We start from the raw sequence: 552,595 nt of genomic DNA, 5'->3' as shown, positions 1-552,595 counted from the left end.
AAAGAAACGGATAGAGCGGCGGAACACGACACGATTTCCAACAAAAACTGCTGGCCAGCAGCGAATATATTTATAAGAATAGGGGGGGGGATATCGGAACTTTTTCGGGCTTTATTATATCAATGACAAATGACTGAACAGCTCGGAGAAGAAGAGAAAAAAGAAAAATGAAAGAGAGACTGCTGGGGCGTAAAGGTCAACTGATGTCCGTGTTTGGTTTGGGTCTCTGCTCAGCTAAATGGGGAAAAAAGTGGAGGAACCATTTGTCAAGATCAGTTTCAGCGGCGGCAGAGCACCTCATCGACCTGTTGGTGCACGTAGGCCTACAAACTTTGGTCCGACTTTTTTGTTTTTTTATCGGAGCCCAGTGGTCGTGTCCGGCAAGAGATGTCAATGTCTGTATAGGCCACACACACAACAATAATAGAAGACGGCCTGCGACCATTGCAGCTTAATTAGAAGAAGTGGAGATTGCATTGAGATGTTGCGTGCAGAAAGGCCGGGGCCAATCTAGTCGGAGCTAAAAAAGAAAGGCAGCAACTTCTTTCTTTCTCTTTCTAGATTACTCCCGGACTGCTGGATATATATACAGTGCAGAGTTATGTCCCTACACTTTATACAATACTATACAGTATAACTATAATAATATAGACGTGCCCAGCACACAACACACGAGAAATATACGTATATATAGATATCTATAGAGGGAGAAGATGGGCGACTATCAAGGGAGATCTACTATTGTTTTCTTCTTCTCTAGACTTTCTCTGTTTTCTGGCTATTTTTTTCTCCCTCTTGTATGAAAGGGAGAAGGGCTTGTTTGCTCTTCCGGTCCTGCTGGGGATCATCGACGACCAAAGCCAAACTGCCTGGACGTCGTTTGACGGTCGAGCTGGGCGGTCGGGGGCCTGGTCCGCCTGGTCAAAACGGGGGCGAACGTGAACGTCTATAAGAGGCTGATGGAAACGACGATTTGTTCCTTTTCTTTTCGTATTAAGACTTTTGGCTGCTGCTGCTGCTGCTGCTGGATCCTGCTATTGCCCATGTCTTTCCCAGGGTGTCTGTCCGCTTCTTTATTTCTCCTTCTCTCTGAGTGGCTGCTCCCCCCTCTTCCCATCTCAGTGGCGGACTTGTCGGTCAGAGAGGCCCCTCGGTTGCCACTGCTCTTCTTTTTCTCCCAGTTGTTTTTGTTATCGGAGCAAAACTCGGACTCGGACCGTGTTGGCCATTAGGCACGTCAGTTGGCCAAAGCTTTCGGGCGGGGGACACTTGGGCCATTCCATTCCACCACCCCGTCTCTTTCTCTCTCTACTATCGCCCTTTTTGCCCCTTCTTATTCCATTCCGCCGCCACCCTCCCATTTTCCCGGTCTGCTCGGGAAAATCTACGACGGTACAAATCGACTTTTGCCCGCGCCGCGTCCGACCATTTTGCCCCCTTTACTTTTTTTTTCTTTCTTTCTTTCCCGAAACGAAGATCATTGCATCAACAGTGACTGTCTCCTCTGGGTACTTTCTTTCAGGCCAGGCTGCTCCTGTTTGTCCCTCACGCTCTTATTTCACCGCCGCCCCTCTTGCGTTCTATTGCCAATCTGTTTTGTTTCCCTAGCTACTGCTGGGTCTTATTTCCTTCTTCTCCCACCCTTTTCATCCGTCCGATCCATTCATGTGCCGCGACACATTCTGATTATTCCGGATCCGTTTCAATCCTTGGCCAATTCTTCTGATGCAATTCGTCGCCGCTTCTTACGAGACTCGACTCTCCCGCCGACAGTTTTCATATTGTTTCTCTCGACAGAGTGTCTATACAGAGTGGCTTCTTGTCCAGGTTTGTCCGGCTCCAGCTCCCACTGTCATTCCGTCTCGTTTGACCGGGGCGCTGTGAGCGTCTAGCGGCGTCGCAGTTTCATTGCCGCTCGCCAGCGCAACGCTTCCAACAGGAAATAAAAGAAAAAAAAACGAGCAAGGGAAACATAAATTGAAATTGAAACAAAAGTCCGATCCAAGGTGGCCGGCCGGCTCCAAAGACGGGCCAGCCAGTCAGCCAGCAGCAGCAGAGTCCATGCTGGTGTGTTAAGGGTAACTGAAATAATATGCGCGCACACCTACAGCTCGACACAACTTGGCGTTTTATATTTAGACTATAATACTTTGCGTTTTTATGTTTCCAGAGCAAATAGCAATGAGCCGTCCCCCAAACGACAAAAGATAAGTGCACCTCGTTCTCTTTCTCTCTCTCTCCCCCCCCCCCTCTGTTCCAGCTGATGGTGATCGCGGTGGGCGTAATTTTTTACGATCTATCACCTTGAATAGCAATTAAACGGCTTGGATTTTTTCTTTTTCTTTTTCCAGGTGAGTGGAGAGCGCGATGGACTAAGTGGATGGATATATTCTTCCATCGCCTGTTTTTGTGTGTGTGTGTCTCTCCTTGTCTTATTATTTGTTGCTTGTTGGGTATGTCTGTGTAGGTGGTGGTGGTGGTGTCCCTTTTGTTTTAAGTTTGCTGGCTGTTGGCTTGTTGATGTTTGGTTGTATTTTTACGACCCGATTCCCCTCCTTCCCTCACGTTGTGTGGAGTACAGCAGGAAGGACAATCCATTTCGTCGCTCATCCACGCCAGAAACGCATTATTAATGCCAATTAACGGGCGTAAAAAGAGGGGGGAAAATCGGCGCCGCAGAAAACAGATAAAACAACAACAAAAAATAACAAGAAGAAGAAAAGGAAAAGAAAAGAATACTTTGTCATCCGCACCACCAGCAACCATCTCTCTCTCTCTCTCTCCACGTAATAGGGTCCCCCCCCCCACCCCACACACCTTGTCTCCGCGCGATCCAAAGTGAATAAAAAGCAAACGGTGGGCTATTAAAAGAACCGAAACAAGGCTGTGTATGTGCTGTGTAGAAAAAGACTACGGTCTGTTATTTTTTGTTGTTTCACCTTCAATGGAATACGTGTGTATGTGTCTGTTGGTTTTACGATGCGGCTCCCGGAATCGGACGGACGGATTTCCTTGAGAAAATGAAACGAAACGCAGCCAGAGACCAGCAAAGTGATTAAGACTCGACGCGAGAACAACCAAATAAAAACGAATCAAAAATGTTTTTTTTTTTGGGGGGGGTTTTGGTTGTTTCGGGGTTCAACCAGAGAGAGAGAAAGAGAGAAAAAAAAAGTAACGATAAAAATCATAAAGGGAAATATATCGACGACGACGGAGGGAAAAAATAATTAGGAAAAAAACAAAGTGGTGTTCCAGCACCGGGAAATGTGTATATCCACACACACACTTATTTTATTTCTATACGTGTGATTTCTTCCCTTTCTGGTTTGTCTCTCAAGCTCTTTTGTCTTTTGTCTTTTCTCTCTTTTCTGTCGTCATAAGTAGCCCACATTCAATAGATCGTAAAAGGCAAAAATAGAATGTCTTGGGCGGCAGTCATAATCATTTTCGACGATATAAACGTAACCATCAGGTAGTACGTAGAAAAATTGGCCAACAAATAACGAGGCTGACTCACTTTGCACAGTTATGGCGCTTCAAAGAGACAGCAGTGTGCTAGAGCTAGGCGATAAAGCGCGGGTCTTTCAAAATGCGTTCGTGTCACACCTGTAAAGGCCAAGAGAAAAATACGAAACGACTCGCGTCCTTGTACGGTCGGCGTTGCGGGGCGACAAGACATTTCCGCACTCTTGGGCTTGAGTGTGGTGGAAGATGGGCACCGTCGTCGTCGTTTAGAGCGCGCGCCCAACAAGGGAAAACGAGGGCCTGTCGGAAAGAGAGCAGCTAGGCAATTCAGCGCAATCAGCAGACAACCGAAAGAAAAAGAAAAGTTGGTTCGTCTTTGACTGTCGAGAGAGCGGGAGGGGGGCATCAGGGGGTTCTTTATGGGCATTTGAATAATCAGATAGAAGACGAGAGAGAGAGAAAGAAGGGCCGGCCGTCATTTGTTGCATCAGACGGCCAATATAATCCCCGCCGACCGCAAACGAGAAATGAGAGAAAACAGTCAGATCCCGAACAAGTCATTCTTGCCTTTCGTCTCCCTCTCCTTAGTTGGACGCAGAAGCAAAATGCCCTTCAGCAGCAGCTGGAGGAACTTTTGCTGCTGCTGCTGCTGCCGCCGTGCATCTTTCCCTTCATTTGCTTGGAATGTCGGCCGCCGCCAACGCAACGACTCTTCTTAGATCTTTTTTCCGTCTTTTTCTTTTTCCCCTGCGCTTTATTTACGATCATCGGTATATTATCCGACAGCAGAAGCAGCAGAACGAAGCGAGAAGAAGCAACGGCCATATCTGACGAGCAACAACTTACGTGTGTGTGTGTGTGTCTCCTCTTCTTCTTCTTCATCATCCTCCTCCTCCTGCTGGGGGTCGTCGCCAAACGGAAGAAGAATAGGCAAAAGAGCAGAGATTTCCCAGCAGCAGCGCAACAAAAACCGCGGTGAATCAAGTCGGAAAAGAAAAAAAAAAAATGTTACACCCAAAAGAAGAAGAAGAAGAAGAAGAAGGTGACGATATAGAGTGGCGGGTCGACCAAGGAGAAAACAAGTCGCCGGAAAAAAAAGAAAAGAATAGAAAAAGGGGAAGCCAAATCAGCGCAACACATAAACTAACACGCCAGAGCAGCAGCAGCCCCCGTTTTTCTGATGGCAACTTTGGAGCAAAAAAAGGGCGAACAGAGCGGCAGCAATTGACGGGCAGGAAAAATAAAAAAAAAAAAAAAAAGGGAAAAGAATGAGAGAGTCAATGGTGGCCATTCTCGGTTAGAGCGCGGCTAAAACCGCTATATATTGATCTAGGTCGGTATAAATCAGTCAATCGATAATGAGAGAGGAGCCAACGAACCCAACGAAAAGCCTTTCAGCATCTCTTTCTTTTCTCTCTCTCTTCTTTTTTGATACTTTTTCGTTATACCGTAGGTTATTTTTCCCCCCTCCATTTTTTGTGTTGTTTGCGGTGTCTCGCCGTGTTAAATCCACAACGCGATTGAACATGGACGTCAGACGTCAGCAGCATGTCCTTTATTTCTTTCTTTCTTCTCAGAATTGTTGCGGTGGTCGTTGCATCCAATCAGGGAAATACCAGCCAAAACTAAGGTTTAAAAAAAACTAACAAAAGAAGAAATACAGTGTGTAACAGAAAAAGAGAATAAAGAACAAAGTTTTGGTGTTATTATTTGCCGGTTCACTGGGAATCATAATGAAGAGAGACGTGCTGGAAACTTGGTTTTTTTTCCTTGGCCGGCCAGGAAAAAATAAACGCAAGTGGGAAGAGGAGGATCGAACTCCCATAGCAATTGCCTCCTCAGATCGTGTAACGCGTTCGGAAAAAAACAACAACAAAAAACGGACGGGACGAAAATTCGTGTTATTAGTCGAAAAGGGCTTTTTGATCACTTTATATGTACACACCTGGACAATGGTGGACAGAGTCCTACTCGACTATGTTCTATTTATATAATACGGGTAATTCCCGATCTCACTCTTTTTTTCTGGTGTGAGGTGCTGGACGAAAACGATCGTCAGACTCGCCATCGGTTGTGTCGTGTCGCAAAAACCCATCAACGGGACCTTCAATGGATGGAATCACACGGGAAGCAAAATCGGTGGGGGGGGGGGACGGGCCAAATGTTTAGGGCTACTATATACACTTCTCTTTCTCCTTTAGCCTTTTGTTTTTGTGTGTGTAGTGTAGCTGTATTGTTGGTCGAGTGATGCTATATTACACTCCAACCATCCATTAGCGGTTGCTGGGCTGACGATGAACTATCCATCGTCTGTTTTTAAAAGAGGAAGGTGCAGGGGGGTTGGGTGGGTGGTAGCATATAAATACAAATACGAATAAAAACGAATAAAAAACCAAAAAAAAGACTCTAAAGGGGAAAAACTGGGAACGGAGTAAACGAAGAAGACGATAGAAAAGTCATAAAAATGTTAGAGGCTACTGGTAATTGGTTACGATGCACCGGACGGAGACGGGCGATGAGGAACGACGAGACTCAAGGTGTACACACAGCACCAAGGGGGGAAAAAAGAAAAAAAAAAAAAGAGGAAAGGATTAAAAAACAACCACCCGTGGATCAAACATTTCGGTCGTCTCGTCTGTTTCAGGGCCTCTATTTTATTATAGCTCTATAATCTTCATCACACCTCACACACGTACACACACACAGCGCCATTATTATGAGCGTCCCCCCACTGGAAAGAAAAGGTAGAGAGAGAGAGAGAGGTGATTGTTTCCAAAAATTAATTTTTCGAAAAGAAAAAGAAAAAAGTCATAAAAAGAAATATTATTAGAAAATGCGCAAAGTAGTAGCGGCCGTGTTTACTCTGGCGTGGGTTATACATTTTACGCGCTTATTCAGAGAGAGAGGGAAACACTCAAGTTTAAAAGAAATAATAATTTTTTCGGAATCATAAATATATCAATTCACGGTGAATGCGGAGGGCGCGGATATAGTCCGCATTTGCCCGCTTGCACGTGAAACCGCAGGAAACGAGAACGACGACAATGACGTCGCCGCGCTCGTTGAGCTTTTGGGACCCGATGGGAAAACGGATTCGAAACAAAAAGAAAAAAAAACACATTCTAATAATACCGTGTACATACACACTTAGTGTGGCGCAAATGAAATCCGGCGCGTGATTTATTCTCTATTTATATATAATTTTGATGCATTGCATCACACGTGTGTTGTTTGTTATTTTCATTCGTCGTCCTTTTTCCCCTCCGAGTTGAAAACAGCAGCGACAAATTGAAAATAAAACTGAACGAATTTCTCTCCCAGAAAAAGAAGAAAAAAAAAACCAAACTGTACCGCAATTATCTGTGCGACGGTCCTGCCCATTATTCGAAAAACACCAACACTTTGTCACATGTTTACGAAAGATAAAGGTGAGATATTAAAACAAAAATAAAACAACAACGGCGATGATTTGCCAAAGGGTTTCCAGAAGACTTTGCTGCTGGTTTATCTTTTTTTTCTTGTTTTTAAACGATCGAAAATATTAAACGACCACTGAGTTCAGTCGAGCTTCAGCAGCATAGGCCCCCTTCTCTTCCTATTTTTCATTTTTACGCCACTGACATGCGAGGGGGTGCCAGGTGCCTCTGTGGCAATAGGTCAAAAAAATCTTCTTGTTGCACTTTGCTTAAAGTGTTTAAACTTAAAATATATTTTTGAATTCGATTGTCTACCCACAGATAAAGTTTGAGCAACAAAACAAGCCTGATTTGCAGTTGTTCTACAAATGATTTTAAAAAAAAAACCTGACTGAGTCAACAAAGTTGGCAAGAGAAAACAATTCTAGTCAACCGCCTAGCTCATGGCGGTCGATGAATCGCACCCCGTACTGTGTCACGACTCATAATCAACGCCAACAGATAGAAAAAAAAAGAAGAATAGAGATCAATTCGTCCTACCTTTAAGCCCGGGAAATACGGCCAGGCCACCAGGTATCCAAAAGTGCTCCATCCGGAAGAATAGTTAAATTTAAACCAGGCGGGATAGGAATAAGAGCCTCAGACTCGTCTCCAATCAAACAGGATGCTGTTTAGCTAAAAAATAAAAATAAAAAATGTTACGAAAAATATTCGACAAACAAATATTACATAAAGAACAACAATTGAAAAGTTGAAAATGAGACAGTGGGTAAACCCTAATTGTCAAGATGCAGAATTTAAGGTTTCCATGTAATTCTTACACTGTCTGTCTCTTTTATTTAGACGACAATAGACGAAACTTTTTAACAAAACAAAGCAGACGACACTGATCTTCTAATTAGTCAATACTCAATAGTCATAATTAAGATATCGATATGTTAAAAATTGACCCCCATCCCCTAAATCCAAACCGATCAAAAACGATTTTCTTACCCGCCACTCGACATCCGCTGGACTGATTGGGATCTTCAAGTCTCATACAAGTTACACTAAGCCCCCTAGCCTTTACCACAGTCAAGAAAAAAGTAAAATCTGAACGAAACCCTCAGATAATTACTTTTAGATTGAAACGGCCGCAGTAAGACCCTCCAGAACCCTATTGGAAGCCAAGATGGAATAAAAGTCCTCCTCCTCACCGCTACCACCTTTACATTTATAAGCATATTGATTTTAATTCTTTTCTATCTTTCTATAAAAGGTATAAAGCAAGGGGAGGTGTCTGTGTGTATGTATACGTGAATTATAATCACAATAATAACACATCCGGTCGTTTACTGAATATATCCGAGAGACGACGTCCAACACAGAAAGAAAATGGAAAAAATAGGAGGCAAAACCACTTAAACGTGATGCCGTTTTTATGATTTCGTGTGTATGTGTCACCTGCGGGACGGACGGGGGTGGTTCCGTCATTTGTTAACTAACGTCAAGAACTCCAGAACAAAAAAGGCAATCATTTTGAACACAAATGATATGGGCTGGTCTGTATAAAAGGAAAAAGGCGAGATGGGCAGCCCATCCATTAAACTTTTTTTCTCACAGCTTAAAAAATGGTTTTGTTCTTTTCGAAACGAAATTCGAATGCGTCGTTTCAATGTCCCGGGCTCTAATATTCTTTTTGAATCATTGCGCAAGAGTTAGTTAATGCATAATAAGCAGACCACCCGATTTGGATTAATTGTTAAGCGCGTCGACATTTCATACGGAAATGTCAAAAAATAGTCGTGAGATAGTATCTAGTGAAGCACGGCTAAAATAACTTACATTTCTTATTTTTGTTGTTTTTCCAAACAACAAATTTTGTTCATCAGTGGAAGAAGGTAACAAAAAAAGAAGAAGAAGTGGAAGGTAAATAATAAGAAGAAGCGAAAAAGGTGGAAGAAGAATTATGTGATTGTGACATGGCAGAACAAAAGCTGTCGCCTAATGAGAAGCCGGAGCCCCTTCGTCTTCTTCTTCTTTTGCGGTCGGTCGGACACCTTCGTGGAGGAGACTCTTCCATTCTTTTCTTTCCAGGTATTTTGTTTTCTTTCTTTTTTGTTTATGAATTATGATAGGATGAAATATTCGACAGGTGCCTTCTCATATCTTCTGCTTTTGCGAGACTAGTAGAGAGGGAAGGACACACCACACACATGGAAAACAAAAGAAATGCGCTATATTTCATCGCAGCGGCCGAGAGGGCGCACATTTTGAAATTCTGTTTTTTGTTTTTTTGTTTTTTCAAAAAAGGAACAGCAAATAAAACAAAAAAGAAAGGCCAAACAACAAGGGCAAAATGAAGCAAGAAAAAAACAATGAAAAATGATTTAGTTGGCAACAAGAAGCGAACCTCAATCAAGGTTATGTATGCTATACAACATGCGGCCACCAATAAGCGGCCGACTAATGGACTGCAATCATGCAGAAAACGATAGCGCCAGTTGGTCTTGATAATAGAAAAAAAAAAATCCTGGACCGTCACGAACGTATTCACGAGGAAAACGAAAACCCATCAAACCCGAAAAACGTAAGAAAATCCAAACGGACGAAACTTTAGTCCAGCAGCGCTCGCCATAATCCCACATGGCCACTGGACCCTATAAGAAGAAGAATCTACCATTAGAGAAAAAAAGGACTAAATTTATTTTACATGTGCCACAGACACATCTTTAAAGCATTTAGAACTGAAAGATGATATGGCGCTCGAGTATTTATCGAATGCGAGGGAAATTTAGTAATTCAATTTTTCTTTTCGGGGTTGGAGTTGGAATCATTTCGAGTTGAAGAAGCTTGAGTGAAATAATAAGGGAGATCGATAACTGCTGGAGTGCTGGCTGCCCATCTCCTCCAGTAGGGCGGGATGAAAAAAAAAGGGGGGAGGTAGGAGGTGGTGGGTTGGTTTTTATATTTTTTTCCTGGTGGCTGCCTCATTTCGAAAGGCACAGGAAACAATAATTCACAAAGTCCTTTTCCAAGATGTAAAAAAGCCGTAAAAAAGCGAAGGGATAACGATTGAAGACCAAGGAATATATTTATACATATAAAAAGAAAGACCAGAAGAATGAAGTATTAAGAAACTCGAAGGTTAGATTATATAAGACGACTCCCGATGTGCTGCAAGGAGCGCCCCCCTGCTTCGTTTCTGTTTTTACCCCTCATCCTCTCTCACGAAATAATTAATTTGTAATGAAGAAGAAGAAGACGACGAAGAAAAACGAGAAAAAAACCCCAGAAAAAAGAACAGAAGGAGAACCAGCAGCAGCAACTGATGGCTGACGATAGTAGGGGGTTTGCTGTGTGGGGGAGTTTTGATAGAACGACGAAGGAATGAAATAACAACATGAGAAAGGGGTTTTCGACCTATCGTTGCTCATCTTTTTTAGCTTTTTTTTTTTCGTCTTCTGCTGGTCTCCTTTAAATATCAATTTGGTGGAGAAGGCGCGCGGAGGGATAATCAAGGTGTAATTGTCGGGTAATTTTCACGTCTCGTTGATCTCCCACCACGTTTAACATGGGGCCCCCTTCTCGGCTTTTTATCGTCACCGTCTCTTATATACATATATAGAACACTCGCAGCTGCCACTTCGGGCTGCTGGATTAGTTGATAGGCTCCTGCCTAGCTATAGTACTAAACTTATTCACTCCGCCGGCCGCGTCTATTTTTTGTTTTGTTTTTTATTATTTTATATGCACGCAGCGTTCGAAAACGCTTCCGCTCTCAGGCGCATCAGAACAGCTCTGGAATCCAGCAGGTTAGACTACATTTATATATATATAAGTGCATCAAAGATTTAATGTTCTTCATCAATAACGACGACACGGCTCTCTCGTTTTTTTCCCGACTTTCTTTTCCCGCGTTTCTCTTCGAACGTGACCCGTCGCCGTTTGCGCAGAAAAAAAAGAAAAAGATCTGCTCTAAAAAAAAAATAAATAAAAAACACATAAAGTTGAACGACAAGCATGTTTGATTGCAAACGATCATGGGTCGTGACCCGAACCGAGCGGCGACCCTTGCTTGTGTCTTTTTTTTCTCTTTTAACGATTATTCTGAATATGTATTAGTCTATATTCCTGTTGTTCTTCTTTTGGCAGTCGGGGGGTGCTCTGATGTGTGTGCGTGTTCCAGCTAATAGATTCTACCCGATCATTATACAGCTAGAGAGAGAGAGAGAGAGATGCGCGGCGATGGTTAAAAAGGAGGAGCCTCTCTACTTTTTGGGGGCTCTTAATGAATGAACCCGCGCGGCCGATTGTCGGCGCAGAGACGAAATCCCCCCAGACTGGAAATGAGAATGAGAAATAATAACACGGAGAGAGAGAGAGAGAGAATAAGTCGGGATTGATTCATTGCCGAGCGAGAAGATGCCGACGCCTGAACTCGGCGCCATCTCGGTGAAATGATGGCGGCCGCGCCATCGTTCACCCACGACCCAACAGAGCAAGAGAGAAAGGGGCGCCCCGGTCTAAATGACGTCAAACTCGATCGACGATTGGCCCTGCAGACCTCCTTGTGGATTTTATCTCTTTTGGTAATAATTTTCACCTGTGCGATCATTAAGTTCTTGTTTTGTTTTATGGGTTTTTCGGTGTATAACGTCGGCCATTTTTTTTTAAGTTTCAGTTCACACCCGGAAGAATATTATTGAAACCTCCCGAATAAAAAATAAAAAAAAAAACTGCGCAAGACACTTTTATACGGCGACGCAGACGTCGACTTTTTTTTTTCTTTTTTAGACGACAGAAAACTTTTTTTGGCGTTTGAAAATGGCAGACGAAAAAAAAAATGTATAAAATAAAATATAAGACAAAACTTGTGCGCCACTTCCTCCACCATAATGCTCGACTTATATTGCCGAATTGGTGCTGAGCTGCGGTCGCCGGCTCTGCTTGCTGGTTGTATGTGTGTGTGTGTGTGCTGTTCTGGCTCTTTGCTCTTTTTCTTTTTCTCTCGATCCTCTTGTCTCGTTTTGTTTCTTTGATCCGTTCAAGTCATTTGATGCATTATTTATCGACCCGGTAATTTTTTCCCCCCTCGGTTTTTACGAGTTTTTACGAGTTTTTACTTGGATAACGAGTGAGAAAATACCGAGCAACATATATGTATCTATAAAATAATGCGATCTGAATCGTAAAAAAACAAAAAAACACAACCAGCAAACACAAGGCAATACGTGTATAACGAACTAGGTATGATGGAACGTCATCACGCCGTGGCGGGAACTCGGTAATAAAAAAAAAAGAAAAAGAAAAAAAAAGAAAAAAACACAGGCCAACTAGTATAGTAGTAGTCGTACACACACAACAATAGCCTCTTGAGTGAATAAATGGCATCTTTTTTATTTCCCCTATTAATCCCAGCACCTCTTCTTCTTCTCGGTCGCCGTCGTGCTGGTGTGTTTTTTTCCCCCCTCCCACCTTTCAAATAGAATTTCATTTCTCTTCTGTCTTTCCTCCTCTTCCCCACCTTCACACCTCCCACTCTTTATGCCACTACCACCCGTCGCATATTACTCTTATAGTCTCTCTCAGCTCGGTAACGACGACTGTGACTTGTACGTATATATACGTATGTACACCTTCTTCTTCCGAGTGTCTGCTGCTGCTGAAGCTGGAGCGCGGATTCTCAGGTGTTGAGCCGGAGAAATGAGCCCAGCAAAGTGAGGCGGTCCTGTCGTCTTTTCTCTTTTTTCAAACAGCCCCAAAGTCTTTCGAGGTTGAAGAAAACCGCACGACAGACTGGAGAGCGCCCAGACTTCCCGCTGTGTGTTCTCTGCACGGTTGGCGAAGACTAATGTTTCTTCTTCTTCTTCTTCTTCTTCTTCGTATGATTTTCCCCTGGCTTCTATATTTTATTATTATTATTGTCCGCCCTGCGCGCATCACATTCCCTCGTTCACTTGTCGACCGACCGACGATGATGATAGTTAAGGTGTTCTGATTCCTCAGCGTCAGAGCGCAGGAGGAGGATTGCGGCGGCCATCTTGACCATTTCTCCCCCTCAAAACGGCCCGAGACAATGACATCTTGATGGCCGTCCTCTGTGGAAAAATGAAGTAGAGAGAAGAGAAGAGAAATGGAGAAAAGAAAAAGTCCCGCGAACCGATCATCCATCACGAGAGTTGGCATCATTATTTATCGATCAGCTGTCGCTTATTTTGGTTTTTCTCTTTCTTTTTTGTTTCCCCTTTGCGCGCCTAGTTGGCTTTTTCACGAGCGACATTCATAATAAATGGCGGCCCATTCAAGGTTCACGGTCGACTTGTCGGGGGAAAAGGTAAATCAATTGAAAATATTGGATGTCTTGTGGGGAAACCAGAGATGAGAGGGGGGTCGTCCATCGCTCTCCTTCTATTCCATTCTATTCTATTCTATTCTATTCTATCCCATTCTTCTTCTTCTTCTCTCTAGGCATTTCGCCTTTTTTCTTGTCTTTCATAATTCTTGTCCTATACACGGGCCCGCCGTGTATAGACGACGGACGCGACTGTCTATCTGAGCCCCAGCGCATTCGGAAAACAAGAAGACAAATTTAGAAATTAGAAAACCATTTTTTGACCGATTGCGCGCCGTGTTGCCCTTCACGGAACAATGCCACTCCGCTTGAGAATCGTGTCCCGGCCGATGACGCGACGCCACCGCCAACGAGAAAACAAAACAAAAAAGAAGAAAAAAAGAATCAAGTCCAGAGAAAAAAGAAATGCAAACAAAGCCAATGGATGAAACACAAGGGGCCAGGGCCAGCAGGCGATCCGGCGAAAGAGCCGTTGGGTGCGCCAACATGACGATTTCACAGGAAAAAAGGCGCAATGTTCACACCCGACAGGCAGCAGCAGCAACAGGTAACGATGATGACGACAGCGCGACCCAAGCAAACGCTATTACGACACACCACACACACCACACACGGATGCTTGGACCGTGTAATCTTTTTCTGATTTCCAAACATTGTCGTGACAAAATAAAAAAAAGAGAAGAAAGGCAGCACCCAATGAAATCCATAAAAATCTTCACAAAATAAAAATGTTACCAAAGAAAAAACACAAAAAAAAAATCTATTCCAACATTTTTTTTTGTTTTTTTGAAACCCTCCACCAAGAAAAAGAAATACATGTCTTGAGCTTAATTACAAATTATGGAGAAAAAAGATACTTTGGGTATAGTATATAGTCGAAGGGGGAAAAGAAACGAGTGGGTGGGAATCGACGGTCATAAAACATCGGCTCATCAAACTCGAATGTTATATCTACCTTGTTCTTTTTCGCCTATATTCTCCCTCCCTCCCCCCGTTTATATCTCTTTTTTTTTAATAGTTAAACAAAAAACAAAAAAAAATGGTCGAGTCGTTAAAATAATTAGCTCCGATTGGAGAGTTACTCTCTCATCGATGCAACGAGTTTTTCTTTTTCTCTCACAACAACATCGAATGCGACTGTCTCTTGAGAAGACAACCCCGCGAGCGCGCGCGCGCAATCTGTTCGAAAAAACAGCAGAACGTTATTAGTTGGCGAGGAAAAGAAAAAAAAAAAGAAAAAAAGTTTGAAAAAATCGTAAAAGGTTGTCGAACCAGAGCGGAAAAGGAGGGCGTGTCAGTTTGGGGAAATAGATATACGGTGATATGTATACACACACACCCCCGTCCTTCGAATTTATTTTATTTTTTTCTTTTTATGTTCTCCCGATTCTCAAATGGTATAGAACGTCGATATAGATTTGGTGTCACACGATTTGCTGCGCGATATATGGCCGTGCGCCGCCGAGTCGCCCAGCTCTGATGATTCAAGACCCCATCGCCGTGTCCGCTCATTCCGGAGGAAAACGGATGAGTTATCTATCATCGCAGTCGCTGGGAAAAACACACTACGGAGCTGCTGCTGCTGTTGCTGTTGCTGCTTCTGCTGGGCTGGCCGGCGTTCAAAAAGGACAAGAAAAGAGATAAAATAGAGAGACAAACAGACTCGACCGAACAAGTTTTTCTCTTTTCATTGGAGAGAAGAAAAAAAAAGAGATTCCGAGCAAACTTCCGATCGCCATCATCATGCCCTTCAGCTTGATTGAGTTCAGATTGAACCCTCGCCTCACTTAGATATAAGAAAAATCTCTGAAAAAGACATTCTCTCTTATTTTTGTTTTTCTCCCTCTTTGCCTATCTTTTTTTCTTTGGGTGGGTTATTTGGTGGGGGGATAGAATAAGAAATTAACGTTAGAGAGAAGGAGAAAATCATGAAAAGAATGAGTGGAGAATGAATGAAAAATAAGAGAGAGAGAGAATAGAGAAAAAGCGAAGGCTTTATGAAGCCGAGCGCGACAGAAATGGATTAATAAATAAAAAAACTCATTACAGCCGTTGGACTCGGTCGGGGCTGTGGGTGAGCAGAAAGAAGCCCCCCCTGACCATATAGGAAAAAGAGAAGAAGCCGGGGGAAGAACTCTATGGTGGTGGTGATGGTAGTTGCTGCTGTCATGATGAGAGAGACGCCAATATATAATCGTTGCCTCTTCAACGCCAGCCGCCCTTCTTCTTCTTAGATTCTCTTTTCTTTTCTTTCTTTTCTTTTCTTTCTCCTCATTCCCGCAAGGTCTCTAGTGACACGTTACGTCACACATATCTCGGCCGTTTTGATTGTCATTGATTTACGAGCCAAAGAGAATCGCGATCGATCCCTTTCTCTTCTCCTATTTATGCTCTTTGTGTCTTGGCTTGGTCGCCGCGGTGCGCGGGTGCGCGTCTTTGGCTCCGTCGAGGATTGTGTCGACGCCGGCAGATTTTCATTTTCTTCCTCTTTTTTTCTTCTTCTTCTTCGTCGTCATCATTATCAACTTCTTTTCTCTTGGTCTTTTTATTTTTGAGATGCCAGCTCCTATTCTCTCTTCTAGAGCTGCCATTTTTCTACAAAGACCATTTTTGGAGATTCTTTTTTATTTTTGCTTGGCGTTTTATTGTCCTTTTTTTTTGTCAGATGGGCGCCGGAAGGGCGTCGCTGACGGATCAATCAAGTCGTATCGATCCGCACGTCGAGCCACAGACGGCCAAAACCCACACACGTTTTGGCTGGCGGTGATATTCTGACGTCGTTCACTTTGGCAGCTGCTCATCTCTTGTCCGTCGTCACCACCACCAGCATCGGACACGACAAAATTCCTGCCCAGATCTCTTGATGCTGGTCCTCCAAAACGCCCAAACGGGCCCATCTTAAAGAAGAAAAAAAAATCCGCTGGATGGAACAAAAGAATGCAGACACATCATCTCCGGGCCTATAAGAGATTTCTTCTCCCCCCTTTTTTTCTACTTTGCCCATCGGTTCCAGTCCCGTGCCGACTTGCAATCTGATGTCTCGAACACGCAAGTTCATCAGAAACAAAATACCAAAAAAAGGGGGCAGGGAAGACACAAAAAAGGGGGGTGAAAAGAGGAGGAACCCCCCTTTTTTCCCCTTTTGTTATTGTTGTTGTTCCACCAGGAGCGCCATCAATACCCGTCAACATCATCGCAAAGAAGAAACAACCGCCAGTCTCAATCCGCTCTCTCTCGATATTCCACACACACACACACATACACACAAGCGGCAATAACACGTGTCGGTTAGACGGCCCCCCTCCCCATCATCCGCCCTTTCCATTTTGTCGGATGGATCTCTTCCCCCCCCCCTTCATTCTTCTTTTTTTTCCCTATCCAGCAATGCAACAGCGGATAGGACGGAACACACCTGTCTCTCTGGCCAGCAGCGTATAGATGTGTAGCTGTAGCTGCGGGTTGATAATCATCGTCATTAGAAAGCTTTCCGTCATTAGGTTGAAAACAACAACAACATCATCATCGACAGACATTGTGGAAATGCCCCCAGTGACGGGCGGAACTGGAAGGGAAAAAAATTTCAGAATTTTTTTTTTTTTTAATAAAAAAAAAACAAAAAAACTAATGATGTCCGCGTCCAAACTGTTTCCGAGATTGACGATGATTCGCAAGGACGCGGAGGATCGGTAAGAGCCGGATTCATCCGACCCGCGCGGTTGAACCGGTCGACCCTGTCCGTGTGGTTCTAGCCTTTAGCCTTACTGGTGTAGGAGCTTTGTGCGGATGCTTTTAGATGACGACGGGCGAGATATACGCTGCACGTTCATAATAATAAGAAGTATCTCCCCCCAGCCAAGTTCTCGAAAGCAAGAAAGGCAGCAGCAGCAGCAGCAGCAGCAAAGGGGCTTCACAACAAAGACCTAATTAGCCATTAAAACTCTTTTGATTTACGACGCCGTACGGGGTGGAGTGGGGAAGAGAGAAGGGAAAAGAAGAAAAACACAAAAAAATTTCCGTTTTCAGGAGAGAAAAAATAATTATCATTTTTTTTTCTCTTTGGAACCCCTTTTCTTTTTATTTTTATTTTCTCTTTTGTTGGTTTGTTATTTCATTCTTGTGAGTGTGTGTCTGTCGCTTTTTGTCTTCGTCAGAGGATGTAGACGATTTGCTTCCTGCTCTGCAGCGCTACTTGGATCCGACTACAGTTGCCCCGTTAGACGTCCTACCTAATAGTGAATATGTAGAATCTATAACTCTGTGTGCGTGTGTGTGCGTTTCCATTATGCCAGCGCTCTCCCACACAGCCAGACCTCCGCTATATAAATATCAAAAGAGAAAAGACACACAGAGAGAAAGAGAGAGAGAGAGAGAGAGACGAGGGAGAGGGGAAATGCAAATATGAAATATGAAAATGAAGATGGGTGTCATAAAGGTGATGTATGATGCCTCGGCGGAGTCGTTGATGATACGGCGCTACCATGCAAAGCACAGCCCAGCACCACCACCACCACTGCCGAGCGTACGGGGACCTTATAGTGGATATAGTATAACCACCACCGCCTGCCTCTTTCTCTCTTATATGACGTGGGGGGGGGGGGGGGGGGGACTTGCTCTGCGGGCGCCCTCACTCTCGTCAAATGTCGTAAATATCGTCTCCACGTCCATCTTTCGCTTTCTGACGGCCTCAATCCTCCATCCCCCCCCTTCCCTTTTCCTTTTCTCCGCTTTTCCATAGACTGTTGTTGTAGTCGCCCTGACGTGTAGTAGCCCCGCCATGCGATATATTTGCTCGACTACTACCACTACTAGTAGTACTATACGATACCATCGTCGTCGTCTAGGTTTCGCCAACTCCCGAGCGACTCCATCCGACTTGATTAAAACCTCCTCAGCAGCGCCCACTAGGTGTCTGTGTATTTTCTGATTAAATTACAATTCAAAAACAAAAACAAAACAAAAACTTATTCTTTTTTTTTGTGGATGGGTGATCCACGGAAGGCGGAAACGCCAAAGAGAAATCAATGACAAAGCGCAACCCATCAGATGCGGCCACCCGCCACCGCCCACACACGACCGTGCGCGGCAGCTGCGAAATATTGACTTTTGTGTTTTTGATCCATCGTGCGAAAACCCCGATTTTTAATCCATATACACGGCGAAATGAATGTCTTGGCTCACTTTAGCCGCATTATCTGCAAACATGCTGCTGGATATGTGCATATATTTGTTTAGTTGATTCGTCAGAGTACACACAGAGCTAGTGGGCGCCGGCTGCCGCCCGTAATGGAGAGCCGACGCCCTTCTTGCAACACGGTCAATCACGACCTCTCACTCACGGCTTCAAATTGATGGATGGCTCGATCGATTGTCGGGGTCGGGATCTATCCTTCCATCTTGATTGAATCATTGAACACGGGCCATATAGGGGAAACGGGACGGAATAGACAGAGCATCTGTTAAGAAATGGTAACCTAATAAAATGGAAAAAAACAAAAAACCCAAACACGATTCGGCCGTTTTTGGATTCGTGGAAGGCCAAGTGTCTTTTTGGATGGATGGATTTGTTTGTTTGTTTTGTGGTCGGATGGCGGGTTGACGGGCAGAGTACAGACGAAAAAGGAGAGAGAGAGAGAGACGGACGTAGGCAACAAGAGTGGACGTGTTGTCCAAAAGAGAAAAAAAAAAGACAAAAGAAAAGTGGGGAGGAATAACACTATATAGAAGAAGAAGAAGAGTAGATATAGACGTCTGGCCAGTCTGCTGCTCCTGATGTGTCTCACTTAATGGACTGACATACACCACAGCGTCGTGACTCGACTTCTTTTTTGTCTTTTCACGAGGGGCTCTAGCTGCTGATATCAGAGAGAAGAAGAAGAGCTGTCCGAGCAATGACAACGACGAAGAAGAAGCCTCGGAGAGACCCAGAGGTGTAACAGAGGGACTCTGCTTTTTCTTTTTTTGTCTTCCCTGGCTCCTTAGGAGCTTCTAACTCAAAAGACGGTACAAGATGTGATATCCATGTCGCTCGGTAAGAAAGAGAAAGGGACTACTAGATGGTCTAGCACAACACACACAGAATCCCCGTGATGGATGTCTGATGTTCCAGTTCTGGAGACACGGGCCGAGAGAAGAAGAAGAAAAAAAAAGGGGCCGTCTGACATCTCTTGGGGGAACCCAACTGGGCGACGGATGCATCATCACAGAGAACAACAAGCGACCACACACAATAAGCTTTTTTTTTTTTTGTTTGGCTGATTTTCTGAGAAAATTCCAAATATTACGTAATAATATTGATAGTTTCCAAATCAAATATTTGATATTGCGTTCGAGTTTCTTTTTTTTTTTTGGAGGGGTTGTCGGTTGGATGGCAAGTCCGTCACACAATCAAAGCTGGGCCAGAAGCCTAGTTATAGAAGCAGGAGCTCCTTGGGTCTCCGTGAAGAATGCTTTATCAGATCAATGGCATCCGCCGAGATATTGCCTATTCGGTTTTGGGATGAGTTAAAGAGGGCATTTCGGTGATGAGGGAGACGACGGCAGCTGCTGCCGCCACAACTGCAAAGGGAAAAAGAAAAGCGAAAAACGACACGGATATATATACACTATATTTACGCCTAGGCTGCTGATGTGTGTGTGTGTGTGTGCACAGGCAAAAGCGATGACGGTGACGCCCATGACGCCGCTCTGCCATTCCATAAACTAGCCGGAGAACCCTCTCTTTTTTCTTTTTTTTTCGTTCTATAGTATGTGTGTGTGTATTATATGTGTCCCAGTGCTTTCTCTCACTTTCATCCCCTAGTCACCCTTCTCCTTTTTCTCGTTTCGTGTCGATCCTTCTATTACGGTGGAGCCCGGGCGTCCGCCATAAGTTATCGACGCGACGACGCTCATATTTCGTCAGTTTGCGCGGCGTCGAGAGGTGCGCTAGCTCCTGCTGCTGCTGATGCCTCTACCGCTGCTGCTGCTGCTCAACTCGGCACTTTAGATGGGGGCCAACCAACACTACTGGACCCCGCCGCCGTATATATATCTATATATTTTTTTCTCTCTCTCCTTTCGGTGTGGTGGCCCTGCTCGAAAATGTCCCTCATTCTCTTCTTTTTTTCTCTCTTTCTTGTTCGTCTTTTCCGTTGTTCTCATTCCGTCTCTTTTCACACGAAAACTATCAAACTCATAAATCCTGATGTAGTCGTCGTCGTCTCCCTTTCAGCCTAAACACCCACCCACCCAACCCCAGCTAACCCTCTTATATTATATGTCCTCATAGAAGTTGCGGCCTGCATATTATTCCTCGCTCTCTTTTTCTTTTCTTTTTCTCCTTCTTTGGCAGGATTAGATATCCGGAGAGAGAGAGAGAGAGAGAGAGAGAGAGAGAGAGAGAGAGAGAGAGAGAGAGAGAGAGAGAGAGAGAGAGAGAGAGAGCAGCCTATATGTTATTAGAACGTTGCAAGCCGCCCGCGTTAGTTTCGGCTCCTCGCCCTGTGTGGTGTACCGGCTGTCTCCGCATCATTTTCTACCAATACGATTTTTTGTCCCCCCCCTTCCATCAGAGCCAGTCTATACATTACGTGAATATTACTCCGCACACACTGCAGCCGCCCAAATATTATACAGCACACACAAACACAAGGCGATTTCTGGCCTATATAAATTGACACGTATAAGAGCCCAATAAAAGAAACGCAAGGTCTAATCTAACGTTTTTCTTCCTGTTTCTTTTTTATTCCATATTGTCTCTCTCTCTCTCTCTCTCTCTCTCCTTGAGTGTCGAATTGTCTAAACTTTTTCCGTTTCGAAATTTTCAAAAGTTTTTCTTTTTTCGGGGGGGGGGGGGGGGGAGCGATAAAAAACGATTCGATGCAATGAAGGAAAACGAGGACAGAGACAGGAAAAGAGTCGTCGCTTTAATTGAATTTGCGGTCTGTTGTGTGTGTGACGGGTGAGGTTGTTCTCATCGGATGATCATATACAAATCCTTTAACGATTATTAGCGATCTGTCGTGTAATGGCCTAATGCGGATGAGTGGAGCCGAAGAACGAAAAATTACAGCCGCAACGTCTATAACAACAACGCAAGAAAGAGCCAAAGAAAAACGGATCCGTTGGTTGCATGTGTTTCTTTTTGTCTGATTCTCTCTCTCTCTCTCTCGCTTCTTTTGGTAATTCCCATGCCTCTTGCCTTATTTTTTCTCTCTTCTTATATCTATTTATTTTTAACGACTAGCGTGTCGTCGTTAGATTGGCACCAAATTAATTAAGCACCATAATGAGCGCGCCCTGCTGTTGGTGCTCCGACAATATAACTTTAATAATGGTAGTGTACCAGGCACACACACACACACACATTATTTTGTGTGTGTGTTCCGGATTACGGCCGGGGGAGCGAAGAAAAGCGTAAAACAAAACCAAACAACCAAAAAAAAAGAACTTTTTTTTTTATTTGGTTTTATTTCTTCCCCCTTTTTATTCTTCATTCGATTCAAGAGTTAAGAGGCCCGATTTATATATTATCCATCATCATATTATTCGATTGAACTTGGGGGGAGATGAATCATGGCCGACGCGCATTTCTCATTTGCAATCAAATCGACAAACAAGAGAGAGAAAATCAAAACAAGAGGAGGAAAGAAGAAAAGAAAAACAATTAAAGAAATTTGGAAAAAGGCAGCCGTAGAAAATGTTGGGAAATAATATTTATTTATGCCTTTGATCCCCATCGATCCGTGTTATTTTTCCTCTGGTGTTGCAGAGAAAAAAAAGAAAAAAAGAAGTTTGGCCTATCCCGCGCCTCGGGGAAAAGACATTAACCCACATAAAAGAAAAGAAAAAGTTGGAAGGAAACAATGTCCACCGCATCGAGTTATTGCCGTGTTATTATTACCATTTTTCTTCGGTAACAATCCAGAACGGTCCATTAGTTGACAAATTGAAAGTTTCAGGTTCTGAATATAAGAGGAGGGCGCCAGAGAATGTAACGAAGGCAGCCGGGAGAAAGAAAAGAAAAAAAAAGAGACTCGAGAAAGAAAAGGAGCGAAAATTACGGTTATGGTTGCGATTTGCTGTTAGTCGTGTACGGCACTAAAAAAAAATAAAAAAAAAAGTGCCAAGTACTTCTAAGGTAGAAAAACGTATGCGTCGTCTGTAGGGCCGCCCTGTCTGTACCACATCCATGGAAAGTGAAAACGACATTTGTTCCGGTCGGTCTATCAAATGTGTAAAAATAACACGACGCCAAGCGCTGACTAAATAAGAAGAAGGAAAACGAAAGAAATATAGACACCCGAACAGCAGAGAGCGCATGGAACAAGCGTGTGAAAGAAACAGACCGACGTCCCCATTGTTTGAGCAGGAGGTGGTGGTGGTGGTGGGGGGTTGTAACGATGCCTGGATTCAATTCGACAAACGCGCCTCTCTATAAAATTTTTTTTTTCTCTTCTCTTCTTCGCTCTTTTTTCTGATGGGTCCGACACGAACTCGGTTGCCTAATACAACTCCATTGTGATATTTCATTCCAAAAAGTTTGTCTTGTTTCCTCGACGAGGAAAAAAAAAAAGAAAATAAAAATAAAAAAATCAACATAAAAGCGGAGAGATTAAAAATGTTTAGATTAGAGAGTAGAAATACCCGAGACCCGACGATCGGCGCTGTGGGTTCTAGAATTGGAAATACGATCGTCGCCGTCGGATAGTTGAAACCCTTCAAGGATGAAGTGCCCCCTTTTGCTTAATACTGGGCGATCGAATGACTCCAGGTACTCTGTCTATTAGAGAATGCGATCTGATCCACAAAGAGCTATTCGGTCGTGATGACGGATGAGATTTTCTTTTCAATCATTTCACCGACCGGTACCACCAGCACTACCACCTTCTCTATTAAATCGACATCTACATTTTTGGTGGGATTTGACAAACAAAACCAGTAGATCGGTATGCAAGAAGCAAACCTTCAAAAAGAAAAGATGAAATCAACTGATTTTTTATTTTTGTATTTTATTATTCATAAAAAAATAATAAATCTTCCCATGGCGACGCGGCAGCCACCCACGACAATCCGCTAGATGGCCCCGCCAGTCCTTTTACTTGGCTATCCAAAAGTTTTGTATCATATCATCAGTTTGGGTCATCAAGGAAAGAGAGAGAGAAAAAAAGGGCTGACACAAAAATTTCAACAACAAATCCATCAAAAGGTTCCAGCAAGGGATGAAAAAAAAAAAAAAGAAAATCAATGTTGTCATGAACCCGAAATCCATTAATAATCTTCCGATATCCTCACGACATCCCGGCGAAGGCAAAAAAGAAAAAAAAACTACTTTCATTGCAGAGAAGTTTCGACATTCCCATTTTCAAAAGATTCCGACAAGTGTGTGAGTGTGTGTGTGTGTGTGTGTGCGTGGTGGGATGATGAAGAGAGAAAGAAAAAGAAAATGTCCGCGCACCGATAATAAACATGATTCAACACGGAGGTCTCAGGTATATTATAAGACCGGGGCCGAGAGAGAGAGAGAGAGAAATGCAGATGACGCACATGACGGAGGGACGAGTGTCGGACGTAATGAGCGGCCCAATAAAAGATAGACTGAAGGCGGAGAGAAGAAATACAAGGCGCTAGACTTGACATATTTATATTCGTAATCGTTATCAGGGACGTTTGATCCGCGACGTGAGTAACAAGGTTGTAAACGCTCATGTTTTTTTTCTTCTTTTCTCCGATTTTTTTCTTTTTCCCCCTTGACGTCCGCGCCCGATGGGTTTCATTTCGAGATAGTCGGCGGTCGCTCGCCGCCGCCGCTTTTTTTTTCTTGTTCGGAGATCTTTGAATGGCCCCTTACAACTTTTATTTTCTTTGTTATCTCTCAACAGTCCGCGGTCGGTCGGGTCCTTTTTTTTTTTATTTTTTTGCCCCCGCGCCGTCGTCCACTCTGCGGTGCGTTGAGTCCCCGAGTGATGGACAACGAGGCCATATAATGTAACGCTCGGCTATCGCTCGACCCGCGCCCCCCTCTTCAACAGAATGCGATCAAACACGCGGACAAACACAAGAGAGTCGAGAGAAAAAATCAGTGAGAGATAGAGAAGCCGGAAAAAATATATAAAACGAGAGAAACTTAACTCCCACGGGGGGGAAAACGAAAGGAGATTAGAAAAGAAGAAGAAAAAAATTCTTCAAGGGGTTGGAATCCATTCGATTTCTTGTTATTGGAGGTGATAATAGTTCTTGATCTCCCAAAACGACTTTTGACGCTTGTCATCCAAGCTTGTTCTCGAAAAAAAAAAACGGGTCAGAAAATAGTCACGAAATGCAATCGCATTTCAAGTGGTTATCAAAGAAAAGGAGAGAGATCAATCGGCCAGAAAAAAGATGCGTCTCTTCTCGTTTCTTCTATAGACGAGTGAAGCAGCAGCAGCAGCCTCAAATCTCGAGTTGATGATCGGGAATGTTTCTACGTCGCAAACAGTTTTTGAGAGATGGGAAGTCGAAAACGTGAAGGCGTTGGCACAAAAGACGGACATCACCACTTTCGGACTGGAAGGGAAGAAATAAATCAAGACCAGAGATTGCACTGAACCAGTTCACGGGTCATGATTGGAGTCATTCATCACCAGTTCATCAGTTGACACGAAATGAGAGGAGACTGGACGATGGCAACAAGAGAGGGAGAGAGAGGGAGACGACTATAAGGAAGAAAAGTCGAGGAAAAGAGAAGAGCCAGAAACTGGATTGATCAGAAAACAAGACGAGTTGGCAGGTGACACGAAACGTTAGTCGCGACAGCCTTGCTCCTGCGTTCTTGTTAATGAGCTGTCAATCAAGTCTTTTGTCCGATGGTCTCCGATAATGAATGATGGGGAGGAAGAAACAAAAACCACAAAAAAAAACAAAAAGGGAAAAGATCCCTCGTCGCCATGACAAACGCAACGACAGATGATGAACTGTAAACGAAAACAAACGTCTAACGAGCAAATAGCCTTCAAGTCATAGACGACTAGAAACAAAAAAAAAGTCCAAAGCTAAATAAATATAGCCTTGGTATATACGACTATATGTATTATATGCCCTGTGTCTATAGAGCTGGCATGGCATTGTCGAAAAGAAAAAAAAACTCTCTCAACTAACTAACTAAGTCGAGTTTATACCCACTGCACTTTTTTTTTTTGAGTGCGTTTCTCGTTAATCTGACAGTCTGGCTTCATCTGGAGCCAAAAAGTTACATGGATGGCCTTCGTTTGTTAATCAAGCTTCAGCTCCGCTTAATTGTTAGATATACGCGCCACGGTCGTATAAAAGCCGAGAGGAGAAGAAGAAGAAGAAGAAGAAAAATGTATAGAAGGTGGAATTTGATGGCTGCCGCTGCTCTCCACATGATTAGCTAAGGCGTCACGTCATTCTCAACTGCCGCCGCCTCAGCAGCAGCAACAGCAGCAGGTATATACCGGTTTAGATATGTTACATGTATATATATTGTGTATATTGTCTGCGTATGTCCATACACATAGGAAAACATTTCTCTCTTTTTTTCTTTTCTTTTTTCTTTCTATTTTTCGGTTTCTCGTTCATTCTCTGGGCGCCCGTTTGGGTCACGCGGTGCAGGTCGTGCCAACCCAACCACCACCACCACCCGATCTCCCCCACTCTCTCTCAATCTCCATAGACTTGCAACAAACGCACTGCAACAAACCGGTCTGTGACGGACTTAATCCGTCGCTCATTTATGTGAGTTGGCTCTAAGTACACGGCGTGTGTGTGTGTGTGTGTGTTCATGTACCTACGAGTCTCTCTTCTGGCAATTGACGCGCATGTAACCTACCTGCTCCAGTCTCGTCTCGGCTAGATAACTGTAAGCCATATCCATTTATACATGCTGCATTAATCTGATGTATTTATGGCTGTCGGTTTGATGGCCCAGATGTATCCGCCATTTTTGTTTTATAATCAAAATGATAGAGGCAGAAAACGCGGAACCCTTTGTTCTTACACACGGCAAAGGAGACGGAGCCGTCCGTTTCGGGATTAAAAAACCCAAGGAAGGAAAAGATCAAGAAGAATTTTCTCCCTCCCCAAAAAAATGAAAGAAAAGAAATGAGAAGCGCATACCACTCGGCGGTTTATTCCAATAATGACGCGGCCACCTTCTCCGGGCTCGTCTCTTTTGCTGACGCGATAAAGTCGCGCTCGCATTTAATTACAACCCAAGGCGAAGGGAAGACGGACGGGACCCGAACTCTCATCATCATAGAAAGGCCGACTTTTATTTCTTTCTTTCTTTCTTTCTCTTTTTCTCTTCTTCCCCTCCCCGACGGTCGATGAGGACGACGCGGACTTTTTGGTGGTTACGTCATTTTATATATACAACTCTCGACAGTGCGCCTCAATGATCCGTCCCCTTCAATTGCCATTCCGACGATCCGGGACCCCCATTGTATAGATACGCATATTATAAAAATAAAAAAGTCACCGGAGCCCAACCTTCCCATATAGCTCCGACTCTTTTCTCCGTGCGAGCACGACTGGACGACGCGCGGCTGTGAATGACGTGATTTATGGGCCAGTCGTGGTGCCTGTGTGATATCGTTTGCTGGGCCGCGCCGAATCGAATGAGATCACCCAGCGGCTCCCCTGTGTACATCAGGGAGTTTGGAAAAGAGAAAAAAGAAAAAGGCGAAACATTTTTCAGCCCCCCCCCCCCCCAACAAATGATGGTTGCACATTGCTTGAAGTGTTCAAAGTTAAAATATTTTTCAATTTGATTGTTTACCCACAAAGAAAGTTGTGAGGTTTAAAATAAAACAAGCCTGATTTGCAGTCGTTCTACAAATGAGTTATTTTAAAAAAACCTTGACTGAGTCAACAAAAACGGCAATCGAGAACAGAGTTCCAGTCAACCGCCTAGCTAAGGAATAATCGTACTCGTAACGATTCATTCATTCATAGTCAATGCCAGCAAGTAGTCAAATAGGAAGACTAGAGATATATTGGTCCTACCTTTATGCCTGGGAACTACAGCCAGGCATCCACAAGTGCTCCATCCGGAAGAATGAAGAAGAAGTACACCAGTCTGGATAGGAAAAAGGACGTCCTCGTGAATACACCCACACTCACATGGGTGTACACGAGGACACAGAGGATTTAAAGGAAGGGGAAGAAGAGATCCTTAACTCCACCGGCATCGGTAGTTTCTCCAATGAAACAGAATGCTGTTTATCTAAATATTAAATGAAAAATGGGTTACGAAACATATTGACAGAAACAACTTAAGTAAGGAAAAGTTAAAAATGAGACAGTGGGTAAACCAAACCTTAATTGTTAATAAATATTATTATAAATAATAAGGTTTCAATATGCAAGTCATTCATTAAATGATCAAGCAGATCACAGGTTAGCATCAAAAGTAATGAAAATTATTACCCAAGCGATGATGAGACTGAGTTGTTGCTGATGACAGTACAGGTGACCAAGCACAAGGAAAACTTACATATCCTCAGATTATGATGGCTGGCTCAGGCCTCAGATCTGCACAATCGGAAAGGTTGCACAATGCAAACAAACTGCATTGACAGGGGCAGGAGGCGTAGATGATAAAGGCTAGTCAGAAACTAACATTTCACTTATTTGGAACAGGTGTAAGTCTTCTATTTATAAGCTCCCACAATCATTCTATTTGTAGGCCTATTCTTAGTTTTATTTATTTCCCGCCAAACAGCATGGAACGTGCATTAAGCTACTCTATTCAGGGCAGCGACCAGAGTTCACACGACGACCACAATGTCATTTCTTGTGCTTTTTTACGTGCATCCACGTTTCCAAAAAAATATAGTTTGGTTCACCATAGTTATTAGTTATCAATATCATTTTCTAATCACTAATCAGTAATCACTCACTTCACCTCTTTTTCGAAACGTTACAAAATGAGCAGACGACACTAATCTTCTGATTTTGATTATACCCAAACTTTAAGATATCGATAGAAATGATAAAAAATCAATTATTAATCAATTATTATGATTAAAATCAATTAAAAATCAATAAGACCGAAATGGCCACAATAAGACCCTCCAGGATCAGCAAAGAGGGAATTAACGTTATTATTATTTATATAATAAATACCTTGAATGGATGGATGACCGCACTGTCTCGTTTTTGACTTTTTGTACTCCAAAAACGAAAGAGAGAGTGGGTCAACCATCGGATCTAAATGCAGACAATCCTCGTGAATAGAAGACGACGGGAGGAGAAATAAAAAAAAATAAATAAATAATTGAAAATAATTGCCAGCCATGTGGAATTGTCTGTTATCGTGTGACTGCTACGTCGGGACCTGATTTCTCTTTCGTTCATTCTTTTTTAAATATTTGGTGCTGTTTTTATTCAATAGTTTGATCAGAATGTCACGAGATCAGGTTCTAATTTCGTGTGAGTATAATAATTCGACCTGTTAATGTGAAGTCGCCGCTTTTCAAGTTGAGGAGGAAAAATAATTCGCTCATTTTTCTCGTGTTTGGCTGTGTGTGGAATAATAAGGCAACAAGTCGACGAATCATTTCTTTTTTGTTGTTTTTCAGTCATGTGTAATAACAAGATGGCGCGCGCAAAATAAACCGAAAATAAAAGGGAAACACTGAAAAAAAATCCAACATGTCCAATCAAGCAACGAATACTGATCATTTTTTTTTTGTTGAAGAAAGAGAGGAGAGAGATAGACGATAGAATGGGTGAGAAAGAAAGACAACAGATAATTCAGATAATAATAGATCAATAGGAGGATAATCATATGAGGGACGGGGTATAGGGGGTTTCTTATCGATATTAGAGAGAAAATGAGACATAAAAGACATCTTTTTTCACGTATTGATTCAATGTACGGTACGTATTTGATTTGAAAGAGATTGGAATTTTTCACCAGAAGGAGAGAGAGAGAGAGAGAGAGTGACAATTTAACAGAAAATCCAATAAATCAAACAAAAACATTTTTTTAAATCGACAGCAGCGCATGGGGTCGACAAAATAGTCAAAGAAAATCATAATAATAATAATAATAATTAGAAAAAAAAAGAATCATTAGAGACAAGAAACAGAGGAGGGTAAGAGGGTGGGCAGTCCGGTAACACACAAGTAGACACTCACGCATGGATAAATTAAAGAGATAAAATATATATAGGAACCGGGATCATTAATTTCCTTCCTTATTTATTTTTTTTTTGTGTGTGTGTGTGTGTGTGTGGTTGCCAGGTGGGATCACGCACGCACAGGTGAATTACGTCATAGTTCATCATCATCGTTGCGCACACCGAAATAGTTTCAAGAGCGATAGAGAGATAGAGAGAGAATTACAGCAAATCAAAAATCGAAATAGGAGGAAGAATCAATTGGAATAGATTTTTCTTAGCGAGAGAGCAAAAAAAGAAACGAGCGATTCGGGCGACACACACACACAGAGAACGCCCGTTACACAGTTCAGTCGGATGAAAACAGACACAGCGAGATTTGTGTGGGCATGTAATAGGAGCTAGAGAGAGACACACGAATGACAAATGTTTTTTTTTTTCTTTTCCAAACCGATTGATTGTGTGTGTGTTGTCTGCTAGAAATGCGTATGTATATTATATATATATATGTATAAAGTGATTCTCTTCTCTCGGGTCCATTACTCTTGGCCCACGTCTGGCAGACGATAGAGAGGCTGAGAGATGAGTGACATTGTCGATATCGACGAGGGGAGCGCAAACGTAAAAATGACAAATGGAACAATTGGTTTCGTATGTAGGTATGATACAACAAACAGCTTGCAGTCTACGTGTGGGTGTCTCTGTGTGTCGTCGATTACTGTGGAATCATATTTCGACATAACGACAGGGGGTTTTTCCTCCTTTCCAACCAATTCAGTCGGCAGGAGCAAAGAAGTAATAATAATCAGATTCCCGTTTTTGTCAGGAAGCGAAAGAGAGAGAGAGAGAAGAAGAAAAAACCCCGAAAACAAAAAGGAAAAAATGAATTACTGTACGTCGAACGGGCCGTGACTTGGGCATCAAAAAATGAGAAGGAGAAGAAAAAAAAAATGAAAAATTACAAAATACAAAATCCTACCGGCTCAAATCAAGCCAAAGGGGGTATTATGTATATCTTTATGTATATATATATAGTAGTGGTAGTAGTAGTAGTAGTTTGTATATATATATATTTATACGTATGCGCGCTCGGTCGGACGAACGAGCCGGAGCAAACCGAGAAAGAGAGAGAGCTAACCCAGAGAGAGAGAGATGCCCGTCCGGGCGCTTTGATTTGTTGGCGTGGACTTCATGCCGAGGCCCTTTTTTTTTCTTTTCTTTTCTTCTTGAACTTTATTACCTTTCATTTTTTTTTCTTTTTTCATCATCATCATCATCTTGTTCAAGGCAAAAAAAAGAAAAAAAAAAAAAAAAAAAGAGGAACATTTTTTCTTCTTCTTCTCTCTATCCCCCCCTTCTTTTTTTTTCCTTATTTATTTGCCTCGGAAAATTTATGATTAATTTCACCTTCCCCCCGTACTCCTCCTCGTGCTTCTCCTCCCTTTCGGTGCGGGATATAGAAGAAAAAAAAGGGATGGATAGAATGAGGCAGAGCGAGTAAGTAGAAAGAAAAGAAGCGCATATATAAGAAGAAGAAGAAGAAGAAAAAAGATGGAAGGAGAACGGCCGAGAGAGAGAGAGCTAGAGAGAGAGAATGTTGCTGGCCCTTTTGAAGATTGAAGGATGCCTGTAAGGACGGACGACGAAGAAGAGTACCTCGCGGCGGCATTCATAACTTGTCGGACGGATTTATAGTGACGCTCCGGCGTGTAAATCACCCGGCCGACAGCATGCGATTAGACCCTGCGCGCCAGTCCTCCCTCCTCCTCTCTCATATTTCTCTTCATATGGACGCCAACCCTTTTGTTACGTTCCTCCTCTTCTTCTTCTTCTTCTCCTTCTCCTTCTTCTTCTTCTTCTTCTTTTTATGATGGATGAAATAGGCAAAAAGGAAAAGAAGAAGAAGAAGAAGCAAAAGAGAGAGCAATACTACTCTGGTATAAATACACCGGGTGACGTGATCTTTCCCTCCCAACAAGTCAACCGACAGCTCCGGTCAATCCGTGAGCGTGATCGAAGCTCTTTTTTCTTCTTTTGTGTAAAAATGTTATACTCCCCTTTATTTGTTTTCGAAAGACAAAAACAAAAATCTTCCGAGTTGAAAATGGATGAGGTGGAAAAAGAGAGGCACGTGATGAGACGTGAGTCGGGGGAGCGCCAAATGGGTCACACACACAACATGTACACAAGATGCAAACGCGCGTAATGATGAAGGATAGACAGAGAGAGAATGGAGGGAGATCTAAGCTATGACAAGATGCTCTATACGTTTTTGCTTGATTTGTTTTTGTGTTTTTTGCGTTTTTACGTCATTATGTTTTGTTTGTCGAAAGAAAATAAAGAAAAAAGAACTTTCTCTTTGTTTTTTTCCGCGTATGTTTGGTTGTTTTTTTTCTTCTTCTTTTCAACCAGCCCCGTCATCTGCAACGCAAACGGTCACGGTGCGTCGCCCAATTTGTCCGTCTTCTTTTTTCCCCTATTTTGTTGTTGTTGTTGTTGTTGTGTGTGTAATCATCAGGTGGTGTATAGCGACAAAAATGTTTGTGTTTTACGGTGTAGCGGGCGGAGAAGGAGGGAGCCATCAAACGTATTTGCTAGAGAGCTGCTTGGCCAGCTCGGTGTACTTGAGGAATTTGGAATGAGGGCTCTCGTTCTCGAAGCTATTGGCTCCTGCAGGCGGTTGGGGACTGGCGGCGGCCGAGGCGGCGTTGGCGCCACTGGCCGACCCGGAGCTTTTAGCACTGGCCGAGTTGGCTGCCGAAGAAGAACCGCCCGACGAGGCGCCCTTGAGGGCTGGAGCGGAGACACTCCCACCGGCGGCGTCCTTGACAAAGTGCATCTTGGACAGGTGGTGTCGGTAGGCGCCCTTGGAAATGAACTGGGTATCACAGAAGGCACACTTCATGATCGAATCCGTCATGACGGCGTCGTTACAGGCCCAACTGAAAGCCAAAATCGCACCGGGATTGGTGCCCGCAGAGCTGCCGGCCGAGCTCCCCGATCCGCCGCCTCCGCCGCCGCTTCCTCCGCCGCTGCCGCTCGAACCACCGGCGCTGCTTCCCGCCCCGCCAAGCGAATTGGGACGGCCGCTGGACGAGGGACTGTGAGTTTCCGTCTTGTCGCACAATTTCTGCAGGGCCGCCAGCGGATTGAATCCACCGCCGCCGCCGCCGGAAGAGGTTCCAGCTCCTGAGGAAGGTGCCGCCGCAGCCGAAGAGAGACCCTCGAACATGGATGAAAGAGCGTTCAAACTGGAACGGGCCGGATGGACGTCGGTGGGCGTCTGGCTCTGACTGCGCCGCCCGGCCACGTCGGGCGAACTCAGTTGCGTCGCCGGAGTGGTCGAGCGCAGCGAGCGTTCACTGACTACCGAACTGGCAGCCGGACTGGGTGGGTTGACGTCTCCGTCCAAGCCGGGAGAGGCGGGCGAGGGTGAGGGATCCTTCCGCCGGCGACGGTTGGCGACGCCGCTGGGACTCTGGCTGGGACTGCGGCTGCGGAGGGGTGAGCCGCCGTTGGCCGAGCGAGGCGTTGACTTGCCGGAATCTCTCTGATGCGTCGGCTGCTGCGACGAGTGGTCGCCGTTGCTGGCCACGGCCGAGGCGTTGCTGCTGCTGGCCTCGCTGGTCGTCCGCTCCCGTTGCTGACTGCTGGCCATCTGGCCGTAGCCGTAAAGGCGCAGCATGTTGACAGTCATCAGAGGATCCATCAGCGGTTTGGAGTAGTCGAGACTCTCGTCGATGCCCAGCCGGCGCAAGATGTTGGAGCCGGTCGGATTGTTGGCGGCCGCCTTGGCTTTGCCTCCGCTCGCTCCTTGGCCGGCGTCGAAGCTCTTTTCAATCAGTTTCTCGATAGCGTTGAGAACGGACGGCGATCCGTCGGCTTTGGTCGGGGTCGAAGAGGCCGCCGGCGCCGGGGTGGAGGCGGCCGGCGCGTCGCTCCCGTTAGCCGATCCGACGCTCATGGGACTGGCCCTCGGCGACGGATTGGTTTGATGCCGGTTGGACTTTGGGGTCTTGCGACCGGATCCGTTAATAGCCTCCGATTTAGGAACGGCGACGGAAGGTGACGGGGTGCTGCTTTTGCTTCCGGCTCGCATCGACTGCCCACTTCCGCCGACACACTGCCGGATGTGGTCGACGAACCCGCTCGTTTCGATCTTGTCGCCGCACTTCTCGCAGCTGATCCGTCCCGTGCTGGACCCTTTCTGCTGATGCTCGTGATGCTGATGCTGGGCCGGAATCAATTGCTGCTGCTGCAGTTGCGTCAGCGATCGGGCCTCCTGCTGGGCTCGCTCCAGTTCCAGCAACTTGCGAACGGGCAGGGCCTTCTTGCGCTTATCCCTGGCCTGTCTCCGACGGCCGCCGCTCTCGCTGATGGATCGCATAATGTGCTCCTTGTAGTGCGAGTTCTTCACCATGTGCGAGCTCAGCTCCTTCAAACTGGCAAAGGCCTGGTCGCACACTTTGCACGTCAGCACGGCGTTCACGTGAGACTGTTGTTGCGTTGGCTGTTGTTGCTGCTGTTGCTGTGGTTGTTGTTGTTGCTGCTGCTGCTGCTGGCCGTGGTGCTGCTGGCCGTGGTGATGCGGCTGAGCAGGGCCGTGGTTGGCGCCGGATCCGCTCGATCCTTTGCCTCCGCTTCCGGTGGCTCCGCCTTCGCCGTCGGCCGCCTTCCAGGAGATGATCTGCTCCTGGGAGATGATGTTGGTGTAGTGCTGCGTCTGCTGCATGTGAGTCGTCATCTCGGCCAGCGAGCGGAAGCTCTGCCCGCACCACATGCACTTGAGGATCTGACGCGTCTGCTCGGCTCCTTTGCCCAGCCAGACGTCCTGACCGCGGACCAGTTTGCGGGGCAGTTGGACCTGCCCGGACTCTTTGAGCAATAGGTCGTGATTGTTGCTGCTGCTCGAGTGGTGACCTCCTCCTCTGCCGGACGTGGTCGTCGAAGCCGACGACGACGGCGGATGGGAGGCGGCCGGAAGACGCTCGCGCTCCGACTGGTGCGACGACGGCGAAGCTTGCGGCTGGTGGTGGTGCGGCTGCGACGAGGATGAAGGTGATGAAGCCACGGGAGAGGAATTGACCGACCCCGCGGCGCCGGAAGCGCTGGATGCGGACGACATGAGACTGGCGTTGACTCCGCAGTGTTTGGATTCTTTCATGTGGGTTGTCAGGGCGGCCAGGGTTTCGAAACTGAGTTTGCACCAGACGCACTTGAGGACGTCCTTGGCCGTGTCGGCTCCTTTGCTCAGCCAGTGGCTCTGCCAGGCGGACTGGCGGCCACCGCCGGCTCCTCCCGATCGGGACTCGCCGGACAAGCGGCTCAATTCCGTCATCCTTTCCAGGGCTTTGGAGGCGTCGGGCGGACTGGCGAACGAGTTCTTGGCTTCGCTGCTGGACTTGTGGTGGCCGTTCCAGGCATCGGACGTGTGAGAGGCGCCGGCCGGTTTCCATCCAGCCATGGCCGCCGAAATCGAATCAGAGCGACGTTTCTCGGCGGGTCCGACGCTGGCCGTAGAACCACCAGATGAGCGGTCCCGTTTCCGGACACCGGAGGAGCTCAAATCCAGCGGAGTCGACTCACCACCAGCGCGACGTCGAGTCGGCGGAGGCGCTTCGTCGTTCATTTCGGCGTCGGTTCCTTTTTCCAATTTGATTGCGCCGCCAGCGGGACGTTTGCTGCTGAAATCCATGATGCTGGAAACATCGGCATTGCGTCCAGCTCCCGGCGACGGAATGGCGCCAGCCGGTGGAGACATGACGTTGGTCGAATGTTTGGTGGCGGCCGCAGCCGCCGGAAGAGAGCCAAATAAACCTTGCAGACCTTGTAAGCCTTGGAGTCCCTGCAATCCCTGCAGTCCCTGCATGGCCAAAGCCGAGTGTAGGCCACCGGGGAGGCCGGCCAGAAGTCCGGCCGCCGCTCCACCGTGGGATAAAAGTCCTGGGAAAGCTGCGCTTGCGGCCAGGAAGGCTTGCAAGTTCTGCAAGTTGGTGGCGGCCGCTGCGGCCGCTGCAGCAGCTGCCGCCGCCGACGTAGAATCGCCCATGATGGGCGCCGGACTATTCCGACCGGGACTCATGGATCCGCGAGAAAGGGGAGAAGATTTCCGTTTGGGTTTGTCTTCCTTCAGTGCCTCTTCTTCGTCGACATCGTCCCGAGCCGGCGACGAAGAAGATGATTCAGAATCTTGACTTTGATCCGGATCCGGTTCGAATTCGTCGACTGTAATCGTTCAAATTAACAAGAAAAACATAGGATAAGATTAAAAGAGAAATTTATAAATATGCGACACGTTAAAAAAGAAAAATGAAAGGAGACCGCACTTACCGATTTGATTTGGGTCGAGTAATCCGGCCGCAATCGCTGCCTCACGCGCTGCCGCTGCCGCCGCCAATTCTTCCTCCCCTGTAAGAAAAATAGAAAGAAGAGAACATTTAGTAAATGGCATTCATCAATGATTCATCTGTGACGCCCGAGTGAAGAATTGAGAGAAAACAATTGAAATCGGATTGAATGAAAAAGAGCAAATTAAGAGATGAAAAAGGGTACATAATACGGGATTAGGATAAACAGGGAACGGTAGCTCGCTTCTACACGTCAAGTGGGTAGCAAACCCCGTCAATGTCACTCATCAGGTATACACCTCACAGGTCTCTCTCTCCTCCCAAAAACGAAAGGGCATCCGAATAAATAAAAAGGTAGACAGATTAGAAGGGATTACATATCCGAAGAGAATGTGTGTGTGTGATGATAGACTGGTGTCAAGCCACGGCACGAGTCATCAAAAGCGACCAGCAGTTGTTGGTAGCGCTGTGGACCGTTCTCCCTCTCTCACCCACTGAAACGTCAATCAACTGTCGACCCTGAGGGTGGCATTTTGAATGCTTTATCAAAAAAGGAACACACACACACACACACTTGTATGTGTAGACAACAACAACAACAACAGAACGAGAGAGAAAAGAAAAAAGGGACTATATAGGAGGGCTCGCCATACGAGTTTACTCTGTCTGTCTGATCTGTCACAGCAAAAAGGCCGCATTTCGCTCCTCATTTTCTGGGCTCGATCCCGCCTCCTCAATTGAGAGAAAAACAGAATGGAGCGCCCACGGACCGACAGACAACGAAGAAAATAATAAAAAAATAAAAAATAAATAAAAAATAAAACTGGTTGACTGACACTTGCGCACACCTCTCGCCGGTCTACCTTCAATGGATAATCAAGTCATCCGGCTGTCACTCCGCTTGTCGTTTCTCGCTTTTCATATTCCAATGTCCTGTTTGCGTTACGCACATCTCGCATTCATTCCGCTCCTTTTTTTTACTTCTTCTGAGAAAAAAAGGAAACTCTTTGCCAAGTGTGTGCCAAAGTGAATTTCTTCTATCTCCGATTCTGAATTGATTTTCTTTTTTTTTAAGTGAGTTAATAGAAAATAATCAGATGAAATCATTTCTGTTTGCGTTGTTTGATTGTCAAGAGCCGATGGGGCAACCATGTCGTCTCCAAACGAAGCAATTAAGGAGGTCCGTGTTTCTCTATCGGCTGGCCGAATTCGCTGCCCGGGCAAAAAGGATCAAAGTGGGACCTTCTCTTTTTCTTTTGGAAATCGATACACCTCGCGTTGTCTCGGGGCCCACTAAACCAAAGCATCATCGCGCAATGCGTACAAGAAAATGGAACCCAATAAATAAAAAAAAAAAAGAAGAAAGAGAGACACACACACACTGAGAGAGTGAGATGTTGGAAGAAAAGCTGGTTGAGAGAGAGAGGTGAGCCGGACCCCGTTTCTTTCTAATGAAAGCGCCTTTGACGTCGGAATTAGCGCGATGTACTACTACTACTACTGTACGACCCCTACGTAGGAGGCGATAGAGCGGCGGTTGCTGTTGGAGGCGGATGCTTTGGCCGATCGCCTTTCAGTACACCACCGGCCCCGTCTCATTACTTTTAATTAGTGCTAGGGCACATTGCGCCCTTTTAGATAGAGAGACACACAGAGACGGTACAGAGCAGACTCTACGCTAAGAAAAACTGCGAGACTTGATATGCCTTCCAAGTTTCTCTCTTGTCTAACCGTCGATAGGTGTGTAAGTGAGCCATTTCGGTCCAAGTGGGGGTAGGTGGCCTAAAGAATATTAAGGGGGGTACGACGGCCAGCCAAATCCAAAAAAAAAAGATAAAGAAAAAAGTTGGTGGTTCTCGACAAGAGCGACACGGGGATTCAAAGTCCTGATGATGATGATGATGATGATGATGAAGATGAGTAAGACCGAAGACGACGCTATTGGCTTCATTCCGCCCGGGAGTTTTGTCGCGGAGGAGGAAGGCGATGACATGAGTATCATAGCCGATTGCTCGCGGTACTTTGCTATTACACTCGGCCCAAAGGAGAGCAAAGAGATGGGGAGCGATGTGTAATTACTGGGGATTACACCGCCAGACCGCTTGTGTATCTATATATTATACGTAGACTAGATATATATTTATAGACGTGTATCATTGGCAGCAGCCGTGGGTAGTAGGCAGGGAGACACACCCAAAAGAAAAAGAAGAAAAAAAGACGACCGGAAAGCTTTTGCCTCCTATACCAATTTGATCATTGGGATGAGGAGGGAGGGCTGTTGTTGCTCCAATCAAGGTCTTGGCACGGTCGTGTGCGGCTTCGCTTCATGTCGGCGCACTCAAGATCGGTGCTCACGCACGTATCTCTCTCTACACACACAAGTTCTGATTTGATGGCTAGGTATCAGAGAGCTCCCCTTCACGGTCTTTGTCTTTGTCCCGATCGTCTTATATATCAGCGGTCCTCCTATGTGCAGTTACACATAGTAGAACAACAGATCCGCCGTCATCCTTTTTCCTTTGATAGATAAATCTATCTTAGCGGGAGAGAGTAATATCGGAGAGGCCCATAAGACACACACACACACACACGGGTTTTTTGGAACATGAATCAGAAATTATCCGACTGATTACACCCCCCCCTGCGCTGTAACCAACAAGATCAATCCCTCGTTCACAGACTACAATACTCTGGCGATATCTGTAATGCCCGGCTCTCTCTCTCCTCTTTTCTTTTTTAATTGCTTTCATACACTATAAAGATGATAACAAAGTCGAGCTCGGCAAATGGCTGGCAAGAAGAAGAAACAAAGCGGCGGACGGAAAATTGCCACCGATGCACTTCCTTATCCGTTTTTCGTTCGTTCGTTCGTTCGTTCGGGGGGATGCGTTGAGTGCGCTGGCAGATTTCGGTGCGCTCTATACGTACGGGGCAATAAGCAATCGAGATCAAAGCCGATTGATCCAATCATAGCTAACCCATCTCTTACCGGTGTATCAATTATAAATCAAAGAGAGAAGAAGAGACAAGGCACAGAAGGACAAGGAAGAGCGCGGGAGTTCACCGATGGATAGATTCAATCAGAACGCGCGCGACTGAGATGAAGAGAGCGGACGAGTCTCAGACTCGGCGGAATCAAAATAAAAGGGAGGAGCCGCAAACAACAACAACAACAATAAGAGTCTTGAAAACAGCTCGAAAACACTGAAAGCCCAAAAAAAGAAAACAAAAGGAAATGTAGATAGAGAAAAGAAGAAGAAACTCGTCCAATCGTAAAATGTCGGCTGATATGTTGACGGATAGAGAAGGGAAACAACATCACGACCTGTTCCAACGACAACAGCAGCAGGAGCGCGGCAGCCATTTGTTTCGTTTTCTTTTTTTGTTTGTTCGCTTTTTTTATTTTGTTTTCCCTTTTTTTCTTGGATTTGAAAAAATATACATTTCAATTCAGTTGTGGGATGTTTTTTTTCTTTAGGTTTTTGTGTGTCGTCGTCGTCCCTGTTGACTCCGGGAAACAACTCGACCACGCCGAGCGACAAAAGGCAGGAAAGGTAGCCGAAACAATGGGGGCCGCATCGCTGACAACGGGGCGACGGTTTTTCGATCGATGCCGCAACATGATTTATCAACCAACCACCGTGACGCGAGAGGCGCAAGAGGAAGAGAGATAGACAAGACGAGAGAAGAGAATCTAACGAGAGACAAACCGAAACGAAATCGAAAAAAGAAGTAAGAAAACAACAAAACAAAACAAAAAGTCAAAGGAAATAAAATAAAATAAAAAAAGGAGAGCGCTGCATATCTCAATAATTGTGTGCGTCTCTGTCTGTCTCCTATCCACCATTCCAAGGCGATTCCAAAAAAGCCAAAAGGTGCGTTCGGGAAAGAAAAAAAAAGAAAAAGGAATCAGAATATGTGTATCCCAACCAAACAACCAAAAGTGGGGGAGAGAGAGAAACCCACAAAAGAAATAACGCAGACGGTTGCGCGGAGGACAGGGCGGAGCGGGTGGTTTTGGTTGGGTAAAGGTGGGCGATGTTAGTTCTAGCGCGCAGCACACGAAAGGTTTTGACAGCTGACACGCCATGATGGATGTTGCGTTCTTTCGCTTTTCTTTTTGCTAGATGCCCGTGTGTGTGTGTGCCTGTCTGCTTGCGAGACCACCACAAAACAAAAAAAAAGAAGAATGAAGACTTGAAACATGATAAAACGAAGAACAAGAAAAACGCCAGCAAAAGCCAAATGGTCAAGAACCTGAAGAGAGAGAGAGAAAATAAAAGACCTGACGAGAGACCCCTACTTTTGCCCGTGTGATCCTGACCATGTCTGTCAGTTATCAATAACGTTTGCATGACGGGTCATCCATTGCTGGATGGAGCAGCTCTTCTTCTTTTTCTCTCGTCTGTTTCTTTTCATTATTCTTATTCGCTTTATCTTTCGCCAGTTGTGTCTTTCGATCGCTCTGTTTTACTTTCCACTCTCTCTCTCTCTCTGGCGTTCGTCCTTCTTCACTTGACTTTTCGTTCTCCATCACCTTTAGCCTATAGACATTCCTATGGCATTGCCACTCGTCTATTCCAAATCATAATTAGCCAGTACATTTCATCGACAAAGTATTCGATGCTTGTGCCAGGCTCTACTTGAGCGTTGATTGCTCCCACCCTGGATTTCCATCGGGATCGTCTTCTTCTTTTTGTCACAAACGTTCTCTCGATCGTGATCGCGAATCCAATCGAAATCTCTCGAAAGTTAATAATAACCGGAACTCGGCCGTCAAAAAAAAAAAGCGCAAAAGGAATGGTCCCGGAATTCCGCCACCTGGGCCATTCAATTAAACTCTTTTTCCAACGGGAGCAATCCTTTGTGAAGTCAGGAATTGGTAAGATAGTGAGACGCGAACATTTCCCGCACACATACTATTACTACGGGCAAATAAAAAAAATGAGAAGAAGAGAATCAAAAAGGGATAGAAAATAAGAGATGGAACTCGTGAGGTGTCTAGACACCTTGACCCCCAGTTATTTCAAGTCGAGCGATGATGGATGGTTGGAAAAGAGGAGCGAGAGAATAGCGCACCGTAGACATCCAGCACGTCTCTTTTTCCAAAAGAGAGAGAGAGAGAAATGATTGGCAGTCGTTAATAAAGTTGGAGAGTGACTTGGCAAACGCCGAGTCGTACAAAAACCCGCGCAGAGTGAGAGAGGTGATAAGACTTGGGATTCTCCGAGTCTCCCAGAAAAAAAAACAAAAAAGACGATGATGCCACATACTCCATCATTCTGGCGACAGATTTCCTTTCTTTTTTTCTTTTTTAGATTTTTGTTTTATCTCATTTTTATTTCATTTCGTTTCCTCTTCACTTCTCCTTCATTTTCACTTTCTCCTGTTGTTGCTTTTATTTCATCGTATTCTCGCTCGTCAGTTTCTACAGTACATTATCTCTTTATGAAAAACAAAGGAAAAATGGACTGTATAGCCTCAAAAAAACTTTGAAAAAAAAAAAGATTCCGAGAATTTCGTCCGGGTTTTTCTTTCTTTCCGTGTGTGTTTCTCAGTTTAAATAAATACGGGACAGAAGCCATCGATCGATTGGCTCGGCTTGAATCATCATAAATAAGAAGGACGGAAAGACAGGAAAGGTCGGGTCCCGAAATGGGCAACAGCTCAACGGTACAAAAGCACATAGCAATACTATATAGAGAAGGGGGGGGGGGGCTGGGAGAGACCCTGCTGGACAAGTAAGAAAAAAGAAAGAAAAAGACGGACGAGGCGAAAGAAAAGAAGAGACGTCAATCATCGTCAGGGACGAGGACAATGGGCCGTGGGGCGGGTTTAGGTGTCCAACCAGCATGCACCTACAACACAAGACACGCAGCGCGGCAAAAAGGCATCGGCATCGTCAGCGCGACCGGCGGACACGAGAAACGCGCCATTGGAATAGGAGAAGATAAAAAATCGTGCTGGCTCCATTTGCAGGGAGGGTGACGGAACATTAATCACACAGTCGTCCAGGGCCAGCAGCAACCGCGTCCCTATGCAGCTAGGACAGGGGGAATTGCAAGAAAGAGGAGAAGCCCCCCCCCCCTTTCTTCTTCTTCCTCCTTCTCCGTCCGCCCAGGTGCGATGACTGGCAATTCTGTGGCACCGGCGTTCGAGTTCTCTTTTTGTGTGTGTCTGTGATTCCTTTCTTTTCGGCCTCCTATCCAATCAACCCGACACATACAGACACACAAAAGACCAGAGAGAACCTCAGTCATTGGGCTCAAACGCGTTAGGGTTTTTTCTTTTTTCATTGGATTGTGTGTGCTGTGAGCGCATCCTAAACTAGTTGGCATTCCATATGTTCCACCGGGTTGAAAGTCCCGCATCACCCCCCCGCCCGGAACTCGAGAAGATGGTGAACAAGACAAATCAAAAAGAAAGAAATCGGAGCATCCACATTTTTCTTCTTAAAAAGAGCGGTCGACTAAGTGAGCATCAGCTGAGAGAGAGAAACTTGTCGATTTGACAAGGACGCGTTTAGCTGCTCCAAAAGTTTTCAAAACAAAAAGCAAAAGTAATAATACAAGTCCAGGGGGGGAATCAAATGACAGCGATTCGAGTCCAATTAAAACAAAATGGAAAGGAAATTGAAAGGGAAAATGATGAACGTCAATAAAAGAGAGAGAGAAAAAAATAACAAGAATGAATGGAATGCTCTGAAAACTTCCAAGCTTCCAATTCTTCCGAGTGCGGCTAAGAGAGGCCACATTAATTGTACCAGGAGAGCAAAGAAATTGCTCCGTTTGAATTCAAAGAGTATCCGCCGGGCTTGGCCTATTGGCCTCTGGCCGGCGGATGGCAAAAACGTCAATTACGAGTTAAGACGAGACATGGACGCTTGACATGGTTTCATAGACTCGAGCTATGCGGATCTTTCGCTGATATCGTTCGACTCAATCTCGACATATTCCCCGTGTGTTTTTTCCCCAACTCTTTTTTATTATTATCATTATTAGATTATAAATTTTTGTCTGTTTCGTCTCGAGACTCCGGTCGAATGCGCACACGGGGAGACACGCAGATATGCATATAAATCAAATTTGATATGAGTGATGCACAGTGAAGAAGAAAAGAAAAACGATGACGGCCATTTGGTGGAGGTGATGCGTGAAAAATGGCGCACAGCTCGACTCGCCCGTTTTCTTTTGTGTGTGTGTGTCCTGGCATCTCTTTTTTTCCCTTCTTAATTCTTTCTATATCCTCCCCTTCATCTTACGCAGACTTTTTTTTCTTCGATGGAGAGGAGGTTTCTTGTTTCTTTTCTATCGTTCGTCAGAATGCTAGCTGGCGCTGGCTCTCGCCATCCAACGAGTATATACGACACACACTGAGCGGGCACGCAGTTCCGAGCCGGAGATCGGACAGCTCGGAAAAGAGAATGAATGATAAAAGTCTCTAGTCTAGAGTTGAAGTCATCTATCAGTCACAAGGTCCATCATTAAGGGCAGTCAAGCATGAGTCATCAGGAGGTGGTGGTGGTGTTGGCGGAGGAGGAAGAAGACAAAAAAGAACAGAAAAGAAGTTGAATGTATCCGAACGGCGAAATATATACAAGAAGAAGAAGAGAAGCTGGGGCACCCACCCCCCTTCCCATCCACCACTTGTATGTCCACTGTGCGCCCGTCTTTCGCCGAGGTTCCCTGTCACGATGTCAAGACACTGATGGATTGAACCAGACTCTGCGGAAATATTTCTTCGACCCTTCAATTTCTTCTTTTTTTTCCGCTAGGCTCATCCAAAAAAGAAAAAAAAAGGAAAAGAAATAAAAGTCGCCCTTCACTTCTTCATCTTTCTGCCATTGGCTCTTCTTTCTAGTTGAGGCTCGCATATCTTTTCTCCCGGTTTTTCTTTCTTGAAAGGACATTTTATTTTTTACTTTTTTAACGCCTCCGAAAACTCAATCATTAACCATCTCCCTTTTTAACACTCTACAGTCCTTCCTTCCTTCCTTTTCTTCTTTTCCCCTTTTGTAATGGAGGCCAAATGTTCTCTCACTCTCTCTCACTCATGGATCGTGTTAACCATCAGCGGGACTCTGCGAGGATGGAGTTGCGACGTATTAACCAACAGTTCCGTGTCTTAAGTCTATGGAAGGAGAATGAAGTGACATCCGCCGGTTCTTTGTCTTCTTCTTCTTCTTCTTCTCCGGGCTATTTTTATCTTTTCCTTTTTTCTTTTAGTGACGCAATGTGATGGATGGCTCGTCGTATTCATTTTGTTTTGTGTCTTCTCTTCGGCAACCGCATCTGCGGTCGCCATGACTTTGAGATCTTCTCTCTCTCTCTCTGCCTAACTGGACTCGTCTATTCTCTCTATGTTGCCCTTTAGCCAGAAAAAAGATGATGGCACACAACGGCGGTCAAACTAATCAATCAGAGAAAAACAAGCAGAGAAAAGACACTAGGGTCGAGCTGATGGGCTGTATAGAGCAAAGAGAGAGCCGGAGAAACCTCTGTCTGATTTATTCAGACGGAGACGACAGAGAGATCAAGCGTGTCGGGTGGCTTTGATTTGGGCCAGCAACACACCCGTCACCCGCCGCTGCCGAGTGTCGATCCCAGCCAGGATTTAAAACCCAAATCCGAGAAAAATCACAGCTACTATATAGTGTAGTATCTACTTAGAAATAAGACAAGTTCCTAGCTCCCCCCCTGCCAAAGACTGAAAAATGGGCGAGGAATATAACTCCAGCTCATGCTGTTGAGCAGGAGCTGCAATCTTAGCCTCTTAAAAGGGAGGAAAAAGAGTCGCGCTTCTCTTGGCCGGCCAATTGGAAGCGACTGGCCGTCAGGGAACAACAACCAGACGGAGCTGCTAGAAAGGTAGTACGGTACAAAAAAGAGAAAAAAAGGGAGGGCCATGACGTGAGGCCAATTCCTCTTTATTTATTTTTTTCCCTTTTTGTATCTATTCTTTGAATACAGTCGATTCCAGACTTCAAAGTTGCCTTGATGCGCACTGGTGAGTCCACAAGAGCGAAAGAGAAAATCAAAATGATGAAAAAGGCGCAAATCTATGCTGGCTGCTCCATTTTTTTTTCTCTCGTGTTCTCTCGGCTCCTCTTTTGATCACGACAGAAAAAAAAGGGACGAAAAAAGAACGGGAAATCCAATCTATACAAAGAAGAAAAAAATCCGGCATGTGTCGCCTGCTGAAAGCGGCCGCCGAGAGGTGGACGAAAAGAGACTGGACGCAACATATTCGGACATCTTGTTCTCTCTATCTTTAGTTCGCCCCCACAATTCAGTTGACTTGCAAGTCTATTGCAGAGTGAGTAGACTAGTCGACTACCAGTGCCGAGTTTGCTGGATGGATGTAGGCCGATGTGTAGAGAGAGAGAGAGAGTGCTTTTGGCTGGGCCATCAGATCCAATGTCATCATTCAAAGCCCCTCTGTCTTATTTTCTTTTCTTTTTTTATTTCTTCTTCTCTCTTTCTGTTCCAGCTCTTTTCGACTTCTATCGTCGTCGCATTTGGCCTTCGTCTATAGCCCGGGCAAAGGGACAAGAAATAAATCCAGCACGTGTCACTCTTTTGTTTCTTCCTCTCTCTCTCTCACTCGCTGTGTGCAGCTCTTTCCCTCTGGGCGTCGTCCTCTCTCTCTGCGGCTGGATGGCTGGGTGGTTGACTGGACCAGAAAGAGAATCAGACGCGGACGGAGGCAAAAGGTCCAACCCACCCCCCGAAAGAAATGTTGCCTTTTCGGATGTAATTTATTGACTTTAGACTGTCGGAATGACGAACGCCGACTAGCACAGTCCCGACCGACTTCCGGTCATTATAGATCTACCCCTCTCTCTCTCTCTACGCTTGTAGGCGAATAGAACAGCAGCAACTCCCTCCCCTCCCCCTGAAAACGGCGCCCACGGCCCACCAGTTGAAATTTATGACATCGGAGGGCAAAGACACAAATATCAAGGAGATGGGCGGAGAGAGAGAGAGAAAGAAAAGAGAGCACAGCACACACACATAATATATATAGGCTGCCGTCGTTTGTTAGTCAACTGCCGCCAACAGAAAGCATAGGGGTAATTGTCAGTCATTTGTCATCGGCTTCACAAGAGAAAAGTCAGTCGCAGTCGAAGCTTCGGCAGTCGCATAAAAACGACAACTCGCCTTCTAACACACACACACACACACAACAAAAGAGAGAGAGAGAGAGAAGAAACAAGCCTATATCATATCTATAGCGAGTCTCTATATAAATATTACCAATGGCCAGTCGGACAGCTTCTATTTCGACGCTATACAGAGAAGAAATGAGAGCGCACGCAAACCCGGTCAAAAATAAAGAAAAACAAAACAAAAACAAAAAAGAAGAGAAGAGAAAATAACATGAAAGTGAGGGTGAAACAAGCAGGTCGAGCTGCCGTTGGTCGCCGTCGTTGCGAGTAAATAGGTAAAGAGTTCTCATCAGAAAGTGGACACGGGGGCAGCGAAGAGTTTGACAAGTGTCGAGCGCACTGGCCGTGTAACGGAGAGTGACCGGGGAGGGAGGCCAAAAAAGGAAATAAAAATAATCAAATAAAAAAAAAAAGGGATAAAAATAGGAAAAAAGAAAAAGAAAAGAGTATATAGAGAAAAAAGAGTCGTCGTAGTATTGCTGGGCTGAGTTATATAAGGGGTTGAGCGGGAGCGTTGGAATAGAAAGAAATAGAGAGAGAGTAGAGTAGAGTAGAGTCGCGCGGGAGTTGACGAGTGACGTGGAAATGTCGAGCGGAGCAGTGCCCTGCAGCTTGGCTCCCGAAAAGCCCCTCCTGTCACAAGCAGAATCGCTACTGCATTTGACATGGACTCCATCATCTTGTCATCGCCAGTGACAGTAGACAAAAGAGAGCGAGCGAGAGCGCGCCGAGACGGACCGAGTGACGAGACCGAGTGACGACGACGACGACGACGACAAGAAGACACACAAGAGCCAAAGCAAAGGAAAATAAAATAAAAAAAAACTGTAGAAACGCCGACATCATCATCTTCGTAAACGTACGAATTTTCATGCCTCTCCCATCCGGGCAATATCTCGGGCGGCAGAGAGCCGGCCAATAGCGACACATGGCGACCAGTCGTCCCGAACCAACCCAAAAAGAAAACTGCCACACAGAAAATATAAATAGAAGATCAACAAATACATGTATAAGGCCAAAATGGAAATGAGGCAAGTGGTGTATCAAGCGCTGCCGCCGATGGATGAGCAAGAGCCGGAAAAAAAAGAGACTCGAAGAGAAAAGAAACTTGTCAACACTATGGCCCTAATAGAGATATTTTTTTTTCTTCTGCCCCGGCCCGGCCCGGCCCTTTGACAAGTCTGTCGTTGACAACCTTGCGATGTTCCTTTGATCATCTTAGCTCACTGACTGGTGTGTTGTAGCTCTCCTGGTTTTTTTGAAGGGGCGATATCCGCCGTGATTGCGGATGTATTGAACACAAGAGAGGAAAAGAAAAAAAAAACGAAAAAGTCAGAAACTTGTGCGGCCAATCATGAGCTCCACACAAAAGCAACAGACACAAGAGGATTGGAGAGATGAGGAAAGAGAATGATCTGCATCCGACGCAATCTCTGGCGCTCCTGCTGGGATTCAACCTGTCGCTCCTGTATCCTCTTTTTTCTTTCTTTTCTTGTGTCCCTCTTTGACCCACCCACGACCGATCGTGTGTGTGTGCCACGAATAAAGTCTCGGATCCTTGCCACCAGCACCGGATCCGCATCGCCGCCTGTGATCTGTCGCCTTTTCAACTGGGTGTGTGTATGCGTGTGCGGCCACGACGAGGACAGATCAAGTGATCAAAGGCCCCTGTCTGTTTGTGTATGCACATTTGCGATCCCTCTCGGAATGGGGGAGTGCAGCAGCAAAGGAGGATATGTAGAAGAAAGAGAGAAGAGGATCGAATATTAATTGCCAGTGATGTTAGTATTTGAGAGCTAGGGCAGCCTCCTCCTACTATACATGCAAGCAGAAAGGCCCCATCACATTTCCAACCGGAAAATAATAGATGAAAGGTGCTGATGACATGGCGGTTGGTCCGGGTGGTGTACGGCGATGGTGGCGGCGGATCCGGCGATCGGCAGATCCGCCTGTGATCTGTCGCCTTCCTGTTCTTTCTCGTATTTTATTTTTTTTTTTTTTCAAGACGACGATTAAATGTCGTTTTTTATTTCTTTATATTTTGTGAATGTGTTAATGGCCTTTCGTTGCATTGTTCTCTATATCATATTTTAGTGAATCGTTGAAAGGGACTCGGAAATCAATCAATTTTGAATTTTGAATTTTGAAAGAATTGTTTTTTACTGTACTGTTTCAATGGTTTGGTTAATCTTTAGTTTTCAATAAAGGTATTTGCGATTGCAACAGCAGTTGCAACAGCAAATAAGTAAAAGTATCTAAGAATTTGTGTGTAATTATCGCCTTGTCATTTATTAAAGTAAATAAATTTATTAACGGTTGCAACAGCAAATAAACAGAAGTATCCAAGAATTTGTATATATTATCGCCTTGTTATTTACTAGCGATTGCAACAGCAAATAATATAAGCATCCGAGAATTTGTACATTATATATCGCTTTATGTACTATAATATCGCCCCCCCCCCCCCACGCGAATAACAAGGCGATAATAAAATAATAATAGACCGGATCGGTTTGTCAACAAATAACAAGAGCCATATTTAATCTTGGTTTATTGATTTATTCGACATTCTTTCCGAAGAAGAATGGTGGCGGGCCGAGGCCTCTGCGCCCGTATGTGATCCTCTGCACCCAGACATCGCGCTCAGAAAAATAGAGTGCAGACGGGATTGCAAGAAGGAATAACTTGCCTCCCACCGATGTTTTTTGGATTTTGGGTTAGCGCATCACCCAGACCCAATAGAGAACAAACACAAACGACTCATAACAACAGCCAAAAAATAACTTGAGAAAATCGAAAAAAGGAAAAATGTGATAATAGTCAAAAAGCACATAATCATGTACACTACCAACGAGGGCGAGTTGATAAAAGCTTTTTAAAAAAAATTAAGAAAAAAAAGTGGGTTTCTTTTTTCAGAGGGGAATATTGTTGAGTGAAAAAGAAAATCTGATTTGTTCGGTGCGTCGCCGGTTATGTGTATGTATACACTAGCCGTGTGATACCTGATATGATTGAAAAGAGTCGAAGAAGACGAAGAAGACAAGACTGGTCTTGTGGTGGTGTGCGCTTTCGTCTATTAGATTGTCTTTTGGGTTGAAGGGGGTTCATTTTCTTAACTCTTTTTCTGTCCGCCTCTATTACTCATCACATCAGAGGACCCTGAATCTCGTTTTTCTCCTCCCCCCCCCCCCCCCTCTTATTCTTATATAATGCGTGTGTCGTGTGTGTGTGTGTACTCAACTGCCAGCTCGGAATTTCTGGTATTGTCTTTTATTTTATTTTTTCCTCTGCTCTTTTCCGTCCCTCGTTCGATTTCTCCGCCCGCAATTCCAGGAGAAAAATCAAAAGAAAGGGTGGGAGAGAAAAACCGAATTCACGGTTGAGTGGTTCATTCAAACTGCTCAAATAACATGGTCAGATTAAGATTCAAACCCATTTAAGAGACTCGAGGAATGGCGGGCAGGCACGCACCAGAATACCCAAACAAAATAAAAAGAAAAAAGAGAAAAGAGAGAAGGGCATCAAATGATGGCCCCCACCTAAAGTTGCGAAACAAGATGGCTGCCGCTTTTGTCTCGTCTATTGTCATTCACATATTGAACGAGGAAAAGGGAAAACAAGAGGAGATCATCAAGCCGACGTCGTCGTCCGTGATCGATATGTTATATATATTGTTGGGAGGCAATATAATATAATACACACACAAAAGGAAATCGAATCAAAAGATCCCATTCCTTGTGGTATCGAAAAAATAAAAAGGCGCTGGGAGAAGAAGAAAAAGAAGAGGCTCCTGGCAAACGACATGCGACGGGGTCCGGCGAAAAAAAACAAAAAACAGAAACACTTTGACCGACAACAACACAGGGGAAAAGCCGAGAGAGAAAAAGGACAAAGTCAAAATGGATCAAATGTATACGGCGCGCGGTTGGGCACTGCTGTCTCACTTAGAGCCAAGCCTATGGCGCAACGCTCGCAGGTTGCAAGGGGAAAATGGTGGGAAGGCGTGTGGTTTTCGGGTTGGAGAGAAGATGTACGCGGGTCAAGATTCAGGAGAGGCGGCCAAGTCGGACAGCCGTCAGTCCGCATTTGGGTGCGGGCGAAAAAAGCCAACAACGTGACTCGGAGCCGGAGCTGACGGGCCCACAGCTTCTTCTTCTTTCTTTCTTTTTTACTATTTGTCGCCCCGCTGTTGATGCTGTTGTGTGGGTGCGTGTCCATCCGTCCCGTTTTTTTTTTAAATCTTTTGGTGAGGGATTTTTAAGAGTAGACGCCTTCGCTCGCCATCAGCCAGCCGTCACGACGGCGCATCTTCAGCGTCTCTTGACATAGAAGCTTTTGATGTCTCTTTCCTCTCTCAGACGCTGACTAAATGCATTTGAAACGGTAAGTCAGGGACCCCCCGAAAAAAGGGAGAAACTAAAAGCGAAATGCAAAAGGGCGCGTCTGTCGGAAGACGAAGAAAAAGTGGGCCGAGTGTAGAAAAATTGTCGAATCGTAAGAGGCTTGTCGCCCAATCGCTAGGTTCTTCCTTTGATCGGCTTGTGAAACAACAACAACAACAACAACAGCGGAGAAGGAGGAGGAGGAGGCCGGATAGAATGACAGCTTTCTCCCCTTGCTCGCCCCTCTGAGAACCGGCCCTTTTGTTTATCGGAAGAAGAGGGGAAAGAGGATGGACGTATATGTATATATACGCGAACGGGTGGTAATTATGCACCGCAATGCCGCCAAACATGTGCAACCTGAGCGGGGCCGGCACGGTAATCCGCACAAGACATGACAAGTAAGTCGGCATTTCTGATCTGATATTTTTATTTTTGCGTCTCTCTCCTCTTCTCTCTCTGTCGGGGTAGGGAGAAGAATGAGGGTCGCCTTTCGCCAGTTGCCGCACACGACGATGATAGAGCGGATTAAATATTAAAGTCCGCCTCCTCGAATGGGCTTTAGAATAGATTCGACGGCCGAGCACATCATCGGAGATCTTTCTCGGTTTTCTCGCTCATTTTCTTCGTAGAGTGAAACTTGGAATTTCTTTTGAGCTGCTGCTGCTGCTGCTGCTGCATTGAACACGAAACTTTCGAGCTCGTTTGTTTGGAGATGGACGACGTTTGATGACTCTCCAGGATTAGACTCCAGTTTCCCCTGTCTCTGGACGGCCGGAATCGAGTTGGGCAACGCTTTTTTCGACACATTCGACCGCAAAAATAAAAGAGATAGAGAGAGACCAGATGGTCGACGCTGTGCGTGGGTGGCGGTCAGCCATTTGATTCGTTCGAAATGGTGGTGTGCGACGTGCGAGCCTTCGACTAGTATATTCATGGAGCTGCTGTAGCCCCGTCACATTACACTCGATTCTTTCTTCGACTTATTCGGAGAATTCCGCTGGACTCGTGGCTTTTCATCCCTTGTGTTGTTGGTCGTGTCGTGTCTCTTTTCTGGGGGCTTCGCTAAAGAATGAAAAACCCCCCACGGATGTGTGTGTGCATCTCTCCTCTTTATAAACGCGCGTAGTATCTTTCTTTTTTCTTTCTTTTCCTATACAGCAGGCTGCCGGCCGGGTGTGTTTGCGGGGAGCGGGGATGATGGACGTCCGAGTCGTGAGGAGACAGAAAGAAAATCGTCGACGTCAGCGTCTCCTTTTTGTAATTATCATTTACGAAAGAGAGAAAGAGAGAGAGAGAGAGAGAGAGAGAAGACGATATAAATCAGGATGGCGCCCTTCAATGACGGCTATTCATCCTTCTCTCTCTCTCCCGTTGGCCCCACGTCACACGACCGAACCTTCTCAACTCCTTTTTTTTTCTCCGTATTTTCATCTATCTCATTTCTTCTCTTCTTTTTCTTCTTTCTCTCATCTTTTTATTTTGTTTTTTTCTCTCTTCTCCGACAGTCATCGAGTCAACGGCTCTTGTGGGCGACTTCAAACATTTCCCCAATGCACAGCAAAGAGTTCCATCCTGACGGATTTCTCAACCGCCAAGGAATTGACCTCCTGTTGTTGTTGTTGTTTTTTTTGCTTTGGATACGAATCGCAGTTCGTAAAATGAAATAAAAATACATCAAAAACCAAGGAAAAGGAAAAGAAAAAGAAAAAAAGGCTCGGCTATCATCCTGCCATCGACTTGTGTTATGGGACTTGTGCTTCGGTACTACTACTCTTTTGCCTACCGCTAAAAATGTATAGACGTATCAATAAATATACGGTCGCTGGGTTATTATATCTAGACGGTAGTATACACACACAACAATGTCCAAGTCGTAGAGTCGAATCTCTGGCGAGGTCGGAGAGCCACGGCAGCGCCACAGCGACTGAGAAGAAGAAGAAGAAGAAAAAGACCCCCGACCGCCAAGTGGGTCCCAATGACGAATGGACCTCGAGACGGGCCATCATCTATAATCGTCGACCTGTAGATATCTTCTCACATACACACATACACACACACGGAGGGATAGATCTAGCTGGGAAAGGGACGTTGACTGCTGTGGCAGTGTGGCTGCTGCTGCTCTTTTCCATCCATCTTTTTACACACGCCCCGTCCTAGATATTATTTTTGGTGGACGCTATAGTCTCATCACAAGAGGGGCCAAACAACAAAAGAGAATTGACGGCCAGCGAACTTTCTTCTTCTTTTGAAATAATAATAATAAATAATGAAAAAAAAAAAAGAAAAAAAGGAGAAGAAAAGAAGAAATGAAGTTCGTGGCGTGTCAATAATATATTTCCAGCTCTGATCGAAAGAGATCTACAGCGGAAAGCTGACTTGCAAATTTACTTTTTCCTTCCCCAGTTCTCTCTCTGCCGCAATCAAGCTCTTTCTCCTCATTTTTATTTTCTTCTTCTTCTTCTTTTTTGTTACCCTGACGGACCAGAGAAGAGTCACCGCCCGGACGTCAATCTCTGACAAAGACGTAGTCATTTCCCTCCCCCTCTTTCTATCTCATCGGGGCCTTATATACACGAGCAGAGTATAGACAGAGTTATTCGGGTCCCCACACAGACACACCGTGCTGCGTTACGTTGTTATATTAAACATATCTATATATATATACATACACGCTTAGATAGAGCATATCATATATATAAATATAAAATACAAGGGAAAAGAGATAGATGGACGGAGAAAGAAATGAGGGAGAGAGATTTATTATCATTTCGTCTCTCTCTCTCGACTGGCTGTATTACGATGATAAAGGAAACGCTGATCCATTCATCCGATTGTCGAACGCACCGCGATTTCCGAGAAATCGGGTTTCCACAGAAAAGAAAACGCTCCCGACACAAGCCGCGCGTACCATCAGCCTGCCCTCCTCCATCCTCCTCTTCATAGTTTTCATCCCGTGTCTATTTTTCCGGCCGGGCGCCGGCCCTTTTGCTTGTCTCTCTCGCTCATTCTATGGCTGCACTGACTTTGTATATTTGCGCGTCTTTTGAAAAAGAAAAAGGAAAAAAAAAATATTTGGTTTGGACTGGGCCGAGAGAAGAAGTTTCTCATCTCTTGTACGAGAGGCTCCACAAAGTTGTTGCTCGTCCCGAGAAATGGACGACATCTTTTCGTCGAGTTCTTCTTCTTATTCTTCTACCTCGTCTTCAATTCGACAATAATTGGACAGGAGAGAGAGAGGGGGAAGAGTGGGGTTGGGAGGCGGGTGGTCAATGTTATCGCAAACCGAAAGGGAAGCAGCCAGATAGACGGACAGACGGACGGACAGTCAAGTCATGACAGAGCCGCTATGACGCAAAAGAAAAAATATATATATATATTGTAGAATAAGAAGAAGAAGTAGAGAGACGTCGGCTGACAACGAAGGATTGCCAGGAGCACAATAGATGTCAAATAACAATGGCAGAATTTTTGTTACCAGGAAAACGAAGAGGAAGAAAAAAAAATGAAAAGAACTCGGCAAATGGCCGGCAACTTGCCACTTTCCTCTTCAAGTTTGAGACGATGAATTATGTACAAATAGATATCGGTATATAACCTTTTAAACAAAATAAAAGTAGCCACACGAACGAGGTATACGTATATAGCCGGACGAAGTTATAATACGACAGGGCCGATGTAAAAGTTCCCCAATCCAACATCTAAAATTCACAATCTAGTCTCTCTAGGAGTTTTCTTTGCTTTTATTTTTAAAGTTAAAGTTTTTGGTAGGAGATATGATGATGGGAGGGGTTGGGGCAAATGCAATGTCGATTTGATTTCGGGAACCAAGTGGCTCTTTTCGCCAGCGCGATATTAAATGCATGGGGAGAGAAAAATGGTATGGAGAGCGTGATCAGGGACGGGTTCACTAGCTTGCCGGCCGTACGTACACTGTAAATGGCAGCGGGCACAGCGGCGGCCGCGTGGGTCGAGGTTGGACGCAGGGGCCTCTTCAAGTCTTAATTAAGAAGACTTATAGATCGACGTCGCGGCCGACAGCTAGGCTTAGCAGCATCTCCCCCCTCTCTTCTTCTTCTTCTTCTTCTCTTATCTCTCTATCTTTTGGCCCGTCCGCCGTCTACTACGTAGGACTATATGGATGGATGTATAAAGCCCGAATCAGAGCCAACTCATTCCGGCTGCCATTGCTGCTCACTGCTGGGATCTTTTCTTCCGCCTTGGCAGCACAAATGAGCGGCATCGTTACCTCAATCAAACAACAAAAACCTCAAGAACACACACACACACACACAGCGAACAAGACGGACGGATAGACAACCGGCCCTTTCTCATTTCACCCTCCCACTTGAACGCAACCCCACCACCACCACCACCACTGAGAGAAATGGACAACAACAATACCGAGCGACCGGATCGAAAACTACAACAACAGCAAAACGTAGGCGGATGGACCACAAACAGATGAAACAGAGCCCATCAGCCGCAAATAAAACAAAATGCCGGAGTTCCGCAGTCGACAAGTGAAAACACAAAAATAAAAAGCAAAATCCTGACTGGGGAATAAGTAAATATATAGATGGACCAGAGCTCTCAGCTCCAGGGTCTGTAGTAGTACCGTAGACTAAGTATAACGGATCATCGGCAAATCGTAGTAGCAGCGGCTATAAAGACTAGCCCAAGAAAAAAAAGATAAGACGGGCAGAAGAAGAAGAAGAAGCAAGATCTATATATCTTTCACGTCGTCTTCTTCTTCCTCTTCTTCTTCCATCCGTCCCGATTCTTTCCCGCAGTTTTAATTACCAATCCAATCACCTGGTGGCTGTTGGCGATAAATCTCTTCGGCCCGAAAGACTGACAGCTTCCTCCTCCTACGAACCTTCAGCCCCCCCACTGCCACCCACCCGTCTTTTTCCTCCCAGCTATAACAAGGACCTTCATTAGGAGAGAATCCAGAAGAAGAAGAAGAAGAAGAAAAAGAAAGATAGAATCGGAGAGAGAGAAATATACATCAGCCTTAAAGGATGTGATGATCCAGCGCCATCCATCAGCTTTAACTGCCGGCCTGGATCTCTCCCCCCCCCCCCACCCCTTTCTCTGTGTGTGTGTGAGTTAGTCAAAAGAAGTTTGGAATGTATTTCAAAGCTGAGAAGATGAAGCCTTTCTTTTCTCCTTCTATTCGTCTTCACTCAGACTCCTATATACTACCCCCCTTGTCGGCCACCAGCCCCCACAACATATATATTTGGATATGGTGTGTAGCCAGTGTGCATGGTGGCTTGCAGACCATTTGTCAGTCAGTTTACCTCAGCAGAAAAGAAAAAAAAATAAGACATTTTTTTTTCTCTTTTCTTATTTTAACTTTTTTGACTTAACTCGGGGGAGGAGTGCAGGAGGGGATTGAAGAGGTTAGTTATGATGCCGATGATGGTGATGTGCCGGTTTGGTTGGTGTGTGTGTGCTGGTGTGTTCCCGTAAAGCCCCCCCTTCCCTCCTCGGGATATAATAGCCGGGCAAAGTCGAGCCGGGCCAGCATCAGCTTCCTTTCCGAGTCTGGGAGCCAAAGGCTTTCTATGGCTAGTCGAGCCGACCGTAATGGCCTCAAACGACGCTGGGCTGGCTCTTGTGTGTGTGTGTGTGTAGCGCGGGTGACGGCGGAGTAAGGAATCGTCGTGGAAGGCGAGCAAGAAGTGGGGCGGAGGAGAAGGAGGCCGTCAGCCTGGGCCGAAAGGAATAGGTTCCTCCCCGTCTATGATTGGCAATAAATTACCCAACAAAAGACGACGACGGAGAAGAAAAGGAAGGGAGGCCGGAATGGACGGAGGGAGGAGACGTTGGCAGCATCCAGTATGGCGTCACAGCTAGGCTCATGGGCCCATTGTCGTCAAATGACGGACTCGTACATCAGAGCCATATCGACGACGACGGAGACGGCCAAAGAGCGAGACGGACTGGAAAGAGCACACAGCAGAGCTCTTGCAACTTTTCTTTTCCTTTCCTTCTCCTTTTCTTTTTTTATTATTTGCCCGTCGTTATTCTTTTCACTGGTAGGAGCTTCTCCTCTAAATAGATGGAACGTCCAAACACTTTTCCTTCTTCTTCTTCTTCTTTCTCGACACACTTCAAAGACTCGTCTCCAACTTGATGGAGAGGAGGCAGACTGGTTGACAGGCAGGCACGCAAAGAGACGGACTCGTCTTCTCATCTACTGGAATAGCTCCCCCCCCCCCCCCCCCCCCAAATATATATAGACCGGTCTATGGCACTAGTGGCCAGCTCGATTGATACGCGCATTCTATATACGGCATCTCTGGGTATATGCATAAAGTATACTCTTTGAACGCGTCCATGTATAAAAGTTGGACAACAGCTGCGGATGTACTTCTCCGAGCATCGATCTTTCCAGTTCTCAAGTCCCACGCCATCTGCTAATCAATGAGCGACCAGTTTGACCACGGAGCAACGACAACGACGAGCGCGGTTCATGTTGTTGCTGGCCCCACTACTGCCACCATTTATTATTTTGTTTTCCAGCCGAGAGTTTGGCCTTCGAAACCGTCCGTCCGGTATGTGTGGTGTGCCCACTTTTATTCACTGGCCGGCCTGGCTCACACGGACGTTATTCAGAGTGACAGAAAGAATAATTTCGGGGTCCGGGAGACGAAGATTGGGTGCTGGGCGGGCAGCCCGCAGCCGCGCGGGTCAGCTGGGCGCTGCCTCAGCTATTCGGGGACGTAGAAAATCGGAATCAAACTCTCTGGTGTGTTTCGTGACGGAAGAAATCAATCCGCAGACAGTCGACGGCCGACATGATTGACAGCGACAGACTCGTCGCTGATGCAAGTGTGGAGGAGCTGGAGCCAAAAGGCCAAAAGGCATCACTGCGATAGAACGTCGAGATGTCAGAGGAGCCCAAAGTTGCCACTCTCTATCTCTCTCTTTCTCTTTTCCGGGTTTTCTTTTTTATTTCTTTCTTTTCTTTTTCCACCCTTTTTCTTTTCTCCCATTGATTTGGACAATTTCGGTCGGCTACGACTTTATCCACAGAACCGAGAGAGAGAGAGAGTAGCAGAGAGTAGCAGACGAGTAGCAGCGGAGAAAGAGAAAAGATCAATACTAATTACATCAATCCCGCTGAAAAGCCCATTCCGTGACAATGTACTAAATGTAGTGCTCTGTTCGTTGAGCGTACGCCATTCCTCTGTCTCTCTCACTGTAAGATACATCACAACTTCCCTTTTTTTTAGGGGGGGGTTACATGTGTGTAAATATATTTATGCCCGGCATCTTTATTTCCACATCATTTAGACGCTGTAATATTTTCACTGGCTTAAGCCCCGTCCGCCCTATCCAGCCTTGCGACTGGAGCCAATGAAGCGTGTCGACACTGTCAGAGCTTCAAGATGGTCACAATGGATGAAAGAAACGAATCGGAAATGTCGACGGCTTTTTTTTTTATTATTTTCTCCTACGGGAGAAAAGAAAAGATTCAAGTCGCGCGGCGCCCATCGACGGAAAAAATTGGGCCAGCTAGAAAAGTCCGATTGCTGCAGCGGCCAGCGCTCATTAATCAGCTTAGCTTCTTCTTCTCAAAGTTACAGAATGCCTCTTCAAAATATTCATCAAAATGAATCAGAAAGAAAAAATAAAAAAAAAGTCAGAGCGGGAGAGTTGAGGAATTGAGGCCAGGTGGGCGGGCCTGTCGGATCGTGAACGATGACGAAGAACTGATATGCCAATAAGAATTTTGGAAAAAGAAGTAGAGAAATGTCAGGAATAGAGAGAGAGAGAGGAATCAAAAGAAGAATGGACGGACAAAAGAAGAGCGACAGTCATCGTTGGGAACTGGAACTCTTGGAAGTCAATCAAGAGAGGCGAGGGCGGTATCTTAAGGGTCAAATCTTTGTGCGTCCTGAATGGAACGTGTTGCTGCTGCCGTCCCGGACGCATAGATTTTTTTCTTCTTCTTCTTTTTCTTCTTTTGACGCAGCGGGAAAAAAAGAAAAAATTAGAAATCACGAGTTGACTTCTGTGGCCCCACTACGCCCAGCTGGTCGCCTTTTTCACCTGGCCGCCTCGACTGTCACAAGAGCGACAAACAAGCGACAGCAAATTGGAGTGGGCGAAACAAATCACCAAAAAAAGAGGCGAGAGATTTCGAATCTTTGTCTTTTTTTTTTTTTTTATCATCTTCCCCCGACATAGTACAAACAAACAAGAGTCAACTCCTTTGGGCGCTCCTTGGGCTGCCGGCTCCTGCATCGAGCAAATCGATTTGACGTTGCACCAATATATACATGGCAGCATCGAGAATTGACATGGCGAAAGGCTCAGCTCAATCCCGTCTTGCCTTTAAACGCACTCTCGTTCGAGCTCTCGGTCTAGACCTTTTCGGTGGTCGTGTACAGGGGGAAATGCCAGCACACAACAAGCCAGAAAGCTTTGATTTATTGATGATCAATCTGTGAGACTTCTATCACTGTCACGAACAGCAGCAGCAGCAGCAGCAGCCACCATTGAACTACTTTACACAGCAGCAGCCAAGAAAAAAAAAAGGATGAAGAAGAAGAAGAAGAAAAACCGGCTGGGAATTTTTCACAACTTGAGTAATGTTAGTTAAAAAGAGAGAGATGGAAAGATCTAAATTAGGCACAAGTCGGCGACACCTATTGAAAATTTCATGAGGATGTATCTTCTCTTGACTGGCTGGCTGCTTGTCTGGGTGAATTAGAAAAGGAGCAACTTGTCTTTGCAAAGTGAGCCAGTACGAGGGAGAGACGGATGGACGGACGGACGGGAGGGGGGTGCAAAGAGATGAAGAAAAAGCAAGTTGGCGTTCAATGCTGACGACTTTGAATCGGTTGACATATACGCATGAGCTGGCCGCCAACGCACAGCACACACACACACGCTCACGTCAAAACTTGGCTCTTCGACAGACCTCCCTCTCTCTTTTCTCTCTCTCTCGACTCCCGCCCGCGACTTGTGTGTAACTTTACCACGGCGCTGAGCAAACCTACGAAACCCAAGATTATTGACAATCTATCAACGTCCTGCTGGCCGCCGTGCACACAGCAGCTCCGTGTGCCATCCCAAATATATATTATAAGACACATGCACACAGACACACACATCCCCATTCTTTCACCCGACTTCCTTGCTCGGCTTCCTATTCGTTTTGATCCCCTTTTTTGTTTCACTCGAGGACAAACTTGTGCAATGCTACAGACACAGATAGACACAGTGTGTGCGTTCACTATCGGAATCATTCAACAGCATTTCAATCTTTCGCTATCGCGTTCCCTCTCTGTCTCATTCCCTGCGCTATAGTATTGGAGGTACGATCTTTTTTCTTTTTTCTTTTTTCTTTTTTTCATTTTCATTTTCATTTTCTTTTGGCTGGTTCTATACGTGCTGGACGTCTACGTGTCTTCCACGTCAATGACTAGTCTATCTTTCATGGCATTGCAATTTGACAGGAGCAGTTGGAAAGTTGAACGAGCAGCCGAGAGACGGGCGGGCGATCCTCCGTCGAGGGGCTTTTGAGGGTTCACTTAGGAGTGGCCCCAGAGTTGCATGCTCGTGCATCATTGATCTATCGCAGCTCAGTTATCTTCTCTCTCTCTCTCGCACAATGTGATTTCTCTATTTTAGTAGAAAAAGAAAAGAAAAAAAAAGAAAAGTTGTCCTCATCCATGTTGGTTTTTCAACCCTTTTTCACGAGCGAATGAGTGGAATGCCACATCCATCCGTGGCCAGCAGTCGCCCGCGTATTGGCGAGTGAACGGGGGCTCTGCGTGCCAGAGCTCCTTCACCTGTCCGCCATCTATCCATCACCCGGAATGGCACACGGATGGCGGCTGTGTGGGGGTCTAGCCTATACACACAAGACGAGGAGTGTGTGTGCGATGCTGCAGCTGATCCGTAACCATCCATCAAACATGGCTCGCATTTGGCTGGCCATCGAAAGAAAGTAGTTTTGGCCCCGCTCTACACACTTCCAACCCGCCCGGTTTCGTTCCACTTCCACACAGCGTCAGTCTGTTTACACACAACAACAACAACAACAACAACAACTTCTTCTTCCTCTTCCACCTCTTTGGAGAAACAAATTTATAGCAGCTCGTCAAACACGCAGCTCGGCAGCGGGAGCCGTGGGTTATAATACTCGGCTCTATACTACTACAGCTGGCCCCAAACTTCCCCCTTAAAATAACCAATGGAGATGGGGGAACGTGGCGAAACGGCCGTCGAATAGACTCGCCAAGGAAAAAATAAAAATAAAAAAAATAAAATAAAGAAAAAATCTTAAAGAAAAGGGTAATGAAGAAACTCTCATACGCAACACTCACGCACGCACGCAGACACTAAATATATCAAAACGGGGAGAGAGAAAAAAAAAGGGACAAAATTCAAATTGTTGGCGCGCAAAATAGCCAAGGAGGCAAGGAGGTTTTGGAATGGGGAAGTTAGAGGTCGACCTTCATCCGGGCTGTCGATGCACTTTTGAATATTGACAGTTGAAAAGAAGAAGAAGAAGAAGAAAAATAAAAAGAAGACGATGATGATGATGATGAAGAAGAAGAAGAAGGATGAAAAGGTCGTACCTAGACAACAACAACAACAACGAAATATTAAAAAAAAAGAAGAGAGTCGGTTGCCCCGTGCGCGTGAAACGGTCACGGCTATCGCGGCTGGGAATCTAGTCCGTGAGAGGCATACCAAAAAGCCCCCCGTTCGTCCGTTCGTCCAGCATGCGGAGAGTCGACCGGGGGGTTAAATAAAATAATAAAATATGGGATAAAAACAAATTTCTCTGTCGTGTTTCTGTTGCGATAATAAATTTCCCCGGCCGTCAGACTCCGCTTATTGCGGTCGTCTGGCATTCAAATTTCTCCTGACATCCAGTCCCGGCAACATGTACGAAGAAGAAGAATGGCCACGTTGGGCCGCTTCCTATGACGTTTCTTCTTGTACGTATCGTTCCTCACTCATCGCGCTTAAGCCGCCCGGCTACAAAATGAACAACCGGACGGACAGATCAAGCAGCGACGCGGTGATTGTCCGTCTCTATCGACCGTTAGGCGTGGGTTGTTGCTTGCCCTTTTTGCTGGCTGCGTCAAACACACAAAAAAAGAGAAAAAAACTTCAAACGACAAGAGATACGATGACGTTCCAGAATGTGCTGTGTCGTGGTGCGGTTGGGCCGCCGCCGCCACCGCCGCCACTTGCTGGGCCCCGAGAGTTGTTTATAGTTTATATAACAAGGGGTCAGGAGAGAGACGAGAGAGAGGTAAAAAAAAAAGGGCGACAGAGAGAGATGGGTGAAGTATGGCCATCAGATCCGACCTCTTGGCTGTGGCCTGTCAGCTCACAGCAGTCATTCGTCACGAAGGGGCGGCCTAGCCAATTCTTCTTCTTCTTTCATTTTCTGTTTTTACTTCCATCACGTTTTTTCTTTCTTTATTTTTTCTCTCTTAACAATGTTTGCTGTGCCCGCCCTCAGACCGGCCCCTATGTACAGTCTACTGTGCATACATACGAACAGAGTACATACTACACAAATTCGGCACTTGCATGGCCAGGCGCAACCCGTTGAAGGTGTAGTCGTACCTATACGTTTTTTACCCGTTTGTTTTGTTTTTCTTTTTTGGCTTTTATCTGTTGTGCACGGCTATCTTGTTGGGCTCCGAGTAAACGGTAATATCCTGCCACCCGGGGTGGAATTCCCCCTCGCAAATCGTCTTGAATTTTTCTCTTCACACTACTGCCCACCGCAATAAAATAAAAGACAAAAACAAGTAAATAAAACAAAAGGGAAGTAAACACGAGACGAAGTGCATGATCTCCACTCATTTCGTGTAAGGGAGAGAGAGAGAGACCCCCCCTGCGGAGTGTTGGTCCAGCAGCCGGATTCCGATGGATAGAGGAAGAAGATGGAAAGAAAGCAAAAGAAAGAGAGACAGATGCGATGGAGCGACTGCGTCTATTCCCTCTCGTACTAGGATTTTCTCGACTCTCTTACTCCCGTGGCTTATTCTGGCCGAGTCCGTCGTGCCGGGTGATGAATGACCCAACCGATAAAACGTCAAAACAGATGAAATCAGGCTCTCTAGAGTGACTATACTGGCTAAGATGATGAACCTATAGTCAATAATGCAGCCAGAGGAGAAGAAGAAGAAGAGAGGCCTCTTGTTTTTCTCCTTTTTCTTTTTTCTATTCATTTGTTTCTTGTTCATCTTCAATCTTTTCTTTTTTGATTCTTTCCAAAAGAGCCAAGAGAGAGAGAGAGAGAGAGTATAGACGGACAAGCTGGCAAGCTCGGGCCAGCCGAAAAAGGTGAGTAACGACCCGACAGGTGATCATTACCGTTCCCTCCTCGAACCCACCCGAAACGGATCGAGCCCGTCGAAGAAAGAAAAAAGAGAAGAAAGAAAAAAGAGCTGCAGGGCTCTCCGTCCGTTTCCTAAATGAACATCACGGAAACTGGGCAGTGAAAAATGACTGGGCTCAGCGCGCCCCGTCCCGACAGGTCCCAATCATTTCCAATAGCGATTCGTCTCGCCGCCAGTGAGACGGACGGACGGACGGGCCAAATGAAAGAAGAGATTCCAGCCGAGAATTTTTCCATCTCTCTATACTACACACGAAATGCCAATAATGTCCATTACGGCCGATAACTGATAGGGAAAAAATCGAGTGTACGCGTTTGATATCGAAATCTCCGCCCAGTCGTTTTTTTCTCCCGCTCTTGTCTTTCAGTTTTGATTTGTTGATTGAACGTGAAAATGAAGAGAACACGCTCGACCTCTCAAATGTGTCGGCCTTTAAAAAAAGAATTAAAAAACTGGAAGGAATTAAAAGGAGTTGGTAGTTGCTGGATGGAAGAATCAGAAAAAAGAAGAACAAGTCTGGAAAAAACGACGGAAAACAAGCCATTCCGTTAAATATAGAAGGGCGGGACTTTTTGGTATGTGAGTTGTGTGTGTGTGTGTTGCCGTGCCGTGCTGGGCCGCGTGTGTGTGTGAGCGAGCGCAATAATAACAGACGATACGACCATTCGTCTGGTTACTGATGGCTGTCTCGGGTGGCAAGTCATCGTAAATCTCTCGGCCCCGGCCCGACCTTTTTTTTCTTTCCCTCCCACCGAATAGTGTACCCCCCTTCTTCTTCTTCTTCCTTATATATTTTATTTCGCTAGACCCATTGTGTCCGTCTGTTCCTTGTGTGGGTGCTGCTGCTGCCTTCTATACTGCGCACAGACACACAACAGACGCGCCGTCGACCTCGATCCAGCAGCCCAGCCACCGCACAAGAGGAAAGACGGGCCGCCGATGACCGATGACAAAAGACAACGACTTTCGCCTCTTCTCCTTCTCTCCCCCCGTTTTTCTGATGAGAAAATCCAATGACAACAACAAAAGGAGCTGTGGTGGACCCGAGCATTGAGCTTGATCGAATCCAATATCCAACCATCACAGCCGAAAAGATGGCGCAAGGCGTCCGAATAGTTGATTGCTGCTGCTGCTGGCCGCCCTTTTGTTTTCCCGCACACGACAAGAAAGAGAGAGAGAAAATAGATGGGCCAGGGACTTGGCAGTGAAGGGACATGTTTACGAGCTGGACGACTTTTTTCGGGGGCTGAGCTAATCGCTGAATAAACGACACCCGCTTTCTCATATCCCTCCCCAGCTAGCGCGCGCGCTTCAACCCAAAAAGTTCCATTTGCGTTTGAAGCGAGCGGGCGCGCGCGCCGGCCGAGAGAATAGCACACACACACACACAAGAGAGAGAAAGAGAGAGAGAACGGCAAGGTGGCGGCAGCTGTGTTTACCTGTCAAAAAATGAAAAGAGGCCAACACCGAACCACATAAAGACCAGCCGAGAGAGAAAAATGTGCCTATAGCTGCTTCTGCTATTGCTGCTGCTGGGTTCGGCTGCCGAGCGCGGTAGCACACACGTCCCGCGTCTATATACAGTTGCCCGGCTTCCAGCTTTGATGGCTTTTTCTTTGGTTGTTGTTGTGAAAAAGCAAAGCCAAAGTCAGTCACGCAGACAGCCAGTCACACACACACTTGCACTGACTAATTTCACCTTGTTTTCTCCCCCCCCACCATCCCGCCACGTCTGTTCTTTTTTTATTTTTTTCCCGTTCTGACCTCTGACACACCACACACCCACTTGAAGGGGAGATTGAGAGCCGGGCTCCTATACTTAAAGACTGAAGGGAATAAGACTACTCTACTTGTGTGTACTTTGTACACACTGCAAACAGTCGGCTTCGGTGCCGCTGCCAGTTCAAACCGCCCTGAGATTACCGCCATTTCTTCATCATGTCGTGAATATGTACAAGTGGCTACTTGAGAAGGGGCAAAAGGAACAAAACAAAACAAGAAAACGGCCGACCAAAATAGAACCTTGTACGTTGTGTGTGTGTGTGCCTCTCGTAAAGACACAACAGCAGACATGGAAGTATTTACCTTGTAAATATCTTTCACTGCTGTCCTTCGCGGGGGCAACACACTGTTTGCGCCCGTTGGAAGAAAAGGAAAAAATAAAAGAAGATGGCCGGTGGAGGCAACAAAATCAACCGACTCTTATACCAACCAACAGCTTATTTATACCTTTCAGTCAGCACTTTCGCCCGTTTCTCAGTGTCCATGTCGGAGGGGCGAGTGATGCCCGTTCGTTCGTTGCGTAGCTTTACATTATATAAGGTGGAAGGGGGGGGGGTTGGTAGAGTAGAAGAAGAAGTAGAAGGGGGGAGAGACAAGAAAATAGCCGGATGCACGGATGGATGGGCGAAACAGGAAGACACACGTTAACGGACGAGCCATCTAAAGGGATGATCAATAAAGCATCTCGACTTACCTGTAAATAAGACAAATAAATAGAAGAGAAAAAAGAAACAAAAATGATTAAGTTTTTCTCCATGAAATATTCAACACACGGCGCACGTACGTAACAACAAGAGTTATGTATATATGTTATATTAGATATTTATGCAAGCGAAAAAAGAAGAAGAAGAAGAAGAAGAAATACTGGTAGGGAATGGTGGGAGGGGGGTTGGGCTTCACGGCTCTCTCTCTCTACATGTCTGGATGTATTTATCGATCTATGCTAATGAGTGTAGGGACGGACGGAGGTGAGCCGAAAGGAGAGACATTTCGGGAAAAAAAAAGGAAAAGAAAAAAGGACGGGAGCGCGGGGTCCGGTACAAAACAACACGCGTGCAGCACGACTTGGCCATCCCATGATGCCCCCCACCCGCCCATTCTCTGACCGCCACCCTACGCCGCTGAATTTTTTTCTTATTTTACCACCCACTTTTTCTTCTCAACCCGCCGACATTTGCCGAACTAAAAAAAAAAAAAATTCGACATGTTGTAGACTATGCTAGAAATGATGCATGTAGATCATTGGTGTGTTTGTCCGTTTGGAGCAGAGTAGCCGCCAGACGGCCCTGCCCAGCACGGTTGTCCGCGGTAACGATATACATCACCCGAGTTTTTATCTCTACATCTATCTACATGTATGAATCAAAAAGCGATAGATTTCTCTCTCTCCTTTCACGTGTAGCGTATAGGACATTAGCGATGCGGACGCGACCCCCGTCGAAGCCAAGAGCGGGAAACGACGGGACGAAGAAGCGGGACTATAGCCACGCCGGAGTTATACTATACTCCGCTATATAAAGAAAGAGAGGTCTGATTTCACAAAGCGGGCAAAAGATCAAGCCAGAAAACAACAACAACAACCATTGGGCACACGACAAGACAGACAGATAGAACGTGTAATATATGTGAGTCAGAGCCAGCGAACGGCAGGGCCCAGCATATTATATCCATCTGGCCAGACGTTTTTATTTATTATTTGTCTGATTTTTGTGTGAGCTGGAGAATATTCGTCAGAGTATTTTTGTTTTTCTGGGCGAATGTATCGACGTTTCGAGGGCGAGTTTGTGGAAGGAGAAGAAAATGAAATAAAGCAGTCGAACGCAGGCCAAGAGAGCGCAGCGTGATTCCCGTTGTTTTTATTGGAGGTCTATGCTAATTATGACGTGAGCAACGAGCCGGGATATCGAGCGCCCGCGGAAAAAGCCAGCCACAACAACAACAACAGCAACAACCAAACACATATCACCTTATGTTTCATTTCCACATTTGTGAATCGATCAAGGATTCCAGTTGTGTGTGTGTGGTGTTTCGGATATCTCGTCTCACATTATACAAATTTGGGGAGAGAGAAATCTAAAAGAAATATATAGAATGGAAGGAACTCTCTTTCGCCTCTATAGCTCAAAATGCCAACATGAAACTGTCAAGTCAACCTGAGTTACGACGACGGTCGCCAGCAGAGAGAGAGAGAACGCCACACACACAAGAGAGAGAGCGAAAAAGGGCCTCCCCTATATCTACCCCCCATCCACCTCTTTCTTCTTCTTCTTCTTCTTCTTCTTCCTTTTTTTGGAAAAATAAAAAGCTGAGCAGCTGGAACAATACGGGGATATCAGAAAGGGCTAGGCTCCGACTCCGACGACTACTATACACTACAAGCCCCGGCGTGCGCAATGTCTAGCTCGATCGTTGAGGTTCCAAGTCGCCCCGTGTCCGATGATATGCTGCCAGACCGGGACGATTTATGACCGACAACGCGCCCTTTTTTACTCCTCAGCTCCGTTTCCATCCCACCCCATGTCGATGCCAAATCGGCGCCCCCCTCTATTCCTTCTTCTTCTTCTTCATTCCCCCTTTTGAAAATGCGCTTGGAAAGAAGAAGAAGAAGAAGAAAAAAATGATATAAATATATCGAAGGCAACTATAGATCGACGGGCCGAGCGCTTGTACTAACACACACACACGGCGGACACGGTTGCGCACCGAAGGAAAAAGGGGAAAGAAAAAAAATGACGCACGCTTTTCTCTGTGTTTGGCAGTGGAATGCTCGCCGAGAGATATATCATGCGTATCAAAAGATATTGAATCGTAAATTGCCCGTCCGAGAGAAGAACCCTTCTTCTTCTTCTTCTCCTTGATTCTATTCAAAAAATCTCTATCGCATTTCTTTTTCTTTATCTTTTTGGTGAATAAATAAAGAAATATATATAGCGACTGCCACCTTCTATTCCTCACGCGCTGCTAATGGAATCTTTGGCAACAGAGACCCCAGCAAAGAGGAAATGAAGACGATGACGGCCAAAGAAGCTGTTGAAGACTGTGTGTAATGCAATATGGAAATACCTGTCTCAATTCTTCTTCTTCTTCTGCCCGGCGAGAGAGAATGGAGACGCTAAACACGTACACGTATACCTCCTTTTACGATTGATTTTCAAACAATAATGAGAAACAGATGCGCTCGCTGGCATTGTCTTTCTTTACTATTACTAGCTACTGCCTTCACTTTGAAATCTCGAGCTCATTTCTGAAAAATTCAATTCAACTGCTAATAAGACACAGGAAAGAGGAGGCCGTGCAGGGGCGTGACAATTAAAAAAGGACAACTCGTTGGCACATGGAAAATGCACGAAAGAGTAGCAATGGCGAGGGGTGCGGATGGCGACACGGAATCGGAAGCACACGCCTTTTGCCCGTTATTTAGAGAGAGAGAAACGATAAGGTTCAATTTTATTTGTTTCCCGTAAAAGACGACTCGGAGGGAGAGAGAAGGGGGTCGTGTTAATAGTTCAAGGGGCCGCGCTCGCAGCACATAATGAGACTTGAAAGCGCGCAGGAGAACACACAGAGTTCACACGCACTCTCTTTCCTCTCTCCCGTGTGTTGTTGTGCTGTGCTGTGCTCGTTGTCTGTCTGTTTGTAGCTATTCGTCCGACTTGCGAGTCATTAAGAAATGACGAGTCTCATTAGCCCTTCAGTCAACGCGCGCGCGGGACGCTGGACGCGCCCCCGGCAGCCAACAGGTTCGTAAAAACATCTAATTGACTAAATAGGTAAACGGTCTTGAGCGAGACGAAACAAGACTCGCAAGTGAATTCAATGAAATATCGACAAAGTTGCGCACTGGCTCGACGTTGTTGCTGGACTGCCACTTTGTCCCGTACGGCGTCTGTACCTACTACCAGGCGTGAGTGTTGTAGGGAACTAAAAAGAGGAATACAGCATATTCAAAGTCTTTTTTTACTATGCACCCTCCTGTTATCGCTGCATTCAGCAGTCAACACGTCAACTACAAGACCCGACAACGGAGACGGAGCTCACGCCGAAACACGTCAAAAAGTTTCGAGGTTTTTCTTCTTTTATTCAGTTCCGTGCAACTCGAACAACAACATGCAAAGTCATGGAACGCGGGGCAATTTTTGGTGTTTTTGTTTTGTAGCTCGCAGCTCTTTATTATCTTTTTTTACAAGGGGAGAAAAAGAGAATAAGAAAATGGACAGACACATTCCCGAACGTGTTTACAGCGCGGGGAAAAGTGGTGACTCTTGGCCTTTTGTTATAGGTATACAGTCCCGACGCACGCAGTTTACCGGGGATAACAAGCAATAGAAATCAGGGGGGTTGTTTCTCGGGTTCCAGTTTTTCCTTCCATTTCCTATTTGGAATCTGACTAACGACCCATCGAAGCTATGATTGATTCTCCCGTCGTTCTTTTTTTTTCCCAGTTTCTTCTTATGCAACGCTCAGGTGCCGGTAAGAGAAGAAAAAGGAGAAGGGACCGTTTTGTTTTGGGGGTTTTGAAAGAAGAGAAGCTCAAAAAAGCAACCGTTCCATGATGCGGCAAAATAGATGAATCGGGGCGAACGAGAGAGAAGAAAACCACTTGACTTTTTGTGTGTGTCGCCCCCATCAAACAACGAGACGTCCATCTCTGGCTGTTTTCTTCTCCAGCAAAAGTTCAAACGGCAATTGCCTACAACACATAAAGACGAGAGAGAGAGAGCGGAAGGCAACAAAAGACGAACGATGGCCGAGAAAATAAAATAATAACAAAACATTTTCTTAGCTTCTATTATCTAGCCGCTTTTCAACTTTGAATTATTATCGCATTTCTTCTTCTTTTTTTTCAGTTTTATAAATTCTGTTAATAAAGAAAGAAATTTCTTTTTTTCAATCCCCATTTCAGTTTCTTTTTTTCTTTCAGGGAAATTTATATCTTTGCTTCGGCTGAATGATGAAAGTGAGCGGGTTGGATCACGATAGCTCGGATCACCTTGCCCCCCTTCCAATCAGTCGAAAGGATCGAACAAATCGCCCCGTCACTCATATCCCAACGTATACACACACACACGCACATTTCGTGTGGCGTTGTGAAGAAAAGGGGAAGAACCATTTCTCTTCGTCGTTGTCTTTTTTATTTTAAAATTTCATTCCCCTTTTTTCTTTTTTTCCTGTTCCACAGTCGACCGAAAGTTGAACAACGAGCTCATCTCTGGCGAGCTCGAAATTCCTTCACGTTGCCACCATCGTCAAATAGTACTGAGCCAAAAGGAAAGAAAAGAAAAAAACGAACGAGAGAGACTAGAGGCTTTTGTGCGCTGTGTGTGTCGGCGTGAGCGCGCGATAAGATCACGTCAATCATTCGGTCATCAGCACAAGCGCTGAGACGTTACATATATAATATACACGGAGAGAGAAAAGTTGAAATCTAATAATCCCCCGTAGCCTACACACACACAGAGAAAAAGGGGGATAAAAATAAATTCTGTCTATCTCTTTCCGTCTTTTTATTTTCAACGTCGTCCATCATTCCTTTTTTGATAGATTTACGATTGACGGAGCTGGAATTATCGATATCGTTCCCTGAGAACATGATCCCCACCCACCCACCTCCCAAAGAAAGAGGGTGGGGTCGGGAGGAGGCCCCCGCCTTCAATGCTGCGACTAGTGACGCCAAATGTTAACCCCCTTCCGCGAGCGTCCAAAAGAAATAAAAAGCGAGTCGAGTCGAGATCAATCGACCGTTGGGTAACTTATCATTGATATGTACTATAAAAGCGCAAAGCCGGGGGAGTCTAAGGTATATAGACTGCTGTGCTGCGGGAGCCAGCCAACCATGGCCAAAAGTCCGCGCGCACAAATACCAAAAATGAAATAAATGACGATGGTAGAGACGGTACAAAAAAGAAAAAAGAAGAAGAAGGCTGCGTCGGTGACAGGCTCATTTCATCAGAAAAGGGCAATATAGGAAAGCCGCCGCTGCTTTGAATTCGAGGTACGCGCACGAGTGGAGTGAACCGAGAAATCAGTGGGTACAAAATGAATAACGAAAAAAGAAGTAAAGAAAAAAGAAAAAAAAACAGCTGACAATGCTGAATCAGACACGTTAGCTGATGATTGGACGGAACCAAACAGCTTTGTTCTTAGTTTGCTGGCCCCGACAACGAATGAAAAAAATGATGGGCGGGCCAGGATGCGGACATCATGGGTTTTTTTCTACGAAATCCTCGAGCTGACTTGACAAGGAAGAAATATCCAAATGCCGATGATAGAAAGGGGGGAAAACAATGGGGTTTTTATAAACACACAGAAGAGAGACCAGAGAGACTCTTGGCTTTGACCAAATTGGGACCAGACCCGGCGCTATCGGCGCAAATGTCGAAACAGCTCAACCGCCAGCTCTGAACGCGTGTCTTACAAGTTGACGATTGCCGGGGTCGGACGCTATCTCGACACAAACAAACCGCCGCCGCTTTGCTTCTCACCATATGCAGCAAAGGTAAACTCTCGCCTATCTGCGTCTCTCTTTGTCACTGCGCTCACCAAACAAAACAAAACAAAAACTCTGATAAAAATAAAAAGAGAAAACGGATGGTGTCAACGACGCCGTTTGTGACACGCCCATAGGTGCGAAAAACGACAGTTACTTCTTTCGACTTCATTATTTTTCTCTCTCCTTCTCTCTCTCGCTGGTTTGATGCTCACGAAGTGCTGGCCACAATCGTCGGATCGCGTCTTGGAGATCATTGCGACCGCATTCTTGGCTTCTACGACACGAAAAACTATCGCCATTATTAATGAAAGATTGGAGGCGAGTGTGTCCAGAGGCCGGCCATCAATCCAAGGGCAAGAGTGCCATCACAGCAGCAGCAGCTAGCGCTAGCCCAGCACAGACCCCCGGACGCATTCCGCTCTCCTTCGGCCGCCCCTTTCGCTTTCAAGTGGCGGTTTTTTTTTTCTCCTCTTTCCGCGTGTCTGACGCCACTCGTCTCGAGTCCATCAAAATATATCGCTGCCGTCTCTTCTTCTTTTGCCTCTCAACCATTTCGAACCGTTTCAACTATTATTAGCTGAACAGCCATAGAGAAGAAAGCCAGGGAGAGTGAGAGAAAGAGAGCTGTGGCCGGCAGAGTGAGTGAGTGAGTGAGTGAGGTTCTATTTCAAGATGGGCATGTCAGAAAAAACCAAAAAGAAAAGAGAAAAAAAAGAGACAATACACGCCAGAATATAAGAACGAAGCAGACCACCGGGGCAACTTCTTCTTCATCAAAGTGCTGCTGCTGTGCCCCCCTTGTTTTTACGGGATCTGTCCTCTTATGAGCTATACCTTTATATAAATAAATATATTTAGGGAAATGAGGAGGAACCAGCGAAACAAAATCAAACGCATAATGTACAAGGAGGCTCCCCTTTTGCCCGTCAAGTACGGGGCGACTCGTGCTGCTGCTTTAGCTCTTTTTTTTTCCAGCAGTGTCTGACGTCACTTGACAAGATCACAACCTCTTATCTTTCATCTGTAAGAAAAAGAAGAAGGGAAGAAAAAAATCCAATAGAGAGACCTCCTCATACTCTGCCGTTCATCGCGTGGGAGAAATACAAAAGATGGTTAAGAGACCGAATATGTGTGTGTGTGTGTGTGTGTATATAAAGGAGGAGTTATTTAAACGTCAAGCGCGCTCTCTCCGTCTGTCTGTCAAAAGAGGCCGCCGCGTCCGCCGCCGCCGCCTGCGAATAAATGGATAGATGTATAACAGCCGGACGGCACGCAACGCGCCGGACTCGGTTTTAAAAAAGAAGAAGAATTTTCTTCTTTTCTGCCATCGTCTGTTAACATTTTTGAAAAAAGAAATGTGTGTGATGAACAATCGACACATGAGGAATAAAGTTGCTCCGCCCTTGGCATTAAAAAGAGGAGGGTATTCATTAGGCGTCATTCGAAGGGACAGAAACGACGTCGGTGCGGGACCGACGTGGCCTCGTACGAGTGTGACATCATCGGGACACGCATGTGGATGAATAAAGGCCTCACCTCCATCCTCGGCCAAAAAAGAAAAAGATGAGACGCTCCCCCCTTTTTTCTTCGTCTCTTCATTCCAGTCGACACACACAAGTTGAACAAATCGGGGAAAAGAGCTGAAGCAACAACCCAGGCTATATGTATGTAGGAGAAGAATCTAATAAAGCTCGCGGCATGGCTCACCGGTCAGAACCTTTTAACACCGGGCCCTGCGCTGCTGGGCTGGTGAAGATTCCTGGAGCCTCTCTTCATATATATAAGAGTCACAGTGTGTCTGCTGGCTGTCGAAGGGGAGGCAACGAGAAAATAAACGTAACGACAACCGGTCATGCAACTTTAACTCATTTTCTTGTTGTTCTTCTTCTTTTGGGAGGGAATATAATAATGAAAAACTCATTTCCTGCACTGCATTTATTTTTTGGTTTTTCTTGGGGGCCGACCCACCGAATTACCACCAATATCAATCAATGGATTGTTTCTTCTTTTTTCTCAAGCAGACGGAGAGGATCAACGAATGGGTCACACTAATCAACTCAAAACTCGATTGGTTCTCTCCTTTTTTTTCCTTTTTTAAAGACTGTGGCCAAGATTCCGTGTCAGAGGGCCATTGTGTCTGCTAGACGGATGAGAGGGGAGGACTGCCGACAAGCGAAAAATTTCAAAAAAAGCTTTTCCTCTTCTTCGGTCATGTCTCCTTTCTGTGCATAGCCCTATCATTGCGCAACTTATACCTCTATTTGGTGTTTCTCTCTGGCCGATTCATCCTTCTTCGTCTTCACTTGTCCAATCATGACCATGTACAAAACGCCATTTTTGATTTGGAAGTGAAGCCTTGTCATTTCCATCAACAAATCGTGAATTGATCGGATGGGTGCGGCACACCGGCAATGACGAGGACGCTTCGAAAAAAAAAAAAAAAAAAAAATCCGAATTTCTATTCACCAAATTTTTATTTTTTCGAAATTCTTTCCAACCGACACCTTTCACAGCTGACACAAAACAAAAAAATGTAGAGCGTAAGTCGATTTATGTCACCTGACAGGTAAGCGAATTGCCCTTTCTCATTTTGTTAAAAAAAATTTTTACTGTGAGCACGGTAAATAGCCTGAGACTGACTGACTGGATTTGTTATTTTTATTAGATAGATATTTTGTGTGTGTGTGTGTGTGTGAAGGAGGGCCCCCCCCCCTCTTGTTTGACTCATGCGGTGTGTACCTGAGCCTCTCTCTCTCTCTTAAGTGTATAAATATTTTACAAAAAAAGAAAAAGAACTACACATTTTTGGTTGGTGTGTTATATGTGATGGGCTCCTCGGCCGCTCTCAAGCGTGTCCTGTCCCTCTTCTTTTCTCTTTTTAATGAGACAGGCTACATACACCGGGTCGTAACTCTTCTCTCTCTCTCTCTCGGCCGTCCTCAAAAAGAGAAAAGAGTCAAAGAAGAAGAAATACCAAATGATGCATCCGTTTGGGGTCGTGTGCATCATCATCCACCGCACACACACAAGGCGAAAAAAGGAAAAACCTTCACTGTTCACTCTGTTGCGCTGCTGCCATTTCTTCTCCAGGTGCCAAAAAGGGCAGACGGGCCAAGAAAAAGAGACACAAGATTTTCTCCTGAGGCTCGCAAAGGCAATGCAGATATGAAGAGACGGCCATCGAGGGCTATCAATAGACTATCATTTGAACAATTGGTAGACAAAACACCTGGACAGCATTTTTCGATTGGAAATGACTATAAAACCGGTCGAGAGGTGAGAAGGGAACGAACGAACGATCAGGGGAGACAAGTTCACTTCATCAATCTCGATAGTGTTCCAGGACGTGGTCAGCCGTCAGACAATCGACAGACAGTTCTCGATCGGCCATGGCCTGTCCGTCCCAGGATGGCCCGTCTTCCCAATAACACCTATCTGTCTATCGGACAGATGAATAAGAAAGAAAGAACAGGGTCGACGATGGCGACGTGTTGAAAAAAAGCATCGCCTTTCAGTTTGCGTGTTGGGCCAATAGACCCGGCCAAACCGGTTACCGCTGAGACTGTCGACATGAATAAAAGAAATGATCACAAGACAAATAGAAGGAGGAGTCGAGAAAAAACACACAAAAGATGACAATGGCATTTTACGACAAGATAAAAAGAAAAAAGAAACGGAAAAAACGGAAAATTTAAGAAAAACAAAATTGTCTTCCAAAAATTGGCCTGCGGCCGGGCACCTGCCCAGCGACTTATTTTCGACTCGATAATTTAGTGTGTTGTATAGTGATCGGTTTTCTTTTGGCCATCGACTACCGTGAGAGAGAGAAACAAGGCGACAAAGCCGCTAACAGTGTTTACAGATCTGTCGGGACAAACACACTCTCGAGGAAAACGACCATGAGATCTGCCGGCCGGACAGGACTGACGTTGTGGCGTTTCTGTTGCGTGTCTGTCATTGAGCGCACCTGAAAACCAGTAGTTAGTCGAGCGCGGGAAGTGCGTGTTTCCTGTGTGTACTGCAAAGTGTGTGGGTCATCAGGCTCTCCCCGAAACCAAAACAAAATCAAAAGAAGAAGAAGAGTGGGCGACGTAGAGATTTGTTTTTTCAGCTCTTACGTACACGTCTGTTGTGGTGGTGGTGGTACACAGCACAGCTTCCCCCCCCCCCCATTTTAAGAGGGCGAGAAAAACGTCCAAACAGACACACATTTCATCCAGTCGGCAGCCGCGCTCAAATCAGGCAGCAACAACTCATTGATACCAACCAATCACCTGGTATTTATAAAAGCCAAGCGGCTCCCAACGCCCAACGGGACGACGGCGCAACAGCCACCACCAGCCAGGCAATATAGGTTCCCAACCCGCAGCGGTATATATAGAGGCTGGCCACTATACGTGTGTGGAAGAGAGTGAGGCCAAAAAATCTGGACAGATTGATTACACACATACGCAACAGCATACCAGAAGAAAGTTCTAAACACAGATTGCTAGCGCCTCTTTTTCACACACAAGACTCTCCTCTTGCCACTCTCCTTCAGCGGACATACACACACACACAGAAAGAGAAAAACTATGCTCCTGGTTTCTGGCTGTTGGACGTTGTCAGTTAGTAAATCTGTCAGCGTCGACAGCCCCTTCTGGAAAGTTTGTGCGCGTCGATCCGAAAAGAATCCTACCAGCAGCAGCATCAGCAGCAGCAGCAGCAACTCAAAGTGATATGGAAAAAAGAAGGGAAAAACGACCCAGAGAAGTCCAAGAAGTCCAGCAACTCTCTTCTCCAATGTGATGTTTAGTAAGCAGAAGACGTTGACGGACGGGGAGCGGGATCCGGACGGGTCAGACGAGTATAGAGCGGATGCACACGAAGGGACTGTCGTTTTCTTCTGCTTCTATATAATATATATCCTTTTCGAACTGTCTTCTCTCTCTATATATACTACGTGCTATGGATGTCGCTCTCCAACAGCATAGGGCATTCATCAGTCTGATGGCCATGTCATATATATACAGTACACACACGCCGAGTGGAAGATATCGTCAGCCAAAAGGGATACACAGAAAATAGTAAGAAGAAGAAAACAACACAAAAAAAAGGAACAAAGTCTTGATAGATTTATAGCTAATTCAATGGGGGCCGGCTCCAATGAATCGAGCGAGCGAGAGAACCAAGCGCAGCAGAGAGCTGGAAATCATTATTTCCTGAGCGATATATCACACAGTCTCTATCCTTTCTGTCTTTTTTTTCTTCTTCTTCTCTATATATATATTTATATATCCAATAGCCATACGAGATAAATGTCCTTTCTATTGTCAATATGCGGGGTGGGGGATAGCGCTGGGCGGGGGTGGTAAGACGGACCGAACGAATCGAACGGGTATATATATATATACGTAACTGTGTGAGCATTGCATTCCCCCCCACTTTTTTTTGTCTACTCTGAAGGGTGACAGACTATTTATGGATGTAACCCATCGAGCAGGGCGCACGCCGGGGCTGCTGCTGCTGCTGCTGCTCCCAAATGCTTTATGGACTGACGTTGTCAACCGTTTGGAAATGTGCGTCTCTACGTATCAAAGCTGCTGCAGCGAAAGCAGCCAGCGCCAGCCAACCTTTTCAGATAGAGAGAGAGACCAGTTTCCTTACTAGCCCGGCAGTCTAGGAGAGAACGACTGACGGCCGACGAAGATTTACTGTCTCTTTTCACTACTACCATCTGGCCTCCAAGCGCTCCGGGTCTCTTCTGGAAACCCTCCCACCGACTCCAGTAGTATAGTTGCAAGCACTATCCAGGGCCCATATCTTTCGTCTTCTTTTCCTTCTTCTTCCCCTGTGTGTGTGTGTCTCTTCTTCAAACTCTTTTCTATTCGATTTATTTCTTCGCTTTCTTTCGTCCCCCCCACAAGTTCTCTTACTCGACACAGAGAGAGAGAAAAAATAAAAGGAGCCCTTTTTTGCATTGAAAAAGAGAATGAAGGGGGTCTCCTGTCTGTCGTAGGCCCCAACGACGAGACGCTCCCGCTCGACAGATTGATGGCCGTCGCGCAAGACACGGCCCACAAACCACCCCACCAAAACTCCGTACTCTCCATCCGCCTTTTGTGAACCACCAACTACCCACAATCCAGTAAGACTGCTACACCGAGAGAAAAAAAAGAAGAAAAAAGCTCAAATGGCTTTTCCTTTTATTTCAAAACAAGAAAAATGGTGAATGTGTCACTGGCGACGAACAAGAAGAAGAAGAAGAGAAAAAAAAAAGGATTGAAAAAGAAACAAAATAATAGGAGAGAGACAAAAAAATGTGGACAAGAGAAAATAACTCGAACGACCCCCACGAATCTAACAGCTCGACATGATATAGATTAGAGAGCAAATCGTCTCGCTGGCCTCGACATCCATCATCCGGACAAGAAAAGATGTTTCACCTCGGAGTGGGTGAGACCTACATTTTTGTCTATTTAAATACGGCGCCGTAACCAGTTGAGAGAAAAGAAGAAGAATATCGCTTTCGGTTAAAAGGCGAACGCGTTCAGCAACGAGCCGCGCGCGCATAACACACACACACACACACACGTGTAATGGGTCTCAATAGCTCGATAAAAACGTCCACCAAAGAAGGGGGAGAGAAGGAGGGCCATTGTTTGGCTGCAACACCATATCCATATAACACTGTCTGCTCCTGCTACTATACTCTCTCTCTCTCTGCTCTTTTTTAATGTTTGTGTTGTTGTGTTGTTGCCTTCGAGCTATAGAAAGAAGGTCCCCTAGACTGAGCTGTTACGCGCGCGGATCCGGCGTTCATACCCAGATGAGACGCCATTGATTGACGGCCGGTGAATGTAGACGCAGCTGTCGGGACATTAAGCGACCGTCATATGCGATCCGAATTCCAATTGTCCTTCCCTCTCAGACTCTTTTTTGCCCCAACACTCTCGTATCTGCCAGCACACATGAAAAAAAGGCTAATATGGCGACGTTGGAAAAACAAATGAATCACCACCAGCAGCAGCAGCAGGCCGGGAGAATATATATTTATAAACGACGTTGAGAGAGAGAGAAACGAGGACGATTTCACTTGACGTCAGAAAAAAGATAAAACAAAATATGGAAAGAAAAAAAAAAAATGGAAGAAGAAGAAGGGACGGTGTATACATACGGGCAATGTGTGAAACACGTTCACGCCCGTCACCTGTTGGAATAGCCAACGACTTTTAATAGACCGCCGGGCCGGCGCACCTGAGATACATACTATAAGCAGGTAAATATATATCTATAGACGAGCTCACTCGTTCTCATCCATTACGGGTATTACAAATGCATGCACGTTGCGCGGACGAACGCGAGACTGTGTGGCAGCAGCAGCACGACGCGGCGCGCAAATGTACAGAGTGAAATGCGGCAGTATATTAACTGCACGTCGCGGCTCTCGACTAATTTACGACTATTGAATTTGAAAAAATTTCCCGCGCCCAGAGCTATCTATCTCGTGTAACAGACAGGACGCTTTCACACACACGCATAGACACAATAACAAACGACATATCCGGCCCCCTTCTTTTCTTTCTTTCTTTCTTCTTCTTCTTCTTCTTCTACCTGTTGAACTGCTGATGAACGGCTCCCAAAAGAGAAACACAAGGAGAAGAAACCCGTTCACTTTGAAGAGAAATATTTGTCTTGGGAACCGAGCGGCAGATGCTGGTCCAGGTATATGGCCATTATGATGATTATTTCGAATAATTAACCAAAAGAAAAGGAACGACCGCAAGCTCGTCGAGGGAGGTTGAACTGAAACGTCAGTGAAAAAATATACACAGACGAGTCGAAAGAAGAAAAAAAAAAGCGAAAAAGGAGAGCTGCCAGTCTCTTCTTTCTTTTCTGTGTGAGTTGCCAGAACTGTTGAAGCTGCCAGTTACGCGCAATAAATCACCCCGTTCCTCCCTCCTCCTTCTTCTCCCTCGCTCGCAAGGCTAATCAAAGGCATGTTTCAAGCCAGAAGAAAAAAAAATGATGTCTATAGAAATATTGCCCAGAGGCCTGCCCTGAGAAACAAGACGAAAATTTAAAAAAAAAACTAAATAAATAAAATTGGAGAGTTGTAAAGAGACGCGCCAACAATTGAATTTCCACATTTCCTCTCCAGCAACAACAACAACAACAAAATAAAAAGCCATTTTGCTTTGGTATTTCTCTGTTGTAAGCTCTTGTTTGTTCTCATCATCTATTCTTTCTATTAAACACACAGAGGGTTAGGGAAGAAAACCTTGATTGCGTCCGTGTCTAGTCCATAAATAAAGAGTTATTAGATCGTATTGAAAAACAACGAGGAGAGTGGCGGCGGCGGTAGACCTTCCCTGCATCCATCTTTGCCCGTTGCGGTCGTGCGCGAACACACACACGACCGCAAAAGACCCAGAAAACCAAACAAGCATTTCCTTTTTGTCAGACGAAAGCGAGACGAGAGATTTAACATTTTTCACACTGTTTTTTCTTGTTGTTATTGGCCGCTTGAACGCCGTTATTATTGTCTGTGCGTGTAGTTGTAGAACGAAGAAGAAGAAGAAGAGGGAAAGAAAAAACATCCATCAGGGAAATGACATTGCCGTGAATGAGCACCTCAATCAGGCGACGACCGCAGATGGAAGTGGTGGGCGGATGTGAGCTAGTCCATCAAGTAAAATGCTGAGGAGAAATAGAGAAAAGGGTCAAAATCATAGACAAACGATTTGTGCGGTTTTTTTGGTCTTTCGATTTTCCACCGGGTCCGACGACTATAGAAGCAGGAGGAGGAGGAGGATGCATAAATATCTCAGTCAGGAAAATGAGAAAGAACAAAAAAAAAGAAAAATCCGGTAACGCCCCTTTTTGCTCCACAAAACCCCATTGGAACAACAATGAGCTATTCCGTTTCTTCCCACTTTTCTCTAGAAACTCATCAAGTCGATATAACTAAACGATTCTTCCAGCGAACCTTTGATATCGCCGTCGTGCCATTCTCTCTTGAAAAAACAAAAAAATCCTTTTCGATGATGATTTCCAGACACGACCGATCAAATGACGTAAAAAAGAAAAGAAAATTATCAAATTTTCTCCTTCTCTCCCGTGAATATCGGTCACGGGATAAAAGGGAAAAGACCTTTAATGATAACTAATCTGACATCATTGTCGCCTGGTGCCACCGGAGTTCATTCCCGCAGTTCCCTCTCCAACCGGAACCAAGCCCGTAGGAATGTCTATACATGTGTGTGTGTGTGTGGAGGACAAAAAAAGAACGAAAGAATACAACCACCTTACGGATGACGGATGACTCTCGGAGCCCTGCAGTTTGCTGTTCCATTGCTTCCGAGGGTATATATATATATACAACAATATAATACACACACACACACGGTCAGATTTTTTTTTTCCTTGGAAGCAAAAAGGAACGCGGGACCGCGGTGCAGGTGCTCCTTCTCTTTAAAAAAAAATTCTACACGCGGAGACAAACGATCGGTAGTAGCTGGCGAGTGTTGAAATTTCTTTGTTATCCGCGGGTTTTTCGCATAATTCTTTCCGTGTTTGTTTTGTACCAAGATAGATAATAGACGAAAGAAAATATCTATCTAATGTGAAATGGTTTGGCACTGAATCACAACACAACAACCGAACCATCCTCTCTTCATATGGCGGCATCGAGAATTTTTTTTTTTTTTTTTTGTTTTTGTTTTTCGGATGATGACTGTGAAACAGCTTCGGCTTGTTGGAAAAGGTCAACGGCGCGGTATGTGCGTGTGTGAGCTGCGCGCGCGAGAGAGCGCTGAAACATCAAGGGGGCGGTGTGGTCGTAATTCAAACGTCGCGCCACTAAAAAACCAACCACTCAAAAAGGCTGGTTTCGATTCCCATGAGCGTATTTAATGTATATACCCCGGACTCGGTAAAAAAGAAGAAAATACCAACCGGGTCGGAAGGATGAAACGATCTTTCTCTATCTCCCTTTTTTATAGATTGGCTCCTTCCCTCTCTATATACATACATCTAGATACGGAAAAAAATACAAAAGACCTATTCGGCACCAGCCAGTAGTACAAGACCCCCAAAATCTTTTTTTCCTTCAACTCTTTGATTTTTTGGCCTTTTTTTTTTTCTCTGGTTGGTGGGAAGCCTATCAATCAATCGGGTGATATGTTTCCGAAAGGAACCAGAGAGCACGGATATTCGCACACATTTAGACGGGAAATTGAAGGGGGTACATATAGGGCAGCAGCCCCAGCCTATAAGGAATAGTTGTATAGCCACCCATGTGTACATGTCGAGGCGACGACCTCTTGGAGAAAACGTAGCACACACACACAAAAAAAGATGGGTAATTTATGACCCTATATACAGCGCGCGTCGGAGCCCCGTTTTTCCCTGACGATGGATTGATGATGGATGGCCATCGGACCATCACTTACCATCAGCGCAAGAGAGCGAGAGACCAAGTTTAGTACGCCAGTGATCCACACACACAAAAGAAGACAAAGTATATTTTTTCCCTTCATTTTTTGAAAGTCGACATCAATCGCCTAGTGAAAGTCTCTCTCGCCTCTGATCCAATCAAATGGCCGACCTCGATGATGAGGGCTATCTCATTCCTTCTCTATTATTATTATTTTTGGGGATTTTCATGGTTTGGCATGAAAGATATTGGCACGCGGGCGGATAGTATTCGAAAAACGAGACAATGACACACGAATAGAGAAAAAGAAAAAAAAAAAAGGAGCAAGGGGGGAGGAGGATAATGGCGACCAGAGCTAATGCTTCCAGTGACGGATGGTGACCGAGATGGATGATCCGAAGCTAAAGCCACGGCAAGCATCAGCAGAGCCAGCAGAGCCAGCAGGCCAGTCAGTCATTTGGTATAGAAGCAAACGAATGATATAGATAGACAACTCCATCCCGCCCCGCTCAACTGCTGCCACTGCCTAACGGTGCTGGTGGTGTCTATACTTTTGCCGACGAATCAAAGATGAGCGCTTCCGCTTTAAAACAAAAATTACCGGTGGTGGATAAGCGCACGAACTAGATATTCACAGATAGTCTACTACAACACAGGCGATGACTCATTGAGTTCATCAGCTGCGCCGCCATCGAATCGGTCAAAGTGTACACACACGTATATATGTAATATACGGTGGAAAAAAAGGGGAAGAGAATGATGATGAAGAAGAGAATGAAAAATGAAATAAAAAAGAACCGATCGAAAAAGAGTACGAACAGAGAGAGAGAGAGAGAGAGAGAGAAAGAGTAGAGAAAAGAGAGTCCGGAATGTGATGGATTCGATGCTGCTGGACGAGACAGTTTCAGATGGATGGATTGAACCCAGAGCTGGTACAGAGTGAAGGGGTGGTTGAGCGCACAGGCGAACGAACGGGCTGCGCCCGGCCATTGATAAGTGAGTGACAGCCACGCTATGGTCCCGCGTCCCGATTGATGGATGATGCGCCGCACGTCAGGCACACAACAGCAGCCAGAGCTGAACAACACACACAGAGAGAGAGAGAACGGGTCGCCCACCCCACCCGTCCGCTCTTTTGCCCGTCGCTCGACAAAAAGGAAAAACAAAAAAGAAAGAACCGGACTCGATCTCACTAACGACTACAACGATAACAAAGCTGAGCTGAAAAAGAGACAACAGAAAAACAAAAGACACACAAACCACCAAATAGCCAACGAGACAAAGAATAAAAAAGAGTCAGCAGCAATAGAGAGAATAACCTGAACGGGAAAAATATATATATATCTAGATCGGGAACAACACCAAACCAATCAACCGTCATCATCCACACCCGTCTGGGCTGTGTGGACGACCGGGCCACTAGCGTGACACGACATTCGTCATGTCACGTCGCTATGCAACATCGATTCAGTCTAACCTGGAAATCGTCAACTTTTTATTTAGAGGGGAGAATAAAAGAGAATAATAATAATGCTGCTGCTGCTGGGAGGGAAAAGAAAAGACACGATGTCATTTTGGATGGCTTTATCGATTTTCTTCACGTGTTTGGTGTTCCACGCCACCCATCGACAATCTGGTTATAGCACTATTCCAATCTCGACGGAAGATTATGCCATCGGTTCGCTCGACGTAACCCACCGTGCTAGGGTAACCTGTTGCCGTTTATTACGTACAGTGTGTAAGTTCACGCAGTTCTCTCTCGACACATTTTCAAATTTGAACGGCTCGCACACAAAGTTCCCGCTCTTTTTCTCTCCTCTCGGTTGAAAAAAATGAGACAATACGTAATTACCGCAATCAAAACACTAACACAACATCCTGCGTCGGCATCGGCCGATCCATCATCAACCGTGTGCGTTTTTCGAGAGGTGGTGGGGGAGGACGGAGGGGTCAGATGGGAAGAAAAATAAATAAAAAGCGAAAAGAAGTGTAGTGTGTAGGGGACGCGGTAATAAACATTGAAAGCGGAGGACTTACATTTCATGCGCTTCGGACAGTCCTGTTTCTTCCTCGGCATCTTTACTGGGTCACTAAATCACTGATTTTCTTCGCCAAAAATAAAGCGGCAACTTAACGGCCGAACTGTTGGATATCGTTTCTGGCAAACACACCAAAAACAACAGGAAACTTAACTCAACACAGTCGGGATTTTCTGTTTCAATTCAAATTTTTTCTTTTTCTTCGATTTGAATTTTTTTAGAAAAAGCACTAATTCAAACGCATTCCAGAAAAACAAACTTTTGGGTGCGTAACTCCCGGTCAGTTGACACTTGGTGCTGCTGCTGCGTTCACGCCGGCCACGCGGTAACGGATCGACACCATTCCATCACTTGTCACCGGCAAATAACGAACGGAGAAGAATGGACGATATTGGTGACAGTGCACATTAAAAATTGGAAATTATTGTTGTTGTTGTTTCGGTGAGACGAAAAAAGATTATTGGTTCCAATAACACGATAAAATCCGATTCCACAGAGTCTCTCCTTTGTAGATTGGGACACGACACACTGGAATACAAGTAATGTCACTCGGATGAGCCGGATGTAGCCGCAAGTTGGAACAAATCGGGATTGATGGTGTGCGATGGACCGAAATCCGAAAAGAGTAACACAACAGCACACGAATGGTCCGTCAAGTTTGTGAAAAAACCCTTTTCAGTGTTGTGTGTGGTGTTTAGAGGGCCGACTCTGGTCCGTACGTACGAACACTTTGCCGCCACGAGAAGCACTGAATCGGGCGCCTTGGCGCTCGTCGCCCTTGACGGGCAGGTTTTTCCCACACACAGCCGCAGCCCAAAGGAAAGGGGTGGGGCCTATTTTACGATCTCGATGACGACACACAACGCCACACAAATGGACCATGGGTGGTGAGGGGGGTAAGCCCGGGAGGCGGAGCTTAGTTGCTCTACACATTTTCAGTCACAACGAAGGCAGTTCCAGTTATTTTCAAAAAATCACTCAAATACACCAATGCACCGACGTCAAAATCTGGCCGGTATTTTCAAAAAATGTTTTTTTTTTCTTTTTCTAATTTTCACTGCAGTTTCTGTTTTTAGTGTTCAGAGAATATTTTTCAAAAAACTCATCTTCTAGTCGAATTTGTCAATTTTCGTGATTCTCCGCCTTACGAAACACGATATTTTATGATAACAAATAGATTCCATCTAGCGAGCTATCGATAAACTAGAAACTCAAATGTTTCGTCTGCTGTGTTTCGAAATGGAAAAACATTAACACTAAATAATAATTGTGATTCAAGATTCTGTATCTGTCCGACGTGGATTTTTCCGATCTTCTCTCGACCACGCTCGATCACGAACTGCCCTAAGTTTTGCAAAAAGAAAGGGGGGGTTACGTTTTGGAGACAAAAGACAAAGACAAGAGTGCGCCGTGGAGGAGGGGGCGCCGTTGTCAGACAATTATCCATCAGCTGTCAGATTGTTTTGATTCTGTGAAGAGAGGTGTTAAGTTATCTTTCTGCGAAGACATTTGATCGTGTGAAAGGCTGAAAGCGTGTGATTATTATTCTATAATTTTCTTGGAATATCAGAAGAATCTTTTGGCTGCATTCGTGACAACTGAAAGTCCAAGTTCATGTGTATTTTTTTACTAGAAACATGTACATCAGCCAAACATGTTTGTGCTTTGTTTTAATTATATGATTACATTCATTTCATCAATAATTAGAGAAAAATAGAACAGTTGAAGATATTTCACCCACCATGGAGGAAGAAGACACCCATTACTGCCTTCGTTGCAGAGCAACAATCAACGGTTTGGACAACTACATTCATCACCGAAGGCAAAAGTGTCAGTCCAACAATTTCATAACAAAACCTCAAGAACATGTGATTCCCACTCATACCTCTTACCTCAGCATGGCAAGAAACAACAGTTCCTCGGGTCTCAGAAATTACCTTCATGTGCCATCCAAGAGTTCCAACAGGTCAGACCCAATTCTTTCATCATCTTCCAATCATGAGGTTGAAGAACGTTACAAGTCTCGCCATGCCAGTGAAAATCCGTTGGTGACTGACCTATCGGTTGAAAATCCAGCCGACGACTTTATGAGCCATTTGGGACTGTGCATGGTATCATCGACTACATGGGCCAGCGATATTCATTCGGAGGAACCACTGCGGGCAGACGATTTTTTCTCTTTGCTGGAACTCCAGAGCTGCAAAGGAACAGAATCAGGTCGGCGTCCCCGACGATCGACAGAACCTCTTGTCGCTTCCACTGAGCGATTGAAACCCGAAACCGAGACTATGCAAAACACCGACGACCAACAACAACATGACTCGACGTTCCCCCTTGGCGAAACAACTGATCTCAATTCCTCCCATGACTCGGCCGTCGTTGAGATGACGAGCAACGAAGATATGACTGATCACTCTGCTGTATTGGTCACTACTGACGTCACATCGGCTTTCAGCAGTCCAGAAGTGGTCAACAATTCGGAGGTTCCAGCATGTAGCGGAATGGAGGTCAGCGTCAGCCCTTCAAACGAGACAGACATCCCAACAGACACCAGCAGTGATCTCATTACCTCAACTCCGCAATCAACAAAGCTACCTTACCCGTCTCGAGGTAAGTGGATGCCTGGTCTCAAGCCACGTGACATTCACAAGGCCGGCTCTTCGGTAGAGTACGACTGCAAGCCGTGCAATCGTCGTTTGACGGGACGTGTTGTCTTTGAAAAACATCTTCAATCAGAGTTGCATTTCAAACGAACCGCTCAACAGCTGACGACCACTGACGGCCCAAAGTACGGCCTGAGACGGAGTAAACTGAACTCGACATTACCAGTTGAATGGGAAATTGACGTCCTGCAAGATGAAGAAGATGTTGACGATCCTTGGCGGATCAAAAAACAAAAGAATAAAGAAGAAAACAACGCGTGTCGTTGTCCCACCTGCTTGGTGTGGGTGCCTAAACCACTTTTCGGCAAGCATTTGGTATCGCGCTATCACATTTCTCGCTGTCGGAAGCATCCAGAACGGGATCGTTGCATTTTGGATCACATCCACCTGATTGTTCTAGAAGCGCCGTTTCAGTGCCGACTCTGTCGTTTCTTTTGTCACAGTCACGCTGATCTACTGAGTATAATATTGCAGTCCCAAGCCTTTTCACGACTAATGTAATTGTTTTGTTTTTTTCTCTTTTTAGCTCATTGGAAAAGTGCGGAACATTCAGAATGCGATCTACAAGATTCTTCTCGTCGTAGTGGCGGAACTTACTTTTGTAGCTTGTGCCAGGTCGGTCAGCTGGATAACGACGCAATGAAACTCCATCTGGAATCTGAGGGTCACCTCAATTGTGTGGAAATTGTCCACAAGTCGGTGGCGGTTGTAGTGAGCAAGTTGGAACCATTACAGTGTCACCTGTGTAGTCCCCAACGCAATCCAGTCAATTTTCGTTATCGAATTGCTCTCAATCAGCATCTGACGTCAGAGCACGCTGTCCCTGCGAAAATGTTGAACTGCGCACAAAGCTACGCTTGCGACCACTGTGATTTCAAGACTTCGTCCAATTGGTCATTTACTCATCACCGTTTCAACTGTCAAGCGGCTCCCAGCGACGAGACTCGTTACCGATGTTTGATCTGTAGTCTGAGCTTCCCCACGAAAGAGGAAGTGACGGTAAGTCACTTTTTCTCAAGAGACATTTCTTTTTTTCATTTTTTTTTTTTCATTTCTTTTTTTTAAGAGACATAGGTCCACCCAGGAGCACCGAGACATGGCTACCAAAACGCGCGGCTCTTACGGCACCACCGTCCGGCTTCGATCGTGTCCGCATTGCTATACTCAATTCACTGATTTGGCAAGTCTCAAGGAACATTTTCTGTCGGATCATCCCGATCTTCTTCCGCGTTGCATCCGCTGCGGCACCACATTTGCTTTGAAGCAGCAGCTTTCCGCTCACAGGTTGCAATTTCTTTGCTTTTAATTAATTCTGAAATTAATTTTGTGCAATTGTTTATCAGACGGGCAGGTTGCCAGGCGACCGAGTCGTCGGAATCCTTGGCCTTGGCTTGCGATTCTTGTTCCTATCGATGTCGTCTCAAAGTGGAGCTTTTGTACCACCAGGCCGTCGAGCATCCTAAACAATTCGTATCTGGTAAGCTAATATAGAAGGTTACGTGCAGCTTGAGGATGATCACATTACGGATTACGATCATCTCATTAGGAAAACCTTCGTCGGCGATGGCGGAAACGTCGTCTGTTAAGTACCGATGCCCCGAGTGCGAGCAACTCTACAGTTCCACGGCGGCGCTAAAGCTCCATCTTCAGTCACACACTGGAGAGTTAGCCTTTCGATGTCATTTTTGCGGTCGTCATTTTGAGCGGGAAGAAGAACGGCTGGCTCATATCCGACAATTGCACGCGCCGCGTCTGACCATCAAAGGCCAGTCGATGACTGGACCGGAGGGAAGCAAACGACCAAAAGGACGCAAGACCCACTCGACATCGTCACGGGCTGGTGCCCAGCATGTTCATCTCGACGACGCGTGATGAGCACCAATACACGGAATGGAGCGGCGGCGTGGCCTTTTCTCAAATGCCCAGTTGCCTATCTAGAAGACTAGAACAAACTTGGAGGTGGATCGGTCGTCGAGAGTTGTGTGTGGAGATCCGGTCGCATCCATATATATGTCTTACACAGGCCTCTCTCTCTTTCTCTCTTGTGTATAGCTGGACTGCCGGGAATCGATCGATGGATGTCGTATGTCAGTCAAGTTTGGCGACGCCATTCTGTTGGGCCTTATTTCTTCATCTTTTTTTCTTTTATTGGAGGAGGCAAGGGATTTGCTCTGATTTTCCAAAGAGAAAAGGACAACTGGGCAAGGAACTTCAAACGCATAAAAGAGGCGGACGCCGGCCGTGTATTCCCCATGGATTGTCAATAGATTTCATTCCTCTCCATTCTCTTGTGTTGTTTTTCTTCTTCTTCTTTTCCTTCGTCGTCCCCCCTTCTCTTTCGCTATTCGTTTCTTCATTTTCTTTTGGGAGGGATGTTGTACGATGGATATAGAGAGAGGCAAGAGGGTAAAGCGGGTCGGATGGATCAGATGGCCCAGAAGAAATAAGAGGTCAGAAAAGGGCGGAAAGAGTCGCATGAAATCAAAGAACCAAGAGAGAAGGACTTTTCGGGAAGAGTCCTCGTGTTGTACGGCCGTCGTGACGACGACGACGGCCGGAGAGAGTATGTGCGCTGGTGTCGTTGCCGGAGCAGTTGAGTTACGAGGCGGCTTCTCTCTTTCCTGGGATGATGGCGATACGGCCATGCCAGCATTGCGCCCCCGACGACTGATTTAAGATCGGCGACATCGAGCGTGAATTCTCGGCCGAGTCGGTGAAGATGACAGTTTGGCGTTCTCCCTCTCTGCTGCGTCCTTACTGCTTCTTATTCCCCCTTCTCCCGAACGATATACAAGTAGAAGAAGAAGAGGAGAAGGAACGTTTCCATCATTCGACTCGCCTTCTTTCTCCGACCCATTTCGCCCGCTCAAATGGAAGTAGTAGTTGCAGTAGTAGTAGCAGCAGCGTCCTCCTCCCGCGACGCCAACATAAAGATGACGTCGGCTCGTCGTATATTTCGTCTCGTTCTCTCGGTGGAGATCAAAAGTTGTTAGCCCCTTCCAAAGAAGAAGAAGAAGAAGAAAAAAGGCGAATCTTCTTCTATATACTCGACACCGATCTCTTTCTCGTAGAGCAAAAGAAAATTGCGAAGCCGAAAAAAGATTTCGGTGGTTGAATATTCTGAGCTTCTGTCCAGATTTTTGCAATCAGGATCTCTCACTACGTGGGCGATGATTTAATAGTGGTCCCATCTCTTGCACGCGCAAGGATGGCAATAAGACAAGCCCTTGTCAACAACCTACCTCACACACGCGTTCGGATGACAAACCTGCTTTCACATCAGGAGGCCGAAAGAAAAAGGAGAGAACGGTCTGTCTTGTTGCCCAACGTCTTTCCGGGAGATGAAGCGCCGGATAAGCGTCCGTCCGGGAGTTTTTGAGGGGGCCGAGCCAAAAAATGGCGGAGCCCAGACAATTTGGCAAGGGATCCCTCTTTTCATCTCATTGGCACATCCATCTCTCTCCCGCGATTGTGCCGTCTATTGGACTTCCTGAAAAAATCCGTCGCTCCCTCAAGAGTCCGAGTCGAATGTGGAAGAGATGATCGATACTCTCGAACGTCTCTCTCTTACATCATTGTCTCTCGTCATCGTCGACTCAAAATTATGTTGCCAGCGCGCACAAGCCCAGCAGCAGCAGCAGCAGCATCGAAAAAATATAGCAGGGCCTGAAAATAGCATCATGTGTGACGAGCCGTCTCTTCTCGCGCTTCTCTGCCACTTTTATGACGAGCGCGCCGTCGTCATCTTGACGAAAAAACTCTTGCCTTAGTTTCTTGAGTGACTTGACGTGACACGCGGCTGGAAGCAGATAAATTTGAAAAAAGAGAGGGGGAGGGAGGGAGTTCTTTGGGTGGTTAGATCGTGTCTAGTAGAGAGAGTCGGGACGCAGAGCGGATGAAATTGGGCTAGCGGCGGCATCGTTACCATGCACGGCTGAACTTTTGCGTCCCTCACTCTCGCGACTGAAAGCCCGTAAATCAAAGTGATGTCTCGCCAACAGCAGCAGCGCCAACCGAGAAATAAGAAGAAAAAAAAAAGTGGAAAAGAAGACGGGGCTGGGGAAAAAATATTAATATTTCATAGAGAAGAGAAAGAAGTGTAGCTAAGGGACGAGTTATATATCGTTTCGGGCAATCACCAGCAAGTTCGCAACACCAAACAAACCGGTGCCAAACAGCCAACAAAGACGAAGAAGAAATTTCGGTTGTTTGAAGGAACATTTATCTTAGCCTCAATTCTCGACTCGGCTAAATACAAACACGATCGAGATGACGTAGATTAAAAGAGATTTCCAGCGTTTTGTCATCGATTTAGTATCGACAGCGATTTTCTTTTTCCCCCCCCTTTTTTTAAGAGAGAGAGAGTCGACGTGATGTGAAGAACTAAATCGCCATTTCCATTTGTAATGAAGCACTCACACTCGATAGTCATCCGCCGTCACGCACAGATCTTGATGAAGCATCCATCAAGGCTGGCTTTTTTGGGAGGCTGCTCGCAAGACAAAACGACCAACTTCCATCCCGAATGAAAATTTCCTTCAGAAAAGGGAATAGGAGCCATGCAAATGAAGCAGCACGAAGACGGGTCATAAATCGCTCCACATCTAGGTCGTCTCGACATGTTTACCGAATACATGTGCAGAAAATAGTACGGCCGTGAGCGTGTTGTTCCCCCACATCATTCAAACTCGATATCGTTGGCTTTTTTTTTCCTTTTTCTACAGCAGCAACTGACTGGGTTGCGTGCTGATGCGCCAGTCTAGCTTCTTTTTCCTCCCCACCCTTCTTGTTTTATTAGACGACGTAGAGGCCATGTCAAGTGTGCACGCATGTATATTTCGGCCTGCTCCGTCATACAAACGGCCTTATTTCGGGACTAGTACAACTACAACTACCACTACTACTTTCTTTCCCGGTCGTCGTCTTCTCCTCTCGGTTGGCATCTCGCACAATTTATGGATGGCTGTGCAGACGAGAGTAACACGTCCGTTAGAGCGACACAGCAGCAGGTCACATAAATCAGGATGGGGGTAACGCCATAAGAGGACTCAAGACGTTCAGTCGTCTTGAGAGAAACAAAAACTTTTAGCCCCAGAGCATCACACAACTGTCACAAGTTTCCGTTTCCTCGGCGAACGTCAATATCTACAAAGAATATCCTCTTTACTCGGCCGGCCAAACTGCAATGCGTCCATCGTTTCCCTGACAAAGACGTATGTTCCTACGCTTTAGACTTTGAAACACAACCACTCTTCTTGTTTATAAATGGTTCTTTTTTCCTCTCTTCTTCTGCTTTGCACCCCAAAAAAAAGAAAAAGAGAAGAAAGATAGAGAAGAGGGGGGGTCTCGGAGCTCTCAGCATAAAGCCATCATCAGCGTCAACTGTCGCCGGCCAAGTCCAATAAATAAGGCGACACCACTCGATCGCTCGAGGGACTGCTGGAAGGTGGCGAGACTCTCTCTGCTGGAGACAGCACAAAAAGATGGGCATTCATCACTTCTAGAGTCTCTCTCGTCGATCCCTTCATGGATGGCCATTTTTCTTTCCTTTTCTCATCTCGCTCCATTCCGTCAACCCGCTCCTTTCTTACCAACCAGAAAGAGTTATAAGCACCGGCCGACGCAACGACAGGATGGGGAGGAACTGTTTCGTTTACAGCAAACTTTAACCCGTTGCCAGCCATCACTCTACCGGACTCCTCCCCTTCTTTTTCTCCCTTTCTATCAAAGCTATTTGCATACGTTTTACAAGCGTTCTATACTCGGCGCAAAACAGTCGGCATCCCGCACAAGCCTTTTCGCAGCAAGAAGACGGACGGAAGAAGAAGAAAAAAAAAAGAAAAAACCGAAGGAGCAAAGACGGGGTTGAGAGACGAATGGCTCCTTATCAGACGATTTGCGTCATCTGAGATTTACGACCCACGGCTGCCGCATTCAGCCATATTAAAAAGCATAACTGCGACTCTGGTATGCTGTATCCGTCGTCCGACCCGTCTGCTCCATGTCAACACCACCACTACTCTCGCCGCCGCCGTCTCTAAAGCTCCAGTGGCGAAAATAAATTCTACCACCACCCCTGGAATTGAAGTGGGTGTCGGTCAAAGCCATCACACACAAAAACCCAACGAGATATTTGCTGTGTTGAGAGCAGTAGACATAATTAGAAATACACTTTAAACTTTTTTTTAAGAGTTTAATGTCGAAAAAACGGAGAAAAAAACGAACAAATCGAATCAATAATAAGGGAGGCTCAAAGCTGCTCGCTAATGGTGGGAGGACATTCAAAGTATCCATCTAATTTTGGGTTTGAAAAATTGTTGATCGAAACGAGAAATAAAAATTGAGGAAATCTTACGCGCAAAAGGGATTGTCTGCTAAAAATCGCCTAAGTTCTGGAGGATAGGGGAGAGGAAGACGGATTCCTTGTCACATACACACGAAAAGTTACGAGATTGTAGGGTGAAATATGTGGAAGGGAGAAAATGCAAATCGATTATCGAGGAGGAAGAACACCACACGGTAACAGAGCTTGAGGAGAAGTGGGCAGGAGAAGGAATGAGGACAAGTACACATGTTACGTTTTGGAACATGCAGGTTATTCATTGAAAATGGAGCAAGGACGACCTGCGATACTGTCAGTGCAATAAGGGGAGAGAGGAGCATCGTGGTGGATATGCAAGAAGGAGTTTTGTAGTGCTTAAATCTTTCGACTTTTGCTTTGCGTTTGGGTGCAACCACTTTAAAGGTCGGTATCATACCAAGCGGCCTGGGCATCGTGGGGCGGTTGGGGAGGTGTGGCCTGACCCATGTGGTTCAGAGGATCGAAATCCAAATCAGAACCCATGTGATCTACCGGGGCGTAGTTGTTGGATTGAATGGGAAGACCCATTGAATGCCCCATATTCATCCCCATGCCCATGGTCGGAGATGTGGCAGAAGGTGGTGGGCCGCCATGGTGTGAACCGAGCTCCAATCCTTGCATCGATTCTACGGGTAGGGCGTCATATCCTATTTGAAAATAACAAAAAAGAAAAAACCACCACAAAATTACAATATCCGAAGTCGAAGCAAATAAAAATCCTCAACTGACTGTCTTCATCAATCACGGATGTAAATATGTATACAGTAACCACTAAAATTGTACCTTGACGATAAGACCTGCCTCCATCTTGGTTGGAGTGGACACTGGGTGGGCCTTGCCCATAAGGACCTTCATAAGGCTGGTCAGGTGCAAGAATATCCTGCTTGCCGGCCGATCAAGTGAACAAAAAATGTAAATAAAATAAAAACGTTGGATTGGAACAAATAATAAAACAGCGGGTGATAAAAGACTGGCAAATGGAAAAGGCAATAAAAAAGCGTTTGGGGATGCATGCAAGTTTTCATGCAAAACAAAAAGGAAAAAAAAAAAAAGTCATTCCAGGAGGCATGCGAATTAGTGCCTCACCTTGGTTTAGTTGTCGGTTAGTTCGGATTAAACTTTTGGAAGACAGAATGGGTGGGATGATGTAAGTTAAAGATTAGTATAGGGTTATTAGGGGAGAATGCAATCAAACCTGAAGATCGGGAGGCATCAAAGGCAGATCTCCATTCCACAAATGATGGTCTTCGCGGAACAAGGAATTGGTCAGCTCCATAGATAGCCTCTTCTTATAATCTTGGGGCTTGTCTTCAGACATGCGGAAAAGTACGGCAGCCGCATACGTTGCTGTTCAAAGTACACTTTTAGAAAAAAGTCTATATCTCTTTCACTGGCACAATAATAGCTTACCAACACCCTCATTGCGAGAATGAAGTAGTTCTGTCAGAGGAGCAGTTGCACCCTCCTGTTCGATCATGTCGGCTCCTTCCTTATCAGAGGCCAGCTCGCACAGTACGCCGGCAGCAACACGTTGAATATTTTCTATCTCGTTGTACAACAACTACAATGACATTAAAAGTTAATATATATTGATTGCAAGTTTGAAACACGTTTTCTTACCTGGACAAAAATAGGGATAACACTCAAGCCACGAATAACAGCCCGGTTATGGGACTCGCGAGCTAAAATATGGAGGGCGCCTACAGCACCTTCGACAATTTCTTCCATCCTTACTCCGTCGGCGTACGATCCTTGTGGCTGACCGCTGCCTGAGCTGACAACCGACGAGCGCTAAACACAATCATATTATTTAGAAAATTAAAAAATGTGAAACCTAAAACAAACGTACTCGTTGGATGTCTTGGAAAGCACGGATCAACAGCTGCACCAAACGAGTAATGACTCCTTGTTCTCGCAGCGGAGCGTGGTTTGCAGGGCATAGAGCCAGATTACGAACCAACCCGATCAGAGCTAAACAAAAATGGTAATTATGAGACATTTTAAAAGACAAACTTGCTATAATGATACATACCCTTGATGAGTGGCCAACGAGATGGGGGTTGCAATAAACGGACAATGACGGGCAGTCCACCACTAAGACGAACAGCATTTTGAGCCATTTCAGCTTCAGCGTGACGTGATGTCATGTGACGCAGAGCACATATCTGTAATTAATGTATTTTGTAAGAACCAACACGTTTGTCATTTTAAAAAGATGAATATATTACGGCAGGTTCGGTGATTTCTTCACGATCGCCAGCATGAATAATGGTGCGAACCAGCGCTTCGATACCACCGACTTGACACACAACAGTCTTGTTGCGTTGGTTGTTGCAAGTCAAGTTAGAGAGAATTCCGGCAGCGCAAGTGATTACGTTAACATCACTAGAACCTAACAACTGAACAAGTCCTTGAAGCAGGGTTTCTAAACCTTCTTGCTGTAAGAGAAAAATAAAGGTATAAGCATTGTCCTTAAGATAGGAGCAGAACATAAAATAATTTTTTAAAGAAGATAATCACCTGCTTGGTCGCAGCATCGGAAAGATTGCGGCAGGTCCATAAACAGTTCTGAACTAGGCGATGACTTTGGTGGCCCAAGTGCATTGCCAACGCTTGCATACCTCCAGCTTCAACAATAGCTGGTTTGTTGCTAGAACAGACCGACAGCACTGGGAGAAAATTTTTAAAATAAATCACGTACATTAAACATTACGGTTTTTATAAATTACCTTTCAAAACTCGTGAAGTGGTCCACAGCAGCTTTTCGTAAGTATATGACCGAAGAATTCGAACAAGTTCCATCGGCCCCTGTGAAGCTAAAATGATCAACTTGGATTCTTGATTGCCATACGCCAGAATTTGAAGACAATCAGTAACGATTGCCAAGAATTTGACATTGTTGCGCTGAAGGAGAGCAACCATCTTCTGTAAACCACCCGCCAAACGAACGGCCATTTTTGAGCCTTCTTGATGGAGCAGCAAGTTGTGCAGCGTCGTGATAGCATAAAAAAGAACGGATTCCACGGGCGAGCTTTTTGAGAAGACAAAAAATAAAAATAAGTAACGTTTGAAGAAAGCCGTCAGTTTGGACACATGAAGGATGAGACGGGACAATACCTTAACAGCTTCACCAAAGCTGGAATTCCCCCAGATTTAAAAATAGCCAACAATCCTTGGCGGTGATGGGATAGGTTGTGCAGGGTACCAACGGCACCTTTGGTGGTTTCCAGGTCATTGCTATTGGACAGTGCTCGAACGAGAGCCGCAATCATCTACGATCAAACGGATATGCATTATGAACTTGGAAAATAATTTCAAAAGAAGTGTAACACAGAGTAATAATAAAATCATAGAAACTTTGGTTGCCTGTGGGCTATTCATGATAGCATGGCGGGACGCTTCCTTCTTGGACAACTGGTGAACCATCATGGCAGCATGAGATACGACAACTTGATCTTCATCGTTCAACAACTTGATCAGTTCGGGAATAGCTCTTGTAGCTAGATCAGCATCATCCTACCAACCCAAATATTATTACTTTAAGCAGTTCAAAATATTTAATTTCAGCAATAATACCTGATAGTTGATCAAATTAACAACGGCATGTTTCAACATTTGCGACGGTTCGGCTAAACGCTGAACAGCAGTTGGCTGTGTGGTATCAAACTGAGTAGATGGAATTTCCATTCCTTCATCCAGTGTCTCTGGAAACATGGCAGCACGAATACGCTGGGAGCGAGTCTGGTTTAACTGAGCATTCATGTCTGTAACAAAGTATTTGATTAAAACATATACCACAATAAGAATAAAAAATATTTTATTGTTTACCTTCAACTTGGTCTTGAGTATAACCAGCTGAATAGCCACTTGATCCACCCATGTTAAGCATGACTCCTCCTTCAGAAGTATCCATATCATCATCACCACCTCTTCCAGAGAGTGATGGGGCCTAAGAAGTAAACATTTAGTTTGAAAGGTTACCTTCACTCGCACAATTCACTCAATATTTACCTGAGTGGTTGCCCCACTTTGGATTCCTGAATCTCCTACATATCCAGGTTGCCCAACTCCTTGCCACATCAATGTATGTTCCTTAACGCTGGGCATAGGAAGATCAGCAGGGCTATTGCTAACATATTGCCCATGTGACACTATACATACAAAATAAAGAGTTATAACTGATTTAATGAAAAATTGTAATTTTAAAAAGCTCATACTTGGCCTCCCTTGTGCCTGCATCTGATAACTCATGATGCGGCTATGTATCGACGACTTTGCGACGAGATAACCTTAAATAAAGAAACGAGGGTAAGAACCAGGGCTAACAAAGTGTCGCAACTATGATGAAGTAAACTGCGTGTTTGACTGTCACTTGAGATTTCAGACACAGTAAAAAGCCATTCAAAAGTCGAGAAAATTGTTGTTTGCTTTCGAAAAACATTTTAAGTGTAATTTTAAACAATTTAAAGTCACATACCTTTGGAATTTCGATTTGGTGACAAGAGATTAACAGAGCCACACCTGCCACAATCCGAAAACAAGGACCTGCTTCGTTCTGAAGTACTGACGCGTCTAAAAAGCCCCTAAAGATGGCGGCCATCAGCTTGAAACGGAACTATTTTTTTGGCGTTTTCTGTTTTTCTATGGTAAACCAATAAAACCAAAAACATTTAAATATAGCTTGAAATTACGTATTTAATGTGTTTTATTCCAAAACTAAAAAATAATAAAACAAATACTTGTGGAAAAGAAAGTCCAATAGTATTTTAGAATATTTTTTAAAATTTCTAGCGTAGGAATACATAGCTAGTTTCCCCTGCCCGTTTGTCCAGACGGAAGGAGTGGGAGGGGAATAAAAAAAAGTTTAAAGTTCGGAATGACTCACAAATACCATTGAACAAATGATAAAAAAAAGTGCATTGCTTCTCAAGCAGGTTTTTAACCTCTTCCTTTTTTAATTACCTAGATACAGCTATGTAATAAATAGGTTTTCATTTCAGGGGTAGGGAGCCGTGGATTGCTGTCGATTGGCTAAAGAATAAATCGCCGCAATATAAAATTTCGGTTTTTGTACTTTTTTCCCGATATGCAGCAATGAAAAAAACAAAAGTTCGCTTGCTCGCTTATATATTAACTTCTTCACCTTTTCCAAACTTTAAATGAAATTCATGTAATGACTTCAAGTATAATGTCAAGTAAAAGTGCCCCATAAATAACATACAAAGAGTGTGAAAGGAATCAAAAGTCTTTGTTACCATGCACACCTGCTTTTTTTGTGCTAAGAACTACTTCAAACTTTTTTAACCCAAAGAGCTTTGACGGAAACTTAGTCGTTTGGCATTGTCAAAAATATCAACTGGTTTATTGAACAAAAAACGGACATTTAAGGCTGTAAAATTTCTCTGCAGGATGTGCCTTTTTTTTTTTTAATCTATTCTAGATCTACGATCTAGTCCTTCGATACTTTATATTGACTTATTATTGCACCAATGGTACCGATAGTTAATAAATTTCCCGGCGCTTTTGACTGTTAAAAGTCCAAAGTAACTTGTAACTTTACGATACCATGATTCTGCAACAATCGTCTTAAAAGATATTAAAGGTAATTGATAAACACTATTTTCAGTGTATATTTTGAAATCATTTTCTTTACAAGGCTGAATTTATACAGCAACATCTTCAGTTTTGTTTGTGAATGGAAAGATTAGTGCTGCGTCCACTTGATACTTTTCAAATCAATCCCTTCTTGGACCATTTCCCAAAGAGGACTAAAAGGAGAAAAAACATATTTAACATTTTTAGCAGAAATGAAGGAAGTTATTTGTCGGGGAATTCCAAACCCAGGTTACGGTTCGACTTCTTCGAATTCGGTATTTACCTCATTTCCCGAAGTTTGGTGACTTGATGAATACACTTTTGTGCGGTGTAATCAACCTCAGCTTCGGTGGTGAATCGCCCAATTCCAAATCGAATAGAAGAATGCGCCAAATCTTCTTCAGCGCCAATGGCCCGCAAAACATATGAAGGTTCCAGCGATGCTGAGGTGCAAGCACTTCCGCTTGATAGTGCCACGTCTTATGTAATAAAAAAAATAGTTAAAAAGAAAGGTAGTGGAAGTTGCCTTTAAAGTTTACCTTTCAGGGCCATCAAAAGACTTTCTCCCTCGACGTAGGCGAAAGAAAGGTTAACACAACCTGGGTAGGAGTGTTCGGGATCTCCATTTCGTATGACGTGTGTTAAACCATGGCTAATCTGATCGATCAAGCGTTGGGATAGTTTACTGATTCTGGCGTGATCATACTAAGAGACAATTTGGATCAATTTAGTGATACGTAGATACTACTACGCCATGAACTAAAACCTTAAGTTCTTGTTGAGCTATTTCACATGCTGCGCCAATGCCGACTGTCAGCGAAGTAGGAACTGTTCCACTACGTATCCCTCGTTCCTGACCACCTCCGCTTTGCAGAGCTTCAATCCTAACCCGTGGTCGGCGTCTCACGTAAAGAGCACCAACACCTTTTGTTCAAGTAACGAGCGATGGAAAAAAAAGTCAATTACATTGGAATAATAATAATCAAATAAATTGTAATTGATACCTTTAGGACCATAGATCTTATGTCCACTTATGGACATTAAATCAATTGACATTGATTCGACATCAATCGGAATTTTACCTACAGCTTGAGCTGCATCACAGTGGAAAAACACTTTAGCTTTTCGACACATAGCACCTAATGTTCAGAAAAATTTATGAATAGAAAAATAGACTCTACAATGTTTAAACATTTTCAAACCAATTTCTGCTAATGGCTGTTTAACTCCAATTTCATTATTGACACTCATTATTGAAACCAAGACAGTTGTAGGCCTGATTGCATTTTGAAGACTATTTAAGTCAATTAAGCCACTAGGAAGAACAGGAAGATAAGTTACTTCAAACCCTTCCCCCTCGAGAACACGACAGGAATCGAGAACACATTTATGTTCCTGAAAATCATCACAAAACCAAAATTTTTTTACTCAATACCATAAGGAAAAAAATAATGGTTATTTCATGTAATAGATCTTACTGTCTGTGTAGTGATTATATGATTCTTTTTCATTTTGTAAAATCTTGCAACACCTTTAATTGCTATGTTGTTACTCTCTGTAGCACCTGATGTGAAAATAATTTCTTTTGGATCTGCATTTATAAGCTTGGCAACTTGCTGAAATAGTATTTAAACAAACTTTAATTTTATGAGTATTCTTAATTGTAAAACATTTTCTTGTAAATCAACCTCACGAGCTACTTCAACTGCCTTCTCACTTTCCCATCCATACGAGTGAGTTCTTGAATGAGGGTTGCCATAATAATTTGTCATGTAAGGTAGCATTGCATCTAATACCCTTGGATCCTAAAGTCAAATGGAGTAAATACATTTACATTCAAGAATGATACATTTTTGTTCATAGACTATACTTACAACTGGAGTTGTGGCTTGAGCATCCAAATACAGTGGTCTCCCTTCACCTTCAAATTTACTGAAATCTTTGTCTATAATGAAGTTGAGATCACATATTAGCAAATAATTGATCATTAAGTGGAGTTATTATGTCTTACCCTTGATACCTGTCAGTGTACTGTATTTTCTTGATAGGGCAATGCATTTTGAAATAGGGAATTTTAATATATTTCGATGAAATGTCTTCTCTGTTAGCAAACTTTCTGCTTTTAAAGAAAATTGACATACAATCCAACGGTTTGATTTCGAAAAGTTACGAAACATTTTAAAAACTTCAACAAATAAATTTTAGACTCGCAGAAGTGCAGAACCGTACAAGTCAAGTCGTATTTTGGTTATTGGTTGGTTATGAAACACATGGATTGCCTAAGGCTAGTAAAAAGCGGCGTTGGACCTTTGGAAATAATAGAATCAAATATATTGTTTATTCTTTAAAAATTGACATTTTAGCAATTAATTATACTTTAAGTAAATTAAAATTTTTTTTTTGTTTGTTTTTCGTTGTATAATAATATCTGGATTCTGAGTTCTGAGTAGCGAAGCTGACAATGGTGTCAGATGAAACTACACGAGCGAAAGCAGTCGACGCTAAGTAAACAATCGAATCTAGGCTTTCAGTTTTTTAGTGATTTCAAGCCTTATTTTAAAAGTTATTATTACTTAAAACATTTGCAATACCAATTAGAATGCGACTTTCAAGCATTTTATGTGGTTTCAGGAAAAAAATGCCGCCTGGGAATATTTGGGGAGGGTAATAAAATATATAATTACGCCTGACCACAGACATGTTTAAATTGTGTTAATGTCCCTTACCGTTTGCACTCAGAAAATTATATATTTAACTATATTATTTTTATTAGAAAACATCGAATGGTTTATAAACATAATGAAGAAAATGGAGAACGACTAAGAAAAAGATTCGCCATTGAGGAACAAACCATGTTTTTTTTGAGACATTCATTCCTAACTCAGGTAGAAATCTATATATTTGTTTACCAAAAAATGTGTTGATCTAGATAGCTTCATTCTAATTTTTAAAAATTTTCCTTTTAGGAAGAAGAAAGTGGCTTTTCTAAATCTTTGGGAAAACACGAAAAATGGCTGGCTGATAAGATTTACTTAAAACAAAGTAGGCCATACAAACCTCATGTAACCCTTGAAGAACGCCTTGAAGGTCCTTTGATGGCTTCCAATAAGTGGGATTGAATAACAGTTAATGTTCTTTTGTATTTAGTGAATTAAAACAGTAAAAATCAGATTTGTGTTCCTTTGTGTTGGTGAATGAAACAGCAAAAACAAATTAAATTTGTCCATCCAACCAATTTGATTTATAAATCTTGAAGTTTGGTGGTCCAGCCTTTAGGATCTTCAGAAATATCCTGCTTAAGCAGTGTCTTCCCTTCTCTTAACAAAGCAGCAAACTGAATTGCTAGGGGATCATAGTTGAGAGTGACAATAGCAAGAACATTTTCTTGGTCACAGAGGAATGCAACGAATTTAAGGTCCTCTAGATCGCCATGGATTACAACATCATCAAACTGTGGTGCGTAGCCACAGTAACGTACGCTTTTCCCAAACATAGAAGACCAAAAAAATGGAACAGTTGTTTTGTGGATTGGTTCCGATCGTCCCAAAATAGTAAGAGCTGCGGAGAAAATCGTGAGAAACAAACCTTCAATAATAATTTCAATCCGTCATTATTACCTGCAGTACGGCCGTGATGAAGCGCCATTTGCCAGTGCCCGATATTTACAAGTTTTCTGGTTTCATTCTCTTCTTTGACATGCAAAGGAAACGAAGCAATGTCTCCGACAGCGTAAACATCCCTACAGTTGGTTCTCATATGCTAAGACAAATAAATTAAGCTATAACCTACATACTCTAAAACTAGTAGGGAAAATTTACCTCGTCCACTGGTACGAAACCTCTACTATCGAGGACAATTTCAGAGTCTCGCAAGAATTCGGTGCTGGGTAAAACTCCTAGTCCAGCAACTAGAATGTCCGCTTTTAAAGTGCGGCCGCATGTCAAGATCACTTCCGTTAACTTGCCCTCCTCGTCTCCGAGCAGTTCACCCACTTCGGAATCCATAATAAATTTAACGCCCTTCTCCTCATGCAATTGTTGTAGTCTCCTGCCAATTAGAGATCCTATAAAATAACAGAATTATTTCAACGCGCGTTTCTCAAATGCCTTAACGAATTTTTTAAACTTTATTTGAAAAATTGAAAAAACAAATAAAAGCTCTTGCAATGTCTTATCTGTCAATTACCAAAAACGTGGGCAAATGGAGTGGAACTCCGTCCAACTACCGTGACGGAAGCGGCCTTGTCAACTAGATATGCGGCTACCTCCATTCCGATAAAAGAAGTTCCGACAATCACGACGGAAATCTGTTGTTTAATCATTGGTTTAAATTTTGTAGCTTAATTATTTTTGTCTACTCCCAAGTATCCTTTAGATAAAATTTAAAAATTTTCTTCCTGGGTTACCTCTTTATTGTTGGCAATTGTATGTATACGGTTTGCATCGTTGGGTGTCCGAAGTAGAAATACATTCGCTAGATGGGTTCCTGGACAGGGGACTGGTCTTGGCCTGTTGTTTAATATTTAAAATGAAAAGAAATACAAAAATATAAATAAATAAATAAAACGATAAAAGAAAATTATAAAAGTGGATATCTAAAAGCAGTAGGCAAAACAGTAAATAGTAATATACACAATCTGCAATACATTACCTCCCTCCCGTTGCAACTACCAACGAAGAATAATTTAAGATAACACCATTGCTGAGAAGCACAGATTTAGCTTCCACATCAACACCTTCAACGCTGTTCTCGAACATAAATTTGATGTCGCCTTTCTAAAATTGTGAAATTTAAAAAGCTTATTAATTATTAGCTATTAAGCATGCATTCTGATGACTGTAGACTGCAAAAAATATTACCGAATAATACTCATTTGATCTCAAAGACAGAAGTTTTGCTTCTAAATTCATAGCCTTGCTCAATTTTGTGCGGTCGTAAGGGAGATGTTCATCCTTGGTCACGATAATTACTCTTCCTGTGAATCCTTCTTGTCTCAGGGTCTCAGCACAACTATGACCAGCAGCACCTTTTTGTTTCAATTTTCATTCAGATCAGTTGGGCTTGTATAAATTATTAATGGGATGTACACATTTTAAAAATCAAACTTGCTCAGCAATATTAGTACCTGATCCAATAATTACAACAACTTCATTGCTGTCTTTAGAGGTCTTGCAGAGTGGCTTATGAGTTGATTCATTGCTAGTTTTGTTATTGATTTTGACTTTAACTTCATTAGTATTTGGATCAACATTAACAGTGTACACAGGAATAGGATCTAAGGCTGGGAATTCTTCAATGTCACCTAGTTAAACCAGAGCATATGTATAAGAAGAAAAATTCAAATTTTAGATTTTAGATGATGACATATTATTATTATACCTGTTTTAGAATTAAAACAAGCACCATGCCAAGGACAATAAACTTTTCCTTTGCAAAAAATGCCTGTAATTAAAGTTTTTTGTTATTTTCAACATTACAGTATTGCTTAGAATTTCCTAATAAAGTTAATAAATTTTTAAATGCTTCATTTATAACCTGAACTTAATGGGGCACCAAAGTGAGTGCATTTAGCACCCATCGCATACACTTTTCCATTTTCTTTCACAACTAATATTTGCTTTTCTCCAGCTTCAAACACTTTCATTCTAGAATATAAAAGAATTCAATTGAGGAGGATTTAATTCATAACCACTTGCTTTTTTTTACTCATTTTCTTTTAAATCTTCAGTCAAGCATAATTTGAATTCTTCAACTGAAATTTGCTTATCAATTTCTCCATCTGCCAAAGTTGGAATGGAATTATCTTGAGGGGAATCTTTCTTTGTATCTACTTTAATAAAGAATATAAGGCATATATTATTTCGAGAGTTTGCCTGTCAAATAACTAAAGAAAGTATTACCTGACATTTTCTCAGCAACAGATGCCTTTGGAGGCAATGAATCAACTGCAGTTGTCCTACTTTCTACTTGTTGATTTTGCTGCTCCTGTTGAGGTTTTACTTTCGACGCTTTTGTACAGTTTATACCCATTTTTCCTGCTACAAACGGAAACCACCGAAAACACGGAAAGATAAGAGAAGACTGAACTGAACAGTTCACCACTAAGATGGATGCTTCACCTTTTATATGTTCCCCTCACTATCATCGATTCGTCCTTTATCATAGCCGATCCATTTTTTTTTAGTCAGACGTCAAATAAGCTAATCAAGGAGTGAGTTGTTGGTAAATAGAGGGGCTCTGTCTCTACTGAAGCCATGAACAGCTACTATTCAAAATTCGTTGGTGTCACGCGCCTTCATTTTCATAAATAATGTTTGACACAGTGACGAACAATGACTTGCCTTGAAAAAAATGAAAACATTATCAATTCATTAACCCAAAAAAGACGGTCGTCCTCTGCGTGGTATCAGCGCCATCTGGAAGACGTTTCCTTGGTTACAGAGAAAAAGAGATGACTCACTGCCCAGCAGTCAGTAGAGTGTAGACGTTTTTCGTTTAACAGTCGAATTCGGTTGCAGTGCCCCTATTGACGAGCTCCTGAAATCTCATTTTGTGTGGCGGTATGGTTCAAACGTCATGTGCGTAGCTACTCCTGAACACATCCGCGACCGTTTAAACTGAGGTAGCTATTTACTTTTTATTAACTATTTAGTAAATTTCTTTCAAAATGATTTACACCATTAGTTTGAACCCTTTTTTAATCAAATTTTTGCCGCTGTGATGTCGTTTTCTTTAGTTTTATTCCTCAACGCGACTAGGTGGCGTTCGTTGAGGACCACCAATTCGCAAAAAACAATGGCCTTCTTTAATTGCGATAGTTTCACCACGATGGAACGATTAAAGAAAATATATAGCATTAGCTTTAGTAGCATTTTATTTAAAAATAAGGCTCGCAGACAGCTCGAAGTAAGGACTTATGAATAAATTCATAATAGCTTATTTTCTGAATGTAAGATGGATAATGCATTAAGTTCACTTGATTTTTTTTGTGCTGCTTTAATTTTACTGAAATTTCTTTAACCCTATATACCAACATCATACGTACGTAGATTGGGACAGACTTTGAAGCTTAGCACTGTGTATAATGTGTATATATGTGCCCAAGCGTAATAAACTCTGGTGCATCACGGAGGTCTCAATTCTTTGTGAAACCTTCTCATTCACAGCTCGCACGTAGCTATTGACGGATCTCTTAATCCACCAATCTGTCAAATAAATCCAATTATTCGACGACAGCTTTCTTCAGGATGGACAGACATTTCATATATTTTAGCCCAGCGAATTCACTTTGGAATTTTAAAAAATAATTTTAACTCAAAAATATTATGTTTAAGATGCTGATTTATTCGCACACTAATTTGTTTTTTTGCATACAAATGAACCTTGTTATAATCATCTTAGTTGTTATCGAATATTATACCGGTGTAGGACTTATTAACAGCGGCAGCCAAATAAAACTTGAAGTATTATAAGAGACAACAAAGTTGGACAACATTTAATCCGCACGAGTCTGTACAATAACCTAAGCGAAAGGGCGAAAACCTTGAATGCTGTTTCACTTAATCTATCAGGTTGGCAATACGAGACTACGGTGATTGACAATATAAGATTCAGCTGGCAGTCGGCTATTTTATATGAACCTACAGCGACGGCTATTCATTGCTGCTGATGCTGTTGCTCTGTCTGGTGTCTTTTCCATTTTCCATCCCCATGTAAAAAGGAAACCGACGTTGGCATCAAGAAGATTGCGCATCATGGACGGGATTCTCTAAAGAATAGAAAAGAAGAAGAAGAAGAAGAAGAAAAAAAATGTCTTGTCTGAAACTTGATCGGATGAAAAGCAACAAAGAGAAATAAAACTGCAGACTTTAATACTTTTCATTTCTTTTGTCGTCAAGGCAGCCACAACGCCACAACACACAAGGCAATTCAAGAGTAGTTTTGTAAATAGACGTATATACTGTAAAAAAGCTATATACCCGGGACAGTTTGTCACGTATATATGTATCGAAAAAAGAAAAAAAACAAAAAAAGAAATAAGACACACATGACAAGCTTTTGTCCCTCATGTTGAGTATACATCATCATAATTGGTATAGCCGGTCTCTCACTTTCTCTCTATATAGTCTTTCTCTCGCTCTCTCTCTCTCTCTCTTTTCCCTCCCATTTCCCTTTCCAAAACCACCTCCCTTGATCCGCATGTGGGTATAAGGGGGGGAGGAGCAGGAGAAAAATAGAAGACCGGTTGCCACCGTCACTGATTCATTGTAACTGTGACGAGAGTCCGGAGCGGTAGGATATTTAGTCTATCTCTTCCAGCGCAGAACTCGCCAGTGCTCATCATTTGCTCCGAGTTGTACAGCAGCACATATTTCGTTTTGTAGGACTATACAGAAAAGAAGTGTTAACGCAATCATCCGTCTGTGCTCTTCAATTTAATATCGCTCGCTAAAATTCGTTTTTACAGCTGTTGTAATCGCCATTGACACGCGATTTCGACATTTTTTTGTATATGGTGAAATTCCAGTGCCAACCGTTATTTGAGAAATTGTCGCTAAAACCGTCCAGTGTTTTGGAATTACAATTGGCCGTTGGTGTGTGATATGGCTTCCATCGAGACCAGTTTCTTCGTCGCTTGTGCCGTTCTACTATTATTCGGTAACAATGACAATCAATTCTAATCTCATAGTAGATTTTTTTTTCTCCTGTGATATCATGGCAAGAACGACCCCTATATCAGTGTTGGTCAGCAACTGTTCATTACTAATTGATGTAGAGAGCTGTCAAAGTTGCGGTTTGGATTCATTGAAAGGGAACCTCTTTAATTTAAGGCGATTCATCCGTTCGAGAGATTTGGTGATAGAGTTCGAATTGGCCTTCATTTGTTCTTGCCGTCCCTGTCAGCAGCTAAGGCTGCATCCATATTATAGGCACGGTCCGGCAGCAGCAGCCGAGAACTAAGCGGCGCGCGCGGCGCCTTCAATTAAGAGGATCGAGATATATAGAGACTAGTGAGAGAGAGACTGAGCCAGAAGGGTCGTGCATTAGCCCAAGTTGGACGATCTTTCTTAACTCTATTCCCTCTCTTTGGTCTAGAGCGTTTCTCTTGTGTGTTGAATCCAGCAGCATGACCAATTGACAGGTCTTGTTCACAATAGGGAGAATAACAGCGAGCCAGAAAAATAAGCCCACAGAAGCGCATCTGCAGAAAGAAGGGGGTCCCACTCATGAGTCGAGGATGAGGCGCGTTTCCGCTCTTGAAAGCTCCTGCTTAGTATATGTACCATATAGACACCGTAAATGGTACATTATATACTATATCTATTGTAATCTTTGTTTCACTTGTGTTATTGTTATTTTCTTTGGCGCTGAAGTATTTATCGAGTAAACGAATTATAGTGGTCGTTTTCTCGTGTGTCCACTGCGATGTAGAGGTTTGAATCATTGAACCAAAACCGAGTGACAATTTTACACGCATAGATTCTTGATGGGTGGACTTGATTTGTCGCACTTGGGCGAGCAATAGGACCGAAGACTTGAAACTTGACCGAGTGGGAAGTTCAGTGTGAATCGTCGTCACATACTTGATAGATTGCGCGTCGTGCTGTAACCCGCGTAGCATATCACACAAGTCTTTATGAAATTCCCATTGTGTGTGAAAGGTGTGCTATATGAGTCAATCTAGACGATGTAGAGATGCGGTGTGAGATATATAAGCCGAACCGCAGCAATAGCCCATACCTGAAAAGTTGACGACGCCCATCAATGTTGAATAGGTTTTTTTTTTTTTGGGACTGACACAGCTGTTAAAGCTGCTTGCATGCCATATCCGCATGTGTGTGTGTGTGCGGGCGTTTGGAGGATTCAGTCTCCCGCTGACCGTGAAACGCAATTGTACCGACATGAATGATGGCGAATTTCATCCTTTTTAATTGCGTTTTTGTTGATCATTCTATTATGAGATAAAACTAACGACCAATTGTACATATAAATACCAAAACAACAGTTCAGCCACTATTATTCTGGTATAATTTTTTTAACGATTCTTTGAAATTGACAGCGTGTACGGGGCCCGTGTTGGCATCGGAAAACGACGTCGACGACACCAACAGACGAGTAGTCCTAGTGGGAACGAATTTAAAACTGCCGTGTTCTCCGACAGGCGCAGAAGGTCGGTTTCCATTATTTCCTTAAACATCTTTTTTATAATGAAATTTCTCCCTTTCGCCAGATTTGTTTACTAAGATTATTTTTGTTTAATTGCAGATATATTGGAGTATTTCACCTGGAGTAAAAATGGTGTACTGCTGCCTGACCACTCGTCGACCGCCCTTCAGTCTCGTTTTATTATCCAGAGTGATTTTTCTCTCCTGTAAGAATCTATCGCATCTTATACAGTTAAGTGTTTAAACCACATAAATCATTACTTTCAGAATTGTACGAATTTCTGAGGATGACGAAGGAAACTATTCGTGCAGCATTCAGTCGCATCCTCCGCGGACCACCAGTTACAACGTCCAAGTCGAAGGTCTGTTATACAACTTGAACTTATATTGGCTAATGCCAACCATCTTTACGTCAGAATCTGCAGTCTACTACACTTAGATCAGGCTAAACGAGGCCTGGCAAAAATGTCTAGACCAAAAGTATAGTGGTAGCTAATAAATAACATAAGCGACTGTAGAAACGATTGAAATCATGGCGAGCAGGATGGGGCTTTTGGGTATTACTTTTCTTTTTCATTTCGAATTCATTATTTCCCAACGACCCTGAGCGGTTCGGCACCAACAGAAAAAGAAAAGAGGAAGGGCGGGGTCGTGCGCGTCCGTGAGTTTGTGTCGCCAGACTGGCTAATGCTAACGGATATGACGCTCAGTGGAATTATCCTCTACCATTTTTCAAGTTGAATGACCTTTTTTTTTTGTATTATGTATAGACGTATACATAGGCAGCAGCAGCGCACTGCATACTTTACCTTTCCCCCCGCTGATTCTCTCATGGTGTAACCTATAGGTTATGGCCGAGAATGGGTAAACAAAAAAAAAAGCCTACCCCGCCTTCTCGGCGCACCCCGTCATTCGACCTTTATCTCGTTATCTTTAATCCTATACCATTCTGACAACACTGTCTGAAACCTCTTTATTTTCTTTTTTAAAAGAAGAAACGAATACTTTGAAAAATACGATATTGTCATCTCCTATCGCTGCGTTCACAGAGGAAAACTAAAAGAGTCAAACCGTGAATAAAAAATTGTAGATAGATTTTTAAAATAATTTCAGTGCTATGTAATTAAAAATTGTAAATGACCAGGAATTAACAACCAGCATTTTGACTGAATCAAATGTGATGTTTCCTGTTTGGCCCGTTTCGAAATGCAACCTTGTTTTTTTTTCTAACGTCATGTAATAAATAGTATCCGCCCCCAACAACCACTTCGTACACCTGGGATTCGAATCAAAAATACCCATAGACCGTGCGGAGTAGTAGCACTTAGAGACGTCTCGCGTGCCGCTTTTGTGCCACATATAATATGGTTCTATATATACTATCCTACATCACCCATAGGGATTGTAATTATATACCTAGTGATTGTGACTTGTTTGTCTCTTGTTGTTGTTGTTGTTTGGGTGCTGGTGGGGGGGTTTGCTGACCGGGGGCTCGGCGGACCGCAGTTCCTGCCGCCATCGATGAGCTACTCCATCACGGCGCCGACTCGCCTCACCACCAGCTGCGTGAAGGAGGAGATTTGGATCTCGTTTGCATGGCCACTGGTCGTCCCATGCCGACCGTCACATGGAAGTATCAAGTAAAGTCTTTAATTTTTTACACACACCATTCATCGACGTGTATACGATTCTAATTGCTAATTTGAAAACGCAATTTCCCTCGCACTTGTGCAATTTCGCACGAAAAACAGGGAAGAGTACTCAGCGCCGAAGAGTCGATTGTCGATGTTAATCAAAAAGTATCCAGCGTCCATCGGATCGTCGGGGCCCGCAAAGTGGACGCCGGAGCTTACATCTGCGAGGTTATTATATAATTCCAGCTAATAGCTTTTGTATAGTTCACTTTTGATTTATTATGCGAATTTTATTTTGCCATGTGTCAGGCGGATAACGGTGTCGACCTACCGGCGGTGGCTACTTTCGTCGTCGAGATTTCTCGTAACTTTTTTAAAATTTTCATTTGATGAATAATTTTTAAATTGATAAATTATCTATTTTTTTTTTGTTTATTAAAACAAGACGCTCCGGAAATTGTCGTGGAACATAGTTGGGTGCACACCGGATTGGGTTCACTCACCGAACTGGCCTGCACCGTCTACGCGCATCCAGCGGCTCAGGTATAAGCTATTAGATTTGGAAACTTTTCTCATCCAATTACCTGTTATTTAAAAGTTACCCCTCTAACGTTTTCAAGGAGAAGAAAAAACGCCATGCCTATATATACTGGGCAGCTCCTACATTTAAAAATATTTTGTTCCCCGCTTAAAATTTTGTTTTGCTTTTGTAAGGGGGTGTGTCGTATAGAGATAGGATTCATAGCTTAGCAGGATATATAAAACAGTGAGTCCCCCCCCCCCCCCTACATATGCTCGTATACAGGCTAATGGATAATACCATTTAGAATCCCTACGATTCGACAGTCAATGGTTTCGGGTCATATTTTGATGTAGAAAGTTCACACCATATACTGTTGGTTTCCTTCTATACAGCTGGTAGTTAGTCGGCTTCACAGTGGTCTGCCTCCGAAACCAAAGCTATAGCCCATTCTTGACTCGTTCCTCGCGTAATACTAGAGTATAGACTCAAATCTACTATTATTCGCCGTGTTGTAATTTTACTAAAACAAAAACTATACGGTAGTAACTTGTGGCGTAACATTCTGTTATGAACAAGTCATGAAATGGATGGGGCTTCACCGACAGGTCTGCAATAGGATCTGGATTTCATAATCTAACATTATAATCTGTTTTACAAAAAAATAGATGGTACTAAATTTTGGCGTCTTGTTTTTTTATACAGGTAACGTGGTTCCGGTCAGTTGAAAGCGTCGGGAACAATGAAGGTAGTACTGGAAGAAAGCACCTACAAGTCATTCCATCGAACCGGGTTGGCACCTTGGTGATGTCTAACGGCCTGAAGCACGTGCTGCGTTTCAAGAGCGTTCAAGACTCGGATTTGGGCATCTACACCTGCAAGGCGGAGAATCCTCACGGACAAGCGGAAGCCGCCATCGAAATGTCCGGTAATATAAAAACAAAACCAAAATCTTTTCTTGGCTACCTCTTTCGACACACGTAATTATATACTGGCGTATTATTCGAGTTTATTGCGCTAAGCTGATATCTTTTGTACTTGGCATCGTACCCATCATTTGAAAAGGGGAGTAGCTTGTAGCCGTTCATCAAAACTACTCAAAGGAGCTGACAGTGCGCTAGTCACTATATTATTAAGCCCTCGGCGATCGATTCTTTTTTAGACTTATTATTGCGACGCGACATTTAACAACTCGTCTCTATAGTTGCATGGCAACCATAAACACAGTGCGCTTCGTGCAGATGGCAAAGATACGAACGATTTTCTATTAAAAACATTTTTTTTTAGATTCTTAATTAGCATATAAATCATTGGAATCGTAAACCCTATACGGTGGCGAGACATCACGAGACCTTGTCATTCGTCGTTGTGTTTCTTCGACTACCGGGGGCATTTTTGTTTTATATGTACGTCTGGTTATGACTTGTCAACATGCTTCGCATGACTTTATATGAGGCCAATAATAGTTGAAATTCTACTATATTATGCGGGAATAACAAGTCTTGATAAGGTCAAAACTTACGACCGTATATAGTGAGATCGAATGTTTGGAGAAGCGTTTTTATGTGCAAGTTGCGTCGGTCGTATCAGAATCCATCACTACAGTAGTAGTAGTAACCAGTTGATTTGCGCGTGAGTGACTAACAGGATTATGAAGAGGAGTGGCGTTTGTCGTCAATACCTTGTTGGGGTGTAGATTAAGTTTCACGCGTCCCCAACTTATATTCGTATGTACACGCCCCTAAAGTTTTTCAACTATTTTGACCTGCGGAATCTTGCGATGATTGCATTAGTTTCTACATTAGAAATTCTTTGGAGGATAGTGATGAACTGTATACGGCAGAAGCTTATAAACAAGTCCCTACAATCTTTCCATATAATATGAAGAGAATTGTTGGCAAAATGAACTTGACAAATTCCTCGTGAAACGTAGAGACATCAAAGGAAGTAAAGCCATTTTGTAGCTGATATTTAAGTACTACCGGGACATATAGCGTGCGCTATTACGAATGCGACTTTTCCTACCAGCACTTTTTCGGCTGCATGATAGGTATATAGGCCTGGACGTCGAATAAGACGGTTTTCTCTGCTGTGTGTGAAATCATGCGAGTTCTTTTTACGTCGCAGCGCAGAAATGACAAGCAAGGCTCTCTTTGATGAGGTTACTGTTTAGCGACGAGCAGCGAACGGGGTCTAAATTTTGTTATAAGGGATTTCCTTTTTCAAAGCATTCGGAATCAAAACTCTTTTTTAAGAAATGTATCCTTTAGACCTAAAAGGTCTCCCTATAGAGTCCTTGACCAACTTGACGTAACTTGAGGCTTCTTTTCGCTTGTCTCCCAAGAGCTATTTGATATAGAATCGGGTGCCGTGTTGCATTCCAGTTGTTTGTTTGTTTTTTAAAATATATTTTTTTTTTCGTTGCGTTCTATAAGGGAGCGTAAAATGTACGAGAGTTTCTTTCACTGTTTTGTATAAAAGCGGTGTTGATCGTTAGGCTGAGTCGCCAAGTCAACAGCGAGGCCGCCCTATTCAGCGCGCGGGCCCTTTTGAACAAGCGGCTCGGGTCTGTAAGTCTCTCGTGTAACTCATAACCTCTATGCAGATCAGGCCTCCTTTGAAATACAAGCTAGACGATGACATTTTTTAAAAATGAAACTACCCGGTTTTGAATTGTTGTGACACATGACACTCGTGGTTCAAAAAACTACAAAATGCGTAGAATCTCCAAATGGGGTGGATATACATAATCAATCACTCTGAAGTGCTAGAATAGGATAATTGTTCGTGCGTGAATATCGCAGATAACGAATGTATTTTATTTTTTCCCCCGGAATCATGATAATCAGTTTAGACATTTGAGTTTATTCATCCGTCGCATCAGTCGGCTGAACTTCTCGTAGTCCCGCAGGAACCCGGTTTTCGGATTCGTAAGGATAAGCTTTTGGGGTTTCTTGACTTGTTATGAATGGCAGTTCAAGGTGGAAGGGAAATCGTGAAATCAAGCGCATTTATGTAAAAAGGTGATGATGGTTGTTTTCTGGACGGAAAACAAACAAGGAAAACGATCTTAAATCTATATTGGAAAATCTATTCTCGGAAATATAGAAACAGTCTAATATTATGCGTAACATGTATTGTATAATTCTATTTCAAACTTTGAATTTGACCGTGAGAACTTTGATTTAATCTGCCTAGCTTGTCTTCAACTCGATATTTCATGGAGATAGGACCACTTAACACTATTCTCGTAATTTTTACTGTAGGCTGTAAAACCTACATATAGTCCTGTGGAGTAACTAAAAATTGAAGATAGCTGTACTTTTCACAGGCGGTTATCACACCACATTTTCCTACCACCAAAATACCATATGTTTCTGCACTTGTCTGTTCAAGTGGCCGTGTTGTGGATTGTGTTAAGTGCTTTAAAAGGGCTACACATTTTTTAAAAGGGGGAAACTTCAAACTTGAAGGGTGAAAACAATTATTGATAAGGGAATTTTTTTGAAATCTATATCAGCGATGCGATGCAAGAGCTTATAACTTTTTAGACGACGAGAGAAAAAAAAGTTATGTTCCCAAAAAAAGATTTCTGAAAAATTGAACAAAATTCGGATGATAAATATTACCTTTCAGTTTCCATAAGTGCGAACTACGTAGTAACTGAATAATAGAAATGTAAATGGATGGCAAAGCGGTTATATTCTGAACGCGTTTAGTGAGGGGACGTTCAATTTACAAATCGAAAATTGCATTTTCTTCTGCACTCAGCTTTCAAGTTCTTAAACGTACTCTGCAAAAACCGGCAAAAATGTAGCCTTGAACTAGCGCTAAATTGATCTTGTCAAATCCAATTTATTATTTATAGTAATAAAAAAAAACAGCCGCGAATAAGAGGATGTCCTACTAATACGGTTTAAGTGCTCAAACGCACGAAAGCACAAGCCCAGAGCCAAGCCAATAGTGAGTGGGACATTATCGTGCAAATGCTATTTTCTGAATGGCATGCATGAGCTAAGCTTTTCAACAATATCGGATTCCAGATTTCTCTGAATGTGCACGGGGAAAAGACTTTTTGCGCACATCAACTTAGTTCTGCTTTATACCGGAACCTAAACGGACCCGCTGACATATCACGCAAGCGTGCTGAAAATAGAACAGGTGAATGCGGAGGGTCTTATAAACTTAATTCTTGTTAGATGAAACAGGCGCTGTTAATAATAGTTTCACATTTAGACTTCAAACTATTTTCTTGGAAAACTATTTTCCACTTGGAAGACATGACATCTTGTTTTATTTTGAAAGCAATTAGCGACGTAGAAAATGAGTTATTAATAGTGAGATGCCCGCCATGTAAACGCTTAAATCTCTGACCAGAACACGACGTAAAAGAGAATGCGCCTTACACCTTTTAACGACCCAGAAACGATTGCCATTCCAGAGAAAGTGTGAAAAAATTCGGCATTTTAGGATTGGCAACTCTAACCCAACATATATATATATATGTATAGTGTATATGTACGTATATAAATATGCCAGAAGGATTGCACTTTGGCGACAACTTTTGCGGGCGAGATGTACGAGCGTCTGCCGGAACAGTTGCCAGCCACTCTGTCTTTTAACTTTTTATTTGCCAATTATTCTTCAGTTTGCCGTAGTGAATCTCGAAAGACAAAACTGCTGTTAGCATTAATGGCAGGGCTTTCAGTCTCGGCCAGCGGCAATTGATGATTAATAATAGACCCGACGAATACCGCATGACAAAAATGTTTATTTACACTGGCCGGTTGTGGCGAGAGCATCAATTTATTTACCCAACCGCTGTGCTGTGGAACACAGTCTGGAAATAGCCTAACTTCTATATCTGCGCCGCAAACGGAATCGCGGCTAGTTGAGTAACATAATCCCGTTCCGAGTTAAATGCTTCGGCCGTTGTAACTGGGCTGCTATCCCAGAGGTGGCGTTCTAGCCACTCACGAACGAAACTGGCTTGAACGAAGCCAGATGGCGTTTACGTTGGTCAAAAGACGAAACGGGCAGTTTGTTTTATCTTTTACATTTTTTGTGAAATGAATTATTAATTCACGTGTTATTTTTAACCAACAGGTAAAGCAATGGCCGCCGTCCTGTGGATATCGCCTCCTCGCGGAGCAAGTAAATTGATCGACTCTGAACAACAGGAGGACGACGAGATCAAAGCAGGACGTCGCATCGGCTACCGATTGACGTGGGACGCGGTCAGCCTAAGTCCAATCTACGAGTATCGATTGTGGCTAAGACCTCGCGGCCAACCGGAGATTAGCTGGGTCAATCTGATCATTCCGTCCAATTCATCGATCGGCTCCTCTTCTCCCTCGTTACACAGCCACGGTTACGAGCTCTCCGATTTGGCCACCGGAATTGTCTACCAGGTGAGCGTCCAGTCTCGCAACCGCTTCGGCTGGAGCGCCGAGTCCAACACGGTCAACCTCTCCGGCGGAGAAGATCCGGAAGTGACCGACTACGACAATTCGGACATCACGTCGAGCAGTAGCGCCAACATCATTCCAGTTGAGCAATCTAGCGGTACTGCTCCTGAAACTACTTCAACAACTACTACCACGACCACTATAGCCCCTACCACCACCACGACCACTACAACAACAACAACAGCAACAACAACAACAACAACAACTGCTGCTGCTAGCACCACTGTCCCCGTCATCATAACTAGCGATGCGAGTTCGACTTTCGATGAGAATGAATCCACCATTGAGTCTAACGTTGAAGTGACGGAAACGGAAGAAACGACCGAAGATAATCAATCGACTCTGCCCGCCTTAGTCATCGATGCCGTATCGGTCGATCAGCACGGGACTCACGAAGAAGTCGAGACCAGCCCCACCACGGAAATCTCCACTTCGCCCACTCAATTGCCTTCTCAATCACCTACTGACGGTGACTTATGCCCGCCAGGTAACACTACTACTATTACTTGGATTTATACTTTTGATTATGTACGCTGGATTACGCTTCGTTCATTCAATCAATCACGATTTGATATCATTGATAAGGCGATCAAGATTGCGGCGATGATCAGCCGAGCTCCTCCAAGGACCCGGAGAATTTGCCGTCGTCGATTGTGAGTCCGGGAAACAGTGCCAGCAGTTGCTCACGACCGTGGCTAACAACCTCAGCGTCGGTCGTCCTGTGTTGGATGGCTCGCCTCGTCAGTTCTTCATTGGTGGTTTGAAGATATTCCAGAAAATGAACAAGCGCACGATAGATGGCTCTCTCAAGTCTTTCCCCCATTTTCTTTTTTTCTATCATAAGACTTTTCCACCTTCGACTAATCATTTCTCTTTGAAACCTTCTCGATAAACTCTTCTTTTTTTCCTCACTCACACACATTTACGGGGGAGAAAAAAACAAACATTCATTCCGCTCGACGAGAGGTAAGGAAACAATAACCGTCAAGCAGATGCTGTTGTCGACGAGCTCCAGAGCTTAGAGTAGAGAGAGAGAGAGAGAGAAAAAAGACATGAAAAGCCCGCACGTGCCCCTTCTCGCCCCCACTGCCTTTTCGTCCCTTTACCCAGTATACACAAAAACCCCATCACTGGATAACACACTAAAAAATCCACTATTTTTAGACTCTGGATATTTCTTTTTCTTTCTCTTTCTAACAAACAAGAAACGACAGACTCTCCTTCCATATCTCTCCCCCACCAACACCCTAGCTCTCAATCTGCGACGTGTACACACATCACCCGACAACAAACAAAACCGAATGTCCCCCTTTTTTATATTTTTTAACTATCAGAAAATTGTTGTAGCAAAGCGCGCAACCGCGTTGATCGATTCTCTTAGTCTCTCTCTGGAACAAAAACAAAAAAAGGTTAATTGTTTTCTTTTTTTTTTTTTAATTATTATTATTGGATTGGAGGGAAATGATTTGAAATAATCGGCTAAGGAGAAAACCCGAAAGAAAATGAAAGCGTAGCTTTTTTTTTAGAGTGTACAAACGACGCGTGAGCGCGTGAGTTGAACAAACGGGGATAGGTGTTGCTTATTGTATGTGCTGTGGTTTATTTTTTAGAAATTAATAATTTTTTGACAAAATAAGAACCGAATAATAACGTTGAACCAGTCAACCCACGTGTTAGATTCTCTCTCGGCGCGCGCTCGATGTTGTTGGCAAAAGTTGTCAAATTCAACTTCCTTGACACTGGCAAAAATAATTAACAAAATCATTTTCCTTCTTTTCTCTTTTTTTTTTTGAAATGCAGACAAATTTTTTCTCCCCCCTATTTTTTTTTCTTTAAATCCCAAATGAAATTATCTACACAAGATTTTTATGGTTCTTGAAAATACAATGGTTCTATATAATATACGTAACAAAACAAGATGGAAATGTTGGTCGTCGCTTGATTGTTATAGTACTCTAGATGATTAGAAAAGCTCATTTCATCAAACGTCTATTCTTATTACATGTAGGGGTCAAAAATGGAACCGAAGTCGACCGACCGGATGCGTAGGGGGGGACCTCTTGTTCTTTCTTCCGCTTCTTCCTCTTCTGCAGCGCTTCTCCTAGTATAGTTTCCGGAGACGACTAAAAATAAATAACGGACCGGAAGCGCTGTCTATCGGCCCCACACATACGAAATATGTGTCGTATTCTCTACTTGTATTAGATTAGACTAAGAGAAAAAAGAAAAGAAAATGTCCCTTTTGGTTTTAGATGCTTGGATGATGATGCTGTCCGTTGGCTGGAAGGGGCCGAACAGAAAGTAGATGAGGAAACCATATTACAGATATAGCGGCCGTGCCGGAAAAGAAACCGAGAGTGGCCCGCGCTAGGGCTGTACACAGCTCAACCGTGGATCCAGCATGGATTTCACCCTGGTTGTCATAGCAACCGCTCAACCGGCTTCCGAAATAAGCAAAAAGGGACTACCCAAGCTTGAATAATAACAGCCGGGCCATCTGCGTTGTATTTTACCGCGGCCCGTGTGTGTGCTGTGCGCTCCAACAAGCTTTAGTCGTCGTCCAGCATAGTCTATATGGTATACGCTCACATATATATACACACATCCGCCCGTCTATTTCTCTCTCCCCTTTCTTTTCTATCCGACGTGTTGAAGTTTCCTCTCGACAAACCCTGTTTATCTGTTCTACAGACATATAGACCCTTGTAGGCTACACACAAGACAAGTTCTAAGCCTCTCCAATGCGCTCGTAACCGTTTTGAAATGTTCAGATCTTGATCTTGATTCATTCGGCAGTCGTTTCCAAACATATTTCACCAGGCGAGACCAAATAGATTGCCACGATTGCCATTTTCATCCAATGAACTTTGGCAGGATGTTGCCCGACTAGACACACATACACAAAGTTCGACGTGGCTAAATTGGAGGGAACTACAATATAGAGAGGACGCCAACGTTGTCGTGTTGTTGTTGGTCCTGAAATGGACCGACTGTCGAGTCTATTGCGAGTTTCGTATTACGGATGAAAACGGTTATGGACCGGTGCCAAGCCTATAGTTATTTCTCTCTTTTTTCTTATTTTCTCTTTTATTTTTTCTCTTTTTTATTTTCTCTCCCTCACCCAGCGTATGTAGAGTGGGGTAGGACGACGAAGCCCTCCCATTCGCCCGATACTGCGTACTACTACTCCTCCAACGGAGCCTCCCTTTTGGTTTTCTCTCCCGTCCTCGTCGCTCTTTTCTCGGCAGCTACAAACCAGACAGAGGAAAACGGAGCGCCATGCAAACCGACCGAGAGTTCCAGACCCAACATCAGTCGATCCGTTTCTCCCACACGGTGTAGTAGCTGCCTACCAGTCGAATCAGTGAACTTGATTCGATTTTCCGTTTTGGCCTTCTAATAGATACCCAGCAGTGACTTTTGCCTATAGATTTCTCGTTGGCTTCTAATGTCCAACTTATGCAATTCGCTGTTGCGTGAGTGCTGCTGTGCCCTGTGCTGTGCGGAACGCCGACAATAGGCACGCCGATCGGATTTTTTCGCCGACCGCTGATTAGATACACCGGCCCTTCCATTTCCTATACTCGGCGAAACTTAATTAAGGTAAATGGCAGCACTGATTTCGTGATGAAAGAAAGAGATAACGATACAAACTTTGTTTGGTGGGCTGCGTGTGTGTGTGTTTCGGTTCGTTCTGAAAGAGCCTAACGAGTTTTGACACTCTTGCGGCTTAACGACTTCTAAATATATAATGAATATCAGCTGACGAATAGTGAGCTCGTTATTAAACTTATAGTTTCTGCCAGCAGCAATCCTTTTCCAATCATATCGATTATTTTGTTATAGGCTGGCTGATTCTTTTTGGGATGATGATGATGATGGCATACTACTCGACATTATATATTTCTGACTAAAATAACAACTGGTATAATGGCCGCTTCGTATATTATATGCTCCGAGATATGGCTCATAAGAAGCTGCCGAGTGATTTTGGGAGTTTGCCACGAAAACTTGCCCATATACTCGACGTCTGCGCTGGAACAAAAGTATAATAATATCAATCCTCCTACGCACGCCAGCACACACACAGGGTCCAACCGGAATCATCACATTGAAATGATGTGCTATAGTGACGTCCGCCCACCGTGACATTTTCCCAGCCATAGCGGAGCCAATGTTTGAACGGAGACGCGCGTTTCGCGCTCATTTTTCGAAACAAAACAAACTTGGATGGAGATATTCAGATATGTTGTGTGTGTTTTCACTGCTGTGTTATGCAGCGTATCAAATGTTATGTGGCGACCGACAATTCTTTCCTCTATTCATCAGCCGTACAGTCGCCCGTTTCATCTTGAATACATCATCATAAATCAAGTAAAGATGAAACCGCGACCGTGCGCTATAGCGTTCAGAATCTTTTTCCATATAGAAAATGTTTATAATATACATATATGCAGCGTACTAGACGTGAAACTAGCGACGGCGTTTTGAAGGCAGAGAACAAGTGCCGCAGTCGCCCGACGTATGGAGAGGCCGACAACAACAACAGAATCAACCGAAATGCCAAGTGAGATGGCGGTGGTGGCGCGTAGAGACGATTTGTCGATACGGTTCGTATGGAAATTTGATGACGACGACGACCATCGTTTCCTATGCCCCACGTTTTCTCTCTAAAAGGGCAAAGTAAATGGGGCTCTTCTTTTTCTTTTTCCTGAAAAGGTCTTGTAGTTGTTGCTGATGCACATGGAGAGGCCTCGGCTTAAGAGTTGTTGTGCTCTCCTTCCTATTCTTCTTCTTCTTTCTTTGCGTTGTTGGATTCGCTATTTCGTTACCGCCCTTCATTCAGGCGTAAATAAAAGAGAAAAAGAAAAAGAAAGAAAGAAGTCTGTGCATATCATTCGAAACGCGTGAGAAGACGAATGGAAACTTGACTGCTCGAATATTGGACCTGGCCGCCCGATGCCCTTTAATCGTTGATGTATTATTCGGGTTCGTGCTGCTGCAAAATCTCGCCCCGAATAAGTCCTAAGGCGGCCAGGCCAGCGCAGCAGTTCCTGGACGTGTGTGTTGTGTTGTGTAGCCAGCTAGCCTGGGCTGTTGTTGTGATTCAATGGTTCGTCACGCCCTATTTCTTCCCCTCGCTTTCATCACCATCTTTTTACGCCCTTTTATTTACAGCCACAGTCCTCGTTTCGAATAAGAAAAAAAAAAGCTTGTTGCTCTTCGGCGATAGTTCCTATTATGTAGTTATGCGTGGGCTACACTATAAAATTCCCCCTTATTTTTACTGTAGTACCCACTACTGAGAGGGCCATCATCGCCGGGATTGTGGAAATTCAATCCGTCGCTCCGGTTTCAGCCCCTTTATACTACACCGAATGCGCGATCCTCTCTCCAAGGAATATCTAAATTTACTATACTGCACGTATGCGTGTACTCACCGGTGTAAACTTATTTGGCTACGGGGCGGTTGCAACGTGGGTAGTATTCCGTGCGGTGCATGACGAACGGGTCGGCTGGCCTGGTTATGGGCGGAACTCCTGGTGAATCATCGTCCAAGGAAATTGTAATATAAAGGAGAAACGACATGCGAACGGGAGTGGTCCGACTACCTACAGACAGCACGCTTTGTTACTAATGCTATCGTGAATATTCGGCGTTCTCAATTTCACGAACTTGGTAGATTCCAACTGAAATAATACAAATATCAAGATGTAGTATATTTCATTTGAAATGGCCTGTCAAGCGCGCCATTTGATTGCAGGGCCAGACAAAAGTCGGGGAGGGGAAATCGTGCCGTAATCGACACATATAAATTCTCAATCGCGGACGGGCTGAAGGGCATACAGTCTCGCACAGGGCTGGGCATCAGCAGCATTACTGGGTATTTGAATATTGGAAAACGACATTCCGTCACGATGAGTATAGGCTAAAAAAAAAAAAAGAAGGTGTGGTATCTGTGTGGCCAGAGGCCTTTGATAGGAGAGTGGTCGACTCTATATACATGTTTATTATCAGAGTGGTATAATATACAAGTTAATCGGAGAATAAGGCCCTCTAGGTCTTTTAGATATTAGCCTATCAGGATATGAATAGAGCTTAAACATTTGCCTTTTGGTTATGTATAAAATTATCACGACTGATATTTTCCTTTTTTTTTTTCCTTTTTCTCCTTATTTTAACCCACACATTATCAACGGGCTTCCCAATTCTTCACGGTCTTCCGAGTTCCGACTGTTGACCCTAATCGATTGCTGTTGTTGTTTTTTTGTCTTTTTTTTTGTCTTATTCCTTTTTGGTTTGCCTCTTTTCATAATAAACACGAACATCAAAAAAAGAAGAAAAGAGAAAAAGAAGAGAAAAAGAAGGAAATGATGAGGACCCCAACTAAGATTCCGTCATCGCGTCAATATAACACAGCGTGGCTTGAAACCTATCAATTCCCTTCAAATTCCCATCTGTTACCATCAACCAGCGACGACCGGCATATCCGCCGTCCTGCACAGTCTAACCTCGCTGGCATTTAACTAGGTGACGTCATCACGCCGAAATTCTCTTTCAGCACGACCAGGAGGGATCTATATAGCGTGCAGAGCTCAGGGGTCGGCAGCAGCAGTACGTCCTCCAAAATCGCGGGGGCTGTATAGAGTCAGAGTGTGGAAACACGATACCACCCAGCCATATGCCGACCGAAAAGGAGGGAACCTTTCGTCTTGTATTCCAACCTGGGCGCAACTAACAAAGTGAGAGTGCGGGATGAGAGGCCGTCAAGAGAGTCGGGAAGATAGGCGAAGAGTGAAGAACGTCGAGAGCACAGCAGCCTTATCAGTCATGATATAGGCTCTCTCTCGTTCTCTTTTTGCTCCTCTCTTGGATGTGTATGCGGAGAATGTCGACGAGAGTGTTGCATTCATCCAAACTTCACGTGCCGAGTAACCATCGCCACCATTTTGATTTCACGTCGAGGGAAGGGGGGGGGGGGGCGAAGAAGATAAGACAAAATAGAATATACAAATTTCAGTTTGAATTGTTGACTGTTGCCGGGAAACGAAACGAACGAGCGCTGGAAAAAAAAAAAACTTTTATTTAATCTTTATTGAGTCGCGTCGTCACGACGTTCAAATACTCTGCCGGGAAAGTTGCTGTTGAATAAAAAAAAAGGCACAATATGTAATAATAATATAGCGGGAATTTGGTCGAGTTTTCTTTTTTCTTCTTCTCTCTTCTTCTCATTGCGCTGTTGGAAAAAAAAGAACGGGCGAACGAGCGTGGGATTTGAGGATGATCACCGAGAGTTTCTCCCGGCAGCACTTTATTTACTACACAGAACAATCGGATCTCGAGTATGTTACACTCTCTCTCTCTTGCAGGGCACGCACGAAGTTGCGCTAGTTATAATTATAGCTCTCACTAGACTTGTACATGTTACAAGCTGCAACTGTGTGCAGCAGTTATCAGCACATGCGGTATAGCAGCAGACTGCAGACGAGATTTTCTTTTCTTTTGTCGCATTTCATCGCGGGGGCTATACAACATCGTCATCAATCTTAATGCGTTGTGCACACACCATTTCTCATTCGAAATAAATAGATTGACAAAAAACAACCACTCCCCCCCCCTTGGAAGACAACTACGTACTAAAAAAGAAAAAAAGAAAAAAAAAAGGGAAATTCGAACTGGGCAAGATGGAAAAGCCAGTCCATCACATAGACAAAGTGTGAGGAACGCATCCGAGCATGGACTTGTATGGTATTCCCATCATCCTTCAGAAATTCATCATTGATCAAAAACACAGCAGCAGCACCAGCTTTCTATAGAGCTGCTGATGCTGCCGCCATAACTATAAATATAGACTCTGTGTGTGTGTGCATAACGGTGCATATACATATTTTCTGTGTCTGTATAAGGTTATGTGTTGTTTTGTATTTTTTCTTTTCTGGGTTGTTCGTTTGTTGCTGCTTGTTGCTGTCACGATAGGCGTCCACCCAACAACGTCTACGTCAGTCCCGCGTTGAGTGGTTTCTGATGTTGGCGTCTGGCGCTGTTGTTGTTGTTGTGTGTGCTGCCCTCCATCTGTTTTGACTTTCTCATAATTCTTTCATCTTCCCTCCGATTTTTCCGTCCGTTTCTGTTTAGACGATTCGACCGTGACAAGTGCCAAACAAAAATCTGAATGAAATACAAATAAAATGTATACCACACTAGCCCAGTTGGGCGCGTCGATTCGAAAAGAACAAAAACCCATTGAAAATTAAATTTAAAAAATGAAATGAAAATGACGTTTGTTGTGTAAACAATAGGAGGTGCCAGAGACGACAAGATGATGGCTACAGCGGCTGTCAAACGGGCTTGGCTCAATGCGAACCATCACCACCACCAGCAATTGATCAATGTTAGCAGCTTGGATGGAGACTCGAGACCTTACTGGCAGCAGCAGCCACCGCAGCAGTGGACCCCACCGCCAGATCCTCATTATCGGCCCGTCAATGCGGCTTATTCTCGACACCATTCTCCATCGCCCGGCGTCGGGTCTGTCGAGGTCTGCGAACAAGGCCACAACGCCCTAAAAGTCCGGACGGCCGATTGTGGTCCGCATCTCGTCAGTTTAGGCAGCGGTCGGCTCAGCACCAACATCACCCTCATTCACTTGCCAGAAGGTAATTATTAGTTAGAACTAACTATAGTCGTTTTCCTCTATACCGAGTGTGTCGTCGTGTACAGACAGCTTCCAGTATTGCCCATTTTCTCCCAAGGATTTTCGCCAATTGGAAATCAAGTGGAATAAATAGTCAGCCAGACAGGGAGAGAGAGAGAGCGAGAGAAAGGAATAATTGGTGCGCTTAATTTCAATTTTGTGGCTAAAGTTTTTTTTTCCTGTCTCACTTAGAATGTGACGGACATTTCCCTCCGGTCCGACGGATATCCAGTCGTGTTCTTTTTATCAACGATTGCGTATTTTCTTTTCTTTTCTTGATTGTTTTCCCATGATTGGCCGCGGAATCAGCTGACTTTCTAGTGACATTCTCCAAACGCATTTGATACGCGTGCGAGATATTGGATAGACAATGGCGCAGGAGCGGCTGGCCAAAGTGAAACCGAAAGTTGGATGGCCTGTGAATGACCAATGTGTTAAAGTGAAATCGAGATAGAAGTGGATCTCTCCCAAATTAGGCAGCAGCAATGGTATCTATTAACAAAACGACGAGTGGAATGATTCGAATTTCTTTCGCTCGCTTCATCGCGCGGCGAGCTATCAAATTCAAATAAATTTCCCCTCGCATCAACATTGGAGCAATCGTTGGCTTGTAACTTGCAAGGTAGCAATAAAAATAAATACCTGGTTTTTCTTCCTCTTTCTTTCTTAGTCTACAATATCAAAAGCCGCCGCCTATGGCCAGCGGGGAAACTATCGATCGCTCATCCCCTCACATGTACATACATATTCCCTCCACCCATCTGATGACCCGGTCTTTTTGGCTGCTTTAGTCTTTTTTCAAACGGGACTCTTTTGATAGTTTTGATACGGCCGTTTCATGGGAGTCATGATGAGATCCAGCCGGAGAAGGGGGGAGAGAAAAGAGGTTAGAGGAAACAGTTTGAAGAGAATTTGAGAAACTTGGAATATAAGGTATACGGGGAAGAAATCGGATAGGCTCAGCTTTCTTCCCCTTTTCAAATTTTGTTTTTTAAAGGGGAAAACGAATCGTTTTTACCCTTATAAGAGGCGGAGGAGGTTTGATGCTGCGATTTGTTGGTAACTCGTAGGGGGTTTTTCATTCGAGGTCTCCCCGGCTCTTCTGTGAATAGCGTGAGCGTCTTTACATCGGAATTCACGAGACTGATCCATCACCTGACTCATCCTTCCATTCTCTACTTTCCTATCTCGACGCTTTCCAATATGACGGGAGATTCGGGAAAAAAAAAGAAAGAAAGATGGAATATCGTCATATATATAAGAGATATGGGATGCGCCCCACCCTTGACTCATTAGCAAACGCTTTACGCAACGCCCCGATGACTCGCCATAATATTACTCTCTCTCTTTGCTCGGCAACTATAACCCGTTTTTGCCCGGCATTTATTTATATATCCAATTGTTTTCGGATGCTATTTTATATTTCCCAAGGTCGGATTCTGATGGGCTGCGGTGGGAGCTACGTCCAGCGCCAACCGGACGTTCACGTCCAAGGGACTGGCGTCGAACCAATTCACTGCTACATCGAAAACATCAACGGTACCGTCAGTCTCTATCCGCTTGGCGAGATGACTTCTGTGGACGGACTGCCCGTCGCTACGCCTATTCGTCTAACTCAAGGTAAAAAATATTCAGAAAGATTTCGAACCCCACCGTTTGGGAAACATACAATAGCGTGGCGTTCAATCGAACCGGTCGGAAGACTTCATTCTCCCAACCGGCAATGGGTGAGGCCTTTTATATAAGAGACCTGCTTGATAACATCGGCCGTTATTGTATTGACGCCCCGCTACGTCAATATGGAAACAATGTTGTTGTTTTTTAAAGTTCTTTTTGTTTTCGGTTTCTTTTACCTTAAAAAAGAAAAAAAAAAAAGAAAAAAATTAAATTTTGTTGGTTCGAATAACGTGGAAATGGATTTGTTATTTCATTAGAGTGGGAACAATTGCTGGGAACAGTCCAAAACCAACCGCGGCTTGAAATCGAAAGGGCGTTTGATTTAATCAGCGCTTTTTGGGTGTGAAAGCAGAAACAGTACAGACCGAAATATTCTATTGAAAATAAGCAAAAGGGTGTCGATTGAGAGAGAAAAATAAGGAAAAATAGAAAAACAACAGCACCAGCAACAACAAGAAAAACCGAATTCACACTTTTATTTTCATTAGTAAACCAGCAATTGTGTGCGTCGAGTACGTAGAATGTCGTTAATGAAGCGGTACAACGGCAGCGGGTTGGTCGGTGGCAAGACAAAGATAGTCAAACGGGTAGAAAAAAGGGAAACAATCAGCCGATCAGCTCTATTGTTGTTTATTTTCGTTAGGGTCCAACCCAAAAGGAAACGGATAAAGAATGGGATGAAATAGAAGAAGAGAAATCATCAACCACCTGCTGCGTTTTCCAACGCATTTTTTTGTTTGGGTTGTTGTTTTTTGTTTTTTGTTTGAAAAAGTTGAAGGAAAAGGTCGCTAGATGGCGTTGACTTGACACATTTTTTTTGCCCACGCTCGTACACACAAGACAACTGTCAAGAGTTCCTTTTCGTTTCGCGTTGTGTTATAACAGTGAAGCGGCTTGTTGCTTTGTGGCCAGTGTGTTTCACCAGCAGCAAGCGACCATCGTCTCAGCGTGTGTCCATATCTGTGTCTGGGAGAGCTTTTATAAGTCGAATGACATCGTCTGTCTCGTTGTTGCTGGTTCCTTTCTTTCTTGTGTCGCTAATGTGATGTGAATGTGGCTGGACTGCTTTCCGTGCCAGCACCAAACCGTGAAGAACGAGTGAAACTGTTTCAGAGAAAACCTTCTCGTAGAAGGGATAGCATCGCCATGTGTGCGTCCTAGTTTGTGATGGTATGCAATCTACAAGTCACATTCTTTTCACCCGATTTCCCCATTGTCCTAGGTTGACTCCCTTCTTTTTATGGATTTCGGTGTGCTACTTGTTTCCTCCGTTTGCTTGCTGGCTGGCAGATTTTTTTCAGACGCAACATTCCTGCAGGTGGTGTAACTCGTGTGGACATTGACACATGGACCGTTTCTCTCTGACCTTTTGTAGGGGAGATTGAACATGACTTCTTATCCTTTTGTTTATCCAAATCTGGCCTTCACATTCTCCGTCCCTCTGGTAGATAACCATCCCATACTGCTCCCAAATCCATTTTCTCCATGATCTAGACCTGCCTTAGGCCTTTTTGATGTTTATAAATAAAGAAAGGAGTGAGAAACATGTTCCAAAAGCAGCACTTCATCATCAAACAGAAAGCAGTAAAAGAATAGACAGATAAAACAATGGAGGACTTTTGAAAGAATAAGATAGAAAGAGAAAGACAGAAAGAAGAAGAAGAATGAGAGAGAGAGGCGCGCCCGACCGACCGTGAAACACACTCATCAACATCGGATAACGTGATACATCCCCATCTCCATTTAAAGAGAAGCTTCCTGAGCCTCCTCCCAACAATAACAACGGCAGCAGGAGCAGCAAGCCAACAACCCCCCAACCAAATAGAAAATACTTTCATCTTGTTCATTTTCTCTCCACCCATGGCCTCCTTTCTTTCAAAGTTTTTTTTTAACGGTTCGAAAATAAACCGACGCGGTCATTTCGTCCTCAAAAAGAGAAAGAGAGAGAGAGAGCAGCGAGCAATGGGAGAAAAGACATTGACGGGCCACTAGCGGTGGTGGTGTGTGCGTTGTTATTGCCGTGGCCAAGCAGTCGGCATCTTGTGTGACCATAACAAGTCACGCACTACTTTGCATAACTGGTCCCTCTCTCCCTCCCCCATGGTTGGGACCTGAGCACGGATAGATCCAGATAAGGTGGACGGATTGCCTCCTCAGAATGGGGCGAAAGACGGGGGGTCGCCTGACCCTACTCTGAAATTTTGTTTTCTGCCCATCTCCTTACAAGTGGTTGTGTGGCCCGGAAGGGTTTATGGAGTTGGGATTTATGACCGGTTTCAACTGTCTGTTTTCCCCCGATGTGTCAGTCTCTTTCTCAACATTTTCGTTCAACGTTTTCTTCGCATTTCGTTCTGTTTCAGGGTCTATGATTTGTGTCGGGAGATCGAATTATTTTCGCTTCAATCATCCGGAAGAGGCCGAACGGATGAAGACGATCCTGCCGAACGCGCGGATTTCATCCGTGCCCATGAATTTCGCCAATGCTTCGTCAATTTCTGGCATCACTAGTGCGCCATCAGCAGCTTCCCCTGAGCCTCCGGGTATGTTGTTTAGTTCTTGTGAACTTTCTTGCACATGTCGGCAGATATAAATGTTTCTTCGCCGTGTGCTGCCTGCGCTCTTCTCCGCCTTATTTTCTTTTTTCCCGTGAAAAGTGTCGATTCATTTCTCTAATGTTTATTTTTTCCCCTCCGCTTTTGTAACTTACTTAAAATTCTATTCTTCTTCCCCAAAAAAGGCATGGACAACCCGGAGTATTTCCACATGCCTGGCTTGAATGGCCATCACCATCCGCACAGTAATGGCAATAGCGCTTTCCAGCCGGTGCGCAGCAGTAGTCCACAATACATCGGCGAGTACCTGCATCCGCGGATGTTGTCGCATTTCGATCACGACGACGACGACGACTACGAAGTGTCTGTCCCAACCTCGCCGAAGCAGCAGTCCAGGTGGCATTCCGCCTCGCCTAAAGTCTTCCTGCCCAATTCGTCGACCGTCTCATTACCGGCGAGTGCCGTTCTGGGCCTGCGCGGCCGCTCTGCTACACCGACGGCCGTCCCTACGTACAACCCGACATCTGCAGAGGCTCACAGTGCACACAAGAGGTCGCATTCCGTCGGTGCCAGTCACAGTTTAAACTTGCAGCAGCAGCAGCAGCAACAACAACAACAGCCCAAGCCAATTTTGAGGCAAGAACGAAGTCTCGAAGCTCTGGCCGCCTGCGAAGAGCAACTGGAGGAACGTCGCCGCAAGGTTCGTTTTTGAACTCGCTGAAATCATCAACACCGGAATGGAAATGTAAAATATCCAACAAAATTTTGTGTGGGCAATTTCCAGGCTCAAGAAGATCGTGTGAAAGAACAAGAGCAAGAAAGGGAGGAACGCGCTCGGCTTGACGAGATTTTACAAATGTGCGCCGAGTACCAAAGGCAAATCGATGATGAGCAGCGACATTCCCGCGACGCCTTCACCCTTTCCGACACTCGGCCCGACAGTCCCTCCTACAGCAAACAGCTGAGCCATTCGGCAGCGTCCGGAAAACCTCCGCCATCACCTGGTCATAGTCTCCACCCAAACAGGTGAGAAATCCAAAATTTTAATTTTAAAAAAAGGAAAATGGTAAAGGAAAAGAAAAAAAAAGAAAATGGAAAAAGAAATAAAAGGTAAATATGAAATGGGTTGAGCGTGGAACCAATGTTAATGATCAGCTGGGAATTCAACAACGCCCTTCCGCTTCCATTGTGCAGCCATTTGTTTGGTGTCTAGCCCCTAGTGTCAACAGCCTGGACAGAACGATTTCACCCTTAAGGGCTGACGAGCTGAATTCTCCAGTCCACTCCACTTGGGCCATTAGATGAATGGCGTCCTCCCTTACATGGCGATGCCGTGATAGCTTTTAACGCCAAGACATTTTCATGACAGAAAAAAACCGAGTTCGGTTCGGTACCGTAACCGAAAATTCGATAAAGACGGCAAGAGCATTATCAATGCTGTTGAACTATTCAACTCACGTAATATATATCTAATATTTCCCGTCAGTGTTGGTCAGTTATGGTTCGGCGGGCCGTGACGAGGAAATGGTGATTAACAGGTCCGTGCGTATTTGGCAGTTTGTGAGTGTGTCTGTACGCGTTTGTCATTTTTATGAACTTCATTTTTCATTTTTTCTATTGCTTTTTGTTCCTGTTTTTGTTTTTTCCAGGATTAAGACTAACGGTTCACTGCCACGTAATGAAACGAGACGATCGGTTCAGTCGCCCAATGGCACCACCTCAGCCGGACGCAATTTAAACACATCCGAAGACGAATTGAGTGGCATTTTTACTTTTGACCCCACACCGAATTCTGTGCCAGCCAGTCCATCTCTTTCGAACCATCAACAACAGACGGTGGCGGCTGATCTGGCGGTCAGCTGCAAGAGTCCGTACGAAAACGTCTGTATGCCGCAGAGTCCGCGAACGCGCATCCGCACAACAGTTGGCAAGAATAAAGAAGATAGTCCCGAAAGCCTGTCAACCAACCAGCATACTTACCAGCTCATCACCTCCGGTGTTGCGGCCGAGGTATTTCCAGTTGTGTAGCTCACTGCAAATGGAGTGATAAATTGACAAAATGTTTTTTAGGTGGCCAAGAGGGAAGCTGGTCGCTTGGAGAAAGAATGCCAGCAAATCATGTGCATCATTTCGGCTTTGAAAAATCACGTCACGGACGTCGAGCATCAAATTGACGAAGCCATTCGAGAGGTAACAAATACTTCTTTTGTTCGCTTTTTTTCTTATCTTATCTAAAGTGGAGAAATGAAAGCCAGCTCACCTGCGTGCGAAGAGATAAGACTTGTGTACATGTAATTAAAAACAAAAACTTGCCATTTGTTTCTGTGCGGTCCGTGATACAGGCCGAAATGGAGCGCGCCCTGCTGCAAGGAGAGTTGACGGCGCAACTGGAAAAGATTCTACAGGACGAGAAATGGATTGAACAGCTGGAACAGAAGGACCAAAAGTTGGCTGCCGAATTGGATGAGTTCAGATTCGAGGAAGGCGCCAAAATCCAAACTTCCAAATCCAAAATGGAAGCCATTGAGCTAGAATTAAACCAGTAATTTGTGCATTTCCGTTATATTACTCGTTGAGAGGAAACTTATTCTTCACATTTTTATTTGGCAGATTGGAAGAGGAATGTGATGCATTCAGCGGGTCAACGGACGAAGAGACGGCTTTGTTGGAAAAAATAAAATTCCAACACGAGCTACTTGACACGGAGCGGAAGGTTAACATTTAATCCATTTGACTTAATGACTATTACTACAGTGATCAACTGAATAACCCATTTATTTGTTTGTTTTTTAGTCGTTCGAGGATCTAGAATTCCGATTGATGGAAGGCGTGGCTCATCGGGAAGCTGAACGCGAAGAATTGCACAAAGAAATGGCCGGCGTTGAACTGCGTCTGCTTCAACGACGACAGCAGCTAAGGGAAGTGGAGCAGCAGCAACGACAGGCGTCGGACTCGGCCCGGAGCGAAGCACAAGAGTTAGCCAATAAGCGGAAAGAATTGTTTCAACAAATTGAAGAGGTTAAATATTACAGCGAGTTTCTTTTTGCTTATATTTTTACATTGTACTCATGTCCTTTTTGTTTTTATTAATGTAGGAAAAATCAAAATTAGTAGCGTTGCAAAGTAAGCTGGAACAGCTGTTTAGAGCCGGACTGGCCGGTGGGCATTACGACAATGGAGCCGAAGCTTCGTCTGACACTGAAGAGGTGAACTCAATATTTCATTTTCGCTGAGAGAAATGTGGTCAAATTAACTACTGAGCCGGACAGGCCAATCATGCAAAAGAGAAATCTCTAATAATTTTCTGCGGTTAAGTAGCTTGTGGTGTGTGCAACCACACTCGGAATGAATAGGCGGTCCTAGCGGGCAACTTTTAGTGCCATTTTCCTTTCTCGCGCATTGTTGTCCTATTCTTGGAAGTGTGATGAATCGAGCCCACATTGGATATAGTTTTGTTACCGCCACCGGTCGAAATGGATGTTATTTATAGGGTCATGACCTCTAGCCGCACAAAGTAAACTTTTCTTTTCTTTTTTTTTATTGCTTTCGATCGTAGAGTGTGACGGATATCGAGCAAAGGCTACAAGAACTACGGCAAATGGGTCACTCTCAAGAGGATTTGGATCGAATCGAACGAATTGCTAGCCAGAACCGGGCGCTGAACAGCACAGACGATCAGAGCCGCAAGGCAACGGCGACATTGATGGAGATTGAACGTAATCGTCAACTGATCCTTGTCCAGCAAGGCGCCCAAGTGCTGGAATACGAACGAAAGAAAGTAGCCGAGCTTAAACGACGCGTTCAAGACCAGGTGCGAGCCCAGTGGGAAGAAAGGAGATCAATGGAGCAGCAACAGCAGCCGGTCGATCGAGAAGTCAACTGCCACAGTCTGAACAGTGTTGGAAGTAGTGAAGAATCTCGTTCAAGTTTGACGGGAAGCGACGCTCCCACCGAGAGGTTGATTGATGCATATGCACTCCATCAACAGTTTCATCTCTTAACCGTTCCATTCCCATTTTTTTTTCCTCTCCTCCTTTTCCGAATGTAGCGATGACGTTCCAGCTAAACCGGGCGGTCCTGATCGTGGCAGCAACGGCAGCACTGCGTCGGCACCGAGCGCTTCCATCACCAGCATCTTGGAGGTCAAGGTAATTGGTTGAAATAAAATCATTATTTTTTCCGGTAGTTTCCGTCGCCAAGAGCAACCAAGCTTGATGAATGACATGGTTTTAACTGGAACGTTGGGTAACCAACACAAAATAGGGGAAAAAAAAGAGAAGGAAACTGCGAATCTACTCAGGGTGGTCGTTCCTTTCCTTGCCCGTCTATTTATAACGAAGAGTTAAAGTCCCTGCCCGATCCGAGCCCATTTCAGTTTGTTTGCCGGAACCCGCAAGTCGCAATGCGCGCTATCCGGCACCCCAAAACTTGAGACAGTGTTCACTGAGCTGTCCAGTATGATTCCGGCCTTCTCCACTAACTGAGCTAGCGACAAGGACAGGGCGAAAGAAATTTAAAACAAACAAAACAAAAAACGCAGGTTTTCTTTCTGGACAGTCTCTCAAGTGTCGTATGTGGCCTGTCCGCCCACGTTGTTTGTCTGATGACTTTTTAAGTGGTCTGCCAATTTATTGGAATTCACCAAACAGCATTCTCTCATGTCGCTCATGTGGATGAATTACATGCGGATGCGCGTACGAGCTAAACGTAAAACCAGCAATTCTCGTCAGGCAAGTTTCAACCAGGCAAAAGAGGTATATACAACATTCTTGATTTTAATAACAGTCCCCAGTGAACTGACGTCACATCAAATCGAATTTGTGTGGCGGACTCAACCAACTCTAAACAAGTAGAGAGCTCTATTCAGCGATGTTGAGGGATCCCTGATCGATCGAAGTCTTTTTGTTTTATTTGTAACGCTTCTCCGAAACGAAAGACATTGTGCAAAGGCTTGGGGTTCTTCTATTACCAGAAAGCATAGCGTGCACCGACTATGTGGTTTGTCGAGGTTGCTGTTTTCCGTCGTGAGAGTAAAGTCCAATAAGTGGGGCGGAATAATGTATAACTTTGGTGTCGATAGCCTCCAGTTCTGAGTAGAGAGTAATTTGAGGAACAGTGCCGAGCCTTATCATCGCTCGTCAATAGAGAGTGTGACTTTAGTCTGCCGATTGGCGTTCACCAACGCACTGGCCCAGTAAAAAAAAAAAGTATAGACGCCATTTCTGTTTTAGCGATTTCTTCCCCCCAAGGATAAAAATGCTGCCGGCTGATTCACATCACGTCCTGTTCTTAAAATACCAGGTAGTAGCTACCACATCGTAGTTAAGGATTTTCCGGTCCATTTGTTTGGTTTTTTGGAAGGGAGAGGGGGGAAGTCGGGAGGATTCAACACGTCCCGATAATGTTTGCGACTCTGATGTTTGTTTTGGCATGGACCGGATTCTTTTGGCGTCATCGACTGCTGGAATGTCCTGTTTTGTTTCGCTGTTTGTTATTAAGAATGGGCGAAATTTTTGTGATAACAAATACTTTGGATCGCATAGGTACGACAACACGACTTCCATCAGCCATTGGAAGATTGCCGGCCATTGTCAGAAGCATCTTCTTTTGGCGGTGAGGAACTACCCGGCGAAGTCCGTTTGAGGGACAAACAAAGGGTAAGTTAAGTTTATTGCAATATGCTCCTTGACGAAATTTTACGAATCGATTTGTTTGTATGCGTCATCAGGCACAACAAGTCCAACAACAACAACAACAACAGCGGCCACTAACGCGTTATCTGCCGGTCCGCGGGGATGGTTTTGACCTACGCCAGCATGTCGAAACGGCAGGGCACCAGGTGGAACTCTGTCCGCACGTCACTCTTACCTCGACTTCAGCCCGTGGTTACCTGCACAAAATGGGCTCACGTTTCAAGACGTGGAACAAACGCTGGTTTGTCTTCGACCGGACGCAGCGCACTTTTCTCTATTTTACCGACAAGAGCGAGACGCGCAAGCGTAGTGGCGCCTACTTCCAGGTCCGTCACTTGAATTTTCTTTTAAGGCCCGACTCATTTCTCATAATAACCTGTTTTCATTTCTAGGCAATCGAAGAAGTTTACGTCGACCACTTACAATCGGTACGTTCGCCCAATCCCAAATTGACGTTTTGCGTCAAAACGCGCGAAAGGACCTATCATTTAATGGCTCCGAGTGCTGAGGCCATGCGCATCTGGGTTGATGTCATCTTCACCGGAGCTGAAGGCTATCAGCAGTTTCACGTCTGAGGTCGTTTTTCCGATGACAACCATTTTTGTTGGAGCAAAGTAAAACACAAAACAATGGAAACATTGATGATGAAATTACGTCGAAGCCAATAGTTGTATAAAAGTATTCATTTTATGAAGAAGACGAAAATCAACCACACATGTTCCTATTTGACGTTGATTTGAATAAGGGAATTATCTGAAATCCCTTAACTTTTATTTCGCCTTTTTAAAATGCAAAGCCAATCACGTCATTGGAATCTTGTTTTTTTACGAAACAAAGCCAGATAACTTTATTTTGCTGTCTGTGAGGGGAATTGATTGGATTCCTAGTCGATTATGATTTGGGAGTGTTTTAATCTTTCGTGTTTTTTATTTTAATTATGTATCGCTCTATTCCTTTTTTTTTATTTTGCGGTGTGTGTGCGTGTGGCCGTGACGGCTCCCACTTGTGTCAGGTCGTCTACTTGACCGATAGAAGAAACAGCAACAAAACGAATGCCGCTTACAAACGGCACGTCTCGTTCAATACACAGGTTTCTTTTTATTTCGCTTTTCTTTTTTCCATTTCAAAATAGATTTCACGCTGGCTATTTTTACAGTTGTAGCAGTCACGCTCACCGGCTGTTTGTGATGCTACACAAATATGTTAAATTCCGATTGGACCAAAGTAGAAATCGACCAAATTAGAAATTGTTTGAAATTGTGCAGGAGAAATCACCCGCCATATTTTAGCCCACTACAATCTTCGTATTTTTCTAAAAATATTTCCAATAAATATTACATTAAAATATTGAAAAATTTGTATTATAAGATTGTCTTTACGTTTTTACTTCTTCGTTTCTGTTATATTTCGCACTAAAGACTCGTATATGAAGACTCATTTTTCGTTTATACGAATTACGAAGGGTATCTGTACGGTTTATTTTCCGTTTTAGGCCTACACTACTTTTTTTACTATCAAGTATCTATCAAGGTGCATCGGGAAATACTGCTTAGTGTTAAGTCTTTTTTCTCGAAAATAGATGGCGGGATTATATTTGGTTTTCTGTTAGTCGTCTGCTTTTCTTCGTTTGGAGTTTTGGACTTTCGGACATAAAGAGAGAGTGATTATGACATATGTTTCTGTGTCTTTTCTTGCAATCTATTGAATATTTAGTATTGAGATCGTGGTTTTCCATAATATTGAACCAAAATATAACTTTTGTGAAGTGATTTATTCCGTATGTGTACTGGATCATATTTCAAAAAATTTTCCTCAATCTAACCTGTAGGAAGGAACGGGAAAGGAAACAGTAGCATACAAGGAGCCTACCATTCGCCCACAAAACTCGTCGTTCTGCTGAATGCATCATCCAGTTAATACAGGTAAAAACCAATATGGTAATGGCTTAGTCAGAATTTTTTTAAATACCTGTTCCCAGATTTAGTAAATATTTGTCTAATTATTAGCAGTTTCTATTGATCTTGGTAGGTCACTACCCCAGCGTGGACATGTTTGTTTTTCTGAACATTTGTTTCAAAAAATAATGCAGTGATGTACAAGTATTATTCTTCTTTTGGTTTTAGATAGTTATTTGATGTCATAGGGAAAGTTATGAAAAATATCCTATCATCTAGGACAAAGGTAATCTTCAGGTTTGTTGCAGCAGCTTAAGAGAAGAATGTGTTGTATTTTTCTTAATGTTAAACATAAGCAGTAGGTAGCCATTAACTTAAGTTTATTGGATGAATGTTGGAATATTTATTGACATATTTCCTTTAGATTCAACAAGACTAACTGTTTGATGCCTAAGTTAGTTGCCTAGGTGGAGTGGAACTCAACTCACTTGTACGTACTCTTAACACAGATAACTGCTGTTGTGTTTTTTTGTGTTGTTTAACTGCTGATGCTGTTGCCTTACAACAGTTAAAAAGATCATATTCAATTCATTCATTAAAGCTATGATCATCATTAAATTTATTGATGCTACAGTGTAAGATAGCCATAGGCCATCACCATTCAAATAATTTTCAGTGATGTGAAGCTAACTAAAAACTGTGTATATTTGAGTCATAGGGAAAGCTGTTAGAGTAATCTGGTGTTTATGCTCATTTGATTCATTTCGTGCCAGCTAGTGAAAGCCGAAAGGTATGTCCAATTAAAGTTGAGCTACTGCGTGCAGCGTGCTGTCTCGAAGCAAGCAACCAGCCTTTGCGTTCAGTCATTTTGAACAGGAATCTAATGGCTGTCAATAGGTGGCTGAAATTATGTCCACCAGGTAGCGCGAGTGTCTTCAGCAGCGGCGCACATCGGCCATTTTGTTCCAAAACGCAGCAGAGATGGGTTGATGGTCGTGACGTTTCTCATGATGGAAATTAAAAGGCATTTATTGTTAAGTTCTTATTGTCATTGAATTTAAAATTTTGATGTGAAAATTTAAAGGTGATCTAGCATGTAGAAACCACTTTGCCAAACCATTCAACTCAGACTTGGGAAGTGCCTGTACATTGCCGAAATGGCGTGCCTCGTGTGTCTTTTGCCTGTTCTTAGGCGTACGTCTCATCCCATGCAATAGCAAAAAGTAATCATTTTGATCAAATGTCTTTCAAAAGTACTACAGATTTACTTAACATGACTAGAGAGTAGACCAATTTGCTCTGCTACGATAGAAATTTTGAATCACATATCAAAGTTATTCTGTTGGACTGCATAGTTTTCTGTTACTCTTTGTATTCTTCTTTTATAATGAGTGTGTACACAGTTGTGTTTCTCAAAAATAATTTTCTTTTCTTAAATAGGTATAACAAACACTTCTTTAACGCTGTTGGTTACCTTGTTGCAGCCAAATGGTGAAAGGTGTGACGAAGACAGATTGAACCGTTGTATACAGCATGAGGTTGCAGTGTGATACAAAAGTTGGACCTGAAATTGCTGTGCTGTTGTAGCTGAGCTGTTCCATCTGGGTTCCTGACTTGAAAATTTTTGTGTTGTTTGCTTGCCAGTATTTTGTGCTGTGACTTCAAATAGTATGATCTGTCGTCTTTTGAGTTTTCATTCAATCATGCAGTATACGACTGAGGCAACCTGATTAATGTCAGGTTTGACACAGTCGAGAACTGCTAGATAAAACAAGCTTTCTGCGCCAAACAAATAATAATTTGCATATAACTTGCATCATGTTATTATCGCGGTAGAGAAAGCGACAGGCCCCCCCTCCTGGGGGGCCACAGGAAAAATATGAATGTGAATTTTATAAATTTTGTATAAACTTTTGTTGTGAATACAATTTGCGTACAATATTATTTTCGAATGTAATTTTTTCGCGACAATTTTTTCATAAATTCGTGCAAGAAGAATTTTTAAAATTTTTTTCAAAAACAAAAGTCTGGACTTAGTAGAAAATAGGTGGTGGATATTTAAGAAAAAATAACTTTGGACTTTGAATTTTTATGATAGAAAAAAATTAGAATGTAAACTAAGTTTGAATTTTTATTGTTGTAGCAGATCAATTATTTGTAGGTTTACATGGCTCTCAGAAATATTTTCTCACATCACGAAATTATCAGCAGGAGGAAAGGTGTTTTAGGAGAAAATAGAGACATACGTGATTTATCGATCAATCTTGTATTTCAGCAATCTTTCAACGCATACAGTGAAATACTTCACAACTTCGATGTATCGGTCGGAGCAACATAAGTAGTGGTGACATAGTCAGGAGAATTGTTGGTGTAATACATAAGAACTTCAAATGGTAGTAGTTTGGAGCAGGATAATACTTAAATTAGTCGATGTAGTATACCAGGAAGCGTACGTGGTTGTGTAATAGGCGGCTTCTTCGGTGTAGTACTTGGGGACTGCGTTGTTGTAGCTAGGTGTAGCGTAGATCGTGGTGTAGTAGACTGGAGCATCAGTGTAGTGTTTCAGTTCAACGTAGCACGAAAGAGCAGCTTTTATGTGGCAAATCAGGACTGCGTAATACTTGGCCGCCTCAGTTCTGGTTGAGTAGCACGGGGCAGAGTAGAATTTTGCCGCTTCGGTGTAGTATTCGACCGTTTTGGTGGAGTTATCAGTGGGAACCCTCGGTGTAGCAGCTGGGAACAGAGAAGTAGTTAGGAGCGTCGGTGCAGTAAGTAGCTGAGAACAGAGTAATACTTGGGAAACTCGGTGTAGTCGGATGGGGCAGCATACATTGTCACGTAGTACTCCGTCGCCTTGGTGGTGTAGTAAATCGGGCCAGAGTAATACTTCAGGGCTTCAGTGAAGTACCTCGGGGCAGCGTAAGTCGTGGTAGAAAGTTCCGGTGCACTAGTGGTGTAGTACTTGAAGACCTCGGTGCAGGAACTCGTCGTTGCGTAAGTTGTGTAGGAAGGTGGCGGCGTTGCGGTTTGGTTTGCGCCATACCAAGGAGACATCGGTGCACCAGTGGTCGACCCATTAATGATACAACACCCAACAGGAGCACGACGCCATAGTTGACTAAACAGTAAATAAATTTTTAACATTAAATATTAACAGGCATATTAACAAATTAAGAAAATAGAATTGATACAAAACTCATGTACAAATAAGAATATTTACCCATAATTGCGAATCGGTTACAAGATGAGGAATGCAGCTGGTGACAGATAAAACACTGTAGTTCGAGGACTTTTTTATACGACTCCTTTTACGCACAGAAATGCTTCGGGACGTAGGTGTAGTAGCTCGGGGCAGCGTAGGTTGTAGCGTAGTACTTGATCTCTTCGGTGTTGTAGTAAATAAGGGCATGGGTGTAGTAGGCAGGGGCAGCATACAAAGTCGTGTAGTATTCCGGTGCCTTAGTGTAGGCCTAGTACTTGCCTCGGTGTAGTACTCTAGCTCTCAGGTGATGTAGCTCAGGGCATAGTTATACTTCGGAGATTCGGTGTAGCAGCTCAGGGCATCACAAATTGTGATTTAATACTCTGGAACCCTGGTGGTGTAGTAACCGGTTGTTGCGTATGTTGTTGTTGTGTAGTAAGGCGGCGGCGTTGCGGTTTTGAATTCGCCATAACCAGGAGTCTTCGGTACACCAGTGGACGACCCATCAACGATACAACACCCAAAAGGGGAACGACGCCATTGTTGACTAAACAGTAAATACATTTAAACATTATTATTTAATATTAACAGGCACATTACCACATTACAAAAAACAATAAATTGATACAAAACTCCATGTAAAGACAGAATATTTACCCATGGTTGCAAACTAGCAATACGGTGAAGAAGGGAGATTGTGACAGATAGTGCGCTGCAGTTGTTGCCGTGTCGGAGATGCTCACTCGACTGACTTTCCTTCGCCTTTTCTCTTTCCTTTTATACGATGTTTTTTTCTCCCCCTTACCTCTAAAGCCTTGCGGGTGTTGTACCTGTTTGATAATGATGCAAAACGTCCGTCCTCACCCAACCTCTACACTGCTGCATGACACGTTTTTCTCCGTGACCTTCGAGTGTGACTGTCCTTTCCTTCTGCAGGTTGTCGTTGCTGGGGATGGGTCTACAACAACCAAAATCAAAATAAATACTAAGTTAAATGGTAATGGCTTAAAACTATACCAATTGACATTGGAGTCATTTTACTCGTTTCTTCGGTGAATGAATAAATATTCCATTTCGAACCGTTCGAAGGACAGTCGCCTTTTTTCAAAATATTCCTCTGCAATCTTATCCAAGCTATCCAAGTTTCGAACAAATGATCAATCTATATACATTTCATGATGTGCACACAGTTGAGCCTTGTTAGAAACCTCTTTTCTCTGTCAATAAGTTCTCAAAAGTTGCAAAAAGTCACATGAAAACTTACTGAACTATTAACTGATTTAGAAACCGGAAGTAGATATAAACGCAAATTATAAAAAATCTAACAAGTGAGCTTTGTAGCTAGATCACTTACTACGGTCAAATATCACCACAAATAATCTCACAATAACTACAATAAATGACTTTAGAAATAAGAAAAATAAAAGTAAGTAACTAAAGCTGGTGCTTTTGCTGAAAAACAATCGAAGATGGCCTTAGATTGACGCAATCTAGCATCAAAAAGAAGACATCCCCTCTGTTCTAGCTCATCTGCTCATCCACACTGAATTGAATTGAAATAACAACACTAACAACACAAAAAAAGACAAATGAAAAATACTCGATACTCACAACGTATTCTCCTGACTAAAATCGTGATCTCGTCGTCCTCAAGAAACTCCCTGCTGCATTGAGAGCTGGCCTGGGGCTCTCAAGTTTGCTGGTTAGTCAAATGCGGTCAAATGAGCGATGCTGGTTCGGGTAGCTGGAGCAGGCTCAACTCTCCTATGCTTCGTAGCGACGAAAGGACGGCATGCAAGTGAGCAGTATTGCTCACTTGCATTTTCATCAGGTGTTACCAATGGAATGGATTCAGTATCATTGAATAATGGCTCAAGATAAACCTAATATGAGAATGGGTGTTCTTATTTAGATACCAAAAATATCAAAGAAGATTGTAGCGACACCAAGCAATACCTCAAATCAAGAGCGTCCCGCTCTAAGAAAGTCAAAGAGGGAAATTCAAGAAAGCAGCCAACGGATTAACAAACAAAGAACTTAGAGGACACCGAAAATAGCCACAAACTGTTTTCATTTACATGTTAAGGCAAGAACCAAAATAGCACAGCAGCAGTTTTACCTCTGTTTGCTTTTTCTTGGGAATGGAAATGATCTAGCTAGATTATAACACTATCATCAACTGCTTCAGAAGTAGCGATTAATCAGAGTCAAGAGAGAACCTGTAAAACCAAAAATTTATTAAATCACCAAATTTATAATTTATTTTAAACACATGCTTGACATGGTAGCAAAATATGAAAATAACCATGTCTATTATGGTGTTTACCTTTTGCATTATCCACAAATTCGACTGTAAAGCTGATGCTTGTAGCTGTATATTTTGTATACAAGTACAACATCCAGACCACAGTTTCAAAGATCTTAATCTTATTCTTGAAAATTTAATGATATTGTAGTTGTATGCATTGTCAGGTTTTTAATTAACGATGTTACACTGCTGTTCTGTCTTATTTTTATTGCATTTCACATTCTCACAACTTTGGAAGTTTTGACGACCTAGAAATTAATGAGAATGTTTTCGCGCGTCGCCCAATGCACTATCTTAGAGATGTGGCCAAGGTCAGCGTTATGCCGTTATCGGGTTGAAAAACAATAAGTCAATAACTGATCTAATGGTGAAATTGAAAAATATACTCGATGTCTCGAGAACAAGTAAAACGAAACATACAACTCACGATTTCCACTCGACCAGTCTTACCTCGTGACCGTGTTCACTAATTTCACTTCTTAGTCTCTCACCACTCACCAGCAGTCTCATGCGTGACATGACAGATAAAAATAAGACGTTCTGACCTGCGGGTAATCGGGTCAGGAAGAAAAAAACGGAAACCCTACCAGCTCGTTAAAATCTTGTCCGACTCCCACCTTCTTCGGGCCAAATCCACTTGCAGAACCGTAGGGGAGGCGCTAATAAGAGGCACTTTCCTGTAATCTTTAACAACTAACGGATAATGGTGATAAATGATAAGAACCATGAAAATGAGAAAATCAAAAGAAAATAACAGATTATTACGCTTGAAAGCCCTCAAACCAATCTATCACTCGCCGAATTTTATTCGAAATTTCGCAGCATTAAATTGAACAATGACAATAAGTAAGGAATATTAGGAATCAGCAATTAGTTCATCCCAATCAGGTAAACAGACAGTTTTGTATTTGATTGGTCCTAGTGCTCTCATTTTGCCGGTCTTATCTTCTGCATCAAACTCAACGGAAATCAAATCCTATGACAGATACATAAATGTTTATGCAAGTGTCAGACGAAAATTTTTGAAAATCATAGAACTACCTGTAAGTAAGACACTTGGGTAGCGCTATCCAACACAAAAGAATGTTCTCCCATTTGCAAAGTTATCTTCCCTGATTTATGGATGCGTAGAGTTCCTAATCGACCTTCAGGAATATCTTCAAAAACGCTTTCTTTATCAGGTTTTGCTTCAGAAATGGAGTGATCAACGACTTTCTCTTGAATTGCTGTCCCAGGTTCGTTTTTAACTTGAGGACGTTCCTTATCCGATTTCAGGCTTGGCAGCACATCTGGTAACTTCAATCAAAATAGAATTGCACGATTAGACGACCAACTACCAGGCGATAATGTCATATGTCAATGTACCTGAATGAACAGTAATTCACCCTCATTTTCGAAAATGTGTTCTCCTGTGACTTGAGAAGGTTTCAGACGTCGCTGGTAAGAAGATGCTTTAGGAGTCGGAATTGGTTTTTTCTCATCCTTCTCTTGCTTGACTAATGTAAATTTCAATATTATTATTTTTTAGTTTGTGTGTGCAAAAACATTTAAAATTTCTGAAAAAAATACACATACTGGTTACCCCTCCTTCTACTGTGATGGCTGGTTTGCTTTCAGATTTTATACCAATATTTTCACCTTCTTCCTTTACACTTACATCTAGATCATTATAAAAACAAAAGCAACCACATTAAATGTACCATTCCTTTACTGCTACTCAGTTATGCATACCTAAACTTGATTTTGGTAGTTGGATGGGCTGCATTACCATGTTATTGTCAAAACCATCACCCAGTTCAGAATCATCCAAGAAATCATCTCTTAGCAATGCACTCAGAGCAGCATCTTCCTCTTCCTTGTTCACTTTGGAATTCTGTTGATTTCAATTAAATTTACTGGTTATTTTAAATGTCTTTTTTAAAGATTCGAAGAATTGCTATACTACCTGAGTGTTCAGTCGTGGTTTTTCTAACCCACCAGAAGAGCCTCCACCCTCTCTGTCAGCATATGCTGATGATGAACTTTTCATTTTTGAATTCGAATCACATACTCCTTGTCCAAAAAGTGCTCCTTCGCTCTTAAAGAATACAATGTAATAATTGAAGGATATTAGAAATTACATATTATTAGCATAACAATACAAAAAAATTAGTACTTGTTCCCATTTCTTTCCTCTGCCTCTTCCTCTTCCCCGGTTATCATCTCTTCTACCACCTCGCCCTCTGCCATTACTAGAAGATTCTGCAGAGTTGTCAACATTCAATGGTGCCTCCTGAGTTTTTGTGCGCCTAACTGGGATCGTAGGTTTGAATTCCTTCTTTGGTTTAGCAGCACCTTTATCAGCACTTGACACAGAATTTAAATTTGGTCTGGAACTCCCACCTAGGCTAAGATCCCTTTCACCACGCAAAGAAGGTAGTCTAAAAATTTTTGGTATTTTAATAATCAATAATCAAACTTTTTATTGGACAATCGTTTGTTCATTACCTCCCTGATTTACTGGCATTTAAAGGCGATATCGCTGCTTTGAGGGCTAGTTTTTTTACGAGATCTGATGGATTTCCTCCTGAGCCGCCTGAACCGCTCATTTTCAGTTTTCAGTTTTTTACCTTCACGAAATCGTGCTTTGCAATTTCGTCTGCAACAAATCCATGCATGGCCAAACCATGGGCATAGATTGCCAATTCGGCAATTTGGATATTATTTTGAGTTTTTGACCTGGCAGAGAATCAGAGCCTCTGTCTGTCAGTTCAAACTATTTAAATTGTAAGATAAATCAAAATTGAAAGAAAGAATATGAAAGATTTAAAATTAATTTGACGTTTTGTAATCTTATTTTAAGTAGAATTTCTAGAGTTGGCAACTCGGCAACCGGTCTATTCTTCTGTTTATTTTAACGGACCGTTTCCATAATCGTCTGCCTCACAAAAACGAAAAAATAAATAAAAATAAACCCATTCTGATAGTGCTGATAAGTCTCCTGGTAAACGAATTGTTTTCAATTTACTTCCTTACAGATTACTTATCATATACAGCCAAAATGTAATCATTCATAGTATTTTAAATCGTTTTATACCGTTTACGTGTTTTCCAGCTTCACTTAAAATGCCGCCTTCAGTTGGATCGTTTGCTATTTTGATCGGAACTTTAGCCGCCCTGTTCAATTTTTCTTTACACAAAATCGATGAGGGATATGTCGGTGTTTATTACCGGGTTAGACCGTGTTTATTATACTACAATAACATCTAATAATTATGAGTTTTTTTTTGTTTGTTTTTCAGGGAGGTGCATTGTTGAAAGAGACAAGCAATCCTGGATATCATATGATGTTTCCTTTTCTTACTACTCACCGATCAGTTCAGGTTAAATTCGTAAATGCCTTACAGCAAAAACTGTACAGAAACCCCAAACTTATTCCTTGTGTAGGTTACTCTGCAATCAGACGAAGTAAAGAATGTACCGTGTGGAACTGCTGGCGGGGTAAGTCTTTTCAGTCAAACTATTTATATTATACCTTGTAAATCATAGTACAGACAAAATCTTGCTTTTAAACTATTTCTTTTTTAATGTAAACTATATTAGTGTATCCATATTTTTGTTTGTTACAGGTCATGCTTTACTTTGACCGAATTGAAGTGGTCAATATTTTAAGTCCATCCAGTGGTTTGTAGTATACTTAAAAAATATGCACCTAATCCCTTCCCTTAACATTAAGATTTCTTGGTCTTGTTTGCACTTTGCAGTATACGAAATTGTCAAAAACTATACAGCCGACTATGATAGAACGCTAGTATACAACAAGATCCATCACGAACTTAACCAGTTTTGTTCTGTGCATACTCTCCAAGAGGTAAAAAGAATTTCCCAAGTTAGGATCTATGGAAAAGTTTAAGAACCAAATTTCGACGTTAGGTCTACATTGATCTGTTTGATCAGATCGACGAAAATTTAAAGAAGGCCTTGCAAGCAGATTTGAATGATCTTGCACCGGGTTTGCATATTCACGGCGTGCGCGTCACCAAACCCAAAATTCCTGAATCTATTCGAAAGAACTACGAACTTGTGTAACAAAATTAATGTTTTTCCTGGTTTTTTACAAGTGAATCTGAACTCGCATTGATCATTGTGATTCTCTAGGGAGGCGGAGAAAACCAAACTGTTAATTGCACGAGAGTATCAGAAAGTGGTTGAGAAAGATGCCGAAACCGAGCGGAAGAAAGCCGTTATTGAAGCCGAGAAAGAAGCTCAAGTGGCCAAAATTAATTTTGAACAAAAAGTTATGGAGAAAGAATCAGTCAAGACCATGTCCATCATTGAAGGTGCTTTTTATCATTTTTTGTATATATATATTTTTTTAGACTCCTTAATTGCTTAGTGCTTGCTCATCTCATTCTACTGTAGATGAAATCGTTACCAACCGACATAAGAGTCGCGCAGATGCAGATTACTACTCGCTTGAGCGACAAGCTAAGGCCAATGAGTTGCTATTGACGAAAGAATATCTGGAACTCAAGCGCTACGAATCCATCACGGCCAATACGAAGCTATATTTCGGAGCCAACATTCCAACACTTTTCATGGGCGATCAACAGCCTTCTAGTGGTAGTCTACCAGTAGTAACCGAAAAAGCCTCGAATTAATGAAGAGAAGCGGCACGATCCGTTTCCTTTCCTTGGTCTAAATAATAATAAGTCGAGTCAATATTTTTTTGCTACGAATTTTCCATTTCTTCTGTGTACACTTGTGTGGTGACACACTTTCTACTAGATGTCGCGGCGTGCTGTGTACTGAAACGAGCTGAAAAAAAAGAAACAATTTTAATTGAACCGTGCACTTATTTCCCCCAATGTGTCTGATCGTTGAAATTCACCCACTCGCCATACATACACATTTCGGCCCACCTTACACGCTATTCTGGGTTTTTTAGTTGATGTTTTCGTTGCGCTCCGTGGCCCTTCGGCAAGACTTGTTTCCCATTCTTTGCTTTGGGTTGTCCGTTTTGTTAACCAGTATCCACCGGTCTGGCTTTTCCCTCCCTGTGCGCCTCCCAATAGTAGCTCTGATTTCTCCCCGGATCAATCAACAGCAGCAGGCTTTGCTCGACCAGAAGTTTCCACCACCCGCCGAGTCTTAAGTCGACTCCAACAGCGCCACCACTCGACGGACGAAGAGTACCAAGAGTTGTGCCCGTCTCTCTGAACAACGCGCAGCACCCCCGAAAGCAAGCTGTTACTACAACCACCAAACGGGCGAGAGCTCGAGTGTTTCTCCGCGTCGCGGTCGACGTCCGCTGCTGATCAATACGGCCGGGGCCTCACAGTGTTTGAAACAATCAAAAAAAAGGATTGAGCGCATATATCGGCCATTTAGGTAACCAACCCGGAGAGAAAGAAAGAGACGGGGGGTGGAGTGTGGTGGAAAGAGAGAAAAAAAAAATCTTAATGAATCAGTTCCCATCGATCGAAACAAGCGGCGAAGAAGTCGGTGGGGAGTTGGCCAAACGGTTTTTAAAACGTCCATTTTATACTTTTCGGTGAAACTGGTGGCCGCGCTCTTTCGAGTCTTGCGTTAGGTTGATTATCGATAGTTTCGCTGAGGATTAAGAAGCAATAAGGGTGGCTGGCTTTATGATGACGCCAGAACACGCAACTTTGGGATGTCGAGCGACAAAGGGGAAAAAAAAAAAAAAAGAGACGAGATGCGCTTCAGTTGGTGCGCGCTCTAGTTGGTGGATGCCTGGTGGCAGCAGCACATCGGAAGCGACGGGGTCTAGGGTTCCATTTAACAAATGAGCAGGGACCCTCGTTTCTTCTTCTTCTTTTTCCGTCGTGTGCTCATAACTTTGCCTAGCTTCTTCTTCTTTCCTTTGGCTCAATTAGGAGAGAGCGTACGGGTAGACAACAACGTCTCCTCCCACACGCATGATAAGGCCAAAGGAGAAGAAGAAGAAGAAGAAGAAAGAAGGAGGAAAAAAGGAGAGAAACAGACAGGCGAGAAAGGGAGGGCCCTCCCAATCGAGGCCATTCCGTCATATAACAAAACAACAAACTCGGCGCCGGATGGAACGAGAATGGCGCTGTGCGCTTCCATGACGACTCGGGCCTTCTCTCTCTCTGTGTGTTTTTCGTGAAAACCGAGAAGCGCATAGAGTGGGAATAAAAAATAAGAGAGAAGGGAAAAAAAGGGGTAGTAGTAGAATGGCTGATGGGGTCAATCATGTCAATGAGCGTGCGGTCTGGTAATCAATGAGAGCGCTGGAAGAGAGAGAGAGAGAGAAAGAGAGCCATCTTTTGAGTGTGCAGAGTCTTTTCGTTCGTCTCGCTTTGCATCTCTGCCTCATTACGGCGGCTGGCGATGGGAAGAAAAGCAGATCGTAGATAGACGACGACATTGGGAAAAGGCAAGAAAAAGAGAGGTAGACCTTGGTAGAGAGATATATCTAGCAGAGTCTAGGGGGTGGAATAGGAGGATACGCGCCGGGAATAACAATGGGGCAAAGATGACTGCATTGCGACTTAATCAATCCACTACTGCGAGTCGGGTAAAAGCTTCGAGACGGAGCCCCTTTTATTTTTCAGATGTTGCTCTGCTCCTGTGCTCCACAACTGCGACGATCTCAATTCGGTAGTCAATTGATGAAAGGAAGTCGATGCCTGGAGGCTATCAACGATTTCCCTTCGATCAATCACGATCAAACGTGATCAAACGTAAGTTGAGTTTGGCGTATGCAAGTGCTCGTTTTCCATCGGGCGACGAGATAGATGAGGGAGTCGGCCGCCATTTTTGAATTGATTAGTTGACACTATGTGAGTGTGTGTAGAGGATTTCGTCCTTGGCGCTTCTTTGCCTCCGACCGCAAGGAGGCGCAAGACGGACGGAGAAGAGAAGAGAAGAGAAAAGAGCATCAAATGGGGCCGGCGACCGTATGGGCAAGGAGAAGCATCGCCGGCAAACAAAAGAGGGGCGAGTCAAAGATCAAGTCAACTTATTATTCCATCAGGTTGTTTCCAGCTAATGGGATCATCCCTATCTCTGCGCCTACCCTATATAAACGCGCCTAGTACGTGTGAGTATTTTGAGAGAATTCCCCGTCACTTAAACTCAATCTCATCCGAGTCGGTTGGTGCGCTAGATGGAGTTCCACGTCTCGTAGCCCCACTCTCTTTTTTAAAAAAGATGGTTTTTTTTCTACAGAGTGTACCGTGTATAATCACAGTGATTGTATCTCGCCCGAGCATGAAGATGAGCCCCGGATGTTGTGTCCTCCTCTCCTTCTTCTCCTCTTTCACCATCTTCTTTATACTAGATATATATATATACATATATATAGGAGTATAGCTTAGCTATGTGTGTGTGTAGAGCTGTTGCGTCTTCTCTCCTCTTTCGGGTTTGCCTTTTTGCCACCGCCATCGAGCAACGCCATTCCGTTTCTGTGTGTGTGTGCTCTTTTCTATTTATACACTACATCATGTCTGTTTAAACGTTACTACGCAACGAGACGACCAAAGAGATCAAGATACTGTTAACCAGCCGATGCAAATAAGAAAAAAAAAGAACCGTTACGGACGTACGGTTACAACAACAACAACGGCAGAGCACCAGAAAAAGTCCCAGCTTCCTCCCTAGATGTGCGTCCGCGTCTAGAGCGCCGACACGGGAGCCAAAATGTCAATTTCAAAATGATGGTAATAAAACAAGAAGAAGAAGAAGTAACAGAAAAAAACAACGGCGCAGCTCAGTGAGTTGTTGAGCATTTTCGACAGAATGACAGCATTACCGCACAGCCATCACCAGGTATAATATAACTTTCATTTCTTATTTTTTCTTTTTATTTTTGAGCCTCTCATTTCTTTTGTGTTTCGCGCTCCGACCCGCGTTTGCTTCTGTGTCCTGTATGTGTGTGTGTTTGCGATCACACACAACACAGTTCGTTGATCTCTCTCTCTCTCACTATATATCTTTTCTTGCTCTTCACTTTATTCGTCTCTCTCTCTCTTTTATACCACCTTTTCGTCAAAAAAAGTTTCCTCGGCTGCACTTTGGAGTTGCAGTGGAGCGTGAATTTCGGATGGAAAATGGGCAAACGGCGAATAAGAGAGAGAAAAGGAAAAGAAAGAAAGAAGAAAAAAAAAACACCGGCCGCGCTCTCATTTGTTACGGATTGGACCCGCACAACACGGTCTCGAATTCGATAGGTAGTGACGACAGAACAACATCAACAGTATCAGGTAGACACACACACAAAGGGAAAAAAGCTGGCCAAGAGACGGCCAATGCACAAGGCCGATTCATTACTCGAGCGGCAAAACATGTCGGACGGGACTTTTGGAAGTTTTCGGCCAAAATCCAATCCACACACGAAAGTTACAAAAGAAAAAAAAGAGGAGAAAAGAAAAAAGGGTGTCCAGTGTGTTTAGGTTAGGTACCCCGTTTCGCACTTGGCTGCTCACCTGTACGAGTGAACGGCCAGTAAGTTCAATGTTCGGGCGGCAAATTCCGATCTGTTGATCCAGGACGGTGCTGTCGCTCTCAGCTTGGCTCCGTCCAAACACCCGTGGTGCGCTGGCTGGCTGGCTGGCTGTCTGTTTGTCCTCGTGTGTGCCCGCACGTGTGTCCGGCCAATCGGCGGAAGCCTCTCAACCCCACTCCACTCCATTCTTCTCCCAATGACATTTGGCAATCAGGTGCTACAAAGAAGAAGAAGAAGAAAAAAGCCGTTAGCAAATTGATTTCTTTCCTCGTCGCTTATAAATTAGGTGATTAAGTTGAAACAGTAATGTTATAGGATCATATACTACATCAGGTGATTGCTCATCTGACGTAACAAGTACATACTTATCAAAGTGGCTGGCTGGGCGCAATAGAGTTATCCAGCAACTCCCACAGCCCATCTCTCTCTCTCTCTCTTGTCGGCTATTTACGATGAGATCATGTTGTCGTTCTCTCTCCTATATCCAACATTATTATGTCTTTTCTTTCTCTCTTTGATTACGAGACGCGCTTCCTCAATGTCGGTGATACGGTGACGGGACATGCAACGTCGCGGTTGCAGGACAATTGGGTCGTTTCCGTCCGTCCGCTTCGCAAAGTATCGCTGTTCCCCTTTATGTCTAATTTCATTTTTAGTTTTTTCTACCTGTGTGTGTCCCCTTTGTCCTTTTTTTTTTGAAAAGAAAAAAAAAATAAAATTTCCTTTGTCAATTTTCTTTCTTCTTTTTTCCACTTATTATTATTTTATTATTGGCCCACTCACTTTTTGTCTATCGATATCTTTCTTTTTTTTTCCGGCTCCAGCCAGCCAGCCAGCCCCCGTCTACCTCGCTTTTCTTCCATCTCGGAAGTTGCGCCATAACGATCCTTCGTGATGATAACTCTATCAGAGAACCAACTGACCGACCGACTACTTGACTTGATGGAGACGAAGGAAGAACAACTCCCACCCGAAAGACAAAATAAAAGGAAAAATAAATAACTCTCAAGTTTCGTAATGAGCGGCTAATTAGTTTCGTGTTCTGTGTGCATTATTTTTTCGCTGGGGAAAATTTCTCATGCTCTTCTTCTTCTTCTTTCTTGTTCTTCTCAAACACGCACTTCTTGTGTGCACACAAAGTCTTTCTCCTCCTCCGGAGTAATGTGTAAAAAAGAAGGAAAATGGCGAAGAGGAGAGTAGGCTAGGTCCTTACAATGCTGCACTACTACAGGATTGAAGAGAGACGCTAGGATTTTTTCCCTTTTAAAAAATACAATAAAAGGGCGGAAAATAAGGGGGGAAAACAGGAGCGGAAGCAGCAGCCAGCAGCGGTGGCCATTTGCTTCATCATTTTTCTGATTTGTTTGTTATATCAAGAGTCGTTATTTCTCTTTTGACCTTATTCGTCGTCTTTCCTTTTATTTCTCTTCTTTCCCTTTTCTCTCTCTTTTACGATGATTACAAAAGGAAGAAAAAAAAAGACACCCTGGTGAACTGCGCCATCATCCCGAAAAAGCGCCGTACAAAAATAAATACGCACGCACCTACCCAAAATAAATAAGAAAAAAGAGGATCGACATCATGTCATTAATTTTCATTTTCATTTCTAATCATATATTCGTGTGTGTTTTTTTTCGGATTTTTATTTGGCGGATGGAGGTGAATGATGTCACCGTCTGGCAGAGAGAGAGAGAATAAGGAAAAGGAGAGAGAGAGAGATTGAAATAAAAACAAAAGAAGAAAGAAGAAGAAGAAGAAAGAAGAAAGAAGAAGAAGAAGCGCAATGAAGCTAAAATTGGGGACGCGGCCAGCGTGAGCGCGGGTATATCCGTTGGCCGCGCCTGAGAAGAGAGAAAATGTCAGTAGTCAAGTGAACTAGATAGGGGCAACAACAGCAATGAAAGAATGCGACCGATACACACCGCTGCGCTGTTGCTGTGTATCATTTTCTTTCTTTTCTTTTTTTATCAGTTCACAGACGAATTGGAACCGAAAACACAAAAAATGCAACAAGGACGACGGCGGCGACGACGACGACAAAATGAGCCGGAGGAAAACAAAAACAACTCAAATCCAGGACGGGTGTGGAGTAGGAGGGCGGCCGCCGCTGGAACAGAATAACCGCACCGGCAAGAACCTCTCGGGAGAAAAAAAACGTCTAATATACACGTAATAATAATGAAAAAAGAACTTTCTCCACGACTGGGAAGGATAAGACGGCGTTGGTGGTGACGCGACGACGACGACGACGACGACGCTCTTGTTTCCTTTTTTTTTCTATTTCTCTCATTGGCCGCCGCCCGCTAATGTAAACAGCATTTCCAGTCGGGACAAAAGAAAAAGGAAGCGCAAAGAAGAAAATCAGAATGAAAAGAGAGAGAGAATGTCTCGGGAAAAGAGAGAGATCACGATTTGGAAATCGCGAGCGCGCACTGTTTAGATCGGTCGTTGACTCGTTTTCAAGTTCTTCTTCTTCTTCTTCTTTCCTCCATTCTCTTTTCATTCCGCTGTTGTTTTTTTTTTGTTTCCACCTTTTTCTTCTTCTTCTTTCAAATGATATCACGAAAGAGAAAAGAAAAAGGGCTCGATATGAAATTGAACACAAATTTTAAAAAATACGACCGAGTAACAGGTCCAGGAATTCTGTTTTTGCGTAGAATCAAAATGAATGTTGGATGATAAATAACAAATACGACAACCTCCCAAAAGAAGAAGGTGGGCGCATTCACAATGAAGAGAGGGGGGACCATCAGGTGTATAGAGAGAGAGAGACCATCGGCAGCGGTGAATCGATCTGTGAAGTGGCAACTATCGTTAAAGGTTGTTGTGCCACGTCGGAGAGAGAAAAATAAGAGAGCGGAACCGACTCGTCCATCGTCTTATGTGTCTTTCCCTCGTCTTCTGGTCCACTCTACAAGGAGAAAATAAGGAGGAAGATAAAAAGGGACACATACCAAAAAGAAGAAAGAAAAGAAAAAATCTATTTAAAAAAATGAATAAAAACGAGCCTATTTTCCTCCGTTCCAGACACGGACCAGAGAAATAAGGAGAGAAAGAGAAGAGGCCAGGTATTGTTATGTGTGAGGGTGCGACGTCCTTAGACTTCCTCCTCCTCTCCTTGTGGGCCATCCAACAGGAGAGACCAGAATATCCCGACAACATAAGAGAGAGAGAGAGAGAGAGAGGAATAACCACATAGTAGTAGCGGGGCGGCTTATCATTGCACATCCGCAATGAATAGAGAAATTGAACACGAGAGATGTAGGACTTTTCCTTCTTCTTCTTCTTCGACATCGTCTGTTGTTTGAGGATAATCTGCGCTTGCGGAATCTCGTTCGAAAGATGAGAAACAAACAGACAGACACACACACGAGAAAATAGAAAATGCGTGGCCCCGAGCGAATAAATGTCTAAAGCGGCACACCTGTGATATGGCGCTATAAGCTTACACCTCGATATCTCCAAGTGAATAGACCTTTTTTTGTTGGGTTCCTATTGGGGGCCGTGGTGGTGGTTGTTGTTGTGTGTGTGGGCACTGAAATGTATGCGCCTGTCGATTTTCTCTCCTCTTTCTTATTCACTGGACACATTCTTCATGCATATTTAGCGAGTCCCAGTGATGGACTGATAATGGGACAGCAGCCGCAGTCCTCCACTGCGGGCCACACCTTCTTTTCTCTCGCGGAGGACGACCTTTTGGGTCAAGTAGCTGCTGGTTCTCTCTCTGCTGCTTCTTTCGTTTTTTTTTCGTTTTTTTCTTTTCGCTGATTGAATCTCATATACCTTTAACCTTCTTCTGACATCTCTCCTTATCCTGACCCATACATGCCATCGCTATTCTCCTGGAAATTGTTGTTTTTTTTTCATTTCGAAATAAAAGGGGAATTAACTTGGGCGCAGGACCACCTGGTGGCCTTGGTCGTGATGAAACCCTCACCTGTGTCTTGTCTATTGTATAACTCTGCGAGGGAGCCAACCGAGAAACTCCGCGGGAAACCATTAGCGGATCGTAGTGCGGCAAGGATCGAAGAGGAAGATTACGACAGATGTAATATCGCCAGAAAGAGAGAGAGAAAGACGCAACATCCGTAACTCGGGGCTACCTATCCGCTGTCCAGCAGCAGCAGCAGCGGATAGATAATATGAAAAGGTTGTATATACTATAGCTCCCCCATTTTTGTTTGTTTGTTGTGCACTGCCAGAGAGAGAGAGAGGCCATCATCATCGTCGTCCATGTTTTTTTCTCTCCTCTTTTTTCTATTATTCGTCATTTCTTTATATTGTTATTCCATATCTCTTTATATATGCTGCTCTGGCTTCTTTTTCTTCTTCCCCCTTTTCTATCGATCTCTGGCCTATCCTCATTCGCTTTTTCCTTATTCTTCATCTTCTTCTTTTCGTCTGGATCGCAGCGCAGTGCATTTGTTATAATAAATAAAAAAAAAGGAAAAGGAAAGAAAAGAAAAGGGGAAGAAGAAAAATATCTCGCAAAAGTTGCTCCCCTTGTCTATTCTCCTTCCGCTTCTACGGATGTCCTTTGACTGCTTTCGATTTGAATAAGCCCCATCCAGCCAGCCACCATCTTCGTCGCCGTTTTCTCCCACTGTATACTACAACCCCCCCCCCCCCTCCCGCCCCATATCGTCGGCCGTGGATAGCGGGCGGAGTAAATCAAGAGAGCGAGCAAGCGAGAGAGGCTCAATGGAAAGAATTGGCGAAGAAGAAGAAGAAGAAGAAGAGGCGCACGAGGTATACATATACAACATAAAATAAAAAAAAAGATTCAAGGAGAAGAAGAAGAAGAAGACCATCTTCTCTATTGATCGGAGCTTTTCTCTCTCTCTCTCTCTGCTCTCTTACGTTCCTCTATATATATATATACCCCCGCAGTACTACTACAACATCTAGTGAATATATATCCCCCCCTTTTTTCTTCCGGCCCTCTCTCGAGAGAAAGACAGGGGCTTGTGCTCTCTCCTGCACAATCTTTTCTCTTATAGTGTGTGTGTATATCTTGCCCTTGCTGTAACTATAAATTCTTCTTTTCTTTTCCCAGTCAGTCTCTCTCCTTTTTTCCTTTTTTTTTCGCCATAGAGCCAGAGCGCGCCGTATAGTAGATACTCGGGCCTCGCTCTTATATAATCCAGCTTGATATAGACAAGTATATATAAGAGAAGGCTGGGGCTATATAGGGTGGGGGGGGGGGGGCCGGCGGACGATGATGTTGCTGGCGACGTTCACGCCGATCCGGGGTAGAAAAAAAAAGGGGCGCCGGTTCTAAAAAGAAAACCAAGGAACGGAGAGAAGGACGACACGAGCCGACGACCGAATCGCCAAGGGACAAAAATCGAATTTTCTCCTCTTTTCTGCGCGCGTATATCTCTCTACTCTCCCGCTGTACTATCATATAAAATATATATATATATATAAATCTACTCTCCTTTTTCCCTCCCTTTTTCTTTAGATTATATTTCTTTTTTCTTTTATTTTGTATGTGCGTGATTCCTTTTATCTTTGACTCTTTAGAGAGGATATCTATCTTGCCCTCCCCACATCATTTTAGCCGGCCGCCTCTCTTGTCTCCCAATCTCTTCATATGTGTAGCGGCCGAGGCTAGAAGCGGAAGAAGATGTACACTATTCGGCCCATCCATAAATGAATACGTATAAATCTATATGCGAGTGCTGTATAGAGGAACAGACACACAAAGAAAGAACGTAGACAGTATAGGACTTTTTATTTCGGCCGACGACACGAGCCCTGCCGGCCCGTGCGTTTTAAAGGTGATCGAGTTGGCGTTGCGCTCGTGTGTCTGGCTATGTATACGTAATATACGCATATGCCTATGTTAGTTGCTTTCTCGCCTGACGTCGTCTTTCGGTGGATGACTATACAGCAGAGAGAGAGAGAGAGACGGAAAAGAAAAGAAGAAGAGGATACGCTGGACGGAGTGGTGGGGGGTGTGCCATCGACTCTTTTCTAGTCGGATTCCTCGGCGTCGTTGACGTCCGAGCAAAAGGCCATCCATCACGGCGGCCGACACCCTAACCTCTTCTCCATCCCTCTCCTTTTGCTGGCTCCTTCTTCTCGACAGTCGACCGACCCACATATATATAACATCAGGCACAGTTTTCAAGCAAAGTAACATCTTCAAGAAAAAAGAAAAACTAAAGCAACTCTATTTTCCAATCTATTTTCGTTGGTGTTTGCCTCCGTTGGCGCTCCCACCCAACTCCCCTCCACCCACATGTGTCTCTCTCTTTCCTCACACACACACACATTGGAAACATGAAAATGATCAAAGTGTTTTCTTTTTTTCATTCTTTTTCATCCAGCACAAATCCTCTCTAGGACAAAATCGCCGAGTGAAAATGTCATTAAAGGATCGAGGGGGTCCTCCGTCGAGGAGTTCATCGATCAGCTCACATCGACGATGAATATTGGCCAGCCTATTTATCACCGTTTTTCCATATTTTCTTTTTTAGTCCGTTCTTTGTCAAAAGAAAATATCAGTGGGGGGTAAGGCTCACACACACACAAGACATGGCGGGTCCGTCGCTGCGCACATGTCGCTCGGGAGCAAAGCGGAGCAAAGCGGAGGAGCATCAGGAGCCGTGGTCGAAAAATAAAAGGCAAAGAACATGTACTCTACAGTCTACACCACTGTCGACTCTCTTTCTCTCAGAGTTTTGTGTCGACATAATCAAAAAAGAGACGCGAGCGGAGCGGAGGGCGACGAGAGCGTGCGCGCGCGCGCGTGTCGCCCGGAGAATTTTCGTCCCTTTTTGTGCTGAGCTGGGATATACGGCCGGCTACTACCCACCCACATATTCCAGCAGTGTACACACACACACACACATGTTCTTTTTGGAACTGGGCACGCGTTCTATAATTGTGACTTTCGGGGGGCCCCCCTCTTCTTCTTCTTTGAGGAAATGTTCAAAAAACCCCAAAACAACACCCCCACCAACATTTGCAGACTTCCCCCTTTTGACGCCACGTACACACACAGACACACAGAGAGAGAGATGGAGGAGTGTGTGGGATAAGCATGTGCCTATGTATTTTCCGGTCACTCTATATTTATTCCTTCCCATTTTTCTTCCTCTTTTTTTTGAGGGGGGATTATTTTCCCGAACGAAAAATAATAATAAATCTTATTATTTTTTTTCTTCTTCTTCTTCTCTTTACGTTGTTGTTATTTCCCCGGCCCCTAAAAATATAACATGTGTATGTACTTTACTTTTTTTCCCCCTCACCCAAAGCATTTTTTATTTCCTTCCTATTCTCATAATCCGAATGCAAAGTTTTAGATTTTTTTTTTCAAAAAAAGGGCTCTTCCCGCCCAATTGGAAAAATGAAATCGAACACGACGTCGCCTCCTATTCAAATGAGACGGGCGACTTCTTATCGAATCAATACGACGGGCTATAGATAGCAGACACACACACATAGTGCCAGTCTCACAGAGAAGGCTGTTGATGCAACAAAAGAGTGCTCCTAGCTTGTCTCGTAGTAAAGGAATAACAATAACAATAATCACGCCGATATCATATCGCTGAATCATAGTCTCTCTATGTAGAGTATACTGCTGCGCAGCCACTCCGGCGTCTCTCCGTCACCTCCGGCTCGATCTGCAAGGAGCAGTGGGAAAAATTCCCAGTAGAGAGATGATGCAAACCTAAGGAGGTTTTTCTATCTTTCATCCATCCCGATCGGGATTGGGTGGGCGGGATAAGAGGAAGAAGAAGAAACGCGCACTGAGCTCCATTGACGTTTGATGACGTTGTCTCTCTCTCTTCTCTTCTCCTAACTCTCGCTCGTATTCTCGTTTGTAAGGAGCGGGGGGAAAAAATAAAATGCCTCGACGTCGTCGCTATTATTGTCCCCGTGCACTCACTCACTCACGCACACACACACACGCTGTTATGGATCTATATTTTCTAGGTGGTGGTGGGTGGCGGGTGGAAATATCTGAATCGCGGAGCAGATTTTTCCCATTTCTTTTCTCTCTCCATGGCACGAAAGAAAAAAGAAAGAAATAAAATCAAAAAAGGTCGTACGTAAAAGGGGGAAAAATCCCTCCATCGTGAAAATGAGTTGGATGGAAAGGAGGAAGAAAAAAAATGAGCGTGAGCGGGAGCCGGGAAAAAATATGAAAGAAATCAATAGATAATAATGGCGAGGGGGGGGGAGAGATGGAGAGAGCAACAGACGCGAATAGAGGAGGAAAGAAGAAGAAGAAGAAGAAAGAAAAAGAAGGAAGAAAAGTGAAATGTCATCGAGTCATTGGCCAGAGGAGTATCGCCATTCCCGGGCGGAACGGGCCGGATGCAGATGCATGCAACGTGCAGCCGGCGGAACCAGAAGAAGAAGAAGGGACCTCTTCTCTCGCCGTCGTCATATCTGGCTATATCTTCTATTCTATACGTATATATCCCCCCTCTTAACTATTCTTCTATGTCGTCGTCGTCGTCCATTTCTTTCTTTCTTTCTGTGTGGTGCCCCTGGAATTTCCCACATCTTGCGAAGAAAAGAAGAAGGAAAAAGAAGAAGAAGAAGAAGAGCTATTTCTGTCAAATAGTGGCAAACCTTTTGGGCGGATATCTAAGTTCGAGGGGGGGAACCGAGTGTGTCTGCCCAGCACACCAAATGGAAGATGCATGCGCCGTCCGCTTCTTCCGAAGAAGAGACTGACAGCGCGGGTCTCTCTCTCTCTCCGTCCGTCCGTTCGTGTGACGTTAGAGGCCAGCAGTTACAGCCAAAGGCAAAGAGGGGAGGTGTATTGATGAGGCTATTTCCACCTCGACTAATTCCGTACTAACGATCCTTGAAACACACACTCGCAAGAGTTTTTCGGCGGGGGTTGTATATATACTTTTCTCTCTCTCTCAGCTGACTACTGGCCCGCCCCTTGATGCCTGCTAGTAAACACTAGACGCTACTACTACTGCTACTGCTCCTGCTGCTACCCGACCGGTGTGACGACTTGTCCGGTCGGAAATGGCTCATCCCCGGGACTGGCCGCTGTGGAATTGGCCGTCCATCATCACCTCGCGGCGATGAGGTGCCGATGAGAGCGGCAAGTGCCGCCACCGCCGCCGCCGTTTCTTTCTTCGATTCAATTCAAAACCAAATTCTCTTGCCCAATCTTTTAGCTACTACGGACGCCGACGTTTTTCATCCGCAATTTCTATTTGGAATGTTCACAGGGACTGCCCTGACGGACGAGATTGGAAAAAATAAAAAATAAAGAAATGGGACGGCGACTGTGTGATGAGCAGAAGAGTTTACCTTACGGCTTTAGCGGCCTATTAAGCGCCACACTTGTTACGTAAATAGGAGCCCCCCGGGACAGACGGACCATGTTCTACTCATCTCGCCAGGATTTTCTCAATGATTTTTTTTTTTTTTCGTATTTTCCGAGTGGGTGGCGGGATTAACCGCGTTTGATGGGCGCCGCCCAGCAGCACAAGAGCCCTTTTGCATGGCCATTTTTCGCTCCGTTAGCTTTCTCTCTTGTCCGCTTCCCCTGGCCGTCCTCCTCTTCTTCCGACAAATAACTAGCCCCTTCCTTTCGACCACCATCAACGATCTTGAGTGACAGCCAGACGGGCAAACCTAGGAGAGACGGGTCGATATATAAGAATCTATATGCAGACGCCCTCCTTTTATCTATACGCCGAGATGACACGCTTCAATTTCCCTTACGAGGAGGTGCCCGTGTGGCGGCAGGTCAGTAAACAAAAACGCCAAGAGAGAAAAACAGTTTCAGTCAACCGCGCATGGCTCAGAAATAATCGTATTCCTTACTATCTAACGATTTATAACCAATGCCATCAAAAAATCAAAAAAGGAAGAATGGAGATAAATCGGTCTTACCTTTGTGCCCGGGAAATGTACGGCCAGACATCCACAAGTGTTCCATCCGGAAGAATAGTTAAATGTACACCAGTCTGGATAGGAAAAAGGACGTCCTCGTGAATACACCCACACACACATGGGTATACACGAGGACACAGAGGATTTAAAGAAAGGGGAAGAAGAGATCCGTAATTCCATCGGCATCGGTAGTTTCTTCAATGAAACAGGATGCTGTTTATCAAAACATAAAATGAATAAAAATGGGCTACGAAACATATTGACAGATAGGCTACAACAAGTCAGAAAAATTTGAGAATGTGACAGTGGGTAAACTCTCATTTTTAATATAAAGGAGAATTTAAAGGTTACATGTAATACACTGTTTTCATGCAAGTAATGCAATGTTCAAATATCAGACAGGTCACAGGTTAATAAAAGTAACGAAAATCATTACCCATATATATGATGATGACATATGATGATGAAACTGAGATTGTTGCAGCGCAAACAAAATTGGCATATCTTGTGGTTATGATGGCTGGCTCAAGCCTCAGGCCTCAAATCTACATAAAAACAAAAACAAAGACAAAAGATTACAATGTGCTAACAAACTGCCTTATATTGACAGCCTGGGACTTGCATGTTTGCTAGTCAGGCACATTCCACAAATTTGGAACAGGTTTAACTCTTTTATTTAAGCTCCCAATCATTCTATTTGTATGCTTACTTTTATTTACCTGCCAAACAGCATGTAGTGTTTATTAAACGATTCTATAAAGATAAAGAGTGTTGCAATTTTAATTCGAAACTTGTAAAGAGCAGACGACACTAATTTTCCAATTGTTGTTGATTTAGATATCGATAGAAATGATTAAAAATCGACCTTCCCACCAAATCCAAACTGCTTAAAATAACGATAAACGCGATTTTCTCACCCGACATCTACTATGTACGGATCGGGATTATTTTAATATCTAATATTTAGACTGAGCCCCCCCCCCCCCCACCACCACCACAGTCCAGCAGATAAAAGTTAAAAATTTGACCCTCCTCAGAGGACCCTGTTGTTGGAAGCCAAGCGGGAATAAATATTTCGATCGTTGCTCCTGCTGCCGTCGTCCATAAAAACAACAGCAGCAAACAATCCGGCGACACACGACCAACGGACAACAACAGCAGTCTAGTCTAGTCCGTCTAAATCTATGTTAACCCGGGCGGCGCGCTCGCGCTAAACCCCCCCACACGTTGAATGGAAATTTCCCGTTCGCGGTCTCCGTCCGTGTCGTTCCAGTCAACAACAACAAAAAAAAAAGAAGCGGAAAAGGGAACAGGAAAGTCAGAAGTGAACGACACAACAAAACGAAAAAAGCCAAAAAAGAAGAAGAAGAAAAACAAAAAAAGAGTAACTGAATAATACGGTACGGGCTAGCTACATAATGCATTGACCAAAGAAGATGGCGGAGGCCAGAGAAATGCAGCAGCAGTCAGGTTCTTTTTTTTCTTCCTTTCTTCTATCAACATTTATGTATACGATCATGATTAGAGTTATATGGCTGTGTGTGTGTGTATACGCGTATAATATAATTCTTTGGGTGTTGTTGTTGTTGCTGTTGTTGTCCTCTCACTTCTTTTTATCCCTTTTTTCTATTTTCTTCTTCTTCTTCTATCCCTCCTTTTCCCCTATAGAGACCCTCTACATGCGCGCCCATTGTACGTATCCGTTCATCAGCTCCGGCCTTCCGCTTTGCCCCTTATATATTCCCCGATATATTCCGGCTTAAATATAAGAAGAAGAAGAAGAGGAGGGAGGTTGGAAGGAGAGAGAACATGTTACATATTTTTCTTTTTTCTTTCTCCGGCGCTCTCATCTACTTTTTCAAGCGAATAGAAGAAGAAGAAGAAGAAGAGGGCGGCCTGCGACGAGATATCAGGGCAGAGAGGCACACAAAGAAAATGACAAGATGGGGGAGAAAATATCAACAAAGGAATATATATAGGAAAAGAAAAGAGAAAAAAAGTATTCTATTTTATTTTATTTTAAAGATGAAATGGTGGGAGGAAATACGATGACGCCAGCAGCTCCTCCTGGTGGTGGTCGGTAACCGATTGCTAAAATCCATCCGTCTACTATCCCAGCAGCTAATATAATAGCGAGGAGAATGGTACGGTACTCCATATAGACTATACATCCGAAAGGAGGTCCGCGCTCTTATTTTTTGACACTCGACGGCGAACTATAGACACACACACAGGCCGCGACGATGGAAGAAAGAATGGGAGAAGAAAAATATAGGACTAGACGTCGTCGTCGCACTCGCTGATAACAAATAGATGAAATAGGAGCGCCGAGAGGAGCTTAGTCAGGAGCTAAGCAGCATCCCCCCCTTTCCCTAGAATCGAGAAACGTCCGATTGTGGGGGTGTCCGTAATCTCCGCAGCTTCTTTTTTCCGGGGTGCCAGAGAGAGAAAGTGTATATTATAAAAGGTCTTGTGTGTGGTTTCATTGTTCTAGTATTTAGTTTCCCCCCACCACGACTATAGATCCCCAACGTCATCGAGCCCCTCCTACGTCACGGCTAAACTTTGTCGACATTCTTGTTGGGAATTGGGATTATCATTTTAAAATAAAAAATAAAAAATTGATCGATAAACTTTTCTCCTCTTTTTGACTTTTACCTTGGAAATCTATTGAAAGTTTGCCCTCTGCTCGAAATGATCCTTCATTCATTCATATGATGTAGTAGTAGTAGAGAGACCCATACAAAAAAGCAGCATGTGATGGTTTACATTCTTATATACATGTAACATCCAATGATTATACTGTGCGACCATTGAATTCTACCCCCGGCCATCCGCCTCTTGTATAAAAATAAAAATGTTGACAACAACAACAACCCAAAAATCTGTGTTGGTTCCGCTCCGCACAGAAAAAGAAATGCGAGAAGAAGAAGAAGAAAAGGTTATTCGCTCTACACACTACACACACAGAGTGTCTTGCTGTCTATTCTCTTCTTTTTAAGGCGTTAAAAGACATTGCGCCCGGATGTGATGCCATGGCTCTGCAGTTGAATCCGCTTGATGGTATTCGATTAGCAGTTTGTGCTGTTCAATGTTTTCGGTCCCTTCTCTCTTTTCTTCTCTTTCGTCTTCTTCTTCTTTTTCTTCTTCTTCTGCTTTTGGGTGTGTTGTTGTTGTGTTGTTCAACTTGTTATATCCAATGGGAAGGCGGCGGCAGCAAAATCTTGTAAAAAAGAAGAAGAAGAAGAATCTGGAAAAAAAAGAAAGAAGAAACGAAACCAACGCGACTGAATAGCAGAGGCCATTAGCCTCGTCGAGGAATAGGCAACGGGATTTGTTCACTTCTCCGCTCTCTCACACTTTGCTGGTCGCTTTAATTTAACCAGCAAAAAAAAGGAAAAAGAAAAAGGAAAGAAAGAAAAAATAACACGTGGAAAACAAGAAGGGGACGACGACACACAGAGTGAAAAGAAGAAGACGGAAACAACTATAGACGACATTTTCCAACCAACTTTTTCTTCTTCTTCTTCTTGTTCCCCCCTTGAGGAACTTTTTATATTTGATAGAAATATTTTGACAGGTGACCTACGACCCCGAAAGAAGAAAAAAGGTGTCCCTGTTTTCTCCCTCTCAACTGCTTCTATCTTCTCTTATTTTCTTCCAAACTCTATATACTTTCTGAAATTGTTGTTGTGTGGTGGTGATGGTGGTGGTGGGCTCTTCTTCTTCTTTCTGCCGTTGTCTTCGTGTCGAACACATTCCAAACGCCTTTTTTTCTTCTTTCTTTCTTTTTTAACATATTCACCTTTTCTTCTTCTTCTTCTTTCGTGTTGTGTGTGTCGGACCAGCCGGAGATGATGTGATTAAAACAATCGACTGCCACAGTCACGACTCGCTCCACCGCGCGCCATATTCAAAATACATAAAAAAAAAGAAAAGAAGAAGAAGAAAAATATAAAAATTCAAACAAGAAAAAAAACGAGGCTGACTCTCTTTCGGTTGTTGTTGTTGTCATTACCCTGCGGATTCGTTTCTTTCTCCCTTTTTGTTTTGTTTTGTTGTTTTTCCTTCGTCTCTTTTTTTTCGTGCCGTGCGTTTCTCCTTCCACCAAGTTTCATTCACCTGAAGAGGCCACCGCAATTCAACCCAAAAAAGAGAAAGAAAAAGACAAGACAAACGCGGACAGCGCTATAGAGCTTTTCTTTTTCTTTTTCTTTCGTTGTCTTTGACGGGGGGGAAATAATAAAAAGGTGCTGGGCCAACACGTCGTCTGCTGCTACCCCTACATGTAGGTGTAGTGTACTCGTATGCGGAGCGGGAAAGTTGAAACGCGCACGAATATGTTGGGGTGATGACGGGCGCTACGCCCCGTCGCTCTCTCGACGTTCGCCCTCGTCGGGCGCACATTCACGACATTCCACAGTTTGTTCGACGGGTTCTTCTTCTGGCGTGAGCTGCAAGGTACAAGTAAACCCCCCCAGCGAAAGAGAAAAAAACAAAGAAACTCAAATGGTTTAAATAGGAAGAAAAAGAAGAATTGGCTAATGCAATGATGCCAACAAATTCCGCACTCTCGGGGTTCGATATGGAGCCGCTCTCTCTGCGTGACATCACTCGGTCGGTAGCTTAGATTCCCATCCTCTCTCCCGACTTGTTATATTATTACATTATTATTCCCCCCCACCCCACCTCCCTTTTATTTTTGTTTCGCTTTCTCTCCTCGCGCACAATTCGTCATCGTGAGTCTCTTTTCTTTCTTTCTCCCGGTCTAACTTGTGTCTCTACACCGGGGCTTCCAAGGTGGTCGGTCGGGATATTATTATACACCGCCAACCATCCAAAAGGTTGTTGTTGTTGTTGTTGTTTAGAAGAAGAAACAATTTTTTTATTATTTGTCACGTTGCGCATCGTTTCTCCGGTTTCATTTCCCGCTACTTTCATATTACATCCGCGATTCTATTCCCCCAAAAAATAAAACCGGAAAAATGAAAAGAATTCCGCCACTGAATCCACTCAACTCAAATATCATGCCCGTGAAGTGGGATAACAAGTTTGCCTGTTAAGTGGCTGACCTTTCGACACACACACACACCGTCGACCTCCACCACCACCATCGGAACAATGAGCGACGTCATCCGTCACTTTGTATCTTCGTGAAGAGCCCACACACACACAGACAGACATACAACAGACAAGACATTGGGGGCCACACACACATCCCACACGGGCGACAAGCTCTTTGTGTGTTGGTTGCTCCGACTTAAGTCTCCAATCCAGATAATAACATGTCAAGGATAATCAACCTTTTTTATTTAAATCGATTCAATATTACATAGTAAAGGGAATCGGATGCCCTGCTGTTGCGCTCCCGGCCGCCATTTCTCGGCGCGGGTGCAACTGCTGCGGAAGCCATTGGAATCGACAAGAAAAACTTTTTTTCCTGCCCGTCCGTCCGTCCGTCTCTTTTTTACTTTTATTCTTGTTGTCTGTGTCCTTGGTAAGGGAGAGACCGGGCCGAGGACGTCGATGTCGGTCCAAGTTTTTGGGTTGAGGGACGAAAAAGAGCACAGAGAGAAAAGAGAGAAGAGAGAGAAGAGACACTTCCTGTCAACAAGTTGAGTCCGTGTTGGTGAGGGGAGAAACGAGGAAGATAAACCCCCGACAATAATACAAACAGAGGAGGAAGAAGAAGAAGAATCCGTAGATGTGTGTTGCTCGCGTCGATCCATCGACAGAAGGAAGAGAGAGAGAGAGAGGCCACTCATAGGATATGCATGTCTGTATATATAGAGGGAGGGAGAAAAACTCGAGCGTCGAAACGGCCGAGGACAGACAGGAAATGCTAGACGAGACTTCTCTTTCTCTCTCTCTCTTTCGTTTTCCTATGTGTGTTGTGCAGCGTATACTAGTTTAACGTAGTATCGACCTAGATCCGGTCTCTCTTTTTCTTTCTTTTTTCCCCGTTCATTCCGCGTTGCTTTATATCCTCCAATATACATGAAAGACAAACAAAAACAAAAGCAAACACGAAACATATCTCAAATGTAGTGCTGGAGCCCAGCGCTGCTGCCAAAGGGGGGGGGGGAAACCAAAATAAAAATACAAAACAAATAATAATCATGCAAATGGCGATGAGTTGTGTGTGTAGCGGTATGTGTAGATGTACATAGTATATAAAGTCGGGTGTCATATCCGCAGAATGTCGAAGAATATTTCGATAGTACGTGTGCGGTTCAATGTATTTCCTTCTTGTTTTATTTGGGGGGGGGCGTCAATACATATCTAGCCGCCGGGCCTGTGTTTTCGGTTATCCCTCGTAGCGTTTAGAATATACAGGCAATGATACTATATAAATCACACAAGAGTCTGTGCTCTATACGTATATACCTACATCATGCGAGCACTGAAATCCAAAGAGAAGAGACATTTGGGTTTTGTGCGTGTGTGCGACGAGAGAGTCGGATGGGATTTCTTCTCCTTGTCGAACAAAAGGGAAATATAAGAAAATGCAGCCGCACACTAAAAGCCTTATGGGGTTCCTCCTCGGAGAAAAAGGAAGAAAAGAAAAAAAGTGGAATATAATAAAGACGACTGGATTGTATTGGATCCATCCAGTTTCTCTCTCTCTCTCCATCTCCTCCATGCAAACAAACAACAACAAGAGAAGAAGATGGAGCCCCATTTTTGTCCCTTCTGGAAGGCCAAAAAAATTCCTTCGAATCTCTTCTTGTTCCACACACGTCCCTGCCCACCCTCTTTCTCTCTGCTCGTTTTTGTTGCTCATGTGAGAGCGGGGAGGGGAGAGCAGCAGCTAAATAGATGCACTTCTCTTTTACTTGACGGAACACCCTCCACGGCATCTAGATCCCATCCACACACACACAAACATCAGATTGGTGAAATGCAAGAGAAAGAGAGAGAGGGAGAGATATTACACACAGCTAGAGAGAGCATTGGTCAATAGGTTATGCGTGGGAAAGTCAGAGCCAAGCCGAGCGAGCTGGAAGCCCCCCCCTTTCTCTCTGCGCTCTTCTCTGGGCTTATTCTCTTCCATATACTATATCAATTGATATATTCCGGCGCTGCTATACGTCATATGTATATAGAGTCGCTCCAGCTCCTCCGCTAGGTTGGGCTCCTCTCTAGTCTAGCTGCTGCTGCCTTTTTGTCTATATTTTATGGATGGATGACGAGAAATGAAAGTCGGGCGGGTTCGTGTGGCTGTGCTGGTGAGTGCCATAAAGCACACCGCCACCTACTACATATAGATCGAACTATGGCCGGCACATGCAGCTATGTCTTAACATGACTGACTGGCTTCTTCTTCACGACAACTTGAAAACTGTGTTTTTTTTTTAAATTTTTATTATTTTTTGAGCTGCTGGAGAATTCGCTTATCCTTTCAATATTTTGTCGGTGTCTTTGATTTATGAAGCTCCATGTCGACACACAAACTGTTGTGTAACATCATCGCATTTCACCTATCGACGTAATGCGTTTGAAAAATAACCCCCCCCCCCCCGAGGGTGGCGGGAAATTTGAATGCGGATATGAAAAATTTCAAAAGACACACACACACGGGTTGAAAGGAGTGAGAAGTTCCCCTGCGAAAGACAAATCAAATAAGGCGGATCTTAGCTTTCCTTGATGTGCAAGGCCGGCTGACAAAGACGAGGAAATCAAAAAGACGAAGAAAAAGAAAAAAGAGTCTGAAAGAGATTGAGAGAATGAGAATGAGAGAGAGAGAGTTGGGTTGATTAACATAGGGTTGGAATTGCTATCCGCACCAGTTCCGGTGGCGTGATGGAGAGAGAGAGAGAAGGAGAAACAGACGGACAGAAGAGAGGGGCTGTCCCCCTCTCTCTCTCTCACGAAATAAAAAGGAGCTGGCCCTCTGCTGCTGCTGCTGCCTCCTCCTTTGCGATCGATATCTTTAGAGGCTTCACATGGCAAAGAGAGTGGGGTGGTGGGGGTGGAATCGGGGGAGGCAATGGCGTCACCGGAACCGATGAAGAGAGAAATGGAAGAAAAAGAGAAAAGAAAGAAGAGGCGGAAATCTATGTAGAAAAGGGAGAGGTGGCAGCAGCGCAATAGAAAGGGTCGGCAGGAGCAGCAGCAGCAGCTCCTGTTTTGATGCTGTTGTTATTGTGTGTCGTCGTCGTCGTCGTCGGTGGGTGAAGCGATGGAGGCGAGTGGGTGGGGTGCGCCCATTGCGTTGCCGCTTATGGTAATGAGTGCTGCCACGGGAGAGAGAGAGAGGCGGCGTGCCATGAAAGAAATAAAAAAAAGTCTGTCTGGGCGGAGGGAGAAACGCAATAGCACAGGCGTCGCGACGTCCGTCCGGTTCGCCAGCGCCACCGCCGCCACCTTATTCGGCTCTCACTTGTTTATCCACCATTTCCCTCTTTCTCTCTCAATTCGCTTCTCCTATTTTTATTATTGGAATAAAAATAACTCGTCTCTTATTTATTCGACGCCCGTCCCCCCCACCCAACACGCAAGTGACACGGAGACTCTGCTGCCACCGACGTTGTTGTTGTTGTTCATTCCTGTTGCATTACTGCTGTCCTATATCTTGCACTTGCGCTTCCGCACAAATCTATTAGCGCTGTCAGACATTTTCGCATTCGCATTTCGCAGAAGCCGAGAGCCAAAACGGCCCGCCCACTCCGTCCGTCTCCTCCTTTCGAATAGGAAACGAGAATCGACTTTGATATTAAAATTCAAACTGGAAAATGAAATCAAAAAGTCTGAAACAAAGGAGAGAATAGAAGAAGAAGAGTTGACTGGGATTTCACTCTGCGCTCCCGACTTTGAAAGACCCGCGCCCGTTTTGTGTCTTGGGCGCCTTTTCACCGTTTGAACTTTTGAGAGTTGATTTTCAAAAATCATTGCCGCCCCTTTGATTATTCTCGGCTGGGCTTTCGCCATCGCAAACTCGTCGATATATAGTCGGACGCCAAAAAGAGTTCGGGGAGGGGGGTCTAGGAAGGAGGCGCAGGAGGCCTCTCATTTCGCCATCGCTGCCTACGTAAGATAGACGGGCGGGAGGGAATATGAGCGGAGGCGACGTCGATGGAAGACGGAGAACTCGTCAAGAGAGAAACGCGGGATGATGAAGAGGACGGCCGGGTCAGGCCGGGACGAGCGGGAAGAAAGCGCACGCGTTACATTGGCTTTTTGCAATCAAAGGCATCAATATGAGACTCATCCATCCCTTCAGACTAAACACACACACGACTCTCATTTCATAGGCCTACGCTATTATAGAAAGAGAACTTTTCCTTTTTTCTCTTTCATCTTGTCTCTCCCTGGGCTTGATGTGCCAATCAATCACAACGGGGAAGAAGAAAACGGGTGAAAATCGCTTGGACTCGTGCCGCACGTGTGTTTTTCCTATTTCGAACGGAAAGAACAATTGTGCAAAATAGAAAGAGAGATCGTTTATATATTAGAGCTCCTAACTGGTGGCAGTATAATACAGTCTGGTAGTCACCCAGGCATTCCTCAATGTGTCAGTAACAACCCATTTTGGTTGCCATCATCAGATCTAAATTAGGAGCTCGTTTTCCTTGATGTATTTTGAATCTCTGGCTTGTTTCATTTTGATGGGATAGAAGAAGAGAATAGAGAGAGCCGAAATCATCATATTTGGGGGAATGATTGCGTCATTTGGCGCTCGACATGTCTACATTCAACCAGTGTAGAGTTTGAGGCGAGGAGGAGACCCTAACCGCCTTTATTATAAGGAACTAGCAAATCAAATACCGCAAGTCTATTTTATAGATTAGGAGGTAGGGCGGAGGAAAGAGGAGGAGGGTGGTGGCAGCAGCAGGGCCGCTACATGTGACACTATTATTACGTCTAATAAAACCCGTCACAGTTGGTTCGTCTTTTCGGATAATTTTCTTCTTCTTTTTTTGCGCTTCAAATCACCGGAGGAAAAAAAGAAGAAACAGAAAGAAAGAACCAAGTCCTGGACATATTGCAGCACAAAACTCTCGGTCGCAAGTAATATAATATAATTGGTCCCGTTATGTATAGATGATGCTGGCCCTCCGGGCGATGGACAGATGGGCCAAAAAGAAAAAAAAGGAGCCGCGCGGGGAGGAGAAATAAAAAGAAAAAAAGAAGGAACGTTGACTCGGGAGTCACGACAACAACAACCCCAACAAAATTGCCAGCGTGATAATACTACACACCACCGCGATGCTGTGCGCTGTGTCTTTATCTTTTTCTTAAAAAAAAAAACGCATTTTTCCCTTTCGACTTTTTCTTCATCTACTTTATTTTGGGGGGCGGCAGATTTTGTGCGCCCGTCGCCATGGAGACGTTGTTGTCACTGTTTTGTTTTGTTTTCCCCTTTTTATTTGATTTCTTCAAAAGATGTTTTCGACGACAAGAGTCAATCCCTTAAGAAAATAAGAAGAAACGAAGGGGCTCATTATACGCGGCCGTTTACTCATTTACGAAAATTAAAAAAGAAAAAACTTTCAGTTTGTTGGTCGATTTCTTTTTCAGTGTACAGAAAAAAGAAACAAAATGAAAAATAACGCGTGACGCAATCATAATAGAAGAAGGAGAAGAAAAAACGCAGAGAATAAAATTTTTAGAAAATTTATTTATAGCGGGCGGGAGGGAGGGAAGAACAAAAATAAAAAAAATAAAAAAAGAGAAGAAGCGCGAAGAAGAAAAATGGGAACGGATCGATGAATGAGGCGCAGATATTTTGCATGTCGGCCCGGCCCGGCGCGCGGTGGCGGTGGCGGCGGCGGCGGCGGCAGCCGCTCATCGCCCGAATTCATTTTCACTTCATTTTGTTTGTTTTGATATATATTTTCCACCCAAAAAAAAAATCAACCTCGAGCGCGAGCGCGCGCGCTATCTACTAGATAATTACTAGCCCGGAATATATTTATGAAATACGACCGAAAAGTTTGAAATGAAAAATAAAATTCACAAAAATAAAAAAAAAAAGCTCGGGAATGAGAACATCGAAACAGTGTTAAAGCTCCTTGGCTCCTTGGCTCTCTTCTAACAACATCAATATAAATATATATACTATAATATACGTGCGTCCGCATTGGTTGACTAACTATATTGTTGCGGCCGCTGAAATATCAAGAAGAAACGCTCCCGAAAATGTCGGGGTATTTTAAACACACACAGAGACGACGAAGAAGATTGTAGAGAGAAAGAAAAGAAAACAAGCACACACACACACACACACAGACACACACGTGGAAACCGTGTCGGATATATATATATATATAAAGAGAGAAAAAAGGGACGAAATAAAATAAATAGAAGAGAGCGCAAAAGCGGGGCGGAGAAGAAGGGAAAAAAGAGATAGAAGGTCTTCAAATAAGTTGAAGCAGCAACAAACTTACATATATATAGAAGATGCTTTAGTGATGCTACTGCTGTTGCTGGTGGAAAGAGAGAAAGATAGAAAGAGGGAAAAAGGAGAAAGAAAAAAGATGGCACACCAGAGAGACTGAGAGAGAGAGGAGATCCTAGCTGATGGATAGGTCTCTGTGTGAAAGAGGAGGAAACGAACGACTATACGTATATAGGTTTTTCTTTTTCTTCTTCTTCTTTCTCCCCCTGTATATATATATATGCTGCTCTTCTTTCGTCTTCTTCTTCTTCTCCTTTTTTCTTTCTTCTATCTATTGAGAGATCAATGAGGAGAAAGGAGAAGGGAGGGCTGTGGAGATGCTTCTCTCATCCTCGGCGGGCGTCGGCAGCGTCTCCAACGAGGAGAGATCCCAGTGTTGTTATTTTTCGCTGCCACCCACCCACCAGCCCCGCTTCTTCCCCGAAGGGAGAAGGAGGAACTTGTATAAGATGGGAAAAAGAAGAAGAAGGTTGACTTTCTTCTTCTTCTTCTTCTATTTCTTTCGTTTTTGATCCCAAAAAAGGAACGACGACGTCCCTTATGGTGCAGCAGCAGCAGCACTGGTACAAAGAGAAGAAGAGAAGAAGAGAGAAGAGACTGGAGAGGAGCTATAGGCGCAAAATGGTGCGTCGTGATATTTTCTTTCATTTCCTGAGGGGAGTGTATACACACACACACACACGGTCGCACATAAAAAGGGGCGAAAAAAGAAAAGAAAAGACTCTCTAAAGAAACGCAAAGAAGAAAAGAAAAAGAAATAACAAATAAATCTAAATTGAAAAAATGCTAAAATATTTTATTTATTACGCGCACTATACCAGCACTGGTCCGTTTTTACCCAAAAATTTTTAAAAGACTTTAAAAAAGACAATATTGGGTCTAGCGCGTTTGGGGTAGAAATGATTTTCCCTTGCAGGGCAAACGTTCCTGCGCTGTCAACGATGGAAGAGAAGAGCTAAAAGAATCAGAAAAAGAAGAAAAGAAACAAGAGATGGATGTTTGTAGATGGGCCCCATCTCTATAGCTCTAAACGTTGTGGGTATAGGGTTAGATGTATAAATCTTCTACTAGTCATAAGCTACCCGGAGATATTTAGTCTGGCACATTCTTCTTCTTCTTCTTCTTCTTCTTCTTCTTCTTCTTCTTCTTCTTCTTCTTCTTCTTCTTCTTTGAATCGAGATTTCACCAGAGAGCAGCAACCAAGGCATTTTCTTATTTTTTTCTTTTCTCTCGAGTTGAGCGCTCGCTTGCTCGTTGATTCAGTGGGCGGCGTCAAGGTGCGCATTCTTCACCGGCTTGTTCTCGCCCAGCATCGCCAGCGTTCCAGCCGTCAAGAACTCGACAACACACGCACAAAAAGAAGGAAGAAGAAGAAGAAGGGGACGTAAGGGGAAAAAGAAAAAAGAATAACAAGGCAGACGAAAGAGAGAGAGAGAGAGAAAAGAAAGATGATTATTATTACCCTACCGTCGGTTTATATAAGCGCGCCGAGGAATATAGATAGAGAGAAAAAAATAAGGAGCGAAATAAAATAGAAAATGGAGAAGAGACTTTTGAAACCAGCCATCCGCGCTTTATTAGAAAGAAAGAAAAAAGAAAGATATATTATTATAAATATCTATGCTTCTTTTTTCATCCTCTCGGGCTGATGTTTCATTCTTATATAGGGCTGTTGATCAATGCCATCAACTGCTTTGCTCTCTCTCTCTCAACCCGATACAAGCAAATGAGAGCGATTCGATAGAGAGAAGGAAAAAATTTAACATTTATTTTTTTCGTTCGTCTGTTTTTTAAAAAAATAACTGGCGAATCCGAAGAAGAAACTTTTTTGGGTGGGGTTTAAGGAAATAAATGCGCCGTGGTGAATAAATGGAACGAAACGTCAACTGCTGATACGCGTCTCGTCGCAAATATAATAAAGACCTCGTTCAAACTATCGATTGCCAATAGACCGTCTATCAATAGCTGTATATACCAGATAGATGGATAGATAGAGAGATGTATTTACAGCAGAGAGAGAGAGTATTGATGTTTTTAAGCTACGTATGTAGTCGCTCCTATCTAGTCGCCATTGCCTTTGACTCTCCAATAGTCAGAGTTGGCCCCGGAGTAAGTATTAGCCTCCTCCCGCAGTCATTTACTTCCTCCTCCCTCTTGTGTGTGTACAGTATGAGAGATATCCAAGGGCATACACAAGTCTAGTAGTCGAAAAGGGCAAGGAGCGTGGGTGACAGACGGCCGATGGTTGCAATAAGCGGGCCGGCTCGTTACTTTACCTCCCTAGGGCTCGAAACTGTTGGTCACATCCCCGCCCACGGCCACCGCGCCCTATATGCACTGCACACTCTACATGTACAGAACAAGTCCCCAAAAGTACGTTGACTTGTAATCAATGCATATGCCCAAACAGTAGCCCCCACCACCAAGAGCGCTGCTCTATACCAAGTAAATAGCCGCGCTATATAGGACGGCCCGTTAAAGTTGGAACGGCCAAACAACCAAAAAACTCGCGGACTGTTTCTCATATTCATTTAGCCGTGAACGGCTGAACCAAAAAAAAAAAAAGAAATAGAAAGAAAAGAGACATAGAAGAGAGGACAGATTTGAATTGGGTCATACTCTAGTTACCTTATCATGGGGGAGGGCTAAGAAGAAAAACTAAGTCCAAAAACTCTTCTGTACGCCCAGCCGAGATTTTTTCTTTTCTTTTCTATTTTGGCGCAAAACACGAAACAAAAAAAGGGAAAAAAGGATAAAGATAGATGTGTATATACAAAGAAAGAAAGAAAGAAAAAAGAAGTAGGCAATGTGACGAGTAGAGCGTCGTTGGCGTCGCGCTCGGGAGCGGAAGCGACCGGCCAACCAACCAACGAAAACGTGCGCGATTTCTCTATTTTCGCTGGCGCTGAATTGCGGAGCGGGCGACTTTCTTTTTAATTGTTGTTTGCAACTTCTTTTCTTCTCTCGTCCAGACTCACATTTTCTCTCTCGACAGCCTTTTTTTTTGGGTGGGGGTTGGTTGGTTGGTTGGTAGACTTGTTCTTCTTTTTAATTTCTCTGGTAGACAAACGCAATTGAATCAAAAAAAGGATTCGAGATATTAAGTTAAATATAAGCCCACAGGCCCTGTTCTGTCTGTGCCTATCTACGTACATAGGCAGACGAAGTTGCTGGGCTGCTGCCTCTTTTGTCCGTCTCTTTTCTTCCAAGTTCTTATCGTCATTATTATTATTATTATTATTATCATTATCATTTTTTTCTTTTGTTGGTTTGATGTGGCAGACTGTGGGGGGAAATATCGCTCCCGCCTTGGGCGGCCTCTTCACATCTATTCCCGGCATAGTCCCCTCGTGACATCGAATAAATCATCGGTGATTCCATGAATGATGACATCATCACCGACTATAAACCATCCTAGATGGAGGAGGAGATAGTATTTTATTTTTTTATTTTTTGAAAAAAAAAGGTAAAATAGAATCAACTCTCTCTCCCTATAGCTCTTGTATAAATTCTTTTGTATGTTCTTCTGTTTATTTTCCAGCCTTGTCATTGCAATCTCCGACTTTATTTTTTTTCTTCTTCTTCTTTCCCGTTGTTATCGCTGGTCGATCAACTCGCCTTTCCCTTAATGACACAACTTGTAAAAAAGAAAAAAAGAAAAAATATCAAATAGACGATTCGAGAATTGGAAACTGTTCTCCTTCGTCTTTTATAGAAGAAAGACATTTAAGACCTCGTTTGCGGTCGCTTGGAATTCATTGGCCGGTTTATCTTCTTTTTTTTTTTTCTTTTTCGGTGGGGACTATTTATAAGTAATAAAAAAAGGAAAGAAAGAAAGAATGAAAGAAAGAAAGAAGAAGAAAAAAAAGACATGGAAGCAAATGGTTTCAACAGTCGTCTGTCGATAGCCTTTTGCGGGCGAGCGCATACTTAGCCCGGGGCTAGGTTGCCGCTTCGGCCTTGCAGAGGAGACCCACACACGAGCAGTGGCGGCGGCGGCCATATCACACAGACCTCCACGAAATGACTGAACTCTCGGCGTCTATTTTTTTTTTCTTTTTAATTTTCATTTCGTGTTTCTTTTTCCCTTCGTTTTGTTTGGCTCTCAATACACTTTTGGGTTGTTGGTCGGTATTTTGTTGTTGTTGTTTTTTTTTTCCTTACCCTTTTTAGCCTGCTGCCTTTGATTTCCACGAACCAGCTGAAAATAGAGCTGCAGCATTCTTTTCAAAAAGAAGAACAAATCGGCCAGAAAAGAAGAAGAAGAAGTTGGACGGCGCGGGAGAGATCACGTGACCGTGACATCTTTTTTGCTGCCATGCTGAGATTTTTCGAGGGGGGAAGAATTCTTTGCTCGTTTCTCTCTCTCTCGCCACTAGTCCAATAACAATAATAATAATAATAGAAAATCTCGGTTCAGCAGAGAGAGAGAGAGAGAGCTAATAATCCAAAGTTTTTTGACTATTCGGTTCAATTGTTGGTTAATCACGGGGAGAAGAAGGAGGAGGAGAGTTTCTGTTGATTGGGGGCGTCTCGGGGTGGTAGTGGTGATGGTGGTGGCCGTGGCAAAATGACGGAAAGAGTCCAGTTCCAAGGAGGTGGTGGTGGTAAAGTAGGAGATGGGAGGGGAGACACACGGGCGCAACGGTCCGCCAAGTGGGCGCGGTGTGTGTACTGTGTACGCAATCAAGTGCGGGTTGAGCCAAAAGGAGCGGGCGGAAGAATTGGACGAGGAAAAAAATATAAAACAAAAAGAAAAGACCCGTGGACCCCATTCAATGAAAAACATCAGACGGCCCTGCTGCTGCTGCTGTGATGCTGGGCTCTTTTTTCGTTGTTTTTAGCCGGAATCGATACACACACGCGCGCAAACAAATAACTTTTTTTGTTTTGTTTTCTGTTTCCTTCCCTCAATGGAATTTGTTGTTGTTACCGTCGATTTCCATTTCAAATTTTTGAGCGAGAGAAGAGAGAGAGAGTCCGGAACACGGAGATAAACAATGTACAGTCGGTCTCCGTATTTTGGACTCCGCCGTCCAAGGACCAAAGTTCAGTTGCGCATTCAATGAACCCCCAACCTCCACACACACACACACACACACAGCACGGGTTTATCGACTTGGAATTCGGACTTTAGATTTATTCGTTCGTTCGTCCGTAAATATATTTAGGGAAAAAAAAAAATTCCGTTTGGCGACGTGAATTTTATAAAAGACAAAGACCTAAATTATAACATTTCTATTCCTGAATCAAGAAATATTGATGATTCCTGATTCCTTTTCTTTGTGTGGCCGTTGGGTTCTTTATTTATACGCAATGGCCGGCGATGCGATAGGACGTGCCAGTGTGGCGGCAGGTACTTCTTAGTCATTCAATTATCTAGCTGCACTTTGCTTGGCGTGTTTAAAGTTGAAAATTTCTTGAATTTGACTTTTTACACACAGACAAAGTTGTGAGGTAAAATACAAAACAGGCCTGATTTACAGTCGTTATACAAATGAGCTATTTAAAATGAGCCCTAACTGAGTCAACAAAAACGGCAATCGAGAAAACATTTTCAGCCAACTGCATAGCTCAGGAATAAACGGCTTTGTCTAACGATTTATAACCAATGCCATCAAATAATCAAAAAGAAATAATAAAGATTAAATTGGTCCTACCTTGGTGCCCGGGAAATGTACGGCCAGACATCCACAAGTGTTCCATCCGGAAGAATAGTTAAATGTACACCAGGCGCGGGATAGGAAAGAAACGTCTTCGTGAATACACCCACACACACATCGGGTGTACACAAGGACACGAAGAAAGGGGAAGAAGACTAGAAGAGATCCGTAACACGATCAACATTGGCAGTATTTCCAATGAAACGGATGCTGTTTATCTAAAAATAAAATGAAAAATGGGTTACAAAACATATTGACAGAAACAACTTTAAGGAAATGTTCAAAGTGTGACACTGCATGAGTAGACCCTCATTGTTAATAAATAGGAGAATTCAAGGTTACATATGTAAAACACTGCATTGATACTAGTATTAGTCATCCATCATTAAAATATCTAGCAGATATCACAGGTTAATGAAAGATTGAAAGTAACGAAAAATCATTACCCAAGCGATGATTGTTGCTGAGATGACAGGTCAAGAGCAGCCCAAGCAAAATTGGCATATCTTTTAGTTGTGAGGGCTGGCTCTGGTCTCAAATCTGAACAATTGAAAAGGTTACATGGTGCAAACAAACTGCCATGCATCGACAAGTAATACATGTAAAATGTTAGTCGGGACCTCACAAACTAGGAACAGGTGTAACTCTTCTATTTCAGCTCCCATAAATATTCTATTAGTATTCTTAGTTTTATTTACCTGCCAAACAGTCCGGAATGTGCGATTCTACAAGAGTTAACACGACCCTTTTTCAATTTTAATTTGAAACTTGTAAACAAAACTAAAGCAGACGACACTAATCTTCTAATTGATCATATCAATTATCAAGATATCGATAGATTAAAAATTGACCCCCCTCTAATTCCAAACCGCTCAAAAACGATCAAATCGGTTTTCTCACCCGACCGGAGATTATTTTAATATCCAATAGTTCGCCTCATCAAGTTTTATTACTCATTAAGCCCTATTACTCCCCCCCCCCCAAAAAAAAAAAAAAAAAAAAAAAAACAATTGAAAAAAATGTGCACGAAACCCGCAGATGCGTCTTGTTGTTTTCGGCCACGAGCGCGGACGGACGTGGACACACACACAAGGATCGCATTGTCGGCTGTAGAGCGAGAAGAAAGGACGTCAGCAACCAATCAAGTGCCCCCCTGCACCGGAGCAAACTAGGGACTTACGTCACACACTGTGTGTACTCACATCAGCCTTATTTCGTCAGTAGTGTGTACAGCTCACTGTGGAGAGTCTGCCGGCAGCAGCAGCCCATTCTCTTTTTTTGTTGTTTGGGTTTGATGCCGTTCCCAATAAAAAAAAAGGACACGGGATTTGGATTTTTGTTTTCTTCTTCTTCTGTTCGGTTAAGGAGAACTTGGATGACGTAGATAGACGGACATTATCAAACTCCCCCACGACAATACACAGACGGTTTTTTCTCTTTTCTTTTACCCTTCGCCATTTCCGCCATGTTCTTTTCTTATTTTTCTTTTTTACAAATTTTAATGTGAATAAAAGAGGTGGGTGGGTGGTCGGGAAATCTTTGATCAAGTTGCAGAGAGACGGACGGACGGGCCAACAACAATGGAGGAGAGTTAAAGGAGGTGGAATGATGGAGAAAAAGGAGCACACACACACACACACACAATGAGGAGGGACATGTTTAACAATGTTTTTCCGGGCAATGTCTTATCGTCTATACTATTTCTTTCTTTTTTCCTTTTTTCCTTATTCCGCCCTCTCGTGTCCTATCTTATCTGTTTGTAAGAAAAAAAAGTCCTCCACAATATCATTTTGAAAAAAACATGTATATCTTATTATGTCTATATACCCGTACATAATACACAGACACACACGAACAATTTGAATATTCATCAAGTGTCATTTCTTTGGCTCCGGGAATATATTACATTCGAACCGCCCGCCAAATAGCGTTTACATTACTGTAATCCATTTTTCGTAAGAAGGGAGGGAGGGGGAAATCCTATCCCATTAGTGGGGAGGAGTCATTAAAAATTGATCGACCAGATATTCAAGGTCACTGGATTATTACACAAGGACGGATTTCTTTTCTTTCTTCACAATGATAAGAATAAGATATCAAAATCCAATTTCTTTTTAAATAAATTTGTCTTCAATGAAAAATTAAGGAATTTCCCATCAAATCGGAATGCGAAACATTTGTTAATGGACCCACCGGACGGATGACGACGTATGTCTAATAGATAAAAAAAAGGCCATTTTGAGGAAGAAGAAGAAGAAGAAAACCCAACAAAACAATCGGAAATGTCGACATGGGAAATGCCGCGATTTTTAAAAAAATTTGAATTTCCAAATAATCCGACGAAATGGATGGTGTACAAATGCGATCAGCCAAGTCAGAGTTAAAGGGATTAACTTATATATATACACAAAGGGAGAAATACAAAATAGAAAAAGAGATGGGGAGAGAACAACACGTTATATAGACCGACGGCTGCTGCATAAATTGGGCCGCCGTCCGCGTCATTCTGACTGTGCTGCCCGCCACTCCCGCCAGACTCTTTTGCCGGCCATGTAGAAACATATCTCTCGCGCCCATATATTTCCACCTCTTTTCCCGGCGTCCTCATTGGCTCTTCCTATCCCTCCCCATACGCCCATATGGGGGGGGGAACACTATTACATAGCCTTTTTTATATGAACGCTGGTGTCTCTCTCTCTCTTATATATTCTTTCATATCAGAGCTGCTCTTCTCTCTCCGCTTCTGCTGCTGTGTATTTGTGCGCAGTTACTTCCCTGTTTTCATTCGCTGCTCCTTTTATATTATTTTCCCTTTATACATTTTATATATATAAATTTATATATATTCTTTTTCTTTCTCTTTCTCCCCTCTTCGCTTATACGTCTATTTTGTACTTGTACTGCTCGTGTGTGTCTCTCTCTTTTATTTCCACCTCTGAGCCAAAAGTGCTGGGGCTCCCCTCTTGACAGGCCCCCATGTACACAGCAGCCGAAACACGAAAGCCAAAAGCGTTCGCAACCAAAAGAAAAAAGGGAAATAAAAGAAAATAAAAAGAAAATAACAACAACCTCCAAGCTTAGACTATATATATTATTCGAATAATAATAATAATATGTGTGTAGTGTACCAGGCAAGAAAATCTGAATTAGATTTTTTGAAAATGTTCAAAGTATCACACCAGACTCTCTTTTGTGTGTGTGTCTGGCTCGTCTGTGTTTCTGAATTGATGGATATAAGTAACACACACACACACACACAGCAGTGTATTCAATAGAATGTGTGTGCGTGTACAGCGCCAGACCTCTGGTCATTCGTGGAGGCTAATGTATGTGAGCAAGGAAAAGAACATATTATATATACTGTACCTCTATACAAGGCTATGGAGTGTGTGTGTGTGTGTGTGTCTATAATAGGTAAAATAAAAAATCCTTATGTATGGAAACGTCTATTCTTGCTGTGCACACCAGCACCGGCTTCCTTTTGGACTTTCTTGCCGCTCGCTTATTTCTATATTTATACACGCATACATATTTATTGCAGTGTGCTCTAGATAGGTGCAGAGTGGCCTGCAGTAAATGTATCTGCAATCACACAATAAGCGGTTGTCTTGATTGAGCCCACCGTTTGAATTCAATCATCAAAAGGCATGTGATATGATTTCATTTTCCTTTAGATTTTTTGATCAACTTCTCTGTTGTAATAATGAATCGCTTCGGGATTGGTGCAATCTGGTTATCCCTTTTTACGTAACAATCGATTTGTCGCTATACAGTGGGAAAATAATGGACTCGACAGTTCTTGCATTGGGGGGGAGAGATGACGAATTGACCGAAAAATTCCACTTTTTTCTTCTTCTTCTTCTCTCCTTTTATTTTCCGATTCTCTTTCATGTTCCGTTTGCTTGTTTTTTTCCCTCTCTTCTTGTTTCTGTGGTTTGAATTCGAAACATTAGACGCTTGTACACACAGAGCGAAGATTGGGAACTCCACCAAAACAGGAGGGGAGGCAAAGTATTGAATTGAAAGGAGAGACGAATGAAAAGAAAAGAATAAAAGAACGGAACGAAAGAAAAAAGAGAGAATGGAGAAAAATATTATAAATATAGGAGTCCCCCTGGCGTCACCCGCTGGAAGCTTCGTGTATGGGTGATGATACCACCACCCCACTTGCACGATGGTGGTGGTGGGGGAGAAGAGAGCACGTAGACCCCCCCCCCCCCATCCCGACGGTTCTTTTTTTCTCCTCTCCCCACCCCTAGTTGAATCTCCACCCACCCCACCTCTTTGCTCTTCCCTCACTTTTCGGTGGGTCTGTGTGTGTGTGTGTGTGTGTGTGTGGCGGCCAAAAAAGCAGAAGGAATGTTCCACGCTTCGGTCAGAATGCCTGTAGCGCACGACCGGGCAGCACGTCTCTGAGAACCCGTCCCGTGTAATTTTTTTAAATTCTTATTTCATCTTCTCAAAATAAAGAAAAATACAAAAGTTAAAATTTGTAATTTTGTGTGTGTGTGAACGAATTTTGCACAAAACTATTATCGAATCAAGACATTTTTTCGGGACGAAATTCAAGAAAAGTGTGTAAGAGAAGAAAACTCAATTAGTGACTTGCACGCGCTCCAGTGTTGTTGTGTGGGACAGTGTTGTTGTTTAGTGTGTTATATATACCGGACAACAATTCGTTAAAGACGACAAAGTGATTTGGAGCCAGTGATTGGCCAACATCGATTAAATGTGCCAAGTTCAAAATCCCAACGAGGACTATATTAGCATTATTTTTGGCGCGCAGATTTAAAAATTTTGCGGAGAGACACACTCACAGAGAGAGAAACCTCGCGTCTTTTGTTTTGTTCGATGCCCGCCAATTTGAATTGCAAATCGATTGGGATGAACGCAATCACTGCGGTCGTCTTTTGTCCTTCTTTTGTCTTTTGAAAGAACCGCCGAAAAATTCCGTTGGTTCAGCCGGACAAACACAAGAAGAAGAAGATCCTTTTTCGTTGATGTCGCCGTTGGCCGCCCGGCGATTTCGACGTTGTTGATGCGATCGCTGACGCGTGAAAACGACAAGAAAAGATCTCCAGCCACGCCAGCATTCCTCCAACACACATCACAAGAACCTTTTCTCTAGAAAAAGAATCAATCCGACAGAGAAATATTTTCAGTGGGCCACCGAAAGAAATAAACAAATATAATCAAACGAAACAACAAACAACAACTTTCCTGTATTACCACACACACAGCTCCAGTCTTGGAAAAAAAGCTGTCGGCGAATAGAGTGAAGAAATGAACGCGACCATCAGCTGTCTTGTTGATCTGGCAGAAGTGGCCGGCGTGGACAGCCGTGGATTAGCATTATCGTGAACTCTGTGGCAACGGCGCGTGAAACACACACACGAACGACTATAGCTAAAAGAGAAAGAAAGGTGTGTGCTGTTGTGTGCAAACAAGTGAATCTAACAGTGTGCCCCGGCTGTGTGTGTGTCTCTGTGTGCGTGCGTGTGTGTTGTTGTTTCTCTCTGTGTGTTATGTGTGCGCAGTGCGTCCAGGAAAGGACAGACAGACAAACTGAACTGACGGTGAAAAAGGAAATAATAATAACGTCATCGACGACCTGAGTGTACCATCCAAGAAACACAGGTGGAAACAAAAAGAAAAGAGAGTCTATAGCATAGCGGCCATCGTCAGTGACTAAACGGATTATATTAACTTTGGTGCATTTATTGGTCACGCGGCTACATCCGCCCAGTGAGCCCGAGAGCAGCACCAGCACCGGCCTTTACGTCACAACCGTGGAGTTTGTGTGTGTGTGCCGTGTGTTGAACAGCAGCTGATTCAACTGGAAAACCATTTCGAGAGACTCTCTCCTTTCCCGTCATGTTTGGGTCAAGGTAAGATCCGCTTTTATAATCACCTGGCTATTAGATCTATCGGGACCCACACAGTACACTGGGTCCCAGGTGAAAAACTTTCATTGCGTCTCCCAATCGACAGGAAATTCGATAGAACATTTTTGTTTGTTGCAAGTCTCATAATAATTTTAAAAAGAAAAAATAGCTGATTGTGTGTGTGTGGCGCAATCAAGCGTCTATTTTTTGTCAAGTGGCATTTCGTTTGTTTTCGGGTAGAGACCCTGGGCCACACACGATCGACTCCTGATAACTCTGCCGCCTTGATATCATTTGAAAACCGCCGTTCGTGTCAGCCTGTTTTTGTTGTTTAGGGGTCTGAGTGGGAAAACGAGTTCCATTTTCTGTTGAATTTTTACTTTGACGTTCACAATTTCTGATTGTTGGCTGGATCCATCCGGACTCGACCACCTTATTTTGACGTGTCGCTGCATTTTCCTTTGTTTCCCCCCCCCCCCTTCATTTTTATATGGAGTCGTACACACGACACGATAGTCTACATTTCGCGTGAAGCTCGGGCCATTGCCGTGAATTAATGAGAGAATAATAGTCAGAGCTAGAGAGAGAAAAAAGAAAGAAGAGGCGTGTAATTATTGACATCCGCCTCGCCCGTTCCCCGTCAATCCACACACCGGCAGCCAGTAGTAGTAAGTAGCTTAGGAAAATCTCGGGCGAATAAATAAAAACAACAACCCAAAAGTGAAGAAGAAGAAGAAACGAATAAAAAGACACGCAAACACGAAAAGAGGAACCAAAAGGAGAAATTTGATTGAGGGAAAAAACAAAAACTGACTAGACAAAGTGGGACAACAACCGACAACAACAACATCTCGTATTGGATAAGCCGAAAAACAAGATTACGGGAGAGCCCACAAATATTTTGAAAAATTAAATTGTGTATTTTAACTTCTATTAATAGAAAAAAAAACATGAAAACAAATTTTAATTTTTACGTCATGATGGAATAGTCGAAAAAAAAAAGGCTCAATTGTCTACCAAAGAAAAAGTAGGTAGTACAGTGTGTGTATAGGGCCATTGTCGCCCGGCACTGGAAATCCGAGGAGATCCCATTCCGGTCGGAATAAAAAAGAAAGAAACTGGGAGGAGCTGACATCAAAAACCAGTTGAAAGGAGCCAGCCAAAAGGAACAGGGTTCCCGAGTTTCTTCTTAGCTTCAACGTCTAGGGGAGACCAGGAATGAGGTGATGGGTGGGTTGCAATTGCTATAAGGAGGGCGGCCCTATAACACAAGGAATTTGATTTTTATATTTTCTCTCCCGTTTCTTCTTTCTTTCTTTTTCACTTGTCATACGAGATCTGCGTCGTTACACGTTGTCATGCTCCCCTTTAAAACTCCCCCCCTGGGCTGGAACTTTGCATTTACAAATCCTCCTCCTCCACCCATAGAAAATAATAAACGGACGCGTTAAATGCGGTCGCCATTTGATACTCTTACCTGGTGAGGACAGGTGAGCTGCTCATCAAACGTCACACACACACAACAAAGACGAGCTGTTGTTGTTGTTGTGTACGTCAGTTGTTTTTTCCTCTTAAAAAAAAAAACTTTGTCCAAGTTGTCCGGGACCGACCGTAGATGTCGGGCGATTCGTTCACAAAAAAAAGTGGGTGGTTGGGTGGTGGTATAGAAATGCACGAAAGGCGAAAAAGAAGATGATGATGGGAGAGAGAAAGAGAGAGAGAAAAATACAAGGGAGAGGTTGAGCGCAGCCGTCACCGTTTCGGTCACGAATTCACGTCGCGCACTCACACACACGCAAACTCAACGTGTGTGTGAGTGAGTGTTTTTGTTGTTGTGTGTCGACCGGCGCTGATGGGGCGCCCATCATAGGAGCTCTAAGAGAGAACAAGAAAGGAGAGACTCAATGGCGTCGTCTGTTTTCGATATGGAATCTCTTTTTCTCTCTTATATAATAATATTAAAAATCAGCTGATTTGATTTTTAATACGAATAGATAGAGATTATTTTTTGAAAATAATAATTAAGTCTTGTCGTGATGTTTTTATTTTTATTTTATTTCCGATTTGAACTGACATTCAACAAAACGGGTCCTGTGGCTCAATACCGTTACTGATTCCGTAATGTCCGGGCACTCGTTTTCTCCTCTTGCTAGGGCCACAACAACAACAACATCACGCATATAATATACACACACGCCATGGCGGACATTATTTCGCTGTGTATTTTCCGCAGCGTTAACCGTTTTCCATCGGCCATTTTTGATTTGATTTACCGTTTTCGTACCTGTTAGCTCTTTCAGTTATTTCTGGATTTCGTTTACTTTTTTTCATACACACACGTCAGTTTACTAGAGCAAAAACGTCAGAAATGTGTTTATTTGTTTGTAGTATTCCTTGTAAAATGATTTGCGCTTCCGCGGGAAAATACGACGCAACACATTTATCGTGTGGGCCTTTTTTTCAAAAATATCCGGAGATGGGGGTCAGACTTTGATTACATTTCCCCTCCATTTTTTTTTTAAATCTATTTATTAAAAATAATAAAAACGAATCCCGAAAAAGCAAAACAAAATCTCCACCAGTAATTACCACGTCCTCTTCCTCCCACCCCCGCCCTCCATTTGCGTTCGAGTCGTTTTTCTTTTTCTTGTTTTGAGGTTGAACAATTTTTCTTTTCTTTGCGAGCGTCCAGCGGAGCGTTTCAATGGGAAAACCGCCGAGACGTTTAGTCACCCCACACGTCTATCCGAACGAACTGACGCTGTGTATATAAAAATACACCTTATAGCAGCAGCAGCAGCAGCGCGGGAGAGTTGAAGAGAGAAAAGATAGGACGGATGATGGGTTGGCAGATACGTAGAGAAAAAGATAGGCAAGCAAAAAATAAAAAAGCCCAACTGCTAAAACCAGGCCAAACAACAAGAAAAAGAGAAGTGGAGCTTTACGGACGGTGAGTGAAGAGAGAAAGGTTCATTGCTCCCCTTTATTTTCTTCCCTTCTTCTTTTATACAAACGGCGACGTGCTGCACGGACTTTCACGAAATTTTTTTTTCTTCGGGAGAAGGGGGGGGGGCTGTTCTCTTTTTCATTTCTTCCTTCCTTCACGTTTTGTTTCATTTCCTCTCTCTCTCTCTCTCTCGACTTGTTTTTTGTTGAGATTCTAGACAAAATTTCCAAACGGGAATTTTTTCTTATTTCGACGCCAGCGAACGAAATGATTCATCCGACGCGAGCCCTCGAGGCGTCCGTCTTCAACTTTTTTATTTTTCGCATCTTAAAAGAAAAACTCACGACGTCTGAACTAGCGGACGTAGACAGGGCAGACAACACGGTGTGCTACACGCGCAGCGATCCGTGTGTGTTTTCCCTCCGGTTTGTTTTCCATCATCATCCATCGTCCGCTTTTGTAACGAGATCCGCGCGCCGGCATATCAGCTCCTCCTCGTGCGCCCAGGTGCCCCACACACACAAGGAAACGGGGAGTGGGAAATCATGGAGAAATCAAAAAGAAGAAGAAGAAGGCAGGCCATGAACAACACGATCTATGACATCATCAACCAACGCGCACCGCAACCAAAAAATATTATTCTTTAAAAAACCAAAGAGTCCATCAAGTTCATTCGACGGGGCTGGGCCCTTTTTTTTTTGTCTTTTTGGGGCTGGGCTGACCTGTCCGATGAGAATTTTTGGTTGGCCTTTTTCCCAACACGACTGGCGGTCTCCCGCTTTCTAGGAAAAACAACCAAAAAATTCACGAAAATTTCCGTTTTTGAAATAATTCAAATTTCCCGCTGAAAATAAAAAAAATTTAACATTTCATTTGAACGATAAATAAATATCGAGTCGATAGATTTTCTGGTCTCCACGGTGAAATAAATAAAAAAAGGACGATCGGTTTGTTCAACACTCTTGCGCGATAATCTATTTTGGTTGTTTGGTGCGTATACATAAAAGAGCGCCGATTGATCGATCGCTCTCCCTCCTATCAAACAGGTTCTTCTTCTCTCTTGTTCCCAAGTTTCACGTCATCACAGTCATCCGTTGACTTTCTCGTTTTCCGACGTGGTTGTTGTACAACAACAACTCGTTAGTCACCTCAATCAACCGCCTTTTATTTTTGACGTCCACCCTCTCCCCAGAGTAAAATTTCCAAACGAATTTAAAATTAATCCCGCTACTATTCATTATTTTTGGTCTGGGTATTATTTTATTGTTTAGTCATTTCCCTTGTTGGTTGTGTCGTCGTCGCCCATCCGGCGACGTGACGTCACCGAGCGTCAAACGTACAACAACAACAAGATGCGACGTAACTTAGACGAGGCGCTTGTGTGATAGGTGACGTGCGGTAACTAAGAAGCCAACAACCCAACGAGAGAAAAGGAGGCCGTTATCTTGCCGACCTGCTCGGCACGGAGAGAGAAACTCTCTCACGCAACTTCTTCTTTTTTTATTTTTTTTTGAATAAAAGAAAAAAAGAAAAACTTTTTTTTTTCTTCTCTTCTTTTCCTGGGTGGATACACGGACGTTTTTGTTGTGGCAACGGGCAATGTGTTGTGTGTGTGTGTTTGCTGGGCAGCCGTCAACCCAACGGTGACGACCTCGCACCGTTCATAGGTTATTAGAACTTTCTATATGAGCGGGCGGGATGGCCGCCGGCAGCGGCGGCGGTGGCGTATCACGGAATAATGTTAAGTACAACTCGCATACGAACCAAGTGGCGGAATCAATAAAATACCACCACCGACGCCGACGTTGGATTAGTCTCAGACATAGAACGTAGACTAGGCGCGCTCGAGAGTCAATTCGTATATATGTAGATATTATACATAACCCGACCGGAATCAACTGTTCAAAAAAAAAAGAGAGGGGGGAGAATTTATGTATAACAAGCGGCTGACCTTATTCCGTCCGGAAGTTGTCGTTGTCATAACGGAGAGAGGCATATCCGTCATCATCTTTAGAGTTACAAAGAAGAAAGACACGCGAAAGCAGCATTTAATATAATCTTCTTGTTTTTCTCTTTTCAAATAAAGGAAATAGAAGAAGAACGATTGAGGGGGTCGGGTGGTGGGGCGGCGGTTAAAAGATCGCGATGGAATTTTCACGCCGAACGTGAACCGCTGCTGTTGTGTGGTCATTTGAACCTTTTCTCTCTCTGCTTTCCCTTTTTTTTTCTTTTTCTTTTCTTTTTTTTGTTGTTTCCCCTTGTGTATGAACGTTGAGACATCTTGCCCTTCTACTCCCGCGGGCGTCAAGTGCGACGTGCTGGCGTCATCGATCCAAAAAGGGAAAACCCAACCCAGTCCCGCCCGCGTTTGCTTTCGGCTTTGGACGATATGAGATGCACACAAAGACACACAAGCGCAAAATTGTGTGTCTGTCGCTGGACAGTCCCGGGGACAGTTGAAGGGAGAAAGGGGGATGGAAACAGCCAAGAATCACGCGGGAACAATTGGGGCGTCGCGCTTGTTTGAAGTATATCAAGCGGGTTGGGTGGGTGGGTGGTTGAGAGAAGGTCCGCCCAGCATCTCTATGTATATTCCACGCATAGTTTCCTTTTTCTTTCTCTCTCTGTGTGTGTGACTGCTGCTGCTGTGTGGCATCCGCACTGGATGAAGACGTCGTCTCCCTCATCCACTCCAGCGAGTAGATTCTCCCTTCCCTTTTTGCCACACATGTCCTTCCGCCTCCGCCCCTCTCTCTCTCTCAACTGTCATCATGCATATTTGATTTGAATTGTTGTACTGGAATACGAATACAGTGGCCGACGACAATGGACGTCGTCCAGCTTTTGGGCTGCTGCTATGCTGCTGGTTATTCCGGCCGGGGCAATAAGAAGTGGCCAACGGCCGTGTGAGGTCCGGGCTCTTTATGTCGGGAGTGAAGAGCAGAGCAGAGCAGCCGGAGGAGTCGGCAACTATTTGATCGATAGCGTCGTGACAGAAGGAGAGAGAGAGAGAGAGAGACGAGTATAACGCGCCTGGGATGAAACCCCCAGCTCACCGGAATATAACGATCGTGTCTGTGTGGTTGTCTCTTGTCTTTCTTTTCTTTTTCTTTTTTCTTTTCTTATTTTTCATAACCGACGCCACCGTGACACACGGTCGTATCTTGCCAGCGGTTATCTGCTGGTAAGTCTCGAATATGTTGCGAGTCCATCAAATTTATTTTCCCTCAAAAAAATCAAAAAGAAAATAAAGAAGATGAAGAGAATGTAAATCAAGTCGTCGTTTATTATTCGGTTGTTGTTGTTGTTGTTGCGAGAGTGGAGCACGCCGTGTGTGTGTGTGTCGTCCCGAACGGAGCCGCAAGGTCGCGTCTACCACCACCACCACCCCAGACGCGGTTGATTCTTTTTCCTCCCCTTGGATGGCCTCCTCCTCCTCCGCTTCTGGCGCTCTTCTTCTTCTTCTTTCTCTCTCGTTTAGTTGCTAGGTCCGATGAAATCGATGTGTCCCTGCGTGAGTGTGTGTACACACACTCTTCTCTTCTCTTTTTCTTTTATTTTTCGTTCCTTTTTTTTCTTTTATTTTCTTCTTTTCTTTTTTTGTCCCGCAACTGCTTCGCCTTTACCGCGACCTCTCCGTGGAAACGACCCACGCGCTCACAACCACTCACAACATTCAATATATCCCCCCCCCCCCACCCTAACCACCCACCACCCTATATAGCCTGGCCCCCTTTTTTTGTTCCCCGTTTCCTTATGGACTGGCACCCCCGTCTGCTATCTGGTCGACAATGAACGACGACGCTGGTGCTCCCATTCCCACCGACGCCGCCCCCCCCCCTCAAAACCCCACTAGCTATACCACCACCAGGCGCTCCCCCCCCCCCTTTTTTTTCCCGCTGTGTTCGTCTGCTCCGGTGATGCAGCAGCCCGCCGCCCTCCATCAAAAGGAAAAAAAAAAAATAGAATAAAATAAAAAGTACAACCAGAAGAAAAAAAGACGACGACGTCAGACGTCGCGGGAGCGCACGCCATCTTGGCTGCCGCATCATCAAGGGAGAAAAGAAAAAAAAAAGTCGGCTCGTCTTCGTGAAAGAAATCAATAAGAAAGGAGGAGGGGATGGATAAAAAAAAAGTTGGCAACATTGTTGCGTGCCGTATCGAATGACTGTATATATACGCCGCCGTATGGTAACGCACATTCCCGCACACGGAACCCTCCTTCCCAGTTAAACAAGTTCCTGTTTTGTTTTGGATTGCGCCAGCGCCATGGCGGCAAATTTGAACCGGGAAAAAACTGGAAATTTTATTTTGAAAAGAAGAAAAAGATTCAGGTCTGACCCGTATGGAAAGAAAAATGAAATGATGATGGCTTAAAGCCGGATATAGTCTCTCTCTAGCGAAAAAGAACATCAAACAAACGCAAACACCTGGGTCGTGAATATATTAGGGCTAACCGCTACGCGCGCACAACTCGCTCGCACCCATCATACATAATAATATGATTGGTATTTTTTTGGTATTTTATTATTTTCTTCTTCTTTCCTTGAAATGAAAACAAGGAACCAAAAAGGACATTGTACGTTTCTGGCCCTCACGTGTGTGGAAGAAACTTTTTTAAAAATAAATAAAAAAGAAAAAGAAGAAAAAGGTAGGGACGAACGAACGAAAGGTGAAGAGAAAAAAAGAATTCCTGAGATACTTGTCGATCCTATGGGGTTTTTTCTTTCTTTCTGTTGGTCTCCATCTGAATGTGTTAAACTTGTGATGGAGAGAAAGAAAGAAAGAAGATGATGAAGATGGAGGTTTTTTTCTTCTCGAAAATGTTTACATTCGAAATAAGAAAGGAAAGAGAAAAAATAGAAGGGAGGACCGCACGACGGGAGTCGAGGAATTCTCTCTCCCGCCGACCCGCGGCCGAGGGGTTAGACATAGTATAGCCTATGCACATGCATAACATCCCAACCTTTACGTTATATTATGTGAAGGTCTGAACTCTCTTTCTTTTCTATTCTTCTTCTTTTTAAAATAAGAAAATGTTGTGATTTTTCTGTTCGCCCCTCGAACGAAATGGGAAATTTATTCGTTGAGAGATGAAGAACATGAACGAAGCGACAAGAAAAAATATTTTTGGGGGGGTTCGGGATGAGAATAGGGCGCCTTTGCCTCGTCTATTATGTCGGGTAGTACTAGTCAATCTGGTGCGGGAGTTGCGGGAGCTTCTCGCATCATCCCTGGCGAAAGAAAATGAGGGGAAAAAAAGTCGAGTTGCCGGGTGAGAGAAGAGGAGGAGGAATCGGCGGGTATTGATCTGCGCCTCGGTCGACCCCAAAGTCAGCGCAGATGGACATCATAACCTTCTCTCTCTCTCTCTCTCCCCTTCATCTCTCTACTCTCCTCTCTATTTGGCTTTAGTGCTCTATATTTATATTACATAGAACTATAGAAGAGAGCTAGAGAGTAGATAGATAGAGTGTAGAACCCCACCCATCCATCCGACGGACCCATTTTCTCCCTCTGTTGTGTGTGTGTGTTTGTCCCCCCTCCTCCTCTTGTGTGTGTTGGTCTCTGGCAATTGATCAGCGGCAATAATGAACCGCCCATCAACCCCCCTCTTGCGCGCCTCCTTTTCTCATCTCACGGAGCTACACGCGAGAGCATAAGCTGCCGCCTCCCAATCCCCCCCCCCACCCATTTTCTCCCGGTGTCTCTCAATAGCTCCCGACCGATCGATACCGAAAAACACATCACCTCTCTCTCTCTCTCTCCCATACACACACACACACACACACTCGATATAATATAGAGGCTCCTCCTCCTACTGCTCTCAGTTAACTCTCTCTCTCTCTCTGATTAACTCTCACTCTATTGTATACATGTATACTTTTAGTCGATTTAAAAAGGGGGGAAATATCGCGCGCCTTTTGTTTTTCTTGGACCCGCCCATCTCCGGTCAGGACTAATTAATACCATCAAGATTGATCCATCGATCTTGTTCATCAATGTCGCCCACCCCACCCTTCTTCTTTTTCTTTTTCTTCTTTTTCTTCGCCTTGGTGTTTGGCCTCTCGGTGTCGCAGGAATAAAAGAAATCTCTTTTCTCCTTCTTTTACTGGGAAGTAGAAAAAGCTGCCCAGGGATTAGAGGGACAGGAAGATCCCGCGTGACTTGCAGACGGGGGGAAAGAAAAAAAGTGAAGTCTATTCTCTCATCAAGAGGAGCAGCGGCCACATCAGGAGCCGAATGAAAAAAAAGGAAAAAGAAAAACAGGAGGCCCGCCCATTTTAGCCCAGATTCTCCCCCACCACCATGTCCCCCACCCACTTTGCACGCACTTTGCGTCCAGGGTCTTCCCTATCGTTTGCCATTGGTCTTTTCACCGTGCGACTAAAGCGCCGTACTGTACACTACACTAGTGTACATATATATATATTTATATGCTTGTTTCTCCTTCTCTCTGTGTGTGTGTTTGTCGGGAGTCCGCGGGATTGATCCACCAGTTTCAATGTTCTCCCCCTCCTCCATCCCCCCCCCCCCTGGGCTGTCCTCAAAGAGAGAGAGAGAAAAGGGATACACAAGTCTTTTGTGTGTGTATATATATGTGGAGTAAGTAGCATAGTGTAGTAGTAGTGTACGTGTGACGCAGTCTCTTTATTGATTCGGCGCAAGGAGAGAAAAAGGGCAGTGGGTGGGTGGCCCAGGAGGTGGGTATACAGCGGGATTGATATACACACACATCGGGATATATAGGGCGCCGCTGTGTGGGAGGCAACCCGTCCTATAATATAATATCTAACGTCATATCAAATACAATAGCTTCTAGACAACAGCCGTGCGGCCGCGTGGTGTATGTGGCGCCCACTGCACTGCACACGACCGCCGCTTTTATTTGGCTCAATCTCAGCTCCCCCCCAGTTGTCAACGCTCGTTTCCTTCTTTTTCTCTCAGACTATTGGGCGACACACACGGAGATAAGAGTCCTGGACGACGCTCTTTATTATGATCAAGAGAATAGACCGAGGGGGTGAGAGTGTTACGGCGCATTGATGAAACGGAGCAAACAAGAGTAGGCTCACGCCAACAACAACAATGCGCAGTCAGTTATTGCATAACTCTCGAGTATTTTTATTTTTCAAAAAATAAAACAAATTTAGTCGTCGTCTTGGCTCTTGTCGTTTAGCGTATCGTCGAGTGACGTCAGCCTCATAACCGGATAAAAGAAGAAAACTCCCGTAAAAGGAATAAAGGAAAAAAAAAAAAATATGTAAAAGAATATTAAAGAATGAAGTGGAGATGGTAGTAAGGGGGGAGGCCGCCGCTCAGCAGCATCCAATATGTACCCTCCAAAACAACCGGAGCCAGCTCGGATGCCACCATCTTTTTTTTATTTTAAATATTTTTTTTTTATTCCTCAATGTCAGAGTGAAGTTCGCCTGCGAGTTCGACCCTGAAAAGAACAAAACAGGGAGGGAACGGGTGGGGCGGCAGTGGGTGGGTTTAATCTCAAACGGCGCTCCATAGATACGAACGAGAAGAGAGTCAATTCAGTTTTTTCTTCTAGAGAAAAGTTTTTATTTTTTTTTGTGTTCAACCAAACTTCTGGGAATATAATCTCGGAGAACAAGGACGAACACGTAAGAAAAAGAGAGAGAGACGATGAGCATTGAATAAGAATGTAACCAAAAAGATATGAATCCATTCCGCTTGTATTTTCGTTTGATTAAAACCAAAAGAAAAATTTAAAAATTTCGTCATTTCTTTTGAATTTTGACAAGTTGGGAAGGTAGGGGTGGGGGGACTTCCTGGCCTTTTCACGGTGCAGTTTTTTCTCCTTCTTCTTCAAAAGATTCTCATTCCGCACCGGCTATGCTGGCGATGCCGTAGGAAAAATAAATAAACTCCGGGAGGAAAAAAGAAGAAGAAATAAAAAGAAATGAATATCAGTTGGAATAAAAGGAGAGAGAGAGAGAGACGGACTGTGTAGAGATAAGGTGAGAAGACCTTGAGCCCGTGCCAAAATGTTTAAATGCAAGGCGGACGCGGGACTGCTGCTGCGGACGGACGGCCGGCTCTCTCTCCCCCTATTCAAACACACGATTGAGCCTTTAGCTCCTCCTCCTATTGTATGGTATTTCACCTAGGACCTTTAAATATTTTAAATAAAGTGAGTAGCAGCTATAGTCTGTAGAGTTTTTATGGACTCTGGGCCGGCCTCCAAACTCACTTCACAAGATAGAAGAAGAAAAACAAAATATAGTTTCAGGTGTTTTTTTTAATTTTATTTTTACGTCACTGAGATTTCTGATGGTAGTTGTTGGCCCTTTCTCTTATTTCGCCTTTCGGGGTTCTATATTTACCATTCTGCATTTCTCCGAGTTTTTCTGCTCTGATTTTTTTCTTTTTTGTACTTTTTTTTTATTTTATTTTTTCTCACTTTTTTTTTACTTGGCTTCCTGCGATATTATTTATGACCCGCCCAGATAAAACCGAGCCAGAATCTACTTTTTTTTTTTTTTTTTTCAACCCCCCAACAACAAAAAAATATTTTTTTTAGCGGAATAAAATAGAAAAGGTGGTCAGTGCGCGGGCGCGGAGAAGGTGTTATATAAGGGCCCGTCCTAATTTGGTTGGTACGTGCGGTGGCGCGCTTTTTCAAATCAAAATTCCAGCCGAGTTCATCTAGACGAAAGAGTTAGACATTAGAGAAATCAAATGTAACCGCGCTCACACACACACAACACACACACATATATACACCAAGTAGAAACGAGCCTTATAAAGACACAGGCAACTCGCCCCCGTCTGTCTGCGTTCCTCTTCTCTGCGGGGCGAGGGCAGCGCCACCGTCGCCCAGCATCTACATACAACAACGCAGCAATTCTCGAAATATAGAAACAAGAAAAGAAGAAAAATCAACAAGTTGCTTCTTCTTCTTCTTCTTCTTATCCGCCAGACATTTCTTTTTCTCTCCGCCTTTTTCTCTTCCGAGAAAAAATATGTATTATTATTATTATTGTAGGTAGAGATACACAGACAAGGATGGAGGCCAGCAGTACTCTACTAGATACTTACTTTATATGTATATTATATATACACACACACACAGACACACACACAGACAGACACACTGCGGTGGTTTGTGTTCTTGACCGCTGCTGTTGTGATGACACGATAAGAACTCGGCTTCCTTCTCTCTCTTTCACACACACACACTGGTATCGCTCCCGGCTGTTTTCCTATTCCTTTCTTTCACGTTCCATCGTTCGTTCGTTCGTTTTTTTGACGTTTTTTTTTTTCTTTTCAAAGGAATGAAAATGTGTGTGTATGTATATTAAAAAAATACCTACCTGCAGGTCCTTAATAGGAACTCTTCTTTCTCTCTCTCTCTCTTGTGGCTACACGCGTATAATTTTTCGACTTTCATGGAAGAAAGAAGAAGAAGAAACCGTGAAAGAGAAGAAAAGCCCAGAAAAAAAAAACGAAAAATTAAGCAGCAACACACAGCCTTAATGTCATCGTTTACTCTCGAGTGAACACGGACGTTCAAAGCCCATCAGCTTTTTTAATTTTTTCGCCTCTCTTGTTCTATTACCTGTAATGTATCCACCGCGATCCTGCGGTGTCCATTACACCCGCTATAAAACATTCGTCGACGCATTTCCACCTTTTCACCGCGATGAAATTTCCCCATAATTATTAATAGCCTGGACTTTTTTTGTTGTTGAATTAATTTTATAATTTGATTATATCTCAAAATGTCTCATTTTGGGTGTGGCGACTCTGGGAAAATGAGCAAAGAGATGTCGGTGAGGTACGCCGGTGAGCGCCGATATGGAAATGATGACTTTCTCAATCACGCTGATAGATGGACTCGAGTGAGAGGCAATCGAACGATTGAGGCGGTTAGTGGCGGTAGCCTATCGGTTCTATATCGAAATGGAGGGCGAGTTTGCGTTGGCAGCTGATTGCTAATCTTTCAACTCTTTCTCTTTTTTATTTTTAAATTTTTCGTTGGTGGAAATTCATTAGCCGTTCGTAGCCTCGTATCGAGGTCGAACCTTTTTTTATCAGTTGAAAAATAACGAAATGAACTGCGCGCAACCAGTAGCGAACGATATCATTTTTTTTTTTTCTATCTCCTTATGAAATTGAATTTCTTTTTTTAAGTTTCATCAACTGCCCAGTCGCCGCTGATGGACTGGTTAGATAATAATCCGTGAAAATATACTCACGACGTTTCTCTTTTTTTTTTCTTCACGTCTCCGATCTGCACGCAAACGGCAGAGAAAATCACGAAATAATAACGTAACGTCGCTTAATGAATTTCAAATATTGCGTCATCGATATTCTACATCAATAAAATTTATATATTCATTTTTGTGTGTAACAGAACGCGGTTTTTATTTTCTTTTCAAGGTGTCGTCACATGTCCGTTTCTTTCGATTTCGATTGTGTTATTCATTTTATTTGGTATGCATTTAGCATCGGCACAGGTGCGTAACGGTCAGCCGGGAAAAACCTTTCTCTCAAAAACATTCAATCCGACTCTGCTCCCACCTGTCCATACATCCACTCAAGGTTGTACCACCTCCCTTCCACCCGAAAAATAATAATAACAAAAAAAGTAAATCCGCTACTTGTTACATACGTACAAAAGCATATCAATACAATGTCGATATCGCAATTTATTCGTGTAGCCGTTGGTTTTGCCATTGAATCCGGGCGCAATCAGCCTGACTGGCTTCTGTTATAACAATCATATCCGTCTCTACGCTGGCTCACTAATAAAATATATCGTTTCCCCATTTCTCATTGGGGGAGGAGGGCTGGCCGAAAATGTTTTTTCTTTAGAGAAATCCTTGAACTCAATACAAGACCGTATTAAATTCAAATCCAATCGAGGACTATGGGCAGATAGACGCGGTGGCTGTATATTACGTCGAGTTGATTTGCGTGAATGATCTCCCGTCCTTCCTCTTTCTTTTTTTATTTTTTTGCACGGCACTTTACGTTGATGCAAACATTGGGCGATAGTCTTTTGTTTGCTCTTTTCTCGCCCTCGTCATGGCCGTCGCTGAAAGGGAGAAATTTCGACATTGGCGCAGGGACGCACAAAATGGGCGAAAAACCAAAGAAAATAAAATAAAAGGCGAGAGAGTACACAGGGACACGAATAAACCTCAAGACAATCACGAAACATTTTTCAATTTCGACACATTCCTCCGTGTTGTTGTTGTGCGTAGCTACTATTGTACCCGCGTGCGCTGTTCTTTCGTCATTCTGAGCGCTGCTGGTAAAATTCGCCCGTTGTGTATTTACTTACTGATTCGTCAAATGCTCGTTTGTCCCATTTGTGCCACTCTCTCTCTTTCTCGATTTATCTTTTGGCGTGCGCACTGCGCGTACATATACATACGCACGGACTTTTTTTAATCTTTTTCTCTTCGCCTCGGCTCGTTGCCTCACCGCCGCCGAGCGATGACGGTCGTATCCTTTAAAGAAACTCGGCGGAGAAATCCAAGGAAAAACAAATAAAAACCCCCGTCACCTTTTTCTTATTTTATTTTTTAACACAAAACAGGGCGGGGTTTCTCTCTCAATTTTATTTTTTTTTAAGGAAAATAGAAATAATGAATGGGTCAGTGGGTTTCCATAGAGTCCTTATTACCAACGGTTATTAGGTGATGGAGGTCACCTACTATAAAAATAGTTAATTCCTCTTGGGTTGGTAAATTGGGGTCATCACTTGCGTACGTCACACCGGGAGCCATTTTTTCGCGTTGATAATATAACTGGCGTCGAGTTCTTATTCAATATCAGAAAAAAATAAAAAAAAATAAAAATGAAATTCCCTTACGTCTAGCGCTCACCATCAATAAAAAGCCGAGGCCCATCCATCGTGTAGCGCAGCGTTGATCCATGGTCTAGCCCCTCTTTGTTCTTCCATCAGCAGCGAGTCAGCAAGTCTTCAAGGATGTGTGTGTGTGTGTGTGTCTTGTTAAGCAAGCTGCAGCCCATCGTCTTATATATATATTTTTTTTCCCTTAAAAGGTGGAAAGAAGAGACAAAGAATTGAGAGAAAAACACAGTGGGGAGAAAAGAATATAGAAAGAAAACAATAAAGAAAAGAAAAAGACAATGTCGCAAGCGGATGGAAAAAAGGGAAAAAAAAAACAACCTTATACCCATCTTTTCTCCACACACACACACACTCACAGGACCCACATCTAATGTAGAGTATAAAAGAAGAGGGAAATAAAAATAACGAGAAAGAAAGAAGAAGCGAGTCGCATGCGTGACGGGAAAGCCAACGCGATATGTGTAGATTCTGTACACAGCGTAATAACCTTATCCGAAAAAGCCTCCAAATGTTTTTGTCTTTTGTGTGTTTTATGGCTCTCTCTCTCTCTCTCAGTGTCTTTCTCTCTCCACTCTTGTTGCTTTATATTATTCTGACTCGTATCCTTTGGTCGAAAGATTTCGCGGGAGAGGCTGGCGCGCGTGCAGCCGCCCGTGACCTGACCACCCCGTTCGTTCGTTCCCTTTTTATACGAGTAATCTATAGTCGAGCTAGAAGAGTGTGCGTATTGCTGCTGTACCTCTTGTCTGAAATGCGGAGGAAACTCAAAGCCTCTACTGCCAGTAGTCTATCTGTTACCTCTCTTCTCAGCTATCATTTTGGCGCAAATTGGTTGGCTCCTTGTCGGCCCTCAGTCCTTCTCCTAAGAGGCAGCGTATCGTCAGGATTATACCAGTTACTGGCAAGACGTAGACAAAGGTTACAAGGGCCGCCGTCGGCCACCGGGGAGAAACCAAACTTAAATAAATCTATTTACAATAAAGAGAAAATAAGAAAAGAAAGAAAATGTATAGATCCGGTCGGCGGCCAAAAAAGGATCTCCGGCCGGATATATTCTTTCGTATTTAATTACACCGAACCAAAAAAAAAGTTCATCTCAAATTACCCCGAAACAACAAAAACAACAACAACAATTCGAGTCGAATGAAATAAATATATATTTTCATCGCTCGTTATCCGCCGGAAGAAAAAGATAACAAACCCCCCCCCAAAAGAAAAAAAGGGGGAGGGTCTAGTTAGCGCTACAGTGTACAGTATATATGTAAAAAAGGGGAAAAAAAAGTTATTTCTTTTTATTTGTTTGACTCTTTCTCTTTTTGTTCGATATCAATTTCTACCTGTAGCTACACAAGTCCGTGGGGCCGGTGGGGTCTCGCAAGGTTGAATTTGAATGGCCTTTATATATGTTGATTGTGCGTATGTGCGGCTGTGTGTACACAGCAGCGCTGCTGGCCCTGCCGTCTGTACATGCGCCACGTACGTACGTTGGTGTATTAGTAGGTACACACACACACAGCTTCGTGCGAGCGTCTGTTTTTGTCTGTGTGTGTCGCAATTCCAAGGTTCCAGTGAAATAAAATTAAAAAAAAAAAACGCGTTGTCTAACGATGTCCTTTTTTTTCTCTATTTCTATTTCTCCTTTTTCATTTGATTGAATGCCGTTTCCTCCATTGCGATCGGCCGGGCCCTTTTTTCGATGGATGGTGTATACGCCAACAGTAGTGAGTGGTCGTCGACGGGAGGCGGGGCCCAACAGCAGCAGCAGCAGATACAGCAACAACAACAACAACAGCAGCTGTCGGTAGTAACGGGAGCGTCCAGTTGGGGCGCGAGCGGGTCGACCGGCGGATCAGCATCGGCGCCGTCCTCTTTCGGACAGTCGGACAATTCGTCCGTCGCGAACGGCTACCACCATCCGCACCACCAGCAGCAGCAGCAGCAGTCACACCAGTCCTCCTCCTCCTCTTCTGCCAAGAATTCCTCGACAGCCGCATCGTTCCGGACCAATATGGCAGCCAGGTGAGACACAAACTTTACCAAGAGGACGACACACCAAAACTCCCCCTATCCAACCCCCCCCCCCCCCCCTATATGTCATAACTCCGAGCCTGACAAACCCTTATAACAACTCCCGTCCCAATTCCTGGCCAATAGTAGCCCCTTATAATACTGATCCACACATGTTCCATTCATGGGGCTACTGCAGCGCTCTCCTGGATGCCGTCTGCTGGGCGGCCCATTCAAGCCCCCCACCACCCCTCCCCCCTCATTTTCCCCTCCTAACCAACGCAGATGTTTCGTTATAGAGGGGAGCTAGAGCAAGGAAAAACACAAAAAAAAATAACACACACACTCACACAGCCGCCGACCTCTTCAGCTGGTTCCTGTGCGTGTGTGTGTGTGTGTCACTGTCGTCGTCGTAGCCCCGGCTCAATACCTATCCGACTGTGACAGCGAACAGTTGTGTGTGTGTGTGTGTGTGTGTGTGTGTCGTTTTCTACATTTTCTTTTCCTCGACTAAATTATTTTATCCTTAATTTTTCTGTGCGCTTGGTTTTCTGGATGGTTGTTGGCGTCGATTGCCGTCACCGTGTTGTTCTCCTCTCTGTGGGTCATCGGGCAACAACAGTTATCAAGGTGGAATGGGTACGCCGACGCCCGGAGTGACTCCGCCGGATGCAGTCACCTCAGTCGGAGTCGTCGGTCTCCAACAGCAACAGCACAACGAGCGCAACGATCTCAGTTACAATCAGGTATTCAAAAAGTCCCCGCCAAAATTTTGTTAAAAAACATATTTTCTTGGGTGGTTGTACAACATGTTTTCTTGCTTTTGAAGATGGGCGGCATGGGCCAGCAAGGCTTTAATGGCGTCAACCAGTACGGCATGATGCAGCAGCAGACGAGAGTGTCGAACGGCCAAGGCAACTTTGGCCCGGTGATGAGCAGCGGGATGATGGGGCCCGTCATGAACAACATGGGGGCCACCGGTAACAACCCAGGAGTGGGTGGTGGCAACATGATGATGAGCAACGGAGCTGGACCTATTGGTGCCGCTGGTTTCCAGCAAAATGGAATGACCAAAATGTCATCCATGCAGCAGGTAAATTAAAACGCACTCGATTTAATTTGTCGAACGATTCTAATCTGCCGTTTAATTGAAAAGGACCCTTATGGCTCGGGACAGGCCGGCATGAACAGCCCCATGTATCGGGGCCGACACGCTCCCTATCCTAACGCTGCCCAGCACAGTTCGCAAAAGCGACATCAGCAGCAGCAGCAACAACAACAACAGCAACAACAACAGCAGCAGCAAATGAATAATTACGGACAGGCCATGTACGGTCCCGCTCAGGTAACTAGTCAATTCACGAAATTTAATTGTTTGTCTGGGATTTGTTGGATAACACCAAACTCTTCTATTCAGGGTGGTTACATGGGCATGAGACCGGGATTCGCTGCTGGACCTCAGCAACAGCAACAACAACCACAGAGCCAACAACAGTACCAGCCCATGCAGAACATGCAAAGCGGCGGCGGAGGAGGAGGAGGCTACCAGAATCCCAACGGTCCCGGCGTTCAAATGCAACGAGGAGGAGGTGGTGGGATGATGAACGGCGGCGCCAATCTCCGGCCCATGAACAACATGAACGGAATGAACATGAACATGGGGTACAACAACGGAACGACCGCCAGCGGGACCCAGTACGGCTACGGTAATGGCAACATGGTCAATCAACAGCAGCAGCAACAGCAGCAGCAACAACAACAACAGTATTACCCCTCCCAACAGGTGAGCATTACCACATTGGATGCCCAATTGAATAATAGAACTAAAACTTGATCTTTCACAGTCCATGATGATGCAAAACACATCACAACAACAGCAAATGCTTCAGCAGCAGCAACAACTCCAGCAACAACCCGCACAACTGCAGTTCCAGCAGCAGCAGCAACAGCAGCAGCAGCTCCAGCAGCAGCAGCAACAACCTCCAGTGGGCGCGGGATTCCAGCACAGTCCCATTCCCGGCAACCCGACGCCGCCATTGACGCCGGCCGCCAACCTACCCCCTTTCGCCAGTCCCAACAGCGACATCAAACCGACGCTGGCCCTGGGACAACCTAGTACGTCCAGTTGATTAAAAATTCAACGATAAGACTCATTAGCGTTCCAAATAGACCGTTGATTGACTTCCTTGCCCCCCAATGTCGAATTGTGACACGCAACAGCACCTGCTGGGGTGGAAAAAAACAAGAAAAGATACAAAGTGGATGATAAAATGTCTATAAAACTAGAAGAAGAAGAATTTTTGTCGACTGGCATTGAAATTCACGATTTTCGTTTGGTTTTTTTCATAGAAGACGATGAACTTCGATTGACTTTCCCTGTTCGAGACGGCATCCTGTTATCACCGTTCCGACTCGAACACAACTTGGCTGTCAGCAACCACGTATTCCAGCTGAAACCCACCGTCCATCAGACCATTATGTGGAGGTAAACCCCTCTTGAAGAACTGGTTTTCTTTTAGAATTTTCAACTAATCTCTTCTCTTTTTATTTATTTATTTATTTAACTCGTCTTCTTTCGTGGGGGTCGCGTACATCCTAACCGGAAAACGACACAAAACAGAAACGACCTGGAGCTGCAGTTAAAATGTTTTCATCACGAAGACAGAGCCATGAATACTAATTGGCCGGCCAGCGTCCAGGTGTCGGTCAACGCCACTCCACTCAACATCGACCGGGGAGAGAATAAAGCGGCCCACAAGCCCCTCTACCTCAAAGACGTTTGCCAAGTTGGACGCAACACCATCCAGATCACCGTGTCGGCCTGCTGTTGCGTAAGTTGGACTTGGAAAAATAATTGTCCGTTTTTTCTCGGTTTGTAATTGACCGTCTGATTTTTACAACGCAGTCGCACTTGTTCGTCCTTCAAGTCGTCCACCGGCCGAGCGTCCGCTCCGTTCTGCAAGGTCTTTACCGCAAGCGATTGCTGCCCGCTGACCTTTGCATCACCAAAATCAAACGCAATTTCAACAGCGTGGCGGCAGCGGCCGCGGCCAACGGCACCGTCTCTTCCACCAGCCCGACGGGCGTCAGTTGCGACGGCGATGGAGTTGAGCAAACAGCTATCAAGGTGATTTGAATGACAACTTGTCAAAATCCTCGACGTAGACCCGTCACATTTCCTCTCGATCTTGTATATATTTTTTTCTAAGTCCAACATTTTGGCTAAATGTCTTATGAGGATTTATTTATTTATTTATTTTTTGTACGTATGTTGTCACGATTCTTCTCCGACGGACAAACAGGTCTCATTAAAATGTCCGATCACCTTCAAGCGGATAGCTTTACCTGCCCGCGGCCACGAGTGCAAGCACATTCAGTGTTTCGATCTCGAGTCCTACCTGCAGATGAATTGTGATCGAGGCTCTTGGAAATGCCCAGTTTGCAAGTAAGTTATTCCCGTTGCTCAACTCTTCCTTGCCCGTCTTCTGGCTTGGCCTTGTTACAGGCAACCGAGATCAATGCCCGCATCATTTCTTTGATTCGATTCATCTTTTTTCTTTTTATGGAACGTGATTATTCATTTTTTCTATTTTCTTTTCTTTTTGCCCGTAGTAAAACGGCGCTGCTCGAGGGACTGGAGATCGACCAGTACTTGTGGGGCATTCTCAACACGCTGAGCTCCAACAGCAGCAGCGCCTCTGACGCCGAAGAGGTCACCATCGACTCGGCGGCCAATTGGCGGCCCGTCAACCAGAAGCTGATGAGCGCCAGCGTCAAAACGGAGGACGACGGTGGCCAGGAAACTTCATGTCACGGCTCGAAGAGAGCCAAAGTGATGTCACCGGGCAGCGTGACCTTACCCACCATGCCCAACTGGGATCTGGGCCAGTCCTTGTCCCCCTTCTGCCCACCTGACATGAACAGTAAGGACTTTGGTTCACCTCATTCCAGCAACTTTCTCTCAACTGTCGTTTGTTTATTTTTCTTTACCTTCCAGGTATAGCAAGTGGCTCGATGATGAACGGAATGACGGGCAGCAGCGGCAATAACAGCGCCGGCCAGATCATGACCAGCAACGCCATGGGATCTCCTTTCGACAACATCCTCAACGGCGGCGACTGGAACACGGTCGGCGGCAGTGGCAGTGGCAGTGGTCTGAGCGGCACCAACACGATGAGCGCCACGCAGAGCCAAGATCCTTTGAGCAATTTGATGGACTCGGTCAACTCCCTGGATCCGCTCAATTCCATGGGCAAATCTCTCAACGAACAGATGAACTCGCTGGTCAACAGCGCCTCGCTCAACAACGCGGGAATCCTCCTCGGCCCTGGATCGGGCAACAGCTTATCGTCCACGGGCAACAACAGCAACAGCACCAGCGCCCAGGGGAGCAGTCACCGGAGTTCACTTCACGCACCGCAAACGCCATCCAATATGTTGAACATGGGCCACCAGCAACAACAGCAGACCCAACAACAACAGCAACAGCAGGCGATACGGAACGACACCCTGGCTCAGCTGGATCTTTCATCCGATTTGAATTTCGATCCAGCGGCTGTCATCGATGGCGGTGGCGAGGGCCAGGAAGGTCTCAATGTAAGTTCAAATTAACTGGAAAATCAGACGTGGTTCTCTATAACAATTATTGTTCTCTTCCCCAGTTGTTGCCGGACAGTGTGGTGGACCCGATGGATTTACTTTCCTACCTGGACCCACCCGAACTGGCGACGCCTCCATCCAGCGGCGGAAGCAGCGTCGGCGGTAGCGGCAACAGTCTCAGCGGCCAACTCAGCGCCGGAAGTCTGTGCGTCAACAGCACCAACGACGACCTGCTGGCCTTGTTCGACTAACTTTCGATTGAGACTTGTATAGTCAACACATCGAGTGCGACGTTACATAAATAACCGCTATAAGAAAAAAGAAGAAGAAGAAAAAACCCAGTGATGAATTTTTTGTTTAATTCAAAAAAGAAAAGTTTTAATGTTTCCACATGCAGTTGAGTGTGAGTTAAATGTAACAAGACGTTTAAGTAGGTCACCGGCGAGGATCACATAAAGTCTCATCGACATTTCAATCAATTTTTGTACAAAAAAGGAAAAACGTTAAGCAAACAAACACACAAAAAAAAATTAAGGAGAAAAACAATGAAGCCAAAGAAGTTGTTTCCTCGTCCCAATATTATTACCCCCGCCTTGCAGTTGGGTTTAACCGACGTGAGCGAAAACAAACCAACAAAAAACAAAACAAAAAAAAATGGAAAACTATAAGAAGAAGATCGAAGAAACTTTTTTTGTAATACGGAGCGTACAAAACTCTTTTGTGTCTAAAAGAAAAATCAAGAAATATTTGCGTCGATAAAATTTAAAAATTCACATACGAAGCTTATCAAACTTAATCATCTCTGTTCAGGTGTTTATCCTTGTTTAGTTCTAGGAAATGTTTCCCTTATTTTTGGCCCATTTGGTGCCCCAGTTTTTTTTCGGGGGGCGAGTGTTTTTCTTTTATCTCTCTCTCTCTCTCATATTGCCCGTGTATAATGTAGAAAAGAGTCTATAGATTTCGTCCTCTTGGATTCCCCACCCCCAAAAAATGATATGCTTCAAGCAAACAAGAACGACAAAAAAAAATCAATTAAGAGACAAAATATGTTGTACAGAAAATTCAATCTCTTCTCTCTCTCTCTCTCTTGCTTCCCTCCTATACCCTTTCTCCGGTTCCTGTTGAAAGCAGAAGAGATAAAAAAAAAAAAGAAAAAAGGTACATTGATGCAAAAACATTATAGGGAGAAAAATTTGATTGCGTGCGTCTATCATACGTATATATAAATATTCCTTGATTTCATCAGTGACCCGATATGGAAATGTTGTATTTTTCGCTTCCCCATGTCTCTCTTTCTCTCTCTCTCTCTCACACTCTTTGTCTTTTTTTATTATTGAATTATATATTATGCGACCTGTACCGCTATGTCTACGAAGGCAAAAAAAAATTATTCCAACAAGACATAAAAGATACAAAAAAGAAATGGCGAAAACATAAAAAAAAAATTAACGAATACCAAGATACGAAAGAAAACAAAATCAGTTTTGGTTTTTGGGTTGATTTCCTTTATTTTTTCTTCTAAGTATGGCGTCGTTTTCGAATCTTTTTTATAATCGTTGATTATATCCGTGTGTAGGCTACATAACGGGTTTGTCGTGTGTGCGTGATCGCTAGACGAGGAGTCGCCATCCCGTCACTTCATTTGATGATGAAATAGCGAAAAAATCCAGCACGCAAACCTTAAAACAAAGAGGCAAGCTGAAAAAAGAAATCAATTGTAAAATAATAAGAAAGCTAATTGTTGCTTTTAATTGGTCGGAAACTGATGATTAGCTTTTTTTCTTTTGGGAAGGGAGGGGGGATATCTTTTCGATCCGTTTATTAAATGGTCGTCATATATTCTTGATTGTTTGTCGGGCGAGTGATGATGTGAAACTCTTCTTCCCTTAACCCTCCCTTATTTGTAAAATAAAAAACTTTTTTTTTTCACTCGAACAGACAACACGAGGCTGTAACGTTATACGGAGATTTTTTTAATCAGTCTCAGTAAAAATAAAAAAGGGGAAAACAAAATAATAAACACTCCGTTCACGAAAACACACAGCAGACTTGTTGACGCATTGTCTCGTCGTTACACGCCACTCCCTCATTTGTCTGCCGGTTAAAATCGATCCCTTATCAATCTTTTATACCGCGTCTCTCCCCCTCCCCTGAACGCAATTGTTTGTACTGTGTTTTGTACATCATCTTAATATCAAAAGAAGCAGCAAAGCAAGCAAAAAAAAAAATGAAAATCACAAAAAACAAATGAATCGAAAGAAGAGAGACAGAACAGTCTGCGCTCTGATGTTTTTATAAGAAAAAGAAGAAAACCAAATTTACATATGATAATATTCCTCGTCCTCTGTTGGTTTTGATTTCATTGGTCCTCGTCTGTTACATATAATATATATATCCAATATTCTATGCAGTGTCTCTTACGTTCCTCGTCAACTTCTGCTCCTTTTTTGATCATATGTGACCCCGATTTTCGCGCTGTCTCCTCTCGCTCTTTTCTCTCACTCTCTCCTCCTCCTTGTTCTCGTTTTGAATTTTTCATTTTGTACAAAAGGTTTTGAAAGAAGCATTTGCATCGCCAAATATATAACACAGCACTGAAGTTCTTTTTCTCCCCCGCAAGTCTATAAATAACCCGCCTCTTTTTCTCTTTTATTTGTCATTTGAATATTCACCCGGCAGCTTCAATGCTGCTGCTGATGTGTATTCAATGTTGTACACATAAGCTACGTATACACACAGAACAGTGGGGGATTGTGAAAGGTTCACCGGAGTTTATTTATAAAAACATCTGAAGCGCTGGGAACCAAATTCAACTCAGGTATTGTTATCTTTTCGCACGTTTTGTTTGTATTATTTAGCCCAGGAAATCTTGGCGGCGACGGTGACTGGCAGTTCGCGATCGATTGGCCCTGGAGGCGGAGAACCGGAGCTCACGGTCCGGTACTTCGCAAGTGGGAATTCCGGATTCGGCTGGATGTGCCGTGTGATGTTCCAATTGGACAACTCCGGACATTGCAGGTGGTGGATGGATGGCGGCCGCCGAAGTCATCGGTAAATGACACCTCATCGAGGACGTTGCCACTGTGGTTGAAATGCGGACGCTCAGCCGGTTCCGCTGCTGGGCGCTAATAGCTAAAATATATCATTTGAAAATTTTGAACAAGAAAGGAAAATCATTAAAATCTGTTGAGCACTTGTAAGCCTAAGAAAAAAAACAATGTAATATTCAGCCACCATCTGTCTGCTGATTGATGTTATTGCCCCCTCGACGAACGGCAAATCGGGTCGAGTGTGTCGAATTGCTCAGATGATTATTACAAACACCGGCCCGCGGAGATGCTCGAAATTCGGCCAGCTGAATTGAGCCTGTTTACGTAATGACATTAAGACAAAATTTGTAGAAAGAAAAAACGGGACTGATGCGGCGGCGTCAGCGGCAGGTGTTACTTTCGGAAAACATAAAAAGTATACAAGTCTAATCTGACATATAAACTGGACGCTCTTCTCCGCAGAGCAGATGTGTGTGCGTGCTTGTGATCGCAACCAAAATGTAATATGTATATCCTTCCGCTAGATGCCGCTAAACTATGCTTGACGGAATGGAAAATAAGATTCGGCACAGGCAAACCCAGGTGGTTCGTTTATTTTTGCTCTCGCAGGTTGCGGACGTACTTTTTGTTTCATCGGTTTTCACGGTTTCCTTCTGATAGCTGCGCTGTTTTGTTTTTCGGACGGCGTAAGGAATTGGGTGTGTTCTCGATGGGAAACGATTGAGGTCGGGAATAGGCCGCGCTGCTGGTCATTCCAGTGTCGCCTGGCCCCCATGATGTTTTCCTGAATGGACTGCGCTCAATTCGACCAGCTGTCGCATAAAGCGGCACAATTTATGGGGCAAAGAGGATCGCTTGAATTCTCTTTCTTTTCTCTTTATTCATAAAGTAAAGAGAGAACGGAGAGGAAATTCTCTACTTCTTCTTTTTTTTTTTCTTTTTCTATACGACGCGACTGCAGCAGCAGCAGCGGTGAACAAGGAAACTCCAGGGACATAAGGCACAGGAAATAACAAGTTCGAAAGATATACCAGCAGCAGCAGCATTTCCCTAGCTACCGCCGCTACCTCCTACCAACCGTGGCTCCAACAGACCCACAAACAAATGTATTTCTTGTTTATTTTGCTTTCATTTTTATTTTTCCCTCTCTCTCTAGCTTTCGGTCGCAGACTGTTTGAATATAGCTAGACGGAATAACTTTTGCATGCTTCTTTTGAATTCTATGTAGCCTTTTGGCCCCGCTTCTTATATGCTGACGCGTTGCTGCTACCCAAGTATTTCTTCTTTTTCCGCGTCTCCCTGGAGTCTCTGTTGACCGCCAGTCCTTTTGAACGCATAACAAGTACTTGAAAATATTTTTTTCAACTTGTTTGGTAGAAATATATTTTCCTTTGGTATACATCTCTCCCGTCGTTATCAGCCAGCATCTCTATGTTTTTTTCCTTGTTCGGTTCGTGTGTCGCCTCGCTGAGTATCTCCACGTAGCGGATCGTCCTGGCATATTCTCTTTCTCTCTACCCTTACAGCCTCAATTGTATTTTGTTGATGGTGACGCCGTCTACTGAAACTGCACTCTAGACTGGGCACGCAAGAGTAACCATTTTGTCAGATCTTGTATAACTGTCGACAAATACACTAGGCGTTGAGTCTACAAAGTATGCATATACTGTAGCTTTCTAAACTCTCCCAGCTCTCTACGCGGAAATTATTTTGGAAGAAATCAATGTCATGCTGGGCTGATTGCTTCGCGAACCACATCAGTTGTTATATCTCTGACAGTTCCTTCTAAATGGAAATGAAAGCTTAGAAACTTCGTGAATTGCGTAAGAGTGCATACGGCTAAACCCGACGCTATATAAGATCTAAGAGAGTTCCAAACCAAAATGTAGGTGAATAGTATAATAGTTAATTAGTTCGACTGTCTGCTGGCTGCTGCTCAGCCATCAAAAGTTGAGCTGTCCACAGGGATACGCTTTGTCTTCCGTATAAATCCAGCGGCGGAACCGGAGAACAAAATGAAGCACTATACGTCCATGCCGTTCTTTCTACTTGTATGTAAGTTTCGAGGCCGAGGCGAACGAAACTTCTATTTATTCCGACATGAAAGACACAAGGCTGGCGCCGCCAAAGATATCAAGTTTTACGCACCTTGCATAGAAATGGCCGAACTCCGGTTTGAACGCCATTTGCAGCACTTGCGGAACAAGACGCGAATGAGAGTCTTTCGGTAGGTCTGTGGGAAAATCGCAAAGGTTTTTTTAAAGAAAGATTTAGAAACGAATCACAACACACATCAAAGTCTATGAAGCTGTGAATGTTTAACATTTTGTCCGGCTCAAAATGTTGTAATAAGCCATTCCAGGTGAACGATTACGCAAGGACAATATTAGGAATGCCTGTGCGTGAAAATCGTTAATCAATTTTCAAGAGTAGGTAAGTGGCTTACCTGATTTAGACCGCCGTACAGCAAAGGATTCAGAGTCGAGTTTGTGTAAGCGATTGAGTAAACCAAAAACATGACTTGATCGTACCATTCCGGCAGCTATATAGGGAAAGATAAATATTACTCATTTGATTGCATCACAAATATAAATATAATTTTCACCTCTCCAACTTCTTGTGAATTGTGGCTGAACTGAGCGAAGAGAATGAGGACTTGCAGCGGTGCCCAGCAGACGATAAAGACGAGCATAATGACGCAAACCATCTTTACAACCTGACCAAGCAGAAACCTCTACAGTATCATTATTTATTCAAAATCGATTACTTCCATTTATGTTGCTCAAAGATTCAATTCCACTTTGTAGGTTAGCGCAAACAAACGTCACACAAGTACAAATATTCCTTATGGAATATATAGCTCGTCTGTTGACACGCAGCGTTTAATTAGGAATCCCAACAGATCGATATAATATGTGAAAAAAGGACATCAGCGCAAGGGACATTTATCTTCGACTCTTGTAATTTTAGTCGGAAAACTGTCTGAGCCAGGAAATGTCTGGCCCCGGGGAAAAAAAAAACACATCCTGAAACGGGAGGGAGGATTATTGATTAACTAAATTTGTGTTTAAACCTGCCGCGCCCTAGCGCCCGCCCGCGTCATAGAGAACCCCGTAACTGGCAACGTTTTGCGTCATTATGAGCAGCCGGTTGCTTGCTGAAATTGCTAGTACTAATATTTGCAGGAAACACGGCATGCTTCCGATCTTTCATCCAGCAGTTTTCTCTTCAGCCCAGATTCATCAAAGTAAAAGCTCTTTAGGCTCGCCCTACCCTGCATCTATAAAGTAGACTACCCCCCAGCACACGCGGGTTTTTCAAGGGAATCTAGTCGTCTAGTTGATAGCAAACTCCTGTTGATATGCTCGACGACAAAGCGAAAAATTCCGAAAAATTCCTCCAAGTGCAATCGTTAAACGGATCCGTGATCTCTCAAGTTGCTCCCCGTCAACTTTCAGCTGCGAGAAACGGGAAATAATGTAGACGCTGTCGCGCAGATAGCAGGAGCAGAAGCGGACGGGGCGCATATATTGTCTCGCGATAAACATACGATAGTAGATGTTGCTGGGAAATGAGGGCGCGTGCCAACACGTCCTGACAACTATCCATATTTTGTGTGTGTGCAGTATTTTGGCTGTCCACCTCTCCCCTATACCCCTGATCGCTTCACATTTCCGCGTTGGATTCGGAAGTCTAGTCACGATGCGTTTTTCTTTTCCCCCATCTTCCTTGATGTTGATGGGGAAATCGATGGGAGGGGCGGACGGTCAGATGTATGTATAGTGTATACGGCACAGACAAAAAGAGGAAGTAGAAAAAATCGGTCATTTCCGAGCGAAAGAAAAATGATGTCAGGCCAACTGAGGAAAACTTACTTTTCTCTTTGCCCGAGCTTGATTGGTAAGTGCCGCATCCATCTTTTCACCCGGTGGTTTGGAGCCCCAGAGCCGCCCAATGATCAAGGCGTAAGCGATGGACATGATAACGATGGGCAGGAAGAACAGCACGACTGAAACCTACACACGATAACGGGGGAAAAAAATAACCCCCCCAAAACATTGTAGCTGGAAATTCTTACCAAGATTACAACTTGTGCAACGGCGAAATTTATACCAATGAATAGTAAGCGGTTTTCGGCCAGACGCTCGAGACGCAGGACAAGGATTTCGGGTCGTAATAAAGTAGACTCGGCCATGTCTCCTGACACGACACCTCGACGGCGTTCTTCCACTGTCAGATTAGCAAGACGGACGTGAACATATTAATCTAACATCATTGACTCATCCAGAAGTATATACAATGAAGAACAGAAGGGTTTTGATCAAATAAAAGAGGATACGGAGGGCATTTTAAATTATGAGATGTCTAGACTATCTTCTTCTTTGCAGCACATTAAGCTTTAACAATAGTGAACGCAGCATTAATGATGACGTAACCCTGTATCGCAATCTATTACAACACAACGCAGAGAGCCTTGATGCTAAAATATTTCGCAGTTTTTTTCTGTGAGAGACTTATTGATTGAAATCTCACTAGCAGACTCGATTGTGCGCTACGTCTGGATTGAATGTGACACAATCATGGCGTCTTTGTTATCGTTTTTTTATGCGTTATCCTGTTTCTCGCTCAGACTTGACTGCACAGCGACTGCACACACATGTGTAAATGCACTGTACTTCTGTATAAGAAAATGTCCCTGGCATAAAGAAAATCGAATTTCCCACAAAATTTCTTGAAATAAAGGTTAAAGTCGTTTTGTAAAAGCGGGCGCATTGCGCGTACAGGGAATAAAGTAACAAGTTACGCAATGATCTTTGTGTGTACACTTTTTAAGGCTTCGAATTTGAATAGAGAGGCGCAGTCTGATTCGATCTGTTCTAATTGCATCAGAGAAATTTGGTGTCGCTGTACGCAAGTCTTCCGTAATTAAATTAAATCGCAATAGGGCCTGGGCCGGAGAAATCGAGAATTTTTTTTTTCCTGGAACGCTTATGCTTGCCGCTTGTGTCTTTTGAAGGAAAGTTTTATTAACAATTAAGAAATCGTTGTCGACTCCTGAAGCCACGATGAATATCAAAAGTTTCTTTCGTGCCGAGCAACAACTTGGCTCTCTTTTTCGTTATAAAGTAACTAGTTTAGCAAAATAATGGAATGATATGGAAACAGGCTTCTCTAATTGTCGCCGTCATTTTTGTGCCAGGCTCTGTTAATGTGTGCGAGATCATTCGGAATTTACGTACACACGCCAACCTTTTGTACATTCTTATGTACATTACTAGAGATAAAATCGAAAGCAAATATGATGGAAATATCCCCCCAGTTCGTCTCCCATTGAACGATTTTCATTCACAGTAATGCACAAAAAAAAACTGAATATTAAGATTTGAGAACGAGATTACACAAGAAAATCGTGTAACTTATAATGCATCGTATAAACGTCCGATTAAAATGTTTTCCCCTTTTGAAATCGCTCTCGCAATAATGACGCATTGAAGAGACCTAATACATGTGCATGTGCTGCGCGAGATTGAAGGATGGTTACCGAACTAATGCTGCTGCGCAATTCTCAGGAGGAATTTCTTAAGCTGTTATTGAGCTTGTTTGGCGGTTCAGAACTCACGCTGTGTACGTTCGATCATGATGCCACTAATACCTACACAAGCGACGGGGGGTTTCCAAATCAAATGATTCAGGACAGGACTATACTGGGTATATTCATATTAGGCGGTATACAAAGCTTCACTAAGTCACCCATAATCTTGCCGAGCTTTGTCTGCGGTCTATCTGGTTTATTCAGGAGGATGTACTGCAATTCATTTCTTCGGAATCACAGGGTCAAAACTATGTGCGTATGCATCGCATATTAGCCAGACAGGGTTATTGCATCCAAATAAGTCTAGAGGTAATTCCAGCTGATGTTATTATAGGCCATGCGCGGCTAAAAATCCGCTTTTATAATAGTATTAGACTTGGACGGATTGATACCGTCACTAATACTATAGAGCCCATAAGGATGTTAAGCTCACAATGTTCAATGCCAGAGAGGAAAAATAATAATAATAATAAAAAAAAGGTTCATTACCAAGAAGGAAAAAAAGTAATACCGTACGAAGAAAATAATTGGAATATGCAAAATAAATGCAAACATGCTGAATTTGAATGAAAAACTTTAAAAGCAGAAAAAAAAACTAGATTTCCTATTGTAGTAAAAAAATAGTTTGAAGAAACATGAATTTCAAAATTATGCTAAAGAAGGATATCCACAAAAGTGATCTCACTTGAATTTCGAAGAGTTTCCTGTACACAGCGAAGGGGAGAGCCACAGTGATGGAGACGACCCAGATGGAGATGATGACGGCCCGCGCCCGGCACTGAGTGATTCTCTGCGCGATATCACGCAACAAAGAATAGAAACTCTTTTTTAGCATGGCCTCGTCTCATTTTTTATCTTGATTGATGATCGTATCTTACCACTCGAAGGGGATATATGACAGCCATGAAGCGATCGCAAGCAATGGCAGTAAGCGTGAGCACGCTCGACGTCAGACATGTCACTATAAAAAGACAATCCATACAATATGCAGAAACAAGAGAAAGATAATAAAATAAAATAAAAGAGTTAAACCTTACGTAATAAGCCTTTTTGAGGTCTTTTAGGGGAACAGGAGAAACACAGACTTTGTCTAAAGGAAGGTCGGTTTTAGACGGGGGAAATAAGTATAGCGTTTCAATGGAGATTCTGTGAGAAGGAGAGCCCATGGGAGATTATTCGATTTTTGGCCTATAACTTGAGAGTGTTCCAACCCTCTTGGAACAACATACTCTGGTCAACAGTGTTTTATGCAAGGCTTTGTGCATATAAGATTCGTTGGACGCAAGTTCATTCCTTTCGGTATTTGGAAAAAAATTTCGCATGTCATAAATACTACTTTAATGGGCAAGAGTGCCCGTACTGAAATAGATCTTTTCCGGAAAACAAAAACCGTCACAACCTGTGGGTTTTGCAGAAAGCCTCTTTTTCCCTGAATATGAATCGACCGAAATCAAGTCATTTTTGACATTGATCATGTTGACGAATGCGAGTTATTACTCCGTAGAGACGAAATATTTCGATAATAGGGCATGATTGGAGGGTGTAAAAAAAGCAAAAAATTGCGGTTGAATCGGTCTAAAAGCTTAGTTATCTGCGAGTTTTGTGCACATTTGCAAGTTTTATCTTGACTGCGGTAGGTAGGGGGCTCAGTGGGAGGCTCAGAACTTGATGAGATGAACTATTTACTAAAATAATCTCGATCCGTTGGTAAAAAAAACCGTTTTTTTTTTCGTTTTTAATCGGTTTGTTGGAGAGAGAAGTCGATTTCTAAGAATTTGTTCTATCGATTTTTGACTAATTAGAAAATTACTGTCGTCTGCACGAAAAATAGCAGAACAAATAGTGACAAAAATGTGGTGGCGTAGGCGTTTCTGTAGCATCGGTTATGCTTATAATACACAGTTACACACCCCTTGCTGCTTAGCAGGTAAATAAAATTAAGAACTCAAATAGTACAATGATCATTGGAGCCTTAATAGAAGAGTTAAACCTGATCGAAATGTGTGAAATGTTAATTCCTGACTGTCTTTTATCATGTAAGCCCCTTGTCGATGCATGGCAGTTTTTTTTTGCACTATGTAACCTTTCCTTATTTGTGCAGATTTGCGGCCAGATAAAACTATCACAACCGAAGCAAGCACAAGCTATGCCAGTTTTGATTTTTCTGGTATTGACCTGTCATCACCAAATATCAGTGTCATCGCTTGGGTAATGATTTTCGTTACTTTTATTAACCTGTAATCTGCTAGATATTTGAAGTATGCATGACTTGCATAAATTCAGTGTAATTTTTGTTACATCTTAACCTTAAATTCTCCTGTAGCAATTTCTCTTATTAACAATTAGGGTTTACCAACTGTCTTATTTTCAATTCTTGGTGTTTCTTTCAACATGTTTCATAACCCATTTTTCATTTTTCATTTAGATACACAGTTCCCAATTCATTGGAGCAGCTACCAACTACTTTCGGTCGAGTTACGGATCTCTTCTTACCCTTTCTTTAATCCCCTGTTTCCTCGTGTACGCCCATGTGTGTGTGGGTGTATTCACGAGGACGTCCTATTTCCTATCCCGCCTGGTGGATTCAACTATTCTGCGGATGGATATCTTTTGGATGCCTGGCAGTATTTCCCAGGCATAAAGGTAGGAAAACTGCATCTCTATTCTTCCTTTTTGTCTATTGGGCGACATTGGTTATAAATCGTTTTGATAGTACGAATATTCCTGAGCTAGGCGATTGACTGGAACTGTTTGTCGTTTTGACTCACTGAAGTTTTTTTTGTAGAAGTAGAAAGACTGCAGATCAGGCCCGGTTTTCTACCTTTTATGATGAGCTAAACAATCAAAAACGAAAGACTTCAAGTAAAGTGCAACTTGAAAATGTTATTGACCCAAAGGGAAATTTGCCGCCCCACCGGCGACTCTTCGTTTCCCTAGTATACAAAACCAAAATTCCTACAGATCCTTAGACAAGGGCAGTTGTGTTAGCAATAACCACTGAATCTATAGTAAATCCCTTTCAAATTCACAAAAAAACATTGTCACTAAATGAAAGGATTGCGTGTATTATATACGACGCGAATTGTTTTGCAATAATGCATTAGAATCTATAGATGTATGTATTTTTTTTTTCTTAAAATGTTGGCGGCACACAAAGAAAAGCACGAACATTGAATCATTTGTCTGCACGAACTCTCTATTTGCTTTCGTTTTATATTTGAATTTTTTGGTTCGTGTTTGGCGATATTTTATTGGACACTGATGTATGATGGGCGACTCGCCTCGGAGCGACTGTCGTCACGATGGATGTTCCTTTTCCCAGTCTTTTGAAATACTAAGCATTATACAAGAGCAGAACCTTCAGTTGTGAGCTCTGACCCCCCTGGCCGTGCTCTTGTTCGTTGACAAGAAAATGGCTGCTTGAAATAGAAAATGACGTTGGATACGGAATTCTGTCAGAAACATCCAACTAATCAGTCAGAAAGCGCGCTACTTATTTGCCATGTTGTAGCAGTCCACAGAGCTGATTCCGGTGTAAAAGCGCAAAAGCTTTGTCTGATTGTCCTTTTACGTCAGCAAAAGGACACATCTGGAATAACTGTCATCAGTAAGACCCCAGAGCTTCGCGGTCTTTTGGCAAGCTGATGAGATGTTATTAGCTTAAGATTTTATTTTTGTGTTTTTTCCTTATGTTGTAAAGCTCTTGCAAAGGGCAAATCCGAGATTTATCGTTCATACCATCCGTCGTACAAGTCTCGCGATAACCGTTCTCTACTCGGAAATGGCTGCCACTGATTTAAAGCATCGGGAGACACCTCGTAGGTCGTGTTCACGTGCTGTAGTTTAGCGAGTACAGCAACCTCTTGAGACTAGACCACCGGTCTCCAACTTGTCAAGGGGTTTTATGCTTCATTAACAACAGTCTACCTTCAATTCGATTCGTAGACTACGCTGAATAACGCGCCTGATAAAGTGACGGTCAAATTTGACCACCGCTCTTTGTGATACAGACCACAGAATGCAGGACACGCTGTTTAATCTTCAAGCAGCAGGCCTAACTTCAGCACGGTATTGTGATTGCAATTATTGCTGCTCGCTTTGTGTTTGGCGTTCTGCCATATTACTTACAGTATTCCAAGAATCAAACTAATTCCTCCCTGTCAAAACTACACAGAGAGATCCGCGGGGTTTGAAACTACTCCTCTGTCTAACGGACAACATTTCCACCGACAAAAGCTAGAGTAAAAAATGCGCAATTCTTTTGTTGTCTGCCTTTGATAGCAGTGCCTGTATTTCATACGCATGTACTGCACGTCGGCTTCTTTGATATCTATAGAATGCTAGAACACCGGTAGTATGCTGGGCTTTAGCTAAGATATGTTAATACGAGGAAAGTCCCCAGAGCAGTCGAACACGGCTTTATACTTTGCAGAACGCGGAAAAATGATCAAAACTATGGGAAAGAAGACAATGGATGCACACAGAAAAGCTCGAGGCTCAACGTTCGGCTATACTGTGAAATTGTCGCGGGCGGGGTATTAGTGCGAAAAATTTGAATAAGATGTAGTGTTGTTTTGCAACGCTCAATCTTGATTCTCAATCGATAATATGACGAAAGGATTTCAGCATATTTGTTGGTTACCATTTCAAGGATTTTGTAATTATAAAATCCTATGCAAAGTCCTGTCATTTTTTTTGTCTAAGCAGTATTAATAAAGAAGCGAATCGATTTTGTCTTCCTGTGTCATTTATATTTAAATGCAAACAAGTTTGAACGCGGTACAGATCGACTCTGTTGATGTATTTTCACCAGTTCCATACACGTATCAAATAACCGCAGTCCCAATATTCGTACTTCAAACAAAAGGGTTTCACGTCGTTGGTTTTCTAGATTTTACCCCGCCGAAAATTTCCATTCATCAAAATGAGTGATGACTTCGGCCCTTCTGAAGAGGGGATGTGATTCACGGCGCTTATCACAACAGGCTCTTCTTGATAGTGTTTGGTGTTTGCGGAAACAGTGTTGCGGTATATGGCGATGCCGATTCCATTATGAAAAGTCTTACCCGTGGCAGCCTTTTGCTTCTTGGTGACTTCGCGCTATTCCGGCGAACAACCCGCTTTGATTAATGAGTTTCCCGTTGCCCCAATAAAGTTTCGTTTTAAATTTTACTTATACCAAGCTAAACTGTTCTTTTGAACATGGTCCCAACAGTCGACTTGCTGCAAATTGTTTTCTAAATGTCGAGTGGTTAATGATAACGAAAGTTTTAGAGCTACCTCGTTTGGACTGTATTTAGTGCTTTGGTTGATTGATATTTCTATAATTTTCGTTGGTAGCTGCACGTGTATACGTACTATACAGTAATTATACTAAATAGCAGGTCGATACGGCGAATAGCACATATACATAGCGGCAATAGCAGCTATATATCAAGTTTTCGTTGAACAATTTTCTTTTACACAATATTCTCGTGTACGTTTTAAGATCCCTCTCTCGTTCTCCCAATATCGGCCACTATTAAAGAAAAAAAGATTTTCCTCCTCTTGACTGTAAAAATCCAATTAATCAAACGAATAAACTGTTTATCGTTTTAATTTTGTATTCCAGCATCCGCTGATCATCAAACTGTAAAAGCAAAGTTAATTAACTCTTGTCGTTGTCTCTTTCCTGAAAGTTTACTTTATTATCTAACCCAGAAAAATTGTTTAAAATCAAGCCGTTGACTGGACACCCCTTTGCCCTTGCGGATCGATAATCGCACAAGGGTGCGATTAAGCCGCCAGCGGCCGTACTGCTTCCGCTCTTTATCAGCAATTCAGCGGTCGAAAAGAAAGCATTTGCAGACGTATTCATAAACTGAAGTGTATTAAGTGTGAGTCCAATCTGCGTTGCTGTATAACGGTATTAGGCATACACGTGACGTGCACAATTTTGATTCGTTTCCGACGCACAGCTATGTGTTGTCTACTTCCTCATAATCCAGCTTCAGGGTTTCCTCTACCTCGCTGAAATACTCTGAAATACATCAGCCTGAGCTAAGTGCAGCATAGAGAATCATGTTTCTGTAACGTAATTACCATATTGTCTTCATAACGTCGACTAAGCCACTCTATCGTAAAGGGCCAAACTGTGTTTGCGCATTCTTTGAATTTGGCCGACTTGCACAAGTCGCAGGAAAAAGCTGTTTTCACTGAGCAGCAGCAGCGTCGTCCGAAAACTTCTTAACTTGACAAAAATAAAAGTAAATTCTATTTCCTTGCGTTATTTCGTCACTTCCTGAAGAATAAATACAGTTTGCTTCCTTCGTTACCTTCGTTCCCTATTTGTATGCTGCACCATAGCGCCGCCAATCGACACTATTCAATTCAGTATGAACAATAGCCATTGAAATACTGCCGTTTCTCAGACACCACCTTTCGTATTCGTTGGAGAGCGCGTTCGTGTTGGTTGTTTTGCGCCTTTGGCCGGAATAATGGACAGCATAGGGTTTTATTCGACGAAAGGGAATAAAAAGGTCACCCTCTGCCGACAAAAGCTTGTTTGGTCTCACGATGTTTACCTTTTTGTCATTTTTCGATGACGGCGACTGACGCCAAGAAGCGCCTGTTCCGTCAGTTTTGTTGTTCTTATACAGGAGTGGGAGGGCAGCAGGCAGCTCCATTAGTTCAATCTATATACGGGTTCCCATTTATAAAGGTTGGACAAAGAAATGGCTAAGTTTAGGCGAGTCTAGTACGCACATTATCTTGGAAGGGACGTTGTTGAGCAGCACTGTTGCCTCTTTGCCTCAGAAACAAGAAACCGAAAAGTCCATGCAGATTGAGTTATTCGACGCGCCGCGATCAACTTGCATCAAGGAGCAGCTGTCTTATATACTCTTGCAACTAAACTGCTGGAACTTCCAAGACGAAATGCTGACTTATTTATATCAACACTACACGCTATAGTATACTGTATTGATATTGCTATGACTCGGCAAGTTAGGTTAGTATGTTCGCATCCAGTTGAAGTGGTGGCCAATCAGATTTTTCTGCGAAGAAAAAGCATCTCTTGTCTCGAAATCGATTGCTACAAAATAAACGAGTTATTGATTAGAACAAGTTTGTTCATAGAATGGTGATCGATCGCCATTAAATGTTTTTTTAGGCTTTTTTTAGGTTTTCTCTCATCTTTCGCTCTTTTATCTGTATTTATTGTTAAAAAATCACTTCAGCGGTGTCCTTTATAGAAACTCGGCATCTCTTGTTCAACGAGCTTCCTTAAACGTTTTCGAACACAAACGCATCATAGAAGAACTGATTCATTTAACTGGAAGAAGAGTCCGCACAAAACTATCTTTTCTTTTCTTCCGCTAAATGTTTTAGAATGTTTTTTTCCCCCTTTTTTTTATAGACTTTCTACCTAATTTACAGTTACAACTTACATTAGATTTTCGCCATTGTTTCATTAACAAAGTTTACTTTGTTTTTAAAAATTCGATTCAATAGAATCGCAGTAAAATTGCCTTGCAAAACTTTGTTAGGTTCGCCAGCTACACAGTTTTGAAATTTTGAACCGGTGAGTCTATGTACATACGGGAAAGCTCAAAATCGATCCGTCGCCGTGATAGCAATGCTCATTCACTTTAGAAGTGGCATTATTGTTCATTACTGTCGTGATCTAGGTCGTGCTAAGAAACTTGACGAGCTTAATTATTTGGTAATATCAAGCGGTATGTGAGCAGCGATGTATTCTCAAAGATATTCGACAGCACCTGATAACCTTTGAATGGATCGCTTGTTTGCTTCCAATACGTCTCTGTGTCGCAAATTACGAGTTTATCACGGCAATCAAGTCTGTCTATCATGCATGATGAGACGCCGTGCTGTCTTTGTTATACTCACGCCATGGTAGTATATGATGAAAGATCAATGGTAAACTTGAGAAATATTGCTAAGCTACTGAAAGCGTGTATAGATCGTGTAGGCTACAAAAGTGAAGGTTACATGGTGGGCGTTTTTCCAGTGGAACAAATATCGCATAGGCCTAATTACCCCGCACAGCTCTCATTGGTTCTCTGAACTACCCAAAATTTATAAAACATTTTAGTTTTATTTCGTAAATCTTAAATATGCGATATCTTTGCGGTTCTACCTTGTCGACCATCCTAAAAAAAATATCCACAATTTTCAACATTTGAAACGGAATAATAACTTTGCACGAGCTGATTCGATCGTGTTGGATGTGCGAATGTTTTTACACGTTCCGGGAACGAACAAAACAACGGCCACTCTAATATCTACAACTAGTTAACGGGAGTGAGTCAAGTAGTCAGCAAAGGTAGTTGCCACCTGGGAAACGCCATGATGATACGATTCGTCTTGAAATTGTTCATCAACCGAAGCGTGATAACGAGAGCGAATAAGAACAAGGTTTAACTAGGAGGGGCGGGGTACAGCTCGAGTTCACTAGCTTTACTTGTTTAGTGCTGTATACACGACTGTATATACGACCACGAAGTTGTGTACGAGTTACGAGTCAAGAGCAAACCTGTTTTTGACACTATCATTGCGCTAATGGGAAACGGAAGTGCAGCTGCACGCTCGAATATTGTGATGCGCATTTTAGAACTTGGTAATATTACTTACTCTGAGCAAACGCGTTGAATTTGCACATGAACGCTCCCAAGACGAACGCGGGTTTTGTCAAATCATTAACCAGATGTGGCCACATACAGCAGAGCGCGATCAAGACGTCGGCCACCGCCAGATTGACCTAGGGGGAAAAATTCGTTTAACGACTTATGCAAATATCCGACAATATAGACTCTCGTCAATGCGACGTATGTCGTCACGACTCACGACGCAATTAAAGCTCTATCCAACATTTGGTTATGATAAGTTTAAAGCATCAAAGGTTCAAAATAACCCCGTTTCTGCATTTCATTTGAAGCACAATCATTTTTCCTCGAATTGCCTTTAATAATGACTGGACTTCGTCACCGCCACCAGACATAATTACGTCATCTTTCAAACGTGACGAGAAAAAGATGGCGGAAACATGAAAGGAATAATCACGACTGGTAATTGGGTACTGGCGACAAGGGGAAACGTGAGACGAATCGTCATTCGGTAAAAGAGCAGTCGTTACAGTGAAAGATACTTTTACCTACAACTTCCCCCTGCATCATGCCAACTAATTTAACGTACGTCCACATGCCTGAAGTGATGGTGGACCATTCGAAAAATGAAAATAAATATTTACCAAATAGAAGTTGATGGTCGATCTGAGAGCAGGATTGTGATAGACAGCAATGATGACGGCACAGTTTCCGAGAATCGAAACAATCATGTTAATTACACAAAACGTAATTTTCATAGCCGAAATGAGACCGAGAGGTGGAGGCCATGGTCCACCACCCCCAGGATAGTCGAATTCGCTGAAATTAAATTGTAGGATGTCGGTGACGGCTGTTGCATTTTCGCAAGATGGGTAAAACGACGCCACGACGTCCAAATGTTCCGTTTCAATCTCAGACGTCATAGTTCCAAAAATGGAGACATCCATGGCGATGAGACTATATGGGCTATAATCGAAAAAGCAAGGTATAGACGAACAAACGGTCGTTCAAATACTACTTTCTTGCGGCACTGGCGTCCTAGAGCAACCACTTGCAAGTTGAACAGAGAATACACTGAATCCTATGAATCTGTCTAGATCTCGAGGGCCGCGACTATCAGCAGAGTAGGGCTGAAGTGGACTTTGGTATAGAAGGACGCAGGCGCCAAAGAACTACATTCTTCTGTGACACCAGTTTATAACAAACAAACTCCAATCCAGGATTAAGATGTTGACTGTAAAAAAAATGGTCCTCTTAAAGTCACCATATTGCCGTAAGATGCTGAAAATTCACAGCCTATATGCACGATTGCAAGCTTCATCCGTGATACTTTCTTTCGTAATGCGCGTTAATGATGACTTACAGAGCTTTACAACGAAATTTCTGCTAAAGCTGTGTTGAAATAGAAAGTGATGACTCTGGGAATCGCGTGACGGTGCATGATGAGTTCATGACACGTCATTAAAGCAGTAACAAGGCAGTTTTCTGGTAAAAACTACAGGGTGAGCACTCTCAGACACACTTTTAACTTTGGGGATTATGTAAGTGCGCAATTTAAAAAAAAAGGATTCCACTACGACCAATTAATTTAAAATTTTTAAAATTTAACTGATGGGTGGTGGTGCATCGATTGTTCTCTTATACGTTTCCAACTTTCTTCATCAACTGGCACAGGTATGTCGTATGTGTAGAATGAAATCTGCTTCTTCGTGTTTCACTTATCGACCAAACAAAAGTCAAATAGAGAGATGGGCGTAGCTACGCACACTTTGGACATACATACAAAAGATGATAAATTGTTTATGATTTATTTTTCTTCCAAAAGGCGCGAAGTATTATTGGAATTAAAAACCTTTTTTATTTTCCTTTCTGCAAATGCGTAGGTAATATAGCCTATCGTTCCATGAATATTCGGAGCCGAGAGAACATAATAGATTCTTTTAAATTCCTCTACGTTCTATATATAGTGCTTTAATCACAAATGGAAACGCACCCGACCGTACGGTTGATTCAAGCCAATTCAGGCAGAAACTAGCGCAAATACAGTTCGCGTACAATATACCCAACTCGCCGTTGGGTATCTTAATCATCTATCAACCAGTTGGGACCTTTCAAGCAACACCACTATTGAAAATGACCTGTCGTCATCGTGATACTTTAAAGTTTCCTCTGCCGTACTTACCTTATAGCTTATAGCCGAATAATCGAACATAAAAAAATGAACGAAAAATGATGTCTCGTATTTCTTATGAAATGGCTAGACGTGCACAAGGATCGGATTTGTTAAGATTCGACAAGCCTTGCTGGCTCTTACTTCCAAAATACCAGTGCACGATACGGTATCATTCTCCAACCAGGTGGACACTATATGGCATGAGCCACACAAACATGTTTTGCAGTAGCCACAAGCAACTCCGAGAAGAAAATCCGATCTACGTGCACTAGACATACATAGCAGATTGAAGGCGAATGCCGGGAGATCCATATAATACCATAAAACAAAACCTCTGTATTAAAAAAAAAAGGGGGGGGGGGGACATCTTGTAATTCCAAGGCCCATTCTCTTCTGTGTCCGCCGTTTCTTTTCTGTCAACCCTTTGGCAAAAGGCTCGATTACTTTACAAAAAAATTATTTCAACGTTGCGGCAGTGTTTGAAGACAAATCAGGTACGCTACCAGCGTCTTCTATCTTTAGGCAAGTCCAATTATACGCCGATAATAGGGCTGTACGTACCCTGGACTAGGCTGTAAGTTATGAATTTAACTTACACAAAAAACAATTTTAAGAAAGTTGGCTGTTACAAAATTTTAAATCCTTGAATAGCTAAAAACTAAAAAATCAGTACGCATTTCTGTTCTAAAATCCAATCAAGTGTATTTCGCTTTGATTATTATTTGCACTGCCAAGTAATGGACAAGATGGGAAACATAGAAGGCGGTATAATTTTAGCGTGTCTTATCAGCGGCATCTTTTTTGAGTCATGCTTGACATAGAAAACAACTGAAGGAAAAGGGATAGCGCCGTAACAGAAGGAACTAATGTAAATTAACTAGGTTACGCATAGATGAGATACTTGCAGATTGAATAAACAAGTAATGCCATCAAACTTTCCAACAAATAAATTAAATTCGAGAGATATGATTTTTTCTCGGTAAAATTTCGCGAGTTTTTACCTAACCTAATAACCTCGTTTGTGGGAGCGACTTCTACTGTATAGATGCAAACTTCAATAGTGCGTAATGAACTAACTCCAAATGCATTGTGGTTGAACGGCGCATAGCATACTGATGAGAATTGCCGAATAACACCCTGTGCTCGAGTTATATTACCGAGGATCAATTGTGATTATGTATTCTGATAGAGCGATATTTTTAAGAAAAACACCATTATTACATTTCTTCCTCTATATGGCCCGCCTTATTTAAGGAGGGCAATTAATTTTCGGTAATCAATACAACGGAATATTTTTTCCGAAAATGACGTCCAGATGAAATTGGCATATCATCACATCAGGGAACTCGAAAACTATACCCCCCCCCCCCTCCTTCGTGTTACTTCAGCAGTGCTGAACGACACCACTTGTTTATTTATTTATTTATTTTTAAGCCTGCCTTTATTAACTTTGAAGATGTGCCTTCCAATTACTTTTTTATATGGTGCTAAAGGAAGGCGCTTTATCATGACGAATTTGATGTTTGGTCAGAATCTTTCGACTTTTTCTAATTTTTAGCATTCTTTGTACGGCGGCGCATTCTTGGAAAAAGCCGACGCAATCTAGAGGGAAGGAATTTCATATGCCGCAATGTCCTTCACAACCATAAATCGTTTTTATTATTATGATCATTTTTATTTTATTCAGCTCAACTGCAAATTGTTCTCTTGTTTTTTTCTGTGGTGACGCTGACGAAGAACTGCATTTTATCTAGCAGACGTCATCGTCGTGTCGCCGTTTTCTCTCTTCATATTTCCTCAAATTGCTTACCGCATATTAAATTGCCCCCCAGTTTTAGTGGTGATGACGGAGAATAGCATATACATTTATCAGTAGGCGTTATCATTACCCTTTCATCCCGGTTATATTTTCGCCAAATTTTCTTAAATTACTTGCTGCTTCGCTTGCCTTTTAAGTGATCGAATTAGATTTAGATATTTTGCAAATGAGTAAATGGTTTTATTTTGTTCGGGAAAAACCAAATTTTCTTTGGCAACGCCAGTGAAAAGCAACGCCTTGTTGTTGTTTAAGGTGAAAGCAAGTATACTCTTGGTAACTGAGAGATGTCATTAATTGCACAATGAAAATCGATAATGTGTCTTTCAGTGAATCGTCAAGTATAACTTTTCATGTACTTCTAAAGCTTGACAGTTATGATATTGGATCTGTTATTTTTTTTGCCGCAAGTTGATACAATCGTAGACATAACAAAAACACGGTTTCATATGGCAATACAGCTTTGCTTTGATGGCAACAATAAAATATTGGTAGTGTAGATACGTTATTGCAACGCACATATAAATAATACTCTTTTCATCACTGTGAGTGTAGGATCACGGCTATTGTTTAGAAATTACCAGAAGTACAGTTAACTTAGACTCACACAAAATAAAGTAATAGACGATCGTGGACTAGATAAATGTATCACGAAACATGCAACCACGCAGTCTGAATTGAAAAGCGATGATCAACGAATCGAGCCCCAACATCAATGGCATTTCCTGCTAATTATGTCTGGTTACATTATATATGTATACAGGATCTCGTCTACGGCGTTATTGAGTACCAATCAAACAGCCGCTCGCCTACTCGTTTTAGCCCCATGCGTCTGTTGGTATTGTTACATCCCCTTGCGTCACATGAATTCGTTCCCACATTAATAAACAAATCGCCCGCCGGTAATGTCTTGCTAATGCTTGCTTGCGCTCTCCTTGATGCAGCAGCTGCATTTTAATTGTCGGTAAAGAGATCGTGTAAACAGTGAACGAGGTTATAACCCTTCAAGGTGACATCATATTACCGTACTATTTGGTTACCTAAATGTTGATTTATTTCGGACTGGTGCTTCATTGTGAACGCTTGATTTTTATGTGTTTAGAAATACTATTGTAATGACGATTATTTTAATGAAAAGTAAATATACTTGCAGGAGCATGCTACATGTTACACATACGTATGCTACCTCGATGCCCTATATCGCACGTTGAGCAACAATTGATACATTTCAGGAATTGCTCTGCTTCAGTCTTGCAAAAATCAGCTGATATTCAAATTGATATTCGTCAACTGATTTTGGAATTCCGTGTCTATTATGGTTATCCATTTGTGCAAACATGCCAGAAATGCAATAAGGGACAGAGAAATATAATTGCAAGTTATCAAATGAATCCCAAGAATTCTTGATTTGAAACTAGAGCAATTAGCCAATTAGATAGTTTACTTAACCACTGAAAGGAATATGGCAAGCCGTGCCAGTTGCCACATTTCACAGAAAATGTAAAGATAATAATCCTGAAAATTGAAATGCTAATTCCAATTGCAAACAGCTATGTAATAGTTAAAGTAAAATAATACAAACAACTCAGTAATGCGTAAATTACGAAGGGTGCTGTGTACTACTGTACTTTGTAGTGTTAAATATATAATGACATTGAAAACACTGCATTAAAAAGATAAAAATAACATTTCATATGGAATAGGTTTCAATGCATGGGTATTCGAGGGAAAAAAATTACCGCCGATAACTGTTTATTTTTGTATTGTATTTAAGGTTAGTAAAAGGTTTAGTAAACTTTTTATTCAAATGTCCCACCCAAATGGCGCAAGCTATCAGTTAAAAGCTTAAATTGCTTATTTTCAGAACAATTAAAATGTAGGAATTTCGTAAGATTTTGTTTTATTGTAATTTTCTATTAAACTAATCACCTGAATCTGTAGTGCGGAAGAATTTTGTTGAGCAATTCTAAGATTATTATTATCCATAATGTTATTCTGTTCATAATTGGTAGCTTTAAGCTGCTGACGTTTTTTTACTCCGCTTTTTATCCTTTGGACTTGAAAAACACTCTTTTGATTTTGGTGGCATCTTTTAGCAAAATTTCAAGTAAATCAACCTGTTTGACAGACAGCACGGAACGAATACTTCCGGGGCGAGTCAAGCTATAACTACACTCAAGTCCATAAATATCTACCCCATATACCCCCTTCCCCCCCCCCCCCCAAAAAAAAGGCGCGAAAAAAGAGGATCTTAGTATCTTACCGCAACAGAATTGTTTTTGTGCTAAGTATTATGCAATCGGAAAAGCGAGTATGCGTCTATACGAATAGTTAAAACGGTGGTGTATTAGAAAATGAAAAATTACAATGATTACAACAATGCCAAGTCAAAATGTGATTTAGGTAAACATTTCTGTCGTGATACGGCACAGCTCTCGAAGATTTTAAGACATCAATGATTGCATTTGAAAATATTACACATACGACTATTCAGTTAAAATCAAATGTTAAATAAATTTCCATTTTTCCAACAGATGCAATCAACGTAGATTTAAAATTGCTGGTATGCCTAAGCTAATGTGCTCATCTTCTCCTATCCTTAACTTTCTTTCTGAAACAGACATGTGCACATCCAAATTTAGGTGAGGACGATACATATTCATGTCTAACTTCTAATCATTAGCCTAACAGTCAAAATAAAATTTATCGTTAGGGCATTACAAATATGGTAAATTATTTCAGTGCTTACCATACATGATGACTACTCATCATATGGTGTTGATATCAGTGAGTGACTCACAGAAATGGTTTAGTGCACTACCATGAAAATCAAGCAAACCCATTTAATGGTCATTTTCCTGGGCGTCACAACAAAATCAGTGAGTGACTCAGAGAAATGGTTTGATACACTACCATGAAAATCATGGTCATTTTCCTGGGCGTCACAACAAAATTAGTTAGGCAAACAAAATACGTAAGAAAACTCAAAATAATAAATGATATTGTGTTGATTTACCCTTCATGAAGCATTTAGCTATGCGAAACAATTACAATGACAATGATGAATAAGGTAATCCATAGTATAGTCTTTTGCCTAAGAATTGAAACAGGAATGTTGAAATTATACGTTACTTTAATCATTACAAATTGCAATCTAACCATGTCTACATGATGACGACGTTCGGTAACTGGTAAATCAGCAACAAAAACAAACAGACAATCGAATTGATGTTGTGGTTGTCCTAAGTCACAAAAAGCTAATGACTAAATCCGCATAAAATGAAATAAAATTTAGTATTACCAAATGAATCGAAACTTACCTATCCGCTGAGATAAATTACTGTAAGTTTACACAAAAAGTTTGAAGAAAATCGATGCAGTAGTTTAGATTTCTATAAATTTATTCTGATTCTGAATTAAAGGTTCTGGAAGCCTGGCCCAGAACACCGTACACTCCCCCCACATCCCTCCCCCTCCTACACACCCAGACACCCGCATTTACTTTAATGCCTTCTGGTAGTACAAGTACTACCCTCAGGGATAATGTACTTATTAGAGTTTCCTAAGTGGCATCTTAGGATTCTATCTTTTGATTATTACAGTATCTTGAAGATTTGGCGAAGATGGAATTTGAAAAAGTCTTTGGTCAAGAACTATACAATTTGGGCAGGAGGCAGGTGGCTCCCACGGTATAGTTGATGAAGAAGTTTGAAGTTGCATAAAATTGAATTGCCTAGTTTTTGTCGTTAAACACGCTAATAATTCGTTACATTTTAGGCAACAATAAATCCTTTCTGGAACTTGACGAAGAAGTTACTAGAAATACCCTTCAGACTGACCCTTCCGACTTCAACTTGACGAATAAGTTACCAGGAATACAATTCAGAGAGTAATGCAACAGTGCTCAATAAGAGGTTGCTCCACCGTAAGTTAATAAATTTAAAATTTCCCACGAGCTGACGATAGAACTGACATTCATGGCCTTAAACCAGGTCAAACCACTTCTGAAACTCAATGATGACCGTTTTATGATCGTCTCAACACCCAGCCCATGATGTCCGCCCAATCAGGGCTAGCTCAAGCACAACCTGCTGCACCCAGCAATGGGAACTCGCGATTACGAGGAACTACGTAACTTATACGGCAGTAGCAGACCCACAAGAGCTCCTGCACCTCCTGGCCGTTCCTGACTGTTAAAGGTCTGTGGCCGTAATGTAAGTCCGCAACTTTTATTAAATTATCAAGGAATGGGAAGAATGAGGAGAAATGGTTTAGACCAAGATTTCGCTTTTCATTTAACGGTAGTTGGTAAGGGTAAAGCACTGACGCGTATCAGTTACACCTAGTCATTTAATAATTTTGTACTGAACAATAGTTATCCGTCGTCTACTTTCTGTTTATGCTTCACTTCTTATGAAAGGGGTGTGGTTGACGTCGTTGTTGGGTATGGGTATCAAGGCATGTTTTTTTTTTTCTATTCAGAATATCTTTTAAATTTTAAAGGTTTTCTTCATTCGATTATGAAGCTACTAATAACAATCGTTTTTAATTCTTTTTAGGTTCCAGAGCTAAAACATTTAGTTGTTATAGTTGGAATGTGGAGTAGGCTACTACTGGTATAGGTATACCAACAGAACTTATTCCACGCGCTCCAAAACGGTATTATTATGGCTTGCTCTTGTGGACTTACTAAAGGTTCTGGTGGAATCATCAAGGAGGAGTGCAGTGGTACCCCCACCAAATCAAAATCTCCTTTACCAATCTACGTCATTTTCAAGTTGGGCATAGTATTTCGGCACCAGATGTATGTAAACCGGTGCACTAGCCATCCACTTGCCATCAGTAGAACCATGCGTCAGAAAAATAAGAGACCGTAAATATTAATACTTGTCGCTCAAGTTCTCCATTATCAAACCTTTATTACCTCCATTATACTAATTACGTAAAGCACCAGGTAATAAGTAAAATTTTAATCCTTTTCGATTTCATAAGTAATGAGCATTTTATTTTACTTTCAACAGATTTAGAAACACAAAAGTGATGAAATTCGTCTTTACGGCCAATTGAGAAAAGAGAATAGTTGACAAAATCAGGTCGACCCAGTGGATCACGCAAGGCGAAGACCTCTTCCGGGTAAAAAAAACTAAACTAAACTTCTTTCGTGTTGTTAGCTAGCAACCCGATCAATTGAAGCTTTGTTGACAAGCAGTGACTCAGTGTTATTGCCAGTCTTGACTCTTGATTTTGTTTGAATTCGAAATTCAGACGTGTGGTGCTGTTAAACCAAAAGCAGGCTACTAGTCATTTAAATTTGAACTAAACCTTAACGAAATGGGTATTTGTAGATGTAATATAATGTATTTTTTTATTATTATTTCCCTAACTTTTATAGGTCATATGCTATTTTTATTTTTTTGTATGAAAAAAAAAAAATCAAAATTTAGCTGACAAATGACAATCCGTACCGTCCAGTCGTCCGTGGATGCTATGGGCTGTCGATAGGTGGCTAAAATTAAGTCCACTAGACGGCGCGGGTGTCCTCGTTACGATTTATGAACGCCGTGGAGCGGCCGTACTTCATGCCAAAGATGAAAGACGCCACGTCCTCACGTAGTCCGCCATTGTCTACCCAGTTCTTATAGAGTCACTGTCGGAGTACAACGTGAGTATTACATCTATTTGTCTTTGTTTGTTAGTTTTTTCAATTGAGTGTCAAGACTCAAGTTGTCATCGAGCTAGAGCGGACATTGTTTTCACTGTCAAATCAAACGTTTATTTTTTCTGACGCTAGACGGCATAGCCTTTTATCATTTTCCGTCAGTTTAGTAACGTATATTTTTCACGTCTCTGAAGAATTTTTCGCAACTACTTCAAGGAAATTATGTGTGATGGCTGTCGGTTACTGCTTCAGCAACAAAGCTCACTTGTTAGTTTTAGTAATAATGTGCTTTTTTTGCTACTTCCGGTTTCTAAATGAGTCAGTAGTTCAGTAAATATTCATTTGACGCACTAAAGAACCAAATATTCGTGATTGTCGTCAAATTATTGGTAAAGTTCATGTTGTTGTTTTTTACGTACGCGTACTTCCGGTTTCGAGAATTATCCTGAACTATAGTTCAGGAAAAATCTCGAATTTGACCAAATTCTGGATTTCGTTTATATTACATTCAATCGTAACCAAATTTCACGTAAATCACGAATAATTGGTTTGTTTTGATGACAGCTCAATGGTTAAGGAGCTATCGCTTACTTTGGTATACTTCCGGAAAATTTGCATAAAACAGTTCTCAAGACTGAAATCTAGGTTTAAGCGAAAATAAAATGCGCTTTTCGAATTTTGTGAGTATTTTACGACCAGTCCTTCAAAAACTGATTTTTGAGTCGTGTCAAATAGAGGGCGTGTTGATTGTGTCCGTTATGGGCTTACTTGTGGCGGTTTGTTGTTAAAAATTAAGTTGTCTTTTTTTCGAAAATTACCAGTCAATTCATAGGTAAATTCGAGTGATTTCGTCTGTAACTTGTCGGTGATGTGTTCTATTACGTGTAAATGTTGATAACCTGAATGTTTTTCATCAACTTACGGGAGAAAACGTGAAAGAGTCGTGTGCCCGTCGTGCAGTCTACTGTCAACCATTTTGTTCAAAATCATTGTATTCTACCAAATATACCATCAAAATTATATAAGTAACAATCAACACTAGCTTAATTACAGTATTGCTGAAAGTTTCAGCCTGAAAGATTTATTCATCTCATCTTTCATTAGGATTCATCATAATTACCTGCTGTTTGTATTGGAGTAATTGGATTCACTAGATCACCAACCCCAGCATGGAAAAATCTCTCATTCCATCTTCTAGAGAACCTTGGATAACTGATTTGTGGTTCCATGTGTAAGTTCACTTTTCATGTCATAGAACTTTTTTCATTACAGTCTAATGTGTCTAAAGTATTGATCTGGGCTTATGTCGGGCGTCCCTAAACTGCGAAAGCGAAACGCGAAACGCCTAAAATGCGGAAAAGCTGTGCGAAACGGACCAAAATTTTGGGACCGTTTCGCGGGACCAAATGCCGGAGGGCATACTAAAGAGCGAAACATCTTGCGAAACAAATAGTTTTCCTTTTCCCCACAGAGGTCCAAATTGACGGAGATTGCCGCCATTTTTCATTGTCTCACGCTATGATGAGGCATTAAAGGAGGAAGGAGGTAGGGGGCAATTAAATTCGATTTCTTCGGCCACTACCCCTGTTATGTTTTAATGCGCATTTTACGATTAAACTAATGAATGACATAGAGCAGCACGGTATGGTGATATTTGTAAATAATAATATATTAGATAATGGCACAGGGATTACTACATACCCCACATACATTACATTAAATTATTTAAATCAACTAGTAGGCTACGTGCACAAAGAAAAATCGGCCATTACAGCATGAGTGCCTTAAATCAAGCTAAAAATCAAAGCTCATCCCACGATCCCATGTTCCAAATGAAGCTAAAATTTAATCAGCTAAAACTTTCCTTAAAATTAAGAATGTTAATCTGATTGATACATGAAAACGAGAAGTTAACCTATTGCATTCAAGGTAAAATTCCGTATTCATGGTCAACACACAAATAGACCGGCCATAATAAGGTGCGCGAAACTCGTAGTCGCTTCGAAAAATTGAAACTCTAACAATTTGTTTGTTGATGGCGTCCATTGTCGTCTGCTACCAAGACGTTTACGAAGACGTTTCGCACACACCGATTTCGCAGTTTAGTACGGACCCAAAGACTAAAATGCGAAACAGGGTCCCAACTTTTTGGTCCGTTTCGCACAGCTGTTTCGCATTTTAGGCGTTTCGCGTTTCGCGTTTCGCTTTCGCAGTTTAGGGACGCCCGCTTATGTCTATCTAATGCTTAAAGAGACGATTTCATGTGTATACTGATAACTGTTTAATTATTCTTTTAGATCATAGACGTCAAGCATTGATGACACAAATTAATCATTTGTAATCATAAACAAGATGAATTTATTTGTTTAAATATTTGCTGATTCTATACTAAAGTTTTCTAAAGAGAAGTCATGTCCTTTGAAGAAAAAGAACAAGGTACAAAGTCAACAAGATCCCTTGTTTGGTAACCTGTTGGCTGCTACCCTTGAATCTCCCTTTTTACTTCCTTACTTGACCCTCTTGATTTGAGGTATTGCTTTCTGTCGCTACAATCTTGTTTGAATATTTTTGTTTATTGCCATCGAAATAAATGTTCATTCTGCTTACAGGGTAATTCATCGCTGCTTGTCATGGACATGGACATCATCCACTGGTGATGAAAATTAACAAGAGAATGCTGTAATTCAAGATTGATATATTGTATAATTGTTTGATAAATTACTATGAATATCTGGACTCCCTTCTTTTCTGTAATTTTGTGCAATATAAAACTCGTAATAAATTTTTCCATTTACGGTTTTATTTGTTGTGGGTTTATTTTTTATTAGTATTTAGTTATATAAGGTAAGGTTTTGTAGGACAACAGTTTGCAGATATAGGATTGTTGAGGGAGCAATTAATTATAAGACAAAACTTGTATAATTGTAAAAGTGGAGTTCTGAAACAAATATTAAGGGAGCAAATTATCATAGAAGACTTTCCCTCATAGCCCTCCAAATTTCCCACATTATTATTTCCGCATTATCACATCGGGTGATTAACCAGCTAGAAGGAGGGGGGAGGTTGGTTACTGTTTACTAAAGAAAATGGGGAGAGAAGAAGTCAGGTATACACTTAAAATCAACTACATAATTTATCAGTTTTTAAATTTCAGCAGTCTCTTGAATTTCAGCAGTCTCTTCAGTTTCAGCAATGGAACGGCGGCGAGCGATTGACTGTAACGAAAACGGAGTTTTCATTAAATGTAAATAATAAAATGAGAATGTACAACAAACATTACCTCAACGCCGGTACAGGTAGCAGAAAATAACATATAGACACAATGCAGCCGATAAAATATGTCCGACAACTATAAAGCAACATAGAATTTTTCCACTAACTGTTCATCTCAGCACGGACACAACCATAGGCAAATAACACATTGGGGTATGATGTTGAATTGCAAGTCTGCACAAACTCCATTCAAGTGCATCGGCCAACTGGAAAATGATTGTGAAACCACTGCACACCACGCAGCAACACCATAAACAGCTCCAAAATCAAACTGATCATGAAATCCTACAAGGCAAAACAACATTAATGAATCAAACATTTTGAAATACGAAAAATAAACCATGGTAAATTTCACAACGCAAAACAAACAAATTGAAGTAATATTTAACTTTAGCTTACATAAATTAAAACTGCTCAACCAATTAGAAATTACGGCAGTGATTTACTTCAAATTTAGAATAAACTAGAGAAAACCCAATCAAGAAAATAGCCAACAATCACATCATGAAGACTTCATTTCAAGTTTTTAATAATGACAGAACTGCTTTTTCCTAATTTGACTCATTAAAAGAACTTTCCACAAAAGCTGTCTGATGCATGAAATATCTAGGTTACTTGTCTAACATCAAGAGCATAATGCTTACTAACTTGATTTATCTTTCAATTATCTTTACCATTTCAGATTTCCTGTTTTCATCACAATTTTGTCTTGCGATATAGGAGAAACCCTCTCAAAGACGCATCTACATGACACGGCAGCGACCACGTGGAGAAACGCATGATCTTCGAAAAACATTTACAAAATAAATTCAAGTAGATCATGAAAGGGACTAAACAAAAGTAAAAACTTCCATAATTCACTTACTTGCTTTAGAGTTGTTCACTTTCGATTCAGCTTGGTCGAAATATGGCGTCGGAATACCTCAATCGTTCTTAAATGTAAAAGCGAAAAATACCGTCAGCAACACATTCCAGTCCACTGCTTTCAAAGCAAATGTCGGAATTTTGTCACCTCATTTTCACTCACGAAAAGACACTTCGCCACCTGGTAGACAGAATTTTACACACCTAGTGAAAGCATTAAGGAACGACTGAATGATCCATAGTTAAATGTAAGAACTACATCAGCACTATAGTCTGCATGAACAGTACCACACCGTACACCAACTAACTGCACCTAGTCCGTCTGCACATTGGACTGCTACCAAGAGGTTCGGAGCCAAAGAGCAAGAGGTTGTAATCCTACTTGGAGAAAAACTCAATAACTATCAGAAAATAAAGTCATGCATTACATGAACAAAATGACAGAAGCATGGTTTAACTAGGCACTTTTTTTAAGAATTACTTTTAAATTACAAAGAAATTAACAATTCGCATCCTTTAGAAATGTTTTGACTGTGAGAGGTCAACAGATAAAAAGGAAAAACTTTACATCAACTAATTTTAAGGTAAGGTTACCATTGGTAAGGCTACTTAAATTTAGTAATGATAAGTTAAGGTAAGTTACCATAAAAAGCTTATCAACTTTAAAAACTTATTACTTTAAATTATTCTTAAGTATTTTTGAATGTGACGAGAGCTACAAACTGTAAGAAGAAAGCAAGCCAGCAAGAAGAACACCTTTCGCCAGCTGTCTGCAACAAATCCGCGTACACATCCTACTGAGAGGCTCAGTCAGACCTTAAGAGGCTGTATTCCTACTTGGATAAAAAAATCAATTACTATTTGAAAATAAAGTCATGTGTGACAAGAAAAATTACAGAAGCATGGTTTAACTAAGCAATCTCTAGGAATTACTGTTGCATTACAAACAAATCACCAAATGGCAATTCACCAAATTTATTTAAATGGTTTCAACTGATAAGTCAACAGATATAAAGCAAAAAACTACACATCAACTAAGTAAATGAGTTCCTTACCATAAACACCAGACCAACTCCATTATTTTAAACTGTTCTGAAGGGTTGCTGCATGTGACGAAAGGTACAAGCTGTACAGATAGCAAGCAAAACTGCAAGAAGATCACCTGCCAGCTTACTGCAACTACAACAATGCACGTTGGACTGAGAAGCTCATACCTTAAAAAGCTGTATTCCTACTTAGAGAAAAAAACTCAATTTCTATCAGAAAATAAGTCATCAAATAACTAAATGTGTAACCTCAGGGTTAATAAGTTTAACATAATTACTTTTTCTGTTCTGGATTGTTGCTGCATGTGACGAAACGAACAGGCGGTATGTGCAGCAAGAGACAGACGACATTTTGGGGAAATGTACTATATGCAGTTTCGGCGAGGCCACGTGATCAGATAAAACTGCCAAGCATAAATTGAAGGTTATGTTACCTGTAAAGTGTAGATCACACCAAAAAATGTATATTTAATAACATTAAAGATCAAAAGCAGGAGTTACCTTTTAAAAGAGTGAGATAAGGAGGGTCCCCGCAATGATAACGTATACGATCTATACATTAGATCTAAAGTCTATACATTCTCGAACAGCGACTCTTTTAAAATGACGGATTATCTCAACATGTGATGCATGAATTCATGAAATGATATGTGTGGTAGTGGTAGCAAAGACACGACAGGAGTAAACTACTAATGGGAAAGATTCACTGTTTTAACAATGAAAATTCAATATAACTTAATTTGACTTTACTACCTAGCCCAATTGATATCATTGAGCAAGAGAATTTCACTGTTTTCCTGGATCTCAAAACTCATTCCTATATCCAATGCCATCAATGATGTTCCTTGTCTGCAGTACTTCTACTTCTCTTGAGATCTACCAACCAGCATGTTGAAGAAACTTACAATGGCCAAAACTGAAGCTCCATAATTCTGGTTAAAACAGTTAAAATGACAAAAGTGTAATAATCTAGCAGGTAGTATACGCTTTTTAGTACTTAAGTTCAAAGAAATTAGGTACTCTTCTATGTCTGTGACGGTTGACATACCTGACTGTTTTTTTTTTATCATCTACGCCCATGTTTTCGGCTTTGGTCACCATTTCTTCTCAACGGGACACGCACAGAGGAGTTCGAACTTACGCATCAAATTCGCTCAACACATGTTTTAGGTCTGGATCCAAAAAAATAATTTAAAAACGATTATTATTAACAGCTTCAAAATTAAATTAAGAAAACCTTCTGAAGAAACAAATACCATGCCTTGATGCCAACAACGACGTCAGCCACTCCCCTTTCATAAAAAGAGAAGCATAAACAGAAAGCAATCGACGGATAACTATTGTTCAGTACAAAAATCTTTTACTAGGTGTAACTGATACTACCGTTAAATGAAAAGCTAAATCTTGGTCTAAACTATTTATCCCCATTTCTTGATAATTTAATAAAAGTTGCGGACTTACGTAAGGGCCACAGACTTTTAACAGCCAGGAGCTGTTGTGGGTCTGCTACTGCCGCATAAGTTGCGTAGTTCCTCGTAATCGCGAGTTCCCATTGATGGGTGCAGCAGGTTGTGCTAGAGCTAGCCCTGATTGTGCGGTCATCAGGGGATGGGCAGTTGATACGTTCATAAAACGCCGTCATCACTGAGTTTCAGATGTGGTTTGACCTGGTTTAAGGCCATGAATTTTTTTTTTTGTCAACTTGTGGAAAATTTTTAATTTATTAACTTACGCTTACGGTGGAGCAACCTCTTTAATTGAGCGCTGTTGCATTACTCTCTGAATCGTACATTTCTAGTAATTTCTTCGTCAAGTTGAAGTGTTAGTCTAGAGGTTTTTAGTAAATTCTTCATCGTGTTCTAGAAGGGATTTGTTGTTGCCTAAAATGTAACGAATCATTAGCGTGTTTTACGACAAAAACTAGGCAATTTAATTTTAATCAACTTTAAACTTTTGCTACTTTTACTGTCATTCCCGACAATAATTTCTTCCTCATCGTCAATTTCTTCCTGGCTGCTGAATTATTTGACAAAGATACATAATGCAATGTTAAAATTGAAAGAAAATTTAATTTTTACTTAATGAATAAACATTATCAAGAGTTGCACAAGTCTAAGCATGGACTACTCTATATTAATGGATTGGACTCTTTGATGATTTCTACAAGAGTCCAGTCCATTAAAATAAAGTAGTCCATGGTCTAAGTCCATCTAATTTTGTTGCTCGTGCTGTAGAAGATTGACTATAGAAGATTCATCTGATATTTGAGTCAGTAACAGAGGGAAACTTTTGGGGTTATTACATAAGGGTACTGATGCCGCTGAGGAAAATATAATTACATTATTCTTCCCAATATCAATTTAAGTCAAATGAAAAACAAAGACAACATGAAATGCAGGGGACCGACATGATATAAATAAAAGTGATTGAGATTTTTCTCTAGCAGGACCCTTTCCTTCTTCATGGCAAGACACTGAATGGTTACCGACTTACTCGAGAGAGGTTTACTGTCATAACATCCACGTACGTAGCTATTTTGGATGACTATCACTATTTACTTGGAAGTTTGTATTTAAATTGCTATGATGCATTGATCCCAGATAATTGCTACTCAAGAAGAGTTCGATACCTATTCAAGTGGCTCCATTTACCCCTGGCTGATATCCTCTACAACATAAGTTCACATTTCACAACCCCTCCTCATAAATTAAGAAAATTTATTATTCATTACTGCAAAACTATACTCTCTATCTCAATGATAATTTCTACACTTTAACTGTTACTACATTCTTTGTTGAAAATCTATAATTCTTACGTAACCAATAGTGGAATACTGTTTTCTTCTCGCCGACCACAATTTAAACTTAACGGTAGTGAACTGCTATTTGGGTACGGTACGAATTATTAAAATGTTGAGAGGTCTTACTCTTACCTAACAATCGCAACGTGGTCGCGTTGGTCGCCATTTCTTAACAGCGATAGCTGCGATAGAATGAAAGGTACGTCCAACATCGGAAAATAATTTTCCATGACTGCCGCGAGATGGGATCATCGTTCGACGATTTCGCCATCTAGGGTGGAACGTTTACTTAATCGTTAACGGTTTAAGAATAATGTAACCGACTCAACGTTAAAAGCGCAGTCGAGCTGCTACTGTTTCAACGGAAAACAGGGCAATACCATGTAAATTTGCTACCAGATATTTGTTTGTTTAATCGTTGTCTTGCGATATTTGCAACGGGCACTACTGCGTTTCCATTATTCTTTTTAATCACAGATTGATGGGTTGTTTATTTTTCTTTGCCAAAATTCGACGTTTATCAATAACTGAACTATACGCAAGCGCCTCGACCTCGAGCTTTTTCGTTTGCTGTGCGCAGCCGTCGTGCAGGGTTTCATCAATGTGTGATTTCTTTTAATCTGGCGATATTAATGGTTCAGCTGCGGACGAAGAGAGACTGCCATGTCAACTCCCGAGAATTTAACAATTTTAACGCCCACCAAAAAGGGTAAGGATTTCAATTGACACTATACACATTTCGCGTTCATGCTGCACTCATTTCAGTGAAGAGAAAGCCGAAAGCTTGTCTCGCATGTAAGCCAGCAGCACGCCAGCATGCACGCCAGTCCATGCTGCACAGCACTGATATTGCGCATTGCTGTTGGAATTGTATACAAGTGCAACGGTATGGCACGCAATATAATAAATAAGCTATCATCGCTACTGACAATGTGATTGATGAAAACGCTACGCTTTTATGCTTATCTATACATACGGTTGAATGCAGTGAATGCTGTCTAGAGTCCCCCTACATACTTTATTAAGTCCGTGTTATTTACTGTACAATGAATGAAAACCTCACTTCTGATGCCGAATGTGATTATAATAATTTTTTTTTTTTTTTTAATTAATACAGAAACATTATCACATTTGGGAGATATGAACGAAATTGCTATTGCCAACGCTTACGCCACTTGTCACAACGTACAAGATTTACTACATTTGCGTGGATTTACGTCGAAACCAGCCAATGCGAAGAACAAAAGAGGGAAATCCAAAAAAAGGAAGAAAGATAAGGGATGATTGAGATGGCGGATATTATCGCCAAAAATATCGAAAATAATGAAAGTAATAAGACGACCACCACTTCCTTTTTTACGGTTTGCTTACTTGTGTGCCTAGTTATTTCAACTAACCACCCGGCAACAAAATTTGTTTTCGTTCTACGTTGTTGGTAAAAAGAAAAGAACAGGGTTTTAAAAAAAATACTGAATTCTGCTAAACAAATGATGTTAAATTGCTGTTTCAAAAATAACATGGATCATTTTAAAAAATTTACAGTTGTGCTATTATTATAAAGCGTTATACGCATGTTGAGTGTGCTACATATTCAGAATTTGATTATTTATTCCGTACTGATGCAGCTGTGTATACGTAAACTTAAGTTAAGTTATAAACTAAAGTTAAACCTTTAGATTGGATTTGGGCGTGCAATCATTCGTCCACGTATGGTTGAGAGCGGAAGCGGAAGAGGAGAAATTTTTTAATTTTTTAGATTGGCTTATTTGCAGACATAGATTGATGAACAATTGTTTGATTATTTAAAAAAAAAATGTTTATGCCGAAACTCACATTTTTTGACGGATGTTTTTTTTTTTTTCATTCGTGTACTAGTCTTTTGTTTACTGCGTATATTTTAAAGGGACGATATTCCAGTATTAATATTTTTCTCCTTTTTTCTCAAATTTAGCGGGAGCTGTACTATACTGGCCACAAGTTGCTGGAAGAGAACGCCTTATAATAGCCGACGCTTGCGTCAGAACATCACAACACAATATTGAAAATTTGCTCCAGAATTAATTCATGGAATTTCACGAATACAAAAATACTGTAACCAACATGTTGATGACCGCATTCTTGCAATGTACATCGTCAGGCTTGTCGACGGCTCGTTAAAGAATAATAGTTCCCTACGTGTATTCGCGTCATGGTGGCAAACTCATTTCCTTTTCTAGGTGGGGGTGGGGCGGAAGGCATGTAGCATTCAGTAGTTAACACAATTCTAAAATTCGTCATATACCATTTTTTAAGGGGAAAATATTATTATTATTATTTGCTAGAAAGTTTTTCTTCGCAAGCCTATAACGCACTCTTTCTTTGAATATATTCACATGCTGCTTTCGGACAGTGGAAGTTGTATGTAATAATAACTTAGTGTGTACGTTATTCTCCCGACGAATCAAAATATTGTGAAGGCTAACTTAAATGTGTATAAGTGTAGTGTCCATCCATCGTCACACTGTGTCAGCATATAGACGTTGAACAAAGTAGCTTAAAGGTCATTGGGGTGAGTAGATGAAACTTGGAACTAAATATATTGTCTCTTTGATATCAATCTAGCGTGTCATGTGTCACACACCAACATGTATTACCATAAACCCGAAGCATGAGCACTGGCGATCGATTTTCATGTTCATAACATGCTATTCACGAATACATCGTGTGATTAGGTTACTGAGTTCGAAGGCGAATATCGAATATTGCAATCCTGCTATATATATATATCTTTTGGATCTTTTGTTTATTGCGTGTTTCGGATTTTTTCAATTGATTTCTTATTCGAGGTAAAATAATATCGACTTCCGACAAATTCATTAGGCCAAGTTCATATCGGTTCTTAATGTTGTGATATTATCTCGTGATACAGGCCGTGTGCTGAAATGAATTTAACTAATAGATTTGCTGGTTTTCCCCTTCTTTATTTCAGGTTTTCCGGTGTGAATATCAAAGATTAAATTTGATGACAAAGCGCTTATCAAAAATCTATTACTCAATCAACTGATAACATGATGATGCTGGTCCTATGTGCTGAAAACAATAATTTAGCCAATTTATTGCTGTTTTCCCCTTTTTTTGAGGGGGGGGGGGGATGGATTTGGATTTGGAAGTTGAATTTTCAAAGATTAAATTGAATGACGATGCGCTTAACGAAAATCTCTTACTCAATCATCTGATAACATGGTGCTGATCATCATGCGCTGAAAACAATTTAGCAAATTTATTGCTGTTTTTCCCCTTTTTTTGGGGGGGGGGGGGGAGAGGGGGGTTTTCCAAGGTGAATTGCAAAGATTAGATTGAATGACAAAGCGCTTTGTATATAGATATATTACTCAATCAAGAAAAACAGATAACTTAGAGAACAGTCAGTCACTGTTTTATGATTTTTTTGTCACTTATAAATGCCGGCTCGTATAGTGAGCTTCAATTTACTTGCATAAAAGATTTCGAGTTCACCACTCAAGCTTTCGGTGTACGAAGCTAAAATCTTGTGTTTAAAATAGTTTTAAGAGTTAGAGTAAAACCGATCATCTACTTTTATATCCCAAATTATCACCCAGCATCGAAATATAGCGTAGTAAAATAAATTATTTCACGCTCTATAGAGATTACGCATTAATAGCTAAGATAATATTTGTATTTATTTTTGTAACTGAACAGCATTTTCAACTTGCGTCACAATGTGGTTGGAAGATCGACGCGGCGTTGAACTACGCAATCACACAACAGGCGAAGTTTCCGTTGACAAGCTGTTTCATGAAAATATTTGTGTAAGTAATTATTTTTAATATTTGTACACGAATGACCGACTGTATACTCACATAAGCGAATGTATATATAAAATATTAACGTTTTGTAAGTATATACTGACAGCACATCGAAACGTTTACTTCGTGATATTTTTAGGAAGGACCTTGTTCGGGAGAGGAAGTGTGCGTCGGCAGTCGAATGGTTCCCAGACAAGTCCCCGTCAATTATAAACGACCAAAAGACAAAATTTTGCAACAAGCCAAGGAGTTTCTCGATGGATACTTCCGTGCTTCAAAAAAGTGATTTTCTATCAATTGCGTTGTACAGCAAGAAAATGCTGTAATGCGAATTCTTTTTTTCTTTTCTGTATGTGATGCGGGTCATTACTTTCTAAAGATTTGCTTCAGAGGAACATATTGTGCGGTTACTACAAGTTCACAAAGACATTGAGAGTAATGGTAAGTATGATTTGAGTTACGATGAGTTAGTACACGGATGTTGCATGGCTTGGCGCAATGCCCCACGATGCGTCGCAAGAGTTCAGTGGCAATCCTTGAAGGTATGTATAACACTCTGTTAAAAATAAATAAGGGAATTTTCTTTCAAATTCTCGATACAAAATGTAGGCTACGTGTATTACTGAGCTACCGTTTGCGTGATGCGTTTCTGTATAGGTCTTCGATGCTCGGCATGTTCAAACAGCCCAAGAAATGTTCGATAGCCTTGTCGAGCACATCAAGTACGCAACAAATCAAGGGCGTCTTCGTTCAGTCATAACCGTCTTTCCAGCCCGCACTGACGGCCAGCTCGACTTTCGTATTTGGAACAGCCAATTGATTAGTTACGCTGGCTATCGGAACCCGGATGGAACAGTACAAGGAGACCCTTCCAACATTCAGTTTACTGAGGCATGTTTTATATATGTATACGTATATTGCTTGTATCTATTATAGGCCTACCCTACACCGGAAAAATCATTAGCTATTTTTAATTAAATTGCTTGTTGATATGTTTACAGCTGTGTCTCTCATTGGGATGGGATAGACAAGAGAGAACTCAATTCGATGTTCTCCCCCTTGTCCTTCAAGCTAAGGGTCTTGCGCCCCAAGTTTTCTTACTTCCGGATGACATTGTACTTCAAATTCCTCTCGTGCATCCATCGTAAGTTTCTCTTTATTAGCCTATACCGAAAACTTTTTTTTTTTTTTTCTTTTTTAACTCTATTGACCAGAGTTTATTATACTATTATACATGCTGCTGATTAAATCGACAATTTCAGGTTGCCTTGGTTCGGAGAATTGGGATTGCGTTGGTACGCCCTACCTGCGGTAGCCAATATGCTCTTTGACTGTGGGGGTATCCAGTTTCCAGCTGCTCCCTTTAATGGATGGTATATGGGCACAGAGGTAGGCTCTAGAGATCTGTGCGATCCTCAACGCTATAATATATCAGAAGTAAGATTTGTTTTACGTAAACACTTATTTGCAAAAAACAAAGTTAATTGAATTTCGACATCATATAGATGATTGCCAGAAAAATGGAATTAGACACGAGCACTCACGCCACACTTTGGAAAGACACAGTTTTGTTAGAGGTGAACAAAGCGGTGCTGTACAGTTATCAAAAGTGTGGGGTGACTACCTGGGACCATCATACGGCCTCTGAATCTTTCATCCAGTTTTACGCACATGAAATGAAGACGCGCGGAGGATGTCCAGCCGATTGGATTTGGCTTGTTCCGCCAATGTCTTCTTCTTCTTCGCCACTTTTTCATCAAGAAATGTCCTTTTACTTTCTCAGGCCGTCTTTCGAATATCAAGTATACATTTTGTCCTTTTTTTAAATTTTATTTTTGGGTGTTTCTCCTGGTGTTTCTTTTGAAAGTAACATTACATCATTACACTTTTATTTATCCAGATGGCAGCCTGGTCGAATTTCCAGACGAAATCATTAGTCAAAAGTAAAGGACAAGGTAACTCGAAGAAGAAAATGATGGCAGTTATTATAGCGGTTCGACTGTGCAGTTATTTGTTCTCCTCTCGTTGGTCGAAGCGACCCAAAGTGGTCGTCCTATTTGCTTCACAATCCGGAAGAGCTGAAAACTTTGCGACGAAAGCATTCGTCAAGTTCAAATCTCTTTTCCAGGCCAATGTATAAAGAAGCTTGATCATTTACTCTGAGCTATATTATCGGCTTTTTAATATCACCTTTTCATTTGACTAAAATATAGCTTTACTCTATGGCTGAATTTGATGCCAACAAATTGCAAGACCAACAAGCAATTATTATAGTTGCATCGACGTTCGGAGACGGAGAGGCTCCCATCAACGGAGAAGAATTCAAGAAAAATCTCATCAAAATGAGCAAGGAAAACTTTAAATTTCGACACATCAACAATGAACTCCCATGGTATGATGCCTATATAGTTGGCTATAAAATATAAGGCATATTATTTTTTTAAGAATGAATCTAAAGAAAAGGTTTTTTTTTTCTTGTATACAGTTTTGCCGTTCTGGGTCTGGGGTCGACATCATATCAACAATTTTGCGCGTTCGGGAAATTTATCGACATAACGTTTAAAGAACTGGGGGGAACCCGTCTGTTGCCGCTCGCTTGTGCCGACGAACTTAACAATCAAGAAAAAACTGTTCAGACTTGGTTGTCAGACATAACTACTGCGCTGTGTAAACAATTTCTCATCGAAGGAATAAACTACAACAATTTTATAAATGAGGAATCATCTGCTGATCAGCCAAGCGTCCATTTTTCAGCGCGTTTCATCACATCGTCCCAAGAGGAAAAAGAAGACGTCTTGCATGGTAAGAATTTTTATTTTAAAATGCAAACCGTTTTCTATTTTTAAAAATTTTTCGGTGTGTCTTCTTAGTTCTTTCGTCTGTCCACCAGAAAGAGGTGTCACTTGTTAGGATATCAGGAAAGACTTTAATCGGTGATCCTGCTAGGCCAAAGTATGTGATTGAAATTTTGTTATAAATATTTTTCTTATTAAAGTTAAACCCCCATATTTTGTCATTAAATAGCCGAGAAGGTCATGCAACAATCCATCTTCAGTTAAACACATTAAACCCGGAAACACTCAAGTACAAACCCGGAGATCACTTGGCCGTCTTTCCTCGGAATAATCGAGACATGATGCAACGCTTTGTACTTCGTCTAAGAAACTGTCCCGCGTCCAAATCAGCAACGATTCAACTTCAAGTTCAGGGACCCAATGGAAACAATTGGAAGAGAATTCCGCCGTGTTCGTTCGAAAATTTACTGGCGCGATTCATAGATTTGACCAGCCCACCTTCACAGACTACTCTTCGACTTATGGCTTCGTCAGCAATCGATCAAAAAGATAAAATGCGACTTGAAATTTTAGCCGAGGTATATTACTACGGTATCGAAATAAGAATTAAAGTTTAACTTGAGCTTAACTTTGATTTGATATGTTATACGTATAGGATTTGGCAGCTTATCAAAAATGGGTATCATCCGTTAATCCTAATATTGTGGACGTCTTGGAGGACTTTCTTTCCGTCGATGTCGATGCGGCGGCTTTAATCAGCACGCTACCAATGATTCAACCTCGTTTCTACAGTATTTCCTCTTCCGCTGCCTTTGCACCGACTGAAATCCAGTTCTGAAATTATTATAATTTTTTTTTATTTAAAAAATACATTGAGATAATAATAAATAAATTTTTTTGAATTTAGTCTAACAGCAAGTTTAGTCCGTTACCGGACTGAAGGTGGCAAAGGCCGTCTTTTCCACGGACTCTGCACTTCTTACTTGGAACAAACCAATCGGGGAGATTTTATCATTTGCTATTTCAAGTCCAATCCAAGCTTTCATTTACCACCCTATCCGTTAAAGCCCATCATTTGTATCGCTGCTGGAAGTGGTATCGCACCTTTAAGGTAATAATATTTTCGATAAACCGACGAAGTATTTGAATTTATATTCTGATGTCATACATTTTTAAAAATAAATTTAGAGGTTTCTGGCAACAAAGACATTTTGAAAAGGGCGCATTTCATCACACTTTTATCTCCAAACTGTGGGGGAATTTTTCGAAACGACCTGTCCAGCAACAATGTACTGTAAAAAAAAAATTACCTTATTTATTGAATTGCTCATTTTTAAAATGTGTGCCTATCTATTCTACTATTTTTCCCGCTTACAGCGTCCAATCAGTATGGTGCAATCTACATGTACTACGGATGCAGAGAAAAAACTTCACAGCCGTTTCGTAATGAACTGGATACGATGATGCAGCATAAGGTCATCACCAAAACCTTTGTGGCATTTTCTAGAGAAACCGCAAAGCCGAAAGTAAAAAATCAACACATCACAACAAAAGATGAAATGTTTAACCTAAAAAAAAAATAATTGACCCTATTATACAGGAATATGTCCAAGATTTGCTTTGGAAGGACGGAGCTCGGGTGTCTACGCAAATTTTAAACGAGGGAGCTTACGTGTACATTTGTGGGAAGACAGCGATGGCCACCCAAGTGGAAGAGACTATAATCCGGATTATTCGTCAATACGGCGAAATGAATCACGACGAAGCGGAAATGGTCTTCAGAAATCTTAAAGTATATAACGCGTACAAGTTCATCAGCTTTTTTTTTTAAAATCCACCTGACATTAATATTTTTCATTTAATATAGGCGGGGGGTCGTTACAAGACTGACATATTTGGATCAAAATAGAAAATAAGTGAAATACCTGGGATATCACAATCTTAAAATTTTTTATATTATAGTCAAAGACAGAAATTTAAAAAAAAAATCACTCAATAAATTTTTAGACCTTCAGGCCGGCAGATTGATCGATGACAGAAAATAAAATTATACATACATATGTGATCAACTGTCTTGGTGGTTTTACTTGCATTGCTTTGGTTAACCTCATCAAAGGCGATCACCGTAATTGTTTAGAAAATCTATAACAACGCCATTGGTCCATCCAAATCCTAATTGAACGTCATATTCTCCACCTCCTATATTTTTAAAAATTTCGTAAAGGCATGCAATAAATAAAATATGAATAAACTTACCTCCCGGAAGGCCAATAGACGTCACATCATACTAAAAAAAAAAAGTTTTTAAATTTATCTTCTTTAAACTTCACATCTCACCCACCCCTCCCTATATATGCGATGCGAGTAATATTAAGTAAGAAGATTCTCTTTGAGAGCATATCTTGATTTTTTTGGTACAATACAGAAATAATTAAACTAGGATCCAATACCTTCTCAAACATTGAATTAGGGACGCTTTGTATGTACGCTGCAAAATTGTTGTCGAGCCATTTGCGAGCGATATCGAAAGCAAGTGCTTTGGCCCTTGGGTCGGCTGAATTTTCGAGACCATAAACCATCAAATGCTAATAAAAAAATAAATCGTTTTGCGGATGAAATTAATGGTTACAATTCACTAAGTTATTCTTTATACCTGCAAGGGTGCCCAGCCATTTGGGTAGTCCCACTGCTGCCCTGAACTTTCCATCGATGTCGGGATACCACCAACTAGTCTACACATCACAGCAATGTCAAAAACGAAGGAAAAAAATCATTTAAAAATAATAGACTTACTTTGTAGCTTGGCTTCGATCAAGATAGTCGAGTACGCGATTAATGACAGAACTGTTTTGAGGGGAAATTGGATCCCAGCATTCAGCCCATAGCGGAGAAATATTAGAAGCATAAAAGTAGTTTCTTGATCGGCTATTTAACATGTCATAATCCAACCAAACACCTTCTTCCTCATTCCACAAAACCTACCAGCACGTAAATGTGAATACAGCTAAAGCGAAATAGCATAAGTTTTGTCGTTCTGATTAAAACATACCATTTGTATGGCCTCTTTCCATTTTATAAATTTATCCAAATAAAACTGTGATTTTTCTTCGTCTCCTAAAAGGCTGAACATGTTCGACAGCAGTTTTGCATTCATGCAAATAAAAGAATTTAAATCCACCGGTATGATATTTGTTATTTTGACATCGTCCAGTTCTCCAACATTGCTGCCATCTTCTGCAATGAACCATCTTGTGCTGAAATCCCATCCAGATTCTGCCCCAGATTTCATGTTGACATAAAACTCTTCTAGAGGTTTTCCACTCAAGTTTCCAGCTGTTCGAAAGTCCTCCCTTTACACAATTATGTTATGTATCCTATAAGCCCTTTAATCTGTTAAACAAAAATAGCAAACCTGTAAGACTCTGGCCTAGGTCCGTCAAACTCGACATTGTATCGTGCAAGGGTGTGCCCTTGAACTGACACTGTCCGATTTAATAACCAAAATTCAAATTCTTTTTCGATTAGATTAATTCGTTCTCGAAGGAAATCAACGTCACCAGTTGCTCTCACATAAAGATCAACCATTGGGATCAACATTGGAGGTTGAGATCTTTGTTGGTAATATATGCGTCCTCCGTTCGGAATTAGTCCAAACATGTCCACCATTTGGACGAAGTTATCTAACATTCCTCTGACCTAAATACATTTCAGTTTAAAATTCGTTCTTTAGCCCATTCATGTCAGAAATAAATTTTTATACATACTGTTTGATTCATTTGAGAGATAAGAAGACCTTTTACGATCCAATAAGAATCCCAGTAATAGGATTCTCGGAATCTTCCACCGGGAACAATAAATGGATTCGGAACATATACAATGGAGTATAAATCAGGATTATCACGAACGTCGTCTAGAATTACAACACAGAGCCCGTAGTCCACAAGCAGTTAAAGAGAGAACACCAGCAAATAATAAAAATTTTAAATATGATTCTCTTATCTGGCGGAAAGAAAACTGGACTGCGTTTAAGGAAATCACTAAAACGATAATGCTCCTTTTTAGACCATCACCTTTTATCTGTCGACCGAGAGATTTCCATCCTTCATGAAGACGATTCCCCCAATTGCGGAACTCTGAATTATTAATTTGTGATAGAAATGGAGGATCACTGATCCAGTCCGATGGATCCCAATTCTGGAATTCCAATCCTTCAGCTTCAAAATTGCTGTCAACAAATGCCTGTAATTCTTCTTTGGTTGGCTGGTTTTCAGTGTCGGTCATAAACTGTGAGAAACTATTTAAGACTGTTTCTGGATTAAAACGCAATTTTTTATCCACAAAAGTTTTGGAATCTTTGTATAACTCCGCGTTTTGGACAGCATGCAGCAGGGGTCCATAGCAATAAATTTCGCTAAAATTAAAACGTAATTCTGGTAATTAATCAATTTCATTGTTAGATTACAGAAATTTTATTGCCTGGGGCAGGGTGGTGGCAGTTGAAAAGTTGAAGTTGTAAAGGTCCAAGCAATTATTGCTAAAACGGTAATTAATCGAGACATTCAATAATATGAATTTAAAATGTTTTGCTTAAAAAAGAATGTAAAATGTTTGAGAGCTAAACATGCAATGAGCCAATGACTAAACGAAAACGAATAAAATGACTAAACGAAAATTATGTTTCGTAATCAAAAGGCTACGATACATAAAAAACTTATCAGTCTTGTTTTTGTCAATATTTTTCAGGTCAGATAACTAAACGATTGATTGAACATTGGAAGTTTTGAACCCGTCCACCAAAACGTAAAAAATACATGATAACTCATGTTGACGAAAGCAGAAAACTCTTTCGTTGAGTCTTGACTCAACTAAAATGGCTAATGATAAAGCGCAAATCCGCTATCCGCATGAATTCAAACCTTTTCTTTTGTGCGCGCACAATTGTTTCAGCGTTGCCAAAAATATAAAATTTAGTACCTTATTATTTTCCAGTTTCAACTCTTTGAGTGAACCAAATCTCAAAAAAACTAGTTTAAAAAATTTTAATACTTGCAAATAGTTTGCGTCTGACTAAAGAATAGATGATAAATGTATTGAAATGTTCCAAATTTAATTGGCATCATATATTATAAACAGCCGACAAAAAACGGGGCTGTCATGGCGGCTTAGTTGCAAGCCAGGTTGTTTGGATTTTTGGTAGTTTTTCCCAGTTTGTTGGCTAAAGTTAGTAATTGATGGTTACCACTGTTGTTTAACGTATATTAGTAAAAGAATGAGTCAAAGCGGTTTAAGTGCTCCAGCAAGCCCGGATCCTGACTTGTCTGGAACCAGTTCAAGCATAATCGAAGGACAGTTGTATACGAATTCGCGTCCGGAAAGCCGAAGCAGCATTAGCAGCAACTCCATGGTTGATCAGGACCAAGCCGCTGAATCCAGTCGTCTGAGTTCAAACGTAGATGAAATTGATAGAAAATCTGATAGTGGAGAAGTGATTGGGCTTGATGAAAATGCCCAATCAGGTGGCTTGCTGGATGAACATAAACAAGAGTTAATGGCTTCAGATTCAAGCAAAGAAGATGAGGATAGTCTTGAAATGGTATCAGATGATGAAATGGAAGCTAACGAAAACTGCAAAGATTCATCTAGTAAAAAATCTCCTCAAATTTTGGATCCATTGATTAAAGACACTGAATTAGACTTTGAAGAAGATAATCTTGAAGAAGAGCCCAAAAAGCCGATTGAAGACAGAAAGCCTGAAAAAGATGACGAAGATGGAGAATGTGATGGAGAGAAGCCACAGAGAGAAAAGGAAGCAAGTGAAGAAGAACTAGAGGAAGGTGAAGAATTGGAAGAAGGTGAAGTTAGCAGCGAAGAAGATGTTGGGAAACATGCACGCATGGAACCTAGGCCTGTTTGTAGATTTTACAGTAAAGGCAATTGTACTTGGGGTAATAATTGCAGGTAAGAACTAGTATTTTTCTTTTTTTGAAAGAAAAAGTATTGATACTGCTTTACAGATTTGTTCATCCTGGAGTATTAGACAAGGGAAATTACAATATGTTTGCTCCTGCACGTCCATCTGCCCATAACGGGCCTTCAGCACCCTACGAAAGACCTTTTGATCGACCACCGGTGGTTCCACTCATCCCGCCAGCAGAGTGGGCAAATTCTCAGCCAAGGGTCGCTAATCCTCGACCTCCACGACATCCACAGGTACACGGTTACTTACTTTCAGCTAAGTCAATTTTCGTTATTTGAGAAACTTCATTTCTGAATTGTAGCCGGCCGAGCCACCTCGGACTGATGCAACCGGTGCTGAATCACCTTGGGAAAGAGGACTGAGACAAGCCAAAGAGGTATGAGACAATGCCGTGCTTATTTAAGTTTATTGCTATGGGTTCATAATAAACGTTTGCTTTACAGATGCTCAAAAAGTCCAGTCATCGTAAAGAAACTGACATTGACTTCGAAGAAAAAAAACTAAATTTAGGTTTAGGTGAGGAAGAATTGGACAAAGAGAATGACTACTACACTCGACCTGCTAGTCCAGTTTTACATGGAGACGTCCCTCCTCCGTAAGTTAAATCTTACTGCATTAAAATCTGTTTTAGAGTTAAATAGGATCTGTTAATTTTTTTTCCTCCTCTAGATTTGAAGAGCCAGATACAGAACCATACCATAAATTTTTACCTCCATCAGGTGAAGGGCGATGGCCTCCGTCACGCTATCCGCCTCCTCACCGCCACCCCCCACCTGGTTACCCTTATCCGTACGAAGGCCGGCGACCTTACCCACCAGAATCAGAGTATAGAGAAAGGGAATACTATCATCCGGAAGGATATGAGCGTCCGCACTACTACGGTCCAAAACCAAGTGAACGAGATATCCATCCATCTGCCAGTAAATCCCAACCTCAACTTCCTCCCCCTCACGAAAAAAGATGGTCTGATGAGAGGTCAGTTTTAATTGATGCAATGTGACTGCGTCTGTAGAACCAAAACAAAATCCTTTATTGAACCTTTTAAATTGTTCAATATAGATACGTGGAAGTTGTGCCTCCAGCTCAGCGTGGACGTAGTGATGAATGGTGGGATCCGTGGATGAGATCAAGATCTCCTGGTGGTGCTGGAGGCGGAGGTGCTGCTGGTGGTGGTCCATCTTCAAGTGCAGTCGTTGGCGCCGGAGGAAATTCGGCTGGAGCTAAAGGTTCTAGACGACGTAGCTATTCGTCTGGGTCATCTTTTTCAACATCGTCATCGACATCGAGCTCAAGTTCGAGTTCATACTCGAGCTCAAGCAGTCGTTCCAGTCGTTCCAGTGCTAGCTCACGTTCCACTTCAAAATCTAAATCAATGAATGTAAAACGACGGCAAGGACGGAAAGCAAAAGTCGGAGACCAGCGGGTTAAAGGGAACCATAAGACCGTCTCTTCACTTCCTGTTGCCAAACATAAAACATCTTCATCCGCCCCCATCCCGTCATCGCCCCCGCACCCCCAATCCTCACGGAAGCCCACAGATAAGCAGCGGAACATCCATGAGAGGTCACCTCAAGTTCGAAATAGGTAAATAAATAGCTTACATTGCTAGGCATATGTCAGTTCAATGTGACGTTTTGCATATTGTCGTGGTACACATAGGGACTGGTCAAGTTCTTCGTCCCGTTCACGTTCCAGATCTCTTTCCAAGATGCGCCCTGCGACTAAGAACAATAGCTCTGCCCCTCCCACGAAAGCCCATGGAGGACGAGCTCGTGCCTCCTCCGGTTCGTCCAGTTCTAGTGAATGGGAGTCATCTCCACATTCAAATGACATCGGACGACCCCGTCGACCATCGAACCGTGGCCGACGAGACTTTGCCGAACGTAAAGAGCTACGAGGTGTAAACCCTCCACCAGTGTCATCTCATCCATCAACTAAAGGAAAAGCTGTACCGGAACCTCCAAAGGTAATCTATTTACTATGAATCATTTGACAAAATCTGACTGAGCTTTGTCATTCAGGTGGAAGCGAAACAGATAAAGTTAACATTGAAATCAGCCGCGCCACCGTTAAAGAAGATTACGAATAGGTTCGATGATGATTCAGATGATGAAGGTACTTGTAATCGTTTATTGTTATTTTAATTATTTCTTGGGTGCAAATTCTCATCAACTAATATTTTCTCATTTAAGGTTGGGAAAAAGAAAAAACTGTTTCTGTTAGTGCGTCTCAACCTCCTGCGGCAACTAATTTAAATCAGGCCACAAGGAAACGAGCCGCAGAATCGCCTCCCCCTACTGCACCGCCATCAAAGGTAAAAGTTTAATTTCATAAAAACGGAATGATTTTTCAACGTTATGTAATATTTTAGGCTGCCAACGCATCACCGCAAAAGGCGGACAAAGGAGGGAAGAAATCAGCTGCTACGCGTCGTGAAGAATTACTGAAGCAGTTAAAAGCAGTAGAGGAGGCCATTGCCAAGAAACGTTCAAAGTTGCCAGTCTAATCGACTCCGACTACCATAGACCTGGCTCTTTGTATAACTCTGAAGAGTATCTTGTTTTTCTTATGTTGATCATTCGATAAAATACCACAATCCCCAGCAGGTAGTTTTAAGAACGGTCTTAGTTCACACGTCATTGAAGTGAAATAATTTTGTTTTGACTTATCACGTTGTCCCCACTTCATGGAACACTTGGAAATAAATGCGAAATGTTTCATATACAGTATTTTATTCTGAACCCGAATTCAATTTTTAAAAATTCAACTTCTTTTGCGTGATGTTTATGCCACTTGATCGGTATACTAAAAGCCTTCCTTCACTTTTAGAAAACAGTGGGATGGATTATACCTTACTTTCCCATAAACCATGAAATAAATATCAAGAGTAACCATTTATCAATACATCATGTATTTATAACCAGATAAAGTGAAACCCATATTATTACAGGCTGGATTTAAGAGTAATTAATAAAAACACCCATGCTACTTTCCATATGATTTTTTTAGCTACTAGTTCCATGAAAGAAAAATTTCTCAGCCAAAAACCAAAACCTTGTAGATCGATTTTTGCTTTTACAAACTGGAAGAAATGTGCTTGTCAAGAGCAGCACGTAGTCGTCGTCCGAAGTCTGCGTGAGCTTGAGTAAAATTCTTCACCGCACGATCCTAAGAATATTTGGAATTTCATTATTAGCAATGTTACATCATAATTACATAACATATATTTCATTACTTGAATAAAAGACTGTGCACTCTTTAGATGCCCTGCAATGTTTTGAACAAGTCGCTCTTTAGCACCATCATCAAGCACCTTTGTCCAGTAAATGCCGACTTGAGAGAAATTGTCATCATCGGCAGTGTTGTATCGAGCTACATCACCCGAAACCTCAAACTTTGATTCCAGAGCTGCTGGCGCATCGGATGGTCCGGAAAAGCTGTTGGGAAAGTAGTTTGGATAGCCTGCATAGTCCGTATTGAAAGTCATTGGACCATCTCGTTGGTAATTTAAAATTTTGGAACGGTAAGGGCAGTTGACAGGCAAGTGAAGGTAATTTGTTCCAAGGCGATGGCGATGAGTATCGGTATAGGAGAAAAGACGTCCCTATAAATCAATTTTCGATTTATACAACTTGTGTAATAAAAACAGGTATGAAAGATGGTCACAACCTGAAGCATTTTATCTGGACTTGGCTCAATACCCGGGACCAAATGAGCTGGACTAAAGGCAATTTGTTCAACTTCAGCAAAGTAATCTTTAGGGTTGCGGTCCAAGACCATACGGCCAACTGGAATTAGTGGAAAGTCTGCCTGCGGCCAGGTCTGGTAACAATAAAACAAAATTATACAATGATCTTTGAAATTGTTGAAAAAGAATGAAATTACTTTAGTTAAATCAAAGGGGTTCCATTTGAACTTTTCTGCTTCTTCAAACGTCATCACTTGAATTTTTACGGACCAGGAAGGAAAATCTGCTTTGGAAATGGCGTTGTACAGATCACGAGTTGCATAGTCTGGATCATCGGCAGTAAGTTGATGAGCTTTGCCAGCATCTAAATTACGAATCCCTTGGTCGGTCTAAGAAATACAGAACTAACGTTAGAATCATATGAATAAAAAATTTTCAATAATTTGTCAATACCTTGAAATGGAATTTGCAGTAGATAGGCTTGCCTTCAGCATTAACTAACTTAAAGGTATGCGATCCGTAACCGTTCATGAAACGATAGCCATCTGGAGTCCCACGATCGGAAAACAGAAAACAAACTTGATGAGTTGTTTCCGGTCGAAGAGATATGAAATCCCAGAACATATCAGGGTCCTAGTACGTATTCAATGTAAATAAATCAAATTAAATACTGAGTCTTACTTTCTTCAAAAATGATTAAACTTACCTTCAAATGGGTTACTGGATTGCGTTTCTGAGTATGAATAAAGCTTGGAAAGAGAATAGGATCACGAATAAAAAATATGGGGGTGTTGTTTCCGACTAAATCCCAATTGCCTTCTTCGGTGTAAAATTTGACTGCAAATCCTCGAGGATCACGAGCGGTGTCGGCTGAGCCACTCTCTCCACCAACAGTAGAAAATCGTACAGCAACTGGAGTCTTTTTACCCACTTGACCAAAAACAGCTGCTTTACAGTACTGGGTAATGTCGTGGGTAACTTCAAAATAGCCAAAAGCGCCTGAAAAAAAAAAAATTAATTAACAAACTAAGTAATATTATGGTAGGCCGTCCTAATTGGGACAGTACTTAAAAAGGTCATCTGCCATATCAGTTGTATAAATAGATAAAATCATACCTGAGCCTTTAGCATGAACAACACGTTCTGGAATCCTTTCACGATCAAAATGGGCTGTCTCATCAATTAACACCTGATCATAAAAAAATATAAAGTGTGTGTGAAAGTGAGAGTATCTAATGTGTGCATACATGATCTTGAAGTAAAATTGGACCTCTAGGTCCAGCAGTAAGGCTGGCAGTTTTGAATCCAATTGGAGCTCCCCCACTTGTGGTCACAGTAGGAGTAGCTTCATTCTGTTATATAAGGTTCCAAAATATTAAAGTTGGAAATATTACAAGTGTTTTACAAAAAAATTCATATAGCTAAAAAAAAAATGTACCTTAACAGACTGTGCAAAATCCTTAAGCTGATTGGTTGCATTATCACGTTCCGCCATTTCAACTTCAGAAGAATAAAATAAATTTAGGGAAAAGCACGGAATATTCAAACGTCTCGGTCGCAGTAGAAAGACCTAGCCGCAGGCAAAGAGAGAGCAAATGCGTATTAAAGTTTCTCCCTTGGACTCGCTAGGACTTGTTGTTATCAATCAATACACACAATATCTTATTGATGATAGCAATCTGATAGCAAGCAAATTTTTTGTATACACATTAGTATAGTTGAAAGATAAAAACAAATACGAGCAGATTTTTGTTTAACAATTGTCTACTGTCTAGTGTCTATGTCTAAGTGAAAGCTGTGGCCAGTGATGTGCAATACATACCTGTTGCCGCTATATTTTTTCCCAACTAAGTCTGTGAATCTGACAGTAAGGCGGTATTTATAAGCCTCGATCAGATGCAGAGTTGCCTATTTTAGTAATCAGCTGTTCACGAGACCCAGAGCCGCCCAGAGGGAAATTCAAAAATGCGTTATTGCAGAGTCATCCAGTCAGGATGACTCTGCTCATTGCTATTTCATGTCAATATTACTAATCACTGTTCTATCGCTTATGGCTGATAGTACCTCCGTTAATTAATAAAATTACAGACGATCAATCAGTTCTATTTTCCGGCGTATTTGTAAAATCCAACCAATACATTAGATACGCCAAAAGATAAATCAAAATTGAAAATTGCGGCCAAGACCATTAGTTTTAAGCTAAATGACTTAATATAAAATAAGTCGAACAAGAAGTGAACCACAGTGCAGCACGCTAGTTGTTATTTAATTAGTAAGTAGAAATTGATATATACTTTGAAGAATGATCATTGGCCCGAAAGGAATAAATTTTCAATAATAAATTCTGTCGGTCACCCTTAGTCGATTACTCGATTTCTAAGTTGATTTCGTAATAAACGATCTCACCCTCTGCTGGAACCCAGCCCAAACCAACATTAGGCAACCTAAAGTTTACATTTAATTACTATTCTATGCACTGTAGACTGTACCAACACAGCTACCACGTTTAATGAGGCGGAATGTAGAAATCGATACAGATTGAAGCATTGACCTAAAAAAATAAATTTTCGTGCCTGTTATAAATACTGGACACCAAACGCAAGGTGATTTAAACATGTAGTGTAGTATTCCGCAAAGAAAATTAGGGAAAGAACGGGATTTGAAGTTTTTAATCCATTCCTATACTTTTACACCGCCACGAAAATAACACGCCGTCGAAAAAAGAACCCTCAAAACAAACAAACAACCCCCCGCCTCCCTAAAAGAAAATCATAAAATTTAATCGAGAATCCGATTAATGGGGGCGATACCAAAACGCCGTTAACCATCAGTTTTTCTCAGTCGTTCCAATACTTTCTGTAGAAATAGGAACTGTACATTGTAAAGAAAAGTTATGAAAAGAAAAGTTTTTCTTATCGCAGTTTTTCCCTTCATAGATCCCACAATTAGGAGAAAGGAAAGGAGAAAACAATAGGGAAAGTCAATCGGTTTCGGTTGGGATGGTCACGCATCCGACAAAAGGGCGGGGCTAATTGAGAAATTAAAACTCATGCGTAGGTGTGGAGATTTCGGGAATGGAAACACAACTCAACCTGGTGGCAAAAAAATGCATTACAAATAGTAAACAATTGTCATTGTCGTCAAGTGTCAACCACCGTAACGAGTGTGGTCATTCTAACAAAAACCAACAAAAAAGTATAAAAGAATATTAATTATCTTATTCGATTACACGCTGTTAAAGTGGTTGTTTTGATTGGAAAATCGAATCATGGGAGCTAAAGATGAAAGCAGTTCAAGTCAGTTTCTTCAGAAATTTGATAAAGCTTTGTCTTTGTTGAAATCATATTGTGACAAACCTAAATCCTCATTTTCTGAAAATATTTCATTTTTACTTGATAAGTCTTTGGACCATTTAAAGAAGCTTGATAGTGATAGCATTAAGGAAGCCCAATTTCTTGATCCAACACATGTGGCTCTCATTCAAAGTCAAGGTGTGAAAGTTTTCTTGAATGAAGTTTTGAAGATATCAAAAGTGCATAGCATCCACTCTTCTATAATCACTTTTGCTATCAACCTGCTACTACAGCTGACCAACAATGAAGCTAAGTTTGAGCTCATGTATTCAGAGTCACCAAATATCTTTGTCAAAATTCAACAGTTGATGGAAACCACAATTGTAGAAAACAATGAATTCAAGCAATCCCTCATGAACTTCTTTTTGAGCCTTTCAAAACTTAAAGCAGGCTTGCAGTGGCTATTGACTTCAGGCTCTCTCCTTTTCATTGTTGATAGCTTGAGTGATCGTACAATATTTACAAGAAAGAAAGCTGAGGAGGCCATTAATTATGCTTTGCCACTTCTAAATGATGCCAACCGTGAAATCATATTCACAAAATTGTTGGAACCAATTCTCAAAGCTGGAAATAAACTTGAGAATCATCAAATAGAAAGTGACAAACTGAAACCTTATTTTGAAATTTTGGAACACTATGTTACCTTAACCCTATCATCCAACAAAATGGACACAACCGGAAAAACTCTTTCATCGTTAAATACAGAACAAGTTCTCCACAACATTGTATCCACTGCACAAAACGAAAAATTACTCACTCAAGCCTCATCCCTTATTGCAGCAATATATGCCAAATGTGCCATGGAAAATGAAAAAGAGCAAAATACTTGGGAGATAAAAACAGTGTCACTGATTCAATTGATTTTACGTCGCGGTTTCTTAAGGGTTACTTTGACAGTAATTTCGCAGAGCTTGTTCTTTTGGAGTCAGTTGAAAACATCTTGTTTAGTGGGACAACTTGTCCATCTTATGGTGATTGCAAATGTTTTAAATTCCGCAATATTTCACCACTTTTAATAACTTTAATTTGTTTCTGTTGTTATTCTAGATAGTTCCGGTGTTGGTTGATACAAAGGAGGTAGTTGAGCATTATCCATGCTACCCAAAAGTTTGTCAATATTGGGAAAATTTAGCTGACGATTCAACAAAATCCATTAGTAAAACTCTTTCGGCAATGCTTCATTCAAACAGTGAACTCAATGAGCTCACAAGTATCTCATTGATTGGTTTCAATAAATCAATCAATAAACTTGACAAGGTATTTAATATCATCACTTACATATTTTTTAAGTTGTATTTATTTTGAAATTTATGAAATCAGGATTCTGCATTGAAAATTACTCGTTCTGGCATCTTTCTTCTTGGCTGCTTGAAGGTTCCTGAAGCCAAACGAATGACCCTTATGTCTTTCACTCCTCAGCTTGCGATTAACTTGATCAAGAGTTTGTGCTCCTACATCGATTTATTCAATATTAGGTGGTGGGAGACCTACGAAACGGTGTGCCTTCCAATAATATTCACCAAGATAGTAGCTTACAATGCTAGTCGTGATATTCAGGTAATATTTGGTATGGAAAAGTTTCGAATGCGACGGTTAACAGAATTCTGTGTTGTGAAAAATTAGGTTACGTGTGCTGGTCTAGAAGGGATCAAATTTTGTATTCAGCAATTCATTCATCCGAACCAGGCTTTGCTGTTGACTGACTCAACGGATTCCTCGTTGCAGGATATGGCCGAAGTACTTCAACAGTGCACCGTTTCCGTTCACTGGGAAGTTCGTGACAGTGCGATGGAAGTTGTGCTGGAAATGGCCCAGCTGTCGCACGTTAGTAAGTCTACTGAATAATATTTAAACCCTATTTCTTGCCGTTTGTTTTATAGTGGTATATTCATGATTACTTTTATCCAGGATTCCCACCATTTCAACAATTACTAATAAACTCGCACTTGATTGAAGCTGCCTTATCCGCATTCAACGACACAGAGTCATACGTGCGAGCTTCGGCTATAGGAGTGATTGCTGCCGCTACTCCAGTCCCTTTTTTATGGGAACATCTTTTGACTTTTTCTAATACCCCAGTTATCAGTAGTTGCTACCTTGTACTACAGCAAGATAGCGAGGCCTTGGCCAGGCGCGCAGCTGCCAAAGCTTTAACGCTCATTACCCAATCCGGACATTTCCCGTAAATCAATCTCTTATATTTTCATAATTGTTACATCAACTCCTCTTTATTTAGACTCGATCAGGACCGAACTACGCTGTATCGTCAAATGAGCTCGGCTGCTCTTTCGGATTTAGATTGGGAGGTTAAACTTCAAGCGCTAGAATTTTGGCAAGTCATGATTGATGAATCACTGACCCAACAGGGAATGTTGGATGGATGTTTTCCTGAGCTCACTTTTTCAAAGGAGAAACAAAAGATAGTTCGGTACTGACTTTTTGAAAACTCGTGTTACATTAAAAAAATTCCTAATGTACTTTTTTTTGTTTTTTGCTTTACTAGATTGGATGCGAAAGAAATTCGTTCGAGATTACAGACTGCCTTATCTGAATTAGGATCTTGTGGGTGCCTTCATGTTTTACTCCAGCTTGTAGATGACTGCGATGCTCCTGTTCGTGAGAAATCAATTCAACTACTTCACCGTTTACGCGATATTTTGGCCACTTATCAATCATTGGACTTGAACGTTTGGCAAGTTTCTCATCCTCCTCAAGTTGAAACAAACGAAATGAGAGGAGAAGAACATCTAACACCAGAAAATGAAACTATACGCAAGGACTCGGACGAAGTGATCGACGAAATCCTGTCAGTTAATGATGCCTGTCTTGTGGCTGGTATTTTAACAAACAAGGATCCGAAAATGCGACCCGATCCCATACCAGTGTCACCCGTGAACGCACAAGATTTCGTGAACAAAATTAATTTAATGGATATGGAGACCATGCTCTCTACTACTACTATGTCTTCAGATTTGCATGTTAATGACTTTGATTCATTACTTGAAGATCTGGAAGATTGCATCCATACTGACACAAATCGCCCACGACCCGATTGCTACTAAATAATGTTTTATGCCAACAATATTTTCGTAAGAAAACAACAATATTTGTGTATCATTAGAGAGTTGGCAAATCAACTGTATCGCCGCACAACAATATCGAGAAGTCTGTTGTATGGGAGAGTTCGGAGGGCTTGCATTAATTCATCTACCAATAAAGAAATAATTCTTGTTAAATTAATGAAAATTTCAAGTGAAAATTCATATGCTTACGTGTGTTTCCATAAAGACAGCCGGACGATTGGGCTACTTGAACTGATTGTGCTAGTCGGTCAAGTGATAATTGAATTTTCTCGTTGCTAGAGTTGTTTTTTGCACACGAGTCTAGCAAACCTCTGACAAGTGCCACCAAATGACGAGGTGAAATCACTTCAGCTTGAAGAAGTTGTTGTTGATTCTGCAATACGGATCTTTCTTGCATTGATTCCAGAAGGCTAGAATGAAGTTGACTATAGTAAGAATTTTCATTCCATGTCGACTTGGTGTCCTTTGTTTTCTCGAGTTTTACAGGCGATGTCTTTTTCAGACTGGGATTGAAAGGAGCTTCAACGCACCATCTATAGACGAATGAGAAATGTTTTCTAAATTTTGAATGCTTTCTAAATTTTGAATGTTCAGGAAAATAAGCCAAAAAGCTGGAATTATACTTAAGTAATCCTGCCAAAGGAGTAACCGATGTCATCACTATGCTTCCTTTTGGAAGAAGGGGTTGGAGATTCAATGTCAGTGGTGTCAGGCATAATCTAGGGTTAGAAGAAACCCAGTTGACTATGGTATTGAGCAAGCACATTGGAGGGGGGATGTAAGCACTTCGGTTGCCATCTAAATAGTTTTCCCTGAGTTATTTAACCACTAAACAGTTTCTACACGACAACGTTACCGATTCCACCGTAAAGCTCTGCGGCAGCTGTTAAAAAACATGATGTGAAATGTGGAGCTTGTTGCGGTAGCTGTTCCAGGTAACTTGTAGAAGAACTTATCTGTGGAAAGAATTTTATTGTTATTTTAATTTATTTATTCATATAGTCCATTTTTTAATTAAAATTATTTGTAATTTATTTCATACATTGGATTGTGGTGTGTTAAGAACAAAATAGTCCTCAATGAAAACTCTTGACAAATTGAGAGAGTGTTGGCTCAGGCATCCCTAGAAGAGTAAAAAAATAAATAAATAAACTGGTTATTTCAAAATCTTTGTCTCTTATGTATACCAACTGTTGCATCCAAACGCCTGTACAGTTTAATACAGCCAAATTGCGGGAGGCTACAGCGGCTGACACTAGTCGTGCTAGGATCCTCATTCGATCACTCAGCGTGGCAGTCGCTGTTCCAGGAGTAAAGACATCCGCGCGAGCAAACCCCGAAGGTGAGGGGCTAGGACTGGGGCTAGGTGTATGAGGAGGGGTAAATAACATCATAAACACAGTATTCAAAATGACTTTATCTTCCCCAGCAGCAAAATAGCCCAGTAACACTTCTAGTAGTTGCAGTTCTTGAAGGGGATTTAACCTCTGTAGAAAACAAATGTTGTATGACTTATGATTTGAACTGCTCATATCTCAGTACCTTTCGTCTGGCACCCTTGTGATCTATCTCACAAAAAACAAATTCATCAATGATTTCTCCAATGTAATCTAGCTGTTTTGACGTAGGTGGGCGTGTATGTGCAAGGGGAAGGCACAATTGTTCTGAAACATATTAAACAATAAGAAAAAGTCTGAGTCTGAGATATACTTTCCATACCAAGACAAGCAAGAGCTTCTTTAGCTGATTGTGGAAAGTCAAGACGCCTAAGAATACGATGAAGATCTGGCTGTGGACTGCAAGCTATAGCCATCCTATGGAAAAGATTCAGAATCTGTATCTCTCGTTTAAAAACAATGCAATCCTTGTATAATCACTATGCACCACACTACATCAACTTCAACTGCTTTACACTGTCTGCGATTTATTGCTGATTTTCAAAAGTAAAAAAACATTATTATTATTTGAAATCGTAATCAAAATTATGCCAATTTTTGTACACAATCGGGCGGGCTTGATTGTCAAGCAGAAGATATTTTTGATCGCCGGTTACAACTTTCAACGTTGTCAATTCTTCTGTGAAGAAAAGTAAAAACTTAAAGTATCTAGAATAGTAGTATCTTAATTTTGTGAAAAATTTCAATAATTTCAACGAAAAAATTCCAGAGATTATAACGATATGATTTAGTTGCTTAAAATAATGATTTGCTATATTTTTATCGAAATCCGGCAACTGCCATTGTTTGCTGTCTGCACTGTAGGCACTTTTTGTTGGTTTCAGGATTCTGGATTCCCAATGAAGTTGTTGGTGAAATAATTTACTAGAATGATTAACTGTACTTTGTTTACTTGAAGTTATTAAATATTTTAAACCATTATAACATTTATGGACTGGTGAAAGAGTGAAATTGTTGAAAATAAGCGGACGCTAGTGCAAAAGTTCGTATCCCTACCAGTCTCTACGATACCAGCCTCAAGTGGAAATTCTGTAAATTTGTGAAAGTAAAAAATGGAGATTCCTCCATCTTTTCATCAACTTCCAGCTGACCCTAAATTCGTCGATCAAATCGTTAACCAGATTAAGTCACAAGGTACTTTTGATCAGTGGAGGCGAGAATGTTTAGCTGATGTGGATACCAAGCCAGCCTACCAAAACCTGACCTTTCGAGTTGACAGTGCTGTTGCAGCATTTTTAGGCAAACAACGATGGAGGCCAGATATGGCAAAAAACCAAGTCAGGGAGAATTTGAGAAAGCACATCTTGGAACTGGGATTAATTGACAAAGGAGTGGACAGAATTGTCCAACAAGTGGTTCAGCCTAAGGTGCTCCCTGTATTCCACCCAGCAGTAGAAAATGCTATTTACAATTTCCTTGGCATACAAAACCCTCGTGCTGGAAAGAGTAATCAGACTCCTGACACCAGTGTAAACATAAGTTCCCCCAGAAAAACCTTCCGTCCAATGCCTGTTTCCATCCCAAGTAGAGATAAGGAAGACTGCACACCTCCACCTGGAGAGGAATTTGATCTCGAAGCTATAACACCATCACCCGAATCGAGATGTCAGTCCAGCTTGAAGAAAGATCTTGCCGAAGATATGAGTGACGTCAGCATGGAAGACAGCCGACCAGCCCCCGAGGCTGGCCTAGAACGTATTTGTAGCCCTATATCGCCACAGAGTAGCAGAGACAGTGTTAAGGTCGAAGATGCAGAGGAGCCTATTAGGAATCGAGTTGGCTCAGCACTCTCGGCTATAAGTTCTGGTGATGATCTTCCGTCTGAATCACCTGCAGTACCTTCGCCAATTACTTCAGAGGAGTTCCACGACAATAATAATCCTCCAGAAGATCAACCGCAGAACTCTCCATCGAGCAGTGATGACAACGACGAAGACATGGAGGATGATGACGAAGACGATTTTTCTAGTCCCGAATTTGAGAAGATTGAAATCAACGCACCGACCAGCCGATCGGTGACACCTATTCCGGGCGAGGAAGAGCCCGAAGAAAAACATGATAACGGTTCGACGATCGACGATCACTACTCCTGGCGGCCCAAAACAGATGGCCGCGATCCTGATCGGAAGCCGGATGAAGATCCCGGCGATTTAAATTCTAAGAAAGCAGGGGAGTCATCAAATCAGCCTACTTCCCTCAGAAGTCAGCCGTCGGAAAGTGGAAGCAAACCGACAGGAGAGGTGGCAATCTCTGATTCGGGGAAACCCACTACAATAGCGGCATCGACAACACCGACGGAATCTTTTGAAACAGAAAAAACTACTCAAGAGGCAGGAATCGACGCTTCCGCTTCCTCCTCATCCAAAGAACGAAGCCGCTCGAAATCCGAATCACGCAAGTCGGATCGTAGAGAAAAATCAAGCAAAGATCGAGACAGGGATCGCGATCGGGATCGACAAAGAGATCGGGATCGAGAGAAGAGACGCGAACGTGAAAAACGTGAGGAATCTGACCGTCGAAACAAATCTCATCACTCTAAATCTGGACACAAAGATCGAGATGAAAGGAGGAGATCTTCGTCACACCGGGATAAAGATCGCGATAGGCACAGAGAAAAAGAACGCGATCGCAATCGCTCGAAATCAAATCACGAATCTGATCGATACCGATCGAGTTCGCACAAAGACAGAGACAGAAAATCAAGTGATCGAGCAGCGGATAAAAGCCTAAGAGAGTCGTCGATTTCTCCCCTGCCAGGGCTGCACCCCAAGGCCTACTTGTGGAAAAGGCCAGAAGAAAAACCCACAGCTCTGTGGGATTACTTGGCACGATTTCCCGAAGAAGTCTTTGACGAAATGTGCGATACAAATGCTGGGCTGTCTGACGTCTCCGTGTCGTCCGTGTCCTCCTACGAAGATTCGGATTGCGAATCCATTCTGCTCTACTTGTCAGAAGTGGAAGTCGATTCAGAGGTGGAAAAGGCTGTCGTTCATTCGGGTGGGCGTGTCGTCTATCGAGACGATGAAGACATTGAAGAAGCTAAAAATGGCGCCGAATCAGATCTCACCCCGGCTTCGGAAGAGTTCACTCCATCCGAGTCGTGTTTAAGAGACCAGCAATTGAACATTAACAACAACAAGCGAGTGCGGAAGCTCAACACGCGATATAGCGATAGCTACGTCGGTTCTGAATTGCGCAAGATCATAACGACGCAGAATTCGGCGGACCACCCCCAACGTAGCCCGCGGCTCAACAACAATACGAAACCTTTGCCAAAGGAGAACCAAGAAAATTGCATTCAAGTCCCATCGTCGGAAGTAATTCAGGAGGGTGAAGAAGTTGTTGACTATCAGCCGCCCGACGCCAAACGACTCAAGGCTGAACAACCTCTGCCTTCAAGCCCGGAAAGCGTCCAGTCAGATTTGACACACCCTGCTCATGTTCTACCTTCCTCTCCACCTCCCGCCGACGTCCAATCCGCTGCGGAAGAAGACGCCGGCAAGGACATCATTTCACCCAATGGCCGCCGGAGATCCACGGCGTAAGTTTTTTCGCTTTCTCTCTATTCTTCTATGACTTTTGTAATTCATCTGACGCCATTATCTAGATTGAAGCAACCACAACAACGTTATGACGATGCTGATTTGTACAAACCACGTCCCGTCATCACACCTAGCAGCCGCCGTTCCCGTCGCCACGACGACTCCTGATGACTTAACGCAAATATTTAACTACTTATGCAATTTTCCTATTTTCCCCCACAAATCCTAACGATGATACGATCTGTTATACGACTCAAATCATCTCTCTTTCAAATTTCATTTCATAGAGATGTAGAACTGTCATCAATACATTTTCCTTTTTTTTTTATAACCTAACATCAGCATTTGGTAAATTTATTGTTTAGGTTTACGAGCAGAGTCTGGCGCGTCAAGTAGTCGTGAAACAATTTTCTCAAAATCTACCCCCTCGTGCGCATAATGTACTATCATCTAGTCCCTGCAGAGACGCCCTCGATCATCCGGAAATTCCACTTTTGATGTCGTCGTCCAAGTCGATGATGTGTTGCATGGGTGTTTGATTTAGTTACTTGGATCGTGACTCTAACCGCCTTCACCCCCGCAGTCCCCCACCCTCGTTCGAAAAACCGGAGGTTATGTCAGTTATTACGACTCCGGCTAAGAGTGGGGGGGAAACGAGGAAGGAGATTTCAAGAGAAAAAGGGAAAATAAAGAAGGAGAGTTTACTGCTACATTTTCAAAAGTCTAAATCATAACATCATGTTATTTTTCTAGTTGCTTCCTTCCGGGGCCGGAGCCGCTATCTAGCCTATTTTCTCGCGCTTATTTCTATCCGCCTCTTTTTGAACGGTGCGGTACGGATACACACACACACACAGGAACACTGACGCACGAGAAGACAGAGGGAAATAAAAGTTTATCTCTTCTTCTTCTTTTCCTCCTTCCCCCTCCCGTTTTGCGCTTTGTTTACATGTCACGTGTCTGTTGAAATCCGTAAAGGGAAACCTCGCAAGGCCGACGAAGATGCCGCTCCTGTTGCTCTCGTGAACAATCCACAGCTTTGTTGACTCGTTTCTGAGCTGTTTTCAACTTGGCAACACTATCGTAAAAAAAAAAAAAAACTATTTCATGAATTTGAGAACTAAAAGAACTCTTGTGTTACAAAATTACTTGATTATAGTCCGGGTAGTCTGGAGAGTAACTTATTTTTACAGCGTAGGACTGCGGTAAAAACCCAATTGCGTAACAGCTGAAACTATACAACTGCAGATTTAAATGAACATTTTGAATTTTATGAAAACTTTTATTTTAACATTGCGTTTCAATGGGATTTTGTGACATGCTCTTAATCATAATGTGTATTTTCATTCTTCAGTAGGATGAACTAATGGACAGGCGATGGATTCGGTAGATATTCCCATGATGTCGAAAGTTCTTGTCCGTTTCCTTTATTTTTAGACAGCAGAGGATTCTGAGTGGTTGGAGGGAAGTCGTTCCAATTGCGCGGAAGTTTCTGCTCGACATCCAAATTCATCCAACGGGCATTCAACATGACGGAGAAGAAAGAAGAAATCATTCCGATGAAAAATCCGAAAACCGTGTTGATCCAATCGGCCTCATTGCGTTGAACTGCGCTGTATCCTACTCCCCAGGACAAGAGTACACAGAGTAACATTGAAAATGAATTCATGTACCGCATCGCTCCCGACCAGCTCATGTGCACTATTACGAAAAAAAGTGTCGTCAACATCAGGTACGATTGGAGAGTGACGGATGTCGGCAGGAAAGACGACCGCGAAGGGAACCATAATTCCGCCGGTGTTGTGCAGACGACGTCAACCGAACGGCGATCGTAGGGGCAGTGGCATAGAAGGTCAAGCTGGGCTGGTTTGCACGCGCTAATAAAATTGGGAGCCAATTCACCCATGTAGTAACTCCAAGGTAAAGTAATCAACATCATCAAAAATAGTCCGATTGTTAGCACGCCAAACCATCGGACTAAACGAATCATCGGGACATTTTTTCTAACCCCGTTGAGATTTCCCGTCTGCGATTCGTAGTCCTGATTTTTCATGGCGAAAATGGTGTGTCCGATGCTCATGGAACACCAAAGGAGGATTCCTGCCGCGAAAAGGTACGGAATCCAGTTGGTTTGCGCTTCTGGTGCCATCGGTTGGTTTATGGTTCGATCGTTGCATTTGATTCGGACTGGATTGGTTTCGAGCGATTTCCTGTATTCCACAACGCCAATAAACAGACAAGATTCAACGAGAAGGAGTGTCGCAATGATTAGCAGGTCTTTTGCGCTAATATACTCCCCGAATTTTGAAAATCTGGTTTGGATTTTTTCAATAAATGTTTTCATAATTTAAATTTGAAATCACTGTGATCTATCACAGGGCAGCAATGTGGTATTGACTCCCATTTATGTATACTTCGCCCAAAGAATCATGGGTGGCAGTTCCCGAAAACGGCCATCGATTGTAGATTTCTTATCGAACATTTAAAAAAATGAATTTAAAATGATTCCGTATGTTGACTGGAGAATTAAACGCATAATGTTCTATTGTTTTTAAAATAAAGAGGGTTTTAAAAATTTAATTCTTTGACTTTTAGCTGAATACATCATAGGCCTACTACTACTGGCGTCCTTGATGTGATTATTAGAAAATGATTTTTATTACGTATGCTGTAATTTAAGATACCAGAACCTTATTAAAATGACTAAACTAAATGATAATAAAATAATCCCGATCCGTTCAGTGGATGTCGATTGCGTGCGAGAAAATCGCTTTTTTATCGTGTTTGAGCAGTTTGGATTTAGGAGGAGGGGGTCTTTCTATCGATATCTTAACTTGCGGCTAATTAGAATATTAGTGTCGTCTGCTTCATTTGGTTTACCAGTTTCGTAATAAATGTGATCGCCGTGTCAACTCTGGTCTTGCAAATTCTTAATATACATTACACGCTGCAGGAAAGTAAATAAAACTAAGAATGGTCATGGAGAGCTTAAATAGAAGAGTTAATTCTGGGTTAAAACTGTTCCAAATTTGTGAGTTCCCTGATTAGCATTGTAAGTTCCCTGTCAATGCATGGCAGTGTGTTTGCACTTGTAACCTCTTCCTTTGTTGCAGATTTGAGGCCAGATCCAGCCATTATAACTACCAGATATGCTAGTTTTACTATTGGTGCTGGTATTTTCCTGTCGTCACCAACAATCTCAGTCTCATCATCACTTGGGTAATGATTTTCGTTACTTTTTTATTTACCTGTGACCTGCTAGATATTTGAATAATGCATTGCATGAATGCAGTGTTACATGGATGGAAACCTTACATTTTCTTGTACATTAACAATCAGGGTTTTACCCACTGTCTCATTTTCAACTTTTCCTTACTTGGTGTTTCTGTCAATATTTGTTAGTAACCCCTTTTTTATTTTTTTTAAATAAACAGCATCCTGTTTAATTGGAAGAACTACCGATGCCGGTCGACTTACGGATCTCTTCTAGTCTTCTTCCCCTTTCTTTAAATCCCCTCTGTACTCGTGTACACCCATGTGAGTGCGGGTGTATTCACGAGTCTGAGGCCCCCTTTCCTATCCCTCCTGATGTCTTCAACTTTTCAGGAGATGGATCATGGATGGATCACTTTTGGATGCCTGGCCGTATTTCCCAGGCATAAAGGTAAGAAAAATATATCTCTATTCTTTCTTTTTGTCTATTGGGTGGCGTTAGTTATAAATCGATAGACAGTACTGAGTCGATTATTCCTGGGGTAAGCGGTTGAACTGTTTTCTCATGCCGTTTTTGTTGACTCAGTCAGGGTCAGAGTAAGGGTTCATTGAATAACTCATTTGTAGAACGACTGCAAATTAGGCCTGTTTTGTTTTGTACCTCACAACATTGTCTGTGTGTAAACAATCAAATTCAAAAACATTTGAACTTTAAACAGTTAAAGCAAAGTGCAACTAGAACATTTTATGATCAAGAGGGACCTGCCGCCACACCGGCACTTCTTCGTTTTACGTAACAACAGCTCCCCCGACGGGAGGATTGGGTCGGCTAACATCGCTGTAAAAATGCTATCATATTTTTATAAACCTTTTTACATTATTGGTCTTTTACTTGCTGCTATACTCTAAATACTTAACTACAGTATTTGGAGTAATGATGAATTTAACTTCCGTCCATTCCCAATAATAGACTATTTTTCATTTGCCTACGGTTAGCAAAGGTGGGAGTCGAGAATCTCTTATTATTAGACCGAGAAAAATGTCTAGCTGGTTTGTTTTTAAACGAGTTTGATGCAAGATTGTAAAGAAACACAAAAAAGAGATAATGGTCTGATTTAGTGGGGACAGGGAGTCAGAAAATGAAAGTTGAGCGCTCCACTTTGCTACTTCTGTTTCGCCTCTTCCGGCCGATCCGGTGTCAGGGAGGGAACGCACATCCACACACTGGTTGCTGGTTGGTTGGGCCGTGGACTAATTTACGTTTGTCATATCTCTTTCTCACGGATTCCTTATTTGAAGAAAGAAGCTCAATATGTCGTCGGAGAGATGCCGAGACTCTGCACAGCGCAAAGATCATCTCCGTCCCGTTTCTCACTCGCCAAGTCTATGTCCAGGCTGTTTGTATAGAACCGTACAGCCTGTGCATGTGTGCGGTTTTTATTTGTGAATTTTCTTCCACGGACAGGCGTTTAGCTATGTTGACATTGTGTCGCACTGTCATTTTCGCTCGTCCCGTCCTCGGTTCTACTCCGTCATCGACCGGGGGATCCAGAGCCAGTAAACAAACCATCATTTCCACCCGTTCACACGCCTGTACCAATATAAGAATAGAGAGATTCTTATTCAGTTTGGGCTAAACCATTTCGCCTCGACTGATTGCAATCGCCCGTTTTCATGTGATTGGATCGAACAAATGAATTAAGAGCAGCAAATGAAAGTGTTGGAGGGGAGAGACAAATACGTTCTGGCGTAGAGGTGAATGAATCCCCCCGTGTCAAGTGAGGTTAGCACGTGGCTTGAACCGCTTTGAGAGAAAACAGAAGATGCAAGAGACGACTGGGATGGAGAATAAGGGGGGAGTGAGAATGAACGAAGGGTCAGCCGCCGTCTGCTGGCGTCGGCCGGCGAGCGCGGGCACTCATTTTTATAGGCCGTCCGTGGATTTTTATCTTTTCAAAATATTTAATGTTCCCATATGTAAAGCCCATAGAAAAGTGTTGGGTCCTGTTTCTAAAAACCTCTTTTGTTATTCTTTCGAGATTGGTGTAGACCGCCAAGTCCTGATACGGAAAGACTTTTTGAGAAGCTTTTACTTTCCGATTTTTACTAAATCCACCTGAAAATAATTGAAAATAATATATTATAAAAATTTACAGGGAAGAAACTTTTAATTTTCATTTCAAAATTTTACATTTTTAAACGATGGCAAGGTTTTAATAAGGAAAAGGGGGGTTAACATATTTTGGCCGGGAGCCGTGATAGAGTATTTCAACTATTTGAATAATTTGACGATTTATCGTGTCCTCGGAGCTGTACACAGTTGGAGCGCAAGGTTTGAATTATGTTGACGGCACGCCAAAAGGTGCTGAATAACTCCTTCCGTCTCCCTTTGCTCTTCGTCTCCCCCCTTTTTCCTTCTTCTCCGGTACTCCGGAAGGTTCTATATCTCTGCTTTCGTTCCAGCCAGTTGTTTCATATTTCAAAAATGATTTCTTCCCAGAGCCCACCTACCCCCCACCATACATAACGAGCCTTTTCGCTACATTATCATTTAGCGATATATTATTCTCATAACGATTTGGTGCGCTCGGCTAATTTAGACGCGGTGGGGATGTGTGCAGCGCATAGTCTCAGGGATTTTTAAACTGATGCAAAGCAGACTCATCTTCTTTTTTGTTTTGTTTTCCACACGAAAATACAACAAACTCCGCCAAGTTATTCCACGACGGATGTGCTGCTGGAGGATTCATGAAGTGTTGCTACTCGAATTGCAATAACTGAAACGGTTTACTAATTATTCCTTGTGTGCGAAAATGTTTTTGGCACGGACATTCGACGCCATCGCGGGCGATGACCTATGTAGGCCCATGTTGTTACACCAGCTCTCCTTTTTCCTGTGGGCTTTTTTTTTTCTTCTACCCCTCGATGTGTGTGTATACATAACGCGATGCGCGATCTGTGTTTATCTTAATTATCTAAACATTTACCCAGGCTACCAACTTTTTTTTTCCCCTCTTCCTTTTTTCTTTTTGAAAAAATAATAATAAAAAAAAAGACTGGACGGATTGGGGGGACGTGTCTGACCGTTTATGACGCCTTTGGTGTTCTGGCATTTTACGAATTGTATATATTAGACTCACAGACACAAACTGGACAGAACTCAAATGACTTGATTTAAAAACAAAAATGCAATATGTGTATAATATTCCATTTCACTGGAAACATTGTCCGAACCACCGAGATCATTTCAGATAATAATTATAGGCTCTTTTAATTATTCAATATCCTCCAATCGTACACGCCATTTGGATTTAGACGTTAAACAAAGTTGATGTTTTGATATGGCCTATCCATGCGATGGGATCAGGGCCAGCACGTAATTAGTGTTGCATTCTGTTGTTCTTATTGATAAACAAGCGGATGAGATCCTACAAGACGAGGCCCACCAACAGTTTGTGCAGTTTGTGTACACAAACCCTCGTCGACTCGGTCTAGAAAAATGAGAAAAAAGTTATTATTATTGTTGTCAGTAATTTGAGTCGGAGGGGGCTCGCGCAGCGAAAAAAAGAAGAAAGAAGGGTCGCGTGATGACCGTGGCTGGATGGAAAAACTGCAGACTGGAATGCTTCTCTTTTCTTGTGGAGGATGATGGACCTGCTGGTAAGACGGCGGCAGCGGGTCGTGACAAATGACTGGCGCCCGTTACGGCGCCATATTTAAAAAAGAAAAAGAAAAATCTGGATATAGAAATAAAATAAACACTCGCGCTCATCTTTTTTTACTACTACTCCAGCGCTGGCCGTGATACAATTTGGCCAGGACATTAACGATGACTTCACGCCGATGGAATTTCTTGACTTTTCTTTTGCGGAATAATAAAAGAAAAATTGTCTGATGGACAGATGACGCAGGATCGAGGCTCATTTTCACATCATCGTCCTAATCTCGCACAGTTTCTTAGACTCTTAATTGCCCAATCCTCCGTGTCTTACGTCCGCTGCGGCGTGTATAGAGTGTCACCAGAGATATAATATCAAGGGAGACGCGATGACTGAGAAGAAGCAAGTTTTTTTTCTCACGCCGCCGTCGTCGTCGTGAGAGACTGACGGCGCGCCGCGCATCATTTCGCGTCCGCGAGAGACATACTGAACTGCCACTTGCTCTCGTACTTTTTTCTCGCGGATATACGTAAATAAATAGAAGAATATATCCTTTCAGACCTGTAACATGTAAGGCCACTTAGCAGTCAATTAGAGCTGCCCTGTATTTACGTTGAATGGCAAAACTGGGGGAGGCCCCTGCCATACATATTCCTCGCCCACCCTCGTCATTTATTCTTTTTGGGCTCTAGCGCAGAAAAAAGAAAAGGAGCGCAACTCTGAGCGTCTCAGATATCCGGGGCCCATCAACTCGTCCTCTTGTCTCCGTCTCGCTGTCTCAGACTCGCAATGCTGCCATCAGCAGTGAACTTGCGCTCGTTTATAAATTTAGGGTCTCGACTTGTTGCGATGGATTTTCGACGCCGCAAAAAGATGTGCCAAGTCTTTCCAAACGCCACCAGCGCAATATAGTACATGTGATGACGAAGGTTGTTGTATATCTGACGAAAATTCTACATGAATTACTGGGATTGTTTTTTTTGTTTTGACTGATGCTCGTGAACGTGGCTGATCTATCGTGAACATTTTTTATTGGCAGTTTGGCACCGAGGCAGCTAATAATTTTAGTTTACGAATTTGTCTGAAATAATTCTGAAAGGCCTGAAACAATAAATCAGTTTCGAGAGCAATTAAAATATATATCGACTTATCGTGTGCGAGAGAGAGAGAGAGAGGATTCTCGTATCACGTACACACGAGGCACTTGAACCGTTTTCTTTCCTTCCATTTTTTTCCTCTGTGAAAACTGAGCCTTTTCTCTCTTCCTTTTGCTGTCTTTCTCTCTACATTTATTGTATATATAACGAAAAAAAGTAAAGTCTATATAGGGTTTCAAGGTGAAGCGAGCGGGAGTGTTTCAAGAGGCTCCCCCGCCATGTGTTTTGCGTCACCGTTAAATGAAGCTCTCTTTGTGAGCTGCATCTCGACAGTCTTGATCTGATTGCGACCAATCTTTGGAATCCACCTGGCCCTGGTTCTCGTCTCGGCCTTTTCATTCACCAATAGCCGGCCCCCCTATAATAAGAACAAGTTTCGCACAATAAAGATCGATTTAAACTGAAACGCAAGATTTTAGTCTTGTTATAAGAATCAAGGCTAATTGAATTATTAGATTGACATTAGACCTCGGAGGCGGGGAGCGGCGGAGGTCACAAAAGGGAGAAAGTAAAAGATGGAAACATGCCACTAAAACACCACAGCCAAAAAAGAGCGATATTCTTCTTCAAATTCACATAGATCACTTGCGTCTTTGCTGACGCTCTCAAGTGCTGCTTTTCTCTTCTTTTTTTTTCGAATTCTTGGTTGCGCCAAAGAGAATAACCCCCACATATCTTACATGAGCTGCTCGGTCCACTTGAGTTGACTCGGATTGCACATCTACGCATAAATCAAAACACTTGCTGATGCATTTTGTTTTAGTCCAGTTCCATTTCACGATTAATCTCAAATAATATTGTTTGACTTTCAAATATTTTTCAGGCAAAGAGATACATGGGATAACACCATCGGTGGTGACCGTCTGCATGCAAGTAATGAGGTAAAAATCCTTTTTGACGTTATTGTTCATTTCAAAATCATTTAAAATTATTCTACGTCGGGGGAAAATAAATTCACTTAAAATTTTCTCTCCGAAATGAACTTGATGTATTATCATTCTCTGTTACAGTTTATTTTGCTTAATGATGGGGCAGACCAGAGACCAGACTTGCAGGCTGATTTTTGGGAAATTATGTTATTTACCATCGCCGCTTCCCGATTGGCTGGTGTGCGACCGTGCTTTAATGACGAAGGCCCACATCCCATTGGAGCTCCGCCTCGAAGGGCCGGAGTTTTCCAGCCAGCCCGGTATCCTCTAGCTCCTCCCACTGCCACCATTCCTGTCGTCCTTTTAAAGAGAGATCATCGTGTCGTCCAAGAGAGCCGTGAAGCAAAACTAACGTGCCGAGCCTGCCATTCGGTCACATCAGCTTAGAATTCAACCAGACAACAACTGTTTAGATTATAAACAGCGCAGCTTTTTCAAAAGTGGGCTCAAGAACACCACCACCACCTCAAAAGTTGCATCATCTCTTCCAAGTCAACGCGAAACGTAATTCCACAAATCTCATTAAGTCTGTACTGTACCATGAGTTTAGTGAGCGCCTACCCGTCGGCCTATGCCAGCAACCCTGTCGATATCAACAGCTCCGTTACATCATCCGTCGCCGCTTCCAACAGCAGCAACAACAGCTTTTACAGTCATCCTCATCACCACCAAAGTTCATCGGCAGGTGACTACTCTGGCGGCCAGCACCAGAATTTTTTCCCGTCAGCCGGCTGGACTTGGAACGGTAATACCAATCCGTCGGTCGCTGATTTCCAGCCGCCGGCTTCACTCGCCCAGCAGCACTCGCCTTCGCTGAGTTGCTACTCCTCGTCGGCTCCCAGTCCCGACTACTACGTCTACCAGCAGTCGCAACAGCAACAGCAACAACACCACCATCATCCGTACGAAACGACTTCGGCAGTGTCGTCGGTCGACTATCATCCGCTGCACCATCCGTCGACGGTTGCAGCTCCGCGCGTCATCCGCGTGGTTAAGCGACGCAACACGGCCAACAAGAAAGAGCGCCGGCGGACCATGTCGATCAACAACGCCTTCTCGGAACTGAGGGATTGCATCCCGAACGTGCCGGCCGACACCAAACTGTCCAAGATCAAAACCCTCCGTTTGGCAACATCTTACATTTCGTATTTGATGGCCGTCCTGGAAGCCGGCCCTGAAACCGACATTCCTTTCCGCGCTGAGCTCGGGAGGCAGAGCAAAAGCGAAAAAGCGGCAGCTCAACAACAACAACAGCAACAACAGCAACTTCAGCAGCAACATCAACACCAACACCAGCAGCAACAATTCAGTGTCAACATCCATCATAAAGAACAGGTAACATTGATTTCAATTGACATCATGGCGTTTTGTTTTGTAAATCATTTCTTGTGTAAGGACTTAATGTTTCGTATACTAGCCTATATACTGCAGTATATTGAACACATAGACTATTATATGACAGATAAAATATTGATGTAGGTTTTTCTGGGTCTCTTGACAGTTGATGATGGGTTAGTTGTATAGGCCGTGTTATTATGGTAGTGGAAACAGCAAATAAGAGCTTCTGGCTTCCTCTTGACCCTTTTGAACCTCGCTTGCCACACGACCTACCAACCTTGTGAACTCATGACCCTCGAAAAACACGGGCGGCCCTACGCCGAGCTTCGCTCGCTTCTCATTCCAATGATTGATTTTACTTTATTCCGCTGAAAGAGATTTCCTTTGAGAAAAATAGCAAAGTGCGAAATGCCTATGTTCAACTAATTAACCAATGCCGTTACTATCATCTATAATGAATTGCTTACTATTTTCTTTCTTTCTGTACGTGAACAGCCGAAGGAGGAGGAGCCTAATTTGAACGGCACGTTGCTGTGCCCGTCGAATGGAGACAAGCGAAGCAAAGGACGAACGGGATGGCCGCACCACGTCTGGGCCCTTGAGCTGAAACAATAAAAAAACATATTAGTAATAATTGACGTTGATGGCCATGTTGTAACTTTACGTCGACGTTTGGAATCAAGTTCACCTCCCAGTATTGATGACTCGATGTATTATATTCTCCCGTCTATGAACATGAGTTTGTTTTATAGTTCGTAACTTGTTAGACTTGTATAGTAAATATCAGTGTAAGAGAGAAAACAAAAAGCAATGAAGAGAATTTTTGTGGGCTTTTTTTTTTTTAGAACAAATTTATTAGTGTTTAATTGCATTACATGCAAGCATTTTGTCTGGTCGTGTGTTAAAAGCTGTTTGTAAGAATAAAAAAAAAGTTTCAATTTTGAAGTTGAAAGAAGTTCCTCTTTCAAATCTACTAATATGGTAGGCGGCCGTAGGCCTATGGGGAGGTGGTACAGATTCCCTTTTTGGTCCTGTACTACCAGCAATTGTAATGTTAGCGGTACTCTAGTATTCATTTAGTATCCATTACAAATGCGAATGTCTGAGCACATTTCAATTATTAAAATTTAACTTGAACGTTGAACCGAAACAGTCTATTGTTTAACATCAAAATACAGTACATAAACATACGTACATTCCGTTGAATTAATATTTAAAGAGTGATGTGTTTTGGTAAACATAAAGTCAAATCAATCCTCCATTGCTAGACAGCGATTAGTAAATTACGAGGTAAAAATGGATCGTGTACCTCAATTAATGATATTCGTTGTGAGACGATCGTGATTTGAAATTTGCGGGTGTTTGGAGCACACTGATTGGTCGAGATTCTCCAAGGGGCGGAGTTATTTTCCAAAGTGGTTTTTATTCTTTATTTTCACGAGAAACTCATTTTAGCTCTGAGGATTGTGGGGGGCCTTTATTTTATCTTAATTAGGTTACAATCTTATGTAGCTAACTAAGCAAATGTTGCAGCAATTTACAATTCGTTTCGTTTTCGACATAAAATTAAAATTGTCATTGTATTCAGAGGTTTCTACCACACGGTCCAGGTAATTTTCATGATCAACCTCGAAAATGATCCTTAGTATATTTTGAATGATATTGATGGATCAATCAATCAAAGTAAATCTGTAAAAATTCCAACTTATTTCGTTCAATTATCTCACACCAGATGTCTCAAGCTAGCCGTAATTGTCGCCAACTATCGCAGCCTTCCGACAGATGGTGATTGTTAGTGAAAATGGCCTCCCTAAAAATATGCTCGCAGAGCTCTAAACAATGTAAGCATTAAATTAACTAAATAAAATGTATTGAACTTGTATATAAAAAATTTTATATTTTAAAGGGGCGAGCTTGTCGTCGATTGTGTTTACGCCCACGGCGTCGTACAGCACCGAAGTAAACATCAACTCTCGGATGTCGGCCTTTCGAAGAGGAACTGGAGGAAGATCTAGCTTTAACGGAGTTGTAGCTACTGTTTTTGGAGCTAATGGTCATCTAGGTTCTGTTGTCTGCAATAAGTTGGGTAATACAGGCACCCAGCTAGTGCTACCTTACAGAGGGGACTTCTACGATGTTGCACCACTGAAGATGTGTGGAGACTTGGGCCAGGTCTACTTTACACCTTACAACCTTAAAGATGAGAATAGTATCAGGAAAGCTCTGAAGCATTCCAATCTTGTCATCAATGTGGTTGGCAGGGAATGGGAGACTCGGAATTTTTCATTTGAGGACATCTATGTGAAAGGTAAATTATTCTATTCAACCGCTTCTTAATGTTTTTATATATTTTTACCAGTAAAATTCATTTTATAGGTCCAAGAACTATTGCACGTATTGCTAAGGAATGTGGCGTTGAAAGAATGATCCATGTCTCAGCTTTAAATGCAACTGAGAAACCTGAACCTCTTATGCTTAAAGAAGGTTCAAAGTTTTTGTCTGCTAAATGGAGAGGTTTGTGTCTGAAACTATTTATTTTTTATTATTTTTTCGGAATACAGAGAAATCATTTTCAAATTAACTAACAGGTGAACTAGCCGTTCGCGAGGAATTTCCCGAAGCAGTTATTTTCCGACCGTCGGATATCTATGGTTCAGAGGATCGATTCGTTACTTATTATGCTGCATTTTGGCGCCGTCAAGGTGCAGGTATGCCGCTGTGGAAAAAGGGAGAACATACCATCAAACAACCCGTATGTGTTGGGGACGTAGCTCAGGGAATTTTGAATGCTGCCAGAAACATTGATACCAATGGGCAAATTTATCAAGCTATTGGGTATATATTTATTACTTACCCCAGTATTGTATTTGTTTCTTCTTTCGCTAACGTTGTACAATTTTCACAGGCCTAAGCGATATCAACTTGGAGAGCTAGTTGATTATTTTTTCCGTGTTATGCGTAAGGATAAAGAATGGGGCTATTACCGTTACGATTTGCGTTATGCCCCTCTGTTCTGGTTAAAAGTAAGTATTATAAAAACCTTAGTTTAATTTTGAACTTTTACTGAATTATTTATTGGCACGATACTTTAGGTCAATTTAACAACAAAACTTCCAGGATGGCCTATCGCAAACCTTGGATGGGAAAAACTTGAACGAGTAAGATTCTTTTGAAATATTTTGATATTAAATCCCATGCATTACCTTCATATGTGTTTGTGTTAACTAGGAACACGTTACCGATTGTGTTGACAATTCCCTGCCGACACTGGAAGACTTGGGGGTTACTTTGACGCGAATTGAGGATAGAGCCCCTTGGTTGTTGAAAATGTATCGTGCCCATAATTATTACGACGAGGAATTGGGAGAATTTGAAAAACCTGCCCCCCCTCCTATTGTTGCCTAATCTAAAGGCTCTAATAGTCACCCTGTTGGCTATCGTGTACATTTTTTTTTTCATCCGAGTTGTTCAAACAGGTAGTCTATAAACTGAAGAAAGGCCAAAATTCAAACATTTATTTTTGTTTCCATTAGCATGTACATAATTTATTCAAGCATGATTTCGTAGGGATCTTCAGGTTGCCAAAAATTTTTTTGCACAAACCAGAAAAAAACAAATTACTCTTTTGAACTGGATCTATATTAGAGGTTGAGGATGGATAGAAATGGAACATGATGAGAACACATTGACTCTCACAAACTTCAAGATGAACAATAAGGATTCAATCATCTCTGAAAATGTAATTTAGCACACAAACATGCTCGCAAATTCGAGGCCCACCACCCGCTAATGGTGAAGAGGCGAACAAACCGTTTTAAAAAGTAACAACTAAGAGAAAATTAGGGAACCAAAGCATTTACATGGTAGAGAAAAAGCGAAGAGCGTTATTTACGGCTCTGCAGTGCATTGGATAGCCAATCCATTGCTTGGTCCAACCCTTCTCCTTTGATTGCAGAAGTTTTGAATATCTGAAAAGTTCTGTTCCTGAGCAAGTCTAAACCTAAGGCTTGATGCACTTCTGCTACACTCATGGCACCTTCCATATCCTGTTTATTTGCAAGGACTGCTAGGATAGCTCCTTTCAGTTCCTCTTCCTAAAACAGAGTATTGAGCAGGGTTATAATCAATTAACTAATTATATTATTGTGGTCTTTTACCTCTAGCATTGAAACAAGTTCTTGTTTAGATATTCCTATTCTGTCCTTATCAACAGAGTCAACAACATAAATAATGGCGTCAGTGTTGGAATAGTAACACCTCCAATAGGGTCTGCACAACATTAGTTTAATGAGTTCAAAAATAGTTGTTTCAATAGACAAATAACAATACCTTATGCTTGTTTGCCCTCCAAGATCCCAGACTTGAAATTTCAAGTTTTTATAAGTGACCTGCTCAACATTGAAACCAATTGTGGGAATGGTGGTCACAACTTCCCCGACTTGTAACCTATCAAAGGAATGTGCAATCCAGCAAGAACATAACAAACATATGAATTTACTTCAATTTACCTGTAAAGAATAGTAGTTTTCCCCGCACCATCAAGTCCCAAAATCAAGATCCTCATTTCTCGGCTACCGATTAAGCTACGAAAATAACTGAGAAGACCACCTATAAAAATGCCGGTAATTACAACCAATTTGGATACGAAAGAATGACATTAGTTTCAAAAATCAATCCATACCCATCGCACAGGCTTCTGAATGTAGTAATTTAAACAAAAACAAGAAGGAATTAGGAAGAGCTTGAATTTGACAGTTCTTAAAAGTCCGACTCTATTCAATGAGTGATACGGTGACGTTGGCAACTTAGCATTGGCAAACCCGTTCGTTCAAACTCCCCGTAAGGCTACGTTGTCAGTAAAACTCGGGTCGAGGCTCGGAGGAGAACTAAAACTCGGGATTCAGGAATGGATTTGGAAGTAACCATTTTGTCGTCTGCACATCAATATTATGAAAATTTCCCCGCGAGTTTTGACCGTGCGCGTGCGGAACGCCGACTGAAAGTAAAACCATGCACCATGTTTATATGATGATACGAAACTACGAGCCTACGATCAGAGATATACATATAGTCAACATCACTAACATGTTCATGTTCTATTATGTTTGTACAAAATAATTTCGAAAGAAGCAGGGAGTTAACTGAAAAATGTAAACTGATCGTAAAAACAGTTCTTTTCCACTCCAAATTTAACGGGGAAGTCAGAAATCTAATCAAATTTGATCAGTTGTCAGGATTGTCAGCTCAGTAATTGAGAAGCTATCGTTAGTTTCGTTAAAAATTTTAAAAAGATTGTTGTTTGCGACACTAGATGGCAAAATGTGTTGTTTTTCTCGTGTCGCAAACAAATGCAAATGCCGCTCAAAGTTGTTTTTATTTGTTCAATATTCTTTGTTTTTATTTTTTTATGGACCAAATTTAACCCCAAAATGATGTGAAGGTAAATTTCTAACTTTCTTAAGCACCATTTAGTTAACCCTTTAATACACCCATCTATGTATGTTATAATTCTATTCTACATAATTAATGTGTGCAATGTCTGTCATCTCATCAAGGTTGCATTAGCATTAATAGATCAAATGGATCATTGGCATTTCAAATTTTTACATAAAGTTGCTGAATAGACAATACTCTTTTTGAGCTAAGGATTCTCATTGCATTCTTGACTAAATATTTTCATAAAATTTATCTAGCTGACATTTTCAGGGTGCAGGCAGGTGCAGGCCGCAGGGTGCCTGTGACAATAGGGATACAACAGGATATTACAATGGTACAATACAGTAAGCCAAGCTGAATAATCAATCCAAAAAACAAAGGAAATTTTATTGGCATGGTTTCTTTGTTTTCACTGGTTTTAACAGACATAATATGTAAGCAAGTCTGGAAAAGTAGACTGATCACATCATCATCATTGTTTATTGTTACACACATATCTGTATTTTACTATTCCTAGATGATCTTTGTGTGATTTGTTGTCCCAAGAACCTTGAATCGAGAATCGTCCCTCAGACCTCTTAAAGAACAAAATTGTATGGATGCAGCCAACAGTAGCATTGAAGATATATTAGTTAGTGGTATGTGTGGATTTTTTTTTTCTATGTAGCCTTTATTTTAATATGAATCTTAATCATGTAGGTTATTTTTATCTTAATCAACAATGGTGATAAAAAAAGAAATTTATAATTGCCTGAACTAAGAAGGATTCCAATATCCAGCAGTCTAGATGGGGATTGGCATGGATTACAATTCCACATAGGGCAAAAAAATATCAGTGTTGAAGAGAAACACCTGTGAATCAATGTTGGTGTAAAAGATCTTTCGTTTTTCAACTTCTTCTACAGTCACTCTGTAACAACGTGAACAAGATTACTGAGTAAGAATTTTGAATTCGTAGTTAGTAAAAATACTTAATGAATATTCATAACGAAATCCCTAATTTATCTTTTCAGACTCTGGAATCTTTAGATCACGACCGAGATGGGCGAAATTTTTTTTTTCCCGGAAGAAATATAAGCATTTTGTGATAAAACTCTTGCCATGAAGGAAAGTAATACAAACATGACACTACCCGACCATGAAGGAAAGTAATACAAACATGTCACTATACCCGGCCTTCCATCAAATAAACTGCTGCTGCAGTTTAGAAAATCTAAAAACCTGGAGCCTTGGAATACCGTAAGATGAAGTAGGCCTGCCAAGCCCCGTCAGTTTGAACGTATGGAAGTTTTGGCCGCGACTGAATTTGAAAAGGCTCTTTGTCAACAAGAAAAAACCATCTGATCCAACAAAATTTTAGGCAAGTTGTTCCCATAATATAGTAGACAAAAGAACGTAAAGAACTAATAGTTTGTTATAATTTAGGCAACAGAAAATCTCATATATAGAAAATCTCTTTTGCCTCTAGAGGCAAAAGAGGATTATCCTACTACTGTTATACCAAAAGCCAACGGAACTTATTCCACGCGCTCCAAGACGGCATTATTATGGTGTGCCCTTGTAGTACCTCCACCAAATTAAAATCTCCTTTATACTAATTGACGTCATTTTCCAAGTTAGGCACACATGTCCGACAACAGACGTATGTAAACCAGTATAGGAGCAATCCACTTGCTGTCAGTAAGAAACAGGCGTCAGGAAAAAGAGACAGTTAAATGTTACTTGTCGCTCAAGTTCTCCACTATCTAAACTTTATCACCTCCATTATACCAATGACGTAAAGCACAGGTAATAAGAAACATTTTTATTCCTTTTTGATTCCATAGGTAATGAGCATTTGATTTTCTTTCAACAGATTTAGAAACACAAAAGTGTTGAAATTTGTTTTAACGGTCGTTCCACCGTATCATAAAGTGAAGCATCTAGCCCGATGTCGCTCAAGTTTTCCAACACGGCCCCAAGAATAACTCGCCTGCTTGGATCTATTCATTGGCTAGACCTCTGATTCTGGTTGGATGTTTCGTTTTTTTCGCACAAACGGCCTCAAATCGTTGAGAGAATTCTCTGTAAGTGTGAACCGTCCATGCGTGTCCCGCTGAGAAGAAATGGCAACCAGCGGCCAACCAAAAAACCCACAACATGAGCATAGATGGTAAAAACCGGTAAAACCGTCAGGGATGTCGCCCGTCACAGAGGAGTGAAGATAGCTTGGAACTTAAGTACGACAAAGCATTACCACGAGAGGAACGAAAAAGCTGCTGCAAGACGGGTAAGGCCACCTTATCTTTCTCGACTTAAGGGCACACTTTAAGGGACTTTGGGATGTGGAGCCTTGAAAGAGTTAAAATGTCTGAAAAGCTAACTAAAAACTTTGTCTATTCGTGTCATAGGGAAAGCTGCTGGAGTAATCTGGTGTTTTGTGTTTATGCTCATTTGATTTATTTCGTGCCAGCTAGTGAAAGCCGAAAGGCATGTCGAATTCAAGTTGAGCTGCTGCTTGCTGTCCGGAAGCAAGCAATCCCGCCGTTGCGTTCGGAATGGAGGAGGATTGAACAGGAATCTAATGACTGTCAATAGGTGGCTGTCAATAGGTGGCTGAAATGATGTCCACCAGGTAGCGCGAGTGTCTTCAGCACTGACACAGAGCGGCCATTTTGTTTCAAGACGCAGTAGAGGTGGGTTGTTGGTCGTGACGTTCTCACGATGAAAATTAAAAGGTTTTCATTGTTAAGTTCATATTTTTATTGAATTAAAAATGTTGATTTAAAAATTTACAGATGATTTAGCATGTAGAAACCACTTTGCCAAACCATTCAACTCAGACTTGGGAAGTGCCTGTACATTGCCGAAATGGCGTGCCTCGTGCGTCTTGCTGCCTGTTCTTAGGCGTACGTCTCATCCCATGCAACAGCAAAAAGTAATTATTTTGATCAAATGTCTTGCAAAAGTACTACAGATTTAGTTAACATGACTAGAGAGTAGACCAATTTTCTCCGCTACTATAGCAAATTTGAATCAGATATCAAAGTTATTCTGTTGGACTGCGTAGTTTTCTGTTACTCTTGTATTCTTTTGTTATAATGAGGATGCATGTGTACACAGTTGTGTTTCTCGTAAATAATTTTCCTTTCTTAAACAGGTATAACAAACACTTCTTTGCTCATCTTGTTGCAGCCAAATGGTGAAAGGTGTGATGAAGACAGATTGAACTGTTGCATGCAGCATGCGGTTGCAGTGTAATCCAGAAGTTGCTGTGCTGTTGTAGCTGAGCTGTTCCATCTGGGTTCCTGACTTCAAAATTGTTGTGTTGTCGTTTTCATCCATGCCATGAAATTGCTCTGTGTTAACTGTGTGCTGATTTTAAAAGTTTGATCTGTTGTCTTTCGAGTTTTCACTCAATCATGCAGTATACGACTGAGGCAACCTGATCATTATCAGGTTTGACACAGTCGAGAACTGCTAGATTAAACAAGCTTTCTGCGCCAAACAAATAATAACTTGCATGTAACTTGCATCATGTTATTATCGCGGTAGAGAAAGCGACAGGCCCCCCCCCCTGGGGGCCACAAGAAAAATAAATGAATGTAAATATTATAAAATAAACTTTGTAAGAAATAAAATATCCGAATGAAATAATATTTGTTGCAGTAAAATATTCGAATAAAATTTTCGCGAAAATTTTTTAAAAATAGTGTAGGGAGAATTTAGAATTTTTTTCAAAAACAAAAGTCTGGACTTAGCAAGGTGTGGATTGTTTTAGAAAAATATCGGTTTATTAGTTTTACTTTGAATTTTAATGATAGAAAATTATTTATAAAAAGGAAAGTTTGAATGATATTGAAATGTAGAACATGGGTTTGAATTTTCATTGTTGTATTTTGTAAGTTTACATAGCACTCAAATATTTTCTCACATCATGCAATTATCAGCAGCAGGAAAGGTACATAAGTGAAAATAGAGACATGGACTTGTTATTTATCAATCAATCTTGTATTTCAGCAATCTTTCAACACATCCAGAGAAATACTTCAGAACTTCGGTGTAAAGGTCGGAGCAGCGTGAGTAGTGGTGACATAATCGGGAGAATTGCAATAAATATGAACCTCAGTTTGGTAGTAGTTTGGAGCAGGGTAATACTTAAATTCCTCGATGTAGTAAACTAGGCAGCGTACGTAGTTGTGTAATAGGCGGCTTCTTCGGTGTAGTACTTGGGGGCTGCGGTGTTGAAGCTAGGTGTAGCGTAGGTCGTGGTGTAGTAGACTGGAGCATCAGTGTAGTGTTTCAGTTCAACGTAGCACCAAAGAGCAGCTTTTGTGTGGCAAGTCGGGACTACGTAATACTTGGCCGCCTCAGTTCTGGTTTAGGTGTTGAGAGTAGTATCAGGGCAGAGAAGTACTTTGCCGCTTCGGTGTAGTACTCGACCGTTTTGATGGAGTAATCAGCGCTCCCGCTGATTAAACCTCGGTGTATCAGCTGGGAACAGAGAAGTACTTAGGAGCGTCGGTGCAGTAAGTAGCTGAGAACAGAGTAATACTTAGGAGCCTCATGTAGTAGGATGGGCAGTATACGTAGTCATGTAGTACTCCCTCGCCTTGGTGGTGTAGTAGCTCGGGGCAGAGTAATACTTCAGGGCGTCAGTGTAGTGTCTCGGGGCAGCGTAAGTTGTGGTATAAAACTCCGAAGCTTTAGTGGTGTAGTACTTGAAGACCTCGATGCAGAAACTGGTCGTTGCGTAAGTTGTGTAGGAAGGCAGCGGCGTTGTGGTTTGATATCCGCCACACCAAGAAGACATCGCTACACCAGCGGTCGATCCAGCCATCAATCAGGGGGTCGAGACGTCGTCTGCTACAGCCTCGACGTGTTGTGATTCTGTGCTCCCGAATTTTTGGATTTTGTGCTTTTTCTGGTTTGTTTTCATCAGTAGTCTTGGATTTATCTCGTTTGCGAGAGAATCTGGACTCTGCAGAGTATCTTTTTTTCTATAGTTCTCAATTTCTTTCTTACCCTTTTCTTGTTTGTTTCCTTCGATCTACTGTCTGTGTATAAAAGCCCCCCCCCCCCTTCCAGCTGATCTGTCAGTAGCCTGACGGATAAGTTTTTCTTTTCAGTGTTTCTTTTCATTTCTTTTCTTCTATCTTTGTATCACACCCTTCTGCTGCCTTCTTATTTTTTCTACTTCGTCTTAATTTCTTCTTCTTATATCAGTTGGCTTAATTGTGTTTTTTTTGTTTATCTCCCAATTAGTAGACTCTCTTGTGATCGTGATCGTGATCGTGATCGTTCTTCAGCTATAAAGGAATTCATTCATCAATCGTAAGTTGCGAAGTTCTAGTTTCAAATTTTTTTAAACAGGAAGTGTGTGGTGAAATTCCACCCCGTCCGGTCTGGTTCTAAGCATAACTGGAAAAGGCTTGGTCCCCTAGTTTATTGCTCTAAAGAGCTAAGATCTCCGGTGATCTTGCTCCTCCTCCCTGGGCGAGTGGCAAGGCCAGCTTCTCAATCCGTTCTCGTGTCGTGGGCTTCCGAGTGGAGCGCCGGAAACCTTCTGGTGGAGACCTTGGGGGGATTGAGTACTGGTCACTCTGCTCACGCCTGGTTTGAGGGGTGAGGGAACGGGGGATAGTGTAATCTCTTCGACGCCGTACTCGTCTTGCCTGTCCCTCCCAGTGTCGAAGAGGATCGTCCATCTCTTTCTTTCTCTTCCTTCTCGCTACTTGATTCCCTTTTTATAAGGGCCCTGATCTTAATTGCTAGCCACTAACTTTCTCCACTTCCTTAAGATTGATGGGAGATGATGATGATGATCCAGGCGGAGATCCCTCCGTCTGGGGTCATACTTCCCTGGCTCTCAGTATCAACACACCTTCTCTTAGTCAACCCACCTTCTGCAAAGCTTGCACCCTTCCGTTCGTTCCGATAGACTCTAGATACAAATATTGCGTGAATTGTAGAGCCACAATGGTGTCCAAAATGAAAACGTCCGGCACTAAGAGAGATAGCTCTGCAGCTCAGTTTTCCCTCCAAGAGTCAAATTTGTCCAAACAGCAGAAAGATGATAATGATGATAACTTCCCCTTCCAATTCGACAAAGCTTTCGGAATGGATGTCGATTCATTCCTTGATCTAACCTCAGCAGAGCAAACGCTCAAACTGAAATCCTTTTTTGCCAAATTGGAAGAAGAGGCAGTCTCTGTCAAATCTGAAAAGACTTTAATGTCAAGGAAAATCGAAAAACTTGAAAAAGTAATCGAAAATAGAGCCACTCTCCAAAGCGAATTAAATCTAGCCAAAAAAGATCTTTTTACTGCCAAATTATCTCTTGCTGACAAAGACATCCGGCTCTTTGATCTGCAATCGTCTGTCAATTCAGCTATGACACCGTCTTTGATCACACCCCATTCAGCTTCAAACCCTCAAACTAGCAATCCCTCCGCTCGTAAACAGTCTTTGGTACCTCCTTCCGTTTCAGGCTCTAATCTTTCCAACTCGCACGGCACAAACCATTCCCATTCTTCAGACAGTTACGCTACAGCGGCAAAAATGAGGTCCAGAGACGTTAGACCTGTACTTATGGCAAAGATAGGCCCCCTAACTAACCCATCTAGTTACTCTGAGTCAGCCGTAGAATCCATCCTCGGACTCCAAACAGATGGCCCTATTGCACAGGACATCAAAATAAAAAATGGCAACTTAGTGATGCGTTTCAACACGGCTGCGGATAGAGATGAAGCCAACAATCGTATAAATGCCCACCAATCGAAGGGATATAAACTCTTTGACAGAGTTTACGTTCCCACCACCCCCTTCCCTCTGCTTGTCCATTTCAATAACCTTTCTCAACGTACCTTGGCAGAACGGTCTGATGACCTCGAGATGAAAATAGCTAAGGAAAAATCTCTCATTTCCCAAGTCGAGTCTAGCAACCCATCTCTGATGGGCTGTGTTGTCTCCGCCAGGGTTCTTAGAAGCAGCCCTAATTCTCATTCTTATCTAGTCCGTCTTTGTGTTAACTCCTCGGCACTTAAAAAGTCTATCTTAGCTGGTGGTCGTATCTTCCTCGAAAATAAGGCCCATCGTGCGATTGATGTTGATGTCGACAAAGAAGTTAGGCGATGTCTCAAGTGCCAAAGATACGGTCATATCAAGCACTTCTGCAAATCGTCTTCGACAGTATGTGGATGCTGTTCTCTGGATCACGAAACCTCCACTTGCACGGTCCCTAAATCAAGTTTTAAATGCCCGAATTGTCAAGGAAACCACGAGGCAGGGCACACGAGCTGCAGTGCTCAGATAGCCGCAGTTTCGAGATACACCGCTCTATTCTCTTCCAATGACTGATAGGGTTTCGTCACTATCCTGCCTTCAAATCAATCTTAGGCACTGTAGAGCAGCCGCTCTCTCCCTCTCTCAATTTATTTTGGACTCTGGTTTCGATATAAGTCTTATCCAAGAACCGTATGCCACCTTCAATAACGGCATCGAAGTAAAATATATCCCTCCTGGATACGTCTGTTTCCACAATCTAACTAAAGATCATGCATATGGAGCTGCCGTTTTCGCAAAAGCATCCCTCAAGGCCTCGCCTTGTCCCTGGGGCGCCACAAACTCCATTAGCGGTATAAGAGTCAAGATCAAACACAAAGAGATTTTCTTCTTCTCCGTCTATCTCCGTCCTAGTCTTCCCATCATCCTTTCTTCATTCAATAGTCTGCTATCAGAACTGTGCGCTAATACTAGACACTCAGTCTTCGGTTTGGACACCAACGCCAAAAACAAACTCTGGAATAGCTCAGGTACAGACTCCAAAGGTCTGGACCTAGAATCGCTGTTTCAATCTTTTCAGTTAAACATTGCCAATGCCAGCTTGGACAGCCTATCTCACAAGCCCAGTAACACGTCGTTTATTGACGTCTCAGCCTTCGGCGACTCGCTTAACCTACACAACTGGAGATATCCCGACTTCCCTTCGCTGTCAGATCATCCGTTTATTGCTTTCTCGGTGTCCATTCAATCTCTAGATTCGTCCAGCACCACTCATCGAGGTGTAGGCAACTCGCTCCCTCGCCCCGAATCGTGCAACCTTGAACGTTTCACTACTTTACTTCGCCTTCAGTCGCATAATCTCCTTGCCAAATCATCTACTAACAGTCTTCATAGTACTAACGATATCAACACATCTATCACTCTTCTTACCGATTGCATCAGATCGTGTGCCATCAAAAGCAAAAATACAGCGTCTCAATCTTTAACCCAGCCAAAAAAAATGCCTTGGTGGAATAGGGAACTCTGGTCTCTTCGCCACGATCTCAGGATTGCGTACAAGAATAGGTCTCTTCTTAAATCACCCGAAGCAGAACTCGAATACAGATTAATCAAATCCAAATACCAACAAGCTCTGAGGTCTCATAAGAGGGCCTCATGGAAAGATTTCTGTTCTGCTAATTTCAATGGCGATATTTTCGGAGCGTTAAAAAAAATAACCCAACCACCCCCTTCCAATGGCCTTCCCCAAAAACTGAGCTCTCTTGGATCTGTTTTCAGCTCTCAGAATCAAATTATGCAGTGTCTCGCCGACAACTTCTTCCCAAAACAACCTATCACATTACCTCAACACTCCTCGTTAGAATCCGAAGTTTATAGACAACTGAACAGCGGCCTCCCATTAGACTATTCTCCACCTATAACTTTGGTTGAAATCCGTGAGAACCTGAAACAACTAAAAAATACCTCCACTCCAGGATCAGATGGTCTCTCGATGATCTGGCTAAAGCTTAGTATCGAGTACGTTATGCCTCTTATCGAATCTATTTTCAATGCCTGCGTCTCTCTCAATTACTTCCCACCTTCCTGGCGATCAGCCAAAGTAATTGTTCTGAAGAAACCTAACAAAGACTGTTACGAGACTGTCAGCAGTTTCCGTCCAATCAGCATCCTAAACAGTCTATCTAAACTATTCGAAAGAATCCTCCATACGAGACTGAAGAAATTAGCAATTGACAATCAATGGTTTAGCCACAATCAGCATGGTTTTCGTGAGGGCAAGTCCACAGAAACTGCGGTTTCAGATCTAGTCAATCATATAGAATGTAGTTGGAAAGCAAAGAAAACGGTAGCGTGTGCTTTTTTAGATATCAAGAGTGCATTCGACGCTGCATGGCACCCAATGATTTTACGTGGACTCATCTGCAAAGATTGTCCAATGTACCTTGTAAAGCTAATTGAGGCTTTCCTTCTTGATCGCACCGCCACTATCTCGTCCGGTGATGAAGAACTTTGTACCACTCTCGAAGTAGGTTGCCCCCAAGGGAGCATTTTGTCACCATTCCTTTGGAACATCCTTCTCGAATCTCTATTCCTACTCTCCTTCAATTTTGACTTCATAATCATTGCATATGCCGACGACATTTTACTATGTGCCACCAGTGTCTTAGCTCACCTAGCAGTCAGCAACCTCCAATTAATGTGCAACTCTGTGGTTGATTGGGGTCTAAACTCTAAACTCTCCTTTAATGCACTCAAAACTGTGTTTATGGTTTTCTCTCGTAAACAATTTGATCGATCTGCTTTCTGCCTTGTCATAAACAACGTTAGCATCCCTCACTCTAGAGAATGTCGCTATCTAGGTCTCATAATAGATGAGAAACTGAACTGGCGGGCCCACATTGCTAAAATTTGTACGGAGGCAACCAAAACCTTCAATACTATCAAAAGATGCTTCCGGCTATCCTGGGGCCTCTCACGCTCCAAACTTCTCCTCCTCTACAATGCGGTAATCATTCCAAAAATCTCGTATTGCTGTCCGTGTTGGGTTTCCGCAACCAAATTCTCCTGGTGCAGGAAGAAGTTGCGCAGTTTTCAGCGACCAATTGCTACGAGCATCTGTCGAGCCTTCAAAAGCACGTCTGGTCAGGCGGGCTTCGTTCTGGCTTCGACAACTCCATTAGACCTTAAACTTATTGAAATCACTTGTAATAGGTTCTTGGCGGGTGCTCCAATTCCAGTCTCTTCATCGTCGGTGATCGCAATCCTAGTGGAAAAAGCGAGATCGGCAATGGTCATCGCTAGTCGTCCAGATCCTCCCTCCCTTTCAACAATAAAAGCCACCACAAGAAGATTAATCTTAAATCAATGGAACGAAGAATGGTCCATCTGTACTTCCGGCTGTCTCACTAGAGAATTCTTCCCATCTATCCAATCCGCTCTTACATTGAACAAACTCAACCCCTCTTTTGAAGTTATGCAAGTGCTATCTGGACACTCCTTTCTTTATAAATTTCTACACCAGATCAAAGTTCAATCTTCTCCACTCTGCTCTTGTAACCAGGACGATGAAACAACTCAACATTTCCTTTTCTCATGCATTAAATTTTCACAGCAGCGCGCTGCTCTGATCAAGGCCGTCAACATAACTTCCTTACACTGGCCACCCAATCTAAATGAATTTGTATGCAACACCATACTTTGGAAGGCCTTCGTGACCTTTATCACCCAAACTAAAAGATTGGTCAAGCCATCCAGATAAAAAACTCAGTTCTTTTATCCCATTTGCAAATTCTTTTCGGCCGTGTCTACTCGTCACAATCTCTGGTACCTCGACCGGGGCTTGCTACTTTGCAGTACCCAGCCTCAGGACGAGAGGTACCAGTAAGATGTTACAATTCTTAGTCGTTTGAGGCCTTTATTTTTTTTCCACTTTTTGCTAATTCTTTTTCTTTTTTTCGGCCGTGTCTACTCCACATAATCTCTGGTGCATCGACCAGAGCTAGACGTACGTTACAGTACTCAGCCTCAGGACGAGAGGTACCAGTCAGATGTTTTTTAGTCGCTCGAGGCCTTTCTACATCTTTATACCCCCTTTCATAGCATTCTATCTTCTCTCTCTTCCTTTATCTTCATAAATCGCCATACATTACCACCCGTCCATTTCGTGCGTTTATTTCATATTCCCTTTCCCATATCTAGTCCAGTGTTGTATTCGTTATTTTTATATTTTTGACTGTAATATACGGGTAACACTCGCCTTAAGACGAGTAACACACCCTCTAATAATAATCCAGCCATCAACGATACAACACTCATCAAGACCACAACGCTATAGTTGACTAAACAGGAAATGATATTTAATATTAATGTTTAAATTTAACAGGCATATTAACAAATAGAAAAAAATATAATTGATACAAAACTCAATGTAAAAATAAGAATATTTACCCATAATAGCGAATCGGTTACACGATGAGGAATGCAGCTGGTGACAGATAAAGCACTGTAGTTCGAGGACTTTTTTATACGACTCCTTTTACGCACAGTAATGCTTCGGGACGTAGGTGTAGTAGCTCGGGGCAGCGTAGATTGTAGCGTAGTACTTAAGCTCTTCGGTGTTGTAGTAAATAAGATATCGGTGTAGTAGGCAGGGGTAGCATACAAAGTCGTGTAGTATTCCGGTGCCTTAGTGTAGTACTCTGGCTCTCTGGTGATGTAGCTCAGGGCAGAGTTATACTTCGGAGGTTCGGTGTAGCAGCTCAGGGCATCACAAATTGTGATTTAATACTCTGGATCCTTGGTCGTGTGTGTAGTAACCGGTTGTTGCGTATGTTGTTGTTGTGTAGTAAGGCGGCGGCGTTGCGGTTTTGCATCCGCCATAAACAGGAGTCATCGGTACACTAGTGGTCGACCCGTTAACGATACAACACCCAACAGCATACGACGACTTGGATAACTACACAGTAAAAAAAATCAAAACATTAATACACAACGCACGACGCCATTGTTGACTAAACAGTAAATACATTTAAACATTAGTGTTTAATATTAACAGGCATATTACCAAATAAAAAAAAATTGATACAAAACTCATTGTAAAGACAGAATATTTACCCATGGTTGCGAACTAGTAATACGATGAGGAAGGCAGATGGTGACAGATAGTGCGCTGCAGTTGATGCCGTGATGGAGATGCTCACTCGACTGACTTTCCTTCAGCTTTTCTCTCTCCTTTTATACGATTTTTTTTTCTCACCCTTACCTCTAAAGCCTTGCGGGTGTTGTACCTGCTTGATAATGATGCAAAACGTCCGTCCTCACCCAACCTCTACACTGCTGCATGACACGTTTTTCTCCGTGGCCTTCGAGTGTGACTGTCGTTTCCTTTGGCAGGTTGTTGACGTTGCTGGGGATGGGTCTAATCAACATCAAAATGAATACCAAATGGTTATGTAACACATCCCGTTCTCACCCAACCTCTGCATGACAAGTTTTATGTGCCTTTCCTTTTGCAGGTTGTCGTTGCTGGGGATGGGTCTACAACAACCAAAACACTGAAAAAAGCCACAAACTGTTTTCATTTACATGTTAAAGCAAGAACCAAAATAGCACAGCAGTAGTTTTACCTCTGTTTGCTTTTTCTTGGGAATGGAAATGATAGTATATCACTACTAGATTAACAAAAATATCAAAAACTGCTTCAGAAGTAGTGAATAGTCATTAATCAGAGTCAAGAGAGAACCTGTAAAACCAACAATTTATCACAGAGTATATATTTATTTTCAACACATGCTTGAAATGGTAGCAAAATAACCATGTCTATTATGGTGTTTACCTTTTGCATTCATCCACAAATTCGGCTGTAAAGCTGATGCTTTTAGCTGTATATTTTGTATAACACCCAGACCACAGCTTGAAAGATTCTTATTATTGAAAATTGAATGATATTTTGGTTGTGCAATATTGTCAGGTTTTTATATTAACGATGATACTGCTGTTCTCTCTTTTCTGCTCTCTCTTATTTTTATTGCATTTCACATTCTCACAACTTCGGAAGTTTGAAGTTTTGACGATCAGACAACGACTTAGAAATTAATGAAGAATGTTTTCGCGCAGTAATCGGGTTGATTTTGAATTTCGGTCTGCGTAATTGGGTTGATGAACAATAACTGGCGCCCATTTAATGGTGAAATTGAAAAATACTCGATAATTCGACAAGTAAAACGAAACATATACAACTCACGATCTCCACTCGACCAGTCTTACCTCGTGACCGTGTTCACTAACTTCACTTCTCAGTCTCTCACCACTCACCAGCAGTCTCATGCGTGACATGACAGATAAAAATAAGACGTTCTGACCTGCGGGTAATCGAGTCAGGGAGAAAAAAAAATGGAAACCCCACCAGCTCGTTAAAATATTGTCCGACCTTCTTCGGGCCAAATCCACTTTCAGAACCGTAGGGGAGGCGCTAATAAGAGGCACTTTCCTGTAATCTTTAACAACTAACGGATAATGGGGATAAATGATAAGAACCATTAAAATGAGAAAATCAAAACAAAATAACAGATTATTACGCTTGAAAGCCCTCAAACCAATCTATCACTCGCCGAATTTTATTCGAAATTTCGCAGCATTAAATTGAACAATGACAATAAGTAAGGAATATTAGGAATCAGCAATTAGTTCATCCCAATCAGGTAAACAGACAGTTTTGTATTTGATTGGTCCTAGTGCTCTCATTTTGCCGGTCTTATCTTCTGCATCAACCTCAACGGAAATCAAATCCTATGACAGATATATAAACCTTTATGCAAGTGTCAGACGAAAATTTTTGAAAATCATAGAACTACCTGTAAGTAAGACACTTGGGTAGCGCTATCCAACACAAAAGAATGTTCTCCCATTTGCAAAGTTATCTTCCCTGATTTATGGATGCGTAGAGTTCCTAATCGACCTTCAGGAATATCTTCAAAAACACTTTCTTTATCAGGTTTTGCTTCAGAAATGGAGTGATCAACGACTTTCTCTTGAATTGCTGTCCCAGGTTCGTTTTTAACTTGATGACGTTCCTTATCCGATTTCAGGCTTGGCAGCACATCTGGTAACTTCAATCAAAATAGAATTGCACGATTAGACGACCAACTACCAGGCGATAATGTCATATGTCAACGTACCTGAATGAACAGTAATTCACCCTCATTTTCGAAAATGTGTTCTCCTGTGACTTGAGAAGGTTTCAGACGTCGCTGGTAAGAAGATGCTTTAGGAGTCGGAATTGGTTTTTTCTCATCCTTCTCTTGCTTGACTAATGTAAATTTCAATATTATTTTTTTAGTTTGTGTGCAAAAAGATTTAAAATTTCTGAAAAATATAAACATACTGGTGACCCCTCCTTCTACTGTGATGGCTGGTTTGCTTTCAGATTTTATACCAATATCATCACCTTCTTCCTTTACACTTGCATCTAAATAATTATAAAAACAAAAACAACCACATTAAATGTACCATTCATTTACTGCTACTTCAGTTATGCATACCTAAACTTGATTTTGGAAGTTGGATGGGCTGCATTACCATGTTATTGTCAAAACCATCACCCAGTTCAGAATCATCCAAGAAATCATCTCTTAACAATGCACTCAGAGCAGCGTCTTCCTCTTCCTTGTTCACTTTGGAATTCTGTTTGATTTCAATTAAATTTACTGGTTATTTTAAATGTCTTTTGTTAAAGATTTGAAGAATTGCTATCCTACCTGAGTGTTCAGTCGTGGTTTTTCTAACCCACCAGAAGAGCCTCCACCCTCTCTGTCAGCATATGCTGATGATGAACTTTTCATTCTTGGATTCGAATCACATACTCCTTGTCCAAAAAGTGCTCCTTCGCTCTTAAAGAATACAATGTAATAGTTGAAGGATATTAGACATATTATTAGCATAACAATACTAAAAAATTAGTACTTGAACCCATTCCTTTCCTCTGCCTCTTCCTCTTCCCCGGTTATCATCTCTTCTACCACCTCGCCCTCTGCCATTACTAGAAGATTCTGCAGAGTTGTCAACATTCAAAGGTGCCTCCAGAGTTTTTGTGCGCCTTACTGGGATTGTAGGTTTGAATTCCTTCTTTGGTTTTGCAGCCCCTGACACAGAATTTAAATTTGGTCTGGAACTCCCACCTAGGCTAAGATCCCTTTCACCACGCAAAGAAGGTAGTCTAAAAGTTATTAGTATTTTAATAATCAATAATGAAAATTTTTATTGCACAATCGTTAGTTCATTACCTCCCTGATCTATTGGCATTTAAAGGCGATGTCGCTGCTTTGAGGGCGAGTTTTTTTACGAGATCTGATGGATTTCCTCCTGAACCGCTCATTTTCAATTTTCACTTTTTACTTCACAAAATCGGGTTTTACAATTTTGTCTTTGCTAAACAACAAAGCATTATTTTATCTAAACAACACTGTCGACTGTCGCACTCTGCTCGACTCGACTGCTCGTCTGCTGTCGCGATTTTTGAGCCTACAGACGAACTTTCGCGACAACTGTGCAGTGTTGCCAATTTATGAAACTGAGTGGCTTAAAAAAATCGTCGTTGTGTCAGGTTGTGTCTTAGATTTGTCCAAGCAGGACCAAAGGTGGTAGACGGTAGACCTTTTGGCAATTCAGTCAATGCCAAATGCTGAGCATAGCTTACTTTTACTTAATTTAGTATGTAATTATGTTTGCATTTTTTTTTAAACAATCGACTATGACGATAGGTTACCGATATTGCCATCTAGTAGTCAGAATAATAACTATGGTCCCCAGCTCGATTAAGGCAAAAGCGCTCTCGCAAATTGAAAAACAATAATTTCACTAGCGAAAAAATCATTCTTAAGAACTAATAAAATATCAGCAATAGTCATAACTCCGCAAATATTGTAAATTTATCGTCGAAGATTTGTAATGTTGATAAGCCAAAAAAATTTTTTAGGCAGTCAACAAACTTAATAATTTGAGACATGTGAGCTGCTTCGCGAATACGCTTTGTTTGGCGGTGATTCATGTAGAGAAATTCACTTTTATTAATGTAAAAAAAATAATAATAAAATAAGCGGAACATAAATGAAGCAAAGGAATGGTTCTTAATCGTAGCAAATCTTAGAAACAAGTATGAAAATACTGTGCTCCAAGCAAATTTACTACCATCAGTCACTAATAATACGAGATGCAACTTTGCTCATCGATGTGTCTGATCATCTGCGATTACGCCGATTTCGAGTAGTATGTCCGTTAGGAGAAGAAGGATCTATGTTAATGAGCGGAGCGAGACGCTCTGTAAATCGCCGATAATTCCTTTCCAATTCTTTTTGATAATCCAGTTGGTCCGGGCCAATTAGATTCTTGTTTCGTCTTAAAGCGTCGTTACATCTAGTAAATAGCAAAAAAAAAATGTAGTTACACAATTTAGTAACGCAAAAAAGAAAAGAAAAACCTTTTGGAAAAATCTTTGAAACAAAGGCGCAATTTGAGTTGGAATTTGTCTGATGTCTTTTCGGGATCCGCCAAATCAGAGAGGAAAACACTGGCTACTTCCAAAGGTCCTTGATTAACTGTGGTTCCTACAAAATACAAAGATTTTAAGCATAGAGCACATAAACCACGAATGTAACACACTTACCGATACAACCCTGCAAAACCATTTGTAAGATTTTAGGGTCGGGTGGTTCCTGAATGGTCGCCAATGCGAGTTCAGTTGTTTTCTTCTGTATATCTTCAATAGCAACTTCAATGGGCGTCAGTACCACCTGCAATTTCATACTACATTACAAATTGCACAAATAGGTAGTAAAAATATAAGTTAGACTATACCTGACGACGTTCAGCGACTTGTATGCGCGTTTTCACGTAAGGAAAATGATTCGCAGTAGTAAGCACAGTTTTGCGCTTGTACTGCTCATGCAGTTCACCGTGAGCTCGCCCATCAGGTGTAAACGGAGTAGCATACATGAACCGCTCTGTGTAAATTTGAAAACATTAACTTCTGTCCAACAAATGGATCAACAATATAAATTGTTTACTAATATTGAAGTTCCGTTCAAAAACCGTCAAGCGGTGTCGTAGTTCAGATACATCGAAGTAAGGCTCAACGTAAGTAATCTGAATGTAAGCTCGTTCAATATTCAGTTTCGTCACATCTACTAGATTCGAATCTTTAATCATAACCACAGCGGCCGCACCGAATCGCTCACAGTAAAAATTCTGTAACACAAAGTAATTTAGTATAATCTAGTGGCACCGAAGTTTCGATGAAATACCTCAAGACGATGCGAAATCTCAGGGAGTTTGGTTAATGTTGGTTCCTTATAGATGAACTCTTCTCCATCTAAATCTCCGAACTTTGGTCCGTAAAAACCAACTCGAAAGTAGGTGCCAAACATTCGTTTTCCATGTTGTTGCTCAATTCGGGTAAACGCGTCACTAAGTTTTCTAGAATAACGTTACAGATATTACACCATAATATGGAAATGAACATAAACAATAATCGAGTTAATCATACCCATGAATATTTGCTAGCTTCTTGAAATCACGGTGAGCTTCTGCGATAGGCGTTAGGATTTTATATACTTCATTCATTGCTTCAAACATACCACCCTGAAATAACATGGATTTAAGTTTTAGCCAAATAGAATAACGCAGTAAAAATCGTAAAAATCTTACAAGTTGGAATGAACTGGCCGACTGTTCTAGAAGACCGATGAGCCCATTTTCGGTGAAGTATTTTCCAGTGCAGAATCCTTCTTCGTCGGGACAGAGAACGTCATCCGATACGGCACTTTCCTCGACAGCGTTAGCCGAAAGACGCTCGAACGGCATAGCTCCAACAGGCAAGTACTTTTGATCTTCATAAGCATACAAAATTTAATATATTTGATAAATTGATATTTACCGCCTATATTTACCTTCAAGCATACAAAGATACTCGGACACCAGAGCCGCGCTATGGACGAGACACATGGCCGCTTCGGCGTGATTTCCTCGCTGGGACATAAGTTAAATATAACAGTAATAAACAGCGATCATTCCTCGTCCCCAAAATTGTTACCTCTGAATGCTTCTGAGCCATGTTGGCTAACCAGGTTAGTCTAAGATCCGGAGAGTTTTGATAGCCTTTTGCAATACGATACATGAGGTCGAGAAGCATTTCTGGATCTTCTTGAAACTCTTTCATTTTCACCGTATCTGACAAAATCATGTGCAAATTGAAGACCAAATCTTGAACCTTCAATACAAAAGTGCGATAAAAATCCGTCAATTTTTGAAATGTGTTGAGTAAGATACCTGTTCGGGGAAAGTAGTATCCTGCAATTCAGTGTCTTCCTCAGCGTATACCAAAATGGTTTTCAAAGAACGTCTAAGAGCTTCTTCGTTGAATTGCGCACTAGTTCCAACTAATGAACTCAGCGACATTGTAACCTGCATTTTTACTCGGGCAAAGTTCTGCATAGAAAATAATAAAATCATACAAACAATAACGAAAAGAAAAAGGTTATCATGTAAAATGACTCACGTTTCCTATCTCAAAGTTCTGTCTCATCAGGAGATACAACGACGCAGACGCTTGAGAACGAATGCTGCTGATGCTGTTGCTGCAATGTCGCAAAAGGCGCAGACACAAGTCAGCACACAATTCAGTTTCTTCGTCAAACAGCAGACCTGGGAACTAGTAATTTATAAAAATAATGTAAAAATAAAACAGTTGCAACAGATGGCAAGTATGCAAAAGTGTTCGGATAAAAGGTACAGGGATGACTAAAACTCGTCAATTTTACCGCCCAATTTTGAATACTGCAAAATGTGTTTAATATGCCTACCGCTAGATGGCTTTAAGTTAAAAGTTAAATTCGACACAGGATTGCAACAAAATCAGATAATTTACAAAACAAAAATATATAAGGTTTTGTCGTAAAATCTGATAAATGAGCTGTAGATTACTTGAGTCCTTGCAGCAGTTTCATGAAGTAATAGCAGCTTCAAAAAAAGAACAATGACAAAACACATCAATAATGTCATGTTAAGATTGTCAGTCATGTTTTTCCACAATGTCCTCAGTATAAATAGCGTATTCGGTGACCCTTGATAATGTCTTGTCAGCCTTCTCAACTCGAACTCATACGGATCACTTGTTGATCAACACATTCGGGAGGAAAGTCCCCGGACCCAGGCTAGAAAGTGGCACTCATGAGACTAGCAACCTGCTTCTAGCAGATTATATAGGCCAAGATGAACCCTGTGTTCTAGCTTATCTGCGGGCCAGGCGATCGTCAGAGCGTAGAAATAGAAGGAGTTGATCATTCAACTAACACAACGGGGCTCATTCGACAAGAACATTTTTTCTTTAAATTTCCTTGAAAATTTCATTGTAACATGGACCTATCTTCATTCTTCACATATTTATGGTTTTAAGAATAAAATATATACCTTGTACACGAGCGCTCGCTGAGTCGCAAATGCATTTTGTAGTAGCGCAGTACTCTGGCAGCAACCGAGTAAATGGAGCAAAACACGGAGGGCTACTGGTAGCAGCATTTGCAAGTTATCGTGTTGGGAAACAACCTGTGTAAGGGCCAGATGTAATGCATCGAGAATAATACTTCGAAATCAAGTAATACCTGCACTATTAGCTCCAGCATATCCAGAATTGTAAGGCTAGTTTGCGTTGAAAGATTGCCCTCAATGTAGGCGTCCAACTCAACGTCTACCCGAGGTTTTTCTCCTGCTTCATTGGTCGACCGATAAACTGCTGTGTCTTTGCGCCACCGTAGAGTTTGTCGGTCAGGCGGTACACCCAAGGAAGAATTAGGCGACGGATTTCGTTCTTTAAACAATAGAGGATTAAAGAAAAAGGTTATTTACAGAGCTTAGAAAGATGAAAAACAAGCAAAAGAATTAGTATTTCATAGCAATAGCAATACAGTTTTTAGCAGCTATAATCATGCATATCAAACAATCAAGGCAAAGCATGCCAGCTATCTTCGTTATTTTCACGGTTAGTTTTCAGCTTTCGTCGCAAAACTTTCAAAACGTGTGCAGTGTGCAAAAAGCAGACGACTGCCCCACCTGGAGTGGGTTGTGTATGGGCAATTCCTGTGTAGAATTGCGAATTTCCCACTACGCTGCCGCTACCATTTACCGCTGCTCCTCCAACTTTCGTTCAAAGTAAAACGTTCGTAAAAATACAATTTAAAAAAAAAAAAAAAAAAAAATGCACATTTAAAAAACAAAAACAAAATAATATACAGCCAACTAATCCCGTGTCTAAACTCATACAAAGTAAAAACTTTGCTTTTAGTTTAGATCGAACTTAAAATTTTTAACTTAGACCTCAATAAGAGAGTAGGTTCTAGATAATGTAAGTAATTATTTATTTTAGTGATTAATTACCGCGACGGCGTAGGATGAGATCAGAGCGTGCAGATCCTTGACCAAGAATCATTTCCTCCAAGCGGGACTTAACATTCTCTGTAGTTCGCCCACCTCGCTGTTGAATGCAACGACGTATTCCGCGCTTACCACGGTACTCAAATCCAGATACGCATATAAACAAGAGCTCTAGAAGGCGGTGGAGCTTTGCGGGATTTAATTCAGACCACCAGTTCTTCAACGGTGCTTCCTCAACGTGACGCATAACCCACAATGAGCAGATTAATAGATGACGGGTTGTTTCTGCGTTTACTTTCCCTTTAATCTACAACAAATAATTTTTTTAAAGAAATTGCAGCAGAAAATAACTTGTTTACTATACCTGATCTACCGGAATTCCTGCAATGGCTTGCGCAACGGCAGGATTGACTGTTGAAGAATCTTGTTCTTCATTACTTCCTTCGACCAGAGGCCTTCCTGTTTGTTCCAGAAAAAGAAAAACAGATGTTTTATTTAGACTACTTTATTTGAATAAAACGAATTTGTATGGTGCGAAACCAAATGAAGCTGTGCATTCCTTAAACAACAGCTCATCCCCGAACGACCTTAATGTTAATGTAGCGCTTTGATTCATCTCTGCCTCATGACAGCTCTTGCTTTGTGACAGGTTATGAGAATTTGTCGCATAAATCTACAGGATTCAAACAAGAATGTGATTACCTTTGGTCTCTGAATTCCAGTCAAACAGATGGGGCAGCGCTTCAAGAAGTACACCAATCAGAGGTAAGTACAAAGTGGCAACTCGTGCTTTACAGCTGGCATCCGAATATCTTGGATCCCAGTCGTGACTGGTCAGTAAATTCCTTACTAAATTCGCCGCACGTGCATGAAGCGCAGGACTCCTATGATAACGAGTGACAATAAATGAAATTAAGCATTTAAGAGATTGGGACATGTTTGTTAAAATACTTACTGTAAGTCAAAGACGGCTGCCAGTTCAGATAGAACCAAGCCAATTAGAAAATGCTGTTGACGAAATTCGCCAGTTAGCTCGGCAAAGCGCGCCGAGCTAGAAACGCCGACCAACGTAGAAACAAAAGAAGATTGACTGTTTGATGAGGATACAGACGGTGAAGGCGACGGCGATGAAGCAGTTGAGCTGCATAAAGGCGTTGAGTAAGGCAGATTAAGAGCCACGAAGTGTTCATGTGAACATATCACGCGCAAAAAGTCCAACTGCGCACAAACATCTGTTAGACACGTTTCAATTGTTAATACTAACAATACAAATACCTTTAAACTGGTGATGTGAGGAATTTCATTCTAAATAAAGAATGTTATGGTTATAATCTAATACAATATTTTAAAAATACAAATTCATTACCGGGTAAAGTGCCTTGTCTTCTGCTAGCGTGCGAATGTAGCAACGAATCAGAGAAAAAACAAAACCACGGTCCATGACGGAAAGCAGGTCATGAAGAAAGAAGGACAGATGGATGTTCAAAGATAAAGCGCTCTAATAAAATAAAATTGAATTAATAAAAAACAGAAACTGTTTTAAAGATTAAGTCTTTACTTTAGATTCTCCACCATCACGTCGCTGTCTTGACAAAATTTCGACTGTGACAAGCGAAACCAATCGCCCTATGTCTTCCAAGAAACGTTCCGGAAATCTTTGCTTCCGGGGAGAATCTAGTTTTTGACTTGAACCCAAGTACTCCACCATACTTTTTACCATCAACTCAAAAAAGAACCTGCATGTTTAGAATAAAAAATGTAATTTGGGTCACTCAAACGTTACTTCAAAAAATCTTACCATGCATTGGAAAATACAGCATCTCGAGAAGTGTTTGTAGACATGGCCCACAATAGAGCAATTTCTTCGTGTAGGAGTTTACGCAGACTGGGCCTGGACGTTGTTGGGGATTCTACTCCCCCTCTCGAGTTACTATTCCTTTCAGCTCCTTTTAGACAGCTATTTATTTCTGCATCCAGCCCTAGATTATCCGCGTTCAAATGAACCTCTGGTTGACTTGTTCTTCTGTGTTGTTTCCGTTGAGGAGGTATGGAGAGCGGACGATGCTGTGCTGGTCCGTAGGCGCGACTTTCTTGAGGAACACATGCTTGGAAATGGACATAAGTAGCTAAAAGACTATTTCTTCCGTGTAGATCATTTAAATGGTCAAGAATTTCCTGAAATGGTAAAACTCCTATCAAATATTGTACAAATATAAATGTTTCTTGTACTTACAGTGAATGTTCCAACGATTGAAACAAGACAATCAAACGCTACACTTGTGCATTTGAGAAGCTGACCATTCAATAACGGAGGAGAGACAATAAGTCCTATCAATTTTTCAAGAATCAACGGAAGAAACTTGACCATTTGCTCGGTTTTTGAGTTGGTCAGATCGCCAATACTAGATATTTTAAAATATTATTGTGAGTTGTTGATAAACATTCACATTAATTTTCCAACCTCTGTTTCAAACTAGACTCCATATTAGCTTCCCCGATATGGGGAACGATGCGATTTTCTTCCAAAGCAGAACAAATATTCAAAAAGCGATCCAAATGGCGATCCTGAACAACGACGATGTAATGTAGATGGCAAAACAAAAATAATAAATAAAACTATGATAAATACCAGAGTGTGAACCGATGTAATGGCTTCGATTACAATATTGAAGATTCCCTTGTGGTTATCTACCCAGCGTGTCCCAGGTAACATCACTTCTGGATTGATGTAAAGGTAGTTTGGTGGTGGAGGATCTAACATTACCGGAAGAGAGAATTCTCCCGTTTGTAGGCTACCATCTTTCAGCATTGGTAACCACTAAATAAGCAAGAAAAAGCCAAATATTGTTCAACGGAATCTCGAAGTATTAAAATTTGTTGCATGTGTTTTTGTTTACCGAATATCCAACAACAGTTTCGACAGCCGTCTGTTCCACTTTTCGCTGACAAGAAACATGATAAAAGGTGAACAATAAATGATGGCAGTCTTTTAAGTTTGCAGGTAGTTTGATTTTAACTTCATCGTAAAAATCAGGGCACCTGAAAACCAAAGGAAATAACATATTAGTAAAATTGGAATTGATTGGTTCTAGATTTTTAGTACTTATTGTGATAAGTGACGGCAGTAAAGTAGTCAGAAGAAAACTCGGCGCATGACGATTTACCAAAAATGACAGGCATCGCATGAGTTTCTTGTTCCCCACACATAAACTGTATCCTTACTGAGATATTTCGAGCTGATCCTGTGCCAAACATCAAATACATTATGAGAAACTGATACATCTAGAAGGGAACATTATTTACCTCTATTTGCAAAATTCAAATTTTTTGGATAAACATACAGCAAATTTCGGTAAGTATAAAAAGGCGTGTAGACCTCCCTGGGAGGGAATTCAATTAGCTCTTTGGTAGGCCTTATTTTGTCATCTATTACGTAAAAGTGGAAAGAGATCATAATTGCAATAAATATGGAATAACGAGAGCGTATATTACCAGGATATGGGTGTAGTTTAGCTAACTCTGGAGTCAAAGAGCATTTATTTTCTTCGGGACAAGGGGAAACTTCAAGTTTCAACGTGCCGGGTATACATTTCAATCTTTTAAGTGCATTGTTAGATCTTCTTAATTCGTGAAGGTATTTGTAAAGATCGTCGTCTCTGAGGCGTTCTCCCTCCTATTAAAAGAGATATTAAATAGTGTCACAGCAAATATTTATATTCAGATAAAAATGCTCTCGAACCTGTTTAAAAAAACTGGAAACGGTTAGCGTGACGGGTCGGAAGTTATCTAGACTCGATCCTATTTCATCTCCCATAGAAGACCAGCTGCTTCGTTTGTCATGGGATCCGCCAGTACCACGCCTTTCCAGAGATCCGCGTCGCGACCAGGACCCCGATCCTGTGTCAACACCAGTTTTTCTCCGGAATTGATCAAAACTACTAGTGCTACTTTTGCGATCTATTTGTTTTGTTTGTTTGTTGGATTTTTTTTCACGTACAACAGAAAATTGTAAAAATGTTCTTTACTAACTACCTATTTTCCTTATTCTTACCTAAACTATTTGCTCCCAAGGGAAGGCCTGCTTCATTCGGAGCACTCTCTCGTTCGTTTGTTTTATCTTTTTCACGATCGATGTTACTAGCTCCATGGAGTATGCTGTGCAAATGAATGCCAGTCCAAGCAAAGGGCATTCTATACCTTCCAAGCCTTTCGCAGCAAGCTACGGCATTCGCTTTGACCTTTTCCCGGTTCTGTTAACCAACATCGCAATTTAATTCTAATAATATTCAAAGTAAACAAAATAATAATATTTGTTTGTATACCTTATCATCTTTGATGTATGGTTCAGTGCATTCGTTTATATCACCCTGAAGAACTTTTTCCAGTTTAACCACAAGAAACAGATCCGTCGAAGGATATGTTGTACTGAATGTACAAGAACGACTCAAAGTACTAACATCCTGATTTTTAATATGTAAAATGAATAGGGTATTTCATTTTAACATCAAATTAATCAATAGTACTTACTTGGAAAGGAATATGAGTAGCCAACATGTGCTTGATTGAGTCCGAGTTCAAATCAAAATAGAAGTTTTCCGATATTTTCTTCTTTTCTTTGGCATCGTACAAAGCCATCGATGCATAAATTGGTTCGATCTCCAGTTCAAGCCTTGAGTTTAGGTACAATAAAATGCACGCATAATTACATAATCGGTTTTGCAAACACTTGTGCTTATTCTTACTGAAGTTGAGTGCATTTGACTAAAATTCGATGGCCCAAATGTTCAATCGGCATATCAGGTTGACAGCGTCTTTCGATAATATCTTCGTCGTCTTGAGGTGGGTATAATGCAAATAGCGTATCCTGTATTTTAAAATTTATAGAGTATAAATGTTTGCTATTCGCAAGGAAATTAAGAAAGGCTTACCAATTGCAACTCATTTCGTCGAATTTTGTTAACGTTATCTATTACGTCAGGAGCCAGACGGTCTAGTAATCCTGGAAGAGGAGGATCACTAGCCGTTTGTCGTAGATCAAAAGTTGCCCAACTGCCGCGCGGTGTGTCCGACACAGAGCTCGAGCTACGAATGGAATTAGCCTGCAGATTAATAAATTAAACGTTAAAAAAATGAAGAATTCTAAAATCATTTGAAAAAAACCGGTACTTTTGTTGAAACTGGGTCGATTACAGCAGTGCTTTCATTTTCATTGTTGAAGTTGACATCATTTTCGTCATCAATTTCGAATTCTTGACGAGGAGTAGCCGCTAATGCATTAAGGCGACTAGCAGATTGACGAGCAAGACTTCCACTGCTGAAATCTTGATATCTATGCTGAACAACAAGCCATGGTGAAGTATAACAACGAACACAATCTCGTACATGAGAGTTCAATGATTCCCTGAAAAATGTAATTCATTAGTTCTGATTTTGTTTTGTTCCTTATGTCATGTTTAGTCATATACAATGGTTCAGGAGGAGTTATTGGTTGCAAAGTACGCCATGGTCTTGGTAGTAGATGGAGCTGTAAGTCATCTAGTGGAAAACTAAGGAGGAGTTTCAATGGATCTCTGTCACTCGCAGTAGCATGTTCATTCATGACATCCTCGTAATCCAATGGTTCTAAAGCTTCATTCCATGTGAAGGATTGAGCACTCTGTATACTACCAGCATATGATACAGTTCGACTTGTTTGATAGCCATCACTCATCTGACTAGCTGAAGACATTGCTCTCCGTACTTCAGATGCATGCTGCCTGATTAAGGACAATTAATAGATATATTGAAAATGTTTTTATTGCTAGAAAAAAAGGAAAACAGTATATTACAAATTAATACCTATGTAGTCTTTGAACAAACGGTCGTTGCCCGATAGGATTTGAAGCTTGTGAGGGCATAGACATGTTGAATCAAAAGTCTGCAGTTTAGAGTTTAAGAAACACAATCTCCAGCAAAACAGACATAGTAAAAATATAATTAGTATAATTGGAATGTCTGACAAATTTCGAAAAACTCGCCGTAACAGTAAGATTTGTTTATTTTTTGGTCTTCGTTATCTGTCACTAACATATCGATTAAAATTTCATCGATGATTTAAGTATTGATATATAATTTAATCGATTGTTTTGTTAGAAAAATATGAAAATTCCCGCTTTTAAATCTGCAAACTTCAAAATGGTAGAACTGGAACACTTGATTTGTTTAATGAAACACATGTTAATGCATATCCTGCACATCTATGAATTTTTTTTCTTGTCCAAAATACAAAACATGATACACACTGAACTTCAATTTAGCATTTTTTCAGTTAGCAATCGTCAATTCGCTTCATCACTGGGAAACAGCCGTTCATATTTCTCCAAATGAGACTTTGAACATTTGGAAAAGGCACTTTTCTGAATTAAGAGGGGAAAGTCTTTACCACTAAGACAGACACGATTCCGAACGTCGGCAACTTCAGCAACTAGTTCTTTCCAGCAGACCGTGTTGGCACCATTTGGTCGAACGGACATTTTTTGTGCTATGAAAGAAGCAAAACAGAAACCTGTCATAAAAGCGTCATGTCCTGCGCGATGTCCTTTGAAGCGTTCTTGGCGCGAAGACCTGGTGATATTGATGACATTTTCTACTTCAGTGCGTGCAATGTTGTTATCATCCTTTCTTTTTCGTTTCTTAGCTTTCTTTTGGTCTTCAAGTAAAACAGCTCGATACACGTCGTGGGATTTCTTGCAATTTGACTCACTGTTACAGAAGCCATGATTCTACAAGAATTACACAAAACAATAAATATAAAATTAAAGTGATTTTAGGTTCAAATTGATAGGCACCTACTATGTAATTTGAGCAAATTTCCAAGTCTTCTTCATTCTGCAAACGCGGAGAACAGTCCCAGAAGTCAATAAAATCTGATTCTATTAATGTGTGGTTGCAAATGACATGTGCACGACTAGAATTCTTCAAATTCATGTTTTTTAATTGACTGAAAATATGAAACTTATTATAGGTAAAGGTTAAGATAGGCATATGTTTTTGCTCTTACTGGCTGCGGAATATGTATTCCAAAAAGGATGCATTCGTTCTAACGGAAAATTCCGCGACAAATTTTGTATCAAAGATACCATTGGGAAACATTACCTCCAAATCAGCCAGAAAGGAAGAAAGTTTTGTAGGTAAATCTGCATAAAGATTTTGATAGAGAAAAACCAAATCTACAAGGCCATTATGAAGAACAAGAGGAACTTTGGCTGAAATAACCACAGCAAATAGATCTCTTAGGTCCCAAGTTGCTTTCTTTGCTTTTCCCTGAAAATAATACAAATGTTAACAATTTTTGTTAATAATTCAGAGAACTCAAGTAGAAATTATTTTACCTTTCCAGCTCTATCATTTCCTCTGTAATAAGGGATGCCTTGAGAATATTGCTTGTGGAAATCAAATCCATGAGTAACAAGAAACTGAAGTGCAGAAGGTTCAACTACATAATCTTCTGAGCATAATGCCATGAGATTGAAAGTTTGAACACTGAAATTCAAATTTTTGGAAGATTCATCATTTTCAGGGCCTGACAGTTTGAAACAGCTGAGACCTAATGAAATAATAGAGCGTGTTTTGGCTACTTCACATATGTTTATGAAACGGTCATCAACTGCTTGAGAGTTTATCAATTTTCTGCTCCCCAGGCCACTCAATTCCTAAGGAAACAAACAAGAGTGAATTAAAGAAAGAAATATAGGTTAATTTTAGGTTATTCATTTACACAGTCTAGAGAAATGAAGGATGAATTTTGTATTGAACACACAAGACTTGGCCAGATGAACTGCAAGTTGTCTTTGTGAACATCAAGCACTGACACCAAGAAATCTTGATCCATATCAAATACGTAGGTTGAAAGTGGAACAATATCTAAAAAAGCTACGGCTGTCTTTCGAATTAAAAAAAAATGTGGCAAATGCAGAGTCAAGAGCAAGAGGCAAGACAACTTTCAAAAACTTGAAATAAAAATAAACAGCAGACGACTCCTTAAACCTGCATTCCGCGCAACTTGTAAAAATACTTCAAATACAGCGCTTGAATGGTTTTTTTCAATTTATATTAAATTGTTTTTTTACGCTTTTTCTTGGACTATGGTCGAAACTTAAAAAAAAAATACTCAAAATGAATGAAAATTCTAGAAAAGTTTTTAAGAATTTCACAGTTTGAAGAGTTCGACATTTTTCATTATTGAGATGCAAGAATTAGTAGTTCAGTAACCCTGTACAGGAGAGCAGAATGTTATAATTAAAAATCTTTCAAAGTAAAGGTTGAATTGGCTATTTACCTGGTGTGCAAAACAAATGGAGTTCAATTAAGAAATCACCTGACTAACCTGCATTTCTTTTTTGTGCCGATGACTTAAAGCTTGAGGGAACAACACGAATCGCGCATATCATTCAAGCGTCTTGTTCCAGTCGTTCTATTCTATTTTGTATATGTCTGATCCTATCAAGAGTTTCCGCGTTTTCGATTGCAATATAGGATATACGGCGGTGGACATGCAATCAGAGTTGCATGTTCCCAGTGAACAGAAGACAGCACGACGATCTATGTGTGTACTGATCATACGACCTCAGCAACGTACCAGTTTAGTTTGTTGTGGCTTGCCAGTGAGTATGCGACTACCATAGCTCGCGTGGCTAACTGCAGAAAGGCATATATATTGGCGAATAGTTGTCTGTTGTCCTTCCCTAAGTTCAGTACGCGTTTCATGGGTCGTCACTGTTGTCGTCCTGCGATCAGTTATCAGATCATACCGCAGTTTGTCCAAATCTATTGTTATAGCGATAATACTCGATTGATTTCCTCGGGTTTTCTGATATTCTGAACATTGCTCAAACACCGCCGTGTGAGTAATTCGCTTATTAGAATGGAGATTTTTCCAGAGATATAAACAATTGCAGTCCATTTTCTTCCTTGTTCATCAAGTGATCACTCGATTCTGTCAATACAAAGTGCCATTAGCCCTGTTTCCCTATTACCCTTTTTCCGCGTTTCGTAAGTGAGGAATTTAACTGTACTCAGCCTGCGTACTTTTCACAGTTCTAAACAATATAAAGTGATGTGATAGTTAAGGGTCTAGCAGTAGAATCAGTGTGAACAATCGAAGAAAGCTTACGTAACCATTTAAAAAAGAATTTATCAGTTTAGCGATGACACGTGGAAGGAATAGCTTAATTATCCATTATAACGCTTGCCAGTCAATAATTAAAACTTTCGCACTATTTGCCTCTTGAACTAGATTCGTTTTAATTCCTTTGAAAACTGTTAATTAGTTTGCCGTTTAAATTCATTGTCTAGTCGTTTCTTTACAAATAGCCAGACAACGAATCATGTGTGCTGCTTTCTCCAATCAATTCTTACTTTTAAGGTAATGAGTCACCCCGCATAGTAGTGTCGCACTGTAACCAAGGCGACCGATGGGCATCGATATACACTGGCAGCTCGACGATCGAACGAGAGCGTCAGAATTATTCCAGAGCCCACGCAATATTGTTATATAGATATAAAAATAGACAAAGGTAGAAAAAGAAATACTAAAGGACGGTAGCTAACAAGAACTCCATCACCATGTTGAAGTTGAACCTTTACTCCAAAAACAAGAGCCTTCAGGATGATGTCAAGTCGGAAGTGACTGGCCATGATCGATTCGGCCATGTCGGAGTCCATCGCTCAGCCAAAAGTTCCTCGATGGCGAATTCTTTTACTCCGTCTCCGAAATGGCGGATTCAAAAAGAAGCCTTACTTAGACAGCAACGCCAGGCTGAACGATGGCGGCGATCTTCTGGGTTAAGAGGCGACGGCTACGGGCCCATCAACTCTCAACAACCTTCGTCGGCGAGAACCATCAAAGAGGAGAATGAATACTCGAGCGAATCGCAAATAAAAGTTAACTCGAGATCCTCCTTTTTTGGACTCAGTTGGGCACGACAACTTCTTCAGCATTTGCTGGCTTGCCGCTCAGAAGGCTGTCCCAATCAAACAGAGGAGTCGCCTGAATATCTGATTCCATGGTAAGTCCGAGAATAACGTTTATCATTTCATTATACATGTTAAATGTTGGTATACTTCATTCTGCATTTATGGAATCTATTCGAGAACCTCCATCAAGGCGATAAGCTTTTATTAGCTTTATTAAAAGTACATCCAGATTCGTCGATTTGATAGGAATGTACTTAGAAAACCTGGAGAAAAAATACTGCTCGAAAAAAACGAATTCCTTCGTTTAAGGAAATTCTGACCGATAGTAAAAATGTTAACAGCGCAGAGTATTTTCACTAGTTTTCCTTTTGCGGCTTGTGAGCAAACAAGCATAATTATGATCTAATTAGTTCTAGTTGATTTCGTCATTTGGCTTCTTATTTTGATGGTGATTGATTAATCCAGTTACAATATGCGACGGATGCAAATGGTTGCTTCGAAACTAAACTATCGTCACAATCAAAACGAAGGTCTGATTTTTGTAACCTCGGAGGAGATTCACGTGGCACAGCGTATGTGCCATAGCTTATATTTAGATATTCATGTTTCTAGCGAGTCGTGATTTGGTTTCTTTACTCAAAACCTGTGCGTCACAGAAGATGTAGGAAAATCACGAATCTCTACCAAAGCTTTCGTACGAGGCTGCATAATCAGGCCAAGTTAAAAGGAGATTAGCGAATGAATGAGGAAGCCAAAATCTGGTTTTCTGCTGTACACCTATTCGTCTTAGCGAATCAACGCGAGTCGACGACGTCTCTGTTGTGCGTCCGTTTCCTATATAAACTGATTACACTGTGTTTCTTTTGATAATCGATTTAGAGACCTCTCCCCACCGTTATAGGCGGTGAGCAACAAGAAACATATTGCCGAATCACGTCCGACGGATCTTTATAATAATCGATTTCAGTTCCACAAAGACATCGTGTATCATGCAATAAAGGCAAGGTATAATATGCTATATTTTGCTTAGTGTCGCTACAAGCCCCACAGTCTGGCCCCTGCCATCAACGAATACAAAATGAGCAATTTCCGGTGCTCCGTTTATGTACAACTATCTACGTGCGGGTTAAAAAAATGTCGATAACAATTTTTCTAGCCTGTACATGGTTAACAAAATTTCACCATTGTTGGCTATACAGGAAGGTTACAGGGTTCGTATTACTTTAGGTGTACTGATGCCATTCTCATCAGGTTGAAAAATAAGAAGGAAAGATTTCTATTAAATACTGAAGCGCAATTAACTTGGCATCTTGGCATACTTCATATTCCACGGATGCCCAACGTGATGATCTTTCCTTATAAGGTCAACGAGCCTATAAGTTACAGGAGTAAACAATTCTCGAGGATCGATTACTTATTATTGCAGTGGGAAAAACACACAAGAGCGAGCCGCGTTTTGTTGACACTGGATTAGCTTTCCCGAAGATGTTATACAATACGCGTCGAAGAACGCCTCTTATTATCATCGCCAGCTACCATGGCAACTTTGTTCGTGATTTGCGCTTGTGCTGAGACTGCACTGATGCTGTCTGCTGAATAAAGAGTCCGCTTTCCTCTCGATTCGTTCGTTGACTGATGTCAGTTAGGCACACGTATTATGCGAATATCGACCAGACATATGATTTTTGCTGTGTGATTTTCTGGTCTTTCAATGGAAGATTTCGTCGGTTATCGAGGCTTTTATCAAAGCGTTTCTATCAACGAACATTTGTTTATTCAGGCGACAACTTCTGCCTTTACACAAATATTGCTTACGTATACCCGAAAAGAGGTTGCGTATATATAGACGCTTAGTTGCACTCCTTACATCGCACTCGTTCACACCTGTCGCCAGGGGGAGCGCAATTGATCCGATGAAAGATTTGGCTAAAAACTGTAAAATTTTAAATGTTAGCAAGATCAAACCCAAACATTCAGCTAGACTCCCGATTGCCGTATTTGTTTGTTTTGTTTCCTTGGCCTTATAGTGCGAGATAATGAAGGATTAAGTGGAAGTATCTAGACTCATTTATACGCTAGTAATACAGTCGCCAAGTCTCGCCTGAGAATACATACGTTACCTTCTCATCATGCAGCAGCAGGGTAGTAACTGAATTTCTATGGTTTGCTGACGGCCAATGAAGCCCTACCATGCAGTCTTTGCCTTAGGGAACAATACGATAATGAGAGGTGACAGAATACGGCTAGACTCTAAATAAATATGCATGCAAATCAATATTTTGTCTACAACGCAACCGACTTAGTTGGCTGCTTGTCACATTGCAACTTTGCTGCGGCAGGTTTACGCCCGTTCAACCAACTGCTTTGTGTAGACGATTTTTCAGTCTATATCCTATATACAGTGTGTACGTTGTGAAACATATTGGAACACCACCGTGAAAATGTCCTGAAGGGTACACCTCTTTGGTGCACCTCCAGAAACCTGCGCAAGTCATTTGAGAAGCTAGTAGACCGCGTCAGACCCTATACAGCTGTGCCGCTGTTGCGTACAGCCAATGGGTCTCAAAACTCTCAAGTATCTTTAGTAATAGACTGGGCTCTGACCTGGTCGGTTCTTCGTCTTGTGTCACCTCATGTTGTGCTGCTCTAAATGGATTGAGCTCGACAATATTGTTGTTTTTTTATAAATTAACAACTGGTGTGAGTGCATCGCCAGCAATCAGCTCTGCCTGATTTGAATCGCAAGGAATTTCGGGAGTTTTCCCGACTCTTTTTTGTTTTGTTTTGCAGTTGAAGTGATCGCGGCTCCGAGCCGCAACATAATAGCCGCAACATGTTTAACATGTACCGAAGGCGTTTTTACAACGCCAAGGCGTCGGCTATGAACGGCGGTAGCTCCGAAGAACTCGGCCATGATCGCTTCAACTACATGAATCCCAATGTCAATTACGACAAGTGGCCACGGCGGCTGCGGCCCAAGAAGAATTCACTCAAAGTCGAGTTGGAGGCCCCCGAGAGTCCGCACATGCCCGAGGCGGATGGAAGCGGTCGGGAATCATCCACATTCGCAGAGGTGCGCCACTGCAACGGATCGCTACGTGAACATCAGCGATTATTGAACCTGCGCTCCAGTCGTCATAAGTGTAGTCCACGATGCAGAGTTAAAGTACATAACCACTTAATTCTGGCCTACCCTCCCCCCCCCCTCTAGTCCACACTGAATTTCTGTTTATTTTAACGAAAACAAAATGAGACATTTCTCTTCAAAGCCGTTCTCTTATTATATTGTTCGGATTATACTCTAAAGTAAAATAGTGTTGATAACAGAGTAATTAGATTAATCAGGGCTTATTGCCTTATCGTAAACCAATTACGTGGTGTTTCTTATTTTAAATTTTGAATCATTTAATCATGTTGGGATCAATAATTTATTACTAGAATCACAAAAGGGGATAGCCGTCATTTTTTGTTATTCAATACCGTGAGGGATTGGCGGTATAGGATCGCAAGCGAGGCAAAGAAATTATAATGCACTTTAAGATCAGATAAGTCTATAACCAAACACAAACAGATTATGCAATCGTGTTTTACTTACACACTTTATTCGGAAAAATATAGCTACCACTGATAGCACTTGAGTGGCTACTCGAGACTGCCAAACTGATTTCGTCTATATTATCTGGGAATATATTTTTATGTCGACAAATCTGGTGGTGCATTCGCATAGATTAGCTGAGTTAAGGATTTTATGGCATCCACGTCACCCTTTTATTCATTAATGAGAAAAAAAAATTATCCTTGATGTCGGCCTTTTGCTGTTAGCAGAAAATGGTCATCAAGAAATGGATCGATATAGGATAATTTCAAAAACCATTGGCCAGCACATTCGTTGGGAGGCTTCTACCGTTTCATAAGCAAGTTAGTAACAATATAAAAATTTGCTAAAGAAAAAATATGCAGCAATCAATCAATGGATTAAAATTAGTCTTTTACTAATTGATTGATCACAGCACAGCAGAAATGGTAGAAAATGTTCAATAGGCACGAACTTCCAAAACGAAATTTTGTGGAGAACTACATTCCCTATATTGTCAATATATTGTAATCTATACATGGCGGAACTAGGTCCAGAAGGTTTTATGTACAGTCCCACGTGAAATCGCATCAGCGCATTTAAATGGTACAGCAATATAGTTCGTGAGGGGTTATAAGAGGATGAAAAACGGTATTGAATTTTTAAATATTCATCTAAGTGGGGCTATTCTACTTTAAAAATGAACTTTATCCTACACGACCATGAGTCATGTTATACGAACGAAAAAATGCTTTAAGAATAAAAAAAGAGAATAATTTTATCTTTAGCAATTTAATAGGAGAAGCTTTCAAGAGTCAAATCTCTTAACATTAATCTCTAACAAAATTTAATGCCGACTCAACTTCAGTGGATTCCCTTTGAACTCCCGACTTGCATTTTCTGATTCATTAACGCGCTAATATTCTCTTAAAATGTCTGTCGAATTGGACGCATAACGACGACGACGACAGAGCCCCAAATCGTCGACACAGAATTTGAGTACGGAGGCCTTGGTCAAGGTCTTCGCTTGCCTAGGTGTTCAGGAGAGCGGAGCAGCCGGCTGCAACGGTTCATCGGCGGTCGCCTCCACTTCCAGTGGCTGTGTCATCGACCGGGACAAGCTCAAAGGATGCCAACTCAAACGCCCAAAAAGGCTCAGCGTCTTCTCATCGTCTCTGTCCTCCATCAGGTAGGCTGCTATGGCCACGATCGAATAAGCAAAAGTGTTTCAATCAAAAAAAGACAAAATAACAAAGGTCAGGTCTATACCATCAAGCCAATCAAAACTAGCCCACAACAGTGCAGCTAGACTGGTTTGGTTGATTATCAAATTTGGGTTCGCTTTCAGCGGAATTTTTTTCTGGTTGGTCCGTTGGTTTTGATCTGTTGCAACTAAATATCCCCCTCCCCCTTTCCATCTCTTAATCGGGAAAAAGGTTAAAGAGTGTCCTACATGAAAGAGAAATAAAATCAATACGTACTGCTACATGTACCAACTTCCCCCGGGATGGAGTAGATTCGCTCTGTGCTGTCCATCAAAGAAACGCATTGCTTATTGATATTTTCAATACCTCCGAGCATTATATTTCCATTATTGATACTCTCCTCCCCAATTCGGTTAGGTTAAAGATCAAACTGTGTTTTTAATATTCTCCGTCAGCTTTTAACTATTTGTATTTTTTTATTCCGCCTTTTTCCGTGTCCAGTATAATTTTCCAGCCCTATTTAATGGCAACAACAACCACCTAATGTTTTGGCCACTGGACAAAATTAAGGTCAAAACTTGGAACATAACGTACGTTGTTCGCGTCTTATATACTTGGAAGAGTGAAACCCTGCTGGTTGTTGTGACTTTGATTCACCCATTTCGAAAAGGCAGCCTGAAAATAATCCTGTCTGGACGTCTGTGGACGGGTGACGTAGATTCGGAAAGACGTCACAACGAGTGGATTCGCAATCGTCCCCCCACATTTCTGGTATACAGGAATGTGAGCGTTTCGATATTAATGATCATGCGTGATAAGCTTTCACGACAGATATCGTGCGAAGATGCTCGACATTGCGCCGTGCAGTTGGTGACATCACGAGCACACCTTTTCAATACGACGAACCCATGCACCGCTGGCCGATGCTGCGTTCACATGCTACACATGTATAATAGATGAACATTTTTGTAGAGCCCGTACCCCACCGATATAATCATACCGGCGGGGTAGACCCATCAGGGACCTATATAGGTCCGTATGGGCGTGCCGTGTTTTGTGGATAACATTTCCATCGATCGCGGGGACTCTTTTGCCTTATACTTTTTTCTCATCATCTCATTGTATCTCACATCAGTTTATTTTTTTCCCCTTGTCGACCATGGAACGAAAACCAACTAGTAACTGCGAGCGTGCCTCGGAAAGTTGGACGAAGGCCGAATAAGAGCAGAGTCTGGCGATTGAAGGATGCCAATATCTGCGTCTCTTTATACATTGTGTTGCATACAATAATTCGACATGTATCATTCAAGAGTTTGTTTGCAAACGTACGTACACAGACTTGCGAATCTGCAAATCGGGTAACCATATGACTGCACGACTGCTGTGAGGTAATAGCTGAGAAACCCTTTTCGACTGGGGTAGATATAATATATCACCTAGACGACTGTGGAACGAGGCCCTACAAACGTATACACCCAACGCATTCCCCCCCAGGATATTGATGTTGACATACTCCCTCTCTCTCTTGGGCGAATTGTAACGAGATTAACTGGAATATGTTCCCTGAAAAATCTGTCTTCGCCATTTGGCAATTATCAAGTCTTTTCTACAGTGCTGCGTTTGTTTTATGCACAGAAAATGAACGGCGGAAAAGGCATCTCGATGTCTCTAGAGTCGAATGGTAGCTACATACAGCAGGCCATATGTAGGCATATAGCAGTCACCAGTGCTTAGCAAGTGCTCAGCAGCATTGAACCCATAGAAAATTAAGTGAGTGAGTTAACGTTTTGATAACCGAGGCACGCTAACTTGCCACTAATGAATTAGTTGCCAAGCCAGTGAGATCTGTTGCCAGTGCCAGACGTCTATACTGTCTGCTCGGATACTCTTTGGCTCCTGTTCATTCTGCTCAACTGTAAGTCGGAGTGCTTCACGCAAGCGAGGGAGAGAGAATTGATATTGCAACATTAGGGAAACCAAAACAAGTTGAGAAATAAAAAGAATGAGGTTGTCGGTAGTTGTTACCGTATCTTGGCGAAATAAGAGAGAGAGAGAAGGGCAAGAGCGTACGTATATGAAATCCATACAGTATAATAACGAGTTATGATATATGTAGCATTGAAAGGGGGGAAAACGCAACGTGTGAGCTTCTTCGGATTCTATTAGACTACACGACTCATTGGTTTAAGCCTATTGGACACAACACAACGACACACGCACGAGATAAAAACGCGTAAAAAAAAGGCGCTAAGGAAATTACTGAATGTCTTCAACGATACTCGAAGCCTGAAACCCGTTGTTGAGACTTGAGGGGCGTTGGCCCTTAATGTAGTATAGTTCAAATTCCTCGCAAAACTTCTCACAAAGTTGTAAGGTACAAAACAAGCTTGATCTGAAGTCGTTCTTCAAATGAGTTATTAAAAAAAAACCTGACTGAGTCAATACAAACGACAAGAGAAAAAAGTTCAATCGCCTAGCTGAGAAGTAATCGTACTCTAACGATTTATAAACAACGTCACCAAAGAGACAAAAAGAAAGAATAGAGATAAATTGTTCTTACCTTTATGCCCGGGAAATCCGGCCAGGCATCCAAAAATGATCCATCCGTAGAATAGTTGAAATGGAAGGAATGCACCAGGCGGGATAGGAAAAAGGGCGTCCTCGTGAATACACCCACACTCACATGGGTGTACACGAGGACAAAAAGGGATTGTAATAAAGGGGAAGAAGAGATCCATTAGTCGACTGACATAATTGGTAGTTTCTCCAGTCAAACGGGATCCTGTTTATCTAAACAAAAAAACAAAAAATTGTGTTACGAAAAAAAATATTGACAGAAACACCAAGTAAGAAAAAGTTGAAAATGAGACAGTGGGCAAACCCTTATTGTTAATAAGCAAAAGAATTTAAGGTTGGCATGTAATATTCTGCACACATGCAAGTCATCTATCATTGAAATATCTCACAGGTCACAGGGGAAAAATATAGTATAGAAAATGATTACCCAAGCGTTACATCTTGTAAAACAAACTGCAATGCATCAACAGGGGGCTTGTATATGATAAATGCTAAGTCTGGAACTCACAAATTTGGAACAGGTTTAAGGTTTAAGGTCTTCTATTTAAGCTCCCAATCATTCTATTTGTATCCTTAGTTTTATTTACCTGATAAACAGCATGAGTGTGTATTGAGCGATTCTATGAAGAGACACGACCAGAGCTGACACGAGGTCGGCGACCACATTTTAATAGTGTCATTTCTTGTGCTATTTTTCGTGCAGCCACGTTTCCAAAAAAATATCGTTTGGTTCACCATAGTTATCAGGCCCTGAATTCATACCGCTCAACAACGATAAAAGCGGTTTTCTCACCCGTGCTCGACATCCGCTCAACAGATCAGGATAATTTTATTACCATACCGATAATTACTTTTAGAACGCCACAATAAGACCCTTAACTTTTCATTGACTTAGCTTATAGGATATAATAATATGTATTGAATTTGCGAATTGAAACTTGTGAGTTTCTCAAACTTTCGACTTGCTACTATAGTCTAATTAAACAATAATGTGAGTGTCTTTTTTTAAATTAATTACTGCGGAGCAGTCCGTCATTCTCTAAGACAGGCTTTTCATGGCCTTTTGTGACACACCCATAGGTTAGTAGACTTCATTGGTTTGTTAATGTTTGTCAAGTTGTCTGAGAATTCAAGCTGCAACTCTACACACTGAGTACCACAGACGCTTCGAGTTATTAAATCACTTTATTTTCAATGTAACGATGCCTGCCTATCACATTTCCGTTAGTGATTTTGGATAATTAGTTTAGTTAAGTTTTCCAAGTTAACATATTTATTCTTACGTGCATCATTTCCCCCCTTTATTGAAGGAAAATAATTAATTTGATGTTATTATATTTCTTCTTGTGTCGCCTTTAAACGAAATCATCCCTTGATAGCTCTTATCTGTATTGGGTTCACTTACCTTGCTGAGATCCTGTTTGATATGGATCACCTCATTAGAATCGGCGCTAACAATCGACAGGTCAGAATAATAGGGCACAGCAAGGAAAGCAACTCATCGTTGTCTTCAAACGAAGCTAATGTCCTCCCATTTGCCAACATTTCGGCTCCACCACTACATGTATAAATTGTATATGTTTCCGCTTTTTAAAAGAAATCCGATATTCCGCATTATTCCAATATAGCCGGGCTGTCGCGTCGAGCCGCTCTTGATTCTTCTCCAGGAAAACGAAAAAGAATAAGAGACAAAAGAAAGTCACAAAATAAAAAGGAGATGGCGTAGGAGTGGATCAGGAATCGGTGCATATAAGAGAAGAATTTTTCATGTATATATTCTACGGGGGGATCATGTGGGATTCCCCCAAGATCCCCCCGTCCGTCGTAACAGAGAGAGAGAAGCTTTGCAATAGCTCGGCGGTGGCATAAGATGCGCACAGTATACGGTATATTGCAGTCAAATAGAGAAAAATGAGAGAGAAGGAGGAGGGATATGTAGGATACGATGCTGGCACAGAGATCAGACGAAATAGGTTTTCTTTTTCAAGATCAGCTCTATAGTGTGTATAGATTACAACCCGCTAGACGCACTGTTCTACAGATCCTTTTGCTGGAGTGTTTTCCAGAATCATTGGTCTTGAAACGTTGGCAAACTCGCAATTTTGAAGGACTCTTACGCTAGCTGTGTATGCATAGATCAATATGTATAGTGCTATAAGAGACATGACATAACAGATAGGGAAACGCCAACTTTTGATGTAATTCAGCTGCCAATGAGAAATAAAAGCGGCCGGAGTTGGGATGATTCCCAGCAGACCCCCCGCCGCCCAGTGTAATTTGTATAACTAAAAGTCTACAGAGAGCTGTCAGAACTTGTCCGAGCTTAAGGTATGGATCCAGTGTAGTGTATACTTACCGTGCCATTATCGCTGTCTGACTGCGTCTGCTGAATACTTATGTCCGGGCTATTCGACTTGCCCTTCCCGGTCTTAACCTGCTGTGGGGGGTAACAAAAATCCGACAGAAAGATCAATCGCCATCAATAAACACTTAGTGAATGCGGAGAGATAAATAAGAGATGAATGGACGCGACTATCCATGGCTCCATCACTCTGTATTGCGTGCGCTGCGATAAAGAGAAACAGCAAACAATAAACGCCCTGTACAACAATAAAAAGGGGTTTGTAAGGCGAGAGCAAACATTCGTTACATGATGTAATACGTGCGTCAGACCAGCAGAAATTTAAGTGTTATGGATTTGATGGGCAATTGTATCCTGGTGCACTTAATACCGCTTACGGGTGTAGTACACCAGTTTGTGCGAAGCTTTCGCTCCCTTAGCAACGGTCCATCAACTCGGTCATCACAAAAACTATAAGAGAAAAAAGAAAAGGAGCGAAATAAAAAAGTTACTCGCTCTCGCTCATTAAGAATCTCTCCAACATGCTCGTCCGTTTTTTTTCTTTTTTCTTCCCATTTGCTCGGTTACACCGTGCTGTGAGATGCCGGGAAAATGGGAACTAGGCCTACTTAAGTGATCTTTTCGTTGGAATCAAAGTAGATTATTATACGCAATTGGATGATTCATCTCTCTTTTTTTAATTTTTTAAGGTATTCGTCCCGGACGAAAGATTGCAGCAGCAACGGATCGACGGGAGTTGGCAGCGTGCTGGACGGTGAAGAAATGGTGGGCATCCCGGGTGGGTCTAGTGGAAGCGGAGCGATGAGTGGCGGAGCGGAATGCATCGAGCTCCTGGAACTGGAACGGAGGATGCCGAGAGCCCGAGGATCGGACATTAGAGAACTGGCGACCAACATCTGCCGTCAATACATTCGCTCCTCGTCGCGTTATCACCTGCTCGATCACTTGAAGGACATTGGTAAGTTGACTCGGACAGCGCAGTTGCCATGGCGATGATCGACTCAGTCGAAAAGTCATTGTACACGTTTTGTTTCACTATAGACCCAGAAGCCGTCTATAACCTTTGCGATATAATGAATTATAAATAACGCTAAAGTATTCAATGTACTATTCCACTTTATAAAACGTTGTTGCTCCATCAGTGAGTTTGACATTTAGTCATTTAGGAATAAAGGCCATGGGAGAAACGGATCTCGGCCGTTAGGTTCTTGCAGTAAAACTGTCAGCACCTTCCGTGACTTGGCGGGAGTGACAGGTCACTCGACGGCTCGATCGATCGATCGATATAATTCAATTTCCATTTTTAAATAAATAAGCATAGTTATGCTATGAAAATAGAATACGTAATTCTTTATTATACTGAAATAAAGGAAATCTAATTTCAAATTAATTTCTATAATTAGAGAGTCAAACTGTGTCGTTCTGTATTTAAAAAAAAAATTCAAAATGTGGTAGAACTTGTCCTCCAGAGATATATTTATCAAACTGTACATACGTATTTATAGCGTACAATTGATCCCATCGAAAATACGGTTTGTGCGCTAAGACGGGAGACGAAGTGGTTCTGTTTATAGGCTTACACACAAAGATCCCGGCCATCATTTCACCCAGGCCTGTAATCAAAGCTCCTCGATTGAAAACACTCGGCTCGTCCTAGGCAACATGGAGTAACGCTGCATATTACGGACTAGCTATATATATTGCTTTAGACCAGATGAAAGCTCGGATGAAAGCAACCTGTTCTGAATTGGCTGCTGCAACCTTCAAACGTCTGTATATGCGGCCTGTATACTGTCTACGATGATGTTTGGGGAACGAACCTTTTGATACTAAAACTAACGTCATTGGGGGCCGATATTTTTACCCCGAAAAGAGTCTTACCAAGTAATCTTCGCCATACTTTTATGATTTCAATCGTTCATAATAACCTTCAGATAGGCCGACATCGTTCCGTTTTATTTTTATATCGTCGTCTGTATTTACGCCTTGGCATCTGTGATAACGTTAATAGCATCATACCATTTTATCCCACTATTTTTGTAAATGGTATCATTTATGCAGTGTAGAGACTAGAGAGAGATACTTATATTCTAGATTACATAAGGAAATTTAAGGGTGACTGGGGATCACTTCGCCCAATGTAATTTCATTATCTGGCATGGTTGGTCCACTGATGCGCCACTTATTACGTGAATCACTGAACCTGTCGAATTTTCTTGTTTCCCAAATTTTTGCTTGGTTCCATTCCTCACGGAGAAAAAGAAAAAGGCGTTGTACACGAGAAAGGGAAATAATATTACTTGCCCTTGTCTTTTATTCTCTGCTACCATTTCTCGGTATTTAAAAATAAGATTATACACGTCCTTTTATATAAGAAATGGAAGAAGTATAGAGAGTCTTTTGGTTGTTGGGCACAATATTCGAGTCGCTACATTCTATTACACGGTTCACAGGATCGAGGATCGACAAGCAGTGGTTCATGATTCGAGACTCCTCCCTGAAAACCGAGCGACTCTTGACTATTGTCCCGCTGAGTGGGTCACCGGCTTACGGCTGCGAAGTGACAACGACCGATGCGGACGCCACGCGCAACGCTCTCATCGATCTCTTCACGGCTCTCCAACACCCGTAAGTGATTGTTGCATCTATTCTTTCAACGAAAAAGAAAAACAAAAAGAAACAAAAAATCTGTCTTGACGCTGTTGAGTATATAGTATATAGCTCACAGTTTTGGGCAGCTCAGTTTAATCATCAGCTCATAATAAAGTTCCAGTTTCTCATATCAAGTTACACATTTTTTCTTTTCTTTTCTCCGGAACGATGAAATACGGACCCTGCGGAATTCCCCGGACGATAGATACATCTATCCAGTTTTAGACGTGGATTTCGTCTACGGCGCCGTGGCGTCATCGAATTCACCTTTCTGTGAAGAGGCTAAACCTGTCCTTGTAACCGTCTTTCCTTTCAATACCAAAGGATCGCTCAAGGATCTCATCTACAGAGTAAGACTCTCTCCCAGCACTGCTGCTCACGCGGTGTATTATAGTCCCATTAACTACTTGATATGATCTCCTGATTGTCTTCACTGACTGAGGATTCATTACGCAACCCACTGAGAGCAACTATATAACTACTAATTATAATCCCATGCGTCAATCAAATTGTCGGAATTGCATGTCTTTGATTGCAGGCTCTTTTTTTCTCAACTTTCTATTAGTTAAATCATTAATTGCAGTCATTGATGTTGGGATTTAACAGAGCCGCTGGCAGGACGATTGGGGCCAAAAGTATTGCCAACGCTCCGAGGGTCTACCTCTGCTGCAAGTCCAACGGCTGGGACGCCAAATCCTGGAGGCCCTTCTCTTTCTACAAGAAAGAGGTTTCCCACCGTTCGGCCACCTGCATTCCGGCAACGTTATCATCCAAAACGGTGTCGCCAGGTACTATAGACACTACCCTAATTACCTACGTTACATTGCATCACACCTATCAGCAGACGATACATCCCTCCCAAATGGGCGGATGCGTCCGTACCTCCGTACCTTGCAACTTTTAGTGCTACAAAAATCTGTGGAACCAACACGAAAACAGACAACAACAACAAAGTTAACGTTTAGCATTTGAGTCTATGCGACATGCGTCAGCAGACGATGGTCACTTTGAGTCTGCAAAATAATCTGTCGCACCCAACTGACTTTTGTGATCCAATTTGTCGAATCCCTCCTCCCACCTTTTGCCTTTGTCCTTCTCCCGACTGGCCGCCATAACATAGGTTCTATCCGTTTCTCATTTCTTCACCCATCGACGCTAAATAGACTCGACTGTATAGCGCTGCTGCATCCCGCGTGACGACGCGTGACGAAACCTTAGCGCTTCTATTCATTATACGTCTGTTAACGAATGAACGCGCGCTAGCAGAACTTATATAGGCTGAGATAACAAAGAACAAAATCAATATATCTTAACCTAAGAAAAAGAAACAAACCAAAAACACACAAAAACAAAAAATGAAAAAAATGACAGGTTGACGGGCTTCGAGAACACCCTACTAGGATTTTCGTCGCGGATCCATCCGATGGTCAAGAGCATCCTGCCCGCGACTCCTGCTGTCATCGACACCATCTGTTTTGGTACTATAGACTTGATTTTACCGTGTGTGTAACAAACGTTTCGGTTGTTGTCTGATTGTTCGATTCAATTTGAGAATCCGCTGTTCTTCACTTTTCTGAATGAGAAAATTGTATCGGGTTTTAATTGATTCCTGTAGATCAAAAGACCTGTTATAATGGGGGGGTATATACCGGAGATACAAGAAGCAGCATTGGGAACTTACGTTTCTGGTCGGTCGTCCCTTTTGTTCGTTTTTCAATCGAGTAAATATGGCGTGACGTGGTTAAACTCTCTGGGGGGATTCGCAGAACACGGCGCCGCCGTCTCTTAGAACTGTGCCATTACCCGCTCCCGATAGCTGGGGTCCCAGGCACCGACGTCATTCTCTCCCGCGTACATGTGATCTATATACACTATATATGCCATTCGATCTTGTTGCTGGCTTGCCGGCTCGCCCATTGGTCGCGCTATAACCAGCCCGGGCTAGACTCCTCCAGCACTTACTCACTCTATATATATATAGTAGCGAATTATATCGCCTATATATTTCTAAATGCATCTACGTAGTAGGTACGGCGGTACGCATACCAGATGGCAAGCCACCATTAGAAGGATTATCGCCCTAGTCTTATGAATATGTATAAATGGCACGTCGCATCAGCTTACTTTCAATATTACAGTTGACAGCAGCTCCCTCCCCGGAGATATTGCTTAGAAGTATTAAGAGATGAGTAATGAGTAAGTATATATACACACAAAGGATGTAAAAGAAAAAGAAAAGAAAATGGGGGAAAAGAAGGACACACATGAACCTATACCAGAGAAATAAGACTAGTTAGCCGGTGTGTATGTATACACTGACCTAGCTGGATCTACATTCGACAACCAACTGTCGATAAATCGATAGATAGACGAGCTATCTCATTTGGGTCGGGTTCTTTTCTTTTTTTTATTATTATACATGCTATAGCATGAAGACACTCAAACCAGTCATAACCAACAGCCTATTGATTTCTTTTTCGTCTCGATGTCTGGGTGGCGACGCGTTTCTCGGCGATGATAATATCTTTTATTATTCAAATGAATTCTTAATAACTCTTTTTTTTTTTTTTCTTTCTGTCTGGGCTGACAAATTGAAGGGCACGTCCTATTTGAAATGTGCAGCGGATACGAGTTATACGCACCGAAACCGACGGCCAGACATTTGGAGGATTTACAATCCTACCCCCAGGTACGATTTTCTTGATTATTTGAATAGAAAAGTGAAACGGGGAAAAAATAAAAAGGTTATAAATGTGATATGCGCAATAAAATAAAATAAAAACGCTTTCGGGTCGCCTTGTGATGGGAGACTCTATCGCGTCTGATGGATTCATGTACTTTGGGTCTGGACCGCAGGTTATCGAAGTCCTGGATTACATTTTCAACAACCCCAGCGAGGAGTACCCAGCGATCGCGAGCCTAGCCAATCTCGAGTTCTTCCGCAACATCGATCTCCGAGAAATGAGATGCTCGACGGTCATTCTCTCTTCTCTTACGCACCTGATTGAACCCATTCAAGCTTTGGTTCAGCGTGTCTAATCTATATTTATTGAAACGAGCGGGCAATAACTTGATGATTGCCAGACCATTAGTAACGCAGTTTCCAAAAATTGTTTTGTCATATATACTATTTAGATATTGTTTTCTTGCAAAAAAACAAAAAAACAAATTATAACCAACGGAAAGTTAAAAAAAACAAAAAAAAAAATAGAACCAAAAGAAACAGCGAAAACAATTCCTCGATCAGTATTATCAATTGATTAACGTACGTAATCAATGACCATGTCTCTTGCTTACTCGCGCCTACTAATATAGATTGGAAACACATGCTATCATCAATTATGTTATTCTCCCCGAATTTTTCCGTCGTCATTGAATTTTAAAAAAGTCCAGTAGATTTTTCTCGTAAATTTGTAGAATTCGCAAAAATGATTATTATTGTTCATTCGTCTGTTATTTTCGAACAAATAAATTCCGTTCATTAGTTTTGACCATTTATTATATGGCAGATGTTGATAGAATACTCCACAACATTTTCTTCCTTTTTCTTAAAAAAAAACTAAACAATTATTTCAAGTCATCTATTAATGTAAGAATTTATTATTTGAATTCCATGCAGATTTACTACAACGCCAAATTAACCAGCGCTGCCTTGAGTCTTCTGGATCAGGTATACTATATTATGCATAAATATAAACATTCCGGATGACGTGTGGGCTGGCGTGTTGTCGGCACGCCAGTCTAATTGGATTGAGGGCGGCTTTTTATTTTCATTGTTTATGACATTGCAGGTGCAGCAAAAACGACGCAGGTAAATATGATGCCGCGCCGACGTACCATACGTAATGCACGATAAAGAATTCCGGAATCCAGATGAATATAAACAACGCCAGGGGTCTACGAGTGAGGGGGGGGGGGGGCGGGAATCGTGAAATAAGACATTGTGGCTTCAATTTTCATTCCGGTCCCCCTCTTATTCACGCAATCCATTTGCTGCTGCTGTTGCTAAAGTGTTTATTATATATATAGCTTAATAGTCTCAGCAGATAGCCTATAGATGCGGTTTGCGTGTCTACCTAATGAAAAACGTTAAGGCCGCAACTTAGTGCGTTCGTGTGTCGGATGCATGTCCGCTGTAACGTAGATGTGACACGGAAGGATGTGCCAACTTCGGACCCGGAGTTTAGTTATTAGAAGAGGGGGCGGAAAAGGGGGGTTGCGTTTTGCAATCACACACAACAAATAACCAAGCGCAACGGCTAAATACGGCAGGGTATTTTGTTCGATTGCGATCCGGCGGTGAATGTGTATTAGACTAGACTTTGATTCATTCTTGGCGTTTAACTCGTTATGTACTCTACGGCTGGGACTTGGGAGGGGGGAGTTGATACGTAATTTGCTAATATCTGATGTGATTAACACAATAAAAAATAAAAGGAAAGAGAAGCCCGCATCGAAGCAGCTGAAACGCCATCAATATCCTCCGTCGCCGTCGTCGAAATTGGATTTAATTTCATCGACAGCGGAAGCTTCCAGCAGCAGCAGGAGGTAACCACATTTCCAGTCTTCTATTTTAAGAATGTAATCCATAATTTAGTAATAAGAGAGAGAAAAGAAAGGGAATGCGTGACCGGTGCATATTTAAAAGAATCGATGGCACGACCTTTCACGCACGATCCACGATACGACATATCTTTCTCTGACGGTCTCTCCGGCGGTCCTTGTGGATGATACAAGATGACGTCACTGTCATGAAATAAACGGAGAGTACCATTTATGTATATTACGTCATCACACGCGAATCGGAGAAAGTATATGCACGCAAAGCCCAAAATGATGTCCATGTCTCAGTTGATTCGATTTGTCAACTCATTTTCCTTTTCCTTTTCTTTATTAAATATTTCCTAATTGAAAAATTCTAACTTTAATTCTAAACATAATTGGTTTCCCTCCCCCCAACTTCAGGCAGGCTGAAGTCCATTCCGTGGGAAATGAAAATCCGCCGAAGGAAGTTCGAGCGGACGAGGAAAACGAAAGCGAATTAACAAATTCACCGCAACAACATAAAATGCCGCCGCTATTGTTGAATCGAAAAAGTCATAACGAACAGGTATTAGAAGTAAATCAGAAAGAAGAGGCCAAAACAAATTCCAGGAGCGATCTGCCCCGTTCGGAGAGCATACGATCCAACCTGACGTTGAACCTGGGCAACAGCTCCCAAAGTGGACAACAGCCGAATAAGGTCATCCGCAGTCGGCCCACCATCACTACCAGCCGGACGACGCCATCGCTGTCGATGATATCCTCTCTCATTTCACTCGAATCTTTCCGCGCAAATAAGGAGAAGCGACAACAGTCGGGTAGCACCTTCAGCGCCAACGTCCAAGCACAAGTACGTACTGTACATGTGTACAAATCCTATTTATGCAATTTTCTACATTTTTCATTTCATTTTCTTTTTCTCTGATTGCCTTACATACGTCACACGATAGAGCGCAATCCAATATTCTTACATTTTATCTGGTGTGTTTGACTTCATTTGTTGTACCCCTTGCTGGGTTCGCTTTGGCCGCCGGACGCGACAGTTTCAATCAATGAGCAAGTGACGCCTGAGACATCAGAGAAGAAGACATAACAAATATCGCCGTCAAATTGGATTTAACCCTATATAGGAAACACAGCAGCGCCGCACATAAGAAGATTACAATTGACAATCGAATAATCAAAGGATGGGCAGGGCCAACAGCACTGAGGATGTAAAATAACTTGCTGTTCAAAACGCGAACTCAAAAGTTGGCCGGATTGAAGGAAACTGACAGTGTGCGCTGCTGTCCGCTGTTGTCCAAAAATGTTCTATTGAAAACAGTCGCCCGGTTATATCGAAGCATTATTATATTGTCTGCATATAGACAAGGGCAGCACGCAAGCTTGCTGCTGGATCTGAGCAAGAGAGATAAAAGCCTCATTCCCGCGCCCAGTATATATGGTTATATTCAGTTTAGTCGAACCGGGAGGCACTCTACTGTTCTACTCTCTTTCCCGTTGAAATTAAATATTCAAACTATGTTAGAAAGGCTGAATGAAAATCTATAACTCTGACGCAGTGGCAGCAGGTTCCGAGTTGATTCCTGAAACCATTCTTAGTTCTCTCTCATGTGGCGGACAGAAATTTAGAAGACTTCAGTCAAATCCCACAGCGCCATGAAACAGAAAACAAAAGGAGAAATTGAGAATCCAGGGATTTTTAATTCCGCATGGATACAACAAGGAAAGGCGGATGTAGTAAAACGCCAAGTGTTTTGTTAGGAGAATCTCCAGGTGCGAGGAGAGCAGACCGATACTGGGAAATTGACTGACGTATCGTCACGACCGATTCGCAGAATGCGGAGGGGGGGGGGGAATTGTCGTGAAAGCGAAAGGAATCCCGAACCTCCAGGAAATCCCAATTCCATCATTTCCCGCGCGACTTCCTGCACTGCGCTGAGACAATGTTCTCCGCGCATCGATTAGCGGAAGCAAAACAACAACCCTTTTGAAAGTCTTTACATAATTCCGCGATGATTAAATTTTTTAAATATTTACGTGTGATAATATTCTCGCCTTCTCATTTCGTTTTCTAAATGATTTTATATTTATTGTTTATTTTTTTAATTATTTTCAGAAGAATTTCTATGAATCCAATGACTCGTTTCAAACGCCACTCGAGTCACCTTGTGCCGAGCCCGAAAACTACTTCAACGGTGAATCGGCAGAGCAGCAGCCTTTGTTGGTGCTAACTTCGCCAGACAATGAGGCTTTGTCCATCGAAGATTGAGTCCATTTGCCAATCATAGCTAGCTTAATCTTTCACAATGTTAACGAATTTTTTTGAAAATAAAAAAAAATAAATATATTAAACTAAACCAATTTTCTACTAGCACTTAAATAGCGCGCTTAATTTTTACAGTCTTAACTATAAATTTCAACGAATTTCAATTGCAAATTTAAAGTAATCAGTTTGTCGATTTTTCATAAGATAAATAGTATCGCATTTGTTTAATGGACATTCGATATCTTCAAGTCGCATCCGCTGCCTTTCAGGATGTCGAAAGCGCAAGTCGTGATCAACTTTATATCCATAACACCGAATCTCTAGTCAGCATTCCACAGAGTTCATCCAGAATTCCAAACTTCAAAGACAAATTCAAATGTCGTCCCAGCGTTATTCGCCTAGCTGAGCCCAGCGCTATTCAATGATCGTTGACTTCAAATTCATGTCCCATAAATTTTGAAATGGAATATTTTCAAACCAAATACTTAACATTTTCCAGGATTCAAATGTTACACAGTAAAAAGGGTAGATTAGCTATCGGCTATCCCCTATCAGATTAATCATGGCTTTAAAAATGTGGGTGTAAATGGAGAACAATACGCCGAGCGTGTGTTTTGCAAGTAATAAGCGAGTCAATCTGAAGGACAGCAGAGAAAAAGAAAAAGCGCAGTTGTTTGTCAATTAGGGTTTTATGCAGAGTGCTTCCCACACACGATGCGTATCAAATAGATTGCATATATGGGCGACAACCTTTTTGCCGGAAACGAGATGTCTAATCGTTCATAGTACGTCACTACATTAGACAGCAAAGCAATTGGCTCATAGACGAACAGACAACATAAATCCGGATGCCCATTCACTTCCGGTAGAGTTTGCTACTGGTTCATTTCCACTGGGATTAGTGGATATTTTAATCCGAAAATAGTCGTCTTTATACGTTTCTGTTGTTTCTGTTAAACTAGAACATATTTAGTTGAATAAAGATGTCGCAACGATGCGGTTTGGAATTTTTCTTTATAGATGATAGGGTGGGTGGCGGATGTTGATGGTGCGCTATGTATTTATCGCGTCCATATATTCCTACTATATTACATAATAATCGATCCACGTTTATCTTCTTTATCCGCCCAAATTAAATCGCTCCTGTCCCAGTGTTCGGTTAGCATTACCCAGCGCAATTGAACGATCGTTGAACTCAAACTCATAATATCCAATGGAATATGGATAGGCTGTATGCATTACAACGTTATGGAACACCAGCGGTGCCCAGCTAAAAATGAAAAAAAAAAAAATATTTTTCGTTCCACTGTGCGCAAAACTGCAACAGCTTTTTACTTTGGAAAATATTAAAGTAAAAATACTCTTTCAAGATTTAAGGTTTTATTTTTTTAAGTTTTCTTATTGTTAATCAAGTTTTTTCCACTCTGCGTGTGAATTCCTAGTTATTACCAACAGCGAACATGAACATATGTATTTCCTCTAGCAGGTGCAATCACACAGTTGACTGCCTGTCTTCCACGCTTTTGTTCGTTTTTCTATTTTCATTTCTATTTGGGATACATACTGTGCACGTATGTGTAATCGCATCAGCAAGCGTTATTTAATTTATTCTTCAACACAGCAGTCGAACAGAATAGAATAGTATAGTATACAGCGCACGGCAATTTTTCTTTCGAATAAACACACTGAAACCTGCAGGTGGCAAATAAGATTGCGCATCGTTACTGCTTCGTTTATTTTTTACAGACGAATAGTAGAATTATTTGTGCTACCAATCGCGTGCCTCCCGTATCTGCAGGTCCACATCTATAAGGTTTCCGACAATACTCATTTGCCTGTGATATATTACCATTCTTTGTTTGATGTTGTTAAAACGACTAGCCAAGGGAAAAGCGTTACGCAATATTAGATAACGGTAAAAAGTGATTGACTCGATATACGCTCGTCATCTATCTGTCCACTTTGTTTGTTTTTTTGGGGTGTATAGCATCCAGCAGCAGTCACGGAATCCAATTAGTGGCCACCATTTCCCACGAAATGCATTTAAAAAAAAAAACAGCGGATGAATCAGAAAAAAAGAACCAATTCTTCTGAAGTTCTGATGTAAACGTCGGCTATTTACGAACTTTAAACGTCGCCAATTAACTTTAAAATTTGTGTCCACCATGGAAATTGCATCTTTGATTATATGTGTGAGCTGCAATTTGACAAAAGCAACCTACTTTGCGAGCGGCTAACCGACAGGATTCTGGTCTTTTACACTTTGCCTTATAGTCGACAAATTGAGGAGAGCCATTCTTTCCGGTGTTCTGATCTTCCCATCTGCTGGCCGTTCCCCAGCACTGCATCCTCATACCCAGAATACAAAAGAAGAAAGCCAGATTATCTGTAGAGCTTTTGGAAATTGCGTAAACCCGTCCCGTACAGCAGAGAGACTAAAATTTGAATACCGGTAATTTAATCTAATATGCTGGGATCTAGTCGATACCATTTTCAAATTGATGTTAAAATTGAAATCAACTTTTAGCAAATTTTAATAAAATGTTTAGTCCAATTTTTATGGGTAATTTTCTTTCTTATATAACGTATACGTGCTCACTAGAGCAGACAAACGTGATTCCTTTTATCCGACGATATGTCGAAACCGGAAGAAAAAAAAAGTGAAATTTCGGTGACTTCCTCAAAGACTTTATAACCTACTGCTGAATGTTTTTGTATCAAATGGTTATGTACACGGCTTCGGGGGGAAATATACATCAGCAAGAGACTTCACAGTCCAACAGTTTCATTCTTGGAGTCAGTTGGTTGTTTTTCGTTGCGTCTGATCGCGTTCCAGCTGCTCCGGTTCCATATAAAGCACTAGAGCGGACGCTGGACTAATACAAAGTCTGACCTTCTAATGTATGCCAGCAATGTAAGCGGTTCCGCAATGATAAACTCTCCTGAATGATATAACATTCCATTCTATACTTAACAATTTTGTAAGTATCGTTTGGTTGTTTGTCTTTCGTCGCGCTTGTTTTTTTGTTAATTTCTATGTACTTATGGTTTTATCGTTGACGATGGCTGTTAAATACTCAAACAGAATGTGTGTTAAATATTATCAGAGATATACCGTACAGACTCCCCGGAGTTGGAATCACGCGGAGTTGCTGTGTGCTGTGTGTGTGCATTTGGTATGCCGCCCTTGCGATCGAGCGCTGGAAGACTTCCTGGTTGGTCATTAAACCATCTGATCCGGCGCCACCGGAATCGACCAGCTCGTTGAGTCGTCTCATATCCTGTCCGTTGACTTCCTTGTGCAATATAATTTCTGCATTCTTTTTCCTGCTTCTTTCCTTTTTATTCTGTGTAGATTTTCGGTCACAAGATTCCGCCATTGTTAGACGTACATGCATTCATCGCAGGCTTATAAAAATTCAGATTCCTTTTCTTCTTTGTTGTTCGTGTGGGCATCAAAAGTTTAACTCTCCCGTCTTCCGTGAGCGCACAGCCGAGAGAAGGAGAGCGATAACAATGAGCGGACACATGAACTGGTTCCGTCCCGTAGTCTTTTCACGTCCCAGTCACACACAAACACCTTCTTCCGCCCAGCAGCATATAGCGCTGGCCGCCTTTCGACAGCTTGCGTGTATGACTGCTTATCAGACGTCTATCATAATAATAATATAAGTCTAAAACCTTTTCCAACTATTGTGTCATGCTGTCTTGACTGGAAAGCCTTCAACCTTCCATCCTCCTGAGAAATCCAGATGTTGAAACCTTAGGAAAAAGAATGGGAAAGTGTTTTTTTTTGTACCTCTTCTTATTCTTATATTCCTGAATCGCTACTTTTCATTTCATCCTTCAACGTGAAAAAAAAGAAAGAAACAATAACGCAGTGTGGGCATCACGGGCTTTTGCTTCTCTTATTTTGATATTCGACTTCTCCTTTTCAATGATTCCCCTTTCGCTTCAACTGTGACTCTACATCTTTCGTATTTTCTATAAGCGAATAATGGCGTCGTTCGGATTGAGACAAGGAAGCGAGAAGGAACTACTATTGAAAGAAAAATAGTCGTATAATAAAAAATAGAAAGGAAGGATAACAGAAACTAAATTCCCGAGAAGTGCTCACGAACCATACGGCCATAGATAAGAAGGAACAACAATAAGGCACACCACATGTACACACCCACGAAAAAAGCGAAAATACAAGCGGGTGCACACGATACCGGAACAGCTGCCAGTTGAATCAAGTCGTCGTCAAGGACACATTGCTCCCGCCGTTTCTTCGGGCTTGAATCACTCGAGGAACCAAAAAATGTATAATAGAATTTTTAAAGAAAAAAAAAACGAAAAAGGGCAAACGAAAACAATTACCGAATAACAAAGGACCGTACTGCTGCTGGCGGACGCGGAAGCCAGAGCAGCTCCAATCTCTTTTTGGCCCTCGTCCGATTATTTTCTATTGTCCGCCCAAGATTTAATATTGCACTCACACAATGATTTCGGGAGAGATGGTTGCTTGTCGTTTATATTTCCCACAACAACCGATTCGACATTTTCGCACACAGACGTCGACGTTGCATATGATGCCAGATACAAAAGCCAACGATGGATGTAGATCCAAACCCATCTATACGGCTCAATTGGCGGAAGACTATAATCATGGCTAATATACGTGTATGTCGTGTTACTACATAGTTATTGCTGCTGGACAACAAAGAAACGGAAAGTTGGGCAACCAGAAACTAAATGCCCAGCACAGGCTGACGTGAGAGTTAGTATATATTCTTCGTTGACACACCTGGGTTTTCCCAAATCAATGATTCCCGGCGTCTTATAGGGCCGAGCTACCAGCCGTTGACGAATGTGTATACGCAGCGCTCGTTTATTTAGTTCCGTTTCAAGGTTTTTTTTTTCTTTTTTTTTCGCTGGCCTTAAAAAAAACTTTCCATTCTTCTTCTATTATTATTATTGCACCCCCCTTCTGTTTTTTATCTGATTATACGCATTTCCGGCCGAGTGGAAATTTTGTAAAAAAAAGAAAATACTCAACTGTCTCAAACGACCAATTTTTTTTACAAACTGTGGCGATACTAATGTTCCAACTAATGTGTAAAACAAGCAAATGCGTAAAGATTACTACACAGTAGAGTGAGGCCCGACTGTCTTAAAAATTTGTGATCTCTAACTGTTATATGTTGGGCGTCCGTAACGTGTGGACACCACAACTGCAATCAGTGGTCCAAGACAGACGGAATAACAAAAAGCCGGAGAGCGACGATAGCGCCTGGGCGACTGCGATATGACGAGCTGTTGGTCAAGTTGTTATGTATCAAACCATCTGTCGGCGGCCCGAGACGGCGACGATCGGCGACGGAAGACTACATAGAATAGACTCGACCGCTACGGGAGACTAGTCGATGTAACTGGATCGATTACGGATTTGGCTCCACCAGTTTTTTTGTTTTCCCATGCGGATGCGACTCTGTCCGCTCTCAACATGTGCAATAACGCCTCTAGTTGTCTATACGAGGGTGTGGGTGTGTATAGGCGGAGGCCGTATATACATCGGCTGGTGTAAACGTGTCATGATTTACGGTATACGTACACGGTCCCGCCTGCGTGCATCACCCAACACCCGACGATAAAAAAGCGAAACACTCGATTCTTGTTAAAGTTTTTGTTTTTAGACTTTTTTTTTTTTTTTTCAAATCAAAGAACTGTCACTCAACCCAGAAGAATAACTGTTCTCTTCCATCTTGTTTTCCTTGTCTATTTTCACATGATTCCTTCCATCATTTTTATGATATCAGCCGGAATGTCAAAAGTAGACATGGATAGTGCCGGATAGCAATAGCAATTACATCGCTGTGCATACGGTACCTTATAGGAACCGATCATATAGCATTGGTGCGCACCATTCTTTCACTTGGAAGAATACCATTGTGTGGAATGTGCAAACCTGTTCAACAATGTCGTTCCTCTCGTTTTAATTTCGTTTTATTCGAATTCCTAAATTCGGAAAAAGAATGAGGTAAGACGAGTTATCAGCTCAGCTCTCATTGGATTGTGAAAGACACTCGCCTGATTATACACACACACTCTCATCTATGGCTGGCATTTCCCGTGGAATGAACCCGGGAATTCAACCCATCCACAGAAAAGTCAATTGCGCTCATTCTTATTCACAAGACAGGGCGTTTTAAAAGTTTGGCTACATAATAAAAACAGTTAATAACAGTATAAGAAAAAGAGCGAGAAGAATGTCAGTCGGGAGCAAATAAAGTGAAACCGAGGTGTATTGTAAATTACCACACCAATTTCTATACAATTACCGTAACTGTCCCTGCGTTAGATGTCATCAGCGGACTCGGCAACCGAGCTAATGGCCAGCTGCTGACGAAAGGGCAAACGAAGAATAGAAACTAGATGAAAAAAAAAAAAAAGCAACCTTCACTTTCTCAAAATGGCTTCGTTATACTGTTTGGCGTTCAGTTGAATATAACAATGGACTGTTGGCGTTCTTTTAACGACCGCTCTTCATGTTCAACCCATTTCTTATCTTTCTCTCTCTCTCTCCTCCGAAAGTCCTCGATGGCCTTCTCTCCCCTTCAATTATTCTTGTAAAATAATAATAATAAAAAAAGAAACAAAAAGGAAAATTGTAAAAGTGAATTGAACATGTGCGGGAGTCGTCGAGATTTACGACATTGAATATGTAACGAGAAGAGGAATAACGAACGGGTTTATATTTTTCTTCTCTCTTACATATGTCCGCCTGTGTGATGCTGGGCACTCTCCAGCGGGGGGCTTGGAGACGGCAAAGGCCGCCCAAGCCGCCCACTGTCGTTTTCTCTCTCTAGCTGCCATTGCCAAAGAGTCGCGGTGACGTGATTCATCTTGATTGTACTTTATTTCATTTCATTTCTAACCTTTTCATTCGTCCTTTTGTTGTATTTCGTTATTATTGTTGCTTCCAGGAGCTGGGATCGGCACTATGGAAACGGATTTTATATCCGAAAGACAAACAAACGGAACTTGAAAGGCTCACACCAACAACAACAAGGGAAGGAAAATTGAGAAAACCAACAAGTCATAGCGCGTGTATAAATGCGAAGAAATCAAAGTGAAAGTCGGTGTAAAACAAACGAATTGAATGGCGAAAAGTAAAAAGGAAAAGTGAGAAGATGATTTGCAACGATAATAGAATAAGAACATCACACAGCTCGAATGTATATAGAAGAAACCGTTAGTGATTAGACTTTCGCCGGATATACTACTCCTATTTTGTCGCCGATCAGCTGCAGCATTGCATCACGCCGTTGAACGCGAAGTCGTATTATTTTTATTCGGCACGTTCGTGACGAGAGCGGGGGGAAAAAGAATCAACTCGATATGCGTAATACTACCCGTCCGACCAGTTCGCCAAATAGTCGCGGATGACTTTCTCCCCTTCAACTTGGCAACAACAAAGTAATACAACATGACGTAACAAACCAAACAGCTTTTGCCCAGAGAATTTCTCGCGTTGTTGTGCGATACATTTTTTTATTTCGAAGGGACAGCACGTCTTGTGTATATTTGCATGTTGTGTTTTGTGTGCATGCATCTGATTCGTAAATGGATGGCGAAAAAAGGAAATCACGACCGGGAGACAAGTCACGATGTGGCAGCTGCACAGATTGCCATCTAACAGTATTGCATCAAAAGTTCGTAGATCAGGGCACAAACAAGGAAGGAGCTGGAGGAGAGAGAGAAAAGAGACAAAACGTGAAAGGAGCTCTCTGCTCCTAAAGGACAACAAGCAGATTACGGGAGAGTCTCTACGCATACTACCAGTATACTGTTGTGCAATGTTGTGTTCCCTTTCGGGATTGTGTTCACTATTGCGTTACGGTTATACACCGATGAGGTGTCGGAGCGAACCCGTTTGAAAGGACTATAAGCTCGGAACTCTGTCGGCTTATTTCTTACTGTACTAAAAGAAAAATACATGAAATGGTGGAAAAAAGGAAAAATCTTGATTGAGGTGCCAGTACCGTGTCAGAAGCCCACAATACCTCATTCAGTGCGCTCAGGCAACTTTCAATTATTCGTCCTAAACGATAACAGAGCTAGGGACTCTGCTTGGAGCTATACCCAGGTAATATGGTTAACTGGATACGGTACATGTTATTAAGTAGAGTTCTGTAAGTTTTTTTCTTTTCTTGCCGTATAGACAGCCCGCTATTCAGCATTGACCGCGAAAACTTGTGCGTGTCGAAAACACATGTATTTACACAGCAACGAACGAGTCTAGCGAGCGAATGACGGGAGCGGGCAAACCAATGGCCGCGGCGGCCGAATCACATTTCTTCGGCCTTTCATTATTATTACGTTCACAGTCTCAGCAGCAGACTGTTGTTTTACAGACTGTTGTTTTTTTACTTGACAAGAGTGAACAGTTACAATTCAGACGACTGTCAACCTTTTTGTAAAAACCAAAGCCAATTTGGTCCGTTTTGTTCCAACAAGCAAACGACACAGCACCGGCGCAACGGATTTCAGCGCCTATTTATAGTCCAACAAACGCTGCGTGAATAATAAATTTTCCTAGTTTAAACTCTACAAAGAAGCCAAATCAGTATTCACAAGGCATCGCCGTCGATACGCCAAGTGTTGCTATGTATACGCAACTTTCTAAGAGACACACCGAAAAATCAACAGTGAACGAGATCCGGGACTGATTAGAAAAAACAAAAAGGGCGGCCGACCCGTAAACATATATACTGGTTATTAAAATAAAAAATAAAATCAACTTGAGGCGGTTGACGATGGCCAGCATCCACAGCAACAACACGACGTCGACTCTTATATGTGTCTTGTTTTTTATCACTCACAAGTATTACGTGCTCGCCCTAGTTGGGAAAATAAAACGAACGTTTTTCTGATTTTATTTTTTTTTTGGGTCACACGGCATTCGGATCCAACTGGCACATCGAAGAGCAGAAAAAACATGAGGGCTGGTTCTTGTCAAGATTACCCCCAAAAACGCAATCGATGCCTTTCGCCGAATAGTAGTAGAAAAAAAGAACATGTCAGACAGACTCCCGGATATTGCTCGCTATCGGATAGATGGCGCATTGGCGCGTCACTAAATACGGGGCGATTCCCAAATCAAGAATTTACATATCAGCGGACGTGTGTGCGAACAAATGCGACGTCCTTCATCTTCTTATCACTTGAAACGATTTGCTGTTGTGAGAGGTCTGAAAAAACAATCCCGAGTCACTTGTCAACAACCACCAAGATTACAATTTTCATTTTTCTAGGAAAAAAATCAAGCATTTAAAAGCAAACAATAAAAGCCGCCATAATATTCATATTTTGAAAAGTGAAAACTCCTCCCGCATAAGTGTTTTTGTTAGGTTTTTTAATCAAAATTGCTTTGGAGACCTTGAAAGGTAAATTATACGACTTGTAGCCGAAAACGATATTGATTTGACAACCGCCGCTGTACAAATATGCAAATTAGGTGTACACCTTTTTATTGCCAAAGGAAGAGAACGAATAAATCGACCCAATTTATCTCCCGCCCTTCTTTTAAAATGACCCGCGCGATGGAAATCCATGATGGCGGCTAAAAAAATGTATGGGGAATGGGTAAGAAAAAAGAGACAAAATGGCCGTCGCGCGAATTTCATATGACCTTCAGTGGGGGTGCAAAAGAGGGGGTGACCACCCCTTTTGTATAACCGGGCTAATCAATTTGCACAACCCACTTTATTCAACACCCATCTCGCTCAAGAAATTTAATCACGAAATAATTACAAAAGAAAAATTCAATTACATGTAATGAAATAATATTAACAGTCCAAAAAAAAAAAAAAAAACACTAAAGAAAAACACTGGGTAAAAAGGATAGCTCCCGGCGGTATCGGGAGGAGAGAAAGGGAGGCAAAGCGGGAGGTGACTTTTCAAGTCGACTTGGCAACCAAGAGGTAGGAGAGAAAAGAGCGCCAGACCCGCCAGTAGGTATTTTATACACAGAGTACCCGCCAACAACCATCGAGAGTCAGTCGAGTCCGACAAGCGTGCGGGCAAGGTCGCTAGATAGACCGCATGCAACTTTTCTGATTGAAAAATTCAACAGTTTTCACGTTGGCCTGTCGAAGAAAAAGCCAAATTGTTTAAGCATAACATTTCGTGTCGATAAACTTGTGTGTGTTTCGAGACTCTTTTGATCGTAAATGTTCGTTCCGAGTGCGTCACTGTCGGATGCAAGATGATGGCGACCAGCAGTTGTGACGGCAGTGTCATGCATTCATGGAAGGATTTAGTGAAAGTGAATGGCAGTTTTTACTGCAACTTGTCAAGTGCCGAAAACGAATTAGAACCACCGTCGCCCCCACCGTCGCCACCACCGTCGCCACCGCCATCGCCCCCATTAACACAAACATTTAGCGCAACAGAGCTGGCCACGTTTCATCACCACCATACCAACTGGATGACTAAGAATGAGCCGATTTATGTCAACAGTCATTCCAACGTTCACTTGTCTAACGGCAGCAATCGAACCATTTTGCGCATTGGCGACCAAATAATCCGCCAACCGTCGCCGGTCGATGTGGAATCGTCCGATTTTTCCACTTCATCCGGAGCATCTTGTCACACCATCAAATTGGTGATTGGCGAGCCGTTGAGTTTGGACACGTCCGAGTATGTCTCGTGGGACGGAAGCCAAACTGAGGCCCAGTCAGCAGCCAGTGCTGACGACGACGACGATGAAGATGAAGAAGAAGAAGAAGATAGCGGATCGGATGAAGTTCATCTTCCGGACGATTGCCGGCCGCTTCTTCCGCCAACGTCGCCCCTTCGACCGCACTCGGCCATCGACGACGAGTTGACTCATTCCTGCTGCCGGTTCTTTGACCAGCGTCAACAGAAACTTTCCTCCTCTTTTGTCTCCACTACGTGGAACCCGGCGATCACGCCGGAAGCTGCCACTTTGGATGCCGCTGAATCGGCCGTCAAATCCCCAGTCCCCGGGCTCAACGCCAAGATGGAGCACCTGCGCATGGAAATCGTAAGTCCCCCCTCCATTTCCTTATAAATCCGTTATTGTGTGATCCAGCGCAAACATGTTCTCTGGCACCACTGCAGTGCAAATGACCTTTTTTAACTGAAATCCGAACAACACACACACACACAGGATGTTAGTACCAGTAAAAGGATCAAGTCCATGTCCTTCCGCTGTTTTTCGTAGTTTGGAGGAAACCTAGAAACCTAATTCTTAAGACGAAATCGATATAGGGCCTCTTAGGAATTTCCAAACACAAAAACCCTTTACGGCCATTTTTGAAGCCTCCCTTATTTAATTTTTCTTGTGTGTGCGCGCGCGTAATTTAAACGAAAAAAGAAAAGAAAAAAGGTAGACCGATTAGTCAGTGACTATAGGACGTAAAGATAAGGTTGAACGCCGCCACTGAACCGTTTGGACGCCCAAACTAACGAACTGTTGAGGCGCTCGGATGAGTTTTTTTTTTGCACGAGCAGATCTAATCCTTTTTATCTATTTTATATTAACTTGTTTTTTTTTTTCTCCTTCATTTTCTCCTGTTTTCTTCCGCATTTTTCCCCCATCTTTCTTTTTGTGTTGTTTATGAACCGCACGGTTCGTCTCTGTCGATTGTTGGCGGGGGCCATCGTGAAGCGATGCTCGTAAAAGGAAGATGACCACGAAAAGCGCTGGCATGGCTCCGCGGATGTTTCAAAGTTGTGTAATGCGCATTGTAAGGAATTTTGACGTTTTTCTCTTGCTCTTTTCTTGTTGTTGGCGATGTTGTTGTTGGATGTTGTTTGCCCATGTTGTTCGCTAGCGGATTCGGAGTTTACCTTCTGGCGAAATGGCCGTAGACACAGACGACAGGAATTTTTATTCGTGTATAAAACATATCGAAATAATTATTTAACTAGTTGAATCCAGCAACCAGTTAGGTAATAGCTGGCGAGAGAATGAAAATTAAAGGAATGAGAAAAAGAAAGAAACAAGAAACGTTCATTATTGCCGATAGTTTTTTTGGAGTGAATTGCATTGCCTTATTCTGATCGTATTCCCAATGTCGAGAGAAAGGTCGTCTCCCTCATCGCGTACCGCCGTTCTCCAGCAGAGAGCCCATGGTGCAATTACGTATAAGAACTTATCTCATCCCAGACTGTATAACTCGCTAACGGATTAAAGCGACGCCGCATCGTTTCTTTATTTACGATCATTTCTTTTCTTCCCTTTTAGTATTATTACTATTCCATTTGGGTGTGTTCTGACTCTCTCGTCGCAGGGCTTGACCCCCACCACAGCTTTGGGAACCAACAAATAAAAACAAATTAAAAAAATCAAAACGAAAAAGAAAAAAATTGGTTTAGTGAATAACCCGCGTGTGTGTGTTATTCAACTAAAATTGTAACTGGTGAACGAAAATGGCAAAAACGGCGCGAGTTCTTCTGCCGGAATAACAGATTTATGGGAATCGTATATATTTTTAAATGCTTTATGTGTAAGCAAATGCCTTTTTTCTCCCTCGCTCTGCTGTTTTTTAGTTTTAGCGTTCATCATCCAGACTCGAAAAAGAGATAAAACAAATAACAAAAAAAAAAAACAGAAAATAGAAACACCCTCACGCAACCAAGGACGAGTCGAGAGAACTGGTTAATATCGTGTAAATCGTTTGCTTGTGAACCACAGGGCCTGGTTTATTTTTTCTCGGTCTGGGAGGGCGAGAGTCTCTCTCTCGTTCGTGATTAATCGGCCGAGTCGAATCGGGTCCGACGAAAAGACCTCACGCTTCGTCAAACAATGGAACCATAAGGAGTCATCTACTTGTGTGTGTGTGTTTGTTGCATCTGCACTTTATGTGCTTTTTTTCTACTCGGGAAATCGTGAACGCAAGTAAAAGTTGATGATGGGGAAACAGAGGGGCGATAACAGTCAGTTTGTTTCGAGCATTCAAATTCGAATGGGCGCCATTGCAGCATTAAAAAGAAAGTGATTAATGGCATTTTCAAATTGTTGATATTGACTTTTCCCTTTTTTGAAACAAACAAACAATAGGACAAGTATATGTATAGCTAGTACATTGGGGATAGATTCGGAAACATCCGGACACACTTTCTCCTCCTCATCTCAGGAGCCAAAAGTTGTTGGGTTTGTCCAGAAAGACAAAGAGGACGTGGAAGCGGATGGAAAAAACATTTCGGTTCAATACTCTTGCTTGCCATGAACGTGGGTACCGTAGAGAATCGAACTTGGTGTATAAATCTGTACGGTGTATACGTACGCTGTTAATGATGGGAGAAAAAAAGAAACGGAAGAGAAGAAGAAAAAAAAGAGAGAGGAGCCAAATAAAAACCCAAAAAGAAACAACAACACAACAACAATCTAATGAAGCGTTGTCTGACTAGATGCCCTCCGCTGTGGCTACACGCATTACACAATCGAATGCGCACCGGGTGCGATGCCGTTTGCGTCCCGAAACGTTTTTTTTTCCAGATTCATCCATGAAAATTCTAGAAATATATTATTCCGTCTTTTTGCCTCCCCGACAAACAAAATATGAATGAAGAATCAAAAGCAAAAAGAAGAAGAAGAAATAATCAGAGAAAAAGAAAAGAGAGAATAATAAAACTAAACTTGGCACAACCTTCCTCGGCCGGAATTTATCCCGTTACTCCGTTAGGTAGAAGGAAGAAGAAAAAAACGAAAGCGCCTACGGCCACCTTGGTCACGCGTCCGGGACGCCTGATGGCCACGTATTCGGTCGCAAGAAGAAGACGAATAGGAAGGAAAAGAGTAAAGAAAAACTTAAAAAAAAACGAAACCAAAGAGCTGAACACGTTAGACTGAGAGGGTGATGCTCTCGCGATCCCAGGCGAGCTCACAACACATGCATACTTACAACCCGCTTATTTACTCCATTTGTTGGTCTTCTTTTTGTTGAGAAAGAAAAATTTATTTATTTTTTCTTTCTCAGCAGACTGAAAAGAGAGCGGGAGAAAAGTAACAAATGACTTGAATAAGAAAAAAAAAAATCACCATAATATAAGGAGAGAAGTGCGCGCCCGAGACTCACACGGCAACCAACCCTTATCTCTCTTTCTACCTATGTATAGCCTTATTATGTAGTACTGCTGTGTATAGTATACATCACAAGTGAAGCAAAGAGAACTCCGGCATTCTTTTATTCTCACGAGTTCCGCACGGCTGCTCAGGTAAACAGAAAAATAAGACGACGACGACCAGCAGGAAAATACCCGAGAAGGCCAGCAACTTCTGGCAGAGAGAATAAAATATACGAATGGCGTCACGCGAAAGAGAAAAGAGATTCGATGCAAAGAGGAAAAGCAAACGCGCTGTGGGTATATAAATACATCTGCTTAGCTATAATTGTCTTGGGCAGACGCAGGGTATTTCGCAGTGTGTCGAGTTGCGTCTTTAAAAGGACCGTCCCACTTGGCTTCGAAACGGAAATCTGAGCCCGTATTCTTTTCTTTCTCCTCCCAATAGCTCAAACAAAACCGAATAAGCGGAGACGGCCAAAAGTTGAAAAATGGGCGATAAATAAACAAACACCGTGCATAAGGCACAGGGAACCACACCTCGTCGCTCTCGTGCCGTGGAAACTTGTTGAGAAAAATGCCATCTCAGATTGCCTTTTTGCTTAGAGTCTATAGCCTATATGCACCAGGATGGCGCTGGCCGGACGGCGACGCCGAGGACGGCCTCGCCATTTGGTCGATGACGCCAGCGAACAACAGGAGGTAATACGGCCTGACGGAATCATTCGAGAGGGCGCCAAGTGATGCTAAAAGAGTTCCATGTTGGCGTTTCCTCTTATAGTGTCCTCAATTTCCCCAGAAAAAAAAAAAGATTTCAAAATTTTTAATTTCTTTTTTTTTTTTTAAATATTCTCTTTTGTCGTTTTTGCACGTCGCCTTTCAAAAACATCCAACAGCTTCCGCTGGCCGCCTCGTCTGGCGACGTCTATTAGCTTTTGTGTAGCTAATACGTATTTTTTTAATGACAGCACATTCATATTCCACCGTGCGCAATAGTTTTCTCGGGTTGTTTAACAAATAACCAGCGAGAAGTCAACACTTCCGGCTCGGTTTTGTCGAGTTTTGGGAACGGCAGGGCAGCAATAACGCAAAGGTCTACGAGATGATTTGACTTTTTTTCTTGACTCTACAAAGTACGGTTATAATATACAACTCTTGTGTGTGTGTGTGTATGTGTGCATGTATTATACTACCCGGCCGTTTCGAGTGAAAGAGACCACGACTTTGCAATCGTGTCACCATCCCGTTTTCTCTGTTTCTTTGTTTTCTTGCCCCCGAAGAATGAAATGAAAAAGGACCCCGTAGCTGAGCTGGTAGATGGGTCAGAAATAAGAGGAAACGAAGCCAAGAAGGATGGCAACTTTCATTTGATTGTTGACGCCGTTCGAACAGGTCGACTGAAAATCGAGCATGATGGGTCCTAAACTGGTGTGTGTGTTGTCTATACTGGGGGGGGACGTCACGCAACGCCAAGACTTGACTTCAAACAAGTGATGCAACTCGTTGGAAATCAGAGCGACTTTTGGTTAAATTATGTGAAGATGCGTTAGTCATCTGCAGCACCCTCCTTTTTTTCTCGAAAATTTGTGTCATTCATTCGTTTCGTGCATATCGACAAAGTCGAATTCCGACTGGCATTTTTATTTTTTTTTCGAGTTTATTTTTTTAATGTCACATATTTTCGTTGGAGACGGGGTCCACCCGTTCGGCTCGCCTTTGATCTTTTTTAACCACAATGATTTGAAAAGAGAACCAAATCGAAAGAGAAAAAAACCCTTAAAGAGTCGAGAGATAGTAGATATACATTCAGACTTATATAGACGAGTTTTTAGGGCGGGGTGGTGTGTCTGCGGGGTTGTTCTTTGTCGTACCTCGTACGGGAAAGTATTCCAATAAGTGCGTACATGTTTTATATCTCGGGTATTCACATGACCTACTGAGATAAGGGAGAAATCCTTCATTCCACGTCTGCATAGATTAAAAACTGTGAGCGGTAGCTAAACGAGCGTCGGTAATATAAAAAACTTGTAGCCAAACTAAATTATTCAACCCTTCTAAAAATAAACCCCAACAATCAATTTGTTTCTCTTTCCCCCAACTATTTCTGTTTCGGCTTTTTCTAAAATAGAGCCATTCGACCGGTTCTGACGATCGTCGTCTGTCATTCTTTTTATTTATTCCGTGTCGTTTGAAGAGAAATTTTGTTAGTTTTAAAAAAATATATATAAACCATCAAGACTTCCTTGAAAGAGTTTCCGCCCGAAACGCCGAGATAACCCGTTTAGCCGTTCCAGTTATTCGTCTTCCTTTGACAAGAGAAATGACGTTTCGGGAGTCTAATAAAAATTAAAACCAGAACTGATTTATTGGGTCCCCATTTTTTAATGTCCCTTCTCTCTGATTTATAATGAGTACAGAACAGAATAGAATAAAATGACAAGTGCAAGCAGCAGTCAAAAAGAATAAAGGGCAGTCACGGCATACAAGTAATTGGTTCTCTCATTCGTTGACACACAAACCAAAATTAAAAGGCGTTACACTTTATTTGCATTTCTTGTTGATTTCCAAAGGGCCCAAAAAAACGAACAAGATTTTCTGGCGCTTCTATTGCGTCAGTGTCGCGACTCCCTAATAAAAAAGTAAACCGGGTGTATTGTTGTTTGTTCTTTTCTTTTTTCAACAACAAACAAAAATACATCCGTGTGTTCTAAAAACATCCGTTCTACAGTCGAGAAATTTGCCTTAAAAGTCGTAAACATAAGAAATACGAAAACAAACACATAAAAACGAGAGAGACAGACCTTGGAATATTAAACTAAATATCTATTTCTATAGACAGGACTATTTTCTCTCCTCTTTTAATGTGAAGCTGCTGCTGCGCGGTGTTATTCCGAGAGTGAAGCTCGCCGGCGTACCTCATTTTCGGATGACAGTCACGCGCACGCTCGCAACCAGTAACACGCACTCTCTCGCGACGACCTTGGCTCCTGCATGTACATCGGTAGCGCAAAAAAAAAAATGTTAATCTGCTGCACTATTACTTGCACACGGGATTCTCATTAGACGCATTTCATTTCTACTTATCCGGTGAAATCTTTCTCCATTTTCAGTGCGGGGTAAAGACATTTGGCTCGGGCACGTTCGCTGACGCAACTGGTCGCTATGGAGCGTGCGTGAGTCGAGCGGACGAGCAATTCCCTTTCATTCTTTTGTGATCTCTTCATTTGCACAACTTCGACTTTTGTGGAAGAGAATGCAACTATTTAAATTCAGACTCTGCCGTCGTTCCACTTTCCGTCCATCCCAAAGGAGAAATGTCTAGTGAAGAATATAAAGATTAAACAAATGGTCGGGTTCGTTGAGTTCTAGTAGCTTAATTGCTCTGACGACCAACAAACACATTGCCCAGAATACAAATAGCAGCCACGTTGACAGCAAAATAATAATACATAGGACGAGAGCATTCTTCATGTTATTTCTTTTCCATCTTCCTTGACCTTTTTGGATGTTTTACTTCTTGCGCTTTTCTTCGCTCCGCAACAAAGCGCTCACGTGCAGCGGTGGCGGCTTCATTTGCGGGTTTGGAAAAAAGAAAAAGAAAAAGAAAAGACAATGGAGAGAACGTGGATACAAACACACACAAGTCTCAAATTCGCGTATAGCATGATGAGTGGGTTTTAGATGTTCGGGGTCACCGTGGCAAGGCGGTGATCTCTCTCTCTCACTATCTATCTATCTAATATCCTTTGCTATATATCTATCTGTCTCTCTCTCTCTTTTTCACCGCAAAACTCCTCTTGCATACAATAGTGCAATCAATCCGGTTTCTTCTTCTTTTTTCTCGCTCCCCATTTTTTCTTATTTTTTGTTACGTTGCAAACTGGATGGGTCTTCTCTTTGGCTTAACGACTTAACGAGTCATCTCTCGTGTCCCGATTTTTAACGACCAGACTCTCTGGCTGTCCTAATCATACCCAGCATGCCTCTTCTCTGCAAAATGATGAGAGCCAAGAAAGTATCTCAGCCCCCAAAAGCTTAAATACTTTTACAAGACGAAAAATGGGCCAATCGTCGACCGACATAGAGATTCGAGATCTAGATATGCTACTACGGGTATTTTGGCTGTAGAGACTATCTTTCTCCCGCAATGTCCCACTGATTGCCATTAAATCATGACGGACGATTTTTAAGACTTTTGTTTGGCCACCTTTTTATTAGTTTGCTTTTGTTGTGTGCATGTTTTTTTTTCTTCTTCTTCTTTTTCTACTTGGCCGTCACGTAAACGTCTGAAAGAGAAAAATGACCGTAGGATTGGAGAGGCGGTTAGAAACGGTTGATGGTTTCGAGGTTGTAATTTGGCTCTCTCGCCAGCATTAACGTGGAGGCTGACTCATTTGCTGCTGGACAGACGAACGACTCGATCGAATCGGCCCGAATAATTTCTCTTTTGATCGCATGAATAGCCTCGCGCGGTGGAACAAATAATAAACGGCCGACAAATCGCCCTGGCACACATCCGTAAGAATCGACCGTGTCCGTGTTTTACGAACGGCGAGCACGACAGGGCCGCCTACCTGCTCTCGCGATTGATGGAATGAATGGGCCAGCTAAAGGCGCGAAGAAAAACGTTACAACAGGTGGTGCATGCCAACTTGCAACGGCCTGTTCCCCCCTCTGATTGTCAGAGTTACCTGACGCTCTTAAATGTCTCGGCAGTTCCTAGTCTCGACTCGTAAACGGTTCAGTCAGCGCCCCCAACGGCCGTGTAAGGCCCAGCTGGAAGTCTCTTGCCACCTCCTCAATTGGCTCAATCCGTTTTCGTGTCCTGTTTGGGGAGCCCCCATCACGAAATCAAAATGTACGAAACAAAAAGCCAGTGCGCAAACAAAACTCGATGAATGCGTATGCAACAACAAAACGAAAAAGAAAATACCCCCCAAAAGAAAATCAGGTGACGTTGCTGCTGGAAGGGATTTTTATATATTTTTTTTTTTGTTTTCGTGAGCCGAGCAAACACATCGTGAACCCCCCGACGGAATGGCCCCGATGCAGCAAACGACCCAGATGGTAGTAGCGCCGTTGAACGGGAACGGGGCCAAGAGTGGGGCAAGGACGCTCAGCTGTTGTTCTTATGTACATGCTAGCGCTCTCTTATAACACGACTCGTCGTCGTGCATCTCTCTCTCTTTTCTCATAACTTTTTTCTTCTTCACAAAAATCTCCATGTGCCCGCTTGGTGGGAAACAACCGGTCTTCAAGCAACAACCGGTTCTTTCCATCTCTTTTTTTTTGTTTAATTCCTTTTTGCTCTGTTATGTGTGTGTGCGGGAGAGTTTGGTTATTTTTTTTGTGCGCCTCTCCTTTCAAATCTACACAACTCTCACGAGCCATTCATCAGTTCGCCTTGACTATGGAGCGCTAAGTGTCACGAAGCATCTCTAGTGCTAGATCTTCATCGCAGGCCCCCCTCCCTGAGTCTCTTTTTCAACTCGGTTCAAGATATATCTCGCCCTTTCCAGTCCCGCATGGCTGTACATTTTGAAACTAACACGTCTTAAAGAGAGCTGTTGTGGCTCGCCTATTATATTTTTTCGACAATGTTGATCCCTTCTTATCGCAAAATGTCTTGCGCAAGAAGAGTGTGTGTGTTCAACCTTCAATCATGAATATAAAGGATGGATATATTTGCTGTGTATATGCCACACGCAAACAACGTAGCAAACAAAAAAATGTTTTTAAACCAGAGAATATCCTTGCCACTTGGCAAGGACTTGGAGATGGTATGATGATGACGGTGAGAATTATTACGAATTCCATGTTTTTTTCCAGCGAACTGATTGAACATCGGGGAGGAGTTTCTTTGTTACGTAGAATCCTGCCAAACAGGAAATTCCGACCCAGAGTTGTTTTTCTTTTTTTCTCGGCTAATGGCATTGATGTAGCAATCAAAAGCTAAGAAAATGAAACAAAAGAAAGAAAAAGGGCTAGCTCCACCGTGGGTGCTGGGTCAAACAAAAAAATTGAATATTAACATGTACGAAAATATTTATGTGCACACGCCCTTACACATACTAGTTTTTTGCTTATTTCAAATTACGTATGCAAAAATGTTTTTTTTTTCTTTCGAATGTTTGGTAATTATCCAAACGGTTCAAGCGTCTTTTTTGGGGAGAGATTCTTTGTCAAATTTCACGTTTTCCCGTTCAATTTTAGTATGCAAGTCATAACTCTTGGACGTAATATTTCTGTCATCCTTAAAGCTACCAGGTATACACGCTAAAGTAAAACGGAGAAAGAATAGTGGGAGCAAAAAAAAAATAATAATTCTTTGGAAAATTGAATAACAGAGCTATACGGTACATTAGCAAGTGGATGGTGGATGAAGAAACACCGCAGATTGATAGAGGATAGCGAGGTAATCAACTTCCGAGTCGTGTTAGTTGCACGTATGTATGTAGAACCCTCTCCCCCCAAATTTTCCAAACGAAAATTCAACCTGAAAGTAGTCACATGGTACAATACCGTCAAACCATAAACAATTTCCTTATTGCCCCTTTTTGTCCTCACACCACACGTCGTATCCGCCATCACTTTTCTTTTTTATTTATTTGGAAAACGAGTGTCGTCGTCACGGGGTGGAAACTCTGGGATGTCGGGACAAGGTGACGCAAGGATATCCCCTCATCGCTCAAAGTTCACGTAGGAAGCGGCCACTACATGACGTTGAATACGTTTGTGTCTATTGGCTTTTGTTGCGTCCCGTTTTTCCTTGTTGAATCGCCGGAGAAAGAGAGAGAGAGAGAGAGTCATAAATAAAATCACACGGAATCAGTACATGTATACACGATCGGGAATAGTCACGAGCCGACAGGGGGGAGAAGATAGGAGAGAAGAGGGAAAGTTTTGTGGAAAAAATCTCAACAAAATACGCAAAGCACGACATAAAGGCATAGGAAAAAGTAACTAACCGATAAATATCACGGCGACTTTCAAGAGTCTAAGGCATAGTAAATAACTTTCACCGGGATGGCGCACGGCGCCGCCGCCGTATCTTCTCTTCGGAGGAGTTTGGTCGGGACCCGATCGTCGTCGTCTTCCGACGATGATACCCGGCCCGCCCCGGACTTTTGGTCGGAGAGAGATGACTATCTCTCACGCAGAAGGCGGTGGCAAAAAGATGTAGTAGTAGTAGTGGCCCTCATTATTCCTGGTTTCCTATGTGTGGTAACTATACACACACAGTAGTGTGTATTGTAAAAAGCGTGAGGCGCCAAAGGCAAAACCATAATAACAAAGACGAAAGAATCCGAAATAAAAAAGGCGTGTGTGGGTTAAGGTGTATGTAATACGCAATTTTTATAGAGGACGAGATCTCTCAAGAGTAAAGGACATTTTCGACACGATGTTCTTTTTTCTTCTCGTTCAAGTGAAAGTTATTGTTGTGTGTCCTGCGGTATTATTTCTAGACTCGAATCGAACGCCCCAATATGGAATCGCCTCATTTATTCGTATATGGACGTTGGCTTAATTTGAGTCAAGGGGGAGTCGACAGCGGACAATTAACACGAAAACTGCCATGCCACAATGACTGACCGAAATCCAGATCTCTTTGTTTCGTGTACATCGAAGTATGATACTTAAAATTTAAATGGGAGTATACACAAAGCACCCTAGTGCAGGTTATAGAAACAAATAAAAGTAATTATTTTTCAGATCGCCATTTGTAGGCAGTCGAGATCTACTTTCAACTTGACTCCTTGACTTTGTAATTTTTGTTTTAAATGGCCTCTAGGTGTTGGAAAGTTGGCCACCATTTCGACGACTGTAACAGTAATAAATGCAAGCTATATCTGTTTGCGAGTTGGACTTTCGAAAATATGTCAGAAGATATTTTCGAGACTGACTGACAGACAGACAGACAGACGTCTAGGTACTAAAATAGTCGGCAAAAAGCATCGGGGAATAATATTTTGATAAAACGGAATCGGTAGAAGCGCTAGGCCTAAATTCGGAGTTAGTCGCGACCAAAACCAACTTTCGCTTTCCTTTTCATTCCAGTTCCTGGTCGGATTATTGTCGGAACGACGAAAAAGGAAGAAAACGATAATAATCGATTCCACAACTTGTTTCTAAATTTTTCCAACCCAAGAGGTGCAACTCCCTCTTTGATTTATGTCCAAACAACAGGGTAGATGTATACGCCATTATGACGAAACACTCGCTGGCTTCCACCCTCTCCCTTTTTTTATTTCAGGGTCGCTCTCTTGTATCCATTTTGATGGCACAGGTACGACGGTATAACATTGTTGTACCCCTTTCTCCGCTGGAAACTCTCTCCGAAAAGGGGAAGGCAAAGAATTTTTCTTGAATCCCGATGGTTCTAAACGTATAATTGATCTTTGGTTGAATGTGTATATAGAGGCAAAGAAAGGAAACATTTAAGAAAAGACGAAATGGATAGGGAAAGCCAAGCGATGCGAAGCTTTTGAATAAATAGTTGGGAAGAAGGAAAAAAAGGGTGAAAGAGAAATAGTTCCGTTGAACTATTAAAGAGGATAATAATTTATAGAGGTGGGCTGAATCGAAGAGGTGCTCCGTTGTCTTGTTCAACACCATCCTCACGATTCTTTTTTCGACTTTCACTGCTTACAACCATTCATAAGCTAATGAACAGCTACAAACTAACAAACTGGTGTGTGTAGTATATGTATAGTATGTTCTCACCGAACAACATCCTTTTTTTAAAAAATGTTATCCAACTTTTCGTTGGATCGCATCAAATTTTTTCTCCCTCTCACCCACCCTTTTATTCCTGGATATGACGTGGGTGTTTCGTGTTTTTTTTCTTTGTAATTTGGTGCCTGTCGTGTCGCACCACGTGTGAGCTTATCTCATTATTATCAACTTGGTTCTTTCACCTGAAAAGTTTTTTTTTTCCAAATTTCCAGAATTTACATATTTTCTTGTATTCGTGTCATTTGAATCTTCTTTTACTTTATCAAATCCTCTTTATTTATTTTTTTCCTCTTTCGAAATTCATCCGTGCCAGCTGCTTGTTTCAGCGACTTTCTAACGGCCGATATCAATGCCATTCAAATCAAGAAGATTGGGTCGTCAACGCACTGCTCGGTTGGTGGTTACCTAAACTTGAAAGTTGGTTCGAAACAGGATTTCGTACTGATTGTTCGTTTTGATTTCTTATATTCCCCGTATTATCGGACACGGCTGCTCGCTGTGGCTTCGCTCATTGGGTCGCCACACTATAATAAGGACAGCGACAAAAAGGCATCAAAGAATAGGCGCATCAAATCCAATCCGACTCTGAATTAACTTGCCTCCGTTGTTCCGCACGTCCATCAAAACGTTCCAACACGTCGAAAGAAAAGTAGTAACCCAAATTTTTTCAAAACGAAATTTTATTTTCTCCCTCCTTTAAATTTATTCGACTTTTTTTTTTTTTAAATATTTTTGACTGACAATTCCCACCCAAACTGGCGGAAGGAAAGTCGTGAAACGAACGCAGCTGTTGCAGTTCTTGTGCATAGATATAGAACTTTACACCAACTTTTACTCTTCGAATAAAGATAACAACTTTACAATACGAAAAAAAAAAAAACGGCTGACCGCACTTAACTCACGTTTTCAACATGGCTGAAATATCGTGTCCATCATTTCGCTTCCCCCCTATATATATATATGACTATGTGGTTTTCTTGTGTAAAACCCACATAAAACGAGGCACTGGGAATGAAATAAACTTCACTGATGACGAGTTACCGTTACAGCCTTACAGTTGCGTCGGCCGCGTCCAACGGTGCACCACTATTACACATTCTACTTGGGAAGTCGATTGAACAGCGAAAGGACAAAATACAAAAGAAAAAGAGAGAGAGAGAGAGAAAAAAAAGGAATAATAATAATAATAATAATAACCATCTATCCAGTTACAATTTTCGATCGGGTGGTGTTGCGGCTTGAGAGAGCTGAACACGTTAAAAAGTGAATGGAGGTTATCGACAATCGACGATGCGCTGAAAGTTTTCACACCCTTGAGATTTGCACAAGTAGCAACCGCTCTTTCATCCGAATCCTTGCGGTTTTTAACTTCAAGTTCTTCCCACTTGTTTATTTGAATACTTCCTATTTTTTCCGTCGCCCCGTGAAGTAAAATTGAAGTGAAAAAGCATTTCGCCACGTCTCGTTTCGCTGTCAAATTTAAGTGAACTGGGTACGACTTTATTATTTCAGGACTCCGATTATTGACACCACGCTTCGACTGCTCGTGCAACTGTAAATCTATTGTGTGTACACAATGACAGCAGCAGTTGCTATATAATATCCGTGTGTATAAAGGCGCGATGCATTACTTGTTTCTCTTGCATCATTATTGATGTCCTCCCTGCCGCCGCCGATCGCGGTCTCCTGTAGCGACCCAACGGATAACGTACCGTTTCATGAATGGCGTTTCAAAAAATAAAAAGCGGGACCCAACAAAAAAACAAAATTCTAAATTGAATGAGGAAGGATAATAAAGAAGCCATAGGCAACTTTCTATGACTCGCGATATTTTCTGTGAATACCCTTCCGAGTATTTTCCGCTTCAACAATCGCGTGCTGCAATGGCTGCTGACACTGAGATAATATCTGATTTCTATGCCGTCATAATATGTCGTCATCCTAGGGAATGATTGCTTTGTTTCTTTGCTCTTTTATTTTCCAATTTTTTTTTTAGACTGGAGAGGGGAAGATTAGGGTGACGACAACCTTTTGTTCGCGACAAATGCACTTTCTCGTATCGCTTCGCAACGTACGCTATACCACCTGAGAGTCAGGCACCTTTATTTCTTCTTTTATGGTTGCCCGATCAAAAGGGAAGGAAAAAGTGAAAATGACTCGCGTCCTTTATAGAATTAGCGGTAATGCATGTTGACTACCAATTCACGGACGAGTCGGGAATATGACAGGAGGACCATTATCTGGATTTGAATGAATAAGCTCGTGCAATTCGGAAGGACATGTAAAAAAGAACAAGTAGAGAAATCCCTGAAATCAAAAGATTTCGCTTTTCCTTCTCTCTCTATATAGTCTCTAATTCTTCTTCGCTATAGGCGTTACGCTGCCATTTCATATAAACAACACCCCCACGTTGGCGGAAGGAGTTGTTACCGAGTTAAAAATAAAGAGAAACTTACAGTTATATATTTCAAGTGTCTTTTCGCCGTCGAAAAATTATAGGCAGAGTCATCAGCAATGCCCGGGCGCGCGCGCGCCAGCGATGCGTTGCGAATCAAAATTGACCTTCTGAGAGTTTTATATCAAAGTCTTGACAGCAAACCTCCTCCCTCCCCCCGCTTGCCCATTAATTAAGTGCTGTGGGGGGCACACCTGCAATCCATCACGAAGGAGCGGGAACGTGACGGGGGAGCGAACTCGAAGAAAATGTCCTTACTTAAAAAGCGCAATCGCCCATCGTCTATAATGAGTAATGCGCCCGACCGATGTTGAAATTCTAAATCAAGCAATCAGAATAACATTAAAAGGCGCGATGACAACACTCCCAGCTGGCCCTTGACTCGTATACATTGTTTTTGTTTTGTTCTTTTTCTTTCCCGGAAGTGTTGTCTGGTTTCATCTATAATCAAGCAGTTGACTCACGTCATTGAGTCGTTGACCCACCACGGAGAGCTATAGCGTCTGATCGATCTTTATCACGATTTTTCTTCCACATCTTTTTTCGGTCAGTAATGATTACTTCTCTATCCCAAACGCTATATTCTTACATGCCGGCAAAGGGCCAGCATTGCCTTATGATCAGCTCTTCTTCACACGCCATTCGTAAATGTGAATAGATCCCTGCCGACCTCACACCGCCAGCGTCGAGTGCTGGCTAGCTGTATCATTGATTTACGAAATAGACAAGTCCCATCATCAAGAACCAGGAAGGCTTTAGATGTTTTCTTTTTTTTCTTGTTCACGTTGTTTCTCTTTTCGATCGAGAGAGAAAGAAAAAATGTTTTTAGAAACGTTTCCAGCGGCTGCCGCTATAGGCCGATAATTGGATTGTAAGGTATAGACATTGCTTTTTTCACGTTGGAAAAACACGACGGCTCAAATATCAGAGAAACTAAATACGCTAGATTTTCTTGCATAGTTGCATTATCGAGCTGTTCAGCACTAGTAGGTGCTCCTAAGTCGATTTGGGTCGCTTCGGTGGCCGGCAAGCCAAAAAAGAAAGAAATACCCGATCGAAATTGCGCAGCTCGCCGGCCCTCGTTGGCACTTGGCCTGAGTGCCAATATTTTTCCATCTTCCTGGGTCTCGAGCCTACTAACATAGGCAACTTTTAGCGTTTATGTCCCGCACCGCTGCCCACCTCGTATGTCATCATTTCTCGACTGGGCACAAAAAGCTTCTCCCTTCCGATGCGGAGCTAGGAGACCCACTGCGAATCCAACGAATACGGTCAGGGTGAAAGCGGTACGACCACCGGCCTGGTAAACCAACAAAACAAAAAAACAAAAAAATGTTTGTTTCCTCTGAACTTTCAGAAATCGTCGTTCGTGTATATCTAAGGATTCCCTGACATCTTTTTTCTTTTTCTTTCTTTCTTAGTTTTCTTCATTCTTCCAAACATTAGTATAGATCCATTTCCTGTTTCTATTCTTTTGTTTTCTCTTCTCTGACATTTGATTGCGGGTCTCGTTGTCATTGTCGAGAAAGCTCGGCAGTGCTGCTCCATGATATACAAGTAGACCCACAGCGCATCAAGTGACAGCAGTGAATTCTCTCTTGTAGCTCGTAGCTACGGAAATGTAGAACGGTGATCTACCGTAGTAGTACTTTACTGTAACGCACACATTCATCATCTGGTCTGTGTGTGTGTGTGTGTGTGACTACATATAAAAACAGCGATGAGAGTGTATGCATTTCTCATAGCGACCGAGAGAGCCATGTGGCGATCAAACGATGAGAGAGAGTGAGAGAGAATAAGGGGGTTGATGGGCTGACGTCACCCCAAAATCTGTTTCTTCCCTCAGTTTCTCTTTTTGTTTCTCTCGCCGGCTGATGGCATGCGAACCATTCGACGACAGCGGCACGATGACGAACGGAACGCCGAAGAGAAAACACTTGGCTTTTTTGATAGCTCTGGAATAACTATAACGACAGCCCTACATCTAACGAGAGACACTCGACAAATAAGCGAATGCACGTGTAAGAATGGTGACCATCAAGTGGGTGGGCTGGTGGTTTCTCCAACAATCAAGATGTCAACCGAAAAATAAGAAAAATAAGGGGAAACAAAAAAAGAATGCCGACAAATGCGAGCGGGACGTGCGGTTGTATATAATCAAGAACCGGGATACATAAGTTTGTCAGAAACACAAGAAGCTTAGACAAGGTAGAGGAAGGAAAATGCTCCAAAACACAATACACTTAAAGTTAAGGTGAGCGAACAATGCGTTGAGTGGGAGAGAGAGCCGTGATGAATAAAACCCGTTGCGCGTGTTTTCTATGAATATAAATCCTTACATTTATGGAAAAGTTTTTGAAAAAGAAATGGAAACAATTCTAATAATAATATGCTGCTTGTCACATACCACCAAGTCTTTAGAACGGATCGACTCCGGTTGTGCTGGCCTTCGTGATCCGCGCATCAGGCCAAAACAATCTCTCTCTTTCGGGCAAGCGCCGTGATATTTTTTGAGGGGGATAAAAATTCCACGAAAAAGGCCAATCAAAATGTCGACCCTGCCCGCCAAGTGCGCAGCACACACACACGGAACATACTGCTAGTATACATAATGCATCGACTGATTGTTATGAAAAAAAAAAATCTTTTCTTTTCTATTTTTTTTATCTACTCTAATTGACAATTCCGATGCACACGATATTATCCTGTAACGAAACTATGCGATTTGTCAAGTCAACAAAAAACTCACTTATCTTTTACCACATCTCCGAAAACGGGAAAAAAACGGTTTGGCCCGTTGTAGATTTAACGAACCATTAATAATATGAAATCCAGTTGGAAATTCTCCCAATTAATTAAATTTATATTTGTTGCAGGTGTCTTTGGTGAACCAAGACGACGCTCTGTTCCGTCAACTGCTGGCGCTCAACACTTCGATCCACCAACTGCGGAGCCAGTCGCTGCAGCGTCGGGCTCGGACCTTGTCCAGCAACCGCTCGCGGAGTCAACTCTCCCCGACGCTGAGTGCCTCTCTGGCCTCTCTGACCTCGCTGACGTCCTTGTCAGATGGAGAGGACGCTGAAGTGGAAGGCGATGACAGCGAACCGGACCCGAAAAATGTTATCATCGGAGCTGGACAGTCGGTGACGCAACGTCAAACCATCACCGTCGTCGGCCAGACTGCATCAAACAACAACAAACCGGTTGCTCCGCAACAACAAACGCAGCTGACTCGAAAACGGGTGTCTTATCCACCGAAATCACGGAACAGGAGCAACTCGCAGCTTTCCCGCTGCTCGTTCAACTCGTCATCTTCATCCTCGTCGTCGTCATCATCGACTTCATCCTCCTCGGGCGGATCGCCGACCTGGTCCTTGTCCAGCGCCGACGCCAAGGCGATCGTCAAGGGCGTCAAAACGCCCCGCTCGCCGCACTCGAGCTTTTATTCGCGATCGCCGACCAAGAATCCGCAGCTGTCGACTAATAACAAGCAACGGTCGTCGGCCAACAATAAGCACGCCGACCTCCTGATGGTGTTCCACAAGCGCCAGGGCTCCTACGATTCCGGCTGTCAAGGCTCGGAGCCGTCGGACGCTGAAGTCTTTGTCTGACGGCCGATAATGGGCGACGGCTCCACTGTGACTGTGCAGCGTAAATTATAGATCGTCGCTCGTCGCCCCACATATCCCATTTTTGTTGACGACGCTTTCTTCGCCGGGAAGAAGGCCGAGTGAGAGGACAACAACAAAAAAAGAAAACAGAAAATAAGAAAACATGACGTTTCTCCATGTTGAATGAAAAGTGCCGTTTTTCATATGTAACATTTGTGTCAGATGAGAAAATTGAGATCGAGTGAGCCGTACATGCTCTCCCATCTGGTGTCGATTCGAACGCGTCCCAATTGCAGACTGGAGATGTTGAGATATCCCCCCCAAAAAGGACCAGCCACCCACTGGTAGACCTTGCGTTTTTTTGGCGAATGGAGCGTGCGTAGGTGTCTTCGTTAAAGGCAAGGCCCATCAGGAGCCGCACCTCCTCTCATTTCTTTTTTTTTTTTTGTGTACGTTGGAAACAACTTAACCCAGATTGCTGATTGGGATAACATCACAAACCGGCACGATCGCCCGTTTATTTACTCTTAGCCTATGCTCTATACCGACAACAGTCTGTCCGACTGGCATTGATTGGACACCGTCGCCTCTCCTTCTTTTCTTATATATTCTATTATATTTCTTCCCGGCGAACCCTCCTCCTTTTCATCCGCGCTATTATTTCCAGAGTCAAAAACTGTACAGTTATTTACCGCCGTTTGGGGGCTGGTTGCATCGTGCGCCAAGCCAGCTGCACGGAGTTTAGAAAGAAAACAAAATATTGTATCTGTAGATGAAAACGAGGCAAAACCCACAAATGTGGGTCATGTTTCGCCGAGGCAATTAAGCAGTTTGTTCTTCAAAAAGATTTAACAGAAAAAAAAATGAGGTCCCTTATTTTCATCTTGATGTTTAAAAGAATTAAATTCCATTTTGTTTTCTTTCTTAGATGAAATAAAAACTATTTACTATAAAGGTATGGATGTGGTCCTCTGTGACTCGACTTAATGAATAGCATTGAATTAGTCGAATTTTATTCATTCGTGTACAGCAATTCTACATTTCAACATGTTCCCTCTGTGTGTCCGTGCTGTGTGTGATGCGACCAGCTCCCGAGTTCATTCGTTAAGAGCTTTTTAAAAAATGTTGCGGCCAGAAATATTATATGGTTATATCACTTGGACGAAATATGTAACTGGACATTTGGCTAGTAAGGGAACGGGTTTTTTTTTTCTTTCTTCTTTCTTTGCTCTATTGTTCTTTTTTTATTATTTTATCCGTGTAGACGCGAACGGTTGGTATTAGCTCATCATAAATATTTTTATTTTTTATTGCCCGTTTTCTGTCCCTACCAAAACAAGGGCCTCGTTCCTCGTTAAATATGGGGGGATTTAAGGCGTGATGATAATCAATACAGCAAAGTCATCGTCGATTAAGGGGTGCAAGATAATCATTGATGAGAGGTGACTTGTACAAAGCGTAAATTATAATCAGAAATCAACCCAGTATACTGCTTGAAATCTTTTTGATGGGTGATGATTCCAGGGCCTTCTTCTTCTCAAGAATTCCTTTCCTTTGCGGCTCGCTCCAATCGGCTCAGGAGAACCGGAATGAATGCTCCTCACTCTCTGCGTTACATCTTTTCATTTTATTTTATTTTATTTTTTTTTTCGTTATTTTGTAAGTCATCGCTCACTCGCAAAATTCCTAGACCAATTCATCATCTGTCCTTCTCTTCTTCTTCTACCTCCTTCATCACCGGTTCGATTCACGCCTTGTCGACTTCGTCAGAAACAATCCGATCGTGAATTTTCCTCATTCATCAATGGCAATGGGTGGGACGATACCGGAGATTCGCTCGTGAGTCTTGCCGACCTCCTTATTTTTGCCTTTCCTTTTTTTTTTAAACTTTGATCTTATCCCAATTCATCCTCCCCTATCTCTCTAATGGTAAAAAAAAAAAAAATGAAATGAAAATAGAATAAAAAAAAAAAAAGGAACAAATCTTTGTATATCTGCGTGATCTCGGACGATTAAAGAACGAAACAGCACACCCTGTGCATGATGAATATGTACGCGCCGTGGAATAAAAAAAAATCAAATAATAGACAAAACAAAAAAAAATAAGAAAAAAAAAACATTTTTAGTTGTGTGAATCGCGATTCTTTTGGTTACTACCACCACTTGCTATTGTGATATGTGTTGCAGTGTTGTAATCTTTCGTGAGGAGATCATCACGAGCAATTAATTCAAATTGTATCCTCCGCTCCTCGCCCAACTCCCAACTCCCTTTATTCTTAATACACATTTTACGCCTTCACTTGAATTGTTCTTTTCCAACGTCATTTTCTATTCGGTCTGACTGTTCTTGAAGTACGACTGCAACGTCATCTGTTTCTTGGAGACGGTTCCGGTCTCCTTTGATTTCGTTTTCCGCTTCAACGACGAGCTGCTGCCACTACCGTCCACGTTCTGGGTGAAGGCGCGGAAGACTTTCTTCATAGCGGTGGAGATGGCTGCTCCGGCAATCTGACGGGCGTTCAGCCACCTGAAGCCTTGGTAGTGGTCAGGCAAGGATACGACATTGTCTTTGGCGTTTTCACACGCTCTGACCGCAACACGGTAGAGACCGTACGTTTGGGATATGTGAGAAAATTGATGGAAAACATCTGCCACGTACTGGCAGCGTTCGATGGTCCGCCCGGTCAGCAGTCCTTTCGATTGGTCCAGCGCTGCAGTCAGTTCGCTGCTCTCGTCCAAGTCATCGCTCCACTGATGGGAGGGAAAACTGGGAAACTCCCACAGGTTGGCGAGTAAACCTGACAGCAACGAAATATAAAAAAGAAAACGATTTGTTCCACTCGAGTCGCGTTACTGAAGTATGGCAGCGTCTGTCTCACCGTTGACTGGTCTTTGCCACAGTAAATACTCATTACTATCTGATTCATTTGTTGGGCGCTCAACAATCAAGACGATATTTCGGGCGATTTTGGCTGCTGTTTTCTTGGCTTTCCGAGGATAATTGGTCACCCCATCCCTGGAACACAATAATAATAATAAAATTGGTCGTCGTGCATTCGTGCTTTACTGGGCAACAGATGCAGATAAATTATGATTATTGTGTTTTCTTACTTCAAAATCCAAGGCTGGTCGATCGGCAGACACAATAAGCAATCAGGAACTGAAATGTCAAAAAAGATTTGTACTTAAATAGAAAAGGATAAAAGAATAAATATAACAAATGTGTTACCATCTTCGATGTCTGTGGGACCTACTGCTTCTTTTTGGTTTGATCTCTTGTAGGCACGACACATTAAACTAATAGGGCAAGACTGACAAAGAGGAGACTTTGGAGTGCATACGGTCGCCCCCAACTCCATCATGCCTTGGTTGAAATCTCCTGGTCTTTCCGGATCCACCATTTCATTAGACAACTTCCATATGACATCAACCACACTCTGAAATTACGGTTAAATCAAAATAATATTCATAAATTCAGGTCTTGTAGGATTGTACCTATTTTCGGTTTTATTAGTAATTAAAAAAGCAGCCAAAGTTTATAGTTTATAGACGTATTTTTTTTAAATCAGTTTTATTCGTAGAAAGTTTTTTTTATGGAAAGTGGATGAAAGCGGAATTAATGTACTTGCCTTTTTACTGGTGTCTGCACCAATTGAACACAACCTGAAATATTTAAAGTAAAGTGAGCGCATTTAAGAAAAGTTCTGACGCATACATATGCAATAGCTTGTCTACACAGCAAACCTAGTATTACATAATTTAAATTTTACCTAGTAATCACCCTTATAACATTTCCATCAACTAAGCCCACACGTTCGTTGAAAGCTATAGACCTAGGAGAAACTCTGATATTATACCGTAAACCATAAAAATGATTTTTAAAAGCTTTTTTTTAGAGATACTGACCCAATTGCAGCAGCTGTGTATGGTCCAACATCCGGTAACTGTTTCTGCAACTGTTCAGCTTTCTGAGGCATTGTACCATCCATCTCGTGAACAACCTATTGGTAAACAGAAAATATATATGTATAGAATATGAGAGAAGCTAAATATTTATAAGTCATTCTTCCGCGGAAATAGTTCCTACTTTGCATGCTGCTTCATGAAGACGCTTTCCTCTGGAATAGTAACCCAACCCTGACCATAGAGTATTCACTTCTTCCAAAGTTGCTTTAGATAAAGCTGTAAGATCTGGCCACTTTTCAATCCACTTTGAGTAGTAAGACTTGACTGTGGCTACTTGGGTTTGCTGAAGCATGATTTCCGAGACCAACACTGCGCACGTTTTGGCAATAACACATAAAAATCGTTAAAATCAAATATTTACTGCGCGCGTTGAACCATTTAATCATTCAATAATAACCAAATATAATAAACTGCAAGACACAAATATGTTATAATTAACCACTGAATTGATGTACTATCACTACATACAATTTTGAATTACTAAGTGACAAAGCATTAAACAGAAAATCTTAATGAGTATTTGGAATATCACATTTTGGATTTCAAATGTTGTTATAAGCTCTAGTATAAAAGGTAATGCAATTATGGTACCTGAATAGCCTCTGATGTTAGGATCTATATGCTTAGCTAAATCTCTCCATTGAAGATCTCGCTTGTTAATATCGTACCAGTTGATTAGTTTTTCTCTTAGGTTTCTTATTTCTTCCTCTAATAAAGCATGATGGTGATTTCTTAAAGTTTCGGAATTTTCTATTTCCACGGTTTCAGTTTTAAGACAGGATTTTACTTGAGAACGAAGTCGTTTCATTTTAAGAATCTATTTTCTAAACTTTATGTTCCAACTTTTTCTTCAGTATATTTCTTAGTTCTCACGACTTCAATGTTTTGATTTTGAACTTGACTGACATTGTGACATGTAGACGAATGAACCGCGCAACTTTCAAAACAAAAACGCGTATCGGGTAATGTCATACGTTATGCGGAACTATGAACGATCTCGTTCTGGTCTCGTGACTCTCGTCTGCTTTTATTTACAAATCTTAGAACCTTGCCCGTGCACATGTTTTGGATGTAATAAAGATTAAAGAGACATTTGTAATTTTTAAATTAATTACACAAAATGCAGTATAACAGTATTGAAGATTTTGTGATACAGCAGCTTGAATTACTGAACCTTGAAAGAGATGCAGAAATTGCCGAAAGTCGAAGGCTTCAAGAAAATATTTCTGCTAAACAGCTCCAAGAAAAAGGGGTTTGCATATTAAATTTAGTTGTTCAGGGAATAAGATCTGGTCTTTATGGTAGAACAATCATAACATTTGGTTGCAAGTTGGCTGGTAAAGAATTACCATCATCGAATTTAAGTTCAGGTAATTTTTCTTTTGTTGTTCGAAAACAATCACCAGTAGTAATTTCAAACATTTTCTTAAAATATTGTTTAGGAGATATTGTTGGAATATTTCCCAACTCCAGTGCTTCCCAGCTGGAAAAGGATCAGATTTGTTCTGGAATTGTCAGCTGTTTAAAACCTTCAACTATTGAAATTGCCCTAGACACAGACTGTGATAATGTTGACTTAAACGACAATGACTGCTACAAGTTGTTACAGTTGGCCAACAGTGTGACCTACAGGAGACTCAAAGTGTATGTTCTTTCAGTATGTTTATCACAACTTGACTATTTATAATCTTTTTTTTTTGTCTATAGGGGATTGAACAGTTTAAAAAATTACCAAGGCCCTGCTGCCTCTCTCATCAATACACTGTTTGGCGGACAGTTATTTTCATCTGCATCATTATCCTTACCACCAGTCCTTTTAGGATATGATAATGATCTTGTTTGGTTCAACAAGAACCTAGATCATTCTCAAAAAGAAGCTGTTGAATTTGCGTTGAAGCAGCGAGAAGTAGCAGTTGTTCACGGCCCTCCAGGGACAGGTCAGTTCATATTTTTTGGTTATCATATATGCCGAGTTTTCTATTTGTTTTACATTAAAACTTCATATGTTTTTGTAGGTAAAACTACAACTGTTGTAGAAATTATTCTCCAAACAGTCAAAGCAGGAGGTCGAGTTCTTGCTTGCGCGCCTTCTAATGTTGCCGTAGATAACATGCTGGAGAAACTCGTAGCGAATTCGTCCGTGAAAGCTATTCGTTTGGGTCATCCAACTAGGATGCAAGAAGCCATCCAGAATCGTTCACTAGATGCTGTTCTTTCAAACAGTGAAGCTCGTTCTATCGTCAACGACGTCCGTAGAGATCTTGATTCCCAACTGAAACAAATAACAAAAAACAAAAAGTAATCTTGTTTTAAAAACCTCTGATCTATGATTTAAAATATTAATAAACTGAATTTTAAAAAATTCAGACGAGGACCCATTTTTAGCGAAATTAAGAATCTAAGGAAAGAACTGCGGGAACGTGAAACAAAAGCCGTAAAGGAAGTTCTCTCCCATGCAAATGTCATTTTGACGACATTGACTAGCGCTACGCAGGAAGGACCTCTAAAGCACTTGCCACCGGATCATTTTGATTACGTGGTAATCGACGAGTGTTCACAGGTGATTTTGGCAGCCTTAGTAGCACAAATTTTTACACATTAATTTTTTAACAACAGTCGACAGAATCAGCCTGTTGGCTTGCTTTGACTCGTGCACCGAGAGTCCTATTAGCTGGAGATCACTTTCAACTTCCACCAACCATCATATCGCCCGAAGCTGAGCGTAAAGGTCTCGGCCTCACACTAATGGAACGAATCATCAACCGCAAAGAGGACGGCAATTTGTGCGTCCGTATGTTGACGACCCAATACCGTATGCATCGCGATATCATGCAGTGGGCATCGAATCAGCTTTACCACGGAAAACTGGAAGCCCATCCTTCAGTAGCGAGCCATTTACTCATGGAGTTACCCGGCGTCGAGGAGAACGAAGACACAGGTACACATTTTAAATGTTTATTAAAACCACACATTAAGAAAAATGAGGGGGATCTACATGAAAATTGTTGATAGAATGAGTGAGTCTAGTATTTTGAAATCATTGTGCTTATTAAAGCCATGAGTAAGGTCAACACGTGCGATATAGTAGTTGCAATCCCAGCGCTTTGTGCCTCTGGTTTAGGAACTTCGCAAGCCGTCGAGTATGGTCCCATGCAGGCGGCATGTCCGACGACATGAGCTACGTAACTTTGTTCGTGGACTCCGTGAAATAAATGCGACATGGGACCTAGTAAAAAGGGCAATTGAAGAATCATCAGATTGGCAATTAATTGAAAAAAAAAAAGATCAGTACCTGTTGCGTAAACAGCGACATCCTCGCCTCCGTGGAAAGCGTCGTAAGCTGGAATTTGTGACAATTGTCTGTAGGTCTTGTCGTGAATATCCAAAGTACTTGCGTCCAGCCATGGTTTCGATGGATCAGTCGTTTGATTGTTCACGTTGTTCCAGAACCCGGGACCAGATGAATAGCTCAATGTTGTGTAATTGTAGCCATTGTCGCCGACACCAGAAACACCTAAAAGAATAGTTACCAATCAAGTCATTGACTTAATCGAATATCGCCATTCATTTTGAACATACCAGTTATTTTGTTCCCCCTAACTGGATAGCCGTTAATGTTGAAAGTGTGCGAATGATCGGCAGTGACCAGTATGAGCGTGTCCTTGTTATCGGTGAGTCGTTCGGCGATAGAAACAGCGCGATTCATGGCTACCGCTTCCTCCAGCGCTAGTAAGGCATTATTCTTGTGATGAGCGTGATCGATGCGGCCGCCTTCCACCAAAAGGAAGAAACCCTTGTCGCTCTTTTTCTGCAGGAAGTGAATAGCCTTTTCTGTCATATCTTCGATTCCGGGTGCCATTTCACCGATTTTGGGATCTTCTGTTCTATCGAGCTCGTAGGGTATGTGATTCATCGCGAACAAGCCTGAATAATGCGTCAGAGATTTTTGTTGAGTACTTTATCTACCTTACCTCGCGCTTTTTTAATTACCTAGAATAAAGTCTGTATCGTCGAGATTGGTATTTAAAAGACCATCGCGGTTTTCTAAAAAGAGATGCGATTTTTCGCGTTTCTTCTTGTCGGCTTTCCACGCTTCAATCAAGTCCAAGTTATCACCCCGTTTGCACGGCCATTTAGCCGTTCCGTTATCATTGGCGGCCTCGAAAATTTGTCGTCCTCCACCCAGAATAATCTTCATTGAGAAATGAATGGTTTTTAATGTTCCGTCTCTACAAAAAAAAATATTGTTTAAAGAAAAGTTACATTGATATTGCGGCCAGGCTCATCTTCAATTAGCTGTCGAGCAATGTCTTTACACTCGTGGCGATTAGCGAGCGGGACTTGTGAATCGCACTCCCAATCACGGTTAGCGGAGTGGGCGTAAAGTCCCGCAGGAGTGGCGTGTGTTACCCTCGTCGTCGTTACGAAACCTAAATAGGAAGAAAAAAAAGTATGTAGCAAACGAGTTTTAAACTGTTCAGATTGGCAATAAAAAGATTTACCAGTGGCTTTTCCCGCATCTTGGGCCCACTTAATGACGCTTTGAACATGCGGCTTGGTGCCGAGATCGGATCGACAGATGTTGTATGGTGCCGAGACGTCCAAACCAAGAGTGCCGTAACGTCCTTTCACTCCAGTCAGATAAGCCTGAAACGTGCGTTGAATGCTTGTTTACTTCTTTATTCGTGCGTACCCATAAATAACTATATTGTAAGAGATTTTACCGTGGCTGTACCGGCCGAATCAGCTACTTGTTTATCTACGTTGTAGGTCTTCGGGTTACATGTAATAGTGCACAAAATATTAAATTCGTGTTTTCAAATATTTTCACGAAAATTAAATTGCTTATGAAGGCTTAAATTTTGACTGTAGCAGCTAGGAAATACTGCACAGCTTAAATATTGTTGTAAATCTTTTAAATCATTTCTACTATAAAGCAACTGCTTTTTTTTGCATTACCTTAAGGAGTCCGAGATTAGGGAATTTTTCAAAAGATAGGTAATGCTCCTCGCCAGTCTGTCCAAGCTTTTGTCCGGCATGTATACGAGCTGCCGTCACTGTCGACACTCCCATTCCGTCACCAAGGAAAAAGATGACGTTTTTGGCCGTATTGAGATTAAGTTGCCGATTCAGGGCACGCAGTAAATCTTCTTTGCCCTGAGCATACCAAAAGTCCTGGTCTGCATAGAAAATTCGAAGGTTATCATTACAAAAAATATATTTGATTACAACAAGGAAAATGACTGACAGTCAGGCTGAGAGTGTGTTAGGCTTTTTTTTTTTAAATTTAATGTTTGAAAGACTTTCTTCCTCAACAAGATGCGTATATACTATTGATGTAATAGGTGTTTGAAACAGGAAAGGATCATTTACAAAAAGAGAGGCATTGACATCTCAAACGGTTTTCCTTTTAATGGTTTCAAGTTGATCCGATAGAAACATTTAACAAAGTTGCCATTTACCTTCTTTTAATATCTGTGGAGGTTCAAATTCAGTTGTCGATGGTTTGGTCTTCGATGCCGCGTTCCCGAGAACACTTAAAATGAAGAGCAATAAAAGAAGCATCCCGGTTTCTTTTTTCACGTCCGTCCGGTAAAATAATCCTGCGCCTGTGTTTTAACAAGACTAAAATTGTGATTGACAGACCCAAAATTGTTGCTTAGAATTCTAGAAAAATGGACTAAATTTTTCTCTTAGCCCGCTGGTGTTTTACGTGCAGCTCTTTCTCCTTTTACGAATGCCAATGAATGTTGTAACATTAACAAGGGAATGATGAGAAGGCTGAAAGATATTGAATACTACTGGAACAGAAGGAGATTTAGTTCCGTCGCAATACTTTAACCGACAAAATCTAATGTTTCATTCGTTGAAAGTCCGCGCTCAATTTCAAGCTGAACAACCCAGTTTGCTTGTCATTCTCAGCTTTCCGTTTAGGAATGCGAACTGCCCGCAGTAATATTATATCTGCTGAAAACATTTGCTAGACGTTTTTTAAATTAAATTCTGCGAGCTTCTTTTCTTTTAAATCACCATTAAAGCAAACTAGACTTACACGAATCAAATTACAGTAGAATTAATTCTGATTGAATTTATACGCTCTGGATATTTCGACAAAATCACTGTAATATTTGCAGGAACTTGAATTAAAAACTGCAGTATAGAAATATTCTTACCGTATGTGTAAACAACTGTCTAGTAATGAGCCGCAGCTGCTAGTTTTTCGGTGTTTGAATTAGAAGCGTTCGACAACGACTGAGTTAACCAAAGAAGGGCTGCCCGGTTTTGACTCGGGGTCTTTTACACATGACAGCGTAGCTTTCCTTTGTGCGTGATGAATAAAGAATTTCGGCTTGCCCTATCCCTCAATGTTTGAACCAGCTTTTATCTTAATCCTTTGTTCTATGTATAGTGTGAAAATCTTTAGTATTTCATTACTGAAATTTTCACCCCATTTTTTACTATAATTTTAAGTCGTCCCCTCCCACCATCCTATAAGAACCAGAGCTATGGAATAACTCAACTTGAGCGTATACAAATTAAATACAGTCGCATGATCAATAGCATCTGACAGTCTAGCGGAGAAAGGGTTAAAACCATAGACAACAACTTTTTCACAGTGTTTCACATTTGAAATTTTTATCAACTACTGTTTACGAATAAAACCTGTTCTCTTGGGTTCTGAGAAACCCTTTCTGCCTTCCATATGATATCCCTTAGGGGATGTGAGTCGGGACATAAAATCTGGCAGAAAAAAATTCTCAACCGCTTTTCATGTACGGTCAGACTAGTGTTATCCTTTTGAGTTTCATGACCTTTACATTGAACTTCCCCGCATTTTTACGACCATGTCTGCCGGTCTGCCGGTCTGCGGTTCTGATCAATTATCTTCTGCCACCCTTTTCTTTGGAGCGAACTAGGCACTTTTTTTTTTTCAAATGGAAGAGAGTTTGCATTAAAAATTGAAATGTTGATTTTCATAATCTTTTCCGAAGTGTATAAACCCGTTTTTTTTTTAATACTACGTATTTCCCTCTCGGCTAAATCGAAGAAGGTACGGGCTTTTCTTTTCGTTCCACCTTTTTTTACTGTAAATATAAACCTGCTATAGCGTACGTATTATAACGGTTGATGTGTTGACCTTTGTGCGTGAGTGCGAAAGAGATGAATAGCTGTGTATGTAGTCCAATGGCCTGTTTTACGGTGACAAGTCTTAGAACTCCATCTGTGGAATATCATAAACCTCTGAATGAGTACTTGAAAGTATTCAAGAGAAGTGTTTTCGTAATTTACTGCTTCTATGTGTAAATTCTTTGCACAACTGTATCGTTGTTTTATTTTTCAAGGAATTCCTCTCCTACTAATCGATACGGCTGGCTCTGATTTTCATGAGTCGATGGCATCGGAAGAAGGGTCCAAAGCCAACAGTGGTGAAGCATCTCTCGTTGTATTGCATGTCCAACGATTAATTGATTCTGGTGTGCCAGCTCGGGATATCGCCGTCGTTACACCATACAATCTTCAGGTTTGTACGATACGGAAAAAATAATCAACTGAGTACCATCTACTGTAAAAGTATATTCGATTGCATACATTTAATTCATTGAAATGAAAAAAACAAAAACAAAACAAGGCCATAATACAACAAATTGTTTTAGGTGGAGTTGCTGAGACAAATGTTAAGCGGCAAATACCCCCAATTGGAAATTCGCAGCGTAGATGGCTTCCAGGGGCGGTAAAAATATCTATATTTCAATTCCATATTTCACATATAAATATTACGTTTTTTTTTTTCTTTCAGGGAAAAAGAGGCAATCATTCTTTCACTGGTACGATCCAACTCGACGGGTCAAGTTGGTTTTGTAGCTGATGTTCGCCGACTTAATGTGGCCTGCACCCGCGCCCGACGGCATCTTTGCCTAGTTACAGATTCCAGCACCACGAGTCGTGCTGCAAGCGGACTCGTCGAATACATGGAGCAACATGGGGAAGTTCGTTCGGCCCATCAATACTTACAAGAGATGGATAATGTTGTGGTTCCTGAAATTGGTAATCGCAAGCCTGGAGTAACAGCCAAATTGCACAAACCCGTTGCTCCATCCAAACCCACACAAGATAATAGCCAGTCAAAACAAGAGAAAGAAGAAATAGCCACTCGAATCAACGCCATGTTGATGGAATGGTCTTCCAGTGCCGAATGTATATCTGGTAGCATCAAAGAATTTCCACCAACAATGACCGCCTATGAGCGACTAGTTGTTCATCAATGGGCAGAAGAGCGTGGTTTTCACCACCAAAGTGTGGGAGAGAATCATAACCGTCGCATCCAAGTTAAAAAACTTATTGTGTCAGCAGCTTCGCAACCTGAGGTAAAAGACAGTCCGCCTCAATCTGTAGTTGAGGCTACGATCCTTGAAAATGACATCATTGGTGAAGCCTTGTCAGATCGAACCGAGAAGATAAACTTGAATCCGGATGAAACTTCTTTAAAGCAGAAAAAAAAGAAAAAAAAGCAGAATTCAACTTTAGCAATGGAAAACCTAGTTGCGCCACCCAAGGATAAACCTGTAAAATCATTGCTTTCACCTAACCTCCCGTTGGCCAGCGAGTCGGTCGACAACAACATCAAATGCGATGATTGCAAAAAATCAGTACCAAAACAAAATCTAGCACTTCATCGATTACGGTGCACTGGGTCCGGTCCAACAGAACAAGCAGTAAGACCAAAACAGAAGCCGGTGGTTAAACCGTTGCCGATACTACAAACCGATCGGGCCAAAGACTCGAAAGTAGACAAGAAAGCAGATGACATTGATGGTATCTTGTCGGAATTTCGGCAATTGGATAACGTCTGTAATTATGCTACTTGTAAGACGGGCATTTCGTTAATGGGTCAACATTGTAATCTTTGCAATCGTCGCTTTTGTCTTTCACACCATCTTCCTGAAATCCATGGATGCGGAGATGCTATTCGACGCCAGGCACGTAATGTTACACTTAAACAGGGCTTTGTTGCACCTGGATCGTTACTTGTTAAACCTAAAGCAGTCGATGCCTCAAAACGTGCTCATCTTCAACGTAAATTAGACAGTAAACTAGAAGACATGTCAACTCAACGAACGGGGAAAAAAGAGGAAAAGAAAAAGAAAAAATAGCAAAACTGTTAATCAATATGTATTTATATTGATTGGTGAGACTAATACACAGTTTCATATAATCAGCTATCGCGACTGAAGGTTCCTTAACATTTCTTTTTTTCAATTAATTAAAAATGAATTGGGAAAGTAAATTGTTGTTTTCGTCCTTTTAATTTGAAGAAAAAAAAGGACTTATTAGAGCCTCAGCTTCCAATCCAATTCAAAACAATCCATCAGAAAGCTGAAATCGATTTTATTTGTTTTTAAAGATGATTTTTATTGAAGGCCACTAGATGTCGTAATCGCTTGACACTAGTCGAGTTAAAGCGATTGCGTGTCTGACTCTTGAGTGTCTTCTGCTTTAAGTTACTCAAGTTGTATCGAAAGCAAAAGTTTTCTCGTCATTCAAATTTTCTTTAAGTAGAAACTACGTTATAATAGCATCGACTTTAAAAGGTAAAATTTTTTATTACACGCAGGTGAAGGAAATATTTTTCATGACTATCAATATTTGAATGTCAAATTTCGAATTTTACAGTCTAATGTGCTCAGCATAGATAGAATATTGGACTTTGAAATGGCCTTGAATTTAGGCGATATCGACTCGTGTATCCAAGATTTGATCGATTTAACTGAAGACTACAAACAGCTTGAAGTAAAATAACTATTAGATTATGTGTTAAAATCAGTAAATACTAATAAATATTGGTGAATTTTTTTTTCAGGCAACTCACAAGGATTACACAGTTCAATTAGAACAACTGTCAGAACTACAGACAAAATGTGTAAAAAATTTGAGTCATCAAAGATACAGACTAGGGATTATCAAGTCAACATTAAAAAAGTATTTAGTTACAGTTTTGTATTAGTAACTCATTTGTATAATATACCTTAATTAATTTTAGGATTAAGCCAAAGGATGAATCTGAAAAAGAAAAATTTGAACTTCTCAATAAAGATTTAATGAGGAGACAGGCTCAGTTGAATGAGATGGAAGAATCTCTACCTAAGAAGAGTGGAACATACCTCAAAATCATTCTAGGATCAGTCAATGTATCATTTCTCAATAAGCAGGAAAGGTAATTTATAAATTCATTTATTAAAAGAAACCCAGCCGTAAATAATGAAATTTCTTTTCAGATTCAAGTACAAAGATGATTATGAAAAGTTTAAACTTGCTCTGAGTGCTATAGCAATGGGCCTATCTGTCACAAATCTTATTGCCAATTTGAGGTAGACTCAAAGACATATGTCAGTAGAATTTATCTAAATATTAATACTTATCCATCATTCCAACTTTCAAATGGTCCAGGATCTTAGATTTGGCATTTGTTTTCCTTATGGTGTGGTACTATTGCACTTTGACCATCCGCGAATCAATATTGCGAGTAAATGGTTCCCGAATCAAAGGATGGTGGAGAGCTCACCATTTCATTTCGACTGCGTTATCCGCTGTTTTACTCACATGGCCCGACTCCACCACGTATCACCTATTTCGTCATCAGCTCATGTGGTTCTACGTCTACATCAGTACGAGATTTCATTAGACTGATTAAATCGGATTCCGACAATTGATTTTATATTTTAATTTTGTTTTATCTTGAAATTGTGATTGGTTTATAGGTTTTGTACAGTATCTTCAATTTAGATACCAGCAAGGATGTCTCTATCGCTTGAAAGCTTTGGGTGAACGCCACGATATGGATATAACCATTGAGGGTTTCCATTCATGGATGTGGCGAGGACTTAGCTTTTTGCTTCCATTTCTCTATCTAGGCTATTTCTATCAACTGTACAATGCTTGGGCCTTGTACCAACTTAGTTTCCATCCGGGTAGTGAATGGCAGGTAAAATCGGAGTATACCGCAGTTTTTAATCAGATGAGGGGTTACTTACATTTATGTTATTTTTTTCCCCTTTTTTTTTATATACATGTATACAGATTCCAGTCCTTTCTTTCCTTTTCCTGATTCTCTTTTTGGGTAACACTTTGACTACATCTATGGTGATTCCACAGAAACTCAGAGACAAAGTTCGGCTCAAGTACCGCTTTACTCGTCTCGACAAGTATTTTTCCACTTATACAAAGGGTGGCAGGCGATATACTTTATCTGGTAATATAAAACTATTTTATTTTATTTTCTACAATTTTCTATTCTTCATAAACATTATTTCAAATAGATCGTTCACGATCAAATGAAAGTCAGGATGCTAGCCAAGGGACGGAAATGACTGAAGAGGAAGTTGCTTCATCTAAAATGAAAACTAAAAGTTTTGAGGATGAAAAAGACCAATGATTGAAAGTGATGTAACGACAAGAAAATTTCGCCTGAGAGACTGTCGACTGATCGGATAGTTCACTATTTTAGACCGACACTAAATCACATCATCATTAAAAGATTATTTTTTCGTTTTCTTTTGTTAGGGATGGTCGCTTGTTCCATTCAGTGTTTTTCCTTTTATTGGAAGCATTAAAAAATTGGATTGCACAAGTTCAATCTCAATGAAATTAATTTTGTTTTGTTTTTACAAACTTTAATTTTTTCTTTCAAGCATTTGTGTTTGCAGTCACCAGATGGCAGGGTCCTGAGGGTCTAAATAATAAACAACACGGAGTGGATAAGAAAACTGCTGAAAGTGAAACCAGCACCATGTGACCCATTTTCTAGTTTGGTGGGAAAAAATGTTGAACTTAAAGCAGCCTCTAAGTTTAGTAACTTGTGCCTCAAATTACCTTATTGAATCAGTGCAATTTTGGAATTCCTGTCAATTTGATGTCCAATCTTTAACCAGTTTACAAGAGTATCTCTTACTTATTCCTAATAATCTGTTTGATCAGTGGGCGGAAAAGCTTTTGTTATCGTTAAGTAGAACACAAAGGAAAAGCGACGCTCACTTTCTCGTTTTTAGTACTGCCTTGACGCGACTAAATATTGATGATTTCCCCACCTTACCAGTGAATGTTACTGTTCTGTGTGATTACTTTAGATTTGCTACAAATTTAAAGTACTTGCGCTGTCAGTATGCACCTTTCTTCTGGTCTCCTTCAGACTTATTTATATTCCAGAATTCAATTGTCTGTTTTAAAAACCTTCAAAAACTGACGTTGTGCAACATCGATCTTATGGAAAGTCCATCATTTTTGGAGACTGTTGGAAAACAAATCACCAGTCTGAAAGAACTTGACATCAGTTATGGGAAGATTCCTTCACAAAGTTATGGTAAAATATGTGAAAATTTTTTACATCTAGAAGTGCTCAGAATGAAGCAGCATTCAGAAGAATTTCGTACCATCACATACAAACATGTTATGCAACTTCTAACTTGTTTATTGAGGCTTAAAATTTTGGACGATGATACAACAATATGGGTGAGTTAGTATTTAAGTTGGTATAAGTTGTTACACATGCGTTTCACTTGTTTATAAATTAATAAATATAACAACGCTAATGTTTTCTTATGCTACATAGAGTTGCATCTTACCAGCATTCACACAACTCAGCAAGGAAATGTATTCTGATTTGTGTGCTTCTATACACCATCTTACTATCTACCAGTGTTCGGAAGTAAACGTAAAATTTACGAAAAAGGTTTTAAGCGTGTGCCTGGACAGTAGAATCTTTAAAGAGTCATCCCGCACAGACATAGCAGATGTAAACACTTGGCTATTCAACAGTTTTCCTGCACTTCAGTCGATTGATCTTCGTCTCGAAAACGTACGGTTTTCAGCAATTGAAAGGTTTTTTCAAACCAAAAACGTTGGATGGAAGATACATTCCATTTTTCTTTCAAAAATCCCGCTTAATTTTACAAATTTTCAAATGATTGGAAAGTACGCCAGTAACCTTAAAAGGTTTGAAATCATCAATCAACTTACGTTAAACGCAATGATGGATGATCAGTACATCGCTCCAGACGTTAACGGCCGTTTGACTGAGCCATACTTTGGACATCTTATACATCTTTCTTTTACTGGAGCCTGGGAAGAAAATATTACATGTCTTTTATTGAACCACTGTTTATTGCTACAAGAGCTCATTCTTAAACCAACCACCATATCAGGAACATTCCTCAAGCATAATCCCCTTCGATATTTGCGTCGACTCATTTTTGATACATCACACTTGATTTGGAATTCTTCAGATTTAGAAATGTATTTTCTTCAACGTGTCCTTCAGTCAACAAGTTCTCTTAGAGAAATTGGCCTTAAATCGAGACCTTCTGAAGAATGGGATTGCCTTCTTCAACAATTAAAGATTGCGAACTGTGATCTACATATATTTCGATCCACGATTTAAATGCGATGCCTGATTCCAAAGATTTATTTCAATTGTAAACCCTGATTCAGAGTTGTGATCGCCATAATAATGAGTAAAAAACCCAGTTTTTCATTAAGTCGCACACTCACACAAACAAAATACATTAATCTGCTTTTAAAAAAACACTTATTATTTTTTGGTTTTTGTTTACTGTAGATTAGCAATGGGAATTACTTTAATATAGACATCCGCAAGATCAATGTTTGACTAATAATCAGTCTTTTACGCCTAAAGAAGAGGTCTTTTTCGTCTGCGAAAATTAGTTTTTTATTAAGAATATCCATGTATCGAATGAGATTGTCCTCATTTGTTAGTTAACCGCATTTCGACCCTTTAATGATCAATTCCTTCAAACGTCTTGGGCGTATCAAGTAAGTTATCCGAGCAATCGCGATTCCATAAGCATACACGGGAAAAACCCTCTACCGGGAATCAGTTAGAACAAAATTTCTCGTGTATGCTTATGGAATCGCGATTGCTCGGATAACTTACTTGATACGCCCCTTTTAATTCTTACGCATCCAGCAGGTATACTAATATGCTGGATGTATTTATTTGTTGACCTGTGCCAATACGGTGAAAATACTGCACAGCATTCTTTTGTTGTAAAATATATTTTAGCCAACCCTTCATCCGTACAATTGAACAGCCCTACAATAGCCGCCAATTCTTTATCGAAGGCACCTAGTAGTGGAATTTTGTACTGCTTTATGGAATTCTCATTTTTTCCGTCTGCTTAGATTTCGGAATCATCGTAATGAATTAATGATTGTGGCATCGTGCTGATAGAAGGACAATTGAAGGTTGGTTATTACGGGCTTACGGGTTATTATTAGAGCCACCTTTACGTTAACGGTTAATCAATTTGAACTCTTATTACCCAACCCTGAACTGCTGGACCTAAACATACAATTTTGCTTGAAATCGCAGAAATCTCAATCTCCACTCAGTTAAATTTTTTTCCATTGAGTCTGTTTCTGAAAGAAGGATGTGTGCTGGGTGCTACTGGTTCTGTCTGGTTAGTGTTACATCACTTAGATTAAATTTTATGAAAAGTCTAGGTCTTTTGAGTACCTGATGAAGTGAACACAATCATTCAATGCCAGCCTATTAGCCTAACCTACTCTATCCTGAATTGCTGAAGCTGTTATTGAATTGCCTGATATACTAGGTATTCCAGTTTACATGTTGATCCACCTTAAGATGAACAAGGAGCAAGGAATGAGTGCATGAGGGACAACATATCAGTGTCAGACAATTGCTAGCCAGTGAGAAGAATATGGTGATGGTGCTTAACCCTGTGGTAGGTAGTCCAGTTTGTGTGCATGTTCAAGGGTTTGACATTGAGGTAATGTTGAAATTTATAAGAGAACCTAACCTGTAAATGGAAACAGTTTTCTGGCTATTTTCAGTGAAGAAAATGACAACAACCAAGATTTTATTTGACTGGTTATCACAGATTATCTACGGTTATGTTGTAAGTTGTTGTGTTATCAGTTATGTTAACATAGAATCTTGAGAATTCATCATGTTGACGAAGAGTTTTTATCATTTATTTCTAATTTAGATTTTGCGTACCATACTGAACAAGGAATGTCTGGTTGTCCTTCCAAGAAAAACGACAAGGTTTGTTAAGCCTTCCCTTTGGCTACTACCCATTGACCTCCAGCGCAGCGATACCGGAATATTAACTCCAGCATCACCTCCAACCGCATGGCACTGCTCACTGGCGTGCAGTCCTTCCGTCGCCGGAAGCATAGGAGAGTAGGGCGTGCTACCAGCAACATTCGACTTCTCAACCGACGGCCCCCACTACTTCTTACTACTTAACACAGCACGGAGCTTTGATCTTCAGATTGTTTAGCTGTTTGTGATTGGTGATGACGCCATGGCGGTTTCTTGGGGAAGAGGAGATGATAATGATTTTCGTCAGGAAAATATTGCGTGAGTATCAGCTTTTTTAGGTCTTTGCTTGTTTCTACTGTTCGATCCCACCTCATCTTTCTCGACTTAAGGGCACACTATTGGAGACTTTGGGATCTGGAGTAAAAATCATATTGAAGTGTTGAGAAATCTGGTCAATCGGTCCATCCATTAAATTAGAATAGTAAACTGAAGTCCTACCGATGGATTTGATTGATTTTTTTTTTTTTTTTTTTTTTTTTTTTCAATGTTTATGGGTGGGGCACTAAAGATGACATCTGGCTGACAGATTCGCCTTCAGTTGTTGGAGCGTACGCATAGGCCGCTAGCCTTTTAGCCTCTACCTTCTTCTCAGTTGAAGCGTGGGTTTTGATAGAAAGGTATGCTATTGTCATTTCTTGGGAATTTTATGTTAGCTGGATTGCATGGCAAATTTATTTCCATTTGTGTTGGGTTGGCGAAGGTGAGCGGGATTAATTTTTTTTGTACGTGTAGTGTTAAGCTGAGTAACATTTTACACGTACAATGTTCTTAATTGTAAAATTATTGATAAAATTCATTGAAATTTTGATCATGACATTTGTAATATTTGATTCAGGCACCTATTAAAACATGGAGCTTCACTTCAGCCATCTGATTCATCACTTGGATCCAAGTGTGCAGGCTGCATGAATTTACGTTTGCTGTGAACATCAATTACATGTCCACTGATTGAAGGCCCTTAAAGGTGACTTATTCAGTTTGTTCAAAAATTAAATGTGTTGAGTTGGGAGAAAACTTTTTTATCCTTTACCAAAATTGTCTTTATCCTTTGCTAGTTAGAATTCCAGTTTCAGTGACATGAAGAGTGTGAAGTGAATAACCTGCCATGTGCTACATTTACCAGATCTGCTTGATGAAAGTAAAATGCCTTACTGAATTCGTCACCCAAATGATAAAGCATCATTATCACCTTTTGCCATGCTACTACGAGTTACTGACTGAGAAGTTGCACCCACCTGCAGTCACTCGCCACAGGATTATGCCCAGGTAACCGATAATTGACTTTATTCCGTAGATTATCTACTAATAATCTACTTGCGTTAAACTCTGTGTCTAATCGTTTTTGTTTGTTTTTTCGCACAAACGGCCTCAAATCGTTGAGAGAATTCTCTCTGTAAGTGCCAACCCTCCGTGCGTGTCCCGCTGAGAAGAAATGGCAATCAAAACCCGCAACATGGGCATAGATGGTAAAAACCGTCAGGGATGTCGCCCGTCACAAAGGAGTGAAGATAGCTTGGAACTTAATTACGACAAAGCATTACCACGAGAGGAACGAAAAAGCTGCTGCAAGACGGGTAAGGCCACCTTATCTTTCTCGACTTAAGGACACACTTTAAGGGACTTTGGGATGTGGAGCCTTGAAAGAGTTAAAAAGTCTGAAAAGCTAACTAAAAACTTTGTCTATTCGTGTCATAGGGAAATCTGCTGCATTAATCTGGTGTTTATGCTAATTTGATTCATTTCGTGCCAGCTAGTGAAAGCCGAAAGGCATGTCGAATTAAAGTTGAGCTGCTGCGTGCTGTCTGGAAGCAAGCAAGCCGTTGCGTTCAGTCATTTGAACAGGAATCTAATGACTGTCAATACTCATTAGGTGGCTGAAATTATGTCCACCAGGTAGCGCGAATGTCTAATGTCTTTAGCAGTGACGCAGCGGTCATTTTGTTCCAAGACTCAGCAGAAACGGCTTGCTGGCCGTGACGTTTCTCACGATGAAAATTAAAAGGTATTTATTGTTAATATCCTATTTTTATTGAATTAAAATGTTGGTTTGAAACTTTACAGGTGATTTAGCATGTAGAAACCAAATCATTCAAGTCAGACTTGAAAGTGCCTGTACATTGCCGAAATGGCGTGCCTCGTGTGTCTCTATGCCTGTTCTTAGGCGTACGTCTCATCCCATGCAACAGCAAAAAGTAATTATTTTGATCAAATGTCTTGCAAAAGTACTACAGATTTAGTTAACATGACTAGAGAGTAGACCAATTTGCTCTGCTACTATAGAAATTTTGAATCACGTATCAAAGTTATTTTGTTGGACTGCGTAGTTTTCTGTTACTCTTCATTCTCTTTTGTTATAATGAGTGTGTACACAGTTGTGTTACTTGAAAATAATTTTCTTTTCTTGAATAGGTATAACAAACACTTCTTTAACACTGTTGGTTACCTTGTTGCAGCCAAATGGTGAAAGGTGTGACGAAGACAGATGGAACCATTGTATGCAGCATGCGGTTGCTGTGATATTCAGAAGTAGCAGTGCTGGTGTTATCCTGAAATTGCTGTGCTGTTGTAGCTGAGCTGTTCCATCTGGGTTCCTGACTTGAAAGTTTTTGTGTTGTTGTTTGCCTGCCAGTATTTTGTGTTGTGACTTCAAATAGTTTGATCTGTCGTCTTTTGAGTTTTCATTCAATCACGCAGCATACGACTGAGGCAACCTGATCACTGTCGGGTTTGACACAGTCGAGAACTGCTAGATAAAACAAGCTTTCTGCGCCAAACAAATAATAATTTGCATATAACTTGCATCATGTTATTATCGCGGTAGAGAAAGCGACAGGCCCCCCCCCCCTGGGGGCCACAGAAAAAATATGAATGTAAATATTATAAACTCTTGTTATAAAATACAATTTTAATAATTTCGTGTAAGGGGTATTTTTTTAATTTTTTTTTCAAAAACAAAGCAGAAATAAGTTGGTGGGCTTTTGAATTTTTCAATAAAATTTGTTGGATTTTGAAATGAAATTGGAAAAATTTATTAAAAGGAAAGAGTTTAAATATTATTAAAATGTATTTGAATTTTTTATTTTCTTTCAACATCAATCATCTGGAAGTTTACATGGCACTCAGATAAATATTTTCTCACATCACGAAATGATCAGCAGGAGGAAAGGTACTTCAGGAGAAAATGGACATACACGTGATTTATCGATCAATCTTGTATTTCAGCAATCTTTCAACACATCCAGTGAAATAATTCAGAATTTCGATGTATAGGTCGGAGCAACATAAGTAGTGGTGACATAGTCAGGACAATTGCTGGTGTAATAGTAATACGTATGAACTTCAGATGGTAGTAGTTTGGAGTATACTTAATGGATAATACTTAAATTCCTCGATGTAGTATACCAGGCAGCGTACGTGGTTGTGTAATAGGCGGCGTTTTTGGTGTAGTACTTAAGGGCTGCGGTGTTGTAGCTAGGTGTAGGGAAGACCGTGGTGTAGTAGACTGGAGCATCAGGGTAGTGTTTCAGTTCAACGTAGCACGAAAGAGCAGCTTTTGTGTGGCAAGTCAGGATGCGTAATACTTGGCCGCCTCAGCTCTTGTTGAGTAGATAGGGGCAGAGAAGTACCTTGCCACTTCGGTGTAGTACTCGACCGTTTTGGTGGAGTAATAAGCGGGAGGCTCGGTGAAGCAGCTGAGAACAGAGAAGTAATTAGGAGTGTGGATGCAGTAAGTAGCTGAGAACAGAGTAATACTTGGGAGCCTCGGTGTAGTCGGATGGGGCAGCATGCGTTGTCATGTAGTACTCCGTCGCCTTGGTGGTGTAGTAACTCGGGGCAGAGTAATACTTCAGGGCATCAGTGTAGTGGCTTGGGGTAGCGTAGTTGTGGTATAAAACTCCGGTGCTTTAGTTGTGTAGTACTTGAAGACCTCAGTGCAAGAACTGGTCGTTGCGTAAGTTGTTGTTGTTGTGTAGTAAGGCGGCGGCGTTGTGGGAACTACTGGTATTCTCCATCGCAGGGAGACATCGGTACACCAGTGGTCGACCCAGCCATCAACACACAACAGCAGCACGACGCCACAGTTTACTAGACAATTAACAAATTTAAACATAAAGATTAAATAATAACAGGCATACATGAATAAAACAGTAGGATTGATACAAAAGTCAGTGTAAAAAAATATTTACCCATAATTGCGAACCGGTTACACGATGAGGAACAAATGCATTTGGGGACAGATGCAGGTGGTAGTACTTGAGCGCTTCGGTGTTGTAGTAATTAGAGGCCTCGGTGTAGTAGACACGGGCAGCATACGAAGTCGTGTAATATTCCGGTGCCTTACTGATGTAGTACTTGGGAGCCTTGGTGTAGTACTCTGGCTCTCTGGTGATGTAGCTCAGGGTAGAGTTATACTTCTTGGCGGCGGTGTAGTAGCTCGGGGCAGCGTAGGTTGTAGCGTAGCACTTAAGCTTTTCGGTGTTGTAGTAAATAGGGGCATCGGTGTAGTAGGCAGGGGCATCATAATTTGTGGTTTAATACTCTGGAGCCTTGGTGGTGTAGTACTTGGAGGCCTCGGTGTAGTAAATGGCCGTTGCGTATGTTGTTGTGTAGTAAGGCGGCGGCGTTGCGGTTTGGTATCCGCCATACCCAGGAGACATCGGCACACTCGTCGTCGACCCAGCCATCAACGATACAACACCCAACAGCAGCTCGGCGCCATAGTAACTAGACAATTAATAAATTTAAACACTGATATTCAATCAAACTGGCATGTTAACAAATATTAAAAAATAGTAGGATCCATACAAAAAAATGTATAAAACAGAATATTTACCTATGCTTCCACACTAGTAATACGATGAGGAAGGCAGATGGTGACATATAGTGCGCTGCAGTTGATGCCGTGTCGGAGATGCTCCCTCGATTGATTTACCTTCGCCTTTTCTCTCTCCTTTTATACGATTTTTTTTCTCCCCCTCACCTCTAAAGCCTTGCGGGTGTTGTGCCTGCTTGATAATGATGCAAAACGTCCGTCCTCACCCAACCTCTACACCGCTGCATGACACGTTTTTCTCCGTGACCTTCGAGTGTGACTGTCCTTTCCTTTTTCAGGTTGACGTTGCTGGGGATGGGTCTACAACAACCAATATCAAAATGAATACCATATGGTTATGTAACACATACCGTTGTCACCCAACCTCTACACCACTGCATGACACGTTTTACGTAAACCTCCGTGACCTTCGAAAGTGAAGGACACGCAAACTGGCCTTTCCTTCTGCAGGTTGACGTTGCTGGGGATGGGTCTACAAAAAACCAATATCAAAATGAATACCAAATGGTTATGGCTTAAAACTCAATTTTTATACTCAATTGACATTGGAGTAATTTGACTCGTTTCTTCTGTGAATGAATAAATCTTCCATTTCGAACCGTTCGAAGGACATTCGACTTTATTAAAAATAATCAACTGCATCATTATCTAAGTTTCAAACACATCATCAATCCATATTCATTTCATGATTTCATGAAGTGCACACAGTTGAGTCAATAAGCTCTCAAAAGTTGCAAAAATGTTAACACTGGAACAATCCTTGTACTCACTCCCATGAGCAACATCGGATGAATCTAGAGCTGTTAACTGCCTGATCTCAGAACAATTAAACCACGAGACCATACAGAGTGAGTGGTGCTTGGCGACATTTGGGACAGAGCGAGGTGGAGTAAGAGTTTGCTATCACATAAACATTACAATAGTTATAAAATGATCCACGTAATTGCTCCTAGTTTTATTTTGTATCTCGAATTTATCTTCTGTATTTAATGCGCTTATCATGACCAAACGACGTGTATTGTAGCCGATGTACATACAGTAGAAATGAAGTCACTGAGACTCAGGGAGGTTAAGAGATAACCAATACAGTGCGATAGGAAATCATTCCTCCAGAAAAAAAAAAAAAACATTAAATCGTATGAGAGTTGGTGAGGAAAAGGTATAAAGTAAAATTAGCGAACGAGAAAAAATAAGGAACCTATCAAGGAATTGGCATCCCACCTTCTCGACATACGAAACAAAATTATTGGAAAAGGGAAATGGCGGTGTTTACATCTTTCAAAAAACGTCGCATAGAAATACTTTTCCGTTCGAATTCGACTCTCACTACTCGTGCACACTATGTAACGACCACCATTTAAAAATCGAGTGAATGCTAATCATTTCCGAATGATGATTAAAAAAAACACATACAATCTCCATCGTCAAAAAGTATCGGGAAATTCGACATAATTAGTTTGCGCTATTGAATAAAAACACTTAGTTTCGTACATAGTAGACATGGCTGCGCTTACAGATTTTAGTGATATATCCAAGTAATAGGGCTGGAAACTTACGAGAAAAAAAAATTGTCGGTATTAAATAGGGGTTGCCCTTCCCCTCCCGTTTTATCTGCAAATCCCAAATCTAGTGGTTTTAGTTTACCCTAACAAGAAATGTGGCTTCTATATCAGCCGTTTATCTCCCAATGACTTGATGAATGATAATAATAATTAAAAAAAATATATGTATAATTTACCTTTCCCCAAAGGTAACCACTTTTTTTTTGCAAAGGCCCTTAGCTGCACTACATACTACACAATTAGTAGAAATCGGACGACTCGAGCGTTTTGCATGACTTGCTCAACGTGGGATACTGGCCATTGTTAGGACCCAACAGAAGTGGTGGAGCTGAAGCTTGCTCGTGACGATTATGACTTCCACGTCCATTCCTATAAATATAATTAGCATTATGTAAATTAAATGAGTTTATAAGGTTTCATGTTACAAAAATTAAATAAATTAAAAAACAAATATCAAATAAAACAATAGAATATTATTACATGGTTCCAGGGAAGGGCGGCGTTTGAGGTGGCGTGTGTGTATGACGATAATGTGCGTGACGGCCGGGATATGTTCCGGCCGATGAGTATGTCTGTGGAGGATTCAATGACGGTCGACTTAAGCTACCACCCTGAGCCCCACGACTGCTACTGCCAGCACTACTTGATAGGGGGAGGAACGGATCTGCTTCGGCTACTTGCAAATAACCCTTTCTGTGTGATACAAATTAAAATAATATAAGTGAACGTTATTTTTAACGGAAATGTGATAAAATCAGACAGACATTAAATTGTTATCTCTTTAATTACAATCTAATAATTGGGACTAAGAAAATATTTCTCACCGTTTTCTTAAATAAATCCAAACATGAGAATCCACCCACACCAAAATGGTAAACAACAAACCAGCGCCAACTGCGCTTCCAAGCATGAACGTCAGTCCAAATCTGTTTAAATATGTGAACAAAAAAGTTAGATTTTGCCTTAACAAATCCAAGACAAAGAAAGCAGAGCACAAAACTCTAACCACGAAAATAATGAAATATTTACAAAGCTTTGCGGCAAGTAACGTCGAGTATATCCAAGTACCGGCGGTGTATCGGGGCGCAATCTACTAATCCGGCAAGAGTTGCCAAGTTTTGGGTTGCTGTTTTCAACGAACGGGTAAGCTTGTCAAGCGAAGGTTGTACCTGAGAGATGAAGGAACATTTGAAAAATGACTAGCGGGCTTCAAAAGGGTATTAACTTACGTCTTTTGGCGAATAGTGCATTTCGGCGAGCACAGCAAACTCGGCAACTAACTGTTCGCTCTTCTCGATATTTAAACGAGCCTGGCGCACAAACGTGTTCAAGGGACCACTTTCTTTGACAACACCATCAATCGGGCAACGCATGTAGTAATCGGCAATGTCTGCGCCATACTGATTAGCAACAAGACGTTCAACAACACCAGCGGGATCAACACATGCATCCCCCATAGCCTTTAACAAACAAAAAAGACAAAAAAAAAAAAAAAAAAAAAAAAAACACAAACACAAAAGACTGACATTATTTCAAGGAAAATTAAGTTATTTAACTAGAACACTTACCATAGCCAACGCTATGTAGATTGAAGCTGTGCACCAGCTTATGATTATCATGAGCAAGCCAAAAACTGCAAACCTGGACATTTGAAGCATCAAGAAAAAATATATAAATTAAAGGCCACCCAAGCTTGGCGAAAAATTATTTACATGACAAGTAGACAACGGATGCGGCGAACGACTCCAAATATCAAAATCAAGCAAAGCAAGATGAAGACGCTGAGCAGGCCCATAGTAATCGGCCATCTGTTATATTCAAATTAAGTTGAAACTTAAATGTGAGGATCACGAAATATTGCATCAATACCTATACAGTTCGACGGCGTCAAAAATGGTGAGGAATGGTGGCAGAGGAGATGTTGGCACGAGACGTTCATACAGCAAATTCATATCGTCCGTGGAACGATTTATATTTGCTGTGGTTCTATGCAACAACTCGGTCGCTAATCGTTGGATGGTAACGTTTGCGAGAAGCTTACCCTCAACAACTTCTGTTAGGCGATCCGCTAGTGGGAAACTTTGGGTTTCCAAGTTCAATTTTAGTGACTGACTCTACAATTAATAATAATAAAATTATAAATGAAAATTGTGACCGACACTTAAGAAGAATGAAAATATTTCATACATGATCTCTGACAGCATCAATATTGTGCTGAACTGCGCGTAACGTAGAGCTGAAACGTACAGAAGCATTGTGGACATCGTCATTTCCGTAAAGACCAACTGCTACAGTAGCACTGAAATAAGAAATGTGAAAATGGCATAATGAGGATACAAAAGTGGAAATCTAAGCGCAAATGAACGACTATACCTGCAAATAAACGCCGTCACACCGAGAACCCATCGGTGACAGTAGAGACTTCTACCCTGTCTAAGTTGTTTGTCGCAACAACGAGAAAGTAGATATGATAGCAAGACCAAGAGAGTAAATAGCAGCCAAACAGCTGGAACACTAGCTGCAACCCCCAGTGACTAAAACAACAACAGTTAAATAAAACTACTCAACAAACTTCATAAACTTGTTTTATACCTCCAAGTAGATGTCACTCCTGGGGTTAAAGGTACTGTTTACGAATTGGAAAGTAATATTCACATGTGGCAGTGAATGATAAAATGAGGCCAACAGAGACGGTACATAATTTTCTTCCATGTTAGAAACTTTTGAGTACAGACCTCCTCTTAAACATTACACTTCCTGTTGATAGACGAATAACAAGTTTCACTTTATTAACTGGCAATATTTCCCCATCACCAAACTTAACAAAAATTGGCATTATTTAAACAAGACATATATTTGATTAAAGCCAAAATAAAATAAATCTGAGATAAATGTGCTTCTATTGATCTGATACCTTAAAGTAAACAAATCCTATCAAGCAATAACAATGCTATGGCAGTCTAGCAATGGCTTAGTGCCAAAGATAAGGTAACTTCTTTTGGACCTTGTTTTTGTTAAAAAAATATCAAAACCTTTACTGTCTTGACAAGATCTCTCAATAACAGAATCAAGAGTAATCACTGGCAAAACATTAAAAAACAATGTGATGTGAAAATGCACAGAAAAATTTGTACGACACTTCTCCTGAAATGGGGGGGATGGGATCCTCACATTGAAGCAAGCGAACCAACTGCTGCTTGCGTTATTTACGATGTATCAACTATTTCTAGTTAGAGACAGTTTCAAAGTACACTTACATTCTGAACTTGTTTGAAAGATGAATTTATCTTGATTTCATCGCTCTATTCCAGTTAGTACGGGGCAATAACAAAATGTATTGAAATAATGAACCAAACCCAACGGGCTGTTAAAGACCCTCAGACGCCATGAGCTCTTTAGGGACGAAGTTTTGTTGAACAGCGTTGCGGCATTGCCATTTAGCCTTACAATTGCCAATTTCCCCATGACACACAGGACACAGCACACTACATCATCATGCAAAAACAAAACAAAAAAAAAAGAAACAAAGTAGATTACTTTACAAAGTATGGGGTATGCATCACTGAATCGTGATTAAGATCATGTTTATTTCACAGAAACCACCACTCCAGCTGAGTAAATGATATTTGATTCATTAATATAGGCATACAGAAATGTTTATCATTTTTTTTCCGTAAGGCGGGAAACTGCCATGATTCCAAGTTTGAGGTCCGCTCCATGGAAGCTCCCTGCGTTATTATTACAAAAGAAGATTATTTTTACACTTTATAGATAATTTAAGTTTGACAAACATTTATTAACACAAATGTGTTATTCGTCGTATCACCAAGCGGAAAAAAATTGTCAAATTGCACTTGAAAATTGCTGTCTCTTTTCCTGGTTAACCATCAGTTCTTCAATTTTCATGTGCTCCTCTTGACTTAGTTCACTGGCCATTACTACAGTATCAATTTTTTTTGTATCAATTGGAGGATCAGAGGAAAATAATCTGTCCCACCATTGCTCCTCTTTCTTTTCTAGATTAACCTAAAATAAAAGTGAAAGGGTATGAAAATAAAATCCTTGAAGTTTAATGTTATACTGTTATTAAATAACATTATTATTATACTTGAACATGCTCTCCTACTAAGCTCCATAGGCACTCATCAGGCTTAACTTTATGAGGAAATGTGTGATCAACTAATATGCAACTTCCATTCGGTTGCAGAGTTTCTACTTTAAGATGGAGGGAGTCGATTTTCACCTTTAATTGTTTCGCTTTTCGAATGTCTTTTTTAACTGGAATGAAAACGTCAATGTCGCGAATAGTCTGACTCCATCTAATTAAGTTTTTAATGCGGCAAATATTTACTATAAATAATTATAATTGTTAATATGGAATATACCTGTAGTTTCCTCGATCATCTCCGTTATAAATTTCACTACAATCTTTTTCTTCACTTTTTGGAGTCTGCCCCTCTATTATTGCCCCTTCACGTTTTGATTCAACTGTGCTTTGGACATCCATGTCAGCATTATCACTCACCACAACCTCTTGGCAGGCTGAAGGAATATTACTGTCGGAAGAAGCTATATTTCCTAGAATGGCTGCTTGTTTCTCATATTGAGTTTGCTTTTCATAGCGTAGAAACATTTTTTGTACAACTTCATTAGCCACTCCGGCAGGAAAGCCTATTTTCTGAGAGTCATTCTGATGCTGATAAAAATCAGTACTAAAATGTATAATAATACAATATGCAAACATAAATTAAACAAGAAATATTTAATGAGACTCATAATTACCATCTGTAAAGAAATCCAAAGACAGAATCAAGGAATGTGACTATACTACGATCTTCTTTTAATATTTCAAGAAACAGCTGATCATGTTTGTTGTTGCCCATTGTAAATGAGAAAAAGAAAATTTGCATACAAATAATAGTAAAAAAAATTTGAAATTAGATGAACTGTCGTCAAGGTAGTTTGATCGTTTCAGTATTCAAAGTGAGCTGTAAAGCATTTAAAAGTTATTACTGGGAAAACCGTAGTCTACGTTCTACAGTCTACACGTTTAATAACGTCTAAGCATGATCTAACGTCTTAACATGCGTCTGAATAGAAAAACTGTTTGAAAATCGGCGATTGAGTAAATTGTGTAATATGGACTTTGGAATATGGAACCATGAAACAAATGACGCGGAATATGATAAAGAGTGGGGCACGAAAAAAAGCTGAACGTCAGCTGGGCAGATAATAAATATTAAATAGGAAAAAATATTTTGCCCAATATACGAAAAGATTATGAAAAAAGAGTATTTCCGAAAAAAAAATTTTTTTTCCCTGTGAAATTCACAAGATTCACACCAATAGAAAACAGCTTGAGCACTTTTATAAAAGATGATTTTTCTTCTCAGTTTGCGAAACGCAACAAATTACCAGAGGTTGTGTTGACGCTATATAAGCAACGTGTTTAGAATAGTTAATTTATTATCTGTAATAAAATGTTCCTTACCAAGTAACTAGGTCAGCTCCAATTATATCATGGACGTGATAACACACACCTAGCGGAACAGTTTTTTTCATGTTCCGAAGTTCTAATTCCTTCAGTTAAGGGATCGATACAATAAATCATTAAAAAACTATTGAGAATGAATTTCAACGTTATTTTTTCTCCTACGTTCTGCAAGATTTGCTTGTACTTAGATTTTTTCACCATTCCTAGTATACTTTGCCGTCCTTTAACATACGTTTTCATGAATTCTCCAGCTCCCGGGAAGCAGAACCAATATGTGTTAGCGGTTCTCACAGTTAAAAGGCAATCATGGATCAAAGTTCTATTAGAGGAAAAGAATATTACAATTGATTTTAATTAGTCCATTACTAGACCCCTCCCCTCTAAAAAAATATGTTACGAACTTAATATTTTCTTCACTGAAATCAGTCCTGATAAGAGCTTCTTTTTCTAAAGTAGTTTCTTTGATTCTGTCAAGAATCTTGCTGATAAATTTCTTTGCTAATGACAAGTCTGAACATTTCCTGTTAATAATTTCTTTGTATTGGTCCATAAACAAAACAGCTAGAGATTCTTCTTCGCTTCCCAGTTTGAATAGTCTAATGACTCCATTTTGAGTTAACTCATCCTGTAAAATAAATATACCACTGTAATTAATATAAGGAGTACTTTGGAAAATTTTATATTGAATAATTTTACAATTTCCTTGTCAACCACCGTTCGATTTGAAATCCGACTGTAGATCATGTGCTTCATAACAACACGGGGAACTCGTTTGAGGAATTTTTCTTCCGGAAACAACAATGATAACTCGCGTAAAATTTTCTCCGTTTCACGAACATCATTCGCAACGCACTGCTGCTTGACAGGACTGGAATAAATTACAATTTCACTTTCCTCGTTTTTTCGTTTACTCATATCCTATATTTAGACTAAGTAGTTGGAACCAACAACTTTGAGTATGAGTACAAAACCGTGTAAGAAATTTCTAATGTGTCACTTTCATGTGTTCAAAAATCGTCTGCAAACATTTCAAATGGAAACTGAGGCCTTTTCCTGATACCCAGCTTTCTTGGGGAATTTCCCAAGAAAAAGCCTAAGCTGTGCGGAGTGTTGTGGACGCTGGACTTTTGACTAAACTTGTCGACTGCTTCCAAGTTCAGTGTTGTGTATTTGCGGGCACACCAGGAAACGTATTCAAGTAAGTACTGTCTATTTGATGTAATGTAAAACACACTCAAGCTTTTTTTTACAAAACTTTAATCTTTCAGAATTTGGGAAACCAGAGCATGGTCAGTCGAGATCTGGTATGTGATGGACTTCACTATCACAGCAACCGCTTTTAATGTTAATTATATTTTTATGATATTACAGATGAAGCAATAAAAGCCAGCGTCCACAACACTCCGCACAGCTTAGGCTTTTTCTTGGGAAATTCCCCAAGAAAGCTGGGTATCAGGAAAAGGCCTCTGCCCTCTCGCGGTAAAACAAAACACCAGGTTCTGGATGATGATGACATTTACCTTGTCAGATTTTGTATGCAGTCTGTCTGTTTTTCACTTTTCAGACGCCTGAACAATGTAAAGTAGTGCAAAAAATGAAGTGTCAATTAAAATTGAAAGTTATCCTGCTAATCTGGATGCAAACCGTTGATGGTGATTGAATATTAGTTAATATACTTTTAGCTATATATTAATTTCAAAATTTGTCTTCCGATTTCCTATTTAAAAGCTTTCGGGTCAGTTCCAAGTTTAAAACATTACGACACACTGCATGCTTCGCAACTTGGTCATTCAATTGTGAAACGTGGAATAAAAGAAAGCACTCATCCTTACAACTCGATCAAAGAACTTTCGTTTTCTGCTCTGGGAAAAGATTTTCGGTTGATCCTTCATCCAAGTAAAGGGATATTGCATCACAACTTCCAGTCCTATGCAGTTGATGGTGATGGAGTGGAAAAACCAATTCTTGGAGGTCTGTATTTTTGTTAATTCAACTTGTTTTGATAACATAATTTCTATTGGAAATATATCTAGGTGACACTGGATTCTACCAAGGTCGAGTTTTCGGTGAAACACGTTCACATGTCAATGCACACATAGAGGATGGGCTCTTAACTGCTTCAATTGTTACAAAAGAGGATTCATATCATGTTGAAGTAATATTTCAAACATATTTCTTGAAACAATAATAATTTCTTTATCTGCATGAATTAGCCCTCTTGGAGACATTTACCTGAGTCCAATCAAGAATCCATGATTGTATACAGGGGTTCTGATGTAATATTTGATCATGAACCTCCGAAGTGGAATTTTTGGACTTCAAGCTCTGTTGAGAAAAACCATTCGTTTGCTAGAACATGCGCCTCCGTACAGGAAGAAGGGAATGCGACAGGTTCGAAAAATCCTTTTTCAGATCTCTGTTTCAGTAAATTAATTTTTGTGCTGCTTATTTAGAAGAGGCAGTGCACGCTTCAGAACAATTAATGATACTCGAAGCAGAGAATAGTGGCCGCAACAAGCGACAAGCTGGTGTTGGTCCGCCAGACCCCTACGGCTTTAGTGCTGCTAAGACTAGATGCCCATTATTATTGGTGGCTGATTATCGATTCTTCCGTGAAATGGGTGGAGGATCTACAAAGACGACTATTAACTATTTGGTAGGCTACATTTCCTTCATCCTAAAATGCGGGTTTCATGTTTTAATCGAATCCCCAAATATCTTAACAGATCAGTCTGGTGGATCGTGTTCACGCTCTTTATGCTGCCACAATATGGAGAGATGGTAACGAAAATGAAAGTGACTCTCCTGTTCTATCCGGATTAGGTTTCGTGATCAAGAAAATTGTGGTTCACACGGAAGCCACAAGAGTTAGAGAGAGTGAGCTCCACTACAACATGGAAAAACCAACTTGGGATGTCCGTACACTTCTTGAAGTAATACTGGTCTTTAGTTCACGTTTTTTCTTGTGGTTACAGAATTTGTTACTTTCAAATTAGGTCTTTAGTCGAGAGTATAGCCACAAAGACTACTGCCTGGCCCACTTGTTTACAGACATCAAATTTGAAGGTGGCATATTAGGTTTAGCATATGTAGGTAGCCCGCGGCGAAATTCTGTCGGCGGAATCTGTACACCAGGTAAAATTCGATTAGATAACTTGAATATTCGTAATTTGATAACTAATCCAACTCCTTTGATTGCATTTTTAATAAAAGAATATTTTAAAAGCGGATACACGCTGTACTTAAACTCTGGACTGAGCTCTTCGCGGAACCACTACGGCCAAAGAGTAGTAACACGAGAAGCAGACTTGGTTACAGCTCATGAACTTGGTCACAACTGGGGTTCTGAACACGACCCAGATTTACCCGAATGTAGTCCCCCAGCTTCTCAGGGTGGTTCTTACTTAATGTACACTTACTCAGTTTCGGGTTATGATGTCAACAACAAGGTAACATTTAGATACGTTTGATGCGGATATAAAGTACTTACCTCATTTTCGTTTCATCAGAAATTTTCCCCTTGTTCTTTACGCTCAATACGAGCCGTTCTACTGGCAAAAGCTGGTCGTTGCTTCACTGAACCCGAAGAATCGTTTTGTGGTAATCTTCGTGTGGAAGGAAAAGAGGAATGTGACGCCGGTCTTCTGGGCTCTGAGGATAACGACAGTTGCTGTGACAAGTTTTGTAACTTGCGTCGCAACCAGGGTGCTGTATGTAGCGATAAAAACTCCCCTTGTTGTAAAAATTGTATGTTGATGCCAGCTGGCCAGAAATGCCGCGAAGCTCAACGAGCTACATGCGAACAAGAAGCAAAGTGCACAGGTATAGACATTAACCCTAAAATAAAAATTAACTAAAATAATTCATTCCTGCAATCATTAGGTACTAGTTCGGAGTGCCCGGCTTCGGCACCTCAACCGGATGGCACCGAGTGCTTGGAAAAAGGCCAGTGTCGTAATGGAACTTGTTTGCCATTCTGCGAAACGCAGAATTATCAATCGTGCATGTGCGACACTGTTGCAGATGCATGCAAGCGCTGCTGCCGTTACCACCTCAACGACACTTGCTTTCCCTTTGAGCCCTACGATATCTTGCCTGATGGTACACCATGCGTTCACGGATTTTGTAATAGCGTAAGTACATTTAAAGGCAGGTTAGAAGGATCTTGTACAATCAAGTTTAATTCGACTTTATTTCTGTAGGGAATTTGTGAGAAAACTGTTCAAGATATCGTTGAACGGTTTTGGGATATCGTTGAGGAGCTAAGTATTAACCGCGTTTTGTCGATGTTAAAAGACAATCTTGTTGGAGCCGTGTTAATAGTTTCCACGCTTCTGTGGATACCAGCTTCCTGTCTCATTAGCTGGGTAAGCAAGCCAATTTTTATATTAACTCTTGTTACCTTTTTATTTTCATTCATTTTTTACGATTTTTGTTGTTAAGGTTGACCGCAAACGAAAGCGACAGTTGGAAACAGAAGAAGCATGGCTCAGATCAGGAGAACTGATTCATCCGTCAGAAAACGGCACCCGCCGCATTATTCACGCCCGTCTTAGACCATCACAGCAGCAACGTTAGCAAGTAACGATTTATTTCTACTGCCCATTGAATCAACATTCGGTTGAGATTCCGTTTTTCTCGTTGAAACTTATCATTTGCGTACAAGTTTCGCATGCGTGTTAACTTAAGTATTTTGTTTTAATTCCATCTGAATGACACGAGATCTGCGCTTTTTTAAGCAGCAATTTACAAGGAGGTCGATTTTAGTAATCCTCCCATTTCATTCGTTTTGCGTATGTGTCTGTGCACTTTGCCATAATTTACGTGACTTGTGTATTTTTTCTAGTCATCTCAAGTGTTTCGTTAAGTTGACTCAAAATTTGAATGTGGAATACACTAATAATTGTCAGCTTTGCCCGCAAGTTGAATGCACCAGATCGTTAAACATTTGTAAACTTTGATATAAAATGTATTTCGATATTTGAGAAGCGTGGGAGAAAATGTAAAAAAAAAACGCATAAAAGATTTTTGTAGAGACCAATACGACCAATGGATAAAGTCAACTGAGATTCTCAGTTGAAGGAGGAGAATTACATTATGTGTAGGCTTTCATTGATTCCACAACAATAGTAAAAAAAAAAAAAAGTTACAAAAAAAGTCTGATATCTCTACATTTAAACCATTCCGTAATCGTTCATACTATCGGATCGGATGGAAAGTTGTGCCTCCTGTAAGATGCGAATTCGGGGACCCATTGGAATGCCCATTTTGTGCAACCGCTCCTCGGTCAGGTAGGGCAGTTCGATCATTCCAATCTTCTCCTGGTCGAACAGTGGAGCGTATTTCTAAAACGTTTCAATTAAAATTAGATGGGAAAACTTAAAACACGTAGAAACACACAAGAAGCGTCAGTCTGAACGTCGCATTACCTCGTAACCCAGCTTTTTGAGAAAGATCCTTAAGAGAGGCGGTTCATCACCAAAAAAGCTGGTCAATTTCTTAACTCGCGAAGGATCTGTGAGAGCAGGAACGGCACCTTGCCAGCAAGTGTCGCGATCCACACGGTAACCTCTCGGTAATTTAATACTGGCGCCAGTGTTGTACGGATTTCCTGAACCCATCCTCATTGGAACGGTTCGCAATTGGGCAATTTCGCTTCGAATCGTCTCCATTTCCTAATAATTTAACAGGGGAAAATTATGAATGAAGTGCCTTATCCAACTACATCTAAATCACAAATCCTACCTGGATCATTATGTGTTGGGTCCGCATTTCAGAGGAGAGATGGGCCACACTTCGAGCCAGGGTCACTACGTGCGACTCCAAGCGCTGGAACCTTTTGTTGGACGACTGTAAACATTCCAAAATTAAAAAAGCACAGTTATGTATTAGCAAGATTTTCTATTTGGAGTATATAGACTGAGTACCTTGGACTCTTTTGGACGACGACGCTCCTCGTTCCGCCTGCGATCACGATAGACGGGTCGACTACACACGGAGCTGGGTAAAGATGAAACGCTGCCGTACATTCTTCGCTTCGACAATTTGTAATCTGACGGTCCAGATCGGGTCGATTTCTTGTGCAGCGCTTTCAATACCTATTGTTTTGTGTAATTCAATATAATTAAAAATTGCAATTTGCTGATATTAGAACGACAGTCTTATAATGAACGAGATATACCTCTGAATACATGGATTCTAGTCCTTCCAGTTGTCGTCGGATCGTTCGGGAGTCATTCATATCCATTGTGGTACTCAGATCATCGTCACTGTGCGACGAGCTCGAGTCCGAATCGGCGTCCAAATCGAGGCCGGTTGTGGTAGAAGTGATGTCTCCCAGATCGAGGGCTTCTTGAAGAGCCGTTAGCGGATGTAACGATCCTTTGATCAAATGAAATCCAAATTAGAATTTCTCAGATACGATAAGAGCAGCAGCTGAACAACTTACCGGCGGATTTGGATGTTCTCAGTTTAGCCGAAGAAAGCGACTTGGATACCAAAGATCCTTTGTTGTCCTCACCACGTCGTTTGGCATGGTGGCCTAGCTTGGTTTGGCTCTCGAGGATTCGGTGATTGTTGCTCATAGGCTTGGCCGGCGTTGTGGGTTTGACGCGTTGCACCATCGGACTGGGACCGTTGGCTGGTTCCAGTAAATCAGGTTTGCTGTTGCTGAACTTTTGCTGCATCTTGGGCGTCGGTTTCGGAGAGACGTCGGGCGACAACGGCGGCAGAGGCGGTGTGGCCGATTGCAATCCTTGCTGGGACTGCTTAGACTGGTAACTACGCATCTCCATGACGTTGTTGACTTCACGATCAGCCGCTTCTGCCCAGTCGGACGAAGATTGATTCAGCTGGCCTTGTCGGCCGACGAACATTTCCGTTTCCGTGCTGGTGTCCAGGTGATAGCTTTGTTGGCCGTTGACTCTACCGCGCTGGCCAGACGGATCGACCAAGACTCCTAGGCCCGAATCGTTAGTGCTAACCGACTGACCACTTCGCTTGTCCAAATCCGACGAGCTTCCCGCCGACTGGTGGCCGCTAGATGAACCGCCTTCGTTCATCATCGGGGAGCTGAGTGACACCGATTTCGGTGGCACGTCGTAGTCGCTGTAACTGAATACGGATCGGTTTTTCATGGCTTGCTGGCCGGCGGAAGCGATGCTCGACAGGGACGAATCGTGTTCGCCGTACGAGCTTTTGGGTGGCCCTTCCTTGGCGGGCGGCTGGTGTTGCGGGAAATGCATCGTGTCGTCGTAGAGGACCACTTGTCCCTGGGTGGTCCTGGATCCGTAGCGAGACGCCGACTCGTTTGTGCTGGCGACAGCCGAAGCGGCCGCCGACGAGGACGAATTGTCGCCACCGCTGTATTGGCACTCGTTATTCAAATCCATCCGGAAGGTGACGGATGGCTTGTGCCGCAAGCTGTAGGGACTTTGGGCCGGGGCGAGGGAATCGGGACCGTTTGGCGTCGGACTGAGCGTCAACTTTGCCAAGGCGCTGGCATCGCTATCGTTGATGGATGCTTCCATCCTCGCCGACTGGCGTCCATAGCTGCCCCATACCTGCTGCGGGTTGTTGTTGTTGGTGGTGGAGTGCTGGTTGCTGTTGTTCTGGCCAGTCAGTTGACTCTTGATGCGCTGATTGATCGAATGAACCGGATCGGGCTGCCTTCCAAGTTGACTGGCCGCGCCATTCTGTTGTACTCCGTGTTCGCTAATGATGGCCTCGGCGGCTGCAGCGGCGGCGGCCACGGCGGCGGCCGTGCTGGCAGCCGAGCTGTTGGCCGGACCCGTTCCCGCATTGTTCTCGGTTCCGTTAAGTTTACTCTTGGACGATTTGTTAAACTTTGTGGTGAACATGTCTTTGATGTGGTGATAGGTCTTGCCAGACAGTTTCTTTCGCATGGAACCGTTTTTGTTGTTGATGTTGGCCGTCTCGCCGTCCTCCCTCTGCGCCTTCTCCGGCTGGATGTTGGAGAGTACAACTGACGGGTCGTTATTTGGGTTGGCGTTCGTGCAAGGCTCGACACCATTTCTCTGATCGATTGTAAGTCGTTCCATGGCCTAAGGGAGGCGGATATTCAGCGCGATTAGCTCAGGATTCTTCCCAGACAGATATGGTATAACAAACAACAAAACAAAACAACAAAACAAAACAAAACAAACAAAGAACGATTCAGATGAGAAACGGAAATGACTGGTGGGACTTACCCGAGGCAAAGTGGGCGATAAGGCAAACTGTGACGATCCGCGCAGGTGACCGTCCCTTAAGAACATTTTGTTGCAGGTGTCACGGAGACGGTCGAAAGTTGACGTGTCGCTGGCTTGATTGTTCCACGGAGCTACCGTGACGTTGCTGTTCCAGAAAAACAAATAAAAATCCCAAAATGATGGCCACTCTCCGAGTACATAAAATGAAACAAAGGAGAAATGGGCAACGACTGGCATACCTGTTAGGCCTGTCAGCTCGCTCACTGTCCACTTGGATTTCGTACTGCGTCATGTGGTTGGAATTGGGATGAATGGCGGGCGCGAACGGGTCACGCAGACTTGCAGGCCCCGTGTGCTGCGAGTCAAAGCTGAGCGAATGATCGCCCAAGCTTGTGGCGGTGCTATTATTATTGCCGACCGTCAGACCAAACGGCTGCTGGGACTGGTGCTGGTGCAGTTGCTGTTGCTGTTGGTGCTGCTGCTGCTGCTGGTGCTGGTGTTGCTGCTGTTGGTGCTGGACGCGGCCGTCGAAATTCATGGGAACGTAGTTGTTCTCCTGGCGCCATCCCGTATAATGGATATGCATCGGCTGTATAATGAATGACCGGACAGAGAGAAAAAGCACGGTGTTTAAGAGCCGTTAAATGACCGACACACCGTCGTTTTCTGTTTCTTTTTTAAGAGTCGCTGGCCATACGACTTAATGGCTGTGTTTCTCCACGCCGCTACTTGGCGTTCGAGTGATGCTTATGAATTAAACTATTAGCAGGGCTGCTGCTGCCGTTTTCAAATTGACGGCCTTTTCATTCAATTCGTTCAGCGCTAATTAAGACGCCGTCCGTCGACGACATGAATTAGGTGAAGAAAGCGAACGTGTTCCCGGCCTTATCGGAGGAAACAAAACAGTGTCACGTACCATGTAGGAGGCGGGTCGATGCAATTCCTCCGAGCCGGACACATGATCAAACCCATCCGGGTAATGGTGACCAGCGTGGTGAGGCGCTCCGGCAATAACCTCGCCATGCCGTCCCTGCGTGACCTGTAGACATAAACATTTTTTTATAATATTTTTTTGAAATCTTTCTTTGACAAAATGGGCTTTTTTTTTTATTTGGGATATAACGGCTATTCAGCTGAATTGGGAAACAGCGGTTGTTATAAACCAAACAAGTTAAAAACAAATATTATACTGACCGTGCGTCTTTCCTCGTTCCAGGCCGACTGCGTCACTATGGTTTGCATTGCGGATGAATCGGCTGTCTCAGTGGCTGGAATTTTGTTGTCTGACGATCCTTTGGATTCGGTTGCGATACGCTCGATACGTCCAACCTCGGCGATTTTGTCACCAGTAGTAACGACCAGTTGGCGTTCAATCTACAAGGATATCAAGAGAGAAGAAAAACCCGTCCGAGCGAATGAAAACACAGAGTGCCATTTTTATCTTTCAAAACACGGCATTTGACTTTTATAGACTTCGCTTTTGTCAGAAAAAGAAATAAAAGTAAGAGTTGGGTGGTACGAGATCTATAAAAAGCGATAAGACTTAAATGTTCAACAGTCGACTGGTCTGTCCAAAAGTCGAGAGAAGTGAGATCTCTGAGAGCACACCCAATTCTGGCGACTGGTATTTCCTGCTTTCTGAATTTGCACAAATGACCAATGTTGAAAAGTTGGAAGGGCAAATCAAGTATGGTGGCCGAGAATTCTTCCTAAAAGCTTCCAGGCTCTATCGTATACTACAAATATAGTTTCAGGGGGAGAGTAGTACAACAACAACAACCAAAAATACAGCGTTCCCCTTTTAGAGGAAAGGAATCAGGCTATCCACCAGCCAACATCTTTTTTCTTTCTTTGAGATTTTAGCGAGATGCTTTGTTTGCCTTCTCTCTCTCTCTCTTATTCTCCATTCTGAAATCATATTGGCGCGCATCTTCCTTGTGCAGCCAAGTCCTGTTTTCATTTCAGGCGGAGGTTGCGTCACCCATCCGGCGGCGGTTACGGATTATTCATGTAATGGACATGGACCCTGGAGACGGGTCACGATTCGCCAGTCGTGGCGGTGGTGGTGGTGGTGTGTCTAATGTTAAAACGACCAAAGTCCATTCTGTGTCTTTTTATTTCAGCATTCAACCTGCCATCCACCGTTCAAAGTGGTCACTTGAAAATCGTGTGCGCGTTTAGATGATGGAGGCGGCGTGACATCCAACAACCCGGGGCCGAACAATCCACACAACAACAAAAAAAAAAGTGGCCGGTACTCTCGGCTTTCGCTGGAGAGTCGACCTGTTCCAGTTACACACATTTCTCCGGCAACTCCGTACATCTCTATTCTAATGCCGACAAAAACCAAATCATAGACCAAAAGTCCCACACACATATTCCAGGAAATTTACAAGGAATCACGACGGATGATCAAGTCGAGGCTCGCCCCGAAGGCTGGCACACCTTTTTTGCGCTTCGCGAGCCCTCACACGTTATTAGCCAACTCCGAGTCCAACGGGAGAAATCGGATGTTACATACTACGTACAATATAATATATAACTACGCATTTCAGTTGTTGTTGTTTTTTTTTTGTTGTTGTTTTCTTCTCTCTTCATCTTCATATCAGTCCATCATATTTTTTTTATGGAATACATTTGCAGACTGCAAACAATACAGTGGAACACACACACGCCGACACATCTATAGCCCCCCTTCGATCTCGAGGTGTGTATCTAGAACGCGATGGGTTACTTTACTCGCCTTTTGATTTCCTGGAACTATGAAACAACTCGAATGTGTGTTTGTACACATGTGTCTGATGATGCGTCTAAGCGCGTGGCGGTATCCGGAGAGCCCGCAATCAAGATATATATAAGATCTGGAAAAGTGATTTGATAAGGTTTTTGATGGATAGTGCGGCTTTATTTTTCTTTCATTCAGCCAGCACTCATGGCTCCAGCCAACCATGTTGATGGCGTCATGAGAGAAAAAAAACGAAACAAAATAGCACGTCACGTAACCTAGGGTTGGTTGGACAGACAGGGATGCTCAGCAAATAATGTATGTGCACGAATAAATCTCATGTGTTCCGTTGCGGGAGACAAACCACATTTTTTTACAAAGAAAAAAAAAAGAAATTATAAAAAAATATATATCTAAGAATAAGAAAATAATCATCAAGGATTCCCTACACATCTTTTTCTTTTACATTCGACTTCCTGCTGACTTGTTTGGCTTGTCTCGAGGCAAAGCCCATCTGTTTTTTTGTTTTCTTCTTCGTTTGTTTGTTTGTTGTTGAGTTGTGTGCCGTGAGTCCACTGTCTCCCGTTTTGTTTGGTATTTTTTTTTTTTTTTTTACTGGGACGGCTCCTCGCTTACATCTCTCCCATTTCTCCTTTATTTTTATGGTTAGGTGGCACGCGGAGGACCTCGTCCAAACTACAAACGACGGCTCGGTTACCGCAGAAGAAAAAAAAATAAGAGAAGAAACGACTCGAACCGTGGAGACAATCAAGTGTCAAAACATTTGTGATTCGTTACCGCGTGCTAGCCGTGTCTGGAGAGAGCCTTCCCTTTTCTTCTTCTACTAACATTATCATAAAATATGACGATGACACGGTTTCGTCGGCTATAGGCTTCTTGTCCCTCGTTTTCTTTTTCTGTTGAACATTTTTTTTTCCGGCTTTTTAACGTTCGTTTCGTTCCGTCGCAAAGTTAAAAATTAAAAAAGAAAAGCGAAAAAATAAAAAAGACACATGCGCCGGGCTTTACCATGTGGGAATTTCACCTGTGGCTCGTTCCCAAGCACTAACTCTTTCATTTGAAATTGAACATTTGCCTAGTTGTGGCTTTTCATTCAAATGCGGAGAGCGGACGGACGAGATTGATCAACGGCGGGCCGGGCGCTATCTCGACAATCGTGTTGGATAGACGTTCCAAATGTCAAAAAAGGATGGAGAACACGTCGTAATATGTAAGAAAACAACAAGAAAACGTCATTCTTCCTTCAAGTCTCGCCTTCCAGTGGGACGCGCAATTACGGGGCAGACGGATTCGTTGAAAGGCAGAGGGTGGGAGGGGGGGGAGGAAAGGCAGGGAGATGATGGAATTACTCTCGTTCAACGCACACATGTACACACACACACACGCACGCACGTAAAACGAGCCCACGATACCGTAAATAAAAAAAGGGGAAAAAAGAGAAGAAAGATAAACACAATCATAATGAATATATAAGCTCTGTGTGCCTTTTTTTGTTGTTGTTGTTGATGTTGTTGAGGTTATTGCTCAGTTTGTTTGTATAATCTCGGAAAAAAGGAGACGTAGGTTGGTTGGGGAAAATAAGAAGAATATATATATACGGCATACCGTATATATTATATAAGTATGCATACGTCTACGAGGTGATGTGAAGGCGATGCATATGAAAATAGGTCGCTATCGCTATCAACGCTTCAAATTGCCCATCGAGATTGAGCCGGAGAAGAAGATTAAGCGCCATGAATATTTCAAGTAGAGAACGGGGTGGTGGTGGCGATATTAAAGTGGATGGAGAGGTTATGAAAGTCGAACTGAACAGCAAAAATGAAAAATCTGGAAAAAGATTTCTCTTTTTCATTTTAATTCGGTTTTTTTTTTTTTTTTTGTTTGTTCGTTCAATTTCATGAGTCGTCTCAGAGTCTGAGACATGATGAAAATGATGATAATCGATGGGTAATTTGGCGAGTTGGTTGTTGTTAGCATGGAGAAATAAACGTACCGGAAATTTCGAGGAGTGCGCCAAGAGACCGTGACCGGCGCTCTTTGGATTTGACTCGGATGTGGCGGCGGGGCCGGCAGCAGCTGAGGCGGCAGAAGCAGCAACGGACGGGTCGTTGTGATGCAAATGAGGCCGTGCAGCGGCCAGCACGGGCGATGATGAATTGGCTGGCGGCGGCGGTTGACGATACGGAGGGGGATTGGCCAGCGGCTTCGGCGCTGGAACAGCTTTGTACGGGCCCGACTGGCTATCCGCTTCTACAATAATCAAAAGAGTGTTCAAATTATCATCTCAAAAGGAAAAACGGCCAAGAAAAAGGGTCGGTAATCACAAAAATGAATTAACCAGCCAACCTTACTCTAACCGAATATATTATTATCATCGTCTCTCTTTCTCCTAAAAAACCAAAAATTCTTAACGTCAATCCTCGGAATGTTTTTTTTGAGCTCTCTCTCTCTTTCTCTCTCCATTTATCCTTCTCCCGTGGAGTGTTGTGGAGGAGGTAGTCGGGAGAAATGAGCTTCTGTGCTGATGCGTGTCTGTTTGTTGAGAGACTCCGATTCCGGTTAGACAGTAGACATAATATACATATCAATACCAAAACAAACTTGTCAATACCGCTAACCAAAAGTGTCGATAAGCACGCACGGATGCCCTGAGTCGATCCGGACGGGCAAATGCACGCGCACAAACCTGTCACGGTCAAAGCATTCCCGTCCAATCCCTACTAAACCGTGATGTTCCAATAACACGAAAAAAAAAATCCTGGAAAGACTTGTTCTGGGAATATCTTATTTTTTTTTCTAACGAGGAAGTGCCGGTTTGGCGGCATCTCCCACTTGGTCATAAAAATTTGTTGTACTTATTGCTTGGTTGCTTTTACTACTTTACTTTTACTTCACACTAGTTGATTTTAGAGATCAAAGTTAAACCGTTTTAGACTTTGAAAATCAATAATCTAAATTTTGAAACAGGTTGTTAGTTGGAAATTCATTCCAGTTTTCAGAAGAAATAAAAATTATTAAAATTAAAAATGATACATTTGCAAAGTACAACTGCTGAGACTACAATGATTAATACTGTAGCATGAAACAGCTCAAGCTAATAACCTGCAAGAAAATCTTAAAATTTTACGTTTACCAGATTTCTGATCTCAATGATTGTTTCCCACATTGTATGAACAGCACTTTGCTATCAAACAACTTAAGTTTCTTTGACAACTTGGATTATTAAATGGTTTTCAAATTCAATAATATTTTAATAATCTGTAAAAGCAAAAAGCAAAAGGAAATTTTGTGTTACCAATATGTTTTCGCATGTCAACAGAATTGCTTTCTGGATTGACTTTAAACATTAAAATAAAACCTTGGCATTACATTTAATCATTTCAAATTGAATTTTACCTTCAGATGATTTTCAAATGCCATCATCCTGTTTTGCTTCTTATCTTAAACTTCGTCCATGCTTCGACTAATTTTAAACAAAGCAGACGACACATTTCTTTTGAACTAGCTAGCCATCGATTTATCGAAATCGATCATTAAAATCGACCCCTTCCTCCTAAATTCAAACCGCAAAAACGACAAAAGCGGTTTTCTGCCCGCGCTTGACATCCGCTGAACGGATCAGGATTGTCTTCTTGGTATCAAATACCAAATAGTTCGTTTCAACAAGTTACTCAATACCACAGACAAGATAAAAGTAAAAATTTGCAACCGTTCGATGAAACCGCCACATTAAGACCCACCAGGACCCTCGTGGAAATCGAAATTTGAATGACCAGCTGCTACAATTCAGGTCTAGTTTACTTACTGGGAGTCATTGACAGGGAGCGTCGAATTTTCATTTCGTGTTTGATCCTTCTGACTGTTGTGGCCATGACGACGGGCATTTCCACCAAAACGTTGCCCAAAATCCCATTGGCGCGGGACTTTTTGGGCTTCAGATTGTCGACGACGAGAATTTGTTCAGAAAAAAGGAGAAATAAAGAAATAAACGCACGCCCACGTTATCTTCCTTTTCTTCTTCTTCTTCTTTTTTTTCAAAGTTTCACGAGAACACAAAAAATCGGCAAAAAAAAGTTCCACCAACTTGAACGAATAATTCCGCACCCAAATTTCGGTTAAATAGGGGCGCGCACAAGTAGCGGCGGTGGAGGCGATTCCTTCTTCTTCTTTTTTTTTTGGCTGTCTATTCTGGTTATTCTTTCAATTTTTTTTTGCCGATTGTACTAAGCAGATGCGCAAGCAATGGGCCACTAACACACAAAGAGTCGAGAGGGGCGAGCTGGAGGGAGAGGAGCAGGCGGACGACCCCTTCGCGACCGTTACAGTGCGCATGATGAAAAGCCCCCCACCGCTCACTCGCATGCAACGTTCGTTATTTATAAAAATATCCTCTGCTGTAAATGTAGTACAGCAGCAGCAGCGGCGGCGATGGTTTCATACGACTCCCACCGTCTGCAGAATGCCAATAGAGTCGATCGCAGCTGAAATGTTCCGATCACAAAAGAAGATGCCAGCGTTATTGTTGCGTCAAAATGGTCCTTTTGACGACGAGATATAAGAAGAAGGATACTTCTCCTTCTTCTTGAATGTCTATACGAAAAAATCCTGAGATGATTGTGTCTGTGTTATGCCGTTTTTGCTAGACTGTAAGGACGACGTTACGAGTTTCGAGTCCCCCCTTTTGATTTATTTTATAGTCACTGGCCGACTGCCGACATTTTTGTTCGATAGTGGAAGAAATGGAGGAGGGAACTTTTATGTCGTTGTTTGTTTGTAGTTTGGAAAATGATGCTGCTGCTTTTTTCTTTTTCGGGTGGTGTTTAATAGATTGCACCGATAGAGGAAAGCGTGTGATATTGAGGCCGCCGGGGTTAGTAGCAGCTCTCTCCGGCGTCTCTATTGCCGTGTTTGCCGAGCCGTTTGATTTTTATTTGTTCTTCCTTCTTCTTCTTCACTTTTCGGACGTGTCACGGCCGTTTGCTTGCGCCAATTGCCGTCAACTTGGTACAAGAGACAAAGGCATTGCGTCAGGCAGATGGCATCACCCACATTCGCTCGAATTTAGTAAGTCCCCATCCGAATAATAGACGACAGCATTTTCTCCGCTACAACTGTACCGCAAAACTTATAAGAGCGAAACAAAACAAAAAATGAACGACGGCCAGCAATTGAAAATAATTAGAACCAGCACCACACAATAGACACTGGACGACACTATCTAGACCTTTTTACAGGTAATATGGACGGGCCTTTGTCACGCGACCCACCGGTCGGAGGAGAGAGCCGAGCCGAGAGAAGTGTACGCGCGCACAAAACAGAAACCGACCCGTCCTGTTTCACCAACGGGACTCGACTGCTGGCCTTCCAGGTTCCCGCCAGCGCTATAGTCGTCTATGCCGCAGGTTGGAACACAATGAACCAGCAGAAAAATAGACAAGAGAGGGAGGGACGTGCTGGATTTTTGATCAAGAAGAAGAACGCGGAGCGCGCACTCTGGTGAACTTGCGCATCTCATTTTCCCTGAGCCAACTCGTCAAATCGCAATCGTCGACTACTTTATCAAACGGAACACACACGCGAGATCCATGCCCGCCGCATGAATTTATACTGCAGACAACACGAAATGATTTGCTAAGGTACACGTAGATACTACATGTAGAACTCGCAGGTATATAACCGTGCGGACACACCACCACGCGTGCCTTTTGATGTCATTGATCACAGTCTAAGTGGTCCAAGTTGAATTTTCTTGAAATGCTATTTTCAATTTTAGGTATTTCTTTCTTTCTTTTTTAAAATATATTTTTTTTCTTGAACAGAACCGTTTCTGTTCTTTTTTTTTTACTTTTTGCGTTGTATCAGAGCTCGTGAGTGCGCGGGCGGAGGGTGGAGGAGCAGCCGGGAGGGCGGGATTTTTAAAAAATGGAGAAATAGAGGATGCAGACATAGACGGTGTGGGTGCGTAGGCCTCTGCTGTTGGATGTCTGTAAAATCCCATTCAAACGAATCGATAAGTTGCTAGGGTTATTTGGTCTCAACAGGTGAGCTCTTCCTGAAAAATGGCGGCGGCATCGGTGGTGGCAAACTGCAGAACAGACAGAGAAAACTACGCCCGCCCCAAAACGGCCCAACAAAACTGAACGCCCTCGTCAAGCGCACCTCTAACCTCGAGATATTTACGACTGTTTTGATTCCGACCAAGTCGACCGGAGGACTTGGGAGAGAGAGTGAGAAATATATACAGAGTGTCTATGTCTGCGTCTGTGTGTTTGTAAATAGAAAGAAAAAGGAGAGATAGGATATACGCAAGTCGAGAGAGAATCTCCGGTAACGATCGTAAAGATCTCGGAGAATCCCATAATTGGTGGGGGCCTTTTTGTGTGTGTGTTTGTGTTATCAAGGCATCGCGACGGCATCACAATGACAAGAAAAGAGGGGGAAAAAAATATTCCAGTCAAAGAAACTATAAGAGAGAGAGAGAGAAACGGCTACAATCGGATTGCGCCAAAGCGACTCAAGGGAGCCGTTGCTGTAACGGTGAAGGCGTTATTTCCTAGCCGCGCGCGGCTAGATGATACTGAGCTGCTGCCATTCTTTTTCCGACTAAAGTTTTGTAGAGTTACGGCGGGGGAATGACGGGAGAGAAAAGGGGAACACAACACAACGCAGCAAAACCAAAAATAAAAGAACCGAATCCCAACCAAATGAAAAGAGGACGGACGTTTTTAAGGGCCGGCCGAGATCGTTGAAAACGACAAGACCGTGTACGTATAATTCCGTCTCTTTTCTGGTTTCTCGAAAATGAGGCCAAACTGGACGGACTGTATAGGACAGCAGCTCTCTGCCTCTAAACGTCCCAGCACGACACTCGGCTGGCCAAAAGAGTTATGGCAGACGGAAATGAATATACGACCAATTCGGTAGAGATCCAGCTAGCTATATCGCCCGGCAGTTTCAAAGTGGGCAATCTTGAGCCAACCAATAACTTTTTTTGGAGGGGAACCAAGAAGACGAAGACGAAGAAGAAAGAGACCTTTAGACCTGAGCTGTGTGAAGTTCAGTGAGCGGGAACCGTGACAGGTAAAACCTATCATCATTTTCGTCTTTGTCGCCGTCGTCAACACCATCATCATCAAGATCACCACTGTCATCATCTGTCGGGAGGAGGACTCGTAACCCGAAAAGAACCAGTCCAACCGTTTTTGTGTTTCAACCCAAAACCAGGCGAAATAGGTAAATATCAAAATTCTGTACCTGTCAACTCATTGAGAAGATTTTTTTGTTTTGTTTTATTTTTTAGCGCGGGCAGATGTATAGTATTGGGTTCTCTCTACTCACGCCTCCGCCGTGTGAAACAGACTTCCTTTTCCCGATTTTTTTTTTTCTAAGTTTTTTTTTGTCGAGGGAGGTTTGTGTTTGTCGACTCGGAATGTCAGTTATTGCGGCGGCGAGCGGTGAAATGACCTATGATCCTTTCTATACGCTCTCTGCAATCGTTCACGCACTACAAGTTGAGTGACCTCTCTATTTCTCTCTCTCTCTCTCTCTATGGCGTCTATATCTACCAAGTGCGAAGTCTAATGACAGATGTCGTGTGAAGAATCGTAAAATGGGAGGGAAAACTAAACAACAACCGTCGCACACACACACACAAGTCGGGTAAAACACCGTCGACACTGTCGATTCCAGTCAACTTCCAAGTCAATTTTGATTTGTGGGTCTTCCAGCTATCGGTTTATCTTTTTTAAGATTTTTTTTTTCAGTTGAGAGAGACACACACATTACACCTCCCTTAAGAGACAACTACGCGGCGCTCAATCGTCGTAATGACTCCCGCTAGACTCCGCCCCGTTGATTGTTCCTCCACACAGCACTCGTGTTCTTCTCCTGCTCTTCATCCTGTCCGTCCGCAGGGATTCATTATGTACCAACCTTACGGCCGTTCAGAAAAAAAAAGTGCACAATTGCTCGCACAGCGGGGGCTACATTTTGAGGGAAAAAAAAACAGCTGTACTATATAGACAAACGCTGTTATAATCACTGGAATTCTTTTGGCTGATTCTTTCAATGACTTTTTTTGTTGTTGTTGTGTCGTGCCGCGATTCTCCCGCAAGGACATGAGCACGACTACTCGCTTGAGTCCTGATTATTACGTCTTCCTCTTCTTTTAAATTGTCGCCATTGTCTTTAATATTATTGCCTTCTTGTTATTATGTTTATAACACACAGTGTGTGTTGTGTGTCCATTTATTTCCTATTTCCCCCTCTTGCGTATGTAGTACCTGCGCGATTTTTCTTTGCGTTTCACCTGGATGCGTCTTCATCTTGCCTTTTTTGTGGCATCAATCAACTAACGTGCTCGCGTGGGAAACCCAAAAGTCTCGGCAGAGTGGGTCTCTTATAATTTATTCCTCTGCACATCACCGAGGACTCGTCTTTGCACCTCTCACCATTTTGGAAGTGGTAGTGTGGTACACTCTTCAATTGGCACAACACACTCCTGGTTGGCTGAGCTGACCTCTTCCCTCGATTATTTCACTGATTTCAGATACGACTACAGCACCATGACTCTCGTCTCGTCTCCTTCCCAGCTCTTTCGTGTTCTTCATATCTCTGAATAGTTTATAGAGACGAACCTATCGAAACATTCATCTCTTTTCTGTTTTTGTTTTTTGTTTTTGTTTTTTTGCCTTGTCCCACTGTCCTATAGTGCCTTTCTCAGTTTGAAGCGTTGCTGGCCAAGTAAGGCATTATGGGACAGCAATCTTAAAAAACGTGGAACGAGTTTATCTGTGGTCGATTTTTCAAACAGACTTGTGATGGCTGATGGCCTCAACTCGAACTATTTTGGGTATTGTATTGGCTGTTGCGCTGGTTTTTTTTTTATTCGCTGACCATTTTACGAAGTTGATTAACTTGACGAGCCAACCGGTCTGTAATGTTTTCTTTGTTTTCTGGTGAAGTCAAGTGTTGATGAAGGACATTTACATCAGCGAAATTAACAAAATTGCGGAGAGCCAAGGACAACGTGACGATGGCAACCAGTACATATCAGACGATGATGATGTAATGTATGCACGAAAGAAAAGACAAAATTGCACGCGAAGAACCTGAGGGGGTAAAAAACAAAAAAAGGGCGAGTCGTACGGCAATCACGCGTGATCCGGTACTAGGGTAAAAATAAGAAACTAGAGCCCACCGACATTGTCAGTCATCTTTCTATGCACACACACACACACACGTCTATATGCCCATTACCCATATTATTTTATAGACACGGAAGATCGTGCAGGTGGATGTTTTACATTTTCGCTCATTCGCGCTCCCGCGTCTCGTCGTTTCTTCATCAACAAAAAAAAAGTTTCAAGTTTCCAGAGAAACGACCACCCGGCTACCTGCGAAGCGACGTCACTTCGTGTTATTTCTTTTTCTTTTCTTTTTTAGACTTTCTTTGATGTTGAGTTGATTTGTTGCTATTTTTCATTCCCATCAAAAAAGGAAAAAGGAAAAAGACACACACAATTTTCGTGTCTCCTCCAAGGCTGAGTGGTATATAGTAGCATTCAAAACAAACATTTCTTCTTTGCAAAAGAATTATCCTCTCTCTTTCAGCATGCGGTTGATGTATCCCCTCACGCTTTCCTGTTCTATTACTGGTTCCTATCATGTCCCTGGTGGGTGAGCTTCAACATTTACCATTCATTGTTGCGTTGGCAGCGACTTTTTGCGCACACACAAAAAAAGAAATTGTTTAGTCCTTTTCTATCTTATACGCATCGACTGTATCTGAAATGTTTGGGTATAGGTTTATCTCTGATCAACGAATTTGGCCGCCTGTCATGTGATTTATCAAAGGGGAAAATTTTCAAGCGTGGAATAACTTGGTAATGAAGCGAGACACTGGTCGCCGTTGACATGCTTAGCGAACAAGTTATATTATAGACGGCATCAATCAATATTGATTCTTGGGCAGAAAAGTATAGAACGAGTTATCCCTCCGTATACACATCCTATTTGATCGTGCCTATAAAAGTCGATTGGGAGCAAGGTGGAATGCAGCCGACTACTAGTAGCAACGGAGAATAATATAAAAACAAAACAAAAATCGTTTTACGAAGTTGAAAATGTTTCCATCAAATACCGGCACACGCAACGCCGTATAGGGACGACGACGACGACGACGCGGGGCCTCCCGACTGTATTTAAATGTTCTTGAACGGCTTGAACATTTGTGGGTCACCAGAAACTGAGAAAAGCTCAGCCAGGAATGGCAAGCTGGGCTTTATTTCAATTGATACAAGATTGCAGCCAGACTGCTAGATAGTATAGTATACATTTATACGCTGGGAGATTGTTATTTATTTTTATGCCGCTGTTGTTTTGTTTCTTTTCTATTTCCATCTCTCTCTTTTCTTTTTCTTATTCCGTGACTGAGAAGAGTGAAGGCGAATCGTTGTACGTATAGACTACGCACACAGTAAATTATGAAGCGCAATCAGACTCGTGACAAAGCTACCGTTGTGTGTGCTGTGTGTGTGTTCTCCATTGCTAAATTGCACGCTTGCCCTAATGGAAGGTGAACGATACGGCAAGACTATCTAAGTGCCATAGAACTCTAGAAGCTCGTAAAATTCGAGGGAAACATGGGAGATAAAAAAAAAGAGAGAGAGAGAGAAAACGCTCACCAATTACTTTCTGCCATCGATGAACAATTAACTATGTACGCACCATTATGGTAGAAAAGCAATCAACATAAAATAAAGTTTCACCAATAAAACGATGTAAAAAAAGTGACGCAACTGACGTTCTCACGTGAGTCGGCCTAATGAACATTCAAGGTTGATCCTCCTCATTCGGGCAAAGCAACTAGAGCGGATATTGTAGTATAATTTACTGGTTTAAACACATTGAACCCGCACGTTTAGAAGAAAAAAAATTAAATTCAAAAATACGACCAGCTAACTCGGGCAATTCGTTACGCTAAAACATTATTGTTAACAATGTTTTATAATAATAAAAAAAGAAGGAAATAACGTTACATAGGAGAATATGGCGTGAGATGTACAGCTAGTCGTATATTGTCTATGATCGGATTCCGTGTTGCGCCTTCATTCGACAGTCTTTTAAGAGAATGATGAGCGTTAGCGAGCGCGTATCAATCTAGATGCCCAGACACGAGTGTGCAATCATTAAACAAAGTACAACAACAACGCCAGGATTCGGTCGGTCGATTTTGTACCGTACGCCAGTGCAGCATGCAAAACCACATCGGATTGTTTGGCTATGCGTTTAGCAGCAATCAACAACGGCGCAAGAGCGAGAGAGAAAAAAAAAGAACGACAAAAGTCGTTACCAGATTGCGGAATTGTATTTGAAAGCGACGTCACGTAACCCGCAATTAAAAAAGGTTCTCCTCTCACCTCCTTTATCATCTTTTCTTGAAGGGGGGAATTTCCGTGTTTCCCCATTTTTTTTTTTTTTTTGTAACTTCGCATTTCGTTCGGGTGAAGTGATGACCGATTAGCCCCGACCTCTACCCGAAAATTGGAGGCTGTGAGCGTAAATCAGACAGAAACCGAGCGAGAAAATGGCTAAAAACAATCGCAATCGAAAAGCATCCAGAGAGAAAAGAGAACAAAGCGACGAAACTGCGTCCGTAACGATAACTATGCCATTGTTTGGTTAAGTCGTTCTTGTTATAGGATTGTGAAATAAATTTAAAAAAAGAAAAGGAAAACAAGTTGCACAAAATTATTATTTAAAAAAGCTGGCGACCGTGACGTTGTTTAGAAAAAAAGAGAAGAGTCTCTATCCCTTTAGAAAGTTTTGAAATTCAACTGTACACACACAATCAACGGAAGCTAATCAGGACGGCATCAACGCCCAACCCGATGAACCGGCGCTGATGGGTTTCAATGATGCACCGGCGTGAGAGCCGAGGACCCAATGGCGTCAATGTGTCGCTTCTCTTGACGTTTTTTTGGTTCGTGGGATTCGCAGGCTCTTAATGGCTCTCTGTGATTTCAAAGGCAGCCAACGTACTCATTATTTGGATCGCTTTTCAAGTCGAATAAAAAGACGGGCGGGCTGGAAAGTAACGCCTTTTTTTCGATCCCGAAGACGGTCGCAAGAAAAAGCTATAGGCAACTAACTTCCTTTTTTGATTTGTTCTTGAGAGATGTGTATACTTATTTACGCACCTTTTTTCCCATTGTCGAATGTGTCCACCCCTGAACCAACACGCCACCAACATCGTTATTTCACACATTTATTCGGCCCCTCTCTCCCATCACACACACACATGTACGCACATATTATTATGCACTCTCTCTCTCTCTCTCTCTTGTCTTTATTTGACTTTTTCGTGTTTTTCGTCTAGCTCGTCTTTTTCGTGTGATGTTGAAAGGAAATGATTGAGGATAAAACGACGAAGATTTCCCGACAAGGTTCGTGATCCGCTCATCGTTCGTCGCCCACCGACTTTCATTGAACGGTGAAAAACGAAGAAAGAGTCGAAACAATCATCAACAAAATCAACGAGAAAAAAAAAACGCTTCTCCCTTCGAAACTTGTTCATCGCGTCTCATGTTAATGAAAGTTTCTTTACTTTTTTCTTTATCTTTCTGTACGGATGGCCCAATGTAGGGATTCAAGGAGGGGGGGGGGGATTTAATTCGTCATATTTCTTTTGTGTTATTCTCCCGAGTTTTTCGACGAGTTGGAAGGTATAACGAGGTCATTAAAAATCCATTGAAACCCCCCCCCCCCCGTCTCTCTCTCTATTTCTGTGTGTGTGTAGAGAGGAACTACCATCTCGGGTCCGTCTCACAGACAATGCAGCTCTCAAGTTGCAATTAAGACTGAATCCTCACGACCGAAATATCCCCAGCCGTTCTTATACATATTCTCCGACTCCAACCTTTTACTGTACGTCGCCCACCCCCACACAGCGAACAGCAGCAACAGCAGATAGAATAACATCGACAACAACCGAAAGAAGAAGAAGAAAAAAATACCTACGAGATTGATATCCACCCACCAATGACGCTCGGAGCTATTCATAATTAGCGGACCTTCATTCTCTTTTCAGTTGTTTTTTTTCCTTTCGGTTATAATTGTCGATTATTTGATAGCAACATAATTCCGCAACGCTTGCCACTCGCAATCGATCTATCTGATATATCTCCCTCATGTTCTTTTCGCATCGGTTTAAGAAAAAATGTCTAAAACGCGGAAAAAAACAAATTACAGCGCATATCCGAGGACTCAATTATTTGATGTCATCGAGAAAAAAAAACGCGCAATTCTTTTGAACAGAAATTGATTCAACAAAAGATGACCTCAAAATATAATACAAGGCTATTTTATTGTTGGATCTAACAAGTCAGCCGGTCCATATCTAATCAAGTCGTTCGACCTGTTCCCATTAGCGATACTAATACTACTGCTGGCCTCGTTAGAGCTGTGCATCTCATTGCCGAAGGGACGACTGATTTGTAAAGAAACCTTTCTTCTATATACTACTCCTTGTCGTAATAAAAAGTGGGGATGGTGAAGATGAGGGGAGCGATGGATGGCCGAAATGAATTTTCCCCCCATTGTTCTACTAAAACTCTCAGAATCCTAATAAGCGATCGCCTTACAGTTTCCTTGTCCAATTTCTACCCTTTTCTAATTACAGTCGATTAGGTTATTTATATGTGTGTGTGGGCTTACCAGGTGCGGTAGACGGTGGCGGTCTCTGTCGACTCGATTCGTGACTACGTGATGCGGCGAACAATTTCAGTGGCAGCGGCGGAGCGTAGTGGTAGTGGACGGAAGAGGCAGCTGCGGTGGAAGCATTATTATTCTCTCGCTGCTGACTCACCAACTGGAACCGCCAGCAGGAAATGGGAACAAACAGAACAACAAAAACAACCGAAAATTAGAATATTATTAACACACAATGTCAAATTTAAAAAAGAAAGAGAAAAAGAAAACAAGGACGCGAAGGAAGAAGGATCGCCATCCGTCATCTTCGAAACGGAATCAATCTCGTAGTGTCCGTAACACACTCGAAAGCTCTTTCCAAATGTATTTGCATTTGAAATCAGCGATCGAACGGTAATATTATACCCACAGCTCTCCCCCCCCCATCTCTACTGGGCCAGGCCAGCACAGGGATGGATGGAAAGAAGAGAGAAAAATCCCCCCCGAAAGAAAATCTCATCCGACTGCATAATGCATCATGAACATATCGATGGTCCGCATGATTGGAATGGAGATGTTGAATGCCATTATGCATGCATGTAGGTGGTATAGAATTGGACGGTGGCTGGATGGATCTCTTTTTCTTTCTTCCTTCCACCCCTCATATTCTCAGCTGTCCGTCTCTTCTAATTCTCATTCACTTGGGCGCGATATACCCACGCGTAAAACATTCGAGGCCTGCTTTGCAATTTGAGTTTTTTCCTACCAGCTAGAATAATGTTTGATTGCTTTTCCTTGAGTCGAAACCGCTACTTTTTTGGTTGGTGGGGGGAATGATGGACATTGGTAGAAAAGTGAAATAATGTGAATATATCGTGCGGAAAGTGAGCGGAAACGGCCGAGTGTGGTGTAGTAGCTGTCTGCCTTTTGTCACTCGAGAGTCTTTGATACCCCAGCAATTCTGACTTCTGGAATCGAGAGGAGATATGTCTGGCCGCCAGAGATTCAGGTAGGTGGACCGATGACAATCCATCATCCATCGTGTGCGGCTGACCGAAGACCGGTGGTGGTAGTGGTAGTGGTGGTGGTGATAAGCACGCCACAACAACACGAGCCTTTGGCTGACTTTGGTTTCCCATCTATTTTCTATCTAGTAGTAGGAGATAGACACCACCACACACTATCTCTTTCTCGTTCTGTACACCTGTCGACCGCCGTTGCCTCATTATCGATGTAAAATAATGCAGCCGGATGGTTCATTAGATGCGCCAGCAGCCGCACATGGGAGGGAAGCGCGTGCTCGTGTGTGTAGCCAGCCAAACCAACCACGCTGACGAAATATAACCGAGCTGCTGGGCCGCCCAAAAAAGTATCGACAAGATTTTTTTTTCCCACCTAAAGTTGTTCGAACGAGAAAAAAAAAACACGTTTTGGGTTTTTGGTTAATTCTTTATCGTTCGCCCTCAAGTCAATTGACCATCCACAACGTCAGCAGCTCTTTAACAGCCTTTTTTGGTTGATCTCTATCACTCCTGTAAAAATGTTGGATCTCTCCGTCTGATGCTCTTCTTTCATTCTCCATGTATAATAATAATCTAAGCTTTTTTAAAGGATGCTGTCTACCCGATACATCGTCTGTTATCTTACACAAGTCGTTTGACAGCCACTGTTTTGTTGTGCCCCCCTCCCTTCCATCCTGGAGGGGTAATATCCCGAAAAAAAAAACTTGAAATTGAAAATAAATTGAAAGGAAATTCCAACCTGAATCATTCCATGGTGAAGGCCGATGTTAAGCAGAGCAGATATATTGTATCCAAATGTTCAATAATCGCATCAATAATAAAAGTCGTCACGAATTCAACTAAAAATCACAACTGTCCAGACCAGAAACCAGAGTTATTCAACACGAACCACCAATGACCACAATAATTGGGCTTCTTGAGGTAATAAAAGTCTGAATACCGACAGGTTTTGCCAATATCGAAAACCCAAAAAATAAAAAATAAAACAAAAAAGACGTTCCAGTCGCAAGGAGATGATACACGGAGTCTATACGGATGGATGGTGAAAGTGCGGAGCGACTGAGCGTGACTTGTTCACCGGCGAGTACCTCGAGATCAACTGGCTCTCTTCGTCGTAGAAAAACGAGGGAGATTCCTCAACGTTGGAAATAACTTTTGAAAAGGGATAACGAAAGCAGAAGAAGAAGGTGAAGAAAAGATGGTAAGATGGAAGGAAAAAGAAAGAAAAGAAGGAGAACCCCACCAGCAATGCCGACTCCTCGTATACCTTTTACCTTTCCTTACCTTGCAGCTGTTATTAAAAACCCCAACACACACACACACACTCTCCCACACACACACACACCACACACACACGTACGCACGAAGGTGGAAGAAGAGGGGGGAGGGAGGGGAGAGCGCCGGAAGGGAATATATAGGTAAGGGCGAGTGGAAAATAACAGCTCCAGCCAAAGGGCCCCGACCAAAAAGTCTCTTACCTATAGAGTTGTGTGTGTGTGTGTGTGTATGCGCATGGGTAAAGAAAAAAAGAACCTGAAGAAGATGACGAAGTAGCCTACGAGAATTTTTATACATGTACATGTTTTTCATTCTCTCTCTCTCTCTTCTTCTTCTTCTTTTTTCTTGAATTTTCGGCTCTCGTCTAAATAATAAGGTAAAGAAACAACCTGGAACCCCCTGAAAATGAAGGTAAAGGCAGTAGGGGAGGGCCAGAAGAGGTGGATGACGACCGATCGTGGGAGGCCTTTTCTTCTAGTTATTTTTTATTTCATTTTATTTTATTTTCCATTTTCGATTTCTTTGAAAATATAAGAAAAACACGGCACACACACACCGTGCAGCGCCGGCCATCGTCGGTTGGTCCGTCTGTATAGGGCGGCAACAGGTGTGTGTGTAGGATTATTTCGTTTCTTATATTTATTTTAATTTTTTTTTCCACCAATTTCATCAGCCGCGCACACACAGAGAGACTGCGATTCCGAGAACGAATCTTTTCCCTATTTTTATCTCTTGAAGAGAATAGGCGTCGAAAAGAATAGTAACTACCTTGAGCTGCTCCTTTTGGATCCCCTCTTATTATAGGCAGTTAATTGCGCTCGATCATGACGCGACGAGGTTCATCCGAAAGGAGGAAAAAGGCAAGAAAAAAGGCCGACGATTAGTCGATTCGGAGATAGTCGAGAGAGAGATGCTGGGCATCTATTATAATGGGTTGGATTGAGCCACAGCTGAACGCGGCACTTTATAGGAGAGAGCGGTCGCGGATGATGGTCGATACGGCTGCCCATCGGCTAGATAGTTTTGCCTGGATGTGTGTAAACGGTACGTGCCATTTCATCATCCTTCGTTATATTAGATCTCGACCTGTGAGGCCGGCCCATCGAAGGCTATCTGGGATAAATGTTCAACACCTGGTTCACGCTGCTGCTGCTGCTGTTGCTTGGCTGGCTGCCGTTGGTCGTTTCTATTTACTTTTCCAAATGCTAATGAACCGCGTTCGAAAAATGAGGAAGCCGTATAAAAAAAAAGCAGCCAAGCCTCCAGTAATATGACGAGCGGCTATTTCTCTCCCAACTCCATTTTCTTTTCTTTATTTTTTGGCGTTTTTCAATGTCTTGGGGAAATCAACTTTAGGCGCTGATCTCAGCTACCTATTCTTTTATTTCTCCCTTTTTTTTGTGTTGGTTGGTTTGGGTTTTTTTTCGAGTTTGCCACATGGTCTCAAAATGATTACCGCACATTTTAACTGCACGGTTTAAGCAATGCGGACGCAGTTTGGTGGGGGCCCCCCTTCCATCTTCCTTCCTTTTCAAAAAGCTCAAATTAAAAAAAATAAAAAAATAAAAAGCAGTACATCTTTGATGTCTAATGATAATAATAAAAACAAAATGTAGAAGGCAAGCGCCAGATTCCCACGGCCGAGTGCTCATTTTTTTAACCCGAGTTCCGGTCCTTTTCTCTCTCTCTGTGTGAAAAAGAGCCTTACCCGCACAATCTCCTACATTGCGTATAAGGTCTTAGTAGCACTGCTTCCAGAGTCGAAAAGTAGAGGCCCTACCTACAGGTACACCAAGAATCAAGACCAGAGGGTAGAAGAAGAAAAAAAAAAGGAATACAGAGGGAATAACCAAAACCCCCCCGAAAAAGAAATCCCACGAAAAACCATCAGGAAAGATAATCGATTCATTGTCTACTTCCAGCAACTCTCCGACAGAAATGAAGTGGAGAAGAAGAAGAAGATGAAAATAAGAAGAAGAAGAAAGAGGGGTTTCGCCTTCCAGCCTCCCTCCCGCCCCGTCATTGGGTGAGTTTTTTTTTTTTTCTTTCTGGCTGAATTGTTGGTTGGTGTGATGCAACTATCACTCACGCGCCGCGTCGGACACTGCCGACGTGCGGAAGAACAACAGGCCAAGGAGAACAGAGTCAAGAGAGCTGTTCCAAAACGCGTTTGGATGGGGCAGCAGCAGCAGCCCAAGCTATGCTAGGGATATGGGAAAAACAAGGTCGAATGTGTGTGTGCCCACATACCGAACATAATAACGAAAAAATATCTAACAAAACCTCAAAAAAAGTTCCACTGTTCCAGCGGGAGGTAGACACAACACACACAAGACTCAAGGTAACCAACGTCTATAGGGGGACGCAGGATGGATGGATGAATGGGTGGGTTGCCTTGTTGTTGTTCTTTTTTCTCGTTTCCTCCCGGTTCAGGTTCAAGGGCTGGAAGGAAACCAGAAAAAAAAAATAATGTCGAGTATATGGAAACAGCATAAGCCAGCGAGCATTGGCTTTTTTTTCCCCTTTGGGTGGAGTCGCAGTGTCGGGAATAAATCAGACTGATCACCGACAAGGCCGTCGACTATAAGCGCTAGTTTTCCCTTCATATTTTTATTATTTTCTTTCTCCCCTTTTTTCCTTCTCTTTTGTTCGCGCACTGAAACGTGTTATGCCTTTCCACCCCGACAGCAGCGGCCCGGCAACAAATAGCTTAACTTTAAATACGAATAGACGTTGAGGAATCCACCGCCGCCGCCGCGGTCTATACTACACACGGACGAGCCAAGGGGTTCATCATCAACGGGTCGTATATATTCTTATTCTTTTCTACCCTTTTTTCAGAAAAATGATTATATTACTATCGAGTTCCTATATACATCGCCTGATTATTACGTACACTGAGAAAATCTCACACGGACACCGGAACGTCGGCGTGGGCCACATGGGGGCCCACGGGGCGGCAAGACAAACCGACGGCGCACGCATAAGAAAAGGCCGGACCCGAAAGAGCTATACAGAATGCGTCGCCAATGGCCGCCGTGATGGAAATAGTTCTCACGACCTTTTTCGTCCCTTTTTTTTCAGCTTTTCCGTCATCGGTAGAATCCAGCAGGTTTTTTTATGACCCGTCAATCGCCCAGCCAAGTCGTTCACAGACACCCGAATCTTCTCTATCCGACAGTTCCCATTTTAAGTGTGTGCCGATGAATAATTAAATGATTCGGCTCCGCGTTTTTCGTACCGATAAACAAATACAATAGAGCAATCATCGAGCTTCTACCGTCCTTCAGCGACAGGCCAGCTACAAAGACTAATGGAATCGATTGGTAGACCAGAGCGTGAAGGACAGAATTCGGTTTCAAAATGTTGGAAATGGACAGGTTTTGTTGACGGGTTTCGAAAAGAAGATGTTGACAGTTGTGAAATCTATTGCTACCTCTTGACGCCATGGCGTGCGCAAGTCCCATCTTTTACCTTTTATGACAGTCCCTTAGTCGCCGCAAGTGATGAGAGACACTAGGCGTGCATTAAATGTATAGTAGTAGTAGTAGCAGCTCCATTATTATTATTGTTGTTTTTAGTAGTTTTTAAAAATCTTCAAACAAAAAAAACAAAACAAAAGGATTCAGAATAGTAACTGCGTCATCATGCCATTATTGTTTGGTAAGAACAATCAAAAAGTGAAAACGCATAATTAAAGCGCGCTAGATTTAAAAAAAGAGTTCTCAGCTGCGCACATATTTACTCTGTGCACAGCGGAGAGAGTCACGTGAATGAGCAAGTGATTTTTCAGATATATTCACATGGGCCTTTTTTTTTTGAATATATATGTACGTTCGCGTGAATGGAGGAGGGGGAGACCGGATATTACATCGACGTCAATATAGCTATCTACAAATTCATGCTGTATCACTATCAATGGAAAACGAAAAACAAACTCTCTCGACTCTGGGCGTGCGACCGAGAGTTCCACTTTCTGTGTCAGTAGGTTGGAATCACGCTGGGAGATCATGCAAAGAAACGCGCGGTTAGCATATTGATCGAAACACGCTGGGGCCCAGCACCGAGCAGCAGCAGCTCAGCACACGCTTCGACGAAATCGGGGGAATTTAGATGCAGGAGGAAATATCAGAAACTGATTGTCGGCCGATTCATTAGATGCGCGGTTACGACGGCCCTGCCATTCGACACACACGCGCGCGCTCGCAAGAATAAAAAAAGTAACGAAAAGAAAGAAACAATTCAAGAGTATAGATGCGGCTATAAAATAACCAACAAAAATATCGAAAAAAAACCCGTTTGGGAAAATCGACGCCAAAACGGATAAGCCCAGCATAGCTCGGCGCACTTAAATTGACTCGGTATGGCTTGTTTCGAAGATGGCCAGTGTTGATTTGATGATGTCTTTTCCCGATTTCAAACCGACAAGAGCCAAAATGGAGATGAATAGCGACCGAAAGGCTCTTTTTTTTTCGTTCCTCCGTCGCCAGTCGGTGTGAAAGTTGCGGTCCTTTCGTTTCAAGAGTCACGTAATGCATTCAAATAGGATGCGAGATACAGTCTTGAATTCAAAAAAAAAAAGCAGATCCTCACGAGACGAAAGGGGGAGCCAAAAAGTCTCTATGGAGGGTGGTATGTCCAAGTCACAATTGAGACTTGAAAGGTGGAGAGATATGCCGTCTGATTTATGAAAAGATGACATACCACAGTCACGGCGTCACCAAATGTGCGTGCCATTCCGACTTTTTTTCTTCTACGATATTGTAAATGACCTGTCCTGTTAGAGTCTACAAATCTCTGGGTTCTATCTTCAACATTTGAACATCGATCGGGGTCAAGTTGTTTTTTGTTTTGTTTTTTAGATCCGTATCATCCCGTACATCCGCACCTTAGTATTTAAAAAATGAACGCAATGCACCATCACGTCCGATAGCATCACCTACAACCCCCCCAAAGTTCTTAAATACCTCGGAGGGGGTTGTTGTTTGATACGGCCACGAGTTGTGATATTAAAAAAAAAAAAAAAAAAACTTTCCTTTCTTTTTCGTCCTCTTTTGACCCTTGTTCCCTCTGTTTACGATATGTTATTGTTCCAGGTTTTCCAGCATTCATTGTACACAACATTCTAACCGAGGTGAACGCACAATATCCAGCCCAAGTCGGCTGAGACTCTCACCCTATGACTTTGCCTTTTTTTTTCCAACCCTGGGTTATTCATTCCGGGGTTTTTCTTTTCAACCCTGCCCAGCTTGAAGTCTGATTCCACTGCGGCCCACGAACTCGGCAAGAAGGTATGCAGCGCGTCCGACCGTGTGTGTATATACACATCTATATGATACCTTAGCTGATGGGGCGGAATGGCGGAATGGTTGGAATGCGTCTTTGTATCAGCTAAAAAACACCAAAGGGGAAATGTACACACACAGTGTCAAAGGAGAGAGAAAGAAAAATATGATGAGAATCTGTCAAACACAGACAGAGCGAATCTAAAGGGGAAAGAAAAAAAGACGGAAATGATTGGCGTGAAAGTTGCGGATTCGCAGGAGACAATTCGAACGGCGCCAGGAAAGGAGATGGAAAAAACGAATCATCGATGCTGTACGCATATCCTGCGCATATTCAAATAAGTTTCGAGAGTCTTTTGTAGTCTATAGTCGAAGAAGAATGACTTCTTTTGGCGCAGGCTCACACAAAAGTCCAGGCAGATGAAATGCTGGCCATATAGCGCTAGCCGGAGCGTGACTGATCCATCGGCTCTCTTCAGTAGAGAAGAAGAAGTAGAAGCCAATTTTCTTTTTTCAATGGACTGCGCATGAAGTTTAGGAGATGGATAGAGAAAAGAAGCTAGTGGCGGGGGATCCCGTTTATATTCAGCAGCTCGACGCAGAGTCTACAACCGATTCCTACATGTCCACACGCGCGCCAGTATCGGTTCCAGTCACGCACCCGAATCGCCAGATATTGTGTGCGTTTCTTTTATTCTTTATTCTTTTCTTGGCTTTTTTAAAATTTTATTTCCCTGTTGGCATTTGAATATGTGTGTGTGTATGCCTTTTCCACTTTTGGTTTTTCGAAATATAACGATATTATTTTGTTGTTTTTTTGTTTGCTATAGCTACTTAGTCATTCACGCGGCGGAGTGACTTTCGATTGGCTGACTTGCACATATGTAAAAATACGGTTGGAAATCCCCATGAAGTCTTTTTTTGATTTCTAATCTTTTATTTCATTTCGTTTGCCATTTCCCCGCACCGTTTGGGTCGACCTTTTTTTCTCCCTCCTATAAGGAGGGCTAGGAGCAAGCTGGCTCTCTCATCGTTCAACTTTGTTGCCCTGTTCCTTGTCGTGCTGTTGAAAACCTGCCTCTACAAGTCTGAATGCTGGGCTTGTTGTTGTTCGTTTGGACGAGTGATTGATCCCAACACCGTACCATTCCGCACTTACATGCCCGTCTACTTCATCTTTTCTAGCCCTCCAATGATATCGAAGAAGAACTTTTCGTAACAGCATTATCCATTATCCACTCTATTATTTTTTTAAAACAAATTCTATTCCATCTTTTTCAAAATTTTAATTTTTTTTTCTTCGTGATAATGCGAATGGATTGCACCATCTATCGGGAAATCTTTGCAATCGGATAAAAAACCGCAATCGTTAAAAAAAGTAGCCACTGTGTAATTTCCCGGAAAATTTAAAATCTAGTATAAAACAAAAAAAGGTATCAAAAAATAATTTCAAAAAAAGAAAAAGAAAGTGTTCTCGAGGGGCTAGAGATATTAAAGATGGCGTCTTTTTATTTTGACGTTGGTGTAGACTTGTAGTCAATAATAAACAACTACTAGGCCTCTAGGGCAGGGAGGGGAGACAAGGAGCCAACGTCCAACAGGTGCCCGTGAGCGTAGCACACGGCGTTCGTGCAACCGTTGGCTCCCGACGTATTCAAAAATTCAAAAAACTGAACCAATAAAGAAAGAAGTGAAAACCAGACTAGACTACCGCGGGAGTCAAATAACAGTTTTTTTTTCTCTCTTCTCCTGCTGGCCGTTTTCTTTTGTGACGGGCGGTTAAAATGCTTTTAAAAAAGCGAAAACTATGGCTAAAAGGAAAAGCGCGTTCCAGTTCTCCATTACAAGATGAAGTTTCTAGACCAACCGACCGACAAAAATGCCATTTCATAACTTTGGCCAGTTTCGGACAAATACCTTTCGTCAAAATGCGACTGGTAATTATTCGATCGTACGTTTAGCGGTTCCAAATATTCCATCAGTACTTCGGCGGCATCCACCCCAAACAAACACAAAGATTTCACAATCGAGATCTCATTATTTATCCGAGTGGTAGTAGCGGTAGTACGCAATAAAACAATATCACGTTTCAACAAAATGCAAGTGGCCGCAAAAGCTTTTTGGGAAATGCGCAAATTGTTCAAAGAAATCTTCCACTCACCTGATTATTATTCATGTTCACCATTTTCGTCAGCATCCTGTCAGATTACACACACACTATCCGTCTCGCGGTTTGTTTTTTTTCCCTTTCCACTGTTGTTGTTGTCGGGTTGTTGTATAACCGACTGGCTGGCTGACGAGGTCGGTAAAAAAAAAGTTGTGACACGATAAGACCACACGTACACGAGATGTAATAGAACTGGAAATAAATGAATCAACCGGTGGCTTTGTTCCAAAAATATACGCAACGACGACGATAAATCCGACCGAGAGTTCACTGCTTTTCAACCAAAACGTCGATGGCGAAATCGAAACGAATAAAAACTAATGTCCACTTCACGAACTGTTATTTTCTTGCCGTGCGATTGGCTGATCTGTCCACGATCGGCAGTAAATAGAATCCAAAATCGTTCGATCCGGTTTTCTTGATTGAATCTCTCTTAAAAGTCACTAGCACTCGTACGTTTGCCACAATAGATTCGTGATGAAAGCTCACTGCGTGCGTTAGTAAACACCAAACGTCGATAGGCACTTTTCAAAAGAGAGAGAGAAAATGGGCCTCACATTCAGGGCCGACCTCCCGCCAGGCAATGGGGCAAGTTTGGCTTCGATCGCAAGAGTCGAAGAGAAATGAAGAACAAACCCAAGAGGATATAGATGGATAGGCTGATAGGAACGACAGTAAAAAGAAACAAAAATTTAGAAAAAAAAGAAGAGGGGAAAAAAAAGGCGAAACAGATACTTGATGGCCCTATCGAATATAGGCGAAGCCTTTGAAGTGTGCGTCTCTTGAGCAGTTGCGATAGCCAACAACTGGCCTATAGTATATGAGTGCGTGTGTATGACGGGCGCGCTCTCCATACGCTAAAACCCCGCCCGCTACGAAAAAGAAAAAATAAAATACCCGCGCACCTTGCGCGCAACTTCATCCGACTGGAACTGTTTGAATGAACATGGCCCAAGGCATTCAGGGTCCCAAAAGGAAGGGGAAAGGGAGGTGGGGGTACTGTACTATAGTCACAGGATAAAAAAGCCACACAATCTAGCAAAGAACAACAGCAGTCGGGGAGAGAAATAAAAAATAAAAAGAGAAAAATTGTAATAAAAGGAACCCAAAAGCGCTAAAGCCATATACACAGTGTATATCGCCTTTCTTACCATCACCCCCAGAATACTATAGGCTATATAGCAGTGTTTTATGTTTCGCTTTTAAGTGGTGCACTTTTCATTTGAGTGCGCACCATTTTTGTGTTGTTTTTTCATTCCCTCAATTTCTTCTTTAAAACAAAATCTTCGAGTTCTCCGATAGCAACGGAACCCCCCGTCAAGTTTGACGATCAGCTGACAACCGCAAGTCGCTTCTGACCGGTATTCAATCAGCAGGCGATGTCGAATCCAATCATGTGATATCGACATGAAAATCTCAAGTTCGCTGCACGTTTACACAGCTCCAAAACGAACGGAACGAACGAGTTGGTGGCTAATCAGGAAACCCGGTCAGCATCCAAAATTCCAAAGTTGGTAAAGTGGTCAGATTATAAGGAAAAATGTCACGAGCCACAAACGGCGACAGGAAACTCAAATCTAGACAAGGGCAATTTCCAGTCAATCCTTTAGCTAAACTATGACTGGCTTAAAAAATGAAAGACACGAAACCGTTTTTTGACGGATCTCATTAGCTCTGACTAGCCAAAATCGGGTCAAGTCGGACGGAATTGGTTATTTTTTTTTTCGATCGCGTCTGGGTCCAACATGGGGGTCTTGCACTTAAACTTTGGGCTACTACTTCCACCGTTAAAAGAGGAAGACACTCAAATGCCAAGGATCCAAGTCATAAGGGGAGAATAACCAAAGAAAAAAAGGAAAAAAGAGAATGGTGAGAAACGGCAGCGCCCGCCGCCTTCACACTCTAATTGTGAGAACTGGAAGTGGACAGTCCATTATGTTATGCTGTATCCTACCCCCACCAACATACTCTACTACCCCAACGCAGCACGGCCCTTCTCGGTCCAGCAGCAGCAACGGCGGTATTATTATTAGCAGGGCGGCCATAGCGGATGCTTGCCAGTTGCCACACAGACAGCAGCAGCAGGGAGGAAACCCAGCAACCGAAAAAAGAAACAAAAAGGACGTCAAATATAAATTTCCTTGAATCCGCCCGGAGCCTTTTCCCATGTTAAGGCTTTTTATTTGGTTAGAAAAGGGGGGTAGACTGGCTGGCCCAGGTTTATTTTATTTTTTCGGATGTCGACATTGAACGTCGAACGCCATATCCGAGCGTGGAAAAACAAAAACAAAAGAAAGAATAAAACAACGAGAGAGAATCTAATATAATCAACTGAACCGCACCAGTAGATCGGGTCAAGGAAAAATCTTTACACGGAGAATGCGTTCCCGATCATTTAATTGGAGCCAGGAGAACGAATTAAAAAAACAACGACGACAACATATAGACACCAAAACAGATATGGAATAATTGTTGGACTCGTTTCCATCGAATATCCGTTAATTTCATTAATTTCCGCATGCCATTAAGTCGCGTCGTGGTTTACTGGTATAAACGGAAAGGCCAAAAGAGTCAAACAGCGTTTTTCAACAATGTAAACTTTACAAGTCGTTTGAATGTTGTTTTTATTTTTTCTGGTAACGTTATTTAGAATTTTTATTTGCGACTTGTTAGTGGTGACCTGGGTAGAAACGACAAAACGAAAATTCTATTGAATTTTACGTCCCCTTCATATCCGGTGTCGGCTGAGAAAGGGGTTGGGGAGGAAGAAAAGGCCAGCAAAGAATAATAACAAACAACTGTAACAAGAATAGGCTACTAGTTGGAAAAGAATAAGTTGATGACTTGACGTATATCGTGTACAAGATCGAGAGAAAAGAATGATGGGGACCTCTAGGAAAAATGGATGGAGGGTTTGCACCGGACCAAATGTGCTGGGACCTGCCGGTCACACGCTACTACCTTCCCCCCTTTTTGTCCGACATTTCATGTGCTGCACTTATTACCTTTTCTTTTTTTTTTCCTAGGAATTAAAATAAACAAATCATAGGAAAATTTTAAGAACGAAGAAATGTCTTCCATCCCTCTGTGTTTACGTCTCTGTTCCCCCCTCTCATCTCGCCATTTTTCTCCGTCAAGCTCCACTCGTTTCCGGCTTTCCCTTTTTCTCTCTCCATCTCCCCGTTTTTCTTGATTCTTTTGTCTCTTATTTCTCTGTCACTTGCCTTTTGTTGGATTTAGTTTTCTGGAAGAGACTAACTACAAGGACAGGCAGGACTGACAGTCAGAATGACAGAATGAAGAAGTTGGGTAGCGGAGAGAATAGACACCTGGCGCATTCCTCATTTGGACACAAACAAACGATCGAGATAAAACTACTACTACTACTGTAATAGCGCGGGGATGTCTATATAGTCGAAGGTTATATAACGCGCGGTGTAGTATTTCAACTTTGGTCACCTCTCCTCAAACATTTCTATTTCCTACGCCTTTTTTTATTTTAGATTTTTGAGATTTTTGAACTTTTTTTCTTCCCTACCGTCTGCCTCATCGTCCCTGTCTTTTGACTCTTGTCTTGATGACGTTGAAACGTGACGCAAACTGAGGTTTCAGATTATTGTCGGCAAGTTTTCGAAGCCATTGGACCTGAACTCGGATGTCTGGAACTTGTTCACGGCTCTATTTTATTTTATTTAGTCTTTCTAAAAAAAAGGTAGAGATTCTGTACCTGTTGTCACAGAGAAAATATATAAAAAAAAGAACCCAAACAAAACGAAAACATAAAAGGTACAGTGGGCCTGGGGAAAAGTAGGATAGGGCAGAGGAAGGGGGCAGAAAAAGGGAAATAAAGAAATTACACGAAAATGGTATTCCGAGTCGAAAATAATAATAAAACAAAATAAAACGTAGGCTAGCGTAACTGAAAATTCAAGGTTGTGCGTCTATTTACTTCAACCATCACTGGCTTCTTAATTTTCAGAGCAAAATTAAGCAACCATGCAGAAAAAAGCCTAAATGCAGTGCAACTAAGGCTTTTTTTTTTTTTTTTAAAGGAAGGGCCGGTGTGGCGGCAAGACCCTCTTGGTGGAAAAAAATTGTTCAAGTTGCACTTTGCTTCAAGTGTGTCAATAAAATATTTCTGAATATGATTGTTTACCCACATACAAAATTGCGAGGTATAAAAACACGCCTGATCTGCAGTCGTACTACACGTGAGCTATTTAATGAACGAACCTGACTGAGAAAAACAAAACAGCAAGAGAAAACAGTTTCAGCCCATAGGAATAATCGTACTCCGTACTTAGCAACGATTTACAATAAACGCAACTCAATATTCAGAAAGGGAAGATAGAAACGGATAGAAATGAATTTGTCCTACCTTTAAGCCTGGGAAATACAGCCAGGCATCCATAAGTGCTCCAGCCGTAGCCGGAAGAATAGTTGGATCCACCAGGATGGATGGGGTAAAAGGGAGTCCTCGTGAATACACCCACACTCGCATGAGCGTACACGAGGACTTTTAAAGGAAGGGGAATTGAAGAGATCCTTAACTCGGTCGACACTGGAAGTTTCTCCAATTAAACAGGAAGCCCTAAATAAAAAATTTCAACAATGAGTTACGAAAAAAAATTTGAGGAACAATCAATAACAAACAAGGAAAAGTTAGTGGGTAAACCAGGGGTATACCCTAATTGTTAATAAACAGGAGAATTGAAGGTTCCCATGTACATTTATGCTATAACTAACATGGCAGGTCTAGTTTACATGCAGGTTAATAAAAGTAATGAAAATTATATTACCTAAGCGATGATGGTGTGATTGTTGCTGATGACAGGTCATCAGTCAAATCATATGACTGGAGGTCCAGCACAAGCAAAACTTTGCTGATACGATGGCTGGCTCAGGCCTCAAATCTGCACAATCCGCATAGAAGAAAAGGTTACATGTAGTGCCGACTAATTGCCATGCATTGACAAGGGGATAGATAATGCATTAATGCTAGTCAACAAGTAACAATTCACAAACTTGGAACAAGTTTAACTCTTCTATTTAAGCTCCCATAGTTATCCCATTTCTAATCTCATAATCTGAGTATTGTATTACCTGCCAAACAGCAGGGGGGTGGAGAGCATGGAAATCTGCGACACCAAAGTTGGCATGACGATGTACACATTGTTCTAATTTATTTTCGCACATCCACGTGAGATCAATCAATCAAAATCATTCGAAAGTGATCGTTACGTCTTTCTTTGAAATCTTAGTCTCCTTTTCCATGGACAACGAAAGTTCGACACTAATATCACAGCAGACGACACTAATATTCTAATTAGCAATGCTTTAAGATATCGATTAGAATTTAATAATTTATTCAAAATCGAAGCTGAGGGAATAATCATAAAGCCCTTTAAATTCAATTATTAGGAAATATTTTTACACTGTAAATTGGGGTTTAGTCTAGTATAAAAGTTATGTCAGTATACAAATCCTCATTAACTTTGCTTTTGCTTTTCACTATAAATGTAATAAACAAGGACATTTTTTGATTCCGTTGCGATTAATCGGAGTGGATTTGATGAAAAATTCTTTTGAGTCGTTGTGCGACGATGAGGAAAAAATGTTGATTTGCTTTTTCATGTATTTGTCGGTCGACAGAAAGACATTCCGACAGTTCATAAAAAAAAATGTTTTTCCTTCTCTTAATGCTGTATCTATATACACCTCTGCCGATTATATAGCTGTACAGCAATTGTGTGAGAGAGCAGTAGAAGGTCACAGCCGTTGATCCCCAGTAGGTATTTTTTACTACGTGGAAGGATACTTTAATTGAAGCTTCAATTGCTCTTCCCTTTTAAATTTATTTCACTTCTAGAATTATTACTGTGTATAACTCGTTTGAGTGGTTTTCCGTGGTTTTCTAAAGTTGGTTTTCCAAAGAAGCGATCAAACACTCGAATCTATTTGTCTATTTTTGTGTTTGCGTGGAAGAAAAAAAGAAAGTTCGCTCGTCATGCCAACGTGATAAGTACCTTGAGATCGCTCCAATGAGTCGTCCCAAGTAGTACAGTACCGAACTCGGATGCAAATAAAATAAGAGCGAAAAAAAAGTCCTAACAAGGGATGCCATATTTGTCGGAGCGGAACGTTTTTGTTTGCCAGCAGTTTCTGTCTTTCTTTGTTTTGTTTTCAGACATTAAAACAAATAAAATACAGCTAAAGGTTGGATTTCAGCGAATGAAACAAACAGTTCACAACTTCATCGCTCACTGGCTTTCTCTTGAAACAACCCAACATCTGATATCTCTTATTGCATTCTGAGATAGTAGTTAACGTCTTTATATACTTTCATATGCTGCGGTACCATTTTTATTCGATGCGCACCAAAGTAATAAGCGTCAGTAGAAATTATTGGACTGCCATGACGGGCTCACTTTTTTTTTTGTTCTGGTATACGTGTTTTTGGTGGCGTCACGCTGTTTTCTATTCCGTCCGAAACCGTCGCCTTATAGTATTAGCTCGCCAAATTCTCTTTTCATGATCGATGTCTTGTCTCGGATCATTTGAACCAACAGTCTGCGCCGCCCTTATTTTCCCGTTCCGTTTCGTATGAGGAGACAGAAGAAAACGTTCCAAGCGATGATGACTTGACCGGAGAGAACGGAAAGTAGCCTCATCATCATCGTCAAATAAGAAAGAAAAACTAGGTGAGCTTTCACCCGTGCAAGTTCTCTACGACCGTTGAGAGTGGCTTTCGCGTTGCGATTCTATTCAATCTATAAGATGGACGTGCATGAGCGCTATCCACTTCACGGATTAACGCTGTCTAAACAAGATAACTGAATCAGAAGAAAGGAAACGTCCGTGAAATTCAACACGGCTCGCAATCTCCACTTGATTGAATTCTCGTCATGTCATGAGCAACATTATTCGTGACCAAAAGCGTAGTCGCGGGTATTTCGGCTGAGGAATGCTCAAAGTCCTGTCCTTCTACTCACTCTTTCGCGGTGACGGAATAACCAGGGGTCGGTTACCTTGTCTTTGGTTTTTTCTTCTGGTTTTGTCACGATAATTTCAGTCTCATTTTCTATACCAGAGGGTGTCGTGTCGGACACAACCGGACGTCACCAAACTTCAACCAGTAATTTTTTTTGTTTAATTTTTTCTTTTCTTTCCCTTAGTCCAGTGGTTTTAGCCTTTAGGTGATTGAACGCCGACATAATACGAAGAAATCGCAGCCATCTACTGAGAAAATCCGTTAGTCTAGCTAGCTAGCTGGAAAAAAATGGAATCTCGAATAACGCTTGGCAGTTATAGCGAAGACTGCGCAGTAGGTTAACCTGAGATATACAGGGCTATATACTTTGGGCTAAACAGAACTACTCACTTCCCCGGCCGCTTGACTTGTGATTTACCTATACACCTATTTTACCAGGCACTTAAATCTTCTGGAAAAATAAACACGAAATAGCCCCCGTGCCACGGGAAAAAAAATAAAGGCTTCCTCCTAAATCTGGACATGGGTCGTAAAAGGAAACTGAGAAGAAATATGTGTTCGTTTAAGTCATATAGGCCTGATACAAGCATCAGGCCATATAATATGAAAAGTTTCCCTTTAATGGTTTTATTTCTCATCTTGACTTTCGACCTGTGGCCCAGCTAAGTTGGACCGTATGGATAGTACCGCTATAGCTAGACGGACACAACAAACAAGTCGAAAAGCTTTGAAAAAGGAGACTGCCCCCTTTCAATTGATTAGATCTTTCTGTTCGCCATCTCCACGCTGACCAAGACCGGGTGGGCCCACTCTTTGCGATACGGCCAGTTTAGTATATGCTATCTCCTTTTTTTCTTTTTGTCTGTGTATAGTTAATAGCTTTCAGACGGAGACTGGATACCTCTGCATATCCAAATAGACAACAAACGACCGCATCGAGCGTTTCTTTCTTTTCAGTTTCAATTTTCATCAGTCATCCCATTCACAACGACGAGCCGAAAATTGAAAAGGCGCATTTCGATATCTACTATTATTATTCTTTTTCTTTTTTTTCACAACGGGCTTTAACTGAATTATAATACAGGCTATAGGTCGACGCGACCATCTTGCTATAAACTACTATTCCTTACGATGGTACTAATAACATGAAAAATGTGGCATTACGCCAACCCTCCTCGGCGCAGAGCGCCGTCTTCAACGATTTTCTTATTCTTTTCTTTTTTCTCTCGTTAAAGAATCTCTCGTAAACTGAGAGCAAAATACGAACGCATAAATACATTCTCGAGTCTCGAACTGAACTGAACCGGCTTTTGTCCGGAGGTTGATGCAATCACGCCGTCAACCACGAAAAGAGAAGAGACAGTCTCGGGTTTTCCTTAAATCGAAAAAAGGCTATTTACTCGAAGGGTGGATATGTAGTACTATAGAGGCGGTGAGAACGGCGGAGAGAGAGAGAGAGAGGGGTGGTTGACTTTTTGCTATTGTATTGTTGTTGGTGCAACACAAAGAGCGTCGAATCAAGCGGAAAGTGGAGGATTGAAAAACGACGAGCCGGAACAAAACGGCTTCAGAAGATTGGCGTCTGCTGGCTTATATGCAAGAGATTTCAACGAAATCGGCAGAGCTTATATGCTCTGTTGAATGAACCCAGTCGAGCCGACGGTATATATAAATGCATGCCTAGCTTTATTCACATCGTTTCGAAATTATTGCGCATGCTATGATGTGAAATGCTCCGTCTGTTCGATTGTAGTTGGGAAATGAGTGAAATCGGTCAAACTCCGCGCGTACAACCAGGGAAATATTTAATTTACCGTGTTCTGTACATATAGGCGAATAACTTTTATATATGTAGGGCTAGTTTTGATAAATTTTCAGCCTGGTTAACTGAAATAACATGGCCCTTTACGTTAGGGAATACACATAATTGGATAGCTTTGTTTGAATAACCCGTCCTTGACAGCCAAGGTTTCTCTGCGTCAACAGCAGACTTCCAAGGGTTCTCCTCTTCAAATCTAATTTAATGTAGTGGCAGTGGCACAAAAGCAAAGGGCAGCAGCAGCAGCACGTATTCCACAGCGCCTTATGTTATAAGTGGGTCAACAAAAATTCTATCGCATCCCTACGGACCGGCGACGCATAGCACGCTTCACGCGTCGATAAATTTCAAAGGAAGTAGCAATTAATTATTTTCATATTCCGTGTCCTTTTTTCGGGTCGGGTCGGGTTCGGGTTCTAGGAAGTTTCTTTTGGCTGTTGGAGATGTCATTTCGTGTCCGTTTCACTTCAGATTTCCTGTGTTTGAGGACAACCATTGAAAGTTTCGTTATGTAAAGAAAAGAAATATTGTTCTTTAGAAATTTAATAAAACTGCCATTGTCATGAGGGCTAATTAAATCTCCATTGATTATTTTTTTTTAAAGTAGTGAACAAATTTTCAGATTGAGCAGTAAATCTAAAATGTTATGCTGGGACCTCTCCTGTTTATTTTGTTTGATTGGGAAGAGTGGAAATGACATGGGCCCTGCTTGCGGGAATATAAAGTCAAACAAATCTCACTTTTGAGTATAATTGAAAAAGACCACGTGAAAATGACATGAATGTAAATTCTACAAGTAGACAAGCTGTCCGGGACGTTTGCCAGTTTCTCGATACTGAATGCTGAGATATCCTCCATAAATCATATGATTTTTCAAAAAATTTGAATCGCATATACATAAAAGGCGTGCCAAGAAGCATGTTGCTGTCAAATGTATACCGTATACATTATACAACGTTTAATCTTTATACAAAAAATATATTGCTATGCAAATTTATACGATAACGAATGGAAAAATGATTCGCATCGTTAATTTGCTTTACCTCTCTCCTAACGGAAAAGTTCCAATCGGCTAGAAAAGAAAGTGATGAGAAAAGTTGCCGTACGTCCTTGATCAGTAATACATTATGTATAAACAATTGCTAGGCTATAGTGCAGGGGTTTAATTAAAGGAAAACGGATTGACTATTGCATTTGTTATGTTGATTAATCAACGTTAACAATTTAGTAAGTGTGTGGTAGCCGGCATTACGCTTTCATTCTATTCTTTGCCACCGTAAATTGATCGACTAATCTGAAGGTTTTCGTGTTTCTTATACAAAAGAGACAGTCGTCTGTATACTGTGCTGTGTGTGTCGGTGAATTGGGTGATTGCGCGCAGCTGCCAAAACTAGCGCCGATCAATACTTGCTGGGGTTTTCGTTTGTCGTCTTCGCCGTCACCGCACACAGTTTGGCGGTCAAGTTGGGCCAGTAAAGTACCAAGTTCACGTCTCCGCCCGCCGATCCGTTCCGTTTCTTCCTTTAAATGGAACTACATAAGCCATTGTTTTTCTTGATCGGGGTTTTATTTTGTCTGATAGCCTTGGCGAGAGCTGATATCAATCGAACGGGTTGCAATCGCACTGTCGAGGCAGGCGACGTCCTAGCCAATCCGTTGTTGACGGGATTTAATAAAGGACGGCCCTACAATTGTTGGTTTCTCGTAAGTTCCATTTACCCATTTTTAATTAGAATTCTTTTTTCGTGTCTATTGGCGGTTTATTTGAAATATCATTTGAATGACTGTACTTTTAAAAGGTGAAACCGCGTGCCAATAGTGCGCCGAAAGACGTCGCTCTGGTCATCGTCCTCAAGTTCCAGCGTTTTCAATGGGGTCAACTAGTCAATGCCACCATCTGCATCGGGGGAAACCTACAGGTACAGTTTCTCTTTCTGAATGTTTTTTGTACCCGGTAGCAAAAGGTCTTATATTATTATTGGACCTTGATTGCCGTGCGCCAACGATGCTGCTGTAATATACGGACAGATTTACGACGGGCCGACGGCACTGCACGATTCGGGCAATCCCGGGTTCTACTGCGGCGAGATCGAACGGAGCCGATTATTCATCTCGGAGAACAACATGGTGAAATTGCATTTCTTCGCCGAGAGTTACGACGATCGATACCAATTTGCCGTTTACACACGCCAGGTTAGTCACGTCTCCAATCAAGGTCGATAACGTATATGATGGCTCATCGGGAGTGGCATCATTTGTTCACTGATGCGCGTCTCTCTTCGTCTCGTTAATGAATATATCAATTATAGGAGCAACAGCAACAACTCGTCGAACGATACGGCCACCATCCTCCTCTCTATCCCCACCGACGCGGACAACCCATGACGCCAGGGTGTGTACATTCTATATCCTATATTGATTTTCAATCATCTGAAATAGTTCCGCTGGGGGTTAAAACTATTACCTTTTAACATATCTGTGACATTCCATTCTGGGATTGATTGGGGAAGTTAGTTCCTTGTCTTGCGATCGGGAATTCACGGATTGTCGTCTGCAGACGTGCTTCGTCCAATCACCCAACTTTCCCGGTGTGTACCCTCGGAATCGCCGTTGTCTTTATCACGTGAGCACCAGGCAGCCGTTTATCAAGGTAAATCACGTCCGCTTGATTATATATAACCAGCACCCCCAAAAAATGCTAACGAGGAAAGTATGCCGTTGTAGCTTTTCACTGAAGACGGAGAGTTCAACGTTGACGGCCAAAGATGCGACAATTACATCATGTGCCCCCTCCGACCTATTGGCGAAGAAACTTGCCCTCACGACTTTATCAGGTCTGTTCATCTCTGACCGTAATCTTTCGTTCATCTCCAACTTAATCCTGTTTTTTTTTGTTTTTGTTTTTCTAATCTTGTCTCGATAGAGTCTACGATGGCAACAGCGAATCTGCCGTGGTAATTGGCACGTTTTGCGGCATCGGTCGCTTTCCGTTTTCCATCGTCGGCACGGGTACCGATCTTTTGCTGGAATTCGTTTCTTCGGCAGCGGGTATCGATCCAAAAAGATCTCCTCACAAAAGAAATATGTTTAAATATAACAACTACGTTTGTGAATTAGGACCTTTATTGAACACGGGTTTCCACTTCAATGTGGACAGCTGGCCCGGTAATGTAGGCAGCGTATTCAATCAGCATATGGTTCACCAGCCCGCCGAGAAGTCGAGCAATGATTCAAAATCCAATCCGGTTTGCAGCTACATTCTGACTAGCGCATCGCTAGAAAGTAGCGGCGATTCAGAGGTCAGTCCATGTTTATCAAATTTGCAAGAAAGGACGTTCACATTTCCGTTGTAAAATTTTTTATCTATCAGGGTCTGTTTCTTTCGCCGATGCACTGGTACCTGCCCAATACCGTTTGCACTTACTTGATCACAGGCAAACCGGAGCAGATCGTTCGTGTTTATTTTCCGACGTAAATAGATGCCTTTTTATCTGATTATTTGTTTTATAAACACCCTGCAAGGGTAGCAAACATGCCATATGCAGCACAATAATACTCACATGCTGTTTATTTTTCTTTGGTTTATAGATTTCGCATCAGCAAACCAGATGCGCCTATCAGACAGCCGACGGGCGACTGCAGCGAATCGTTGACCATCTACGACGGAAGTGAAGCTAATCCGGCTCGGATTATTAAAACGTTTTGCGACACTTTTTCGAAACCGCTGGAACGTAAGGATTTTCTGTCGACTGGGAATGCTCTATTCCTTCGATTCCACAGGTAAATCTCTCCTACGAAATTAAAAGATAAGGTTATTTGATTATTTTTTAAAATTTAATTTCATGGAGATTAGTCGGGTTGGGTCGTACAGCGGTTCGTCAATCAACTTCTGGGCCCACTACGACTTTTTCAACAACAGCCAACCGGAGGGGATCAAAACTGCCGATACCGATTGTGACGTCATCTATGATCCGACCACTCGGACTTCGGGCCAGTGGATTTCCCCGTACAACACTTTATTGTACAAACGCTCGGCGGACTCGGCGGACCTCAAGTGCCGCTATAATTTCCAGGTAAGAATGCCGGCTCCATCTGTCAGAACTTTTCAAAAGTGTTTCGCTTTTGGTGTTGCGCAATTTGAATTTGTCTACGCTGATTTATTTTTACAGGGTAATCGACGCAGTTCCAGTCGAGTCATGTTAACTCTTTACAGCGTCAATATGAAGTCGGTCACACATCCTTGCGCGGATCGACTGATTTTCCGCGATTTCAAAAACGATCTGACAATTCTCGACGTCAACGCCAACCGGCTCAAAGCTACTGGAAATTACACCAGTACCAGAGGCAAGGGCTATCTTTGTCAACTGCAGTTTCAGGTAGAATTGAACACCATAATGAAGACATTTCAATTAAATTATACCTGTGGTACATTTTATTTTCAAGATGGGAAATGTCTCTTTACCGGCCCGAGTACTTTCGTCGACGCCCAATTTGTTGGCCGCACTTCACATCGATGCGCTACGTTCCACTTCACTTTATTTCAAATCCAGCTCGCCCGTGTTCAACGGCCGATACGATTTCATTCACCCATTGTATATTTGCGGATCTCCCCGCCCTAATGTCACAGTCGACGGCGTCATTAACTTACCGTAAGTGGCTAATAAGTGCACGATATTCAAACATTTTCCCCGAATTCTGTTGAATGATATTATTATTCGAAATAGGCAATACTTTGAAGATGAAGATAAGGTCAGTCCGCTGATTTGCGCGTGGGATTTTGTCATTCAACGGGAAAGCAAAAGAATTGCCGGAAATGAAACAGCTGCATTAACATTAAACGTAAGAATGACTTACCTTGGGTGTGAATTAATCAATGATCACTAAGTGATCCAATGTATTATTCATCATATATGTTTTTATACGAATTTGTGAAATAGATTGAAGTTTCCGGTTTGCTCAACCTGACACGAGTGCAGAAGATTTCGCAATGTGGCGATCCCAACGGCAATTCGGTTGAAGTGACTGTGCCCGGAAATGAAACGCCGCTTCTTCTGCTATGTACTAAACCTGAAAGGCACAACGACTTCTACAAAGGTATCTTCCTACAGATTTAAAATTAAAATTTGGCTGATATAAGATGTGAAAACTCGATGCTCAAACACAGGAATCCGATTGAGAGAAGGGTTCGACGATCTCGACATCATGAAAGAAACTCACTATCAACCTGATGTCAATTACGACTACATCAAGTCTCCCGGATTCAGTACTTCTCTATCTCTTTTCCCTACTAAACTACCGCACCATAAAGCCGTGGTCATCGTGAAGCTGAACAACTTAAAGACGAGCTATGGGGTCCGCATCTCATGGTCTGCTCTGCACTGACGTGTAAAGCCTTTTTCGCGTACTACAGTCACAAGCTATTATCTATTACTAATCAAAACTTTGAGAACATATTTCGTATTATTCACACATTTAACGTAGAACACTGCGCTCACTCATTTTAAATTAAGACATCTAAAATACATTGTGCTAAGGCTTTGTGTTGCTCCAACGCAAAAAAAAAAATCATGTGACTTTGCTTATGTATCGTTTTGAAAATTAACTCGGGTAATAACGTTGGGTTATTATGTCCCGTGTTAAGGGTCGTTTAACCATAGCCTAGCGCATGAACATCTGACTACTAGATGACGCCACCGCTCTCAGTAGGACCGTGAACACCGTGAATACTCAAAAAATCGTGTTTCCATCAAATAATAGTTAAAGGAAAGACAATTGGCTATCATTGGCTATGATTAAGAAAATCAAAACACGATCACGAACGTCCGCCTAATAAGACTTTGATGAACCATACAATCTGCTGGAAACTGCACATGCATAATGCATACGATAGGTTGTGGCGGCAATGTGACGCGCATGTTCATTAAAAATCGCCCTTCTCTCGTTTTGTTTGCTTCATGATTACGGATGTTTTGACAAATTTTATTTTTGCTGCTGCAAGATATGTGTATGGTAATGGCTTATTAAACTCACTTCCGGTTGGCGAAATAGTATACTAGAATCTCAATGAAGCTGGACGACGTCTCCCTCATTTGATATTGTTGAAATAAAAGTCTAGATAATCGCAACATGGAAGAAAATGGGTAGTAGTTGTTTGTCACCACTCGAATGACACGGTCGAAAGTCAACGATGCGTCTTCTAACTCAATTTATTTACCGCCTCCCTGTTTGGTTGATTTTTATTGCCCGTGTTAGTCACCAAGCAATCCCATCTTATTACGGATCCTGGTCCTCCCAATGGAGTGTTCGGGGTGAACGTTGTGACGTTCACTTTGGCGTTCAGTCCGACATTCCAATATTAGCTCTAGAATCATTTTTCGACCTGAACCACAGCACAGTTTTCAGTCCAGAAGGTCTTCTAAGTGGCCAATGCGAAGAACTACCTCAATGTCCAGCGTGGAAAATTATTGAACGGAATCCTTCACGATGGACGCAGCCCATACTGCGTAAACTACGGTGCGGAAAATCCAAAAATCGAGTCATGTTGTACTGCTGCCCGGAAGTTAAAACGGCTGATGACACGACACGCATAGTTTTTCCAGACGAATTACCACCTGAGGAGAATACAGAAAACTTATTTACAATCTCGTATAATCAGCACCCAAATCGTCATCTCCTCCCCGGCTTGAATCGGAGCGACTGTTTGTCTCAACCGTTGGAAATGCCGTCCACGCGAATCATGGGCGGAAAGAAGGCCCATCTTGGACAATATCCTATGGTTGTCCGGCTGGCCTACAAACCCATTGACCGAGGTAGCAGGACGTATAATGTCCAGTAGCACACAGTAGATTATACACACATCCTATATTCTATAGTTATACACATTCGACATGCAGTGATGCTTGTGTGTAATTTTCACTTTCTCCTAAAAAAAAACGAACAGAACAAGAAAGAAAAGAAGACTTGGACCAGTCTCGGGACCTTGATGACGACGGTTTCTCCCAGCAAATTGATTTCCGGTGCGGAGGCGTCCTCCTGAACGACCGCTACGTACTGACAGCTGCTCACTGCCTGCGGGATACCACCCATCGAATGTAAGTCGAGTTTTATCTCTTCAGTTTTATTATTCATTTATACTTCCCCATGCTTCGAAGCCCAAAGGGCTAAACACAAGGACAAATTAAATTTTTCTAAAAACATTTTTTAAAAAAGGTGAAGATAAATAAAGACTATTTAGATTGCATGCAACTATGTCTCGGCTATAATTTGTATTAATTTAAAGATACATGGTACGATTGGGAGAGCTCGATGAACGTTCCAATCCAGACTGCGAACCGACCCTTGAAGAACATGTTATGACGTGTGCGGATAGAGTTGTCGACATACCCGTCATCGAATCCATCGTTCACGAGAAATTTGATGTTCCGCATCGCCAGAACGACATTGCCCTTTTAAGGCTAAACACATCGATCAAGCCGACTGGTATATATCTTTTATTCATCCTATTGCTTATTCGTTCACATTTGATCATTTGTCCGCTGGCGTTTCAATTTGACTAGATTGGATACGACCAATTTGCCTGCCGTTTGATTGGCGGCCGTTATTACGTCACTCGCCGATCTCCGCGGATCCAGTTCTGGTTGGATGGGGTCGTGATGATTCATGTACCAATTAAATTTCCTTTTTTTTTTCAATTTTTACATTCGAATAATTTGATGATAAATCATTAACTCATTAATGAGTCAAGTGATGTCAAGTCTTGAGTGTTAATTAACTAATTAACTTTATCTCGCGTTATTTTACCAAGCGAATTTTTTATTTTACATTTCTATACACAGTTCAGTTTTCTGAAACGTTGCAACAAGTACATCTGAACTGGTACAACACGTCCGAGTGCCGTTCAGTCTACGGCAACGCCTATCCCAAATCCATCTCCATCTGCGAGTCATCCCAATTTTGTTTGGGCGTCGGTGAAGAAAGTGGACGCCGTGCTGATGCGTGTCAGGGTGACTCTGGCGGACCGGTTTTGTTGACTGACACATCGTCGGTCAGCAACACACTTGCTGGGGGCAACCATCAAAGAGAGAAAGTCTATGCGGTCGGTATCATTTCCTTCGGTCCGTGGATGTGCGGCAATTCATATCCGTCGGTCTATACTTCGATTCCCGCATATCTCAACTGGATTTTGGATAATATCGCTCCCTGAAATCCTCGTAATAATTACCCTATCTCAATTATTATCTCACATTACCCATTTCAGTTGTTATGTAACAATGCTGGAATAACAAAATATAAGTCAATTTTAAGCAAGTCTTTTCTTTATTTATTTTTTTTAACTGAGAAATTTCAAACACACAAAGAATGAATACAGGCGCAACACAAGACAAAATTTAGTTCACGGAAATATTCCCTTCGAAATCGATTCTGGTATGCGTGACATTCCGGAACAGGGAAAAAAAAAGAAGTTTGGGACATCCGGTTATGCTGATGAAAAACCGGTACCATCAAAAGATTTGTCTTTGATTTTTTTTGACAGGGCTGTTGTTTTGAATGTACCGCTATAAATAGCACTATAGTAAGGTATACATAGTGTGCCCATACAAACTGAAATGTGATGAGAAAAAAAGGGCCTATACAATATCCACAGAAAATGTCGATATAGCACTAGCTGTTGGCCCATATGACGTCACTAACCGAGTTAAGATAAGCACGGACAACCCGGAGTGGCTTTTATTCAATCCGCTCGTCGCTGCTGCAGCTCAACTTTGTTACTTCGATATTATACCAACTAGACCTTCTTCATTCCACCTAGCTGGTGCGCTGGCCAGCAGTCCTTCAAGTCTTCGTTTTCTACCCCCCAAACGAATTATTTATGAGCTGCTTCCGTGCCAAACGTCCCCATCAAACATGGCGCACCCTGCAGCCAATAAAAAGAGCCAGGTAAGAGGTAAAAAAAAAAGGATGAATCATCACGCCTGCTCGAGCCTGCTCGAGGCCACCGCGAAATAGCCTTATTTATCTTACGGCACACGGACTTCCTTCTTTTATAGATTTGCGACGCTTCCCCCCCCCCTCCCCAAACAACCAAATAGGGAGAATACACGCCGATCGAAATTATCAGTCAAAGTCAATTCAAAAAACATTGGCTAACGTCTTTGTATAAGTAGATATACGTCGTCAAAGTCAGCAGGATGCTGGCCCTGAGGTATCGACGCTGCTGGATAGTCTTCAAAAGATTGAAGACGTTAACTCGCTGACTTGAAGTCTAGAAAGGAGGAGGGACCAAATTTCCGAATAGATAATTGACGTCAAATGATTGAAAGAAACAAGACTCCTCCTCGAGAAAATAAAAAAACAACAAAAAAAGCTATTCCCGTAGTGCGTGTTTTCTGTTGTGTGGCCTCCACCTGAGTCGACGAATTTATACGAAGCGGAGGCGAAATGAGAAGGAGGTGTGCGCGTGGCGGAGTATTATAGAACCTCTCTCTCTCTCTCCCTCTTCTTTTTTACTGTAAGGGCATCATCCCCAAAGTTACTCGGTGCGTGTTACGAGAAACACACAGAGACGAACGAAAAAAAGAGAGAGAGAGAGAAACACGACGAAATAGAAAAAGCAGAGACCGAGCGCCCGCCGACTTTAGTCTCTTGCGGTTGGTTGTCGGTTGCGGACCTCTCTCTCCCCTTTTCGTCTCAGATATAACACAACAACAGCTAACGAATTTCCTCATCATTCTTACTAAGGCTTGTAAAACAACCAAAGTTGGACTAGTTGAAACTTTTTGATCCAGCGTCGACCTCTCTTCCCATTATTACTGCCTGTCGGTGGGGGGTGAACACTGAACAACCCTCTCTCCATATCGCCACTCGGGATTATTTTCATTCAAAAAGACACAAGGAAATTGACCAAACAAACGAGGGAGCAACCGAATACAAACCACCCCCCCCAAACAAATAATCAAGGTAAAGACTAGAACCATTTTTTTTTTGTTTTTTACTTTTTCCTTGCGTAAATTTTCTTTTTTCTTTTGAGATAAGCAAAAATAAAAGGTTAGGAAGGGTTAGAGTAGAGATGGGTATGAGGGTGGGGAGTCATTCGCGCACGCCCTTCTTTTTAGCTTGTGATGAAAATTAGCTTTTTTCTTTTTCTTTTTTCTTTGCTTCTTTTTTTACTTTATTTTTGAATTTTTAATTTTGATTAGAACCCTGTTATTGCATAGGTTTTTATGTTGGGAATAACCGTATGTCGATTCAAATCTTTCCAAGTCAACACAAGCATTCTTACGCTGAATTTGGTATAGAGTATTCATTTTTCATTTGGAGAATGCGAGAATGCGTCCACAAAAAGACCGTTTATCTATTTACAGTAAGCGTTTCGTTTATTTGTCTGGGTCACGAATACCGTGCTCTCCTTTTCCGGGTGGAAGAGCAATGTGCCTAGCTGAAAGCAATCCATCTGTTTTTCGTATTCCATCCCTATTTTCGTTTCATCTATTACGTATATATTAAGTTGTCTCTATATTTATGCCTGCCCTCTTTCCCCCAAAAAACGACCAAGGAAAAGAAGAAGCTAAAAGTTTTTCTTGGAAATTAGTCGGTCAGAACAATTTTTCTTGGGGATTTTTCAGAAGTAGTTTGATTCGTAAAAAAAGAAAAAAAAAAGAAACGACATTATTGTCATGGTCAACGCAACAGTAGTCGGTATCGCTAATGGACAATTGGTTATGCCTGGCTAGACCGTAACGTCGAAAAGAACAATTAAAAGAGAATAGGGTCGACGATAAGCGCAGACGCAAAAGTCGACGACGACAATAGCCAGCACAAAAAATGAACCAAGTCTCGACGTGTTATCCCTGTTATAACGGCTTTATTATAGGTTATCTCTTGCAACTTAATATTTTCTGGTTCTAGTCGCTCTTCGATGACCACTGTCCTAATGGTCGACATTTTCCCCTCGGTTTCCCCTTCAAGGCTTCAAAATGTCGGGCCTCATACTTACTTAACTTGTTTCTTCTCCTAGTCAATAGGAATTGATACCGCGACATCAAAGTCGAAACGCACGATTGTGGGCTTTCGATGCTGCACCTGGATGCCCTTATAAGCCCGTTTGTTGTTATAACAGAATTTCTCCAGCAACGGCCAACGTATAAAAACAACAACAACCCAAAAACCCAAGCACGCCATTCCCGTTATGTGTGCGTCGTATCAAGATCTAGGCACTGCAGCAGTGTATATAGCTATAGCTATACTGTTGTATTGTGTAGACAATTTTGTACACTTTATATAGTATAGCTTACAGTTTCAAATTTCATTCGTTTGCAACTCTCTCCGCTGAAAGAGAGAAGAACCCCCCAAAACGATCTTCCCATACCAGCCGGAGAATTTTGGCATCTTACCCAAGGTAGCGTGATGCAAAAGAATGACTCACTTTGCTGCTTTCAGTCTACAAGGAAAAAAAAAGAGCCAATTTTTTTCACCTCTCTCTTTCTCTCGTGGTGACACCCAACAGACCTTCAACCGTATATGGTATGTTTTTTTTTAGCAAAGCTGTGGCTGGCCTGGCTGGCCTGGCTGGCCTGGAATGGGAATATCGCTTCTTCGAACGGCTGGCGTGCTGGATCTAGCTATCCGCGTGTACTGTGTAACGAACAAAACGTGTAGTAAAGAGATCACTCAGAACCGCCCTATTCGAATTTGTATTTATAAGCCAGCGTGAATAATGCCAGAACAAGTAAGAAAAAAGAGGACAACAACAAAAGGCTGTTTTGCCTGTTATATTATAATTTGGTCACGAGGTTGATGGTTGTGTTTTGGCAACGCCTTTTGATTCCTTGGAAAATCCTGCCGGCCTCTTCTTCGCATGACGTTTCGTGGGTGTCGCTCATTTCGCTCATTTATGCTGGCCAAGTTCGAAAGTCTCGTCATCGACGTCTCGTTTATCATTCGCTAGATATTTTAGATATCGTCGCTACAAACTCTCTCTCGTTTCAGACCGTTTGAATACTGATTTTCTATCTTGTCTTTAATTTCACGTTTCCTTTTTTCCGTTCGCTCTTTTCAGATCGGTGCTGCACAACTCAATCGGACAATGGCGCTCGTCGACAATTTCCCTGGAAACCATCAACACGGAAGTTCCCGACTCATGATGATCCAGGTAAAAAATTTCAATTTTTTAAATAAGGAACCCTCTTGCGAATCGTATAGTAGTTGTTGCGAGATGAATTTCAGTTAGCTTGCATGCATATTGCATTTCATATTGCTAGGTCATTTCAAAAGTTGCCAACAGACAGTTTTTACTTTCCAGTTTCGGCAATAATTCTGTTGGGTTGGATCATGAAATCTACTACGCGAGGCAACCGCGCCACACGCAGAGATGGTCACACGCTCTTTATGGCAAAAACGGGTCCAAGGGAAAGTGAGGGTGACAATAACTTTCAGTCGTTCATGGCAAGATGGAAAAGCGTGAAAAAAATGAGTTCATTCTCTTCAGCTCGTTCAATGATACGAGCTACAACAGAGTAGTTATTAACATTTATGTATTGTAGAATTACTCTGAAACGACAAGTAGCGCAGGACGGTATAGTCAATTGAAAAGACTCGTACAATTATACATATCTGTAGGTATTTCATTCCAAATTCCGACTAAATTCCAGAATTCCTTATTTTCCGGTTAGTGCAATCGAACCTTTCAGTTCTGGAAAAACACACACAAATGTTAGCGCAGGAAACAAAACAAATTATTCTTTGTCAATCACGTACCATGTGTAAAGGATATTCACTTGGAGGAACCCAAAGTTGGCAAATTGTTTTCTTATGTTAGTCGATCTGCATATGCACAGTACATTCAAGAAAAGGAGGAAACGGGAAACGAAAAAACAGAGAGGAAGGAGTTTTTGGTCCCGCTGTCGGAGACGATAAGAGAAAAATTGTGGAAGCGGAACAAAGTGTGGTTGTTGCTCAAAGTCAAGTAGAAATGTTGTTGGCACAAGTATATATATGGATAAAAGAGAAGAAGAAAACTGGTTTTAGCCGGCGATGGCTATTCTCGAGTCGTCGGCCGCGTTTATTGCGCCATTGCCACCGAGAGAGGAATAGAACGAGACACAGAGAAGAGCCGAACCAGGCATGACAAAAAAAAACATGGCCGTCGGACGCCACCGGGCTCCCGCCAACATCCGTTCCGAGTTAGTGGTCATCGGTGCGCTGTTTACCACCGATTCACATCACCGCCTACCGTTGCGTATTTTTTTCTTTTATTATTATTCATTTCTTTATCTTGGAAAAAGAAAATTCTCTTGATTGAGATATTCTTCCTCCAATTGCATCCGCCAAAGACGCGGAGTAAATTAAATCTCGTAAAAATATTGAAAAAAAGAGGATAAGACAGAAGGTTTTACTCTTTGCAATTTTAGTTTTGTTTGTTACTTTCTCAGCATTTGTATAGTCCCTATGCCAACATGGTATTGCCGAAAGGTGTGATGGCTATCGCTGAGTGACCGTGACGCCAGTCTGTATTTGCGCGATCCATTTAGTTGACTGCATGACTGCAGTTGGGCCATCGACCCATGCTGGAAGTGGTGTAAAATATACGTACGTAGGATGCAAGGGCCATACTGTAGATTCCAAGGAGAGAGAGAGAGACGTGGAGGAAAAGAACCAGAAGCTCTCACCGCAAATACAACATTTGTCTCCTTGGAAATTTTTCTTTTCCAACACGCCCCCTCCCTGAAACATACGTTCAGTCCACCACAAAAGTCCTTCGAATTGGATTCTGCGGGAAATGCGCAACAGAGAGATAATTACTTTAAAGAGTTGGACGGAGAAACAAAAGAAATACCATCAGTTCCCTTTAATCTGCGAGTTTCCTTGTTCAAGAACGTAAAGAAGAATAAGCAAACATGCCATAATTTTAAACCATAATTTATCTCAAACTAGATGTCTGAAACTGAACAATTTTTATGTATTCTCGAGGCAAAACGAGCCAAAAGAAATGAAAGAAGAAAAAAAAACAATCGATTTTTCACGAGCGGCAGACCGAAAAGAGCCAACAAAATAAAACACCAAAGAAACAGAATGACGTTAAAATAAAATAGAAGAAAACAGATCGCATGTTTTGACTAGCTGTGTACTAAAAACACGACGCCAACACCTGGCGCACAAGATATACAAGTGCAATCAGAGTGGAAACAAAAGCGGAGTGGGCAAGAAAGCGTTAGAACACACACTCTATAGGCATTCTATATCGACCGGAAGTGTTTGCAGCAGTGAGGACGACAAAAGTCGAGTTTACATAGAAGAAGAATTCATTCTTGAGAGAGAACGTAAATAGTCATGGTCTGCCACTTTTATCCCGTCACATTCTCCGACAGTCATTAAGAGGCATACACACACACGAAGGAATAAATTATTAGACAAACATGGGAAGTATAAGCGCTAAAGTTAACACCTTTCTCAATATGCTATATAAGTATATATAGGTCAAATCACTAAATTCGAAGCGAAACTGTTTGTAATAATAATCTAACTAGAAATCTAAGACATGCTATGTAACATGAGGAACGCCCATGGATTTCCATCGATTCGGTTCAGTCCGTCTCCGCATAGTTACAGAGATTTGACATCACGAAACAGCGGTGACCTTGATTACGTCGAGCTCAATGCCCCATCGATAATTGCGACGTCATTGCCAAACCGATTCTTGGGCCTTGATTATAATCCAGACCTTAGAAATTGATTTCACGCATTCTGCGCATGTGATGAAAGCAAGGCGGAATAAAACTAATCGAGATTTCTAGCAGCCAAATAGATTTTTTTTCCCGAATGATTTATAATATTATCAATAAAAATATAGAGCTCTAGTGGCATTCGTGTTTGGGACGCATTAATTTTGTTTTTAGAAATTATGGCACGTTGATGACAAAACAATGCGTGACTAAATCGTTTAGAAATCGCATTTTTACCCCCTTGTTTCGTGCGTGAAATGGTGCTGGCGTCTTCCATTCCATTCGATCTCGTTAAGGAGAGAAATTCCGTCGCTCTACGACTTTTTTGTCCATTCATTTTCTCATTCCATGACATGTCGTTTGCATTGACCCAGACGGTCGTAACACGTCGACACGGGGGGGAGGTCAGCGTTCATTAAGACTATAAGCCAACCCCAAATGTCGTTGCGGAAGTAAATTTATATACGGAATATGGTTTAATGGCGAAGTAAAAAAAGAAAAACATAAACTGACAACGCGCATAGTTAGTGGAAAATTGGACTTGCTATTTCATTGTGAAGCTCTGGCGTTTTTTACGACTTTTACGTTTTCCAACTATCTGGTGCGTGCAAGCAGAGCCAACTCGCCATTTCATAATAATGCGCGATGGAAAAGAGAAAAAAAAAATCACGCATCGCCGCTAATCATCCTAGCTGCAAAGTCATAACAGACTGCGATAATCTTTATTTTCTGGTTCACTTTTTTTTTTTCGCACAATTCACTACGTGAATTCTCACGAACAAAATAAAAACCAATATAAAAAAAATGTTTCTTCAATGACCGTTACAAGCATCCGCCATGTCTTTTTTTCCTCAGATGGTTCTAGAATCACGAGAATAGTAATAATAATACCCAGAGCTTTCTATTGAATTGTAGATCGGGCCGGCTTTGAACACACACACACACAATCAAGCAGTTGGTATCTCATACGCAATACCAATAAAAAGATCGTGTAGACTGTAGACGTCAGAACAGATCGATCAACAAAAGGGCACACCCTGTCGGTGCGCATGGGAGAACGAATGCACGAAACCGACCGAAAAGATACACGATGTAACGGCCATCAGTGTGGGTCAGTCGCATACTCGGTTCCGTTCTGTTAAGGTCCTTATATAGATCTCATTTGAATTCAAGAGTCATTTCTTTCTCCAAATAACAAATAATAAACTCATCGTTGCATCCTATAAGCGCGACCTAATCTGATTTGGTAAGGTGGATTATTCAGTTTTTCCTAGCCGTGTATGACGCTGCTGGGAAACAAGCGCATGTGCTGGCGGTTTATTCTTCGTTACATTTTTATTTGTATTTTTTTCTCTATCATTTAGGCTCGTTTCCAGCAGCGCCAGCAGGAGGAAAAAGAGCACAAGCTGTTCGCCATGTTGGAAGAGCAGCACGACGCGGCCGCGGGAGATGGGGGCGGCGGTCTCGGCTTGATACCGGCCACTCGGACGCACAGCAATGGCAGCAGCAACAGTCAGCATAACAGTGCCAGCAGCACTGCCTCTCTGTCATCCTCTATGGGTTCTTCGCTCGCCTCCTCGCTAGGATCTACCGGCAGTGGAATGGCTGTACCAGGAGGTGGAAAGGTATCAGCATATAATCTTCTTCCCAATTGCCACTCTGTTGAGCTAAAACTGCCCGAAAAAGGGGAAAAAAACGAAGTAATTTTGAAATGAATGTGGAATTTCAGGTGCGGCAGATGTTCGAAGACCGACGCAATCAAATTAACGGCCGGCCGCCCGTCTATTCCAAGAATGCCGAGAACCGCAAAAACATACCTGTGACCACAAGGGGATGGGACAGATCGCATCCACTGGATCCTCTGCCTTCTAATAACTCGCACGACAGGAATCTCAAGGTTCCTACCGGTCATAGCCAGCAGCAGCAACGCAGCCGGGCACGTGGTGTTAGTCTGGAGCGTGGAGCTCACGCTTTCGGCGATGGCCCTTCTGATAGCATCCGCCGGAGTAAGAGCCAATACCAAGTGGACGACGTCCCAGGTGGGATGATCCGCAGTCCTAATAAACGACCCACGCCGTCCGATGGCCAGCAGTTGCTGAACGTCTCGGCCACTTTGAAACCCAAGAGCATGACGTCTTTGTTGGACGACAATCAGAACAACGTCAACAACCATTCAACCAGCAACAAGACGATTCCGAGATTCGGATACAATCAGTCGCCCGTGCGAAACCCTTCCCAGCGCTACCAGCAGCAAAATTACCGGTAAATTTATAGCTTTTTTTAGTCATTACGTGACCAAGTATAATCAATCAATTTTGATTATATTAACAGAGAAGATGTCGTGGATGGCGGAAATTCAGGAAGAACAGTTGGCCAGCAGTATCGAGGTAGAAGCCAGACCAACGATGAATATCAAACAGCTGATCGGACGGATGAATCCTCGAGGCAAGCCGCCAGTCTGGCAGCGGCCGCGGTGGCCGCTGCTGCCGAAACGACCCGTCGTCTAGAGCGCGAAAAAGCGCAGATTCAAGCGGAAGCCAAACGACGCGAAGAGGAGCTCATGAACACTATCAGACAACAACAACAACAACTCCAACGACTTCAGCAAGCTGCTTTGCTGGCTGAACAAAAAGCTAAAGTATGCCTAACATCAATCAACCTAAATAAAGCCATCGCATATCTTTTGTTCCTATTCTACTACTTCTATGGAGCGATGTCGATCGATGGAATGAGCTGTGGGGTTTCGTAAAAAAACCGACCCACATTCTATAGTCCATGCAATCCCGTTGGTGAAGGTCAGACGATCAGGTCGCAGTTGTTGACGGATAGTTACATTCATCATTCAGCCGAATTGAACACAACTTTGGGGGTTACCATGACGACTTGGAGGGGGAAGTAAACAACACATGGTTACGTTCCCAAGTTTTATATGTTGTCATAACAACATTCGATTGATCTATCACACTGTTCTATCTTGTCTGTTTCATTATTCAAACGCTTTCACTCAAAGGGTTTAGTCGGGATAAAACGAGAATGCGATCTAAAGTTGATTTAAATAAATTTTGTTTTCTTAAAAAAAAATCTAACTTAACTAAATTTTTTTTAAATCATTCTAGGCAGCAGCGGCGGCAACAGCAACAAATTCACGGCCAACAAGGACCTCTTACCGACCACCGGATGAGAGTGATGATTCGAAATCAAGCGTTTCGGATGACGCTGTCATTTCTCCGCCTAGTTCCAGAGGCTGGAATCCAACGTCCACTGCCAAAGTATACATTTTGATATAACTTTTTATTTTTGGTTTATTTCGCTAAATCGTTTTTTTTTTTGTTTTTTTTTTTTTTTAATTTTGATGTAGAAATCCACGGTAAATCGTAACCATGAAATGAGTCCCCCACCGTCAGCACCGAAACCGAAATTGGCACCGAAACCGGTGCTGGAATCACCAACGCCAACCAAGAGCACTACAACTACAATGCCTCGCAAATCGATTTTTGCGACCGGGCCGTCAGCCGGTGGTAAAGACGGCCTGGTATCGTGTTCATTGTGCGGCCGCAATTTCGCTTCGGACCGAATAGAGAAACACGAAGGCATTTGCGCCAAAACCAAGTCCAAGAAGCGCAAGGTCTTCGACATCACCAAGATGAGGGTCAAAGGCACAGAAGCCGAGAGCTTCGTCCTGGCTCCACCTGGTCGCAATAACCAACAGAATACGCACACGACTAATAACAAGAAGCCAATTAGTGTTGGTCAGCACATTTTGCAACAGCAACAGCAGGCGACAAAGAGTGCTATTGCTCCGAGTGCCAAGGCATTGGTATGGATGCATTCGCGTTCTTAACATCTGAAGTGCAAATTTTGAATATGATTCTATCTCTCAGGAGGATGGCAAGAAAGCCGATTGGCGCAAAAAGCACGAATCTTTCATCGAAGCTATACGAGCTGCCAAAGGTTAGTTATGAGAATGCTAAAATGCTAATGCAAATTATACCGCATACTTACGATGTATGAATTTCCTCTTCAGCCATGCAGAAGCATCTCAAGGCAGGAGGGAAGGTGTCGGATCTGCCTCCTCCACCGCCGTCTGATACAAGTAAAAACACACACAAAAACTTTGTTTAAATATAATTCCAAAACCTGAATACTTATTTTTATTTGATAATTCTATTTTATTAAATTCTATTTTATTTTTAAATAAATTCCAGGTGACTACATTACATGTCCGTATTGCCAGAGGTCAGTAAATAAAAACAACTTTATAAATATTAGTTTTCAAATAATTATTAAAAATGCTTTCCATAAATTATTTCCAAATTGTGAATTCATTTTATTATTCCACTTCCTATTTAGACGTTTCGCACCAGGAGCGGCGGACAGGCACATTCCAAAATGTTCGACCATTTTATCCAACAAAAAAACTGTCCGAAAGTAAAACGATTTTGGGAGTTAGAAAGTGAAGGAGCCACTGATTAGACGGGACTAACCGCAACGGCAGTCTAGCAAAAAAAAACAAAAAAAAAGTTAAGTAAAAGCAACAAACCATTATGTAGCTGTATGTATGCGGTATGCTTTGCCTAGCTACGGATTTTCTGCAAGGAACGTATACTACAATATTCTCTACTATTTCATGAAAGCGTCGATCGCACTAAAATACAGGATACAGCCAGCTCCTTCAAAATATGACTAACAATTTATTTTTATTTCAAAATTAATGGATACGAAATACACTAAGGGCCGTTACACAAGTGAAAACTTCAAAATTTATTTGACACAAATTAAATCCAAAGTTGCTTCAATGCGGAATCGGGTGTTATATTGTCCAATGCTTCCTGAACCAATCGACAGACATCACGCCCGACTTCTTCCATAGATCTGCTTTTTTGGCTTCTTCCGGTTTTCTCATTTCATTCAGTAGTTCAGTAAATATTCATTCGACGACGCACATCAAGAACAACATATTCGTGGTCCTCGTCAAATTTGTGGTAAAGTTCACGTTTTTTTTTTTGTAATTCGTACTTCCGGTTTCGAGAATTATCCTGAGCGTAGAACTCTAAAAATCGTTAAGTTCTTTTGTCAGACATTTAAAATGTTTAAAATTCAATGGAGTTCAATTGTCGAACAATAATTTATTGGAGTTCTATTGTCGGGTAATTTTAATAATATTTTAAAAAGGAGTTCTTATGTCTTTTGAATTCTACCGTCGTATACAACGAAACTTTTAAAAACTATATAAAATATTGGGGTTCTATTGTCGGTGGAGTTCTTCTGTCTTTGGAGTGCTTCTGTCCTTTGGAGTTCTACTGTGTTTAAGTTACAAGTGTTCTACCACAGGTTCTACTATAATTATTATTTTAAAAATAAAAGTGTCATAGGGAAAGCTGCTGGAGTAATCTGGTGTTTATGCTCATTAGATTCATTTCGTGCCAGCTAGTGAAAGCCGAAAGGCATGTATAATTAAAGTTGAGCTGCTGCGCGCTGTCTGGAAGCAAGCAATCCAGCCGTTGCGTTCAGTCATTTGAACAGGAATCTAATGGCTGTCAATAGGTGGCAGTCAATAGGTGGCTGAAATTATGTCCACCAGGTAGCGCGAGTGTCTTCAGAGACGCACGTAGGCCATTTTGTTCCAAGACGCATGCAGAAATGGGCTGCTGCCGGTCGTGCCGACGTGACATTTCGCTCGATGAAAATTAAAAGGTATTTTTTGTTAATTTCCTATTTTTATTTTCCTATTGTTATTGAATTTAAAATGTTGATGTGAAAATTTACAGGTAATTTGGCTCGTAGAAACCAATTTGCCAATTCATTCAAGTTCAACTCAGGCTTGGAAGTGCCCGTACATTGCCGAAATGGCGTGCCTCGTGTGTCTTGCTGCCTGTTCTTAGGCGTACATCTCATCCCATGCAACAGCAAAAAGTAATTATTTTGATCAAATGTCTTGCAAAAGTACTACAGATTTAGTTAACATGACTAGAGAGTAGACCAATTTGCTCCGCTACTATAGAAATTTTGAATCACATATCAAAGTTATTTTGTTGGACTGCGTAGTTTTCTGTTGCTCTGTGTTCTCTTTTGTTATAATGAGTGTGTACACAGTTGTGTTACTCAAAAATAATTTTCTTTTCTGAAATAGGTATAACAAACACTTCTTTAACACTGTTGGTTACCTTGTTGCAGCCAAATGGTGAAAGGTGTGACGAAGACAGATGGAACCATTGTATGCAGCATGCGGTTGCTGTGATATTCAGAAGTAGCAGTACTGGTGTTATCCTGAAATTGCTGTGCTGTTGTAGCTAAGCTGTTCCATCTGGGTTCCTGACTTGAAAATTTTTATGTTGTTCTTTGCCTGCTAGTATTTTGTGTTGTGACTTCAAATAGTTTGATCTGTCGTCTTTTGAGTTTTCATTCAATCATGCAGTATACGACTGAGGCAACCTGATCAATGTCAGGTTTGACACAGTCGAGAACTGCTAGATAAAACAAGCTTTCTGCGCCAAACAAATAATAATTTGCATATAACTTGCATCATGTTATTATCGCGGTAGAGAAAGCGACAGCCCCCCCCCCCTTGGGGGCCACAGAAAAAATATGAATGTAATTATTATAAACTTTGATTATAAATAAAATTTGTGTATAATAAAACTTTTGAAATATTTTCGCGAAAATTGTCTTAATAATTTCGTGTAAAGGGAATTTTTTAAAATTTTTTTTCAAAAACAAAAAGTCTGGACTTAGCAGAAATAATAATGGGTACTTAGTGGATTATAAAAATTTTGGACTTTAAATTTTAGTGAATCATTAAAAGGAACTGAGTTTAAATATTATTAAAATGAACATAGTAAGTTTGAATTTGTATTGTTGTATTTTGCAAGATCAATTATTTGTAAGTTTACATGGCACTCAGAAATATTTTCTCACATCACGAAATGATCAGCAGGAGGAAAGGTACTTCAGGAGAAAATGGACATACACGTGATTTATCGATCAATCTTGTATTTCAGCAATCTTTCAACACATCCAGTGAAATACTTCAGAATTTCAATGTATAGGTCGGAGCAACATAAGTAGTGGTGACATAGTCAGGAGAATTGCTGGTGTAATACGTATGAACTTCAGATGGTAGTAGTTTGGAGTATACTTAATGGATAATACTTTCCTCGATGTAGTATACCAGGCAGCGTACGTGGTTGTGTAATAGGCGGCGTTTTCGGTGTAGTACTTAAGGGCTGCGGTGTTGTAGCTAGGTGTAGGGAAGACCGTGGTGTAGTAGACTGGAGCATCAGGGTAGTGTTTCAGTTCAACGTAGCACGAAAGAGCAGCTTTTGTGTGGCAAGTCGGGATGCGTAATACTTGGCCGCCTCAGCTCTGGTTGAGTAGATCGGGGCAGAGAAGTACTTTGCCACTTCTGTGTAGTACTCGACCGTTTTGGTGGAGTAATAAGCGGGAGGCTCGGTGAAGCAGCTGGAAACAGAGAAGTAATTAGGAGTGTGGATGCAGTAAGTAGCTGAGAACAGAGTAATACTTGGGAGCCTCGGTGTAGTAGGATGGGGCAGCATGCGTTGTCATGTAGTACTCCGTCGCCTTGGTGGTGTAGTAACTCGGGGCAGATTAATACTTCAGGGCATCAGTGTAGTGGCTCGGGGTAGCGTAGTTGTGGTATAAAACTCCGGTGCTTTAGTTGTGTAGTACTTGAAGACCTCGGTGCAAGGACTGGTCGTTGCGTAAGTTGTTGTTGTGTAGTAAGGCGGCGACGTTGCGGGAACTACTGGTATTCTCCATCGTCGGTACACCAGTGGTCGACCCAGCCATCAACACACAACACACAACAGCAGCAGGACGCCACAGTTTACTAGACAATAAATAAATTTTAAACATAAAGATTAAATAATAACAGGCATACATAAATAAAACAGTAGGATTGATACAAAACTCAGTTAAAAAAGTATTTACCCATAATTGCGAACCGGTTACACAATGAGGAATGCAGTTGGGGACAGATGCAGGTGGTAGTACTTGAGCGCTTCGGTGTTGTAGTAATTAGAGGCCTCGGTATAGTAGACACGGGCAGCATACGAAGTCGTGTAATATTCCGGTGCCTTACTGATGTAGTACTTGGGAGCCTCGGTGTAGTACTCTGGCTCTCTGGTGATGTAGCTCAGGGCAGAGTTATACTTCTTGGCGGCGGTGTAGTAGCTCGGGGCAGCGTAGGTTGTAGCGTAGCACTTCAGCTTTTCGGTGTTATAGTAGTAAATAGGGGCATCGGTGTAGTAGGCAGGGGCATCATAAGTTGTGGTTTAATACTCTGGAGCCTTGGTGGTGTAGTACTTGGAGGCCTCGGTGTAGTAAATGGCCGTTGCGTATGTTGTTGTGTAGTAAGGCGGCGGCGTTGCGGTTTGGTATCCGCCATACCCAGGGGACATCGGCACACTCGTCGTCGACCCAGCCATCAACGTTACAACACCCAACAGCAGCACGACGCCATAGTAACTAGACAATTAATAAATTTAAACAATGATATTCAATCAAACTGGCATATTAACAAATATTAAAAAAATTGTAGGATCCATACAAATAAATATATGAAACAGAATATTTACCTATGCTTCCGCACTAGTAATACGATGAGGAAGGCAGATGGTGACAGATAGTGCGCTGCAGTTGATGCCGTGATGGAGATGCTCACTCGACTGACTTTCCTTTGCCTTTTCTCTCTCCTTTTATACGATTTTTTTTTCTCACCCTTACCTCTAAAGCCTTGCGGGTGTTGTACCTGCTTGATAATGATGCAAAACGTCCGTCCTCACCCAACCTCTACACCGCTGCATGACACGTTTTTCTCCGTGACCTTCGAGCCGCCTTCGAGTGTGACTGTCCTTTCCTTCTGCATTTTGACGTTGCTGGGGATGGGTTTACAACAACCAATATCAAAATGAATACCAAATGGTTATGTAACACATCCCGTACTCACCCAGTCCCTACACCACTGCATGACACGTTTGACGTAAAAGTTCTCTGTGACCTTCGAAAGCGAAAGTATACAATCTGGCCTTTCTTTCTGCAGGTTGACGTTGCTGGTGGTTGGGATGGGACTACAAAACTACAACTTTAATATTATAATAATAGTTAACAAAAAGTTTAGTATTGATTCGGGTTTATTGCCGACAATTTATGTCGATAAAGAACCAAGTTATATAAATGCATGGAATATAAAAGTGGCATATAAAATATAAAGAAAACTATAGAGTAAAAAATATAAACACTATTAAGCGAAATTATTGGGGGAACCGTTTAGGACTAAATTTGCTGAGCTTTTAGCAGCAGTTTAAGCAGAGTGGTTTAGGGCTTTGACTTCATCCATAAGTTTTAGAATCCGATCGGATAAAATTGGATTGTCGCTTAGTTTGTAAGACGCCATTAAGGTTTTCATCATTTCTTCCATTTCAACACTCATTCCGACCTGTCCCTTGATTGTCTCCATGCCCATCTCTGAATGAGATAAAAAGAGGATTTCCAAACATGTTAGTAATGTATTTCGTGTTTTCGTGCGTAAGAAATAAAAAAAATTGTAGAAGGAAATAAGGCATTACCTGGTGTTGGTGCCTGAAGTATTTCTTCTGGTAATAAATTACCGAGGGCTTTCTTGTTCAGAGCATTAGCCAGAAGCATGATGCACAAAAACATCCACATCAAGGATCTTTTCTTGTACTCAGCCAAAAAGTCTTGCCACGTGCAATCGTCAAGTGAGATGCCAAGGAGTCGCAAATCAGCAGCCAACGTGTCAAAATAGTAACGTAGTAAAACGAGCATGTGCTTTTGTCTTGTTTCAAACCGTGTGCTTGTATAGAAGAAATACAGGATGTCGTTGAGGGGATGGCCGATCCTCGACTGTTGAAAGTCAATCATTCTCAGGGAAACTGGGATGGAAGGAGATTTTTCTCCGTCTTGAGTTTGACTTTCATCAGAGTATTTGAACAGCATGTTGTTAATCCAGTAATCTCCGTGCAAGACGCAGCCCAAAGGACCGCTGCTCTCTACTGTGTCCATCAAGATGATCTCGGATAAACGTGGCAACAATTCTGCTAGCCATTCACCTAGCTGGTATTGATTATAAATCAAAATTATTCAAGATTTTACGAATATAAAGTATTCAAGTACTTACGTCTGGCCTTTCTTCTTCTTGGGCAAAATCGAGGAAACTCTTGGCAGCATTTTCAACCATTTTCAAGATTCCTACCTCGATAAATGTTTTCTCTTCTATAAACTTTGCAGAAGGTGGAATGTGGGATAATTCGCCAGTTGATGGATCCTTCCACTTTCTCATTGCACTTATCGCCAAGGCGTGGTAATGGGCAAGTGAAGTCAGTGCCATGTGACAGTGTCGATAATCAATCCCTTCTACTTTATCAGCCATACGATATCCGGCTGCTTTGAGATCCTCCAGGAGAGTACAAGTTCCTGATCCATCCGATTCGCCCTGGACTATCTCCTCCAAATGGGTGTAGTACACATCCGGAACATCCAGTGGGATCGGCTGGTCGACGTGCATTTCCCGCAGGAGTCCGAAGAAATTCTGGTAAATGTTTATTTCGCGGGGATGGGAGCGTGACTCGCAAGCCATTTGTCGCATAAAAGGATTCGACGGCAGCACCTGTAGAATTATAATTTTATCTGACTGTTGTTGCTTCAGTTAATTATAAGAACATAATACCTTAACGAAAGTACTCAAAGTGTATCTGGACGTGTCATCTTTGGCATTAGGTGGCGTAATTTGAGCCGTTACAATGAACGTGTCGCTCTGGAAATTATCACCAATTTTTGAGCCGGATCCCACCTTGACGTGCAAATGTCCAAACTGCGGAATGTCATCGAATGTGATGCCATTAACATGTTCAGCTGCTAGCGAGACCAGTTGGGATGCAAGCTTCTTTTCCTTAAAAAGTGTCGTCCAGAATAGTTGTTTTTGCGCTCGACTCTTCATTCTATCGCCCATTATTTATAAATCTGAATTTCACCTTGAAAATGTAAGTGTATATTAATTTCTAACTTGAGATTCAAAGAAGGGACAAACACAGTCACATAAATTCTGAATCTGAATCGACAGCGTCAACAACTCAACATGAAGTGCACACACTTTCCAATTTACCAGCTCTATCGTAAAACCTTGACTATAATAAACTTTGAATTTTTACTTTTCCTGTTCTCTCATTCCTTTCCTTCAAATTTCCGAACCAACCAGCCACAAGCCCACAACGCCATCTCTGGAGCTTGCTATGCGTAGCTCAAGCTTTACAAATGTTTATGTAGCTCCGTGACTCTTTCCAATGTGAATGTATACTTGATAAGTTCATGGCGGCAAGATCAATGAAATTTCCGGAAATTTCAGTTTCTCAAGCATTCAAACTTTAGTTTTATGTTGTCTTGCATTGCTTCTTACCTTCACCCGCGTAATAGTTGTAGTAAATAGGAGCTGAACGAACGCTGCTTTCGATGGGAATCCAAAATGTCACTGAAAGTAAACACACGTACAGGGATAACGGGACTTTGTGATAAAGTCGGTATGATAATTTGAACGGATAAGGTTGACGGTAATAGCCTGTCGAGTGTCCTGAGGGTTAAAACGAAATTTTTAATCTAAATGTTTTATACAACTTTCTGTCGACTATTTACCTTATTGCGATCTACTCTCTCGAGCGTTGAAGCTTAAACTGCAACTCAACAGTGACAAACAGCCACATAGAAGTAGTCTACAGTTCGACATATCAGAAGCGGTTGCCTGAAGCGAGTGGGGCAACACGGAGCATACTGAAGCTAACTTGTATTTTCAGCTCGAAGGAATTTGGGAACTCTAGAAAAATGACTGGTCGTCGCGAACGGGGATGAGACTTTTGTGAACGGATGATGAAAACCAACTGAACGAAGACGATCGAAGACGTCTCCGAAGGCGCCTACAAGAGGAAGACGAACAGAGACGCCTCCGAAGACGAACAGAGGCGCCTCCGAAGACGTCAAGAAGATATCGAACAGAGACGCCTCCATAGACGCCAAGAAGAAGACGAACACAGGCGCCTCCGAAGACGTCAAGAAGAAGAAAACGAACAGAGGCGCCTCCAAAGACGCCAAGAAGAAGAAGATAAACAGAGGCGCCTCCGAAGACGCCAAGAAGAAGAAGAAGAGCTGTTACGTCTCCAAAGAGAACTTAGAAGCCGCGTTAGATATTTAATGTGCACCCTTTTCAGGAATTTTCTTGATTGCTTTAATACGCTCCTGCAGATGGCCACCCCGGACCTACTGAGACGTCCATGCCCACGTCATTATTTGAATGACTTTCTAAAAGGATCAAGTACGTTCATGGCAGATTTCCCCCCTTCTTCTTCTAACATAAAAAATGAAATGATAAGAAATAATCCTAAAATAATTACCAAAAAAATGTAAAGAACGAACCTTCACTATGGCATCCTGCTTCCGACAAGGTAGAGGAAAATTCACTCATAAAAGTAAGCGTGTCTTGATCTATGTGTAGGCGTAGAGGTAAAATAGAGACCTGTAAGGAGACCAACGAAAATGTCTTTCAGCATTTCTTCTTTAAACAAACATTCATAGAAGAGCTTAATACGAACAGCACTCCAAAGCCGGAAGTAACAGCTCTTCTTCTTCTTCTTGGCGTCTTCGGAGGCGCCTCTGTTTATCTTTTTCTTCTTGGCGTCTTTGGAGGCGCCTCTGTTCGTTTTCTTCTTCTTGACGTCTTCGGAGGCGCCTGTGTTCGTCTTCTTCTTGGCGTCTATGGAGGCGTCTCTGTTCGATATCTTCTTGACGTCTTCGGAAGCGCCTCTGTTAGTCTTCGGAGGCGTCTCTGTTCGTCTTCCTCTTGTAGGCGCCTTCGGAGACGCCTTCGATCGTCTTTGTTCAGTTGGTTTTCATCATCCGTTCACAAAAGTCTCCATCCCCGTTCGCGACGACCAGTCATTTTTCGTTCCCAAATCCCAACATTAAAATACACCCTGGTAATCGCACGTAATATTTTTTAATTTTTTTACTATATAAAATCACATTGAAATTTTAATTTTTACCATATCACAGAAAAAAACGCTTATAACTAAAAAAAAAAAAAAAAAAAAAAAAAACAGACATCCAGATTTTTTATGTTTTTGAAGATATACTAAGCTATAATATCTATCCACTGTCTAAATAAAAAAAATCTGTGACTTACCCGCGCCCGAAGATCTGACGGATCGGCGTGGATTATAAAAACCCTTTTTAACAGTGTACGCAGTAACACAAGCGCACTTCAGAAACACGACTGGGATTTTTTCAACAAAGCAGCGTTAACACATCGGACTCACGACATCAAATAACGCGGACGCACATCATTAATTAAGGTTATTTATGTACAATTCCACGAAAAATTTCGAATATCTGCGAGCTGAACACGATTCCTTTGGATATACGAAACACGGTGAATAAGATATTACCCAAAACATGGTGTAATATTAGAATGGTGTGGGAACTTATGGTTGGAATCGGCTATCTCGAATGAAGCCAGTTTCCGGACAGGAGGAGGAGTTTAGTGCAAAAGTCAAAATTCTTGACCGTTTTCCACAAAATTTTCATTTTTCATTTTTTTTTTTCAGCCATGGCCACCACGTTATAATTAACCTTGACCATTTATGTGTAATTTTGTGGAAAAAAAGAAAAAAAAATGTGACTTTCCTATGTGGCCTAGGTATGAGCAGCTGAGGGTGGGTGGGTGGCTCGAACAAAATTGACACCCAGGGTGAATCACAGCTCCGTGGCCGTAACTGTAGAAGGCTATGGTTCACACTGACTGACTGACAGTATTTTCAGCTCGCACGATGTCCGCTAGGTTTTCTGTTCTCTTATCCAACTGCGTCACATTACCGTGGTCTATACAATATGACGACCTTAACAGGAAATACATGAGAATCATAGAACAAAAATCAAAAAGAGAGCTGTAAATGTTTGGTTATAAAGTGATACATCCTTTTTTAACCCAATAAAACGCATTAAAGTGTGACTGCACTTCCTTACTGTAGACTGTTGGCCATTTCAACGCACAACAAGATGAAAATGAATTAATGTTCTAGAAATCACATATCCTAAAACAGACATCACTTTCAACATGATTCGATTATACTAGAAATTTTATTGAGAAAAGGTTTGAATGGTTTAAACTAGCAACCCATGACTCGTAATGAAAAAAAGTGAGTTTCTCATAGTTTCCTTCCTAGAAATAATAAATACGGAAAACGGTGGAATTTATGAACAGAGCCGGTTACCAACTTGATAGATTGGTTAATCGCAATTCTTAATGCTGCAATAGTATATTTTAAGCTAGATAGTTGTGTCAGAAATACTCTTTAAAAAACACTAAAGTTAATTATTGACATAGTTCGAATGGGACAGTTTGGGAACAGCACGAATGTATCAAAAATTTAAGGAATCCTGAAAAATGGCACGTGCGCTGCCCGAATCCACACATGAAAAAAAAGGGAAAAATATTCAACAGATTTACAGACAGTAATTGAAGAGGCACTTGGAAATGATCAGTTGACGTAAACCGTAGTTTTCATCAGAGAGATTGCACTGGAAATGTAAATCATTTCGTGTCCGATAACGACATTAAATATGACACACGAATAGCAGTCATTATCTCCTGTACTCCTAACCAATTAAACTTGGAACGTTCTTTGGGAATGACAGCTCTCGCATTATCAAAAAAACAAAACAACGAGGCTCAAATTGGACCCATCGTTTACATATAGTACGTGTAAGTTTTTTTTTCAAAAGAAATTTTGTATAATTGCCGATATCGATGTGTTTAGGTTGGATTGGTGGTGTGGTTTTGGTCCCGATTCACCAATAGTTGGTCCAGCAGCTGCGTTAGATTGCACAAACCAATCAGGTAACCGTCTTCGTGATTGCCCACACGCCAGGGGCTGTTGTGATCGATCTGGACTCCGCCTGGCAGCCGATGAGTCTTAGCAAAATCGATCATCCAAATATTTGCTTTGCTGTGATCGTGGACGAAAAGCAACGACGTGCCGATCAACTGTTAGGATTAAATTTTAAGATTTGATGAAATCAGTAAAACAAATACTTTTAAGTCAACTGTAGTTACCTCATGCATTGCGAAAAATTCGGAACGAGCCAATGTGGCTTGCAATTGATTCAGTCGCTCAATATATTTAGCCTGATAAAAATAGCATGCTCATTAACAAACAACTCAAATCTAAAAATCCAGCCTAATTTCCGTTATATTTACCAATGCGTGAGGATGATGCTGCACAAAATCATGTAGAACGCTCACAATCTGTTGAGAAGAGCCTACAGTTTTGTAGTCTTTACTGGAACTACCATCCTGTTTGCGGATGCCTTCGATCCGGAAGCCCAAAGTGGCCGTCGATGAAATAGTCTCTCGCCACACCATGTATCTCGGTTTGGTCACGCCACCCATTTGAAGTTCCTCAGCCGTCGGGGCGCTCGGATCTACTTGTAACATTTTCTCAAACATATCCTGCAATTAGGTATTGTTGCGGTTAAACTTGTTCAGTTTGCCCGGGTTTAACACAACAAATGTATATACTTTTCGTAATTTTGGTTTGAGTTTGGCTTTTGCCAACTCGTCTTCGAGATAAGTGCGCACTCCCAGTTTGCAATCCATAACGGACGGGTTGCGAAAGTCTCCCAGAAGGTCTTCCAGAACTAGAAATTCTGCGAGCCGATACAACAAGAGAATAATTAATTGGGGGATCTCTTAGTTGTCTGAGCTAAAGAATATTGATAAGGCCATTACTCTCGCCATCGTCGGATGTCACATTGCCCTTATAAGAGGGTATGAATGGCCGAAGCGGATCCTTCATCAACAGCTGGAAGCAGCTTTCTTCTTTGGGGCAGAGTTTCTTCAGGATGGTGCCGCGCTCGCCTCCAAGTTTGAAATTGCCTGCATAACGAGGAAATGGAAATGAGGATGTTTCTTTTCTTTTTTTAAAGGCATCCAACAGCAAATGAATAAAAAATGATGTCTAACCCTGGTGGCCGGCCAATTGAACCCAAGGGTAGCGCTGGCGTCGAAATGTCTGAACAAATGGGGACCACTGGACGGCGCTGCGCACTTTACGCCACGCTGAGACCTGGCAAAAATCAATTTAAACAGTCCGCTCCTTATTCTCTTTTCGTTCAAACACAATAACAACCCAAAGTCAGCATTATACACACAAACAAGATTCGACATCCCCCTCCATAAAAAAAAATCCTAATGGCAAATCAACATGAAACATTGGCCAGACTCCGCCCTCCCCCTCTTTCCCCTGCTGAGCATCATTCAAGATCCCGGCGAGCATGGCGGGGAATCACGAAATGAGCTCTCTCTCTCTCTCTACTAAAGCTCTGCACTGTTTTTGCATCGACATTAAGCGGCGCGGCCTCAATCGATGGCGTGAAGGAGGTATCCAACTCGCGCTTAATAGGGACGTGGCCCAATAATGGTGTATCCTTTCTGTCGAAACTAAACGGAGATCCTGTATTAGAGTCGGTGCATGTCAGAGAGCAAAAAGAGAGAGAGAGACGGGATGGAAAGAAGAAGAAGAAAAAAAAAAGAACCACGGTCAGCAGTATTACGCTCTAGCGTCCAAATCAGGCGCTATACAACAACAACAAGGAGGAGTATAAAGGGAAGACAGACCAAGGCAACAACAACTTTCACTAGAAGCATTTTTCTATGTCTCATTTGACCCAGACATTTCTCTTTCTCTTTACACGCTTTTTCATCCTCTTGCTTTTCTGCTTCCATTCGTTTTCGTCGTATACACACATATATATGCAGCACGCATAATATGTATACTACATTGTTTTCTTTATTTATTTTCTCGTCGCGAGTTATTGGCTGACAATCTTTGGCCCAGGTAGCCCACAGACTCTCTCTATTATTCGATCTCCTTTTCGTTCGGTTATAGTTCGCTGCAACTAGTAAATTGTCTGGCCAACATTTATTTTTTTGGGAAATGAGGCCTCAGGGAACCGGGCCCTCCACATTAAAAAAATCGTGCAGGTTTCGCATTCAGTTCAGAATAAAGTGTACTCGACCGTCTTTGGTAAAGCTCCGACCATAGATGCGGGTCGGGATATGGGGGAGAAGGCAACGCTAAATTTTCCGTCACGCAATAATTCTGGTGAATATTGACAGGAGTAAATGAGAGAAAGAGAGAGAAAGAGAGAGAGTTGGCTGCGGGTTTTTTCGTTACACCGCCAAGGTACCACCCAGCTGATCAGTAGATAGGCCTGTGATGTTTATGTTTTTAAGGCCATATACTGTAGATGGCGAATAATGCGCACTCGGACAGTATTTTTTGTTTTTACGAGTGACCACAGCTAGTGAATGGCCACCAACATGTCTATACAGTGTAATAAACAGGCAAAGATAAAAAAAAAAAAAGCACGGTACGTTTCGCGTTCAATCATTTTGTCCGGCTGGTATGCTATTGTGTGTCGTTCATGGCCTCGGGACAGACAACTCAGCCTTTACAAAATAAACGCGGTCTCTGCGCGTGTAGGTGTTGCAGAAGGTGGTGGCCGCTTGTGGGTACATGGAGAAGCGATGGTTTGGTGGCCGATAAGGGTTTCTCCCAGCTTCAACCCCCTTTCCTCCTCCTCTTTTTCTTGCTCTCTCGTCTATTTTCCCAACTCTGTCTCACTCCTTATTTATGCACATTCAATAGCACGACCTTTGATTCCTTCTACGATTCTTTTTACGACACACTGCGCGTTGTGTGGGCTCGTCACTTACTTTCACAACTGGAGGTCGAGCTTGATGGACTTGGCCGTCCGTCTCGGCCTCCCAGTCCGACCAGGACGAATCATCTCCGGAGCTGGACGAAGAGTCGCCGTACGAATTGTTACGTCCCCGGACGTCCATCGGTCCCGACAGGCTCTGACTGTAGCCATCGTAACCTAACGAAACAGCCGCCATTCGACGATTCAAATTTTTTTACAAATCAAAATCCTTACAACCAAGAAACTCTCAATTCGAGATGAAGTTCACGTCAAAAACAGCTAAACGTTAGCAAACACAAACTGGTTACTCCGAAATGAAACGTTCAGGCAAGCACGAAAACACGGCACTGACTGGAACACCGTCGCAGGAGGTAACGTCACATCTCCAGCAGTCGAGTTCCTTTTGAAAAAGGTGATAGGGCTATACAATCGAACGAACCATCTGTTTCAATACGCAACCACTGTACGCTAAACCCTACACACTGTCACTGACGTGGGCGACTATTTCGATCGTGCAATGCAAACATTCATGCAGACGTCAATAAAAAAGAAAAAAAGGGGAGGAAATGTAAAGAATTCCAGTTCTCACAAAAGAAACAACAAACAAGTGTCCGGTGTTTTTTGTTCCGGACTATCCGAAGTTGTGGGTAACCAAAACGAAAAAAAAAAAAAAAAGATGCGCAAGGTTTTCAATTCCCGCTCAACTGCGTGTTTTTTTGGACAGACCTCAGAGGGCACGCGTGCGTCAAGAGGCTACTTTAGAAGCCAACTGCGGTCGGATGGGAAAGTTGTCGTCACTTTATCAGCTCAGCTGTTTCTTTTTTCTTTCCTTTTTTTTCTCCTCATGATTATTTATTTTTTTTTTCTCTCTCTCTCATTCTCTCTTCTTCTTTTCTAACTCATTTTTCAAAAATAGTTTTATATGCGCCGGGCCGACGCAGTAACTCTTGCACGAGCCCATTTTCTTCCAGCCGTTATATGGATATAGCCGCTGTGCCGAACATGACTTGGAAGCTTTTTTTTTTCCTTTTTCCTTTTTTAACGCCAGGGCAATAACCGAAAAGGAGAGACTATGATTTGTGTTAACAAGACAAAGCCAAAACGAGAGCGCCAACAAGACTGGAGCTAATTGAAGGGCAGTTGTCGCGTTCCCCTTTTGGCCTCCTCCCTCCCTCCCGTGTTAGTGTATAGTTATTAGCGATCATCTCTGCGCTCACCAGTTAGTGGCTCGTATTCACACAACAAAAGAACTGGTAACAATGTTCTCTTGGCTGGAGGTGGGGGATCGGCAATTCAACAGTGGTTTCAACGCATTGTGTGTCAACGGCGTCTTGTGTTGGGCGTTTTGGTTTGATTAGGCTAATCTAGATGTGCTAAATAATATATACCATACCAAGCCCTTGCACGCCCCCCTTGTCACGCCAAATAGGTCGATCCAGTTGGGGGGTTAGCCGACACCAAGACTCGCTTCGTGCGTCATGTATCTTGATTCCTAATGCGCGTTTAATGACAGTCTTCCGTTACGGAGACGGATTTCCTTTAACTCTCTTTCTTTCTTTTATCTCTCTCTCACTCTCTCTAGCTTCAGATGTCATTCTTCAATTGTCATGAAACAATTTGACAAGGCAAGACATAAGGAAAAGAGTCAAAGAGGAAAGAGAAACGCTGCACAGAGTTTTCCTTCCCGTCATTTCGGAATGGCTTGATTGGAACCGAAATCAGAGGAAACGTACAAATAAAACCCGCACGTTGTGTAGGCGACAAGCTGTGTGCGTAGATTGTATGCCATACTTATTGCTCTCTATTCACTCGAGTCTTTTTTTCTCTGTCGTCCTTCATTTCAGCTCGGCAGTTGCAACTTGCAACTGTGTTTTTCCCCCCTCTCTTGCACCTTTATTCTTTCGCCATATATAGTCCGAACCATTGACTTTCACGGCTGAAAGGCTTCTCTTTCTTGAGTTATTTGAAGAAGAGGATCCGGTACAGAAACCATCGCGGAACAGCCATCGTCCAAATTTGGTGAAACAAGATTTCCTAAGTTATATAGCCTTTCTATATCATCTATCTATCCCTATCTGAGATTATGAATTAACGCTCTTTCTTTATTCAGAATAGACAATACCGCATTCTTCGTTTCTGAAAACAAATCGACAGTGTATGCAGATTGCACGATAGCAACGTGACAAAGTTGATCTGATGCCATCAAAATGTTGGCATCCACCCAACCCAAATCGCTATGCAAAAAACAAAAAACCCAAAAATGTGAAATGAAGGATAACTTTTGTAGAAACTTGACTATTGAACAACGTGAATTTGACGCACCGCTATTATAACACACTCCAGCGGTTGGAATGACGCACAATAATTTCTGCACGACTTTAATACGAGCACATCAACGACTAGGTTAAAGAAAAAAAAAAGGGAAATAAAAACTTGTAGCCCTACTGTAACTTTTGAATTTGGTTGTGGCAACAACACACACACACACACACTTAAAGCCACACACCATGAAGCCAGATAGCAACAGCTTTCCTTTTCCGTCTGGTTTGTTTGATTGCATTGGACTTTTTAATTCTATTTCATTTTTTTAAAAGTTCCCTTTTTTTTCTAGTCTTCTTTTTTTTTTCAATTTGCCGGTGAGACATTCAAAGTTGAACTGATAAGAATAAAAAGGAAAAGAAAGGGAAATAAAATCGACCCCATTCGAGGCTTTGGGTTACTCCTTAGCCTGTAGTACCGAATGGCCTCAATTTGTCTGTACACAGAGCTCTAGAGCAGACACCAATGCCGCCGTTTGACAAAGTTGATTAAACCAGACACAAAGCGAATCGAAATGTGTGTGTGTGGCGTAGATTAGAGAAGAATTCCAGATCGATAGTCTTTCTCCAGCTCGTTAGACAAGAGGAAAGCAGAAAGCAACAACAACAATGAAACGAAGACCGCCCCCCCCCATCCCGCACAGTCGCCATCATTAGCGTTTAGCCGTTTACCACTCGAGCGCCCTAGAGCGGATGAATTACTACTTCCACCATACTACTACTATTATTACTGTTAGTACCGCTACAACTATGGCAGCCGACTTTGCAGAAGAAAAAGCGGTTTCGATAATGGCTGCGGCACGTTGGTCGTTAACTAAAGACACGATTGAAACATGACCATCTACGGGTAAGAGATATCCCTCGCGCTTATTCACGTTTCGTTATTTATTTTTTTTCTAAATCGAAAAATAAATAAAAGAACGAAAATGAAGTCAAGAAAAACGCATTCTGGGTCACGTGCGATCTGTACCTATAGCCAAAACGGTAGAGAACCCCGCCAAAGAGAGATCAAGGCACGACCATTTCACGGACCAAGTGCCGGCGATAAAGTATGCGCCCTTTTAAAAAAAGCAAGTTTAGATAATGCGATTCACATCGATTTTTTTATTTTGAAAAGCCAAACACTGCGACTGAATTGCACAGCACGTTGAATTGCCTTTAGCCGAAAACGATACGAAATAGCACCGGCTGTGCAGTCGCCAACACGCTCTGGGGGTCTGCATCCCACCAACCAAGATAGTTTTACAAATAGCGCGAAAGCAACCAAGCTCGATTCATTCTTTCCGTCATGCCAAATGAAACTGTAAACGCTATTTTGTGGTCCAGCACATCGTTTTGAAAGAAAATGGTTGAACCGCACAGCCAACAAACTACGTCTGCAATCTTGTAAACTGATATGACCCTTTCGGAGATCCAAGATATCGATCCCAGAATGGCATGCAAGATTTCACAGCCATCAAAATTTCATCGAAAATTAACGAGTGTTGAAAAAAAAAAAACTAAACATAGCAGGGAAAAACTTCTACGCGTCACCTAGAGCTCCTCACTTCCGTATAATCTACCAAAGTTATAACAGCCAATTTTTGAACAAGCAATAAAATAATCAGCACGTACCTTTGTGGACGAATTGGTATCGTCGGTTGAAGATTCCTCTTGTTTCGTTGGTTCACCTCCTTCGGGTACGTCCGGCGACATTTCAAAACTCAACTGAAACGGCTGATGAGGATCAGCTTGGAAGCAGGTGGAAGGAGCCTGGGCAGAGCATGGGCCCGGACAGCACGGTTCCATGTCCAGTGTGGCCAGAGAGCTGCAACTGCTGCAATCAGATAGTCGGCGAACGGAGAGCAAGCTGGAAGATAACGCAGTGTCATCATCTATAGATCCTTGTCCAGGGAGAATAAGAAAACCACTTGATCCGGCTCTGTACGATGACGACCAGCCCCAAGATGCAGCACTATTCTCGGCCTGGTCCATTTCGTGTGTCGTGTCCTGTCCAGAGCTGGAATGTGACGAAAGGGTCGGACTGGGCAGTTCGTTGAGGCGATAGTATCCGTTGGCCGAAATGGCTGTGTCGCCGTTTTCAATAGGATCGTCTGAACAGTCACTGACCACTACTGAGGGCATCCGCATGGTGCTAACCAGACGTCGGCCAGTTGGCGAGAAGTGATCTCTCAGATCGTTTGCACATTCGTTGTAGCCGCTATCCCATGAAAGGCTCGTGCACACTCGACTCTGCTGCTCTTGCTGATTCGGCTGCGGTGGCTGGGAGGATCCCGAGGCTGCTGCGCTGCTTCCGCTGCTAATATCTTCATCCGATACTGCTCCTATCTCCTCCTGCTGTGCCGACTGATAACCGTGCAGCCATCCGCTGGCCATGGCGACTAATGTCCGCTTCATGCACAGGCAGTCCAGACTTCTGCAACGCCTCCTTCCGCTGCACAGACAATGTTTTTGATTGTTTCTTTTCAACACACACTTGTTTTTTTTTTTTCTCAAATGAATTAAATTAAGGTTTCAAGGCTGGGTTGACACAAAGAAATTGGCAAACGCACAAAATGGTGACGCGAACGAGTACACGAACATACTGCTATAAAGACAAAGAGCAATTGGACTCGATCTCTATTTGGAACGCAACTAAGATGTTAGATCGCCAGTTTCCCAAAACCACGTCCATTTTGTGGTGTTGGTTTTAGCTCTACAAGACGAAGAATGTAAACGTGCAACAGGCAGGGCAGGACAAACTGCGAGAAAGCGAAAATTCGTCTGGAAAATAAAAAGCATGTGGCAACAACGAGAGTGTAGATGGACATAGCGGGTTAGCGGCAGGATTATCCGCTATCAACCGACCATCACTCAACGTCTACTAGATCAAGCCATCTAAAACTCTTGTTCCACTGTGTGCAAGCTAGACCGCCAACGGGAGGCCCATTTCTGCGCACACACAAAAAAGTACAGGAACGCAATTTCGTCAATAGTATTTTTGGGTTTTCTTGTTGTTGGCTATAGACACAGGCAACTACTTTCAATAGTCATCAATCACTATCGTTTCCATGACTCCCCCCCCCCCCCCCACACACACACACTCGTTGGTTAAAGCGTGAATATTTCCATAAGTCATCATCGGTTGTACTCATTACACTACTCTCTACTTTCGAATCGCGAACACAAAATGAAAACACGCAAACATAAGACACACCTTGGAAAGTGACTGTCCGCTGCAACATGGTCCGGATCGCTGTACGTTTTGTGGCGTTGCGGTCGCTGGTTGCTCATCGGTAGATCCGCAGTGGACAGGCTTTTCTTCGTGCGATTCCAGGAGTGATGCGTCGACGAAAAACTGGATGGATCCGCGGTGGTATTACGAACGACAGACGGCTCGCCGCTGCGGTGGCGACAACTGCAGTCAATTCTCATCGCGGCGTAATACTAGCGGATGATTTTCCAGTAACTCAGACAAGTTGAGGGTTTCTCGTTGACGAGTACATCTTGACTGTACTCGTCGGTCTGCCTAAATCAGCAAAGATGAGGAATGAAAAAGAAGCACTGAATTTTAATTGGACTGAATCGCCTTCACGCTGCGCAGAGAAAACAAATGTCTACCACTAGTTAGCAACACGTCCTTTCACACTGGTGACAGACTATGTTTTGCGTCACCAACGATCGAGTTTGGCCGAGAGAGATCCAAAAAAAAGACCCGTTCACTCAACAACGGGAAAACTCGGTCAAAAGCTCTCGTAATTTTCTTTTGAGGGCCAATCAATGAAAGAGAAGAAGGAAGAAAATGATTGAACAGTCAGTTTTGGGCAGTCAGGGCCTCGGCCCACTATATGGTGGTGTAGTAGCTTTTTATCTAACTGACGGGCTGAAGTAACCTCGGAGTTAAACTCGAATAAAGAATAGAAAATGAAACCGGTGCAGTCGAGACGGACCAAAAAATTTCGCCTCGTCGGATGAAGAAAACAAAAACAAACTTCGAAAAAGACTTTCGCTCGTCACACGCCGCCAGCACTCTCTTTTATTCTCGATCAAAACAACAGCAACCGCTACGGGCAACAACGGGACGCAAAAAAGAAACAGAGGCTGCTGGGATGATGACGTCAAAAATGCCCTTTTTAACATACGATGCTATGATATGGCGAATAAGGGGGGAGACTTCCAAAACTAACAAACTAGATTAAGGTTGTTTCGTTTCTTCTCGTTTCATCGGAATGGCGTCTGTCTGATTCTACACCAAACACGTCTTTCGTAGCCCACTGCTTTTTCGATCGAAAACGACAAATCACATATTGAGAATAGACGTAGACATATATTTTCCAATTCCCCAAAATAAATGTCGAAGTTCCTTTGATGGTCGTCTGGTTGACACTTGATACTGCAAATTCTTTTCTTTTGTATGCCCCAAGGAATTTATACTAAAATAGCAAGCACTCCACCCACCATTTTTTAAAAAATCTCGTTCAACAGATGACTAGCACGCGCCTCACGCACATACAAAAACACGACATTAAATTTAATGAACGTCTACAGCAAGAACGTCTTTCAAACAAACTGTCGCAGCGAAATTCGTAACTACGCCACAAATGAGAATGGCAAGAACTTTGACGAACGTGTAGGGATATTCTCGAGGGCGTTTACTAAGGAATAGGTTTTCTCAATGCCAGTAGTGGGTCGCTAGTAGTCACGAGTTGGAAGGAGAAGGAGAAACAAAAAAAAAACAAGATTATGGTGCCAACATAACAACAGAGACTTCAACTGATGAATGGTTTTATCGTTGGTGTAGTGTCGAGTTTCTGTCTGTGTCGTTCGTTGTTTCTCGCCCAGAGGTTTTTCACGAGGGAGTGTTTATTTCCCACAGCATTCGGCCGCACGAAAGCATCCAAAACCCCAGGGTCGATACCAACTTTCGTGAAAAGAGCAACGCCAAATTCATTCTCGTGGATAACTTACGTTTGGGCAACCTGGTGGCTTTTACTCTCAAGTGAGCCGATAACATATCTAACGTACACTTCACAGAAGTGTACACTGTAGTCAGATAAAAACAAAGATTCACTTTTGACTAAAATTTCGTCAATCAAAGTGATAGTTTTGCTGTGTGTAAGAAAATGAGTCGACATGCAGCCTGCCAAAAGTCAGAACGCCACCGTAAATTGAAGGGCGTGAGAAGACCCAGCAGATGAATAGAATCTGCTAGCTTCAGTTGGATTTCTCTCAGTCATTCAACTCACAATCATACAGACTTTTAAGATTAGAGTGAAAGAGAAAACGTGGTATGACTCATAATAACTCTAATCCACCGTCATTCAACAGGTCGTTGGCAACACTGAATTTCTTCTTCGTCGGTTTTGAATGGATCGACCGTAGCTATCGAGAATTACCACCACCACGAGACCCATTTCTCACAATAAATGCTGCGGTGGCGTATCATCATGTAGGTAGCATATTCAATGAAGGAAAGGGACAAGAACAAAACAAAAATGGCTTACCTTCATAGGGACACGAGTGCCTTTACAAACGTGGCTTGGCTTCTATATCCGACACGACGACGACGTTGGCTTTTCTTTTCAACTAGGCCAGGGACTGACACTGAACGGAGTGATTCGATGTTTTCGTTCCTAGGCAATTTCGACTGATCACAGATGATATATACAGAATACGTCTTGAAAAGAAAATCTGAAGAAGAACCACATGGCCACATGCAACCAACTACGTCCACAGGCATTTGTGGACTGGTCTGTCAGTACACGTCTGCTAGCCTGTTGCAGTCGTATTTTTTTTTCTTTCTCCGATGACGTCATCTGTTTGTGACGTAGGTACATTTTACCCGCAGCTATCTAATATCAACAAAGGATGCAACATATCTAATATATTTATTTATATTACGGGAGAGACCCACACAAGTTTATCTCGGTAAAGTAAAAGCTGTGATATGGGGCTAATAAGCTTCAGAAAATACAACAGGTATAAAACGCACGATGGAAAAGTTTAAGAGCGGAAGTTAAGCAGCTCTTTAGAGGGGACAAAATTTGAACTTTACGCCTATTTGCGACAGTCTCATCTGACGTGCTTCACGTCCAGTAATCAGTTAAGTACCCAGATCCTGGCCACCTATCTAATTTTTCAAACAATCAGCACATTTTATAGTTGAAAGGGATGTAAGTGCTGGTTGTCAGCAACCGATATGAGCAGTCCAGCGATTCTCACCAATACGGCTTTTAAAATGCAAAAAGGAAACACACTTTAAAACGGGAAGATAAGAGCTCAGTTTATTTCAAAGAGGAAGATGATGGGTACGTCGTTACTACCGCAACTGGTCAAATCCTTAAAGGCTGCGAATTAAAATAGTTCAGTGCACTCATCACAGCATTCACACCCAGATTATAGATGGGATGGGTCAAAGCCTATAAAAAAGAAACCATTTAGCTTAGCTTTATTCATATTCAAAATGTTTATTAATTTTTGTTTTGTTTTTGTTTTCTTTATTACCAGTTCGTTGGTTGGGCTACCTACGATGGATGACTTTCCAGAGCCGCTTACATGCTGTGCTATGGAAAGACCACTTAATCCATAACAAGTGTGATAGAAATCACGAGGTCTATAAATTACGTTTAGATGTTAGATTCGTAAGAATAATAAAAATGTTCAAGTAATTTCACATAGCGGTTCAAGTTGCAATGCGAAAACATTTGTTCCAACTATTACCGCCCAGGTTTGTCGAGAAGTCCGCCGAACGGGTGTTGACAACACACGAGCAAATACTCCTGAAGAGCTTCTTGGTTAAAGAGCCATCTCTTTGCATCTAACGCTTCGCTATATTGATCTTTGGTGAATGTACAATTAGGTCATTATCAATCACAACAGTAAAAGGTAATAGCCTACCCGATTTCGCTAACAGGAAATGCAACAAAGGGAAAAGTGCACCTTGCCAGAATGAGTAGCAGCCATCCACCAGTTTATTTGTTCTTCCTTGAAAACCCCCTTCAAATTTCATTTGCCGATTGCAAGCCCATCTCTAAAATAAAAACAAAAACACTTAACCACAAATAACCTTAATAAACATATATAATTTTTCTTTTTTACCAATAGACATCTTACGTTACATTTGCTTTCTTGGCCTAGAAGTGTAAGTGCAGCTAGAGCGCAAAATGTATAACCTGTGGTGAATGAGAATAAATATAATTTTTGTCAACTTGTTTTTTGTTGCCTATTAACCTCCATGTGCTTCCTGATTTGGAGTTCCAGCAAAACCCCCTTCATATGTCTGGCATTTCAGAATCCATTCACTGGTACCACTGAAAAGTTTCTGATCTACAATGCCTGTTAACTTTGCTACAACAACTGCACAGTATGTTCCTCTGACGTCCACTTCACCCCCAACATGCAAAGCAAATGCCCCTTCCTCATTTCTGCAGTTCATTAAGAAATTATATAAATTTGTCCTGGAAGTGGAATAATATAAAATTAAATATCATAAATTGTGTTAGGCATTCCAAGATTTATGCAACCTGTTGATTATTTTGAATGCTTCTTCGGACTGAAGGATAACGAGGGCATTAACTGCTGCATATGTAGGTGCTAGATGTGAATATTGAAAAGGTCCGCCACCAAATCCCCCTGTAGGGTTCTGACATCTGCCAGTGCAATGTTTTAATTATGATAAACTATGATCTTATTTAAATATGAAAAAAATAACATTACAAATTTAAAAATGAGATCACAGCATTTTTTGTTTCATCTGGTAATGGAACTTCTAGAAGTTCTAATGAATGGAGGTTCCAGTAGCAGACCCATGTTCTGCTTGCATCTAAACACTGTTTAAAAGAAATTCAGCATGTATGTATATTTAACGAAAACACAAACATATGAGCTCTATAGGCCTACCTCATAAGATGCTGAAAGTTTGCTTAGGCCATGTCTGACAAAATCAACAATCTGAAGTCGGTTTAGCCTGGGTAAAGTGGTATCTATCTCATGATTTTCTAAAAAAGTTTCCAATATATGTTCGATAGTGGATTCAACTTTCACCTGAAAATACAGCACATTAAAAATAAATACCGTTTTACAAATACCACACAATTGTTAAGGAGAAACAAAACAAAAGCATTCTAATTTTCACATGTTAGTAAGTAAAGTTGAAGCACCAGGTGCCAGAATCACTCAACCTGTTCATCACTTGTAACGGTGGGGTTTCCTTCAACATCTAGGTGAATACGAGGCGTACATAATTCTATAAATTGGTGAGTTATTTCCAATGGTTCAGTTTGAAGAGAATTGGCAGAGATTGAAAATGAAGTCATTTTTCAATTTTTCAGTTCAGAAGTTATAAAAAAACGAGGAAATAAACAAAAGCCATCTAGTTTAGAGAAACTGAACCATCGTGCACATCACTGACTAGTAGCGCCATCAAGTGAAATAAAAGGGTTGCTTCTGTCTTCTAGATGGTTTCAATTTGAGTTCTGGGTAGGGTGGGTTGAGAAAAAATCGTGAACTTGAACGAATTGAACGAACATAGTGTAAAAACAAAAACGAGAACTTTTTTGTTTGTTTGTTTTCATTTTTTAAATTACATAAACGAAAACTATCGGAAGAAGAGTATGGAAATCAATGTATATTTTCTGACGTTATACAGTGTTCGACAATTATGGAAAAATTTTAACTAAGCGTATAAAAGCGATCATAGAAAGTAGACCAAAAAATGTTAAGGGAAAAAAGGCAGCAGCTGCTATTGCAGATCGCAACAAGGCTGAGTTTTAGATACAGTTTTCAATCGTCTTGTCTCCATTTGTCACTGGCTTCCTTGCGCGTGTCGGGCATTAACTGGCTTTGAACGCCACCAATCACATTGAAAGTGGCTTCAGTTGCTAAAATTATTGGCTTGACTACAATGGGAGGAATTTGTCGTAAAACACCACCTACGGCTCCTGTCATGCCTTTTTGCTCGGCTTCTTCGTTAGCGACACGGACTAAAGTTTGAGCGGTTTCTCCCAAACCCTATATTTGTAAAATGTGAATTATAGATTTCAAGTCAATTTCGTAACCTCTCAAAATAATTACTTCTCTAACGACTTGGTAAGCTTTTGCTACTCCATCACGAATGTCTACGGGCTGGACTTGTCGACGACGGCGTCCTCGAGATCCCGTCCGAGTTCTCCTCACACTTGGGCCAGGTGAAACTACGTCATATGCCGTTTCGGCAGCGCTCTGTTTCATTAAGTTATAATAAAATTATGAAATATTTGTGTTTGTTTTTATTTCAGTTATTTGTAATAATACACACCTGTAATGTCTGTACCAGCCGAGAAGTCAATTCCAAAATTGCCAACGCAGCCGAGGTACTAAATGCATTAGCACCGCGCTGCAGTCCACGTACGATTCGGCCATCTTTTTGAAATTGTTCGATTGGTAACCAAAAGAGATCGCGGACTCCTTGAACTAAAGGTTTGAATGTTATGAATTGGTAGCAGATAAAAAAATTATTGTTATGTTTGAGAAATGTATCAAATGTTTACCTAATTGAACTATTGAATGCATCGGGCCCACACCAGCCATCACAGAGGGTAGTTGATTCTTTTTTATGTCCATTAGCCACTCATTAAGTGCATATGCAATCAGCTTATGAGCACCTAAAAGCCTACATTTCACAACACATTTCATTAAGTACTTTGAAATCTAAAAAAAAAAAAATAAAATAAAATAAAAATCTCACCCATGACGATGGGAAAGTCGTTTAAGAGTCAACTGCGAACAATTCAATTGTCCAAGCCCGACCAAAAGTCCAGAAAAAGACGGACCTTGGCTAAGATCAACCCCTTTGCCGTGATAGTCAAAACGAATCAAAACGTCGGGGGAAAAGATAAACGATCTAAAGTATACAGGTGGGGAAACTGCTAAGTCGCTGCTGTCGGCACTACTAATTGAATCTGGTTGATTCGGAAAGTCTCGGCTACCCATAGTTGGTGAAATAACTTCGCCTGCTACACCCATCACGGGAACTGCAATAGGTGTATTCATGGAGGATTTCCCCCCTTCTTCTTCTAACATAAAAAATGAAATGATAAGAAATAATCCAAAAATAATTACAAATAAAAATGTAAAGAACGAACCTTCACTATGGCCTCCTGCTTCTGACAAGGCAGAGGAAAATTCACTCATAAAAGTAAGCGTGTCTTGATCTATATGTAGGCGTAGAGGTAAAATAGAGACCTGTAAGGAGACCAACGAAAATTTCTTTAAGCATTTCTTCTTTAAACAAACATTATAGAAGAGCTTGATTCGATTACTTTTAAACAGCACTCCAAAGCCGGAAGATGCAAATCAGGTCTAACATGTAACGCTTTAATCAGAACCATATTAGCATGAGCTTGTCGGGGTCGAGCCTCACAGCAGTATTGATACAAAAATTTGTTGATATGTGATTCGGCTAGGCGATCCCTGATTTCTATATCACCAATTGTCAGGACTTGACGAGAAGCTTGGAAAGTATCCTCAGGGTATACCTCGTGTATGAAGCGAACCTGTTCAATAACGATTAATTTGAAATTAATATTACACGGTATATGGTGTATTTACTGTATACCTTATTCATTTGGAGCTCTAATTTGACATCCTGTTGTCTGTTACAACCTCCTGTATGGTTCTGAAGCCTACGTCCACCACTACTGGAGCTCCCAGCTAAGTGGGATTTATTTTCAGCTGATGGTCGAATTTTCACTTGTTCCTGACTGTCTTTTGAAAAACTAACAGTTCGATGAAACTTGTTTTTGCTGCAGAAAAACCACAATAACGGGATTACGATAAATAAGATTACTGTTAAAGTTAAAATAAAGTAAAAGAATAAAATTAAAAACCTTGAACTAGGAAATGAAGTAGATGATAATTTTGGGAAATCTTGACCACCAAAGACTTCCCAAATCACAGTCATTTCCCCCAAGGTGTAGCGCATGACCGGGACAGGAAAATTTTTTGGAGCTTTAAGAACATCAGTTTTTCCAATAGGAGGCGCAAAGTGTCCCTCTACAACTTGAACTGGATCTGACGTTAACTGACGAATTTGGGGTTCACCGCCACGAGGCTACAACAAAAGAGAATGAAAAGAAAAATATTAAAATACAAATAAAATTATTAGAGGGGAAAAAATGACTGACTGTAAAGCCGATGCCAGGATCATTTTCCAAGATGCAAAATTCTTCTTCTAATTTCGGGCAATCGTCGCACGCAGGATCAAGAGCATCATCCATAAGTTGCTGATCTATTTCCTTGTGCCAAATTCCGCAGGGTTCGCTTTGATCGTCGATAACATTCTCCTTCTTAATAGGAGCTCGATTCTCATCCGGAAAGAAAAACACTTCAGTCGTATTGGAAACCAACTGTTCTTTTGGTGATACTTTTTGATGCCGCTGATGCTGGACAGGACTTGAATCTTGCATTGCTTCGGCCATCAAATCATTGACTTGTGCTTCTACTTCCTGCCCATGAAGAGATGACAGAGAGCCCCCTACTGCACTATTCAACCCACTTCTCATCAAACCACTTTCACTCGAGTCTTCCGACATGGCGATTCCTTTTTCATCGAAATCCCCGTCATCAGCCAAATATGTTATTAGATCGAGTAGCAGGCGACAAGAATCAGCGCAAGTCCTTAAACGTACTACATTTAAAGATGCTTGTAGTTCAACAAAAGGACTTTTGATTTCGCCGATTTCAATTTTGTTCTTTGACGAGGTTTCTGTAGGTTGTTGTTTTTCGCGTATTCTTAAAGACAACTCAATCAGGTCAATATCTAAGACGCAGACGTAGTCTCGCCGAAGATTTACCGTTCCGTAGCTTACACGATTTGACAAATATAAGGCGGCATCTTCCATAACGAAACGTAGCACCGAAGAGTTGGTTTGAGCCATGATGTTGCTAGATACATTCAATGTCCCAAGACTAAGAAATGCTCTAGCGGGCAAATAAAGTGGCCTAAATTAAAAAATATTAAATATGAGTGAGTATTAAAATACGTGCACACACACAAAGAATTAAATTGTAAGATAGAAACAGTAACGAAAAGACAAACAAACTACCTATAGTCGATTCCGCAGTTTGAAAGATTCAGATGAAGTTCTGTAATAACAGTTGGTGTACGATATCCTGCTATAGGATAGTCAACAACGTCAAAAAAGTCGATAAGCTGATTGAACCAACTCTGAGCTGGAAGACCAAATCGATGGCGAAGAGTCCCTCCTTGAAGCGATATAGCCGTTTTGAAAGTCTATTCAAATAAAAGATGAAAACCCTGCACAACTTTAAATTAATAAATTAAATAAAGTAGTCTGACCTTTATTTCCTGGCGGGTATCATTATGAATCTTTAATGCCAAAGAAAGCATCGGCCCGCTTTCTAACTGTTCACGTCCCACTTTGGTATCATTAGATGATGGGTAAATAACCTGATCGACTCGGCTTGTTTGGTGGATTTTGGAGTTGGGTCGATTACCAGCATCATCGTAAGAATTTAGAACATACCCTAATATTTTCCATCAATCATAACAAATTAGCGATAGATTCATTTCAACTATTTAAAATAATGACTAATACCATTATGAGACAGAGATGCTTTTGAAGCTTGAAAACAGACATATCCCGTTTGAGCATCTCCTTTAAAAGCGGTCACTGAAAACAGCCTCCCGTCTTCGACTGTACACTGGACCTCTCCGTGGTGAGTCATACTATCGTTGCCAAATGAATCCTTCACAAATCTACAATTAGAAAGAATATTTTGAGAAAAAAAAATTATAAAAATTACCTTGAGTTGACAGAACAACGTTCCAGATCCTTTGCCAATATTGACTGACACACACATTTTACTTGGAGAAGATTTTGCGCCTTTTTTAATGTTCCATTGATCTTGACGATTTTTCATGTAGGAAAAAGTCCCACTTTCACCTTCATCAGACTCCGAATCCGATTCTGTGATAATATAATAGTAAGTAAGTACCGTATTGAGACTGTAGTATAAAAATTCAATATACTATTACCGTAAGCCACTCCAGATTTGCACATAATAAACATATTAGGAATCGGGCTTTGCAAAACAGCTGAACTAAGTCCACTGAAACTGGACATGTTTTGAGTCTCATGTCCATGAGAGGCGAAATATTCAGGAGCCGATGGCTCCCACAAGCATAAATCCGTTGATAGCCTGTTGTAGATCGTTTCAAAAAACTGCTTTGATGGCAACAGAATCGTAGCCTTCGGAATGGAAATGTCTATCTGTGTTAGACACATTTTTGAAGCTACAGCCATAAACTCCGCGATCTCTTCACTGTTGCCAGGAACCAGTAACTCATCTAGAGTCGAACCTTAAAAATTCCAGATTAATTAGAAAAACATAACAGATTCCATCTTTGACGTTTTTCTAACCTTCGTCACGATGATTATGTCCTTTATGAATGCGCCGTTGTTTACTGAAAGGTGAGGGTTGGGAAGAAGTTATACCAAGTAAAGCTTCTCCTGTTGACATAGTCATGACATCGATATCTTCTTCGTTTTCGTGGTTTGTTTCATCGTGATCTTCTAGCTCAAAACCATTAGTTTGAGAAGGTCGAAGTGTAAATGTTATTCGAGGTAGGTCATAATGCCCAGCACCGTCAGCTATATCAACGTCGTCCCCATCTTGAGCAGTAGCTTGCAAAAAGTTTATGGTTTCTTGGCCCGCTTTTTCTTGGTAGCTACCAAGTGCTTCTTTGCAGACAAGGTGGAAAGTTGTAATTGTTTCGTTGGGAACGAATGTAGAGTTTAAAACTACTTCATAGAGAGCAAAGGATAAAATATCGGGACGAAGACACCTTCGCCACCAAGGGTTCCGCTGCATATCATGGACAGGCCGCAAATCCGGAATAGGGAACCTAAAGAATTTGACCAATTCAATAGTTATTTTTATTTCTATTCAACTTTTTTCTTCAACTATTTAATTACCTCAACTTAACATTAATTTTGGGTGATGACACACTGAAGTATGTCTGACAAAGTGAATCATTGTCTAAGATGGCATCAACGCTGGGATGCTTCTCCTTTGCCGAACATAATAATCAGATAGACCATAATTATTCATCAATAAATTCCAAAAATAAATATTTAAAGTACCTGATACATTTGATTGAACTTAGCCTTTGGACTATTCAAGAAATTCGGCCGATTTAAAAGGGCTGTAATACGATCAACAATCGACATATCGATTTCAACCTCGCACGGACTGAGGCAAATACTGTGTTTCAAATAAAAAAATTACGACACTGTCAAATAAATAATAGAACACGGTACAAATTTACTTGATATGCATCTCGGGTTTGGAAGGGTTCCGAACTTTCTGTAAAATACGCCCAGGTTGATGAGAAACAAACTTCAACTGAAGGTTTGGCTTTGGTTGGATAGATCCATCCACATTTGGGAAGAAGTTGATAATCTAATTTAAAAGAGTAAGATGACAGTTTAAACATATAAAATTTGGCAAAACTAGTCACTTACGGAACTGTAGTCAATCCCACTTTTAGGCACTGAAGGATTTTTTTCTAAGAGGCATTCCAAGACGTCTGCCACGGCCACGGTCAAATTAAATTCCAAAGTAGTTCCTACAGCAGAATCCTGCTCGGTGCCAGTAATACTTATAGGGGCCAGAATAATTCTAAAGCAACCGAACATAACTGATCAATAACGAGTAAATAAAAAAAAATTGCAGCGATCTTTTCTTACCGTAAATAACTTTTAGTACAGGCCGAATCAAGCTTTTCTTTAGCAACAGATAAATCTTTAATTCCAGCTCCAGCCAAACTAAATAGCCCTAGTTTTCCAAAGAAAAAATTGGCCAAAGAACGCATTTGTTCGACGGAAGAAGCTGCTAATTGGCCTGTAGTTGAACTGCAAGTGAGGATATCTTCATGAAGCAGCAGAGCTGCTAGACTTCCCATTTTAACAGAGAACCGCATTCGCACAGCTGCGTTATCCTCCGTCGCGGAGAATCCATTCTCAGACAAATCTGATCAAGCATCGAGCAGAGTAATTACGTTAGCACAAGAAAATACTTACAAGAAAACGCTGATTTAAAGAGCGAACGCGCTACATAAAAAGGGCATTATACCCATGGAAATTTAAATGATACGTTACATACTGTGGAAGGTACGATTGTTAGCTTTGCAAGGTCGAGTTGAAGGAGAATCGTTACGCCCGTTGTTTTCACATCTAAAATAAGATAAAAGATTAGGACAATCTAGCAAAAATTGCGAAAAGAAAAATATTTACTTACGATGAGCCAGTTGAAGGTCGCTGATGTTTTGATTCCATTTGTATTTTCTCGGGGGACGATGGTTCAAAAGCATGAAACTCATCATCACTGTCATCTGTGGATGACAATAATAAATAAATAACGCAATGACAATATTCTATAAAGTTAATTACGATTCCAACCTAAGTATCCAGTGGACCAGCCTTTCCTACTGAGTGATTCTCCTGGAACGTTTGTCGTACTAGTTGTTTGTTTTATTTGTTGTTGGAGCTCGTTTTCGATCCGGCGATAGTCTGAGAGTTGCATAGGCTTTTCAGTACGTTTGCATTTGATGCTAAAAGGCGGGAGGAAAAAATTAGCGTGCTTTATTTTATTTTTATTTTATATCATTTTAATAATTCAAATTACTTAATCTCAGAAGTTGGCAGGAGCAAAGCTTGAAATATCGCATGGAATGAATGAAGTTGCCGAGGTGAAATGAATACGAGCGTTGACCCCAGTGTTACGTCTAGCTCCATCTAATATATAATCGAACTAATAAAAGTATTTGGTAAAATCAAATATCCGACTATACCTTGGGCCCTGGCAAGGTGTCACACTGTTTGTATCGTACTGCTATTTCATGTCTGCCACTTAGTTTTCCACAAAGAATCGTAGTATCGGAAACTTTTATTTGCTCTTGAGACTTATTGCTTTGATTGGATTCTGAAAACGAATCGGAATTCGAGGCACTTTCAGAAGAAGAACAATAGCTTCTTGACTGTGTTTTTTCATTTGCGGCAAATTCATCAGAATAGATTGAAACACCTTCCAATCTTAATTTTTTAGTTGCATATGCTGATTTTTCATTGACAATTTGCTCTCCTTTAGGAATACTTTGGTCCAGTCCTGCCATATCATAGTAATCCACTCTGGGAAGCAAAACATTTACTTTTAGTTAAATTGAATGCTTTATCAACATCAGGAGGATTTTGTCAATATTAAGACCTACTTAGCAGATACTTCAGATTATTAATTATTTACCTTTTAATATGGATTTCTATTCCAACACCTGACAGAGAGCTTTGAGGAACATGTTCTAATCTGATGACAGTGTCAATGAAGCGAACTTTTATGCGTGCTAGAACTGTTTCGAGTGTTTGGGCAAATAATTCCAGTCCCTCAAAGGAATTTTGAGATTCATCCAAAGGTTCACCTTCATTTTGCTTCAAGCACTCTTCTGCAAGCTGCATACTTGTAGTCATAATCATACTATTGATCATAGATTCCCACATAAATGCTATCATTAAAATGAAAAGGAATTCGAATTACTATACGAATTAAAATTTTACAACGGTTTTCAACTTCATACCATTCTTGCATTGTTGCTTTGGATTAACAACCAAGCAAAGTCCTTTTATTTCTACAAAACTACTGTCACTGAGTAGAGCTGACCATGGAACAGACACTGATACTTCTGCTATAGACCCATCTAAAAATTCTACTGGAAAACCTTGTTCATCACTAAGGTCATTCAATGCCTGCAAATAAAAATCAAGGGGGTGTTTACATACAACTTTAATTAACTTTAATTTCTTATTTACCTCTACATCAAGGTTTACATCTTTTACACAACCAGTTCCTTTGTACAGATCTACACTCAATTGATCTAATCCTAATTTTGTTTCCAAGAATCGACCAAGATAATGTTGCAGCAAATATCTGCATGCCCTTTTCTTGATAGCCTCAGACCAAGGAAAATACCAAGGCATTTTGGATTTTGGCTAGATGCAGAATTTCTTTAAATCTTTAAAATACCAACTTCACACACTGTTAGAATGTTTTCCCAAATGATTTTTGCTTTATTCACTGAATTAGGTTTTACTTGAGTACATTATACACAACTTTTAAACGTATCAACTAACTCGCGAATGTACGCATTTAAGAGTGCGTATTTACAGCTGTTCGACGATTCGACCTTTGTTTATTATTTTGTTTTCCCTTTTTGTTCGTACACTTCCGTAAATCTGTAAAGATGCACCATCTAGTGATGAAAATACATAAAGAAAACGCCATCTATAGCAAGGAAGCAGAAAATTGAATGCGTAGATTTCGGCGTATTTCTGGCCTTCCCTTCAGTGCCTTCAGTTCCGTTTTGTGTATAAATTTTCCAGTTAATTTCAGGGATTGTGTTTAGCTCTGGAAAGCATGGGGTACAACAACTAATGCAAGAACAATATGAATTAGCTATAGTGCCAGAAGAATTTTAATTTAATTTAATAGACTGTTCCTATTGGTGCTTGTTGTGTTAAAATAGCAACGTTGCATACACCATTTTTAGGGGTTGGGTTTGTGATTTCGTGAGCAGACGAAGAATTAGTGATTCTACTGCCTTGATGAATCATCCGCTTGTCAAAGTCTGAAATCTCACTCGTTTAACGAATGTGGCAATAGTTACACTACAACTACAAATTATTGTTTTGCACACAGTTTCAAAAACATTGTTGACGACCGCTCAGAAAAACGAAATGTCAGGGTTGAAAAACGTAGAATTTGAAGAGGCCAAACTGTACAAAAATGCAAGAGAACGAGAAAAGTAAATATATTGTTATTTTGCAATGTAATAGAACTACAATTTTCCCTACTCCATCTTTGTGACTAATTGTAGATAATTGGGTATAATTGTTGGTTAGAAAATCTTATTTTTTGTGAACATGGAGAAGTGCTGTGTTTATTTGCCTTACTATTATTTTAAAAAATTTTAATTTCTTTTCTTTCTTTAGGTATGATAATATGGCTGATTTGTATGCAGTTATCAACACAATTCAATGTCTTGAAAAGGCATACATAAAAGATTCTGTGACAGCAAAAGAGTACACAGCTGCATGTTCCAAATTGCTTGTTCAGTTTAAAGCTGCTTTCAAACAAGTCCAGGGAGAAGAGTTTCCAACCGTTGAGAAATTCACTTCACATTTTAAGCTAGATTGCCCAGCAGCGATGGAGAGGATTAAGGAAGATCGCCCAATCACAATAAGGGATGACAAGGGGAACACTAGCAAATGGTAAAATAAATTAAAGAAAATGGTTTTCAAAACAGATTATCACACCAACATGATTTCTTTACAGCATTGCAGATATTGTTTCGTTATTCATCACAAGTATGGATAAACTTCGCCTGGACATTCGAGCCAATGATGAACTGCAGCCAGACCTTAGAGACCTCGCTGATACTATGGCAAGACTTAGTTTGGTTCCTGATGAATTTGAAGGCAAGAAGAAGGTCAATCAGTGGCTTCAAACCCTTTTATCCATGCAAGCGTCTGATGAGCTCAGCGAAAGTCAAGTACGACAATTACTCTTTGATCTTGAAACTTCTTACAACGCATTCAATCGTCTTCTGCATCCGTAAATGAAAATTCATCTCGATATCGAAATTTAAATTCCCATTTTTTCGCGATTGTTTTTTAGTTAGTTTTCGTTTACCTTGAAGCAAAATTGTATTGAAAGCGATTACAAGTGAATAAGAAGATGTATATGAATGTTTTTTTCTGTTTTAACACCAATTTTATTGGGTGTCATAATAATAATATTAGTAACGCTATTGTTTCATTCATTGTTTCGAATTTCTGAAAGAACTACAAGTCAAAATAACGTCAATTAAAACTCGTCAACATTATTTCAATTTTATCTTTAGGAAGACTTTTGAGTTGCAAGAAGCGGAATTCAAAGATATTTTTAAATATAGGGTTACCGTTTCGTTCGACGCAGAACGTAGCAACCAATCGTTGATGCTGCTGCTAAAAATTGAATAACAGTAGCAAATACAAATGCCAACCAATAAGACCGCCCTGGAGTGCTATCTACAATTAGTCCGGCCTGTAGAAAAATAATGCACTGTAAACATGAAGAGCTATTTTATAAGCTAGGAGCGTTATAAATTTCCTTACAATTGGTGGACCAATGAGTATTCCAAGACCCCCGAAAAACATTGTTATACCGAAAACTCGGCTCAAATTCAGTGTTCCAAAAAGAGATCGCGGTACCAGTGCTAGGAAAAAAAGGGAGAATTAATACATAACATTTCTCTCAACTGCAAGGTCGATTACCAAGGAGCAAACACTGAAGGCCATAGCTTACGCTAAATAAAAAGCCTTGGATAATCATTTGAATTCCGTTCACAACTAATGGAAAGGATGCGATCAAAATAGCGCAAAACACCTGGGAAACGGCGTAAATTTTTGTCACATCAAGATTCCAAAACGTAACGAGCGGACCGATAACTAAACGGCCCACAAGGTCTCCTACTCCCATAGTGCTCAGCATAACGATATAATATCTAAAAAGGAAGAGAAAAATAAAATCCATTAAAGTGTCAGCAATTTTATTTGAACGGCAATTGTAACAAATAAAAACATACTCCTCGAGATCAAGAGAGCGAGTGTAATCAGCCAGTAAAATGTAAGGTATGGATGTGGCAAGTAACCAAAAAAAGCTGCTAAGATGCAGCAGCCAGGCCGAATAGTCCGTCCTCTTTAACTGTTGGGTCCCGTCGATGTAATCATCAACTGTAACCTGGGATTCAATTACATCCGAGTACCTTTTCTCTTCTTTCTCTCCTTGCTTGTCGTTTGCGTTGAGAGGAAAGCTTTCAAAATCCACATTTTCATTTTTCGCTGGCTCCCTTGGTGGAAATATCAAAGCGCCCAAGCAAGTCAATTGAAAAGTGCAGGCGCCAGTGATGAGGAATGCGCCTCTCCATCCGTACAGGTCAATTAGAAAATTGAAAAGTGGCCCAAAGACGAAAACACCTAATCCAACACCAGATTGGCTTAGCGAGAAAGCGATCGCGTGCTTCTTGACGAAGCTGTCTGAAATAGCCACGATCCATGATGTGTAGTTCAAGCATAGACCAAATGCTTGTAAAGGTAAAATTTTAAAAATTAATGAAATAAAAATTATCTCGATAAGTGATGTTGCGATTCCTACCTGTTATTCCCCCATGTGTAAAAAACAGCATTATAAGGCTGGGCGCAATACTACTCAAAGCGAACCCGATCATCGATAATATTCCGCCCAGCATAACGGTCCATCGGCATCCAATACGCTTAATAAATATTGTGGCTATTGGACCTATATATGTAATGATTGACATGGTCATTTGAACTGGCCATATGGTATGAAATTTCACAAACAAAATCCTAACCTGCTAACATGTATACGCCATTGTTGAGCGATCCAACCCAAGCGGTGGTCGACCGTGTCGCTTGGAATTCATTGAGAAGCAACGGGAAATACATGCTGAAGGTGTAGTAGACAGCTGTCTTACGGGAATAAATGGGGCATTAAATCTGTGCTAGAAAATATGTCGCGTGGACTTTACCCGACGAAATCGCCGAAGCGGCGAGAGCAGCTCCAGCAATAACCCAAGCCCATCCAGCATCGATGTCTGGACTCAGACTAGGAGCTGAGCGGCAACGGCCGGCCGCCGTTTTTTCTGTGAAGTATTTTAAGCCAATAAAAGTATACCCAACAATATTTTGGTAAATATAAACATAATTACCAGTTTTTTCGGTCATGTTGGATTGTTCTTCCTGACTTCTTCTCCTGGTTTGACGAAATTTGTCCAGTTGACATTAAGGTTTGAAACATCGACTGCTCACGGAAAACGGTACATCAACATTGTTTCGCGTGTTCGGGTAGAGAATTATGCTGCACTTCGACTCACTTGCCGATAAAATAAGTGGCTTGATTTCCGATTGCGATATGACGACTTAGTTTCACTGATACGGGGTACGACTTCACGGCCGCACAGAAGTAACTTGATTCTATCCGCGTTGATGCTTCCCATGCCGATGCGACAGTATACAGACCCTCGTGAGAGATGTCTTATATGCTAAAACCGGACTGAACTGGTCCTTTTGCTGTCGCAACTTTGTGGTCTAGATAAACAACAACATTTTTCGTCTGCAGGATCTCAAACGCAACGGGCATGCGCCAGAAGCAAGAACTCGCCAGAATAATTCAAGGATTTCACCTAGAGGCTATAAGAGCGTTTGATGTTTACTCACAAACATGGTGGTGATTTCCTAATTCCGGACGCTTAGCTATGTCAGAGTTTCTAAAAAGTTGGCGTTCGTATATGGATATAAGAATCTTCTATTTCACAAGAGTTTTATCGATTTACTGAGTTAATTGTACGTCATAGGATTATAGCGATAAAAGTATTAATATTACTGCTGGTGGCTAACCCAACTTTTTATCGCAAGAAAGTTGAAAAAGTTTGATCAATAATTCAAGTCGCTACTGTAACCTAGAAATTGTTATTACCGTCACAACTTTAACGCAAAAAGTTGGGACTTATACATTCAGGTAAAAGGTTTTTTCTCGAAGCAATAATGCAGAAGTTTATAACCATACCATTGTAAAAAAAAAAAAAAAAAAAAAAAACTGAAATAAAGCTGGATGAAATGAAAGATATCACTTACCTAGATAACAAATTCATATGGCCATTTATTTGTTTATCTCATCAACCCATTTTCCTTTATCAAAACCTTAGACCTACAAAAAAAAACAAAAAAACAATTAATTATTCAATCGTTTGAATTTATTTCGACAAATTTTGTCCTTACCGCAATAGAAACTCATCCCATCAAGTTTATCATGAACTAGGGAAAAGCCAACGGATGAGAACGAGAAGATTGTATTGTCGTTACAACATTGAAGAAAGTCCATCAAATTTTAGGGTTGATTAAGAATTTTGTAGATTTTTGTAAAGTGTGATTAAGGTTATATATATAAACACACTTTGAAACATTTCTTGGAAAAAAAAATAAGAAGGATGAAATAAAAGGAAGGAAAAGGGAAAGATGGGAGTGAAAAGCGACAAAATCGGAAATGTTATGCCTTCATTAGTTTGTTGAACGTGTGCCTGAATGGTGTAGAAATAGACATCGGTAAAGGCATCCGGCTCCGAAATTCTTACAAAACACGGCCACAGCAGATGGGAAAGTAGGGCACACAGTTATTAATGATCATCAACAAATAAACAGCGGCGAGAAAATGGTCTGCAAGAAGCAAATCGGTGCGTATAATTTAGAATAGTGTCCGATGTCCCCCACCCTCCACACAAAGCCCATACTCATTTTCTTTGACGAAACAATCACTGAGCGTGTGTATCATCATCATCTATCACTTATTTTATGCTATACGGCACCACGTTGCAAGTCTTAAATTTCGTTCAAATCAACTCTTGCCCGAATACGATCGGGGTAGTCCTTGACATTATTATTATATACATAGAAACACACACACGACAGAGCTTATTATAATAATTTCTTCCTCTTTTGTCTGTTTTTTGTTGGTTTGTTTTTCGTTTAGTTTAAAGATAAAGAGATGTACAAAATTGTGCAAAAGTCCGCGCTTCCATGAAAAAAAGCCTGCGGATCGAAATCAAATCGTTAATTGTCCGTTGTTTAGGAGGGCAACAGTCTGGTGCGAAATGGACGACAAAACTAAAAACAAAAGTTAACCAAAATAATCGTTCGTTCCCGTCTCTCCTCGCCCTATCTACTAATTTCAGCCGACAGCATCACTACATGACCAAGTCGATTTGAAATTTAAAATAAAAGGATGGAATTAGTTCATGTTTCAATACCCACGCGCGAGATCTAGCCAGCTTTGACAGCTAAGCGAAATATAGGGAATGGGCATCGCAAATTTTTAGAACTGTTGTAAAGGTTAATATCCCGCCATCGTTGCACCAGTGGCAAACGTTGAATTGGCAGGGATCAAATCAAGTGATATCTAAGAGGAAAAACAAAGCACAAAAAATGATGATGGCAAAATTAAGAGCGTTCCGGCACACGAAGTATAGGAATGTCTGTGTTTTCTTGAAAGAAAAATTAAAGAAAGAAAGAAGGAATTTTTAGGGTTGGTATGGGAGAGGTATATATAATACATCAAAATCAGTCTGGCATTTAAAAAAAAAAGGAAAACCACTGATGGGTTAGTTGTCTCAGGGTAACGGGGGAGGGAAGAATTACTGAAAAGAAGTGTGCCATCGTCTCTACATACGAACTTCAAAGGTCTTGACGACAGAATTCTGAAGAAAAGGATTTGTGTTGCTGGGACTGCGCGTGGCTAAAGCGGCCCATTCGGCGTCGAACGGATCCGATATTAGTGCGTTTGTTCGATTGGTGATTGACGGGGAATGATGTGCCGGCGTACTGGTGGGCGAAGAAGAAGAGGAATGAAGAGCCGTGTGGAAAGGACTGCGCGGTGGTATCGCCGGCAAGTGTGGTGGCGGAGTGGCCACAGGATGACTGGCCGGAGCAATGGAAGGAGCTTCTGGGGGCGATCCTAGTGATTGGGATCGTGAATGTGCCATCAAGGCAGGCGGGCGGCGTGGCGGCAGCGAGCTCGGTCCTTGGGACGCCACGCTGGCCGTTAAACTGCCCAGCCACTGTTCCCCTCGTGACATTGGATTGTTCACCGACGCTTCCTTATTGTTCACCTGGAATCCGTTAGTGGGTGGGACCATCTATTTGAAGAATACAAAGTACAAATTAGCCTCTATTAACATTAATCTAAAACAAATGAAAAATAAAAATTTACGTTGACTTTGTTGTCCACCAGGAAGGGATCATCAGTAGAAGATAAGAGCGACAATCCTTGGGATAGCTGCTGACACATGGCGCTAACTGCGTTGGAACGTTCTACCATAGGCGAAGTTTCCGGAATCGGAGTCACTTTAATAGCAAATCCATGAAAACAATTAATTAAAAATGGTCTCTGATTTGGTTAACTGAAAAGTCTTTGACATGCCACTCAGATTATTGGTGGTCCAATCAAAATTTCCAAGCAGGAAATGGAAAAGCCACAAAACAAAAAAGAAATGCATTCACTCACTAGATGAGTCTTGGCTAGGAGATGGCTGCATACGGTGACGACTGACTCGAGGAGGAGGCTGAGGACTTTCTGTACGGTGGACGAATGGGATCGAAGCATGCATCAGACACATTGCAATAGAGAAGAAAAAAACAACATCAACACCCACGAACAAACAAAAAAAAGGATCGTCTACGGTTCTGGAACAAGGACGGTAAAAAGCCGCAATGGGAGACGAATGAGCCAGACGAAAAATAACGAAGAAATGTTTACCAGGCGTGACGATCAGGTTGGACTTGTAGCTGGGTGCTTCATTGCTCAACGAGTTTTGCTGGCGTTCGACGGTCGAGGGTAAATCTCCGATTCGAAGCGACATCTGACGTTTGAAAGGTGAACTCTGATTGAGCTGGGAGAGCCCACGAAATGAGCCTTGTCGCTCGAGCAGGTGCGGAGCAGCGTGGGGACGTTCAATGGCGAACGGATTGACCACTGCCTTGGCCGGCGCCGGTGGTTCTAGAATTTCCCACAATGAGCAATCAACACGTGAGATGCATGAGTCACTTTTGGGCTCAAGAAATAGATATGAGGTGTTACCGGCCGGTCTGTATTCCTGCGGATCTTGAATGCGTTCCGTCAAGGGCGCTGCTCTAAAACTGCCCGAGCGCGTGAATGTAGAGTTGGAGGTGTCGAAATTCATCGTCACGCTGCACTCCTTATCTCGTTTTTGTTTCCGTTCCAAGCAAACGGCAAAAGCGCAACCCACTGCATGACTCAACCGCTCTCCCTGAAAAAAGAAAAAAACCAGGGCATCAACAATAGTATTAATAACCAGCGTAAGGCAAAGGAGGAAACAAGACCGGAAACCGTCAATCCATTATCATTGATGATGGCCACTTTCATTATTGGGGTAATCAAGCTTGTCTCTCTCTCTCTCTCTCTGTTGGATTGACAGCAATTCATTTACGATCCTCACCGAGTCTTTGCTGGCCAAGAAGCCGTGGCACATCCAACGACGCGTAGTACCATCACGACAGATGTACGAGAATCCTTTTTCGTGATTACGATCCGGAGCACAAAAGGAGACTTTCTCAATCGTCTGGTCGACAATCAATCCCTGTGATTCACGATACAATAAAGAGAAAAGTGAGTCTAAGATGTCGGTGACGAAATCAACGGAAATTTCATACTTTGGTGTCTTCTTCGACAACTCGTAATCCATCGCCGGAAATGTGCAAAACGCCTTTTACTGGTCGACGTCTAGAATTCTGTTTTGGGAATAAATAAATAAATAAATGTGGAATGTTTTGTCATCATCGTATCAATGGAAATGAATATTTTACCCTGAGCACTTTGAGTGCTTCCTCGCAAACAGGCATACCACGTGACTCGTACACTTCCACGCATCCCAGATACTGGAAAAAATAAAAATTCAAAATGGTGAGCGAATCGCAAATAAATAGAACCACGTGGATTCCTGCCAAACGTCAACAACAAAATACGTCCTGCACAATGTATAACGTGCTCACGAACCTTGACGTAAAAATTGCAAGTTCCAGCTCGAACGGCAGCCTCGTCCGACTGCCATTGGTGCGGTTTCGAACTCTCGGGGACGTGGTCTTTGCGGCGACGGAAACTTTCGCGGAAGCTTCTCCGCAATCGCTCCATCCTCTTATGGCGTCCGCTCTCCTTGGTCTCGCTCTTCTCAGCCTGCAATAAGAAAAACCGAAGCAAAACATTAGAGACCCCGCGATCTGCAATGGTGTCGGGTCCAACCCGAATTCCGGCCATTCCAGCCGTTTCATGGAGAAATTAACGTTGCAACATAACGGCAAATTCGTTCAGTTAGCGCAACTATCCCGTTACGCTTTCGCAAACGCACGCAATGAATCATGCCCTGAAGAGTACGGTACCTCGGTGGAATAATAAAAAATTAACGAAAGAAACGAGAACCCACACGTCCCGAATATTATCGATTGTTTCTCAAGCGCGGGCACGCAGAGACGGCGCCATTGCCAAGAGAGATATTCTTTCAACCGAATCTTGATTATTACCCAAAGAATAAACAGCAACTTGTGAGATAATAAAAGAATAGGGCATCTCCGTTCGGGAAACGACACACACACACACGTGAAAAAGAAAACATGGAAAGATCAAAGAGGAGGAGCTGGAGCCTCAGAGGAAAGGGGGGCGTGACGTCGCTTCACACGTCAGCTAACGCCAGAGGGCAACAGGTCATCGCTACGCCCCAGGTAAGACGCAACGTGTTACACGCTCGAGACCCAACCTAGCCCACATTCCAATCTTTTTTAACCTTTTGCTTCCTCAACTAAATTACCCGATACATTCTTAGAAAGTTTCCTTGATTCGACCAAATCGAGTTGGCCACGGTCAAATGTTAAGCAGGAATTAAAATAAGAGACCCGATCACCTTGTCGATTTCGTTGGCCATCGGAGCGATTGGATGGGTTACGGCCGATTCGAGCGGATCGTGCGGAAGAGCAGAATGGGCGTTGCCCATGTTTTTTTTTTTTTTTTTAATTAAGATTTGGTGGTGCAATGTGTGCAAAATAAAATGCAAAAGAGTTTTTTGTTGGATATCTTGTAGATGAACGAAAAACTAGATGTGCATCAAGATCCGTGCGAATTAAATTCGTGCGTCGTCACACGGCCGGTTTCCATTACGCCGGCACCGGCGACCCGTGAAGTCAGAAAATAAGAGATATCCGCCCAGTTGCCATTCCGGTAAAACAGAAAGACGAGCAAATATTTCCGTCTTATTTCTTTGGGTTGCACAAACGATTCCGCACGTGCAAACACACGTCACACACAGTAGTCACAATCTAGTTCACTCTTAAAACATCACACTCGGGCGTAAAACACAGAAACGAAATGGCGTAAAACGGACGCAAAACGTCTGTCCAGTTGAATCACGTCGGGAAGGAAATCGATGAGAACGACCGCGAAGCTGCTGGAGGAGCAGACTATAACAACAAGCGAACGTTCCCCAGCAAGGCGGACCATCAAAATGGCGCCCGTGACGTGAGAAACCCAAGCAAACTACTGCCAAAGAGTGGAATGTAGTCCCGACCAGGTATATAGACGCATGCGACCGTGGTTGGCTCCCTTCGTGTTGCCATAGGTATGTAACATGAGGCTTTGGCCTTCATGCTTGTTCAGCTCGAGGCCATCTTTGAACTCCCTCCTTCTTTTCTGTCTTTTCTTCTACCTTTTTACTGACTTATTTCTCTTCTTTCCAGCTAGACAAAAAAGGTAGCAGCCGATTCCTACAGTCTCGGGGTTAGCATCGAAAATAATAACAAGAGATGGGCTTCATCGAAATTGTTTTTCCCGATGATGGCATCTATGGTGACGGATCACATCTCGTACGGGGGTTATTGCATACATGAATATGAATGGACCCGCAACAGAGGAGGTGAACGAACCACATGAGAGAGCCCTACGTCGTTGAAGGACACTTTGCTTTTATCAGTCAGTCCTGTGATACGTCCGGCAACATCAACGTGATGTGGCCATCACTTTCTCTTTCATGTCATAGAAACCAACACGATATCAATGCAGGGCAAGGTAGATTGCGTTCATTATTTACCTTTGTTCAAAGCCAGCCAAGGGTCGAATCAATAAATGTAGCTACCTCGTCTGCAAATGATACATCGATAAGCATGTCAGCAGACGGTTAGAGGACAAGGGTTGCTTAATAATCTACTGATAATAAATATACTACTAGCTGCAGCACACACACACACACAATCTTCAAAGTGGGAAAAGCAACCAAATTGGTTAGTTTCTTGGCCTTGCGGTTGCACTGACCCTGGATCAACAATGCCCTATGGCGAAAAAGGCCGACTCTTTCACTCATCGTCAAAAAAAGAGAATATAAAACCGTAAACGTATATGAGAGACAAGGAGAGAAAAAGAAACGGTAATGGCTTCGTGGAAAGAATGTCAACGTGTACGTAATGGCGTGAGAGTCTGAGAGAGACCTAGTGAAGTTGCTACACGGCCTGTGTGATGAAAGTCTCTTATCGATCCGGCTCACAGGCACATCTCACAGGGTTGTTGATAATGAAACTGATTTCTCTTTTAGCTTCTACCAACGTTTGATCGGTTCACCGACACCAAAAAATCTCAAGAGGGGTGAAATGGCCACACGCAACGTTTCTCATCAGATTTTACGAAAATGTGATTGTCGATGAGAATTTTCCCATCGAAAAACGATAATATCAAATAGGCTGGAAAAAACAAACTACAAAAGGTATGTACAAACGTAAAGGGGAGAGAACAAATGCCGTCGGTTTCACTTGATGCTGTAGACCTCTGGGCAGAGAGAAAACCAACCAAGACTGCCTTGAATGAGAAACTGAAAACAAGCCAACACGAAAAGCCTGTCAACACACACCAAAACAGAATCGGCCAAACTTACCGGCCTCGCGATGAACTGGACGATCTCAATGAAAACAATACGTTCACAAACTAACTAATCACACCACTCCCACCGCTTTAGCAATACTCTCAGAGCACTTCGGTTTAAGAAACCGTTTTGACTGCAACTGCATCTCTCAGTGTGCCACCACAAAAAAAAATCATTTAAGATTCATCAGACTGCCATCTGGTGTTGATAGTGTGCACAAGCCTTTATTAAAAATTTAGGGCGCGTCGTGAACGCTATCTGCTGGTTTTCTGCGGTACCTCAATGAATATACGATTTGATCATGGCTTTTAGATTCGGCTTCATTTGGTCGTCGTTTACTCGCTTCACCCGTTTGGTTCTCTAACAAACTTGTTTTGCTATCGTGTTTCTTTCAAGGCAGTTTTAAATTAACTTAAAACTTCATCGTGTTTTACTAGGACGCGTCTATTTTGTCTATTGATTTGAAACACCCTTTTGATTGTGTGATTGTTCTTTAGAAACAGAAAGTTATTTAGTTGAATTTGACATGGATCATCACATGCCGCCCGGCTACGGCCAGGAGAATTACATGTATGGAGATCCTCCAATGTCCTTCCAGGGTAATGCTGTCGGTATGTATGGATCAGGTGCTAGACCGATGTCACCTCCTCCAGGTGATGAAGACATTCCGACCCATGAACATCTCCCATCAGCACTTGAAGAAGTCCTTGCTTACAAAGAATACCGAGTACGAGAAACGGGCCACTCTGGAGAGGTTGATAACATTAGTGAGTAACACTTTTATAAATTTTCTAGTGTTCATGAAAGGTTTCTTTTGCAGGAATGAACTTTATTCTTTTCTATTTTTTTTTTTTTAGTTAATGAAATCCCTGTCAAAACAGTAATAGAAACTGAAGGAACTATTGAAGAGAGGAAAGATGATTTTGGTGGGGAAGAAAACATTGAAGAAAAAACTAAAACTCAGAGAAATCAAAAGAAGAAAAAGAAGAAGAAGCGCACAAAGAGACATCAACAGAAAGAAGAAGAAGAAGAAAATGAAAGGAATGATGATGCTGAAGAACCTCCACAAGTGGATATCGAGTATGTCCAGGAAGAAATCATTTATGACGACAAAAATCCTTTCTACCGACAGTTTGCCAAAATCTTCGAAGCATTTAAAATCATAGATGAAAAAACTGCAAAGAAAGCTGAAGAAGATGAAGCGAAAAAGAAAGAACTTCAAAGAAGTTTAGAACTAAAGAAGGTCCCCAAGTTTGCAGAAGAGGAAGATTTGGAGGAGAAAAAGGAAAATGCTGATGATGACAAACCAAAAGTTTCAAAAAGAAAACTAAAACAACTTACTCGACTAAGTGTGGCCGATTTGAAGCAATGTGTTGCCAGACCAGACGTCGTAGAGATGCACGATGTTACTGCTAGAGACCCCAAACTGTTAGTTCTTTTGAAAGCAACCAGAAATTCGGTCCCAGTTCCTCGACATTGGTGTGCGAAGCGCAAGTATTTACAGGTATATTTTACTATGCACAAAGGGAAAACAATTCGTTTTAAACAAATTTTTTTGTACTTTAGGGAAAACGTGGAATAGAAAAGCCTCCTTTCAATTTGCCCGATTTCATCAAAAAGACCGGAATCATGGAAATGCGAGCTGCTTTGCAGGAAAAGGAAGAGTCAAAAACACTTAAAGCTAAAATGCGTGAGCGTGTTCGACCCAAGATGGGGCGTGTTGATATTGACTATCAAAAGTTGCATGACGCTTTCTTCAAATGGCAAACCAAACCCAAGATGACGATTATGGGTGATTTATACTATGAAGGAAAAGAATTTGAAACTCGAATGAAAGACAAAAAACCCGGAGAGTTGTCTGACGAACTGCGAACTGCTCTCGGAATGCCTGTTGGTCCTAGTTCAAACAAGTAAGACTCTATTCTGAATTTGACACCGTTTTGTGTTACAGTTGTTAATAATAATGGCGTTTTCTTTTTAAAAGAATTCCTCCTCCTTGGTTGATCGCCATGCAAAGATATGGTCCACCACCGTCTTACCCTAACTTGAAGATTCCGGGATTGAACGCTCCAATTCCTGATGGGTCTTCCTTTGGCTACCATGCCGGAGGTTGGGGAAAACCTCCTGTCGACGAATTCGGGCGGCCTCTGTACGGCGATGTTTTTGGATTGACTGGAATCGCAGGCGATGTAAGAAATATCTCATACTCTGTCTATAACAAATTATATTAACCACGAATACTTTTGCCTCTTTTTTCAGACAATTTTACTCGACGAAGAAGTTGATCGTACCTTGTGGGGTGAACTTGAATCGGAAGAAGAGGAGGAGGAAGTTGAGGAGAGTGAAGAGGAGGAAGGAGAGGACGAAGAAGGCGCCATTGATCAATCAGGTCTGGTTACTCCTGCCGAAGGACTTGCTACTCCTTCGGGATTCTCATCTGTACCTGCTGGTCTGGAAACACCAGATATGATTGAGCTACGAAAGAAAAAGATTGAAGCAGAGATGGAGAGGTGTGTAACCAGTGTTAATTACTATACAACTGCTACTTTACATTTTTAATTTATTCCTATTTTCACTCTTATTTAGTAACGAAACGCCTCAGCTGTATACCGTCCTTCCAGAAAAGCGAACGGATAGAATCGGTCAAGCGATGATGGGATCTACCCATGTATATGATATCGCTTCAGCTACGACCACTCAGAAGAGTAAGATTTGTCATTTTTTTATTCAATTTGTTGTTATTATGATTTTTCAATTAAATTTTTCATAGGTAGTGGTGGTGTGGAACTTAGTTTGGATCCCTCCGAGTTGGAAGGTTTGGACTCTGAATCAATGGCCGCTCGTTATGAACAAACATTGCGGGAGCAACAAGGCAACTTGGCTAAGGAAGATTTCAGTGACATGGTGGCTGAACATGCCGCCAAGCAGAAGGTAAGTCGTAAATCCAAATCAGTGATTATTAACTTGATTATTAAAATGTTTTCGTAATTGCAAAAACAGAGCAAGAGAAAGAGACAACAACAACAGACGGACACTAAACAGGCCAAGAAATACAAAGAGTTCAAATTTTAACATCCCTTCTGAAGCATTAAAAATCTTGTAATACACGCTCCGTTGTAATAAACAATTTGTTCTTAATTGTGTTTTTGAAACTATTTTTATTAGATACCGCCACATATCTCCTCCCACACACAAAAGAAGAAATTCCGGTACAGCATGTTTGTATTAACTATATAGCATTAAACTACAGAATAGGTTATTTTATTTCCTTATTATGTTTGATATGTTGCAACAGAATCGTCAAGAATTGCAGCAGACATCGTGCTTTTGGAAGGTAAAAAAAACGAAACACATGCTGATGGAAAGTCGTATAAAATATTATTAGCCAGTATTGCACTCCTTGATTTCGTCAAATGACTCGTATTATAACAGGTTGCACAAGGTAACTAATTTGACTGATGATTCCAATTCAACGGCGAAGTTTCCTCGTATGAGCAAGAAAATTGGGCTGCTCCTATGGCCGAATGCTTGAACGGTTGATCAACATCCTGCATGCTAACGATCCCAGATCCTGAGGCACCCAAATCAACGTTCTGATGTTGACTGTGTCTTAATAACAAAGATGAGAAATCGTAACTACTGCTTGTTGTAGGACGGATATCGCTTGATGTTGAAGCTCCATTAGAAGAAGTAGATAACAACCCCATAGAACGCCAGGATGGTAAGGGATCCAGAGAAAAGTTGGTTGCTTCAAAATCAACTGTACTACCAGGAGGAGACGCCAATAAGAATTGCAAATGACGAATATATTTGATAGCCAACCTGAAAAATAAGGAAAAGGTTAATCCAGGTGTTGAGCGAATGTTTATTGCTCATAAACGATTAAGCCAAAACAACCTGAGGGATTCGATTTTTGACAATTTTTTCCCTGGCGGTTTGATGTACGGTAATTTTTCACGTAGAGAATCAAATGCTCGATTCATATCTCGCATACGCGTCCGTTCCCGATCGCATGCCGATTTCTTGTAATCTAATAGCAAAATGAAAAATAATTTAGCTTGAATTTATTTAGACTATAGACGATGGGCCTTCTGACCTTTCTCATACTGAGCTCTGCTGCTATTGGAACCTCTCCAACAACGACTGGGATTTGGATAACGCTCTATGCTGACGGCATGTTGAAGTAGTTCTTCATTTTCAAAATCTGCTGCCATGAAAACGTCTCCTTCTTGGACTTGACTCAATCTGAGTCCAGTTGATCCTGGCATGCTGGTACGATCCGCTATAACGGTCCCGCGGGCTGAACAGCTTTCTGGAATCCAAATTCGTCGATTATTGGTATCTAGGTGGTAAAGCGGGTTAGATCCAGGTATCGACAAAGATTTGAACGGATCTTCCATCAACATGAACGACGGGTGAGAATATTCCAAATGGGTGTTTTCTGTTGACATCATTGGAAAATGGCATGGTGAGCCAAATTGCTGATGAGACGATGGAAGACCAAAATGAGCTTGAGCTTCTTCGTGAGCGTTGGACATCCAACACGACGGGTTGAAATTGAGCATGTTTGGGATAAGAGTTAGACTGTTAGCGCTTTCACCGGAGGTGTCCGGCACCTCACCATCGTATTGGGTGATGGTGGGCAGATTACAAGAGGCCAAAGTCACGTAACGTGTTGGTGATTGATGTTGGTCATCGAGATATGAATTTTCCAATTCTTCTTGATCTATTAGAGATCCATTCTTGAAAAGTTCATTATCTTCATTTACTTCCACGAAGTTAGAAGGCGGTTCCAACAAAAGATCTTTTCGAAGTTCCAAATTTCCTCTCGATTCCCCCTCGTCCTCTTTATAGATAGCATCGGGTTTAAAGACGATGACACTGGTTTCTTTAATTTCATTAATAGAGTCCTCCGGAGACTGTGTCACTGATTGATCGTAGTTGATTTCATCCAGAACAGAAGATGGCATCGTCAAATCCTCTGCCTAATCAAAATTAATATTTTGAATTGATAAAGTCTCTACCCACACACGATTTTAATGCCATACCGTATCTGAATGAAAAACTGGTACTTCCACAACTTGACCATCTTTATGAAGCTCGATACTGAAATGCTCAGAAACTTGCCCGCTGGGGATCTGAATAACGCTTCCAGCCGATGCTGGAATCCAGTGAATTACCTCCACGGCTCCTTCTCGTTCTGTAGTCTTTGATGTGGAGACACCGTCGGTTTCACTATCTTCTGACAATGAATTAGATTCCGCTCTCGTATCAACGATTTTCTTCTCTTTCTTTTTTCCTTGCATTTTCCGCGGTGAAGAACGATTCTTTTGGTAGCGAGGCATTTTGGTGGTTAGTTTCAACTATACTGACCTCAAGGGCCTTTCAGTAAAATCAGTTCCTACTTTTATTCCAGTAATATTGTAGAATTCCGAATAAACAGCCTAAAAATAAATATTTTATTCTGAAGTAATCGAGTAAACCTATTTAAGTTGAAAAGCAATATTACGTCATGATAGATCTACCTGCTAAATGTAATTCCAACCGAGCGCTCTGTCGCTTTCTATGCGACTGTTGCATAGCAGATACCGACAACGACTGTTTTCAAAGTTCTATCATTTCCCCCTCTCTTCCTGAATAATAGTGGAATATTGTTTGTTTTCACAGGTTTTCTAGAACCGTTTTTCTTTTATAATAAATTTATAAATAAGTAGCGAGATGGGGGTATTAAAGACGATAGTCTCATCACTTTATTACAAAAATTTCAGTAAAATTAAAGAAAAAATATGTCATATTATTTTGCGCACAACATTTGTATAATACATTCTGTAATCTGTCAGTCTATCGGTGATGAATACGGAATACAATATTATCATAAAAATATATCCCCATATTAAAAAAATTTTCCGTCAAGAAATTATTTTTCAAAGACTACGTATTTGCGACTATATCAACGCATGTTGAGATTGGCTTGTATAAGTTCCTGTTATGGGAATATGTGATGCAGCAGACTACAGTATATAAACTAACACCTGTGCAAAGTGAGGTTGAATCGACACATATGGCACGCGTCGTCATCATCGCAAGTAAAACACAGGTGGACAGGTGGTCCTTAGTCAGTTCCCCTTTTTTTCGAAAGAGCGGAAACCGGCGGAAACTCAGAAAGAAACAATTGGACTGCAAAACATTATGGCAGCAAGCCGTTCGTGCTACATTTCACGGAAAAAGTAAAGGGTAATAGAACTTTAATGAGAATTCCAAAACTTTAAAGCTAATAATAAACAAATTAGTAATGTGCAAATTACAAAGCGTTTGTAGTGTATATGAAATGATATTAAAAACACTGCATTAAAAAAGCACAATAAAAAATCCTTTTACCATTAAAATCCTTCATTTGAATGGATTTAAATGTAGGATTTAATCAATAAGCCTTACTGAAATGCCAAAATTGGACGGCTAATTCCAGCGTGGAAAAAAATTTTAACTAACGTTATTGACGGTTAAACATAGGCTACACAAGCGTGTAAACCGTTAAGGCGTTAACGGTTTAGTAAATTTTTTATTCAAATCCCCCACCCTAGATGGCGAAAACGTCGAGTACCCCCCCATCTTGCGTCAAAATTTGTCGTCTGATTAATCAAAAAATGGCGACCAGTCTGACCACGTTACGATTAATGGTTGCAACTTGCGAGTGACGGGTCGCAAGTCGAAAACAGCCTTACAAGATTGTTGTCGGTGAGAACTGAGAAGGTAACTAAGTTCCCAGGTTTCTCAGGTTTAGTTAAGTAGTTAAGAAATGTCGAATCACGAAGAATGTTTTAAAATTAAAGACATGCAGGAATACAAATCTTGCAATAAGGTAGAGAAATCAGTTTTTGCAGTGAAGTTATGATTGTAGAGAAAAGAAAGAAATACTATTACGAAGTGGTATTGCAAAACGTGAACGTACGAAATCAGCCAGAGGTAAATGGGATTGCTGGAATATAGTTCACATTTTGAGTTCTTCTTTGAGATCATTTTTCTGTGATGTATCATGGTATGTATCATAACCATTAAAATATAACCTTTTAAGTAGATTTTCATTCAAAGTTAGCTAGAAGGACGATATCCAATTACAACCCAGTAAACCTTTCTTGAGCAAGTCAGGAAACTTTGTTGTGGCGGTCCTGATAGAGAGAAATCTTAGCGATATACTATTTGATTTGAAATATTGAAACTAATTTAATACATTTTTGGTTCTTTTCCATTTAGAGTTAAGTTAATATTTTACACTACTTGGGGTTTACCACTTACTAAAGCCTAGGTTTGCAAATTAGTTTCTAGTTCTTGTTTTCAATGTTAATTATGAAGCTGCTAAAATAATGAATGGTTTCTTTGATTCTTTTAAGCTTCCCAACCTACCACATTTGTTTTTGTTTTAATTGGAGTAGTGGAGTAGCAGTCATGAAGTGAGAAAGCAGAAAAGGAAACAGGTATTGCTTTAATCTTCTTGTGTCTCTTTTCAACGCTACAATTCTGATATTTTTTATATTTATGTGTAATATTTGATTAGTTATAACTGTGTTTTGTGAGAGCTGTTTCTCTTAGTCTAGAGGAAAGAGCACTGGCATTCTTTGAGAGAACACTAGTTCTATACAAAACAAGTCATTTAGAGATTAGAATAAAGTAGGTTTTGTGTTGGAATTTATTTGGATAGTTAATGAGTGATGCGGTCGTAGGCTGCCAAACTCAAACTTTTCTTCTGTAGGAATTTCTCCCAGATATTAAGTAGAGTTCTGTTTTATTTGTTCCACCTTCTGACCTGCACCCACATGTTCACCAAGTTATAAATTATAAATAATTACAATGACAATTTGCTGATTTTTTTCTGATTTTTGAATATGGCTTTATGAAGATTTTGCGGTACCAGGCTCAGGAAAAAGAAACCGTAGAAGTCACTTGTCGCTCAAGTTCTTCCAGTTCTTCCAAAGTTGCTCATGGGACTGAGTACCAGGATTGTTCCAGTGTTAACATTTTTGCAACTATTGAGAACTTATTGACAGAGAAAAGAGATTTCTAACAAGGCTCAACTGTGTGCACATCATGAAATGAATATGGATTTATCATGTGTTTGAAACTTGGATAAGATTGCAGAGGAATATTTAAAAAAAGCCGACTGTCCTTCAAACGGTTCAAAATGGAAGATTATTCATTCACTGAAGAAACGAGTCAAATGACTCAAATTTCATTTGGTAAAGTTTTAAGCAATAACCATTTCATTTAGTTTTCATTTTGATATTGGTCGTTGTAGACCCACTCCCAGCAACGACAACCTGCAGAAGGAAAGGTACGTAAAACTTGTCATGCAGAGGTTGGGTGAGAACGGTATGTGTTACATAACCATTTGGTATTCATTTTGATATTGGTTGTTGACTTGTTGTAGACCCATCCCCAGCAACGTCAACCTGCAAATAAAGAAAAGGACAGTCACACTCGAAGGTCACGGAGAAAAACGTGTCATGCAGCGGTGTAACCATTTGGTATTCATTTTGATATTTTTTTTGTAGACCCATCCCCAGCAACGTCTACCTGCAGGAGCAAAGGTTAGTTTGCATTTCCTTGACGCTCGAAGGTCACGGAGATCATTACGTAAAAAGTAAAACTTGTCATGCAGTGGTGTAGAGGTTGGGTGAGAACGGGACGTGTTGCATCATTATCAAACAGGTAAAATAACCGCAAGGCTTAAGAGATTAAGAGAGGATGAGAAAAAATCGTTTAAAAGGAAAGAGAAAAGGCGAAGGAAAATCAGTCGAGTGAGTATCTCCGACACGGCAACAACTACTATTTGTCATCAACTGCCTTCTTCATTGTATTGAACCAGTTCACAATCATGGGTAAATATTCTTTTACTTGTCTTTTTGTATCAATTTCTATTGTGTTTTAGTCAGCTATTAATGCATATTTATGTTCCCATTATTTATTGTATAGTAAACTATGGCGTCGTGCTACTGTTGGTTGTTGTCCTCAAATACTACAACAACGAGGCTTCAAAGTATTACACTACACAATTGCCACGAGATGCATCAGCAAAGAGCCCGAGTAATACATTGTGATTCCATTCGTTTTAAGCCATAACCATTTGGTATTAATTTGATATTGTTTGTTGTACCCCCAGCAACAGAAACCTGCAGAAGGAAAAGGCTAGTTTGCATGTTGTTATAGTCTCCGCCTAGGCCCTGTCTCCCCCTCTGTCGTAGCTCGACATCTGAGCCCCCTTGCGGCTCATGTCGGCCCTACTTCCTTCCGGCCATGGGCCAGTCAGTCTTGCCTTAGTGTTCTGCCTGTACAGTACTCCCATCCCGTCGTTCAATACAGTTTGGTTAACTCGGACCTCAGTTTGTTTGTCGATCCTCGTTAGATCATAACATGGCGCAGTTGATAACTTAACCACTTATTTCGACTCGAGTGCTACAATTCTACTTTGCTAAAGTGGGTGCTTTCTGAGAGCATTTTCCCCTCGTGGCTCACGTGTTGGCCGCCATCTTAGACAGTTTTTGATCTCGTGTCCCCTGTGTGGTTTATCCGTCCTTATCTGCCAAAATGTCTGTCATCGGCAGTATTGGCGATATGCCACGAGACTATATGATCATTGACATTCCCGACGATGAAATCCAGCACCTCTCTCACGCCCAACTCATCGCTTTAGTGCACGAGCAAAGTCAGAAATTCCGAACGGCCATGGAACGCGAAAGGTCGGCTCATGACTCAGAGCTTGAGGCTCACATGGAAGAAGATCGCCTTCGTCGATCCGATGTTCGTCCCAGAAGCCATAGTGAAGTGCCGGACGAACTTGACCGTGATCGCCATCGCGAACGTCGCCGCCCAATCAACGTGTCGTGCATCGATAAAATGGCGGGTGATATTTCTTACCGTGACTTTTTGACTTGGCGCAACAAGTGGGACGATTTTTGTTATCTTCAACGGATTGCTGAATATCCGATACGTGAACAAGCTGCTGCATTGCGTATGACTCTGTCCTTGGAAATGCTGCAGACGGTCGAGATGGTACTTGATATCTCTCCTTACGACCTCTTATCGGCAGATGAAATTCTTGCACAGATCGCACATTACATTCGGAAGAAACGCAGTGTAGCCTTAGATCGCGTCGAGTTTGAAGAATACCGTCAAGACCACGGCGCCACTTTCGACGAGTTTTATATTGGACTGCAACGCATCGCCAAGTGTGCTGATTTATGCCAACATTGCTTTGATCAGCGTATGACAACGCGTGTCATGAGTGGCATCTGTGACCAGGAGGTGCGTAAAAAACTGCTCGCTATCACACCGTTCCCATCGCTACAGACCGCAGTTGATCTATGCCGCAGTGAAGAAGCGGCCGGCAAAAACGAATCTTTGTTGAGCCGTTCTGGTGCGACTTCAGTGAACGTGGTAAAACAGCCGGAGGAAAAGGGAAATCGATCCCGCACGCATTTTCACCGCCGTGGAGAACACAGGGATGGACTCAGGTGCGGAAATTGTGGCCACCCCCCTCATGATTCTGGCAAAGATTGCCCAGCTAAAGGTAGAGAATGTCATAATTGCGGCAAGCCGGGTCATTTTTCGACGGTTTGTGACAAGCATAAAGCTAGGAGCGAGAAACAGGACTCAAGCGTCAAGAAACTCGCAAGCATTCGCCTCGCACACGTCGCAGCTGCACGTCGTGCCCCAACCATCCAGATCGGTATTCATAATCGGTCGGGTGGACACCTCTACACCGCCACCGCTATTCCGGACAGCGGCGCGGAAGCAACGGTAGCCAGTATGGCAATTCTTCGATTGATGGGTGAAGACGTCAATAATCTGTTGCAGAACGGTGTCGATAGCCTGACAGCGGCCAATAATTCGTCACTGGAATGTGCCGGTCGTCTCGAACTGCAGTTACACTACAGAGGCCGATCAGTTACTACATCCATCTTGTTCAGCCCCGAGCATGACGGAATGCTGCTTTCTTGGTTCGTGTGTGTAGAACTAGGCCTTCTTCCACCCTGCTATCCGGAACCCATCATGATAAATACAATTGTCACCGCCTCTCCACCTCCAATCGACATGTCAGATATCCCAGCTTTGGAACAAAAGCTCTTGTCTGACTTTGAAGATGTCTTCGACGAGGAAGGCCCGTTGAAAACGATGGCGGGCCCGCCAATGTCAATTGAATTACTGCCGGACGCCGTTCCTTTTGCAGTAAGCGGTGCTAGACCAATTCCATATGCCTTGCGTGATAGGGCTAAGCAAATGCTGGATGACATGGAAGCCAACCAAATCATTGCCCCTGTCACCGAACCAACGCTGTGGACTCATCCAATGGTAATCGTCGAAGAGCCGAACGGAAAATTGCGGTTCTGTGCTGACCTGACGAAACTCAACCAGTACGTGAAACGCCCTTATTACCCGTTAGTTTCGCCAAAAGACGCTGTATCAAGCATCGCCAGCGGTGCAAAAGTTTTTAGCACGTTTGACGCCCGACATGGATATTGGCAGATTCCGCTGGATGAAGAGAGCCAACTCCTGACCACCTTTATCACCCCGTGGGGGCGATACAAATTCTTACGTGGACCGATGGGCCTCTCATCAACAGGCGACGAGTTCTGCCGTAGGATGGCAGCGGCACTAGGTCATTTGCCAAATCTTCATTGCGTCGTCGACGATTTGTTAGCCGCCCATGCTGATCTACCGACTCACTACAATGCTGTCCGGGAGATTCTGACCGCATGCCGAGAAAATAAAATCACCCTCGGCGCGGCCAAATTCAAGTTCGCGGCCAACTCGGTACCTTTCGCCGGATATGTTGTAGGCAGTGACGGCATTGCTGCTGACCCAGAAAAGCTATCGGCGATTGCTGATTTTCCACGCCCGGTCAATATCACTCAGCTGCGATCATTTCTTGGTTTGGTCGGTCAGCTGGCCGACTTTTCCGATGAAATTTCAGCTGCCGCCGGTCCATTGCGGCCGCTCCTACGCCAAGGCAATCAATTTGTGTGGTCAGCTGACCAAGAAAAAGCTTTTGAGACCGTCAAACGCGCTTTAATATCCCCTCCCGTCTTGGCGAACTTCGACCCATCAGCTGAAACAGTTCTGCAGACGGACGCATCAAGAAAAAATGGCCTCGGATACGTTTTGTTACAGCGCCAGGGCGACCATTGGAAGCTCATTCAGTGTGGTTCGAGATTTGTTTCAGATACCGAGAGCCGCTATGCTATGGTCGAACTGGAGCTGTTGGCGGTTGTTTGGGCTACAAAAAAGTGCCATCTTTACCTGGTCGGCCTCCCCAAATTTACCCTCGTCGTCGATCATCAGCCGTTAGTAACGATCTTGGACCGTTATACACTGGATTGTGTCGAGAACCCCCGTCTGCAGCGTCTAAAGGAGAAGTTACAGCGCTACGTCTTCCAAACCGTTTGGCGCCGTGGTAAAGACCACGCCATCCCTGACGCGCTTTCCCGCGCGCCCGTTGCTGACCCAATGCCCGACGATATGTTAATTCGAAGTCTTGACGACCAGGCACGCGTCACAATTTTCAACATCGTTGCAGCTATCGAGTCAGATGAAGACGTTGAACCAGCCTCACACTTGCCAGATCCCCTGCTGGCCGATCTACGTTCCGCAGCGTCGTCAGACGATGAATATTGCGCCTTGATAGCCGCAGTCCAGGACGTGTTCCCTTCGCGCCAAGAAGAGTGGCCGATTTCAATCCGCGGATTCTGGAAGATCCGCAACGATCTGTGGACCGATGACGGCCTAGTGTTATACAACAGCCGTATAGTGATCCCCCCCTCCAAACGTGCCGAAACATTACGCAAATTACATTCTGCGCATCAGGGCATAGAGCGCACAAAACGTCGTGCCCGTCAACTCGTCTATTGGCCAGGCCTAACCAGCGACATCACCAACATGGTGAGAGCGTGTGAAACATGCCAAAAGGCGTTACCAAGCCTCCAACGCGAACCTCTCATGTCTGATCCCAGCCCAACGCGCGTGTTTGAGGACGTCTCCGTCGACATTTTTTGTCACGCCGGCAACCATTATTTGATCTATGCTGATCGGTTATCGGGTTGGCCGGCAGTGTTCGAATTCGTGAAACGTGATCTTTGTTCCCGCGACGTGATTCGGTCGTGCATGCGGTGCTTCGCTGATTTCGGTGTTCCCGTCCGAGTACGTTCTGATGGTGGCACCAACCTGACATCGGCTGAAATCCTAAATTTTTTCAAGAACTGGGGCGTAATTTCCGTCAATTCGACACCCCATTACCCTCAATCTAATGGCCATGCAGAAGCGGCCGTCAAGGCTATGAAGAATCTGGTCCAAAAAGCAGCCCCAAACGGCCATCTGGACACCGACGCCTTCCAACAGGGCCTATTGGAGTGGCGCAACACCCCCCGTGAAGCTGGTCTATCGCCGGCCGAAATTGTCTTCGGCCATCCCATCCGATCCATTCTGCCGGCACATCACACCGCTTTTGCCAACAAGTGGCGCGAGCTGATGGACTTATCGGACCGCCTGGACGATCAAGCCGAACGTGTGAAAGCCGCATACGACCAGCATGCACGCCCATTACGTCCGCTACGAGTTGGTGACTCTGTCCGTGTCCAAGACGCTGATTCTAAGCGCTGGGACAAGCAAGGCATCATTGTGTCAGTCGGCGAAAGCCGCGACTACCGCGTCAAAATGCAAAGTGGCCGGATTTACTGGCGAAACAGAAAATTCCTCCGCCTTGTTTACCCCCCGCTCGCCACCGATGCCGACCCAGCTGCCCCGTCACCCGCAATCGACACGAATCCGGAGGAGCCCGGTCCACTGCCTCCGCCGGATCATTCGTCAAACCAGCGCCGCCGTCGGGTTAATTTTGATCTCCCCCCTCGTCGCAGCAACCGTAACAGACACCCCAAAGTGCCTCACGATGCTTAAATTGATTTCCCTATTGTCATTCGATCCTGATCGCGAAAATTTTGTGTTTGTTAAGTTGTCATGTAATGAAAACTTGGTGGGGAGCTGTTATAGTCTCCGCCTAGGCCCTGTCTCCCCCTCTGTCGTAGCTCGACATCTGAGCCCCCTTGCGGCTCATGTCGGCCCTACTTCCTTCCGGCCATGGGCCAGTCAGTCTTGCCTTAGTGTTCTGCCTGTACAGTACTCCCATCCCGTCGTTCAATACAGTTTGGTTAACTCGGACCTCAGTTTGTTTGTCGATCCTCGTTAGATCATAACACATGTCCATGACGTTCTTAGTTCACGGAGATCATTACGTAAAACGGGTCATGTGGTGGTGTAGAGGTTGGGTGAGAACGGAAAGTGTTTGCTTCATTATCAAGCAGGTATAATAGCCGCAAGGCTTAAGAGAGGGGTCAGGGTGAGAAGAAGTCGTATAAATGGCGAAATCAGTCGAGTGAGCGTCTCCGACACGGCAACGACTGCAGCGCACTATTTGTCACCAATTGCCTTCTTCATTGTACAACCAATTCGCAATCATGGGTAATCATTCATTTTTATTTCGAGTTGTGAATCAATTTTATCTTGTTTTCACTTGATATGACCAGTTATATTCGATAATTAATGTTCAAATCGTTCATTGTTTAGTTAACTATGGCGCCATGCTGCTGTTTGGTGTTGTATCGTTAATGATTGGGTCGACCACGAGTGTACTGACGTGTCCTGGACATGGTGGGAACCAAGCAACAGCAACGAAAGAACTACACCACGCCTCCGCCTTACTACGCAACGAAGTCAACATACGCAACATCTACTTACTACGCCGAGGCCCCCAAGTGCTACACCACCAAGTCTCAAGAGTTACGCGACAGATTATGCTGCCCCGAGTTACAACACCAAAGCGCCTCAGTACTACACCACTGAGTATACTGTCCCAGCCTACTACACCGGAGTCCCCAAGTACTACACGACTACGAATGCTGCCCAAGCCTACTACACCGAGGCTCCAGCTTATTTCAATGCCAAAGTGGTCGAGGCCACATATTACACAACCGCGTACACTGCCACAGTTTACTACACTGAGGAACCCAAGTATTACTCTGCTCCAAGCTACTACAAAACTGAGGCTCTTGTTTACTACATCAAGCCACCGAGTATTACAACCTAATGGTAAATACTCTGTTTTTACATGGAGTTTTGTATCACTATTTTTGTTTGTTTGTTAATATGCCTGTTATTATTGAAGATTTTCAAAATTGTTAAAATTTTTTACCGTCTAGTTAACTATGGCGTCGTGCTGCTGTTGGTTGTTGTATCCTTGGTGGTTGGGTCAACCACTAGTGTACCTATGTCTCGTGGGAATGGTGGATACCGTACCACAACGCCGCCGTCTTACTGCACGACAAACATACGCAACAACCCGATGCTACACCACCAAGGCCCCAGAGTAGTACACCACAACTTATGATGTCCTAAACTACTACACCGAAGCCCCAAAAAATAACTCTGCCCCGAGTTACACCACCAAGGCACCCGAGTACTACACCACCAAGGCACAGGAGTACTACACCACCAAGGCACCGGAGTACTACACCACCAAGGCACCGGAGTACTACACCACTAAGGCACCGGAGTACTACACCACCAAGGCACCGGAGTACTACTCTGTTCCCAGCAACTACACCGATGCTCCAGCTTATTACACCACCAAAGCGGTCAAATGCTACACCGAAGCGCCCAAGTACTACTCTGGCCCGAATTACTACACAGCGGCTGCTCCTGCCTACTACGTTGGACCGAAATACTACACTGAGACTCCAGTTTACTACACTACAACCCACGCTGCCCTCAGCTACCATAACGAGGCTCCGCTCCCATACCGATGCTCCCAAGTACTACAATACCAAGGCACCCGAGTATTATATCACTACTTAGCCAGTTCCGACCTAATGCACCGAAGCTGCGAAGTATTCCACTGCCCCGAGTTACTACACCATCAAGGAACCCCTGGATATTATATCACAACCTACGTTTCTCCAGTTAAGTACAGGGAGGCGGAGGCTCTTAAACACTAGAGTCGAAATTTCTGATTTATTTATTTGTGTTCAGATTTGTCGGTCATATCTTAACAATTTCTAGTCACTGGGTAGCGTTGTTGATCTTAAATGAGAAAATAAATTGTTTAATTGTAACCATCTTCTACGACTTTTCTTAACACCTTCAAGCCTTTTCACATTGCGACTATTTCATATGTTGGAGTCGCTTCTATTGTTGAGTCGCTTTGCATTACGAAAGAGACATTAAGTTTTTAACTGAATTTGGCGTAACAAAGTAGTTGCAGATAGCGTTTGGTTCTTCATAGAAGTTTAGAAACTTATGTTAAACTTAAGAGTTGAAAATATGTTGATACAACAACACTATTTTGCTAAAAGTTATAAGACAGAAAACTTAAAAAAGGAATTGCTTTATTTCCCCTCCACCCACAATTCCACCACATTTTACAGTCACATACATACATAGTTACATACATACACTAAGTTAACCCATTGGCTGCCACGCCATACAACTCGTAGGTTGTACTCTCTACTACTCTACGCGCCATGTCTGAAGGATCCATGACCAAGGTGGGACTTGCCATTGCTGACAAGTCCGGGCTGACACGGTGACAGGAGAAGATGGAATGCACAACCTCTAGAATCCATCACCGCATCGACAAGGGGAAACTATGGTGCATTGCTTAACGGCGCCTTGCGGCGAATTTTGGGATGGTGCGACTTTCCGACCCTGCGGCATGAAAACCACGAGACCCAACAGCGCGGCCCGTGCTAAGGAGCTAGGGGAGAACAAAGGCGTGGCAGACAACGGGTTAACTAACACAAACGAAATAATACCAACAATACGATGATCCACGTTGATGACGAGTTTCGGTGTCGGTCGCGATTGTCCCTTTCCGTTGCCAGTGATGGTCCCTTTCCGTTGCTAGCGATTCTCCCATTCCATTGCCAGAAGTATTTTGTTAGCGCATTCTAAATCAGATTTTAAAAAATTTGATTAGAATACAATACACACAACCTAAATGTGAGTAACTTGTAAATGATGAACTTACATCCATTCACTCCACCGAGTTTCGTTCGCACCAGGATCAGGGGCAACATCCAACGGAGACCGGTGACGACAGTTAAAGATGAGAAAATGCATCTTCTCGACGTCTCCTCTGCATTACCTGAATAAAGACAAAACAATTCTTATTAAGTGATATGCCAATAATAGTTACATAATAGTCACATAATACATATAGGTTCATTGATCTGGTTTTTTTGCTCAAAACTTCAAGGGCGCGCTTTAAATTGCTTAAAATCTACCTAACAATATTAAGAACTGTACACATAACAAAGCTCACTTGCTAGTCTTTAAAAAAAGTTCCGGAAGTAAACCGGAAGTAACCACAGCGCCTCAACCATTGAGCTGTCGTCAATTTAAACCACATATTCGTGATCTCCATGAAATTTGGGGTCGATTAGATATGATTTAAACGAAATCCAAAATTTGGCCAAAATCGAGAATTTTCCTGAACATAGTTCAGGAAAATTTTGGAAACCGGAAGTACGCGTACGTACAAATGAACACATGAACTCTACCACAAATTTACGAGGATCACGAATATGTGGTTCTTTTGTGCGTGGAATGAATATTTACTGAACTACTGACTGAAATGAGAAAACCGGAAGTAGAAAAAAAATCAATTATCGAAAATTTAACAAGTGAGCTTTGTTGCTGGAATAGTAATCGTCAGTTATCACTAAATATTTCAACAAAATAACTGCCAATAAATGTTTAAAGAGATGTGCAAAGTAACTGAAACTGACTGTTTTGACAGCTGCAAATTATCAAAAAGCCATCTAGCGTTATAAAAAAGAAACGTCAAGAGCGTAAGAACTAAGAAGGGCCTGATTTTGGATACTATTACACAGACAGAGTCTAACACAACTAAACTATTGGTAGATAACCTACGAAAATAAGTCAATTGTTGGGTACCTGGGTATAATCCCGTGGTGAATGATTACAGGTGTGTAACAGCGGACGGAAGCGATCATGAAGTGGTCCAGAAACTCGCCAAGTCGCCAGTGAAGTAAAACAAATTGGTTTTAGAAGCAGGGAAGCTAGATGAGCGTACGTCGTGAAGATAAGGATCCAAACGTTGATGGAAGTCCCTCTTCTGTCATGGACAAAAGCCAGCGTTGGCTCAAGGATCTCCGTGCCAGGACCTCACGATTCCATGAAGAAACTGCATTGTAGATTGAAACTGGCGGCCGACTCGCGATCTCAGAGGACGTCACAAATATTTCTGTAAAAACGAGCTCGGAATTAAAAGGAAGCTTAAACAAAAATAACATTTTGGTGTCTTACTTGAAGATTTTAGATCAACCCCATCAAGCAAATCTGGTAAATGTACCCAAGCACATGGGACTGCACACTCTTCAAGTCACTGGAACTCTAAGTAGCAATGGGATAAGGAAAATTATCTACATTACTTACAAATTTACACAAATTTATCGATGAAACCCCTACCTATCTCTCAGCTGAGTTGCCTTCTAAATGGATGTAGAAGCGGTCTTAATAAAAAACATGCTGCCCAACTTACACTATCAAAAAAGCAAGGTTTGGAAAAGATCCTATGGTCCATGAGCAAGAATACCTACGTTATATGAAAATATGAATTATAACAGTTTCAATGCTTTATTTTTCTGGTGTGGTAGAAGTAATGGAAAATACCTTATCTCAGCACATTTTTCTAATTCCACTGTATGTTGGCTTCAAATGTGAGTTTCTCACTTTTGACAGCATATAAGGATCGAATGGATGGAAAACCATCCATCCATTACTTGTAACTGAGCAGTGAGCACCAAGTCAACTTGTTGGGATGACTGATTTTCTAGAATTAAAAGAAATGGCTGTAATATATATATAAGGAAACTAGATCAAGATGAACCTACACCAACGAAGTTCAATTCGGTATTTGGAATCACAAAAAAATATGAAAAAAATAGCAACAATTTGTTTCGCCATGTTTCTGCTGTAACAAAATCAATTGAAGTCAGTGGCATCTAGCGGTCAGTAAATAACCAGTACCAAAAGAACAGCTCGGAATGCGACAGCTTCGTCTGCCCCACAGCCCACACAATAACGGGAAACATGAAACATCATTATTTATTAGTTAGTTAGATTCTTTTTCTGTGGCAATCAAATAAGAATGCGTCTCGAGACCGATCGTATCGTTGGTGTGAACAGAGGTTTATTACAGACAAACATGATACATCCGAAACCCAGGAAGGATATTGTTATTTACTTTATTCAAGAAGTAGGCTATATACTGATGGTTCTGTGTGTTCGGCATTGTCATCAATCTCGTAACCCAGCATCAGCAGACAAGACCTCCACTTTAAGATGAGACCCTATTCATCGCTGGATCCCGTGCTTTAGTAGCCCAGCTATTCAGCTGTTCACCAACGAGTTGTCTATGCACACGTCAAATCTCAAACGCTATTCAAATCCTTTCGTCATTGTGGGATGTATTTGTCAGCTCGATGTCAAACAGTCAGCCCATACCCAATTCATGCGATTAAACAGTGCGGACCACCAACGATTCAAACGTTTATTACACCTTCAATGGGGAATATATAAAGCATAGTATTGCGCAGAAAAAAAAGACAACACGAAGAATGAACTTTGCAAACAACTGACACATACATAGGAATTCTTGCCTTTATTTTTTTTTTCAGTTTTTCATATTATTCTTTTCGTCTTGCAGTTAATTTGTAGCCCGAATGTCGTCTTCTCACTGCCAGCCGCGTGCTTTCCATTAGCACATATTCACACACCTTGTAGATACGCGTGTGTAAAGAGCGTGAATACAGCCGTATATATCAGAAGAGCAGTTCAGAACCAATAAAAGAGCGATTCTTGTAACTTTGGAGTAGACAATTTGGCCATCTTTCCTGTTATCGGTAAACGTAGACGTTGGAGGTGTTGGACTGGTCACGCACATCGAACGCCTGCCTCACCTGCAATATCAACATGAAAGAACAATCAATATTGAAAAGGAAAAAAAGCGTTGGGTACTATATATATTGCGTTAACGTTCTTCTGCTGCTTAATATTGATTGAGCTTTGCGATATTAGTTGGAAGCCGCGCTGATTTCTCATTACACGTAGTTGGTCAAGCATTCAAGGCAACCGAAAACGACTGCTTCTGTTCCCTAGCTCGTTCCATTAAGACTCTGTGTGCATAGTGCGTTCTATAGATGGTCTATTGATTGATGCTGAAAGATGTGGTCATACTGTAAGTAAGATGTGGCGCTATTTATAGGGCAGCTTGCACATCTCGCCTGCTGGGTACACGCGCCGAGACTGGCGAATCCAGCCAGCTCCACTCGAGAACGACTTTGCTCTGTTCGACAACTATAACGAGTTCCTCTATTCGTCCAGTCTATATATATATATATATATGTGACCAAGTCGACGAGAGAATGCATCGCCTTCTTAAGTACAACATACAAGAAAGTTTCGACGGCTTCTACAATCCAACACCAGCCCCGGTGAACATAAAATATGGAGCAATCCCACGGCCTGCTGCGCTCTGCAGTCTGCAATAGCCCAGTGTTATATGCCGAGCGCGGGCGTGATGAAAGTTACCACGAGTCCCCATCCAGTTTTGCGAAGGAACCCCTTCGAAGAAGCTATCAAGAATTCTTCTAACGTAACGTGGATTCTCGCTTGGATTTCCGTTCGAACCCAAGACCATTGCTCATAATCCAACCTACTCACGAACAGAAGCACTATATGGCCCGCTTCTCACAACGACGGAGGGCCGCGATTCGAATTGCGATTAGGCTATCACGACTAGGAGTAACTATCCTTGTAAGATTCCGATGGATACTTAAATTGCCGAATTGGTCGACAATTTTTCGGCGAGCTTTTCGGCTATTGTTAATTTAATTTACTCTTACCGCGATACTTACGACGCAAAGTTTTTCTACTTTTGACTGTTGAATCAAATCGATCCTTAAAAATTGAGCTTTGAAAGAATCCAAATGTCAACATTTGGTTGTTAACGGTAAATCAAGTGACTTCTTAAAATATTGACGCATAATTTTCAATAGAAAATGAAATCATATTTGAAATTTCAGCCGAAGATTGAAAAGCACTGGATCTTCCCTAGATGCGAAAAAAAGGCCAGAGATTTACCAGAAGTTCGTGAATACATGATACACTCTAGTTCTTCTTCAAACCGAGAAACATTTCGTTTTTTTGTAAACCCTACATGACTTGGCCACTAAATAATTCTTCTGTCTCCCTGCTGTCGACTGCACCGTGACCCCGCCCCGCGCCAAGTTACCGTATCTTCATCCACAAACTTTCGTCTGAGATCTGGTACACAGAGGCAACCCCCACAAATCGAGGAACACAACTCAAAACTAACTAGAAAAAATGAAAAAAAAATTACTTTTGGCGTATAGGTCCTAATAAATGCATCGCTATTAAGTATTAATTTGGAACCTGTACTGAATACTAGCTTTGTATGACTTTTAGCGCAACGAATTCACTGGCGTTTTTTCTTTGTATCGGAGCAAATATGAATCAGGCCTACTCGGAAATGAAACCACGAAGCCTCAAATCAAACAAAGTGAAAGCTTAGTTTGATGGAGCCAGTCGAGTTTGTTGATTGAACACAAGTGGAAGTCAAACAAACGAATCTCCTCTCCAAAGTCAATTCCTTGGTTACATTGCTGCCGCGCCACCCCTACTATTTGAGGTGAACTTTTCGAACTGAAAGATTATATCAACAAGTTTTAAGATTATTGGATCTTAATCAGACGGAGGATCGAATTTATATAAGGCAAGGATACCACACCATCAACCAAAAATTCTACAAATATTTATGGATTTCACTAAACTAACTTAATTTTTAAATTCTAGTCGAAACGCAACACTTCAAAAATAAAATCGTAGATGGAAAACTTTCTGACCGTAAAATCTGCGGGGTGCTGTTGCTGGTGCAAACGCAGAGATCCTGGCTTGTGTGGGTTGCTGGTCATGTTGCTGGAAGAAGTCGCATTCGGATCTAAAATTCTGTCTCGATTCCGATCGTTCATCGCCGTCTGTTGAACCGCAAACGTCACGGCGGATTCTTCGTTAAATTTACAGGGTCCGTTAGCGTTGTTTGAAGTGCCAGCTGCGACGACAAGCGACGAATGTGACGACTCATTCGACATACCAGCGAGCTGGCATTCCAGGTCTATTCCTATACCCAAAAACAAAGATGGCAATTGTTCAGATAAAGTATTGTTTTCCGCGCCTTTGTTCTTGATGTTCGGCGACGGACAATTGAGGCCGACGAAAGATACAGTGCAGTGTGCAATTCTATACTTAAAAAAAAATAATAATAGGCATACTGTACCTCGCTTAGATTTAATTACATCCGGTTTGCCGTTGGCCGTTTTGGTGTAGTTGCTGACGTCGTCATTGGCATCGTCACCGTCGCACGTCTGGGCAGCAGATTGAGACGGCTGCTGTCGAAGATGCCTCCTTCGTTGTCGATGGTAAACGGCCAGGATAGCAGCTAGTCCGATAATGGCAATTAAAAGGGCGCCCGGGGCGGCCAGAACAACCACCATTGTCACCGACGATTCCGGCTCGTTAGCTGCATTCAGTATACGGTTCATTGTAAGAGCAGAGAACGGCAACGTACAGCCAAAGCAACAGTCGAACAAGAGAGACATGGGCAACCGGCCCCCGCAAAAAAAAGTTGGCAAGACAATATCAAATATTCCGCGTCACTGCAGCGCTTCCATCTTTCTTTTGACTATGCATATTATTCAGGCTTTCTGGCCAGCAAGAAGAACAATGCCTACTACATCCATTCACCCGCCTCTCTACTCTACATATTCCTCCTCCCTAGTTCCGTATGCTAAGCTTTCTTTCTTACATTTGCCATTTAATTTTAATACTTGCGGTACAATACGTTACGTATATATACCAGCCATTCGATTCCCAACCCCCGAGCTTTTGATATTCCGTTTTTTTTCCTACACGGTCCTTTGCAAAGAGGTTACAACTGCATATGAAAAGTAAAGAAAGCAATAAGAGTCCCGAAAAAATCTAGCGCGATATTATTGATACGAAAGCCCGTGCAACTGATATCGAATTCACAAGCGGCTCCAGTACCGAGTCAAGTCACGCAGACAGCAGACCCAATATCGACGACTGGTATTTGGGGAGCCCACGCAGCAGCAGCAGCAGCAGCGGCAGATCGCATTGTTTTCCTCGTTTTTAGATTTTGATTTGTGTGTGTGTGTGATTTTATTTATTTATCACTTTTTTCCTCAATTTTGTTTTTTCTACCCCTCTGTATTTTTGTTTTGTTTCACGTTCGACTTTTTCCCCCTCCTGATCTTTTGTTCTATTGTTGCACAATTATTTCGTCTAAAAAAGTAAAACGCTTTACCGAGCATTACGCAGCTGTTGGGAATATGAAAGGATTTTTTGACAGCCGCTTTTAATTTTGATTCCCTCCGAATTTCGACAGACGTTTCATTTATTACTTATTTACTTTGGGGTGTTCGTTGGCGTTATTGGGCGGCAAACACGAACCCTGACAGGACAGACACGAATCTTTTTTTTCTCTTTTCTTCTTCTTTGTCATAGTTTCCTCGAGCGCTGTCAATCGATATGACCAATCGGCGCCCATCCATTCTGTCAGCGAGCGTCTATAATAGTTGGCAAGTCATTATTCTCTCTGGTGTGATATTTACAATGAGCACGAGTCGAAGCGCCGAGTGACTAAAAACCGAGCGCAGAAGCGTTCGACTATATAGCGTATCTCACGCATGTATCTAATATTTAGGCAGGGTATATGGCTGATAATAAAGGGCCAAGGCGCACAGCTGGTTGCGACCCGTCTCGTATTTGTATAACGGAAATGCCAAAGTTTATAGGTGAAGAACGAGAGATGATTGAGCCAAGGAGTCCCCCCCCCTCCCACCCAACCCGCTCCCAGCGGGCTCTTCTCATTCGCCGCCGTTTAATTACTCCCATATAGTCGAGGTGTTGACATTTTACTACGGTTAATTTCGGTTACTTCTTTTTTTTCTCTCCTTTGAATTTGATATTTTGCTCGTGTTTGCCCCGTTTCTTTTTTCTTCTTTCCTTTAGACTTTTTTCACGCGCGTCCGCCAAAGCAGCTAGGCTAGCAAAGACCCCGGACGGAGCGAATTTCGGGTGGGAAACTCCCCTGCTGGTCCTCAAGAGCCCTCCCACGGAGAATTCTATGCGGCAATACACTGTGTGATATTAATGAGATGCGCCGTTTCATCTGTCGATGTCTCGACAACGACGACGCAGACGTCTCTCACTCCCTATCCCATAGTGTATTTTCTTCTTCTTCTTCTTTTTAGTCTTCTACTTTATTTCCTCCTCTTTCTCCGACCCAATTTTACCGCTCACGAAGCACGCATGATTACTATTCCAGTCTTATCTCATACTTTTTACTCGCCGTCCTTATGCATTCCCGTTCCTTCCGCTCTCCCCTCCACCCCTTGCAATTCTTCTTCCTTTTGAATTTTTCTTGTACACATGTTCAAAAAGGGTTGACGCAATCCGCAGAGGCATTGAGGCGCTGCCTTTAGCTTCCCAGGAAGAAAAAAAAAATAGGCAGGAAGAGTCGTCGTCGTCGTCGACAGAGTTGCAGCTATGCTACAACATTAGTCGCTGTAACCTATACTTTCTCTATTTTTTTCTTTCTGCAAAACCCAGGATGGAAGGAGGAATTGCGGAGTAGAGCGGCGGAGTTATTGGAATATGAGAGCACAAAAGACGGAGACTATGAAACGGGCGGATGAATATAGAGCGAATAGGTGCATCTATAAAAAGGAATATGCTTTGGCATCACAACGATTGAAATGGGAGGGAATAAGGAGGCCGGCGTGAGAGAGAGAGAGAGAGTTGGCAAGAAAGCGCAGTGGTAGTCAGAAAGACAGAGATGGCAAAGAGATATTGCGACAGTCGAATCCACCCCACCCCACCCCAGCTCACCCACCCCCGAAAAGAAGTTTGAATATTTCAACGTATTATATGCGCGCGGGGCATGTTGCATTTTTCATGTGCGCTTGCCGGGCTCCGAATGGGCGGCCTATACGCCGAAAGGGCCGAGAGAGGAGAGCCACAAGTCGCCAGATATTTATTCAAAGGGCGACGCTTTCCTTTCCAACTGATCCCTACATTCTAAGGGGATAAATATAGACGATGGATCGATTTCGGGTCATTTCGGTAATGTAATAGACGCTAAGGCCCCGTCACCAAAGTCTTGGCCCGCAGGTCATATACGCGTCGCCACTTGACGCGTTTTTTCCCCGCGTTTCAAACTGAGCGCCTTTGCTATTTTGAATCGACAGAAATTGGCGATTTGATTCGATTTGAATGCGGAGATGATATCAAATCTTTAGCTTGGGTCATTCTGCTAGAATTAGAAGAGGGCTGATGGAAACAAGAGATAAACCAAATAGCAATAGGATAACTGCGTGGAAAATGATTGGCAATCGGAAATGTGCACAAGCTAATGCTGAACGAAGGTCACGGAGGCCAACTGACGGTATCGGTTTTGCTTGGTTATTATTTGTCTGTCTGCGGAAATGTCAGTAAATTGTTTATAATTTCGACGAAATAAGCCCCGAACCGGAGCTCGGCGTAGGCTACCCCACTGCGCGTCTATACCGAAACCCACGATCGATCCGCCCTGTAATAGATCCACGCGAGGCGAGATCTATATTGGTAAAAGAAATATGTCAAAATAGCCTACGGTATTCAATTTGGTATTCCGTACTGGTATACTACAGCTCTGATGGTAAAGGAAAACCACCGCCCAAGCTGTTATTTTGTTCCCTTTCATTTCATTTTATTTTTTTATTCGCCCAGTATTCGACCCACGCACGCATCCGAGAATTCTATTTAAAGTAGTGTTTACTTGTAAATTCAGAGCAAAAAAAAAAAAAAAAAGAAACTCATATGATATTCTACATATCGAGAACCTCATCGTAAATATTGCCCGTCTTCATCTTTTTCACGGTACTCTTGTTCTACTTAGGATGGGGGGGAAAAATGCCCAACTGATTTTTTTTTTATCTTTCGCGATGGAGACCATATATACATACACGCGGCGTAGGATAACTTGCGTAGGGGTCAGGCTTTTAGAGGGGGGAAGCGATCGATAACAAGACATGGAAAAACAGTGGGAAGGCGGACGACGACGTCATCAGGTAAGTCGTAGATATTCCCTAGCTGGATGTATGCAGAACTCTCTACCGATCGCTGAAAAACTGACTATACGCCATGATAAAACTACATGATAAATGCAATAAAGATAGCAGTATGGGCCTATTTGTTCAACAACGACTACCCCCCCCCCCCCTTCGAGTTGATTGCGTCATCAGTTGCCTTACTCTACCCGTCATGGGAGAAATGGGCGTTTTCGTCACTCACCTGCCCGTGATCCAACCGCACGTTCAACAGCTCCTTCCAGGGTAACTGCTTCACTTCGTCCTTGTCTGTTGATTGTCATAACAATGGCGGCCACTCGGGTGCTGGGGTCTATGCCCGAGACGTTGAAATGCGGCGAGGCTTTGTTGCTCATGTTACGCAGGAGGACGCCCGAGTCGGCATTGTACAGTTGCAGCCAATAGACGTTGGACGAGCCGCTGACCAGGACGTCTTCGTCATATTCGTCGAGGCCGCCGTCCTCGTCCCGGCTGCTGCTTCCGTTGTCGCTTCCATCGCCGCTGCCATTATCAGCAACTTCGACGCCATCCACCTCCGTCTCTTTTGCGGCGACGCCCTTGGAAAGGTTACGGCATTTGACTTCCAGGACGCCCTTTGACAAGCTCTGCATGGCGCACTGGCTCGGTGTTGGCGGCAGCCCTTCATTCAAAACGAGATAGAAAAAGAAAAGAAAATCGAAGAAAATGAAATGACGCCCTTTGATGGATGGGACATTTGATAAGGGCAAAATGATAGAAAGAAAACGAGGTCGTTTTCCAAACATTTGTCCACGTCGTTGTCGACTGGATTACATGTGCAAGGGCTGAGACAAGCGCGCGCGCACACACACACACACACATGCTCTGGCTGCTGGACACAAAGGGGAAAAAGTGAAGTGGCAATATGGAGCTGCTACATAAACGGACGGACTGGAAATTTTCTTTTTTCCTTTTATTGTACTACCGCTGTTACCAAAACACAATCAGTCAAGACAGCTGCTGGACATTTGCCTTTTTTCTTCTTCTATACTCCTTTTTTGTTCACCCTTTCAAACAAAATTGACACATAAATCTAAATGCCGTTTTTCTTTTCTCTAGTTCACCTCAAGCAAACTATACGATTCTCGCATAACAGTTGCGAGAGAGAAAATCAGGGCTGGGGGTACCGACGTAAATAGTAATCTACTCTACAGCATCAATACACTACACACGCATAGAGTAGTACACAAAAACAGTGCACCCACACAGCAGGGACCAACATATCCCGATCTTTTCTCGGACCTCAATATATAAAGATGGAGAAGGCGGGCGAGAAAGAGGGAAACGAACGAGCTTTTGAGCTTGTGAATAAATGAGAAAGCGAGCGCAGACACAAACACACACACACACAAAAAAGAAAAGAAGACTTGAAATAAAAAAAGAAAAAGGGAAATGTAAAGGTTCGGCGATATATTGAACTTGGACCTCACGTCGTCCACTCACTCGGGACTGGAGGAAAAACAGCATATCATGCATGGGAATTTTCTTTTTCCTTTTTCGGGGGATTTTCGTTTCGGCTTCGACCATCCGAGCGATGCCTATCGCTCCTACACACATATATATTCGCAATGCCTGGCGCTTCTTTTTTCTTTTTTTTTAGGCCTCCCAAAAAGAACTTAAGACCGACATGGACAGAGCGACTCCAGTGTAGTAGACGGCCCTAGTTTTTTTTTCTCTTTTTTCTCTTTTTAATATGTAGATTTAAAGTATTTATTTTTAAAGAGATCCATAAATCTTGAATGTTGATGGCAACCCGTTTCCAAAAAAGCGCGAGCCGCATGTGTGCAAGAGCGCCCTTGCGCCTTGTGGGTGTGAAATAAAGTGGAGGGGCTGTGCAGACGGGAGTTTTTTATTCTTTTTTTTAAATGGACGCAAAGTCAGACAGAACCTAGATTTTGCGTACTTTAAATTTCAATATGAACGAGGGATCTTTCTTTTGGTGCTCTTGTTGTTCCTCTTCGTCTTTCAGAATTCTTGATTTTTCTTCCTCAATGTGCATGACAGGTATCCGCAGTGTTTTCTCTTTTTGTTTCTTATTGAACTAATTAAGTTCTTTTGTTATGCTTTTTGATTAGGACATCTTTCATTCGATTGAGTTGATTCGTTTGAGGTTTGGCTACTTTCTTTCGATGCGATCAAGCCGGCTTCTTATTGGGCGATAATTAATCAAATGTCCTTTACGTCGTCCATATCGAATCGATGACGTAATCACCATTTGAAGGTAACTGACCTGCAACTACTTTTTCGTCGCTTCACTGCTTTAAACAGAATAGACAAAAGAGTTTCGGTTCAACTTGGTGTCTAACGATGTCTCTCTGATTTCAAACACTTCCACACGCAAGCCAGAAAGTATTCCGGCAGGGCGAGTTGCAAATAGATCCTACGAGAAATGACAAGGAAACAGAAAGGAGCAGCCGACCCACCCGCTGGAACGTGTAACAAAAGTGAGAAGAAGAAGGCGGCCGATCAGTTGAGACATGCGGGACAAAAACCTGTTTTCCTTCCTGTTCTCTTTTCCTTCACTCTCTCTCTCTTTTCACTCGCCCGTCGCCCGGCAACAATAGCCAAGGACAGGGAGAAGGTGCCACGGGGAAGTAGGAATACAACTCTACAGGAAGAAGTTTCTCTGCTGTCTCTCTCCCCCCCCCCACTCCCTTCTTGTTGCGGATCGCGCAGGTATAAACCGAGTTTGTGTAGTCTCCTGATGGAATTATCGGGAGTTGGGGACGACTCCCCCAAGTCGTCGACACGCCGGGGCAATAGGCTAAGGGAACGCAGGGCGACAGGGTTATCCTGAAACTCTTATACGGACATTCGACCGGGGGGGGGGGGGAAAGGGAAAAAAAAACTGGGCACAAAAAGAAAACGGGGGAAAAAATAGAATAGATATATCTACTACATTAAGGACGGCCGTCGAGATGGGACAACGGGAGGAAAGGACTTTTGCAGGAGGGGCTATATAGAATCGATGATAAAACAAATTCAAAAAGAAGTGGGTGACAGACAGGAAGAAAGGGCGAAGAAGAGAAAAAAGAATAAAAGACCGAGGAAAGAGAATGCAAAGAGATAGGAGGGAAATATCGCTGGGCACAACCAATGATGGGAAGAATAGAAAAAAAAAAAGAAGCTCAGAACTTAAGTTGCCAATATCCAGGGGAAAACTATGACAGAACAGACAACGAATGAACGAAACAGTGAAGAGACCCCCAAAATGGCGCAAAAGAATTGGAACGAGGATTTTAAAGCCCCTCAAAAAAAGAATACTAAAGATTTGAAAAAGAATGATGTAATAGATGCTCGTGAAATAATTATGAAATTAATAGTTGCGTAAAATAGAGCGGTAGGACCTACCTTCTTTGATGATTTTGAACCTGCACGGCTCTTTCTGCTTGCCTATATCGTTCAAGGCCCAGCACTGCAGTTCGCCGAAATCGGCATCGCGGCGAGGCGTGTAAACCAGGACACTCGTCAGGCCGGAATCGGACGACATTTCACGTGGGAGTAGCGTCGTCTCGCGGCCATTCGAGAGCGTCCACGGGAAACTTAGCGTCTCCGGATCGGCTTCCACCTATTAAAAATTTTTAAACATTTTGTTGTTTTTATTTTTTGACATTTCTATTTATAAATGTCGAGGATTTTGATGTAAAATGTATTTAGCTGATTTAGTGTGCTGTTTGTGTGTGTGTATTTATATGGAAAGATAGTTTTGTTTTCTTACCTGACAGCGTAACTTGGCTGGTTGATCACGTGATACCACCACCGTCAAGGGTTTTGAACGGCGACAGACTGGAGCATCTGTCGTCAACCCATGCAATCCCAACAAGAAAAGTGCAAATAATTAATAAGTGCTGAAGCATTTTGATGGATGCGGGGAAGGGAGAGAACGATTTGGGAGAAATTTCCAGAAATCGCGTTAGGTAACCATTATTCTATGCGAGTAGGAAGGGAGATGACAGATGAGTTGTCTACTATACCAACCCATGGAGCACTCTATCATTTATACCCGAGCACTCTACTGTAGTTTGGTTTTGATTTGAGGAGTTATGCAACCCGTCGGAAATGATGCAAGGGAGGAAAAGCAGACAATGCTGAAGAGCAAAAGACCAAAACGTAATTACGAATGGTGAGGCAATGACACTTAATTAGGAATTGACACTTTACCAATATTATACTCTCAAGCATTAGTAACATCAAGTTGCCACCAGAATAGAGCAGCTTACCAAATCTTTTCGTTTCTTGACGCTAATATTACGTGACATTTTTCTTTAATTAAGGATATAATTTGAAAATATCTCACATTTGACGTGAAGATGAAGTGGAGCACTGGCGGACTCGCCCAACCGATTGGCAGCAATGCACGTGTAATTACCGGCCGTGTGTCGTTCAATTTGACGAATGACCAGCGTCTGATTGGCTAAGATGATATCCCTGTTCTCTCGGTTTCGGCTGTTGCCCAGAATTTTCCCCTAAAACGAAACAAATAGCCAAACATTGATTAAATCTGCATTGATTTTTTAAACCGCCCGTATAAAAGTTCACGGGCATAGTATAGATTGGGCTGCGTATATATTCTTTCACAACGATAAAAGGTTCTCTTTACGATTTAAATCTAGTGCACAAGTGCTCACCAGGAACACAGATGTGTGTGTGCTGTGATGAAAATGAAAAAGGATAAAGATAAAAGAATAGAGAGAGAGAGAGAAAGCCTTGCTTACATTATGCATCCAGGTCAAACGTTGAATCGGCGGATTGCTACGTGTCTGGCATTCGAGATAGACGTTGCTGCCTTCGCGGATTTCTTCGGCGGTGAAGCGCCGGCCGAGGACCAAGTTGGCTCGCGGTGGATCTGCATTTCCCATATTCACAAGATAGACCGTATATGAATACATATATACATATATATATACATTACATGTGTGTAAACAGTACAGTCATGTAAAAGCAAGTGTAAAACTGGCGAGGTTCATTCGAGAGCAGCGTAGCAATAGATTCGACGTGCTTCGAGCACATTTCCAACGAGAACAAAAGCGCCAGTTGAATAGCAACCACACACACAGGGACCTTTTTACTTTCTCCAGTTCCATCTACGACTCGTCTCGTCCAAATTCGGCTCTTAGATGTACATAAGAGATGACGAGTTAAGCAGCGAGCTCAAAACTCTCGCAAGTTGGGCGGGCATCTGCCTCACGTCACGCTGCAAGGTGCCCAAGGAAGCTGGCAACTGTATAGAATAGCTAGCGTACAACAAGCTCTAGTCGTCTCACAATCGACTACGGTGAGACTGGTCCTATTGTTCTCTCTTTTCAGTCTTGGCCATAGACGCAGAGGCTGATGACTGGCTGCTACACTGCGTATGTAGAAATACCGCGCGGCGAAAAGAAGGCCGCTGCACACACATCCGCGGGCTACTGATGCCACTATGTATTAATGGCCTATTCGGTTATTCAGGAACGAAGCGAAGCCGTCTGAGATGAGCGAGTTGATGGAATATCCAGCCGAAGAAGAGAAGTTGCCTAGATAGACTCTCCGCTCACGGTCGTTAATGAGAACCAACACTTCATCCTCAGTTCCTCGAACAAAAACGGATAGAGTAGATACAGTAAGCACAGCCAGAGTCTCGTGTGGACTCGCCAAATTGCCGTTCATATTTATATATTGTCCGTCTTATTGTCGCTGGCGTGGCCATTGAAAAGCGATGGCTCGTGAATATACTTACAGTAGACTTGCATCCGCCATTCGTCCTCGACGAAGCCGCCGGCCAGAAGTGGAGTTTGCGCTCGACAGGTCACAATGCGCCCGTCATCCTCGATCGCCGGGGTCAGGTTCACCTTGGAAATGGTGCCGTTCGCTTCACTCGACACCTACGTTTGCCAAGTGGCCATTTAATTGAGAATAATATCAGCGAGTGAACAATGCGAAAAAGGAACCTCCACGCAACAACAGCAACAGCAGCAACAACAAACGAAAAAGTTGTTTTATTCTATACAACAAAAGTACTTCCCTGTAAATAACATTTATATTTAGAAACCTAACATTGTATAGCCAGAAAAGCCAGCGGACGCATTCAGTCTAGTTACTAGGTTTTATCGCAATGGACAAGCAACAAAAACATATAAACACCAATAATACGAAAATGGCCAGGGAATAAGTCTTAAGCCCTTCTGTTCCACGTGCCGGCCCTCCTTTGGGTCTGTCTAGCCTCCCCGTTGGCATCGATTCTGACGTCACAATAGAAACCCATTACCATTGCGACAATATACACACACAAAAAAGAGCATTATATAGATTGAAGATAAGGGGAACCATCGGAAAAGAAGGTGAGAGAGAGTCGGAATCTTCTTTCAAACGAAATTGATCATTCGGAAGGAACGACGATGAAACGGGGGCTGCACAGAACCTCAAAGTGCGCAATCTATACGGGAAATTCTACTCCCCCCCATCTCCATATCTCTTTTCTCCTTTGGCTCTCGCAGACTCTCTACAGAACTCTTGAGTGTTTACTTACAAGGGCTACATCATCGCATTCCCAACAGCAGCACTATAGAAAAACCCTTATTTCGTTTGCCCGATTTTAACTCTGGACTTTTCCAGTCCAGTAGCTTTCAACACAACCGCGTGCACACACGATCCAGGCATCCACCGCTCTGCTCTTTTCTTCTGGTGATCCCGTTGCTCTACCCTCCTACCATTTTGCCTTCTCAGCTGATTTCTTTTTTTCTTTTCTTTTCTTATTTTAAATAAAAATATGCACATGGAAATTTTTGAACGTGGAGGAGTAGTGCACCCGCCACCCTGGGACTGTATGGAAAGGGAGGAGGATGCGATGCTGGAGTGATTTAAAATGGCGCCCGTCGTAACTCATTGCCTCACTCACTCACATCACCTGGTCGTGACACATTAATTGAAAATTCTTCCGTTAGCGAATCCCGCTTATTTTCCAGTCAAAACGAGGGAGGGAAATGTGAAATTCTTGATCATCCACTCGCCTGCTCGCCTCGGCTCTTCGCTTTTGCGGCGTGTTAATACTTAATAGGCTACAAAGGGACAAGGGGATCAACAGCCGAAGGCGGATGAAATTCGTTTTTTTCTTTTTTCACGTTTAACAGACTAAAAAAAAACCTTGTGCACGGCCCCCTTCTTCACCCACGATTTTCAATGCATGTTTGTGAGACTTGGTTCTCTTCAACGTCTCTTTAGAAAATCCAAGACGAAACTTTATGGAGCGAATCAACTACGTCGATGCAGCCCCCCAGAGCAGCCATCTTATAAAACTTATATTCAATCTCAACCCAAATTGAGGAGACGTTTCATTCGGCTCACAGCTTAAATTTATATATTACGATCTCCTCCATTCTAGGGAATGGTTTTGACAGGAACCACATCACACCCAGGAGATGTTTCCGATGGCTTATAATAAACATGCTAATGGAGTATCTTACCAATAGTTCGGTGCTCGTCAGCTGAATGTTGTTCATCCACCAGGTGACTACAGCCGGTGGATTGGCGCCCGTTGCCTTGCAGTGAAGTTGTTGAGTTTTGAGCGCTTCCAAATACTGGCCAGTCGAGACGATTTCCACTTTCTTCGGTTTCACTATCATTTCAATGACAAAGAATGAATATTTAATTGGCACAAAATTAACACTTAGAACAGCTTTCAACACGTGAATAATTATTGACATTTTGGCAATGGCTCTGCTCTTTTGTCTCGCCATCAAGACGTCAATTTCCTTGAACAAAGACGGTGATATCGTTATCGTGTTCACCTGACACACTGGACGCCACGTGAGAACGTGAAATCAAACACTCATTTCATGCAGCTGTTGTACTTCTGCAGAAACAATTGAGATACAATCTGACTCCATTCTCACGAAAAAAATAACTGTATCTTTATCTTTCTAACTTTTACTGGCTATTTATCTAGTGAAATCTACTGAACTGTCTCTGAAACATGCTGAAACTGAAATGAAAGTGCTCAATTTTTCCACCATGATTTGTGTTTGCCAAATTTATTTTTAATTATCCCGTAACAAGTATTTATTTTTCGATAAATTTGAAAAATATTTTAGAATTATTTTACTATTTTATTTGATAAAAATACTGGTAATAATAAAATTAGATTTAAATAAATAAAATAATTGTAATTATATTTTTTTGGGGTGGCAACGTTTACCGAGGATGTGTAAATGAAAAACTCGTTCAAATTCGAATATTGATGGAATATCCATCAAAGAGGAATAAAAAAATCCCCTGAAAACTGAGATTATACACATAGAGTATCCGAAGAATGTGCATTATCATTCTGTTTATCGCGTTCGACGCGACAAAGTCCTGCAGAACAACAGGTTTCATCATACAGATGTAACAGAAAGGTTTTTATAGCTTCGCCTGATGGTGTTGACAGGCCCATTTTCGGGATGAAATAAGATTTTTCTCTATTATATATTTTTTGTCTTTTTCTCTTCAACGTCTCGGCATTCCAGCTGACTCCTCGTCTCTCAGCATTTCCTATAAGAAAAAGTGTCAGGCAGGGGGGGGGGGGCGGGAATTGACCAGCCAAGGCATATTATATAGCCTCTTTAATTTGATTTGTGAAACAACACATCACAGCAGCTCCCTTTGAAAGGTTAATGACTAGAAGGGTGCTGTTGAAAAACGACAGAAGTTCTTCTCCAACCTCTCCAGCACTCGTGAGCCAAAGAGCTCTCGACCCGCTCTTTGGGCCGGGTCTTTTTCTTTTCAGGCTTTTGGCCTATCCTTCAATCCAGCGGCCTGTCGCTGCAAGAAGAAGCTAGATCGTATAATACTTTCGCTAGAAATGAAAAGTAGTCTCTCTATACACACGCACAAGCCAACCAAACGGCTGCTGCTGCTACTGCTATATTCTATGAGAGCTGCACATTTCTTCTGGGCTAGAGCTCAAGTTTTTCCTCTTCTTGTAAGGGAATGGAGTCAGTGCCGAAGCCTTAGAAGAGCCCTACAGACTACAACAGCCCAGCAGCATGCACTGTCAATTTTGATATCCTTCCATTCGGATTCGGGACACAAGTCTTGACTACCCTCATCCCATCATTCTAATAGATTTACAAACACAACACAACACACACACATATGTGTGTGTATATATGCGCAGTATAGTATATGCATATATCCATGTGCTATAGATACCGGCTCCCGGGAGGCGGTTTGAGAGATTCTCGCAAAGTCCCATTTGCAGACGTATGTATGCAACACACTGCAAGGGGAAAAAAGAGGTCTAAATAGATCATTTCCCCAAGCGCATCACAAGATTTCTCCTCTAGTGCTGCAGACTCCCAACTTTTTGAGTTTCTATGATAATGAAAAAGTTGGTGGTCGGGATGCCGTGTTATTGAAAGATGAACGGAAGTTCTATTTGATGTGCGCAGCCCGATGGTGATCAAAGTAAAAGTCTGCGCTCGACTACTACCCAACTGCTTGGGTTCTTTGTAACTTTTGGTTTGGCCAGTGTATATCGCATCTATATATATATAGATGTGCCATTCTTTCATGTTTCTTTTTGGGTGCTGAAAGAAGAAGAAGAAGAAGAAAGAGAGTGCCATCAAACTTGATGAAGGCGTCAAGTGTGTGGAATGAATTAACATCGATTTTGTTCTTCTTATTGTGGACGAATAAATGTGTTGTGTAGACAAGGAGTCGTTGGCTGGATGAATAGGCGACTACACAGTTTGAGTTATCCAAAGTCCCTAATAATGACACTACTAGTTCGACGTGGTTCAATTCGCACAGACGTACGAATTAGGACGAGGAAACAAAGGCGACCATTGATCAACAGACTGTAGAGTAGTATGTGACCTGCCATTGTGTGTCTACACCGGGCCACTATTTACTATTTACACTCGCACTTGGCCATATAACAGAAAAGGGAGAAAAGGAAAAAGAAAAGAAATTTTTATCTTTCTTTTTGTTTTGTTTCCCACGACGATGAAAAATGCCTTCTACTGCTAGTACGTGCTATGATGTCAACCCCAACTATATAGTCTATAGCCCCATACTTGTGCAGGCCATGCGGTGCACTCAGTTATTTAATGACAAGAGCCTCTCTTATTGGTGGGCAATAGTTCGTATATATATATATGGCGAGCGACGAAAGAAATAGCCGTATTATACGAGTTTGAGAAAGCCAAGGGGTTATTTTTTCGAGGTTTTCCGAGGTTCTAAAACAGCCGGTGATGACGGGCTAACGCCGTCGTTTGTTGATCTTATAACGACACCAGTGGCTCAGTGACGGGATCAGGCGCCGATCGTTAACAAACCCAACCCGGATCGGCAATTACGGGACCGTTAGAACTAACTCGCGGCCTCCAACGCGTGGAGGTCAATCCTCTTTTACGTGGTCCATGTTTCCTTTTAATCGCTTTCTGCCAGATCATGTTCAGAGGAAGTATATAGTTCACGTCGTTTCTGCTCTACGCTCCAGCTGGATCATATCAGTTTTTCTCTCTTCCAAAAGTTCTATAAGGGGGAGCCTATAAGATACTACATGATGCTACAATCGTCTACAGCTCATTGGAGACTACTACTAATGTTCGGGAATTATCAGTCGTCGGAAAACGAAACATCAAATTACGCATGTCGCCAAACTTTGAACATGTACGACAAAGTTTGCACTAATAGGCTTCTGTCGATTGCCGTCTGCACATGGCAGCTTTTTTTCCCTCCCCATATGCTGCTGCTGTAGTGAAACTAAAGAAGATGAAGTCAAAAGTGATCTTGAACTTTGAAAAAGTTGACATAACACGGTCCTTGCTTTCATATACATTCGGCAAGCTATATTATTGATTCTTCTTTCTTTCATCACTTTTCTTTTTCGTTTTTTTTCTTCTGTACTTTTTACTATCCTTCGCGCATGAGCACACTGTTTATAAAGACACTCGACGTTTGAATGTTGACCAACGATCCCGATGCACTTTGGCAGATTTAAAATTTATAAAAATGGAACCGTAACTTATCAATTTCGGTACAATTTCTAATCGATTCGATTCTAAAATCAATATTTATGCAGCTGAACTAAGTTATTTAGTATTGCGAATGCGCATAGCTATTAGTTATTCATTGGCAAACTGCAGATTCTAAATATCAGACTTCGACGAGCAGATCAACTGTATCGTGCGGTGTACAGTGTAAGCCGCCGGTCTAATCGGTTTAATTGATAGTATCGCAGTTAACAACTACTGCATAAAGATTAGTTCAGCGGATGTTGACTTACTTCGTAAATTAAGTGTGATGTTCCGCAAGACTGGCGGCACTGGTGGCGTCACATCAAGCTCAAGTTGGCATGAGTAAGTGGCACGATGATCATCCCTCGACAGGCTTCGTAACTGTAGGTGGTAGAAGTAGTCGTGATGCATACGGTGTTCCACCCTCGACTCGACCATTTTGCCGTTTCGGAACCATCCCACGATCAGGTTGGGGGCTCCTGTCAGATCAGATTATTATCAATTTTATTTCAATGGGCTGAATGCCCTCTGATGAACGGGAATGAAAAGAAATCGTGTAAATAGGCAGGTAACACAGCACTTGTGCAAGTGTTGATCGTCATGACTGCCAATGTCAATTGTTGTTATGAGAAACGTACCGCCGGTAACCTCGCAGATGAGAGCCAAATCGGTTCCTTCGTCGTACATGCCGGATACAGGTCCATATTGGCGGGCGCTGTTGGCATAGATCACCGGTGCTCTTGGTAATTCTAGGTACGGGGGAGTGAAAATCCAAAATTACAATTAGCATTCAAGCAGGATTAATTAGTCCCTCAGACTCTCCAGCTCCCCTGGGCTCCTTCAGTTGGGCTCCTTCAGTTCCCACTTAATACGGTCATGGCAGTGGCTCTCGAAACCGATCGATAAAAAGCCTTAAACATAGATCTTGCAAAGTCCAGGCCGTAGGCCTATGCTTGTGCTTGTGCGCCGGAGAAAATGGGAGAGAACCCGGAGAAAACCGACCCCACTCTGACAGTGTACAGCCGTGTAGAATTGTATGCTGCCCCACCATAGCCCCGTCGTTGATCATCATCACCGTTGTTGCCTTTAAGGACCCGCCTCACGTAAGCCGCAAAGATAATAAAGCTTCGTATTCAGCATCGATCGCTCTGCTGTCGTGGTTTTGTACTTGTGAGGTCTGATCTATTCTTTTTGATTTTCTTTTCTATCCCATCTAGCATAGTTACTCTACTGCCACTGCCTTTCGAGCTCTGAATCTCTGATTCTTTCTTGTCAAAGACCAAAGCAAGATTACTACTCCCTTTTTTTCCCTTTGATTCTTCTTCCTCGTTTGTCTTTCTTTCTTGCGAGCCTCGAACATAACACAAGAAACAAGAGAAAGAAAAGAGAGGCGGTTTTTTTAGGATGCAATTGGTTTGAGGCAACACGTGCGCTTTGAGACTATAGACAACGTACTTGCACAACCGGCATGATAAGGAAGGAAAAAAAAGGGAGACCTTTTGAACAGAAGAAATCAGATTGATTAACAGTACGAATGTTTGTTTTCGCTCTTGTTTGCTTCTGGGTTTTTTGGATTCACCAATTTGAAGTCTTGCCGGTTATTAAACATCAGTCCGCCTTTGAAGTTTGATTCCCCTTCTTCCTTTATATGCATATTTCTACGTAAATGTATGTTTATGCAGTGAATGTCTAGCTACCTTGTCGGTTCTGGTTCAACGAATCTACCGCGATTTTCATCCAATTTCTTTCTAACCATTTTTCAAGGAATATATATGCGTTTTAAACATTTTTATAACGCTTCACATACTATAAGACGTCAACCAGAATCTAATACTGACTTACGAGAATGGATCTAGTTTAATCAAGCAAAGGCCGCGATATTCAATTCTTTGAAGCTATTCGGATTGTTTCTTTTCTTTTTTGCTCAATAGGCAGCCAAGAGGCAGGCAGGCAGCGCTATTGATCAGTTTGTTGTATATATCGTATCTATATTCGGCAGGTTTCTTGTTTAAAACTGCGGGTTACTATAATGAGATAGGCTTTAAAGTTGACTTATATATAGCCCTTTTGTAGTACAAGACTTTAATTAGGTAAGCGGGAACAACTTGCTGGGTATAGGGAAGCAATCAAGGACCGGATCCGCGCAATAGGACTGAGCACCTACTTAAGCATGCACGCCACCACCACGATGACTTTGATAAGGCAGGACTGGGACCTTCATTGGAATGAAACGACAAGGAAAGGGAATAAGACAGAAAACCAGTGCTGGGGAAGAAGCACGAATAAAGCGGTAGAAAGAAGGTATAGAGAGATCGAGGAGGGAACTATATAGATTGAAGCGCAGAACTTGGACACTGAAGACAGTTGGCCATTTCAAATGAAATGACATAGATCACTTAGTTGCCCTCAACTGTTTTCAACAAACTTTTCCAGATTTGTTAACTTAGGAGTAACAGTAGGCATATTCATGGAAGTAGGCAATCAAGGAGAAGAATGTGGCCAATTACGAATAGAATCTCATTAGTTTACCATGTTTCTAATATCAACATGGGATTGTTTTCCACGGTAACTTGTAGGAACAACACTGGTGTGATTTCATGACAAACCTGTAATGTTTGTTTCACAACTTGGATTATTTAACTATTTAGAATTTTAAAAATATTTTTAAGTTTAATATTTTAAAGTAAAGAGCAAATAGGAAGTATAATGTTCACCAAGATCAAGATGTTTTCACACATCAACACCATAGTTTCCAGATTGACATTTTGATCATCTTGAGTAATACCTTAAAATACAATATAATTTAAAATTGAATTTTACCTTAAGCTGAATTTCGAATGTCATCATTCTGTTATGTTTCTCATCTTAAACTTCGTCTCATTTTTTAAACAAAACAAAAAGCAGAAAGCAGACGACACTTTTTCTTCTACTGACTGTCAATTTCGACTCCTCCCCTAAATCCAATCCGCGAAAAACGATAAAAGCGGTTTTCTCGGCCGACTCGACAGTCGACATCCGTTGAACGGACTGGGATTATTTTAGTATTAATTAGTTCGTCACATCAAGTTACACTAGCCCCCCCCCCCTACCACAGACAAGATAAAAGTTTACAAAAAAAGTACTGCTGCATGTATGACAAGTTAATATATTCATGACGCTACGTATGCGATATCTTTGCAGCAGATAGCAATGCCAATGCCGTCTCCTCATATATGTGCTGCCATCGTAGTCAAACTTGAATGGCGATACGGAGAACTACGAATAAATATGATCACCTAAATATGCGTCACGGAACACGCAGTGTCAACTGACAACTGGGTATCACTTTTTCTTTTTTTTTTTTTTTTTTTTTTTACTTTAAAAAAGAGACAACTGCTTTTGTTTTGTTTTTAAAGAAAAAAACGTACGTGAGTATTAATAAAGAATAAACAGAAAAAAAATACGACTACACTTGTTTCATATTTTATCTTCTGTTGGTTCTTGAAGAGTAAAATACTTAATGTGCTATGAGTTGCTCCAATTCCGCCTTTCTTCTTTGGTTGGCCTTGTGTTATTTAATGTATTACGCTGAAGCTCTGACTGAAGCTTTGATATTTAGATAATAAGCTGTAGGCCATTATATGCACGTTCCCTATTTCTTAGTCACTTAAGTCATCGTATGTTTGTGAATATAGAATAAAGATATACCTAAGCCAAATTTGGGAACGTAGGGTTTATCCAAGGTTTATCTTGTAAAAAGCTACAGATAAAGAAAATTTTTAAGAATAATTCCCAGTCCTTGATTTTAGAACGGAGGGAACGAGTCATTAAATGTTGGTAGAAAACAAAATTGTTCAGAATTGTTGAAAGATTCCCCAAACCTTAATCCGGCCATTTTAAGATTGGAATTACAGAAGAATTTTTTTTTAAATGCCAAGATCTTTCAAAAGTACACGACCAGCAGATAGATAGACATTAGACAACCACGGAGAACGTACTGCGTTCATTGCATAGCGCAGTCCATACACAAAAATAAGAAAAGGGAACCATTCTTTTACTAAGTTCTCTTTTTCTCCGGCGTAAAGTTGAGTCAACAAACCCATCAGCAGGCTCATTGTCCGGCTTGCCAACCAAGCTATATACGCACCAGCACAAATAGAAATAAAGTACGAAGTTTCTCCCTAATTGATAATGTTTTTCCATCCACACTTTATATTTATTTATTTTTTTTTTCTTCTTTTGTCTCCCTTTCTAAGCGACGATCTTTTAGGAGCGTTGAATAAAGCATATTCATTCGTTTCTCATTCCATCGGAGCCGAGAAGACATGGGGAAGGGCCTCCTGGGAAGCGGCACCAAGACGGAATTGGATTCAAGAAGAGGAATGGTGGCGTTTATAAGGCAAGATATAGTTGAAGAGTTATAAATGAATAACGAATTCCCCGTTTATAATTAGATTGGTTCGTGTACGTTAGCCTCAAGCGTTTACGTGTTGTGAAAGTGTTCGTCTATGCATTGGCATTTCAAAACTTTTCGCTTCAGTGTAGTTATAGACTTGAAAAAACTAAATACGACGACGCGCTTGTTGAACTGTATCACGATTCACACTGGCACGATTCAGTGTGACTGATGTGTGTTCTGTATGAACCCTATAGACGGACAATTTAGGCCTGCAGCATCCAATCGACAGAAAACGAAACCGATTTCGAGGTAATATAGATCGCACTTGCTTTTCTATCGAATGTTGTCGTCTGACTGTTACTTGAACTGGAACGGATTATGTACGGCTGTGTTCCCGATTATACTATGGTACGGTATGCTACCCAATAACCGTATACAGACGTATGCGAAGACAAAGTTAGATAATTATCGAGACTTACGAACAACATTCAGTTGATATCGAACGTGACGAGTTGGAGTGTGACGAAAGTCGACACGGCACCTGTAGATTCCGTCGTCATCTTCACTAACGTTGGATAACATGAATGCAGCGGAAGATGCTGCTGACGTATCGAACTGAGCCCTTGACGCTAACCGCTCGTTCTTCCAGTGCTTGGCTTGCTCGAGTGGTCGCGCTCGCAAGTCCACGCTAAAATTATGAAAAGGCAATAATTATTCAAACGGAACAACATTATCGGCATTCATCCACTCGACAATTTCGCTATTCATAGTTGACACTGAATCATTTTCTAACCTGTAAATGGGTTGCTTTTCCGATTCGATGTACCACAAAACGAGGTATGCGCTATCGTCTGGCCGGCTGGATTGCAGGTCGCATTCCATTTTCGCCGTGTATCCAGCAACGGTGTTGATTGTGATGACAGGAACTGTACAAAGTAAAAGAAAAAAGAAAAGAAATGAAAAGATCTGACACATCCAATAGTACGCTTATACATTTTCATTCATTCCATTGAATGCTGCATTTCAATAATGTTATTCACGTACAGTCGTATCGTTGAATAATATGAAACATTCTTGTGTCTCAAATTGATTAAAACATTTTTAATGAGGGAGAAAGGTTGGCCAAGTGTTTAAGTAATTACGTACGGATGTAATTAAGGCAGGGGAGGGTCAAACTTACAAGACGGGCTGTTGCAACGGGAAAGGAGTAACAACACGTTGGGTAATTTGGGAACAGTCATTGAAAAAGTACGTGGACTTATTTTCGTTAAAATAAAGCATATTTCTTGCGTTGAATAATTATTAGAACGGACTCATTTAACTTGGATCTTAATTTCAGGTGACTTGAATTATTATTTCCTGTACGCAAAAGCCGATTATTGTTTTTCTTTGATGTGCACGACAGACACACACACACACGCGGTGATGTACCATATATAGGTCCCACCCATTCGTGTGCTTTTCAATGTCTCCTTGTTACACGAAAGGTGGGGGAGGTTTTACAGGATGAAGGTGTCACGAACATTGGTTCATGTATGTAATGGAATATACACAAAGATCTATCAACGTTCCGAGTGCTAAGCCCTTCATTTCAGGAATGGGTGGAACTATAGTCTGACAAGAGATAAGATATCGCACGAATCAGGATGTCAGTTGTGTCACAGTCGTGTCTGTCGGGAAAGGGAAAAAAAAGTCGCCTTTGTTTCCCACATGACGGCAGCCTACGTGGAGTAAATCCTCTCTTGGACACGACTTCTTTTCCTCATACTACTCACTCACAGCACAATAAGATATAATCCTTTTGTTGTAAAACAAACAAAAAAACCTGCACGACGAATCCACTTCTCACCTAGAGTTATGGCTTCTGATTGACTCTTGTCGAGCCGCTCTTACGTTATTGTTCGCCATTACTTATGATTATGCGTCGTTATTCCACGTTAGGGTAACTTAGTGTCGGCCGTGATCTCGGCAGGACGTGGTCCATTGAAATTAATAAAGCTCGGAAATCACAAATCTCTATTTGATAAGCCAACAGTTATTATAGCGCAATAGCTAGAGCTAGCCAATAAATTCTCCGTGTTTGGCTACGCTGCCGACAATTCAAGGTCAACCCCAAAAATTCGCCATCATACGAAAATGATCGGCTATTAATTTAGCACACAAAATTGAACGGGATCATCTGAAGGCTTTGGAATGACGCAACAGCTTTAATAGCGCAATTAGAGTTATAAATAGTTTGAATAGGCTCATCTTAATCGTCAGTTCAATTCTCAGTGGAAAAGGAGAACTTTGCTTAACTTACTTGGTGTGTCGATGTCGACCGGTTTCGTAGACTGAGCGACCATGAAGGTTAAGAAGAACGTGAACAGGGAAGAACACTCGATTGCTTTCCTTTGATTTCGTGGCATGGTCGTAACGGTTGAAGTTTTTCTAGTAGCAGTAAGTCAACTTCCGTTGATGTCATTCATTTCGCCATTGAGATGTGAAAACAATTCTTTGGCGAAATTGAGAATGAATTTAAAACTCAATTTCTCGGATCGCCGTTTTTAGTTGAACAGTCGGTGAAACTTTTCTTCAGTTGATCATTCAAGAAAATGGTGTGGAAGAGTAAAAAAGACCCTAAGCGCAAATATTCGGGATAAAAACGACGATAAATTCAAATGAGATGAACGGTGAAAACAAAAAAGATGGGTAGTGAAAAAAGCGCTACGGGGGTGCGGGATTAATACTCCCGTTTAGTATTTGTTTTTTCTAAAAAAAAACAAAAAGCTTTGAAGTGCAACCTAGTCTCCGATTAATCTAATTTTTACTTTGGACGATATGGTAATATTGTAAACTGGATAGCCCCCACTTTTTTGCACCGAAACAATTCCGTTCAAGACCTTCTTCGTGAATGTTGTCTCCTACCGCCCTCTCTGTTAAGACCCGGCAAACAGTTAAGGGGCAAGAGAAAAAGAGTCAGCAATAGTTGATGGAAGAAAACAGTGTTACGCAAAGCCAACAGTTGATCGACAGAACGGCGAAGGGGACGGCTCTTGAACATGTATACGAGAGTGTCGCTCACGAGAATTTATAAACCACTGTCCATACGAAAAATGCTTCACTTTGAGACTCTGAGGCGGGTCCAGGAGACTGGAGGTGCTACCTGGTCCTCGTCAGGTCGACGTCTGAGTCTCCCCCAAGTCGAGTGCGGGGAATTTCAAGCGCCCGAGCAGTGGTGCGGCCGCGCAGAGAGTTGCGCTAGATTCAAACTTAACGCCTGAAAGCCCAAATGTGGGGAGACGTAACACGAAATGGAACACGCTCAAGGAATTAGCATAACTTCTGGTCGCAGTTGATGCTACTTTATTTGAACAGGGTCTCGAAACCTTTTGTCTGCTGCGCGACAAATTGACGAGAATATATATCTACTGATGTTGTTTGTTCTTGTGTCATTCTTCCGATGGAAAAAATAACAATTCTGCCTACGCTGGGTTACTGGGGGCATGCAATATTTCTAAAAGTAATGTGTTGGACATTTTTTAATCATGAATTTTAGGTTGTAAGGATCTATGTACGCGGTCGCTGGGTGGTATTCTGACCCTCCCCCGCCCCCGCCGTCACTCCAACTTTTGACGTTGGCGTTGCTATTGTAAATAATGAAGGTATTTTGAAATTGATGTCAAGCGGGTTTCTCTCCGCTACAACGGGAATCATGAATCCATTAAAATTATTAAACAAATTTTACCTAGGAAATTGTTTTAAAACTTTAACGAGAGTACCGAAAATCTCTGCATCTAACTTTTTCATCGTTCATTTTTTAAAATTCCGTCTTGCTCTAAACAACTAACGAGGAATACGGGGGTTAAGATTTTTATTTTAAAAATGAGATTAAATGTTTGATGACAACGTTGAACTTAATTAGACTAGTTACACGTCTACAATGAGAATAACATTTGGACTTTTGCCCTTCAATTAATTATGTTTTCTTGCTTATTATAATCAATATTTTTAGAAATCTAGCTTTTACATGAGAAGAAAAGGTTTCTCGACAGTTTATTTTTGGGGCAGTTGCCTTTTTGGTCACACAAACGACGATTTACGCCTTTCATCATCAAAGACGACCCTATACGAAAGAGGATGGGGGAAAAAAAGAAGAGAAAGAGTCAGAGTAATGGCCTGGTCCTTATTTGCACTCCGTGCGTCTTCTGTATATCATATCGCTTGACCACTAAAGAGAGACCTAAGCAAAGCAAAGCAAAGCACGCTCGGTATAAATCAGAATCCCCACATAGTTGGTATATACAGTACTTCTTTTGAGGAAAAAAGTCTCAGTGCTGTGTATCACGATTGGCATTTTAGGAACATCTGTAAAGATGAAAGCTGCACCGTATATTCAAGAAGCGTTCTCGGAAGATTGGTGTACTCGACAGTCCACACTTGCTCGACTTATAGAGCTATTTATATTGTCGATCGACCAAGTACTGTTGATTTCAAAGTAAGAAGTCTAGCCCCCCCAAAAAAATGTCCAAAATCTAGCAACTTCCATTTCTTTTTCTTACAAAAGACCAGCAGATCGATTTCGATTCAAGATTGACTTTTTAGCTTTCTAAAAAAAAGAAAATCTACGTTTGCTGAGCGCCCAACATTTATATTCCAAGTTATATTCTTATATGTATTTTCTTCTTCTTTATTTTTTTTCTTTTTCATGTTGGTGGCTGACTTGTTTATTTTGCAGCTTGTTGACAGGCACCGGGCGCGCGTTGGCTCGGTATAAAAAGAGAAAAAGTCATATCTCCACTCGACACACACAGCACGTACTATTCAACACTGGGATAGTGAATAGTCGCGTCTTCCTCCCTTTTAGATATCACTTCCCCCGCATTGACCGCATACAAGAAATTTGTTGTCACCCGACGACGACGACGACGACGATATATATTACGTATACACCCTACACCAGCCCACCACCCTCAAAGTTTTTTTTTTTTTTTTTCAGTCAAGATTTTATTCGAGCCATTTTCAATTTCAACCTATGTGATGCACGGTTCATATTTGCTGCAAATAACAAATTGCATTCTCTAAGGCGGGGAAGTAGATGTTAAGAGGCTGAAAGCCAACAACATACAATGCGCTTTATTCGTGCATTTCTCCTTTACGACGTTGGAGAAGGGTGCCACTGTAGTACATATTAAGATTTGTCTGAAATATTTGTAATAAAATTGGAACTGTGCTTCCGCTGCTGCGAAGAGAAAAGAAAATAGAAAACGCTCCGCGGAAATGTTCTACTCTGTGCTTTTTAATCGGATTGTTATTGTAGGCTACGGCTCTGCCGACGACACGAGCATTCAATAACGAATGGAAAACTATACAACCCAAGTTGGAGAATGATCACAAAATCAAGTAATCACATTTGGTGTGATTACGACAACTACGTTCGTTAACTGTAGTCCAGTGGTTCAGTTGGGTAATGTGCATTAAGTTCGTTAGGCCCGCTCGTTGCCATCGGTAATTCAATCCAATTACTTGAGTAGAATATGAGAGGAGCGATACTATTGGAGGCAATATCGTATGAGGAAACGACCTCAAGACTTGGCATCCGCATCTCCTCATCCGGTGCAGGATGTACTGTATACTCCTATGCTATATCAGGTGAATATTGCACGGAAAAAATGATTGCGCAGTTTGTTGGTCGTCCTCTGGGCCGATCGGAATCGATTCGTCAAATTATACACACCGTCCGCTGAGTAAAACATCCAACTTTTCAATTTATTTTCGTCAATTAAAAACTCGTCGCAGTAGACCAAACGGCATAATCAAGAAAAACTGGCAAGTTAGTAGTAATCGGCCTACCACTCCAACGTTATTGATGTTCAATGATACGAGTAGAGGACTGTTGTATCTACGAGTGTATAGATAAGGCGAAGGAAGCAGCCTTTACCGACTGAATAATAGTCATTGTCAAGAAATAGAACTCGCGAGAACGCATTGTGTGCTATATCTCCTCCACTAGAAAGTGCAATACGTGTGGTCAGCGAGCTGCGACAAGCCGATAGTTTAAACCGTATATGGAAATACGTATACATAAATAACGTACGCTCGAACGCCATAGAACGGAAGCTGCATTCGTTTTCTAATGTCGGTGGATCAGTTCCTTTACTAACCTTAGTATGTCGTGCATTATTTCGTGGTTTGGCAGAGATACGCTATCGAATCCTTTGCTGGCATTTGACATTTGACTGATTTTACATCAGCTACGAGTCCTCGTTCGATTAGTTGCCTCTCGGCCTTATAGTTGACGTTTGTCGAGTGGTTTAAAGATCAATAGGACGTGGGACGATTGTCTGGCCTCAGATGGAAATCTATATTATACCACAAACCCTGGGACTAGACATGTGCATGTTTATACCGAAGTAGTTGTCGACTTGTAGACAACTAGACACACATACAAGCTGTTTGTTAGGTATTGCACTCTTAGTCTTATAGTTTTACCCCCCCCCCCCCAGGCAACGGGCAACTCAAAGTCTAAAAATATATACAGCGCAAAATAATAGAAACGTTGCATCCGAACAATATTGATCGGCGCTCAGTGTTGCATCTGCCTGTATGCATGTTTGTTTTGTTTTTTGTGAGAGTTTCGGTTGTACATATCCAGGCGCGTTAAACGTTTAAGCAGTTGGCATCCGTCATGGGGCATTTCCTATCCGAGTTTGACTCTGTAAACTGCCGCTAACTTTTCAACCATGCAAAACGGAAATGGAGAGATGCGTCGATTGCCTAGTCAACTGTTAATAAAAAGATACGAGACGATAAGCACAAACACACATATGCATGCAGCAAGCAGCCCCGACGTGCTGAGCCCCGAACTGCTGCTGCTGCTACTGGTGATCGAGTGATAAATATGCTGCCACCTTCTATATACACTGACGGGTGACGAGAGAAAAAGAATACGTGTTGACTCTGTCTATTGATTGATGAGCTCACAAATAGCAAGGATACATCAATTCCACGAGCATATATGCCATATATGCCTCACGCCGATCCTCATCTGTATGCGTATGGTATATACGTACTAGTGAGCTGTCAGCTTTGTATCGCTAAAGGTTTAATCAATTCTCCTTTTTTCTCTCTTTCTCTCTTTCCTTGGTTTTTTCCTGCTTCTCTCCTTCTTTTTCTCTCCTCTCTCTCTCTCTCTCTCTCTCTCTCATTCTTGTTGTTTCTCTTCAAGTCATCTACGGTGCGCTCGTGCAAATGAAAGAATCCAACCGTGACTGTGTATAGTTGATTAAAATGGATACGTCTGTATAGCCCCCGGTAGTTTTTTTTTTCTTTTATATGCAACATATAAAAGAGGGAGAAAAAGAGATTATACAATACTGGACCAAATATATATATATATCACATTAGACGAATAATATAACCGTACCGAGTTGATCATGGCTCGAGAACCAAGATCAAAGTGCTGGTCGTCATTCGACGTGTATATAGCCAAATAAAAAAAAGAGGAGAAAAAAAAAGAAAAACAGTCGGACCGACAGTTATACCGGCACTCATTGCTATGGCATTCCATTCCAGTCCTTATCGACAACACAGTGAATGAGAAAAAGAAAAAGAAAAAAAAGATCGAAAAAGACGCAACGATTTCTTTTGCCACGCGCCGGAAGTTTCACGGGCTCAATCTCTCACTCTGTTGCAATCTTTCCTCGACCCTCCACCTTTTTCTCCAGGTTATTATCATCAATAAACGCACCTGCTAGCTGCCGTATTGTATAAGCCTCGCGCGTATAGAACGAGAGAATGTAACATCTATATGGATCTGGGTCGGCGATGCCGACTCTCAATAGTGTTTACTTGTTTTTCTGTGGCCGTACTTGTTAAGCTTCTCGTCGGTGAGAAGACGAACGTCTGGTTGCGTGCAGCACCTTTCGTATTTTTCTTTTTCTTTCTTCCTTATTCCACCCCACACACACTCGCCTCTTTCCCTTTTCTTCCCGGCGCCATTCTCCTAACTAAAAAGTATTATTAACAGAGTGAACGCATAGCAGCTGACGCTCCCTCGTAGTGGAGCACACATATAGGTCTCTCTCCCCGCTGTACCACATTACACAGCCGATAACCACCAAAGAGCACAACAGGGCGCACTATATAGCCTTTAGAGTTTCATTGTATTGTCGCAACTAGATCACAAATAGTCTCGGTATATAACCGCTGAATTCATGTTGACCGTCCTAAATTATGTAGTCGTGTGTGTATGCTGATGAAAAGGGGAGAGGAGGCAAGTGCTCAGTCTAGCGGCAAGGGAGAGTAGAGCTATATAAACTTTGGACCTATTATGTTTACCATCCGCCTTTGTTCATCTCAGTTTGCCATCCACGCTGGTCACTCCTCATGATCGAGAAAAACAAAATTTGGAAGAAATCTTGTTCTCGAATAGAGTAGCGACGACTATGGAACAAACACGCTAGATTCCAACCACATTCAGCCCAGCTCCCACGCCCACCATCAATGAACAATAGGAATATTACAAGAAATGTGTGAGAGGCGTGGCAGAAAATGTAATGGTTTTTGCATCGTCGGAGCGGAAAAAATCCTCTCGCCGTGCTACGTCGGCTTCGATCGAAGAAGGTATATAATTTCTCCCAGATTTCTAGCAGTATTGCAACTGTACAGCCTAGACCTTTTCTCTCGACGAAATCTAGTTAGATGATGATGTGTAACGGCTGAGTGGCCGCACCGGGGTATATAGACTCTTGTATATAGATGATCAAAATCTAATAGAACTTTGTGCATTTCCTCTGTAAAGATTGTTACTCGCTTTATATTAAAGCAAAACGCCGATCTGCCGCATTTGACAATTACAGTCTGTACAGATTTTTACGTGTGAAATTACGTAATATCACTTTCACGATACGTACGTAATACGACCCACTCTCCTTTTGAGTGGATACAAGTAACAATAGGTATACAAATGAAAGTGGATTCAAATTTGCCTCCTTTTTTTCCCTCACCTATCCTCCTGTACTATTTCAGCCGCCATCATGGATTTCTATAGCGCGGGTTTTTCAAGAAAGAACTTGAAAGGTGTACTAAACTAAACTAAAAGGAAACTACGTAAGTAAGCTACTACGCAAAAAGGTGTACTCATTTGCATATTTGTACAGCGAAAAGGTGTGCAAAACCTTTTTCCGCGAACCTGCTTTATACAATTTTTAAGATTTCAAAAAAAAGAGAGAAAATTTCAACAGGCCTACTATTCCACCCCCTCTTTCCTTCCCTTTTGAGTGCTCATGTTGCGGTGATTTTGTTATGGGGGGAGGGGGGGGGGAGTGGGGGAGCCTCTTGTCAAAACAGCACTCCTATACATCGTTGGACGTTCGAAAATTGTAATCACTTCGGCAGCAGGGGATTGAGTTGCGAGGATTAGTATTATGGCTCGGTCGCACCCACGCGCAAATGAATGTACCGAGTGGGAAGCAATCCCTTAAAGCAATTACTAATATACTGCTAATCATAAATAGTCGCTCGCGACGGCTTTAAAAAAAAAGTGGAGTGTGTTGACACTTGGCTTAAGAACGTTACGGGGGCCGCACTTGTTTTGGTAGTTGCTTTTTTCTTGTCCCTTTTTCTACATGTGTTCCAAGGCGCATTATTGTTTTTATATGTACAAAAGTGTTTCAGGGCAAACCATACGATGATAATGGTAAATCCTTTAATCAAATAACGGGGCCCTTTTCGTGATGGAGAAAGGCTATAAGGTACGATTTTCTTTTATTTGCTTTGCGTTGCCTAGCAAACGAGCGCTGCCCAACATACGTTAATTACATTAACAGTAGCAATGCCATAGAAAAAATGGACGACGCCAATAAATTGCCTTGGAGAAAAATGACTTCAAAGAAAATCTGAAAGAAATGTGAACAAAGACAACACGGCAAAAGAAATGTGTTGCGAGTCAGAAATAGGACAAGATTGAAGAACGTTGTGGTCAGGGAATTTAAAAAAAAAAAATGAAGCAAGATAAAACGAGGGACAGATATGACAGAACGAGAGAAAAACTAGTGGCAAATGAGAACGGCACTCCCGGAGATTGGTGGAGAACGAAGAGAGAAGTCTAAGAAACGGAAGTAGGCGAAACGAGTGGGTGTTGAACTAACGTGGACACGGGGAGAGAGGGGGAGGCAGATGACGATGACACGATAGCAGTAGATTTAAACTACGATGTCGTAGAATTGTGAATTGGGACAGCCGATTTAATATCTTAGCCTTACGAGGTGGTGCCAGTGGGGCGACCCTTTTGGTCATAACATTTTTTAGTTGCACTTTGCTTGAAGTCTTTAAAGTTAAAATATTTTTCAATCTGATAGTTTATCCACAGACAAACTGTTGAGGTACAAAACACGGCCTGATTTGTAGTCGTTCTACAAATGAGTTAATTAATCCTGACTGAATATAAACAAAACGAGGAAACAATTCCAGTCAACCGCCTAGCCCAGGAATAATCGTACTACGATTTAACACCAAATAGTCACAAAGGAAGAATATAGAAACATTTTTCCTACCTTTAAGCCTGGGAAATACGGCCAGGCATCTACAAGTGCTCGATCCGCTGAAAAGTTGAATGAACACCAGGCGGGACAGGAAAAGGGATGTCCTCGTGAATACCCCCACACACACATGGGTGTACACAATGACAGAGGGGATTTAAAGAAAGGGGAAGAAGACTTCGGTAACTCGACCGACATCAATGGTTTCTCCAATCAAACGGGATGCCTAAGATAAAAATTATATAATGAGTTACGAAAAAATCTTTACAGAAACAACAAGTAATGAGGAAAAGTTAAGAATGAGATAGTGAGTAAACCCGACAACTCAAATTTTAATAAATGGGAGAATTGGAGGTTTCCAAGTTTTACACTGCATTCATGCAAGCCATGCATGCATCATTAAAATATAAGCAGCTCACACTGTCACAGCTTAATAAAAGTAATGAAAATGATTACCCAAGCGATGACACTGAAATTGTTGCTGATGACAGGTGAATACCAGAACAAGCAAAACTGGCACATCTTGTAGTTATGATGGCTGGATCTGGCCTAAAATCTGCACAAAGGAAAAGGTTACAAAGTGCAAAACTACTATGCATCAACAGGGGGCTTACATGATAAATGCTATAGCAGGAGCTAACATTTCCAAATTTGAAACTTGTTTCTTTATTAAAGCTCCCATAACCGTTCTATTTGTATTCTTAGTTTTATTTCCCTGCTGAACAACATGGAGTGTGTGTTAAGCGATTCTATAAAAAGGCGCGAACAGAGTTGACACGACGACCACATTTTCGTGCAGCCAAACTAAACGAAGCAGACGACAATAATCTTCTAAAGTTCTAATTAGTCGTGCTTTAAAATATCGATTGAAAAATTATTAAAAATCGACCTTTTAGCATGCATACTAATGAAATCTGAAATTTTGAGATTGAAAAATGAGAAATGTTGTTATACCTGAGTTTGCGATTAAAATAACCTTTTACTCCATTAGTGGTTATATTGATGATCATCATAGTTGATTTTAGTGCTGTAATAGTACATTTTAGGTTTCGATACCAATGCGACCAATGTCTGGAATGGACACTTGTGTGACAGTTGTCTTTTCTTCTTCCAGGAAGAAGAGAAGGTAACCGAAGATTCGTCCACAATTCTAAGTCAACCGCATTATATAACCGTCTTCACTTCCGGCAATCCACTGACCACATCCTCGTTCATCCTCAACACAGCGCCAAATACTTACGAAGTAAATTTTTCTCCAATCTATAAAAGCTGTCGATAAAAACTTAACTTGACTTACTGCTTGAAGAGAATGGGACGGGGTATATAAAGACGGGATTTTTAAAATTACTAAACGGTCCACACCGTTTGGCGACAAAGGAGAAGAAATGACGGGCGGAATTGTACAAAGGAATTTGCGAAGGCACAGATTTGACGAATGCTGTTGAAGTCAATTGGTTGGTAGTCCAGCGATTACTAGCAGGGCTTCGGCTGAGCAAGTTGAGCTGCACGGAATTTCCGGGCATTTCGTGGTGGGCGAGGGCGACGACACATTGCGCGCTTCGTAGTTTACGGCAGATCACGCTCCTGACAACAGCAGACGGCAGACGCCCAAATAGAGCCATTTTGGAAATGATGAGTGCCTCATAGATTACATAGCCTTTTGATAATTTTATTCGTAGTTGAAGATATTCCCTTGTTGGCCTTTATTACGAGTCTATTGACGAAAGAGCATATAGCGACGAGTAAATAATTTGGTTTAATGGAACGTGATAATTATCGTGTTTTTGTATTCTTGGCAATTTTACAGATGGTTAGTTTGTTCTCAGAATCACTTCAATTAATATTAAAAAA

The 552,595-nt window shown here is 42.0% G+C and overlaps 52 protein-coding genes and 19 long non-coding RNA genes across 109 annotated transcripts; 35 read left to right on the top strand and 36 right to left on the bottom strand.

Moving 5' to 3' along the window:
- Positions 1–28,770: 28,770 nt before the first annotated feature.
- LOC124340806 (protein tiptop-like) lies at positions 28,771–84,362 on the bottom strand. Its single transcript, XM_046793488.1, has 3 exons — positions 83,334–84,362; positions 35,646–35,723; positions 28,771–35,540 (listed from the first exon to the last, which is right to left on the bottom strand). Exons 1-3 carry the CDS (start codon positions 83,371–83,373, stop codon positions 31,897–31,899), a joined length of 3,762 nt encoding a protein of 1,253 aa, XP_046649444.1. The 5' UTR covers positions 83,374–84,362; the 3' UTR covers positions 28,771–31,896.
- Positions 65,780–92,594, top strand: LOC124340883 (zinc finger protein 423-like). Of its 3 annotated transcripts, XM_046793638.1 has the most exons (7): positions 65,780–65,792; positions 81,190–81,194; positions 84,868–86,458; positions 86,525–86,997; positions 87,065–87,282; positions 87,342–87,475; positions 87,545–92,594. In XM_046793638.1, exons 3-7 carry the CDS (start codon positions 85,078–85,080, stop codon positions 87,868–87,870), a joined length of 2,532 nt encoding a protein of 843 aa, XP_046649594.1. In that variant the 5' UTR covers positions 65,780–65,792; positions 81,190–81,194; positions 84,868–85,077; the 3' UTR covers positions 87,871–92,594. The 3 variants fall into 3 exon arrangements, with proteins under 3 accessions (XP_046649594.1, XP_046649595.1, XP_046649596.1); XM_046793639.1 differs by lacking the exons at positions 65,780–65,792; positions 81,190–81,194 and having other exon boundaries at positions 84,453–84,974; positions 85,043–86,458; XM_046793640.1 differs by lacking the exons at positions 65,780–65,792; positions 81,190–81,194 and adding an exon at positions 84,667–84,816 and having other exon boundaries at positions 85,043–86,458.
- Positions 92,595–92,610: 16 nt separating this feature from the next.
- Positions 92,611–96,966, bottom strand: LOC124340879 (armadillo segment polarity protein-like). Of its 3 annotated transcripts, none has more exons than XM_046793632.1 (17): positions 96,837–96,966; positions 96,577–96,648; positions 96,371–96,510; positions 96,188–96,308; positions 95,936–96,123; positions 95,717–95,875; positions 95,477–95,631; positions 95,089–95,390; positions 94,880–95,028; positions 94,588–94,797; positions 94,392–94,524; positions 94,209–94,330; positions 93,980–94,150; positions 93,770–93,920; positions 93,555–93,706; positions 93,143–93,239; positions 92,611–93,006 (listed from the first exon to the last, which is right to left on the bottom strand). In XM_046793632.1, the coding sequence occupies exons 2-17, from the start codon at positions 96,608–96,610 to the stop codon at positions 92,738–92,740; spliced, it is 2,553 nt and encodes an 850-aa protein (XP_046649588.1). In that variant the 5' UTR covers positions 96,611–96,648; positions 96,837–96,966; the 3' UTR covers positions 92,611–92,737. The 3 variants fall into 3 exon arrangements, with proteins under 3 accessions (XP_046649588.1, XP_046649589.1, XP_046649590.1); XM_046793633.1 differs by having other exon boundaries at positions 95,726–95,875; XM_046793634.1 differs by lacking the exon at positions 93,143–93,239 and having other exon boundaries at positions 92,796–93,006.
- Positions 96,967–97,158: 192 nt separating this feature from the next.
- Positions 97,159–97,593, top strand: LOC124341530. The gene is made up of 2 exons (XR_006918423.1): positions 97,159–97,293; positions 97,360–97,593. It is a non-coding gene; the product is annotated as an uncharacterized LOC124341530 (long non-coding RNA).
- Positions 97,594–97,975: 382 nt separating this feature from the next.
- LOC124341082 (cysteine desulfurase, mitochondrial-like) lies at positions 97,976–100,220 on the bottom strand. Its single transcript, XM_046794008.1, has 10 exons — positions 99,966–100,220; positions 99,829–99,899; positions 99,643–99,759; positions 99,433–99,570; positions 99,157–99,349; positions 98,959–99,093; positions 98,721–98,878; positions 98,494–98,659; positions 98,238–98,433; positions 97,976–98,127 (listed from the first exon to the last, which is right to left on the bottom strand). The coding sequence occupies exons 1-10, from the start codon at positions 100,129–100,131 to the stop codon at positions 98,064–98,066; spliced, it is 1,404 nt and encodes a 467-aa protein (XP_046649964.1). The 5' UTR covers positions 100,132–100,220; the 3' UTR covers positions 97,976–98,063.
- A 207-nt stretch (positions 100,221–100,427) lies between these two features.
- LOC124341432 lies at positions 100,428–101,125 on the top strand. Its single transcript, XM_046794533.1, has 3 exons — positions 100,428–100,618; positions 100,728–100,839; positions 100,921–101,125. The coding sequence occupies exons 1-3, from the start codon at positions 100,554–100,556 to the stop codon at positions 101,071–101,073; spliced, it is 330 nt and encodes a 109-aa protein (XP_046650489.1). The 5' UTR covers positions 100,428–100,553; the 3' UTR covers positions 101,074–101,125.
- On the bottom strand, positions 101,075–104,334 carry LOC124340981 (apoptosis-inducing factor 3-like). 2 transcript variants are annotated; one of them, XM_046793842.1, is made up of 13 exons: positions 104,074–104,333; positions 103,855–103,992; positions 103,661–103,784; positions 103,490–103,599; positions 103,334–103,396; positions 103,080–103,256; positions 102,814–102,980; positions 102,605–102,729; positions 102,360–102,462; positions 102,140–102,260; positions 101,773–102,017; positions 101,572–101,713; positions 101,075–101,512 (listed from the first exon to the last, which is right to left on the bottom strand). In XM_046793842.1, exons 2-13 carry the CDS (start codon positions 103,982–103,984, stop codon positions 101,196–101,198), a joined length of 1,824 nt encoding a protein of 607 aa, XP_046649798.1. In that variant the 5' UTR covers positions 103,985–103,992; positions 104,074–104,333; the 3' UTR covers positions 101,075–101,195. The 2 variants fall into 2 exon arrangements, with proteins under 2 accessions (XP_046649798.1, XP_046649799.1); XM_046793843.1 differs by having other exon boundaries at positions 103,661–103,781; positions 103,855–104,334.
- A 1,899-nt stretch (positions 104,335–106,233) lies between these two features.
- Positions 106,234–117,476, top strand: LOC124340941 (MAM domain-containing glycosylphosphatidylinositol anchor protein 2-like). Its single transcript, XM_046793779.1, has 11 exons — positions 106,234–106,612; positions 108,015–108,125; positions 108,221–108,326; positions 108,388–108,482; positions 109,627–109,760; positions 109,872–109,982; positions 110,064–110,118; positions 110,200–110,297; positions 110,980–111,202; positions 115,381–116,229; positions 116,328–117,476. Exons 1-11 carry the CDS (start codon positions 106,558–106,560, stop codon positions 116,504–116,506), a joined length of 2,016 nt encoding a protein of 671 aa, XP_046649735.1. The 5' UTR covers positions 106,234–106,557; the 3' UTR covers positions 116,507–117,476.
- A 1,551-nt stretch (positions 117,477–119,027) lies between these two features.
- LOC124340809 (pleckstrin homology-like domain family B member 1) lies at positions 119,028–135,083 on the top strand. 2 transcript variants are annotated; one of them, XM_046793493.1, is made up of 17 exons: positions 119,028–119,345; positions 124,043–124,399; positions 125,869–126,057; positions 128,475–128,654; positions 128,852–129,366; positions 129,451–129,692; positions 130,316–130,676; positions 130,737–130,856; positions 131,009–131,208; positions 131,277–131,379; positions 131,460–131,684; positions 131,762–131,872; positions 132,223–132,623; positions 132,715–132,814; positions 134,210–134,323; positions 134,395–134,685; positions 134,752–135,083. In XM_046793493.1, exons 2-17 carry the CDS (start codon positions 124,063–124,065, stop codon positions 134,932–134,934), a joined length of 3,672 nt encoding a protein of 1,223 aa, XP_046649449.1. In that variant the 5' UTR covers positions 119,028–119,345; positions 124,043–124,062; the 3' UTR covers positions 134,935–135,083. The 2 variants fall into 2 exon arrangements, with proteins under 2 accessions (XP_046649449.1, XP_046649450.1); XM_046793494.1 differs by lacking the exons at positions 119,028–119,345; positions 124,043–124,399; positions 125,869–126,057 and adding an exon at positions 126,942–127,284.
- A 2,255-nt stretch (positions 135,084–137,338) lies between these two features.
- LOC124341456 lies at positions 137,339–138,192 on the top strand. The gene is made up of 2 exons (XR_006918249.1): positions 137,339–137,477; positions 137,695–138,192. It is a non-coding gene; the product is annotated as an uncharacterized LOC124341456 (long non-coding RNA).
- Positions 138,193–142,552: 4,360 nt separating this feature from the next.
- LOC124341121 (DNA-directed RNA polymerase III subunit RPC4-like) lies at positions 142,553–144,482 on the bottom strand. Of its 3 annotated transcripts, none has more exons than XM_046794062.1 (8): positions 144,252–144,482; positions 143,925–144,184; positions 143,710–143,846; positions 143,496–143,637; positions 143,334–143,423; positions 143,130–143,260; positions 142,806–143,060; positions 142,553–142,740 (listed from the first exon to the last, which is right to left on the bottom strand). In XM_046794062.1, exons 1-8 carry the CDS (start codon positions 144,350–144,352, stop codon positions 142,621–142,623), a joined length of 1,236 nt encoding a protein of 411 aa, XP_046650018.1. In that variant the 5' UTR covers positions 144,353–144,482; the 3' UTR covers positions 142,553–142,620. The 3 variants fall into 3 exon arrangements, with proteins under 3 accessions (XP_046650018.1, XP_046650017.1, XP_046650019.1); XM_046794061.1 differs by having other exon boundaries at positions 143,710–143,841; positions 143,920–144,184; positions 144,252–144,479; XM_046794063.1 differs by having other exon boundaries at positions 143,340–143,423; positions 143,710–143,841; positions 143,920–144,184; positions 144,252–144,478.
- Positions 144,483–144,597: 115 nt separating this feature from the next.
- On the top strand, positions 144,598–146,590 carry LOC124341213 (erlin-1-like). The gene is made up of 9 exons (XM_046794220.1): positions 144,598–144,747; positions 144,859–144,977; positions 145,046–145,126; positions 145,191–145,244; positions 145,373–145,427; positions 145,508–145,614; positions 145,677–145,828; positions 145,902–146,083; positions 146,166–146,590. The coding sequence occupies exons 2-9, from the start codon at positions 144,870–144,872 to the stop codon at positions 146,402–146,404; spliced, it is 978 nt and encodes a 325-aa protein (XP_046650176.1). The 5' UTR covers positions 144,598–144,747; positions 144,859–144,869; the 3' UTR covers positions 146,405–146,590.
- Positions 146,476–160,345, bottom strand: LOC124341575. The gene is made up of 2 exons (XR_006918491.1): positions 160,117–160,345; positions 146,476–150,451 (listed from the first exon to the last, which is right to left on the bottom strand). It is a non-coding gene; the product is annotated as an uncharacterized LOC124341575 (long non-coding RNA).
- Positions 160,346–181,573: 21,228 nt separating this feature from the next.
- LOC124340822 (zinc finger MIZ domain-containing protein 2-like) lies at positions 181,574–207,077 on the top strand. The gene is made up of 14 exons (XM_046793527.1): positions 181,574–183,068; positions 199,592–199,891; positions 200,502–200,625; positions 200,709–200,972; positions 201,036–201,224; positions 201,297–201,662; positions 201,724–201,994; positions 202,229–202,364; positions 202,500–202,710; positions 202,785–203,006; positions 203,182–203,324; positions 203,492–203,802; positions 203,877–204,475; positions 204,541–207,077. The coding sequence occupies exons 1-14, from the start codon at positions 183,055–183,057 to the stop codon at positions 204,727–204,729; spliced, it is 3,339 nt and encodes a 1,112-aa protein (XP_046649483.1). The 5' UTR covers positions 181,574–183,054; the 3' UTR covers positions 204,730–207,077.
- LOC124341023 (QRFP-like peptide receptor) lies at positions 206,844–222,769 on the bottom strand. Of its 2 annotated transcripts, none has more exons than XM_046793907.1 (11): positions 222,369–222,769; positions 221,753–221,879; positions 214,000–214,082; positions 213,807–213,911; positions 211,642–211,758; positions 211,404–211,544; positions 210,134–210,262; positions 209,975–210,070; positions 209,677–209,761; positions 207,713–207,844; positions 206,844–207,610 (listed from the first exon to the last, which is right to left on the bottom strand). In XM_046793907.1, the coding sequence occupies exons 1-11, from the start codon at positions 222,669–222,671 to the stop codon at positions 207,333–207,335; spliced, it is 1,596 nt and encodes a 531-aa protein (XP_046649863.1). In that variant the 5' UTR covers positions 222,672–222,769; the 3' UTR covers positions 206,844–207,332. The 2 variants fall into 2 exon arrangements, with proteins under 2 accessions (XP_046649863.1, XP_046649865.1); XM_046793909.1 differs by having other exon boundaries at positions 210,134–210,244.
- Positions 214,961–216,349, top strand: LOC124341607. Its single transcript, XR_006918527.1, has 4 exons — positions 214,961–215,048; positions 215,223–215,329; positions 215,547–215,764; positions 215,907–216,349. It is a non-coding gene; the product is annotated as an uncharacterized LOC124341607 (long non-coding RNA).
- A 5,270-nt stretch (positions 222,770–228,039) lies between the features above and the next one.
- LOC124341544 lies at positions 228,040–229,251 on the bottom strand. 2 transcript variants are annotated; one of them, XR_006918450.1, is made up of 5 exons: positions 229,034–229,251; positions 228,873–228,955; positions 228,730–228,807; positions 228,463–228,648; positions 228,040–228,397 (listed from the first exon to the last, which is right to left on the bottom strand). It is a non-coding gene; the product is annotated as an uncharacterized LOC124341544 (long non-coding RNA). The 2 variants fall into 2 exon arrangements; XR_006918449.1 differs by having other exon boundaries at positions 228,873–229,251.
- A 2,761-nt stretch (positions 229,252–232,012) lies between these two features.
- Positions 232,013–234,174, top strand: LOC124341589. Its single transcript, XR_006918507.1, has 4 exons — positions 232,013–232,397; positions 232,477–232,603; positions 233,670–233,902; positions 233,982–234,174. It is a non-coding gene; the product is annotated as an uncharacterized LOC124341589 (long non-coding RNA).
- Positions 234,151–234,745, bottom strand: LOC124341509. The gene is made up of 2 exons (XR_006918395.1): positions 234,653–234,745; positions 234,151–234,587 (listed from the first exon to the last, which is right to left on the bottom strand). It is a non-coding gene; the product is annotated as an uncharacterized LOC124341509 (long non-coding RNA).
- A 1-nt stretch (position 234,746) lies between these two features.
- On the bottom strand, positions 234,747–237,625 carry LOC124341476. The gene is made up of 10 exons (XR_006918299.1): positions 237,604–237,625; positions 237,309–237,487; positions 237,057–237,244; positions 236,834–236,989; positions 236,565–236,765; positions 236,233–236,342; positions 235,766–235,887; positions 235,511–235,713; positions 235,320–235,428; positions 234,747–234,930 (listed from the first exon to the last, which is right to left on the bottom strand). It is a non-coding gene; the product is annotated as an uncharacterized LOC124341476 (long non-coding RNA).
- Positions 237,626–243,054: 5,429 nt separating this feature from the next.
- Positions 243,055–247,914, top strand: LOC124340826 (nitric oxide synthase, salivary gland-like). Its single transcript, XM_046793531.1, has 18 exons — positions 243,055–243,164; positions 243,301–243,443; positions 243,541–243,703; positions 243,819–244,052; positions 244,163–244,305; positions 244,424–244,598; positions 244,667–244,963; positions 245,062–245,295; positions 245,375–245,553; positions 245,647–245,963; positions 246,032–246,113; positions 246,186–246,534; positions 246,612–246,787; positions 246,864–247,067; positions 247,145–247,245; positions 247,334–247,482; positions 247,557–247,748; positions 247,824–247,914. Exons 1-18 carry the CDS (start codon positions 243,075–243,077, stop codon positions 247,863–247,865), a joined length of 3,270 nt encoding a protein of 1,089 aa, XP_046649487.1. The 5' UTR covers positions 243,055–243,074; the 3' UTR covers positions 247,866–247,914.
- On the bottom strand, positions 247,807–250,610 carry LOC124341007 (trehalase-like). Its single transcript, XM_046793881.1, has 10 exons — positions 250,433–250,610; positions 250,027–250,367; positions 249,721–249,866; positions 249,369–249,652; positions 249,006–249,306; positions 248,750–248,934; positions 248,610–248,688; positions 248,407–248,541; positions 248,213–248,243; positions 247,807–248,155 (listed from the first exon to the last, which is right to left on the bottom strand). Exons 1-10 carry the CDS (start codon positions 250,513–250,515, stop codon positions 248,067–248,069), a joined length of 1,674 nt encoding a protein of 557 aa, XP_046649837.1. The 5' UTR covers positions 250,516–250,610; the 3' UTR covers positions 247,807–248,066.
- A 512-nt stretch (positions 250,611–251,122) lies between these two features.
- LOC124340873 (zinc finger CCCH domain-containing protein 18-like) lies at positions 251,123–254,662 on the top strand. 2 transcript variants are annotated; one of them, XM_046793624.1, is made up of 10 exons: positions 251,123–251,914; positions 251,971–252,166; positions 252,235–252,309; positions 252,377–252,528; positions 252,603–252,908; positions 252,993–253,517; positions 253,629–253,899; positions 253,955–254,048; positions 254,126–254,247; positions 254,305–254,662. In XM_046793624.1, the coding sequence occupies exons 1-10, from the start codon at positions 251,226–251,228 to the stop codon at positions 254,437–254,439; spliced, it is 2,565 nt and encodes an 854-aa protein (XP_046649580.1). In that variant the 5' UTR covers positions 251,123–251,225; the 3' UTR covers positions 254,440–254,662. The 2 variants fall into 2 exon arrangements, with proteins under 2 accessions (XP_046649580.1, XP_046649579.1); XM_046793623.1 differs by having other exon boundaries at positions 251,124–251,914; positions 253,593–253,899.
- A 165-nt stretch (positions 254,663–254,827) lies between these two features.
- LOC124341038 (catalase-like) lies at positions 254,828–257,548 on the bottom strand. 2 transcript variants are annotated; one of them, XM_046793927.1, is made up of 10 exons: positions 257,444–257,548; positions 257,060–257,191; positions 256,869–256,973; positions 256,738–256,810; positions 256,328–256,620; positions 256,075–256,254; positions 255,819–256,010; positions 255,603–255,755; positions 255,169–255,537; positions 254,828–255,101 (listed from the first exon to the last, which is right to left on the bottom strand). In XM_046793927.1, exons 2-10 carry the CDS (start codon positions 257,114–257,116, stop codon positions 255,009–255,011), a joined length of 1,515 nt encoding a protein of 504 aa, XP_046649883.1. In that variant the 5' UTR covers positions 257,117–257,191; positions 257,444–257,548; the 3' UTR covers positions 254,828–255,008. The 2 variants fall into 2 exon arrangements, with proteins under 2 accessions (XP_046649883.1, XP_046649884.1); XM_046793928.1 differs by having other exon boundaries at positions 257,060–257,121; positions 257,444–257,480.
- A 947-nt stretch (positions 257,549–258,495) lies between these two features.
- Positions 258,496–262,214, top strand: LOC124340858. The gene is made up of 7 exons (XM_046793595.1): positions 258,496–259,945; positions 260,022–260,231; positions 260,295–260,531; positions 260,598–260,802; positions 260,883–261,156; positions 261,211–261,402; positions 261,478–262,214. Exons 1-7 carry the CDS (start codon positions 258,890–258,892, stop codon positions 262,034–262,036), a joined length of 2,733 nt encoding a protein of 910 aa, XP_046649551.1. The 5' UTR covers positions 258,496–258,889; the 3' UTR covers positions 262,037–262,214.
- On the bottom strand, positions 262,059–264,090 carry LOC124341103 (uncharacterized protein C7orf26 homolog). Its single transcript, XM_046794035.1, has 8 exons — positions 263,777–264,090; positions 263,600–263,721; positions 263,245–263,544; positions 263,100–263,180; positions 262,914–263,013; positions 262,681–262,855; positions 262,247–262,590; positions 262,059–262,181 (listed from the first exon to the last, which is right to left on the bottom strand). Exons 1-8 carry the CDS (start codon positions 263,868–263,870, stop codon positions 262,108–262,110), a joined length of 1,290 nt encoding a protein of 429 aa, XP_046649991.1. The 5' UTR covers positions 263,871–264,090; the 3' UTR covers positions 262,059–262,107.
- Positions 264,091–264,316: 226 nt separating this feature from the next.
- On the top strand, positions 264,317–267,392 carry LOC124340875 (biorientation of chromosomes in cell division protein 1-like 1). The gene is made up of 2 exons (XM_046793628.1): positions 264,317–267,055; positions 267,122–267,392. Exons 1-2 carry the CDS (start codon positions 264,567–264,569, stop codon positions 267,222–267,224), a joined length of 2,592 nt encoding a protein of 863 aa, XP_046649584.1. The 5' UTR covers positions 264,317–264,566; the 3' UTR covers positions 267,225–267,392.
- A 1,027-nt stretch (positions 267,393–268,419) lies between these two features.
- On the bottom strand, positions 268,420–269,205 carry LOC124340710 (phospholipid phosphatase-related protein type 5-like). Its single transcript, XM_046793317.1, has one exon. It carries the CDS (start codon positions 269,203–269,205, stop codon positions 268,420–268,422), a length of 786 nt encoding a protein of 261 aa, XP_046649273.1.
- Positions 269,206–270,495: 1,290 nt separating this feature from the next.
- On the top strand, positions 270,496–278,165 carry LOC124341233 (heart- and neural crest derivatives-expressed protein 2-like). The gene is made up of 4 exons (XM_046794242.1): positions 270,496–270,720; positions 275,909–275,966; positions 276,096–277,349; positions 277,848–278,165. Exons 3-4 carry the CDS (start codon positions 276,555–276,557, stop codon positions 277,965–277,967), a joined length of 915 nt encoding a protein of 304 aa, XP_046650198.1. The 5' UTR covers positions 270,496–270,720; positions 275,909–275,966; positions 276,096–276,554; the 3' UTR covers positions 277,968–278,165.
- Positions 278,166–279,087: 922 nt separating this feature from the next.
- Positions 279,088–280,857, top strand: LOC124341156 (NADH dehydrogenase [ubiquinone] 1 alpha subcomplex subunit 9, mitochondrial-like). Its single transcript, XM_046794112.1, has 7 exons — positions 279,088–279,193; positions 279,259–279,660; positions 279,729–279,866; positions 279,941–280,187; positions 280,258–280,375; positions 280,445–280,510; positions 280,581–280,857. The coding sequence occupies exons 1-7, from the start codon at positions 279,154–279,156 to the stop codon at positions 280,755–280,757; spliced, it is 1,188 nt and encodes a 395-aa protein (XP_046650068.1). The 5' UTR covers positions 279,088–279,153; the 3' UTR covers positions 280,758–280,857.
- Positions 280,853–282,223, bottom strand: LOC124341365 (ADP-ribosylation factor-like protein 1). Its single transcript, XM_046794449.1, has 5 exons — positions 282,034–282,223; positions 281,861–281,960; positions 281,682–281,798; positions 281,510–281,621; positions 280,853–281,446 (listed from the first exon to the last, which is right to left on the bottom strand). Exons 1-5 carry the CDS (start codon positions 282,035–282,037, stop codon positions 281,237–281,239), a joined length of 543 nt encoding a protein of 180 aa, XP_046650405.1. The 5' UTR covers positions 282,038–282,223; the 3' UTR covers positions 280,853–281,236.
- Positions 282,224–282,672: 449 nt separating this feature from the next.
- On the top strand, positions 282,673–283,904 carry LOC124341582. 3 transcript variants are annotated; one of them, XR_006918498.1, is made up of 4 exons: positions 282,673–282,792; positions 283,046–283,426; positions 283,488–283,725; positions 283,802–283,904. It is a non-coding gene; the product is annotated as an uncharacterized LOC124341582 (long non-coding RNA). The 3 variants fall into 3 exon arrangements; XR_006918500.1 differs by having other exon boundaries at positions 282,673–283,222; positions 283,306–283,426; XR_006918499.1 differs by having other exon boundaries at positions 282,673–283,426.
- Positions 283,905–284,400: 496 nt separating this feature from the next.
- Positions 284,401–456,430, top strand: LOC124341473. Of its 3 annotated transcripts, XR_006918289.1 has the most exons (6): positions 284,426–284,481; positions 284,523–284,576; positions 284,644–285,057; positions 285,179–285,505; positions 455,679–455,823; positions 456,041–456,430. It is a non-coding gene; the product is annotated as an uncharacterized LOC124341473 (long non-coding RNA). The 3 variants fall into 3 exon arrangements; XR_006918290.1 differs by having other exon boundaries at positions 284,401–284,576; positions 285,241–285,505; XR_006918288.1 differs by having other exon boundaries at positions 284,402–284,576.
- On the bottom strand, positions 286,757–287,605 carry LOC124341613. The gene is made up of 2 exons (XR_006918534.1): positions 287,323–287,605; positions 286,757–287,261 (listed from the first exon to the last, which is right to left on the bottom strand). It is a non-coding gene; the product is annotated as an uncharacterized LOC124341613 (long non-coding RNA).
- Positions 296,152–298,077, bottom strand: LOC124341139 (DNA-directed RNA polymerase III subunit RPC4-like). Its single transcript, XM_046794093.1, has 8 exons — positions 297,833–298,077; positions 297,513–297,765; positions 297,308–297,439; positions 297,092–297,233; positions 296,935–297,018; positions 296,729–296,859; positions 296,405–296,659; positions 296,152–296,339 (listed from the first exon to the last, which is right to left on the bottom strand). Exons 1-8 carry the CDS (start codon positions 297,922–297,924, stop codon positions 296,220–296,222), a joined length of 1,209 nt encoding a protein of 402 aa, XP_046650049.1. The 5' UTR covers positions 297,925–298,077; the 3' UTR covers positions 296,152–296,219.
- On the bottom strand, positions 298,592–309,039 carry LOC124340772 (dedicator of cytokinesis protein 7-like). Of its 2 annotated transcripts, XM_046793398.1 has the most exons (40): positions 308,811–309,039; positions 308,438–308,728; positions 308,139–308,373; positions 307,901–308,071; positions 307,715–307,836; positions 307,500–307,641; positions 307,295–307,432; positions 307,024–307,222; positions 306,712–306,929; positions 306,465–306,645; positions 306,276–306,398; positions 306,076–306,214; positions 305,870–306,011; positions 305,602–305,790; positions 305,434–305,537; positions 305,206–305,374; positions 304,771–305,147; positions 304,531–304,708; positions 304,339–304,470; positions 304,248–304,277; positions 303,928–304,190; positions 303,675–303,856; positions 303,337–303,431; positions 302,976–303,279; positions 302,652–302,738; positions 302,204–302,409; positions 302,013–302,147; positions 301,527–301,562; positions 301,102–301,254; positions 300,873–301,031; positions 300,637–300,813; positions 300,494–300,572; positions 300,252–300,433; positions 300,091–300,185; positions 299,849–300,020; positions 299,612–299,792; positions 299,403–299,548; positions 299,212–299,338; positions 299,026–299,152; positions 298,592–298,961 (listed from the first exon to the last, which is right to left on the bottom strand). In XM_046793398.1, the coding sequence occupies exons 1-40, from the start codon at positions 308,873–308,875 to the stop codon at positions 298,787–298,789; spliced, it is 6,426 nt and encodes a 2,141-aa protein (XP_046649354.1). In that variant the 5' UTR covers positions 308,876–309,039; the 3' UTR covers positions 298,592–298,786. The 2 variants fall into 2 exon arrangements, with proteins under 2 accessions (XP_046649354.1, XP_046649355.1); XM_046793399.1 differs by lacking the exon at positions 301,527–301,562 and having other exon boundaries at positions 308,811–309,037.
- On the bottom strand, positions 309,202–310,997 carry LOC124341106 (target of EGR1 protein 1-like). Its single transcript, XM_046794037.1, has 5 exons — positions 310,729–310,997; positions 310,343–310,663; positions 310,012–310,274; positions 309,804–309,951; positions 309,202–309,733 (listed from the first exon to the last, which is right to left on the bottom strand). Exons 1-5 carry the CDS (start codon positions 310,840–310,842, stop codon positions 309,290–309,292), a joined length of 1,290 nt encoding a protein of 429 aa, XP_046649993.1. The 5' UTR covers positions 310,843–310,997; the 3' UTR covers positions 309,202–309,289.
- LOC124340901 (probable inactive serine/threonine-protein kinase slob2) lies at positions 311,601–332,170 on the top strand. 2 transcript variants are annotated; one of them, XM_046793681.1, is made up of 14 exons: positions 315,530–316,092; positions 317,472–317,689; positions 323,334–323,602; positions 325,098–325,272; positions 325,502–325,646; positions 325,903–326,084; positions 326,668–326,774; positions 327,894–327,985; positions 328,153–328,272; positions 328,916–328,966; positions 329,088–329,107; positions 329,734–329,844; positions 330,262–330,688; positions 331,958–332,170. In XM_046793681.1, the coding sequence occupies exons 1-14, from the start codon at positions 315,760–315,762 to the stop codon at positions 332,108–332,110; spliced, it is 2,403 nt and encodes an 800-aa protein (XP_046649637.1). In that variant the 5' UTR covers positions 315,530–315,759; the 3' UTR covers positions 332,111–332,170. The 2 variants fall into 2 exon arrangements, with proteins under 2 accessions (XP_046649638.1, XP_046649637.1); XM_046793682.1 differs by lacking the exons at positions 315,530–316,092; positions 317,472–317,689 and adding an exon at positions 311,601–313,018.
- LOC124341616 lies at positions 339,082–341,662 on the top strand. Its single transcript, XR_006918537.1, has 2 exons — positions 339,082–340,238; positions 340,314–341,662. It is a non-coding gene; the product is annotated as an uncharacterized LOC124341616 (long non-coding RNA).
- Positions 342,149–363,081, top strand: LOC124341034 (uncharacterized protein DDB_G0271670-like). The gene is made up of 2 exons (XM_046793922.1): positions 342,149–343,160; positions 360,254–363,081. The coding sequence occupies exons 1-2, from the start codon at positions 342,360–342,362 to the stop codon at positions 360,986–360,988; spliced, it is 1,536 nt and encodes a 511-aa protein (XP_046649878.1). The 5' UTR covers positions 342,149–342,359; the 3' UTR covers positions 360,989–363,081.
- Positions 362,874–365,881, bottom strand: LOC124341061 (adenine DNA glycosylase-like). Its single transcript, XM_046793967.1, has 9 exons — positions 365,546–365,881; positions 365,076–365,263; positions 364,895–364,989; positions 364,759–364,821; positions 364,618–364,651; positions 364,218–364,425; positions 364,100–364,148; positions 363,868–364,004; positions 362,874–363,786 (listed from the first exon to the last, which is right to left on the bottom strand). Exons 1-9 carry the CDS (start codon positions 365,760–365,762, stop codon positions 363,317–363,319), a joined length of 1,461 nt encoding a protein of 486 aa, XP_046649923.1. The 5' UTR covers positions 365,763–365,881; the 3' UTR covers positions 362,874–363,316.
- Positions 365,965–374,171, top strand: LOC124340838 (DNA-binding protein SMUBP-2-like). Its single transcript, XM_046793565.1, has 9 exons — positions 365,965–366,324; positions 366,397–366,598; positions 366,662–366,891; positions 366,970–367,252; positions 367,322–367,514; positions 367,571–367,892; positions 372,298–372,476; positions 372,610–372,686; positions 372,753–374,171. Exons 1-9 carry the CDS (start codon positions 366,075–366,077, stop codon positions 374,104–374,106), a joined length of 3,090 nt encoding a protein of 1,029 aa, XP_046649521.1. The 5' UTR covers positions 365,965–366,074; the 3' UTR covers positions 374,107–374,171.
- Positions 367,896–371,235, bottom strand: LOC124341012 (alkaline phosphatase-like). The gene is made up of 10 exons (XM_046793891.1): positions 371,128–371,235; positions 370,417–370,563; positions 369,914–370,134; positions 369,679–369,726; positions 369,457–369,601; positions 369,218–369,384; positions 368,945–369,146; positions 368,534–368,878; positions 368,247–368,468; positions 367,896–368,180 (listed from the first exon to the last, which is right to left on the bottom strand). Exons 2-10 carry the CDS (start codon positions 370,517–370,519, stop codon positions 367,978–367,980), a joined length of 1,656 nt encoding a protein of 551 aa, XP_046649847.1. The 5' UTR covers positions 370,520–370,563; positions 371,128–371,235; the 3' UTR covers positions 367,896–367,977.
- Positions 374,385–376,601, top strand: LOC124341153 (transmembrane protein 120 homolog). Its single transcript, XM_046794110.1, has 9 exons — positions 374,385–374,544; positions 374,627–374,743; positions 374,814–374,932; positions 374,994–375,167; positions 375,229–375,321; positions 375,401–375,618; positions 375,712–375,935; positions 376,031–376,202; positions 376,270–376,601. Exons 2-9 carry the CDS (start codon positions 374,666–374,668, stop codon positions 376,383–376,385), a joined length of 1,194 nt encoding a protein of 397 aa, XP_046650066.1. The 5' UTR covers positions 374,385–374,544; positions 374,627–374,665; the 3' UTR covers positions 376,386–376,601.
- On the top strand, positions 376,744–378,532 carry LOC124341040. Its single transcript, XM_046793930.1, has 2 exons — positions 376,744–377,458; positions 377,559–378,532. Exons 1-2 carry the CDS (start codon positions 376,772–376,774, stop codon positions 378,384–378,386), a joined length of 1,515 nt encoding a protein of 504 aa, XP_046649886.1. The 5' UTR covers positions 376,744–376,771; the 3' UTR covers positions 378,387–378,532.
- LOC124341518 lies at positions 379,022–381,357 on the top strand. Of its 2 annotated transcripts, XR_006918408.1 has the most exons (5): positions 379,022–379,884; positions 379,975–380,351; positions 380,602–380,710; positions 380,929–381,057; positions 381,149–381,357. It is a non-coding gene; the product is annotated as an uncharacterized LOC124341518 (long non-coding RNA). The 2 variants fall into 2 exon arrangements; XR_006918409.1 differs by lacking the exon at positions 380,602–380,710.
- LOC124341457 lies at positions 381,439–382,973 on the top strand. The gene is made up of 4 exons (XR_006918250.1): positions 381,439–381,667; positions 381,789–382,095; positions 382,155–382,285; positions 382,503–382,973. It is a non-coding gene; the product is annotated as an uncharacterized LOC124341457 (long non-coding RNA).
- Positions 383,291–385,331, bottom strand: LOC124341463. Its single transcript, XR_006918266.1, has 4 exons — positions 384,928–385,331; positions 384,281–384,818; positions 383,847–384,179; positions 383,291–383,785 (listed from the first exon to the last, which is right to left on the bottom strand). It is a non-coding gene; the product is annotated as an uncharacterized LOC124341463 (long non-coding RNA).
- Positions 385,923–389,908, bottom strand: LOC124341017 (protein tweety-2-like). Its single transcript, XM_046793899.1, has 12 exons — positions 389,747–389,908; positions 389,082–389,246; positions 388,863–389,023; positions 388,677–388,788; positions 388,359–388,603; positions 388,202–388,297; positions 388,058–388,130; positions 387,719–387,949; positions 387,519–387,658; positions 387,314–387,415; positions 386,970–387,182; positions 385,923–386,858 (listed from the first exon to the last, which is right to left on the bottom strand). The coding sequence occupies exons 2-12, from the start codon at positions 389,199–389,201 to the stop codon at positions 386,729–386,731; spliced, it is 1,623 nt and encodes a 540-aa protein (XP_046649855.1). The 5' UTR covers positions 389,202–389,246; positions 389,747–389,908; the 3' UTR covers positions 385,923–386,728.
- On the bottom strand, positions 390,036–392,972 carry LOC124341248 (nudC domain-containing protein 3-like). The gene is made up of 9 exons (XM_046794269.1): positions 392,680–392,972; positions 392,385–392,608; positions 392,146–392,302; positions 391,981–392,069; positions 391,272–391,921; positions 390,875–391,201; positions 390,598–390,808; positions 390,281–390,515; positions 390,036–390,217 (listed from the first exon to the last, which is right to left on the bottom strand). Exons 5-8 carry the CDS (start codon positions 391,397–391,399, stop codon positions 390,333–390,335), a joined length of 849 nt encoding a protein of 282 aa, XP_046650225.1. The 5' UTR covers positions 391,400–391,921; positions 391,981–392,069; positions 392,146–392,302; positions 392,385–392,608; positions 392,680–392,972; the 3' UTR covers positions 390,036–390,217; positions 390,281–390,332.
- LOC124340918 (ADAM 17-like protease) lies at positions 393,479–396,892 on the top strand. Its single transcript, XM_046793724.1, has 12 exons — positions 393,479–393,635; positions 393,712–393,954; positions 394,017–394,138; positions 394,197–394,374; positions 394,437–394,639; positions 394,710–394,916; positions 394,980–395,118; positions 395,197–395,432; positions 395,493–395,805; positions 395,866–396,116; positions 396,186–396,350; positions 396,427–396,892. The coding sequence occupies exons 1-12, from the start codon at positions 393,578–393,580 to the stop codon at positions 396,559–396,561; spliced, it is 2,250 nt and encodes a 749-aa protein (XP_046649680.1). The 5' UTR covers positions 393,479–393,577; the 3' UTR covers positions 396,562–396,892.
- LOC124340802 lies at positions 396,927–431,660 on the bottom strand. 5 transcript variants are annotated; one of them, XM_046793479.1, is made up of 15 exons: positions 431,487–431,660; positions 431,183–431,296; positions 430,762–430,974; positions 416,659–416,812; positions 404,936–405,192; positions 401,388–401,567; positions 401,110–401,232; positions 400,433–400,782; positions 400,194–400,338; positions 398,432–400,046; positions 398,165–398,364; positions 397,911–398,081; positions 397,729–397,833; positions 397,413–397,658; positions 396,927–397,328 (listed from the first exon to the last, which is right to left on the bottom strand). In XM_046793479.1, the coding sequence occupies exons 3-15, from the start codon at positions 430,882–430,884 to the stop codon at positions 397,158–397,160; spliced, it is 3,840 nt and encodes a 1,279-aa protein (XP_046649435.1). In that variant the 5' UTR covers positions 430,885–430,974; positions 431,183–431,296; positions 431,487–431,660; the 3' UTR covers positions 396,927–397,157. The 5 variants fall into 5 exon arrangements, with proteins under 5 accessions (XP_046649435.1, XP_046649437.1, XP_046649436.1 ...); XM_046793481.1 differs by lacking the exons at positions 430,762–430,974; positions 431,183–431,296; positions 431,487–431,660 and adding exons at positions 426,378–427,042; positions 427,119–427,324; XM_046793480.1 differs by lacking the exons at positions 430,762–430,974; positions 431,183–431,296; positions 431,487–431,660 and adding an exon at positions 426,378–427,324.
- LOC124340885 lies at positions 436,641–440,793 on the top strand. Its single transcript, XM_046793643.1, has 16 exons — positions 436,641–436,897; positions 436,993–437,112; positions 437,222–437,386; positions 437,503–437,585; positions 437,708–437,843; positions 437,918–438,027; positions 438,117–438,241; positions 438,311–438,492; positions 438,564–438,664; positions 438,782–438,973; positions 439,047–439,266; positions 439,363–439,569; positions 439,637–439,842; positions 439,918–440,032; positions 440,131–440,287; positions 440,358–440,793. The coding sequence occupies exons 1-16, from the start codon at positions 436,721–436,723 to the stop codon at positions 440,573–440,575; spliced, it is 2,514 nt and encodes an 837-aa protein (XP_046649599.1). The 5' UTR covers positions 436,641–436,720; the 3' UTR covers positions 440,576–440,793.
- Positions 441,345–443,496, top strand: LOC124341066 (spaetzle-processing enzyme-like). Its single transcript, XM_046793975.1, has 5 exons — positions 441,345–442,002; positions 442,134–442,284; positions 442,473–442,672; positions 442,750–442,854; positions 443,029–443,496. The coding sequence occupies exons 1-5, from the start codon at positions 441,381–441,383 to the stop codon at positions 443,394–443,396; spliced, it is 1,446 nt and encodes a 481-aa protein (XP_046649931.1). The 5' UTR covers positions 441,345–441,380; the 3' UTR covers positions 443,397–443,496.
- Positions 444,822–454,655, top strand: LOC124340939. Of its 2 annotated transcripts, none has more exons than XM_046793777.1 (11): positions 444,822–445,150; positions 447,259–447,341; positions 451,275–451,535; positions 451,640–452,172; positions 452,242–452,548; positions 453,027–453,179; positions 453,269–453,727; positions 453,792–453,861; positions 453,935–454,003; positions 454,116–454,146; positions 454,261–454,655. In XM_046793777.1, exons 2-11 carry the CDS (start codon positions 447,276–447,278, stop codon positions 454,340–454,342), a joined length of 2,031 nt encoding a protein of 676 aa, XP_046649733.1. In that variant the 5' UTR covers positions 444,822–445,150; positions 447,259–447,275; the 3' UTR covers positions 454,343–454,655. The 2 variants fall into 2 exon arrangements, with proteins under 2 accessions (XP_046649733.1, XP_046649732.1); XM_046793776.1 differs by having other exon boundaries at positions 447,249–447,341.
- Positions 456,431–456,883: 453 nt separating the features above from the next.
- LOC124341479 lies at positions 456,884–457,977 on the bottom strand. The gene is made up of 3 exons (XR_006918307.1): positions 457,858–457,977; positions 457,430–457,756; positions 456,884–457,368 (listed from the first exon to the last, which is right to left on the bottom strand). It is a non-coding gene; the product is annotated as an uncharacterized LOC124341479 (long non-coding RNA).
- A 292-nt stretch (positions 457,978–458,269) lies between these two features.
- Positions 458,270–458,872, bottom strand: LOC124341540. The gene is made up of 2 exons (XR_006918443.1): positions 458,505–458,872; positions 458,270–458,394 (listed from the first exon to the last, which is right to left on the bottom strand). It is a non-coding gene; the product is annotated as an uncharacterized LOC124341540 (long non-coding RNA).
- Positions 458,873–459,041: 169 nt separating this feature from the next.
- On the bottom strand, positions 459,042–461,986 carry LOC124341069. Of its 2 annotated transcripts, none has more exons than XM_046793981.1 (6): positions 461,575–461,986; positions 461,342–461,512; positions 460,616–460,908; positions 460,067–460,555; positions 459,495–460,002; positions 459,042–459,393 (listed from the first exon to the last, which is right to left on the bottom strand). In XM_046793981.1, exons 3-6 carry the CDS (start codon positions 460,895–460,897, stop codon positions 459,230–459,232), a joined length of 1,443 nt encoding a protein of 480 aa, XP_046649937.1. In that variant the 5' UTR covers positions 460,898–460,908; positions 461,342–461,512; positions 461,575–461,986; the 3' UTR covers positions 459,042–459,229. The 2 variants fall into 2 exon arrangements, with proteins under 2 accessions (XP_046649937.1, XP_046649936.1); XM_046793980.1 differs by having other exon boundaries at positions 460,616–460,919; positions 461,575–461,985.
- A 2,244-nt stretch (positions 461,987–464,230) lies between these two features.
- Positions 464,231–475,749, bottom strand: LOC124340949 (inositol-trisphosphate 3-kinase C-like). Of its 5 annotated transcripts, none has more exons than XM_046793791.1 (9): positions 475,496–475,749; positions 473,209–473,520; positions 471,627–472,446; positions 465,953–466,055; positions 465,719–465,865; positions 465,509–465,636; positions 465,188–465,439; positions 465,044–465,115; positions 464,231–464,974 (listed from the first exon to the last, which is right to left on the bottom strand). In XM_046793791.1, exons 2-9 carry the CDS (start codon positions 473,424–473,426, stop codon positions 464,744–464,746), a joined length of 1,971 nt encoding a protein of 656 aa, XP_046649747.1. In that variant the 5' UTR covers positions 473,427–473,520; positions 475,496–475,749; the 3' UTR covers positions 464,231–464,743. The 5 variants fall into 5 exon arrangements, with proteins under 5 accessions (XP_046649747.1, XP_046649752.1, XP_046649751.1 ...); XM_046793796.1 differs by lacking the exon at positions 475,496–475,749 and adding an exon at positions 474,760–474,843; XM_046793795.1 differs by lacking the exon at positions 475,496–475,749 and adding an exon at positions 474,620–474,753.
- A 113-nt stretch (positions 475,750–475,862) lies between these two features.
- LOC124341115 (protein farnesyltransferase subunit beta-like) lies at positions 475,863–478,389 on the bottom strand. Its single transcript, XM_046794050.1, has 10 exons — positions 478,172–478,389; positions 477,891–478,034; positions 477,708–477,820; positions 477,515–477,640; positions 477,222–477,448; positions 477,090–477,163; positions 476,889–477,021; positions 476,712–476,829; positions 476,496–476,604; positions 475,863–476,410 (listed from the first exon to the last, which is right to left on the bottom strand). Exons 1-10 carry the CDS (start codon positions 478,304–478,306, stop codon positions 476,324–476,326), a joined length of 1,266 nt encoding a protein of 421 aa, XP_046650006.1. The 5' UTR covers positions 478,307–478,389; the 3' UTR covers positions 475,863–476,323.
- A 208-nt stretch (positions 478,390–478,597) lies between these two features.
- On the bottom strand, positions 478,598–487,241 carry LOC124340773 (autophagy-related protein 2 homolog A-like). Of its 2 annotated transcripts, none has more exons than XM_046793401.1 (29): positions 486,854–487,241; positions 486,622–486,790; positions 486,294–486,549; positions 485,845–486,181; positions 485,679–485,788; positions 485,453–485,604; positions 485,292–485,385; positions 485,157–485,227; positions 484,742–485,024; positions 484,517–484,673; positions 484,321–484,454; positions 484,136–484,256; positions 483,968–484,062; positions 483,413–483,897; positions 483,028–483,351; positions 482,796–482,959; positions 482,588–482,738; positions 482,329–482,516; positions 482,075–482,262; positions 481,154–481,970; positions 480,857–481,080; positions 480,586–480,772; positions 480,290–480,523; positions 480,113–480,212; positions 479,716–480,040; positions 479,519–479,640; positions 479,287–479,441; positions 479,064–479,210; positions 478,598–479,000 (listed from the first exon to the last, which is right to left on the bottom strand). In XM_046793401.1, exons 1-29 carry the CDS (start codon positions 487,019–487,021, stop codon positions 478,773–478,775), a joined length of 6,186 nt encoding a protein of 2,061 aa, XP_046649357.1. In that variant the 5' UTR covers positions 487,022–487,241; the 3' UTR covers positions 478,598–478,772. The 2 variants fall into 2 exon arrangements, with proteins under 2 accessions (XP_046649357.1, XP_046649356.1); XM_046793400.1 differs by having other exon boundaries at positions 479,716–480,043; positions 486,854–487,240.
- A 310-nt stretch (positions 487,242–487,551) lies between these two features.
- On the top strand, positions 487,552–488,782 carry LOC124341332 (vacuolar protein sorting-associated protein 28 homolog). The gene is made up of 3 exons (XM_046794395.1): positions 487,552–487,845; positions 488,033–488,311; positions 488,376–488,782. The coding sequence occupies exons 1-3, from the start codon at positions 487,778–487,780 to the stop codon at positions 488,656–488,658; spliced, it is 630 nt and encodes a 209-aa protein (XP_046650351.1). The 5' UTR covers positions 487,552–487,777; the 3' UTR covers positions 488,659–488,782.
- On the bottom strand, positions 488,403–491,661 carry LOC124341091 (monocarboxylate transporter 12-like). Its single transcript, XM_046794021.1, has 9 exons — positions 490,975–491,661; positions 490,810–490,901; positions 490,630–490,743; positions 490,453–490,566; positions 490,236–490,379; positions 489,667–490,165; positions 489,356–489,585; positions 489,197–489,297; positions 488,403–489,125 (listed from the first exon to the last, which is right to left on the bottom strand). The coding sequence occupies exons 2-9, from the start codon at positions 490,823–490,825 to the stop codon at positions 488,997–488,999; spliced, it is 1,347 nt and encodes a 448-aa protein (XP_046649977.1). The 5' UTR covers positions 490,826–490,901; positions 490,975–491,661; the 3' UTR covers positions 488,403–488,996.
- A 272-nt stretch (positions 491,662–491,933) lies between these two features.
- On the bottom strand, positions 491,934–498,722 carry LOC124341009 (protein numb-like). 4 transcript variants are annotated; one of them, XM_046793886.1, is made up of 10 exons: positions 498,577–498,722; positions 495,666–495,842; positions 495,476–495,547; positions 495,323–495,400; positions 495,109–495,249; positions 494,730–494,919; positions 494,409–494,648; positions 494,157–494,225; positions 493,863–493,996; positions 491,934–493,788 (listed from the first exon to the last, which is right to left on the bottom strand). In XM_046793886.1, exons 2-10 carry the CDS (start codon positions 495,798–495,800, stop codon positions 493,315–493,317), a joined length of 1,533 nt encoding a protein of 510 aa, XP_046649842.1. In that variant the 5' UTR covers positions 495,801–495,842; positions 498,577–498,722; the 3' UTR covers positions 491,934–493,314. The 4 variants fall into 4 exon arrangements, with proteins under 4 accessions (XP_046649842.1, XP_046649844.1, XP_046649840.1 ...); XM_046793888.1 differs by lacking the exon at positions 498,577–498,722 and adding an exon at positions 498,417–498,515; XM_046793884.1 differs by lacking the exon at positions 498,577–498,722 and adding an exon at positions 496,564–497,209.
- Positions 498,723–498,854: 132 nt separating this feature from the next.
- Positions 498,855–501,893, top strand: LOC124340937 (splicing factor 3B subunit 2-like). 3 transcript variants are annotated; one of them, XR_006918186.1, is made up of 10 exons: positions 498,855–499,331; positions 499,422–500,068; positions 500,131–500,474; positions 500,549–500,753; positions 500,824–501,074; positions 501,151–501,269; positions 501,335–501,495; positions 501,565–501,663; positions 501,730–501,773; positions 501,860–501,893. XR_006918186.1 is itself a non-coding variant. In XM_046793774.1 (9 exons), the coding sequence occupies exons 1-8, from the start codon at positions 499,091–499,093 to the stop codon at positions 501,634–501,636; spliced, it is 2,040 nt and encodes a 679-aa protein (XP_046649730.1). In that variant the 5' UTR covers positions 498,855–499,090; the 3' UTR covers positions 501,637–501,663; positions 501,730–501,814. The 3 variants fall into 3 exon arrangements, 2 of the variants coding, with proteins under 2 accessions (XP_046649730.1, XP_046649729.1); XM_046793774.1 differs by lacking the exon at positions 501,860–501,893 and having other exon boundaries at positions 501,730–501,814; XM_046793773.1 differs by lacking the exons at positions 501,730–501,773; positions 501,860–501,893 and having other exon boundaries at positions 501,565–501,702.
- On the bottom strand, positions 501,769–505,170 carry LOC124341002. Of its 4 annotated transcripts, XM_046793876.1 has the most exons (7): positions 505,000–505,170; positions 504,090–504,773; positions 503,613–504,008; positions 502,661–503,549; positions 502,462–502,594; positions 502,205–502,386; positions 501,769–502,135 (listed from the first exon to the last, which is right to left on the bottom strand). In XM_046793876.1, the coding sequence occupies exons 3-7, from the start codon at positions 503,907–503,909 to the stop codon at positions 502,011–502,013; spliced, it is 1,626 nt and encodes a 541-aa protein (XP_046649832.1). In that variant the 5' UTR covers positions 503,910–504,008; positions 504,090–504,773; positions 505,000–505,170; the 3' UTR covers positions 501,769–502,010. The 4 variants fall into 4 exon arrangements, with proteins under 4 accessions (XP_046649832.1, XP_046649831.1, XP_046649829.1 ...); XM_046793875.1 differs by having other exon boundaries at positions 501,769–502,386; positions 504,074–504,773; positions 505,000–505,169; XM_046793873.1 differs by having other exon boundaries at positions 501,769–502,386; positions 505,000–505,169.
- Positions 505,171–505,327: 157 nt separating this feature from the next.
- Positions 505,328–507,757, top strand: LOC124341546. The gene is made up of 8 exons (XR_006918451.1): positions 505,328–505,600; positions 505,953–506,036; positions 506,459–506,919; positions 506,987–507,042; positions 507,111–507,267; positions 507,326–507,437; positions 507,532–507,642; positions 507,719–507,757. It is a non-coding gene; the product is annotated as an uncharacterized LOC124341546 (long non-coding RNA).
- Positions 507,758–508,143: 386 nt separating this feature from the next.
- On the top strand, positions 508,144–512,505 carry LOC124340709 (uncharacterized protein K02A2.6-like). The gene has a single exon (XM_046793316.1). It carries the CDS (start codon positions 508,144–508,146, stop codon positions 512,503–512,505), a length of 4,362 nt encoding a protein of 1,453 aa, XP_046649272.1.
- Positions 512,506–512,843: 338 nt separating this feature from the next.
- On the top strand, positions 512,844–514,056 carry LOC124341293. Its single transcript, XM_046794340.1, has 3 exons — positions 512,844–513,066; positions 513,172–513,693; positions 513,804–514,056. The coding sequence occupies exons 1-3, from the start codon at positions 513,063–513,065 to the stop codon at positions 513,989–513,991; spliced, it is 714 nt and encodes a 237-aa protein (XP_046650296.1). The 5' UTR covers positions 512,844–513,062; the 3' UTR covers positions 513,992–514,056.
- Positions 514,057–518,162: 4,106 nt separating this feature from the next.
- On the bottom strand, positions 518,163–543,378 carry LOC124340865 (muscle M-line assembly protein unc-89-like). The gene is made up of 15 exons (XM_046793608.1): positions 542,527–543,378; positions 541,018–541,150; positions 540,704–540,912; positions 536,485–536,595; positions 536,116–536,325; positions 532,310–532,461; positions 530,587–530,731; positions 529,586–529,716; positions 529,168–529,336; positions 528,589–528,665; positions 528,222–528,438; positions 525,058–525,492; positions 520,982–521,224; positions 520,551–520,825; positions 518,163–518,585 (listed from the first exon to the last, which is right to left on the bottom strand). Exons 1-15 carry the CDS (start codon positions 542,630–542,632, stop codon positions 518,523–518,525), a joined length of 2,676 nt encoding a protein of 891 aa, XP_046649564.1. The 5' UTR covers positions 542,633–543,378; the 3' UTR covers positions 518,163–518,522.
- A 6,555-nt stretch (positions 543,379–549,933) lies between these two features.
- On the bottom strand, positions 549,934–551,532 carry LOC124341600. Its single transcript, XR_006918520.1, has 3 exons — positions 551,359–551,532; positions 551,201–551,300; positions 549,934–550,970 (listed from the first exon to the last, which is right to left on the bottom strand). It is a non-coding gene; the product is annotated as an uncharacterized LOC124341600 (long non-coding RNA).
- Positions 551,533–552,595: the final 1,063 nt, after the last annotated feature.

Source organism: Daphnia pulicaria, chromosome 5 (assembly GCF_021234035.1).
Source record: "Daphnia pulicaria isolate SC F1-1A chromosome 5, SC_F0-13Bv2, whole genome shotgun sequence".
NCBI lineage: Eukaryota > Metazoa > Arthropoda > Branchiopoda > Diplostraca > Daphniidae > Daphnia > Daphnia pulicaria.
This window is presented reverse-complemented; position numbering and strand designations above follow the sequence as displayed.

Excerpts from the sequence above, each read along its gene's own strand:
- LOC124340981 (XM_046793842.1), bottom strand. The coding sequence starts at position 103,984 with ATGGGTATAAACTGTACAAAAGCGTCGAAAGTAAAACCTCAACAGGAG. Across the intron at positions 103,397-103,489 it reads TGGTGCCCCATTAAGTTCAG|GCATTTTTTGCAAAGGAAAA; the intron begins GTTATAAATGAA and ends CTTTAATTACAG. Across the intron at positions 102,261-102,359 it reads CAATTGCCAACAATAAAGAG|ATTTCCGTCGTGATTGTCGG; the intron begins GTAACCCAGGAA and ends ATTAAACAACAG.
- LOC124340939 (XM_046793777.1), top strand. The coding sequence starts at position 447,276 with ATGGCGCTCGTCGACAATTTCCCTGGAAACCATCAACACGGAAGTTCC. Across the intron at positions 452,173-452,241 it reads TACCAGCAGCAAAATTACCG|AGAAGATGTCGTGGATGGCG; the intron begins GTAAATTTATAG and ends TTATATTAACAG. Across the intron at positions 454,147-454,260 it reads ACATGTCCGTATTGCCAGAG|ACGTTTCGCACCAGGAGCGG; the intron begins GTCAGTAAATAA and ends CTTCCTATTTAG.
- LOC124341040 (XM_046793930.1), top strand. The coding sequence starts at position 376,772 with ATGTTGAACTTAAAGCAGCCTCTAAGTTTAGTAACTTGTGCCTCAAAT. Across the intron at positions 377,459-377,558 it reads ACGATGATACAACAATATGG|AGTTGCATCTTACCAGCATT; the intron begins GTGAGTTAGTAT and ends TATGCTACATAG.
- LOC124341066 (XM_046793975.1), top strand. The coding sequence starts at position 441,381 with ATGCGTCTTCTAACTCAATTTATTTACCGCCTCCCTGTTTGGTTGATT. Across the intron at positions 442,003-442,133 it reads CTACAAACCCATTGACCGAG|AACAAGAAAGAAAAGAAGAC; the intron begins GTAGCAGGACGT and ends AAAAACGAACAG. Across the intron at positions 442,855-443,028 it reads ATGGGGTCGTGATGATTCAT|TTCAGTTTTCTGAAACGTTG; the intron begins GTACCAATTAAA and ends TTCTATACACAG.
- LOC124341012 (XM_046793891.1), bottom strand. The coding sequence starts at position 370,519 with ATGCTTCTTTTATTGCTCTTCATTTTAAGTGTTCTCGGGAACGCGGCA. Across the intron at positions 370,135-370,416 it reads TCCACAGATATTAAAAGAAG|ACCAGGACTTTTGGTATGCT; the intron begins GTAAATGGCAAC and ends TTTTCTATGCAG. Across the intron at positions 369,727-369,913 it reads CTAATCTCGGACTCCTTAAG|ACCTACAACGTAGATAAACA; the intron begins GTAATGCAAAAA and ends TGTAACCCGAAG.
- LOC124340838 (XM_046793565.1), top strand. The coding sequence starts at position 366,075 with ATGCAGTATAACAGTATTGAAGATTTTGTGATACAGCAGCTTGAATTA. Across the intron at positions 366,599-366,661 it reads ACCTACAGGAGACTCAAAGT|GGGATTGAACAGTTTAAAAA; the intron begins GTATGTTCTTTC and ends TTTTGTCTATAG. Across the intron at positions 372,477-372,609 it reads TTACACCATACAATCTTCAG|GTGGAGTTGCTGAGACAAAT; the intron begins GTTTGTACGATA and ends AAATTGTTTTAG.
- LOC124341233 (XM_046794242.1), top strand. The coding sequence starts at position 276,555 with ATGAGTTTAGTGAGCGCCTACCCGTCGGCCTATGCCAGCAACCCTGTC. Across the intron at positions 277,350-277,847 it reads ACATCCATCATAAAGAACAG|CCGAAGGAGGAGGAGCCTAA; the intron begins GTAACATTGATT and ends GTACGTGAACAG.
- LOC124341121 (XM_046794062.1), bottom strand. The coding sequence starts at position 144,352 with ATGAGCGGTTCAGGCGGCTCAGGAGGAAATCCATCAGATCTCGTAAAA. Across the intron at positions 144,185-144,251 it reads AATGCCAGTAAATCAGGGAG|ACTACCTTCTTTGCGTGGTG; the intron begins GTAATGAACAAA and ends AAAAATTTTTAG. Across the intron at positions 143,061-143,129 it reads GTGAATTACTGTTCATTCAG|TTACCAGATGTGCTGCCAAG; the intron begins GTACATTGACAT and ends TTTTGATTGAAG.
- LOC124340772 (XM_046793398.1), bottom strand. The coding sequence starts at position 308,875 with ATGTCTATGCCCTCACAAGCTTCAAATCCTATCGGGCAACGACCGTTT. Across the intron at positions 307,642-307,714 it reads GTCAAATGCACTCAACTTCA|GCTTGAACTGGAGATCGAAC; the intron begins GTAAGAATAAGC and ends CCTAAACTCAAG. Across the intron at positions 306,399-306,464 it reads TAAACTACACCCATATCCTG|ATGACAAAATAAGGCCTACC; the intron begins GTAATATACGCT and ends TTTACGTAATAG.
- LOC124341248 (XM_046794269.1), bottom strand. The coding sequence starts at position 391,399 with ATGCAAATTTTCTTTTTCTCATTTACAATGGGCAACAACAAACATGAT. Across the intron at positions 391,202-391,271 it reads TTTGGATTTCTTTACAGATG|TACTGATTTTTATCAGCATC; the intron begins GTAATTATGAGT and ends TATACATTTTAG. Across the intron at positions 390,809-390,874 it reads GATGATCGAGGAAACTACAG|ATGGAGTCAGACTATTCGCG; the intron begins GTATATTCCATA and ends AAACTTAATTAG.
- LOC124341023 (XM_046793907.1), bottom strand. The coding sequence starts at position 222,671 with ATGGATGTCTCCATTTTTGGAACTATGACGTCTGAGATTGAAACGGAA. Across the intron at positions 211,545-211,641 it reads AAACCGCTTACTATTCATTG|GTTTCAGTCGTGCTGTTCTT; the intron begins GTATAAATTTCG and ends TATCGTGTGTAG. Across the intron at positions 207,845-209,676 it reads TTCGGCCATTTCTATGCAAG|GCTCAATTCAGCTGGCCGAA; the intron begins GTGCGTAAAACT and ends TTACGTAAACAG.
- LOC124341091 (XM_046794021.1), bottom strand. Across the intron at positions 490,567-490,629 it reads CGCTTCGGCGATTTCGTCGG|CTGTCTACTACACCTTCAGC; the intron begins GTAAAGTCCACG and ends CCCGTAAGACAG. Across the intron at positions 490,166-490,235 it reads TACACATGGGGGAATAACAG|CATTTGGTCTATGCTTGAAC; the intron begins GTAGGAATCGCA and ends TACCTTTACAAG.
- LOC124341213 (XM_046794220.1), top strand. The coding sequence starts at position 144,870 with ATGCCGCCTTCAGTTGGATCGTTTGCTATTTTGATCGGAACTTTAGCC. Across the intron at positions 145,615-145,676 it reads CTGTGCATACTCTCCAAGAG|GTCTACATTGATCTGTTTGA; the intron begins GTAAAAAGAATT and ends TTTCGACGTTAG. Across the intron at positions 145,829-145,901 it reads CGAAAGAACTACGAACTTGT|GGAGGCGGAGAAAACCAAAC; the intron begins GTAACAAAATTA and ends GTGATTCTCTAG.
- LOC124340809 (XM_046793493.1), top strand. The coding sequence starts at position 124,063 with ATGATGGCTACAGCGGCTGTCAAACGGGCTTGGCTCAATGCGAACCAT. Across the intron at positions 124,400-125,868 it reads CCTCATTCACTTGCCAGAAG|GTCGGATTCTGATGGGCTGC; the intron begins GTAATTATTAGT and ends ATATTTCCCAAG. Across the intron at positions 130,677-130,736 it reads CCTCCGGTGTTGCGGCCGAG|GTGGCCAAGAGGGAAGCTGG; the intron begins GTATTTCCAGTT and ends AATGTTTTTTAG.
- LOC124340949 (XM_046793791.1), bottom strand. The coding sequence starts at position 473,426 with ATGAGAATTGACTGCAGTTGTCGCCACCGCAGCGGCGAGCCGTCTGTC. Across the intron at positions 466,056-471,626 it reads ATACCAATTCGTCCACAAAG|GTCTCAGCGTGGCGTAAAGT; the intron begins GTACGTGCTGAT and ends GATTTTTGCCAG. Across the intron at positions 465,866-465,952 it reads TCAATTGGCCGGCCACCAGG|GCAATTTCAAACTTGGAGGC; the intron begins GTTAGACATCAT and ends CTCGTTATGCAG.
- LOC124341038 (XM_046793927.1), bottom strand. The coding sequence starts at position 257,116 with ATGGCGGAACGTGATAATGCAACCAATCAGCTTAAGGATTTTGCACAG. Across the intron at positions 256,974-257,059 it reads ATTTTGCACAGTCTGTTAAG|AATGAAGCTACTCCTACTGT; the intron begins GTACATTTTTTT and ends CTTATATAACAG. Across the intron at positions 255,102-255,168 it reads GTGCACAGTCTTTTATTCAA|GATCGTGCGGTGAAGAATTT; the intron begins GTAATGAAATAT and ends AAATATTCTTAG.
- LOC124341061 (XM_046793967.1), bottom strand. The coding sequence starts at position 365,762 with ATGAAACGACTTCGTTCTCAAGTAAAATCCTGTCTTAAAACTGAAACC. Across the intron at positions 364,822-364,894 it reads TACACAGCTGCTGCAATTGG|GTCTATAGCTTTCAACGAAC; the intron begins GTCAGTATCTCT and ends AGTTTCTCCTAG. Across the intron at positions 363,787-363,867 it reads GTGGCAAAGACCAGTCAACG|GTTTACTCGCCAACCTGTGG; the intron begins GTGAGACAGACG and ends CGTTGCTGTCAG.
- LOC124340875 (XM_046793628.1), top strand. The coding sequence starts at position 264,567 with ATGGAGATTCCTCCATCTTTTCATCAACTTCCAGCTGACCCTAAATTC. Across the intron at positions 267,056-267,121 it reads GGCCGCCGGAGATCCACGGC|ATTGAAGCAACCACAACAAC; the intron begins GTAAGTTTTTTC and ends GCCATTATCTAG.
- LOC124340826 (XM_046793531.1), top strand. The coding sequence starts at position 243,075 with ATGTGGTTGGAAGATCGACGCGGCGTTGAACTACGCAATCACACAACA. Across the intron at positions 244,964-245,061 it reads GGCCGTCTTTCGAATATCAA|ATGGCAGCCTGGTCGAATTT; the intron begins GTATACATTTTG and ends TTATTTATCCAG. Across the intron at positions 245,554-245,646 it reads ATCAACAATGAACTCCCATG|TTTTGCCGTTCTGGGTCTGG; the intron begins GTATGATGCCTA and ends TCTTGTATACAG.
- LOC124341156 (XM_046794112.1), top strand. The coding sequence starts at position 279,154 with ATGGCCTCCCTAAAAATATGCTCGCAGAGCTCTAAACAAT. Across the intron at positions 279,194-279,258 it reads CTCGCAGAGCTCTAAACAAT|GGGCGAGCTTGTCGTCGATT; the intron begins GTAAGCATTAAA and ends TATATTTTAAAG. Across the intron at positions 279,867-279,940 it reads TTTGTCTGCTAAATGGAGAG|GTGAACTAGCCGTTCGCGAG; the intron begins GTTTGTGTCTGA and ends ATTAACTAACAG.
- LOC124340710 (XM_046793317.1), bottom strand. The coding sequence starts at position 269,205 with ATGGCACCAGAAGCGCAAACCAACTGGATTCCGTACCTTTTCGCGGCA.
- LOC124340709 (XM_046793316.1), top strand. The coding sequence starts at position 508,144 with ATGTCTGTCATCGGCAGTATTGGCGATATGCCACGAGACTATATGATC.
- LOC124340822 (XM_046793527.1), top strand. Across the intron at positions 202,365-202,499 it reads CATCAGACCATTATGTGGAG|AAACGACCTGGAGCTGCAGT; the intron begins GTAAACCCCTCT and ends GACACAAAACAG. Across the intron at positions 203,007-203,181 it reads TTGAGCAAACAGCTATCAAG|GTCTCATTAAAATGTCCGAT; the intron begins GTGATTTGAATG and ends ACGGACAAACAG.
- LOC124340918 (XM_046793724.1), top strand. The coding sequence starts at position 393,578 with ATGAAGTGTCAATTAAAATTGAAAGTTATCCTGCTAATCTGGATGCAA. Across the intron at positions 395,806-395,865 it reads ACAAGAAGCAAAGTGCACAG|GTACTAGTTCGGAGTGCCCG; the intron begins GTATAGACATTA and ends TGCAATCATTAG. Across the intron at positions 396,351-396,426 it reads CTTCCTGTCTCATTAGCTGG|GTTGACCGCAAACGAAAGCG; the intron begins GTAAGCAAGCCA and ends TTTGTTGTTAAG.
- LOC124341082 (XM_046794008.1), bottom strand. The coding sequence starts at position 100,131 with ATGTTTCGTAACTTTTCGAAATCAAACCGTTGGATTGTATGTCAATTT. Across the intron at positions 98,879-98,958 it reads TAAGATCTATGGTCCTAAAG|GTGTTGGTGCTCTTTACGTG; the intron begins GTATCAATTACA and ends CTTGAACAAAAG. Across the intron at positions 98,128-98,237 it reads ACCAAACTTCGGGAAATGAG|TCCTCTTTGGGAAATGGTCC; the intron begins GTAAATACCGAA and ends TTCTCCTTTTAG.
- LOC124340806 (XM_046793488.1), bottom strand. The coding sequence starts at position 83,373 with ATGCCGAGGAAGAAACAGGACTGTCCGAAGCGCATGAAAT. Across the intron at positions 35,724-83,333 it reads CTGTCCGAAGCGCATGAAAT|GGGAGGAAGAATTGGCGGCG; the intron begins GTAAGTCCTCCG and ends TTTTTCTTACAG. Across the intron at positions 35,541-35,645 it reads ACTCGACCCAAATCAAATCG|TCGACGAATTCGAACCGGAT; the intron begins GTAAGTGCGGTC and ends GAACGATTACAG.
- LOC124341115 (XM_046794050.1), bottom strand. The coding sequence starts at position 478,306 with ATGACTTCATTTTCAATCTCTGCCAATTCTCTTCAAACTGAACCATTG. Across the intron at positions 477,821-477,890 it reads AACTTTCAGCATCTTATGAG|TGTTTAGATGCAAGCAGAAC; the intron begins GTAGGCCTATAG and ends TCTTTTAAACAG. Across the intron at positions 477,164-477,221 it reads AAATCAGGAAGCACATGGAG|GTTATACATTTTGCGCTCTA; the intron begins GTTAATAGGCAA and ends CATTCACCACAG.
- LOC124340885 (XM_046793643.1), top strand. The coding sequence starts at position 436,721 with ATGGAACTACATAAGCCATTGTTTTTCTTGATCGGGGTTTTATTTTGT. Across the intron at positions 436,898-436,992 it reads CCTACAATTGTTGGTTTCTC|GTGAAACCGCGTGCCAATAG; the intron begins GTAAGTTCCATT and ends TACTTTTAAAAG. Across the intron at positions 438,028-438,116 it reads TGCCCTCACGACTTTATCAG|AGTCTACGATGGCAACAGCG; the intron begins GTCTGTTCATCT and ends TTGTCTCGATAG.
- LOC124341017 (XM_046793899.1), bottom strand. The coding sequence starts at position 389,201 with ATGGAAGAAAATTATGTACCGTCTCTGTTGGCCTCATTTTATCATTCA. Across the intron at positions 388,789-388,862 it reads GTGACGGCGTTTATTTGCAG|TGCTACTGTAGCAGTTGGTC; the intron begins GTATAGTCGTTC and ends TTCTTATTTCAG. Across the intron at positions 388,298-388,358 it reads GACGCCGTCGAACTGTATAG|ATGGCCGATTACTATGGGCC; the intron begins GTATTGATGCAA and ends TGAATATAACAG.
- LOC124341009 (XM_046793884.1), bottom strand. The coding sequence starts at position 496,653 with ATGGGCAACGCCCATTCTGCTCTTCCGCACGATCCGCTCGAATCGGCC. Across the intron at positions 495,250-495,322 it reads TTGTCGAAGAAGACACCAAA|GGATTGATTGTCGACCAGAC; the intron begins GTATGAAATTTC and ends CGTGAATCACAG. Across the intron at positions 493,997-494,156 it reads TCCTAGCCAAGACTCATCTA|TGACTCCGATTCCGGAAACT; the intron begins GTGAGTGAATGC and ends TTGCTATTAAAG.
- LOC124340802 (XM_046793479.1), bottom strand. The coding sequence starts at position 430,884 with ATGCGAGTGTGGGTGTATTCACGAGGACTCCCTTTTACCCCATCCATC. Across the intron at positions 400,047-400,193 it reads TATCGCCCACTTTGCCTCGG|GCCATGGAACGACTTACAAT; the intron begins GTAAGTCCCACC and ends CGCCTCCCTTAG. Across the intron at positions 398,082-398,164 it reads TAGAATCCATGTATTCAGAG|GTATTGAAAGCGCTGCACAA; the intron begins GTATATCTCGTT and ends ACAAAACAATAG.
- LOC124340865 (XM_046793608.1), bottom strand. The coding sequence starts at position 542,632 with ATGCCACGAAATCAAAGGAAAGCAATCGAGTGTTCTTCCCTGTTCACG. Across the intron at positions 529,717-530,586 it reads ATGGCGGATGCAAGTCTACT|ATCCACCGCGAGCCAACTTG; the intron begins GTAAGTATATTC and ends TGGGAAATGCAG. Across the intron at positions 528,666-529,167 it reads ACTTCATCTTCACGTCAAAT|ATGCTCCAGTCTGTCGCCGT; the intron begins GTGAGATATTTT and ends GGTTGACGACAG.
- LOC124341103 (XM_046794035.1), bottom strand. The coding sequence starts at position 263,870 with ATGGCTATAGCTTGCAGTCCACAGCCAGATCTTCATCGTATTCTTAGG. Across the intron at positions 263,722-263,776 it reads AGAAGCTCTTGCTTGTCTTG|AACAATTGTGCCTTCCCCTT; the intron begins GTATGGAAAGTA and ends AATATGTTTCAG. Across the intron at positions 263,545-263,599 it reads ACAAGGGTGCCAGACGAAAG|AGGTTAAATCCCCTTCAAGA; the intron begins GTACTGAGATAT and ends TGTTTTCTACAG.
- LOC124341332 (XM_046794395.1), top strand. The coding sequence starts at position 487,778 with ATGTCAGGGTTGAAAAACGTAGAATTTGAAGAGGCCAAACTGTACAAA. Across the intron at positions 487,846-488,032 it reads AATGCAAGAGAACGAGAAAA|GTATGATAATATGGCTGATT; the intron begins GTAAATATATTG and ends TTCTTTCTTTAG. Across the intron at positions 488,312-488,375 it reads AAGGGGAACACTAGCAAATG|CATTGCAGATATTGTTTCGT; the intron begins GTAAAATAAATT and ends ATTTCTTTACAG.
- LOC124340937 (XM_046793774.1), top strand. The coding sequence starts at position 499,091 with ATGGATCATCACATGCCGCCCGGCTACGGCCAGGAGAATTACATGTAT. Across the intron at positions 501,075-501,150 it reads ATTGAAGCAGAGATGGAGAG|TAACGAAACGCCTCAGCTGT; the intron begins GTGTGTAACCAG and ends ACTCTTATTTAG. Across the intron at positions 501,496-501,564 it reads AACATGCCGCCAAGCAGAAG|AGCAAGAGAAAGAGACAACA; the intron begins GTAAGTCGTAAA and ends TTGCAAAAACAG.
- LOC124341069 (XM_046793981.1), bottom strand. The coding sequence starts at position 460,897 with ATGGGCGATAGAATGAAGAGTCGAGCGCAAAAACAACTATTCTGGACG. Across the intron at positions 460,003-460,066 it reads AAGAAGAAGAAAGGCCAGAC|CTAGGTGAATGGCTAGCAGA; the intron begins GTAAGTACTTGA and ends AATCAATACCAG. Across the intron at positions 459,394-459,494 it reads ACTTCAGGCACCAACACCAG|AGATGGGCATGGAGACAATC; the intron begins GTAATGCCTTAT and ends TATCTCATTCAG.
- LOC124340873 (XM_046793623.1), top strand. The coding sequence starts at position 251,226 with ATGAGTCAAAGCGGTTTAAGTGCTCCAGCAAGCCCGGATCCTGACTTG. Across the intron at positions 253,900-253,954 it reads CTGTACCGGAACCTCCAAAG|GTGGAAGCGAAACAGATAAA; the intron begins GTAATCTATTTA and ends TTTGTCATTCAG. Across the intron at positions 254,049-254,125 it reads TGATGATTCAGATGATGAAG|GTTGGGAAAAAGAAAAAACT; the intron begins GTACTTGTAATC and ends TTCTCATTTAAG.
- LOC124341007 (XM_046793881.1), bottom strand. The coding sequence starts at position 250,515 with ATGTCTCGATTAATTACCGTTTTAGCAATAATTGCTTGGACCTTTACA. Across the intron at positions 250,368-250,432 it reads CTGCCACCACCCTGCCCCAG|CGAAATTTATTGCTATGGAC; the intron begins GCAATAAAATTT and ends TTTTAATTTTAG. Across the intron at positions 248,244-248,406 it reads CTAATTCAATGTTTGAGAAG|TATGATGTGACGTCTATTGG; the intron begins GTATTGGATCCT and ends TTTTTTTTTTAG.
- LOC124340883 (XM_046793638.1), top strand. The coding sequence starts at position 85,078 with ATGGAGGAAGAAGACACCCATTACTGCCTTCGTTGCAGAGCAACAATC. Across the intron at positions 86,998-87,064 it reads CCACGAAAGAGGAAGTGACG|AGACATAGGTCCACCCAGGA; the intron begins GTAAGTCACTTT and ends CTTTTTTTTAAG. Across the intron at positions 87,476-87,544 it reads TCCTAAACAATTCGTATCTG|GAAAACCTTCGTCGGCGATG; the intron begins GTAAGCTAATAT and ends TCATCTCATTAG.
- LOC124341365 (XM_046794449.1), bottom strand. Across the intron at positions 281,622-281,681 it reads GGAGGGCAAACAAGCATAAG|ACCCTATTGGAGGTGTTACT; the intron begins GTATTGTTATTT and ends AATGTTGTGCAG. Across the intron at positions 281,447-281,509 it reads AACTTGTTTCAATGCTAGAG|GAAGAGGAACTGAAAGGAGC; the intron begins GTAAAAGACCAC and ends ACTCTGTTTTAG.
- LOC124340901 (XM_046793681.1), top strand. The coding sequence starts at position 315,760 with ATGTTTAACATGTACCGAAGGCGTTTTTACAACGCCAAGGCGTCGGCT. Across the intron at positions 325,273-325,501 it reads TTCACGGCTCTCCAACACCC|ATACATCTATCCAGTTTTAG; the intron begins GTAAGTGATTGT and ends CCCGGACGATAG. Across the intron at positions 326,085-326,667 it reads ATCCAAAACGGTGTCGCCAG|GTTGACGGGCTTCGAGAACA; the intron begins GTACTATAGACA and ends AAAAAATGACAG.
- LOC124340879 (XM_046793632.1), bottom strand. The coding sequence starts at position 96,610 with ATGAGTTATCAGATGCAGGCACAAGGGAGGCCAA. Across the intron at positions 95,391-95,476 it reads GCTTTGGTGAAGCTGTTAAG|CTCGCCCGTGGAATCCGTTC; the intron begins GTATTGTCCCGT and ends CTTCTCAAAAAG. Across the intron at positions 93,921-93,979 it reads TTATCCCTATTTTTGTCCAG|TTGTTGTACAACGAGATAGA; the intron begins GTAAGAAAACGT and ends ATGTCATTGTAG.
- LOC124341139 (XM_046794093.1), bottom strand. The coding sequence starts at position 297,924 with ATGAGCGGTTCAGGAGGAAATCCATCAGATCTCGTAAAAAAACTCGCC. Across the intron at positions 297,766-297,832 it reads AATGCCAATAGATCAGGGAG|ACTACCTTCTTTGCGTGGTG; the intron begins GTAATGAACTAA and ends AATAACTTTTAG. Across the intron at positions 296,860-296,934 it reads AGTAGAAGGAGGGGTCACCA|TCAAGCAAGAGAAGGATGAG; the intron begins GTATGTTTATAT and ends AATTTACATTAG.
- LOC124341153 (XM_046794110.1), top strand. The coding sequence starts at position 374,666 with ATGGCCTTGAATTTAGGCGATATCGACTCGTGTATCCAAGATTTGATC. Across the intron at positions 374,933-374,993 it reads ATCAAGTCAACATTAAAAAA|GATTAAGCCAAAGGATGAAT; the intron begins GTATTTAGTTAC and ends AATTAATTTTAG. Across the intron at positions 376,203-376,269 it reads CAGGCGATATACTTTATCTG|ATCGTTCACGATCAAATGAA; the intron begins GTAATATAAAAC and ends TATTTCAAATAG.
- LOC124340858 (XM_046793595.1), top strand. The coding sequence starts at position 258,890 with ATGGGAGCTAAAGATGAAAGCAGTTCAAGTCAGTTTCTTCAGAAATTT. Across the intron at positions 260,532-260,597 it reads ATGCTAGTCGTGATATTCAG|GTTACGTGTGCTGGTCTAGA; the intron begins GTAATATTTGGT and ends GTGAAAAATTAG. Across the intron at positions 260,803-260,882 it reads GGCCCAGCTGTCGCACGTTA|GATTCCCACCATTTCAACAA; the intron begins GTAAGTCTACTG and ends ACTTTTATCCAG.
- LOC124341106 (XM_046794037.1), bottom strand. The coding sequence starts at position 310,842 with ATGGATCAAGATTTCTTGGTGTCAGTGCTTGATGTTCACAAAGACAAC. Across the intron at positions 309,952-310,011 it reads GAATACATATTCCGCAGCCA|TCAATTAAAAAACATGAATT; the intron begins GTAAGAGCAAAA and ends TCATATTTTCAG. Across the intron at positions 309,734-309,803 it reads AAATTTGCTCAAATTACATA|AATCATGGCTTCTGTAACAG; the intron begins GTAGGTGCCTAT and ends TAATTCTTGTAG.
- LOC124341293 (XM_046794340.1), top strand. Across the intron at positions 513,694-513,803 it reads CCGAGTATTACAACCTAATG|TTAACTATGGCGTCGTGCTG; the intron begins GTAAATACTCTG and ends TTTACCGTCTAG.
- LOC124341432 (XM_046794533.1), top strand. The coding sequence starts at position 100,554 with ATGCGACTTTCAAGCATTTTATGTGGTTTCAGGAAAAAAATGCCGCCT. Across the intron at positions 100,619-100,727 it reads CCTGGGAATATTTGGGGAGG|AAAACATCGAATGGTTTATA; the intron begins GTAATAAAATAT and ends TATTTTTATTAG. Across the intron at positions 100,840-100,920 it reads GACATTCATTCCTAACTCAG|GAAGAAGAAAGTGGCTTTTC; the intron begins GTAGAAATCTAT and ends TTTTCCTTTTAG.
- LOC124341002 (XM_046793875.1), bottom strand. The coding sequence starts at position 503,909 with ATGCCTCGCTACCAAAAGAATCGTTCTTCACCGCGGAAAATGCAAGGA. Across the intron at positions 503,550-503,612 it reads CAGTTTTTCATTCAGATACG|GCAGAGGATTTGACGATGCC; the intron begins GTATGGCATTAA and ends AATTTTGATTAG. Across the intron at positions 502,595-502,660 it reads CAGAGCTCAGTATGAGAAAG|ATTACAAGAAATCGGCATGC; the intron begins GTCAGAAGGCCC and ends TTTTGCTATTAG.
- LOC124340941 (XM_046793779.1), top strand. The coding sequence starts at position 106,558 with ATGGCTTCCATCGAGACCAGTTTCTTCGTCGCTTGTGCCGTTCTACTA. Across the intron at positions 109,761-109,871 it reads CCGTCACATGGAAGTATCAA|GGAAGAGTACTCAGCGCCGA; the intron begins GTAAAGTCTTTA and ends CACGAAAAACAG. Across the intron at positions 109,983-110,063 it reads CCGGAGCTTACATCTGCGAG|GCGGATAACGGTGTCGACCT; the intron begins GTTATTATATAA and ends GCCATGTGTCAG.
- LOC124340773 (XM_046793400.1), bottom strand. The coding sequence starts at position 487,021 with ATGCCTTGGTATTTTCCTTGGTCTGAGGCTATCAAGAAAAGGGCATGC. Across the intron at positions 485,605-485,678 it reads CTGCCAACTTCTGAGATTAA|CATCAAATGCAAACGTACTG; the intron begins GTAATTTGAATT and ends CCCGCCTTTTAG. Across the intron at positions 479,001-479,063 it reads CTTACCAAGTCGTTAGAGAA|GGTTTGGGAGAAACCGCTCA; the intron begins GTAATTATTTTG and ends TTACAAATATAG.
- LOC124341034 (XM_046793922.1), top strand. The coding sequence starts at position 342,360 with ATGATGGCGACCAGCAGTTGTGACGGCAGTGTCATGCATTCATGGAAG. Across the intron at positions 343,161-360,253 it reads AGCACCTGCGCATGGAAATC|GTGTCTTTGGTGAACCAAGA; the intron begins GTAAGTCCCCCC and ends TATTTGTTGCAG.